At 43.5% G+C, this 576,716-nt stretch overlaps 4 protein-coding genes and 2 long non-coding RNA genes across 44 annotated transcripts; 3 read left to right on the plus strand and 3 right to left on the minus strand.

Moving 5' to 3' along the window:
• Positions 1-56,125: 56,125 nt before the first annotated feature.
• CASK (calcium/calmodulin dependent serine protein kinase) lies at positions 56,126-458,576 on the plus strand. 27 transcript variants are annotated; one of them, XM_053305461.1, is made up of 30 exons: positions 56,126-56,154; positions 152,920-153,032; positions 209,036-209,141; positions 216,093-216,170; positions 225,483-225,555; positions 241,636-241,738; positions 261,232-261,407; positions 265,794-265,820; positions 269,175-269,297; positions 281,289-281,372; positions 284,365-284,464; positions 314,297-314,314; positions 325,103-325,224; positions 341,627-341,704; positions 352,600-352,680; positions 370,858-371,046; positions 373,810-373,888; positions 376,085-376,170; positions 377,763-377,828; positions 380,728-380,751; positions 395,767-395,787; positions 399,938-400,006; positions 401,325-401,360; positions 412,728-412,924; positions 417,611-417,726; positions 432,758-432,838; positions 432,931-433,011; positions 438,972-439,174; positions 449,227-449,310; positions 456,230-458,576. In XM_053305461.1, the coding sequence occupies exons 1-30, from the start codon at positions 56,141-56,143 to the stop codon at positions 456,404-456,406; spliced, it is 2,805 nt and encodes a 934-aa protein (XP_053161436.1). In that variant the 5' UTR covers positions 56,126-56,140; the 3' UTR covers positions 456,407-458,576. The 27 variants fall into 27 exon arrangements, with proteins under 27 accessions (XP_053161436.1, XP_053161440.1, XP_053161427.1 ...); XM_053305452.1 differs by lacking the exon at positions 56,126-56,154 and adding an exon at positions 75,175-75,975; XM_053305453.1 differs by lacking the exon at positions 56,126-56,154 and adding an exon at positions 75,175-75,975 and having other exon boundaries at positions 432,773-432,838.
• On the minus strand, positions 231,540-237,673 carry GPR34 (G protein-coupled receptor 34). Of its 2 annotated transcripts, none has more exons than XM_053305483.1 (3): positions 237,636-237,673; positions 237,096-237,191; positions 231,540-233,307 (listed from the first exon to the last, which is right to left on the minus strand). In XM_053305483.1, the coding sequence occupies exon 3, from the start codon at positions 233,287-233,289 to the stop codon at positions 232,168-232,170; it is 1,122 nt and encodes a 373-aa protein (XP_053161458.1). In that variant the 5' UTR covers positions 233,290-233,307; positions 237,096-237,191; positions 237,636-237,673; the 3' UTR covers positions 231,540-232,167. The 2 variants fall into 2 exon arrangements, with proteins under 2 accessions (XP_053161458.1, XP_053161457.1); XM_053305482.1 differs by lacking the exon at positions 237,636-237,673 and adding an exon at positions 237,343-237,393 and having other exon boundaries at positions 231,540-233,392.
• Positions 458,577-494,520: 35,944 nt separating the features above from the next.
• Positions 494,521-503,647, minus strand: NYX (nyctalopin). Of its 7 annotated transcripts, XM_053313062.1 has the most exons (4): positions 502,731-503,508; positions 501,126-501,249; positions 500,768-500,843; positions 494,527-496,665 (listed from the first exon to the last, which is right to left on the minus strand). In XM_053313062.1, exons 3-4 carry the CDS (start codon positions 500,787-500,789, stop codon positions 495,263-495,265), a joined length of 1,425 nt encoding a protein of 474 aa, XP_053169037.1. In that variant the 5' UTR covers positions 500,790-500,843; positions 501,126-501,249; positions 502,731-503,508; the 3' UTR covers positions 494,527-495,262. The 7 variants fall into 7 exon arrangements, with proteins under 7 accessions (XP_053169035.1, XP_053169041.1, XP_053169040.1 ...); XM_053313060.1 differs by lacking the exon at positions 501,126-501,249 and having other exon boundaries at positions 494,521-496,604; positions 502,139-503,647; XM_053313066.1 differs by lacking the exon at positions 501,126-501,249 and having other exon boundaries at positions 494,524-496,604; positions 502,731-503,642.
• Positions 503,648-509,375: 5,728 nt separating this feature from the next.
• Positions 509,376-534,598, minus strand: DDX3X (DEAD-box helicase 3 X-linked). Of its 6 annotated transcripts, none has more exons than XM_053305615.1 (19): positions 534,410-534,598; positions 532,017-532,071; positions 530,850-530,900; positions 527,131-527,193; positions 525,114-525,245; positions 523,967-524,090; positions 518,609-518,770; positions 518,424-518,523; positions 517,152-517,287; positions 515,734-515,819; positions 514,927-515,025; positions 514,683-514,843; positions 514,421-514,565; positions 514,049-514,193; positions 513,576-513,757; positions 513,367-513,484; positions 512,641-512,797; positions 511,999-512,150; positions 509,376-511,859 (listed from the first exon to the last, which is right to left on the minus strand). In XM_053305615.1, exons 1-19 carry the CDS (start codon positions 534,452-534,454, stop codon positions 511,780-511,782), a joined length of 2,193 nt encoding a protein of 730 aa, XP_053161590.1. In that variant the 5' UTR covers positions 534,455-534,598; the 3' UTR covers positions 509,376-511,779. The 6 variants fall into 6 exon arrangements, with proteins under 6 accessions (XP_053161590.1, XP_053161589.1, XP_053161592.1 ...); XM_053305614.1 differs by having other exon boundaries at positions 514,004-514,193; XM_053305617.1 differs by lacking the exon at positions 527,131-527,193.
• Positions 534,599-534,938: 340 nt separating this feature from the next.
• LOC128349407 (uncharacterized) lies at positions 534,939-536,400 on the plus strand. Its single transcript, XR_008318807.1, has 2 exons — positions 534,939-535,746; positions 535,953-536,400. It is a non-coding gene; the product is annotated as an uncharacterized LOC128349407 (long non-coding RNA).
• Positions 536,401-546,222: 9,822 nt separating this feature from the next.
• Positions 546,223-555,407, plus strand: LOC128349039 (uncharacterized). The gene is made up of 3 exons (XR_008318513.1): positions 546,223-547,196; positions 551,808-551,910; positions 552,587-555,407. It is a non-coding gene; the product is annotated as an uncharacterized LOC128349039 (long non-coding RNA).
• Positions 555,408-576,716: the final 21,309 nt, after the last annotated feature.

Here is a 576,716-nt window from a genome sequence, read left to right on the forward strand (position 1 = left end):
GCAAATGCAGCAGCCATTTAACTCCCCGCTCGGGAGCTAAACCAGTACCCCTATGTCTGACATCAGATGCAGGGTGTGTGTTGGGGCCGTGAGGCACAACCCTGATTGGGTGCGGCCCAGGTTCTTTGAACCCATTGGCCCAATGGTGGCTCCACCCCTGGGAACTCCCCATGTAGCACACACAGCTCATCTTCCTTGCTGACAAGCCCCCTCCTCGCACCCCAGCCAGCCTCTCTCCCCTCCCCTCCCCACCTTCTGTGGTTTCCTATTGGGCCAAAACACAGATGGAGCATGCTTCACATATCAATGCTTTTCAAAGCTTCCCACCAGCTTAGCCTTTTCTGCTGTCAGCACTGCAGCCATTCTTGTCCTCCATGCCATTAACTGAGTGGGAATCCAAAATACAAGGGAAATGGTGTCCTGGATGGGACAACGAATTTCCCCCAGAAAAACAGGACATCCCAGCTAATCTGGGACTCTTGGCAATGCTAGCTAACATCCTGGTGCTTGTATCCTGCTGAAAATGAGTTTTTATCCAATTTTTCCAATGTTGTGGGTTTTTTGGGTAAAAGTGGAAAGAACTCCTGCTGGTTTCCTGCCTTAAAAAGACTTATATTCCAGTACAGGAACTCTGTTCAAACCTTACACATGGTGTCGATACACATGTATATAATTCTGGTGAATAACTATACATGAGTTCATTTAAAAAGTGAAACTTGTACATGCCCCCCAAAACCACAGGACAGGAAATGTATTACTGACATGTGTTGAATATATTGTGTCAACAACTGTACAGACCTGTATGTGCATACAGTGATTATATGTGTGTTGAACATAACATGCGAGTAGGACTTGTGTTATGAGAGGGGTGTATTTGCTTACTTGTCTGAGAGTGAACAGATTTGATTAGTTGCTTTTTCTAATTTCTGGCTTGTGTGTGAGAGGTCTTATAATGTTGTAACTTATTACCATTCAAAAATGCATGATAAGATGCCGCACAATTTAGTTGTTTTTGCATTATGATAAATAGCAAGCAAGTATATCCCTATTTTCAGCAATGCAATACCGGAGAGTATTGAACAAAGGAAGCTGTCTACCTATGTATTGGTGATTCTTATGTATTAGCAAGATTGTATTGGCAATTTTCACCTTCTAACAAAGGATATTGAAGTAGGGGGAAATTAGCAGAAACCCAGCACCGTTAAGACCAGTCACACTTTTCCTGGATTGCACCATTTCATGCTAGGGCAGGGTTGCATATTTGAAAATTCTCCACCCGTCCCCCACAAACCCAAATACAAACAATTAGGAAAGCTTCTTTCTTGCACATAGAAATATAGTGTGCCATAAAGAGTGCTAGGTTGAAGTCTTCTCTCTGCTACTTTTCTGTTTGCATGAATATTCTTATATGAGGAAGCATTTAAGTAGTACAGTCCAGAAAAAGGTTTACCACTTTGTGGTGGGGGGTGGGGCATGGCAACTCTAGACAGAAACTAATGTCATCCTCCTGCTTAATTTCTGTTTCCCAGGTCCGACTTTGTTTTCCTCCTTACCATTTCCAATTTTGGTATTCCAGTCTCCAACCACCACCAGCACATCTTGATGTGCTGTCAATTTCAGACTGAAGTTGAGCGTAAAGCTCATCAACTTCCTCTTCTTCTGCATCAGTTGTTGGAGGCGGAGCATAGACCCAAGTCTGATACTTACACTTTAAACTGGGCTTTGTTGGACAAATAGATTTGTGAAGAACTGATTGTTCTGCAAAAGCAGATCTTTTGAAATAAACAGGTATGGGAAGGATTGGACAATAGTCTTTCCTTGCTCTGCCCATGAGCTAGATTGAATTAGTCTTTTCACTGGGGAAGCCCGCATTGTTTGGAGATGGCTCTTAGATTAGGGGAGGGTGTGTGTCAGCCCTTCTGGGAAGATTCATGATGGGCTGGTTTACTTAGGAATTTCCACACTTCCTGTCCTACTGGGAAAGGTCCTGGGATCTTTGATTAATTTACTCTCAACCTTTCAGTGAATGATGGTAGCAATCATTCTGAGCAGAGCTGCATTCTGATTAGAATTTGGAAATACTGGAGAGGTGTTATGCATATCAAGATAGATTTTTTGTGAAGCAACAGTTATTTTGTTTATTAATCTATTATTATTATTATTATTGATTCATGGCTCTGTCAGTTGCATGCCAGAAATTATTTCTTTCTTTCTATCTATCTGTCTGTCTGTCTATCTGTCTGTCTATCTGTCTGTCTATTTATAGAAATATTAAAGAACAGCCAACACAGAACGAAAAGTGGGGGAGAAAAGAAACACCTATGACATCTCACGATAATCTAATACATCAACTTGGATTCCAGTTCCCTATTATATCTCTTCCTAACAATTTGTTCTAACCCAATGGCAGCTGAGTAATATATCTTCGCATCAATACAAACATCAAAAGATATAAAATAGCCTAGTTTACCCTCAAAAAATCCAAATCTTGGATGTGGCATTAAACCATGAACAAAATTATAATATATAAATGGTTCCCATGTTGAAACAAATTTATCCTCTGATTTGTTATTTATGTATGAAGTAATCTTAGCCGTTGATGCATATTCCCAAAGTTTAAGTTGCCACTCTTCTAATGACAGAATTAAATTAACTTTCCAATATTTAGCATAGAGAATTCTAGCTGCAGTAATCATATATAAAAAGAGTTCAGCGTATTTTACAGGTATATAAGGTTTTGTGGTATTTAACAAAAAAAAAAATCTGGTAACATTGAAAAGTCAGTATGCAAAATTTGTTGCATCTTAGAATGAATTGTCTCCCAAAATTGCTTAGCTTTACTGCACATCCACCAAATATGATAAAAAGTTCCCTCCTGATTCATACATTTCCAGCATTTACCAAAAGATTTATTGTCTATCTTTGCAATCATCATGTGTGTAAGATACCAGCGAAAATACATTTTATACCAGTTTTCTCTTAATGTGCTATTCACTATAAATTTAATATTCACCTTCCATTGATACTCCCATTGTTGGATATCAATTGGGTTTTGTTTTGTTTTAGTTTTGAATCCATTTTATCATGCAGTCTTTTACCTGTTCTGATTCTGGATCGTACTACAATAACAACTTGTATATAAGTCCTAGTAAGTGCTCTGAGTTTTTTGTTATTAATATTTCACAATCCGTCAATTCAAGCTTCCACTGTTTTTGTATCTCCAGAAATTCTTTTAATCCTTTACAAACACAAAGGAGGGTGTTGTGGGCTTTCCCTTTCCATCCATTCCAAGAGCTGCTGCTTTACTGGTTTCATGGTGACTAAGGCACAGTGAAACTCAGAGCCTTCTCTTTCAAGGAGACAGACAGGAGAGGGGTGCACACTAGCAAGAACACTGCTGAATCAGTATGACTCTATCACATTTGTCCTATTCACATATTATGTTCAACATAACAGTCTGTGTAGAGTGTACACAGGTACAGACCTATATTATTCATGCATGCATTCATTCATTTATTTCCTTTCTATACTGCTCCATCCAAAGGCTCTGGGCGGTGCACAACAGGTAAAATAGTACAACAAACAACATTTAAAACAAACAAGTTAAAACAATATAAAAACAAATCTGAAACCGTTCAGAACCATTTAAAATGAATTAAAAATGCTTAAAAGCAATTTAAAAACCTTGGAAGGTCAGACCAAACAAGTAAGTCTTTAGGGCTCTCTTGAAGGCCAACAATGAGCCCAGACTACAGATATCTGCCGGGAGTGCATTCTATAAGCCAGGAGCAGCCCCAGAGAAGGCCCAGTTCCAAGTCACCACCAGACGTACCAGTGGTAACTGGAGATGGACCTCTCCGAATGACCTCAACATGCAATGGTATCATACAGAAGAAAGCACTCTCTAAGGTAACCTGGACCTAAGCTGTTTATGGCTTTAAAGGTAATAACCAGCACTTTGTATTTTGCCTGGAAACATATTGGTGCAACTGAAAACATATTGGTGCACTGCAACAGTGCAACTGTTTGAGAACAGGCAAAATATGGTCTCTCAGGGTTACTCCAGAGACCAGTCTAGCTGCTGCATTTTGAACTAAATGAAGTTTCTGAACTATGTACAAAGGCAGCTCCATGTAGAGTGCATTACAATAGCCAAGTCTGGAGGTTACCAGCTGATGCACCACTGTTTTGAGATCATTCTCCTCAAGGAATGGATGCAGCTGTTGAATCAGCTGAAGCTGATAGAAAGTGCTCCTGGCCATAGCCTCCACCTGGGATACCAGGGTGAGGCCTGGATCCAAGGGCACTCAGTGTAACGCCATCCAGGACAGGGAGATCTAACTCATCCCTTACATTCTGATCCCCTACAATGAGCATCTATGTCTTGCTTGGATTCAGCTACAATTTGTTGTCCCTCATCCAGCCCATAGTCATGCATTTAGGGAATTAATGCCATTTCATGATGATGATGATGATGATGATGATGATGATGATGATGATGATGATGATGATGATAAATATATTTGGGTGTCATCAGCATACTGGTAACACCCTGCACCAAATCTCCTGATGATCTCACCCAGTGGTTTCATGTAGATGTTAAAAAGCATTGGTGACAGAATGGAGCCCCGAGGGACTCCATAAAATAATTCCCATTTTGAAGAGCAGCCATCACCATGCTCCACCATCTGGAATCTGTATGAGAGATAGGAATGGAACCACTGCAAAGCAGAGCCACCTATCCCCAACTCCCGCATGTGATCCAGAAGGATACCATGGTTGATGGTATTGAACGCTGCTGAGAGAGCCAGAAAAACCAACAGAGTCACACTCAGTGTTCCCTCTAAGGCGTGCGTGCGTGCTCACATGTTGTTTGATATCTGCTCAGTTAATTTTAGATCCTGCTCAGGCTGAATCAGGAAGGTCCCACTCTGAATGCAGGTGTGCACACACTGCCTTGACACTGCCACCCAGAACAAAACTCATTCCGCACAGAGATGAAAAAAATTAAAGAGAACACTGGTCACACTCCCCCTGTCAATTCCCTGATAAAGGTAATCCATCAGGCCGAACAAGGCCGTCTCAATCTCATAGCCTGCTCTAAAGCCAGTTTGAAATGGATCTAGATAATCGGTTTCCTTTCAAAACTGCCTGAAACTGGTTAGCCACCACTCTCTCAATCATTTTGCCCAACCATGGGAGATTGGAGACTAAATGGAAGTACAGTTATTTACATGTTATGTTGAACGTAAGTACAGTAGTACACTTCCCATCTATACCAAGCGTTTGAGGGACCTGTACCCAGTATCATGTTTACAGTGAACACAGATACAGTCATTCACACAAAAAAATATACATCTGAATGCAGGTACAACTTAATGTCTGAATAGGGCTATTGCTCCTTCTTAAAAGAGTATTGTGCTTTGGGATATTGCTTTCACTATATAAAATGGGAATGTACAACACATACCAGTAGATACATGTCTTAGAACATGAATCATTGATCTGCACATGCTAGGTGTCTCAGAATAACATTTGTCCTTCAGAAGGATGGACGTAGCTTGGTATTTGTTATATTTCCAGGTCATCGTCTACTTTAGAAATCTCTTGTGGAAATAATATCATTCCCTATTTCTTCCCTGAGAGGATTTAGCTTCTAGTAGGACTGGAGCTTAACACCTCTTTCTTTATTAAAAAAAAGACCCCACATGGCAACTTGGAGAGTTGTGAGAGATGGGGGAGCCAGCATTGTGTAGTGGTTAGAGTGCTGGACTAGGACCGGGGAGACCCGAGTTCAAATCCCCATTCAGCCATGATACTGGCTAGGTGACTCTGGGCCAGTCACTTCTTTCTCAGCCTAACCTACTTCACAGGGTTGTTGTGAGGAGGAACTTAAGTATGCAGTACACCGCTCTGGGCTCCTTGGAGGAAGAGCGGGATATAAATGTAAATAAATAAATAATAACTATCATAATAACTATCCTTACAAAAAAAAGTGAAATACTTCACCAATTGAGCTTGCATGGTGACTGGCTCACATCTAGACAAGACTTCTTTTCTACAGTGCTCTGAAAAATGGCTCACTCTCTTCAAAACAGTATTAAGTTGTTCTTCACCTCAATCTTTTTCACAGAAATAACTTATGCCTCAAAAAGGAAAGGAAACCTAGGAAATCTCTAATCTCAATTTGCCATTACTGTGAGCACAAATAGCTCATCGGAGTCAGCACATTTCTTCAGCTTGACTTCAGTAAATCTGAAATTAGAACTTAACAGAATGAATGAAAAGTTGCCCATAGCTATAACCATGCAAAATCCTTGAAGTCATGGGTATGCGAGAACCAAATTAAATCTCTTGGGTAAAAGAGAATCAGATGCTGAAATACTAAATTGTAAAATAACAGAGAGCAACTTTAGAGCCGAATGTCTTCTGGTAGTAGGTGTAAATCAGCTGTGATATTAAATCCATATGGCAAAGGGTCAGCATGTAAGCCCCATTGCATATTGATTGCAGTAAGGCAGTATTCGCCTATGTTTTCATTAGTATTTTATGTACTTTAATACAGGCAGCAAGTGAAGAAAGAACTACAACAGAAAGCAATTGAATATATAATTTAAGATCATTTTTAATATTTAGTTTTATTGTTCGGGATCTCTTCTAATTCCCCTCTCATAAATTCAGGAGAAATGTGAAAGCAAAAAGAGAACAAGGCAGATTTAGAACAGAAATAAAAATAATAAAGCTAGAAGTTAAAAAAAAAAATCTGGCTGTGGAAAAAAAGCAAAATCAACAACAAAAAGGTATATCATGTAACTATTCTATTTCAATGATGCTGATATTTCTAATACTAATAGGATAAGGGGGTGGGTATTGGTGGTGGTGGTGGTAAGGGGGTGGGTATTGGTGGTGGTGGTGATAAGACCCCTTATCCTACCACATACAGCCAACAAGCTGCCTCAAATGTTTGTTTTCTGAGATTCATGGGTGATTCTGGAGAAGGAAAGATCACATACACACACTCACAACTGTGAGTTTTAATGGGCTATATCAAGGCTAATGATTACAAGTGTAGGTGATTAGGCATATAGGCAAGTAGTTATCAAATTCACTTTTCTATGATTGTAGTGTAGTGTTCAGAAACATCTAAAAGCATACCTAAAATCATTTCTCCCCCTTTTGTCAAAATGCAGCGCTGCTAGCTAGGAAGGAGTTTTGGCCTCACCAATAAACAGACAGTCGTGTTATCAGCAAGCTGAGGAATTCCTCTTCTGTGTGCCTTATCTTGCTGTTACTTAGTAACAAGTCAAAACAATTTCCCCAACCTGGCGATTCAATCAGTGTTTCCCCTTTCATTTGGTCTAATAATTTCTATGACAGTTAATTCATACCAATAATAAGTGCAAGGCATCTTTGACTGTTAACAGAAAAAACATTTCTTTCTAACCCTTCTACTAAATGCTGAATAGTTTAAAACAGTTTCATTTCATTAGGAGCGAGTAGCTGAAGACTTTTTTGCTATCTCCTGATTGTTCCAAAACAATCCTAGAAGCTGTGTTGGCAGAAAGCTAAAAGCTAAAGTACAGTTTCCAAGGAGGGAGGGAGACCAACAAGAGGAATGTCCATTAAGGCAGCTTAGGAAGAGGGGAGGAGGAGGGACTGGAAGGAAGGGAGGGGGAGACAGACACCGTTTCCTGCCACCTGGCAAGCAATGGTTGTGGCAGGCACTTCACTGGAGCTCAGGATAGGTAAGAGAGAAGATCCAGGGACAGAGGGGAAAAGAGAGAGGGGTGAAAGGTGTGTTAGTCAGAAGTGGTTGGTTTATTAAGGCATGGCTCTGGGCAATATTTACCAGTTTCCATGTGAGCTGGAACAAAATCTCTGCTGGCTTCTCCGGTGAGAGGATGAGTGGCTCTGAAGATACAGGGAGGGGCTACATGGTGCCTCTTCCATGAAGAAGTCCATGCCTACCCTTTCCTCATGAATGGCTGTCTGCAGCTTTTTATACCTTTTTGCCAACTCTCAAAGTCAAAACAATCACCTCATCTCCTCAGAGTGTCTCCTCTTTGATAAACAAACTCTGGCCCTGTTCCCTGAGTCCTCTCCCACCCTTCAGGTGAGGAGCCAATCAGGAGCCTGGCCTGGCTCTTTGTTTGATCAAATTCAAGATAGAGACACGTTTTTATGTCCAGCTGGCCCTGGTTTGTAGCCATTTCAGATATTTGTTGATGTTCTTCAGCCCAGAGAAATATGTTAGATGGACAGAAAATGTTCCATGAGCAAGAGGGGGGTCTCAGTGTTATATGAATGTAATGTCCCTGATAGTGCAGCATGGGTGGTTATCTATACGTAGTTCTTATAATTTCCTAAATCAGCTAGATATGATTATGCTTGACATGTCAAACTAGTTCTCGTGATTGGTTTTAGGAAGTCACGAGCAGCCCAAGGCTTTTAGCAAGGCAGTAAACAGCTTCAAGGCTGAGAGGGTGAGGGAAAATCCCCCCCCCCTCTCAGACCTCAAGAATAAGCATTTCTGTTCACTGGCTTGGCTTAGAGAGAAAAAATCAAAGTCATGCTTTAGCTTCCTGCCAGAACAGCAATCCAGACACAGACCTCAATCTAGCCTTTTGGCTTTTTGGGGTCTCAGAGCAGGCCCTGGTTCTAAAAAGGGGTCCACCCACCTGTTCGTATCAATACTAGTACAAATTTTCAGCCTTTTCAGAACCGTTCTTGATTTTTATTAGCTTTCCTCTTATGGGTCACACAGCAAGTGCATCACCACAACGACCTAGGCAGCAAAAGTAATAGTCCAAACCACAATCTGTACCATTTTTTATCTCAGTACTCCATGATACCAGTTGGAAGGGACCTCAGAGGTCAAGTGTTCTGTTTTCTAAATCAGCTGCTTTATATGTGTGATACAGAAGCAGCAAAACTAGAAGTATGAAAGATCCACATCTCTCCCCAATCTGAAGATGCCTGTGCTTTCAGCATTATGGGCACAGCTCTTTATGCAGGAGATGTGCAAGTTCTCCATTGCAGTGCCCCTCCAAAGAAAAACAAACAAGCTAACGGCTCAGACGTACCAGCAGTTAGGTAAACCTTTCAGAGCAAGGAGCTACTTCCAGACCCTCCTCCCCTGTCTGTAACTTGTTTTGATCTTACTGGCTGGAATAGCTGCTACTCAACCTGCTCCAGGCAATCTGATTCCTAGGGGGGTCCTCCTGGCCAGGGGCGTATCTAGGGTAGGGCAAGCAGATCACGTGCCCCGGGCGCCACTTGAAGGGGGGCGCCATTTCTTAAAATTATTTTTTTTTTAAATGGCCACCAAAAACAAAATGGCCACTGGGCATGCTCAAATGGCCTCTGTGAGGCCCTAGGCCATGCCAGGCCTTTCAGAGGCCATTTGAGCAGGTGTGGTGGCCATTTTGTTTTCAGTGGCCATTTTTAAAATATATATATTTTAAAAAATGACCACCACACATGCTCAAATGGTCCCTGCGAGGCCCTAGAGGCCAGCAAGGGGAGGGGGGAACCTTTGCAGGACCCCCCCCCATGGCCTTTAGGATGTCCCCTGAAGGGGCTACAGGTAATTTTTTTAAAAATTGTTTTATAAATATAATATAAGTCACTGTACACATATTCAGACTGGCACTATGTACAGAGAATCAGGCTTGTGAATACTGAGCTGAAGTTTATGAGCTAGGATTGTATTCATTTGCTCTTACTTTGCTTCTTGTGATGTGAGTTAAATGTTATGTCTTAATCATATGGCTATTAATGGTGAGTTTGTCTTTGAATCAGTGTGAAATCCTTAGTATTAAGGCCACTGGGAGTTCCTTGCTCTCTTTCTCTCGTTTTAACTGTCTTTCTGAAAGACTAGAATATATTCCAAGCAGTGACACAGTTTACTCTGCATATCCTTTAATTATTTTCAGAGTATCTGGGAAAAGTCAAATTTTAAAACTTATGAAATAGTGATGCTACAATGCATAGTAGGGAATTAGACAGGCACTTCTGTTTAGTTTTCCAAGTACACCTCCACATAGTATTTGGGTATTTCATGAGCCCCAGCGTACTGAAATTTGTAGTTTTCCAGCATTTTTTGGTCTGGCTAAGTCCACTGCTAAATAGTTTTTGAAATATTAAAAGATTAACGAACTTCACTTGTATTTTTCAGCTGATATTATGGTAAAGTTATCTGAAAAATGGGTGTCAGATGCTTGGACAGGGGGCGCAATTTCAGTGTTTGCCCTAGGCACCATTTTCCCTAGATACGCCTCTGCTCCTGGCACTGCCCCCACGAAGACCTAAAATAGTGGGTTTAAAAAATGCACTTTCTGGTTGCTTCAGGGAGTATATTTTTAGTACTCCCCCCCTTCTTCCTGGGGGCAGTGCCAGGAGGAACCCCCCTAGAAATCAGATTAGCTGGAGCAGCTCAAGTAGCAGCTGTTCCAGCAAGTAAGGCCAAAAGAGGAAGTTTCAGGCAGGAGAGGAGGGGCTGGAGGAAGCTGCTTGCTCTGGAGGATTCCCTGGCTGCTGTTAAGTCTGATCTTTTACTAGCCTTTTTTGGGGGGTGGAAGTGGGGGATGCAATCCCTGCTTTCTCCCTTCTGTCCCTCATTCTGCCTTTTGCCCTTCCTTTCTGCTTTCTGCCTTTCTCCCTGCTTTTTGCTCTGCCATTTTTTGCTTTCTCTCCCCCTCCCTCCACAAAAAAACCCCACCATTTGATGAGTTGGGTCTCATGATCAGTGAGACCTGGTTTTGGAGGGTGCGTGGGGAGAGCAGGCTAAGCCCGCTCTCCCCGCACACAAGCAGGGAGGGAGCCCTGGGCGGCCAAATCAGCTGCGTGCAGGGCATACTGGGAAGACGAGCGTGCAGGGCATACTGGGGAGACCCCCGGAGCCAGGAGGCATCTTTTCGCCTCCCCTCCGGGGGTCTACTCATGAGTAGCCACGGCATGGAGCCACACCGCAACTACTCATGATCGGGAAGCCCGGGTTTGTGGAGTGCTCGCTCCATAAACCCGGGCTCATGGGAGGGCTACAAAAACAGGCTAGCCACTTGTAAGCCACCGGGCTCACCTGCGAGCCCGGTGGTTTACATGAGCAGAAAAAATCGGGCTAGGCTCTCCTAGCCCGATTTTTGCTGCTCATGAGAATAGCCCCTATGTTTTCTGCTTTTGCCCTGCTTTCCTGTTCTTTCCGTTTCTCTCCATGCTGGGAGTCTTGGGTAAATACCCAAGCCCGCTGGTGTGGAGGAAAGGTGGGATAGGCTTCTGCCTCAGTGACCACGTTCTCTCCCCCCCCCCCAACATCCCTGCTCCAATGCCCACCAGCCACTACTGCCCTGGAACAATTGTAGCTCCACCCCTGACACTATTGAAGGCTTTTCTTCTGTGATGACTCTGCAGAACAGCTGTTCTCTCTTTTCCTTTGTAACAACCTTTTAGATGGTCTCTTAGAAATATCATGGGGCTGTTCTCACGACCAGAAGTACCCAGGCTAGCACAGCCCAATACTGGTGCTCCTTAGCTGGGTAAGGCCTCCGATGGCAGCTGCACACAGGTTCTTGGAACCCGTGAGCACAATTACAGTTCTGCCCCTGCACTGCTCCTTAGTTTGTTAATAATTCTTTCATGGCTATCTTAATATTTCTCACTCTCACTAGTGATGAGCAAAAATAATATTAGCAGAGTAGCTGGGAAGAAGTAAAGATGGGGACAAAGAAAGCTTGTCAGGGGAGGGGGCAATTGCCCTGGGCCCCACACAAGGAAGGCCCCCAATCCAAAGCATGGTTCAGTAACTGAAATGATCAGATCAATCCTTTTCATTCAAGGCAGTAAAGCTAATCAGTTAAAATATTTATTTCAGTTAAGTAGTTAAGTCGGTTAAATAGTTACTTCAGTATTTGGGTTTCCCCACACAATGGGCCATTGACGTCAATGGACAATGGTTGTCCTACAAATTTAATTCAACAGATAGTCCTTAAGGTGTAGTGGTTAGAGTTCTGGACTAGGACCGGGGAGACCCGAGTTCAAATCCCCATTCAGCCATGATACTAGCTGGGTGATTCTGGGCCAGTCACTTCTCTCTCAGCCTAACCTACTTCACAGGGTTGTTGTGAGGAGAAACTTAAGTATGTAGTACACTGCTCTGAGCTCCTTGGAGGAAGAACGGGATATAAAAGTAAAAATAATAAACAAACAAACAAATAAGTCATTGTCTTCTAGTTTGGTTGATAGCTTGGCTGGGGTGTGTGGCAACTGAATCAATTTCCCATCCTCTACCAGCAAGGAATATTTACTGGCTCAACTAAAGTTCTTGATAGGTGGTATTGCCAACTTGTTTTTCCTTTCAAAATCTCACAAACCTGATGTTTAAAATCTATTAAACAATGGGGAAATCACCAGAAAGAACCACCTTCCACTACAGAATAGTAAGGCCATGAACTAACGAATTTAAACACATCTTAGAAACACAAATTGTGGTTGGATGCAGGTGTGTCACTAATTAGACTTCATGTTTTTGGAAGTGGAATCAGCTATTGCCACAACTGAACAACAAATAACTGCCCCCTTCTTTCAGCCCTGAGCTAAGAAGATTCAGCTATTCTGTTTGTTTGTTTGTTTGTTTGTTTGTTTGTTATATCTGTACACCACCCAAACTTCTTTCTCTGCTCGGTTTACAACACAAAACAAATTAAAAATGAGAACCTTAAAACATTTTAAAACCACAGTCAAGTTAAAAAGCTTGGTGAAAAAAAATGAGTCATTAGGGACTTTTAAAAAGTTGTCAGAGATGGGGAGACTCTTTTTTCATTAGGGAGCACGTTCTAGAGATCAGGGCAGCAACAGAGAAGATGAGCTGGTGGCAGCTGCAGACAGACTTCTCCAGATGATCTCAATGAGCGGTAAGGTTCATGGCAAAGAAGACGTTCTCTTAAAAACCCAGGGCCTAAGCTGTTTAAGGCTTTATAGGTTATAGCCAGCACCTTGTATTTTGCCTGGAAACTTATTGGTAGCCAGTGTAGCTCTTTTAGTAGGGATGTGCAAACAGGTTCAGAGGCTGAGGCCAGTTGCTCAGAGGCCCATTGCACAGGTACGGCGGCCTCCAAAATGGCCACCACACTGGAGAAAATGACCAAATGGGAAAAGGAACAGCCGAATGGAGCTGGTTTTGAAGGAAGAAAGGCCGGTGGGGGAGGAGGAACCTCCACGGACACACACACACCCGCCGCCTCGGAGAAACACACACCCCCGGGGGGGTGTTTAAAAAAATTAACCCTAAAAAGCTTCACAAACAACCCGGACCGAACAGAACTGGGTGGGTGGGGGTTTAAGGGGGTGCCGGACTGGACTGGTCTGGTTCAGGTCCGGTTAGGACTCGAACCAAACAGGACCACCTGGATCCATGCACACCCCTATCTTTTAGTACTATAGACGTAATATGGTCTTTCCAAGATTACCCAACCTGGCTGCTGCATTCTGTACCAACTGCAGTTTCTGTACTACGTACAAACGCAGCCCCACATAGAGCGCATTGCAATAGTCTATTCTGGAGGTTACCAGCATATTTACCACTGTTCTGAGGTCATTTATCTCAATAAACAGATGCAGCTGGAGTATCAGCCAAAGCTGACAGAAAGCAACTCTGGCAACCACCTCAACCTAGGATGCCAGTGAGATGTCTGAATCCAGGAGCACTCCCAGACTATATACCTGTTCTTTCTGGGAAGCGTGACCCCATCCAGAATCAGCAGTTCAAAACTGGCTCCCGAGTTCTGACCCCACACAATCGCTTCTAAAGACCGATTACTCCTCATAAGCAGTGTTCCCTCTAACACAGATTCCCAGATGTTGTTGACTACAACTCCCAGAATCCCCAGCTGCAATGGCTTTTTGCTTGGGGATTATGTGAGTTGTAGTCATCAACATCTGGGAATTCCTGTTAGAGGAAACACTGCTCATAAGAGATTGTAATGATAGTGTCCTGGGAAATTGTTCTGCAGGGTGTTATTTATTTATTTATTTATTTATTTATTATTCTATTTATATACCACCCTTCCAAAATGGCTCAGGGCAGTTCACAACAGGATAAAAACAATTAAAACTAGTTAACAATTAAAATCAAAACTATAAAAACAGAATAAAACCAATTAAACATTCAAAAGAGCTAAAAACCCTGGAAAAACCAGGGCAACAATTTAAAACAATTTAAAACAGTTTAAAGTAGTTTAAAAACCCTGGAAGGCCAGGCCAAACTGATAAGTTTTAAGGGTTCTCCTGAAAGACAGTAATGAACTCAAACTATGGATTACTGCTAGGAGTGCATTCCATAGCCCAGGAGCAGCTACAGAGAAGGCCCGCTTCTAAGATGCCACCAGACGAACCGGTGGTAACTGGAGACGGACCTCCTCGGATGACCTTAACATGTGGTGGGGATCATGCAGAAGAAGGCACTCTCTAAGATAAGTCAAACCTAAGCCATTCAGGACTTTAAAGGTAATAACCAGCACTTTGTATTTTGCCTGGAAACATATTGGCAGCCATATTATTCACACATGGCTTCATGCTTTGGGGTAAATGTTGAGCAAAGCCACTTCGAACTACACTCGTGACATTGAGGGAAGCAGCCCCTCCCCTCTGCTCTTGGATTTTGTTTTGAAACAAGTTCACATGGCATGTGTTTTCCTTCTAACCATTGGGTGGAGGGGAGCTTCCTAAAGAGTGATATCTGCATTTCTAAAGAGAACATCCCTTTTATCATGCTAATGATTCTGTGTCAGTGCCTCTCCCTATTTGCTCTGGCATTTTCAGAAAAAGTAGCTTAAAACCAGCATTTTAAAAATCCATAAATACATAGAGATAAGCTAGAATTTGCATCACAAAGCCCGATTTGTGTGTGGGGTGGGTCTAAGAATCTCGAAGGGACTTCAGGATAAGTTTGGCTGGTGTGTGAATGCACACACTCTCTTCTGAAATAGTTTTGGCATAGAAGCCCTGTGTGTAAGCCTCCAGGAGGAATCAGTTCCTGTGATGGTGTTATTCCAAATCACAACCATTCCATCTCTTGATGGAGAGTGATCTGTCTCAAAACATGCTGGGACTGCAATGGATTTTTTAATCTATTAAACTGTCTCTTGCAACTAGTAGATTTTTGTTTTGAGAGGTTGTGATGCTGCCCCCTTATTTCTTGCCCCTTTAAAGGGAAGCATCAGCACTTTCAGTTTCTCGGGTTAACTGGAGTTGTTTCAACCATGCAAGAGATGATCTCTAAGCACAGTTAGAACACTGTTGCAGTTGTATTCTGGACTAAATGCAGTTTTCAAAGCGTCTTCAAAAGTCCTCTCTTTAAGCTCCTCTCTCTCCCTTTAGCTCAAGATGAAGGCAGGAAAAAACCTCAAGAAATATGAGGGCCTATAGAGGATCCGCTCACATTATCACCTTGTTGAGACTGATACCTTGTTTTTGTTGCAGAGTGTGTTCTGTCTGCATGGTGGATTACAGAGAAAACAGCAGTGAAACTTTTTTAAAGATAAGTTTACTTGGGTGGCCACCTAATGGTGCAGCAGGGAAATGACTTGACTAGTGAGCAAGAGGTTGGCGGTTTGAATCCCAGCGGGTATGTTTCCCAGACTATGAGAAACAGCTACATCGGGCAGCAGCAATATAGGAAGATGCTGAAATGCATCATCTCATACAGGCTGAGTATCCCTTATCCAAACTGCTTGAGACCAGAAGTGTTCCAGATTTCAGACTTCTCTGGATTTTGGAATATTTGCATACTGTAATGAGATATCTTGGGCATGGGATCCAAGTCTAAACAGGAAAGGTTACTATACACTGTATTTTATTTTTTTTAGGTTTTATTTAAAATATAAAAACAAATAAGCATTGAATTTACGATAATTACAGGTAGCTGTAAATGTAATGAAAACTAATTGCGAGAAAATTTTCAGCGCAATAATGTTGCTGGTCATGTTAGACTCAAACATGGCATTTTAAGTGGAGATGAAATTCAGATTTCATGTGAAAATAATGTTTTGTTGGTGCTGCGGGTGCATGGCATGGTAGTTTCCAGATTTTGGAACATTCCGGATTCCAGATGTCCAGATTAGGGATACTCAACCTGTACTGAATGGGAAGAGGCAATGGTAAGCCCCTCCTGTCTTCTACCAAAGACAACCACAGGGCTCTGTGGGTGCCAGGAGTCAACACCGACTCTATGGCACAACTTTGTTCAACTTTCCTGAACCTTGCTGATTCATACACAAAGGAACAGGAACAAAGAAGAACAGGAAGGAGAATATTAACTCCTAGCTAGCTATGCAGCTGTTGCATATCCCAACAGTTTTTGCATAGCTATGCACTTCGTCCAGACTTCACTCAGATTATGCTACATTTTACTTCAGAAGCACAGCAGATGATGGAAGTATGCAAACCACAAACATCCAGAAAATTCTTATCCTCATATTCTTGAGAGGATAAATTTAAAAACCCTACCCCAAACCTCTTCCCAAGTTGCCCCTAGGAACGTCCCCCTCCAGTCTCCTTCCTCATGTTCTGGCTTTTTCTTTTCTTTTCTTTTTTTTTTTGCCCAGTCCACTTTCTAAAGCTGTATTCAACTTGTGCCATTAACCTGTTTTATAAAAGTTGAATTAGTATTCCTCAAGTGCATTTATGAAGAAAATATAGCTCTCAACAATGTAGCTGTGTATGCTATTAAATAAACTATAAAATCTCTTACAGAGACTCCTCTCCATTTGAACATTGCACTTGGCAAATTTTGTTATACATTACCTTCTGTGCAGAAAGATCATTGAATTTACTTCACAATATCAGAAGTTGGTACTATGTAAGCTTTGGAAAGTTGAGACATAGCAAGATGCCATTTCAATGACATTATTGATTAATTGGCTGCAGGGGAAGAACATTTTTTTTGCAAACTTTGAAATAAATTGTATGAAAATGCCTCTTGTTTGGTGCATTGACTGCATTCTTTATTGTCACAGAACAACTTTTTATTTCTGTTTTCTGTTATCTTTGCTTACATTTAGTGATTGTATTTTATATACAATTGATTTTGTAGAAAATGATTGTGTATTTTATACATTTTGATATAATTTTTGCTTGTGATCATTATGCCCTCCTTTCCGTACAAACCCACATTCTTCAAAATAGCCCTGGATACAACACAAGAGAAGAGGACAGAGTGCTAGCCTAGAGTACAAGAATCTTGCAAAGTCAGTACCAAATAGGATTATGCATATCTGATGAGCTTTCCTGTTTCTTAAGAGGACCTGTTAGTGTTCTAGAATAGCTAATCAAAAGAATATTTATTTATTTAACACATTTCTATACCACCTATAAACCAGATCTTAAGGCAGTTCATAACTTATTAAACATCTTTATTTGAATACTCTGGAACAGACTGGGATTTAGAGGATCCCCCACATAGGTTAGAAACCCAAATGGATTTCAAGAAAAGTCATGTTGCACATTGACTACCTGAAATTTTATGTTAAAAGAGGATGTAACCCTTATAGTGAATGGCCACAACCCAGGAATCTCTCTTACAGGTAATCAAGGTGTTGCACACACCCAGCAGGATTTTTTGACCTATCACATTCCAAATAACTTTTAAATTCCATAGAGGTTCAAAGATTTGGTACATTGTGTGATGGTTTGCTATTTAAAAAGTCAAAAGTGGATCTCTAGGTTGTTGACAGGTAGGGGTGAATTGGACAGGGAGGGATGAATTGTTGTTGTTGGACAGGGAGGGGCAGGGGCATAGCCACCATTGCGCAAATGGGATCAAAGAACCCAGGCCACCAATGGTGGGGGCTGCTGAAGCCCCCAGGGGTGTGTGGCTCGAGTCCCGAACAAACTCCCCCCGCCCACGCCTGGGCAACTAAGAGCCCCAAGCGAGCACTTGCCCATCCTTTTCAGGCAGCATTTGCTGCCTGAAAGCATCTATTCCCCTTTCTCTCCCTCCAGAGAGGGGGGGGGGGAGGAGAGGCAGAGAAATGGAGAATAGATGCTTTCAGGCAGAAAACACTGCCTGAAATGACAGGGAAGTGCTCGCTCGGGCTCTTCGAAGCTCAAGGCCACGCCCCTTTTGTCACACGCAAGGGATTATTAAGAAGGATATGGAGACTGCAGAGAAGCGAAATGATTCAGGTCAAAAGTAAGCTATCCTCTCAACTGCCTGAAATCCCCTGCTGATAACAAACAAGGTAACATTCCTCAGGCGATTACTGTACTTGTAAAAGTGAAACCCTCCCAGCTAGCCTCCTGTGCTCTTCCCCTCTTAATCCAAAACCAGCGGTTGAGCAGAATAGTGACCGCATGTTTTGCTCCATAACTCAGCTCTACAAGGGATACAGTTTCCCTTAAAAAAAAAAAATGAAATCTGAAATACGGGTGAATCTGGGTGGGCTAAGCAATTCGGGTGCTTAAAATCAGGTGAAAACCAGAATTCTGGGGAGTATGGAACTCTAGCCATAGTGGACAGCTCATTGAAATGTTCACACAATGTGCGGCAGCTGTGAAAAAGGCCAATTCCATGCTTGGAATCATTAGAAAGGGGATTGAAAATAAAACTGCTAATATCATAATGCCCTTATATAAAACTATGGGGTGGCCACATTTGGAGTACTGTGTACAGTTCTGGTTACCATACCTCAAAAAGGACATTATAAAACTAGAGAAGGTCCAGAAGAAGGCAACCAAGATTATCAGGGGCCTGGAGCACCTTCCTTACAAGGTAAGGCTACAATACCTGGGGCTTTTTAGTTTAGAAAAATGATGACTGAGGGGTGACATGATAGAGTTCTATAAAATTGTGCATGGTGTGGAGAGATATAATTTTTTTTTATCCCTCTTGCATAATACTAGAACTAGGGGTCATCCGATGAAACGGATTGCCAAGAAATTTAGGACCAACAAAAGGTTGTACTTTTTTTCACACAAAGCATGATTAACCTGTGGAATTTCCTGCCACAAGATGTGGTGACATCCACCAACCTGGCTGGCTTTAAGAAGGACTTAGATAAATTCATGGAGGATGTCTATCAATGTCTACTGGTCTGGTGGCTATAGGCCACTTCCAGCCTAAGAAGCAAGATGCCTCTAAATACCAGTTGCAGGGGAGCACAGCAGTAGAAAGGGCATGCACATACCTCTTGCCTGTGGGCTCCCCAGAAGCATCCGGTGGGACACTATGTGAAACAAGATGTTGGACTAGATAGGCCTTGGACCTGATCCAGCAGGGCTATTCTTATGTTCTTATGCTATTATAAAGGGAGGGGGAAAGAAGAGAATGAAAAATCCCAATAAAACAAAGAGCAAAGCCCCTAAAATTAAGTAACATCACATCAATATGGTAGCAGATTTGATCATGAGGCAGCTTCTTCAGGCAGCAGCATATTCTACAACAGATGTCATTTTCCTGCCTGCAATCTCCATCTTGCTCTGTAACTTAAAAAAATAGGTGGGGAGAGTGTCGACTGTTTACTTCAGGTATGAACATGTTCAAGGCTATCACTGAAAAATACTGTTTATGAGCCACTGCCTGAAAGCCTCAAGTTGTTCACCTTTCCTTGTAGAATATTTTCGTTTCAAGGCAATTGATTGCCATGAGTAATAAAAGCAGGATTTAGCCCATGGAGAGGAACGCATTTAAGCCAAATCTCTGCAAATACAGCTTGAGTGTGTTTGAGCTAAGTGTTTATCAATAAAGCCTAAACTAAAGGCCACACTAGACATGACATAGGAGAATCCAGACATCTTTTTTCAAAAAGCAGTCCTGGCAGGGGCATAATTTGGATTAGTGTCATGCTGCAAGGGGATGGGGCCTTAACCCTTTGCCACCACACTTTACTCAAATTAAATCCTCCCTGACATTGCTATTAGCCAGAGAGGGGGGAAATTACAAGCACAGCGCATGAACCCAATCCCCCAAAGTCATGGCCCTGATCCAAACCTCTCACACACACTGTGGTTGCTTTTTGAAAAAGAAAAAGACTTTGGGCGTTCTAGCCATGGAATCCCCATGTCATAGCTGGCATTTTGGCCAAAGGAACCTGTCATGCTCTATTCTGCATGCAAGAGCCCACAAAGTCTAACAGAAGGTGGAATGAGGCTGGGCAGGGCTTCAGAGCGCTGGAGAGCTCCAAGTGAGCAAATACGTCCAGGCTCTGCCTGGAGCACAGTGAGATTTGAGAAGTTAACATTCTGGCCTGGGGTTTTGGACTTAGACTTGGGAAAGAATATTCTACCATTCATTCCCCCCTCAAAAAATTTTCCACCTGCAACAGGAAAGAACTGCTAAAAGAATAGAACTTTTCTTCTTAAGTAAATTTTCAACCACAGATATTATCAAAGAAAGCCAACATTCAAATTCATAAAATCCTAGTGCTTCAGAGCACAATGATTATTCTGTGAAAGGTTAAATCTGTCTTCTTGGATGCTGATTATTACCAGCTTAGAACCAGGAATTAGTGTCTTTCAGCAGGGGAGGTAGAGCCATGCCTTCTCTGAAAAAGGCAGTTTGTTTTAAGGCATGGAAGTAATATATATTTTGTATTATTCAATTTGATTTTTGATCAATCTGAGCATGGGATTGGCACAAGGTGGCCTGGTTAGCATAGTGGTTGAGAAGGAGAATTGAACATGGGTTCTTTCCTCACTTCTCTTAAGATCATGATGTAGCCATGCTCAATTTTATACAAAGAGATTGGTACTTTCCTTGGGGGTCCCCAGCTGTTCCTGGACTCCAGTGCCCATACCCTATTGTCAATTGCAGCGGGGCATGGTGGGAGTCAGTTCAACACTAGCAGGAGGGCCAAAGTTGGGCAGCCATATTTTAGGTTGGGAGGAACCTGAGGCTCACTGGCTATGGCTGGACTCCAACACCCATCTTCCTATCATCCTTCACAGCAGGGCATGATGGGTTTCAGAGTCCAACACTAGCTGGCAGACTCCAACCTCCCATGGCTGGGCAAGGTAATTGAGAGGGTGGTGGCCTCTCAGCTCCTGGCGGTCTTGGAGGAAACTGATTATCTAAACCCATTTCAATCTGGCTTTCGGGCAGACTATGGAGTGGAGACTGCCTTGGTCGGCCTGATGGATGATCTCCAATTAGGAATTGACAGAGGAAGTGTGACTCTGTTGGTTCTTTTGGATCTCTCAGCGGCTTTCAATACTATTGACCGTAGTATCCTTCTGGAACGTCTGAGGGTGTTGGGGGTGGGAGGCACTGTTTTACAGTGGTTCCGCTCCTATCTCTCGGACAGATTTCAGATGGTGTCAACTGGAGATTGTTGCTCTTCAAAATCTGAGTTTACGTATGGTGTCCGTCAAGGCTCCATACTCTCTCCAATGCTCTTTAACATCTACATGAAACTGCTGAGAGAGATCATCAGGGGATTTGGTGCAGGGTGCAGGGTGTTATCAATATGCTGATGACACCCAGATCTATTTCTTCATGTCAACTTCTTCAGGAGCTGGCATATCCTTCCTAAATGCCTGCCTGGAAGCGGTAATGGGCTGGATGAGGGAGAATAAACTGAAGCTGAATCCAGATAAGATGGAGGTACTTATTCTGCTGGGTCTGAACTCCAGAGATGATTTTGATCTACCTGTTCTAGATGGGGTCACATTTCCCCAAAAGGAGCAGGTTTGCAGGGAGTACTTCTGGGTCCACACCTCTCCCTGGTTTCTCAGGTTGAGGTGGTGGCCAGGGTTGCTTTCTATCAGCTCCGGCTGATACGCCAGCTGTGTCCATTTCTCGAGATAAATGACCTCAAAACAGTGGTACATCTGTTGGTGACCTCCAGACTTGACTTCTGTAATGCGCTCTACGTGGGGCTGCCTTTGTACGTAGTCCAGAAACTTCAGTTGGTTCAGAAGGAGGAAGCCAGGTTGGTCTCTGGGTCATCTCGGAGAGACCATATTACTCCTTTGTTGATGGAGTTACACTGGCTGCCAATAGGTTTCTGGGCAAAATACAAAGTGCTAGTTATAACTTATAAAGCCCTAAACTACTTAGGCCCTGGGTATTTAAGAGAGCGTCTTCTTCACTACGAGTCCCACTGCCCACTGAGGTCATCTGAGGAGGTCCATCTCCAGTTACCGCCAACTCATCTGATGTCTACACAGAGACGGGCCTTCTCAGTTGCTGCCCTGAGATTGTGGAATGCACTACCCACTAAGATATGATCCTCCCCATCTCTGGAAATTTTTTAAAAAATCTAAAAACCCATCTTTTTAACCAAGCTTTCTCAGCCTTTTAAAGTTTGTTGGTTTTAATTTTGTGATTGATTTAAAATTGTTGAATTGTTTTAACTTTTTATGTGTGTTTTGTTTTATGTTAACCGCCCAGAGACTAAAGTTTGGGCGGTATATAAATGTGATGAATGAATGAATGAATGAATAAATAAATAAATAAATAAATAAATAAAATAAAGTTGGGCATGACTGTACCTACCCTGTTGAGACACATTAATTCTTGATGCTAAGCTGATAATTGCATGGGAATTGATTTGCAAAAGGTGCAGGTTAACTTTTCATTTGCAAATGAAGCCACTGTGTGAGAATTATTTGGAGAGCATTCTGAAAATAACTGGAAGTCCAGCAGGATATTCCTGGAATTTCTCACCTCATATATTCGCCATGAGAATCTTTCGAGAATACTTTGTGGCCTATTTGTCCCAGGTCTACAAGTTGTATTCTTCTTCCACTTCTCTTGTTGGTGCTGATGTGTAGGCTTGAAGAAGCAAGCCTGTGGTGACAAAGGCCAGTTTGCTAGGGGATTGGGCTCAGTGAGCATTGGTTCTGAGGTCTCCAGTTCTGCGTTTCTGGCTCTGGTGTCCCCTGCCTAGTATCAGGGCTGGGGCCGGGACAAACTCTTCCAGCCTCACTGCTCCACCTTCCTTAAGGTCAGGTTGACGGTTGATCAGAGTGAGGGTCAGAACAGAGCCAAGCTGAAGCACATGAACAGGTTTCTAAAGGATAGCTTTATACCATCTTTTGTTCCATTGCAATATATACTTTGCTATCATTTCATAAAGACCCACATACTCTGCGCCAGGGGTGTAGCTATAATTGAGTGGATTGGTTCAAAGAACCCGGGCCCACCAGCTCCTGAGGGGCCCCCAGCTCCACCCCTCCCTATTTTCTTCATTATCTCCCTCACTCTGAGAGGCCCGGGGGGAGAGGGCTGAACATGGGCTCCCTCTCCTCTAGCTATGCCCCTGCTCTGCGCAATCCTTAAAAATGAAAATTTGTCAATTTATGTGTCCCACTGGGTCCCCCATTGGACATGGTCTGGGGCCCAGGCACATGATGCAGACATCTTTCTGAAGCTAAGCAGGTCTTGGTCTGTTCAGTTCCAATGGGTGACTACCAGGCAACCCTGTGCAAGTTGCCTTGAGATTCATTATGGAAGAATGAAGATATACAAATGTAACAAATACATTAATGAAATAAAAGATTAAATATGTGATGTGATCATACACTCAGTTCTCCACTTACGATCAGGATCTACATGGACCTTCACCACAAAGTGCCCGATGCAGAGCTACCTAACACCATTTTAATTTGAAATGTCAATTTGATTTTTAAAACTGACTTTTTAAAAAGTCTTTAAATTGTTTTATACTGTTGTTGGTTTTGGTGTGTTGTGATTTCATGTGTTTTTATTCAGTATTTTAATGCTGTGTTGTGAGCTATCCAAAGAACCATTTGTTATGGGGCCGCAAAAAATAAAGAGGTCATTCACACAATCAAATCTGTGTTTAACATGGGTTTGGGAGCTGTGTGCACTCCCAATTTTTGGTTGTTTGAAAGCAAGGAGAGAAGAAAACCTGGGTAAAAGTGATTGTGTGGAAGCAAGGTAAGAGGAAAACCTGGGTAGCTTTTCCTCCTACCTTGCTTCCACACAATCACTTTTACCCAGATTTTCCTCTAACCTTGCTTCCATACTACTGAAAACTGAGAGAACACACAGCTCCCAAACCTAGGTTGAACACAGTTTTTAGTTTTGTGAATGACCTCAAATGTATTTTTATTATTAATAATTTTTGATGATGGTGGTGGTGGTGTTGAATTCATTTATTTATAATTTGTACTTCACCTTCCCACTGCCATAGTGGAGGCAGTCAAGGCAGTTTATGTAACAAACAAATATAAATCTGACATTCAGTCAACAAGTAACTATCAAGAAAAAGCAATGTGGATAAGATATAGGAAGATGCATCGCACAACAAATTACATGTAGGGTGCCAGCTTTTGTTAATATAATATGTTTCCTACCATTGGAAGATTTTTTTAAAAGTTTCTAATGCTGCATTGAAGCCACCTAATGGTTCTCCCCATTGGTCCTCTGAATAGCTGAGAGTGGTTTACATATGTATGAGGCAATCTCCCTCCCAGGTGACTAACAGGACTAACAGGATCAACAGGACCAAAACTGCTTCTGAACAAAAGAAGGTGCTTTATACTGAGTCATATGCTTTATGCCATTGGTCCTTCTCAGTGAGGTCTTAACTAGGGCTGCACAACTTAAGTGCAGCCTTCTAGCTGTTGTTGAGCCATCATCATCCCTGAGTATTGAACGCTGTGAAAGGGGATGATGGGAATTGCAGTCCAACGACAGCGCGGGGGCAGGGGTGGATTTGTGTGCCCCTGGTCTACACAGACTGATGGAAATTATCCAGAGTTTCAGACAAGATATTTCCTACTCCTACCTGGAGATAGCAGGAAATTTAAAAATAACATCCCTTCAGCAGTGATGAACACACTTAGCCAATAATACTGGTTAGAAACTTTATGTTGCCAGAATAAATGTGTATTTATGGCCAGAAAGGCTTGGCAGCATCTCTGTTCTGTCTTTCTTTTTTTAATTTAATATTTTTTGACCTTTTGTATTTTACATACATCTTTCCCCACTCCCCACCACCCATCCTCCCCCCGCCCGCCCATGAGCCTGATTCCTTCCCCTAGCCAGCCCCTTGCATGCTGCACTGGCTCAGGAGAGGAGGGGAAAGAAAGAAGAGACAGAGGGAAAGAGAAAGAGGGAGAGGGGGAGCAGAGGGCGAGGGAGGGAAGGAGAGGAGGAAATACACACCTTTGCACCAATAGATGTGGATAAATCAGAAAGGGTTTCTGTTTTTTCTTTTATTCTAATAATAGTTCAAGAAAGTTATCCCAGATTTCTGACCATTTATCCAGTTTATTTACTTTTATGAGGGCCCATTTTTCGTGTGCTGCTAACTTGAGCAGATCATGCACCCATTCTTCACTCCTAGGGGGAGTGGGAGATTTCCATTGCTGCACTATTACTCCCTGGCCACCAATAAGCCTCTCCATAGCCATTGTAGACCTTGATTTTAGTCCCCACTCAGTTGGTATACCCCAGTACTGCGTTCAGATCCTTCAGTACAAGGGATGAATCCATCAATAAATTAATACGTGTAATAACCTCCCTCCAGAAGCCTCACACTACGGGACAGTCCCAAAACATATGCGTTAAGTTGGCATGAGGATTATTGCGTCTCCAGCAATTACTATAAAAGGCCATTTTTAATCACTTAAGGTGTAGAGAGGTCCAATATGCCCTGAAAATAATCTTCTGTTGGATAAGGCTCAATTTAAAATCCATTGAGTTATATTTAACACTACCTAAAATAGCTTGCCATTGCGCTGGTGACAGTTTATGTGTAACTTCCAGGTTCCATTTGTCCCTAAGTATATTCAAGCCAGGGTCCTTGTCTCTATGCATGAAGGCATACAGATATTTATTCAGTTTGAAAGTATGGACATCTTAATGGCATATGTGGAGTTGCTGGGAGCGCCAGGGCATCGGGTCTGAATTGAGCAGATATACTATGTTTCAATTGCATATACTGCCAGGCACTGGATGAGGGTAAGTGGAACTCCTCTTGCAGGGAACTGAAGGGTTTGTAGTTATACTCCTCATTTATGAACTGTTATAGCTTTTTTGAAAGTTGTGCTATGTGACTCAGACTAAAACCATTACACCTTGAGCCTATTCCCACGATCACTAGAAAGTGGGCTAAAGGAGCCTAGCCTGCTTGCTAGTGATTGTCAGAACCACCGGGCTTGTGGGCGAGGACAGTGGTTCCACGGCAGCTAGACCACCTAATCCCCCCTCTCTTTAAACGAGGTTAATGGAGTGAGCGCTCCGTTAACCTTTCCCCCCCCCTCCATATGCTGCCATGGTGCATGGTGACACACAAGTAGACCCCCAACTGGGAGGCAACAACAAGCCTCCCAGCCTCAGGGGTCCCCCCAGAATGCCCCGCACACTCGCACGGGGTTTCCTGGGACTTCCGGGGGCCAGGTGGCCCCTAATCTGCACAGCCCCTACTGGCTCCATGACAGAGCCGGTAGTCATGTGGGCAGCCAATCTGGCCACCCAGGGCTTCCTGACTGATCATTTGTGGGGAGAGCAGGCTAAGCCCGCTCTCCCCGCAGAACCCTCCCAGGCTCTAGAGCCTCGTTATTTACCTGAATCTAAGGTCTTTTCCAAGTTCTTTGATATTAGGAATTGGAGGTCATCTTAAATTCAGAGCACTCTTTCTTTTGGGTAAATATAGGTATAACCTGTACTTAACCTGTATTTTTAAGGGGGTCATCTTAAATCCAGAGTCATCTTCTACTCAGGTAAATACAGCTGTTAGCAAGAGAGGAGGGAATGAGTCAAAAGTCAAGGTGCAGATCAAGCCTGGGATGGTTCATTACTGATATCCTGCAGTGTTGATTAGGAAAAGAATGGAACATAAAATGCCATAAAGTGGCAAGACATAGGAAAGGGCAATCAGAATGAGCATCTTCTCTGTGAGGAAATGATAATGTGTCTGCATTTTTTTAAGTGTATGGGGGGGAAGATGGGACATGACAGAGGTTTATACAATTATTCATGGCATGGGAAAAATAGGGAACATTTTCTCTTTTTCACACACCCATTAATAGAATTTAGAGTCACCCAATCAAATTGATTGGTAGTAGATACAAAGCAGTCAAAAGAAAGTACTTTTTAATACAATGCATAATTTATGTATAGAATTTGCTACCACAAGATGTGGTGATGACCACTGGCTTAGAGATGACTTTAAAGCATGCTTAGACAAATTCATGATTGATAGGTCTAGCAGTGGCTAGTAGCCAAAGAGAGCCTCCATGCTCAGAAGCAGTATGCCTCTCTAAATAATAGTTGCTGGCAGGGATGGGAGGTGGTGGTAGAGAAGGACTGTTGCCTTCATGTCCTGCTTGTGGGCTTCATGAAAGCTGACTGGCAACTGTTGGAAAACAGGAAGTTGGACTAGATGGACCTTTGGTCTGATCCAGCAAGGCTGTTCTTATGTAATCTCCCAGAATTGGGAGTTCACACGTATGAAATTTCTGAGGGAAAACTAATCTGCAACTCAATTAAGCTGAAAATAAACTTAGATTTAAACAAAATGAATCTTACTGATCTGGACTGAATTTTAAATTCCAGAACTTCTATGTAACTCTTACAGTATTCTGCATTCCATAGCTTGCTTGCTTTTAACTTGTTTTTCTGCCACATAAGCTTCCAAGTCCATGTACAAGGACCAACTTTAAATGACATCATCATTATTATTATTATTATTATTATTATTATTATTATTATTATTATTATTATTAATTCGATTTCTATACCGCCCTTCCAAAAATGGCTCGAGGCGGTTTACACAGAGAGAAATAATAAATAAATAAGATGGATCCCTGTCTCCAAAGGGCTCACAATCTAAAAGAACACGATAGACACCAGCAACAGTCATTGGAGGTAGTGTGCTGGGCGTGGATAGGGCCAGTTACTCTCCCCCTGCAAAATAAAGAGAATCACCACGTTAAAAGGTGTCTCTTTACCAAGTTAGCAGGGGTCACTGCTAATACTAGCGTAGCACACAGATTTATGACCCAGGTTTAATATTTGCTCTTCCAACTAAGGACTTAAGTAGGAGCATATTGGACTTACTTCTGCACCAAGTCTGCACTACCAAGAAAATGACATTTATGACTGTGTTACAGGGATAGTATACTACAGAAATGTTTAAGGGTGGTGTTTTGGGACTATTGCTGCAGAAGGTCCAATTATCAGATTAAGATTTAGGGACTAATAATGAAAAATGTAATTTAGCAATTCCAAGTTTTCAGAAGTACTCTTGAAATCAGTTTGATACTGGTGTGTTGCTCATGAAAAGTTCTAGCATTTTTACAAGCATTAGCCCTAATAAACACACCATTGTAGCTGACTCTTGAAATATGCCAGAAAAGAGCTTCCATCTCTGACGTCTCATGAGTGCTGGATCATTTTCAAAGCAAAATGGGTGAGCTGGCAAGATACCAGATGTTTATGCTGAAAATAATAAAATGCTAAGTAGAGAGATTCAACTCAAATACAAGATGTTGATTAGGGTTGGGCAGAATGTTTCAATGTCAAAACCTTGGTCCCCCCCACACATCAATTTTAGGGGTGGAGTGCTTAAAAACTTGTTGGGAGCTGGATCAGAGACACCTTGAGGCAGGTCTCACAATCAAGGAGACCCACCTCGGGAGGGTTAGCGGGGAGACCGGGTTTAGCCCGCTCTTCCCACACACGAGCGGTCAGTCTGCTCCGGGCGGCCAAATCAGCCACCCACATGTCTGCCAGCTCCGTTATGAGATCGAGGGGATCGGGGGCTGCATGGTGACCCACTTAAGAACCACTGTGTGTGACCCGCTTAAGAACCACCGGGCTCACAGCCGAGCCGTTGGTTCTCACGATGGGAGAAAATCGGGCTAGCCTCTGCTAGCCCCATTTCCTCCCATCATGTGAATAACCTCCTTGTCTCCATGACAGTTTCAGGCCCAGGACCACTGGTCAAGTGGCTTCAGACCCTAGACCAGTGAGTGCATGCTGGGGTGTTACATTACACTCCACTCCTCGCTTTCATAGGTGAAGCATTTAAAAATTCAGTGTGAGAGATTTTGAGGTGGGTCTCACAATCAAGGAGACCTGCCTCCAGAGGGTTAGCAGGGATAGTGGGCTTAGCCCTCTATCCCCGCACACAAGCAGTCAGTCTGCTCTGGGTGGCCGAACCAGCTGCCCTCACGGAGCCAGCAGGGACTGGGGAGTTTGGGGGTCACGTGCCCCCCCAGAAGCTCCAGCATGCCCTGCGCGAGCGCACAGGGCATGCTGGAGAGACCCCCGAGCCGGGAGGCTGCTTTTGAGCCTCCTGGTCAGGAGTCTACTCGTGAGGAGTCGCACCACAGCAACACACGCTTGAAAAAACTGGGTTTGTGGAGCAGTCGCTCTGCAAACCTGGTTTTAGCACCGGGCTACTTAAGCGAGTGACCCACTTAGGAACCACCAGGCTCTCAGCTGAGCCCGGTGGTTCTCATGATGGGAGAAAATCAGGCTAGCCTCCACTAGCCCAAATTTCTCCCATCGTGTGAATAGCCTCTTTGTCTTAAGTCAACTCCTGACTTGGTTTTTACAGTCTGCACCTCCAAAATTGGGGGTGGGTATGGGGTACCTACAGTAATCCTCCCAGGAAGCACCCACTGGCCCAGTGGGTGCTTTCTGGGGCATTCCTTTTGCCCCACGCCTGGATTTGGGGATGCAGTTCTTAAAAACCATCCCTGAGCTGGCTTGGAGAGAAAATCTTTCCAAGCAGTGGGGCTGGTTTTGTTGGAGATGAACTTCCAGTGCATCGACCTTTTGCACCAACTGTCCTAATGATCACTAGGGGCATTGGGAGTAGAGACAGTGAGTCAGGGTTTCCCTATCTGTCCCTACTCTATGACCCCTGGACTGACTCTGCAGCACTTCCTGTGCTGAGTCACAATCCTTCCTTTCCTCCTAGAGAGCAGATGGAAACATCTCTCTCTCTCTCCTTACCTATCCACTATGTAGTCCTTTAGATTAGATATAGGTCTTTCCTGTCTAAGTGTATTTAACCAATAAATGTTTAGTGTTTAGTCACACAAGGATCTCCATGTGTTTTCACTAAATAGCTGCAATATCCAAACCATCCTCTGCTACCTACTCTGTAACTGGAGTGTGTGCTCATTCCTTAGTGCTCTGCTGTTTTACCTATTGTGGGTAAAAATCAACAACCTCTAACAGGGTTATGGGCCCAGCAGGAGCAACAGGCTTCTAGTTGTGCAGCCCCTTCTGAATCTGGCACTGATTCCTCGGGATCGCTGCTTGACTCCAGATCCATTTGAGTCCAACATATGGTACTGCACATTATGTATTGGAGATCCCAGCAAACAGCAATCCCAAACTTGTGGGATATGTGGATGCAGACTGGGGCGAGGACAGAACGGACCGCAAGTCCACAAGTGGACACCTGTTCCTGTATGGAGGTGGAGCCATAACTTGGAGTAGCCGCAAGCAGTCACTTGTTGCGCAAGCATCCGCAGAAGTGGAGTACATTTCAGCAAGTGAAGCATGCAGGGAAGCAGTATGGATACACCAACTACTATCGGACTTTGGCATCGAGGAACCAAAACCCACAGTGATGTTTGAGGACAACCAAAGTTGTATGCAGATCTCCCAAATTGAGAAGATGAAATCTCAAACTAAGCATATTCCCATAAAATACCACTATGTTCGGGACTTGCAAGAAAAGGGGGTGGTCCAGCTGAGGTACTGCCCCACAGAAGATATGCTGGCAGATGAATTAACTAAGCCATTATCCAGATAACACCCATGCCAGTAGGAAAAAAGGACAAGATAAGATGGCAAAATAATGATCTCCCCATTACAGAGGAGATGAATCAGTGACGTAGGATCAGAGGTGTACCCACTGAAATTATTGATAGGATCATTGAAGAGCCCTTAGATATTCTTTCATGTACCTGCATACTCTGATTTTCATCATAACAGCCTTACACACAAAAGGTGATCTCCACATTGTCACACCCTGGAAGAACCATCAGTAACAATGCATTCCACGCAGGTCCACCCGGACAATTCTAAAAAGCAAAGCATGACAATAGGAATGTGCCCCGAAGGCACGTTTTGGGATATCAGTATCCCCAGTTCCATGACCCCATGTGCTCCTTTGGTCTTGCCACCTGGGACTCCACTGCAACAAGCACTCCCATGTGATCCACTTGGGATTCCATCCAGCTACCTTCGTGCTCTCTCGTATGCTATACTTGGGACCCCACTGAGCATTCCACATGATCCCTTGCAACCTACAAAGAGCCTGAAATCACTATTTGGATCAGTCCTTGTGCCAATCCACCCAGCTTGCCTCATACCTATAGAAAACTGAACCCACGGAGAAACCATTCTCATGGGCATCCCTCCTTATACTAATCCTTGCAACCTTCCTGCTTTCTATCTCACTGTCCCCAAAGGACATGTGTCTCCAGCTGCTTGAAGCTCTGCTGCCTAGAGATAGGTGCAGTATAGTGGCTGTCCAGCTCTCAGGACCCCAATCTACAACTTCTTTTCAAACTTTCCCCTTCCCCCTCTCTTAGCATCTTTCTCTTGCCCATCTGGGAAACTTATACAATTAGACTTTACTAGCCAACCCCGCACAGAGCATCTGTGCACTCTTTGTGGCCAGCTACCTCTTCTCCACCACCACCTTCTGCCCCAGTCTCCGCTTCCGGGCCCAGCCGCCTCTCCTCCCCACCTCCACTTCTGCCCCCACACATTCTTTTCTCCCTCCTGGGCCTTTCCTCCATGGGCGGGCCGGGCCCGCCACCGCCTCTGGCCTCTGCGACCAGGGCCGCCAAGGCGGTGACCAATCCTCCTGGGTGCACCTCAGCCAATCAGGCACGTCCACTGCCCGGCCAATCAGCTGGGTGCTGGGACGCACATTCCAAGGCACACCCAGGAAAATTAATATAATAGAAGCTAAAAATGCCCCATTCTAGTTGGTTTATTTAGAAATGTACTTTATTACTCCTTAAAGTTAGAAATACCTTGCTATAGTTAAATTGCTTAGTAACATATTTGTATTGCCCTAATCACACCATTTTCTTCCTCGATCCCCCTTATTCTAAATAAATTCTTCCTTTTAATGATTTTGAAACTATATCCTTGTCTCATATCCAGTCATTTCTTGAATCCAAACATTTGCACAAATTAAAACTAGTGGAGCTGACCCCTGTAACAACCCGAACATTGGGGTGCTGACCAATCACCCCAGGGTCAGTTTCATTAACAAAACAAAATGCCCTTTAAATAAGGTGTCTTGAAATGGGCTGTTTCAAGTGTCTGCAGATTGTGCACTCTGTGAGTGCAACTAGGGGGAACTCGAAACACCCCATTGTTCCCCATGGGTAGCTCCTAGGGACACCCAAGTGGGTTGTGTGGTTGGGCATGATGGGTGCTATCTACCATCCAACCCATAAAAGAAATGGGCAAGCAGACAATTTTAAACAAATTTTAACCCTTTTCCCCAAACCCCAAGGATACTTTAAAAAGAGTACCACAGTGTTCACTACAGTGTTGAACTGCATTTGTGAAGAACAGCCATTTTCACTAATCCCCCTTTCCCCCATAAATGTTTCCTGCAACTTGGAAGTAGGTCCCTGAGAGTCATGAAACCGTCAGGGTCAGTGACCTACTCTGGGTTGTAGGGAGAGCTTCTGGGGGGATTGGTGAAAATGCCCCCCTCCCACACATGCAGCACAACTGCATTACTAAATGCTGTGGAGCTGGTTTCCATGCTGTGCCTCTGCACTATTAGGACATCACCGTGCATCATTTAAAGCAGCTTTTCCCTCCACATCATAAACCTCAAACAGGAATGGAAAAATATATCATGTGATATAGTGCTACAATGGATACACAAAACAATCATGTACTCCAAATACTCCAAACAAGTGCAACCGCTATTTTGGCAATTGCTCCTAAATGTATTGCCAGCTTATGTAGTGAGGTCATTCACACAATTAAAAACTGTTTTCTGCCCAGGTTTGGGAGCTATGTGTGCTCACAATTTTTGGTTGTGTGGAAACAAGGTAAGAGGAAAACCTGGACAGAAGTGATTGAAGCTCTTCTCACGATCAGTAGAAAGTGGGGTAAGGGAGCCTAGCCCATTTTCCACTGATCGTCGGAACCACCAGGCTTGCTGGCTATCCCAGTGGTTCCAAGGTGGCTAGCCCGCCTAATTCCCCCTCCCCCTAAATGAGGTTAATAGAGCAAGCACTCCATTAACTGCATTTTTTTTTGCTTGTGTGCTGCAGCGGCGCGTGGTGACACACAAGTAGACCCCCAACCAGGAGGCTGCAGCCAACCTCCTGGCCTTGGGGGTCTCTCCAGAATGCCCTGCGCACTCGTGCGGGGCATCCTGGAACATCTGGGGGTCAGGTGGTCCCCGATCGTCGCAGCCTCCACCGGCTCCATGACAGAGCAACAAAGCCAGCAAGTCATGTGGGTGGCTGATCTGGCCGCCCAGGGCTTGGAGGCTGCTCATCTGAGGGGAGAGCAGGCTAAGCCCGCTCTCCCCGCAGACCTGCCAGAAGCTCTTCTCACTGATCATGAGAAGAGCTTCATTGTGTGGAAGCAAGGTAGGAGGAAAAGCAACCCAGATTTTCCTCCTACCTTGCTTCCACACAATCACTTCTACCCAGATTTTCCTCCTACCTTGCTTCCACACAATCACTTCTACCCAGATTTTCCTCCTACCTTGCTTCCACACAATCACTTCTACCCAGATTTTCCTCCTACCTTGCTTCCACAAATTCACTTCTACCCAAGTTTTCCTCCAACCTTGCTTCCACACAATCACTTCAACCCAGATTTTTCCTCCTAACTTACTTCTGCACAACTGAAATTTGGGAGCACACAGATCCCAAATTTGGGTAGAACACAGTTTTTGATTGTGTGAATGACCTCACAGTGAGGCTCTTCCCATGATTGGTGTGAAGCACCATTAGGGTTAGTGCAGGGAGCCATCCCTGGGTGGCTGGATCAGCCACCCATATGATTGCTGGCTCCATCATAGAGCGGGCAGGGGTGGTGGGGGTCGGGGACCATGGCATGGAGCCGTGCCGTGACAGCACATGACCAACTAAACAGGGTTAGCAGAGTGCTTGATCCGCTAACCTCATTTAAGGGGAAGATAGATAGATAGATAGATAGATAGATAGATAGATAGATACTTTATTTACGGCCAATGGCCAAAACAAAACAACACAAAGAATAAATTCTAGCATTCATCATTAACTCAGTCATTAACTTTAAAATCAATCAATGAACTACGAATTCTAATTGCGATGTAACAAAATTTTACAACATGAGAGATGCAAAGTACATTATCTACAAGTAAAAATTTCACCAGAAAATCATCTGATTGATGTTGAAACCTAGAAAGAAGTGGCAGAATCAAATGACATCTAATGTTACTGTAGAATCTACAGCGTAATAAAATGTGAGCGATTGATTCAGGTTCACCCGAACCACAAGGGCACAAGCGAGCCTCCAGGGGTAGATGTTGAAATCTCCCCATTAATATAGCTGAAGAAAAGGCATTAAAGCGTGCTCTTGAAAAAGCCCACTGGAACTTTCTGACAGTTATGATAGACAAATATGAAGCCGAGGGAAAACCCACCCTGGCCTTAAACTGACTGTAAAATGCCGGACAAGCCAACTGGTTCTGAAACTTCATATCATTTAGACGTTGACGAACTAATTTTTTTGCATTCACTAGGTCAGTTTCTAATAAACTTTCAGGATCTAGGCCAATACTGGAAAGTTTATCCGTAATCATTACCAGCCAAATAGGTAGCCAAAAGAAATCCAGGCACAAGTCCCACTGGCTGGAGGTGAAGCTTCAGCCAGTAGAAAATAATCTGCAACCATGACTTGGTCTCCACAACCCAGCCTCCTGTCGTAGCACCACATTAGGGTGCATCTAGGTATACCAAAAAGCGCTCTTAGAAAGCCCAACTGTACCTGCTCTAGGGACATAAAACTATCAAAGGGGCCCAACTGAACTCTATACAAAAGTTGCAGTACAGTTTTAGCGAGGAACAATTTAATGGCGGCAGGAATATATCCTCCGCCCTGCGCATAGTGAAATCTCAGAATAGCTACTGTGCTTCGTTGAGTCAGATCAGAAACCATTCTAGCATGGGCGCATTGCCTGTTGTTATACTGAAATATCACACCTAGATATTTTATTTGCTTTACTTGTTTGACTTGATGTCCTTAAGGGGAGGGGTAATTTTGGTAGTTTGCTGCCGGGAGTCGTGCCACTCTCGTAGCAGCAGACGACCAGGAGAAATTGGGCTAGACTCCCTTAGCCCAATCTCTCCTGGTCGTGGGAACGGCTTCTATGTTTCTTCACACAGTTGTGTGTGGAAGGATGGTTTATGTGGAGGGGTAAAAATCAAAATTAATTACCAGGCATTATTTTGGGAACACACTTAAGTGAAGCAGATAGTGAAGCTATTCTCATGATGGGGGGAACCTGGCTAAGGGAGCCTAGCCTGGATTTTCCCCACCATGAGAACCTCAGGGCTTGAGGGCGAGCCCAGTGGTTCAATGGCGGCTACCCCGCCAAAGTAGCCCACCTCTAAAACAAGGCTAGCGGAGTGAGTGCTCCGCTAACCCCATTTTTTTCAATCGTGAGACAGCGTGGTTTCACACTGCAGTGACTCATGAGTAGACCAGGAAGCTACAGGAAGTCTCCTGGCATCGAGGATCCCCCCAGAATGCCCTGCGCACTCACAAGGGGCATGCTGGAACTTCCGGGGACCAGACAGCCCCCGATCCCCACTATCCCTCCTGGCTCCATGACGGAGCCAGTAATTGTGTGGCTGGCCGCCCAGGGAGGGCTTGATGCTCGTGTGCAGGGAGAGCAGGCTTGACCCACTCTCCCCGCCAAACCCCACCCAGCTCTCCTCACTGCTCGTGTGGAGAGCCTCACTCGTTGGTATCTCAACAGCTCAATCTTTAGGCATAATTGCTTGGAAGTTCCACTGACATTAGCTTCATTCACATGACCATGCTAATCCTGGTTAAATGGGGTTGACTGACATTGGTGCAATTGTGTGAACCCACAAACTGCACATCAAAATCTTGGCTAAGTTTCATAGAGTTATAAGATCAGATATGAACTAGTCATACCCCTGGACTTCCTGACAAGAATCCACTGATCATAATAACCCACACCTCTCACTGATCCTGGTTACCTGCACAAACTGCACCCTCATCAGGTGTCACCATAGACACTTGTGCCCAGAGCAGACCATGTCCACTGGCCTTTCTCCCACACTCCATGGCCATGCATCCAGAACACCTCCAGCTGCACTATCCCTGGAAACACACCACACCATCCATAATTGCATGCCCACCCCTGCTTCAGTACCCACACTCTCGTCCCTCCAAGCTATAGCACAGCATGCTATGGCCAGCAATGCAGGGACAACAGTCCCACACTCGCCTGACAGATGCTAACAGGGACTTATGGCTGCTCATGAAACAGCAGACAGATCCACTGCCTGTGGGACCAGTGCCACGGGATGCTGTTTGCCCAGTTGAGGGGACATGCGGGGATCTGTCTTTGCTTGTGCAACATGTGAACAGAGAAAGAGGTAGGTGGAGAAAGTTGCACAGGTAGCCCCTACGTGCCCCTTCACTAAGGGTGCCCTTGGTCTGAAGAGGCTTCCCTTTTAATGTTATTTATTTTATTTATTTAAACATATTTTATACCACCCAAAAACAACGTCTCTTGGTGGTTTACAGCAAGCAAACCAACAAAAAGTTAAAACATTAGTTAAAATAAATGACAATAGAAAACTTAAAACAGTAGTTAAAACAAAATAAATGATATAGTAAAAGATAAAACATTACAACAAGTTAAATTTTAAAACATTTTAAAATGATGCTAAAACAATATTTAATTAAAAGCTTGGGTGAATAGGTGTGTATTTAAAGACTTTTTAAAGGTTTTCAGAGATGGGAAGGTTAATATTTCAGCAGGGAGCGTGTTCCAAAGCCTGGGGCAGCAGCAGAGAAGATCTGTCCCCGAGTAGCCACCAGACAAGCCAGTGGCAACCACAGACGGACCTTTCCTGATGATCTCAATGGGTTCATAACGAATAGGACGTTCTCTTAAATACCCAGAGCCCAAGCCATTTAGGGCATTATAGGGTCTAACCAGCATCTTGTATTTTGCCCGGAAACTTATCAGCAGCCAGTGTAGATCTTTCAATATGGGAGCAATGACCCAGAGACCAACCTGGCTGCCGCGTTCTGAACCAGCTGTAGTTTCCAGACTACACACAGGGCAGCCCCACATAGAGTGCATTGCAGTAATCCAGTCTGGAGGTTACCAGCATATGTACCACTGTTCTGAGGTCATTTATCTCAAGAAACAGATGCAGCTGGCGTATCAGCCGAAGCTGATAGAAGGCACTTCTGGCCACTGCCTCAACCTGGGACACCAGGGAGAGGCTTGGATCTAGAAGCACCCCCAGACTGCATATCTGTTCCTTCTGGGGAAGTGTGACCCCATCCAGAACAGGCAGTTCAAACTCATCTCCCGAGTTTCAACCCTACACAATGAATACCTCTGTCTTATCTGGATTCAGTCTCAGTTTGTTATCCCTCATCCAGCCCATTACCAACTCCAGGCAGGCATTTAGGGAGGTTATGCCCTCTTCCTATAATGTTGACATGGAGAAGTAGATTTGGGTCTCATCAGCATACTGATAGCACCCTGCACCAAATCTCCCGATGATCTCTCGCAGAGGTTTCATGTAGATGTTAACATCATCGGAGACAACATAGGAGACAATACGGAGCCCTGAGGGACACCATACAAAAGTTCAGATTTTGAAGAACAACAGTCTCCAAGGGACACCATCTGGAATGTGCCTGAGAGGTAGGAGCGAAACCAACACAAAGCAGTGCTTCTCACTCCCAACCCTCTCAGATGCTCCAGAAGGATACTATGGTTGATAGTATCGAAAGCTGCCAAGAGGTCCAAAAGGACCAACAGATTCACACTCCCTTTATCAATTCCCAATTGGAGATCATCCACCAGGCCAACCAAGGCAATCTCCACCCCATTGCCCGCCCAAAAGCCAGTTTGAAATGGGTCTAGATAATCAGTTTCCTCCAAGACTGTCTGGAGCTGGAAGGCCACCACCCTCTCAATTACCTTGCCCAGCCACAGAAGGTTGGAGACAGACCTGTAGTTGCTCAACTCTAACGGATCCAAGGTAAGCTTCTTCAGAAGTGGTCTAATCATTGCCTCCTTAAGACAAGGAGGCATCCTCATTTTTGTGGCTATATTTTTGAGCAGTGGAAGCCAGGGACCGAAACTCCTTGCAAAAACAATACTCTCCATTTTGGCAGCAGGCATGGCACTGATTGGGGCTGGCGGGGGGTAGGGGGGCAGTTCATTTGCTGGAAAAGGGGAGAGATGGCAAGGTGATAGGGATGGGGACAATTGATGTGTGCGCATACTCCTCCCTGATAAGCCAGCCAAAGAATAATGGGTTCCTGAGGGGGATGCCATCCCCTTGCCTCTTGCCAATTGTCGAACTCACACTAACCATGGTGGAAGGCACAATAGATGGTGCTTCCAGGATGTGCTGGGGACCATGGATTTGTGTAATTCAACCCTGTGGTTCACATAAAGTTGATTGCACATCTTGCCTGTCAGTCTTATCCTGGACAGCCCCTATCTGTGTACCTGTGTATCCCCTCCCTGCTGGGCTAATCTGGGCATCAGCCAGGGAAAGGAAAAGGCCTGATTTGGTGGCTGCCCCAATGCCATGATGAAGCTGAGTGTTGGTGAAGCACTCTGGAGATTGCCAAGCACAGTTGGATCTGCTACAGCCTCCCACACCATCAGGGCCAGTGGAAGCTAGCCAGTGATGAACTTAGGGCAGCACAAGGGCTGCTAGGATTCCTTATGGGTCCCTAGAAGCTACTGGATGCCACGTTCTACTCTCCTGGAGCAGCTAATCAAGATCATGTGGGGTCTGCACTGCAGCAACCTGTCAACAAAACAGAGCATCTGCTGGGTACACCTGCCAATCCTAGCTAACCTCCAGGGCCTGAAAAGCAGTTGTGTGAACATGGTCATTGAAAAACCCCTTAACTTCCAAGTAAGTGTGTTTAAGTTGGGGGCTCCAGTCAATTACCTGTCCATCCCTCCTTAACAAGCCACCTAATGGCGTAGCGGGAAATGACTTGACTAGCAAGTCATAGGTTGCCGGTTCGTATCCCCGCTGGTATGTTTCTCAGACTATGGGAAACACCTGTATTGGGCAGCACTGATATAGGAAGATGCTGAAAAGCATCATCTCATACTGCATGGGAGGAGGCAATGGTAAACCCCTTCTGTATTCTTCTACCAAAGGCAACCACAGGAGTGGTCACCAAGAGTCGACACCGACTCGATGGCACACTTTACCTTTACCCTCCTTAACAATTATGAGTTCTGTCTTTCAAGGAATGTCTGCAAAAGGTAATATATTTGTGGAGCAATACTGAAATGCAGTGTACTGGTCTGATGAAGAGCAGTTCTCATGCATGTTTACTCAAAAGTAAACCCCTCTATGTTCAGTGAGATTTACTTCAAGGGAAGTGTGCATAGGATTGCAGCCCTAAAGTGCAATCCTATGCATTTTTATTTGGAAATAAGTCCTATGCATATTTATTTGAAAATACGAAAAGCATGGAACTTATTTAAAACTACAATACTAGAAGCTTAGTTGGAATGTATACCAATCAATCATCTTTATTACGGTCAAAGACCAGCACAGGATAAAGTACAGATACAATATAATAAAACTCATGCTCATGAAATATAACTCTAGAAGTGAAGTATGATTAAAATAAAATTCTAAAAACGGTATGGTAATTAGTAAAGTAAAATGCTACCGGCTAAGCCTAAAAGCTGAAGGAAGATTAATAGAGTAAATGAATAGCTATCCTTAAAAGTAGGGCAACTAAAACTATAAAATGGATAAAATAATATATATGAGCTACATAAAAGCAATATAAAAGCTGTGAAGTAAAAGGCAAATTAAAATTATTATACAATCAAGCAGATAAAATACTCAATAGTCAAACATCTGCTGCTAGGGATATTAACTGGTGGTCAGGACTCTGCGGATCTTGCACGCTTCCCCACAGAACCTGGCAACATTGTACGTGAAGGACCGCTTGTCATCTGAGAGCAGCATCTTGGTGTAGACTTGACTAGAGCGGCCAGGGTATTTAAGGAGTAGGGGAGATATGAGCCTGTCCCGACTGTCTTTATAAAGGGGAAACGAAAGGAGCAGATGGTCTATGGTTTCCACCTCACCAGAGTCACAAGGACAAAGCCTTTCAATGAATGGGATCTTCTTCTATTTGCCTTCCAAAACAGCGGAGGGAAGAGCATGACACCAGGCAAGGGTGAATGCTCTTCTACGGCTTGATGTTTCCAATTGTGCCAGATATCCAGAGGGGAAGACGGTAAACCTATGACTGTCGGGGGGCAGAAAGCCCGTCACCTTACTTAAATCTGCCTGGCATTGTGTGTCCAGAATCCTCTGTTTGATGGCTGTTTTCACCTTGTCCCAGCCCATTGTAAGCAAAATGGACGGAGAGAAGCCCAGCTGTGCCACTTTGTTGGAGACTGACCGTTTCCATGAGGACTGAATGTTGTCTTGCAGGGTTAGCGGGGCCAGGCCTCATGGGCAAAGGGCTAGTTTGAGCCAGTGGTTAGGAACTGTCATCCAAACCTTCGCCTCCACTTTTATCATGCCAGTTTCCCGCCGTAGGGTGGCACTGGAGACACAGCAAGGCACTTGTAAGGTCCCTCTCAGGAATTTAGATAGAACACATTCCAGTATGGCAAAATTGGATGGAGATCCTGGGTGGATGCCATATAATAATTGTGCCAGCAACTTGGCTTCGTATAGTTTGAGCTCTGCAGGTATGTAATGGCCGCCTCTAATATGTAGGAACTTCACGATGGCAGAGGAGCTCCTCTGTGCTGCTAGGGCAATGTGTTCACAGTGGGCCCTTCGTGAGCCAGAGGCATGAAGGACCACCCCCAGGTACATAAAGCAGGCAACCTGCTCAATTCTGTGCCCATCAATATTCCAACGGTGGATCTTCGGTCTTCTAGCAAAGGCTAGGATTGGTTTTTTTATAATTGATTTTCATTTGTTCACTATTGCAATGCTGAGATAGTGTTGCCAGCACCCTTCTGAGACCTACAGGGGTCCTCGAGAGGAAAGTATCCATCTGCATAGAGTAGGATGGAGATGGCTCTTCCAGTCAGCTTGGGAGGGTGGAAGTCAGGATTGCTGAGGCAGTCCACTAGGGCATTGATATAGAAGTTGAACAATAGCGGGGCCAGGATACATCCTTGTTTACCTCCCTTCTGGGTTGAAATAGGGCTTGTAAGGTGTCCTTGGGGGCTACATCTCACCTTAAGTGATGTGTCTGTGTGAAGGGTGCGGATCAGATACAGCAGGCATCGATCAATAGAGGAGGAGTCAAGCTTTTCCCAAAGCTTGACTCAGGAGCTGGAGTCAAATGCAGCCTTACAGTCTATGAAGGCAGCATAGAGGGAGGTAGATTTGTTAGAAGAGTATTTTTTCAATGAGATGTTGGAGCACCAGGCACTGATCAGTAGTAGATCTGCCTTCCCTAAATCCCGCTTGTTCATCTGCCAGCATCTCTTCTTGCTCTAGCCAGTCCTTGAATTTCCCATGTATGTGCCTGGCATACAGCTTGCTGATGGTGTTGAGCAGGTTAATTGGCCTATAATTGTCAGAGTCATCCCTTTAGCCCTTTTTGAATATGGGGACAATGATTGCCCGCCCCCAGTCCTTGGGGATGCAGCCCTGGCAGTCAATATGGGTAAATAGTGAGGCCAGGACTGGGGCCCACCACTCCAGGTTACTTTTTATAAGATCTATAGGGATGAGGTCTTCTCCTGGGGCCTTTCCTGCTTTAGATTGTGCGACAAGGGACTTAACTGCAGTGACCGGTGGCCACCTAGGCAAGTCTTTTATATCCTCTGGAAGGGGACCCAAGTTTGCCATTGCATTCTCGTATAGGCTCTGGAAGTACAATTCCCAGGTTGTTAGAGAGATGTGGGAATCTATTGGGGTCATGCCATTGTAGGAGGAGTTGGCCGTGATGCGCCAAAATGTGGAGGAGTCCTTATCCTTGGCTGCATGGATGTGTCATGACCAAGTGGCCCTCATGGCCTCTCTCTTCTCGGTTGTCAATAGGTGTTTATATTGTTTCTTAAGATGTGAGAGATGTGAGAGGCCCTCTAGGGTGTCTGCCCCAGTGCCAGCTGTGTAGGAGAGGTAGGTGGATGTAAGGACTTTATTTGCTTCTATGCAGTCCTTATCAAACCAGGGATTGGATGGACGCCTGGGAGGCTTTGAAGCATACTCCACCATCTTAATTAAATGATGTGGGAGTTCATGTAATAAAGCATCATACCTCTCCAGAGGGGCAAGAGACGGCTCCTTTGAAGTGAGGTCTCTCTGATAAGTCAGGAAGGGTTCTACTTCAAGCAATTCTTTTATCGTTTGATCAAGCGAAGGTGTCCATTTGGCATGGCATCTCCCCTGACCCTCTGGTAAAATATTGGGAGTGTAGCGAATCTCCAGGCGTAGCTGTTGGACCAAGGGTGCCAGTTGGAGGATGACTGGAAAATGGTCACTATCTACATGAGGGATGACTTCAAAGTTCACCAACAAAGGGAGCAGGTTCCCAATAACAACAATATAGTCTATGGTGCTTATTTTGGTACCAGATAGATATGTGAATTCACCTGGGTGGTCACTTTCCAGTGAGCCATTTAGGATCTGAAGGTTAGGTCTAGCAGTCGTTTGTGCTAGGCAGGGTCCCACATAATTGCTCTCAGATCCTTTGACAGGCGGATCAAGGGTAGGAGCTCCGATCCTGGGTGAGGGGAAGATAGCTGATGTCGATTAAATAAGGTGTGGTCATCTGGTCGCATCCTAGCATTGAAGTCACCTCCCATCACCACCAGCACTTCGGGGTTTGCCAGCAGTCCTAGGCTGGGCACCAGCGTGGTGCTGCTCCTCAGGGGAGAGGGGCATCCTACAGAAAGCCCAAGCTCCTTCTGAGCTGGAAACATGGGGAGGGGCTGGGGTAGTGAGTTTCCTTCTGGGTCAGCCTGCATTAGAACTGCAAGAAGTGGAATTAGCACATATGGATCTTCTCTGGTACTAGGGACGTCAATATCTAGGAGGGAGGTGGCTGATGGTGAGGGTCCCATCCCCAGCGTGGACTGTCATACAGGAAGAATGGAGGGGCCAAAAGATTCAATCACAGACTCATTATCTGATGATAAAAGATCATCAAGATGCACTGAAAGTTTTCTTTTGGGCTTTCTGGATGTATTCGAAGTCCCTTGTGTCTCCATTTCACTCTCTGAGTCAGAGCTCAAGTCAGAGAGGGAGTCCTCTGTGCAAGTTATGATCTCAGAGCCTTTGTATTGTGCCTTGCTTCTGCTATTTTAATTTTTAATTCAGCAAGATCCTGACAAATTGCCTTTATCTCAGGGCTTTGTGTAGGAGGGTTAGATTAAGGTGGGCTTAAGAGACTGGGAGCTTTGTCCAGGGCAGGGGATTTTTTTTACAATTTCTTCTAGACCAGAGTGGTCTAACCCCTATGTCCAAAAAGCAATGCTGGGCAGCAAGGCAATAAAAACTTAGGTGGTCAGTCTGCCTTGCAAGGAGTGAGGGAATATCAGCTGTTTTAAAGGTGAGAAAGAGGACCGGCTGGAGATTACAGTCTGTGTGAGAGCAATGCCCCTGTGTAAATTGTTCTAAGTCAAGCCTGAGTTTGTCCAACTTAGTAGAAATTTTATTCAGTTTAGTAGTCAATGTTATTAGAGTCTGGGCAGTCAGGAGACATTAATCAACAAGATAGTAAGCAAGGAGTTCCCCGGGGGAGGTGAGTGTCAGACACAGCAGATTTAGGGGCCCCTTTTCTCCATTCCTGGGGATGTCTCCAGTCCAGTTGCTTTGCAGGATCAGAGGTATTTGGATTTGTCTGCATCTCCCCTGTGCAGTCCTTGTTGGGCTGGGAAGGAGGGCTTTCTGATTTATTGATGGCCAGGTCTATAAATCTGTTCGTAGTATGTGGGATGGTACTCACTGTTTCCCTTTGCTTCGTCAGTGAAAGGAAGAGATCCAGTTTACGCTGTTTTCCCCTCCTTCTTCCAGATTGAGTTTGGGCACCATTTTCAGTCTCAGGACTGTCTTTGTTATCCCTGTTTTGTTTTCTCCCTTTTGATGGCATGATGTGGGGGGGGGGAGGTTCCCTTGGAGAGAGTTCTGTGAGGAGCCTCGTTAGGTAGCTGCTAGCCAATTACCATGTTGGCCCCGCCTCTCGAATGTATACCAAGAAGGAGGAAAGGTAGCACCAAATAAGGAGGACACCAGCGTGGCTAAGAAGTAGAGTCAGGGAAGCTATAAAAGGGAAGAAGACTTCCTTCAGAAAATGGAAGTCCTGTCCAAATGAAGAGAACACAAAGGAACATAAACTCTGGCAAAGGAAATGCAAGGAGACAATAAGGGATGAAAAAAGAGAGTTTGAGGAGCATATAGCTATAAGTGTCAAGGGGAATAACAAAAACTTCTTTAAATATATTAGAAGTAGGAAACCTGCCAGGGAAGCGGCTGGCCCCTTAGATGATGAGGGTGTGAAAGGGTTAACAAAGGAGGATAAGGAGATTGTAGAGAAGCTGAATGAGTTCTTCGCATCTGTTTTCACGGCGGAGGATACTGACCATATACCCTCTTCGGAACTGAGCTTTTCAGGTTTAGCGACTGAAGACCTGGGCCAATTTGAGGTGACAAGGGAAGATGATCTAAACTGTCCTGAAAACTAAAAATTAACCAACTGACAGGGCCAGATGGCATCCTCCCAAGAGTTATGAAGGAACTCAATGTGAAATTGCTGGTTTCTTAGCAAAAATATGTAATTTAACCCTATAATCAGGCTCTGTACCTGGAAAGTAGCCAAAATAACTCTGATTTTCAAAAAGGAATCCAGGGGGATCTGGGAAATTACAGGCTGGTCAGCTTAACTTCTGTGCTGGATAAATTGATGGAAAGCATACCTAAGGACAAAATTGTTAAACATATAGAAGAAAAGGAGGTCATTCACACAATTGAAAACTGTGTTCTACCCAGGTTTGGGAGCTGTGTGTACTCCCAATTTTTGATTGTGTGGAAGCAAGGTAAGAGGAAAACCTGGGTAGAAGTGATTGTGTGGAAGCAAGGTAGGAGAAAAAGCTGCCCAGGTTTTCCTCTAACCTTGCTTCCACATAATCACTTCCACCCAGGTTTTCCTCTAACCTTGCTTCCACACAATCAAAAATTGGGAGTACACACAGCTCCCAAAACTGGGTAGAACACAGTTTTCAATTGTGTGAATGACCTCAAGACCTTGCTGAAGGAGAACCAGCGCGGCTTCTGCAAGGGCAAGTCTTGCCTCATTAACCTTTTGGAGTGCTTTGAGAGTGTCTACAGGAATGTGAATAAAGGTGATCTGGTGGACATAGTATACTTGGACTTCCAAAAAGCTTTTGACAAAGTTCATCATTCAAAGGCTCTTGAGTAAACTTAGCAGTCATGGAAAAATGGGAAAGGTTCATGTGTGGATCGGAAACTGGTTGAAGGACAGGAAACAGAGAGCAGGAATAAATTGACAGTTTTCACAATGGAGGGAAGTAGGAAGTGGGGTCCCCCAGGTATCGGTACTGGGACCCGTGCTTTTTAATTGTTCATAAATGATCTAGAACTTGGAGTATGCAGCAAAGTGGCCAGATTTGCAGATGACACTAAGAGGCAGGTCTCACAATCCGTGAGACCCGCTTTTTAAGAAACTGCGGGGAGGGAGCCCTGGGTGGCCGGATCGGCTGCCCACACAGTTTCCAGCTCCATGAGGGAGCTGGCAGGGCCTGGGGAGCTCGGAGGCCGCGCGGCCCCCGCAGGCCCCTGCAGGCACACAGGGCATACTGGGGAGACCCCCGGAGCTGGGAGGCAGCTTTTCGCCTCCCGGCCGGTGGTCTACTCATGAGTAGGCACAGCGCAAAGGCGCACTGTGGCTACTCACAATTGTAAAAAGCAGGTTTGCGGAGCGCTTGCTCCGCAAACCTGCTTTTTACCAGGGGTTCCAGAGTGGGTTAGCCGCTCCAGAACCACCAGGCTCAGCTGTGAACCCGATGGTTCTGACGATCAGCAAAAATCGGGCTAGCGGAAGCTAGCCTGATTTTTGCTGATCGTCAGAATAGCCCGTAAATGATGTAATCTGCAAATGGTAGTGAAATCCAAAACAGATTGTAAGGAGCTGCAAAAAGATATCTCCAAACTGGGGGAGTGGGAGACAAAATGGCAAATGCAGTTCAATGTAAGCAAGTGCAAAGCGATGCATAATGGGGCATAAAACCCCAACTTCACATATACACTGATGGGATCTGAGCTGTAGGTGACTGACCAAGAGAGAGATCTTGGGGTTGTGGTGGGCAGCTCATTGAATGTGTCAGCTCAGTGTGCAGGAGCTGTGAAAGGGGTTAATTTCATGCTAGGAAACATTAGGATGGGGATTGAAAATAAAATTGCTAATTTTATAATGCCACTATACAAATCTATGGTGCAGCCACATCTGGAGTACTTCATATAGGTTTGGTCACCATATCTTAGGAAGGATATTGTAGAACTGGAAAAGGTGCAGAAGAGATCAACCAAGATTATCAGGGACCTGGAGCACCTTCCTTATGAGGCATCTGGGACTCTTTACCTTGGGAAAGAGGCAACTAAGGGGAGACATGATCGAGATGTATAAAATTATGAGTGGAGAGGGTGGACAGAAAAAAAATTATCTCTTACACACAACACTAGACCCAGTGGTCATCCCATGAAACTCAAGGTCAGGAAATTTAGGACCGACAAGAGAAAGTAATTGTAAACCGCCCTTTTAATTGTAAACCGCCCTGAGCCATTTTGGAAGGGCGGTATAAAAATTGAAGAAAGAAAGAAAGAAAGAAAGAAAGAAAGAAAGAAAGAAAGAAAGAAAGAAAGAAAGAAAGAGAAAACGAGAAAACCTTTTCATACAGCACATAATTAAACTATGGAATTCCTTGCCATGGGATGTGGTGATGGCCACCAACTTGGATGGCTTTAAAAGGGGCTTACACAAATTCATGGAGGACAGGTCCACCAGTGGCTACTAGTCTGGTGGCTGTGAGCCACCTCCAGCCTCAGAGGCATGATGCCTCTTAATACCAGTTGCAGGGAGCACGAGAGGGCATGCACATACCCCTTGCCTGTAGGCTTCCCAGAGGCATCTGGTGGGCCACTGTGTGAAACACAATGCTGGACTACATAGGTCTTGTGCCGGATCCAGCAGGGCTGTTCTTATGTACTTAAATCCAGTTGAATACAGCAGAACTTAGTTCTAAATAAACATGCAAAGGATTGGGCTGCACTCAAATGACAGTAATAAACACTTAATATTTATGTGATCCCCACCCTTGTTTGGCTTATGGCCGCAAATAAAATGATTCTGATGTAATTCTAAAAACCACAACATTTTCCTGAGGTTTCCTTAAAAAAAAAAATCCATAGAGAGACCAGGGCCTCAGCAGGACCATCATCCATGCCAACTGATAATTCTCCCAGGGCATTCAGGAGTTGCTCAGATTCCATAAGTCTCTGGAGGTGGACCATCTCAATGGGTCCCTCATCCCTATGGAGGGGAGATGCCACTGTGAGTCCAAATCTTACCAGGGAATGATCTGTTCATGAGAATGGGTTCACCACCAACCCGCCTATCAATGGATTCCCACCAACCCGCTCTGTAGCAAAGACCAAGTCAAGGGTATGTCCCACTGTATGAGTTGGGCCAATAACATATTGGGACAGCCCCAAGCTTTCCATGGAGGCTATGAAGACCTGATCTGGCCCACTGTGGGCTGTCTCAGCATGAATGTTGAAATCCCCCAGCACCACCATGGCAGGATGTGGCCTCCAACACCACATCCAAGACTACCTGCTGAGTGAGTGACTCAGCAGTTCCTGGGGTCACCTGCCCAGTTCTGGGTCTTTATAGAAACACTGCCTGACTCTCAGTCTCCTAGAAGCCTAGCAGAGGGGAGGAGCAGTCCATCTGCTCCCCATACAGTGCAGACCAGTGTGAGAGACTGAGTGGTGCTAGTGGCTCTTGCTGCTGCTGCTGCTGCTGCTGATGATGATGATGCCTGCCTGCCTGCCTGCCTGCCTGCCTGCCTGCTTCTGATTCCCCTGTGAGACTGTGGCCTGCTGCCTCTGGGTAACATCTGTGGGGAGAGTGTGTGCAGGACTGGGGCCAGGAGCAAGTTACTCAGCAGTTCATGGGATCACCTGCCCAGTTCTGGGCCTTTATAGGAACACTGCCTGTCACCCCTTTGGGGGATAATGAGGATGAGGGCCAGGTGCTTGGCTCAGGATCCCTCATGGTGTGTAAAGGTGGGTAGGTATTTTAATTTGCCTTCTGGTTTAAAATCCTGGGTGAGTTGAGTTTTAATGTGTCTGGGTTTTTCTGGAGATGGGGAGACAGGGGTGTATCCACTGATTATGGGGCAGCTACTCCAGTGGTGGTGGGGTACAGAAGAAGTAGTGTTGACAGGTCAGCAGTCCATTGCAGGGGAAGAAAGACCAGAAACTTAATAGCTGTTTCCCCTTCTGGCTGCCCTGCCAGTTCTTTGAACTTGGAAAGCAATGCCAACCACCCACAGAGCCTCATCTTGCTCCTTTGTAATGCCAGGTCGGTCCAGAATAAACCTGAAATCATCCATGATCTGATTCTGGATGAAGGGGCCAATCTGATATGTATTATAGAGATTGGTTGGGGGACTTGGTTGGGGGAGGCTGGTGGCCTGGTCTAGTCCCAGCTTCTCCCTCCAGGGTACTCTGTTGAGGAGCAGGGGACAGGACGTGAGCAGGGAGGAGGAGTGGCTTTGGGCTATAATAATTATATCTCCCTTGCCAGGATCCCTGTTGAAGTGTCTGACCATATTGAATGAGTGTACCTAGGTTTGGGGACCAGGGATAGACTGGGACTTCTGTTGGTGTACCGATCGCCCTGCTGCCCAACAGAGTCCCTAACTGAGCTGACGGACTTGGTCTTGGGTTTGGCAGTGGAGTCTCCCAGGCTTGTTGTGCTGGGAGACTTGAATCATCCCTTTGGGACCAATTTGTCTGGGGCAACACAGGAATTAATAGTGGCCATGATGACTATGGGCCTATCCCAAGTGGTCTCAGGACCAACGCATATTGCTGGTCACACGCTTGCTGTGGTCTTTCACTCTGAACAGGGAAGTGTTCCATGTTTGGGGACTCCTGTGATTTCCCCTTTGTCATGGATGGACCACCATCTGGTTAAGGTTGGACTCACAACCACATGCCACCTCCACAGGGGCAGTGGGGGACCATTAGGATGGTCCACCCAAGAAGATTATTGGATTCGATAGGATTCCAAGAAGCCTTGGAGGGATTTAGTGGGCTCTGCTGATCTTGTCAACACTCTGGTGGAGAATTGGAATAATCAGCTCATCAGGGCAGTGGACATGATCACTCCTAAGCGTCCTTTATGACCCGCTTCAAAACTGGCCCCTTGGTATATGGAAGAAGTACGGGGGCTGAAGTGGCGAGGTAGACAACTAGAGTGCAAGTGGAGAAAGACTCGACTCGAATCCAACAGATTATTACATAGCGTGCATTTGAAGACCTATGCTCAGGCGATATGTGTGGCAAAGAAGCTATTATTTTCCTCCCTTATCACGTCAGCAAGCTTACGTCTGGCAGAGTTGTTCAGGGTTGTGAAGGGGCTAATGTGAGCCACTTCCCCCTTGAATCGGAACCAACAATTACTCACTGTGACCTTTTTAATGAGTTATTTGTGGACAAAATCTCTCTTATTATAGGGCAGACTTAGATTCAAACTCCACAGTCTGATGCCAAGGTGTTCAGCAGCTCCTGTTATGTGACGACCCTGTATCAGTTTCAGTTTGTGACACCTGAGGATGTGGACAAGTTACAAAGAATGGTGCGGTATACTTCCTGTCCTATTGATCCTTGCCCAACATGGCTTATACAATCTGGCAGGGAGGCTGTGGTAGAGGGCCTGGTAGAAATTATAAATGCTTCTCTGAGGGAGGGCATGATGCCCCCTTGTCTGAAGGAGGCAATCATTAGACTGCTTCTGAAGAAGCTTGCCTTGGATCAGAGTTGAGCAACTACAGGCCTGTCTCCAACCTTCTGTGGCTGGGCAAAGTAATTGAGAGGGTGGTGGCCTCTCAGCTCCAGATGGTCTTGGAGGAAACTGATTATCTAGACCCATTTCAAACTGGCTTTTGGGCGGGCTATGGGGTGGAGTCTGCCTTGGTTGGCCTGATGGATGATCTCCAATTGGGAATTAACAGAGGGAGTGTGACTCTATTGGTCTTTTTGGCTCTCTCAGCAGCTTTCGATGCTATTGATCATAGTATCCTTCTGGAACATCTGAGGAGATTGGGGGTGAGAGACACTGCTTTAGCTCCTACCTCATGGGCAGATTCCAAATGGTGTCCCTCAGGGACTGTTGTTCTTCCAAATCTGAACTTCGGTATGGTGTCCCTCAGCACTCCGTATTGTCTTCGATGTTCTTTAACATCTACATGAAACTGCTGGAAGAGATCATCAGGAGATTTGGTTCAGGGTATGATCAGTATGCTGATGACACCCAAATCTACTTCTCCATGTCAACCTCATTGGGAGAAGGGATAACCTCCCTAAATGCCTGCCTGGAAGCAGTAATGGGCTGGATGAGGGATAACAAACTGAGGCTGAATCCAGATAAGGCAAAGGCACTCATTGTGCGGGGTTGGAACTTGGGAGATGATATTGATCTTCTGATTCTGGATGGGGTCACGCTACCCCAGAAGGAACAGATACACAGTCTGCTGGTGCTTTTGGATCCGAAGCTTTCCTTGGAGTCCCAGGTTGAGGCGGTGGCCAGGGGTGCTTTTTATCAGCTTTGGCTAATATGCCAGCATCTCATTCTTGAGATGAACTACCTTAAAACGTTGGTACGTATGCTGATAACTTCTAGGCTAGATTACTGCAATGCCCTCTATGTGGGGCTGCCTTTGTACATAGTCGAGAGACTGCAGTTGGTCCAGAATGAGGTGGCCAGGTTGGTCTCTGGATCATCTAGGAGAGACCATATCCTGTTTTGAAAGAATTACACTGGCGGCCAATACATTTCCAGGCAAAATACAAGGTGCTGGTTATTACCTATAAAGGTCTAAACAGCTTAGACCCTGGGTATTTAAGAGAACATCTTCTTCACCATGAGCCCCACCGCCTGTTGAGATAACCTGGAGAGGTTCACCTGCAGTTGCCGCCATCTCGTTTGGCAGTGACTCGGGAACAGGCCTTCTCCGTTGCTGACCCTGGACTTTGGAATGCGCTTCCTGTTGAAATAAGAGCCACCCCATCTCTGGCAACTTTTTAAAAGGCACTGAAGACACATTTATTCACCCAGGCTTTTAATTAGATTCATGGTTTAAATTTTTAATGCTTTAAAAAAATTATTTTAGTATTAATGGTTTTTGATGTTTAAATTATTTTAATTGTTTAATTGGTTTAAAATTGTAACTGTTAAATTGATTTTTATTGTTTTTATTTGTTGTAAACCGCACTGGGGGGCAGTATAAAAATTAAATTAAATTAATTAAATTAATAATTAATACCTCGGCCAGCAAAGCCGGGGAGGCTGATGAACAAATGGGTGAACGGTACACCAGCAGCATCCCTATTTTATCTCTCTGACCCAACGGTAGAAACAATCCCTCAAACTCAGTCAGAGAGCAGATTGGCTACCTGACGAGAGAGAAGTCCTGTGGACCACAGCAACACCCCCTCCCCACTGGTCTGGAACTGGAGCTGTACTGAGTAACCCGGGGAACAAAGCTTGGTGAGTCAAGGCCCACCCAAATCATCTGCCCAGGTCTCGGTAATACATGCCAAATCTGCCCCCTCATCCATAATCAAGTAATGGATGACCAATGTTATATTCCAAACTGATCTTGCGTTCAGCAACAGCACCACCAGAGAAGTGGGCTGGTTAACATGATCCCCCCAAGTCTTCTGGCTGCGAGGTGGACCAGAAGGGGTGATAGGTTTAACACCCCTTTAGTTAAATCTACATAAGTTTTATTTGTGTGTATGAGGGAAGCAGCGATAAAACACTGCCCCGGGTAACTGTTGGAGATGGAGTTCCAGTGCATTGACCTTTTGCACCAACTATCCTAATGACCACTAGGGACACTTGCAGCAGAGGTAGCTAGTGAGGGTCTCCTTACCTGTCCCTGCTTTCCTCTGCTCTATGACCCCTGTCTTGGCTCCTCAAGTACTTCCTGTAGTGAGTCAGTCCTTTTCTTTTCCTTTCCTCCTAGAGAGAAGATGGAAACATATTTCTCTCTCCCTATCTATTCATTATGTAGCTGATAGATAGGATAGGTCTTTCCTATCCCAAATGTACTTCACCAATAAACTAGATAAGTAACTTAGAATCTACAGTGAACTCCATGTGTGTTACTCTAAATAGCGGCAACAACTAAACTCTGTAACTGGAGTAGTAACTTCCTTGGTGCTTTGCTAAATAATCACAAAACCCAAACAGTAACCACCAGACAAACTGGTGGCAACTGCAGATGGATCCCTCCGGATGATCTCAGTGGGCGGTGGAGCTCATAACAAAGAAGACATTCCCTTAAATTACAGTCAAACTCTACATTTTTAGATGTACTATTAAACACCTAAAAACATAATGAGACTATTCTCACTAGGGCTAGGGCAGCTAAGCCTGAGCTTGGCTGCTCATGGGAACTCACGGGAGCTGACCAGTTCCTGGTGGTGCCTCAGCAGCAAACCTGCCTAGGGAGCCCACCTCATAAATGAGGTTAAAGGTGTTAGTGCTCCCTTAACTGCATTTCCTTTGCCGTGTGTCAGCAATGGCTGCTTTCAGCCGGAGCTGACATACTGACAGATGCCCGCCCATCACTGGAGGAATCCCCACAATGCACTGCACACTTGCATGGTGCATTGTAGGATTTCCGGGGGCTGGGATGTATCATCCTAACTCTTGCACTTCTGTGCTGCAGGCACACAACAACGCTTGTCTGGGAGAGATTTTTGAATTCCCAACAGAACTTGGTTGTCTGGGGGGGAAGGTCAGTTTGCCAAGCTTCACTCACACACACACCGCCCTCTCACCACCCCATGTGCCTGGGTGTGAGAATGACCACAACGTGTGCAGAGACCCCAAGTGGTTTGCTCAACTCCCCACTCCCTCATTATGAGACACTTATTTGATAAATAGTAGTAGTAGTAGTAGTAGTAGTAGTAGTAGTAGTAGTAATAATTAATTAATAGGCAGTGGTATACTGAAGAGAAAGTTCTGAAGAAACAATACAGTCTAGACCAGGCCTGCTCAACTTAGGCCCCCCAGCTGTTTTTGGACTACAACTCCCATAAGCCCCAGCCACAGGGGCCAATAGCCAGGGATTATGGGAGTTGTAGGCCAACATCTGCAGGAGGGCCGAAGTTGAGCAGGCCTGGTCTAGACAATGGCAAAGCTTTGCTCCCATTTATTTTAATAGATCTGGATAGTTCTCTTTTCGTCATGAAATCTTAAAAGGCAAAAGGGTAATGTTTCACAGTATATTATCCATATGAAACAGCTTAACATTTAGCAATCTCTTGCAGCTTGGTTTCCCCCCTTTTTCTTTTTGTTCTCCAACACTTCCATGTAATCATTGTGGTGTTTGGTATTTTATTTTTTTGTTCCAACTGAAACATTTTATCTTGGCTTGCATCTTAAGTAACTTGGAAGCACCTTCCAACATGTACATTCAAAACAGGTGTTATAAATAATGGGGTGTAAAAATATTATGTGCTGTGCCAAGAATATCTTTTCCTCAGTCTAAAATTTTGCAAGTTTCTTTTGGGTGGTAGCCCATTTATGTAAATGTGTCAGAAACTCTGTAGCAATCATAATAAAGGTGTGACACGCAGTATTACTGAACAAGTCAGATCTGAAATTGTTTAACACTTTAATACTTCAGGAGTGCTGCATTTATTGGAGTTCTTATTCTTACATTCCTGTTCCACACACCAACATGTGTACATGTGTAACATAATGGCCATGAACATGTATTTAGGTCCTGTTCCTGTATATTGGAAAGCTATTCTTAGTGACTTCCCAACAGATGTATTGGGACTAAAATATGCTTTAAGTGTTCTTTGAAGCTGTTCATTTCAAACAGAGTGTCTAAGGTCTAATAATAATAATAATAATAATCTTTTATATTGTACTTTTTGGGTGTTCAAATACTTTCATATAACTGACACTAAGGAACAGCAGCTTAACTAAGACCCACCCCCTACTGAATTCATGTGCGAGGTAAGATTTGAATTGACCTAAAGCTCACATTGTTAGCTACTACACTTATCCAGATGACAGCTTCCACCATTTGATTTTGTCTTATAGCACTAAACTAGAAATGGTGGAAGCAATGCCATAGAGAAACAGGTAGCAAAAAAGAGTAATGCAAGAATTTTTTTTGTGCACCAGTTTTTTTGCAGTCTACCAGAGACAAGATACATTTAAACTGAAGGGTGTTTCTTAATCCCTTTAAATATTTTTACTTTCTTAAAGAGCCACTGAAGGTTTTTGTGGGAACTTTTTTACCCCTTACCAAATCATCATCTGACCAATCTCAGACATTAATATTTCACTAGACTTTCAATTTTCTTCTCTGAGCCTGTGAACAGCTATCAAAATAACTTTGTTACTTCCTCAAGAGAGAAGGAAATGCTGAGAGAAAAGGATTGTAGTAGGCAGAGCAGGAAGAGCTGGATTCAAATCATCATTCAGCTGGTCACTGGATGACTTTGGACCAGTTGCTATCTATCAGCAATTGGCCTATTTCACAATCTTTTTGTGAAGGAAAATTAGATAACAGCGCAGCAACGCCAGCCTGCTTCCACATTGGGCAGAGTAAGGGAGAAGTCTTGAGCAGTGGCTACTTCCACAAGAGGCAGAACAATTAGGGGGTGGGGGGCTGCCTTGTATCTGCCTGTTTCAGATACAGTTGCTGCTCTAGGACAAGTTTATCTAAACCAGAGAGAGAGGTCAAGAGCACAGACACTAATGTGATATGACTAGACACAATATGCAGAAGGAGAGAAGTGGTCTATTAGCCTATGAAGCAAAAACATACTAACAGTGCAATCCCATGTATGTTTATGCAGGAATAACTCCCACTGTGTCCAGTAGGGCTCACTCCCAGGTAAGCATGCATAGGACGGCAACCTTAGTCTAGGGTCATGTACTCTCTGCACCTATATCACAAAAATGAGAATGAGCTGTAGTCCTGAAGAGTCACTCTGCGTGTTTGTATACCCTTATTGACATGTCTCGAGCCACAGACTGGATAACAATGACCAGAATCTGCCTTCACAGTTTAGAGATCCCTTCAAAGAACTGAAACTGCTTGCCACAATACAGGGAGAAGAAAGTGTAAGTGTGAAAATAATGTTGCCCCAAACATGACCAAATGGACTATGCTGATAAGTTGCTGATTTCTGGAAGTTAGGGTTCTTTTTTAGCACAGCGACCCCTTCTTCAGGTTGATTCTACCTTCTCTTTTAATTTTTATTCAGAAATGTGAATTGTGTTTATAATCTTTGTTCTTGTATGTATGGGAATAGACTATGTTCTCCAGAATGAAAACAAATTTATTCCCAGAGAAACAAGAGAATTAAGAGTTAACTTTTAGAATCATGGCACTTTATCAGAACAGTTGGATCCTGGGAGGGACAGTCCTAAAGTGTAGGTGGGCAGGTTGGGGTTCCTCCCTCACTGAGAAGCTGTGAGAAAAGCAGCTGGGTTCCCTGCTGAACCTGCTTTTATTGGGGAAGGCGAGCCTCTTTAATACTTAACCAGAAGCGAATGGAAAGAGTTTGTTTATTGTTCACCCAGAGAGGCAGGTAGAAGTCTCAGCAGGAGCAAGGCTACATGAGACAGTAGGAGAAATACTACATGGCTCAAAAGAGGTCAGTATGTTCCTGGCATATCCTCAGGCCAAACACCTGCATAATTTTGAGTTGTTGAATCTTTTGTTCCTAGTATCTGTTTAAGCCATTTCAGTCAGTTCACTTGTGTTGCAACAAATGCTGTGTCACATTTATAGGGCAGTGAATAACTGAACCACTTACCTTTAATAAAAAACCCTTTTGTAATATGACATGTCTATAATTCCAGAGTATTAAAGGGATGGACAATTTTATTTTGTCTCTGAAAAGCTGTGTGTGCTAGCTACGCTTATAGTTTCTTTCAAAAGAACAGCTCTGCAGGATCAGACCAGGAGCCCATCTAGTCTCACATTCTGTTTCCAAATAGTTTGTATCGTAATAATTGTTTGTGACTGATGACATTATTACAGCTATAGATCATACAATTCATATATTTATGGCAATGGTAAATATGATGGGGACAATGTGATACAGTGATTCATCCTGCCTTAATACATGTGCTCTTGTTCAAGCATGCATTCAAGTATGCATTCTTTGGGAGTATTCCTCTTAATGAAAGAAATGGGATCTGCAAAAAGAAGCCAAGGATTAGAGGCTTTCATCATAAGTGCCCAGTGCAGTTACTTTGCTGCAAGGGTGTGCTGTGTCTTAGGGATGTGCGAACCAGCTCAACCTCAAGCCGGTTCACCATCAAATTGGTTTGGCTTGAAGTCAAAACATACACCCCCGGCTGGTTTGGGGGTTCTAACAAAAAATAAAAATAAAAAAATCACCATCTCCGGGGGGCATGGCCGCGAGATCCGCAATGGGCTGAAGAAAGCCCAAAATGGGCCACAGGGGAAGGGGGAACCGCTGGAGATCACCCACAACCACAACAGCAACCCCCCAGAGGTAGTGAGTTTAAAAAAACATTAAAACACTAGAACCCCCCAACCAGCTTAACTTTGAGCTGAGCAGGGGGGTCTGTTTGAGGAGGCAAAACCAAACATGCCCAGTTCAGTTCAAGTTCAGTTTGGACTAGAACCAAACCAGGCAAACCAGTTTTGTGTATTCCTAGTGTGTTTCAGAGAGAGTGAAATGTCAGCAACAATTGTGCTTTCTGACATCCCTCACAACCCCGTACATTTTAAGTTTCTAAAATATGACCTATATAGAATTTCCCTGCTAATTGAACAGAGAGGCACCTTTTAAAGTGGTGGCTCCCATATTTAGCTAGGGGATAGCAACTGTCTCTATTCAACCCAGCAGAACATCCCCCACAGTAGTTGTAGTCTATCTTGTGTTTCTTTTTAGACTCTGAGGCCCTTGGGAACAAGAAACCATCTTCTCATTCCTCCATAATGTTGTTGTTGTTGTTGTTGTTGAAAAGAAGTATATAAATATTGTAAACGTATACATATGAGATGGGGTATCAATCTCAAAAAGTGGGTATTGAAAGGAATCACTTGTTGAGGAAAGGAGGCACATTCCAGATTTGTGAGTACATGAGTATATGTCGAAGGAACTCCTGGCTGTTGAGATGGGGAAGTATATAGAATGGCCTTGGAACAGAAGTTGCTTGTCAGTAGACCTTAAATTTATCCCTGCTGTTGCGTAGTGTGAGATTGGTGGTATATCTGACATGTAGTCTTTGAGGAAGGCACCAAAATTATGCACATTAGAGAAGCCTGACAGAGGAAGCAGGGCTAATTCTCCCTCCCTCCCTCCCTCTCTCTCTCTCTCTCTCTCTCTCTCTCTCTCTCTCTCTGATACCAGCTGGGTATTTGATATCCCAGTAACCTTGAGCCAGGAGTGACTAATTATTCATCCCAAGACTACTTCATTGGGACTGACTAGGTCCTCACGGCCAGTGTGATAGGGGTGTGCACAAAACCAAAATTTCCATTTGGTTCAAATTCAAACCAAACAAGTTCGGCTGAACCGACCGGCTGGCCCATTTGACCGAACCGGTACAGTAGTTCTAGTGGCAATACTTGTAAAAGGGAATCAGGTGAGGATTCCCCTTTATAAGTAAAGGGGTGGAGGAATCCAGCGAAGGGCAGCAGGGGAGCAGCAAGAAAGGTAATCTAAGGCACAGCTGCCAGCACCACTGCTTGCTGCCCACCAGTGCAACTCAATTGCCAGTTTGGGTCGCTCTGTAAGCTGGCCACCTGCCTCTGGCCTGGCCTCTGTTGGTGGTAAGGTAGATGGCTAGAGTGAAATGTGTCTTTAGCCTGCTCTGAAGTTGGTCAGTTATGATATAGATTCTTTTGTCACACTATACTGGCCCTAGTGAATACTACTTTTTTCCCATCGTAACAGTTGGAACCAATCCTCAGCAGAGCTGTTCCAGATGGTCATAAACAGATGAGTCTAGACTGTTTCTGCCCAGAGGTTGAGTCATCTATTGTCTGCTGTAATTGGTTTGCTAGGTTCTTTGCAGATAAAATCACTTAGATTTGGGTCAATGTAGAGTTTGTCAAATGTGGCGGAAGCCCGAGGTTTCAACAGCTCAGTGTTTACAGTTTAAATCTGTGACTACTACTGATGTGGAAAGGCTCCTGAGGCAACCAGTCACAAGCTGGACCTTTTTCTACCCTATCTGCTGAAAGCTGAGTGCGAGAAGCTAGGTCTTTAGACGGTTAGTATTAACCATGCTTTGATTAGGATCAGAGAGATTCCAGACAGGCTAAGGTTGTATCCTATCCTATGCACACTTTCCTGGGAGTGAATTCATTAAAAACAGTGGGATTTGTGTAATAAGCATATACAGGATTGGATTGTAAAAGCAGCTTTCACAAAGGAGTGGCAAAATTTGCCACTCCTCAGATTTTGCTGTCTTCTCTGAGGCTGGCGGTGGCTGCAGCGAGTGGGGTTGAGCAGAAAGTTCCTCCTTTTACCTTTTTAAAAAAACCCACAACACTGATCGTGGTGGTGGCAGTAGCTGTGAGGAGGGAGGGCGAGGGGAAGGTTTGCCCTCTAAAGGTTTACCTGCCAATAGGTTTCAGCAGAATACAAAGTGCTAGTTATAACTTATAAAGCCCTAAACGGCTTAGGCCCTGAGTATTTAAGAGAACGTCTTCTTCGTTATGTGCCCCACTGCCCATTGAGGTCACTTGAGGAGGTTCGTCTCCAGTTACCGCCAGCTCGTCTGGTGGCCACTGGGAGATGGGCCTTCTCGATTGCTGCCCCGAGATTGTGGAATGCACACCCTGCTGAGATACGATACTCCCCATCTCTGACTATTTTTTAAAAACATCTGAAGACCCATCTCTTTGCCCAAGCTTTTTCAGCTTTTTAAATTTGTAGGTTTTAATTTTATGCTGCTTTTAAATTGTTAAACTGTTTTAACCTTTTATATTTGTTTTAATCATTTTTATGTCATTGTTAACCGCCCAGAGATGAAATTTTGGGTGGTATATAAGTGAAAGAAAGAAAGAAAGAAAGAAAGAGAAAGAAAGAAAGAACGCATGCCACTGCCAGCAGCTGGATGGGGCGCGGTAGCTGCAGGGAGGGAGGGAGCGAGGAGGAGAGAGTTCCCTCTTTTACCTTTGAAAACGTCGCAGCTGCGTGGCAGGATGGAGGAGGCAGCAAGCTCCTTCCAGCTCCCCTCCTTGGAGTGACTGCACAGCCTCTCTGCTGTGCAGCCCATATTCAGCTTTCCTCCACACATAGAGGAAGGCTGAAAACGGGCTGCATAGCAGAGAAGCCATGCAGTCACTTGCGAGGAGGGGAGCTGGAAGGAGCTCGCTGTGCCCACCATCCTGCTGTGCAGCTGCAGCATTTTCAAAGGTAAAAGGGGGGACTCGCCCCCCTCCCTTCCTGCAGCCGCCACTGCCACCGCCGCCACTGTGCCCCATCCTGTCGCTGGCAGCAGTATTCTTTAGAGGGCAAAAGAGGAAACTTTCCCCCCTCCCCGCAGCTACTGCTGCCATCACGAGCAGTAGTTTTTGGGGGTTTGGGTTTTTTTAAGGTTAAAGGGTGGCAAAATCCTTTTTGCCTATGGGCAGCAAAAAGCTTAATTCGCCCCTGCAAGTATCCAGGGCCCAAAAGGTTAAGGGCTTTAAAAATCAAAACCAGTACCTTGAGTTGGACCCGGAAACAAATAGGCAGCCAATGTAGCTCTTTCAAGATAGGTGTAATATTATCCCAGCGGGCAGCACCAGATAAAATCCTAGCTGCTGCATTTTGCACTAGCTATAGTTTCAAAATATTCTTCAACAGCAGCCCCATGTAGAGCATGTAACTGTAATTCAGATTTCCGCAACCATTCTGTCAGTGTTTTGGAATTAAGATTGTATTTATGGCTTTGGCTGATGATCACTATCTGGAAACAGACAGGAAGAGTTCTGCCCTATTGGACTTAGAATTCACTCTCATCTGCCAAGTAGATCTCAAAGAGCTGTGATGGACAATTAATTGTCTTCACCCAGTGGCCTACTGAAAGAAGGCCAAACAGGAGATAGGATAGCTATCTTCAAATATCTTAAGGGTTGTGATACAGAAGATGGAGTGGACTTGTTCTCCATTGCTCCTGAGAGCACGGCAAGAACCAGTGGGTTGAAATTACAAGGAAGCATGTTTAAATTAGACATTAGGAGGAATTTCCTGACTGTAAGAGCTGTTCAACAGTAGAACAATCCCCCTCATTCAGCAGCAGGCTCTCCTTTGTTGGGTTTCCAAATAGCACCTGAACAGTCAGGAGAGTCATCTGTCAAGGATGCTGTAACAGACTCCTGCACTGAGGAGATTGGACTACAAGACCTCCTAATTCCTTTCCAGCTCTAAATTCTATTTTCTTTGTAGGGTTTGGTACAAGCCTGCATGTTGTCACTTTCCAGATTATTGCGAACATACAATCAATTCTCTCAGATGTGAGAGGTGCAACCATTTTTATGTGCCTTACCTTGAGAAAAGTGAAAGACTTTGGGGCTCAAGTGGTGCTGTCAGTTTTTTCCATAAAAGGCAGAGGAGGGCCTCTACCTTTGTAGAAGTATAAACAGGGAGTGGGGGAAATACTTCAGGTGAGTGACTGGTTACACAGATGGTGTTGATGAGTGAGATTCTGTTTTTGAGACCACGGTCTAGTTCCTTAATGAAAGACTAATGGCAGGAGATGGGCTGCACTCATGAAAGGACATAACTTGTTCGAAAAGAACATATGCAACAGAAGGGTGGGGGGACTAGCATTACATGTCAAATGTGCACTCCTGCATGGAATTCCAAGAGAACATGGTAGCCAAGTGGATAACATCTGGATAACAACAGATGAAGAAGGAATTTTTTTAAAAAAATTGAAGTTGGACTCTACTACAGACAGCCATACCAAGCAGAGGATGTAGATGGCAGTTTCCTGAAACAAGAAACAGGTGTTTGGAAGTAACAAAGGACTTCTGTTACCTCAATATCTGTTTGGGAGACAACATCTGCCAAGTATCTAATCTCCAGCAAACTCCTGACATGCCCTGGTGACAAGTTCCTCTTCCAGAAGGTGGAGGAAGGAACAAGGGACTTGATCCTAACTAATAATGAAAAATTGATTGATGAAGTTGAGGCAGTGGAAACTTGAGAAAAGTGTCCATGTGATGCTGGAATTCTTGATCCTAAGGAATTAAAAGTGAACATGCACTTTAGATTTCAAGCAAGCTGATTTTAATAAATCAGAGATTCATTAGATAAGATTTCATGGTTAAATAAATTAGTGTGGAAAGAAGCCCATGAGTGGAAGTTCCTGAAGAAAGAGTTACTAAACTCTTAGTTGTAGTTGCTTCCCAGCTGTGGAACGCACTTCATACTGAGATTAGAGCTGCTCCATCCCCGATGGCTTTTAGGAAACAACTGAAGACACATCTCTTCATCCAGGCTTTTTAGTTGAAGTTTTGATGGATTTAGTTGATGTTTTAGTTGAATTTTGATTGGTTAAATTTTAAATTTTACATGTTTTAAAAATTATTCTTTTGGGTTGTTTTGTTATAGTAAACTGCTTAGAGACTTCAGTAGTGGGTGGTATATACATTGTTAAAAAAAAATAAAGGCAGAGTCACAAACAATTCCAATGAGAAAGGAAAATGGGAAAAATCTAAAAGAAGCCAGTGTGACTACTCAAAAGCTTGATTTTATTTATTTTTTAAGGTTACATAGAAGAAATGGAAGGAAGGACAGCAAGTAACCAAGTGCAAACATAGACAAGTAGTTCAGACTTGGGATGGTACTGGGAAAATGAAAGCTCAGAACAAGCAGAGGTCAATAAGGGATGCCAAGAGCAATACAAAGTTGGGGCAGCAGGAGGGTTACATATACCCGAAAGAAGAGGAAGAATACAGTAGACATACTACTCAGTAAGGATGGTAAAATGTTAACAGGTGGCAAAGAGAAGGCAGAAAAGCTAACCACCTATTTTGCCTCATTTTTCTCTCTCTCAAAAGTGGAAACTGTGTGCAGTCTCATGAAATCAGAGCTAATGGCGAGGGGTTAGGATTGCAGTTGAAGATTGATAAGGAGTTGATTGGAAAATATCATTTTGCCTTAAGTGAGTTCAAGTCTTCAGGACCAGATGAACTGCATCCTATTACAGGAACTTACTGATGGATTCTCAAAAGCCCTATCAGCTTCAAGAAATCCTGGAGAATGAGTGAAGTGTCACAAGAACCGTGATGGGCCAATGTTGTCTCTATCTTCAAAAAGAAGGATCTGGGAAACTACAGACTAGTCAGTCTCACTTTAATACCAGGGGAAATAATAGATTATAAAGCAGCCAATCTGTAAGCATCTTGATAACAAGTGTAGTGATTAGTAGCAGCCATCATGGATTTATCCAAAATATTATTCAGAGACATTGCTTTGTTTATAACCTTTATTATTATGTAATGCTAAGCACAAGATATTATTGAATAAAATACGTTGTTTATTTAAAAATTCTTCCAGATCAGTTTTTTCCTTTAATAAGGTTACTAGCTTAGTGGATTGTGCACAGCTCTCAGGGACACATTCCTGCAAGTGAATAGTCCTTTAGGAGGGAGGGGAAGCAAACATTACACCCCTAGCCTCCACTGCTGCTGAAGGAAGAAATGCAACTAGTTTCTAAGCAATTTGCATCCCCACAGGGCTCCTTCTGTTGGTAAAGGTAAAGTGTGCTGTCAAGTCGATGTCAACTCCTGGTGACCACAGAGCCCTGTGGTTGTCTTTGATAGAATACAGGAGGGGTTTACCATTGCCTCCTCCTGTGCAGTATGAGATGATGCCTTTCAGCATCTTCCTATATAGCTGCTGCTCAATATAGGTGTTTCTCATAGTCTGGGAAACATACCGGTGGTGGGGGGAGGGGGGACGTCAGCCCTTGTATCTAGTTTTAGGCATTGCACTTGGAATGGGTTCAGAGAAGGGCAATGAAGGAGTCTGGCAAACAAGTCCTATCAGGAACTATGTATGTTTAGCCTGGATAAGACTGATAAAGCACTTTTCAAATACCTGAACGTTTATCATGTAGAATAGAGCAAAGACTTGTTCTCTGCTGCCCAGAGGGCAGGACTAAACCTGATGGGCTTAAGTTACAGGAGGGTATAAATAATTGTTGTTCTACGGCTGCTATTAAAGTGCATACTTAGTGAGGTCTTTATGGGTTTTTTCTTGTATATTACTGTTTTTGTTTTTGCTCTGAGCCACCATGAATTCTTCCTCCCCCTTGCTCTTTTCCACTCTCTGTTGCAGGACAGGGGAAACAACAGAGAGTTTGCCCTTCACTGTTTGCTAATAAGCTGCATTTCCTTCAACATAAGAGACAATATTAAGCACTTTTCAAGAATATTTAAATAGGCTCTGCGAAAGAATGAGGCCCGAACATCCTCTTTTTGTGTTACAAATTTTTGTATTGCTTGTGCATTTGCTTACTCCCTATGTTCTTTTTTTTTTTTTTTTTAAGCAATGCAGGGGGCAAAAGTTCACAGCTCCTGTTCTACAGTTTGGTTTGGGAGGGAGAAGAGTTGTACAGGTTAAATTTTGGAGGGAAGAGAGGGTTTGATTTGATTGGATCAGTTTTAAAATAGTGGAGGGAGTTGTTTTGATTGGTTTGTTTAGAAAAATTGGAGGGGGGGAGAGAGAATAAAAGGAGGCTTGCCTGCCGCAAAAGGTTAATTCAAGTGATGGTGTTCAATGAGTGTAAGTTCCAGTTGGAGTGGAAGCTGGGGTCTTGGAGAGCAAGGAGAAAAGAGCTGAGAAGAGCTGCTGAAATTAGAGCTGAGAAATCTCTGGGAGAGTTGAGCTGAAACTCTGAAGAACTGAATCACTCTCAAAGCAGCTGAAGGATCACTCTGGAATTGAACCACCAGAACTGGATAGAAAGAGCAAGACATGAGGCTGAACAAGCCAGGCTCACTGCAGAAGCCAACTAGAGGTGATTATAGGAAGACTCCCGGTAAGGACTCTTGAGTACTTACTGAGGCTCTCCACACGAACAGTGTGGAGACCCTTACTGGACTCTGCTTGCTCTCCCTGCAGACAAGCAGAGAGCCATCCCTGGGTGGCCGCCCACACAACTTCCGGCTCCATCATGGAGCTGGGAGGGACAGCAGGGATCGGGGGCTTCCAGGGATCCCTGGAAGTCCTAGGATGCTCCATGCGAGTGTGCAGGGCATTCTGGGGACACCCCCAAGGCCAGAAGGCTGCTTGTAGCCTCTCAGTCAGGGATGTATCCATGTGTCGGCACTGTGCAGAGCCACACACTCACTTTGCTAATCTCATCTATGGAGGGGAACTTAAGTGGGCTAACTGCTGGGAGCCACACAGCTACCCGCAGTTCCCACGACTGCAGGAAAACAGGCTAGGCTCTCTTAACACACTTTCATGCAGTCATGAGAATAGCCTCACTGAGTCCCACAGTATTAGATGCAGGTTAGTTTTGATGAGTTTTTCTCATATTTTATTTGGTCCTTAGGCTCATTTGGCTTCTGTTCCTTGTACTAAAATTTCCAAAAGAACTACTACTTAGAATTGAATGATTTTGAAGTAAAATTTCTCTTTTCTGAATTTAACTTTAACCTCCATCTGTTTTGCCCACCCCATGCTTAGAAGCCTTTCCACCCTACCTAGTTTTGAATGAAACAGGTTTCAGAAGGCTGTTTTAGTAGACACAGACAGAAAAAATTACAAAAGTCTACTTGTTGGGAGTGGAGAAACTTAAGATTACAGGAGTGGTTGAAACTCGACCGTGAGAGGCTCTCATAATCCATGTTCTCGAGTTTTGCTGTTGGGGGTTAACCTCACCCTTTTCACCCCCTCTTTGCTGCCCATTTGTGATCATAGCAGCAGCAAGTGTGCCCACCATTCCTGCTGAATGGGCAGGAACTGTTACTCTCATCCTGATATGAATTTGGTCAACTTTAAATTGCTTGTTTTATTTTGCAAAATTGTTTTTATAATTGTATCCTGTTTTATTTTTGTTGCTTTTAAAATTATTTACACTGCCTAGGGATACACATATTGGGCAGTATATCAATGATAAATAAATAATCACTATTATAATTACTTTGGCTACATGGTATCATTAGAAAACCAAATCAGAGTTGTACCTGGTGGGCTAAGAAAAAGAAAATAATGCAAAGCAAAGTCACTAACTGATATACTGACGTTTGCTCTTGTTCACAATACCCCCTCATCAAAGTAGCCTGTGAAAAGGGTATAAATTTGGGAGCATGTTTTGGCTCAATAAAGTCTGCAATGGTTGCTGGTGCATTTCCAGACCCAAAGTCTGTAATTCAGATGCAATGTGAGACATTGAGCCGGGTCTCACAATCAGTGGGACTGGTTTCAGGAGCTCAGCGGGGAGAGCAGGCTAAGCCCACTCTCCCCGCACATGAGCAGGGCAGGAGCCCTGGGCGGCCAGATCAGCTGCCCACACGATTTCCGGCTCCGTGAGGGAGCCAGCGGGGGCTGGGGGGAGCGGGAGCCAATCGGCCCCCGAAAGCACCAGCGTGCCCTGCGCGAGTGAGCAGAGCATGCTGGTGAGAGCCTCGGAGCTGGGAGGCGGCTTTTTGCCTCCCCTCTGGGGATCTCCTCGTGAGTAGCCATGGCGTGGAGCTGCGCCATGGCTACTCACGATTAAAAAAAACGGGTTTGCAGAGTGCTTGCTCTGCAAACCCGGTTTTAGGGGTGGGCTACTTGAGCAGGTTACCTGCTCAAGAACCACCGGGCTCGCAGCCGAGCCCAGTGGTTCTCACGATTGCAGAAAATCAGGCTAGCAGAGGCTAGCCCGATTTTCTGCAATCGTGTGAATAGCCCCTTAGTGTTTCAACTTGCTTTCAGTGGCTATGGATAAACAAGGAGCCTGATTTTGATAGAACTGCTAATATAGTAATGCCCTTATATAAACCTGTGGTGAAACTGCACTTGGAATACTGCACACACTTCTGGTCACCATACCTTTAAAAGGATATTATAGAGCTACAAAGTGGTTAACCTAAACTACCAGGGGTCTGGACTACAGAGTCTGGGCCTTTTTTGTTTAGAAAGAAGGCTAGTAAGGGGGAAATTGATAGGTATATAAATTATGCACAATGTGAGTAAAGTGAAGTTTCCCTCCCTCTCTTATATTAGAATCAGGAGTCATCCATCAAAGCTAAATACAGAAATATTCAGGACAGACCAAAAGAAGTACCTATTTGCACAATGTGTAGTTAAACTATGGAATTCATTGCCAGCGGGTGTGCTGATGGCCAATCAAGACAATTTTAAAAGGGGATTAGACAAAATTCATGGGGGATAGGGCTATCAATGGCTACTAGCTTTAATAGCTGTACATTTCCATCAGAATCAGAGGTAGCATGCCCCTGAACATCAACAGGAGAGGTTGCCCTCTCTTCCTTGCTTATTGGTTTCTCAGATGTATCTGGTCACTGCAAGAAGCAGGATGCTGGACTAGATAGGCCTTTGGCCTAATGCAGCAGGGCTGTTCTTATGATGCTTTTGTTTTTCTCATTAGTCTTATTTTAGGGATTTGTTTTGCAAGTATTTCTTCCTGTGATATTTGCTTTCTGCGTGTAGCAACATCTTGGTGTGGTAGAGCATTCTGATATGGGGCAGTGAATTGCCCCATATTTTTTTTCCTCGAATACTTGCAACAGCTCTGAGTAACAGACTGAAAACTAAAACATTGAAGTATTTTTTTGCAACATTCTGCAAGGAATATGATCAGATTTTCCAACATGTATTTTTATTTAAAAGCAACTGCCAGGTGCTCAGAATTTTATTAGAACAGTGGTGCTAGTGAGCAGGGTGTTATGACTTCTGTTATAGCAGAAGTGTTTAGAGAATTCTTACAGCATAGCTCAAAATTGTCCAGAGTCTGGGAATAGTATATACCAGCTGCAGAAGTGGTTCTCTCTACAAGTGGTCTGTATATTGCTTCATCCCAGGCTTTCCATGATGCCAATTAACATCTTATTTCCTTGAAACCACAACAATGGTCTGCTGGCAAGATGGCAAATTGTATAAAGAATTGTATAGACTGCCCTTAACAAAGCCTGCTTTTAGAATTCAATACTTGTTGTTCAAGTATTTTGTTCTGTTGTCAGATGTTTTAATAGAAGGGTTTCATTTTTCTAGGACTGCTCTTAGTTATACCAGGTATCTTCTATTCTTACTTCAGTGAGCAATGGATTTCTAAGTCACTTGTATTTGCATACATATGCAAACAATGGCCAAGGCTTCTTTTCTAGGGGAGGAAACAGCTGAAATGTTTGTTTTTGTTATTATTGATAGTTATACACCACTTTTCAAAGTTCTCAAAGTGATTTACATAGGAAAGTTAATTAAAACAAATTGTTCCAAGACCCAAAAGTATTCAGTCTTAAAACACAAATGCACTAGAAGGATGGTACTTAAGGGGGTGGAAATTAAAGAACTCAAATGATTTGAAACCCTTCTATAGGCAGAAAGCTTGGTTTTAAAAGAAAGCCAGCAATTCACATTTCTCAGCCTTCTAGTGACAGAAAGGGGCTGTGTGTCATAAGAACAGACCTGCTGGTTCAGGCCCAAGGCCTAACTAGTCCATCATCCTGTTTCACACAGTGGCCTACCAGATGCCTCTAGGAAGCTCACAGCAAGAACTGAGGGCATGCCCTCTCACCTGCTGTTGCTCCCCTGCAATTGGTATTAAGAAGCATCTTGCCTCTTAAGCTGGAGATGGCCTATACAGCCACCAGACTAGTAGCCATTGATAGACTTGTCCTCCATGAATTTATCTAAACTCTTTTTAAAGCCAACCAGCCAGCCAGCCAGGCTAGTGGATGTCACCACATCCTGTGGCAAAAAATTCCAAAGGTTAATTATGTGTTGTGTGAAAAAGTACTTTTGTTGGTTCTTTATTTCTTGGGAATCAGTTCCATGGGATGACTCCTGGTCCTAGTGTTATGCGAGAGGGAGAAAAATGTATCTCTCTCCACAATATGCATAATTTTATAGACTTCTTAACATGTCACACCTCAGTCATCTTTTTTCTAAACTAAAAAGGCTCAGGTATTGTTGCCTTACCACCTTAAGTGGCACAGCGAGGAAATGCTTGACTAACAAGCAGAAGGTTGCCAGTTGAAATCCCTGCTCATACTATATCAGGCAGCAGTGACATAGGAAGATGCTGAAAGGCATCATCTCATACTGCACGGGAGGAGGCAATGGTAAACCCTTCCTGTATTCTACCAAAGACAACCACAGGGCTCTGTGGGCGCCAGGAGTTGAAATTGACTTGACGGCACACTTTACTTTTTCCTTTATTGTAGCCTTACCTTGTAAGGGAGGTGTTCTAGGCCCCTGATCATCTTGGTTGCCTTCTTTTAGACCTTCTTTAGTTTTATGTCCTTTTTGAGGTATGGTGACCAGAACTATACTCAGTACTCCAAATGTGGCCACACCATAGATTTTTATAAGGGCATTATGATATTAGCAGTTTTATCTTCAATATGCTTCCTAATGCTTCGAAGCACGGAATTGGCCTTTTCACACCTGCCACACATTGAGCCAACACTTCTAATGCACTGCCCACCATGACCACAGGATCTCTCTCCTGGTCTGTCACCGGCAATTCAGACTCGATCAGTGTATATGTGAAGGGGGGAGGGGGTTGCTCCAGTATGCATCACTTTAGACTTGCTTACTTTGAACCGCATCTGCCATTGTGTCACCCATTCCCCGAGTTTGTAGAAATCCTTTTGGAGCTCCTCTCAATCAGTTTTGGTCTTCACTAACCTAAATAGTTTAGTATCCTCTGCAAATCTGGCCATTTCGCTGCTTACTCCAAATTCTAGGTCATTTATGAACCAATTAAAAAGCACTGGTCTCAGTACAGATCCATGGGGGACTCCACTTCTTACTATCTCCATTGTAAAAACTGTTTATTTATCCCTACTCTCTGTTTCCTGTCCTTCAGCCAGTTATCAATCCACACATGAACTTGTCCCCTTATTTTATTTATTGTTAGATTTTTATACCGCCTTTCATTAAAAGAATCCCATGACTGCTAAGTCTTTGTCAAAAGCCTTTTGAAAGTCCAAGTATACTTTATCCCAATGGATCACCTTTATTGACAAACCTGTTGACACTTTTAAAGAACTCCAAAAGATTGGTGAGGCAAGATTTACCTTTGCAGAAACAATGCTGGATTGCCTTCAGCAAGGCCTGTTCTTCTATATGCTTAACAACTTTATCTTTGAGAATGTGTTCCATCAATTCGGCCAGCAAAGACATTAAGCTAACTGGCCTGTAATTCCCCAGATCCTCCCCAGATCTCTTCTTAAAAATTGGTGTTACATTGGCTACTTTGCAGTCCTCTGGTACAGAGCCTGATTGTAGGGATAAGTTACATATTTTTGCAACAAGGTCAGCAATTTCACATTTAAGTTCTTTAATTTCACATGTAAGTTCTTTAAAGCCTCTTGGGTGGAAAAATTTGTTTTTCCAGACAGTTTAGAATATCATCTCTTGTCATCTCTGACTCAGTTCTTTAGCCTTTGTCTCCAAGAAGCTTGCTTCAGGCACAGGTACAAGACAGATGCAAGGAACTTATTTAGTTTCTCTGAAATCTCCATATATTTCTTAATAATCCCTTTCACTCCCTCATCATCTAACAGCCCAACAGCATCTCTGGCAGGTTTCCTGCTTCTAATGTATTTAAAGAAGTTTTTGTTATTCCCTTTGATGCTTTTAGCTAAGTGTTCCTCAAATTCTTATCACATCCCTTGTCCCTTGCATTTCTTTTGCCAGAGTTTGTTCCTTTTTGTTCTCTTCATTTAGGCAGGCCTTCCAGTTTCTGAAGGAGTTCTTTCCCCCCTTTATAGCTTTCTTGACTTTACTTGTTAGCTATGCTGGCATCCTTCTGGACTTGGTGGTACCTTCCCTTCTGTTTGGCATACATTCTAACTGGGCTTCTATTATTGTAGTTTTAAATAAACTCCATTTATTCTGGAGCGAAGTGACTCCCTTGATTTTCCCTTTCAGTTTTCTTTTCACCAAGCTTCTCATTTTAGAGAAGTTTTCCTTTCTGATTAAAGTGTCTATGTTAGACTTCCTTGGTGATTTTCTACTTGTATATATGCTGAATTTGATCACACTCACTGTTCCCCAAAGTTTCCATGACAGTGACATTGTGCACCACTCAGGATTAAGTCCAAGGTCACCTTCTCTATGATTGGTTCCATGACCAATTATTCTAGGACACAGTTGTTCAGCATATCTAGAAATTTGACCTCTTTGTCATTACTTAAATGTGAGTTTACCCAGTCTCTATGTGGGTAATTGAAGTCACCAGTGTTCCCTCTAAGGTGTGTGCACACATAGATTTTTTTTTAATGTCTGCACAATTAATTTTAGATCCCACTCAGGTTGAATCAGGAAGGCACGATTCTGAATGCACATGCGCACACACTGTCTTGATACTGCCTTCCAGAACAAAACTCTTTCTGTACACAGATGAAAAAAGTTAGAGGGAACACGGCAAGTCACTCACTATTATAGCTTTGTCTCTCTTTAACACCTCCCTGATTTCCTTCTGCAACTTCCAGTCACTGTCAGTATTTTGATCAGGAGGGCGACAGCACATTCCTAGCAGTGTTCCCTGTAACAGGGATTCCCAGATTTTGTTTATAATTAATTAATTACGTACATTTATACACTACCCCATTCAAAAACATCCCTGGTTGGTTCATAACACAAAATCAGTTAAAACATTAATATAATTAAAACAATTTAAAATACAATAAAAACTCTAAAATGGCCACCCAGAAACATAAGTTTGGGTGGGGTATAAATTTGATAGATAAATAAATAAATCCAAAGCTTTATAACTAAACTAAAAGCCTGACTGGACAGGTATGTTTTTAGGTCCTTCTTATAAACATTCAGAGAAGTGGAAACTCTAATTTCTTTAGGAAACGTATTCCAGAGTCCCGGTCCAAATCTAGAAAAGGCCTGGTTTCAAGTCGCCACCAACGAAGCCGGTGGCAACTGCAACCGGACCTCCCCAGATGATCTTAACAGGCAATGGGGTTGATGAAGAAGGCGGCACTCTCTTAAATATCTTGGACCCAAGCCATTTAGTGCTTTGTAGATAATAAACAGCACTTTGTATTTCAGCTGGAAACTTATCGGCAGACAGTGTAATTCTTCTAAAATGACTGTAATATCTCTTTGGGCAACCCTGGAGACCAACCTGGCTACAACTCCCAGCATCGTTAGTTGCAATGGCCTTTGGCTGAGGATTATGGGAGTTGTAGTCAACATCTGAAAATCCCTGTTACAGGGAACACTGATTCCTAGTAGCACATTTCCTTTCAGGCCTTGTCACTCAGAGTTTCTGTGGAGGTCTCTAGTCTTCCTAGGTTTTCGAGCTTGTTGGATTCTATCCTTTAACATACAGTGCAACTCCACCCAAAATTCATCCCTTCTTGTCCTTTCTATTGAGTTTATAGCCAGGAATAACTGTGTCCCACTGGTTCTCACTGTTCCACTATGTTTCCTTTATGCCCACTATGTTTTCATTAGTAACCAAAATGAAAGAAGGGCTGCGGTTCCACAATAAGCGTTCAGCATCCCTGTGCCAAAGGCTTCTTTTGCTGTGTACCAGGTTCAGAGGGGGAGTAATTTCCATGTCTCTTCCCTCCCTCCCAAATCAATTTTCTTTCCCTGTACATGAGGCTCATAGACACCAGGAACATATTAATGAATGTGGAAAGTGCTTTTCAAGTGAGGGGAGAGGCATGACAATTGCTTCCCCTCTGTAGATGGTCCATTGCAGGGCCACTGAAGGCTCTTTGTGGACACCAAACCCTTCTTTCATCTCCAGAAGGCTGAGGATCATGTGGGTCAGTGTTATCAATCAGGAAAGCAGGCCTGCCTATATAAGGTGCAAATGGTTGCCCAAAGATGCTATCTGCTTCTGCACCTGTTGGGATGTGGGTAGAAGTTGCCCAGGCTCACTCTAGATGTATCCTCTGCCACTTAATTGATACTGTTCTCATCTGACTGTCAGCAGGGATAAGCACGGAACCAGTGGTTCCATTTCTACGACAGGAGGTATTAAGCTTTAAGAGCGGGGGAGGGAGCACTTACCCCTCCTGCTGCTTTCCCCCACCGGTATTTGTATTTTGAAAAGCCCATTGGGGTGGCAGTGTACCTCCCTGTTGCTCCCGTTTTCCAGATATTACTGGAAGTCCCCGATGCGCCTGCATAGACGTGTTGAGGACTTCTGGTCATATCCAGAAAACAGGTACACTGCCGCCCTGATGGACTTTTCAAAAGACAAATGCTGGTGGGGGGATGTGATGGGAGTGGTAAGTGCACCCTCCCCCACTCTTAAAGCTGCACCCCCTTAAAGCCCTAACCCTCTTCAAGCCTCCTGGCCGTGGTTCTGTGCACATCCCTAACTGTCAGAACATGAAGAGGGAAGCTTCTCAAGTTCAGCAGTGGGTTTCTGTTACAGCAATAAGAAATGCAATTGCATCATGGTTGCGGCAGGCCACCTTGACTCTCCAGCTGTTGAACAACAACTTCCATCATTCCCAGCCATAATTTATTGGACTAGTGTGCCTAAAAGTAATTTCTTCAGGTGTCTGATGCTGGTTCTCAGTTAAATATGAACACAAAGCAAAACAAGTTTGTGGCTGCTTTTATCTTTTGTGATCTGTTGTCACAATAGAAATCCATCTATCCTTATCAAGACTTACATAATCGGCCATCTACTACATTCCATCCCACCAAAGTTGCAACATGTCTTCAAGCAACAGCATTCAATATTAAAACATCAAACTTTCAGGCTAAACTCAAATCTGGAGCAACCATCCATTTATATCACACTTTTCCTCTAAGGAGCTCACAGTGGTGTACGTGGCCCTTTTTTATCTCCATAGAAATCCTGTGAGGTACATTAGCTCGAGAGGTAAAGGCCCCAAAGTCACTCAATGATATTCATGGTTGAATTATAATCCTGTCCCTCCTGCCCCAATCTAGTCTAACACTGTAACCACTACACAATGCCAACTCTTTCCTGCTTGTTAAGATAACTGCACTTGATTAATCACCTCTTAATACTGAAAAATTCCAAGTCTCAAATGCTACAAAACTAGTCAGCCTAGAAGTGGATCATATTATATCATACAAACACCTTATATACACAGCTTGTAGGGGTTTTTTTTACACACTTTCAAAGCTTGTTGCTTCTATTAGAGGCAGCAATAGGACTCCCAATGTAATCTGAATGTTCTGTAAATTATTTTGACCTCTGTCAATAAAATCTATTGTGAATATTTTGCAACATTTCTAGGAGTCTCAGGTTTAAACTCTGAAGTTTCCAGAATGGAATTCCATTGTGAATCAGTTATACTTGTGCCTTTACTATATGGATTTAGTGCATAGAAGGTATTCACAGTAGTACCTTCAGTTGACCACAACAAGATGTAAAGAGGAGATGGCTCTGGTGCAGGCCACTCTCCTCTATGCAAAGCTAACAAGAGGACATATCAGCCTGAAGGATCCATGTAAACTGCTCTGACAACTTTTTTTGTTGAAGAGCAGTGCAGTATGTGAATGTTAACTAGTCTACAAAATAATCCATTTAAGTTTCATTATTCTGATGCAAAAGTTTCATGATCAACTGGAACAAGTGATAATCATTTCCACTTGTTTGCAATCAGCAATATACAGCTGTTAATTTGGACCCTGCAACTATTTGCACTCCCAGGCTTAAAGGCATACCTGTGAACATCTTAAGCATACTTTTCACTTTGGAATAGTTTAGTAGATATAACAGATTTGTTAATGTTGTGGTGAACGATTCCAGTCTTTGTAGCTGCCAAGTACTGAATTGGGAACCTTGTGCATACAAACATATACTCTATCACTAAACTATAGGCAGTGCAGGCTATGCTTGGTAAGAAAGAGGCAGGCAAAAGAGAACTTTGTACTTATGTTAACTAAAGACGCGTTCGTTCTTCCACCCTTTTTAATTGCACTCCTAACCACACACTCATCAGCTTGGCGATGCAGCCCAAACCACTTGGATTCCAAGCCCGCCCTTTCGGAATGCTACTTAAAGTAAAACACAAACACGGTGTTGTTGTTTTTTTAAAAAGAGCTTATTTTTCAAGAAAATATTTATCAAAGAAAGCCTGCAAGAGCCGTTTGTAGTACGGAGGAACTCCCAGCTTATATTACCTTTCCGAGCCCCTTCTAGTTTCCCGTATAGGCAAATAGACTTTTTGTACACACACAAGCTACAATCACCGATGCCAGAAGGCAATACTACGAAGGAACGTAAGCTATTCCTACATAATCGCTACACGCTACACCGCAACAGCCTAGGAACTCTCTCTCGTTTCTTCTCCCGAGCCTCAGAACCCTGCGTCTGTAATTTCCCAGCACGGATTCCAGGACCGAAGGCAGTCATATCCACACGCTCTCCCGCCTCACAAAGGAGCGTGCTGTACTTCTCCCGTCTCCTTTTTCTTTCCCCTTCCTATGACGTCAACAAATCCGCGTCTGCGCAAAGCGATTCCTTTGCACCCCTAAGGGGGTTGTGGGCGTGGCTCTGCGAGCGGTTCTGGCAGGGGCTTGTCAAATGGGGAAGAGGGAGTGAGAGAAAAGGAAAGAGAAGGCCGCGCGCGCTTTAACGAAGGGTGCGCGCACTAGCTTGGGGCGGTTGCGTGGCTGGTTAGAGAGGTAGCGGCGGCAGCGCGCGCCGGCCCTCCATTATAAAGCTTAAAGCTGCCATTGCCGCGCCTGGTTCTCCCTCCTTCTCCGCGCGCTCCCGCTCCGGCCCCTTCGTGTGTGAGTGTGCACAAGTGGGGGAGGGGAGCGAGTGAAGCGGCTCTGCCTTCCGTCGGTTCATCACCGTATCCATCCCCTCCATGGTCTCTGCTCCACCCCACTAGCCGGTGAGCGGTTGCCTGCTGGGATTAGCCACTGGAGGCCGTAGGGAAAAAGGGGCCGCGACGGAGAGGGTGGGGAAAGGTGAAGACCTGGCGGCGGCAGGAACTGGAGTAAGTGAGAGAGCGAGACACGCGGGGAGGCTGAGGCCCACAGAAGGAGGGAACAAGGAGCGGCGGCGGCGGCGACAGGGGCAACAGCTGGAGAGATTCCCAGCGTGGCCATTGGAACCTCCGGCGCGGATTGGGCTCTATTCGGCGTGAGGCGACTGGGATTTAACGTGGTGGTGCCTGGCGGCTGTGGTGGCGGCGCGTTGTGCGGGGAGCGCGGAGGGGATCGTGCCCGCGCCCCCCCTCCCGCCTCGGCCGCCTGTGTCTGTGGCTAATTCCCCCCCATCTGGACCATGGCCGACGACGACGTGCTGTTCGAGGATGTGTATGAGCTCTGCGAGGTGATCGGCAAGTAAGTTGGGGCGGCCAATGGACCAGGGGAGGGAGAACTGAGGCGGCCAAAGCAGTAGCAGTCAGCAGCGAGCCTCCTCCCTGATGGGAGGGGGGGAAGGTGGGGGGAAGAGATGCTCGGCTCCGTTCCCACCTGAGCTACTGCGGCCGCTGTGTCTGAGGAGGAAGGGAGGGGAAAGAGAGGGGCACGCTCCATGGCGGCGGCGGCGGCGGGACTGAGTGACACGACAAGCGAATTCGGTGTGGCTTCCACGCGCTTTCATACGATGGGAGAAGTGACCTGATGGGTTCTCCCTCTTCCCCCCCCCCTGCTCCCCACGCTCTCACCACCATGATTGAACATTGCATTGCTGGGTGATTGCTTCTGAGCTTTCTCCCGATTTCCTTCTTATCCCAGCGTTAACCCGGATCTCTATGACCGCTTGCCTGCCGAGAAGGTAGACAAGCAAGGGACGGGGGAGATGTTCTCCTCCACATCTCGCTCACTCTGTGGTGTGTCTGTATATTTGTGCGCCAGGTGTCTTCCTGTATTTTGCTGCATAATAACCAGCTCGTTAGCGGCGATGTAAGTGACACTCAGGTAATGCTCAGTTTCTCTGTAAATTTTTCTCCACCCACTTGGAATAATGATGAAGAGTGCAGAAGGAGACGTTGGCTTTCTAGGGTTTATTATGCAACTGCTTTTAAACTGAAGTTACAGGGTTACTAACCTACCACTGTTGTCTGTTTTTGAGGGGTCAGTTTGGTATGTTGTTTGAAAATCGCAGCCTAAATCCTCTCAGTTTGTCATGTATAATTATATACTAGGGGAAAGAAAAGAAAATAATCATGATGCTGAGCGAACATGAATGCTGAGTTTATTCCCACCACCACCACCACAACTGTCTAATACTGACATTGGTTTTTGTGAGCTTTCCTCCACATCTTCTTTCTGTTGTTGTTTTTGATAATAAAACAAAAGTGAAATGAAGATACAGCTTTTTAGAAGACTGAATAACTTCAATATTGGAGTCAGTTGGAGCAGTCCAATTTATTCCAACGGGAGCAGTGAAGTGGTTTTCCCAAGTGTCACTTTTTAAAGGGTAACTACATGTCGAGAAACATTTTTCTCTGTTTTGTTATTGCTATAAGCATGTTTCAGAATGAAAGTTTGTTTACTGTAACATTTTAGAAGTAATACTTATGATGTACTAAAGATATGTTATGATTTGGTTATGTTTAGTTCAAAATTTATCTTTTATGAAGCTAAAAGTTGGTGCTTGCAGTGTTTGAGTGTACTTGATCTTGTTACATCTTTTGCTAAACTCTCAGCTTTGACTATACTATATTTTATTTATTTATTTATTATTACATTTATAAACTGCCTCATCCTCTGGGTGGTATACAAACGTGTACATGTGTTACAAGTATCTCCTAACTCTGATTATTTCATTAAACTCTGCTTATGAGAAGAAAAGTGTGTCTGAGAGAGAGAGAGAGAGAGAGAGAGAAAGAGAGATTCAGTCTCTCATTCAGTCAAAATCCTTGAAACTGGCATGACTGTCTTAGTGGGTACTTCATCGTTCTGGTTGTGTTTTTTGGGAAGATATTTATGTTCAATAGAATGTGAAATACAGCCTTTTTTTCCTTTTTTGGTCTTTTGCAGTAAATATACACAGTTTCTGATGTCTACGTCTGTTGCAGGGATGTTGTATTCAAACTATGCTATTTTGTAACTAGCAAAATGCAATACTCCCCCTAGGTGGCTCATTTGTCATTATGAATGATAGTATACTATTGTGATGAATGAAATAGTCCTCAATTCAACCTTGGTTAATCCATGAATTCACTACATAAGAACAGCCCTGCTGGATCAGTCCCAAGGCCTATCTAGTCCAGCATCCTGTTTCACACAGTAGTCTATTGCGTGCTTCTGGGAAGTCTGAAGGTAAGAGATGAAGGTATGCCTGCTCTTCTGCTTTTGCTTTCCTGCAACTGGTATTTAGAGGCATCCTGTCTCTGAGCCTGGAGATAGGTGATAACCATCAAGACCTAGACCATGAATTTGTCCAAGCCCCTTTTAAAGCCATCCAAGCTGGTGGCCATCATCACATACTGTGGCAGAGAATTTCACAGATTAATTATGCATTGTGTGAAAAAATACTGTACTTCCTTTTGCTAGTCTTAAATTTCCTGGCAGTCAGTTTCATAGGATGGCCCCTGGTTCCAGTGTTGTGAGAGAGGGAGAAAAAATTCTCTCTAACCACTCTCCACACCATGCATAATTCTATAGACATCTTTCATGTCTCCCCTTAGTTGCTTTTTCCAAATGAAAAAGCCCCAAATGCTGTAGCCTTGCCTCATAAGAAAGGTGCTGTAGGCCCCTGATCATCTTGGTTGCCCTCTTCTGCACCTTTTCCATTTCTACACAGTGCCTTTTGAGGTACGGTGACCAAAACTGTGCACAGTACTTCAAATGAGGCTGCAACATAGATTTGTATAAGAACATTATGATATTAGCAGTTTTATTTTCAATCCCCTTCCTAATGATCCTGAGTATGGAATTTGCCTTTTTCACAGCTGTCACACATTGAGGCTACACTTTCAACAAGCTATCTTCCATAATTCCAAGATCCCTGCTCAGACCCCATCAGTGTATATGTGAAGGTGGGAATTTTTGTCAGTGTGTGCATCACTTTTAACCACATCCCATTTAATCACATTTACCATTTTATTGTCCACTCACTCAGTTTAGAGATTTCCTTTTGGAGTTCCCTTCAATTCATTTTTGATTTCCCTATACTAAGTAGTTGAAAGTAGTAGTTTGTCGTCTGCAAATGTGGCCACTTCACTGCTCATCCCAACTTCTAGATCACTAATGAATACATTAAAAAGCACTAGTCCCAGTACAGATCCCTGGGGACTAGGGGACCTTACACAGGCCAGACTATATCAGACTCAACCTTTTCCTGGAATACAGGGGTCCAGCCTACCTTACAGGGTTGCTGCCAATATTACTATTTTTTCTGTACAGAATTGGGTGAGCATCAGAGGCACTGGTTGGCTATTGTTTATGTTATGAATAATGACTTCATTAACTTTATTTTAATTTTTACATTTTCACTTTATTTAAAGGCTGTGCTTCCAACAGTACAATTCCTACATGTGCTTATGTAATTTTCTTTTTAAAGTGGCACTGGCTACAAAGTTAATCCCTAGTAGTGATGCCTGGTCATTTTGTGAGCCTTAAAATAATATCTGTTTTTGGAGACTGTATTGAAAAACAAGACTAGCATGTTTCTTACAACAGGTGCAGGAAGTGATGTCACCATAGTGGGTAAGCTGGATGTTCAAACATCTTCCATGAATGTTCAGCTTTCATTTAAACAGCAAGTGTCTAGCTCTGTTTCTTAGAGAGATATCAGGGCGGGGGGGGGGGGCGGGATATATAAAAGCACTAGCTTTGATGGCGACTCAGAGGCAGGCCTTCTTTGTAGCTGCTCCTGGGCTGTGGAATGTACTCCCAGCAGAAATCCGTAATCTTAATTCCTTATTGACCTTCAAGAGAGCCCTTAAAACCCATCTGTTTGGCTTGGCCTTTCAGGGTTTTTAATTAGTTTTAATTGTTTTAATGTTAACCTGGTTTTCAGGGTTTTAATTGTTCTGATAGTTTAATTGTTTTAAAAGATTTTTTTAAATTGGTGTTCATATTTGTATTTCTGTTTTAATTGTTTTTAATGATTTCTCTTTTTAATTGTAAACCGCCCTGAGCCATTTCGGAAGGGCGGTATAAAAATCGAATGATTGAATGAATGAATGAATAAATATATGCAATATTCTGTATCTAATTGCTCAGTGGAAGTAAATCTGCTCCTAGTGTTCTGGCCAGTGCATAAAATAATAGGATGAAGGACTTGGCACTTTTGAATTGTTAAAGTAATCAATTAATTGTAAACACACTGACTAGTTGACTATTTGTACTTGGCTCACTTTATCATCAGGCACGTTCGTTCTCCAGGCCTAGGTGTAGGATTGGAGATTGGTGGTATAGCAGCTACCCTCCCTCTCCCCCTCAGGTGGTTTATATGTAGAGGGAATAACGTGCTATTGGTATTGTTGGAGCATTGGGCTAAAATGACCTGAGAACAGGGCTTCAACTGATTATATGGTCTGTACTTTAGCCAGCTCTTAGTTCTGAAATGTGTTGCATGGAAATTACTCTGAAGTAAATGGCTAAAGTTTGCAGTAGGGATGTATACAAAATGGATTTCGCATTCTCTTTTTGAGCTCAAAATTTCCAAAATGTGCCATCAAAACAGCAGCCGAGCTGGCTGTTTTGAAACGTTTTGAGTGTTTCAGCCATAGGGAACAACGGGGAACTCGAAACACCCCATTGTTCCCCACGGGTAATTCCTAGGGACACCAGATTGGGTTGTGTGGTATGGCATGATGATTGCTACCTACCACGCATCCCACAAAAGAAGTGGGCAAGGAGGCGATTTTTAACCAGTTGCCCATTTCTTTTGTGGGTTGTGTGTTAGATAGCACTAGCGATTTGCACGAATGTGTTCGGGAGCCTGGAGCAATCCTTTAAGGTGCAGGGAGGGTACTCTTACCTCCCCCACCGCATTTCCCCTCCGGCGCTGTCCCCAAAATTGCTGCTGCAGGGCTGCAGCATACCTCCTTGCACCCCAGTCAGTGTCCTACCGGAAGTGGCTGTCACACATAGGGGAAGGCAGGCACCTATGTTCTGCCTTTGACAATCTGAGATCCAGCAAAACCAGACCGTTATAGCAGCAATGGTACAGCATATTATACTCAGTGCTGATAAAAGAAAACCACAAGATCAAACCTTCCTCCTGTCCTGATATGTCCTCTTCTTCAAGAGAGGCACAATATAGCCTCCGCTAGCCCAATTTTATGCAGTCGTGAGGTAACCCGCTCAAGTACCCCTCCCCTAAAACCGGGTTTTAGCGAGCGCTCTGCAAACCTGATTTTTAAAATCATGAGTAGCCGCGCTGCGGCTCCGCACCATGGCTACTCATGAGTAGGCCCCTGGAGGGGAGGTGAAAAGCCGCCTCCCGGCTCCGGGGGTCTCACCAGCATGCCCTGCACGCTTGTGTAGGGCATGCTGGAGCTTCTGGGGGCCAATTGGCCCCCGCTTCCCCCCAGCCCCCGCCAGCTTCATCACGGAGCCGGCAATTGTGTAGGCGGCCAAGCCTGCCTCCCAGGGCTCCTGCTTGCTTGTGTGGGCTTAGCCCACTCTCCCCGCTCTGCTGCACAGACCCGGTCTCACTGATTGTGAGACTCGGCTCCCTGCCTCCCAGACCCTTTGAATACATTTTGAATTTGAAATTCCTTGTTTTGTGTACTCCACTCCTCCCCCCCAGCCAATAGGGCACACGATTTGCATGGCAAGCATACGAAGAAACAAGGAGATCATAAGTCAATCAGAAGCTAGTGCCAGAAAACCAATCCATAAGGGGGAAACAGGCCTCCAAAATGGCGCTCAGAGCATCTAAACATTTAGATGGAAATGGGGTTGTTGTGCTCAGAGGTCCAAACAGGTCCTTTATTTACAGGGTTTTGAGTTCGAGACACTCGAAATGGCTCATTTCAAGTCGAAGCATTTTGCCATTGAAATGTTTCACACATCCCTAGTTTGCAGACCTGCATACTTGAACCTACTTTAAATTACTTGGTTGGAAGTTCTGTTGATTCCAGTGGAACCTTTACAAAGTAAGGCTGCAGATATGGCAACCCTCTTTCTTTTCTTTCTTTTCTTTCTTTTCTTTCTTTTCTTTCTTTTCTTTCTTTTCTTTCTTTTCTTTCTTTTCTTTCTTTTCTTTCTTTTCTTTCTTTGCATTAAAAAGATCACAGAATATTGAAATAGAGTTTTATATTGTCAACCCATACAGCTTCAGAGCTGGGGGAAGAATAAGCTCAGCAATGGAGAATCCCATGTCATCACATTGCCAGATATACTAACTACTTGTAGTTAAGATTTTTTGGTAAAGATCAGAAAGACCACTGTAAAAATCAACTTCATTTGCATAATTAGTATTTTAAAATCTGTTGGTGGACATAGTTTGGCTTTATTCTCCATTGATTCAGATTTAGGATCAGTCCTAATTGCTTTTGAATAGCTATTTATACATATAGAAATGTGCAAATGTGAAGTTCAACATGTTGCACTGGTTTAGCTTTGTCAACTATAAAATATTTTTTGCAGTTTAAAGTGTAAATGCCTTGTTCAAATAAGGATGATCTCCTTGCTGTTTATTGTGGAAAAGAATATTCTTTTCAGGAAGCCTATTTTATGAGGGCTGAAACAATGGTGGTTTTTAGCTTCGTGATAACTGTATTTTTTTTATCGGTCACTAAAACTTCTAAAAAGATCAAACTCCTGAAGTAATTTAGTATTTCAGCTGGTGTGTAATAGTACAATCTAGAGTTTGTACTTTTTGATATATAATTATATTAATACTCATCACATGGTAAAAATTGCAGATACATTAGAACTAGAATGTTTTATTTCATAAATTTGTTCAAATTGAAGGGAGTGAGTTCAGAAAAAGAGCTGGAAAACATGTAATGTTGCTTTTGTATATAAAGTAATTTCATCTCCAAAAAAGGAAGTACTGTATTCAAATGGGATTATAAAGTTTGTTAAATTTTACACCGTTATACTTAAACATATAAACTTACACACATCAGAGATTATTTTTTTTACACATTTTATATCCCACTTTTCCTCCAAGGAGCCCAGAGTGGTGTACTACATACTTAGGTTTCTCCTCACAACAACAACCCTGTGAAGTAGGTTAGGCTGAGAGAGAGTGACTGGCCCAGAGTCACCCAGCTAGTTTCATGGCTGAATGGAGATTTGAACTCGGGTCTCCCCGGTCCTAGTCCGGCACTCTAGCCACTACACCACGCTGGCAGATGTGTGGTTGGCTAAATGATTGTGCTTGTGAGGATCTACCAATGTAATTTGACATAAGCTGGATTAATGTTAAACTATTGTTGAAGCATAATTTTGTATTTCTAGTGTGAACCTAGTGTGTGTTTAATGAGTTCTTGGTGTACAAAATCCCTTGTATTTGGGCTAACTTAGACTTGGATCTCACAATCACTGCAGTGTCTGAATCAGAGGTGTCCAACAACTCATCTTATGTGGCTAGGATGGGTCAGTTCCAGTTTGTGACTCCTGAGGATGTGGACAAGTTGTTTGGAGTGGTGCGGCCTGCCACCTGTTCTCTTGACCCTTGTCCAACAATTTATATTATCTGGCAGGGAGATGGTTGTAGAAGGCTTGGTAGAAATTATCAAAGCTTCTCTGAGAGAAAGCAGGATGCCTCCTGCCTTAAGGAGGAAATCATTGGACCTCTTCTGAAGAAGCCTGCATTGGATCCCTCAGTTAAACTATAGGCCTGTCTCCAACCTTCTGTGGCTGGGCAAGGTAATTGAGAGGGTGGTGGCCTCCCAGCTCCAGACAGTCTTGGAGGAAACTGACTATCTAGACCCATTTTAAACTGGCTTTCAGGTGGGTTGTGGGGTGGAGACTGCCTTGGCCGGCCTGATGGATGATCTCCAATTGGGAATTGACAGAGGAAGTGTGTTGGTCCTTTTGGATCTCTCGGTGGCTTTTGATACTATTGACCATAGTATCCCTCTGGAATGTCTGAGAGTGTTGGGGGTGGGAGGCACTGATTTGCAGTGGCTCTGCTCCAACCTTTCGGACAGATTCCAGATGGTGTCACTTGGAGACTGTTGCTCTTCAAGATGTGAGCTTTTGTATGGCATCTCCAGGGCTCCATACTTTCCCAATGCTTTATAACCTCTACATTAAACCGCTGGGAGAGATTGTGCAGAAATTTGGTGATTTGATATGCTTGACACCCAAGTCTATTTATCTATATCTACATCCTCAGGAGAGGGCATCTTCCCTAAATGCATGGCTGGAGGTGGTAAGGGGGTGGATGAGGGATAATAAACTGAGACAATCCAGATAAGGCAGAAGTACTTCTTGTGTGGGGTTGAAACTCCAGAGACTATTTTGATCTGCTGGTTCTGAATGGGTTCACGCTCCCCAGAAGGAACAGGTACATAGTCTGGGGGTATTTCTGGATCTGAACCTCTCTCTGGTATCTCAGGCTGAGGTGGTGGCCAGATGTGCTTTCTATCCAGTTTGGCTAATAGGCCTGCTGCATAGGTTTCTTCAGATGAATGACCTCAGAACAGTGGTACATTTGCTGGTAACCTCCAGAATTGAGTACTGCAATGCACTCTATGTGGGCTGCCTTTGTACATAGTCCAGAAACTGCAGTTGGTACAGAATGTGGCAGCCAGCTTGTCTCCTGGGTCATGTTGAAGAGACCATATTACTCCTATACTGAAAGAGCTACACTGGCTGTAGATACGTTTCTGGGGAAAATACAAAGAGCTGATTACAACTTATAAATCCTTAAACAGCCTAGGCCCTGGGTATTTAAGATAACTTCTTCTTCTTCTTCACCATGAGCCCCATTGGACATTGAGATCATCCTGAGAGGTTCATCAGCAGTTGCCACCGGCTCATCTGGTGGTCACACAGGGATGGGCCTTCTCTGTTGCAGCGCCAAGACTTTGGAATGTGCTCTCTGCTGAAATAAGAGCCTCCCCATATCTGACTTGTAAAAAGTAACTAAATTTGACTATGATTTTAAATTGTGTTAAGCTTTATTTTCTCTGTTTTGTCTTGTAAACAGCCCAGTGATGAAAGTTTGGGGCGGAGTACAAATTTGACAAATAAAATAAACAAACAAACCTTGGGCTCACTTGTTCACACACTTCCCTTCATATGTAATGGGAGGAAGTTTCTATTCCTCATTTAATACAGCCTGGGATTATTTGTTCATCTGAATCCTGGTTTGTTCTAACTACATCTTCTGAACAAGCTAGGATCAGATCCTGGTTTGATACCTCCCTAGCTTGTTCACAAATGGTGATTAGAACAAACCAGGATTTGGCAGTTTGGATGACAAATTCAGGAATGTAAGCAGCCAATTTCTTCCTCTCGTGCACAGAGAAGGAGCATACAAGGCCAAGGTTAATGCTAGCAGTGTTAAAGCTTGATTTAATGTTATGTCTGAACTTGAACACTATCTCAGTCTAATCTTCTGGAAATGAAAACATGTTTGCTGCTTGTATTGTTTCCATCTTGTTCTCAACAGCTTACCTCAAGGAATCACACAACTGCTGATTTGGAGGGTCCTTCATAGCTGGACTTTCAGACTAGCACAGAAATGTGTCTCGTGAGTCCTGCTTGACTTTGACCTCTGTGAACCATTCCCATGTCTTTTATATAGACCTTAGGCGAAGGTTAACTGACCCTCTTTTACATAATCTGCCAGGTCGATTGGATGAATTCTACATCAAATATTTGCTTATAGATGTGAATTCATCTGTCACGCACACATGCAGTTGCAAAATTCTGTTGTTCTGCATTATGAGTTCATTGCACTCTGCTTGCTAATGGTTAGATCCAGTGTACAGTTACGTTATTAATATGGCTATGTATAGAATATTATTTGTTTTAGATGGTGTGTTATTGGTCAAATACCATAATAAAGATTGACTGAACCATTCCACATTGAATAAAGTTCACAGAGAGTGAAGTTCATACTTTGTTGTACTTTGGGTAACATGGAGTATTTAATGTCTTCAGGAACAACTTCATTAGTGCTGGAACTGTTTGGGATATGAAGTTTTCTTAAGTCTGTGTGGTTTAAAAAATTATTTGCATCTGAATGCACACATGTTGTCTACTTTCAGAGAAGCCTACTTAAGGAAAGTAAGCTTATGAGATCACATATATGTAAGCTTGTGTGTGTGTGAACTTATCAACTTCAGAATGCCTGGACATATGAACCGAACTGGGTACAATTGTAGATTGTTTGAGATGGTGTTGTCCACCCTCCTGATTCAAGATGGCAGATGCATGAATGTTTGAGGCACAAGTGGGCTGACTTGTTAACTATCTAACTGATTTGAACCAAATTTGGTACACTTATAGAGAGTGGCACATAAAGACATCTCAGTGGCACAGTTTGAGATGATGTCGTCCACCCTGATTCAAGATAGTGGACGCATGAACGTTTGAATTGTAAGTTGGCTGACTTATGAACTGCCCAATCAATTTGAACTAAATTTGCTACAGCTGTAGGGACATACAGGGACGACTCAAGGCATGTAGATTATAATGATGACTCATCCACCCTGATTCAAGATGGCAGATGCTTGAATATTTAGGTGCAAGTGGGCTAACTTGTGAACTGCCTAACCAATTTGGACCAGATTTAGTCCAGTTGTGGAGATAGTTAATGGAAAGTAGGCAGATTAGTTCTTACCGGAACTGTTAGATGATGGCCTAGTATAAACTTCTCAAAATATATTTCTTGTTTAATAGTGGGTTTGCATGTTTAAGTGTATGGGCTTTGGTGTGCCTCACTTCCAGTCTGAAATACTACCAGTTATTCCCGTGGCAATTCTGTATTTGTACACTGAGTAAAGATTTAGTTGACGGAAAAATTGTACAAATTAAGTTCTTAGACTTTAACTCTTCTTTAACAATTTGACGGTTTTTATGCAAAGGTTACCTTAAGTGGCGCAGCAGGGAAATGCTTGACTAACAAGCAGAAGGCTGCCGGTTCGAATCCTCACTGCTTCTATATGGGGCAGCAGCGATATACGGTAGGAAGATGCTGAAAGGCATCATCTCATACTGCGTGGGAGGAGGCAATGGTAAACCCCTTCTGTATTCTACCAAAATAAAACCACAGGGCTCTGTGGGCACCAGGAGTCTAAATTGATTTGATGGCATACTTTACTTACCTTTACTTTATGCAAAGGTTGAAAATTATGCCTGTACATAGGGCAGTTCGGGTTTTGGAGTCCTTGGAGAGTTAACAGAAGGTAAAGCATATTACCTTGCTGTAGCTTCACCTACAGTCTTATGTGATGTGGCTGTGCATTGTAGCATTAGTGAGCTTCTGCCATAAATGGGTTTGCTAAGGCTACCAACAGAGCCCGACCCTACTGCACCATCTGATTGCCAAAAGTGGGTTGGATGTATTTGCAATGCATCTATTATATTAATTCTCCTGGGTGTGCCTTGGAATGTGCATCCCAGAGCCCAGCTGATTGGCTGGGTGGCGGACATGACTGATTGGCTGAGGCGCACCCAGGAGGATTGGTTGCCGCCGCCACGACCCGGCCGTGGAGTCCAGAGGTGGTGGGCCTGGCCCAGCCGCGGAGGCAAGGCCCAGGAGGGGAGAAAGAAAGGGGGGCAGAGGTGGCAGTGGGGAGGAGAGGTGGCAGTGGGGAGGAGAGGTGGCTGGGCCTGGAAACAGAGGCTGGGGCCAAAGCGTGGGAGAAAAGTAACTGCCGACCCCAAAGAGCGCACAGATGGTCTGTGCGGGGTCGGCTAGTTATATAATATTGTTGATAGAACTACAACTGGGAGCTCAGAGTTCAATTTTGGCTGTGGTTCTTACTAGACTGCTTCCATGAGGTTTTGCCCTGGAGTTCATTCTTGCACTTGAGAGCAGTACTGTATATCATCTTGACTTCAGTATATATTCAGTGTTAAAGGTGTCTTGCTAGTGTGAAATAGTTCATACATTTGGAGCAGAAGACTTGGATAATGACAATTCATAACTTTTTGAAACTTTTTGTGGTTTTCAGGAAGCTTTAATTTTACAGAACTCTTCAGAAAACTTTCCTGGATTTGTAACTCATTAAACATTACATGTAATGAATCTTTTATAAAACAATTTCCTTATACTGTACTGTAAGCTTTTGCTCATGTCTAACATTAATATGTCTCCCAGTAAAAGTGCAGTAGTATGAACATGGATGCAGTTTGTAGTGATTCTGATAGGTTGTTTTCATTACCTAAAGGTAAAGTGTGCCATCAAGTCGATTTCAACTCCTGGCGCCCACAGAGACCTGTGGTTGTCTTTGGTAGAATACAGGAGGGGTTTACCATTGCCTCCTCCCGTGCAGTATGAGATGATGCCTTTCAGCATCTTCCTATATTGCTGCTGCCTGATATAGGTGTTTCCCATAGTCTGGGAAACACCTGGGAATATAGTCTGGGAAACATACCAGCTGGGATTTTGAACTGGCAACCTTCTGCTTGTTAGTCAAGCATTTCCCTGCTGCGCCACTTAAGGTGGTCTTTTCATTACCTACTTTTTGGTAAAAGTCCTTTAGTATTTTATTGTTTTGTAAATTGTTCAACTAATACCATTAGTATGTATATGCATTTCAGAGTTCAGAACACTTTATATTATTTCAATAAGCCAAATACAACCTATAAAATTAGCAATATAGAATATGTTGATATATAATAGTGACTATGCTAGGAGGCCTTCTTTAAAGTAATGACTCTTTTATAGTTAGCAGGGAAAGAACAGCTGTCCCTGTTCATCCCAATATAGCACCCCTTTCAGTGGTTGTTACTGCTGTCTCCCTTGTCTCCCTTCTTTTTAGCCCTTTTGGGACGGGGAACTGTGTGTCCTACAGTCTGGCCCTGCTAAGTGGGCAAAGAGGTATCTTCTCAAATGGTAAAGTTGTGCTTTCGAGAGCCATGTGGTTTTCTTTAGCTGAATTAACTGTCCCTTCTTTTTCAAGCATAAGGTCTCTTCAGTGATTGTTGCTGGTGTCTCCTTTGTTTTTCATAGTTTTTAGCCTACTTTCCAGCAGGCTTATGAGGTCACCCAACATCCCAATGAACTTCACAATGCCTGGACCAATATGAACCAAATTGGATACAGTTGTAGGGAAACATAGGGGCATCTCAACGGCAGAGTTTGTGATGATGTAATACACCCCTATTCAAGATGGTGAATACACGAACATTTGAGGTGCAATTGGGCTAACTTGTGAACCACCTAACTGATTTGGACCACATTTACTACAGGTGTAGGGACACAAAGGGAGGGCTCAGGGGCAGTGTTCTCTCTAATTTTTTTCATCTGTGTGCTGAATGAGTTTTGTTCTGGGCAGCAGTATCAAAGCAGTGTGCACACATGCATTCAGAGTGGGGCCTTCCTGAATAAACCTGAATGGATCTAAAATTAACTGAGCAGACATCCAAAAATGTTTGAACACATGCACATGCCTTAGAGGGACACTGCTTAGGGATGAAGTTGGTAATGATGTCATCCACACTGATTCAGGATGGTGGACACGTGAACATTTGAGGTGCAAGTGGGAACCATGTGGACCAAATTTGTTACAGTAGTAGGGACACCTGAATCACATAGTTTGTGGATGTAAAGGTAAGGTAAAGTATGCCGTTGAGTTGATTTAGACTCCTGGTGCCCACAGAGCCCTGTGGTTTTCTTTGGTAGACTACAGGAGGGGTTTACCTTTGCCTCCTCTCGCGCAGTATGAGATGATGCCTTTCAGCATCTTCCTTTATCGCTGCTGCCCCATATAGTAGCAGTGCGGATTTGAACCAGCAACCTTCTGCTTGTTAAGTCAAGCATTTCCCTGCTGCGCCACTTAAGGTGACGTTAGATTCAATTCAAGATGGCAGAGGCATGAACATTTGAGGTGCAAGTGGGCTAACTTGTGAATTGTCTAGCCAATCTGGACCAAATTTAGTCCAGTTGTAGGGATAGTGAATGGAACGTAGGCAGATTAGTTCTTAATAGGACAACTTGTTTAATTATATAGAGGAGTGAGTGTGTGTGTGAGAGAAAGAAATGAGACCTTTTTGGTCAGGGATCCATTTCCTCATACCCTTTGCTATGCAAACCACTTTGAGAACTTTTTTTTTGAAAAGCAGTATATTTTTCTTATTGTATTCTCATTGGTATTGCAGATGGAGGTGCTGAGGGTGAGAAATAGTGGTTTCCCTAAGTGCACCTAGAGAGCATGTGGCTAAGGTGGGATATGAGCTGGGGACCTTCTGGCTCCTGTTCTCAGCCACTACTCTGTACCAGTCCAATGCTTTATTTTTGTAGGCAGGACTCCATGACCTTATCTGTGAGCTGTAAAGTAAGGCAAACAACTATTTGCCAACTCTTCAATGCCAATGAAGACAAGATATAGCCAGTTCAGGTGGCAGTATTCTCCCCCCCCCCACATTTGTGGGCAGGCAGGTATAAAAGGTAGGAGCAGAGAATAAGGGATTGATTCTCATGAGCCCATAGTATGCTTTACAACTTTATGCAAATGATACCTAGGGCTATATACAATTTGAAAAGTAAGTTTACAGTTCATTTTCACAGAAAGAGATACTATTTACTGAGATGCTTCTAGCTCCTTGGCACACTTGTCATTTATTACAGAGGGGTAGTTGTGTTAACAGTTGCAAGAAGCTTCATGGCACCTTTGAAGACAAATTGATTTGTTGTAGCATCAGTTTTTGTCAGCCCCCTCCCACTTCATCAGATGCAAGATATGTGTTGGGTGGGGGGGAGGGATGGAGACATTATAACTTACTGTAGGGAGTTCCACAAGACTCCATACTGTTGCTAATGCTCTTTAACATCTACGTAAAACTAGATGGGAGAGGTCATCAGGAGATTTGGTGCAGAGTGTTATCAATATGCTGATGATGTACAACCCTATTTTTCCCTATTAAATTCATCAGGAAATGGTATAACATCCCTAAATGCCTGCCTGGAGTCAGTAATGGGCTGGGTGAGGGATAACAAACTTGTTGAATCCAAATAAGACAGAGGTACTGATTGTGGGGGAGGCAGGAACTGAGAGATGGTTTACATCTGCCTGTTCTTGATGGGGTTACACTCCCCTTGAAAGATCAGGGTACTAGTTTGGGAGTGCTCCTGGATCCCAAAATATCTCTGGTTTCTCAGTTTGAGGCAGTGGCCAGGAGTGCTTTTTATCAGCTTTGGCTGATACGTCAGCTATGTCAATTTCTGGAGGTAAATGGCCTTAAAACCGTAGTACATATTCTGGTAATCTTCATGCTTGACTACTTTAATGCACTCTACATGGGGCTGCTTTTGTACATTGTCCGGAAACGACAACTGGTGTAGAATGTGGCAGCCTGGTTGATTTCTGAGAAAACGTGAAGGGACCATATAACACTTATTCTGAAAGAATTGCACTGGCTGCTGATAGGTTTCCTAGTGAAATACAAAGTGTTGGTCATTACCTATAGAGCGCTTAGGCCGAGGGTACTTAAGAGAGCACCTTTTTGTCATGAACCCTGCTGCCTATTAAGACAATCTGGGGAGGTCTAGTTATGGTTTCTGCCAGCTCATCTGGTGGTGACGCCATGGCTTCAGAATGTAATCCTTGTCAAAATAAGAGCTTCTCCATCTCTGATTGCTTTTTAAACGGCCTTAAGACATACCTGCTTTCTTAGGATTATAATTAAAATGCATTTTAAACTGTTTAATTGTTCAGTGGAAGTATTGTGTGTGTATGTGTGCGTATATATATAGAGAGAAAGTGTGTGTGTGAACTTAAATTGTGTATACTGCCTAGAGATGTATATATTAGGTGGTAAATAAATATGCTAGATAGATAAATACATACATAAATGCTGGAAAGCCCATGAATGCAAGAGATAGGTATTTGCTACTATACAGAACACAGATGCAAATGAGAATCATTCAAAATAGCAAAAGATTGAATTGGAGTAGGTGTGGCCCGCTTCCAACTGGTAATGAACTAGCAAAGCAAGTTGAATAGTCTACATAAATGCCTAAAGGGAACCATTACCTTCTGTAGTGGTCTAATGACTCTCAGTCCTTATTGGGGCCAAGTTTGATGTTGGATTTCAGCTCAGGAGGCAAAAAGATTTTTTTAAAGGGTGAAGAATAGATCTGCTTAGGATAAATAGCACCCAGGATGAGGAGTGCATTCAGTGCCCCCTCATGGTTCACTGAACAAACAGTGAACCACCAAGCTCAGCTCAGCACCTTCTTCAAACCAAGCTCACACTCCAAGGCTGGCTCTGGATCTGTTGGATGTTGTCCATCGTGATTAAACTGTGTTGATTGATCATCTGTGATTAAACCACTAAATGCTAGTTGAGTTGTGTCAGGGAGGAAGTGTACGTTTAGGGATGAACGTTGTTGCTGGTGGACTTCGAAGAATCTGGCTGGCCACTGTGGGAAACTGAATGATGCATAGGATCAGTAGTGCACAACTCAAATGCCCGGTGGGCCAGAAGAGGTGTGTGTGTGTGGGCTGAGGTCAATTCTCTGCATATTCTTTTTTAGGTTAAAATTAATTATTAAGATATTAATGAAAGTGAGGGAGCAGAAGTTTGGAGTCAAGGGGAAAGAGGGATGGTGTCAGTGGGCTTTGTCCAAGTGGCAGGGGACATCTGGTTTCAAGTAACAACTGTACTGAGCCACTGCTGCTTATTAGTAGGATGCCTCTGAATACCAAATGTAGGGGAGCAATAGCAGGAGAGAGGGCATGGTTGCATCTCCTAGTTGTGGGCTTCCCAGAAGCATCTGGTGGGTCATTGTGGAGAACAGGATGCTATACTAGATAGACCTTTGGCCTGAATCCAGCAAGAACTTTCTTACATTCTTATGTAAATGGAAACTTTTCCATAAAAAAAACAAGTATGGCAATTTTTTCTGGAAAACTTCTGATTAAAAAAATGTTGAACCACACTTCCCTGCGCAAAAGTGAAAGAGTACCATCTCTCCCTTCTTCTGGCTCATAACACACAGAGAATTTCTGAACTGAGGACATGAGTTAGAAACAATTTTATCCCTTTCTTGTTTGTACCTCCTTTAGAAAGGCCAATTTTACAAACTAATTAGTTAGTGTTTTATAAAGAAGATTATGGTTGTAATTCTGGCGGTTATATGTTCTTGAATTCCTTTGGACCACGTCGAGACTAGTTAATCTTCATTAAGCACCATTTGAATTAATGAGATGTTAGCTATGACTAGCTTAGGTTCTATGAATTTCAGTGGGATTTAGGCTGGATACAGCCCATTGATGCAGATAGAACCTAAGAATGCGTTGCTGTGGCTAAGTTGCAGTCATTGACTGACAAAGGAACATAGGAAGCTGCCTTATACTGAGTCACATCATTGGTCCATCAAGCTCAGTATCTACACAGACTGGCAGCAGTTTTCCAAGGTTTCAAGCAGCAGTCTCTCCCAGCCCTACCTGGTGATTCTAGGAAATAAACCTATGGCTCCATCCCCTAGGGGAAATATTATCTTACAGCGCTCATATATAGTTACCCATCCAGATTCAAACCAAGACAGGTCCTGCTTAGCAAAGGGACAATTCATGCTTCCTACCCCAAGACCAGCAGCTTTCCTTTAAATGATTAGATTGTGTAGCACTTAAGGGCAAACTAGGTGTGGTACATATGCAACTGCCTTATGAGTCAGACAATTGGTCCGTGTAGCTCAGTATTGTCTACACTGACTGGCAGCAGCTCCCCAGGATTTCAGGTAGAGATCTTTCCCAGCCCTAACCTGGAGATGCCAGGTGTTGATCCTGGAACCTTCTGCATGTAGAGCAGATGCTTTACCACTGAGTTACAACCCAGTTCCCATTAAGAGGTATTTTCATGTAGGTTTTCTGCTCCTGACCATAGTTTCAAATCGTGGTCTTGTGCAGTTTGAAATGTCAGTTGAAGAAACACTAAACACAGTTATCTCCAAATGAAATGGGAATGCAACACAAGAGGGAAAACCATTGGAAGCTGCCATATAACGAGTAGACCATTGTACATCCTAACTGTGCAGAAGCACTGTGTGTGTGTGTGTGTGTGTGTGTAGATTTCCCTGATTGCCGCTGTAGCGAATAGCGGCTTTAAGCCCAGCCTTTGTCTCAGAGCAAGCCTACATGGGGGAAAGAAAAATGCTGATTCATTCCCTCCATGTTTGCTCAACAAAGGCTGTTCTTTTAAACTTAAACTGGTAGAAAATACGCTGCCACCACACCCTACTTACAGAGCTTAACCCCTCCCTGGATTTGGGTGATTGTCCAGGAGACTCTCCTTCTTTTACCAATAGAAAAATACAAAAACCCCTCCATGTGCAGCTCCCACGTGGTGAGAAAACTTAGTAGGTTGCTGAACAATTAACATTGAGGCATGTTTGCACCAGAGTAAAACCCTTTTTTCCTGAGTTAAAAACCCATTCAGAAGCAGGTAAAGTCCAAAGAACAAAAAGAGAAAAACTTTATTCAAAATACTACAGACTGTTTCGGTCTGAGGCTCTCTCAGCTTTAAGTTACAGGTAAAAGGAACACTCAGTAACTACAATAATACTTCAGAAAGCACCCTCAGATGATATTGGGGTGGCACACTTTTAAAATTGTGGCTACCCAGTTGCATAGAACATAAATGCAAGAAAATACAAAAAGCTCCCTTGAGAGTTTACAGATACTTTTACAATGCCCTAGTTGGAAAAGGGCATTGGCTCAGTTTGCCTTGATTTGTTACATTACAAATAAAAACACATTAGGCCAGTGGTAAAAATTTGCATAGCACAAAAGGAAAGAAAATAGTCTAATGCAGGCTAGCTATCACACTATTCCCTGTCTAAGCCTTTCCGAAGCCAAAAAGCCCTTGGCTTCCTTTCCCTTTGAACTCACCCCAAATTCAGGTTTCCTGCAATCGTGTCTCCCAAGGATCTGCAGATGTCCTTCCATAAAAGAAGTCTCCAGGCTGGCTGTTGGCCATGAGGCAGTCAGACTTCATGGCTGGTGTTTACCAAACCTGCTCCCCATCTTCTCTCATCTCCCTCCTTGCTCCTTCTGAGCAAAAAGACAGTCTTCATTTCCTGAGGCCAGGCCCTCTAGGTCTCTGGTAATGTGTGCTGAGTGGCTGATCCCCAGAGATCACTGCCTGTCAGTCAGGACAGGGTTCACTTCCCTTAAAGGTAAGGGAAAGGCTGTTACTGCCTAATCCTTACAGTCCCTCTCCCCAGAAGTGCTCTTTGAGACCTGATAGGTCCCTGAGGACTTCTGAGAGAGGGGAGGGGATCAGCAAAAATTCCCTCCCACATAGTATGAGTCTGCATTACTAAACACTACAGAGGTGATTTGCACTTCACTTGTGCACCATTAAGGTCAGGCATACTCGGTAATGAAGACCCTTAATGCCCCGTGTTTCTGATTGTTAAAATTCCTTAATCCTAATGCCATGTCTTCTGAACATTTTTCTGTAATACTGTGTGTCCTGTAATGATGATAAAAAGGAAATGCAAAACCAGGAATATGAGAGATGTGGGGCACAAAAATGTCTGAAATATTTTTCCATACCTTATTTTTCTGTGGAAAATTTTCCATTTCTAAAATTTCTGCTTGGCTACTTGAAAAACGTTTGAGATACTATACGATGGAGGGTTTTTTGTTTTTGTCTTTTTACTGTATAAAGAGGTCAAGAAGCATGTCAAGTCAGATCACAATCTGTTTAGGGCAGGCCTTCTTAACTTTAGGCACCCCAGCTGTTTTTGGACTAGAACTCCCATAATCCCCACCCACCGTGGTCAATAGCCAGGGATTATGGGCGTTGTAGGCCAACATCTGCAGAAGGGCTGAAGTTGAGCAGCCCTGATTTAGGGCATCAGAAATTTCTCCCTTTATGCAAATAAGGGGGAAATTTTCTGGAAAAGTTTGCAATTCAAAGATTTTCAGAAAACCCACATCTCTGGGGAACATAAAGGAATTGATCCTACTCTTGCTTGACAATGTAAGGAAAAGAGGCTGTAATGAGGACCAAATAAAGTTATGGTTGTGATCTGTGACTATGAGAGCCTGTTTGGGGGCTCCCCGGAGTGCCCCTCTACCTAATTTGGGGCTACAGGCTTGTAGTTCCCATGTTTGCTGCTCCGGTCCCACGGGACTGTGAGATCTGTGTTGGCTCACATGAACTAACTCGTAGGGCATAATAATAATAATAATAATAGCTACAAATTGGTGGGACCATAAAAGTTGCAGAAAATGAAGATGCAAAAATATTATCGGACTTTGGACTACAAACAGACAAACATCTGCCACACTACACCAGATATAACTGTAGTTGAGAAGAAAGAAAAACAAGTCAAAATAATCAGCATAACAATACCAGGTAATAGTGGAATAGAAGAAAAAGAAATTGAAAAAAATAACAAAATACAAAGATCTGCAAATTGAAATTGAAAGGCTGTGCCAGAAGAAGACCAAAATAATCCCAGTAGTAATTGGTGCCCTAGGTGCAATTCCAAAACACCCTGAAAAGCACCTCAACACCATAGGGGCCACAGAAATCACCATCGGCCAATTACAAAAAGCAACTTTACTGGGAACAGCCTATATTTTGTGACAATATCCATAATAACAACAACAACAACATTTATAATAAAATTCAGCTATCCCAGGTCCTTGGGAAGGGCTCAATGTCCAGATAAAACAAACCAGTCAATAACCCCTGCTAACTTGGCAAAGTGGCACCTTTTAATGTGGTGATTCTCTTTATTTAGCAGGAGAGAGTAACTGGCCCTATCCACCCCCAGCACAGTACCTCCAGTGACTGTTGCTGGTGTCTATCTTATGTTTCTTTTTAGATTGTGAGCCCTTTGGGGACAGGGATCCATCTTATTTGTTTGTTATTTCTCTGTGTAAACCGCCCTGAGCCATTTTTGGAAGGGCAATATAGAAATTGAATGAATGAATGAATGACACCTGTCAGACTGCGGAAACAAGAACTAATAATAATATTTATTTATTAGATTTATATACCGCCCTTCTGATACGGCTCAAGGCGGTTCACAACATGATAAAAAGAATTACAAACAAATTAACAATTAAAATCAAACTATTAAAACACAATGAAACCAATAAAACAGCTAAAAGCCCTTAAAATCAGGGCAACAATTTAAAACAGTTTAAAACAATTAATCATTTAAAACTCTGGAAGGCCAGGCCAAATAAGTACGTTTTAAGGGCTCTCTTGAAGGACAGCAATGATCTCAGATTACGAATTTCTGCCGGGAGTGCATTCCATAGCCCAGGAGCAGGTACAGAGAAGGCCCGCCTCTGCGTTGCCACCAGATGAACTGGTGGCAACAGGAGACGGATCTCCTCAGATGACCTTAACGTGCGGTGGGGATCATGTAAAAGAAGGCACTCTCTTAGATAACTCGGACCTAAGCCGTTCAGGGCTTTAAAGGTAATAACCAGCACTTTGTATTTTGCCTGGAAACATATCGGCAGCCAGTGCAATCGTTTCAAAATAGGCGTAATATGGTCTCTCTGGATTGCCTCAGAGACCAGTCTGGCTGCCGCATTCTAAACTAACTGAAGTTTCCGGACTACATACAAAGGCAGCCCCATGTAGAGCGCATTGCAGTAGTCAAGCTGGGAGGTTACCAGCTGATGCACCACTGTTTTGAGGTCATCCTCTCCAAGGAATGGACGCAGCTGTCGAATCAGCCAAAGCTGATAGAAAGCACTCCTGGCCATGGCCTCCACCTGAGATACCAGGGTGAGGCCTGGGTCCAGGAGTACTCCCAAGCTGCGCACCTGCTCCTTCTGGGGGAGTGTAACCCCATCCAGCACAGGGAAATCTAACTCATCCCTCAGATTCTGAGCCCCCACAATGAGCACCTCCGTCTTGCTTGGATTCAGCTTCAATTTGTTCTCCCTCATCCAGCCCATTACGGTCTGTAGGCAGGCATTTAGAAAATGAGTGCCATTTCCTGAAGAAGGGAGGGAGAAGTAGATTTGGGTGTCATCAGCCTACTGATAGCACCCAGCACCAAATCTCCTGATGACCTCACCCAGCGGTTTCATGTAGATATTACAAAGCATTGGTGACAGAATGGAGCCCTGGGGGACTCCATATAACAGCTCCCGTTTTGAGGAGCAACTGTCACCAAGCTCCACCATCTGGAATCTACCCGAGAGATAGGAGCGGAACCACTGCAAAGCAGTGCCTCCTATCCCCAACTCCCCCAGGCGATCCAGAAGGATACCATGGTCGATGATATCGAACGCCGCCGTGAGATCCAGAAGAACCAGCAGAGTCACACTCCCTCTGTCGATTCCCCGGTAAAGGCCATCCATTAGGCTGTCCAAGGCTGTCTCAACCCCATAGCCAGCCCTAAAGCCAGTTTGAAATGGATCTAGATAATCAGTTTCCTCCAAGACTGCCTGGAGCTGGTCAGCCACCACCCTCTCAATCACCTTGCCCAACCAAGGGAGATTGGAGATTGGCCTGTAACTGTCCATCACTAAGTGATCCAAAGAAGGCTTCTTTAGGAGTGGTCTAATCAATCCCTCCTTCAAACAAGGGGGCACCCTACCCTCCCTCAGTGATGCGTTTATGATATTAACTAGGCCATCTCCAACAATCTCCCTGCTAGATAGAAGCAGCCAAGTCGGGCAAGGATCTAGAGAACAGGTGGTAGGCTGTACCGCCCCAAGCAGCTTGTCCACATCCTCAGGAGTCACAGATTGAAACTGATCCAATCTAATACTGCAAGAGAGATCGCTGGACACCTCCTCCATAGACCCTGCGAAAACAGTGGAGTCCAAGTCGGCCCGAATACAGGAGATCTTGTTTGCAAAAACCCCATTAAAGGCATCACATAGTAGTAGTAGTAGTAGTAAATAATTTGATGTGCTGCCTGGGATGATAGCTCTGGACTTTCTGGACTGCAGGTGTGTCTCCCTGTGCTCACCTCCCTGATTGCTTTCAGGTGAGGAATGCCGGAATAGACATAATTGAATCAGTGCTATTCTTTTCAAGAATCAGCAAAGTATTCTACCTTTGTTGGCACAGCGGATTAGGTCATGATATCACCTCAGGAAAATGTGATAAGGTAGCAGGTAATCTCCTCTGCTAACGAGTATGCTAATGGTTGGCTCAAGGCATGGCAAGCTAGCTTGTTTTTATTTTAGTTACTCCCAGATATTCTAAAAGACACGAGAGGTTAATTTTGATGCGTCCATTGAGTTTCTTCCTACATGGGTCTTTTAGACCTTTCTCAGCCTTTGTGCAAGAAGAGGTCCTCTCCTAACAACTGAATAGGACAATGCTTTGTCCTGTCCTTTGTCCCTATTGTCCACCTTTTCAAGGTGCAATCAGCATGCCTTCAGGCAAGAATTTTCCTATAGAAGATCAAGACACAATCAATCAGTGTGTCTCCTGGGTCACTCATTTCTCTACCCCAGATTCACCAGGTGTTGCTTCCTCAGATCCATCCATTTTTACTATGTCTTGTAGTAAAAGGCACAGGCACCTCCATCTTGGCCTGCCTTGACTCTTGCTCCTGCTTTCATTTTCACCTCCAGACCATCTTTTTTCCTAACCCGGTCTGAATAGTACTCCTGGTTGGGAGATTCTGGTTCATTTTTGGATTTTGCCTGGTCCCTGAGTTCCCGCTTCCACCTTCCTGCCTGTCTTGGAAAGAAGCCCCTTGGTAATGACCAAGCTGCAATTCCTTTGGGAAGGATTCCTCTGGGAAGGATTGAGGTAGTATATAAACCAGGCCTGCTCAACTTTGGCCCTCCTGCAGATGTTGGCCTACAGTTCCCATAATCCCTGGCTATTGGCTGCTGTGGCTGAGAATTATGGGAGTTGTAGTCCAAAAACAGCTGGGGGGCCTAAGTTGAGCAGGCCTGATATAAACCCTGCTCTCAAGCCTCTTACTCCCTTTCCTCTCACTCCTTCTAAAATCCGAAACTGTCTGTTTCTCTCTTGTCAGCCTTGAGTGAACTTAATTTGGAAACTCAAGCCAAATTGCCTCTTTGTGAGCTTTTACATAGTCCTATTTAATCTCTTAGCCTTGCTAGTCTTGTTAGTGTAAATATGGTTGACTAATAACCATTGTTTTCTCTTTCGGTATCCCTAAAAACCTTCTAATAAACCTCATTTTGTGTTTGAACAGTAACCTCTAAGTTCAGTTCATTCCACTACCAAAGAGTTGAACAAATTTATTCTGTAGGTGGGACTGCTCCATTTCAAGCTAATTCCCCAACACAAGCCTAAAACATAGATCAGGGTTCTCGCCAATTCGCCAGGAGCAGTTCCATTAACAGATAAAATGTAACTTTACTTTTGCATAGATAGGTGTAGCATTGATTGTACAGGGGGCGGGGGACAAATGTCCCCTGGCCCACAGGGCCTGAGGGGCCCCCAAGGCTGCTCCCCCTTGCACTCATGAGACTCCCTCTTCTTCTACTTGCCTGGGCGAGCTGCGAGCTAAGCTGCCTGCGGCGGCACTTCCTTCTGCCTGCCGAGCAGCTGCTTCCAAGAGGGACAGGGCAGATGGTCGAGCCAAACAGGGAAAAGAGGCGGAGAGAGGCTGCTGCAACTGTGTAGGAGCCTCCAGAGGAGGGCTACCCACCCCATATTTGCTGCTGCTGCCCCTGACAGAGGAGGATGGGGACCCACAGTGGCCTCATGCCTATCTCTGCTCCACACTGTTGAGCCAGCACTGCTCAACAGGGAGGGGATGGCTTGGGTGGGTTCAGTTGAGCTGGCATTGCTGTTCAGTGAGGAAACGGGGAGGGGAAGGCTTGAGTGGGTTAAGTTGCCCACCCCCTTGCATCTGATATCAGATGCAGGGGGTGTGGCTTGGGGTGCCATTGTCCCCTGGCCCCCAGGAACCTCACTACATCCCTGAGCATAGGGGCAGGACTTCAAGGCACACTCACAGAATGCTGAACATAAATACTGTGTCCATGCCTTTTTAAAATAGGGTCTGAATTTTGTGCGGTAGCTAACTTGTCATATCGGGCAAAAGTTTGAACTATTCAGTATTTAGGTTAAGTTTTGGAAGTAATGTTCTATCAGTTGATGACTTTCTTTTATAAACCGTGGAAGACAAGTTGGGTGTCGTTTAAAAAATTTTCTGCATCACAGAGAAGATATAGGGTTTGAATTGCAGTCTACTAGCTATATGTTACCAGAAATGAAAGTAATTCATTAGGTACACTTAGAACATGTTACCCAGTTATCTTAAAGACTGATCTGGTATTTTAACATTGAGTTCTTTCATTTCTGTATATTCCCACGTTTAAAAAATAATTATGGATTTGCAAACATCTAGCATCTCAGTAATTTTCATTAATATTGATAAATTGAAATATTTGTGTCAGGCAGTGCTATTCAGCTATCGGTTATAGTTGGCAGATTGGTAAAAGCCTTTTTAAGACTGCAGTTTGTTTTTATTTTCAATTTGTATATTATAATCTTGATGGTAGAGTGTGACATTTCTAGCAAGTAGAATGAAATTGTATAGCTGTAGAATTTTTAAACAAACATTCTGTACCAAATTTCTCCCGTTGATGGAAATTAGATGCTCAAAGAAACTATTTGCAAAACATTCATGTATGTATATGTATGTATATGTGTGTGTGTATGTGTACACACACACACACACACACACACACACACACTTGACTTCTCTGAATATAACAACGTGAAGAATGCTGTCAAGGAAACTTGTTTCTGAATTACACTATCCACCACTTGTTTCCTCAGAAGTCTGTTCTGTTGATAACTGTTTGGCTACTGCGATAGGGAGGTGAGGGAAATACCTGGAGTGGACTTCTTTGGGGGATATGTTTTTTGGGTGGGGTTTTTTTGAGGTGTGGGGTTCATCTCTGGTACTGAAAACAGATTACTGGACTGATTCTTGGCATACATGTAGTCTTGAGTAGGCACAAATAATTAAATTATTTATTATATTTGTGCACTGCCCTGATCTTAGATCTCTGGGTGGTTTACAACACAAATCAAATTAAAACAATTTAAACCCACAATTTTAGTTAACATCTTGGCAATCAGGAAACTGAGAGGCAGAGAGTTGTGGAAAATATGTTATTTTGAGCAGAGGTGTTAGGATTGGGGGCAACAAGCAGGAGCAGAAAAGAAATGGCTTTTCCATTTGCACATTATTACTCGCTTTCTAAAGAGAGAGATGTTGGGTCTCAAGCCTATGTGATACTTGTGACATATGTCCCTGTAAGCTTGGATCATTAACTGTAAAGAGATGAGTGGGAATTAGTCATAGTTGTTCTGTAGTCAGGGAAAATGCGAGCTTCACATACGGAAAGGCACTCTTCCTCACATATTTCAGGGCTTGGCCTGGGTTTATTTGTGGTGAGTTCTGCCACAAATGATGCCTATTCTCATTCTCATTCTCATTCTCATACACACACACACTCACTCACTCTGTCTCTGTCTCTGTCTCTGTCTCTGTAGACTGTAAGGTCACTATGAAATTACTATAGCTTTATTAAAAACTATGAATGTCTGATAAATTTTTTTTTTTACAATTTTATAGCTTCTCTATTGCTTTTTAGCAGTAAAGAAGCTATGAAATTGTAAAATAGTAGCGTGTGACTATGAAGTCATGGTAGGGCTAAAATCTGTTAGATGTCAAAAGTTACATGCGATAAGCTATAAATTGCTGCAATGCTAAAGCATGTAAAAGATAAACTGAGACTTAAAAAGCAGTAGGGCTGAATGATTGAAGAAATTCTTGGTGGTCAGAGCCCAGTGAATTCTGCATGCTGCTGTGCAGAACTTGGTAACATTGTATGTTACAGAGGGATTACAGTCTGAGAGTAATAAGGAGACATAGTATTGGCCTGAGCATCCTGGTGACCTGTCAAGTAGTGGGAGAACAAGGGTGTTTTGTACGAGAATGGGCAGTGAAGGAGGCCATACTCAATAGTTTCAGCTTGTCCCGAGTCAAAGGGGCCCAGATGTTCTGGGAAAGGGATCTTCCTGTATCTTCCTTCAAGGACAGCTGAGGGAAGGGCATTGTAGTGAGCTGGGGTAAAAGCCCTTGTGTGGCTAGGTAGTTCTAGCTGTGTAAGGTATCCAGCAAGTGTTATGTACCTTAGACTTTAAGTGAGAAGAGTTCGGGGACCTATCTAGATTGGTTTGGTGTTTACTTCTACTATGCAGTGCTTGATAAGTGTTCTGGCCTGCTCATAACCCAAGGAAAGTAAGTGGGGAGTAGAGAACCCAGGTAAGGATAGTTTTGCAGATAGAGATAACTTCCATGTGGATTGGAAGCCGTCCATCAAGGTTGTGAGGGCTAGGGCCATTGGAAGGTAGGGATGTGCACAAACCAGTTCAGCGGCCCTCCTCTGGACCGCCGAACCGGTTCAGAGGCCTGGTGGTTTGGTGGCGGGGGGTGGGGTGTTACCTTTTCAGGAGTGGAGAGGGTGCACTCCCCCCCCCCCGCCACATTTCCCCCACCAGCATTTTGCCCAAAATCACTGGCTCGAGATGGCAGTGTGATCTCTTGCTGCCCTGGTCAGTGTCAGACTGGAAGTGGCCAGTACGTGCACTGGCCATCCGGTCTGATGCTGACCAGGGTGACAAGAAGGTATGCTGCCACCCTATGCCAGCGATTTTGGGCACAGTGCCAGTGGGGGAAATGGGTGCGGTGGGAGGTAAGATCACGCTCCCTGCACCTTAAAGGTAAGCTCCCTTCCGCCATACCAGCCATCTGCCAGTTCATGCATATCCCTATTGGGAGGAGGGATAATCTCAGCCAGTGGTTGAGTATGGACATCCAGACTCAGACCTCCACTTTCACTAGGCCTGCTTCCAATCGTAGAGTGGTTCCAATCATAGAGTCTCGCAACATGGGACTTGCAGTACTGCTCTTAGGAATTTGGACTGGATGAGCTCTAGAGGGGCAAAGTTGGAAAAGGGGCCAAGCTGGACACTATAGAAGTTGTGCCTTTAACTTAGCTTTAAATAACTTAAGGGCTGTGGGCATATATTGACCCCCTTTTGATCAGAAGAATTTTAGAATGGCATTGGAGCTTCTCTGGGCATTTTGGGCAACTTAGCTGCCATGGGCTTTCCTAATCGCAGAAGCGTGGAAAACCACCCCCAAGTATTTTAAGCATGAGGCCTGGTTGATGTCATTCCTGTTTATACGCCAGGAGTGTGTCCTAGATCTCTTAGCAAAAACCGTGATTTTGGTTTTATGGTAATTGATTTCTAGTAGGTCTTCCTTGCAGTAATGGGCAAAGGCCCTCAGTGCTCTTAAGTTCTGTGGTGGTCCTTGAGAGAATTGCTTCATTATTAGCATAGAGCAGGGTGGAGATATGTTTCTCTGCCAGCTTTGGGGTGGGTGCGTGGTAGTCTAGGTTGTTTAGGTGGCCCACCATGTCATTTATGTAGAAGTTGTATAGGAGAGGAGCAGGTATGCAACCTAGTTTGATGCACTTACGGTATTAGATACCATCCCTGGGGGTTGCATCTAACTCTCATGGATGTGCCATCATGCAGAGTATGAATGAAGAATAGCAGGTGTTGGTCAACTGAGGAGGCTTCTAGTCCCCCCCCCCCCCGTAATTTGGGTCATGCAATGGAGTCAAAAGCAGACTTGAGATCAATGAAGGCTGTATACAGGGAGGCTGAGTTGTGAGTAGAGTATTTTTCAATTAGGAGCAGAAGTACAGGGTACTGGTCAATTATGGACCATTCCTCCATTAATTTGGCCTGCTCCTCCTGTCAGGATGTTCTTGGTCCAGCCAGCCCCTTAGTTTCCAGTAAAGATGTCTCTAGCATAGAGTTGATGTACTAATATTAGGTTTAATCAAGTTACAATCTGTGAGTAGTAAATGGATTATTTTGGTGGAGATCTTGCCCCTTTCCAGGAAAGATGTGTTCATTTCTGTTTAGAACTGGGAATGTGGATGCACGCACCGGAATTTGAAGGAGGGGGACAGGGAAGGAGAATGAACTAAGTTTATAGCTTGTGGGAAGAGGGCTATGCAAAAATAGCTTCTTAGAAGAGAGGTGCAAGGATTTAGGCATGCATGGAAGTCATGGCAATCTGCCCTAGAAACCCCATTCCTTAGTCTAAAATGTGTGGGTACAGGTGGGTATTGTTGAATAGCTGGAAGCTAGTGTGAATTATTTCATACTAGCTGGGCCAGGTGCAGAGCATCTGTGCCTCCGGCTAGCCCACCCACCACCGCTGTTCCACCACCACCACCACCACGCCGGCATGCCTGGCTTTCTGGCTGGCCGGCTGGCCACTCACCCCCATCCGCTTCCTCCCCCCCCGCTTTCTGGCTTGTGGGCCAGCCGGAAAGCTGGCCTGCCACCTCCTCCCGCCTCCTCCGGCTGACCAGCGGATAGGCCAGGGCCAGGCTGGCCTGCCACTGCCACCACCTCCTCCCGGCGGCCAGGCCAGGGCCAGGCCAGCCCACCGGCTAACCAGCGGCCAAGCTAGGCCACCCCCCTGCCATTGTCTTCCGTCTCCTTTGCTATCCCCCAGGCAGCTGCTCTCTTGAGAGCTGCAACAAATGGGATTAGCGACGGGTACATATAGGAGAATTAAATAGATAATCCAAGGCTCATCTCTAGGACCAAATTTAGTCTTGGGCAAATTTCTCTGTGTTTTAGGCCTCTTGCAGCAAGCAACCACTTCTTGTGTTTTCAGCAGGCATAGCTTCTTTTCTGGTTTGAAACTATACTATATATTTTGGGATGGGTCCATAGTTCAGTAGTGGTGTATGAGCTATAGCACCTAGAAATTTAACCGCTAAGCCTAGCCTAGGATATTCAAAGATAGCTATTTAATAAAATATTTGTCCCAGGCAGCCCTGTTTCTGTTCTAAGTATGTTATAAAGAGGATAAAGAGAAGCCCATTTACTCCTTCCCCACACATAATGACCATCACTAAGTGTGGCAATTTTGTCAAATGTCCATTGTCTGACTCCCAAAAATTTTGGGCTGGCTCCTAGATCCAAATAAAATTTGTCAAGACAATGCTGCTTTGCATGCAGAAGACTCCAGATTCGCTCTCTGGCATCTGCAGGTATGGCTCTGAAAGACCACTGGAGCACTTCAGCACTGCAGAACTGTTTCCAGTCCGTGTCAACAATACTGAGCTAGATGGACCAATGGTCTGACTCCCTATAAGGTAGCTTCTGTATATTGCAATATATTATATTGAATTTGAATTCTTTTTAAAAAGTGGCACAAGTACAACCAAAAATTGGAAGAGGCATTGCTAAATTGCTATTGTAAATGAAAGAGGAGTGTAGTGAGATGATCAACAGTAACTGGAAGACACTTTCTGGGCATGGTTTATGGGAACTGTGTACTGGAGAGATCTTTGCATTTATTTATATATTTTTACACCACCTGATATGTACATCTCTAGGCAGTGTACAAAATCCAATACAATATAAAAACCCACAGATTAAAATCCACAAACACAATAAAAACTGAATTAAAAAGTTATTAAAACAAATTATTAAAATTCTGATTAAAAGCCTGCAAGAACAGGTGAGCCTTGAGGGTCTTCCTGGGAAAAATGGAGAAGGAGATACTCTTATTTCACTGGGGAGCATTTTCCAAAGCCCCAGGGCAGCCACAAAGAAAGCCTGGTCATGGGCTGCCACCAGACGAGCTGGTGGCAACCGTAACTGGACCTCTCCAGAAGATCATAACAGGCGTCAGGGTTCATGACAAAGAAGGTGCTCTCTTAAAACCCTGGGCCCAAGCCGTTAAGGGCTTTATAGGTAGTAATCAACTCTTTGTATTTTGCCTGGAAATATATCGGCAGCCAGTGCAGTTCTTTTAAAACTGGTGTTATGTTGTCCCTTTGTGTTGTTCCGGAGACCAAGCTGGCTGCTGCATTCTGTACCAGTTGCAGTTTCTGGACTATGTACAAAGGCCACCCCACATAGAGAAGTCAAGCCTGGAGGTTACCAGCATATGTACAACTTATTTAAGGTCACTTACCTACAGAAATGGACATAGCTGATGTATCAGCCAAAGCTGATAAAAAGCGCTCCTGGCCACTGCCTCAACCTGAGAAACCAGGGAGAGCTTTGGGTCCAGGAGCACTCCCAACCTATGTACCTGATCTTTCAGTGGGAGTGTAACCCCCATTCAGAACAGGCAGATCTAAACCATCTCTTGTGTCCTGATCCCCTATTGTTGGTACCTCCATCTTATCTGGTTTCAACTTCAGTTTGTTATCCCTCTTCCAGCCCATTACCGCCTCCAGGCAAGCATTTAGGGGGGGAAAGCCATTTCCTGATGAGGTCAACATGGAGAAGAAGATCTGGGTGTCATCAGCATATTTTATTTTTTTAAATCATAAATGAGTTAATCTTGCAGAATTTCAAATGGCCTATTATTATTATTAATTCGATTTCTATACCGCCCTTCCAAAAATGGCTCAGGGTGGTTTACAAAGAGAAATAAAACAAATAAGATGGCTCCCTGTCCCCAACGGGCTCACATTCTAAAAAGAAACATAGGACACACACCAGCAACAGTCACTGGAAGTACTGTGCTGGGGGTGGATAGGGCCAGTTACTCTCCCCCTGCTAAATAAAGAGAATCACCATGGTAAAAGGTGCCTCTTTGCCCAGTTAGCAGGGGCATTCATTTATTAGGCATTCAAGTTTTTATATCTACAATCAATCACTTCTTAAAATATTTTTGAATGTAATTTTGAACACAATAAGGCTGTCTTTCAGATTTAGTACTTTAGACTTATAATTATTTGTTGATAAAGTGAGAACTACTGATATCTTTCTGTGGTTGTAACCACAACTGTTATAGTGAAATCTGATAATTAACAAAGTATAGTGGTGTTCCTTCACCTGCTTGGATAATTTGTTATATTTGAAAGCATCTTTAGGGTGGAGGATTGTAAGACACAGGGACTTCAGAGAAGTTTTCTTTCTCTCCTGCTTTGTATAATGTTAAATCTCTGCAAGCCTTTTCTGAAAAAGCTTCCATCCATATCCATGTGAAAGAGAAACCCCTTCAGGCACCAGAAATTTGAACCACCAAAGGTCAGGGAAGGTATTGTGCTTGACTCATACAACTTAAAGGAATCCCTAGGCATGAGTTCTGTTAGATTCAGATCTGGGACTTTACTGTTACAATCGTGTTCTATGTGAAATTGTCCTAGAAGACGACTGTTAACAAAGCTAGATGTAGTGTAGAAAGCTGTTGTCTTAAGTGTGTGATTTGTTGCATAACATTCTAGGTGCAGCTAGAGATGTAAAATTTCTGGAAACTGAAGTCATGGAAAAAACCTCCCCCTCCCTGGGGAAAAATGAAAATTTGGGGGGAAATTGAACTATATGCAATACTCTTTATTTCCCCCCTGTGTAGGAGCTCTTCAGGTAGGGTTGTATCCTGAGCATGCTTGAGACAGAACTAGATCATGTGACTTGATTTGTTGCCGAAGACGCCTCCCAGCCTCAGTTCCAGTTCTGTCTTGCTCGTGATAGGACTCTAGTGGAGAGAGCTCTTGCTACCTTTAGCGTTCTTTGGCTTTTCTACTTGGTTTTGTTTTTTTGTTTTTTATTTGCAACTCTGGCACTGCCTTTCTCCTCCTTTTACCTTCTTTAGATTGAGCAAGGGTGGGAGGAGAACTGTTCTCAATTTGGCTTAGCAAAAAACTTCGAAATTAATTTTTTCAGTTTTAATTTGGCTCAATTGGTATTGCCTCTAAAAGTTTATTTTACTTTCTGCCTTATCGTTTGAGCTTTGCTATGATGGAGCTAGCTCATGCCGAGGAGCTCCTAGAGGGCTCCCTTTCAGAAGGCTCGCAGCTGCTGCAGGACCTGGGCAGCTCGCTGCAGATGGCCCCTGCTTGCATGGCGCCAGCAGCGTTGGCTTCCTCTGCTCCTACCACGGCCACATTTCCTATATGGCCAGGACTTCGGCCAGGACTTCGGAGGCCAGGACTTCGGAGCAGCATTTTGCTAAAGCGCCTAAGAAGTCGAAACACTGTGGGGGCCAGCCCTTCCCCAAGGAAAAGAAGCAGCGTAAGGAAACTCCTTCTAGGGCAGAAAGCCTACAATTGAGTAAGAGGCTATTAATCAAAGCAGTATGTAAGAGATCCAAAGCAAAAGCACAGGGGAAGGGATTTCAGAACGTAGGAAAAAGCCATCACAAACCGCTGCCTCATGAGGGGGATGATCAGTGTCCTTTGTGTGACATCTTGGCATCATTGGCCTTGCCCGATCCAGGCCCAGTGGCTGAGGGGGAACCATCTGGCCCGGGCATTCTCTCCCCACTGTCCAGCTGATCTCCCACACCTGCTAGTCATTCAGACACACCTCCTAAGTCGTCAACAGCTGTGACTACTACAGCCCCTCCATTGTCCTTCAGGGCTACCCTTTGGTTGTTGGAGTTTTTCAGGAGGGAGCTACTTCTTGATTGCCCCCATACTGAGCCACCTGTGGCTCCGATTTCCACCCCACTGGCACCCTGCCCTAGCCATCGACGACTACTGATTAGAAGGGGCAGTCTGTCACTGAGAATATGAGAAAAATCCCTTTAAAATATGGGTGGAGAACAATGTAAACATCCTGTAATATAAGTGCACCAGCACTACCATTGCCCCACCCAGCACACAGACTGTACACCTACAGTCTGCCATTAACCACAGGATCCCAGACATAGGACCTGTTAATATACTCATATTTAGAACAAGAATGCCAGTAACCCCTCCTCTCCTACTTTGTAGATAATACAGCAAGAAAAAGATAGTGGCTGGCATGAGGAAAACTACTCAAAGTAATGCTCTTGAAATTAAAAGGGCAAATAAGGCAATGCCTTACTTCTCCTTTTAATTGCAATAGGACTATTTTGAGTAATTGAGACCTCATAGGTGTCCAGTTCTGAGTTGGCACTTCAAGAACTGGAGGGCTGCTTTCTAAGAACTAAATACTAATGTGGGAGTATGAGTTGCCATATATGGTTGTGGGGGGAGGTGCAGTTCAGAGGGCCTGAGGCAAAATGCTTTATTCAGGAGCCCCAGGCTTAGGGTTTGTTAATAAGCCATTATACATTAACTATTTCGGGAGGCAAAGATCTAATTAAATTACTGTCCTGATTTTGTTTATAACATAATAATGCAGGATCATTAAACTGAATAAACCTATATACAGGGCTCAGGAAATCCACTAGTCTGCTAATCTGTAACGAGTGAAAAATGATGCCTAATGAGTGAAAAAAGTCCTGATGAGCAATATACCAACATAGCACAAGGAATCATCCGGCAAGTAAAATATTTTGGCTGGTGAGCTGAGCCAACTTTTCTTGATCCCTGCCTATGTAGCAACTGTCCAACCAGAAATTCAACAAGTCCCAATCCAGTCACAGTATCTTCTTAATATGCTTGATGAATTTCTGTGTGATGTCTCTTTACAAGGTACAGTTCTTCCCCCAAATGCAGTAAATTTCCAGGCAGAAATTCAAAACATAGTGGTTTCACATATCAGTTCAGGTAGCCTTTCTCCCTCCTATTTCCAGGCTCCTAGCAATGCAAGTGCTTTCTTAGCTATTAGTCTGAATGGATGAGGGAGAAACCTTGTGCCATGTGTTGAACAACATTTCACTACATGCCAGTTTAGAACAAGAATATGGGGAGCATTGCCTAGTTGCCTTAGAAAATGCTGACACATTCCCCCCCCGCAAAGGGCAAAATAAATAAATAAAGCTGGCAAGCAATGGCTATGCAGACATGCTATTATTATATCTCTTTGCAGATTTAAATAAAATATTTCTTAATGCTTGGGAAAATCAAATACTTGATCCATCTTTCTCCAGTTCTTCTGGCTGCTGTTACTACTAGTTTGCAAAAACAGAGGGGAAAGAACCCACCTGTGACTAAAGCGAAAATGTATATAGAAATTATATATTACAATAAAACACCTGAAAATATATGCTAATGACCAATGAGACAATGGTTAGGAGAATAATAACTGAACCATAAATTGTAAATGACAACTCATAGTGGAACATAAATGATAGCTTCCCCAAAATGCCTCCAGAGATGTATCAGGCAGCATTTCTGCCTGGATACATCCCAACCCACTGCCCAATGTCTAACTGATAGACCAAGGCAAAGCGTGGCTGGCTTCATGGAGCCTCATTTCTAAAGCCAGCAGAATATGCAAGATTGCAAAAAGTCTTTACAGCTTATATGGTGCAGAAGTTAAGACAGGCACCTTAACTAACAATTTCCATGCTTTTTATAGCATGAGTGAAAATGTAAAGCTTCTTAATACTCATCTTAAACCAGAGTTTTTTGGATGACTGAATAGCATTTATTTCTGCAGACAAATGCTGTAGTTGTGGGGAGTAGGGTGCTATGGAGTGTGTTGGCATGGGGAATCAGGCTTGCTGATGTTCTCCTACTGGCGTTGTAACCATGCACAGTGTGTATGGTTGCATCATGCTTGGAAAGGGGTTATTTCTAGGAATGTGCACAAATCGAGGTTCGAGCACTGATTCGAACCCAAACCAGTTCATGGAGCCACTGAACTGATTCTACTGGTGGAGTATGGTGCTAGGGGCAGCAGAGAGTGGCAGCTTTAAAAGTGAGGAGAACAGGTCCTTACCTGCTCCACCGCTGCTCCATGCAGCTTCCTGCTGCAGTGGTGCCCCCGCCCCCAGTTCGCACATCCCTTCCCTCAGCAGGGAAAGGGCATTGAAAGCTCTTTAAATTTTCTGCAGTGCTAGCACTTCTTCTGCCAGCCATGGCACCACCCCACCCAGTAGCCTGACCCCCTGAAAGCACGAATTCCCTGGTGGTTTGGGGACTGTGTGGTGGTGGAATTCTACTTTCATTGTGGGAGGGAAGGGGGAAATCCACATTTGCTAGAATGGGATATACAGATGGAGGAGGGCAAAGGATGCTCGGTGGAGAGTTGTCTCACCATAACCAGGGAAGATGTTGTGAGGCGTGGCCCTGGAAAAGCACCCTGTCCAGACCCAAGTGAATGCCTTCTGTCTGGCAGCTTCTTCGACGTGGTCTCTGTCCTTTACACGAATGGGCTTTGCGCCTGCACAGAGACCGTGTCAGAGCTTCCCAAGCTAGATTCTCTGCTTTTTTGGTGGTAGCCCTGCCCCCACCGTATATATACAGCTGCGCGGGCTTCCCTCCTCAGTCTTTCTTCGTCTGTGGACTGATCGACACCATTGGAGTTTTTCTCCTTGCTAGATCTTGCTAAAAGTAATCTCTTTCCTTCCTTACCCTTATTTGATACCTTTACTTATTTAAGTTTGTATTTCTTTCCCCTTTGTTAGCGTTTTGCTTTTTAACCTCGGTACCCCCCACTCTGTGCTCCTCGCCCTTCGGGCTTGGGTATTTTCCCTGCTTATTCTATGGCCTATTGCCAAGACTACAACATTTTAGCAGTGTGTCTGTTGTAGGGCAAAAATTCCTTCGATGGACAGGCACAAACACTTCTTAGTTTGCCTCAGAGAAACCCCAAAGTTTGAATCCTATGCCCATTGATCTGTATTTACTAAGCAAGCCAGGAAAAAACGCGCTTCACGGATGAAGTCCTGGCTTTGGGAACAAGCCCTAAAACCTTCAGATTCCGCTATATCAAAGTCCTTAGTTTCCGCAAAGACCATGCAGACAGCGGCTGGTGGTTCCTCACCCGTTCTGGGCTCACAGCCTGCCTCTTCCCCTACGGGGATTGTCGTCTCGGCACCGGAGACACATTTACCTGCAGAGCCTGCGGCTCAGGCTTTGGCCTCAATCCCGATGGACTCCTCGATACCGTCTACATCGGTATCGAATCCAGCTACTCAGACTACAAAACCTGCGGTCCGTCCTATATAGATAGATAGATAAATAAATAAATAAATAAGAAAGACTGTGAAGAGCGGGATTCAGAGCGACTTCCCAAAGGGAAGCTTCCCGCTCTCCTACCCCCAACTCCCAAAAAGAAACAAAAGGTGCTTTTAACACAGGTTCCCAATCCCGTAGAGCAACCACAGACGCTCGAATCCGAGACTGTCCTCGATACCGACAACAGATTGGAGTATAGATCGGGCCTGAACGATCCCATATACGAATCAGAACAGTACTCGGATCTGGAGGAAGAGGGTGGACAGCCACACCAGTGAACTGAGCGCGACTTTGAAGTCGAATTTGACACACACTTCTCCCAGGATCGTGGCTATGAACACCACTGCCCGACCTCCGGATATCGCTCCCATGGTATCCAAGCAGATACCACTTGCTCCTGGAACACGACTCTTGTTGAGGGCAATGGGATTCGTACGATCCCCCACAACACCAAACTGTCTATGCCGCCTTGGAAGGACTTCGGTTTAGAGAGAGCGATCATGATCTTCCATACACACGGTTTCAAGGACCACAGTCACAATAAAACGTTCAGTACCTATGGAGAGACCACCATTGCCTCCTCCTCAAACTACCTTGCTCCTGCCACCAAGAGTTCCGTCAAGAAACCATCCCGTGCAGGCTGCTACCACTGTGGTGCTACCAGACTCCAAGCCCAGCAGGACATAAGCTATTTCAGAAGGAACTCCCTCTCCTCTACCTGTGGAGGACTCCTCCTCCAAATATCCCTCGGATGAGGAGCAGTACAGCTTAGACTGTTCCACTTTGATGTGCTCTCTTAAGATTCCTCTCTACCAGAACTGGTCCCCAAGAATAGACCTAATTCACCTTCAGAGGACTACAAAAACTATGCAGACTATATTTCTTGTATGGCGTCATCTTTGGGTGTCCAGCTCTCTCAGCAGGATAAGGCCGACCGTGATCCTTTCTTCCAGCTCATAGAGGAAGACACTCGTACTCCAGTGTCGCTCCCACTTAATGAGTCCATCCTAACGGTCACTAAAGCTTGCTGGTAGAAACATTCTTCCCTGCCTCAGACCTTCAAAAAATTGGACAATTTTTACAGAGTGCATGCCTCTGCAGGACATGAAGACTCTTTCCTCAGAAAGCACCCCCTACCAACTCAGCGGTGGTGGATTCCTCCTTGGCAAGGAACAGGGGACGTGCGACCTCCACGCTGCCAGACAAGAAGGGCAGAAAACTGGATGCTTTTGGGGAGACGTTTGTACTCCATCTCCTCTCTCCTGATACGCATAGCTAACTACAGACATATAATGCCCGTTACCAGACTTTCCTCTGGGACCGCATAGCGCCTTTCATCAAACATCTTCCTCAGGAGGAGAAGGGCCCTGCTAAGGTCTTCTTGCATGAGGCCACTCAGATCACGAAGCAAGAACTACAAGTGATGCGTCACACCACTGAATGAGTGGCCAAGGTGATGGCTACCTCTGTGGCTCTTTGAAGACACGACTGGTTACATGCTGGCAGGGGGAAAGTGGTGGGAGGGGTCAGTGCACCCTCCCCCACTTTTAAAGGGAGACCCCCCCACTGCCTTCAAGCCTCTCTGCTGCAGTTACATGCACATCCCTAGTCGGCTGGTAGTTGATGAGCACTGCTGGGCAGTCTAGAGCCATTTTCATGAGATGAAACGGAAATAAATTCTCATGCATGATTGGCAGGTATCTCAGAGTGTGTAAAAGAAAATCATTAATTTGTTTTTAGGAGACTGTAAGTGTTGGTGTAGCACGTTAGTGATGAGATTTAATTGTAACCATGCTATTTTTAAAATGAGAATTTGAAATTGTGTGTGTGTGTGTCTGTCTGTCTGTCTGTCTGTGTGTACACACACACACACACACACACACAAATCTGATTTAAATTCTAAAAACCTGATTTTTAAAAAAATGATTTTTATCTATCTTGGTCTGGATGTCAGCCACAATTTTCTCTTTTATAGCTTACCAGAAATTATTTTGTATTGCAAATTCTTTCATTGGCTATTGGGCAAGTGAAATTTAGTCAAATTTGCAGATAAATATTTGAAGTGTTTTGACCACAGTATTTTACTACCTTTATCTATGTACTATGTTGTAATGAAAGTAATATGCTCTAACAACTCCAGTAGTATTCATGCAGTCCAGCTGAGTAACACGTGGTGCACCATTTTTTAATGGTCTGTATAAGTATGTTCAGATGTTGAGCAAATCCAAGTGTTGGCTACTGCTACCACTTCCCAGTAAAATTATGTTGCCATAAATATGTGACTCATCTACCAGCTGAAGTATTTATCGGTGTTGAGTGGGCTCTGGGATGTGGATGTTTAATTGTTTCAAACGCCTGTTGGATAGCACCTGTGACATTACTAGAGATGAGTGATCCAACCTCTTTTCCTCAGGACCCCACCATTGTATGACCTTGATCTGGTTTTTTAGCCTACTTTCTAGTAGGCTTATGAGATCACCCAGCATTTCATGTCTGTATCTATCTCTGTGTGTGTGTGTGTCCGTCCATCCGTCCCACCCTATCAATTTCGTAATGCCTGGACCAATATGATCCAAATTAGGTACAGTTGTAGGGACATCTCAGAGGCGTAGTTTGTGATTATGTCATCCATCCTGATTCAAGATGGCGGATGCATGAATGTTTGAGGCACAAGTGGGCTAATTTGTGAACCGCCTAACCAATTTGACCAAATTTGCTACAGATGTAGGGACACCTCAGTGGTACAGTTGTAGTAAGTGGCACACAGGGACATTCCAATGGTGTAGTTTGTAATGATGTCATTCACCCTGATCCAAGATGGTGGACGCATGAACATTTGAGGCCCAATAGGCCTAACTTGTGGGTCACCTAACCAGTTTGAACTGAATTTAGTCCATATTTAGGGTTAGTGAAAGGAAAGTAGGCAGATTAGTTCTTACTAGAACAACTTGTTAAGTTTAGAGGTGGTATCATTCTAGGTTAGAAGTGATCATCAGGAACTTCACACAGAAAGTGACAAAGACCATCAGTGCATTCCCCTCCACCATAATTTCCTGAACATATTTAGCATTTTTTCCATTGTATTTACCCTCTGACATCCAAATACACATTTATTCTGATTGCTTTAAGGAGGAAAGATCAGTAAATGAGAATTCCCTCCCTGTCACTGCAAGGCATATTCATATGGCACACTGTACCCCCTTCCTGGTGTCTTTGGCATCATGTGTTAACCTATAAAGCTCTAAGGGACTTGAAACCAACAGAGATGAGTGCCCCCTTGTTTGATTTTTTATTTACAAAATTTGTTTCTCTCCTTAATATAAATTTTTCAAGTCAGTTAATTAAGCATCATAGTCCCCAAAGACTGATTCATAATTGCCGGCAGTTCCCAAGCTTCTTGGGAACTTTGTGGGGGAGAGGAATTCTGGCTGACTTGTGTCTGGTATTGTGAACTGCCATTATTGCTAGTTTACACATCATCATTTGTAAACTGGCATCTCTATGTAGGGACAGCATTCAGCATACATGGGGTGATGAGTAAAATTGTAGTGACTTGAAAAAGCTGCTGTCATGAAACTTGCACTCACTTGTATATAGCCATTTGGATAAGCTTGTCCACAGAAATGTTGCCACTAGGTGAGCATAATATTGCCATACACCGCCCAGAGCCAGCATGTCAGATGGGGCAGTTTATAAATGAAATAAATAAACAAATAAGTCCATTGGTTACCGCATACAGCCTCAGGGAGCTGTCAATAAGAGTAAATTGGCCTCCTCAAATAAGAACATTTTTAATGCCATGTAGCCTTAACAAAATATGTATCCTTGATGGCTGCCACAATTATGGGACTCTATCCCATTGAAGACCTGTGAAGCTGGTCTGGATTATGCTGGACTAGATGGGCCTTGGGCCTGATCCAGCAGGGCTGTTCCTATGTTCTTATTAAGAGGGGTTTGGATAACTTCATGGAGGAGAGGTCTATTGACGGCTACTAGTCGGAGGGCTGTAGGCCACCTCCAGCCTCGGGGGCAGGGTGCCTCTGAGTACCAGTTGCGGGGGAGTAACAGCAGGAGAGAGGGCATGGCCTCAACTCCTGCCTGTGGCTTCCAGCAGCATCTGGTGAGCCACTGTGCAAAACGGGATGCTGGACTAGATGGGCCTTGGGCCTGATCGAGCAGGGCTGTTCTTATGTTCTTAAGCATTGCGATAGGTAGGTTATCAAGGATCCCACAGCAGGCTAAGGCTTGCTTGTCAGGGACAGCTTAGGATTTAATGTCTGCCATAGCTGTGGGCTTAACTCAACAAGAGCAAGCATGGTGTAGTAGTTAGAATGTTGGACTAGGACTGGCAAGACCTGCTCAGACTTCATTCAGCCATGAAACTCACTAGGTGACTCTGGGCCAATCACTTATGTCTCAGTCTAATCTATGTCATAGGGTTGTTGCAAGGATAAACACAACCATGTACACTGGTCTGCGCTCCTTGGAGGAAGTGCATGATATAAATGCAAATAAATTTTAAAACTCACTCTTACTTGTTTCAGTGAACTGTGTAGCTGACTTAGGTTGATAACAGTAGGCGCGATGATTAAACATGTATTTGTTCGGGATGGGGTCGTAATTCATTAGCAGAGCACCTGCTTTGCATGCAGAAGGTCTTAGTTTCAATTCCTGGCTACTCCAGGTAGGACTGAGAAAGCCCTACCTGGACACCTGAAACCTTGGCGTCGCTGACAGTCAGTGTGTAAACAATAATAAGCTAGATGGGCCAATAGTCTGACTCTATATAGGACAGCTTCTTGTGTTCCTATATTGCTTCCCTAAGGACAACTACTTTTCATTCCAAGCAAATTCCATACTTATGTTTCATTCCAAGAGAAGTTGCCAGCTTCAAGAATGTGCTGCTTTCATAGCACATATGCTTTTCACAACAACATGTAGTTGTCCTTTTTGTCATAAGCACTCTTCTGAATTTTGGATTGTATATATTTCAGAAAATGGAGTTAAACTTATTTTCAAACTGTGCCATAATTAATGACCATAAGGAAAATTAGTAGATCATTGGTATAAAAGCTAGAAAGCTTTGGATCTTTTAGAGGAGCTTTTATAGGCAACTAGTATCTTTAAGCCCGTTAAATTAACGGACGCTAGTAGACCTTTGGGGCCAGCCTTCTCCTCCACCCGGCCGTACCGCGTCCTCCTCCACCTGGCCGGGCCCCCTGCCTCCTTTGGCCGAGGCGGTGGCCGCGGGGGCGGGCGAGGCGGCGGCCGTGGGGGCGGGCGAGGCGGCGGGCGAGGCGGTGGCCGCAGGGGCGGGCGAGGCCCCAACATGGCCGCCTGGTGCCTGTGGCCGTATCTTCCTCGCCTTCATGGGCGCACACACCCATTTCTTCCTTATGGCACATCCATACGTCTTTTCTGAAGAGTGTGCAGCTATTGAGGGGAGATATGATGAGAAGATGTGCGTTGTCATAAGAACAGTCCTGCTGGATCAGGCCCAAGGCCTATCTAGTCCAGCATCCTGTTCCTTACGGTGGTCCACCAGATACCTCTGGGAAGCCCACAGGCAAAGGGTGAGGGCATACCCCCTCTTTTGCTGTTGCTCTCCTACATCTGGTATTTAATGGCATCTTGCTTCTGAGGCTGGTTGTGGCTGACCACACACATTGCTGAGGTGCATGTGCAAGGGCTAGGTCCTCAGCTGCATGCAGGATGCCAGGTGGGGTGCCGCTGCTCCTGGAGGCTTCCAGGTGCTGCTGGTATATATGGTAATGTTCTTAAAAGGTATCTCTTGCCCCTCCCCACCAGCTCCGCCCTCACCAGCCACCACTGGTATTATGGAAATAGTTTTTGTGGTTCACAATCACTTTAGGAATCTCAGATAGCATTTAGTGTTTTAATGTATTAAAAATAAACACATAAAATCTTCTCTTCTTAATTCATTATCTCAAAAGACTAAAAATACTTGCAGTCAAGTCCTAATCATATTTTCTGCTAAGTAATGCCCACTTCATTCATTGGAGCTTTATTCTTATATCTGCTAATTTTTAGTAGGTTTTTCTCCGCAGTTGTCTGATTTTATGCTAAATGGTGTGTTGTGTTCCAGATCGTACCTCAGGAAGACAGGAAGTAGAGTTCAAAGTTGTAAGCCCATATCCAGTAGCTAGGTAGGCGGAGCCCAATACCCCAGTTCCATTCCTGTCTCGCCTCACGCAGCAGCACGCTTTCGAGAGAGCTCTGCTACCTTCCTTCTTCAGGCTGGTTTCTTTTCCTTGCCTTGTTTCTCCTTTGCATGTTAGGGCAGGTAGGGACTCCCTGTGGCTATCCCTAATTTCAAACATTGTTTTTTGTCTAAGTGATATCTATTTAATTTCCTGGCTACCTCCCCCCCCCCCCGAGCATGCAGAGGACTTTGGGGGGTCCCCTTTCAGAGGGTCTTCCCTCCGAATTCCAACTCTGGTCCCCCCAGGCACAAAGCCGGACACGTACACTCCACCCACCTTTTGACCGTCCTTTTGTTTTTTGCCCAGATCTTCCCTGCCTTAGGGGATTGCGATTCCAGCCGTTTGAGTGGAGGCTTGCCTCGTAATTCCCCCCCAAACCAGCGCAAACAGCAAGAAATGGGCCATGGGGTGGAGGTTTTACCTCATAATTCCCCAAGAAAGGGCGCAGGCGGCACAGAATTGGCCATAGGGGTGGAGGCTTGCGTCATGATTCCCCAAAAGGAGACCAAAAAGGTGCGAACTCGGCCATACGGGGGAGGCTGCGCCTCGTAATTCCCCAAGAATGAAAAAAAAAAAAGCTGTGCATTTCAGAGGGCAGTAAGCCTTTGGAGTGCAAAAAGCTTCCTTGGCTAAATGATCCAAACGGAAAGTGAAACCGCCAGCAGTGCGGCTGAGCGAGCGCTGGCTTTTGCTAGCGGTATGTCAGCAGAGTTTTTTCCAGATGCCCTTCTCCAGCCCTGCTAAAAGCGCAAGGGGCTGTAGTAAGGGGTGCTGGCTCTTTTCTTCATTACAAGCTCGAGTTTGCTACCAATCGGGAATGGCCTGGATCCAGCACAGCAGCTTATGGATGTGAGTAAGCCTGCATTTCCCTCAGTTCTCTGCTGAAGCAGCCCACGCCTGAATTTGAACTATGGCTCAGCAATTCTGTCCCTTTTAGAGTGCTGCTCAGACCGATAGATCCGTTGGTTTCTCCCCCCTTCTAGCAAAAGTGATCAGTTTGCTCCCAGGTCTTCCAGAACTAACCTGCCTCTGTCTCAGAGGAAGCCCTTATTCTCCCGCCTAGTTAGACATGGGTTCCTCCAGATAGCCCTCCTGATTAATACTCACCTTACTAGCATGGTGTAGTGGTTTGAGTGCTGGACTAGCACCGGGAAGACCTGAGTTCGAGTCACCTTAACTTTGGCTGATTCTGGTCCAGCCACTTCTCTTCCAGCCTAACCTTCTTCACAAGGTTGTTGTGCGGAGAGTCTTAAGTATATAATAAAAAACGCAAATGTATTGATTCTTTCAGAGGACTCCTCGGCTCCCTCTTCTACTAAAGAGGGTGAAGTGTTCTAGGAGGGAGAGCGACTCATTCAAGTCAGCTCGTTTAGGCTTGTCCAGCAAGCATGTGTGTAGTGCTCTTGGCTCACACATGTTGGGCCATTAAGGACATAGATAGAGAGTACTGGTCTTGTGGTACCAAGCATGACTTGTTCCCTTGTCTAGGCAGGATCTGCCGTGTTTGCATGTGAATGGGAGACTTGATGTGTGAGCACTTCAAGATATTATCCCCCCACCCCCCCAAAAACCCAACAAAACCAAAACAAAACCCCACCACCACCAAATAGGTTGTATGTACTTCCAGATGAGGTTACCTCTCTCTTAGTCTTTTATGTTCTAGATGCCCTGTGGCACAATTGCGTCCCACAATTCTGGAATGTTAATGGACGAGGAGGATGGTGAGTACCCAGGATTTCAGATTATCGGTGCTAGTTCCTAATCCATGGGTGCGTGACGACTTATTGTCGGTCACTAAGGCAGTCTCTGCTAACTCTACCTTCCGAGGGCTGCTATAACATGGAATAAGGAGCTTCTCAGCTGTTCCACCTGGAAAACAAGCAGTTTTGACAGGGCATTATGAACCTTGCTAAAACAGTGGCATTGCCGTCATTCTAGCCTAGACTGCATGCAACATGCCCCTCGGCCACTGGCCGAGGTAAGGAGGTACTTATGGTTAATATATTAGTGTTTAGACCACAGCCTTAAGCTCTTCCTCATTATGGGCTAAGTTTCCCCCCCCGGTCTTGGGCCTCTCTCTTGAGGTCATCTTTGCCACTACACGTCCATATTCTAACCTTTCTCCAATGCTGCATGGGTTTGTTGTCCTGCCCATAGGTCTTACAGGATACACCTGGCGCCAACAGGGCCAACAGAAACGGTTCCAAAGGAACAGGAACCAGGCTTCCAGGTAGCCCCTCTGACCGGATTCCAGCAGAGTTCAATCTTTGCCTCTTTCCCGTCGGAGGCCAGCTTCCTCCTTCTCACAGCTTGGAGCCATTCTTCTGCGGCCTTATGTGTTTAGGATTGCTTTTACCCGGGACATCCTCTTGGAATTCATGTTTCAGCCGCACAGCCAGGTCTTCCATCTATGAATCAGATTCACACATTCGAGCCAATTCTCTCAGTGGAGCACTTCAAGGGAATCTCCCCTCCTTTCATTCCTGATGCCCCAGACAGCTGCTGAGAGCGGTGCTCAATCTATATCGCCTAGCTGCTTCATCTGGAAGTGAACCTTACGGATGCTATCCGTTCGTCACATTTTGGAGGCCCTACGCAAGGGATGTCTTCTAGGATCCATAGTATTATTGGAGTCCTGCTTCCGCTTCATATCCATCCGTCCTACTGCAAGTTTCTATGCTTCCAGGCTCTGGGCAGACACATCCTATACACGACTATGCACTTCAGCCTCTCCTCTCGCTCAGGGCTCTAACCAAGATAATGGCGGCCCTCATATACAGGATACGAGAGGAGGAGCCTCACGTGCATCCCTATTGGCCGATCTGTGCATACCTTTCGCCTCTCTTCTGCAGGTCCACAAGAATATGCAAGCACTCTTCAGATCAGACCCCCACGACATGTTGCCAATAGGCAGTGGAGCGCCCAGGGTCTCTCCCCATCTCTGCTATTGTTGGAGCTCTCTTAATCACAGTTCAGGGCATCTTTTTACCCTCATTAGTATGCATAGCCAAGATGGTGTATCGGGCGGGCCCACCCCCGCCCGCTCCTGACCTATCAATGGATCTCCCCACTATGTCACAACGTGTGGATCCATGATTCTCTGCTTGGAGATCTCCCCGTGGTTCTGCTGGCTCTCCCGCTCCCTCCTAGGTTCCTGTGGCCATTCCGGAGCTCGTCTCCTCCAAGGCTCTCAAATTGCTTGCACTCATCTCGGAGGGCATTCAACCCCTACGCTGGTGGATTTCCCCAGACTCCGCCGGGGGCCTGCCCCCTCACCTCCCGCAGGATCATGTTGGCCACAGAAGTGATCCTTGACAGCCTGGGGAAACACTGCTTCTCTCCTTGGCATAGTCCCTTGATGACGCGGGGACGCCTCGCTGAATATCCACCTCTTGGAACTGCAAGCCATCTGCTTGGACCTCACTCAGTTTTTCTTACATTATTTTCACAGACAGCATCATGGTACGCACAGCGAACGTGGCTGCAAATGCTTTCATTGCCGATCGGGGGGTATGAGGTCTCGCTCCAGCACGTGGGCAGCCACTTCCTATTTAACCTGGCTCTTCTCTTCCTCATATCCATCATGACAGAGCATATAGTGGCACATTGAACCTGTCGGATCATGGCAGACAGGGTGGATTTGATTTAAATCAAACTGATTTAAATCACGATTTAAATCACTAGCAGGGTGGATAAAAATAAAAAAAATCCTATTTAAATCAAAAAAATCCGATTTAAATAAAAAAAATCAGATTTTTTTGATTTAAATCGGATTTTTTTTATTTTTATCCACCCTGCTAGTGATTTAAATCGTGATTTAAATCAGTTTGATTTAAATCAAATCCACCCTGATGGCAGAGCATCTAAGCGGCATATGGAACCTGTCAACGGACTGGTTCAGCTGCCAGATCATAGGTGCGGCAGTATGGGCTCTCTACCCGGAGGACCTCCACCTAATCTTGCAGGTGTTCGGCTTGACCTCCAGGGATCTTCGCCCCTCAGGCAATCACTAGTTGCCCGGTTTTCCTCACCAAGCTCCTTCGCTAGCCGAGAGCACAGCTGCTCCCACGGCTGCCCTGACTCTGGGCGTCCCCTAACCGTTTCCTCCGACCTCCATCGTCATTGAGGTGCTATGGAAGTGGGTCTTTCTTACGGCAAGCATCATTCCCATCGCCCAGGGTATCAGATGCCCGTGGTGTGCGGACCTGGTTTCTCTTTCCGTCCAGGATTCTCTACCTGCGCGGTGAGGGCAGGTATTCCTTCTCCAAGGCCCCCTCCCCCCATTCAGCACATGGACCCAGACTGGATCCATCTAGGCTCATGGAGGTTGAACAATCCCTCCCTGGTCGGGCCTGGTATCCGCAGTGGTACTATATCCCATTCTAGCCTCCAGACGTCTCTCCTCAATCATCTTTTTCAAGTTCCTGGTTAGTGTTTTACCCAGGGTGGCATGCAAGATGCGTCTCCCCCCCCCCCACCATGGCAGGGATATTCGAAGTATTCTCTCTTCCAGGAGGACCTTTTTTCGGGTTGGTGATCCTTCACTCTGCTCAATCTGTCTTGGCACCGGCTCCAGTTTTTTAGTCCTCTTTCCTGGAGATGCTCCAAGCTCCATCCGTATCTCAGTCATTTTCCTGTAAGGTGCCAACACTTCAGCCCCCTCTTCCTTCCACAGATCTCTGTACCGGGATCCAAATAAGATTTTCACTGCTCTCACACGCCCTTTCCGTCAGCCCATCAGTTCAGTCCTCTTGAGGATTTTCCCTTACTAAGTCTCCTTCTAGTTTTCATCCCTCAGTGCAGAGGTCTAGGAACTAGCAGCGCTGCACCGCACTAGGACTCTTGTTGCCTTTACAGAGGAGGCAGTTACCCTGAACTCAGACCTTGCATTCTTAGTTGTCTGTAGGGCCCTCAGGACCTACATGAAACGAACTAATCCCTATCACATTTGGTCGCCATCCCAGTTTTATGAGTATCAGGGTCTCTAAAGCGAACTTAGCCAAGTGAATAAGGGCCTCTGTCTCCTTGGTTCCAAGACTCTGTGCCTTCACGGACCATCTTCACGCAACGCTAGCACATCAGCCGCCTTCGCGACCAATGCATCACTCCAGGTCATCCATAAGGCAGGCTATCTATACGGCTACTACACGGGCTTCCATCTCTGTTCTCCAGCCACTACGAGATTCCACATCTCAGGCTGAACAGGCAGTCATGACCCGTACCATTTTTTACAATGGGTAGTTTAACGGCTGCTTCTCCCTCCCTTTATCTTCTCACAGCTTGGGCATGTCCCACTATTTAGGATAAAATCAGACAACTGCGGAAAAAGAAACATTGGTCTTACCTGTGAAGGGTTCTTTTTTGCAGTGTCTGATTTTATCTGGCCCTCCCGCGGACTGCATATATAGCTGGTTTGATATGGGCGCAGTAGTGAGAGCCGATGTCTCCCAGGGTATAGTTTTTTCTTTCTTTTGGCCTCTCTGGATCCTGAGTACTGTTCCATATGGTTCCTGCCACGGTCCCTATCCAGCCTCTTGAAGATCATTACTCATCTATTTTTTCTGCTCTCTCATATATCTCTTAAGGTTTTTTTCCTTCTGACAGATGCATTTGCCTGTCTCAACAGTCCGGAACTGGGGTATTGGGCTCCGCCTACCTAGCTACTGGATATGGGCTTACAATTTTGAACTCTACTTCTTGTCTTCCTGAGGCATGATCTGGAACACACCCACTATTTAGGATAAAATCAGACACTGCGAAAAAGAACCCTTCACAGGTAAGACCAATGTTTCTTCTTAGTTTTTAGCTTTTTATTAATAACACTTTTTTAAAATGTTCAAATTTTAAATGTGGTTTTAGCTTTATCTTAACTTTAATTTTTTAAATCTTTTACTTCATATTGTATCTGTTGTATTAATGTTGTGAGCTGTCCCAAGCAGTAGTGTACTGGAGGGCCGGGTATAAATATTTTAAATAAAATAAAATAAATAATAAAATATTCAAGTATGTATGCATAATATTGCTGCTTTAATCTTAAGTTCTCTTAACTTTAGTATAGGCTGACATAGGGGATGACATATGACACAAGGGAACATCAGCCTGGTAGCATTGTGTGCATGCAAGTTGTGTAAACACAGAATTGTGCAAATGACATTACACAATAATAAACCTATTGGAAAGAATGGGCTTACTGTTGTGTAATCTCACTTGCATGGTTGTGCAGCTTGCATGTACGCAGTGTTACTGGACTGATGTAGCCTCACACGCTTAAGTTAGGAAGTAACAATAGTGACTAAGTCTTAGCACTGGAACTTACACATGTATATATATGTGGATTTACATGACAGATTTCAAACTTCTCAACTTCAAATCAAACCTGATATCAATCCAAACTCAACTGAATTAGTGTACTTTCGTTTCCTGTAACAGGATACCCCATCAATATGTGTGGTTTTCTTGTGGTTGGTTACATTCAACTCCATTATCTTATTATGAAAGCTCCAAGCATTCTGAGTAACACTGTGCTTGCACAGAGCTGTAGTGTTAGCTGCTTGTGCTAAATCAAGACAAGTGTTGCACTAGTACAAGCATGTTTGTGCTTGGAGGTGCACAATCTGTGTCATACCTCATATGTTTTGAAGGGAACTTTTACACAGTGGCACAGTTCTGAACATGCCCTTGATTTAGTGCAGGTACATGATCTTCTTTGGCAAAACTTTGTTCAATGTCCAAATGTAGAGTTAGGATGTCAAATCAAATACAGAAACAGATCAAACAACCATAAGAACAAAAACACATGAGAAATAAAATATAAGAAAACTGAACTTGAATCAATGGATCATATATCAATAATTATGAATAACCATAAGTGAGAACACTAATAAAGACCAAGAAATATAATAAATAGTTTTAAATCAAGTAAAAGTTCTAAAGAGGCCGGTCTTGGGTCCCTCAGAGTTAAGCAGCTACAGGCCTGTCTCCAACCTTCCATGGCTGGACAAGGTGATTGAGAGGGTGGTGGCCCCCCAGCTCCAGGCAGTCTTGGAGGAAACTGATTATCTAGACGCATTTCAAATTGACTTTCGGGTGGGCAATGGGGTGGAGACTGCCTTGGTCGGCCTGATGGATGATCTCCAATCGGGAATTGACAGAGGGAGTGTGGCTCTGTTGTTCCTCTTGGATCTCTCGGTGGCCTTTGTTACTACTGATCATAGTATCCTTCTGGAATGTCTGAGGGGGTTGGGGGTGGGAGGCACAGATTTGCTGTGGTTCTGCTCCAACCTTTTGGGCAGATTCCAGATGGTGTCTCTTGTAGACTGTTGTTCTTCAAAATCTGAACTTTGGTATGGTGCCCTTCAGGGCTCTGTATTGTCTCCAATGTTGTTTAACATCTACATGAAACATCTGGGAGCGATCATCAGGAGATGTGGTGCAGGATGTTATCATTATGCTGATGGCACCCAAATCTACTTTTTGATGTCAACGTCATTAGGAGAAGGCATAACCTCCCTAAATGCCTGCCTGGAGGCAGTAATGGGCTGGATGAGGGATAAAAAACTGAGGCTGAATCCAAATAAGACGGAGGTACTTATTGTGCAGGGACAGAACTCAGGAGACGATTTTGATCTGCCAGTTCTGGATGGGGTCAAGCTCCCCCAAAAGGAACATTTACGTAGTCTGGGGGTGCTTCTGGAGCCAAACCTCTCCCGGGTGTCCCAAGTTGAGGCGGTGGCCAGAGGTGCTTTTTATCAGCTTCGGCTGATACGCCAGCTGCGTCTGTTTTTTGAGATGATTGATCTCAGAACAGTGGTACGTATGCTGGTAACCTCTAGGCTGGTTTACTGCAATGTGCTCTATGTGGGGCTGCTTTTGTACGTAGTTTGGAAACTGCAGTTGGTTCAGAATCCAAACAGGCATAAAAACAATACAACAGATAAAAACACACAGAAGCAGCAGTAAAAACGATTATGTAAAAGCCTGGGTAAAAAGCCAAGTCTTTACAAGCTTTCTAAAAGCCGTGATGGAGTCCAAGGAACGAATGGCCACTAGGAGAGCGTTCCAGAGTCCGGGAGCAGCAACAGAGAAGGCCCTGTCCCGAGTGCACGACAGCCGGGCCTCTCTCATTGTCGGCACCTGGAGCAGGCCCCCCTCAGATGTCCTCGTCAAGTGGGCAGCAACCCTTGGGAGCAGGCGGTCCCTCAGATACCCCGGGCCCAAACCGTTAAGGGTTTTAAAGGTCAAAACCAGCACCTTGAATTGGACCCGGAAACGAACCGGCAGCCAGTGCAACTCTTTCAAAATGGGGGTGATGTGTTCCCAACGGGCAGCTCCGGATAAAACCCTAGCTGCCGTGTTTTGCACTAGCTGCAGTTTCCGGATATTCTTCAAGGGCTGCCCCACGTAGAGCGTGTTACAGTAATCCAGCCGCGACGTGACTAAGGCATGGTAACCATGGCCAGATCTGCCTTCTCGAGAAAGGAACGCAGCTGGCGCACTAGCCGAAGCCGTGCAAAGGCACCCCTGGCCACCGCCTCCACGTCCATGCCTGTTGAAACGCCAGCATCTTTTCCAACTGTTAAGGGCTCTGTCTTGAAGAGAGCAGCATTAATCGTAGCTTCCTCTTGCCATACATCTTCTGATGATGTATGGAAAGAAGAGTGAAATAGGAATGCAGTAGTGGGAAGGATAGAGGGCTTCAGGCTGAGCTGATAAATCTCTTCAAGAAAGTTAGAATTTAGGTATAGTGCATTGTTCCTCCTTGTTGACTGTACTAACTTGGAAGCAGCTTTAGTACTTTTAATATATAGAGTGCTTCCTAGCAAGTAAGAGTGTGTGTGTGTGTGTGTGTGTGTGTGTGTGTGTGAGAGAGAGAGAGAGAGAGAGAGAGAGAGAGAGAGAGTGAGAGAGTGTGTGTTTGTGTTTGTTTGTGTTGAACCATAATTAAACATTTATGGACAGGAAGGTGCAGTTGAAAGAAAACATGGTAAATAATTGGAGAATGTTTTCAAATTTTTGGATCCCAGCAAAAGTTTTTAGAAGCCATGAAGGAACAAATTATTTAGAATTGCAATAATACATGTTAGGTAAATGGTGGGGGGACATCTCTATAGACTGGAAAACTGTCTGAAGGGGTTTGTGAAAGAAGCAAGAAAGTGTTGTGAAAGCCGTAAGAAAGGAAGACACTTAGTCCCCTTTCAGCTGTAGGCTCTCCAGAACTGGGGACAAGGTGTTGCATCTAAGGTGTAAAAGCTGCATTCCACCATTGTAAGCCCTGAATATTCTATCAATATTATTTAAACCACTTGTTCAATCTGATTGAAATTTTATATAGAGCAACTAGGTGACATGTCACACAACGTTTTCAGATTTCATGCAGATCTATTGAGAAATGACTGAGATGCAGCAGTTCTAATATTGACATTTAATAAGTTGATTTCATTTGTTTGTGACCTCTGTTCATTCAAACATAACTTACTTACTTTTATTGTCCTTTTCAAAGTATTCCAGATCCAGAGTGGAATGCATCCCCCCCACAAAATAACCCCCCAAAAGAAAGGAAAACACATTCCACTCTGGATCTTTTGAGTGTGTTCTAGTTATTTGCCTTTGAAGTCCCTTATATAAATTGATAGTTCACATCCTAGCATATGTCAAATGGTCTGATTGCTACTGAGAAGACTCAATCTTTTCCTTCAAAGTAAAGATGACTGCTACCTGCTTTTCTTCTTAGCTGTGTGGACCAACCAAGTCGGATGTGGGCTTTCTGGGAAGAATTAAATTGGAAAGAAACTTTAAATCTTTCCAGAATAAAATTTCCTCATTTTCTTTCTTTCTTTCTTTCTTTCTTTCTTTCTTTCTTTCTTTCTTTCTTTCTTTCTTTCTTTCTTTCTTTCTTTCTTTCTTTTTGGTGATTTCTCCAGTGCCCTACATAGCCTGTGATTCCATCTGGCATGTTAGTTGACCTATATGTCTAGTAAAAGAAAAAAGAAAATTAAAAAAATTCTGACACTATATATCAAAGTTTTATCAAGTAGTCAAGTTGTTGAACTGTAATATTTGATATGATTGGAGGTCAATATGGTTTAAATGTTATATTGAAAAAGGGTTTTATGTGGAAAGATATATTTTTATCATAATATTCAATAACTAGCTAATCCCCCACAGAGCATCTGTGCGGCAGTACACTCCCCCCACCTTCTGCCCCAGTCCCCTCCCCCCAAGCCTTCTGCCCCAGCTTGCTCCCTCCTCCATTTTCCCCTCTTTCTCTCTCTCATTTGTGCTCCGCCTGCCCACCGCTTTTTAGCCTGCTTGTGTTTTCCCCACTGACCGTTGCCGCCGCCTCCTTCCTCCAGTCCCTGGTGCATCGGGCAGCCAAGCGTTCAGCCAGCAACTTCCTGCACAGCCCTCCCTCTAGCGAGCATCTTCCGAAGCAGCCAGCCATTTGTCTCTGCCCAGCCAGGCTCCACCGCTTTCTCTCCCCACAGCTTCCCCACTCCCTTCTGCCCCAGTCCATTCAGTTCTCCTCTCCGCTTGCCTGCTTTCCTTCCTTTCCTTTCCTCCTCAAGCGGCTATTTCCCTACATGGCCAACCGCTGCCCAGCCAATCTGCTGGGTTGCTGGGACGCATCCCCACAGAGGCACATCTATGAGAATTAATATAATAGAAACTCTCATACACTTTTCACATGTATAATGATTTGAAAAATATTAGTTACAATTTTGAAATTTTCATTGTTGCCTACTCTTGCATTGGCAGTATCTATTCATTATTAATAATGAATTTAATGGAACAATGAATGTTTAGAAATTGAAACTTTTCCAGGGAAATGTAAAATATGGGGAGTGTTCTGGTGGGAAAATTTCAATTCCACATCTCTAAACTGAGTCGTCATAGGAAACTGAGCTGCATGTCTAAGTTGCCCTTTGTTCGGAGGAGATATTGTTTGGCCCAAAAGAAAGATAACGTACTATACAATTAAGTAAAAGACACTTTGATGTGAAGTGTTCTAGATCTGCTTAATTTCCTTCCTGTAATCTTATTCTCTCCCTTTCCCTCTCTGTTTTATAAAAATGGTTCTGAAGTGTTCGAGCTACTGAACAGATTAACTTAAGAAACCCTAGTAAAATGATACATATGTTTTGCATGGTCTTGCATTTCACATGATCAATTTCTGATATTATTTTGGATTCATTACTATATTTTTTACATCTGATAAATATTTCTTATATTTAAGATTCATTTTGAAGGTTGATTATCTTAGTGTAAAATATACATTGAGTTTTGTATGGAAAATAATTGTGCTAATTTGCATAATTGTGTTAAGAAATGGAGAATATTAGATTGTGGAAAGATTTAATCTTCACAGTTGCCACTGAAGAACAGTTCTGTTAAGTTCAAAACACATCAGGGAAGAGGTTTTATGAATGAATAAAGAACTGGTTATTAGTTAACATAGCATTTGGGGGAGGGGATAAACCCCCTTTCTTTTCCCCTTTTTTCCGTGGATGCCCCAATCCCTGTGTGTTTTTTTAAGAGGGCAAATAAGGCATCAATCCCCTTTTAAAAAAAATATGGGGTGGCTTGTAATGGAAAGTTTGTTTAAACAACAGGGAGGGAATCATGGAACAATCCTCATTTTTTTGTTTAAAAGAGAAATAAACCCCCTTCCCCTGATCTACTATGTTCATATGACTCTGACATTATCCGCAACATTCCACAGGGGATGGGATCTGTTGTCATTCTTTCTTAAAACACACTAAGATCATCTTCCCTCCTGCTTTAGATAGTAATAAATAACCATAAACCTGTGTTTTAAAGAAGAGAAATGTCCCCTGTGTATGATCAGGGGCCATGTCTCTTGTTGATAGTTTTTACGATGTACTAGTTTGCAGACTGCAGGGAAAGAGCAGGCACCAATAAGTGTGACTAAACAGGCCACAATTTTATTAAAACAAGCTAAACTACACAACCTAACATCCGTATGGAAGAGATGCCTTTAATACTCTGAACCCCATTTATATATTTTGAGTTGCTAATATGTTTTCCTTCTGGGGCGAGGACTAAGTAAAAGCTATGTTGATTCTTTAGTAAATAGCATTCCAAGACTGTTGTAAACAGTATGGTACTAAGGCTAGGAGAGTGTTCTTACCCACTCTCCACTCTCTGTTAGGGGTGTGCACGGAACCGCGGAGCTGCGGTCCGGCTCTGGGGTGAGGGGTTCCTTTAAGGGTGGGGGAGGGTTTACTTACCCCTCCCGCCGCTTTCTCCCATCTGACGCCCGTATTTTCTTTAGTAATTGGGGCAGCAGGATACCTCCCTGCCGCCCCTTCTCCCGGCGCTTGGCTGCAGTGCAAAAGGCTTTTAGAAGCCTTTTGTGTGTGTGTGCGCGCACGCAATTTCTTTAGTAATCGGGGTGGCCCGATTACTGAAGAAAGTACGGGCGCACATGCAAAAGGCTTCTAAAAGCCTTTTGCACTGCAGCAGGGAAAGCCTTTTGCACTAAGCAGGGGAAGGGGCGGCAGGGAGGTAGCCTGCTGCCCCAATTACTAAAGAAAATACAGGCACCAGACAGGGGAAAGCGGCGGGAGGGGTAAGTAAACCCTCCCCTGCCCTTAAAGGAACCCCCCACCCCAATCCACCCGAATCTGAACCACCCATGTCCGGACCGGTCCGGAGGCCTGTAGAATGGCCTCCGGACTGGTCCAGGCACATCACTACTCTCTGTTTATGTCATTTTTACTCATTTGTAGATTTATTTATTTTTTAAGAATGAAATTGCATACATTGCAGAAGTTTTGCAACACTCTTCCCATTGTATGTCCCCAACGTCAGGTATTGAGATGAATTCTGCTTGTATTCCATGAATTTATCTAGAGGATTGATCTCCACTGCCTAATTGATGAGTGGAATTCACCCACTTTCATCAGGTATTATTTCTTGTATGACATAGTGCCCCATATAAGATCTCTGGGTGGTTTTCAATTAAAACCCAAACCGTATAAAACACATTAAAATGACCATCATTAAAACTTAAAACATTATAAATTAAAAGCCTGATAAAATAAATGAATTTTCAAAAATAACTTTTAAACAGCCAGAGATGGGCAGGTTCTGATTTCATTTGGGAGTGTGTTCCGGAGTCTGGAGACCTCCCCTGATGATCTGAATAGGCAGCATGGTTCATGAAGAAGGTGCTCTCTGAAATACCCTGACCCCAAGCCATTCAGGACTTTATAGGTAATACACAGCACTTTGTATTTTGCCTAGAAACTAATTGGTAGCCAGTGTAGCCCTTTTAAAATAGGAGTAATGTGATCTCTTCACGTAACCCTGGAGATGAACCTGGCTGCCTCATTCTGCACCAGTTTCAATTTCCAGACTATGTACAAAGGCATCCCAAAGTAAGCACGTTGTAGTAGTCAAGCCTAGATGTTACCAGTATATACACCACTGTTTTAAGGTCGTTTCCCTCAAGAAAAAGGACGTAGCTGGCGTATCAGCCAAAGCTGATTAAAAACACTCCTTGCCACTGCCTCAACTTGAAATATCAGGGAGAGTTTAGGCTGATTGTGTACCTTTTTAGTTATTTTATGCTGTATATTTATCTATGGTAACAGTCTAAAGTTTTAATTTTGTTTGGCTTACGGCCATAAATAAAATGATTGATTGATTGAGGGAGAGTTTGTGTCCCTTAGTACTCCCAGACTACATATCTGCTCTTTCAGGGGGAGTGTAACTCCATCAAGAATGGGCAGATCTAAACTACTTCCTATGTTCTGACCTGGCGCAATGAATATCTTCTTCTTGTTTGGATTCAACTTCAGTTTATTCTCCTTTATCCCTCATGAATAAATCGGTTGGTTCTCCCTGCCTGGAATCTCATTACCAATTCCAGGCAGGCATTTAGGGAGGTTAATCTATTTCCTGATGAAGTTAATATGGAGAACTAGATCAGGTCATCAAGATATTGATCAGCAGTAGGTCATCAGCATATTGATAACAACCTGCACCAAATCTGATGATGATCTCTCCCAGTGGTTTCATGTTGATGTTAAAAAGCAATGGAGCCCTAGGGAACTCGATACATTAGCTCTTGCATTGAAGAGCAACCATTTCCAAGCAACACCATCTGAAGTCTACCTGAGAAGGAGTAGAACCATTGCAAAGCAGTGCTTCCCACTCTCAACCAGTGGCCCCTCTAATTTTTTCTAACAAAAATTAAAGGACAAACGCCTGGCGGAAAAGAAATGTCTTCAATAAGGTTTTAAAGGCTAAAGGAGAGGAGGCAGACTGAATCTGAGGTGGGCAGGGAGAGAATTCCAAAGTGAAGGGGCAGCAACAGAGAGCGCCTATATCGGGCAGCAGCGATATAGGAAGATGCTGGAAAGCATCATCTCATACTGTGCGGGAGGATGATAAACTCCTCCTGTATTCTACCAAAAGAAAACCACAGGGCTATGTGGGCGCCAAGAGTTGAAATCAACTTGATGGCACACTACCTTTTTGAGGCTGTAGTTCAGTCGCAGAGCACATGCTTTGTATAAATAAGTCCTAAGTTCAATCCCTGGCAACTCCAGGTAAGGCTGGGAAATAAGTTTCAAACTCTGAGGAACCACTGCCGATTAGTGCATACAATATTTACTGTACTTTAACCTTTACCTTTACTAATTTATTGACCGCCTGACTTCCTTAGACTCGAGGCGGTTTATATAAATTAAGACAGCAACAACAAAGACAAGAGAAGAAGGTGGGGAGAGAAAAAGAAAAGGAGAGGGGAAAAAGAAAAAGACCCCCCCACACACACACATGTTAAAAACTAAAAGCCTTTTCAGGAGCTTCTTAAAGGACAAAATGGAGGGGGCATTACGAATCTCAGGAGGCAGAGTGTTCCATAAGGAGGGGACTGTAACAGAAAAGGCCCTCCCAAGAGCCCGGGCTTCACATACCTCCCCTGGGCCTGAAACTCTCAGAAGGCCCACCTGAGATGACCTCACAGGGCAGGTCGAAGTTGGACAGGAGAGGCGGTCCTGAAGGTACACAAGCACCAGACCCTGAAAAGTTTTATAGGTGATAACTAGCACCTTGAATTGGACCCAGAAGTGAACTAGCAGCCAATGTGGCATCCTCAACAAAGGTGTAACATGACCATATTTTCTTGCCCATAAGCAGTTGGGCCGCAGCATTTTGGGCCAGCTGAAGCTTCCAAATAGTCTTCAAAGCCAACCCCAGGTAGAGCGCATTGCAGTAGTCCAACCAAGAGGTGATGCGGGCATGAGTTACGGTTGCCAGGGCCTGCTGGTTGAAGTAAGGCCGCAGTTGGTGTACCAGACCAAGCTGCGCAAAGGCTCCCCTGGCCACGACTTCCACCTGCTGTTCCAGCAGGAGCTGTGAGTCCAGGATGACCCCAAGTTGTGATCCTGCTCTTTCAAGGGGAGTGTGACCCCATCAAGGGAAGCACTCGAAACCAGAACCTGGCCAGATCAAGAAGCGAACAAGAGCAACTCTGTCTTGGAGGAATTAAGCCTGAGCTTGTTTTGGCCCATCCAAACCCTGTCAAGACATTCCTGACATCCCCGGATCAGCCCGGGATGGTTATGTACAATTGGATATCATCAGCATACCTCAAACTGACAGATGACCTCACCCAGTGGCGTCATATAGAAGGGAGTGAGGACTGAGCCCTGCAGCACTCCGCAAAAGAGAGGCCATGGACTAGAGCATTCACCTCCAATGTAAATTGTCTGAAACTGTCCACTAAGGTAGGAATGGAACCAGCACAACACTGTGCCCCCAATTCCCAACCCCCACAGACAATCCTGAAGGATACCATGGCTGGTAGTATCAAAAGCCGCTAAGAGATCTAATAAAACTGAGAGAGGCATGCTCCCCTCATAGAGGCTCCGATAGTACTGAACTATATAATACTGAACTAGACTGGCCAAGGGGTCTGACGTGGTATATGGCAGCTTCATATGCAACCTTGTAACATATTCTTAGTCTTCAAGTTTAAATAAAACTAGCTTAACCCACACAGAGGATCTGCATGCTAGTACTTGATTGCCCCTCTCACTTCAGAGATCTCTCTCCCCTCACCTGAGTCACACTCATTCTCCTCTTCTATCCGGTTGCTTCCATTCCCCTCATCCCTCTTGGTCTGCAGCGTTGCTGGCGCCTATTGGCCAAGCTGCAGCCCCTATCCCCAGAGATCTCCTCACCCAAGCCCCGCTCGTCCCCACAGGAGCAGCAGCAGTGATCAACCGGGCCCTTCCTTGTTGCTGATGCCGCCACTGCTGCCATGGGCGCTTGTTCCCTTCAGACCGCTGACAGGCTCGGGCCCATCCCTCGCCTTCCTTCTTTCTCTCTTCCCCTCCCTTCTTTTTCTCTCTTCTCCACTCACTCTTCCCCGTGTCTTTCTTCTCTTCACTCTCTCTCTCCCACTTCCTGAGTTAACAGATCTTGTACATCTTGTTTCCTCATCTAATTCACACAATGACAGCTGCCTCCTCCTGAAGGGGCTCTTTCCTCCCTCACAACCCCTCTGTTCGCAGACCCCCTGCCCACTACCCCCCATATATATTTGTATTTATATTTCCTCTCCTCTACAATCAAGAACATCTTCTGATGAGTAACAGTTGCATTCCAACTGACCTTAACTATCACAGGCTCCTCCTCCCTGTCTGCATATGGAATCCCCCTGCCCAATCAGGTGCTTCTGCTCGCGTACTCTCGTGAGAGCTGCCACATATGGGATTAGTCATAGGTACACCTTAGAGAATTATATATAGAAGATAGATAAGCATACAATGCACAACATTTTGTGAAAATTCTTGTACCTCTTCTTGCAGGACACACCGCTATTAAACTTTTAAATAATTGGGATTTTCCATGTCCTCAGTTGATGTCACCATCCTATATTTCCATGTTTGGAATTTGATTTTTTGGTTTGATTGTTTAAAAAGATGTGTTTATTTTTATTAAAACCAATCCCATGACAATAGATATGGTTCAATAACCCGGCCTAATAACGCATCCTGATAGAGGAAAAGAAAACATGGCAGCAGACTACAAAAGCAGGCAACCAAATATAGCGAGTTATAAAACAAAATGGAGTTCAGAATGATGTGTACATTTCCATGGTTGAAATTATTTGAACTCCTTTTCAAAATACTTTGCTATCCCCTGGATCACATTATCATTCATATATATATCACATTATCATTCTCTCATATCTCTCTCTCTCTCTCTCTCTCTCTCTCCAAATACCAATGATATGAAATTTAGTTATTTTAAAGTTGTTACACCTTTAATAAATCCTCAAGTGAGCACTAAATTGCTTAATAAGCTTTATCTGACAATTGCTGTTTCCATCTATATATAGCTCTAAAGCCAATCCTTGTCAGTAAAATGCTTAACAGGCTTTAAGGGTGGTTTTGTGTTGGCTAGAGAGAGAGCTTGCATAACAGAATCCAACTGATGCATAAGCTTTTTCACTTCAAATGAAAGATTTATTAGTAAGAATTATAGAAAACATAACACAATCCTACATACAGAGCAAGAGCACAAGCTGACTAAAAATTAGAGGTGATTTTTATCAGCTTCGGCTGATAAGCCAGCTGCGTCCATTTCTTGAGATGAATGATCTCAAAACTGTGGTACATATGCTGGTAACCTCTAGGCTGGATTACTGCAATGCACTCTATGTGGGGCTGCCTTTGTACGTAGTCCAGAAACTGCAGTTGGTTCCGAATGCGGCAGCCAGGTTGGTCTCTGGGTCATCTAGGAGAGACTATATTACTCCTGTGTTGAAAGAACTAAACTGGCTGCCGATATGTTTCCGGGCAAAATACAAGATTCTGGTTATTACCTATAAAGACCTAAACAGCTTAGGCCCTGGGTATTTAAGAGAACGTCATCTTGCCATAAGCCCTACTGCCTGTTAAGATCATCTGGAGAGGTTTGTCTGTAGTTGCCGCCAACTCATTTGGTGGCTACTCAGGAATGGGTCTTCTCCGTTGCTGCCCCTGGACTTTGGAATGTGCTCCCTGTTGAAATAAGAGCTTCCCCATCTCTGGCAACTTTCAACAAGGCACTGAAGGACACATTTATTCACCCAGGCTTTTAATTAGATTTATGGTTTTAATTTTTAATGTTGGGTTTAAATGAATTTAGTGTTAGTGATATTAATGTTTAAATGATTTTAATTGTAAACCACACAGACGTGCACATTTTGGATGATAATGTTAAATAAATAAATCTGGAAATTAATTCTTTCAAACTCTATACCTAGCCCTGTTTTTTTAAAAAGTATGTAAAATAACCTGTAAGTTGCTTGTTATTTAGAGCCACTCTATATGACTCCTTCTTTCTCAACACAACTATCATTTCTATTTTGGAAAAAAACATGTTTACCATGTGTACACCATCACATATGATGAACACAATAACTATTTTGCTAGTGTACATACAATCTTTTTAAATATCTGGAAACAAATTGGCAGCCAGTGCAGCTCTTTCAAAATAGATGTAATATGTTCCAAATGAGGGATTCTGAATAGTACCCATACTGCTGCATTCTTCACAAACTGAAGTTTACAAATATTCTTCTAGGGAACCCCCATGTAAATTGTATTTCAGGAATTTAGCCATGATATGACCAAGGCATGGGTAATTGTGGCCAGATCTCAAGAAAGGGATGCAGCTGGCACACTAGCCAAAGGCATCTCTGGCCTCTGTCTTCACTTGAGCATCCAAAAGCAGAACTGAGTCCAGCAACATCCTCCATATGAGGTGTGTGTGTGTACGTAAATAAAATGTTGATTTGAACAGGGATTTGGCATCTCTAGAAATGTGTCTGTTATACTGCCTGACAAACACACTAGAATAACCAATTAGGCTTTCAACAGAACAAAAATATTTTCCGAATTTAAATGTGCAAGGTCATCATTTACGCAGTGTTATAGCTGCATTACAGAATTGATGCCCATGAAAGAAAAGTAGTAATAAGTATAATAATGAAGAGTACCAGTATTTCCTTACTTTTGGATCCATGGTGCCAGAATATCAGATGAGAAGAAGTAAAGCTTTAATTATAAACCAATCAGGGGTGTAACTACTATTAGGCAGGGGGAGGTGGCTGCCTGGGGCCCCCCATGCCTCGAGGGAGCCCCCAGAGGCAAGTCACATGACTATATATTGTGAAGTGTGTGTGTGTATCAGCGAGGGGCCCATTTTAAAATTTTGTCTCTGGGCCCACTCCAGCCTTGTTATGCCCCTGAAACCAATACATGGATTCTATCCACAATGGTCTTGAGGCCATTTGTATTATCAGTGCATTTGAGTCTGCATTCATAGGAGCAGAAGAAACATTTTTATTGGGTTAAATTTTTAAAAGTAATTCTATTGATTGTAATAGTTATGAATTCTTTGGCTATGCTCACACAACCGTTTTTCTACCCCGAGTTTAGCGAATCATCTGATGGGCAAATGCAGCCAGCAGATCACTTTCACTGCTGGGTTTCTGCGTTGCACCATCCATATGATCCCAGTTAGCAGTTCTGACTGATTAGCACCATTCCTGGTGCCTTGCACAGGGAGTGCAATTTTTGGAGAGGGCTTTGACTCCCACAACTTCCATTGGTCAAAAACAGAAACAAAAAAGGGATGCCCCTTCAGACAAAGGGCAACCTTGGCAAAGAGACATCCAGGGACCACTTGTGCAACCTTTCCCCACTGTCTGTGTTCATATGTTGCAAAAGTGTGTGTGTGTGTGTGTGCTTGAACAGATTCAAGTCAAATTGATTCGGTCACAAATAGATTCTCACATCCCTACCAGCCACTATCACATGAGTGGCCAGGGCTTCCTGCTAACATCTGTCAGTGGAGTGTGGGGCTGCTATCCCTGTGTTGTTGGCCATGGTGTGCCGTAGCTTGAAGGGGTGTGGGTTTGGGTGGGGCATGCAAGTATTGATGATGTGGTGTGTTGCCAGGCAGAGTGCAGCCAAAGGTGTTCTGGTTGTGTTGCCCTGGTATGTGGGCAAGAGGCTAGAGCATCAGCAGGCATGGTCTACTCTGGGCATGGACATTTATGGTACCTGCCAAGGTGAGGGTGTGTGAGATGGAGGTAACCAGGATTGGTGAGAGGTGGAGGTTCTCACAATAAATGGATTATGGTCATTGTGTCCAGCGGGATGCCTAACCCAGATCTGATCCTTGATCGACCACGTACAACGCTCTGGGCTCCTTGAAGGAAGAGCGGGATATAAATAAATAAATAAAAATGAATCAAATATCACGTTAACTCCGCAGCACTCAATAAGAATTGCTGACGCACACAGGTTCACAGGATCTCACTAGTGTCAGTCAACACCATTTAACATGGTTGTGAGAACTCAGACTTAATTTGCACGTGTCTCTACAGAATTTAATTAAGTGAAGTTCCATATGACATTTTCATAAGGAATTAACGTTAATGAGGCTCAAAACTCATGCTCTTTGAGGCAACCACAAATGAAGATGTGGACTTTTCAAAGGAACCAAGTAGAATAAGCAACTCCAGTGCTTTTTAACGTTTACATGAAACCGCTGGGAGAGATCATCAGGGGATTTGGAGCTGGGAGTTAACAGTATGCTGATGACACCCACATCTCTATATCAACATCTACTTCTCCATGTCTTCAGGAGCTGGCATATTGTCCCTAAATGCCTGCCTGGAAGCAGTAATGGGCTGGATGAGGGAGAATAAACTGAAGCTGAATCCAGATAAAACGGAGGTACTTATTGTGCGGGGTCAGAACTCTAGAGACGATTTTGATCTGCCTGTTCTGGATGAGGTCACACTTCCCCAAAAGGAACAGGTTCGCAGTCTGGGAGTACTTCTGGATTCACACCTCTCCCTGGTTTCTCAGGTTGAGGCAGTGGCCAGGGGTGCTTTCTGTCAGCTCCAGCTGATACGCCAGCTGCGCCTGTTTCTCGAGATCAATGACCTCAAAACAGTGGTACATCTGTTGATAACCTCCAAACTTGACTTCTGTAATGAGCTCTACGTGGGGCTGCCTTTGTACGTAGTCCGGAAACTTCAGTTGGTTTAGAACGCGGCAGCCAGGTGGGTCTCTGGGTCATCTCAGAGAGACTATGTTACTCCTTTACTGATGGAGTTACACTGGCTGCCAGTAGGTTTCGGGACAAAATACAAAATGCTAGTTATAACTTACAAAGCCCTAAATGGCTTAGGCCCTGGGTATTTAAGAGAGCGTCTTCTTCATTACAAGCCCCACTGCCCATTGAGGTAATCTGAGGAGGTCCATCTCCAGTTACCGCCAACTCGTTTGGTGGCTACACAGAGTTGCGCCTTCTCGGTCACTTCCCTGAGATTGTGGAATGCACTTCCTGCTGAGATACGATCCTCCCCATCTCTGGCAGTTTTCAAAAAACACCTGAAAACCCATATTTTCGCCCAAGCTTTCTCAGCTTCCTAATATTTTTGGGTTTTAATTCCTGGCTTATTTTTAAATTTTTAAATTGTTTTTAAGTTTTTGTATATGTTTTTAACTGGTTTTATGTTATTGTAAACCACCAAGAGATGAAAGTTTGGGGCGGTATACAAATTTGATAGACAGAGAGACAGATAAACAAACGAACTATGTTGTGATTGTTTTATATTATCTGTTTTCAAATCGATTCCAGGAAGATTTTTTTTTTTAAGTGATTATTGGCCAAGTGAAGTCTGTCCTCTTGAACCTTGTGTTCTTTTCAAGTTACTTTGTACATAATGCACCAACTATTGAGATATCAGGATGGAATTCTATACACAAGTTTGGGACATGACACTACATTTCAAGTTTAAAAACCAACTTGACCTGCTCACCCATTTTCAAAGAGAGAGAAAAATGCAAAATATGTGTTAATGCTATTAGCTCCCTTGAGTATTGAGAAAGCAGAATGGCACACTTGTTGCATATGTTTATCGTATAATTCTCCATATGAAGTTATAACACCAGCTCAGCCTCCATACCTGTGTTGTTGTGGTTGACTAGAAAAGATGGAAAATGGATTCCAGTGTGCTGTCTGAAGCCAGGTCTTTCGAACACTGTGTTTTGCTAGTAGGTTTTATTTATGTTGTCAGCAATGAGATTTTAGCTTTAAATACAGTATACTGACTTGGTGAAGTGAGGCCTTTAATTTATTTCTCCCATCTAGTATTCCATTTGCAAGTTTGCTTAGGTATTTGCTGGTTTGTAACAACTCTTTGAACATTAACGTACTGAAATGAAATTTGATATGCACCATCCTAGCACCGTTCTGTTTTTCAAGCCTCAATACCACCTTGATCCTTACACATGTTTCCAAAGTGGAAGAAAACACAAAATGCAGTGCAATAAATAGTTTTCCTGAAGACTGATACACTGGAATGGTATGCATGTTCAAGCGAGCATTCTGTGTTTTGAGAAGAGACCCCACATTAACCACAGACCTCTCGTTTAAGAGGGCCGGGAAAGATGTAAAACATAGCATAATATAGTATTTGTTTTAAAGACTACAATAAGAGATAAGAGGGAACACTGTGTATGATACAGTTTTTTGTCTGAAATTCAACACTTCATGTTCAAACAGGTGAGCATTCTGTGTTTTGAGAAGAGACCCCACATTAACCACAGACCTCTCGTTTAAGAGGGCCGGGAAAGATGTAAAACATAGCATAATATAGTATTTGTTTTAAAGACTACAATAAGAGATAAGAGGGAACACTGTGTATGATACAGTTTTTTGTCTGAAATTCAACACTTCATGTTCAAACAGGTGAGTAGAAGTAGGAGAGAGGGCATTCCCTCAGTTCTTGCTTCCCAGAGGCATCCAGTGGGCTACTGTGTGAAGCAGGATGCTGGCCTAGATGGGCCTCGGGCCTGATCCAGCAGGGATTTTTTTATGTTCTTACTTGTTCAACAGAGAAAAACATACGTTAATATGATATATACCCTGGTCATTGAGAAATCTCACCAGTTTCCAAGGGGCATGAGAGAGCAAAGCTTTTCAAATACCATGCAGAATCCAGATCAAGTTAGTCATGACTAAATACTGGTGAAATCAAGGAGATAATTTAGTCATGCTTAAATTCTGTTAATTTTGGTCATGATGAACTTAGTCTGCATGCTGCCCATTGCATTTTATTATTTTGCCTAGAATAGTAGTAGTGAGGTAGAATAATAGAACTAAAGGCTTTGCAGCCATGATATTAAGAACAGATTTCAGATGTTGGTAGCATATGAATGATGTTTTAGTAACATTAAACCATCAAAATTGTAAACATTTTTGCACGTTCTAACATGTTACCTTAGCAAGATTTTAACACTAACTATAAATAAACACTAGGCTCCAATGACTGTTGCTGGTGTCTGTCATGTTCCTTTTTAGATTGTGAGCCCTTTGGGGACAGGGATCCATCTTATTTATTTATTATTTCTCTGTGTAAACCGCCCTGAGCCATTTTTGGAAGGGTGGTATAGAAATCAAATAAATAAATAATAAATAAAATGGTTAGACATTTAAGAATGATGTCCTGTATTGTTCAGACACCAGGTAAAGGCCTTTTTGTTCATTCAGGCCTTAAAAGTTTTTGAAATTTTTTGATGTGTAATGTTTTTGTATTGTACTTTATTTCCTTTTTTTGGTCTGTTCTGATTTACTGTGTGTTTTTTATTTCATGTTTCAGTGTGTTGTAAGCTGGCCAGAGGACAATTTGTTACAGGGCAACCAACAAAGTTTATTAATTACTAGCTGACCCAGCACAGAGCATCTGTGCCCCTAGTTCTCCCTGCCCCATCTTCATTTCATCTCTATCCCTTCAGCCGTTCTCCCCCATCCCTTTGACCAGTTGGTTTTCCCCTTCTCCACATCCCTTCAGCCAGTTCACGCCTGCCCCCATCCCTCAGCTCCAGTTTCGCCGCCCGTGTCGCCGCCTGCTCAGCCGTTGTCCTCGTGAGGAGGTGGGAGGTTGGAGCTGATGTGGACTCTCCCACCGGCTCGCAGTGGCGGCGGCACCTCATCCTCGACCTCCCTCCCTCCTCAGCAGGCTGGCTCGGAGAGAGGCTTCCCCTGCTGTGCTCTGCTCTGCTCTGTTCTGCCCTGCTAGGAAATCTTGTGAGAGCTACCATGCATGGGATTACATGGATTTAACATTCTCTGTCACTGCCAGTACTGAAAGGACTTGGCTTTACTATGTTTCTTTCACTTTGGTTTTTCATCTACAGTTCTTTGTAGACTTTTGCAGCCATCATTGCTGCAAGGCTTTAGTGATATAGCAGTGTGACTTCTTAGCATTTCCTAGTGTTTTCTTCTGCCACTTGTGGATCTTTTATTCTCCCATGTGTAAAGTGAACTAAGTAAGCCCATAAAACCAAAAGTCCTGTTCTCTACTGGCTAAAATTATTATTGTGTTGCTCTGTGTTTTCACTGAAAGGAACATGATGTGTTTCAGGGTAAATATGGACATTTTAACTATGTGAGCATTTTATGGTCTGTGTTTTTTAAGAATACATTTTCAAAAGGCAACATTAGTTATGTTACAAAAGTGTGATATTTTCATAGGAATTTTCCCAATTCTTAAAATATAAATTTACTATGATTATACTCATTCTGTTTTCTGTTGTAATTTTAATTACAAGGGATAAAAGTCTCCCCTTGAGAACTAAGAACTTGTATTGGGGATCCCATTTTAATGAGGCAAAAGTTGCCAGACCCACCTGGTCTACCTTTTATATTCCAACTGTTTAGCCAGGAACGACCAAATATTATAACCAGGGATTTATTTATTTTTATTTGTTTGATTTATAACACCTTTCATTAAAAAAATCATCCCAAGGTGCTTTACAGAAGTTAATACAATAAAATTCCATAAAATCACATTAAATTATTAAGATCGATTAAGAACATAAAAACACCAAAAGTACAGCCATAAAAACAAAGCAGAGCAGCCAGAGAGAAGAGACTGGCAACCCCTAAGTCAGTGATCTTCACTGTTTAGGTAGCGGAAGCCAATGGCACCCCATGCCAGTGCACATCCATCCCACCGCCAGCATGTGTCCCCCCTCACCTTCTGCTGTGGGCCGGTGAGGGGGGCAGGCACACAAAGGTGCTGACAGAACATCTTATTGTCATCGTCCTTGTGTCCTGCCGCTGCTCAAAAGACACAGCAGAAGGTGTGGGGAAGCATATGTGCCCCATCAGCAGGGAGGGCATGCATCCATCATTGGGGGGGAGGAGGGAGAGAGGATGGAGCACCGGCAGTGACAGGAAGTGGACTGGAGGAGAAGGTACGAGGCTTGGACTTTGCCAGCTTGTCTTTTGGCCTCAACCAGGATATTTATTTCTTCCTCCCCTCTAGCCTGGCTTGGATAGGCAGAAGACTGGCTCTGCTCAGCTGTTGCTCTGCTGTTTTGCTGCTTTCATTAGTGTTGTGGCCTTTTTCTTCTGACTACCTGATAACTTCTACCTGTGGGCGCTAATTACATCAGCCCTGTCTTGGAGCATCTTGTGAGAGGAGAGACTGGGTTTCTGGGAGCTTATAAGAAAGGAGGGAGCACCAGAGGTGCGGCTAGTTGTAGGCGGCTGATGAAGCCAGTTGTCAAAGAGGGCCAGCCTTTGGTGCCAGGCAGTGTTCCCTCTAACAGGGATGCCCAGATGTTGTTGACTACAACTCCGATAATCCCCAGCCAAGGGCCATTGCAGCTGGGGATGCTGGGAGTTGTAGCCAACAACATCTGGGCATCCCTGTTAGAGGGAACACTGGTGTCAGACCTTCGGTGTTGGGCTGAGGGGTGGGGCAGAGTATACCATCATATGATTGTACAAGAAGCTGAAACTTCTACTGTGGAGTTGTGTGTGTGAAATCAATCTACTATGTGTTTAAGTTTGTCTAGAGATGGGGAGACAGGGGCAGTGTCCATTGACTGGTGGGGCAGTTATTCCAGTTGATGGTGGGGAATAGAAGAAGTAACTTTGGCAGGACAGTAGTCCACTACTGGGGAAGGGAAATCTGAAATCTAATAACTGTTTCCGTTTCTGGCTGCCCTGTCAGCTCTTTGACCTCGGGGAGCAGTGCCAACTACCCACAGAGCCTCACCTTGCTCCAGGTCAGTCCAGAATAAATTGGAAATAATCTGTGATCTGATTTTAGATGAAGGGGCTGACCTGGTATGTATCACAGAGACATGGCTGGGGGAGGCTGGTGGCTAGTCTGGTCTCAGCTTCTCCCTCCAGGGTGCTCTGTTGAGAAGCAGGCAAGAGGATGTGGGCAGGGAGGTGGAGTGGTTGTGGTCTATAAGAATAACATCTTGCTTACCAAGATCCCTGTTGAAGTGTCTCATCATATCATGTATGTGTACTTAAGTATGGGGATCAGGGATAGACTGGGACTTCTATTGCTGTACTGATCACCCTACTGCCCAACAGAGTTCCTAACTGAGCTCATGGAATTGGTTGCAGAGTTAGCATTTGGAGTCCCCCAGACCTGTGGTGGTTTCACTTTGGGACCGATTTGTCCAGGGTAGCTCAGGAATTCGTAGCAGCCGTTACAGCTATGGTCCTATCCCAAGTGGTCTCAGGACTGATGCATGATGCAGGTCCTATGATTTCCCCATTGTCATGGACAGACCACCATCCTGTTAAGGTTGGACAAATCCCACCTCCGCAGGGCTTGGGGGCCTATTTAGGATGGTCCACCCAAGAAGGTTATTGGATCCAATAGGATTCCAAGAAGCCTTGGAAAGATTTAGTGTTGGCTCTGCCAGTGATCCTGTTGATGCCCTGGTGGAGAATTGGAACAGTCAGCTCACCAGGGCAGTAGACAAAATCGCTCCTAAGCATTCTTTTCGACCCACTTTGAAACTCACCCCTTGGTATATGGAAGATCTGCAGAAGTTGAAATGGCAAGGTCGATGACTGGATTGCAAGTCAAGAAGGACCCTACTTGAATCCGACAGATTAAGTCATAGAGCACATTTGAAGACCTATGCTCTGGCAATATGTGCAGCAAAGAAGTGATTCTTCCCATATTTTATTCACCAGCTCACACCTGGTGGAGTTGTTCAGGGTTGTGAAGGGGTTAGTTTATGCCCCTCCTTCCCTGAATCAAAATTTGGAACCCACTGTGATGTTTTAAATGAGCCCTTTGTGGACAAAATCTCCTGTATTTGGGCCGACTTAGCCTTGGATCCCACAGTCCAGTGTTAGATGCAGAATTTTCCAGCAACTCCCCTTATGTGGTTAGACTGGATCAGTTCCAATTTTTGATTCCTGAGGATGCAGACAAGTTGCTTGCATCGGTGTGGCCTACCACCTGTTCTCTTGACCCTTGTCCAACATAGCTTATATTATCTGGCAGGAACGTTGCTGTAAAAGGTCTGGTAGAGATTATAAATGCTGCTCTGAGGGAGGGCAGGAATCCTCCTTGTCTTAAGGAAGCAATCATTAAACTTTTTCTTTAGAAGCCTGCCTTGGATCTTTAGAGTCAAGCAACTATAGGCCTATCTCTAATCTTCCATGGTTGGGCAAGGTAATTGAGAGGGTGGTGGCCTCTCAGCTCCAGACGGTCTTGGAGGAAACTGATTATCTTAGACCCATTTCAGCCTGGCTTTTGGGCAGGCTATGGTGTGGAGACTGCCTTGGTCAGCCTGATGGATGATCTACAATTAGGAATTGACAGTGGGAGTGTGAATCTGTTGGTCCTTTAGGATTTTGGTGACTTTCAGTACTATCAACCATAGTATGTTTCTAGAGCATCTGAGGTGGATGGTGTGGGAGACACTGCTTTGTGGTGGTTCTGCTCCTACCATTCCAGTAGATTCCAAATGGTGTCGCTTGGAGACTGCCGCTCTTCAAAATCTGAACTTCGGTATGGTGTTTCTCAGGGCTCCATACTGTCTCCAATGCTTTTTAACATCTTCATGAAACCACTAGGAGAGATCATCAGGGGATTTGGTGCAGGGTGTTGCTAGTATGCTGATGACACCGAAACCTATTTCTCCATGTCAAACCTCATCAGGAGAAGGCATAACCTTCCTAAATGCCCCCCTCGAGGAGGTAATGGGCTGGATGAAGGATAAACTGAAATCCGCTGGTTCTGGATTGGATCACACTTTGCCAGAAGGAGCAGGTGTGCAGTCTGGGAGTGCTTCTGGATCCAAAACTCTCCCAGGTTGAGATGGTGGGCAGAGGTGCTTTCTATTGGGATAAAAATGGCACGAAGGTTGAAGATATTTTTATATAAGTGGTCGAATTCCTGATTGTTAATTCTTGCTATTCCTTTTCCTATATCAGTGGTTCCCAACCAGGGTTCCTCACTGATGTTGCTGAACTACAACTCCCAGCATCCCCAGCTGTAATTTATTATGGCTGGGGATGCTGGGAGTTGTAATTCAGCAACATCTGAGGAACCCTGGTTGGTAACCACTGTGAGATGACTGAGTATAAGCACTGAAGATTGTACTACTACTAAAATACATGTTGAGCAGAATGACATTGGTATGCAGTGAATATATTGTCTGAAACATCTTTGTATTGTCTGTTAATCTGCTGAGACCAAGTATAAGCTTTATGTATTGCATTTCTTCCCACCCTGTTAATAGTAACTAGTAGAATAGTGTGAAGCAGCCCATATTTGGATTCAGAGGCTACTTTGGTGGTTCAGATGGCTGGGCCTGTTCAGTTCAGCCACTAATCAAATAATTGTTTCAATTTGTGGCCAAAGCATCAGCCACCCAAAGTACATCTCCAACCCCTGTACTTAGCAAATGGGCCTTTTCATAATCTTTTTTGTTTCTAGTAACAAGGGAGTAGCAGCTGTTGCTGAGTATAGGTTTTTAACCATCTTAAAGGACATTTGGAAGCCACTTTATTCTTGATCTTGGGCAGTCCTGGGACTGGCACTGGTGCTCCTGGGAATCATAACCTTTCAGAGAATGGCTGCTTCTCCCATACCACCAGGATAAAAAAAGATTATCCAATTCCAAACCCATCTGATAATTACAGGATTGAGGGAGGCTTTGAAGACCTGTTTGGCACTATTAGGCTCACAGTGGACAGTGTTCCATTTTAGGTCAAACTGGCTCCATTTGGGGCCTGTTTGATTCAGGGCCAAATAGTCCTCTGAATAATTGTGCAACCTTACTAACCATGGCTCTTTGTGACTCTCCTTCAGCAGTTTTCCTACCATGGCATTTTATAGGTGCACTTATAAGGGCATGCATTTGGAGCCCCACTGGAGAAAAAGTAATTGTGATTTAAAGTAGTTGGTGAAATGGTTAAGTACCCATTCTTGCTCCCGTTAAATTGTCCGGTCCTGTTTCTTCCTAGACACTGTGTGCTTTTTTTACATAGACATGCATGTAATGTATGTGTGTGCGTGTGTAGAGACCCTGTGATCTTGGGTTGGCATGAATTCTGACCCTGCTGAAATGGATGGAAACATTCACACTGACTTTAAGCTCTTCAGTGTCTGAACGCTGATTAAATGTAACTTTGAAACTTTAGTTCAGGGATGGACAGCTTCTTCAGAAGGGAGAGTCAAGATCCTCCTTGACCAAGTGCTTGGAGACTGGATCTCTGCCCATGATATCTGGCCCTGTGCACCTTTGCAGGGATGATGTAGTTCTCTAGGCTGAAACACTTGGCAGGCATGAAATGATAGGGCACCCATATCTATTTTCTAACAACATAGAAGCTTCTGAGGCATTCTGTCAGCTTAATACTGACAGGTGCCACACAACTGGAAAGGATTTCTGTGGTCTGACCCACTCCCACAGTGCTGGCCAGGCCCAAGACAGCTCTCACATTCCTCCCAACTGTCTGCTGACCAGTGTTCCCTAAGGTATGCACATGTACATGCACTCACAAGTTTTTTGATGCTAACTCAGTTAATTTTAGATCCTGCTCAGGCTGAATCAGGAAGGCCCCATGAATGCACATGCGCACACATTGTCTTGATACTGCCGCCCAGAACAAAACTCATTCCGCACACAGATGAAAAAAATTAGTGGGAACACTGCTGGTGACCCTCTCATCTTTAACTGAAAAAATGCCTCTAAGGCTCTGAATGATCCTAGAAGCCCATGAGATATCATGACATATGCAAGGTGCCTGCCAAATCAGTAGTAGTGTCTTATACACTTTATGAAGTCCTGCTTCTGACTGTGAACTGGTTTTAGGGTTCAGGTTTGATTTAGTTCTTGGATTTCTGTACAGGTGAACAATTCATTGAAAATTTTCCTCTTTAACTCTTATCCTGGAACACTTGGATCAATTTAGAGTTACAAAGATGTTGTGTGTGTGTGTGTGTGTTTAGGCACTTTTGTTGCTGCTTAATTTCAAAGTGAAAACTATTTTAAAAAGTCAGTTTTATGTTTTGTATTGTATTGTTGCAATCTACGGTTATACTTTAAAAATATACCATAACTTTACCAAAATTAAGTCAGTTTTAAAGGTAATTGTAAAGGTTAGCTGCCACATACACAGTGTAATTCTTGGGTTTCATAGAATACTTGAGAATATTTGATGGGTCAGTTGTCCAGTGTGCCCCCCAAAACAACAATAACAACCCTTGTATAAATATGGGTTAAACAAATCCACATGTTCTTTGCATAATTCTGATTCTGTTTGTCACAGGGAACCACAAGCAACCTGGCCTGAAATTTCTGTAGCACCTTTCAAGAGCAGGTTTGCACTCACAGGAGTTTGTAACAAAGCCTTAGATTGTCAGGGTATTGAATTCTGTGCCCAGTGCTGCATACAGGAGAACCTCATTATTTGTGGAACTGCTATTCGCAGTTCCGCATATCCGCAGGTGTCTAATAGACACCCATTTCCATTATCCATGGATATCAATGGGTTAAAACCTATGTATCCGTGGTATCTAGAAGGCCGGAAGTGACTGTGGAGGTCATTTCCAGCCACCATTTTGTCTTCAGGAGAGAGGAGGATACAGGAGGAACCATTTTCTGGCTCATTTCCTGAAGAAAACAAAGGGACTACTTTTGTGATTTGGGGGGCCATTTCGTCCTTTGGAGGGTATGCCTGGGCACATGGGGGACCTATGGAGCACACCACAGTAATTTTGAGGCCACTTAGGGGCAGTTTGGGGGCTTTTCCCAACTTTCCCCTCCACCTTGGAATCTAACCCCCCATTTCCCATAGCCCTAATATTTCATTATTCACAGTTCCATTACTCGTGGTAGTAGGTGAGGAACAGAACCCACATGAGGAATGGGGTTCTCCTGTACAGTACTAGCTTGACACATTTAAAAACAATTTAAAAATTTAAAAATAACCAGAAATTAAAACCCAAAAATAATAGGAAGCTGAGAAAGCTTGGGCGAGAAGATGGGTTTTCAGGTGTTTTTTGAAAATTGCCAGAGATGGGGGGGATCGAATCTCAGCAGGGAGCATGTTCCACAATCTCGGGGCAGCGACCAAGAAGGCCCATCTCTGTATAGCCACCAAACGAGTTGGCGGTAACTGGAGACGAACCTCCTCAAATGACCTCAATGGGCAGTGGGGCTTGTAATGAAGAAGACACTCTCTTAAATACCCAGGGCCTAAGCCGTTTAGGGCTTTGTAAGTTATAACTAGCACTTTGTATTTTGTCCGGAAACCTATTGGCAGCCAGTGTAACTCCATCAGTAAAGGAGTAACATGGTCTCTTCGAGATGACCCAGAAACCAACCTGGCTGCCGCGTTCTGAACCAACTGAAGTTTCCGGACCAGGTACAAAGGCAGCCCCATGTAGAGCGCATTACAGAAGTCAAGTTTGGAGGTTACCAGCAGTTGTACCACTGTTTTGAGGTCGTTGATCTCGAGAAATGGGCGCAGCTGGCATATCAGCCAGAGCTGATAGAAAGCACCTCTGGCCATATCTTGCTCTCTACCTTCATTTGGGACTTTTTGAGTTATGAGTTAGCCATGAGTGGATAGCAGTGTGTATGTTGGCTATCAGTAACTGACATTGATCTCCAGGGGAACTGCAGCAGGGGAAAAAACCCTTTCTAGAGCGCTGGCTGAACTTCTGCAGAATATTAACCCATCCCCCCAACTCAAGGGGGGGTGGTTTTAAAGTGACCGCAGTAGTTTAGTTGAACTCCACTCTAATAGAAAGGTCTTTCTCAGACTTTTCCTCCCTCACAAAACCCCTCAGCTCCTCTCAGATGAAAAAACAAGACCCACACTAGAAAAATCCTTGATCCCTCTTTATTAAAGCTGCTGCCAGGACATTTCTGAACCAGTACTTGTACAATCTTCCCTTGCCAACCACAAGTTTCCCAATCACAGTTTTGTGTATCTGCATCCGGGAAATTGTGGCAAGTCTCAACAACCGCAACCTTAGTATCTGCAGTTTGGCGAGATGGGGCGGGGGTGGTTTCATGATTTTGTGGGGTCGGGGATGTTTTGGGGCATGGGGGTCATTTTTTGGGGGGTGTCCTTCCTCTTACTCACTCCTGGGGATTTGGGGGGATTTTTTCCTATTTTTACTGTATTTTGGGGTCTCTTTGTGACCGCAGTTCCCCTCACCCCTGTTTGCCATTTATTTCATTGGCTTGTCTACCGTCAATTCACCAACCGCGAGGTTTTCCTGGAATGGAACCTTCACATTTGGCTAAGGATTACTGTAGTTTCGAGGGAAGACTGCAGATCATTTAGTTTTCAGTGAGCACATTTTAAGTATTGATGCTAGTTTAGTAAGTGTGACTTACATCAAGAAACCAACTCCTCAACAACCATCTATAGAATGAGAGTTGAAAAACTCTCCTTGCCTTTCATATTGATATGCTATGAATATGTTTGATCAGCATTCAGAGACAATTGAGATCTGCATTTGCGAATTGCAATTCCTCTTAGGTTGGTATTGAATATCAAAGTATAGAAGAGCAGCTTTCTTTCTGAATTTTTATAGTCCCTTAAAGCTTTCAACAAGGTAGCAATGACTCATAGTTGTTACTGAATCAGTCCCTATGTGTACTCTTTACAGCAAAAACATATCTCATTCAGGCACATGGCACAAGCGCAGGATTCAGCATTGTCTTTTGTCTGCCTCATCAGCTGTGTCCAACCCTAGCATCCACCTTCTGCCCAATCAAGACCACCCTCCCACAGCTATTGGCCAATCATTGGCCTGTATTCCCCTGGCTTCCTACCTCTATCCTCCCCAACTAGACAGGCTTCCTACTTCCCTTCTCCCCAACTATTGGACAACATTCCTTCCCCAGATCTTGTTGCTTGCATCTAGTAATCAGCGGTAGAGAACAAGCAGCAAAGAAACCCAGGTACTCTTCTTTCCATACGCCTTGATGGATTTATTTTCCCTCCCACTCCCATACTATAGCCCCTTCCTGTGTTTCGCATACCCCTAGGAGAACATATATAACATGTTGATTTATTTTAATTATTTACTAAATTTGTATACCACCCCCTACTGAAATCTCTAGATGGTTTGAAACTGTTTTGAGAAAATGTGTTGTAATTGTAAAAGGGAAGACTATATGCCCCTGCCTTGCTTTAGCCTACTCTTGGAAGAGAGAGGCTTTTGGGAGAGAAAGGGTATATAATTTTTCAAAAAGGATTGCATTCTTGCTTCATTTATAACAGAAATACTTGTTCTAGGCAGTTGTTGAGAATATTCTCTCTGCTGTGCATTGTCTTAATATGTGACTACCCCTTTGCCAGAAAAAGGTGTACTTTAAAACTTGGATAAATAAATATGTATGTTTATTGCAGAAAATACTCAAATATATCCATAGATGCTTTTTAAAAAAAAACCCTGCAGATTTTTCCCCCAGTTGTCTTTTTATTCTGGTGGTAGTGCAAATTCTTTAGTGTTTAAATCTTTCCACTATTGTATGCTGGAGCCAGACAAGGTAGTAACTGAAACTTTTACTGACTTCTCACACCATTCACAAGTTTTATAAATATGTCTTTTAACAAAGACTGTCAAACAGATTTGATAACCATAATATTCAACATGATGACCTTTTCCTCACATTTTTTCTGCAAATCTTTTCAAATTATGAACAGATAATAAAATTGTATGTGAAGACAAGAAAAGGTTGTTTTGGAATTTAAATCAATTAAATAAGTGGTGTGTTCCTTTCTAGGGGTCCATTCAGTGTTGTGCGGCGATGTATCAACAGAGAGACTGGGCAACAGTTTGCTGTAAAGATTGTCGATGTAGCAAAATTCACTTCAAGTCCAGGATTAAGTACGGAAGGTAAAAGTTGGTGACTCTTTGGGGGGTTGTAGTGTATCAGATATCTGATACACTCTTGTTATTTCTTTATGTGGCCCAATATTTATTGCATTCTCTACCAAAGAAATGTCCTTTGTCTGAAGTCTTTGTTTCAAGACTTTATGACTCTTCAGAAGATCTCTTAAAGTGAGGTATGAACACTACCTGACATCCTGACTATATTTGCTCAAGGAGATCCCAAGTTAGCATTTCTAACTTTTCTGTTTCATTTCAATAGAATTTGCTTGAGTAAATTTAGTCATAATGTCACCCACTGACAATGAACGTAATTAAAAATTATAAGTGCTGTTTTACATAACCAAATACATAGGCTTGTATCCAAACCCTGCCTTGCACGAGTGCTCTTTAGAGCGTGTGGGAAAGGAGTGCAATTTGCACTGATTTTCCATTTTCCCCACTAGTCCCCTGCGTGCACACGTGTGTGTACATACACACACACACACCCTGAGGGTTGGGGAAACATGAGGAACAGATTTTCAGTGCAGCAGACTGGAGAGGGAAGGGTGAATTAGGAAAACTGTGCCCATCCCTTCTTGCACAAGCAGTAGATAGCAGAACTGGAAGGCAGGGTTTGGATGGCTGCAGTAACTGGCTTTTATAGATAAGAGTTTCGCACAGGCAATCAAAATTAAATATAAAACTTCTATTCACAGATAAGCTGGAGAGAAAAATATTTTAAATATACAATAATACTGTAGTTTCTCTTCCAGAAGAGTAACTGTGCTGGTCTGTTGCTGAAAAAAGGCAGCTTTTAATTATAAGTATATTTTCTAATTTTCTTATTGGTGGCAGTGAGAGCTTGGCAAATAGGATGTATGGGGGCATCAGACTGGGATTGTGGCAAGGGATAGAGTTAAGGCCTTCCTGCATAACCCATTTGGAGCAGTCCCACCTCCCCTCGCCCATTACAATCTCTCTGTGGTCTGTGACCCTCCTGATTTATTGACTATTTACTCAAGAAAATTAAAGCACGTTGAGGTCAGAGATGCATTTAACACTGTGTGTAGTTTGGGCCTTACGTTCTTACTTTATGAATAAAATGTATTCTTTCATTTATTTGAATCTTTAATACTATAATGTGGAAGATTAGAAAAGGAAATATGTTAATTAGGAGCATACAAATGATATTCAGCCAAGCATTTGAAAAGGCTGAAGCACCTGAAGTGGCCATGTGCAGGCAACTTTTAATTTACTTCCCTTGGTAGCTGCTTTCAAAAGGTGGGATGTGTTGTCTGCAACTGTTTTATGCCTGGAGAAGCATTTTGTTACTGTGCAGCTTTGTGTGTTGTACTGCTTAGTTGTAGGAGGTTTCTCTGGTGGTTGACAGGCTGATGCAGATACAACTCCCCATGTAGTGGTTATTCATATGTATCAACCCTGTGTGACTCTTTAATCATATGTTAATACATTAAGTATTTAACTCCTTTTAAGTTGACTCCATATGGTGCTTTTTATGGTTTTTAAATTGTTCTTTCTCTCCTTGCAACATTCTTGTCAAAAACAGAGTCTTTGAAGAAAGAACCACAAGAAGTGGAACAGTAGAATCTTAATGACATTTTATGTTTAGCAAGAACTCTTAGCCAAGTATTTATGTGGTTCTAAAAGATGATTAAACACATGAGTAAAGGCTGACTTGCCCTAGTAGTTTAGGCTCAGGGCTGTATTTGAAATTGAGTTCCAGCTTACTCACAATACCTTCAGTGAAAATGTCTGGGATCTGATACAGGCAGCACAACAAATTTTATCTTCTAAGAATATGTACAGAATATCTGTTGCTTTCAGATGAAGAGTGAGTTACAAATCTGTGTGCATAGGTTCTTCTTTGTGGTCTTGGTGAATTCACAATGGTGGGCTCTGTTCCTGTGCAGAGCATCTTTTATTTTGTTTTTTCCAGAGTTCAGTTTCAAGAGCGTTTGGCATGAGCCACATCCCTGTGAGTGATAGTGTATGTCCAGTTGCACGTGGCCAGCACCTATTCTCTCAGTTATTTGACTGCCCAACAGTCAACTAACCCGCTAGAAGGAACCCCTTCCTTGTGTTCTGGCCTTGCAGTCAAACAGGTTTAGTCTCAATCAACTTTACAAAAATTATTTCCTTTTATCCTTCTTTATTATTTCCCTTTTATTAGCTCTCCATATTTCTTGTTTATTTTTTGCTATTTTGTTTTCCTCTGTAACAATCACCCCTTCCCCATTTTTCCTCTGCTCTATCTCGACTGTAGGCTTGTGGCTCTTCGCATTTTCAAGAAATGCAAGACTTGTGTGTGTATGTGCGAGGTGGGGGAGAGAATAAGAACAGCCCTGCTGGATGAACCCAAGGCCCATCTAGTCCAGCATGCTATTTCACACAGTGGCCTACCAGATGCTGCTGGAAGCCACAGGCAGGAGTTGAGGGCATGCCCTCTCTCCTGCTGTTACTCCCCTGCAACTGGTACTCAAAGGCATCCTGCCTCTGAGGCTGGAGGTGGCCTATAGCCCTCTGACTAGTAGCTGATGATAGATCTCTCCTCCATGAAGTTATCCAAACCCCTCTTAAAGCCATCCAGATTGTTGGGTATCACCATATCTTGTGGCAGAGAATTCCACAAGTTGATTATGTGTTGTATGAAAAAGTACTTCCGTTTGTTGGTCCTAAATTTCCCAGCAATCAATTTCATGAGATGACCCCTGGTTCTAGTGTGATGTGAGAGGGAGCAGCATTTATCTCTATCCACTTTCTCCACACCATGCATGATTTTATAGACACCTGCAGTCGTCTTTTTTTCTAAACTAAATAGCCCCAGGTGTTGTAGCCTTGCCTCATAACAAAGGTGCTCTAGGCCCCTGATCATCTTGGTTGCCCTCTTCTGCACCTTTTCCAGTTATGCAATGTCCTTTTTTAGATGTGGTGACCAGAATTCTATGCAGTACTCCATGTGTGGTTGCACCATAGTTTTGTATAAGGGCATTATAATATTAGCCGTTTTGTTTTCAATCCCCTTCCTAATGATCCCTAGCATGGAATTGGCCTTTTTCACAGCTTCCTCACATTGAGTTGGCACTTTCAACGAGCTGTCCACCACGATTCCAAGATCCCTCTCCTGGTCAGTCACTGACAGCTCAGATCCCATCAGCGTATACTTGAAGTTGGAGTTTTTCATCCCAATGTGCATCACTTTACACTTGCCAACAGTGAACCACATTTGCCACTTTGTCGCCCACTCTCCTAGTTTGGAGAGATCCTTTTGGAGCTCCTCACAATCCATTTTGGATTTCACTACCCGAAAGAATTTGGTATCATCTGCAAATTTGGCCACCTTACTCCTTACCCCTACTTCTAGATTATTTATGAATAAATTAAAAAGCACCGGTCCCAGTACAGATCCCTGGGGAACCCCACTTCTTACTTCTCTCCATTGTGAAAACTCTCCATTTATACCTACCCGCTGTTTCCTGTACTTCAACCAGTTAGCAATTCACACATGTACTTGTCCCCTTATCCCATGAATGCAAAGTTTCCTCAGGAGTCTTTACCCACAATCAGTGCCTCTTTTGCCTAGGAGAACAGGACAAAGTTGACTCTAGTGTCCATTATCAGCATTTCATCAGGTGAGCAAGGTCCAACTCTTCATCTAGACTTTCTTATCCTCTCAAAGAAATACTTCATAGTCCAAAAGCCTGTGTCAAAATACCTGCGGTATAAAGTTCACAGGATTGGGCTATCTAGACTTGTCAAACTAGTTCTGGCATTTCCAAAACTGCCAGTCTTAGGAGTGGCCACTGGGGCTCTTAGGGTGTGGTAAGCCCCCAAATGCGTTTCTTGGGTCCATTAATTACGTCATAAGGTACATGGATGAAACACGCAGTATCTGTTGAAGAAGATTGTACATAATGCCAAACTGTCCAATCTTACTGGTTTTGTGGTATAACTCCTTTCAGTTCACTCCAAAAAGGGATAATGGGGGCCAATAATTATGTCATAAGTTACATGACTAAAACTAATACTATTTGGTAGAGATGACCTTCCTGCATTTAAAATATGTAACCTGACTGCTTTATGTGCAGCCAATCTCAAAAAACCCATTTAATGTGCCCAGAACCTTAACAATTTCCACTGTACTGAACTGGAAATATGAACATCATTTCTGAAATTATGAATTATTTTAGCAATGAAATCAAATGCAGCTTATACCTGGTGGACTTCATAACTTTCAACTTTAAATTTGGTTTTAACTGGGTTTTTAAAAATCTGTTTTACTAATTTTGTGAGCTGCCCTGAGCAGTATTGCACTGGAGAGGTGGGCTATGAATATTTTAAATAAATTGATTTTTTTGTTTCTTTGGGTTCAGGAATAAATATTTTTTATTTATTTTTGTCAGTTATGAAAATACTGACAGCTAACATACAACCCTCAAAAAGCCTCAACACAAACTTCTGCTTCTACTCTCATACTTCAATCCCAAGTCACTCAGGTAACCGTATAATATAATGGTACATAGAATCAATAAAATAACACAAAGGTGATTTAGTCTTCCTCTTCAGTATGGTCTGCATCATTTCCAAGACATCTTTATCATCCTATCTATCTATCTAGCTAACACACACATTTGTATACCACCCAAAACGCAAGTCTCTGGGTGGTTTACAACAAAACAACAAAAACAACAAATAAAAAGGTTAAAACATTACAACAATTTAAAATTTAAAATGTTAGAATTATTAAAAACACAATTAAAACAGTATCTAATTAAAAGCCTGGGTGAACAAATGTGTCTTGACTGCCTTTTTAAAAGTTGTAAGAGATGGGGAGGCTCTCATTTCAGCAGGAAAATGCAGTTCCAAACCCTCGGAGCAGCAGTGGAGAAGACCTGTCCCTGAGTAGCCACCAGATGAGCTGGTGGCAACTGCAGACAAACCTCTCCTGATGATCTCAATGGGCGGTGTGGCTCATAGTGAATAAGACATTCTCTTAAATACTCAGGGCCCAAGCTGTTTAGGACTTTATAGGTTATAACCAAGACTTTGTATTTTGCCCAGAACCTAATTGCCAACCAGTGTAGATCTTTTAAGATAGGAGCAATATGGTCTCTCCAAGATGACCCAGAGACCAACCTAGCTGCCACATTCTGGACCAACTGCAGTTTCTGGACTACATACAAAGGCAGCCCCACATAGAGCGCATTGCAGTATTCAAGTCTGGAGGTGGCCAGCAGATGCACTACTGTTCTGAGGTCAATTATCTCAAGAAATGTATGCAGCTGATGTATCAGCTGAAGCTGATAAAAGCCACCTCCTGGCCACTGCCTCAACCTAGGGACACCAGGGAGAGGTTTGTATCCAGAAGCACACCCAGACTGTGTTCCTCTTCCTTCTGGGGAAGTGTGACCCCATCCAGAACTGGAAGATCAATATCGCCTCCCGATTTCCAACTACGCACAATAAGTATTTCCATCTTATCTGGATTCAGATTCAGCTTCTTATCTCTCATCCAGCCCATCACTGCCTCCAGGCAGGCATTTAGGGAGGTTATGCCTTCTCCTGAAGATCTTGACATGTAGAAAATGAATTGGGTGTCATCAGCATACTGATAACACCCTGCACCAAATCTCCTGATGATTTCTCCCAGCGGTTTCATGTAGATGTTAAAGAACACTGGAGACAATACGGAGCCCTGAGGGACACCGTACAAAAGTTCAGATTTTGAAGAACAGTCTCCAAGGGACACCATCTGGAATGTGCCTGAGAGGTAAGAGTGGAACCACTGCAAAGCAGTGCTTCCCACCCGCAACCCCCTCAGACGCTCCAGAAGGATACTATGGTTGATAGTATCGAAAGCTGTCAAGAGATCCAAAAGGACCAACAGAGTCACACTTTCTCTGTCAATTCCCAATTGGAGATCATCCATCGGGGCGACCAAAGTAGTCTCCACCCCATAGCCCACCCACAAGCTGGTCTGAAATGAGTCTGTTTCATCCAAGACTGCCTAGAGTTGGGAGGCCACCATCCTCTCAATTACATTGCCCAACCACGGAAGGTTGGAAACAGCCTATAGTTGCTTAAGTCTGAGGGAATCCCACGCAAGCTTCTTCAAAAGAGGACTAGATTATTAATCTAACAGTAAAAGATATAATGAAAGGAAAAGCATGGGTTCCTGAACTTTTGCTTGAGTTCTTTACATATTTATTATGTGGGTCAAATCCAAGCAGAGGACACACGAAAAGAAATGCCTCCAGGGAGTCATCATTTTCTCAAATATTGTCTATGCATATCTGCTGTCAGTGGCAGCAGGCAGGTTCTTGATATTCTCAATCATCTTAGTTGCTATCAGCAATAACTGTGTTGAAGAATTAGACACTGAACTCACATACAGTATGCATCACTTGATAAGCAGCAGACCATTTCAGAGGGAATGAAATTACCACCACAATTAGTAATGGGATTTGCTAGGGATAATTGTGATTTGTATCAGGGTGGATTTGATTTAAATCAAATCAATATAAATCAGTATCAGTAAGAGTAGATTAAAATCTTTTTTTTTTTTTACATAAAGACTCGTTCTTTCTGGTATAATCTTAATATTTACAACCAGATGAAGGTTTCATTTTTTGTCCTCTTCTAGATAGAAAAGTTGCCCCAAATAATCTTACAGAAACCTCTGGAAGAGCATGACATTGTGAATGGATTAATGGAATTCATTTACCAAAAAATTTAAATATTTCATATATATACAGCCTCATGTTACATAATTAAAAACTAATCCTTATTTAATGATGAAAACCTTTGAACTATAATGTATCTTAAATAGCAAACTATCTGTAAATAGATTTTTTCCTCAAAAAGCGTTTTATTTTAAAAATGTGATTTAAATTTAAAAATCCAATTTTTTTAGTCACTGATTTTTATTCACCCTGATTTGTATGTTCTTTCATTCATTCATTCGATTTCTATACCGCACTTCCAAAAATGGCTCAGGGCGGCATACACAGAGAAAGATGGATCCCTGTCCCTAAAAGGCTCACAGTCTAAAATGTTGACACTAGTAATGGAAAAGGGACCCTCCATGACACAGTTGGTATCTGTTTTAGAAATGTTGCATTTTCCTTTGAAGAGGAAAGAGCTGAGAGTTTGCCAAAGCCCTCAACAGCAACAAGAAGAGCCTTTCACAGCTTCTGGTTTGGAACTGGAACCAGACAAAAAGAGGCCAAGAATATCAAGGAATACATTTGTACCAGTTGATGACAGAAGATCTGAGATCCAGACAAGTATGAACATTCCATTTTGCTGAACACTTGGAGATGATGTCACTGACATTTAAGATAGAGGGGGACTCCAATGTGGGCAGATTGGAATTCCAGACTTTTGGTGGATGCAGTTTCCCAAAGAAAGTTGTGTATCTCCCACAAATCAACCAGTCCCATCACTACAAGTTACTGCAGAAACAATGAAAAATAATTGTGACATATCATTTAGCAATTACAAAATGTGTACTTAAAATACAAGAAGATGGAAGTCCCAAGTCTGACAAGATGCTCATAATGCTTGGTGGATTTCACATCTGCCTGACAGATTGCAAGACAATAGGAAAGTTTGTTCATAGATCTAGAGGAACCAAATCTGTCCAAAACTGAAGTGCTTGTTGAAGGATCACTAAAAGGCTTCCTAACATGTACCCACTAGAACCGATATAAAAGAGTACACCCTCTCCTACCTGCAGCCATGGAAATCTTACAATTCAATAAATTCTGTTCTAGTTATGGCATCCATTCTGAAACAGTTGAGGAGCTTCAATCTTTCAGAAAGGAATGTTTTACTGAAGAATTCTATCAATGTAGATGTGGAATTCTCAAGAAAAAGTCAGGTGTACATGGATAAACAGCACAATACTAGTTTACCTACATCAAACTCATTCAACAGTATCACAGGTTTCCCCTCAGCATACACACTGGCAATCATAACTTGTTTGCATATTGCCTTGTTCAGATGTCTAGCTTGCTCTTAGTTTTTAGTTAGCTGATCTATACTAGATGGCTTGTTGAACTGCATGATGCCTTTGTTATTAAATTATTTTTAGGTTTTAGTTGTGTTGTGGTTTAAATTGTAAACCACCTTGGGATTTTATATAAGATAGTATAAAAATGATAAATAACTAAATAAACAAACATGCTGAAAATGGAGGAATTGCACTCTGGCGTTAAAAATGACTTCAAAAAAGAGGCTCTGTCCACATGTTGAACAGGAAAGAATTGATTAAGATCCGCTGTGGACATGACATTGGAACAGTCGCTGCTAACGCTGCAAGTTATCTAATTGGAATGGCCACAGAGCCATTTCATGAGAACAAGCATTTTGTTCTGTATGAAGAACAAATTCATTGTATGAAGAATTTGGGCTCCACAAACAGGAAGATGTTACTGCTGAGGCACAAACTGCCAACATGAGGAGAGATCATGCACAGTTGGACAACGTAATCAATTTCATGATAGATTTGCAGAAAGTCTAAATCCATTTGATACATCCCCTCCCTGTTGTTCAACATTAGCTCTGGGAAAGTTGCATCAGCCACTATAGTTGACAGAATCCATTGTGCTTGCAACAGCCAATTACAAAATATAAAATAAATACCTATACTTCTGAGGGAGCAACATTCAGGAGATAAAAAGATGGTGGAAAGGTAGTTGAAGCCAAGATGGAAAGCGATTTAATGCATTGACTCCTGTATCTAGCAATGGGGCATGGGGAGAATGATATGCAGTAGTGTTGTCATATCCTCTGACCCCAGTGCCTCTTGCATGTCATAAAGATTCAACCATGCTTTCAACTGGTACATCAGTACTCATGATGTCACTTGAAAGAATTATTTATTATTATTTATTTATTATATTTCTATACCACCCTATCCATAAAAAGGCTCTGGGCGGTTTAAAACCAGTTAAAAAACATTTAAGAACAATTTTAAAACAATTTTAAAACCTTGGAATGCCAGGCCAAACAAGTTTTCAGGGCTCTTTTGAAGGCCAACAATGGCCCCAAACTACGAATTTCTGCCAGGAGTGCATTCCACAGCCCAGGAGCAGCTGCAGAGAAGGCCTGGTTCTGAGTCGCCACCACATGTACCGGTGGTAACCAGAGACGGACCTCTCCAGATGACCTCAACGTGCAGTGAGGACAAAGATGGGCAAAATACTTCTTTAAAGTATTTTAGATACAGAATACAAAATACTTGAGCAAATGTATTTTAGATACAAAACCCAAAATATTTGGTAAAAAACCAATAAATAGAATTTTAAAATAAATCTTAAAATATAAAATTCGATGCCTGGAAAAAAGGAAACAATTTTGAGATGTTTGTTAATTATCCAAACTTGTTTCCATTTCCTTTAAGCAATACAAGGTTTTAAAATATTAAATCACTCAAGTTGTGCCTTCTGGGGCTGTGAATCATCCCAATAAAGGAAAATAACTGTTCTATGGGACCACTTGATGTTAGACTTGTATTATATCTTTAAAAAATAGCCATTAGACAATGGGATACCCATCCAAGATACTAATGTGCTTGGATTTGTCCTACAAAAACTGGAGTATTTCCAGCTTTTTAGCCTACTTTCCAGTAGGATTATGAGCTCACCCTAGATTCTGTCCGTGTGTCTGTCCATGTGTCTGTCCCCCACTATCAACTTCTCAATGCCTGGACCAATATGAACCAAGTTGGGTGCAGTTGTAGGGACATATAGGGCAGCTCAATGTAGTTTGTAATGATGGCCACCACCTCAATCCAAGATGGACGCTTGAACGTTTCAGGCACAAGGGCTTACTTGTAGACCACCTAACCAATTTGAACCAAATTTGATAGAGTTGCAGTGACTGACACAAAGGGACACATCAACGGCTTGGTTTGTGATGATGTCATCCACCCCAATTCAATATGGCAGATGCGTGAACATTTGAGGCACAATTGGGCTAACTTGTGAACTGCCTGCCCAATTTGAACCAATTTTGCTACAGGTGTAGGGAAACATAGGGATAGCTCAGGCATAGTTTGTACTGATGTCATCTACCCTGATTCAAGGTGGCATACATGTGAACCTTTGAGGTACAAGTGGAACTGATTTGGACCTAATTTGGTAAAGTTGTAGGGACACCTCAAACACATAGTTTGTGGTGATGTCATCCACCCTAATGCAAGGTGGTGGAGGCATGAATGTTTGATGTGCAAGTGGACCAATTTGGACCAATTTTAGTGCATTGCAATAGTCAAGCCTGGAGGTTAACGGCTGATGCACTACTGTTTTAAGTTCATTCTCTTCAAGGCATGGACGCAGCTGTCAAATCAGCCGAAGCTGATGGAAAGCGCTCCTGGCCATAGCCTCCATCGGAGATAGCAGAGTGAGGTCTGGATCCAAGAGCACTCTCAAGCTGCGTACCTGTTCCTTCGGGGGGGGGGGGTGTAATCCCATCCAGCACAGGAAGTTCTAACTCATCCCTCAGATTCCAATCTCTCACAATGAGCACCTCCGTTTTGCTTTGTTGTTGCTCATTCAGCCCAATACTGCCTATAGGTAGGCATTTAGTGAATGGATTCCATTTCCTGATGATGACAACAACAAGGAGAAATAGATTTGGGTGTCATCAGCATACTGTTAACACTATGAACCAAATCTCCTGATGTGGTTTTATATAGATATTAAAAAGCATTGGTGACAGAATGGAGCCCTGAGGGACTCCATATAATAGCCCCTGTTTCAAAGAGCAACCATTACCAAGCTGCACCATCTGGAATCTACCGAAGAGATTGGAGTGGAACCACTGCAGAACAGTACCTCCTATCCCCAACTCCCAGGTGATCCAGAAGGATACCATGGTTGATGGTATTGAACACTGCCAAGAGTTCCAAAAGAACCAACAGAGTTGCACCCCCTCTGTCAGCTCTCTGGTAAAGGTCACCCATCAGGCAGATCAAGGCTGTCTCAACCCCGTAGCCTGCTCTAAAGCCAGTTTGAAATGGGTCTAGATAATCGGTTTCCTCCAAAACCGCCTGGAGCTGCTTAGCCACCACTCTCTCAATCACCTTGCCCAGCCATGGGAGGTTGGAGACTGCCTATAACTATCAATTGCTGAGGGATCTAGGGAAGGCTTCTTAAGAAACGGTCTAACCATTGCCTCCTTCAAACAATGAACCATCCTACCCTCCCTCAGCAATGAGTTAATGACATTAACTAGGCCAACAATTTCCCTGCTAGATAGAAGCAGACAAATCAGAAAAAGATCCAGAGAACAAGTGGTAGGCCACACCACCCCAAGTAGCTTGTCCGTGTCTTCAGGCATAACAGATTGAAACTGATCTAATATAATACTGCAGGAGGGATTGCTGGACACCCCCTTTAATAGATTCTGCAGAAATAGTGGAGTCCAAGTCAGCCTGAAAATGAGATTTTATCAGCGAAGAACCCATTAAAAGTGTTATGGCAGAACATAGTCTCCAGGGACTAATTCGAAACAGAAGGAGCTTAAATTAAACTCCTCACAACCTGGGATAACTCTGCTGAATGTGAACCTGCAGGTGCAATGTGTGCAGATCAAAATTAGTTTTTTGCTGCACCATCACCATATAAACCTTCAAATGGACTCTTATGTTGCGTCAGATTCGACAGAGTTCTCCTTCACTTGCATTCAGTTTGCCTACCTTTCTGCTTCAGCCCCTGTAACTCGTCTGTCTACCAAAGGGCCACTTTTAAAGCAGGTCGGAAGGGACTCTTAGGTGTGATCATGTCTACTGCCCTGCTGAGTTCCCTATTCCAGATTCCCACCAGAGCATTGACAGAATCACTGGCAGCACCAATACTAAAACTCTCCAGGGCTGTTTGGAATCCCACTGGATCTAGCAGCCTTCTCTGGCAGTCCATCCTAATAGGTCCACCACCCCTGCAGGGCTGGATTCTGGCCATGAAACCAACCTTAACCAGGTAGTGGTCCATCCATGACAATGGGGAAAACCATAGGATCCCCCACCCATGGGAAAAAGCCCTGATTTGAACAAAAGACTAAATTGAGCATGTGTCCGTCAAGGTGAGTTGGTCCTGAAACTAATTGAAATAGGTTCATAATTGTCATGGCCGCTATGAACTCCTGAGCTGCACCAGACAAGTTGGCCTCAAAGTGGATATTGAAGTCTCCCAGCACTAAAAGTCTGGGAGACTCCAACACCAACTCCATGACCAGCGCTATCAGCTCAATTAGGGAGTCAGTTGGGCAGCAGGGTGGATGGTGCACCAAAAGAATCCCCAATCTATCCCTAGTTTCCAGCCTCAAAAATACACCTTGAGTATAAGTCACCTGTCTCACAGGGGCCATGGTAAGGGAGATGGAATTCTTATGATCCACAGCCATTCCACACACCCCCGCCCACTTCCCCTAACCTGCTCCACAACAGAGTAACCTGGTGGGAGAAGCTGGGCCAAAACTGGGTCACTTGACTCCCCCATCCAGATCTCAGTTATACATGCCAGGCTGGCTCCCTCATCCACGATCAAGTCATGTATGATTTTGGTCTTTTTTTGAACCTAGCTGGCATTACAAAGGAGCATTGCTAAATTCTGTGGGTAGTTTGATCTGCTCCCCAAGGCCCAAGAGCTGACAAGGCAGCCAGAAGTGCAAACAGTTACTAAATTACTAGTTTCCCTTCCCCTGTAATGGCCAGCTGTTCTGCCAGCACCAATTCTTCTATTCCCCACCACTACAGTAAAGCTGCCCCAGAGTTGCCGGATGCATCCTCTGCATCACCCTTCCTAAGAAAGCCCAAACATACCAGCAAAAGGCCTGATATGGTAGAAATCATCCACTATGGACTGCATATTGGTTGATGAAATGTTTTTCTTCATACTCTAGGTGAGCTTCCTCCCAGCATTTGGTAACACCATAAGATACATTCTCAGCTGGTGTAGGAGGTCAAACAGTGTGAGTTCCATCCTTCCACATGCTCCAGGAGGCAGGAAGTAGAATTAATTGAAGATCCTTTAACCCAAACCCTGTGGGCACATCCTCTCAGTCTATTTCCTGCCTCTGCTCCAGAGAGTCGCACTCGCTACAGCTCGCTCTTCTATTCTGGTTTTGCTTTCTTAGGGGTTTTTTTAATCCTCTGCTCCAGTTGACTTTCACGAGTTTCCACCTCCTTTTTTCTCTCTATCCTCCGCTCTGCTCTTGCTGCCGTTTCCCCCCTGTCTTTAAAAACAAATGAACAAAAAACCTTATCCTATTCCATACACCTTTACTCTATTGCTGCTTCCTCTCCTCTGGGGCCCTGCCCCTCTCCCATTGCCCTCCATTTCTGTCCATCTCTACCAATGTCTGAGAAGAAAAGCCTCTGCATTCTGGCATTCAGGGAGGCACATGCCCATCACCAGCTCTTCCCACTGAAGCTACAGGAGAGCCGAAAATTCTCTGCAGCGATGGTAGCAGAAGGAGGGAGCCTTGCTGGTGCCAGTCAGCCACAGCGACTCATCTCAGTCCCTGAAAGTCGGCCCAGAGAGGAGTGTGGGGATCCCAGATGCAAACATCGCCAGCGCTGGGGCAGAAGAAGAAGAAGACGCAAAAGAGGCGCTAGCTCCTTGATCAGGGGCACTTGCCAACCTCCCAAGTGGCTGCTAAGAAATCACCAGACAAGACTGACAGGAGGGCGCTTGTGGAGGCATGCTCTCCTTCTCCACCCCTTCTCTCTCTCCCGCCTTGCAACACGCTGCGGTAGAACCTATGCCCCCAGTGCGTAGGCTGTTGTTTCTGAGGCAGCAAGCTGGTCCCTCATCATCAGGTGGACTTGGAGGGTGAGGAGCCACAGGAAACGGGTATATAACCCAGATGTTTCGCCCATGGGGGACAACGCGGAGGCAATACAGGAGCAGCAACATCAAGTTGGGATTGAGTACACCACAGCAAAAAGCGGTGAGATCCAACCTTGCCCTGGGGGGTGGGGACAAGGAGTCTGCTGTACCTCATGAGCCCCCAAATCATAGTGGCCCTCCACAGGGTGATTTGGTCACAGGTGGTCTGGGGGCCCTGCCTGATTCTGCAGTCTGGACGGGCTGGATACAGGAGGCTGTACAACAATCCCTGGCTGCTACCTTAAAGGCACAGGAAACCTCTCAATCTCACAAGAGAACTGGGAATGCCTCCTCTTCCTCAGATTCACAAGCAGGGGCCCCCCTCACAAGAAGCATAAAAGGACAGGGGTCATGCACAACCCTCAAAAGTGTAGAGAGGTCAAATCCTCTGAGGATTCGGAAGAGGACTCCCCAGATCTATATAACCCTCGTGAGGACAGAGACTGTTCAAAACAGGGTGACTTAGACCCAGAGTCATCCTCGTCAGAGGAAGGGGAGCTACCAGATCACCCTGTATCTAATATGTATAACCAGAGGCTCTCCTTGATGGAGGACTTCCAGACTCTTATCAATCAATCTATAGTTGCGCTGGATCGAAAACTTGTCCTTGCAGATCAGTGTACCACAGTATCTAAGGGAACATTGGTTCTGCCTAAACCCAAGGCTCCACCGACTAAATCAGCGATGCCCGAGGGATTCACTAACACAATTAAGGAGGAGTGGACCTCCATATCCATGTCTAAATGGGCCTCTGTGCAGGCTAATAGGCTATATAATTTTGAGGATGAGACTTTAGATTTGCTTAAAGTACCCCTTACAGATGCCCCATTTGGGGCACTCCTCAGTGGAGTGGTGGCCCCTAGGGATGGGGACTCTACACTCAAAGATCTAGCAGACAAAAAGGCTGAAGCTGCGCTGTGCAGGGTCTACGAGTCCACAGCAATGGCTATTAGAACTGAAACTACAGCTTCCCTGGTTTCCAGAGCTTCAGTACTGTGGATAGATGTACTTCTTAATGATCCCCCATCAGACCTAGGATGAGACGTAAGTTGCTGCATCTGCAAAGGGTGGCAAGATTCTCAGGAGATGCCACACTGGTCAGTGTTCGCGTCTCAGCCTGTGCAGTCAGCGCAAGTGTATTGGCTAGGCATAATATTTGGCTGAAATACTGGAAGGTGGATAATAATAATAATAATAATAATAATAATAATAAATAATACTCAAACTCAATTGCGGGAACATCATACAAGCCATAAACACCTGGGCTATACCTGTTATCAGATACACTGCAGGAATAATAGACTGGACCCAGGCAGAGCTAGAGACACTAGATCGTAAGACCAGGAAAATCATGACCATCAATCATGCTCTGCACCCCCGCAGTGATGTAGATAGGCTCTACCTCCCTCGCAGCTCAGGTGGAAGAGGAATGCTGCAAGTCCATCAAACAGTAGAGGAGGAGAAAAGAGGCCTTGAAGAATATATCCAGGACAGTGAAGAAGATGCACTTAAAATGGTCAAGAACGCAAAACTATTCAACACCAATGAAACAAAACAGGCCTACAAGAAAGAACAAGTCAAGAACCGAGCAGAAAAATGGAGAAATAAGCCCCTGCAAGGTCAATATTTACACAATATAAGTGGAAAATCAGACATCACCAAGACCTGGCAATGGCTTAAGAATGGCAACTTGAAGAAAGAAACAGAGGGTTCGATACTGACTGCACAAGAACAGGCACTAAGAACAAATGCAATAAGAGCAAAAGCAGAAAAATCCACAACAAACAGCAAGTGCCGCCTTTGTAAAGAAGCAGATGAAACAGTGGACCACCTGATCAGCTGTTGTAAGAAGATCGCACAGACTGACTACAAACAAAGGCATGACAAGGTAGCAGGGAAGATACACTGGAACATCTGCAAAAAATACAAGCTACCTGTAGCCCAGAATTGGTGGGACCATAAAATTGAAAAAGTTGAAGAAAATGAAGATGTAAAAATATTATGGGACTTCCGACTACAAACACAAACATCTGCCACACAATACACCAGATATCACTATAGTCGAGAAGAAAGAAAAACAAGTCAAAATAATCGACATAGCAATACCAGGGGATAGCAGAATAGAAGAAAAAGAAATAGAAAAAATCACCAAATACAAAGATCTACAAATTGAAATTGAAAGGCTGTGGCAGAAGAAGACCAAAATAATCCCAGTGGTAATTGGCGCCCTGGGTGCAGTTCCAAAAGACCTTGAAGAGCACCTCAACACCATAGGGGCCACAGAAATCACCATCAGCCAATTACAAAAAGCAGCTTTACTGGGAACAGCCTATATTCTGCAACGATATCTATAACCATTGACAATAAAATTCAGCCATCCCAGGTCCTTGGGAAGGACTCGATGTCTGGATAAAACAAACCAGTCAATAACACCTGTCTGACTGTGTAAACAAGAAATAATAATAATAATAAAAATTGGATTTCTATACTGCCCTTCCAAAAATGGCTCAGGGCGGTTTACACAGAGAAATAACAAACAAATAAGTTGGAACCCTGTCCCCAAAGGGCTCACATTCTAAAAAGAAACATAAGATAGACCCCAGCTACAGTCACTGGAACTACTGTGCTGGGGGTGGATAGGGCCAGTTATTCTCCCCCTGCTAAATAAAGAGAATCACCACGGTAAAAGGTGCCTCTTTGCCCAGTTAGCAGGGGTAATGCCAAGTTAGCAGGATAACACATCTAAAGCCAACCTGGCGTCTGTGCCATATGTGGGGTGGGAAACTCTTTGGCGATGATGCTCTGAAGGATGCCTTAGTGGAGATAAAGGACAAGCGCAAGGCCTTACCCTCAGCACACAGGTGGGAGGACAAGAGTTTTTCTCGCAAGCCCTCACAGCCATTCATGGCCTTCAGACCCCAGTTCCGGCAGAAGGAACCGTTGAGATCGTTTAGACCACATTGGAGCAGGCCCAGAGGCCAGGGCAGACGGGTTCAGTTCCCAGAACTGACAGTCTTTTGGGACCCAGGCTAGGGTCCCTAAGCAGCAGTACTGACAGTCAAAGCAACAAGGGGGGAGGGGCGCCTGTTGGACTTCTGGCCCATCTGGAAAGAATACATTTCAGACAGATGGGTTCTTTCCATTGTACACCAGGGGTACAGGATAGAACTCACCAGTCAACCAAGGGACAGGTTTTTGCTCACATCAAGGTAAAAAAACCTTAGAAAACGCAATGGCCTGTTGCTAGCTATCCAACACTTACTGGACATAGGAACTATAGAGAATGTCCCCCATCCCCAAAAGGGCAGGAAAGTCTACTAAATAATTTTCACAATACTGAAGAAGGACAGATCGGCAAGGGCCATTTTAAACCTGAAGCCAGTCAACAAGTATGTAGTCAGGAAAAAGTTCAGGATGGAGACCCTTCAGTCTGTCATAGAAGCGCTGCAGGAAGGGGATTATCTGGCATCAGTACACCTTCAGGATGCCTACTTCCATGTACCCATTCACACCAACAGCCGTCCACTACTTTGCTTCTGTTATATGGGAAAACACTATCAGTAGCGGGCATTTCCGTTGGGCCTCTCTTCAGCACCCTGGTTCTTCACAAAAGTCCTGGTCGCCCTTGTAGCTCACTTAAGGACGCAGGGAGTTAATCTTTATTGTTACCTGGATGACTTGCTCAACAGGGCAAGCATGGAGGGAGAGGTTCAAGCAGCACTACAAAAGACTATGTTGACACTTCGCGCCCATGGTTTCCTGGTAAACGAGGGGAAGAGCCACTTAACACCCACTCTAAGAATTTGGCACTTGGGCATGATAGTGGACACCAGGTCTTGCCAACTTTACTTACCTCAGGACAGAATGGAAGTCATCACATCCCTGGCAGGGGCAATGACAGCAAAAGTTTCGGTGAGCATGCTCACTCTGGCAAGACTTCTGGGGCTCATGGATTCAGTGCCTTGGGCCAGGTTGCATTTGTGTCAACTTCAATGGGCTCTTCTTCCTTTTCAGCAAAGCACTGCCCTCAGACACAACAAACAGATGGTGATTTCAGGAGTACTTTGCAAGTCACTCTTCTGGTGGCTTATTCAAGAGAATCTCAGCAAGGGCAAGTCCTTTGTGGAACCAGACAGGTTACAGATGACCATAGATGCCATAGGTGGGGGGGGGGCACTGCCAGAATCAGACTGCACAGGGTCGTTGGCGGAGGCGGAACTCCGTCACAACATCAACTGGCTGGAGCTCCGGGCAGTGTACCTGGCCCTGAGGTGTTTTCACCCACTTATACAGGGCAAGAACACCCTGGTGTACATGGACAATACATCCACAAAGGCATACATAATTCGACAAGAGGGGACGAGGTCCAGGTCCCTTTATCTATAGGCAGTGGAGTTGTTGAACTGGGCAGAGATCCATCTGCAATCGATTTTAGCCCATCATGTGAGCGGGGTACCCAGTGTACAGGTGGACTGGCTGAGCCTCATTCAGCGGAGTGGAGTCTGATTCATCCAGCGGAGTGGAATTTGCACCCATAGGTTTTCGAGTGGCTGACAAAGTGCCTGGGGGATCCACTGATAGATCTATTTGCCTCTTCAATCAGAACATCAATCTACGCAGGTTCCCTACACACGGGGCAGAAGCGGCGGATGCTTTATTGACTCCATGGCCACCATGTCTTCTGTACACATTTTCACCTGTACTGCTGCTTTCTCGCTTTCTACAGAAACTCAGAATGTGTCGGGCATCGCTGATACTAGTAGCACCATTCTGGCCTAGGAGACCGTGGTTCTCGGAGCTCGTGGCGTTAGCAGAAGGAGATCTGGTTTGGCTGCCAAGTTGGACAGATCTGCTTTGACAAGCCCCAATCTTCCATCTGGATCCAGCCTGGTTGCATTTGACTGCATGGAAATTGAGAGGTTCCTCTTGAGAAAGGACTGTCTTTGGAAGTCATAGACACCATTTTGGCTTCCAGGAAGGCGTTGACGAATCGAATTTCCCAATCTACCTGGCATTGTTTCTTATACTGCGCAGCTAGACATTCTCTGCGGCCGGATCAGTGTAAGTTGCACCACCTGCTTGATTTTCTGCAGAAAGGCCTCTCTCTGTGATTGAAGGCTAACACTCTTAAACGTCAGGCAGCTTCCCTCCTGCAAATGCTGTTTCCACAAAGACAGTCTTATCAAGCTAAACACCAGCTACTGTGAAAATTCCTGAGGGGGCCACTCAGCTCTTACTGCCAGTGTGTCATCAGTTTCCATCTTGGGATCTGCATGTCGTTTTTTGGGATTGCAGTTTCCACCATCCGAGCCCCTACAGTCTGTTCCATTCAAGCTGCTGACCATTCAAGCTGCTGACCAAGTGGCTTTTCTAGTGGCAATAACATCTGCCAGAAGGGTGTCCGAGTTGCAGGCTCTTTCCACAAGAAATAATTTGTGTATTTTTTCCAAAGATTCAGTGAGGCTCATCCCAAATCCTTCCTTTGTGCCCAAAGCCAATTCGCTGTTCTATCGATCAGCTGGCATTTACTTACATTCTTTTTGCCCTGAACTGCACAGGCCTCCTGAAAAGGAGTGGCACAGATTGGATGTGTGGAGGACACTTAGGATATACTTGGACAGGACAAGAGTTTTTGTAAGTCCGACGCATTGTTTGTATCATTCAGTCATCCAAGATGGGGATGAAGGCATCAGCGGCCATGATAACTGGTTGGGTTCGGTCCTGTATCTCTTTAGCATATGACTCCCAGCATCTTCCGGTTCCAGGACATGTCACTGCCCATTCCACAAGGTCTGCAGCCACTTCTGTGACATTATCAGCTCTGGCTTCATTGGAGGAGATCTGTCAGGCGGCCACTTGGAAGTCTCCTTTCACATTTTCCGAACACTACAAACTGGACAAGCATGCTTCATCCAGGGCGACATTCGACCGGAGGATTCTGCAACGGGTCTTCCTGGTCAATAGATCCAGCCTGGGCTTAGTTTCCCCTGTAGTTGTGTGCTGTGGTATGTCCCACGCTGGGTGACCTCCTACACCAGCTGAGAAAGGAAATTGGTACTCACCGTGACGGTTTCTTCTTGCTGGTGTAGAAGAGGTCACCCAAGGCCCACCCAGGGTTGTTTTTTAGGCTGGATCTGTTGCCCTAGAGAGGGGGCATGTGTTCTCCATTTCTCTATGTATACATTTTGTCTGCACATATGCTGTATTGGAACGGGGTGGCCTTTGTTACTGGCATTTTGTGTTATGGTCTTCTGAATCTAGAGCTGTCCAAGTAACTGAGAGGATCTGCCCACAGGGGTTGGGTTAAAGGGTCTTCAATTAATTCTACTTCCTGCCTCCTGGAGCATGTGGAGGGATGTAAACCACGTTGGGTGACCTCTTCTATACCATCAAGAAGAAACCTTCACGGTGAGTACCAATGTTCCTTTCTTGTAAAACTGTGCAACACAAGTGACAGTGATGTGCACATTTTTTGATAGGATAACAGGACATGTTGTTTTGGACAGGACAGGATGCTCCAACAGTGTGAACAAGACAAAAGGAGGAACATTAGTTATGATCAGCAGTATGCAATCTCTGGAGCAAAAATGAGATGACCTTCTGATTTCATTGGAGCACTAAGGAATTATAACTTCATGAAGCCTCTGGCTCCATTTATTTATTACATTTCTATGCCACCATACATTTAGAAACCAAACATTAAAACAGGTAAAAATTTAAAAGTCCAATAACAGCAATAAAAGTAACTTACAAGTGATTGAAGGTTTGCTTAAATAAATGAGTACTGAGAACTCATTTAAAGGCTGCCAGAGATGGAGGAGGGGGTTTCTTATACTCACAGGGAGTTCATTCCAAAGTCTAGGGGCGGCTATAGAAAAGGCCCAGCCCTGAGTCACCAACAGACCAGCTGTAGGCAGCAGCAGGAGGATCTCTCCAGAAGATCTTAATTAGCAGTGGGGATCTTGGAGCAGAAGGTGCACACACACTCTCCCTCTCTCTCTCCATTGAAGGCATGGATGTCTGGTGATTATGTCGGCGTTCTTTGTGAAAGTATTGCATATAGCCCTGAAATAAAAGTGCTATATTTTTCAAAACTGTGGATGGCAGAATGCAATGCAGTGAAGAGGGCTTTTTGGAATGCATCCATGAAAAGGCAAATTCCTGACTGATTTACTACCTTACAATGTCATTTACCCCACCAAGCTATGTCATACACACCAATGATATGGATGTATTGGTAATTCTTGTGGGGAACATTTTACACTTAAATGATGACGTAAACATTTGGATGGGTGTCAGCCTGCAGGCAAAGAACAAGTTGAGGTACATAGACATTACAAAGCTAGTTGAGTCATTGGGATCATCAATATATGAATACTATCTGGATTTCATTGCTTCCCTGGATGTGGCTAAAAAGCAGCCATTTCCAGAAAGGAGAAAATTTGGCCTGTCAAAATATGTTGTATATATTCTATATATACAGTATAGAGCATTGAGTTGTTTGTTTCTCAGATGTATGGGTTTACAAACTTACAGATAGTTGACAGAGGAAGGCTGCATAAGTTCATGGATGTATACAAACCAAAATGTGATTCTCCCAAGAACGAGATTAAAGGAAAAGATGGAAGCACCATGCAAGTCTGACATCCACTGAAAAATACTGTGAGCAAATTTTATTTCTGGAACCAAGCTACACACAAAAAATCTCTAAGCAGCAGGACCATGGATGGAATTTTGAAAATCAGAAGTGCACACTGAAGGACATTGGGGATCAAGTACCCACATATTTTGAAATCTTCATGTATGCAGATGAAGACCTCAATGCTATCTCATGAAGATTATGAAACAGAGAAACACATTCACAGTGATGATGGAAATAACACAGATGATAGTGCAGAGGGGAACTAAAAGTTACGTAAGTGGCTAGGGGTTGAAATATGATGGTGGAAGAAGTTTGTGTTGAGGTTTCCTGAGGCTGTGTGTTAATTGTTTTCATAACCATAAAAATAAAGGTTTAGGAACGCTTGCTTCTTCCATTCCTACACAACCTCTATCTCAGGGCTTTGCCCTCTTGCAGATATTGTCTTATAATTCCAATCATCCCTGACTATTGGCTACTGTTGCTAGGGATGCTGGAAGCTGTAATCCAAAAACAGCTGGAGGGCTGAAGTTCAGCCCTGCTCTATCTGAACAGCTTCCTTCTTGTCCCAGCTATGGCATTGATTTGGAGGGTTGGCGTCTTCTGACTCTTAAGTCCAAATATTTTCCCTTTCTTAACCTCAAATGCTATTATCTTGTGTTCACTCCTAAGTAGCAGGTGACATCAAACTTGCTTCACCATCTGAAGATCTCTTCCTCTACACTAAACAGATCACCCAAGTGGCCACATTCCTTGGACCAACAGCCACCTTCCACTGTTAAAGGACTAGTTTTTACAACTGTTATTCCCCAGAGAGACAGACTTTCACACCCAATCACACTTTCCATGCTTCCTGCTCTCTTGAGGTGGCAAAAAGCATTTGGAACAAGTAGTCATTCTCTTATTATATTGAGACTATGCATCATATCCGTTGCAAGTTCCAAGTCAAGCTAAAGTGGAAAATCAAAGCTATCCAGCTTCCACGATATGATCTTGAGAATGTACCCACTATTTTCAATGAGAACATCAGGAACCACTTTGAAATTCTGAACCTCATTTATTATTTTATTCTTTATTTGATTTCATTGATAGGGATCCAGAGGAACTGTGGAATGAAATCTACTACTACTACTACTACTACTACTACAATATTTATATACCGCTTGTCAACCAAAGTTCTCAAAGCGGTTTACATAGAAAAATAAATAATACATCAAGAAGATGGTCCCCTGTCCCCAAAGAAGTTGTTAAGGACGAATGTGAAAAGAGACTGCCAAATATCAAAAAACAGAAGAAAGCAAAATGGATGTCAGAACAGATGGTGAAAATTGCCCAGAAGAGGTGAAAAGCCAAAGTCAAGAAAGATAAAGACCTCAGGAAGGAACTTAATAGGGAATTTCAGAAAGCTGTTAGAAGAGACAAGGTGCAGTACTACAACAACATCTGTAAAGACATTGAGGATGGAAATAGACATGGAAAAACAAGGAAAGTTTCCCAAAAGATCTCTGAACTCTAAAGGAGGTTCTAACCTTGAATTGGTATGTTAAGGGATGCCAAAAGACAGATAATAACTAATTCAGAGAAGATCAGAGATGGAAGGAGTATACTGAAAATCTGTACAGCAGGGACATCAGCATCCAAGATACTCTAGAAGATATTCCCTACTTGCAAGCACCTCTAGTACGGGAAGATGAAGTTAGATCAGCACTCCGGTCATTACCAAGTGGGAAGTCTACAGGAATTGATGGAATAGCTACAAAAACATGGCAGGCAACAGAAGAAGAATCAGTCAAGGCTCTAACAAAACTATGCCAGCAAATTTGGAGAACGACACAGTAGCTAACAGATTGGAAGAGGTCAGTCTACATACCAAAGAAAGAAGACTTAACATATTGCACAAACTATCGCACAATATCCTTAATATCCACCAGCAGCAAGGTGGATGGACTTGATTACGACAGCAATGAATGCACCACTGAGAGAACTTAAAGGCCAAGTTGAGGATAGATCATCCTGAAGAGAATCTATCTATGTGATTGCTAAGACTTGACAGTACTTAATCAATGAATCATATCCATCAGCAAAATTGTGTCCCATTCCTGGACATGAACTGGAGCAGGGTCAGTAGTCAAGATTCAGAACCACAGTCGGAGCCCTAACTACAGAGAGGAGTTGGAGAGCTTCCAGGCTGAGTGTAGATCATACATTATGGTGAATAAGATGTTGCTTCAACAACAGCTCACCAAAATTGAGGCCTTAGGTAGCTCTGATTTAGGACTCCTTTCTTCAGCTCTGCCTTCCACGAGCTGCTAGGACTTAAAGTGAGCAGGAATCTCTTCTACAGGCATAGGTTCCTACAGCAGGGGAATGCCTCCACTGCAATGAGTTCAGGTTATCAAAGGAGTCTGAATCAGAAGAGGAGGGCAGTGGCATCTATTCAAGCTGTGTAGAAGCTCTAAGGGGCCTGGGACCCTCCCTCTTGCTTGAGGCTCAAAACACTTGGAGTCCACCCCTTTTCAGGTGCTTGCAGGGTCAGGATCATGATAAATGCCTTTTTTCTCACCCACCATCTAATACCAGTTCAGTAGTTGCTGAAGTGCACAATCTTGCAACAGGCAAAAACCTCTCTCCACTCCCACATCTTTACAAAGGGCATTGACTTGATTCTGTGGGATGAAAATACTGTTCCACAGCAGCCATTCAGCTTCGTATTTATTACCTATTGACATGCCTATATGTCCTGTTATCAGTACTTTCTCTGGGAAAACCTGACCAGTTTTTCAACTTTTTTCCTTGGGATAAATTGGAGCTTGTCATCATTTATCAAAGCAAAGCCCTTCATCTTGCTGGTCAGCAGATTCACGCCTCCCTTCATATGACCCAATGTGGTTCCAAAGCTATAGGTGGCATTAAATGAGTGGCCTATTAGAATGGTCCGCCTGAAGAGTTATTGGACCCACTAGGATTCCAAAAAGCCTTGGAGGGATTTAATGTTGGCTCTGCTGGTGATCCTGTTGATGTCCTGGTGGAGAACTGGAACAACATGCTCATCAGGGCAGTAGACACGATTGCTCCCAAGCATCCCTTCGGACCCGCTTTGAAATTGGCCCCTTGGTATACAAAAGATCTATGGGGGTAGAAGTGGCAAGGTGGGTTATTGGAGCGCAAGTGGAGAAAGACTTGACACAAATCCGACTGATTTTGACATAGAGCACATTTAAAGATTTACGCTCAGGCAATACGTGTGACAAAGAAGCGGTTCTTTTCTGCCCGTATTGCATCTGCAAGTCCATATCTAGTGGAGTTGTTCAGGGTTGTGGTGGGGCTAGTACATGCCCCCCCTTCATTGTATCAGAATTTGGAGCCATCAGTTACCTGCTGTGATGTGTTTAATGAGTTTTTTTGTAGATATAATCTCGTATTCGGGCTGACTTAGATGGAGTCTCCACAATTACTGCAATGTCTGAATTGGAGGTGTCCAGCAACTCATCTTATGCGGTTCGATTGAACTGGTTTTAGTTTGTGACTCCTGAAAATGTAGGCAAGCTGCTTGGAGTGATGAGGCCTACCACTTATTCTCTTGTCCCTTGTCCAACATGGCTTGTTCTATCTAGCATAGAAGCTCTTGTAGGAGGCCTAGCAGAGATCATAAATGCTTCTCTGAGGGAGGGCAGGATGCCTCCTTGACTTAAGGAGGCAATGATTTGACCTCTTCTAAAGAAGCCTGCATTAGATCCCTCAGAGTTGAACAGCTGTAGGCCTGGTCTTGTGGTAGAGCTGGTCTTGTGGTAGCAAGCACGACTTGTCTCCTTATCTAAGCAGGGTCTGTATTATTGCTCCTGTATTATTATCTATATATTTAATTTCCTAGGGCATACCGGTGGCTAATCCCATGTGTGGCAGCTCTTGAGAGAATTCTGAGAGCTGCCAAATAGGCTAGCCATGGGACGGGTGGGAGTGGGGGAAATGATGGCAGTGGCTGGCCGGCTTTCCCTGGGGGAAATTGAGTGGGGGATGGCGCTGAGAAAACTGTGGCAGGCAGGAGGAGGAGGCAGGAATGGATGGGGACAGGGGAAGGAGGAGGCAGCAAAGGGCAGGTGGGGGAAAGAAGGAGGCGGCAACGTGCAGGTGACAAAATGGTGACAGCGGGGGGTGGGGGAGCACTGCAACAGGCAACAAACTAGAGGCACAGATGCTCTGCGCCTGGCCCAGCTAGTTGTTGTTGTTTGCTATTTACATGCAATCTACCAGATGTTATTGACTTGTGTTCTTATTTTATGGAGGAGAGGTCTATCATTGGCTACTAGTTGGAGGGCTAAAGGCCACCTGCAGTGTCAAAGGCAGGATGCCTCTGAGTACCAGTTGCAGGGGACTAACAGCAGGAGGGAGGGCATGCCCTCAACTCCTGCCTGTGGCTTCCAGCGGCATCTGGTGGGCCACTGTGCGAAACTGGATGCTGGACTAGATGAGCCTTGGGCCTGATCCAGCAGGGCTGTTCTTACGACTGGATTTGGTACTTTGATTATCGGGCCCTTTCCAAGGGTCTAGGATAACTAAAGAAGAATTAAAGATATCATCGTAGTATTTGTGCTGTCCCGAGTAGTGTGGCCTTCTGTAGTTGATGTGTTGTAATTTTATTGATGCCTATTATTATTTCTTGTTTAGGTGTTATTGACTGGTTTGTTTTATCCCGACATTGAGTCCTTCCCAAGGACCTGGGGTGCCAGAATTTTGTTATCAATATTGTTGTTTTTATAGATATTGCCACAAAATGTAGGCTGTTCCCAGTAAAGTTGTTTTTTGTAGTTGGCTGATGGTGATTTCTGTGGCCCCTATGGTGTTGAGGTGCTCTTCAAGATGTTTTGGAATTGCACCTAGGGCGCCAATTACTACTGGGATTATTTTGATCATCTTCTGCACAGCCTTTCAGTTTTGATTTGCAGATCTTTGTATTTTATTTTTTCTGTTTCTTTTTCTTCTATGTTGCTGTCACCTGGTATTGCTATGTTGATCATTTTGACTTTTCTTTCTTTCTTCTACAGTGATATCTGGTGTATTGTGTGGCAAATGTTTGTCTGTTTGTAGTCGTCCCATAATATTTTTACATCTTCATTTTCTACAGCTTTTTCAGTTTTGTGGTCCCACCAATTTTTGGCTGAGGGTAGCTTGTATTTTTTGCAGATGTTCCAGTGTATCATCCCTGCTACCTTGTCATACCTTTGTTTGTAGTCAGTCTGTGCGATCTTTTTATAACAGCTTATTAGGTGGTCCACTGTTTCATCTGCTTCTTTACAGAGGTGGCACTTGCTATTTGTTGTTGATTTTTCGACTTTTGCTCTTATTGCATTTGTTCTTAGTGCCTGTTCTTGTGCAGTCAGTATCGAACCCTCTGTTTCTTTCTTCAAGTTGCCTGTCTTGAGCCACTGCCAGGTCTTGGTGATGTTTGATTTTTCCGTTGTTGTTGTTGTTGTTGTAGTAATATTTTGAATTTCTTGTTGCATTTTATTTGTAAGCCCATTAGACAGCTTCTGTAGGAAGGTAGAGGGAAAATATTATATTTACTTAACCTTGCTTAAAATTGGCTGGATATATACCCCTGTTCTCTTCCAGAACAGTGTTACTTTCAAAATAAATTTCCACTGTCTTTTGAAAGAACCTATCTCTTGAAGTTGAATCTTCTAGCTATTTTATTGTCCATCTTTGCTTCTGAAAGGCTTTGATTAGCTCGGAGTAAAGATACACTGCTCAGTAATTTGGCCTTTTGTAAGAAATAGGGTGTGGTGAGTCAGAAGTTTTATTTGTAGAAATCTCTTTGTGTATGTCTCTAATTATGTAAATACCTCTTCTACTCTTTCCCTTGTTCCTGGTGGTTAAATTCTGGTAGTTAAGTGAATGAAAGTTACATTTTAAAGGCCAGCAAACTATGAATATTGTTTGTCCCAAAACACAGTTGTGTGGTATTTGCACACCCTGGCATGTTACCCTTAAAATACTGTTGTAGCTTCTGGCTGGCTATTTATTTGTTTTGTTAGGCAGATTCCTGGCTAATAGTCTGGATTCCTAGTTAGTGTTCTTAACAGTCAGTAGATGTTTATGAGTACGAGTTTCTGGATATTGCAGTGACTCATGAGATGTGGAATACCACCAGCTTGGGTGGCTCTTAAGCTAAGGACATGCATGGACTGATATAATAGAGAGGTGTGTGTGTGTGTGTGTGTGTGTGTAAAACTGCAGTTCACAATTTATGTGAGGGGACAGACAGAGAAAAGTGAATAGACTGAACTGAGACTGAAGGCATCTTTGAGTGCAGAGCTTCTCTCTGAGGATCTGATATATGGCAACAAATTGCTGCCTTATAGGGCAGTCCATGCTGCTTATGTCTATCTTTGCTATAGTTTTGTTTTTGTAAATAAACAGATATTACAATAACACAATTATCTCCTCTTCTTTGAAGAAGTCAAACTCAGGTAGTACTGCCCCTGGATCTTCTCATTGCCAGGATAGAAGAGACCACATAATAATATTTGTGTAGATTGTGTCATTGGTGTTGATAGTATTTTGATCCTACAGTATGCATCTTGTCAGACTATACTAACCTACCTCACAGGGTTGTTGTGAGGATAAAAAGGACCATGTACAGCGCTTTGAGCTCCTCGGAGGAAGAGCAGGATAGAAGTGTAAATAAATAAAGTGTAAAAGTAACAGACTTTGGATAAGCCCAAATGCTAGATCTCTACATTGTTAACAGAATTTCAGTGGGTATTCTTTCTTATATTTATTCCTGAAAGAGCTGGAAATGTTACGTTCCTTATGTACTGAGAACTGGAGCACCAGCCGGCAAGTGGAAGGTACTGGCAGACTTGACATGATCTGTAGATACACCAGTTTCACAAAAAACTGATGGGGTGGGGGGAAAGTAAAAGGGCAAAACTTAATTCTTTCTTAAGTCTTTTGTTCACATCATGCTACAATTCCTACTCCTTTCCATGCTGTTTACTCCTAGCTCCATTTTGTGAAGCCTCCTACTTTTACTCTATCTTCCCTTTACTGTGTGCTTTTCAACCCATTACCACAAAGATAAATCTTCAAGATGAGACAGAATGCCCAGAACACTCATGTGTTCTTATGAACACATAAGAATTGGAAACTGAAAGTTGTGACAGTAGGAAACTGAAGGGATTTGAGAGTTAATTCATTGGGTGATATGATGTAGTTTAGGCTAGCCTTCATCTCATGAATGACAAAAGCAGAGAGGGAAAGAGTCCATCTACATCCCACCTGGAGCTGCCTGGAGTGAGAGATCAGGTGAGTGCTGAGGTTCCTTCTGCTGATACCTGCCTGCTTCTGCTTCCCCTTTGGGGCTGCAGCCTCAGGTTAACATCTGTTGGAAGTATGGGCAGGATTGGGACCAGCCCCTAAGTGACTCAGCTATTCCTCGGGTCACCTGCTCAATTGTGGACTTTATAGGAAGGCTCCTTGTGGTGGCGGGCCCGCCACCAGCGGGGTCGCCACTGAAGGGGTGTCCCTTTGGGGGAGCCACTCCGGGAGAGAACGAGAGCGAGGGCTAGAAGTCTTCTGTTTAATTAGTTTTAAGCTGCTTTAGACTTGGGTTGAAGTTGCTGTAATGTGTTTGGGTTCATCTGAAGATGGGGGGACAGGGGGCACGTTCGTTGACTGTGGGGCAGCTATCCCAGTGGTGGTGGGAAATAGAAGAAGTAATTTTGGCAGGTCAGCAGGCCATTCCAGGGGAAGGGTAGTCAGAAATTTAATAGCTGTCTCCCCTTCCAGCTGTCCTGCCAGCTCTTTGACCTCAGGGAGCACTGCCAACAACCCACATAGCCTTTCCCTTCTCCTCTGTAATGCCAGGTTGGTCCAAAATAAACCTGAACTCATCCATGATTTGATCATGGATGAAGGGGCCAACCTGGTATGTATTACTGAGACTTGGTTGGAGGAGGCTAGTGGTCCAGTTTTGTCCCAGCTTCTCCCTCCAGGATATTCTGTAGAGGAGCAGGTGAGGGGATATGGGCGGGGAGGTGGTCTGTAAGGATAACATCTCCCTTACCAGGGTCCTGTTAGGACCATATTGGACCATATTGAATGTGTGTATTTGAGTTTGGAGACCAGGGATAGATTGGGAATTCTGCTGGTGTACCGATCGCCCCACTGCCCAGTGGAATCCCTTACTGAGCTCATGGACTTGGTCGTGGAACCCACGTTGGAGTCTCACAGACCTTTGGTGCTGTGGGACTTCAATGTTCATTGTCTGTCCGGGGCAGCTCAGGAGTTTGTAGCGGCCATGACAACTATGGGCCTATCCCAAGTGGCCTCTGGACCGAGGCATATTGCAGGTTACATGCTTGATTTGGTCTGTTACTGTGATCAGGGTGGTGTTCCGTGGGTGGGGACGCCTGTGATTTCCCCATTGTCATGGACGGACCACCATCTGGTTAAGGTTGGACTTACAACCACTTCCCACCTTCGCAGGTGCAAGGGGCCCATTAGAATGGTCCGCCTGAAGAGGTTATTGGATCCAGTAAGATTCCAAGAAACCTTGGAGGGATTCATTGTTGGCTTTGCCAGTGATCCTGTTGATGCCCTGGTTGAGAGTTGAAACAGCTTGCTCACCAGGTTAGTAGACACGATTGTTCCTAAGCGTCCCCTCCGATCCGCTTCAAAATTGGCCCCTTGGTATACGGAAGATCTACAGGGGATGGAGCGGCAAGGTAGGTGACTGGAGCGCAAGTGGAGAAAGACTTGACTCGAATCCAACAGATTGCGACATAGAGCACACTTAAAGATCTATGCTCAGGCAATACGTGCGGCAAAGAACCAGTTCTTTTCTGCCTGTATTGTCTCTGCAAAGCAAGCATTAGATCCCTTGGAGTTGAGCGATTATAGTACTGACTCCAACCTCCCATGGCTGGGCAAGGTAATTGAGAGGGTGGTGGCCTCTCAGCTCCAGGCGGTCTTGGAGGAAACTGATTATCTAGACCCATTTCAAACTGGTTTTGGGGAGGGCTATGGGGTGGAGACTGCCTTGGTGGGCCTGATGGATGATCTCCAATTGGGAATTGACAGAGGGAGTGTGACACTGTTGGTCTTTTTGGATCTCTCAGCGGCTTTCAATACTGTCAACTATAGTATCCTTCTGTAACATCTGAGGGTGTTGGGGGGAGGGAGGCACTGTTTTACAGTGGTTCCGCTCCTACCTCTTGGACATGTTCCAGATGGTGTTGATTGGAGATTGTTGCTCTTCAAAATCTGAGCTTAAGTATGGTGTTCCTCAAGGCTCCATACTTTCTCCAGTGCTTTTTAACATCTACATGAAACCGCTGGGAGAGATCATCAGGGGAATTGGAGCTGGGTGTTAACAGTATGCTGATGATACCCACATCTACTTCTCCATGTCAACATCTACTTCTCCATGTATTCAGGAGCTGGGATATTGTCCCTAAATGCCTGCCTGGAAGCAGTAATGGGCTGGATGAGGGAGAATAAACTGAAGCTGAATCTAGATAAGATGGAGGGACTTATTGTGCAGGGTCAGAACTCCAGAGACGATTTTGATCTGCCTTTTCTGGATGTGGTCACACTTCCCCAAAAGGAACAGGTTCGCAGTCTGGGAGTACTTTTGGATTCACACCTCTCCCTTGTTTCTTAGGTTGACACTGTGGCCAGGGGTGCTTTCTATCAGCTTCGGCTGATATGCCAGCTGTGCCCATTTCTCAAGATCAGTGACCTCAAAATAGTGGTACATCTGCTGGTAACCTCCAGACTTGACTTCTGTAATGCGCTCTACGTGGGGCTGCCTTTGTACGTAGTCCGGAAACTTCAGTTGGTTCAGAACGCAGCAGCCAGGTGGGTCTCTGGGTCATCTCAGAGAGACTATGTTACTCCTTTACTGATGGAGTTACACTGGCTGCCAGTAGGTTTCCGGACAAAATACAAAGTGCTAGTTATAACTTACAAAGCCCTAAATGGCTTAGGCCCTGGGTATTTAAGAGAGCGTCTTCTTCATTACAAGCCCCACTGCCCATTGAGGTCATCTGAGGAGGTCCATCTCCAGTTACCGCCAACTCGTTTGGTGGCTACACAGAGACAGGCGTTCTCGGTTGCTGCCCCGAGATTGTGGAATGCGCTCCCTGCTGAAATACGATCCTCCCCATCTCTGGCAATTTTCAAAAAGCACCTGAAAACACTTTTTTTTTGCCCAAGCTTTCTCAGCTTCCTAAATTCTTTGGCTTTTAATCTCTGGTTTATTTTTAAATTGTTAAATTGTTTTAAGTTTTTTGTATATGTTTTTAACTTGTTTTATGCTATTGTTAACTGCCCAGAGATGAAAGTTTGGGGGCGGTGTACAAATTTGATAAATAAAGTAAGTAAATAAATAAATAAATAAAAGGGAGAAACTTTATATAACAGTCATGGTTTCTCCTCACTACAACTTCACTCATTCACAATACCTTCCAATTCGGCTTCCTGTTTGCACCCACAAACTTCACCACCCAATCTAGGGAAGAGAGATGTGGACAACTTGACATACAGTCTTCAAAAGAGATGTCCTCTATCTACTATTTGGGCCTATCTAATGGCTCATCGGGGAAATGACTTGACTTGCAAGCCAGAGATTGCCGGTTCGAATGCCCGCTGGTATGTTCCCCAGACTATGGGAAACACCTTTATCAGGTAGCAGCAATATAGGAAGATGCTGAAAGGCATCGTCTCGTAGTGCATGGGAGCTGGCAATGGTAAACCCCTCCTGTATTCTACCAAAGGGCTCTGTTGTCGCCAGGAGTCGACACTGATTCGATGGCTCACTAGAGCAGTACCAACTTGTTCAGATTAGCACCATACTCAATCAATGAGTAACTTAGGCTTCTGCTGCTTCACTGAGAACTCTTCCCCAACAACAACCATATTAGGGGGAGAGGGTGAATGAGGGACATCAGATGACTATTTAGCCTGGCACCACATTTCCTTCCCTCTGCTCTCTTTGGTGTGGAGTGGAAGATGCATGGAAGATACCTCAGTGAATATTTATATACCTCCTTTCAACAAATTGGATGGCAATTAAAATCTTTAATGGTAAGAAACATCTTCGAATAATCTTCTGCTCTTTTCCTTGAACAGGATATTCCTTTAATGTTGTAGGACTTCGTCAAGTAGCTAGTGACTGAAATCCAGACTAACCCTCCACTGATATGCTAGAGTTTTCTGTTGTGCAACCTGGGAGGAGTGATTTCCAGCAATGTGGCTTACTGCTGTAGCTACCTGTGCCTTTTGAAACTGTCTCCCTGAGGGCTGCCTGAACCACAGGGACATAGTTTCAGGAGATGCAGACAGCTGTAGAACTAAGGGAAGATTGCTGAAAATTGCCTACTGCCCCTTATGCAATGGAAAACCATTGTGCAGTGGAGGAGGGTTAGTCTGAATGTCAGCCATTATCACCAGCTTTTCAGCTCTTGAGGCTGCTGGAGACACTAGGAGCAGTGAAATATACAATTCTCTCTCCAGCTCTATTGCTATCTCAAGTATTACTGAACATGAGGCCTTGGTAATGTAATATGTTAATGACCAAAGGAGGTGGGAATTTTCTTCACCTGGGTAGACAGTATTGGATCTCTCCACAGAAGTGCCTGTGGGAAACAAGAGTGCATTTCTTCATGAGGCAATGAGAAAAAATCATACCAGGATATGTTTTATTTGCGGGGGTGGTTTTGCTTCATTTTTTATTTTTATAGTTTGTAATATTTGGACTATTATTTGGATGTTATTTTAGTCTGTAAACCACTTTTGAGATTAATATAAGCAAGTAGTATATATGTGCTTTAAAATAATATGACAATAATTAATACTGAGAAGAAGAGAGGTGCACTGCCTAGAGTGGCTTCCGTCTGCTGGTCATGCCGAGTATCCTGGAATAGCCGCTACAGTATGAGGAGCAACAACCTGTCTTTTTATGTACATGAGATTATTGAAGGCTTTAAAAATAACTTGGATAAAGTTAGTGCTGTCTGCTTGCTGACAGGGAGAAATGGGTAGATATTCTTTAAGCTGCTTTCCAGATTTACATAAAACAGTCTTATCTTTTAATCCCAACAATTATTTTTCTAAGTATTTTTGATTGATTGATTGATTGATTGATTGTATTGGTATGGTTAGTTCAAATGTATACATGCCAACATACACAGTCTAATCATTAGCACACAGTGGGGAGTTGAAACTATGAAAGCATGGATTCATTTTAGATTCATCTGAGTTTTTTAACTCTCTGGAGTATATACTGATCTTTAAAATATGGTTTAGTAACTTGTTCAGCCACTGTGAACTGATTTTAAACCATTTCAGCTATTTCAAATGTATTAATGCAGGCCAGCATAATTAGTAATCCATCAAGCTGATGGTAAGCCACCAGAAAAAGTACTGTGGTTTTGCAAGTGCCCCTGTGCTGACAGATCCTAGGAAGTCAGCAAAAACAGGTGGTTTTACTGAGTTGCTTGCAGGCAGTATTTGGCTTGGTAGGTCACACGTGTTAGCTATATTATGATATATTATATTATAATTATAATTCAACTCCTATAGATTAATGCAATGATCAATATGTGAGAGAAGTTATATTTTTCAATATGCTATTTATCCTCTATAATAAAATGGTTAGGTGTGCGTCCGTGTCTTAGAAGGTTGGTGTCTGCGTCCGTGTCTCCCTGGCCTGTTCTGGGCATGCGCAGAGCGCATGCCCAGAACAGGCCGAGGGAGACACGACCGCCGGCACCAGGCGGCCATGTTGGCTGGTTCTCTTGCCGCCAACACTCCGGCCGGCAGGGGCGGCACTCTGGGAGGCGGGAAGGGAAAGGACGCCGGGGAAGGGAAAGACGGGCGCGGGAAAGGACGCCAGGAAGGGAAAGATAGGGCAGGGAAAGACACGGGGCAGGGAAAGACGGCGGCGGCAGTGGGACCGGCCTGACCGTGGAAGGGGGGTGGCGGAAAAAGGCGGCGGCAGCGGGACCAGCCCGACCAGAGAGAGAAGAAAAACGGCGGGCCCAGGATCCAGGCCGTGCGCGGGGAAGGAGGGCAGAACCGGCCGACTGTTGCTGAGGCAGCCGTATGGAGCCTGGCGAGAAGAGTCCAAAAGATGGCTGAGGATTGGATGGCTGCAGCAGCGAGTGGGGCCCATGGCGGCAGCCGCGGCGGGGCGATGGTTGGTGGTTGCGGGGCCGCCCGGCAGCGGAAGGGCAGCCCGCAGTGGGCCCCAATACCAGGGGTTGAAGGTGGGAATGGAGGGAGCGGTGGCTGTCCGGCAGCCACCTGCAATGACGAACAAGCGGTGGCAGCGGCCACGGCAGGCCGCGTGGCGTGGCGGCCCTGCCGCGGCCGGCATAGGACCCAGTCGCCGCCTGCTGCTGCTGCTTCGCCGCCTCCTGCTGCTGTTTGCCACCCGGGAGGAGGAGCGGCGGGCCGGTAAGGGGAAAAATGCAGGGGGGAGGGGCAAGAGGGAGTAGGGCAGGGGGGGAGGGGCCAGAGCAAGAGGGAGTGGGGCAGGGGGAGGGGCCAGGGCAAGAGGGAGTGGGGCAGGGGGGAGGGGCCAGGGCAAGAGGGAGTGGGGCAGGGGGGGAGGGGCCAGGGCAAGAGGGAGTGGGGCAGGGGAAAGGGGCAAGAGGGACTGGGACAGGAGGGTGAGAGGGAGGGGAGGGGAGAGAGAGGGGTGGGAGGGGGAGAGAGGGCAAGAGATTGGGGTGGGAGGGAGGAGAAGAGAGGCAAGAGTGTGGGGCCAGAGGTGGCGGTGGGCCCAGCCGGGTGGAGGAGAGGGGAAAAACGTAACCCAACTAGCGCCCGTTATTTTAACAGGCTAAAAAATACTAGTATGTAATAATATTACATTATCCAGACTCTGTCAATTGTATTTGTCGACCAAGAGGACAGAATGATTTTCTTTCTGCAACAACTTGCATAGTAGTAATCGAAAGCACAGTTTTATGTCATTTCAGGGTTTTACTTGTTTCTCTCAGCAGCAAAGAAGCAGCATTATGTCATTATATAAATGTGTGGTGTGGCTACAAACTAGCAGTAGACTAGAGCTCAGGAGCACCCAATAAAATGGACTGAAAGAAATTTCAGGACTGACAAAGTACTACAAGCAGTGCATAAGTTAACTTGCAGAACCAAAAGATTGCCATTAGTTTTTTTAAACAGAGGGCTGTTTAAAAAAAAAGTGAGATGGGGTTGGTAGACTTACTCTCCAGAATACTAGCCATGAAAATATTAGCCATCTCTGGTAACTGGGCAAAGAGTCACCTTTTAAAGTGCTGGCTCTCTTACATTTATCAGGGGAGAGCAACTGTCTCTATCTAACCTCTGCAGTGTCTCTTCAGTGACTCTTGCTGGTGTGTTTCTTTTGGGACAGAGCCATGTTTTTAATTTTGAGAACCTTTTGGTTGGAAAGTGGTAAATAAATATTCTTAATAAAGAAATGGTAACTCATGTTCAGAGGCAATATATATCTGCTGGTACTCAGAGGCATGCTGCTCCTGGACATAGAATTTCCATTTAACTAGAATTACTAAATATCCTGTAATTGGCTTTTATCTCTCTATCTCTAATGTGTAGACTGCGCCAAACCTCCGTCTCTGGGTGGTTTAAAATAACATAAAGCAAATTAAAAAAAGAAAACCTTAAAACAATTTAAAATCCCAGTCCAGTTAAAATGCTTGTATGAAAAAAGGATTCTTTAGGGACTTTAAAAAAGTTGTCAGAGATTTGGGGGGCCTCTTTTTTCAGCAGGGAAAATTCCAGAGTCTTGGGGGAACAACAGAGAAGGCCTGTCTCTTTATAACTACCAGACGAGCTAGTAGCAACTGCAGACGAACCTCTCCATATGATCTCAGTGGGCAATGGGGCTTTATAAATATGTTATCCTTTTTAAATTAGGGCCAAGCAGGATGGTTATTTCCTTTGTGCCTACGTGTTTACCTGACAACTAGTGGGAAAAGCTTGGTAGACCTAATGGATGTTGGTCTGATCCAGCAAGGCAGTTCTTGCAGTAGTGTTCTCACTATTAATGAGAGTGAAGACATTTTATCAATGTTTTCACTGCTAAAAAAATCTAAATAGAGACTGAAAAATGGTGTAGGTCTTGCCTTTATCATATAACAGTTGTTGAAATTTCCATACTCTGAAGAGAAGCTCAGCATCCTAATGTAGGGATGTGCACAAAACCGGTTTTCCCGCTTCGCTTCGAATTCAAACCGGGTTCGAACCAGGAGGAGGTGGTTCAGTTTTCATTTTGCTCGAGCCACCCCGGTTTGGTTTGAATTTGAACCATTTCAAACTGATTTGAACTTCCAAAAGTAGGTGGGGTGGTAGCTGGCATCCATGGGTACCTACTACCCAAACCCCAAAGAAATCGGACACTCATATGATTTTTTAATGAATTTTTGAAATATATATTTATTTTTTCTCATTGGGTATAATGGGACTCGAACCAGCCCATTATCCCTATTGTGCAGCACCCATGGGTGCCAACAACCACCCAAACTCCGAAGCAATCGGACACCCCTATGATTTTTTATCAATATTTGAAATATTTTTAATTATTTTTCTCATAAGGTGCCCTCCCAGGGTGCCTACCACCCACAAAACCCCAAGGCAATCGGACACTCCTCCGATTATTGGTGAATTTTAAAAGTATTTTTAAATTCCTCATAGGGAATAATGAGGATTGCAGCAAATGTATAGCTTCACGTCAGGGGGAAAGGGGTGTCCTAGAGCAGAGCGTGGTGGGTGGTAGTGCCCAAGGGGGGCAAGGAAGCTATCAGAATTATTTGAAAGGAATTGGGCAAAGGGCTGATTTTTAAGTGTTTTCCCCCCCTATGGAGAAAAAAATCGTAGGCGTGTCTGATTGCTTCGGGGTTTGGGTGGTTGTTGGCACCCACGGGTGCCGCACAATAGGGAATAATGGCCTGGTTTGAGTCCCATTATACCCTTAGAGAGAGAAAATAAAAATAAATTTCAAAAATTCCTAAAAAATCGTACGAGTGTCTGATTGCTTTGGGGTTTGGTACCCATGGGTGCCAGCTACCACCCCACCCACTTTGGGAGGTTCGAACTGGTTGAAACCAGTTCGAATTGAACCACCCCCTGTTTGGTGCAAATTTGAATCTGCAGCTCTAACCTGATGGCTGGTTTGGTTCAAGTTCGAACCAGTTTGCACATCCCTAGGGATGTGCACAGAAATGGCAGGGGGCAGTTTGGAGGTGGGGAGGGCAAGGGAGGGTGCACTTACTACCACCCCACCATGTTTCCCGCACCGGCGCCCTCTTAAAACGGTGTGGCAGGGCAGCAGCATACCTTCCTGTTTCCCTGTTCCCTCCTTGGTCTGGAAGTACCCCGTGTGTGTGTGCATGCACAACGTATGCACACACGCGGGGTACTTCCAGTCACTTCCAGACCAAGGAGGGAACGAGGCGGCCGTGAGGTATGCTTTCGTCCCTCCAGACCGGTTTTTAAGAGAGTACCGGTGGGGGAAATGCTGCTGGGGGGGAGGTAAGTGCACCCTCCTCCACTCTTAAAGGTGTCCCCCCACTGCCTTCGAACTGGCTGAACTGCCAGCTGTTCGAACCTGTTCGGAGGCCCATAAAAGGGCCTCCGAACAGGTTAGTGCACATCCCTATCCTGATGTAAACTAGCTACATTGCAGACTGAAAAATCAGTCACATTCAATCCATTTTTAATGTTAATTATTTAATTCCAAATTAACCTGTCGTGGCCTAGAATGCAAGTGACAGCCAGGACTCAGATCCTGAGAGGAAAGAGCCAGGCAGATCCCCAGCACTAGCTGCTGAGGCCCAGGCGCTGGCAATGAGAATAAACTAGGAAATGAGGAGCCTTAGGAATTCTGATCTCCAAAGATGGTCCACTTTAAGCTGAATTCATCCAAGGGATCAGATTTGGACATATTGGTGAATACTTCAGTGCCCACTCACTGATGCAGGCCATACATCAAGTAAGAGGAGGCTGAAAGATGGCAAAATGCTTGGCTGTAGACCTAGACACTGCTCCTTTAAGGATCCACACTCTGTGCCAGAGAGGTGGAGCCTGAAGGAGGTTGTTAGGCCAAGAGTCCAAAAAGGGCTTGATAAGATCAATTTGAGGTTGTGCCAAGTAACCTCACCTTGTGGGCAATCAGGAGAAGACATAGCTTGCAATTCTTTTTACTGCTTCTTTGTCCTCATCTGTGAGAACCAATTTGTGCAAAGTAAATGCATGAGATGGGAGAACTGCTAATTCCAGCCAGAACCCCATCCTACATTCCATTCCCTTTTCTCTTCTTGTTTCCCAGTGGCTTTCTGGGACATATAAGCCCTATTCACAGGCAGAGGCGTAACTAGGGAAAACGGCGCCCGGGGCAAGCACTGAAATGGCGCCCCCCCACCCCCCCCCAACATACTACATTATACTTAGGTTTTTCCTCACAAGCGCCCGCCGCCGCCGCCAAGCCAGGCCACTGACTGGCCGCCAGGCGCCAGCAAAGCAATGGGGGGGGGGCGCGGGCGGCGCGGAAGGGACCGCTCGTGGGGGAGGGGGCACTGACGCGCTCCCTTGACTGCTGCAGCGCTGCTGCACTGAGCAGGAAACATTTGTATTAACAAAAAAATTAAAAAAATTTAAAAAAATCTTTTTGTCATGGCGGCGCCCCCCAGGTGACCAGAAAAGATGGCGCCCGGGGCACGTGCCCCCCCCTGCCCCCCTATAGTTACGCCTCTGTTCACAGGTTATGTGCTCACATGCAGATCTGTACAGTTATTCAGACATCAATGTGTGTGCAGTCGTACACTTTCTGTGTTTTAGCCTTCATTTGAGGGGACCTGTTCACTGTTACACTGAGCAAATCAGGGGCATAACTATAATAGGGCAAGGGGAGACAGTTGTCTGGGGGCCCACTGCCTTGGGGGGCCTGCCAAAAGCAAGTCACATGACTGACTCCCCCAGCGGGGTCACGCACCCGCCCTGGCTTCCTTCAGTTGTATTCATCCTCCAAAATTGATGTGAGTGTTAAGACCTGAACACCAGAACAGCATGTCTTTCTCTAGTACCATTAAATGACTTGCATCGTCCACAATTTACAAAACCGCCCCTGGAGCAAATGACAGCCATGTACACACAAACATGTACTTGCTGATGCCTGTATTCATGTAAAACTTAATGTCTGAATAGGGCGATAGTATCTCAAGTTCAAGACAACTGAGATACTTCGGTTGTCCAATTCTCTGGAAAAAACTTATCTAGAATGTTCTTTTGGTTCAAGTTCAGTTTAAGTCTGTATAGAAGAGAGATTTCTTCACTACTTCCACCAGAGCACTTGCCTAGTGAAATGGCTAGTTGGACAATTAGAAGCTACTGTATTGGTGGCAAAGATTAAATTGTTTTACTGATTAATCAGACCACTACAGACAAAAATTGTTCCCAAGATCAGTAGGAACATTTTACAGAAGTTCTGTAATCCTATCTGTTTCACAAGTAGAACAAGTCAACAAGTCTGCTGACTTAATCAGGGAACTAAGAGCCTTCATAAAGTAGTGGATCACATGGCAATGGGGATGTCACCCTGTCACCTGTTTTCGAGCTGGTGTAAAGCATAAAAGCCATAAAGCCCTGATGCTTAAGTTGGGCCGGTTATTTTAACTAGATTAAACTGTAATGTTCCAACTAGCAAACTGTGGTGCAAAGAGTGACAGTTTTAGTTTACAGAACATTTTTATTTCTCAGTAAGTCACATTAGGAGACTGCTCAAAGTGAAGATTTGGCCTGCCATCCCTGACTACCTTACAAGCATGCTCAATTATCAAAGGTAGTTGCCAGCCTCTGGTAGGAATGCATGTACGAATTTAAAAGAGTTCTAAAGGGTAACCAGTCTCTGCATATATGTTGAACTATATGGAATAATAGTTCCATATCTTCAGTGTCATCTCTGAGTCTAAGTTGATCAAGCTTGATCAGAGAGTCAACAGAATTGCTACTCTGTCCCTGGTCATCAATACCAGAGAAGATACTTTGTTTCAGAAAAATTTGGAATTTAATATATTGTGTGGGTCAAAGATGCCCCTAAAGGAAATTGTCACTTCCTCCAATCAGTTCTTTGGCTGATACTGCACAGAATACTCAACCATGTATCCAAACACGTGCCTAGATTCTTAATATAGTCATGTGTCTGTAGTTGATGCATTCAGAATCAATTAATATGTCATTTAGCAGGTTGATCTTTGTAGTCCATTAAAACATCAGAAGTTCAGAGCATAAATGATTGGAAGGATTATTCCTACCTCAGCCATCTTTTCAAAACAGATCAGAAAAATGGTCAGGAAAAAGCTCATTCCCCACCCCACAAACTACGTCTTTCTTCCTTACATTGTCTCCAAGAGAAGACATGTTCTTTAGTGCCTTTTCTGCATATGTTCCTTGAGCAAAATGAAGAACACCACATTTGTCCCTCAAAATTGTGGTTATTCACTCACAAGGGAAGTCCAGTTAGAAATGTATACAGTTTGTGAAGAGATATTCTTTTTTCATGCTAGAAACTAGGATTTGCCAAATATCCCATGTGGTATAGACATGCAGAATTAAGTCTGCTATTAAAGAACCCAATCTGTATAACTGTGCCCTTTATTCAAAGCAGGTATTGGGTATATTTTTTATGCTTGCAGAGCTCTTCTTCGCATGCTGAGAAATCAGCAACTGTGTGAAAACACCTTCCTTTGTGTCTGCTTGTTAATCAAACCAGTTATATTCCTCTCAGAATATATGGAACAGTGAAATATCATTCCTGATGCTGCTCTTCCTTCAAATGGAGAGTACAGCTCCAACAAAGGTTCCTTATGTAGGCCAATGAACATCATTGCTTCCCTTACCCGCTCCTTCAGAAACAAGAGATAATTTAAATTTGGAAACCCTTTGCATTTGGAAACAATTTTTTACAAATTGTTCTTGATTTGAAATCATGATTCCAGGGTGATGGCATCCCTCAGACCAAATAAATTCATTAACTTAAAAACTGAAATAGAGTTTGAATCTGATTCTAGCTGGAGCTGTCCCCTTTGAAATGATGTTTAGTGCCAATGCACTGTTACTAATAACATGTAGGCAAAGTTTATGTTTGCTGTGTAGAGAAATGATTTCAGACTTGTAAACATGATTCATAGAGATCATAAATATGATTCATATAGAAGAATGGGCCTTGCTGAAGGAGAACCAGCATGGTTTGTGCAAGGGCAAGTCTTACCTCACTAACTTTTTATAGTTCTTTGAGAGTGTCAGTAGGGGTGTGCATGGAACCGGCTGGCCCGGTTCGGTTCAAGTGCAAACTGCACTCAAACCTGACCGGACCAGTTCGGTCTGGCCCCCCCTTCAAACCCCCGCCCCCGGTTCAGTTTGGTCTGGGGGGGTTCACAATTTTTTTAAATTAAAAAAATTCTGTATCTCTAGCCGCTTCAGGGAGCTTCTAAAGGCCGCGGGGGGTCCATGAAGGTTCCCCTCCCCCCTGCTGGCCTCGGTAATCACCGCTGCAGCCCGTCCGGCTGCACGTTGTGGCCTGTTCAGGTCTCCGTATACCTACATGGTTGCCATTTTGCCTGCCACCGCGCATGCACAAATGGCCTCTGTGAGGCCACAAATTGTGGCTGGATGGGCCACAGTGGTGGTGATTACTGAGGCCAGCGGGGGGAAGGGAAATGTTTGCAGACCCTCTGTGGCCTTTAGGAATCCCCCCGAAGGGGCTAGAGGTACAGAATTGATGATGATGATGATGATGATGATGATAAAAATTCATGAAATGGAGGGGGGTTCGATCGCAGTCCGGATGGAACTGGGGGTGGTGTGTGTTTTGGTTCAACCACGAACCCCCAAACCATCAAACCAAACCTCCAAACTGATTTGCAGATCCCTAAGTGTCAGTAGGCATGTGGATAAAAGTGATCCGGTTACATAAGAACAGTCTGCTGGATCAGTCCCAAGGCACATCTGCTCCCCTGCAACTGGTTTTGAGAGGCATCCAGCCTTTGAGGCTGGAGATGGCCTGAAGCCCTCCGACTAGTAGCCATTGATAGACCTCTTCTTCATGAAGTTATCAAAACCCCTCTTAAAGGCATCCAAATTAGTAGTCAACACCACTTCTTGTGGCAGAGAATTGCACAAGTTGATTATGCATTGTGTGAAAAAGTACTTCTGGACCTAATTTTCTTGGCAATCAATTTCATGGGATGACCCCTGGTTCTGGTGTTATGGGTGAGAGAGATAAAATTATCTCTATCCACTTTCTCTACACCATGCATGATTTTATAGACCTCTATCATGTCTTCCTGCAGTTGTCTTTTTTCTAAACTAAAAAGCCCCAGGTGTTATAGCCTTGCCTCATAAGGAAGGTGCTCTAGGCCCCTGATCATCTTGGTTGCCCTCTTCTGCACCTTTTCCAGGTCGACAATATCCTTTTTTAGATGTGGTGACCAGAATTGTATGCAGTACTCCAGGTGTTGTGGCTGCACCATAGTTTTGTATAAGGTCATTATAATATTAGCAGTTTTATTTTCAGTCCCCAGCCTAATGATCCCTAGCATGGATTTGGCCTCTTTCACAGCTGCCGCATATTGAGTTGACACTTTCAACGAGCTGTCCACCACGACCCCAAACTGCCTCTCCTGGTCAGTCACCGACAGCTCAGACTCCATCAGCGTATATGTCTTTCTTCAACGTGGTTTCTGTCTTTTACACAAATGGGCTATGCACCTGCGCAGAGACCTCGTCAGAACCTAATAAGCTCAATTCTCCTGCTTTGGGCAGGAACCCCGCCCCCAGCCGCTATATGCGGCTGTGCCACTCCTCATCTCCTCAGTCTTTCATCATCTGCATTTCAGTTAATATTGTGGAATCTGCAGCTTGGCTATAAGTAGGATTATTATCTAACCCCTTGTTGTTTTCTTCCTGCTTTCCTTCTCATTTCTTCCTTTATTTCTTATTTTTGACGTAGTAGTGTTTTTATTCTTGGTGTTTTGTTTTTTACAGGTTTTTCCCTCTTTTTAGAGCTCCTATCCTGGCTAGGACGGAGCTTGGTGGCCGGTGGGCCTAAGGCGCTTATTACAGGCATTACGAACTTCAAGAAATGCGTTTGTTGCGGATCTAAGATCCCTTCCCCCAATACTCATACTGCAAGTGTCTTTTGTGCCTGGGATAATCCCACATTGTCGAGACCTGCCAGAGGTTTATGAAGCAGGCTTGAAAGAATAGGGCTTCTCACCTGCACGCAACCCTGTGGGACTTGGCTGTCCGTTCTTTGGAAGCCTTATCGTTGAAGCAGTCCATAAGATGGCTTCTTCGGCACAGTCAGAGCGTTCGGAATCCGCTCCTGTAGAGGTCGAAAACCCTGTCTCAGTACCGGTTTCTGCATCTCCCATTGTCAGTCCCTCAACAGTTTTGAGCACTTTGGTGCGTTCTGAGGACTTGCCTCAGGGTCCTCTGCCTGCTGTGCTGGATACTTCTCCGACTCCTTCGATGTCAAAGCCGAAGAAAAAGCAGAAGCCGAAGTTGCCTCATGATTTGCTGGTGGGTCAACACCTCCCTCCTATTCCGAGGAAAAGGAAGACTGCATCGGTTCCTGTGTCGGAGGCCCTTTTGGCCAAGAAGCCAAAGAAGCCTAAGTTGGACTCATCAAGGGCTTTGGCTCCACCAGTACCGATGTCATCAGTTTACGTTCGACCTAGCTTGCCGCAGACCAGGGACTCCTTTGCCTTGGTGCCTGATCGTGCCTGCACGAACAAAGAACTGTCGGTGGCAACTGATGAACCTGAATACGCTTCATCCGAGGAAGAGGTGTATTCCCCGGACAAGCCCACTGAAGACGTGTTGTGGCTGCCTCAGCGTTGTTTGTCTCCTCAGCATTGACAGGAACGTCTCCCTCCTAGGGATCAAAGTCCCCGTTGGGACTCGGAAGATTGCTCCTCTGAATATAGACAGGATCAGGGCTGGGACCGTCATCGGGATCCATATGCGGATCAGTACTATATGCCAGAGCAACGTTCCCCCTTGGAGAAGGTTGAGCCATCCTCTTATGGTTTTTGGCCCCCGGACTCGGGGACATATGGACGTTACCAAGTGGACTATCGTTCGGACTACTCAGACTATGCTAAACCTCTTTGTGGCTCTTGGTACCTGGAGGGCCCTGCATATGGGAGACCCGGAATTGTTCAGGATTGGCATGAGTCCCCCTCATACTTGGAGGGGATGCCTCATTCTCGATCCCCACAACACTCCCCTCAAGTTCGGCCGGAGTGACGCAATTCTCACTCTGCAACTCCGGTTCCGCAACAGCCATCACTGCCTGTTCAGGTGCTGTCAGCGGAACCTCCTGCCTCAGTACTGAACATTATGGAAAGCAAGCCAGAGTCCCCTACGATTTTGATGGCCTTGGCCCAGGGCTCTTTGACACCTCCTGAATCAAACTGTGAAAGCGATCCTAGTTCTCGGGGATTGGAAGCTGTTTCCCCAGGGTCATCCCCTTTGGACATACAATCAGATTTGAAGCCTGTTTCTCTGTCAGAGGACTATAAGCAGTATTCCGTGTATGTGACCCATATGGCTTCTACCCTGGGAGTAAGCCTCGGTACACAACAGAAGAGGGAATTGGATCCCTTGTTCAGCCTCATTGATGCTTAGGCCAAGGTACCAGCTGCTTTACCCCTTAACTTGGTCCTGCGGGGTCATTGGAAAAAGCCTGTGATTCTTTCACAACCCAGTAGGCACTTGCAGAACTTCTATAGGGTGCAACCACAGGATGATACAGCTTTCTTAAAGAATAAGCCTACCCCTAATTTTATTGTTGTTGAGGCATCTCTGCAGAAGGCCAGGGGTCACAGCCAGTCGATGCCAGGTGACAAGGAGGGCAGAAAGTTGGACTCCTTTGGGAGGAGGCTTTACTCGGCCTCGGTTCTTCACTCATGAGTGGCCAACTATCAGGCCTACAATGCCTGTTATAATCACTTTCTGTGGGAGAAGGTGGCCCTCTTTTTGGATCTACTGCCACATGACAAGTGTGATTCGGCTAAGGTGTTCCTCCGAGAGTTGATACAAGTGGCAAAACAAGAACTCTACTTAGCTAGACACTCAGTGGAGTGCATGGTCAAGATGATGGCCTTGTCTGTGGCTCTCAGGCAGCATGCCTGGCTGGCTGTGTTCCTCTGGACTGACCTACAAGGTCCGCGCTAGGGTTGAGGACCTTCCCTTTGAGGGTTCTAGCCTCTTCATGGAACAGGTGGATGACACGCTTCAAAAAGTCCAGAAGCTGAGAACCATGGCGAGGTCCATGTCTTATTCTTCTTCAACCCCCAAGCCACAGAAGCCTTCCAGTTGGTCCCCTTATCAACAACAGAAGGCCCCTTCTCAGCAGCAGTCTTCGTCCGAACGTTCCTTTCGTGGCAACAAGTACCAGTCATGATACAAGTCAGGCCTCCAGCCTAGTAAGCCGGTCTTTCAAAAACCGTGCCTGAACACCTTTCCAAAGAAACAGTGACTTGGGGAGCTTTCAGACTCTCCTGGCCCCATTACTGGCGAGCTGGGACAAGGTGACCACGGACCAGTGGGTCCTCACGGTCATACGTTTGGACTACGTCCTCGAGTTCTGTGGGACGTCACCCGTATCCGGGGTCGTGACTACTCCATATACTCTGGAATTGGCCCAGGAAGTCTCCTCTCTCCTGTCAAAATATGCAATAGAACGGGTCGCTAATTCAGAGAGTCTCGATTTCTATTCCCTGTACTTTATTGTGCCGAAACCGGATGGAGGTCGGTGTCCTCTATTGGACCTCAGAGACCTGAACAGGTACCTGCTGTAAAGGCTGTTCCAGATGCTGTTGGTGCCGACTATACTGGCCATCCTGAAAAAGGACATGTGGATGGTCTCCCTAGACATGAAGGACACTTATTATCACGTCTCATTACGCCCTCAGCATCAACGCTTCCTGCGCTTCCAGATTAGGGGGAACTGCTATCAATTCAAAGCCTTGCCATTTGATTTCATGATGGCACCTAGGGTTTTTACAAAATGCCTAGGGGTGGCTTTCCTGCAGGAATGAGGGTTACAGGTCCTGCTGTTTTTGGACGATTGGCTCATCCTGGCGAGCACCATATGAATGGTCCTGGACACTGTCAAGACAGTCATGGATACCCTGCAGGGTCTGGGTTTCCAGATCAAAAGGATTTCTCTGAATTTTCAGAATATTTCTCAGAGGATTTTTCTGAGTTTCGAGAAATCTCAGCTGGAACCAACCCACAGGATACAGTTCATAGGGCTGATCTTCGATGCGGCCTTGGAGAAGGTCTTCCTCCTGGACACCCACATACATACTCTCAGGAGGCTGGCCACTGTCTAGAAATAGCCAGGGGCCCACAGACTATGCTTTCAGTGCAGCGCTTGTTGAGGCATATAGCTGCCACCACTTATGTGCTCCCTCAAGCACTCCTTTGGATGTGCATCATTCAAAGGTGGTTCTTGGACGTATTTGATCCCCTTTGGGATCCGGCTCATTTGGAGCACACACCCCCTCGGTGGGTGCGAGAGACTGCGGCATGGTGTGCCAAGAACGCCATCTGAACATCAGCGCCCCTTTCCAGGCTCCTGGTCACGTTGGGTGATTACAACCGACGCATCAGAGCTTGGTTGGGGGGGCACACTTGGATGAATTTCGCCTGAGTGGACATTGGTCCCCCAGGGAGAGAATCCAGTGCATCAACTATTTGGAGTTCTTGGTCCTAAAAAACAAATTGTTTTTTAATTTGCTGTGTTTTTAAAAAATTGTTTTTGTTTTTAACAAACGTTTTACCTTTGTTTTTATCTGGTTGTAAACCGCCGAGAGACGTACGTTTTGGGCGGTATAAAAATATGTTAAATAAATAAATATTGAATGCACTCAAAGGGTTTGGGCAGTATAAAAATATGTTAGATAGATAGATAGATAAATATTGAGTGCACTCAAAGGGTTCTTGCCCGTGATTGTGGATTGCTCGGTGACAATACAAACGGACAATATGACAGCGAAAGCCTATGTCATTTGGCAGGACAGCACGTCTTCGAGGAGCCTTCTGTTCCTGTCACTGGACCTTTGGTACTGGTGCATGACACACGCGGTATCACCTCATGCAGTCTACATCCAGGGTTCCCTGAATGTCCAGGCGGACACGTTGAGCCGAATGATGATGGTCTCCCATGAGTGGACCTTGGACCACGGGGTTCTCAGGGACCTATTTGTAAAATGGGGTATTCCAACTCTGGATCTGTTTGCTTCCCAGGACAATGCTCGATGTGCCCTCTATTCTTCCAGGGGAGGGGAAGGCGAGAGCTCTCTAGGAGATGCCTCCATCCTATCTTGAATGGGCCCTCTACTGTACATGTTCCCTCCGTTCCCCCTCATTCTGAGGGTCCTGCACAAACTGAGGATGGATCGTGCCAGGGCCATCCCGATAGCTCCATGATGGCCCAGGAGGCCGTGGTTTCCGACCCTGAGGCGGCTGGCAGTGGCTTGGATGTGCCTTCCCGCCCTTCTGGACCTGCTGTTGTGGGAGGGGCAGATGGGTGCTCCACCTGGATGTCCAGCCCCTGCACCTGACAGCCTGGAGGGTCCTGCCAACTTCCCGCTAAGACTCAGGGGAATTTTGCTTGTGGCCAGGAAGCAGTCCACAAGAAAACCTATGGCCATAAGTGGACTCACTTCTGCTCCTTTGCTGCTTTGCATGGGTTTGATGCATCGCTTTGTGCAGGATGTCATTGCATATCTGCACTCCCTTAAAGAGTCTGATTTGAAACTCTCGTCCCTTAGGGTACATTTAGCTGCCATTGTGGCACATTCTCCAACAACCCGGGTTTCTTGATTTAAATACCCGTTAGTTAAATGCTTCCTGAAATCCGAAACAGATTGTGAGGAGCTCCAGAAGGATCTCTCCAAACTGATTGAGTGGGCATTAAAATGACAAATGTGCTCAGGGTTAGCAAGTGTAAATGTTAGCAAGTGTAAAGTGATGTGTATTGGGGCAAAAACCCCACATATATGCTGATGGGGTCTGAGCTATCAGTAAATGACCAGAAAAGAGATCTTGGGGTCGTGGCGGACAGCACATTGAAAGTGTCCATTCAGTGAGTGGCAATTATTAAAAAGGCAAATTCCATGCTAGGGATCATTAGGAAGAGGATTGAAAATAAAAATCCTAATGCTATAATGCCCTAATACAAATCTATGGTGTGGCTACATTTGGAGTACTGCATACAGTTCTGGTCACCATATCCTAAGGAGGACATTGTAGAGCTGGGAAAGGTGAAGAAGAGGCAATCAAGATGATTGTGGCCTGGAACATCTTCCTTATGAGGCAAGGCTGCAGCATCTGGGGCTTGATTTTTTAGTTTGGAAAATTGTGGACTATGCGAAGACATAATAGAGGTGTATAAAATAATACATGGAGTAGAGAGGGTGGACAGAGAACCTTTTCTCCTCATAACACTAGAACCAGGGGTCATCCCGTAAATATAAGAACAACAACATTAGAAGAGCACTGCTGAATCAAGCCCAAGTCCCATCCAGTCCAGCATCTTGTTTCACACAGTGGCTCACCAGATGCCTTTGAGAAGCCCATAGGCAAGAGGTGAGGGCATGCCCTTTCCCTTGCTGTTGCTCCCCTGCAACTGGTATTCAGAGGCATATTGCCTCTGAGGCTTGAGGTGGCCTATAGTCTCCAGACTAGTAGCCATTGATAGACCTGGCCTCCATGAATTTGTCTAAGCCTCTTTTAAAGCCACCCAAGCTAGTAGCCATCACCACATCCTGTGGAAGAGAATCCTATAGATTAATCACCACGAATTGTGTGGTGACGCAAATAGTCTGTACGCGTGCGCAGAGGCCTGAAGTGGGTCTCTGCCGGCACAGCCTGTCATTTGGGAGGCCATTGGGAGTAGGGGGGCTTGGAGGAGCCACCGCCCCCAGCTCCTGATTTCTAAAGGTTAAAAGGAGCCTTTCTCCCACCCACCCTGCCCCGCATTACTGGGGAATCCTCCTTTACTTGTAAAGGGGAATCCTCACCAGATTCTCCTTTACAAGTGAAAGCCAACTTGATGACTGAACCAGACCGAACCTGGGCCAGTTCGAATCCCGGCCAGATTCAAACCAAGCCAGTCTCATGGCCAGCTTACACACCCCTAGATCCTTGAGTGATCCAGGGGTATTCACACAGCCCACCCACCATCCCCACTGCAGTTTGAGGCTTAATTACGTTAATCATTCTCTCTCACTTACCATCTCAGTTTCCAGAAGCTGAGACTCTAACCACCCTTTCTAAAGGCAGCGCATGAGTGTGTGGGCAGAGCTATAGGGTTGTGTGGAGTTTTTGAAGTCTGAAAGAGGCAGCTGCTGTGTGTGCACACCGCCCATTAGTGTGAATATCCCTTGATCATTCAGGGATCACAGGTAAGCAACCTGTTCTTCTGTTGGCAGATGGAAAGACAAATGGCCAAGCAGGGTGCAAGATCCATCTAAGGAGATAAAATTTCCAAGATGAGACCTCAACCAGGGCTGTGGTCTTGTGGCGGGGTGGGGATCAGGGGTAGAAAAAGTAGTTGAGGTCCTAACAGGGTCATTCTTGGATGTGGAGGAGGCCCAGATAACATACATAGGAACATAGGAAACTGCCATATACTGAGTCAGACCATTGGTCTATCTAGCTCAGTATTGTATTCACAGACTGGCAGCGGCTTCTCCAAGGTTGCAGGCAGGAATCTCTCTCAGCCTTATCTTGGAAAAGCCAGAGAGGGAACTTGAAACCTTCTGCTCTTCCCAGAGCAGCTTCATCCCCTGAGGGGAATATCTTGCAGTGCTCACACATCAAGTCTCCCATTCTTATGCAACCAGGGCAGACCCTGCTTAGCTATGGGGGCAAGTCATGTTTGCTACCACAAGACCAGCTCTCCTCTCAATTAATTAATTAATTAATTTCATTTATTCATAGTGTTGCCAGATCCAGATTTCATTTATTCATAGTGTTGTCCAGATCCAGATTTCATTCCAAGTTATCCAGATATTGATTCCAGTCCAACAGATCACTACAAATGTGTGTGGTGGTTTTTGTTTTTGATTTTCTAATTTATTTTTAATGACTGTTTACATGTTATGACTGTTTTATTCAGTTCTGTGTTTAAGCTGTTGGTCACTGCTCTGGTTTTCTAAGACAAAGGGCAGTATACAAATGTAAATAGGCCTGTGCAAAATCAGATTGGAGAGTTTGGATCCAAACCAGTTTGGATCAGACTTCTCCAACCCTCCCCCCCCCCAAATCAGAGCTTTCTGGTGTGTGTGTGTGTGTGTGTGTGTGTGTGTGTGTGTGTGTGTGTGTGTGTGTGTTGGTTTTTTTTACTTTTGCTATCATGACTGGGGAGGGGAACCCATCTTCTGCCTGCCTTTTTAAAAAACTAGTTTTTTAGCCCATTCACTCACATGCTAGTTATTTAGTCCATTCACTCACATGCAGCCCATTTTGAGGTTTTTCCTTCGATTCGCTGGTGAGGTAACTTCCACTTAGATTCCCTAATGTTACCTCACTTCCCTGCAACTATCTGGTTTTATGTTAGTTTTCGTGGTTACTTAAAAAATTTTCTTCGGGTTTGTCTGATCTGATCCCAACTTTTGTGACCATGCATGCAGAGGGTTAGTAAATAAATACAATGAAGAGACACATGAAGAGTCACATGGGGACTCTTCAGACATTTCTGGGGATTAGGAAAATAATCAAATGCTCTTGCTTGGCAAGCTAAATATGCACACCCTGCATCTCAGGGTTCTTCCTCAAACTGATTAGGATCCTCCTAATTTTGCACAGGACCATCATGCAGGCCATGGATATGGCTGACGAACTACCTCAGCAGTGCTTTTTAGCATATTTATTGTTGTCTTACACATGAATAACTTTTTATCTGTTCTTTTTCAAAAGTCCTTGTTAATAACTATTCTTAAGTATTTATATGGATCAAGTACCACCAACTTATTAAAATATCTATATCTATCGAGAGGGGGGGAGGGAGAGAGAGATTAACTCAAAGTTATACTGTAGTTATCCCTTATCTTTCATATTACCTTATTTAATTTATTTACTTATAATAGGGCTATGATAACTGAGCCCCAGCTAACTGTGCAAAGAGGCACCTTTTAAATGTGATTATTCTCTTTATTGAGCAGTGGGAAATCAAATGGCCCTATCCAGCCCCAGCACAGCATTCCTCCAGTGGCTGTTGCTGGTGTCTTCTTTTTGATTGTGAGCCCTTTGGGGGTCAGGGATCCATCTTTATTTGATTTTATTTATTTCTCTATGAAAACCACTTTGGGGACTTTTGTTGAAAAGTGGTATATAAATATTCATACTAGTAGTATGAATAGTATATCTGACTGCCTTCTAGTGAGGAGATTCAGGCATTTGAATGCCTCTTGCAGTTTGCTGGTTGGATATGGTGCCATGTCCATGGTAGTCATTGATATTCTGCCACTTACAGGAACAATACTGGGAAAGCAGTTATCTTCTAGAAGTGAAGCAGGTGTTGTATTTATTTGGAGTCTAGGACTGAATAAAGCAATTGGGAAGGTGGCAGTAGGGGGATTGACTGATTCTGGGGGCACCAGTTTTGGACCCATGTTTTTTGTCATGACTTTCTTTGAAGTATCCTGTAGTGATCAGTCTCTTATCAGCCCCTCCTATCCCCTAAAGAGTAAACCAGAAGTTAACCCTGACTGACAGGGTGGTGAACTCTAGGGATCAGCCAACTAGTACACAAGGTGGGTGGGACCTAGAGAGCCATGAAGAGGAAGAGAAGTTTCCTTAGTTGAAGCTGGCTGGGAGTGCAGAGAGCAGAACATGTGGCCCTGAACTGCAGGAAAATCTCTCTGCAGGTCCGAGGAAAGCCAAGAGGACAGGAAATTTGAATCTTCTACCATGGTTTTTAGTAAGTTCAAGAAGGAAGCCAGGGCTTTTTGGCTTCTGGAAGTTAGTCTGTGGAAAGATTTGTTTAGTCAGACTGTGCGTTAGACTTTTGCTTGCTTTCATGTGCTTTGCATATCCCTGAAACCGTTCCATTGTTGTTTACCTGTAATGTAACTAAGCTAAGCCTGCACCCATCCAGCTAGGGTGTTGCAAAAGACTCTGCAAGCTTTAGGTGCTTTTGTATTTTCTTACATCCATGTTCCTTGCAACTGGGTAACCACAGTTTTTAAAGTGTGCCACCCCAACATCATCTGGGGTGCTTTTTGAAGTATTCTTGTAACCTTCTGAGTATTCCTTTTACCTGTAACTAAAAACTGAGAGAGCCTCAGACAGAAGCTGTCTGTAGTATTCTGAATAAAGTTGTTGTTGTTTTTTGTCCTTTGCATTTTGCAAGCTTCTCTGAGTGGATTTTTAACTCGTGTGATTAAAAAGGGGGCTTTTTCTCTGGTGGAACACACCTCATATGTTCAGCAACTACCAGTTTTCCCACCACGTGTAAGTTTGCATGTGGAAGGTTTTTGTATACTTTTTCAGTAGCAAAAGTAAGAGAGTTTCCCTGTTGATAATTGGATGTTGGTGGCAGTCTAAATCCTACCAAGATTACAGGAAAGTTTGAGGAGCAGCCTTTGCTAGGAAAGCATAGAGGGGGTGATTCAGCAGTTTCTTCCCCTTACATAGGCTTGCTCTGAGACAAAGGCTTGTAATCTGCTACACATCCCTAGATATTTTTGTCTATGGTTGGTGCTGAGGTGCTTCTTGAGGGTGTGCCTATAGGTTGGGCCAAGACTTGCAACAGCACAGTAGCATGAGGATAGCCTGTTGCACTGACTGTATCTGCATAGATGTCAGAAGGAAGAGATAGTTTCATGAAGGGTGTGAGCAGCAGCCACCCAAACATCTCTGCTGCTGCCTTGTGCTTCTGATCATAAAGTGTTTGTTCTCCTCAAAGGAGGGCTTATGGTGACATGCACAGCAGAATCATCTCCCCCCTTACCAACATGCAAAAGGCTTCTACATATATGGCTTCTGAATATTTATGGATTCCTGTTGGAAGTTGTTGTTGTTGTCGTCGTTATTAGTATTTATTAACACAGTCAGACAGATGTTATTGACTGGTTTGTTTTATCCAGACATCGAGTCCTTCCCAAGGACCTGGGATGGCTGAATTTTATTGTCAATGTTGTTGCAGTTGTTATAGATATTGTCGCAGAATATAGGCTGTTCCTAGTAAAGTTGCTTTTTGTAATTGGCTGATGGTGATTTCTGTGGCCCCTATGGTGTTGAGGTGCTCTTCAAGGTCTTTTGGAACTGCACCCAGGGCGCCAATTACCACTGGGATTATTTTGGTCTTTTTCTGCCACAGCCTTTCCATTTCAATTTGTAGATCTTTGTGTGTTGTGATTTTTTTTCTATTTCTTTTTCTTCTACTCTGCTATCACCTGGTATTGCTATGTCAATTATTTTGACTTGTTTTTCTTTCTTCTCGACTACAGTTATATCTGGTGTATTGTGTGGCAGATGTTTGTCTGTTTGTAGTTGGATTTCTGTTTGAAGTTGTTGTTGTTGTTGTTTTACATTTATTTTTACAAGTTGCTGAAGAGATGCCTCCTACAGTGTTGTGCTTGCATCCTTATGCTTGTGAAATGTTAGTAGTGATGGGCTCATGCTGTCATGGTGCCTGTGTTGCCCTGTGCAGTCACATTCTCAGAATCCTCTGTGCCCTCCCCACCAGGATAGGGATGGCTACAGCTATGTTTGTGGGGACTGCCTATTCTGGAATCTGGCATAATGTTGACAGTTTCTTGTGCCTCTTCCCCTGTGCCTTTGTGTTGTCTCCCTGGGCTGCAGCTGCACCTTCCACTCTATGGTATGGTTCCATTATGGTCTTCATGGAGTTTCAGAACTCTAAAAAGTATGAGTACGTAAGATCTGATGATACTCTTCCTCCTCATATGATGGGAATGCATATGTTTCCAGGCTATTGGGCACTCTTGTACTACTGTTGGATGCAACAGCTGGTAAGGGTTTATTAAGGGAGAGTCAGTCAGCCCTGCCCAAATATCTGGAAAAGTTGGGACACTTGGCTTAGACGGTAACATGGATGGCTTAAGCCAGTGTATGAAATGGAATTGGGTTGGGTACTGGGTATAGGGAGGTGCACTGGTGCTGCTGTCTCCCCTCTCTTTCCCGTAGTGGAACATTTGAATGCACAGATCTTGGTTCTGGAGTGGGTTGTTTGAGGGTTCTCCTCTGCTGTTGCATTGGTTGACATAAGGGATTCTGAGACTACTTTGGTTGGTGACTGCTGCTAGATGCTGTCTTTTTGACTCAGCTGCATGGACAGTTGGATCAATATTTGCTCTAGGTCAGAGGTTTCAAACCAGTTGTATGTGGTTCTCAGTAGGGCCTCAGCTATATGCTGGATTGATTTCCCTGTTCTTGTCCACTGTCTTCATGTCTTCTCCAGAGTTCTCCGCTGCCCCTGCATCTCTTCTGGAGTCTTCCTGAATCCTTCTGACAGAGTTCAGCCAGTTGCAAGCTCTGTCAGTGGCATGCACAGACAGCTTGCTGTTGGTTGGCAGTGGGCTGGCTGGCTGGCTGGCTGGCTCTGAGGAAGAGTGGCCTGAAGCATACCACATGTGCTTGTGTGTATGTTTGTCGACACTGCTTTTCTTCAAGGCTCCTTGTCCTCACCAAGGCTCCTTGCTCTTCTTTGTCCCTGCGTCACCCTCTGCCAGCCACCGTCTTCCTTTTCTCCTCTTTTGTACGTGCATGCTTGCTTGCCGCCACCACCACTTCTTTTCAAGGCTCCTTGCCTCTTCAAGGCTTTCTCATTCTTGCATCTTTCTGCCCAGAGTCTAGGCTCTACTCTTTCCATTGTTTGCTGCTGTTCTGGAACAAGGGCAAGACTGTGCACTCTCTCCATGAGGAAACTCTGCCTTGGGCTGCTGGATGTTCTCAGCATTGCCTAAACTCTTCATTCTCTGCTTTCTTGTGTGTAATTGTAAAACAGTTAAGGGAACACTGTTATAACTGACTTCTTAAAATTTGCTGCATACTGATAGTATTATAATCTGTAGCAAATTTTTCTGTGATGTAGAAGAGTGATTGCCTTGGATATGGAAATGTGTTGCTGCTTAGACATTTACAGATAATATATGAACCAAACTCCCTCCGGCACTGTGTAAACCAGTTACCAATCACTGGTTTTGGCATTGTTTGCCCTCCAATGTGTAAGTGCTAGCTGTTTTTATCTAATTTCCCCCCTCAGATGATCTATATAAAACAATGGCTATAAAGAAGAAAATTCAAAATTTTCTTCTGTTTAAGCTTTTGAAAATAACTTGCTATCTCTAAATATCTTGGTGTGTATAATTCTTGTTTGTTTTGTTGTTAAAATAATTGATGTAGCAATGATTATCTTCTAACAGATCTGAAGAGGGAAGCCAGTATCTGTCACATGCTGAAACATCCTCATATTGTTGAACTTTTGGAGACATACAGTTCTGATGGGATGCTCTATATGGTTTTCGAATTGTAAGTTTTTATTTATTTTGGTCATTCTTTACTTACAGTGTACAACCATTGATTAAACAAGCAGAAGTTAAATCTAACAAATTTTATACTACCAATTAACTTTGTATTTCAAAATATTTAATTTGTTATTCAATATTTCAAATCAGTTCTTTATGGTGTAAGAATATATTTGAGGAAAATAAAATTGGATCAATATACTGAGTAATGAATGTCATATACATGTTTTCTGACAAAGCAGGACACTGTAGGGTTTTTCTACATATTTCTGCAAAGAATGCTTGGCTCACATTTTAATCTTTATTATAAAAAAGGTTGTGATCCAGCCCCAGTTGAGCCCTTTTGAGTCCTACTGATTTTCATGGAAGAGAATTAATCATGTTCTTAACTCCTATTTAAATCAGTAGGACATAAAAATGCTTCATGTCGGCTGGATCATTCTCAAGGACCAGAATCCAGAGGACTTGTGTGCTGCTGTCTTATGCAGATATAGTGGACTTTCTGCTGCTCCTCTAGCTGCCTATGCAGCCCCCTGAAAAAATAACACTCCAGCACTTTGAAACCATGTGCAATGTAGATTGGAGGATCTGGACAGGGAAGAAATAGGTAATTTCCATTCATGGCGGTCTGTGGATACATCATTATCCTCCTTCTTCTTATATATACTATATACAGAAATCAAAAAATTTTTTTACTTCTGTGCAAGATAGGAATTGCACAGCTTTTATCAGCAAAGCTTTTAAAATACCTAAACATTTAGATTTAGCGTTAGAACAGCACTGTTAAAAATACTGACTATTTCTTATTTATTTATTTATTTATTTGATTTTTATACGGCCCTTCCGAAATGGCTCAGGGCGGTTTCCAATTTAAAATAGAAACCATTAAAACTAATAACAATTAAAACAGAAATATAAATATGAACACCAATTTAAAAACATCTTAAAAACAATTAAACTATCAGAACAATTAAAACCCTGAAAAACCAGGTTAACGTTAGAACAATTAAAACTAATTAAAAACCCTGAAAGGCCAGGCCAAACAGATGGGTTTTAAGGGCTCTCTTGAAGGTCAGTAAGGAATTAAGATTGCGGATTTCTGCTGAGAGTGCATTCCACAGCCCGGGAGCAGCTACAGAGAAGGCCCGCCTCTGAGTTGCCACCAAACGAACCGGTGGTAACTGGAGACGGACCTCCTCAGATGACCTTAACGTGCGGTGGGGATCATGTAAAAGAAGGCGCTCTCTAAGATATCTCGGACCCAAGCCGTTCAGGGCTTTAAAGGTAATAACCAGCACTTTGTATTTTTCCTGGAAATATATCAGCAGCCAGTGTAACTGTTTCAAAACATGCATAATATAGTCTCTCTGGGTTGCCCTAGAAACCAGTCTGGCTGCCGCATTCTGAACTAACTGAAATTTCCAGACTACACACAAAGGCAGCCCCATATAGAGCACATTGCAGTCGTCAAGCCGGGAGGTTACCAGCTGATATCACCACTGTTTTGAGGTCACCCTCTTCAAGGAATGGATGCAGCTGTTGAATCAGCCAAAGCTGATAGAAAGCACTCCTGGCCATGGCCTCCACCTGAGATACCAGGGTGAGGCCTGGGTCCAGGAGTACTCCCAAGCTGCGCACCTGCTCCTTCTGGGGGAGTGTAACCCCATCCAGCACAGAAAGAACTAACTCACCCCTCAGATTCTGAGCCCCCACAATGAGCACCTCTGTCTTGCTTGGATTCAGTTTCAATTTGTTATCCTTCATCCAGCCCATTAATGCCTGTAGGCAGGCATTTAGAGAATGAGTGCCATTTCCTGAAGATGAAAAGGAGAAGTAGATTTGGGTGTCATCAGCATACTGATAACACCCAGCACCAAACCTCCTGATGACCTCACCCAGCAGTTTCATGTAGATGTTAAAAAGCATTGGTGACAGAATGGGGACTCCATATAACAGCTCCCGTTTTGAAGAGCAACTGTCACCAAGCTCCACCATCTGGAATCTACCTGAGAGATAGGAACGGAAGCACTGCAAGGCAGTGCCCCCTATCCCCAATTCCCCCAGGTGATCCAGAAGGATACCATGGTCAATGGTATCGAATTCTGCCGAAAGATCCAGAAGAACCAGCAGAGCCACACTCCCTCTGTCGATTCCCCAGTAAAGCTTATCCATCAGGGCGACCAAGGTTGTCTCAACCCCATAGCCAGCTTTAATGCCAGTTTGAAATGGGTCTAGATAATCAGTTTCCTCCAAGACTGCCTGGAGCTGATCGGCTACCACTCTCTCAGTCATCTTGCCAACCAAGGGAGATTGGAGATTGGCCTGTAACTGTCCATCGCTAAGGGGTCCAGGGAAGGCTTCTTTAAGAGTGGTTTAACCATTGCCTCCTTCAGACAGGGGGGCACCCTAGCCTCCCTCAGCGATGTATTTATGATATTACCTAGGCCACTCCAACAATCTCCCTGCTAGATTGAAGCAGCCAGGTTGGGCAAGGATCCAGAGAACAGGTGGTAGGCCACACCGCCCCAAGCAGCTTGTCCACATCCTCAGGAGTCACAGATTGAAACTGATCCAATCTAATACTGCAAGAGAGATCGCTGGACACCTCCTCCATAGACCTTGCAGAAATAGTGGAGTCCAAGTCAGCCCGAATACAGGATATCTTGTTCTCAAAGAACCCATTAAAGGAATCACAGCAGAGCAACTCTGGGGACTGACTGGAAGTAGAAGGAGCAGAAACCAAACTCCTCACAACCCAGGATAGCTCCGCCGAGCGTGAACCTGCAACTGCAATACACGTAGACCAGAATCTTTTTCGCTGTGCGCCCTGCCACCGCATAAGCCTTCAAATGGGTCACATGCTGAATCCTGTCAGATTCGAACCGGGTTCTCCTCCACTTGTGCTCTAGTCGCCTACCCAACTGCTTCAGCCCCCGCAGCTCCTCAGTATGCCAAGGGGCCATTCTTGAAGCAGGTTGGAAGGGACGCTTAGGAGCAATCATGTCTGCTGCCCTGATGAGTTCCCTGTTCCAGGTTCCCACCAGGGCATTGACAGAATCACTGGCCACACCAATGTCAAAATCCTCCAAGGCCTTTTGAAATCCCACTGGGTCCAGCAGCCTTTATGGACGGACCATCTTAATAGGTCCACCACCCCTGCAGTGGTGGATTGCAGCTGTGAGACCAACCTTAACCAGATAGTGGTCCATCCATAACAATGGGGAAACCACCGGCTCCCCAACCCATGGAACACCCCCCTGATCCAAACAAAAGACCAAATCAAATGCATGGCCGGCAACATGGGTTGGTTCAGAAACTAAGTGGGATAGGCCTTTAGTTGTCATGGCTGCTATGAACTCCTGAGCCGCACCAGACAAGCCAGCCCCAAAGTGGATATTGAAGTCCTCCAGCACCAAAGGTCTAGGTGACTCCAACACCAACTCCACGACCAGCTCCATCAGCTCAGTTAGGGAGGCAGTTGGGCAGCGGGGTGGACGGTACACCAACAGAATCCCCAATCTATCCCTGGTTCCCAGCCTCAAAAATATGCACTCAATATAGTCTCACAGGGGCCCTGGTAAGGGAAATGGTATTCTTATGGGCCACAGCCACTCCAATTCCCCGCCCACTTCCCCTGGCCTGCTCCACGGCAGAGTAACCTGGTTGGAGAAGCTGAGCCCACACTGGACCACTCGCCTCACCCAACCAGGTCTCAGTTGTACATGCCAGGTCAGCTCCCTCATCCATGATCAAATTGTGGACAATTTCAGTCTTATTCTGAACTGACCTGGCATTGCAGAGGAGCAAGACCAGATTCTGTGGGCTGTTGGAGCTGCTCCCCGAGTCCAAAGAGTTGACAGAGCAGTTGGAAGTGAAAACAGTTAATAAATTACTGGTTTCCCTTCCCCTGTAACAGCCAGCTGCTCTTCCAGCACCAATTCTTTTATTCCCCACCACTACAGTAATAGCTGCCTCCAAACTGCCAGGCACACCCCCAGCACCATCCCTCTCAAGAGAGCCCAAACACATATCTGCAAAAAGCCTGGCCCAATCCACCCCCCCAGCCCTCAGTCCCACCCCCGAAGGCCCAGCCCCAAAGGCCGGCCCCTCTTTGGTGGCCGGCTTTGGCGGCCTCCTACAGGCAGCCTGATGGCTACGCTTTGGCGAACCTCCTTGCTTTTAAGCTTGCAAGCCCCAGAAGCCACTCCTCTCACAAGCAGCTCCCAGGACAGGCAGCAGGTGATAGAACTTCAGCAATCTGGGAGGCTTTCTTTACCAAAACCATAGTTGTCCCTATAAAAACAATTATGTTTTATGAAGACGTTTTTTAAATAATTAACTCACTAAAATATTTGGCTTTTGCAATTGGATTATAGACAGAAATGTTTGGAGATACTACCGTGTGTTGTTTCTTTCTTATCTTAATGTTAATTTTGTATGACTACATATTTCCAATGCACGCCTAACAAAGGAAATCAAGAAGCATAATTGGTCCTGACTTGAACATTAGGCAGCTCTCACAAATCGGTCATCTTTTAAATGAATTGGCATAGGCTCTTCAATCCAGTAATAAATGTTTTAAATGCTACAAACAGTTGTATCCCTTTTCTTACGCTAATGAGACACAGACGAAGAAGGGGTAAGGACAGATTTTGTTAAATCTTAGATGATTGTGGTATCTAGTCCCTAGATGAGTTTATGAAGAGCATTTTCTTATTTCTGGAAAGCACTAAGAGTTCTCATGTAGAACTAAATCACACTTGATTTATTGAGAGTTTGTCACCATCTAGTGGTGGGTTTCATTACACCATCAGATTCCAAAATGATAGAGTATGCTTATTTCTTAATTGTATGTATATATTTGCTGTAAGTTAAATATCTAATGCAGTTTCTAGGACATCAGACTAGAACTGCATTCTAAAAGGGTTTTAAAGAATTGGTGCAGTGTAACTGCCATGTTCATTCTACAATTTTCACAACAGTCAAATAAGTATTTTTTTGGAAAGAAATGATGATAGTCTATTCCACCGCTAGCAGAAAAGGAAAATAAAAATACCTATTAATGTTATAGATGTATAAAAGTTTTTTAGTTGAATTTTTAGATAATACGTTCAAAATGTGGAGTTGCGCTTTTCAAATTTCCCACACTCTGATGTGTGCAATCATTGCTCACATGGATTCCCACTCTCTTTGGAAAACAGTGTTTTCCATATAAGAAAAAATGTATTTGTAAAGTAGCTTTAGTGTTCCACGAATGCCCAGTAAATAGTTGAGCTGAAATGAGCAGCTGGAGCTCTCAAATATTTTATCTATAAGAAGGACATAGTGGTAAAGCAGACTTCAATCTACATTGTTCGTTGGTAAAATGGAAATGATTATTACTTGCTTTACATAATTGTAATGGATGAAGATAGTCTTTTTAAGAACTTTGTACACACACATGCTGTTCAAATAGAAGAATAACAATCCTTTCAACCTCTGATTTATTAGAATGTGAGGGAAATGCCTTCAGCATTTTACATATCCTCTTTAAATATCAAGGGCACCAAAAGAGCATGGCAGTGCGGCTTGTGAGTAGGCACACAACACTGGAAAAATCACAAAACCCTGGAAAAATAGCTGCTGTGGTATATTTAATATTTTCCAAAGCTTACTGTAATCTGATTTTGTATTCTACTTAATATGCAAAGGCAATAGGAATTTGGAAGTTGCAAGAGAATACTATTTTCCTACTTAGAGCTAATCTCAGTATAGGAAGAGACATGTATATTGTCATGTATAAAATGCTTTTTCTGCCACAAATGCATGTATTTAGCAGCCATTGCCATACAGGAAATCAGTAATATATAAAATAGTTGCACAGAAAGATTATAATAGAACAGGGGTTCCCAACTTGTGGCACTCCAGATGTTGCTGAACTACAACTCCCATCATCCCCCCAGATACAGTTTTTTGTGGCTGGAGATTATGGGCATTGTAGTTCAGCAACATCTGGAGTACCACAGGTTGGGAACCCCTGCAACAGAAGACAGAAGAGATGTTTCTTTGTTATATAGCTTTATTCTGAATATTAGGTATGAACAGACGTTATGCAGCCAATTTCTGTTTGCCTCTGCTTCTGCAATCTTTTCCTTCCCTCCCTCTGCACATAGTGTTTCACTGCAAACTCTGACATGGAGGCTAGGAGGGCAGTTACAGGGAAATGTGGTGAGTTGTGGATTGGTTAAGAACCTCTTTTATCTTCTACCACTTCTATACTGCATGTCTTCCTGTAGTGACACACTTTCCAGCAGAGAAGCAGTGGTAAACATTAATTGACCAGGTAATGTCTATATTGGATGCTCATATACACAGGACCATATCTGAATTGGATACTTCTATGTGCACTCAAAAATAGATGGGACAATTCTGTGGGTTTCTTTTCATATTCATATATTTATGAATAGATAAGGCTTATACTGTTTGATATTTTCAGACAAATTTTTGATTTGGATATAAGCATTCTCCTTAATTGGGAAATACACATAGAGGAATATGTGGCAAAAATGTATTTGAATGCCAAATAACTTGGATTTTTATTTAATACTACTAAATTTGTTTTTTTGCCGTAAAATGATTTTAGATCGCTTTATTTCTAACAGCCACTGATAAGCATCTAGATAACGATGGTTCATATTTGAGATCATTTCTCTAGAAATCTCTTACATTTAAATATATATATTTGCTGGTTGTATTTATAAAACCTGCATGTTTGTCTAGACTTTGGTAGCAAAATTGGTAAGGACTCGGAATACAGTGCACTGTTAACAAACTGAGTTTGTGTTTTAGTTTTTGGTTAGTATAATGTGTGAGGTTTTAAAGAATGAATTTTTGAAAGTATAACATTGGAATAGAGTTTTTGAAATCTATATTTTTAGTCTTTAAAATACATGTTTAATATATATTTTGCCTACAGTATGGATGGTGCAGATCTCTGCTTTGAAATTGTAAAGAGAGCGGATGCTGGTTTTGTATACAGTGAAGCTGTAGCCAGGTATGTATTCTTACTTTATTGTAACCTGTTGGTATTGAGGGGGATGAATAATTAATATTATTTAAATGCTCATTGAACACTCAGTACTAGGGAACTGGTTGTTGTTTTTTAAAGTTTATATTATATATATTCAGGATAAGCTACTTTATATATGTTGAAGAAATAAACTGAACTGAAGCATATAAAAGTTCAAAGTCTAGTGTGTTTGGTCTAATTTTGAACTTGCAACTGGATGAACTTAAATATTTGATGGTACGAAATGTGTTAGTGCTAGTACTGCCTCAGCAGTTTGTATCTGTATCACATTGCTGCTAGCATCATACTACCAATCATAGTTCATTTTAGAACTTCAGAAAACTAAGAAATATAAAAGAATCGAATGGCACAGTCCAGCCCAAGTTATACATTTATGTTGAGGGTGCAAAAGCTTTTCTGGATCAGATCCTGCATCCAACAGTGGTAATCCAGAAACTTGAATGAAATCTGTAAGCAAGTCATGAAGGCAACAGCCCTCCTTTCTTGGTTGCTGCCCCCAGCCAGGTGTGTAGCTATAATTGAGTGGATGGGTTAAAATAGGCCGCCAGCTCCTGAGGGCCCCACAGCTCCAGCCCTCCCTCTGAGGAGCCGCTGGGGAGAGGAATGAACACAGGCCCCCTCTCCCCTAGCTATGCCCTTGGCTGCCCCCCCCCCCCCGCAAGTGATATTCAGAGGCACACTGAATCTGCAGATAGACGTTCCATTAGGCCAGGGATGTCAAACTGTGGCCCTTCTGCAGATGTTGGCCTACAACTCCCATCATCCCTGGCTATTGGCCACTGTGGTTGAGGATTATGGGAGTTGTAGTCCAAAAACAGCTGGAGGGCCACAGTTTAACATCCCTGCATTAGGCAGTTATGGCTGGTAGCTGTTGATGGCTATGGCTGTGGCTAAAACTCTCTAATCCAGTGGTTGTAACCATATCGTATTGCTATAAATTCCATAAGTTAATTATGGACCGGGTCTCATGATCAGTGAGACCTGGTTTCTCCTGGTGAGCGGGAAGGGAGCCCTGGGTGGCCGGATTGGCCGCCCACATGATGGCTGGCTCTGAGACGGAGCCGGCGGGGGGGTTGGGGGGTGGGGGCCATGTGCCCCCCTCGAGTGCCAGTATACCCTGCGCGACTGCGCAGGGCATACTGGGGAGACCCCCAAGCCAGAAGGCTGCTTTTAAGCCTCCCGGCCTGGGGTCTACTCGTGAGTAGGCGCGGTGCGAAGGCGCGCCACGGCTACTCACGATCATAAAAAGCAGGTTTGCTGGAGCGCTCACTCCGCAAACCTGCTTTTTACCAGGAGTTCTCGAGTGGGTTACTCGCTCAAGAACCACCGGGCTCGGCTGCGAGCCCGGTGGTTCTTACAGTCACCAAAAATCAGGCTAGCCTCTGCTAGCCTGATTTTTGCTGATCGTGAGAAGCGCCCCTATGTGTTATATGTAGAAACTGCACTGACTTTAATAGGATATGATTTAAATATGGTTTACTCCTTTCCTGTTGAAATCACTGAGACTTAACATTTCTTAACTTGATGCATAAACTATTTGTCATTATTCCAGCCCTGACTAGTGATTCTAAGTCTGAAGATGTGAGACCTGGCTAGACCTAGCCCGTGACACCGAGTTAGAGCTTGAGAGAGTTCCAGAGATTGAGCCCCCTGAGACAGCACCTGTAGAGCCTTATCACCCACCCTCCCAAGCAACACGCTTGGAAATCTATTCCGCAGAGTAGTCAGCTCCTCACACACCATCACCCTCCCCACTAACTACTCATCCGCATCAGTGATCAGCTGGAGAGGAGGAGGAGTGCCAGTCTCCATGCCAGAGGGCTGCCCTTCAAGCCTGTTGCTCTTCAGGCAGAGAGGCACAGTCCAGTAGATATAGTTTGAGCTAAAAGATATGTAAGAGCTCAGTCTGCCTCTGGCTGTTATCAGATCAGTGTGTCCCACTGACTGGGCCATGGTGCTGTTCTGACCAACCCTGCCTTGCCTCAAAAATAAAAATAAAGAGAGATGGGTATCAAGATTCCTGCAGAACTAAAAAGCTTTAGCCATATTAGTCGATTTGAAAAGTCCCAAAGTCAGAGGTGGATATCTCCATGCTTTTCAAGAATACACAAAATTTGGGGAGTCTTTCTCCCACTGATTCGTCTTCATTCTGTCTGTGGCATAAGTATGTAAGCTTGACATATAGGTAACTGTTCAGATTAAAGGAATTTATTTAGGCAGCAATTAAGGAATAGTTTACATGAAATAAAGTAAGCTTACACATTACAATTGAACTATGGTTTACTGCTAAATCAGAAGCGAACTCAGCAGAGGCGTAACCAGGGTGGGGCAGGCAGGGCACGTGTCCTAGGCGCCAGTTGCAGGGGGGCGCCAAGTTCCTGCCATGCCCCACCCCCGCCCCAACCACCACAGTTGATTTTAAAAAATGGAAAATTGCCTGCCCCACCGGGCGCCCGCTGCTGTCCTCTCTGAGTCTGGGGACTGGGCACGCGCCCCCCCAGGAGCCTTCTTGAGCACTGACTTTCCCATTAGTTTCAGGGAGCATTTTCTGCCTGAAAGCATCTATTCCTCTTTCTCTCCCTCCAGAGAAAGAGAAAATAGATGCTTTCAGGCAGCAAACCTGCCCTGAAATGAGACTGAAGAGCTCGCTCCAGCAATTTAGAGCTCTAGGCCACGCCTCCTTTGCATGTGATGTCATCATGTGGTACATCACATGCAAAGGGGGTGTGGCCTAGAGCTCTAAAGAGCCGGAGTGAGCTCTTCAGTTCAGTTTCATTTCAGGGCAGCTGTGTGAAAGCAGCTCTTCAATCCAAGGTGTGTTCCTTAAGATATTTGGTGAATGGATCATGTTGGTTCATTATAACTATTTGATTCTAGTTAGGAGGATAGGTGTGAGCGGGTTGGGAATGTCTTTTGTAAGGAATAGCTCCTTTCGTGAGGATTTAAGATCTCATGCATGATCATAAAACTTCTTAGGGTTACCCACTTAAATTTCAGGCCTTACCTATGGAAATTGGAAATTGCATTAAATTCTGTTTAACTTGGTTCTAAGTCAGATTCATTATAAGGAAGGTGTTGTGGCACATAGCTATTTGATATTCATGCAGTAATGAAGAGTGAAAATAATTGGCTGTATAAGTAGTGTTTGTCAGGTGCACAACTGACTTGTCCTAAGTCATGAGAATGCAGACTAAGCAGTCCCCTGGCCTGAGATTTTCCAGCATGTGATGGCTACTAGTGAGGGATCATTTTAGATTTAAAGACAGCACCTGTTATGTATTTTTCTGTTTTTTTCATTCTCTTCAACATTTATTCTCAACCCAAGGGAATTAGGCAAAGACCAACCAAAGCCCATAGTAGAAATGTGTTTATTATTAATAAAATTGCCATCTCTGGCAATTTTTTTAAAAAACCTGAAAACCCATCTTTTCACCCAAGCTTTCCCAGCTTTTAAAAATTGTCTCTTTAATTTTATGGCTGTTTTTAAATTGTTGCATTGTTTTAACTTTTATATGTGTTTTAATTGTTTTTATGTTAACCGCCCAGACGAAAGTTTGGGCGGTATAGAAGTTAAACAAACAAACTCCTCTCCCCATCCCGCTCAAATCCAATATTCCTTTCTTTGGGTGGGCTTTTCTTTGTGCTCTGTTGTTGGAGGTGGTTGGAGGGGAGGGGAGTAGGCACTTAGCTGTGCTGGCTTGCCCTTCCAGCAGCTCATGGGCATTTGATTGTTGCAGAAGGATAAAAGAAATCTCTCTTCCTCTGCTGTTTGCTCTGACTTATTGGAAGAGGAAAGGAGGGGACAGTTTGATTAACATTCCAGAATTGTTCATAAGTGTGCCCCTTATGAATTAATTCATTAGTTTCTCTCTCTTCCTTGCCCTAACCTTGAGATTCCCCAGCAATAGCCCTGCCTGCTCATTTTGTGTATCTTACTCTTAAGATGGAGTGGGCTTTTTGTTTGTTTTATTGCATGTTGTAGCTGTATGTGCATGTAGGCTGACTTGTGTTTTGGAGGAGGCACTGAGGCTGTAAGGCCCCACTCTGAATGCAGGTGTGCACACACTGCCTTGATAGTGGTTAGAGTGCTGGACTAGGACCAGGGAGACCTGAGTTCAAATCCCCATTCAGCCATGAGACTTGCTGGGTGACTCTGGGCCAGTCACTTCTCTCTCAACCTAACCTACTCCACAGGGTAGTTGTGAGGAGAAACTTAAGTGTGTACACTGCTCTGGGCTCCTTGGAGGAAGAACAGGATATTAAAAATGTGAATGTTACTGCTTGCTGGCAGATAGCAGTTGGGGGGCGGCGGCAGGGGGGTTGCTAATACACACTGCTGGATTTGGAATGCAATGAACATGCTGATCAGGGAGTGTAAGGACTACATCCCGTCTCCAGTACCTCTCTGAATAGCTGATAGGTGTGATTCCTGCTTTCTGAAGAAGGCTGTATCTGTGCTGCCTCAGCAATTTGCATCAGTGAAAGCAAGTAAGGTGCAGTTATAATTTTCAGGTAGTGCCATAATTTTTTAATTAAAAGATTAATAAGCTTGACTTTTACTTTTTGAGCTGATATTATGGTGAAGTTATCTGAAAGATGGGTGTCAGATATTTGGGGGGGTGGGGGGTGCAATTTCAGTGCTTGCCCTAGGCGCTGTTTTCCCTAGATATGCCTCTGGAACTCGGAGTGTGAAAGTGGTGGCAGGAGAACCCACATCACGACACTAACCATGATTTATGGTTTATGTAACTAAAGATTAACCATAGATGGGGTAATCTAACCAGGATCTGAATCCTAGATTTGTAGGAACCTTAGTTCTGCTTTAAATCTGAATCCACCCTCAGAATAGATTCAATTTGAGTCTTTGACTCCTCTCTCCAAGAGCTGCTGCTCACAGAGATGCTAGCCCAGAGCAGCTGTGAAACATGCCACCCTAGGCTGCAAACATATCTCACTGCTGCCAGCTTAGAAACCTCCCCTAGTCTTCCTAGCAACTTCTTAAGTCATCTCTCCAATCTTTGCCTAGAAACAAAGTCATTGACAGGATTCTCCTTTCATTTTAAGTCCAAAGGCTTTTAGCAGATATAATAAAAGACTATTATGCCTTTCTGCTACTCTCATTCCCTCCAGGGCTGTAATCTAGCAGATGTTTAGTGCCACAGCAGCAACAAATATAGCACAGACTGCACTGAACTCCATTTCCCAACCCAATCCTTTTCTACTTAGTGCCTTGAATTCTGTTTTTTTAATTAGCAATTTTTTTATGTTTTGCCAGTTAAGATGATGCCTTACAGGGGGAGACCTATGCAAGGCATTTGTATAGAGGAATGTACAGTAGATCTTTCATTTAGCTCTAGCAGACAAATGCTGACAGAGCCACAAGGAACATGAAGAAATGTGTTTATGAATGAGCATTATCCATGATCACAGGCTGCTGTGTAGACTCTCTCTTCAAACTGTGCCTTTTCTTTTCTTTCCATAGCTCTAAGACTATACTTTATTTCTTCCCTAAATCTCCTCCCCCCCCCTTTTTTTTTTGGTAACACTCCATCCACCAAACATTTTCCTCGGTTTCCCCATCTACCTGTGCAACTCTTTTTGTATATCCTGCCAGTCCATCTCTCCTTTCTGCGAATATGCAATTATTGCTGGGTTGCATTGCTTCTGCTTTCTAAAAAGACTCTTTTGAGCCTATCCCCTTCCATCATTTAAACTCAGATTCCTGATTTGTAGTTAATCCCATCCCTCCATTACTTTACTTCCAAGTAGACATTAGCAGTGCTTTGTGTTAGTCTAGTCTAGAAGTGGAAAGTCCTGGAAATTGACTCCCTAGTTCTGAGTATAACTGCTTCAAGAGGAGACTCTAGAAGCACTCTAGCACTTCTAGAGATAAGCAGGTATTCCCCTACATTTCCTTTTATGGGTTTTTATTTTATCCCTCCACTGAGGTAGCAACGAGGTAGCAAAGGATCTTGCTAGGGCACACAAGGTGGGGTGAGATGGCAAGTGGACTTTGATGGGAACATGAGTTGGAGGTGAGGGAGCAAGGGGCCTTGCAAAGACACACAAGGTGGTAGCAGATTGTTTTTGAGAATGAAATTGCTACATCAGAGATATACTTTCTATGGATATGAAGGCTCCAGTTAGCCAGCATAGGTAAGAGCTACAGTTAAGCTTCCCTTTCCTACAATGACCAATCAAATTTTCCTTTTCAGAAAGCAAATAGGGTTCCTTCACAACTAAAGGCATGGGGTGTACTTGCGAGTAAGGGTGAGGTCTACTTATATGTGAAGGTCTGGGTGCAAGGAGCTTCATTTCTAAAGCAGCCTAGTATAAAAGACTGTACAAAGTCTTTACAACTTATGTGACATGGAAGTTAAGATGGGCACCTTAACTTGGCATTTCCATGATTTTTAGAGCATGAGTGAAAATTGAAAGCATCTTAATGCTCTTCTTAAACTTGAAGATTTTTAGATGACTGAATAGTGCTTGGTGCAAGACTGCAGCTGGGAGACAGGAGGATCAATACTATAACAGCTCCTCTCTGTAGGGAGCAAAAGGTGTTTGGAGAACTCAAAAAAAGGGTGGAAATAGCCAAGGGAGCTCATTCCAGGTGAGCCTGCCCCCTTCGTAATCAGAACCAATGGTTGGAAAGTGGGTGATGGCTTCCCAAGAGCAGAGCAAGGCAGCCTGGGATTGCATACAGGCCCTTCATGGGAGGCGAAGATAGGAGCCAGGCCACTTGCAAACCATGGTTACAAGAAACAAGCTGAGGCTGGTGATACTGCAGTGCTGTTCTCACTTTATTTAGCCTTCCAGTCATGGAAACTACTGAGTCATCATGCTTACTGCACTTTCCTCTACAAATAAATATCATAAGCATGGACAGTGGGAGAGGGGGAGGGTTTTTTAGTGCATCAGGGCTTCTAGGCATGTTTCTGGGATGCTGTACATAAGTACAGCATCACTCCCCGCCCCCATATCTGAAGTGGGCTATAGCTTGTTCAGGATTGCAAACCATCATTTGAACTTTGTTGTTTAACAATAACTTTACAAAAAGAAATCATATTTATTAGAAACGGTTTTCACTAGGTATGAGTTTTTAAAAACTCTTTCTTACTTATTGGAATCCAAAGTAGACTAGACTTATGGCGGGGGGGGGGGGAGATAAGATGGATCTTAACACAATCTTACTTGTTTTAAGATCTGTATTACCTAGAGGTAGGTCCAATTAAACTCATTAAGATATCTTTCTCACTAGCATGCATATGATTGCACTGAAAGTTGCTTAGTGCGTTTGCACAACTTATTGATGTAATGTGAAAACAAGGAGGAAATCTTACACTTCAGATAAACTTTAGATTTTGTGATCAAGTATAAATCCCTTATTACTTTTTCAGCTCTGAATTTCAGGGGGGGGGGTGTTCAATGTATATTGATCTGTCTTAAAACCTTCCAAAAATTCAGACTTTACACACTTGGCTTTATGTTAGTACAGAGTAGAAAAGAATGCCATCTACTGGACTATAGTAAACGATGCGTGGATGAATAAACAAGGAGGTATTGTAGTTGTTACTTTAGTATGATATTGTGCAAGTGGGTACTATTTTCCAGGGAAGGATTTGTGCTAAATATTTACAGCTTCTTTCATTAGGAGAGTTGAAAGATAATCACATAAAGAAGATGACTGTCAGCAGCAAAGCATAGGAAGCTTCCTTTTACTGAGTCAGACCCTTGGTCCATCTAGCATAGTATTGTCTACACTGACTTGCAGCAGCTCTCCCAGGTTACAGGCAGGAGTCTCTCCCAGCCCTACCTGGAGATGTCATGGAGTGAACCTGGGACCTATGATCTTCCACTAAGCTATGGCCCCATCCCCTAAGGGGAATATCTTACAGCACTCACATGAAGTCTCCAATTGAAATGCAAACCAAGGTAGATCCTGCTTAGCAAAGGAGACAGTTCATGCTTGCTACCACAAGACCAGCTCTTCTCACCATGGTCAGCATCCATAGAAATTTGCAATGTAACCTAAGACAGTTCCCTGTCACCACATACTTACAATTTACTTAGGAACCAGTTCTTGGCATCATTTGCTGAAAGCTCACAGGAAACACTAGATCAGTACATTTCGACAGGAAAAAGAGCAATTCGGTGTTTGGAACAACTAGTAAAAGGGCTAAAAATAAAACAAAGTATCATCATGCCACTATATAAAACCATGGCACACTCTCATTTGAGTATTTTTTGTTGTTTCATGTAGGAAAGAATATTTTAAGAAAAGGTGACTTTATAAATCTGTGATGTGTAAAGTGTGGACATAGGCTGCTCTTCCCTTTAAATAAATAGAACAAAGGGGCATCCAATAAAATTTAATGTCAGCTCAGGACAAAGGAACTATTTATTAATGCAGTGCATAATTAATTTAAGGAATTGGCTCCTCTGAGAAAGCTATAAGGCATTACATTGTACAGATGTCTATACACATATTGACTGCACCTACGTTCACTTAAAAAGTGGCTCTTACTTCAAAAGCTCAGCTGAATGGAACTACCATCCCCAAATGCCTGTGCATCCTCCCAGCAGCCGTATGGATTTTCCAGGCAACACTGCATCATTCCTTGCTTGCCCACAAAGCTCCTGAGAATTGCTGTGCCACCTCCATGTCAGTGCTGGATGGGCAATTAAAGGGCTGCAATCACCACACTACTCGGGGCATTTTCCCCATGTTCTGCTGTTTCCTGGTGGTGAAGGCAGGGATTTCCAACACTGGAAATCCAACTTTACTGAAACTCACTTTCCTAATTGTAAGATCACCTATAGGACAGTGCCCTGATGTTCAGTACTCACATTTTTCTTCCACAAGAAGGCCAACATCTTGTCATCCTCAGAGGCATCATATGCCAGGATTCTCTCTGCTGCAAAAAGTATTTTTAGGGAATAAGTACCACAAAGCCCAATCTAATTATCTTCTGGAACTTGTTTCTTACTTGAGGTACATGTGCTTTGGTGTATCCCATCTGACATTAGTAGTTACAGGTTTGCCTTAAAGCTATTTCTGATCAGGGTCTGAATTTGTCAAAAAAATATGTTAATTTTCTTTATGGTCACTAGGTGTTTCTTTATGGGACTAGTGCTAGCATATGATTTTGGGCTACAGAGATCTGAATACGTAAATATGTACATTTTGAATTCTAGGTTGTCAAAAGAAACATGATCATCTGACTATACTATCTTTAAGGTTTATAATAATCTTCTTATATTTTGGTTTTGCAGTCATTACATGAGACAGATACTGGAGGCACTACGCTATTGTCATGATAATAACATAATTCACAGGGATGTGAAGGTAAGTCATATATTGACATCACAAAAACTTTATTGTGCTGATAGTATGGTATAGTATTTATAGTGACGGACTCTCTGCTGCCATGCCAGGGTTTTGCATTGTGCAATGGGAGTGGAGGAAGATTTTCTTCCCTTCTCTGTGCCTCCTGAAACTATCTTCCTGTGGGGCGGGGGGGACCCTTAGGGAGACAGTTTTGGGAGCCATAGATGACGACAGAGGGAAGGCGGGGATCACCAAAAATCACTTCAACCACTCAACTCACTCAAGCAACAGAAAGGTCTGGTGCATTGGTAGGTTAGTCTGAATGACAGTCAGCTCATCTGCCTTTTTTATTATTGCATTGTATCTTTACTCAGTCTGGAAGATGAGCCAAAACCCCTTTCAGCAACTAGAACAACTAACCAACACTGGTATTTATTTATTTTTTAAATTTAAAATGGTGGCTTGGATCCAAAGGTGCTGTTCCACTAGCTAAAAGTACATTATCAAGGCAGTGGGTGGTGGTTGTGCTATAGCTCAGTGACAGGGTGATTATTTAACAAACAGAAAATTCTGGGTTCAATCCCTGGCACTTCTAGGTAGGGCAGGGGAAGCTGCCAGTCATTGTAAACAATGCTGAGCTGGATGGACCAGTGGTCTGACACTCGATATAAAGCAGCTTCATATGTTCATATTCTCCAGCCTGTATCTTCCTTATTAACTATATTTTTTGTACTATAATGCATCTGCACCTAATACACTGTGTTCTACTGCTAGAAGTCTTCCACTGACACCTGTCAAGAGTTCACAAAACATCATTACATCATGTTCTACTTCCACTCACTGTTGTTTGCACATTAGCCCTTGTTTGGTCATCAGCCCTTGTTTTGCCTTGAATACATTGACATTGTATTCTTATCCTCACAAGCACAAGATCACTTTTAAATGAAACTAGAACAAGAGGCCATGAGAGGTGCGTGTGTGTTACATAGACTATGTGTTACATTAATTCATTCCTAGGGCCCATGCTGTCAGAACATCCTTTAAACAAAGGGCCTGTTTTGAGCTCAGAGCAGAACAACCCCCTTTTGATCAAAACATTTTTATGTTCTGAGCGCCATTTTTGAGACCTGTTTTTCCCTTGCTGATTGATTTTCTGACACTGGCTTCCGATCTTGCTTTTCTTGGTTGGCTTGTTATCATACAAATAAAGTGTTGTGATGGGCAACTGTTGGCTCGAAGGCGGGTAACACAAAAGGAGGGAATTTCAAATTCAAAATGTATTCAAAGGGACTGGAAGACAGTGAGAGCCCTTATAGTGTGCCTCTCTTGAAGAAGAGGATATATCAGGAGAGGAGGAAGGAAGGTTTGATTTTGTGTTTTCTTTTTCTCAGCACTGAATATATGATGCTGTGCTATCATTGCTATAATATATTGTTTTGCTGGATCAGATTGACAAAGGCAAAACTTTGGTGCCTGCCTTAAGTTGTGGTTTAGTTTGTTTCTGAGATAGTGTTGTGGTGAGAAATTGACAGTGGCAGCTGTGTGTTGCGGTGTATGTGTGCAGGAGCCCAGGTCTGTGCACTGGTTCGGCACTGCAGGGATGGGGAGGGTGAGCAGACTCTTTAAGAAACAGGAAAGCAGGCCCTTACCTGCTCGCCGTCATTGCATGCAGAGCTCCTGATACAGCAGCACTTGTTCGGGATGTGCCCAAACCACAGTTCAAAGTATGGTTTGAGCACTTTTAATGAAATTAGAAAGGGAACTTTAAGAAAATGTAGAGCAGGCGCTTGCCTGCTCTCCGCTGCCCCTTCCTACTGGGGTGACGCATGTCCCAAAAGGCCCCATGTGCCGTCAGAACACACATGGTGTCTGTGCATGCGCAGGCACCATTTGCATGATGTCAGCATGGTGTGTGCACGTGTTTGTGTGTGTGTACGTGCGCAATATCTGTGTGTGTGTGTGTGTAATATTTCTTAGTGATTGCTGTGATGCGCTCCATTATCACTGAGTGAAGCACAAATTAGTCTCTAGGCCAGACGATGGAGCTCATCACAGCAATCACCAAGAACTATTACTCACATGCATACACGGGATGTGCACAAACCAAAGTCCGAATGGGTTCTTTCTTTCTCTTTCTTTCTCTTCCTTCTTTTCTTTCTTTCCTAACATATTTGTATACCACCCAAAATGCAAGTTTCTGGGCAATTTACAACCATCTTTGCCAAACCATCCCAGGTTTGTGTGTTTAAGATTTCTTGGTGGTTGCTGTGATGAGCTCCATTGGCCTAGAGACTAACTTGTGCTTCACTCACTGCTCTGTTCTGCTCTGCAATCTGCATTGCAAGGTGTACTCGGTCAAAATGTGGCTGAAGTTGCTCTAGTTGAGCTTATGGCTATGCTTGCTGCTAAGAAAGGCTGCTGCTGTGGCAGCTGTTGCAAAGCTAGGAAGTAACATAAGGAGTCATAATTGTGTGTGAGACAGCAACTTGTACCAATGATTTTACTGTAGTGCGAGCACTGTGGCTGGCAGTGGATTCTAGGTCAGCAGTTCTTTTTTGGCCGTTTTTTGGACTGTGTTTGAGATGTGTGTTCTGTGTTGGGAGGGACAAGTTCCCTTTTACTGTGTGCTTCTGCAGTGTTTTTCAAGGCAGGGTTGCAAATTACATTGCAAATTGTAATGCAAAACTTGTATGTGCACTCTATGGGTGTAGCTCATTCCATCCATAAGGAACAAAGGGGAAACACAAAACATCCCATTGTTCCCCATAGGTAGCTCCTAGGGATACTAAAGTGGGTTGTGTTGTAGGGCATGATGGGTGCTACCTACCACACAACCCACAAAATAAATGAGCAAGCGGGTTGATTTTTAATGATTTTTTAACTTTTCCCCCAAACCCCCCTAGGATCCAAGGTGGGTAGGCAAGTTCTTAGGGGTATAGATAACAATGTTACCCAGAAAGTAAGGTTTCACAAATTGTGTCAAAGTATGATAGCCTAAAAATATTCTTACCCGTGTTTCCCTGAAAATAAGACAGTGTCTTATATTAATTTTAGCCCCCCCAAATGCACTAGGGCAATTAGCGGTACATCAGAAATTACTGCTAGGTCTTACTTTCGGGAAAACAGGGTATTAGCCAGCAGAAACATAATAAAATTGTCTCTGAGCACATACAATGTGTCTTTTCCTTTTCAGTAAGAAAGTGCAGACTGTTCCTCCACCTGGAGAATTAAAGAAAAGAACTTACAGGACAGATAGTGTTGTCCATCCCACCCACATCTGAGTCCCTGAACATTCTTCTAATTATTATATACTGCCCCCCATCTCTGTAGTAGCAAGCATACTATACATAACTACAGAACATAGAATCTCAAAACTCCAAACCTAGTTTTTCCCAGCTACCATCCAGCAGATCTTCAGAATTAAAATACTTCCCCAACCCCCAACATGAACCTTCCATGCACAGGAGATGTGATACCCACTCCAGGTTTTCCACCAGCCTACTCTCCCTCTTCCCTTTTTACACAAAAGAAATCCGCTCCATGTTTTTGTGCAGAACTTCTTTTCCAGACAGCAACTGTGTTCTGGCTCCCCCATCTTTAGTTGGTCCCCAGTGACTGAGTTTTTTGTTTTGTTTTTTGTTTTCCGCTTTAGTGTGTGAAGAAGAGAGACCAGCTAGGGGTATCTGCCAGGAAAAGAGCAGAGGTTGGAGGAGGACTGTGGAGGACAGGTCTATCAATGGCTACAAATCTGGGGGCTATGGACCACCTCCAGCCTCAGAGGCACAAAGCCTCTCAATACCAGTTGCAGGGGAGCAACAATAAGAGAGAGAGCATGCCCTCACCTCTTGCCTGTGGGTTCCCCAGAGGCATCTGGTGGACCACTGTGTGAAATAAGGATGTGCACGGAACCAGGTGGGAGATCAAAGGTGGGGTGGTTGACTTTGAGGGTGGGGGTGGGCCCTTAAAGTGCACCCCCCAGTGCACCTGCCTGTGCATGCACATCATGCTCGCAAGCACTTGCACCAATGCGTGCAGGTGCATCAGGTACTTCTGGTGACATAGGGACAGAAGAGGCAATGGGGCGGTAGGGAGGTACGCTGCAGCTCCGACAGTCCTTTTGAAAATGGAGTACGGGGGGGGGATGGAGTGAGGGGTAAGTGCACCCTCCCAGACCCTTGAAGTCAACCCCCCGCCTTCAAACCACTGGTTGTTCAAACTGGTTCAGGGGCCCTTAAAAGGCCTCCGAACCAGTTCTGTGCACATCCCTAGTGTGAAACAGGATGCTGGGCTACATAGGCCTTGAGCCTGATCCAACAGGGCTTCTCCTATGCCAGTGATTCTCAAACTTGGGTCCTCAGGTGTTATTGGACTTCAACTCCCATAATCCCCAACCAAAGGCCACTGAGGCTGGGGATTATGGGAGTTGAAGTCCAATAACACCTGAGGACCCAAGTTTGAGAATCCCTGTCCTATGCTGAGGGGATATGTAGGAGAGCACGGAAGCAGGAACTAAAATTTAAGTTCTAAAAATGCCACTGCCTGCTCTAACTCAGTCAGTCAACAGGAGGGACTGCAAGATTAGTGACGCAGCAGTAGAGGCTGGTCTAGCAACCTAACTGAGATGCTAATAAGGGGAATCAGTTTTAAAACAACTGCAAAAATAGTGCTGCTTTCCTGGATACATCCTGCTTCCAAATCTTGATCACCAGAATTATTTTCTTGGTCTCCACAGTGACGGCAATTGTGGATTGCTGCCAGAAAGCTAGTGTTGTAATTCATAGGATCAGAAGTGACTGATTTATAGCTTCCTGTACCTTCTTTGGGATCATGCTGGCACAAGGTTCCCCTCTCCCATTAAGCATACGTTTTGAAGTGTTCATTTTATAAAGCAAATGTTGTATAATGTTTATGAACACTGAGCAATGAGTTGTAAGTCTTCTGTTCAAATCTCAGCTCAACCATAAACATTTGTGATGACCTTGGTTTTGGTTGTGCTGCCGAGACGTTATTGACTCCTGGCAACCACAGAGCCCTGTGGTTGTCTTTGGTAGAATACAGGAGGAGTTTACCATTGCCATCTCCCGAGCAGTATAAGATTATGCCTTTCAGCACCTTCCTATATCACTGCTGCCTGATATAGGAGTTTCCCACAGTCTGGGAAACACACCAGTAGGGATTCAAACCAACAGCCACCTGCTCTCTAGACAGGTTGCTTCCCTGCTGCTCTTTAGGGAACCCTTATGGTGTTTTCTCCTCCTCCCCTCATCTGTAGTATATTTTGAGATACAAATATTGGCCCACCTTGCATTGTTGGGGTAAGGTGTGCTGAGATGTGAAGTATTGTGAACTGTTAGTACTTTTTCTTTCTGTGTAAATACTGATGACTCCTTGTGTTCTGTTTGGAAATTATAGCAGTGGTCAATAGGAGAAGGTTTGCTATTCTACTGGGGCAAGCAGACTTCACTCCTGTCTTTGCTAACAAATGACACAGTAATGAAATACAAAAGATAAGCTGCCACCTACACAATTACATTCTTGGCTTCATAGAATATTTGACAAATATTTTACCATGGCAAAATAATAGGTGGTCAGTTGACCAGCATGTCAAATAGGTTTTCCAAGTCTGAATTCAGAGAACAGCCTTTAACCTGTAATGCTCCCACTCTAGCATGATAAAATGTGGCTGTGATGACTCCTGACCATTTGCTCCCTGGCCCTGCCATTCACTCTCTTGCCCATCCTGCTTTAACACAATCATCCACTGTGTACCAATGGATGTGGGGAAGGGAATTTCTGTCTTTATCTTCAGGTGCGTGGAGATGATGGGTGCACTTGCCAGCACCCTGCAAGTGCATCTCTTCCTGCCATCTATCTCCCACACATGCAAGCTTCTGTTTCAGCTCCTGCAATCTCAGTGGGCTGGGAGAAGCAGAGAGCATTAGCCTAATAGTGAGTGTGTATTGTTTTAAAAGCAAAATAAGAAAGGATGAATAGTCAGCAAATGCAATTAAAAGAATACATTTTATTTCAATGTATTTGCTTGTCTCTAGGTCACTTACAGTTATGTACAATTTTTTTACCACTATTACTATATAGTATTAAAAAGAGAGAAAGGTGTTGTAGCTGTTTTATAATGCCTGTCTTGAACTTAACTGTTTTGTAATGCCTATCTTAGACTTCTGCTTTAGGTGGCATAGGCATGCATAGAACAAAAAGCAGAAGGAAAAACATAAATGTAGTTGATTCCTGAAAATCAGGGCAGTTGGAGGATATGGGTTTCCCTAGGACAGATTTCTGGAAAATGTAGAAAGTGCTTTGACTCAGAGGATAAGTTTGTATAATTAGTTCAGCACAAATTGGGTTGATCTTACTAAAATTAGTTACTAAAAAATATTGGCCCATATAAGTACACATATAGTATTTATAAAATATGTACATGTTTTAAAGCCATGAATCAATAAAAGCAAATCATTTAATTTCCCCTTCTTCAAAATGCTTTCTCCTTGCCAAGTACATGCAGTATTAGGGGTTTTTAAAGGTTTTTTAGAATGGTTTTCTATAAGGATAAATACCAGCAGTTGCCTCTAGCCTGGTTTAGGATACTTTGTATATATTGAGGATCTGTTAAATTTATCTCATGGGTTTCTTACTAAAATGACAACTAGACTTTGTTGCCAGATTATCATGAAGAGTATGTCCCGATTTCATTTCTGAAGTACTCTCAGTCATATTAGAATCCACATGATTTTTTTTACAAAACAGTTGAAGTACGGTCTTACGGATGCTTCTGGACATTAAGAAATACATAACTGGATCTAAACAACTATTAAAGGATGAGAAAATGAGCATAATCTCATTGCATTTGTGAATGAGCTGCTTCCAGTAGCAGGAGGTATTTTGAAGCTGTGAAGTGATGTAAATAAATCGGAAAATATGATATGGAACAAAGCATAATGTAAAAATTACAAGTACAACAAAAGAGTTCCTTGCTATGGTAATATACTTTCCAGTATTGGGAAAACTTGTTCTCTTCTTAGAAATTTTCAGAAGGTTCCTTGCAATTTTAACATAGGACAGAATCAATAGAATGAAAACTATCCAAAATATTATAACCAGAATATAATTGAAAACTGCTTCCATCTTTGCATTTTGTTTTTCCCTGTAGTGGAAACACATCGTGGAGTTCTGTTCTTCCTTCCTGGTAGAGTGAATAACCATCACTATAAATCCCATTGTTGCGACAGTCCACAGTGTGCAACAAATATATATGCTTTGTTTTGTTGTTAACACCTTACTACGCTGTACAGATCTGCTAATTTTTACATAACGGTCCAGGCTGATTAGCCCTAATAATACTATGCTAATGTACATGTTCATGTAAAATAAGTTCCCTACAATCTTGCAGAAAGTCAAGCCCAGCGGCCATTTGTTTTGCTTTATATGATAAAATATTCGGAAGGGAAGACAAAAGTTCAGGAGAAGGTCTGCAATGGCAACATTCAGTAAATAAATCTGTATAGAATTTTTCTTGCAGTGGGTGCACAGAAAAACATACAGGGCAATAACATTGCCAACCAATCCCGTGACAAAAATGAATGAATATGAAAGTAGTAAAGCCAAAGTCAGAGTTTTCTCTGTTGTGATGCAGTCTGTAGTGTTTTCCATTCCTGAGATGATTTTTCTGAGATGATTTTCGCCGTTCCTCAGAACTTGTTCAGTATTTGAAAAATTCAGAAATGTCAAAGTGTCCATCCTCACTGTGTCTTTCTTCTGCATGCAATATGAAAATCAAATTTCTTAGTAGATGTTCATTGAAATGGTATATTAACACATTCATATACTTTATTGATCTTGTCTGAAATAAGATGCAAGATAGAAAAATAAATAGAGTTGTATCGGTACCTTGTTTTAAGTTCTTTACTGTCAGTCATGTGGAATATTTTGATTAACTTCTCTTACAAACTTAGAAGCTCTTCTCTCAATAGCATTGTTTTAGCCATGCATAAAGTAAGCAAAATTTAGTGTTTCCCCCAGAAAATATTTATAAAACCAGTCTGCCATTATAATTGCTTGGTCTATTTAAATATATGGTTCCATGGTGGAGTTAGAGTTACTTTTACCCCCCCCCCTTCGCTTTTAATAAGGAGATAACTAATGTAGGCTTTACTCTCCTAATGCGCCCCCCATATTAATGTCAGGCCAGCATTCAAAGTGCTCTGATACACATTCATAAGAGTTTATCATTAGAGTGCAATTTAATTGAACATAGTCTTATTTGTCTCATCAAAAAATAGAGGCTTTGAAAATAAATGAAACTACAAAAATATCAACTATTAGCTGGGCAGTATCATAAGAAGAATGCCTCTCCATATAAATAAATAAATAAAAAACAAAGAACTTTAAGAAAATATTTGGTAATTCAAAATAGATTCTTAAAAACAAAAAACAAAACAAAAAAACACCTTTAATCCAGCACTGAGTATAAACCAAAGTGACCTTAATTATTCTTAAACTTGCTTGCATAGATAAGGTGCCTCTGATTAAAACGACTGATTCCCAATTTATTATACCTTTTTCAGATCTTACCAATAATAATTACAGCTTCTCAATTTTAGAAATGGCAAAAGTATTACAATAATTTTGTCCAAAAGAAGAAAAGGGCATGACTTTCTATAAAAGTCCTAATTAAACATTTTAAAAAGTGGATTTTCTCTTCCAAGTCTTTATTGTTATTAGATGGAGCAGTTACAAGCTGTGATAGAGTGGGCAAGACAAGAGAAAATAGGATTTGAATTTTATATGAACAACAAATGATTAAAATACTTCTGAATTATCCCTTGAGCTAAATAAAGTAAAAAGCATCATTAATGGTGAAAAATGTCTTGTTAAATTGATCCTGAGTATTTGGAATAAAATTAAAGCAACAAGTCTGAAGATGTCACCTTGGAAGTTCTACTCAGAAGTACTTTAATATATAGAATTCTCTAAGGTGTACCCGTGGCTAATCCCATGTGTGGCAGCTCTGGTGAGAGTTCACAAGAAGAAGCACCACGGTGATTGGGCAGTGGAGATTCCATATGCAGATAGGGAGGAGGACACTGTGATGGTTAAAGTCAGTTGGAATGCAACTATTACTAGTTGGAAGATGTTCTTTATTGTAGAGGATATATATATATATATATATATAAATGATAGTGGGCAGGGTCTTCAAAGAGAAGGGAGGAAAGAACCCCTTCAGGAGAAGGAGGCTGCCATTGTGTGAATTAGATGAGGAAACAAGATGAACAAGATCTGTTAACTCAGGAAGCGGGAGAGAGAGGAGAAGAGAAAGAAGGAAGGGTGAGGGACGGGCCCCAGCCTGTCAGTGGCCTGCAGGGAATAAGCGGCCATAGCAGTGCCTATTGGCAGCAAGGAAGGGCCCAGTCAACCACTGCTGCTGTTTGAGGCTACCGAGGCCGTTGGCGGAGGCAGGCAGGCAAGGGACGGGCCTGAGCCTGTCAGCAGCCTGAGGGGAACGAGCAGTCATAGAGGTATCAGCAGCGAGGAAGGACTCGGTCAACCGCTGCTGCTCCTGTGAGGAGGAGCAGGAATGGGGTGAGGGTGAGAGTGGGGAGGTATCTAGGGATGGGAGCTGCAGCTTGGCCAATAGGTGCCAGCAATGCTGCAGCCAAGACCAAGAGGGGTAAGGGGGATAGAAGCAACCAGATGGAGGAGGAGGAGCAGGAGTGCGGCTCAGGTGTAGGTGGAGAGATCTCTGAGGTGAGGGGAGCATGGGTGAGGGGAGCAATGCTCTGCGCGGGCTAAGCTAGTATATCTATAAAGCTGAATCCAGCAAGAAGTTTCCACTCACTGAAACAGCCATGTCTGCACAGATGTTCTTCCAAGTTGTGGCCTATGTCAATCATCTGTTTGAAGGGGGGGCTTAGTTACAGTCTTCACTGCCCCCCCCCCCACCAATCTGATCCTCAAGATCTTCAAAAAAACTAAAATCTGTTTCAGGGCTTTTTTAGTTATGGCGTCCTGCTTTTGGAACTCCTTAAACCATGAGGCCCCTTAATTGTTGTTTTTTCACTGGCTGGGGAAAACACTTCTTTGTTTACAAGGCTTTTAATGTTTTCTTTTCCCCACCCCCACCCCACCCATTGTGTATTTGTGCCCTGTGCTATTCTGGATAACTGTTTTATGGTGTTTTATTGTATTATTTATTGTGTATTTTAAACTGATTGTGAGCCAGTTTGGGGCTCTTGTTAGGGCTGAAAAGCAGAATATAAAAGGTAAGTAATTTGAAGAATGCTTTCAGTTTTTTAAAGCTTTATTTTTTAAAGTCTGTGGAGAATGAAGAAGTAATAATATTTCAAATACAGCCCAAATTACCTTTTTCTGGCTGTTTTTTGTTTAAAACTTCTGTGTTTTAAGATAGATTAAGGTTGAAGAGACAAAACAAGATGTATGTTCTGAAGTGACTTGAGCCAGTTACTGCATTTTTGTATTTGATTGTATAATTTAGCTAGGCTTATCTCATGCTTTTCCTTTTTAGAAGTCTAATTTATTTATTGGGAACTTGTTTTTATTTAAGGGCAGGTGCCAAAACACAAAATCAAGCCAGTACTTTATCAGCACTGAAACCATTAGAATGTGATATAATTATGTAAAGGGGGGGAAGCAGTTGAATGGTTTAGAATATATTATTTGAATTTCTGAAGTGATTTAATATACTTAAATATTTAACTACAGTCATCTAAATGCTTTGGGTTGCAATTCTGTACACACAACTGGAAGTAAACCCTATGGAGAGTTAGTTTTGAATAAACTAGCATAGGAGAGGGAGGGAATTAATATATTGAACATACCTAAGTATCTCATTGCTTTTTCTGCTATATTTGAATAGACTTACACAATCTACACAATATTGGCCTGGGGGAAAATTGACAAAACTGATGTAGTGGAAATATTTTTGCAAGTGTACTATTGCTCTGATAAAGTAAAGTCTGTGCCGTCAGGTCGATTTCTGGCGCCCACAGAGCCCTGTGGTTTTCTTTTCCCCACCCCCACCCCACCCATTGTGTATTTGTGCCCTGTGCTACAAGAGGGGTTTACCATTGCCTCCTCCCATGCAGTATGAGATAATGCCTTTCAGCATCTTCCTATATCGCTGCTGCCCAATATAGGTGCTTCCCATAGTCTGGGAAACATACCAGCGGGGATTCAAACTGGCAACCTTCTGCTTGTTAGTCAAGCATTTCCCAGCTGCACCACTTAAGGTGGTACTGCTCTGATAAAGTTGCTTTTAAATATTACTCAAATTGAATAATTTGACATCTCTTCCTTTTTAAAAAGGAAAACAAAAATGTAAGAAGTTGAATACTCACTTGTTGAGGGAAATGCTTCTTACCTATCAGTTATCAACTAATAGTATTACTCTGTTAATTGCAGTAAACCAATTTTAAAATGTATTTTGTTTTTATACTATAATATATTTTTATACTATAATATATTAACATAATTGAACAAAACGTTCTTTTACTGTGAATATAATGTGATAAAAGGGAAATACTTACTTTCTGATTAGTCGGGAAGTATCTTCTACCAAATTGTTTCTTCACTACTTGTCTGAAGAGAGATGGGGAAGTGTGAGTCTTGTTCGAAAGTTGTGCCTAGTTTTGTTGTAAACATGATAAGAATCAGCTGTGTCAGCTAGCTGGTTTTTTTATTTCCCTATAAGCAGATCTCAGACAAGGCATTTGTGGATACTAGGCAGAGTTTGAAAATGAAACCCCCATGAAGGTATGAATTCCACAATTTTACCTCTCAAAACTGGTTCCCATGGCAGTTCCTGACTTCCACCCGAGAGTCTCCATCTAACTTGTCATTGAAATTTGAAGCTGGATGGAGAATCTTGGTTGGAAGTTGGAAGCCAGAGTTATTGGGTTCAGATGACACACATGCCAAGAGCATATGTTCCCCAGGAACCTCCAGTTACCATCTTACTGACTTTTGGTGCAGTCATGTAAACTACCAAACTAATAACATGGTCCTGCTATCCCTTTCTGTCTCAACAAATTTATACCTTTCTTGAGAAGCATTTGGATTGTGCGTACCTTTCAGGCTGTAGGAGTAGTGAATTACTGTTAAAAAGAGGATGGGATTCTTGTTTTGCATTGTAGCTATGTCACTCCGCTTTTGTAATAGTTCAGGTAACCCTTTTCTCCCACACACCTCAAATCGCCAAATATCTGTGTGGATCTGTCCACTAAAGGCTTTGGAACTTCATTTTAACACCTGAGACTTGAAGCATCACAAAATATTATGCCATAATATTATATAGAGGAAGGAATTTTCTGAAATTAAAAATATGTTTATGAAGAATAACACTTAATAATTAAAATTGTTGCTTGTTGTGCCCCCTATTCAATTGTGCTGTGCCCTAGGTGGTTGTCCTGCTATCCTACCCCTCATCTGGACTGTGCCTGTACATAACTGAAGGAATTTTGTGTCTGTGAGTGAGATGATCTGTGGTTTGAACAAATGAAATAGGCTAACAGCTTTAGAAAATAAAGTATACAGACAAATATGCTATGGCATCTTAGGTTTTAAGGGCTACCAATGGAATGGGCTTGCTTCATTGGATGCACTGAAGACTACAGATATAGATAAATACAAATTGAGGTATCGTGGAGAATGTGCATATGATGAGCAATAATGCCAATGAGAATGCAAAAACACATCCTAATAGCTATGTGGCATCTGAAAAAGTGGACTTTAGTCCATGGAAGATTATGCCACAAGAAATCTGTTGGTCCCTAAGCTGCAACAAGATTCTCTGTTTTTATTGTAACAAATTAATACAGCTACCTCTTTCGAATATAGGAAAAAAGGAAGGAAAGAAAGATGTTCAAACCAAAGTTACTGTGACATAGTTTTATCATGAATCACTTACTAGGTCATGTTTCTTCATATAGCAGCATACTTTATATGATGATTAACAAAATATTGGGAGTCTGTTTTTCAAACACTTCAGCAACATATTTTGCTCTTCTCTTGTTGTGGATTTGTATAGACGATGTGAAAGTTGCTTCCCTGTAACTAATGTTATCCAACAACATTTTAATCTTTGTAATTGAACTTTTATGCTAGACTGAGAATTTTAAGTGTGTATATGGCTAGTTCTTAATTTCTTGTACTCTGTTGAGAGGTTGGGATCCAAAGAGCCATGTGTGATCTCTTCATTTCCCCACTTCCTACTGCAAGACCCACCTCGACTGACCATGAAAGTTAGAGGAACTCTAATTGCAACGACTTTTCATTAGGCATGAGGGGCTGGAGAACCTTCTCATAGTGCATGAAGCTGTGTTTATGTGTGTGTGGGTATCCCATTCCAAGTGTACTTGAGTACACAGGTATTGCTAATAAAATATTTTAATGCGTTTTTGTATCTCTTTGTAAGGAAAGCTTATTTCAGGTGCTTCAGTTATAGGAATTTAATTCAATTTCATTCTTTTTATCATTACAGAATTTGTAACTTGAGTAGCTTTGTTAACGTTAAGCTTATTTAGGCAAAAGTATATAAAAGGAAAATGGAAGTCCAAAGAAAATAAATATCTTATTGCTAACTGACACACTTAACGCCAATAAGGAGGCAGACCACACTATAACACTGCCATTTCTCCTGCCTCTGGAGGCAGAGCACCAACCTTTATCATCACATAAATGTGATGATTACCATCACATGTGTAGAGAGGAAGAATTCCACTTCTGATCCTGGTTGAAAACAAGCCAGAATTTTCCATGGTATATGAAACCAGTAAATCCTGGCTTGCTCTGACAGGGTTTGAAAACAAACCAGGATATAAATCTGGCTTCTTCTCAAACTCTGGTTAGAACAAAACATAACTTTCTGGGTTCTGACATCATGGCTGTGGTGAAATGTGGGCAACAATGCACTATGCTGTTGCCTGTTTTGCTCAGGTAGCTAATACAAGTGCATTGACCTCTGTGTCACACACTACTGCTTCATACATCCACTACCACTTCTGAGTTTTATTTTAACTGGACTTCTGAATATGCAGTCTCAATCTCACCAAGTCAGTAAAGTCTGGTTGGAAAAAAACTCTCTTCTATCATCTGTTCAATAGGTGGGTATTAGGTGTAAAAATTACACAAGATGTTCTACTAGAGGTTGCTTTTTTAATGTTCTTTAATTTGTTTATTCTTATTCTTTACAGCATCTCTCCAAGATTCTGTAAGGGGATTCTTATAATATGTGCAGGACCAACACCACTTTCAGCCAAATCTCAAAATACTAAACGATTTCCTAACAAAGCAAATGTAGAGCAGTGCATTAAAGCAGACATTAAGTTCAAATTAACCCCCAGGATCATTTTGTCACAATGGCAATCCTGATGTGTTAAACAAGAACATAAGAACAGCTCTGCTGGATCAAGCCCAAGGCCTATCTAGTCCAGCATGCTGTTTCACACAGTGGCCCACCAGATGCCTCTACGAAGCCCATAGGCAAGAGATGTTGCTCCCTTGCAACTGGTATTGAGAGGCATTTTGCCTCCTGAGGCTGGAGATGGCCTATAGTCACCAGACTTTTAGCCATTGATAGACCTGTCCAACATGAATTTGTCTAAGCCCCTTTTAAAGCCATCTAAGATAGTGATCATCACCACATCCTGTGGCGAATACCAAAGAGTAATTATACGCTGTATGAAAAAGTACTTCCTTTTGTTGGTCATAAATTTCCTGGCTTTCAGTTTCATGGAATAACTCCTGGTTCTAGTGTTGTGAGAGAGGGAGAAAAATTTCTCTCTGTCGGTTCTCTCTATTCCATACATAATTTTATACAGTTCTATCATGTCTCCCAATAGTCACCTCTTTTTCGAACTAATAAGCAAGCCCCAGATGCTGTAGCCTTTATTCCTAAGGAAGGTACTCCAGGCACCTGATTGTCTTGGTTGCCCTCTTATGCATCTTTTCCAGATGTACAATGTCCGTCTTAAGATACGGTAACCAGAACTGTACACAAAGTAGCCTCACCATAGATTTGTATAATAGCATTATAATATTAAAATTTTTATTTTCAATTTAAAAATTATTTAAGAAATTTATTTTCAATCTTTTATTAGGAATTTATTAGGAAGGGGATTTTAAATGCCCTTCCTAATGATCCCTAGCATGGAATTTGCCTTTTTTACAGCTACCATGCACTGAAAATACACTTTCAATAAGTACCATGACCCCAGGATCCTTCTCCTGATTAGTCGCTGGCAGTTCAGACCCCATCAATATATTTATTAAGTTGTGGGGGTTTGTCCCAATATGCATCACTTTACATTTGCTTACCTTAAGCCATTTTTGTCATCCACTCACCCAGTTTGGAGAGATCCTTTTAGAGTTACAATCTCTTATGGATTCCACTACCAAGGACTGGAAATAGAATCCTTCTGCCCCTCATGTGAAGGAGTGTAGGGAGTATGCAGGTCCCTGACACAGAGCTGTCACCATTGTGTCCTGATCTGGTCTCCATATGTTATCTGAACTGGGCTGACAATATTTCTGTAGCAAAGAAAACCAAACTGATAACAGGAGAAAGAAATTAAAACTACAAACTCATTGAAACAATTGTGGAGATTATCTTTCTAAAGCAAAATAGAAAAGTACAAGATAGATAGTCTTTTCCCAGATTCTATGGTGGGAGATCAGATAAAATTCCGCTAAAACACCTGAAAAAGCAGAGCTATCAGGTATATGTGAAACCATTCTATATCCCATATATAAAGGTGGATAGTCTCACCTTTAGAAATAGATGTCACCATGCCAAAACAGATTATTCCATTGACTGAACAATTAATGCCAACCGTCTTCCTCGTTCTAATATCATTACAGCTCTGTCTTATATTTTCTATGAATACAAAAAATCCAAGAGAATATTTTTCTTTTGTGGGAGAACAGCACCTGAGAATATGTTGCAAATAGTATAGTGTATGTGATTATTATAAAGACATAATCATTTTAGCATCTTTTCTACTGCCATGAAGTATTCCTTTATGGCTTTGTGGTTTTCAATTAAATATTGGGGGAATTTTCTCTTTTCAGCCACACTGCGTGCTTCTTGCCTCAAAGGAAAATTCAGCACCTGTAAAACTTGGAGGTTTTGGAGTTGCTATTCAGTTAGGGGAATCGGGACTTGTTGCCGGAGGTAAGAGAAATTTCATAACCTGTTCCTCAGATGAAATGTGTTTTTCTTGGACTTGGTGAAAACTTTTAGGAATAAATTCGGGATCAGCTAAAAAAACAAACAAACACAGCTTTTCTATAGAAGAACAAAAAAAATCTAGTTGTGTAATATAAAACATTCTGCAAATGAACAATAAAATGTAGTCCTTGCTCGACTTTGCCCAATCCTTGTCCAACATGGCTTATACTATCTGGCAGGGAGGCTGTTGTAGAGGGCCTGGCAGAGATTATGAATGCTTCTCTGAGGGAGGGCAGGCTGTCTCCTTGTCTGAAGGAGGCAATCATTAGACCGCCTCTGAAGAAGCCTGCCTTGGATCCCTCAGAGTTAAGCAACTACAGGCCTGTTTCCAACCTTCCATGGCTGGGCAGGGTAATTGAGAAGGTGGTGGCATCCCAGCTCCAGGCGGTCTTGGAGGAAACTGATTATCTTGACCCATTTCAAACTGGCTTCCAGGCGGGCTATGGGTGGAGACTGCCTTGGTGGGCCTGATGGATGATCTCCAGTTGGGAATTGACAGAGGGAGTGTGACTCTGTTGGTCCTTTTGGATCTCTTGGTGGCTTTCGATACTATTGACCATAGTATCCTTCTGGAACGTCTGAAGAGACTGGGGGCGGGAAGCACTAGACAGATTCCAGATGGTGTCCCTTGGAGTTCTTCCAAATCTGAACTTTCCTGTGGTATCCCTCAGGGCTCCGTATTGTCTCCGATGTTGTTTAACATCTACATGAAACCGCTGGGAGAGATTATCAGGAGATTTGGTGCAGGGTGTTAGCAGTGTTCCCTCTAAGATGTGCACACGTGTGTGTGCTCACAAGTTTTTGGATGTCCGCTCAGTTAATTTTAGATCCCACTCAAGTTGAATCAGGAAGGCCCCACTCTGAATGCTTGTGTGCACACACTGCTTTGATACTGCCGCCCAGAACAAAACTCATTCCTCACATAGGTTGGGGGGGGGGGGAAATAGAGAGAACACTGGTTATCAGTATGCTGATGACACCCAAATCTACTTCTCCATGTCAGCCTCATCAGGAGAAGGCATAACCTCCCTAAATGCCTGCTTGGCACAAACAGAGGCTAAATCCAGATAAGACAGAGGTACTTATTGTGCTGGGTCAGAACTTGGGAGATTATTTTGATCTGCTGGTTCTATATGAGGTCATGCTTCCCCAGAAGGAACAGGTAAGCAGACTGGGGGTGCTTCTGGATACGAACCTCTCCCTGGAGTCCCAGATTGTAGGGATGTGCACGAACCTGTTCAGAAGCCCTTTTACGGGCCTCCAAACAGGTTCGAACACTGGCCGGTTCAAACGTTCGGGGGGGGGGTGGACTTTAAGGGTGGGGAGGGTGCTCTTCCCCTTTCCCCCCTTTCACCCCACTGGTGCTCTATTCCTGTAAAATATTTCGGGGCGGCAGCATACCTCCCTGCCGCCCCTTCCCCTCTTCAGCCAGAAGTGGCCAAAAGTACCTGGAGCGTGTGTGTGTGCCTGGTATGCGCACGCGTGCCCCATACTTCCAGCCACTTCCAGCCGAAGAGGGGAAGGGGTGACATGGAAGTATGCTGCCACCCCAAAAGATTTTACAGGAACGACACTGGCTGCCTATACATTTCCAGGCAAAATACAAGGTGCTGGTTATCATCTATAAAGCCCTAAACAGCTTAGGCCCTGGGTATTTAACATAACATTTTTCACCATGAGCCCCACCACCTGTTGAGATCATCTGAAGAGGTTTGCCTGCAGTTGCCGCCAACTTGCTTGGTGGCTACTCGGGAACAGGCCTTTTCCATTGCTGCTCCTGGACTTTGGAATGCGCTCCATGTTGAAATAAGAGCCTCCCCATCTCTGGCAACTTTTTAAAAGGTGCTGGAGACACATTTATTCACCTAGGCTTTTAGTTAGATTTATGGTTTAAATGTTTAATGCTTTTAAAAATGAGTTTAATGTTAATGTTTTAATGTTTAAATGATTTTAATTGTTTAATTGATTTAGTTATTATTTTAATGGTTAATAGGTTTTAATTGGTTTTATTTGCTGTAAACCGCCCTGAGCCATTTTTGGAGGAGTGATATATAAATCAAATCAATCAATAATAAATAAATAAATACTCTAAATGACAATTTGATCTTCCAGTCTAGTCTAAATGACTAGAGACCATCTGCTTCCCAGACAACCCCCGGGGTAGGGACTGGTGTTGGCTGTCTGTTGCTGCTGCTGTTGAATGCCTGATTGCAGGAGAGGGAGTGGGTGAGACCATCTGCCAGCCCCCTGCCTGACCTGTAGGACTGTGGCCTCTGGCAGTGGTACTCTGCAGAATCAGGGCCCAGGAGTGATTCAGCACTCACTTTCCATCTGACCCAGTTGATCATCTCTGGGCTTATAAAGGGATGCTTCTTCTGGCGGCGGGCCTGCCACAAAAGGGGCGACACCGAAGGGGGTCACCCCTTTGGGGGAGCCACTTCGGGGGACAGTGAGGGTGAGGGCTAGGTTTCCTAACCTAAGAATTCACATGTGGGTGGGTATTTAATGTGGCTTCTGTTTTAATTAATCATGTGTGATTGTGTTTTAATTCTGTTTATAAATGTGTCTGAGCTTATCTGAAGATGGGGAGACAGAGCATATCCACTGATCATGGGGTGGCAATTCCGGGGAGACAGAGCGTATCCACTGATCATGGGGTGGCAATTCCGGTGGTGGTGGGCAACAGAAGAAGTAACATTGGCAGGTCATCAGGCCATTACAGAGGAGGGGGACTTGGAAACCTAATAACTGTTTCCCCTTCCGGCTGTCCTGCCAGCTCTTTGACCTTGGGGAGCAGTGCCAACCAACCTTGGAACCTCACCTTGCTCCTTTGTAATGCCAGGTCGGTCCAGAACAAATCAGAAACCATCCATGATTTATTTCTGGATGAAGGCACTGATCTGGTATGTATTACAGAGACCTGGCGGGGAGCCCAGTGTGGTGAGGAGTGGGTGAGGGGACAGTGGGAGGAGAGGTGGAGTGGCTGTGGTCTATAAGAATAACCTTTCCCTTACCAGGATCCCTGTTAAAGTATCAGACCGTATTGAATGCGTGTTCTTATGTTTGGGGATCAGGGATAGACTGGAACTTCTCTTGGTGTACTGATTGCCCTGATGCTCAACAGTTGAGTTCCTAACTGAGCTGAAAGACTTGGTCTCAGGCTTCGTGTTGGAGTCCTCCAGGCTGGGGGACTTCAATGTTTATTTTGGGACCAATTTGGGGCAGCTCAGGAGTTCATAGCGGCCATGACAACTGTGGGCCTATCTCAAGTGGTCTCAGGACCGACACACATTACTGGTCACAAGCTTGATTTGGTCTTTCACTCTGATCAGGGTGGTGTTCCGTGGGTGGGGAATCCTGTGATTCCCCCATTGTCTTGGACGGACCACCATCTGGTTAAGGTTGGACTCACAATCACTTCCCACCTTCGCAGGGATGAGGGACCTATTAGGATGGTCCACCCGAGAAGGTTATTGGATCCAATAGGATTCCAAGAAGCCTTGGAGGAATTTAGTGTTGGCTCTGCCGGTGATCCTGTTGATTCCCTGGTGGAGAATTGGAACAGCAAACTCACCGGGGCAATAGACATGATTGCTCCTAAGTGTCCTCTCCAACCCACTTCAAAACTGGCCCCTTGGTATACGGAAGTACTATGTAGGCTGAAGCGGCGAGGTAGACGACTGGAGCGCAAGTGGAGAATCGGCTTGAATCTGACAGATTGCAACGTAGAACTCATTTGACAGTCTATGCTAAGGCAATACATGTGACAAAGAAGCTATTCTTTTCTGCCCGTATTGCATACGCAAGTTCACATCTGGCAGAGTTGTTCAGGGAGGGGCTATTATGTGCCCCTCTTCCCTTGAATCAGAATATGGAACCGTCAATTACCCGCTGTGATGTGTTTAACAAATTCTTTGTGGGGAAAATCTCTCGGATTCAGGTCGACTTAGACTCCGTCTCCGCAATTACTTCAGTGTCTGATGTGGCGGTGTCTAGCAACTCCTCTTGTGTGATTGGGATGGATAAGGTCCAGTTTGTGACTGGATGTGGACAAGCTGATTAGAACGGTGCAACCTACCATCTGTTCTCTTGACTCTTGCCTGACATGGCTAATACTGTCTGTCAGGGAGGCTGTTGTAGAGGGCCTGGTAGAAATTATAAATGCTTCTCTGAGGAAGGGTAGGCTGCCTTCTTATCTGAAGGAGGCAGTCATTAGACTGCTTCTGAAGAAGCTTGCCTTGGATCCCTCAGAGTCGAGCAACTACAGGCCTGTCTCCAACCTTCCATGGCTGGGCAAGGTAATTGAGAGGATGGTGGCATCCCAGCTCCAGATAGTGCGGAAACTGATTATCTTGACCCATTTCAAACTGGCTTTCGGGCTAGCTATGGGGTGGAGACTGCCTTGGTGGGCCTGATGGATGATCTCCAATTGGGAATTGACAGAGGAGGTGTGACTCTGTTTGTCCTTTTGGACCTCTCGGTGGCTTACTATTGACCATAGTATCCTTCTGGGGCGTCTGGGGGGGTTGGGAGTGGGAGGCACTGCTTTGCAGTGGTTCCGCTCCTACCTCTCAGGCAGGTTCCAGATGGTGTCCCTTGGAGACTGCTGTTCTTCAAAATCTAAACTTTTGTATGGTGTCCCTCAGGGCTCCATATTGTCTCCGATGTTGTTTAACATCTACATGAAACTGCTGGGAGAGATAATCAGGAGATTTGGTGCAGGGTGCTATCAGTATGCTGATGACACCCAAATCTATTTCTCCATGTCAGCATCATCAAGAGAGGGCGTAACTTCCCTAAATGCCTACCTGGAGTTGGTGATGGTCTCTATGAGGGATAACAAACTGAGACTGAATCCAGATAAGACGGAGGTATTCATTGTGTGGGGTCGAAACTCAAGAAACAATTTTGATCTGTCTGTTCTGAATGGGGTCACACTTCCCCAGAAGGAGCAAGTACGCAGTCTAGGGATACTTCTGGATCTAAGCCTCTCCCTAGTGTCCCAGGTTGAGGCAGTGGCCAGAAGTGCCTTCTATCAGCTTCGGCTGATACGCCAACTGTGTATGTTTCTTGAGATTAAAGACCTCAAAACAGTGATACATCTACTGGTAACCTCCAGACTGAATTACTGCAATGTGCGCTCTATGTGGGGCCTTGAATGTAGTCCAGAAGCTACAGTTGGTCCAGAATGCGGCAGCCAGGTGGTCTCTGGATCATTTCGGAGAGACCATATTACTCCCATATTGAATTATTATTAATTATTATTATTATTATTATTATTATTATTATTATTATTATTATTATTATTATTATTATATCTATATCCCGCTCTTCCTCCAAGGAGCCCAGAGCGGTGTACTACATACTTGAGTTTCTCTTTCACAACAACCCTGTGAAGTAGGTTAGGCTGAGAGAGAAGTGACTAGCCCAGAATCACCCAGCTAGTTTTATGGCTGAATGGGTATTTGAACTCGGGTCTCCCCGGTCCTAGTCCAGCACTCTAACCACTACACCACGTATTGAAGGAGCTACACTGGCTGCCGATATGTTTCTGGGCAAAATACAAGGTGTTGGTTATAACCTCTAAGGCCCTAAACGGCTTGGACCCTGGGTATTTAAGAGAATGTCTTCTTTGTCATGAACCCCACCACTCATTGAAATCATCAGGAGAGGTCCGTCTGCAGTGCCACTGGCTCGTCTGGTGGCTATTCAGGAACGGGTCTTCTCTGCTGCTGCCCTGAGGCTTTGGAGTGTGCTCCCTAGTGAAATGGGGCTCCCCATCTCTTATAGCTTTAAAAAAGTCGTTAGACTCATCTGTTCACCCAGGCTTTTAATTAGTATTGTTTTTATGGTTTTAATGCTGTTTTAAAATATTATTTTTAAATTGTTGTAACGTTTTAAACTTTTTGTTTTTGTTTTCACTAATGTTTTACTTTTTCTGTTTTTATTTTGTTGTAAACCGCCCAGAGATGTAAATTTGGGGTGGTATAAAAATATGATAGATAAGATAGACAGACAGACAGACAGAAAACAAATGGCAACCTGTCCCCAAAATGCACATAAAATGGACACCAGTAACAACCACTGGAAGAATGCTGTGCTATGGATGGATAGGGCCAGTTGCACTCCCCCTGCTAAATAAAGAAAATCACCACTAAAAAGGTGCCTCTTTGCTCAGTTAGGAGGGGTTTCTGCATATGAAACGTATACAGAAATGAAACCATTTCTTGAATTTCAAAAATCTCTTTGTGTTCTGGACAGTTTATGACATTTTATTCATTCATTCAAATTATATGTTACATATAACTTCTGTGACTAAACAGAAGTGCAGAGAGCTCTTCATACTGGATGCTTAACCTTTTCCTCACCCATTATTTTTTGGTCCAGAATCAACCTTCAAAGCTGCTTCCTCTTCTCATGCAGAGGAAGTCCACATAGGCAGCTGCAGTAGCAATTTCTATGACTGGTGTGAGTTTTTGCTGACCACAGAAGCTGCTGCTGCCATGTGTGTTTTCATTTTTCTACAGCTAGAAGCAGCTTTCAGAACATTGTTTCATACCCAGTACAGGCAGTCTGGGAGGGTGACTATGTCCTGTGGGACACAACTTTCATCCCATCAATTTTACTCAGTCGGTCTTGAGAGGAAGTTATTATTGCCTCCTTCCTCTCCACCCCCAAAGCTAGTTCTTAGGTGGTGAGGACAGTGAATCTTAAGTCTGACACATCCTCTTACCCCTAACCCAGGTTCTAGATTGAGAAGAGGCAGGAGGGAGGCAACCATTATCTTGCTCCCTCTCCGTACTAGTTCCTGAGTTTGGAGAAGAGCTGTGCATCATTAATGTTTTACTTGGCCTTATGCCATTTCAGAAACTTGACATGTTGCCTTCTCACTGCCCTATGTCAGTTCCTAGACTGAGAGGAGTCAGTCTGTCTGAATCATTGCTAGATGATGACAAAGGCTTAAGCTCAGGAAACTGTCTTTTATTTTTGTAAATAAAAGCTATATAGATATATAGACTAGCTAAAAGCTTGGCATATTTGATCGGTGGATGCAGGGCAGGTGGGATCCTGAGTTAGTTAAAGTCCTTTCCCCAGTCTCACTCCTTTATTTATTATTTATTTATTTGCCTTCCCATCCATTATTGAAGCCTTTGCTTTCGGCAGAACAAGGGGCAAAGCCATGGTTACTTTGGCAAATTTACTTCGGATAGTGCCTCTGTTTTTCCAAACTAAACATGGACTCCATGAGGAGGAGCAGAGGTACATCTAGGTAATTTTGGAGCCTGGACTTAAAGGCCTTTGGAGACCCCGCCCCCGCTGCAAGTTAAACATCATTTTTTAACACGTAGGTTCTTGAGGGCACAAACCACACCACCCAGGACAGACTAAAGGGGATCTGGGGGTCCCCAGGGGGTGTGGAGGCCCTGGACCTCGCCCCGAAGTCCAGGGGTTAGCGCGCCTCTCAGGAGGAGGTAAGGGTACTTCTCCCTCAGCCTACAATCAGAATACAGTTCTTTATCTGGTTCTACTGGATACTTTCCTGTGATACCCCACCCCACAGAACCCAGTTCCTAGTTTTTTAATATAAAAGAGGAAGCATGTTGATCTGGATCGTAATCCGTTACAGCCATAAGAATGGGTCCCACACCTGTGCGGGGCCATTTGGGTAGAATTGACTAGCTCTTCGAAGTGCTTAGCCCCACCCTTTGTACGTGGTGCATCTCTTCAGTTTGGGCAGGCTAGCGTTTTCTCTGCAGTTCATTTCTGACTGCCATTGTGTCAGTACCTTAGACACAGAGCTCCTCGGAACGGAACAATTCTTTCTGTGAGAAAAGAGTTTAAAATAGGTTATTTCTTAACTTATTTCAATCTCGGGCTAGACCTAACAATTCTTACCTCTAAACTTTTCAGTTTGGTGAAACGATAACTTGATTTCTTGGTTATGACATATGGACTGGACTCGGACTTGAACTTTCATTTGCGTGTATTTAAATCTCTTATTTCCCACTATGAGTAAAAAGAAATTTTTAAAACATTGCATTCACTGCAATGCAAAACTTCTGCCAGCAGACAATCACGAATTATTTTTACTTTGTCTGGGGGAAGCACATAATACCTCTACATGAAAAATTTGCTTTAACTTTCTTGCACCAGATGAGAAAAAAACAGATCACTGCAACTAAGGGAGGTTCTTTATGACAAAGCATTTTGTCCTGGGACTCCGATGCCAGCATCCCCTATGCCCTCGACATCGAGCTCAGTGTCAAAGTCTGTCTCGAGCACGGTGCCAAAGCCGGTGTCAAGGACTGCCGCAACGCAGTCTAAATTCTCGACCCGGACTTCTACGACTACTCCATCAACATGTTCAAGGCACCAAAGCCACCTTCGGAATTGAGTCATCAGAAGAAACATAAGTCTTGAAATTGAAATTCCAATGTGGAGGGAGCACCTCCACATAAGAAACACTGGGAAAAGATCTCTAAAACCACCTCTGAGGCTGCATCCCGTGCTACTCCTTCCCCTATGACACTTCAGTCAATTTCTGAGACACCTCGGACTCGTCCTGCATCCCTTGGTGTTTTTATTGTGGGACCAATCCATGCCAAGATTTACTCTTGACATCAGGAGCATTCTCTTTTGCCAGCTTCGAAACCGAAACAGCAACGCAAACGGCTCTCCAGTCTTCCCATCCATCTCTAGTTTCGTTCAGTTTTTATGTTTGAGGAAGGTGATATGGAGGCTAATCTGGGTCTGGGCGATGCCTAAAAACTGTTGAATTTGTTGGACTCTGGCGCAAGTACTCCATTGAGTGCCACCTTCTCTGGATTTCTGAGCCATGGACTCAATACCAACAATTATGGCATGTCTCTTATCAATGCCAAAAACTACAGGTGCTTCACTGTCTTCGGATTTTCAACCTTTCAGTCAATGACAAGTCAACACTCAACACCACAACCTACCAGCCCACACATCTGGAGGGCAGCCAGAGAATAAGCAACTTCACAAGGTTTAATTTCCAGGAGCGGAGTGGGAGACGCTACATGGTTCTGTTCCTCTGGTCTACCTTCCGACTATCAGGACTACAAGCTTTGGAAGGCTTGATGTAGACTGTCAGCATCAATGGTTCCAACCACCACTCAGATTACTCCTCCTCCGGAGTTGCCTAACCTGATCACATCACTACTATTGACATCGACACAAATCACCCCAATACCCACTCTGGTTATGGCTTCGACATTGGTACCGATGCAGCCAATTTTGCAAACCTGCATCTCCACCCAAACTATAGAGATACCTCGAGCTCGACCTCTCAAGAATCAACCAACGCAGACCACACTTGATATGACTTCCTCCACCACTCAAACGGTTCCCAAGAAGAAAGTCCCTGCTTCTACAGCACCTCGCACCGTGGTGGTGACGGACAATTATGAATCTGATTCTTCTGCTTCGACCACGAGTTCATCTGATCACCCTGACAATCCGCCCCGCAAGGTAGTGCCCTCAGACAAGGTTTCACCTAATGAAGAGATGTGTTTGTATCATTGTCAAATCTCTGAAATGGCACTGGCTCTAGAGTTAGAGCTAAAGAAGCAAGACCTTGATGTAGAAGACCCAGTTTATAAGTTCCTCAGCTTCAACTCAACCAGTACAGCTTCAACCCAACCAGTACAAATCCCCTTCTGCCAATTATTTCTACAGCTCTCAAATCCGCATGGCAAACTTTGCAAACTTCAGCTCCAACCTCAAAACGGCTGGAGAATCTATACAGAATCCAAGAGAATGAGAATGATTTCCTCTTGAAGCATCCTTCCCCCAACTCAATTGTAATAGATTGTGCTTCTTCTTCTAAATATGGCAGACAGCACACTACTCCAGGTGATAAAGGAGGACGCAAGTTAGATGTCTTAGGACATAAGATGTATTCAACAGCTTGTCTGGCAGTTAAAATCACCAATTATACAGCTTGCTTTGCAAAATACACACACTCCCTTTGGGATGGTATTTTCCATGAGCAGCCTGACCTTTTGCCTGAAGAGTTCTTGGCTAAATTTAATGATATACACTCTAAAGTTACTCTACTCACATGCCAGCAGTGGAAACAGAGTCCCAGACTCTGGCAGGGGCTATAACACTGAGAAGACATGGCTGGCTACGGTCAGCTGCACTTCAACCCGCCATGAGGGACAGGGTTGAGAACTTGCCCTTCGATGGGAAGGGCCTCTTTTGTGAAACAATGGATGCCACAGTGGAATCCATTAAAGTTAAAGTCAACTGCAAAAACATTTTCAACGTAGACTCAATCATTTACACCAAAATACCACCAATATAACCGACGGCAATACTGAGGTTACAAGTAAACTGACAGAAGGAACTTCCGTAAGACTTTTCAGTGTTTCGGAAGAAAACCTTTTAATCAGAAGTTTCTCAAGCTCAACGCACTAAACCAGCTGACTCCAACAAGCAGCACCTTTGATTGGATGGCCAGTCCACTCATTTGCTTTGTTCAAGAGTCTCAACCATCAAACCTATTCCTAAATTCCATCTTAGCCACCTCCAGCATCAGGCTGGCAAGTCATGTCTTCGCATGGCACAACATAACATCAGACCGGTGGGTCCTCCGCATACTCCAAACGGGTTATGCCATCGAGTTCAAGACCCTACCGGCGTTCAGTGGGATCAAATATATGCCCAAATCACCATAATTGATGGTCAGTGTTCAAATTATCTTGGACAAGGGGGCGATATTGTCCATTCAGTGGACAGATCAGTGGCGGGGCTTTTACTCTTGCTACTTCCAAGTTCCCAAACGAGATGAGGGACTGAGACCGATAATGGACGTACAGTGGTTGAACCTGCGATGTGGACATGCGCAAGATTCGCATGGTGATGCTACAGAGCATCCTTCCTCTTCTCCACGGGGAGGAATGCTTCACAACATTGGATCTCTGGTATGTGTACTCCCACATTGGGATCCAGCCCAACCACAGGCAATACCTGAGATTCACAGTGGATCATCACATCTTTCAATACAATGTCCAAATATTTGGGTTGGCAACGGTACCCCGTGTATTTACGAAGTGCATGGCTGTCATCATCGCTCACCTTCGAGTGCAAGGCATAACCTACCTCACAGGGTTGTTGTGAGGAGAAACATAACTATGTACCCCGCTATGGGCTCCTTGGAGGAATAGCGGAATATAAATGTAAAAATAAATAAATTAAATAAATAACCATTTTCTTCTTTGTGGACGACTGGCTATTGACAGGCAGACAAAGAAGCGAGTTAGCTTTGTAGGTCTCAGTAGTCCTGAATTTACTCATACTGGGCATTCAGGTCAACTGGTTGAAGTCCAGGTTGGAGCCAACCAAACGCATGGATTACATAGGGGCAGTCCTTGATACAGAGCTTCAAAAGGCATTCCTGCCCGAGGAGCGCTTTCTTCGCATCAAAGCACTAGTAACGCAACATCATATACAGGCCAACCCACACAAAGAGCCCACAAAATTCAGCAGTTGCTGGGACTCATTACATCATGCAACTCCACTGTGCACTTCGCCAGCTACGTCTTCGACATCTCCAACTTTGGTTTCTCTCCGTATTTTATCCAAATGCAGACAGCGCATGGATGCTACTGACAATTCCACCACCAGTCCTTGCATCCCTACAATGGTGGACAAAGCAGAACAACCTGCTTTTCCATGGTCCGCTTCTAGGTACCCCAACCTTTGGCATGGCTGACAACGGACACGTACTTACAGGGCTGGGGAGCCCATTGTGAGGATCTGCAGGCTCAAGGTCTGTGGCCTCCAAGCCAATGCCAGATGCACATCAAGAGGAGATGCTTTCCAATTCAATTGGGATTGGAGGTTTCTGTACATTTTCCATCTTTCCCCATTGTTAAACAGGGTGCTAGCAAAAATCCTTCAAGAATATGCAGACTGCATCTTGATTGCTCCATGGTGGCCTCGGCAGCCATGGTTTCAAAAGGCACTCAGACTGTTGAGGGGTCGCCAAAGGAATCTGCCCCAACATGAAAACCTTCTCCTACAAGAAAGGAGAAGGCTATTCCATCTTGACCTAAACACTCTGAACTTGAACGCATGGAGGATAGGCTCTTGACTGACATTCTCCTAAACAACCAAAAGAAATCCACTAGAGTAAACTATAACAGCAAGTGGAGATGGTTCAGACACTATGCTCAGGAATGCAGATTCCTACCTTGCGCCACTACTTGAACAGTTCTGTATGGAGGAGTGGGCAAATATTGCTCCGTCTAGATGTGCAAGGTTGATAGAGAAGTATCCCAACAGACTCAAGGCTGTTATTAAAGCAAAAGGTGGTTCAACAAAATATTGACATTGGGGGGGTGATCCTTTTTCAATCTCAGTAATTCTTGTTTTTTATTTCTGACACTTTTTCTGGACTGTAATTGTGATGTTTTTCAGTTGGATGTTATAGGTTGCATTGGATAAGTACAGCTGGTGAAGGGAATTTTCTTTGTGTTTTCATTTCAGGATGTAAGGGAACCAGAATTTAAGGTCTATCAAAGGGGGTGATTCTTTCCTATACCCACTGTATACGAACATTAAACGGGCATTTGAGGTTAAGCCCTTGGCTCACCTTGGCAGGTCAGATCATGTGTCCCTGCTTTTGACACCAGCATACATACCTCTCAGAAAGCAAGCCCCGATATCAACACGTACTGTTATAGTGTGGCCTGAGGGAGCCTCTCAACAGCTGCAGGACTGTTTTCAGGAGACTGATTGGAATGTGTTTGACAATCATATTCTGGAGATCCACACATCAACGGTCCTGGATTATATTAAATTTTGTACAGCCAACGTCCCAGGGAAAAGTATGTGAAGATGTATCCAAATAGGAAGCTCTGGATGACGGGGGAATTTCGGAGGCTGTTGAAGGCCAGAAACTTTGCTTTTAGAACTGGAGATCGAGCATTGTATAGTATAGAAAGGGCAAATTTGAAGAGGGGTATTAAGAAGGCAAAAGCTGAGTATAAAGGGAAAATTGAGAATTATATGAGCAGCCATGACACTAGACAAATGTGGCAGGGGGTTCAGCAACTTATTGGCTATAAATCTAACAATCCATCAACTGTAGAGAGTAGTGCCTCCCTGGTGGGGGAGCTGAATACCTTTTTGCCCGGTTTGAGGCAACACCGGCAGTGGTTCCAGGAGTGCTGCTGGAGTCACTGATCTTACTCCCCGAGGAAAATGTTGTTAGAGTGGAAAATGCTGTTAAAATGGAAGAGGGGGAAGTGAGGCGGGTACTAAAGGAAATAAATGTGAGGAAGGCTATGGGCCCTGATGGCGTGGCTGGTAGGGTGCTGAGAGATTGCTCGGAACAACTGGCAGAAGTTTTTACGAAGATTTTCAATCGATCTCTGGCCCAAGCCACTGTTCCATCTTGTCTGAAATCCTCTACTCTCGTACCTCTGCCAAAAAAATCTAATATAGATAGCCTGAATGACTTTCGACCTGTGGCGCTTACACCCATCATAATGAAATGCTTTGAGAAATTGGTGCGGAATCGTATTATGGCTTGTTTGCCAGATGGATTTGATTCTTATCAATTTGCATATACGAAGAAGAGATCCACGGAGGATGCTGTGGCTATGGCCTTACATACTGTCCTGACCCATTTGGAGAAACAAGGGAATTATGCAAGACTGCTTTTTGTAGACTTTAGCTCTGCATTTAATACTATTCTCCCACATAGATTGGTGCCGAAATTATTGGACCTGGGGCTTCCACCGTGCTTATGCAGGTGGATACTGAATTTTCTATCAGATCGTTCTCAATGGATCAGGATGGGCTCTCATGTCCCGATGGATCTCAGTATAAATACAGGGACGCCGCAGGGGTGCGTGTTGAATCCACTTTTGTACACGCTTTACACATACGATTGTGTTCCCAATTACCTCAGCAATAGGATTATTAAGTTTGCAGACGACACAACTGTGGTTGGTCTGATTACTGCTGGAGAAGGGGAGTCGGCCTATAGGAAGGAGGTGGAGAGGCTGACAGAGTGGTGTAGGGAGAATAACTTATTCCTCAGTTTAAAGAAAACAAAGGAGATCATTGTGGATTTCAGGAAATGCAAATTGGATTTCCAGCCACTCATTATTGAAGGGATTTGTGTGGAACGGGTTTCGGTGTTTAGATTTCTAGGAATAGAGCTGAGAGATGACCTGACATGGGGAGCAAACACCAAAGATCTGGTGAAGAGAGCACAGCAGAGATTATACTTCTTGAGAGTTCTCCGGAGGACTAATCTCTCAAGTAATCTATTGTTGGTGTTTTATCGCTGTGCTATAGAGAGTGTGTTGACTTATGGGATCTGTGTGTGGTTTGGGAGTTGTACAGCCAGAGAAAGAACACTGCTGTCCAAGGTTGTTAAGACTGTGGAGAAATAATTGGGTGTACTCTTCCTACCTTAGATCAAATTTATGCCACTAGGTGTTATAATAAAGCTGTAGAGATAGCGCAGGATCCCACGCACCCTGGAAATGATCTTTTTCAGCTTCTGCCTTCGAGAAGGAGGTATAGGGTCTTAAAGACCAGGACCAGCCGCTTGAGGAGTAGCTTCTACCCAAAAGCGGTCTCAGCTTTGAACTCAGCAAAACACAGCTTCTGAGGGGTTTTTTGTATTTAGTTTTTAGAGTTTTTTAGTGGGTTGATGGGAGGGGGGCGTATGGATATATGTTTAGATTATTCTTGTTAGGTCCTGTAGTAGTGGTTGTAGATTCTTTTCAATCTCGTTGTTCTGCACAGGACAGTGACAATAAAGATTTATCTATCTATCTATCTATCTATCTATAACATTTACCCACCGATCTGGCAGCTCACTGATCAATGGAGCCTCTCTCTCATTCTCTCAGCCCTGACAGAATCTCCATTTGAGCTTATGGCTACGGCATCTCCTAAATTGGTGACACTGCCATTACATATGCACGCCATGTCAGCAAATTAAATGCTTTATGGATAGATCTTGCTTATGCTAAATTTTATGAGGATAAATTAGTGCTATGCATGGATCCTGAATTCAGGTCTAAAATAGTCACTTCCACATCAATAGTGACATCATCTTACCTAACTTCTTCTGGAATCCCACAACACCTCTCAACTCACTGCATTCCCTGGACATGAGACGTGCTCTCCCTTCTCTAAACTGACGAAGCCCTCCAAGAAGAAAAAATTACTCTTTGTAAGTTACAAAGGTAATGTGAGAGGTTACCAAATATCAAGACAGAGACTCTCCCACTGGATTGTGAAGTTGATCTTAGCTTATAAGCATCTGAAAGTGGACCCTCCTAAAACCATATGGGCCCATTCTACTAGAGCTTATGCTACTTCTGCTGCCTGTATAGCAGGAATCAGTCTCAGAGACATCTGCACTACAGCCACCTGGTCCTTTGAGCATAACTTTGTCAAACATTACACTTTGGACCTTCACTCTCCAGCTCAGGCCTACTTTGGGTGGGGTGTGCTGAAAAGGGTCTTACCTTAAGTATACTACCACTGCCTCCAGATTGACAGCTTGTTAGTCACCCATTCTTATGGCTGCAATGGATCATGATCCAGATAAAAAGGTTGCTCACCTGGAACCAGTGATCTGGTAGTGATCCGTTGCCGTCATAAGATCCTTCCACAAAGTGACAACGTGTACGGTATGTCTGCAGAGTGAAGAAGACACTGCTTACCTTGTGGAGATGTACACTGCTGCAATACGACGTTTGGATCCCAACGTCAGTCCTCCAGGAACTGAGGAGAAAACGCTAACCCGCCAAAACTGAAGAGACGCACCATGTGTTAGGGGTGGGGCTAAACACTTTGAGGAGCTAGCCAATTATGCCCGAATGGTCCCGCGCAGGGGCAGCTCATTCTTATGACTGCAACAGATCACTACCAGATCATTGGTTACAGGAGAGCAACATGTTTTTGCCTGCCATCCAAACTGGAGTTAACTTTTGGAGGGGGATGGAGTGGCATTGTTTCTCACCTGGGTCTCTGGTAATGGTGACAGGGCCACCCAGTGTCAGGGGTGGTTATTCGGTTTCATTATGGGAATGAATCCTAACTGCCTCTCCCCTGCTCTTGGTTGTGTTTCTTGGTCATGTTAGAATGTACAGAATGTTGGAAGTATGATATAGAATGTTGGGTACTGGCAAATAGAAAAGACCTACTTAATTTTACAATATTGTAGGTAAGTTACATAGATATTGATTAATTGATTGATTATTCAACTTATAAACTGCCTTTCATAAAACATATCTCAAGGTGCTTTTCAAAAGTTAATACAATAAAATTCCATAAAATCACATTAAAATTCTAAAGATACTCTGAGTATCATCAATACTCTGAATATTAACTGATTAAAATCAGTTAAAAATATAAAAACACCAAAAAGCAACAGTGCTAAATAAATATATGCATCTTGACATTAGCTCGGAGCTCTTCTGGAGCCCGAGCCACTCCCTGTGTGCCTGACGTCACGTGCACGGGACATCGCTAGAGGGACCACCTGCACATGAGATAAGACCTTTCCAAGTGGCTGTCCCTTCCCTCTGGATCTCCCTGCTCTTCAGGTGTGCTTCAGCAGCTGGCAAAACCCACCTTTTCTGTTTGGTTTTCTCTACATTTGTTCATGTTTGATTTAGTCTTTCTTCCAGAATTGTTGCCTGGTTGAGAATTGTAACAACTTGCTCACCAGGGCAGTATTTATTTTATTTTTTATTTTATTTTTGCATTTATATACCGCCTTTCGTTAAAAAGATAACCCCAAGGCGGTTTGAGATAACCCCAAGACCTACAGTAGACACGACTGCTCCTAAGCGTCCCCTCCGACCTACTTCAAAATTGGCCCCTTGGTATATGTAAGATCTACGGGGGCTGAAGCAGCAAGATAGGCGACGGGAGTGCAAGTGGAGAACGACTCGACTCAAATCCGACAGATTACAACATAGAGCACACTTAAAGATCTATGCTCAGGCAATACGTGTGGCAAAGAAGCAGTTCTTTTCTGCCTGTATTGCTTCTGCGAGTTCACGTCTGGCGGAGTTGTTCAGGGTTGTGAGGGGGCTAGTATCTGCCCCCCCGAACAAGTATTTGGAAGCATCAGTCACCCACTGTGATGTGTTTAATGAATTTTTCGCAGACAAAATCTCTCGGATTTGGGCCGACCTAGATGGAGACTCCACAATTAATTTGATGTCTGAACTGGAGGTGTCCAACAATTCCTCTTATACCATTCAGCTGGATCAATTTCAGTTTGTGACTCCTGAAGATGTGGACAAGCTGCTTGGAGCAGTGAGGCCTACCACTTGTCCTCTTGATCCTTGTCCAAGATGGCTTGTTCTATCTAGCAGGGAGGCTGTTGTAAGCGGCCTGGTAGAAATCATAAATTCTTCTCTGAGGGAAGGCAGGATGCCTCCTTGTCTTGAGGCAATTATTAGACCTCTTCTAAAGAAGCCTGCATTAGGTCCCTCAGAGTTGAGCAATTATAGGCCTGTCACCAATCTCCTGTGGCTGGGCAAGATAATTGAGAGGGTGGTGGCCTCTCAGCTCCAGGCAGTCTTGGAGGAAACTGATTATCTAGACCCATTTCAAACTGGTTTTGGGGCGGGCTGTGGGGTGGAAACTGCCTTGGTGGGCCTGATGGAAGATCTCCAATTGGGAATTTACAGAGGAAGTGTGACTCTGTTGGTCCTTTTGGACCTCTCAGCGGCTTTCGATACTATCGACCATAGTATCCTTCTGGAGCATCTGAGGGAGTTGGGGAGGGAGGCACTGTTTTACAGTGGTTCCGCTCCTATCTCTGGGACAGGTTCCAGATGGTGTGGATTGGAGATTGTTGCTCTTCAAAATCTGAGCTTAAGTATGGTGTCCCTCAAGGCTCCATACTCTCTCCAATGCTTTTTAACATCTACATGAAACTGCTGAGAGAGATCATCGGGGGATTTGGACCTGGGTGTTACCAGTATGCTGATGACACCAAGATCTACTTCTCCATGTCAACTTCTTCAGGTGATGGCATATCTTCCCTAAATGCCTGCTTGGAAGCAGTAATAGGCTGGATGAGGGAGAATAAACTGAAGCTGAATCCAGATAAGACGAAGGTACTTATTGTGCAGGGTCTGAACTCCAGAGATGATTTTGATCTACCTGTTCTGGATGGGGTCACACTTCCCCAAAAGGAACAGGTTCGTAGTCTGGGAGTACTTCTGGATCCACACCTCTCCTTTGTTTCTCAGGTTGAGGCAGTAGCCACGGGTGCTTTCTATCAGCTTCGGCTGATACGCCAGCTGTCTGTTTCTCGAGATCAGTGACCTCAAAACAGTGGTACATTTGTTGGTAACCTCCAGACTGGACTTCTGTAATGCGCTCTACGTGGGGTTGCCTTTGTACATAGTCCAGAAACTTCAGTTGGTTCAGAATGCGGCAGCCAGGTTGGTCTCTGGGTCATCTCAGAGAGACCACATTACTCCTTTGCTGATGGAGTTACACTGGCTGCCGATAGGTTTCCGGGCAAAATACAAAGTGCTAGTTATAACTTATAAAGCCCTAAACGGCTTAGGTCCTGGGTATTTAAGAAAGCGTCTTCTTCACTACGAGCCCCACTGCCCATTGAGGTCATCTGAGGAGGTCCGTCTCAAGTTACCGCCAACTCGTTTGGTGGTCACACAGTGACCGGCCTTCTCGGCTGCTGCCCCAAGATTGTGGAATGTGCTCCCTGCTGAGTTACGATACTCCCCATCTCTGGCTATTTTTAAAAAACATTTGAAAACCCTTTTTTTTAATCAAAGCCATCTCAGGTTTTTAATTTAAAAATATTGTTTGTTTTATGGTTTTTAAATTATTGTATTGTTTTTAACTTTTATATGTGTTATACGTTTAACTGTTTTAACTTTTATATGTTTTTTAATTGTTGTTAGCCATCCAGGGATGTAAGTTTGGGCAGGGTATAAATTTAATAAATAAATAAAATAAACTCCCTTCCCCTTCAGATTCGTTTATCTCCTTCCTTATTGATTTTTAAATCTCTATTGAAGACTTTTCTTTTTCACCAGGCTTTTGCCCTGTAGTTTACCTATTTGGTTTTTTCTTTTTTGTTAGTTACTTTAGTTTTTAATTTAGAATGTAATTTTAATGCTGTCTTACTTTGCATATTTTTGTACACCGCCCAGAGTCTTCGGAGTGGGCGGTATAGTAAATGTTTCTAATAAATAAATAAATAAATAAATTAGTGCTTATTTACCAAAAAGTAGACAACTAATATGCTAACATTTTAGTATGAGTTATTATCGTATAATAGTTCTGGGTTTTTTAAAATCAAAATTTGTATTCCTACACTTCTGACATTGAGTTCTGGGTCACCATTGAAAACTGAACAATTATGTTTTTGTATTTTCCTTCAGGACGGGTAGGAACACCACATTTTATGGCACCAGAAGTAGTAAAAAGAGAGCCTTATGGAAAGCCTGTAGACGTGTGGGGCTGTGGAGTAATCCTTTTTATTCTGCTTAGTGGTTGTTTGCCTTTTTATGGAACAAAGGAAAGATTATTTGAAGGCATTATCAAAGGAAAATACAAGGTAAGTGATACTGCTTTTCTCTGAAAATAGAACTGCTGATTTTTGTTTTGTGTAAACAGAAAAAATGTTTTTTCATATGCCTTGTACATGAAAATGAAGATGTTGAGCCAGTTTTCTAGGTGTATTTGCTTGACAGTTGCTAGCATTTAACAGTACAAAAGTTCATGCAGGTTTAGCTGATGAACATGCTTTGAATTTAGTAATCCATTATAGACAAAAGATAAGTTTCAACAGTAAGATTTGCCATAGCTAAGACATACCAATTGTGGGCCAATTACCACACTACACAAAGGCAAAACTGGGTTTCCTGTTGCATCTTTGATCAAAAGAGCTGCAGCCAGTCATAGTTTCTGGACAAGTGTACTTTATCATAAAAAAGAACTTGCCAAACAGGTAGCATTCTGTTTTCAACAGTGGCCAGCCATATGTCTCTAAGAGACCTACAAACTGGGTATCAAAACAGTGGTCCTCTGCTTGTCTGCTGCATCTGGTATTTAGAGTGTGAAGAAATGAGCCATATGGACACAATAACTTAGAATAACCTGCCAGGTTAACATTCTCGTTTCTGTTTTTAAAAGCACCAAACTGCTTACTCAGCAATGGCTTTTCAGCCTGTTGTTAATGGGGCTGCACTCTTTTTGAAGGAGTAAGTTTACAGTTTGAGTTCCACGGGATTCAGAGCTGCATCTGGATGCCCAGGTGTCGATCACTGCCTGGGGATTCTGCCTTTGAAAGTTCTACATCAGAGGTATATTGCCTATGAACATGGAGAATCCACTTAGCCACTGTTACACTTCTTTCCCAGTACCAAATCAGATTTTGCTTTTTTAAAAGCCTGGACATTCAATAATCTGAATCATTTGATTTAAGGTGAGGATTAATTTGAATTTTCACTAGTGCTCTAAAAGGCATAGAAAATGCACATTAAGGACAAGCTGTAAAGACTTTGTCTCATAATTTATGCTGGCTTTATAAATAAGACTCCAAGCACCCACACTTTGCCTTGGTCTTTCAGCTTGAGATTGGGCTGAGGAGGGATGCATCTAGGCAGGAATTCAGCCAGACGCAGCTTCCCCAGTTTCTAGAGATGCCCTTGATGTGTTTCTGCTCCGTTACAAGGCACTTTCAGTTCCTTTTTTGTCTAAATTTGAAGCAGTTAGAAACCATTGCATTCCATGTTGAAGTAATTAAATAATTTCTAGTTTCAGGTTTGCTTTCTTCACAGCTGACTCTTAATGAAAACTACTACTATCTGTTTCCATAGCCAAATGTTAGAGTTTAAAGTCTGTGTTCACCAGCTGGGAGAGTATGTGTGTGCTTAAGAAATGAAAAGAGAGAAACAATCAGTTTACAAAGTGATTCTAAATAATACATGCTGTATTATGTAGGCATAATAGAATCTATGCAAGGTTGTTGACTTTTTTCAAATGTAGTGTTGGGATGCCATGTTACCTGATCGCTTGGGTGGCCCTGTGGAATCTGGAGAAGGGTGAGGCATCCCTCCTCTGAGGCTTTCGTTCCCTTTAGGGGGCAGTAGGGATGAGAAGGACCCAGGTTGGTCGGATCCCAGTGGGGTTGAGAGGGCAAGGCCGAGAGAGCTGCAGGAAACAGCTCTAGGGAGACAGCTAGGTTGGGTGTGGCAGGAAACAGGAAGCAAGGTCAGGAAGGGGGCAGGGCTGGAAGTAGGTTTTAGGCCCTGTCAGCTCTGCACTAGAGTATTTAAAGACAAGGCTGCTGATGATGAGGAGCTGCTTCTGAGTATGGGAGCCAGGAGTTCTCCAGGAGAGGGAACTGGCTGAATGCAGCAAGCCAGGAGGAGGACTCAGGTGACAAGCTAACCACCTCCCCTGGCTGTTCATGAGGCTGACCTTTTGGGGGGTGCTCGTCATTCTGGAGTTTAAGAAGGGCTAGGAGACCACCTCGTCCCCTGGGAGTCTGACATGTAGCTTGCTGAAATCTTAATAGTATATTTTGGATGGAGTTAAACTATCTATAGTTAGCTCTTTTGACTTTGCAGTAATAGTGAGTAGAGTACATAAAGTTGTGGAAATTAGTAGATGTGTCTGTGTGTCCAGGAAGCAGATCTATTGAATAATAACATACCATTTGTAAGTGTTATGCTCTGATAGATGCTCCAGTCAAGTATGTTGGAAGAATTTCTTTTTCTGTTTTTAAAGTTGTGCACATTTTAACTCCATCCAAAAATTATCATTTACCCCTTTTGTTTTCACTTTTCATCTCCAGAAAATGTTAAATATATTTTATATTGTAATAGATATACCATGGTATGGAGTGACACATTTTTAATGAGTTCTGTCATTAAAGCTAAGCAAGGCAGTTTTTTAACTCTTTAATAGGAATTTTACAACTAAAACTCTATTAAAATATCTGTATTTGAAAACAGTTGCTTTGGTTGCATGATGCCACCAAGAGGCACTGGACAAATTTAAATCCTCACTGAGCAAACTTACTAACAAGTTTCTATCCTAGCTGTTCCTTCTTTGTTAATTACCAGTATATGGTTATCAGTTTTTCGTGGAACAATCAATGTTTGACACATACCCCAGCAAAACGACCAGGTTTATTATCAGGACTGTGCATGCTCTGAACTAAAATAATAATAATCAAAGAGCTGTACCAAGGCAAATTAAATTGCAGGGGAAATTGCACACCTTGGCCCAATAACGTCAAGACACTTGTGATGGAATGAACTAGAGCCACTTTTATTAATAAATTACAATAACCTGTAATGAGGTATTTACAATTAGAGTGTGGGTACCCCCTCTGTAGGTCAGCCTCATAAGGAGGACTAACCACAATAGGGTGAAGGACTGGGTATTGATTCAGCCCGGCGCCAAGTCTGGACATCACCACAACTGTGAGACTTTAACCTCGCTGAGGGGATGCCAACCAGCCCCCACCACACCCAGGCTGCAATATGAGTGGTTGGTGCCTGCCAGCCTCCAAGTAGGGGCGGATCCCAGCCCAAGGGTCACAAAACCTGCAAGGGCTGTTCCTCGGCTTGCCTGCTCACCTTAAATGGTCCTCCAGTCAGACACCAAACTTAGACAACCTACCCCAACCCACACTCACCTGTCACAAAAGCAGAGCAAACCTCAGTTTAACCCCCCTTATCCCACCCCTCTAGAATTTTACTTACACCTCACTGCAGGTCCTGAAGGAACAAATTGTTCCCCCGATCAAACATATGAACTCCATTGCCTCGATACAAAGTACCATCACTGGCCCAAAGGTCAAGATGCAGAAGCACATGCCCATCCTTCAAGGCCATCATAGCCCCACAAACCTCTCCATTAGTCTTCCTCTGGGTTTGATTGAAACATGAATTCCACCCTGACCACATAATGGCCCTTCCGATTTCCTGAATCACTTTCTTTTGGGCTTAATCAGAGCAAACAGTCCCCAGGCTCTTCCCACATAGTCCAGACCACACCAGCATTAACCCAGAACATTGGGTCGTTAAATTTATTAGAACCTCAGTTGTCCGTAAAATCAGAGGCTTACCATACAATAAGCCAATATCATTCCCACCTGAATGAATCACTAAAATATGCAAGGCCCCCGTTTTAACTGTACTTGTCCAGCAGTGGTAGGAGAGGACTCCACATCATTCCCCAGCGTCGCAGCCAATGCTCCGCTGCACCGCCAACAAGACGTAAATGGGTATCCATACTGGTTTGACGAGCTCCCCGGCTGGCCCCAAACTCATAGCTATGGCCGTAGATACATACACGAAGCAGGGGGGAGGGTTATGATGTTGTCAATCTGTAAAATAAAGGCAAGACAGGATCTCCGTTACATCGACCTCATTAATTAATGCCGTAATGGGCAAATGTACTGGCAGCAAGCTGACAAGTGCCAGCACCCTAGTTTCCAAATCTGGCCATCAGGTATCCCAGCCGCAGCTCCTGAAGAAATGGCTCCAATCGCAAAGAGTGAGTGCCAAATCCAGCAGGATTAAGTCCTTCACCAATGATCTCAAACAACCATTTGGTACTCATATTTTACAGGGAAGAAACCCTAAATGCTAAGAGTTAAGTAATTTAGGCCAGTAATGTTGGGTTTTTTGTTTTTTAAATTAGGCAACTTAAGGCAATACTCCCAAGAACACACAGCTGTGGAATACCAAGACTCAGAGTTAGATAACCTATCCAGGGTCAGCCAATTAAGGATGGATAGAAGTGGTGTTCCCTGTCTATGACTTTTTCACCAAATTACATCTAAATGATTCTTTAAGGCAGTTTACACAATTAGAAATTAGGATACTACTCTCATTAAGTGGAGCTAAACTCTGATTAGCAGCTCCAAATTTATTTATTTATTTATTTATTTATTTGTTCTCAACTTTCTCTCTCTTTTTTTTAGCAGAGCAAATTTTTGGTACTAAGACAGGTGAGATTTACCCTTAGGACTACCAACTAGAGCCAAATTAGTTGTGTGATGTAAATTGCATGCTGCACTCTATGAGCAAATACTAGGATAACCTATACCTGCAAGTAGTACTCACCGACATTTGGGCTATTGCAGATCAGGACTTATGACTCTGACAAAAATACCAGTACTGACTAGCTCAAAAGCAACCAATTAAACTTATATTTTACAGGAAAAATAGTGATGCTAAAATAAACTGTTAACTCAAGACCAGTGATGGTGGTTAATTTGACAGCCCTTAACTTAAAGAATATCTTTGACACAACTACTATCAAGGTTAAACCCAACACAAAATTGTTCAAGAAAGTCAGTATGTATGTATGCTGTTTTGGTAGAGTTTTAACTCCATTACTAATTTTGTTTATTTATTTAGTATATACCCACACAAAATATTTTGAGTGGAGCACCCCACATTTGGGCATAAACATCTGAAGCAGCAATCCAAAGAATGGGGAGGGTGCTGCTGAGTAAGGGAAGGAAGCAAAAAAGAAAGACAGAAGAATAGCTTGGTGTCAGGGGAAAGGTACTAAGAATTTCCCCTATACCACTTAGTACTAAAATGAGATGAAGCTAGCAGAAAGATATGCAGAGAAAGATGTGCATGTTGAATGGCTGCCCCTCACTCAGCTGTTAAAGGTGCACAGGATAGAAGAACAAACAAGCAACTAGTACAACCAGAAGGTGGGGCAGCCGTTGACAAAACAGTACTGCTCAGTTAAAGCAGGAAGATGAGTCCCTGTTCCCCCAAAACTCCTTTCCAAAGTAAGGAAAATTATAAAACAAAAACTTCTTCTTGGAAGAAAAGGAAAAACAACCTAGGAAAAGTTACTCTGTATGGACATAAAAGTATTTCCTACTAAGCCGGGTATTCTGTGAGATTAAGATGGGGGGGGTGTTAACCACGGTGATATACTTAAGAGGAGTGGGGGCTCTCCTGAGCCAAGCCGCCACAATCATTGCCTTGGTGTAGCCATTTCGTCTGCAGTGATCGCTTTGCCCGAGAGCAACGAAGCTTTTCCCCCAGAGCAATTGAGAGCAAACAAAAAGGACCTTGCCATTTATGCAGCCGCTCACCTGCTCCCATTGGCTGGCACGTGTCACATGCTGAGGGAGCCAAAATGTGCCCATCTCAAGAGCCGGGCACACAGCTGCACCTCCCACACTAGCTGTATGCGGCAACGGGGAGGGGTTAAAAGCTGAATTACAGGGTTGCTTATGCAAATTGTACATAATTCCCTTTAATTTGCATGATTTATTTTTCTTCAAGTCATGAGGAGGAGCAAGGAACTATCAGGACTAATCTCCAACAACTGGAAACATTACTCAGCAGCCCCTCTACAACTTCTTCCTATTATTATTAGGCAGCATCCAAATTAGCTAGTCCCAACCAGTTAGTCATGATTGACTTAAGTCCCATTAATTTCAATGGGACTTTATCATGAATACCAGTCTGAATGCTGGGGGTAGGGGTGGTGTCAGTAGTAAGATAAACATTCAGCAAATCCCATTATTCTAAAGTCCGTAAGATGTTACAGAGACCAAGAAAATTATACAAAAATTAAATTCTTATCTTCCCTTACCATTCCTTTTTGTCTTTTTCTTTCCCTTCTGTTGTGTACTTTAACATATGTAAGCAGTGAGCATGAATAGACTGTTTAATATTTGTGTTTGTATTAAAATAAATAAATCTTAATAAAAATTGCTACACTCATATTTGTGCTCCTCTTAAAATCATGGGATTTTATCCTAAGATTTCTTTTGTCTGGGTTAAAGAAGTTTTGGCGGTGGCGGGGGGTGAGGGGCTTTAGGATACATCCCTGTGTCTTAAATGTGCACTTAATATGGAATCCATGCATGTTTCAGAGCCTAACTAAATGTTGTTCTATTTATTTTATTGTATTTTATTTAAAATATTTATACCCCGCCCCTCCAGTACATTGCTGCTCAGGGCAGCTCACAACATTTATAAAACAGTTACAATATAAATTCAGACTAATAAAATTAACCAAATTAAACAAGTTACAAATCCAAACTAAAACCACAATCAAAATTAGCTTTTAAAATTCCAAATTAAAATCTTAAAGCTAAAAACTAAGAATTATACAAACTAAAAACTAAAGAACCTACCAGATATACACAACAGGTGAAACATCTTTAAGAAGATGTGGTTTTAGTTGTTTTTTAACAACACTGAGAGAGGGAGCATGGCGAAGCTCTTCAGGGAGGGTGTTTGAAAGTTGAGGGGCCACAACCAAAAAGGCCCTGTCTCTAGTCCCTGCCAATCGGATCTCTGATAGTGGCAGGGTCATGAGTAGGGTCTGAGATGATGAGTGGAGAGCCCTGGCAGGTTCATATGGGTGAATGCGGTTTGACAAGTACCCCAGTCCCAAGCTGTGTAGGGCTTTAAAGGTCAATACAAGCACCTTGAATCTAACTCGGAAGTGAACTGGTAGCCAATGAAGCTGACGCAGGACGGGTGTAATACTCATGAAGCGACTTGCACCCACGAGCATCCTTGAGGCAGCATTCTGAACCAGCTGAAGCTTCCAAACCGTCTTCAAGGGCAGCCCCATGTAGAGCGCATTGCAGTAGACCAGGCCTGCTCAACTTAGGCCCCCCAGCTGTTTTTGGACTACAACTCCCATAATTCTCAGCCACAGCAGTCAATAGCCTGGGATGATGGGAATTGTAGGCCAACATCTGCAGGAGGGCCGAAGTTGAGCAGGCCTGCAGTAGACCAACCTAAATACATTCTAAAATGTATTCAACAAAACTCTGATTGCCACCTCCCCCCCACCCCGAGAAGTGGCTTTCTGGAGTTCAGGGAGTACATCCCTTCGAATCCCTTTGCCACCACTACTTTTTACCACATGGAGTTCCAAATGCACAATTGCCCTTGGAAACCCAAGGAAAGGAAGCATCTTTTCGAGTTGATTTCAACAGGAAGGTTAAGAATTAAACACACACACACACACACACACACACACCCCTCTAAATCATCACCATCTGAAGTGATTTTTTTTTCTTAAGGCAAGTTTGGCTAACCTACAACAAAATATAAATATATGTCTAAACAAATCATGCTCCTTCATTTTAAGGATCTTTGTCTATGGACAGTGACCATCTTTTGATTACTGTCATCTTGGCCAAGAAATTAATTGGAGGATTATTTGGACTGTTTTCCAGTCCCAAGAGAAGTGGTTGTGGAGTAACCTGCACAATTCTTTATTAAACACTAGGAATGGAGATCTGTCTGCATTCTGTTTGACTATACCTTGTTGCATGCCTAGGTTTAACTTACTTTTCTTTATCTAGATGAATCCCCGGCAATGGAGCCATATCTCTGAAAGTGCCAAAGATCTGGTACGGCGCATGCTTATGCTGGACCCAGCTGAAAGAATTACAGTTTATGAGGCACTCAACCATCCTTGGCTGAAGGTAAGCAGTACAATTAATGTAAAAGATCAGAAGTCTCAACATCTCAAAATGTTAACTTTTGTTCAAGTTTACTGCTCATTTGGATATCTTGATATTGTGTCCTCAAAACTACATATGACTTAAGTACTTTGCTTTAGTAAACTTTGCACTCTGTTTTTACTGAAGGTATTTTCTGAAGGTAAGAAGGCATGTGAGATCACTGTGTGTGTCCATGTGAGTCCCCCACTAATAACATTTGTGTTTACAATTTGATACAAACCAAATTCATAACACATGGGAGGGAGGTCCTTGATAACAGTAATGATATTAAGATAAGCGAACAGTATATTTATTTATTCATTCATTCATTCATTCATTCACTCACTAGATTTATAGACCACTTGATAGAAAACATGTCCAGGTGGTTTACATGAAATTAAAACCATATAAATTGTTTAATTAAAGCTGGAGGGTGGGGAACAGGTATGTTTTATAGGGATGTACAAAATGTTTCAACGTCACAATGTTTTGACTTGAAACAGGCTGTTTCGAGTTCAAAACAAAACAAAATAAAGGGCCTGTTTCGAGCTTGTAACAAAACAACCCTCTTTTAATTCTAGACAATTCAAGCACCTTTTGGAAGTCTGGTTTCCCCTTGCTGATTTGTTTTCTGGCACTGGCTTGCGCTCCTATGAAGGTTTGGGGGAAAGGTTAAAAATTTGTTAAAATTGTCCTACTTGCTGATTTCTTTTGTGGGTTGGGTAGTAGGTAGCACACATCATGCCTTACCACTGAAATCACTTTGGTGTCCCTATGAGCTACCCATGGGGAACAATGGAGTGTTTTGAGCTTCCCCATTGTTCCCTATGGCTGGAACACTGTTGTTTTGTTAAAACAACTGGGTCAACCACTGTTTTGATAAAATATTTTGGCCATCTGCATTTTGTTTCAAGCTCGAAACAAAACACAAAATCCATTTTGTGCACATCCCTAGTGTCTTAAGAGCTTTCTTGAAGAAAGCCAGAGATGAGGGAACTCTTATTCTGACAGGGAGCACATTCCAGGGTGGCTATAGAGAAGGCCCAGTTCCAAGTCACTACCAAACGAGCCAGTGGCAACTACAACTGGACCTCTCCTGAAGATCTCACTAGGTGGCAGGCTTCATGACAAAGGATGAGCTTTCTTAAATACCATGGGCACAAGGCGTTAAAGCTTTATAGGTAATAACCAGCATGTTAGAGTTGGCCTGGAAATGTATTGGTAGCCAGTGAAGTTCTTTTAGAATAGGAATAATATGGTCTCTTCAGATTGCCCCAGAGCCTAATCTGGTAGCCTCATTCTGCACCAATTGCAGCTTCCGGCCTACGTACGAAGGCAGCCCAACATCATGCACATTGTAGTAGTCAATCTTGGAGTTTATCAGCATATGCACCACTGTTTGTAGGTCATTTATCTCAAGAAATGTACATAGCTGCCGTATCAGTTGAAGCTGATAAAAAGCACTCCTGAACACTGCCTCAGCTTTAGACACCAAGGAGAGGGATGGATCCAGGAGTACTCCCAGACTACATACCTGTTCCCTCTGGGGGAAGTGTAACCCCAACCAGGACAGGTAGAATTAAACCATCTCTTGAGTTCTGACTGCCCCGCCCCCAGCCCCCCACATTAAGTATCTCCATCTTACTTGGATTCAATTTTATTTATTTATTTATTTATTGTTAGATTTATATACCACCTTTCATTAAAAACAATCACAAGGTGGTTTACAAAAGTTAAAACACATAATAAAAATGAATTAAAAGTATTTAGCAAAAAATATATAAACAATCTGATATTAAAATATACAATATACAAGTACAAAAAACTATACATGGATAAAAACACACAGTTTTTAAAATTTCAGTTTGTTATCCCTCATCCAGCCTATTGCCGCTTCTAGGCAGGCATGCGGGGTAGGGATGTGCATGGAATCGTTTGGCATTCAATTCTAGGAGCGCCAAACTGGTTCCGTCAACTGGCATTCGAGCCAGTTCGGAGGGCATGGAGGAGTCATCCCCCACCCTGATGCTTCCCCCCCACCCGCTGGCACTCTTGCATAAAGCAGGCATGTGGGGCTGCAGGGAGGTATGCTGCAGCCCTGCGTGCCCACTTTTTGTGAGAGCACATCCAGTTCCATGCACATCCCTAATTTGGGGAAGTTATGCCATTTCCCAATGAGGTTGGTGTGGAGAAATAGATTTGGGTCTTGTCAGCATATTTACAGCACTCTGCACCAAATCTACTGATAAGCTTTCCCAGGGTTTCGTGTAGATTTTTTTAATTATTATTTTTAAATGGAGACAATTTGGTACCCTGTGGGACTCCATACAAAAGCTCTCTCTTCGAAGAGCAACAGTCTTCAAGCAACACCATCTGAAATCTGACCAAGAAATAAGATCAGAACCACTGTAAAACTGTGCCTCCCAGACCCATCTCTCTCATGTCACTCAGAAGGATACGATGGTCAATGGTACTGAAAGCCCCCAAGAGATCCAAAAGGACCAACAGAGTCATACTCCTTCTGTTGATTCCTAGTTGGAGATCACCCAGTGCAGACTCCACCCCATAGCCCATCCAAAAGCCAGTTTGAAATGTGGAGGATATAATCTGTCTCATCCAAGACTGCCTGGAGCTGAGAGACCACTACCTTCTCAGTCACCTTGCCTAACCATGGGAGGTTGGAGGCAGGCCTCTAATTGCCTAACTTCTTCAATAATGGTCTAATAATGGTCTCCTTAATACAAGGAGGAATCCTACCCTACCTCAAAGAAGCATCTATTATGTTTTCCAGACCTTCTCCAGTAACCTCTCTACCCAATAGTATAAGTCATGTTGAGCAAGGTGAAGAGAAGAGGTGTTAGGGTGCACCATCCAAAGCAACTTGTCCATGTGTGTAGGAGTCGCAAACTGAAACTGATCCAATCTAATCACATAAGAGGAAGAGTTGGATGTCTCCACAACAGCCTGTACAGTAATCATTATGTCTAGATCAGCTCAAATATGAGAAATTTTCTCTGCCAATAACTCATTTAAACATCATAGCAGATAATCAATGGTTCTAAATTTGGATTTAAGGAAGGAAGGGCATACACTAGCCCTCTCACAACCCTAGACAACTCTGCTGAACTTTGTAGATGCAATACTGGAGACTCCATTAGTTCTACTTTGAAATTATTTTATCATGTATGGATTTCTCCAGGGTATACAATGGAAACAAAATTTGATTTATTATCAGAAATCCAATCCTTTTTAAAAAATCAAATTTTGTTTTTTCGGAGAATTTACTGCCCTTCCCCCTTTATTTTACATAAGAATTGAAAATAAAGATAAAATCCTTTGATAGAAAATCAATCTGATATAATTTGATAAATGAAACTTGACATTTGTGTGTGATGTTCCATTACTTCATTTTCCTATTCTTTTGTAGTACTGTATTTGTCATAATTGTTCTTAAGTTTTACCACAAACAAGTAGCATACTAAAGGATAGTGTCTGCCATATAATTGTTGTTGGTTTGTAATTTGTTTTGCAGTTGCTTTATTTCAGTAGATCATTGAATGGATTCCTGTGCAACTTCTCCACTTTAATGTGGAGCCCTGTCTTCCTACTTAAAAAAAAAAAAAAAAAAGACAACCCACACAAGATACTAAAAAACCCCAGTTATTTAGTGCAAGATAAAAGATAACTGGGAGGGGGTTGGATATGAATGTGCTCCAGGCATGCAATAAAAGATGCTGTTCTGTGCTGAGAAAAGCTCTGCATACTCAAAAGAGTTTTGGGGGCATTAGCTTCCACAGTGCTTCCTACCATAATAAAAATAATAACTTTTTTATTTCGTAACTTTTGATTAACTACAAAGTCCTTGATTAGGCCAAGATACACCTGTCTTATATTTAGTGGGGGAGAGCAACTGTCCCTATCCAAACAGCATCTTTTCAGTGACTGTTGCTGGTGTCTACCTTGTGTTTCTTTTTTAGAGAGTGACCCCTTTGGAGACAGAGAACAGTCTTATTCTTTTTTTCTGTGTAAAGAAACAATTTACCCAGTAAGAAACATGGGTAAATTGCACATCCTTAAGCTTGTGAGTAGAGCAGGGGGTGTTTGGGGGTGGATATTTTTATTTTCACTAGTATCCACTACAGTGTTCAGATTTAAGTTTTACTTTCAACCCAGATTATAGGAAGGTTAACTGCTACTGGGTAGCATATAGGTCTAAGCAAGTTATCACTGTAATACCATGGTATGTGTTCCAGTGATAGTTCACTGAGCATAAAAGCAGAGATTTTAAGAATTGTGCAATAAATTCTTTCTTTGGCATTTGTCCCAGGGATGTTGTACTCTAAACTTTAGTAGTAAGAATGCACAAAAAGAGGGGAGGATAGAAGGATCACAGATAATAGTACATAGTAAAGTGTGCCATCAAGTTGGTGTCGACTCCTGGCAATGACAGAGCCTTGTGGTTGTCTTTGGTAGAATACAGGAGAGATTTACCATTGCCATCCCCAGCACAGAATGTGATGATACCTTTCAGCATCTTCCTGTATTGCTGCTGCCTGATATAGGTGTTTGCCATAGTCTGGGAAACATACCAGCGGGGATTCGAACCGGCAACCTCTGGCTTGCTAGTCAAGTCATTTCCCTACTGTGCAATTAGGTAGGCCCTGATAGTGCAAAGAGGACACCTCTTTTGAAGACTGTATGTCCAGTTGTTTCCATCTCTCCTCCATAGATTGTGTGGTGGAGTTTGAGGGTGCAAACAAGGAGCAGAATTGGAAGGTATTGTGAATGAGTGTAGTGAGGAGAAACCAAGACTGTAATATAAATTTTCTTCCTTTTGTCATTCATGAGAATAAAGGCTAGCCTAAACTACATCATAACGCCTAAGGAATTAATCCTCAAATCTCTTCAGTTTCCTACTGTCACAACCTTCAGTTTCCAGTTCTGAGTCCAATCAGAAACATTTGGGGTAATCACAAGTGCGAAGGTCACAAGTTTTAGTTATCTTGGGTTGTTTGTCCCTAGCGTTGGATAATTTGGGGTACACTGCTTCTATAACTTTCAGGACTAGTATGCATTGATAGACATCCTCTATGAATGATTAAGATTCTGATGATTTGATAATGTTGGCTTACATTTGGCTGAAGTATAACAAAGTTACTAACAAGAGAATAGAAACATGTGGCTTATTGGTTGTTTTGTTTTCTTGTCAAAAGTTTACAAAACTACCTTTATTCTTCATCATGGTCTCTGTGCATGTGAGATTTGTGACTGTGCAGAGACCAGCTTCAGAACCTATTAGAGAGATAAATTTTTGGTGGTAGCCCCACCCACTATGTATCCATTCAGTGGCCATCCCATCTATCTCCTCAGTTGCTCGCCAACCACTGCAGAGCTTGCACTGCTTTGAACTTTCAAAATAAATCAAACAAAAGCATGTGCCCCAGACATTTCCAGACTGAAGCTGACCGGGGAGGCAAGAGGGTATGCTGCCGCCCCGCACCAATGATTTCCGGCACAGCACCAGTAGGGGAAACGTGGGGGAGGGAGCACCCTCTCTCCTGCTTAAAGGTAAACCACCACCCTCATTGCCCAACCAGCCATCTGCCGGTTCATGCACATCCCTACCCAAGGTGCTTGCTTTGTTTAGGAGGAGGACACAGGCTTGAGGTGTGCCTCATCTGCCAGGGCTTCATGCATCAAGCATGCTGCAATTGAACCTCGCACTGCCACTTCTCCCTCTGGGAGAAAGCGCTCTTGGCACTACCCGACGCCAGCTTCCCCTGAAATGGCTTCAAATGCGCCCATTTTACCAGCGCAAAATCACTATGGTTGCATCTGAAACTGTATATGAGCCCCCCCCCTACGGACTCCACCTCGGTTTCTACCACTACAAGTCAGCCGGCTCTGCTGCTCAACCTCCCGTTATCTGTTCCTACCATGACCACCCTGTAGGCTGCAAAGCCCAATCACACCAAACCTAAACCAAACTCGCCATAAAGAAAGACCCGTTGACAGTGACTACTTGCTTGGAGCCTGCAAAAAAGAAGCATAATGCTTTTTCTCCTAAACTGATGGAGGACCCTGCAATTCCTTCTCCTCCACCTGAAGCAGAACCATACCAAAATTCCAACTCCGAACTGTCTGAAATACCACTTGAAGAGCCTTTTAATCCACCTAATTACTATCCTGATGATGGTGATGAAAGAGAATTCCCACCTCCCCCCCCCCCACCCAGGATGGGGTCTCATCTCCTCCTGTGAGAGGGACCATTTAGACCATCACCAAAATGACTTGTTCTCCCATTCATGTTATGGGGACTACACCTAGCCTGCGGATCTTCGTAAATACCAGTGCCACCATCATGATTACTGCTCTCATGATTATTCAAGGCACCCATCTGTAGAAAGATATTGTTCCAGGCATGAGGATTCATGTGATCTGGGCTCTTATCACCGTTCATCACCACCTTGATAATGTTGCCCGTAATCCCGCAGCAGATTCCCCTATGATCGCTACAGAAGATGAACTCCTCCTCATGACCAGGGGGACTAACACCGCTCATATTCAGGCAAGGGCACTTAACCGAAACCTCTTGCAGAAAACCAACCCTCAAGCCACCTGGTTCCAAAACAACAACGTGCCCCCCTGACCAGAACAATCATTCTCCTTTGGCCCTGCAGGGAAATATATCTGCTCCTGTTGTTCCACCACTTCCTACTGCCCACACAGATCCTGATCCAGACCTGGATACATTAGCTTCTGCTTCAGAATGTGAATCCGATGCTGAAACTCAGTAACCACCACTAGAGACTCCATCAAACCCACTGCTTGACACAACTGATGTTTGTTTGTTTGTTTCTTCTATGCTGCCCAAAACTTGCATCTCTGGGCGGTTTGCAATAAAATCATTTAAACATTAAAATCATTAACATTGAAATCATTTAAAACCCAACATTAAAAGAATTAAAACAGTAAATCTAATTAAAAGCCTGGGTGAATAAATATGTCTTCACTACCTTTTAAAAGGTTGCCAGAAATCGGGAGGCTCTTATTTCAACAGGGAGCATATTCCAAAGTCCAGGGGCAGCAATGGAGAAGGCCCATTCCCGAGTAGCCAGACAAGTTGGCAGCAACTGCAGACGAACCTCTCAAGATGATCTTAACAGGCGATGGGGCTTGTGGTGAAGAAGACATTCTCTTAAATACTCAGGGCCTTAGCTGTTTAGGGAGCTGGGGAGCCACCACCTTCTCAATCACTTTGTCCAGCCATGGAAGGTTGGAGACAGGCCTGTAGTTGCTTAACTCTGAGGGATCCAAGGCAGGTTTCTTCAAAAGCAGTCTAATGATTGCCTCCTTAAGACAAGGAGGCATCCTTGTCCTCCCTCAGAGATGCATTTATAATTGCGACCCAGCCCTGTGGAACCTGAAACAAAATCAGATTCCCCTACTGATGAATTGTTCATTTATTCAGAGCAAATAGAACGTATGGCCAAGGCTCTCGGAGTTGAAACACTCCCAAATGCTACCATGGCTCCCGACTCCATATTCAACCTTATTGAATTGGATGCAAAGACTCCTCTTTCCTTACCTCTTAAGTAGTCAAGCTCGCATGGGAAAAACCAGCTATGATTTCTCCAAATGCCAGACACCTGAACTAGATGTGCCACATAACCAACTGACTGTAATTTTCTGTTTAATTATCCAGTCCTCAACAATGACAGAAGCCCCTGTCATCACCAGCAGATAGAGATGAACGTAAATTGGACACTATTGGGAAGAGGAATTGCTCTACAGCAGCGCTTCAACTGCGTATTGCAAACTCTCAAGCCTACATGCCGCGATATTCTCACATGCTTTTTGTTAAATTGTCTCCATTCATGGAGCAATTGGTCGAACTTGATCAGAAAGAGGCAACCTGCAGTATACTAACTGAAAGACAGAAGAGCACAAAGCTACTGCTCCACGCTGCAGTCTGTGCCTCCCGCACTGTTTCAACCTCTGTTGCCTTGCAGAGACACACTTGGCTTAGATCCACCTCTCTGACTCTGAAGCAAAATCCAGAATCAAGGACCTACCATTTGGTGGGGAAGATCTGTTTGGAGACAAGAAAGATGACACATTAGTGTGCATCCAGAAACTGAAGTCAATCACACACTCAATGATGGCAGCATCCCAACAACTGTTACCAACCAGGGAAAAACACAGTGGAATCGACAGTCTACATCTGTTTGGCCTTATCAAGCTCCCTATAATTCCTACTGTGCTAACTAGTACCATTCATTTCATAAGCCTACCAACCAGTCCTTCTCAAGAACACCTACCACCACCAAGCCATTACCATCTACCTATAATTAAAAATATGTGACTAGAAGATGAGGCTGGCACCATAGTTGCCTCATTGGCAGGCAAACATCAGATCATTGGTACCTCTCCATAATCAAATAACAATTACCTCATAGAATTCACTGAAAACACCACCCATATCAGGCCCTTGAATGACATCACCAACCCCTGCCCTTTTGGGAAAAGTACAGAACCTCCTGCAGAAGCAGGCTATTCAGGAAGTTACTCAAGATTTCCACCACAGTGTCTATTCCAGGTATTTCTTGGTACCAAAGCGAGACAGCAGCCTGTGACCTATCCTCCATCTCAGGAGTCTCAATTGCTTTGTATGCTACCACCACTTGCACATGGTCACCATCCAGATTATTCCTGTACTACTTCCACAGGCAGCATGGGTCACATCCTTCGACCTACAGGATGCATATTTCCATGTCTCCATACATCCTCTACATCATCTGTATCTCTGCTTCAAGGTCAGGAACCAAGTCTACCAATATACTGTGCTTCCATTCAGACTGGCTTCCACACCACAGATTTTCACAAAAACCATGGGAGTCAGCTTCTCTTTGACGTCAAGGCATACAGATCTTCCTTTACATCGATGATTGGCTCCTCATACTCAGTCAAAAAGCTTGCATTACTCTGGCTCATGTACAGAGTTTAGGACTGCAGGTCAACCCCAAGAAATAACACCTCCATCCCTCAAGGCGGATAGACTTCGTAGGCATCTACTTGAACACCTACCTCTCCGTGGCCTGCTTACCAGACAACCATATGTCAGACATCCTACATGCTGCTCCTCATTTTCCCACAGTGTGCCGCGTAACGGCTTACAAGGTCCGATACCTACTCAGTCTCATGGAATCCAACGCTGCAATCCTTCTGCATACCAGACTGCGAATGCATGTCATCCAGAATTAGTTCTTGTAGATCTTCTCCCCTCTCAAAGACAGCCAATCCAAAAAGCTCATAATCCCATCCGCAGTCACTCAGGCTGCCTGGTGGTAGATGAATATAAATCATTTGACAAACAGCTGCCCATTCATCACACGTTCGTCAGATGCAATTCTTACCACAGATGCCTCAAATTCTGGTTGGGGGCCCCACTACAAAGGCTATATGGCCTCAGGAGTATGGACAGACTCTGACGAGCTTCGCCATATCAATTACCTGGAACTGCTAGTGGTTTTCCCTGCTCTCAAATAATTTTGAGCTTTGCTGAGCCACAAACATATTCTAGTCTTCACGGATAATACAACCATATCTGAGTATATCAACGGCCAAGGTGGCACGAGGTCCAGGAGCCTTCTTCACCTACAACTAGATCTCTGGAATTGGTGTGTACTTCATGACATCTTCCTGAAGGCACTCCATATTCAAGAAAGGAGAACTCTGTTGCTGACTCTCTTGGCAGACAGAAATACCCCTCTCACGAGTGGCAGCTATATCCAGATGTTCCCATCTTTTCAATTGTTGGGGGCACTCCGACCATCGACATCTTCGCAGATGTACACCGCACTCTCCTGTCAGACTGGCCAGAGGAATAAATATATGCCTTTCCTCCATTTCCCCTCATCCCTTGAGTCCTTCAGAAGATAGAGACCGACCACGCACCTAGCATATTGATTGTGCCCTGGTGGCCCTGCCAACCTTGGTTTGCAACCCTAGCATCACTGGCAAAAGGGGTCTGTCTCTCCCTCCCCTGCTGCCCAGATCTCCTACTCTTACCAGCCTACCAACCTACCAACTACCTAATGAAAGTTACTCAGCCATTTCCTTGACAGCATGGCACTTAACCTCGCACCATCCACACTGTCTGTTCACACTGTTGTCCACAATGCATTTAAACCATCCAGATCTACATGACAAAGTGGAAAAGGTTTACTGAATATAACAAAGGGCATCACCTGGGCTCACAGCATTTTTCAGTGGAAGATGTCCTTGCCTACCTCCTTTACTTGAAAAAAGGAAGTTTATCCTCTGCCTCCTTAAAGGTGCATCTTGCAGACATCTCATCATACCACGTTCTTGGTTCCTTTTTCAAAGTTCCTATGGTTAAGAAGCTTTTTTAACTGTTAGACTGTTTGTTTCCCCCCACTCCCAAGTTTGCACCCACTTGGAATTCACCACTAGTATTCAATATGCTGACTTTGAGAATGGGCATTTAAGCACATAGCCACCATTGATTTGTGCATACTTACCTCAAAAACAGCCTTCCTGGTGGTAATTACTTCAGCCCATTATTTCAGCAAACTTAGATCCGAGTGGATCCTCACTTCCTCATTTTTCACAAGTATAAGGTCTCTTTGACACCAGATGTAACCTTTCTGCCTAAGGTAGTTTCTCAGTTTCACCTGTCCTAGGAAGTCTCTCTTCCAGTCCTTTTTCCCATTGCTTGAGGAGTGCAAGTGGCATAATTTGGATATTCACAGGGTCCTGGCCTTTTACATACACAGGACAAAATACTTCTGCAAGTCTAAAGCACTCTTCATCTGCTACAGAGAGCCAAATAAAGTTCTTCAGGTTTCTTCTCAAAGATTCTCTACTTGGATATGTTCTACCATCAAGCTTTGCTACAGACTAGCAAATAAGCCTTTACCTGCTACACTCCATGCACATTTGGCAGGATCTGTGGCGACTTCTACTGCCTTCTTTGCTGGCATTCCCCTGGACACGATCTGTAAAACCGCACTTTAATCCGGCACTACACCTTGGATCTAAGGGATAGAAATGATGCTTCCTTTGGTGCCATGATTCAAGTCAGTCATAAAACTGACTTTTTAAAGAAATTAAATTTTTTTGGTATTGTATCTTGGTTGTGGGTTTTTGTTTCTGTTTTTTGTTGTGTTGTGATTTCATTTGTGTTGAAAATGAAAGTGAAATGTGAAAACCATTGTGTGAACAATTCTAATCTTTGTAGATGTAGACATGTCACGGCATCTAAATATCCTTTCCAAGGCCTTCATTGCAACCCTACCAAGTGCTACTAAATTAAAAAAATGTATTTTTACTGGATGTTTTAATGCTGTTTTGTGAGCCACCCAGAGAATAATTTGTTATGGGGCAGCTAACAAAGTTGTTGTTGTTGTTGTTGTTGTTGTTATCGTTTCCATCATCCTTCTTCTTCCACAGTGCTGTGAGCATTCTCTAGGCTGTCCAACCACCAGGTAAGATTCACTATCTCCCACACATGTGATGCACAGAGACCACAATGAAGAAGAACAGTTTGCCTATAACAGTGTTTCTTCAAGTGGTCTTCTGTACATTCACACGACCCACCCACCTCCCCGCTACAGCCTCCCTTTCTCTTCAGGTACTGTGGTGGTGGCTCCAACTGAAGAGATAGATGGGATGGCCACTGAATTGATACACAAGGGATGGAGCTACCACCAAAAATTGATTTTTCTAATCTCTAGACAGTTCTGAAGCTGGTCTTTGCCCAGGTGTGAATCTCACACATACAAATGCACAGAAGACCACTCAAAGAAACACCATTACAGGTAAGCAACTTGTTCATTCTTTTGCTTGTGTGATTTCCACATATTTCCATAAAACTGCCGTTGAATTCAAAATATATCTCTTTCTAGGATTTTAATTCTGAATATGTATCTTTTGTTACTTTATTTGTAGGAACGTGATCGCTATGCATACAAGATTCACCTTCCAGAAACTGTGGAGCAGCTAAGAAAATTCAATGCAAGAAGGAAATTGAAGGTACAGAAGGAGCAGACCAGTTATTTATATTAAAATATACCAAAACAAACAATTCAGTACAATATTACAGTTAGTGACTTGCCTGATTGATAAACATTCTTTAGTGGAAATATAGCTTCATGAAGGCATTTGGGATGCCAAAGAATTTGTAGTACAGGTGGCCCTCAATATTCACTGGTTCATTTCCCGTGGTTAACTTATTCACAGGCCACCTACTTATATGTATATCTATCTGTCTAATCATATTTATATACCACCTACTAAATGCATCTCTAGGCTGTGATTTAGTTTATCGAGGGGGGTAGTTTCAGTTATTTGCAGGTCTACCCCCACCATAACTAAATCACTTTCTTTTTAAGCCTCCCCACATACCATCTGGAAAGCAGGAGAGTGGTCATTTAAACTTGAAACGTCCCCACCCATCAGCGGGTGTGTGAAGAGTTTAAAGGCCACTCTGCTGCTTCCCAACTGGTATATACAGATGTTTAAATGGGTGGTGGGAGAGGCACTTGGCCACTCATGCCGCCTCTTTAAGCCACTCTCCCCGCTTTCCAATTGACACATAGGGAAGCTTAAAGAGGCGACACGAGCGGCCAGGTGCATCTCCTGCCATCTCTTTAAGCCTCCCCACACACCAGCTGGAAAGCAGGGAGAGTGGCCATTTGAACTTTAAACCTTCCCATCCAACAGTTAGTGGGTGGGTGGGTTTTAAAATTTGAATGGTCACTCTCCCCACTTCCCAGCTGGCGTGTGAGGAGACTTTAAGAGGTAGTGTGAGTGGCTGGGACATACTTTATGTGTCCCAGCCATTCATGCTGCTAAAAAAAATTTTTAGGTTAAACACTCCAATATCATGGATTCACCGTTCACAGGACTTTCCCTGAATGTAACCTCAATGATATTGGAGGGCTTCCTGAGTTTGTGTCCAGAAATTAACAAGATTCAGCAACAGTAAAAGCCATTATGATTTTTAAAAGGTAAGGTATTTTAAATGGATGAATGTTTCAAAGTTGAGTTGCCAGTGCTTATGTATGGACCATATCATTTGAACCATATCGCAGCCTCTCTAAGCTGAGAACACAATATTCTCCCCACTCTGCACACCACTCTGCAGCAGATGGTTTTTTACTTCTGCCAAATGAATCAGCCTTCCACAAATAATAGTTGAGGTATGGAGGCATGTTAAGTTTTTTTTGGTAACCAGTTGTAACCAGTTTTGACCAACGAGAAACAGAGAGGTCTGAGAGGTTTTAGAAGTCAGCTTTAAAAAGAATCTTTAAAACTAATATCTCCATTTGGGTGTACAAAAAATGTCTCTGCTTCAGGAAAAGACTTTCCACCTGCTGCCAAAAAGGGACTATAAATGATGACTAGCCAGTGCTTTGTTTCCTTTGATCACAGGTGTTACAGAAAGCATATAATTAATTTTTTGTGTGTTCTCTGTGCAGTCCCACCTATGGGTTCTGTGCCTGCATAGAGCTAACTCCAGGAACATTCTAGAAGTGTATCTAGGGAACTGATTCTTGGCCCCTTTCCTCAAAAGAAAAATTCTCTGCATGCCTCAAGGGGTGGAGTTAGCAACTACTCTCTGAGGTCTTTTCTGACCAGTGTGTTTGCATCAGTTCAGGGAACATTCTCCATGGTTCCTTTACACTGTGAGCTATAATGTAGTCTTTCCTGCTACTCCTTAAGGTTTTTTTTCCTCTTCAGTTCGTAGCATTGTTGGACATTTGTCTCACAGTGTTCATTTAATAGAATCATGCTTTCATCTGTGCCAACCGCCATACCTACAGATTAGAATTCTACATAGCATATATCTACAGCATTTCATTCTGTATTATGAAATCCTACTCCCAAGTACGACTCATTACTCCAGAGATACTCCCCAACCTTTCCAGACCACAGATCTACAATAATTGTATATTTCACTTAAGGATTGTACAGTGATGGCCCCCTTCCCCCAGCATGGTGCCCTGTGCAACCACACAAATCACGGAGAACACGAGTTGCTAGATAATAAAAACGAACATCTCAGACCCAACAAAGAGTAATGAAGCCTGAAACCACAGCATCTTAGTTTGCAGCATTTTGGCTGAAAGGAACACAGTGTGACTGGCCTGAAGCAAATGTCATGAATCTGATAATTGGTGAAGTATATTCTAAACAATCATCACATCTTCTGTTTCATTTTCTGTCAGCTGACTTGGCCAAAGAAAACAACTTATAACTTGGGTCTGTGCCACATTCCACAGCACTTAGAGGATGATAGCCCAGTGTAATCTATGCTGCTTTTGTCTGCTGGTTGATATGCTGGGCATAGAGCATATAATTTCATTTTATGTTGGCATCAATGGATTATTTCCAAGACTGGAAAGAAACAAGTTCTGTCTGAACCTTGCAGGTAGTTGTTATCAGTTCAGATGGACAACCAGACAATGAAACTAGTAATGCCAGCAGCATTTATCTTGTTGAAAAAAGGTGCCAGCGGTTGGTCTTTTATTTGCAGCTGTATATTCTCACCAGGTGGTCTAGATTAACTCAAAAATTCAAGATTGGACAGTATTCTTCTTCTTGGCACTGGAGTTTGTTCTGTAAGAGTAGACCTCAAAGACATGTACTTCCACATTTCCATCCAACTCTAGCACAGCGAGATTCTTCAGTTTGCCATAGGAAACCATTGCTTTCAGTATCAGGTTGTCTCTTTGGCCTCTCCACTGCACCAGTTGTTTCACTCTATCTTACCTCTGTATTATGGTCTAGAGCAGGGTTTCTTAACCTTGGGCCCCCAGATGTTGATGGACTACAATTCCCATCATCCCCAGCCATGTCCATTGTGGCTGGGGATGATGGGAGTTGTAGTCCATCAACACTGGGGACCCAAGGTTAAGAAATCCCGGTCTAGAGTATAGACTCTGGGTCTAGAGTGATCCAGAGTATGTTGTGGAAACATCACTGATACACATTTTGTGACTTGAGCTTTTCATCTATTCAGGGTGCAGTACTAGCAGCAGTATCAAGCCACAAATTCAATTCTTTCTATGGTGATCCACCTGAAGAACTACCAGACTTCTCTGAAGACCCTACCTCCTCAGGTATTTCCACAGAATGAATATTAATCTGTTAAATACAATTTTATATTAATACTGACTTTAGGTACACACATTTGTTAATTATACTTTTGGTTGGGTCAGTTCATTTTAATTAATAGTGATTTATTTACTTTACTTTTTATAGGATAGTGTAAGCAAATGTTCTAGTTTTAATCATTATGAAAGCAATGTTATACCTGCTGGTTAAATTACTTATGTTTAAGATGATTATGTCCTTCATCTTTATGTGAGATTAGATACCTCTTTAGTTCGACATTTATATTACTTTTTGGCTTTTCCAGCACACATTTTCTGATAGGTTTAATCTTCATCAAGCCTCATAAAGATGACAATGTACTCCATAAAATGCAATTGTTGCAATCATGGGGTAACTGTGAGCTTCACCCACTTTTCCAATTAAAAACCCACCAACAGTATTAGTAACTCAGAAAACAACTCAAGACAGCTTGGGTCCAGGATATTTAAGAAAGCACCTTCATTGTTATGAACTCCACCACTTACTGAGATCTCATGGGGTGTTCAATTACAGCTGCTACCAATTCATTTGGTGGCCAGGCGAGAGCAGGTCTTCTCTGTGGTTGCCCCAGGGCTTTGGAATGTGTTCCCTGTCAATATAAGAGTTTCATCTCTGTCTGCCTTCAAAAAATCACTGAGAAAACCTGTTTTCTCAGGCCTTTTGCTAAAACTATTTTTAAATGTTTTGGTTATAACAATTTTAAAAATTGTATGTTTTTAAAATTGTTTTGTTTATATTGAACTTTATTGTTTTAAGTTTTGTATACTACCTTGAGATTTAGATATTTAAATCTCAATATAATAATTTATAAATGTTATTTATAAATATAATAAATAAAAAGCACTATTTATTTTCCTAGTATTAATTAATCTAATCATTGCAGCTCTGATGGACTTGTTTAGATGCCGAACTTCTAGCATTTATCTCTTGATCTGAGCACCATCAACTTGCGTCTAATCTCAGTCAAAAACAGATGCCATCTTCCTTTAGGTGATCTTCCACACTATGAAGCTGCCAATTGCATCAATATATGTGCATGTGCCACTGAGTGCAGACCCGGGGGGGGGGGGTTGTTGGTGGGTATTTAATTGGATTTTAATGCACAGGCACAATGAAATATAAGAAATAGCACTGTCTTCCCGCCAGAGAAAAAGCCCAGGGCAGCACATTGGCCAGCCTTAGCATGGCAAAGAAACACTGGGGCATTTCCTTCCACCACAGTGGGAGTTCTACATCAAAGAGATCCAAAGTGTAATGTGGGCACGTCATGCAACAGATCAGACCAGTCAGAGGTTCAATCTCTTGAACTTTACTGGAGTACAGAAATCTTCTGTAAAGCTTAAGGACCTGTATTCTTCCCTGATTCTTCACAGGGCTCCAGAGAGAGGAGAGCTGGACTTGTAGTAGCAAGCATGAATTGTCCCCTTTGCTAAGCAGGGTCTGCCTGGTTTGTATTTGAATGGGAGACTGCATGTGTGAGCACTGTAGGATATTCCCTTTACAGCATGGGGCTACTCTTGGAAGAGCACTTGCATGCAGAAGTTTCCAAGTTTCCACCCTAGCATCTCCAAGATAGGGCTGAGAGAGGCTCTTGCCTGCAACTTTGGAAAAGCCAAAGCCAGTATTGTAGACAGTACAGAGCTAGATGGACCAATGTCTGACTCAGTATAGGGCAGCTTCCTATTTTCCTATGTTCCTAATCCTTGCCTCTGCCTTGGGCCCTTCAGGTTCGTTACCACATTACTTTACGGGTGGTATCTGTTGCCTGTTTCTTTCCAGGGAGTGCCTCTGAGGTTCCTCTGCTTGTTCCCCTGGTCTACCTAATTCTCATCCTCCATTTATTATTATTATTATTATTATTATTATTATTTAACACCTTTGTATACAGCTCAAAACACAAGTCTCTGGGCAGTTTACAACAAAACAATAAAAACAACAGATAAAAAGATTAAAATTTAAAATGTTAAAACTATTAAAAACACAAAACAATATCTAATGTGCACATGCACATTTAGTGGGTTGGTGCATCCCTTCAGGCTCCATACTATTTCATACTGCAGCTGGAACCCAGCATCCTCCTTCCTCTCATTTCTCAGCCTCTTTTCGACCAACCTCCTTTGCTGCTTCGCTTGCTTTGTTAGATAAAGGGGGAAGGATAGTTCTGGTTTCTACCCCAATCACCACAGCTGAAAGCACTTTATCGGAGCTTCATCATCATTCCTGTAATAGCAGCATGGGCTTTCCATTTGTTAAAGATCCAAGCCAGAGTCCTTAGATAGCTCTCTATCAGATCCCCATATCACTCTCCCTCATGGGCTGGTCTCGAATCAGCTGAGGGCCCCAGATCTTGTTCACAGACCCACAGAAGGTACTTACCTTCTCTTGTTTGATTTTTGCTGTTGCTTTCTTTTTTGTCCTTGCTGGCAGGAAAGAAGCAACATAGCCCATATTTATAGGCAAAAATGACTATTGGCATATGAGTATTTTATTTTGAAAGATCAAAAATGCAATTTCTTGCATTCTTGAGATGGGAAGAAAAAGAGACCCCTTCCTCTTGAGAATAGGTGATAATGTGTCCAGGGGTAACATGGATAACATTGCTAGCTGCTAAGAGGTAAAAATGCAGAAAAGCTTGCAAATTTGCCATTGTGGTGAACTTTGAATGCTCCATGACCCATTGGTCAACTGAACAAAACATGTTGAGGCAAATCAAATCCTAGAAGAATACATTTCACTGCGATAGTGGGTGTTTTGCAAGTCAGCCATGTGAGTTGTGCAGATATGTTCTGGTTGCGCAGAAATACTCCATGAGTGCTGGTGAAGGGTTAATTCGAACTACTATAACTATGTAATAGAATATCCTGGAGATGAGCACAGTTTTCTACTACTAAATACGGCATTTGTTGTTGCTTAGCATTTTTTGAGAATTAGACCACTTGTTTATATGCTTGAAGATACAACTGAACGTCTGACTATGCAGGCATAGTAAAGATATAGACATATACACACACTCATGCATGCTCTATTTATTTATTTTTTATTCATCAGAAATATACACAGGTTATATACAGCCGCTGCAGTAAATCTATAAATAAACTTTAATGTTTGTCTGTCCCTTATACATTCCCACACCCTTTGAGCTATCCGATAGCTGCTATTGGGACCAAACTTGGCAAAGTGCCTTCCCATTACCCTACAAGTAACATAGAGTATCCAGGAACCCTCCAAACCACTCCTCTTATGTCTGTTCCTTATACATTCCCACACCCTTTTTGCTATTGGGACCAAACTTGGCAAAGCAATTTCCTAGGACCCTACAAGTAACATAGGGTACCCGGGGACCCTGACAACTACCCCTCAGAGACAGACAGATGGATATACAGCGTGTATAGCCACAAAAGCCCAAGCAACGCCGGGTGCAATGTGCTAGTTTAATATAAATTAATACAGCTAGGCATCTACACATCCTCTCTGGGGCAAGTTTTATGCAAGAAGGATGCCCAACAGCTTCTCAAAGGTTTGCACTTGCGAACAAAACTTGAAGATTTGCCAACACTTTCTAAAGAGTATTAGAAACTGCAGGAGAGAGTGACTTCTTCTGGTTTTGGGTTTTCCCCCTTTTCACTTTCAGACTAGAGCAAAAGCAAAAGAAAACTCTACCTCTCTTCCAAGCCCCATGGCAAGCACAAGAACTTGGGAGAGAGGTGGAGTTTCTCTAACTTATAGTTTAATATAAAGAAAATAGTTTAATATAAAGAAACAATCAGCAGACATCTCTCTGCTGTTTCTTGCTTTTTCTATACAACTGTTTCCACACTTTGGCACAAATGGGAGAAAACTGTGCCTTGCTTTTTCTCTAAGCCCTCTGTACTTTTCTGGGAGGGGGAAACAGGTTGGAGGAAAGGAAAAAGTAAGCCAAGCAAGTGTATGTTTGGCAGGGGCGTAACGATGGGGGGGCAGGCAGGGCACGTGTCCTGGGCGCCACTTTGTTGCACCACGTGGGGGGACACCAAAAAGTGCCCCCGCCGAGCCCCTGCCTTTCCGGGGGAAAAAATTTCTTTGTTCGAAATTTGTGTGTGTGTGTGTGTGCACAGCAGGCAGTGTGGGGCGCATTGAGCAGTCCCTCCCCCTCCCCACTGCGACCCCCGCTGCGAGGAGCAGCGGCGGTGGCAGGAGAAGCCGGCCCAGCGGGCGGAGGAGGAGCAGGGCTGCCCACCAAAGGCTTGCTTCTCCCGTTCGCCAGGTTCCTTGCTAAACTGCGGCGCGGCGGTTCGGAGGAGGGCACTGCCTCCAGAGAGAATGCGCAGGGCAGGCGCGTCCCCCAGAAGAGAGCGCAAGGCGGCTGCGAGCACGTTCCAGCCCGGGGGTATTGTTTCTGCAAGCCATCTCTGGCTGCAGCCCACAGAAGAATCCTCTGAACACCATCCCGCTTCAGAGCAGCTCAGCAGGCGTAGAAAACAGGGTGGAGATCCCTGCTATCTCCCCTGATTATCAGGCTGGGGCAGGAGGCGCTGAGCCCGGGAGAAGGCAGCCGCCTCGACGGGAGACGCCCCTCCACGCGCGGGGGACTGCTGGGAAATATAGTGTTGGCCGCCCCCCCCCCCCCGGCGCCCTCCCAGCATGCCCAGCGCACTGTGAGTTGGCATTTTCAACAGGGCAAAGCGGAGTGGGAGGAGGGGGGGCTTCTTAAAAGAAGCACCCCCCCCAGGGAGGAAGGATGACATTTCCCCCCCGCAACCTACAAGCCACCCCCAGACATCAATGCTTCATCGCATCAACATAATAAATGCAATTTTCTTTTTTTGCAACACAAGGGATATTTTGTATGGGTTTTTGCAAGCCTCTGAATATTTTGCATGGAGGGGGGAGCACGCTCCAGGGGGCAGCGTTCCCCCTGCCAGAGGCGCTGCCTTCCCCCTCGCTCCACATTCCCGCCCCGCGTTCACCTTAAAAGCGCACTGCAGCTTTAAGGATTCCTGCTAAGTGACGCACATAAGATTCCGAGAAGTTGCTGCAAACTACACGAGCCAATCAGAAGTAGATGTGGCTGCCAGCCTGCCCTGCCGCCTGGTCTGCCCTCAGCGGTCCCGCACGTCCCTAAACCCCAACCAGACTGCAGCCTTAGCCGGGCTTTTTTAAAACGCTGGGATGGGATCTTTCCCCGCATGGAGCGGGTGGAGGACTGGCGGTCGCCATAGAAACTGTGCACATCAGTAAAGGAAAAGTGAACGGTAAGATCCTGTCCTGCTCCTTGCCTTTATCGGTTGATTTTATTGTGCATGTATGTAGCTTGCCCTGTCCCCCTGGGTTATTGGCTTCTGGTTGCCCAAGAAACAAAACCATGCAAGCAGAGAAACTTGTTTTTAAAACGATAAGGAGGCACGCCTTTCATTGAATCCTAAATCACAATATTCTGTGGGTGAATCTCATTTCCTCCTTTTTATTTTAAAATGTGTGGTAATAAGGATTAAGTATGGTAGCACACAGAAGGTGAGGTGAGGGCATATTAACAAGGAGGGCATATTAACAAGAATGACAGGGGGAGGAATCTTGCTCCAATGTTCGAAGCTTTACTGTGGAAAAGGAACTATTATTGCAATCATTCTGGGGATTTTGAAAGCACTGCAAAATCCTGAGCAAATACTCTCTCCTTCTATTGCATTTTTTTGCTAATCACAGGAAAGGGAAGTGGCTCAAAGTGATGTTAAATGTAAGCACTACACATTAAACAATCATACATGCACGCCAAGTAGAAATGCAAAATGATGTTTTCAAACATTTTGCCTTCCACCTGAGGAAGATTTGTCATAACACTCTTTGAAAAACTGACTAGTGACTAATTAGATTGTATGGTGCAAAGGACATGGTTTTACTTCAGCCTGGTCACGCGATTCTTTCTTCATTTACTTCTTTCTTCAATTCTTGCTGATTCAGCAAGAACTGAAGAAATAAATAAATGAAGAAAGAATCGCAACCAGAGGAAAAATAAACATTACATTCACAAATAAAGTTTTATAGGCTACCTTAAGTGGCGCAGCAGGGAAATGCTTGACTAACAAGGAGAAGGTTGCCAGTTCGAATCCCTGCTGGTACTATATTGGGCAGCAGCGATATAGGAAGATGCTATAAGGCATCATCTCATAGTGCACAGGAGGCGGCAATGTATAAACCCCTTCTGTATTCTACCAAAGACAACCACAGGACTCTGTGGGCGCCAGGAGTCGGAATTGACTTGATGGCACACTTTACCTTACCCTATCATTATTTCCTGAATACTTTTAATCTCTCGTTTCCAACAGGTTGAAATTATGCAACAAAATATCATTTTCCTCCCTAAGGGTTTAATAAAATAAAAATACGGAGAGAATAAAACAAATTTTGTATTTTTGAGGTAATATTATGGTAAAATACAAGTTTTCTGAAAGATGTGTGTAAGATGTTGGAGAGGGGGCGCAATTTGAGTGCTTGCCCTAGGCACCGTCTTCCCTAGTTACGCCTCTGGCTGATATTATGGTAAAGTTATCTGAAAGATGGGTGTCAGATGCTTGGACAGGGGGGCGCAATTTCAGTGCTTGCCCTAGGCGCTATTTTCCCTACGCGTCTGATGTTTGGCACTTGGATACAACATAGATAATAAATATTAAAAACAAAGAAGAGAATAAAAGAAACCCTAAAAACAAAAGAAGCTAAACCCAAACACCAAAATTGATATAAAAAACAGATCTCCAAATTTAGTTGGGCACTCGATCAAAAAGGATTTGGGCAATTGATCTGCCAAATAATTGTCAAGTATTTTATTATCATTAATTTGTTAGAACCTCCCCAAAAGATACTTTAATCTCAACATGTTGATAATATGCTAATTACAAAACACATTAGTTGACTGTTGTTGTGAAACAATGAAATAAACTTTTAAAGGTTGGCTTCATATTTTTAAATCTAGACTGTCCATTCCCTCATAGTTGTATAGAACAGATTACCAGCTCGTATGGATAAATATTCTCTGATTCCTGCGGCAGGCAAAATGAAGTCGTTGGTGGTCCTAGGTTATGATCTTTGCCACTGATGACTGTTTTTGTTTCTGATCAGAGATATCTGCAGTTATGGCAGCTGGCCAGTAGGAGAAACTTTGCTGTGCTGCTAAATCTGTGCCTAGCTGCTATAAAACTAGGGGGCAAGCAGTGTTGAATTTTATCCTTGCCAACAGATGATACTAAGTAAAATTAAAAAGATAGACTGCTACCTACACAGCTGCAGTCTTTGCTCCATAGAATATTTGACAATATTTGATTGCTCAATTGACTAGCATACCAATCCAACTTTTAATTGGTCAGTTTTTGTTATCCCATGGGAATCTTATAAATAAACTTCAGTTTGCATTTAAAATCGATCTTTTTTCAGATAAATAGTTTTTGCTAATATGTTCACATAACCAACTTGTATGCCATATTTTTATATGCTATTCTGCTACTGAGGCAGCATTTTTCTGATTTTGCCATATACTGTAAAGCTATTAATACTTTTGCTGTTAACGCATTTCCTTTCATTTGAATGGGCAACAAAATGGCAAATGCAATGTAATGCGATGCACAGTGGGGCAAATAATAATAACAACAACAACCAACTGCATATATACACAGATGAGGTTTGAATTGTTGGTGACTTAACAAGAAAAGAGATCTTGGGGTCCTGATGGCTAGCTCAATGAAGATGTCAACCCAATCTGTGGCAGCTTTGAAAAAAGCAAATTACATGCTTAGGATCATTAGAAAAGAGATCAAATATAAAACTTCTAATATTATATTGCCCATATACAAACCTATGGTGCAGCTACATTTGAAATACCAAGTACAGTTCTGGTCACTGTATTTCAAAAAGAATATTATAGGGGTGGCCAAGGTGCAGAAATGGCAATCAAAATAATCCAGGAGCTAAATTACCTTCCTTTAAAAAAAAAAAAAAAAAGCTACAGCATTTGGGTCTTTTTAGTTTAATAAAATGGTGACCAAGGGGGAATTAATGCTTATGAAATAAGGCATGGTGTGAAGAGAGTGGATAGAGTTATTTCCCACCCCACCCCCACTCTCAACACTAGAACCAGGGGCCATTCAATGAAGCTGATTAGTAGAATATTTAGAATGGGCAAAAGAAAACAATACTTTACACAGTGCATAATTGATTTATGGAGTCCACTGCCACAAGATGTGGTGATAGCCAGTCGTTTAGATCGCTTTAAAAGGGGGTTAGACAAATTGAGGGAGGACAAGTCTATCAATGACAACTAGGTTTAATTGCTGTATATTACTTCCAGGTTCAGAGTATGCTGATGAATTACAATTAAAGGATGAGCAATAGCAGGAGAGGGTATATGCCTTCATCTTGTGTTTTTCCCATAGGCATCTGGTTGGCCACTGTAGAAATCAGAATGTTGGACTAGATAGACCTTTGCCTAGTACAGCAGGGCTCTTAAGATAAATGTTTGCAGCTGCTGTTAGTTCCTCATTCTTGATAGAAGAAATAAACCACTTGCATGACTGCAGGGTCATCTTTCCTGTTCCTCTTATTTTCTGTAAGATGTCAGCATGATTTTTCTTCCTCATGTAGATAATGAAGTCTAAGATACCAAGCTATGTTGAAATACAGATTCTTCCTGTTGCTCTAATTATTACATCCAATATCTCTAGCTTGTTTTTCTGCACAGCCTTGGGTAACGGATGTGACATTAGAAAAAAATATTAGTAGGAACCTTTTGGTTTCTTGGTTGAACTGAGTGGTTGAATTTTAGCCCATCTTATTAGTTAGCTGAAACAATGCAGTAGAATTCTAAACCGGAAATGTAGTGTATTGACTGAGTTATGAGCTGGGAAGTTCCTGGTTACAATCTTGCTTCCACCACATACTCACTAAGAAAGTTTCACTAAGCCACTATCTCTTAGTCTGACATCTGCAATATGGTGGTGAAGTTATCTGTTTACAAGCTTGTTGTAAGGATTACTGAAATACTGTATATGAAGAGCTTTGAACACTCAAAAACGTTATATAAATGTTGTTAACTAGTAGTTAGCTAGTTATCTGTGCAATCTTTCACAACATTCTTATCCAAACTGTATGTGATTGGTGTGAATACAGATGGTCTATTAGCAGCATTTTGAGAATGCAGACCAACTTCTCTTTGTTCTTATACTTTAGCCTGTTTGCTTGATAAGAATTCAAAACTGAAATCTAATGGCTACTTTTCTGACATTGAAATCAGTGGGCATACAGTATACATACTACATGTATTTCCAGTTCACACCATAATATGAGCATGGTGCTCTCCCCCCCCCCTTTTTTTTAAATTCACTTGCACATTGTATTTACCCAAGGCAAATTGTGGATCCATTTGTGTTCAGGCAGCCAAAAGAAGATCTGGAGAACTCATGTGTTAATGAGAGTAAATAATTAATAAACACATTCTATAGGCATGTTGTTTCAATTTTCATGAAGTATGAAGCAGCTCTAAGAGTATATCTAGACCAGGCCTGCTCAACTTAGGCCCCCCAGTGTTTTTGGACTACAATTCCCATAATTCTCAGCCACAGCAGCCTATAGCTAGGGATTATGGGAATTGTAGGCTAACATCTGCAGGAGGGCCGAAGTTGAGCAGGCTTGATCTAGACCGAGGATGCACTGGTGCAGTGCGAGAGCTTAACATAACTTCTCAACTAACTGCATCAGTGCAGCAGTAATTATATCATTTGAAAGTCTGACACTGAGTGGCAGTTTAAGACATACACCTCCAGTGCAGGCTGTTTTTGCTACTTACACATCTCTTTGTGTATAATTACTGCTACACCCTTGGACTAAACAGTATGTGCTATACATTAAATATTAAATTCAAGTTAATGTGAAAATAACTTGGATACTTATTTCAATATACGAATGCTAAATGATGTTCTGGAACTCATGCTAGAACTTCATTTAATTTCAGTCATAGAGAGAATTGAGATTGTATGAACTGAAATACTACTACTACTACAAATATTTATATACCGCTCTTCAACCAAAGTTCTCAAAGTGGTTTACATAGAAAAATAATATATAAATAAGATAGTCCCCTGTCCCCAATTGGCTCACAATCTAAAAAGAAACATAAGGGATATACCAACAACAGCCACTGGAGGGATGCTGTGCTGGTGTTGGATAGGGCCAGTTGCTCTCCCCCTGCTAAATATAAGAGTATCATCAGTGTTAATAGTGTCTCTTTGCTCAGTTAGCAGGGACAGATAGAGATATGGAGAACTGAAATAGGTTTTCTCTTTCCAAGATAACATCGATTAACCTTTTTGTGAGTTGAAATTACTGTTGAGGAAGCAGGAGACTCTCTATAGTATATAAAGCATATGAAGGCATTATGTCTGTGGGGTTTGTCCAACCCTCCTCCTACCAAATAATATATAGATTGAAAATATGTCTTGAAAGGGGGAAATTTTGTTGCTTGACAGGCAGTGTTTTAAACAAGTATAAAGAAATCATGAGACAGTGAGCTCAGTGACTGTTCAGCACAAAGAATGGGGGAGAAAGATCCTCATTTGGCTTAACTCGTATTTCACTTTTAACCCTTCTCCTACCAAAAACAACAGACTGCCCCAAACCTAATTCAGAGTCTCTCTTCCTGAGATGGGAATGAGCAGAATTTGAATTCATTAATATTTGGGATGTGCAGAACATTTCGCAGTGGAACGTTCCGATTTGGAACAGGGCGTTTCAAGTGTTCCACGCTCAGAACAGAACACCCTTCAAATGAAGGGCCTGTTCCAAGCTCAGAACTGAATGACCCTATTCCAAGTCGTAATGTTCAAAGTGTTCTGAGTGCCATTGTGGGGTCCAAAATGGTGCTCTTCTGGCCTCTGCACATGAGTGGAAGGCTATTTGCATGGTTGGCACCTCCATGCAGGCTGCTGCACATGACATAGGCCAGAAGAATGCCATTCTGGATTCCAAAATGGCACTCGGAACAGGGTTGTTCCATTGAAACTACTGGCTTGACCAGTTCCAACAGAATGTCCTGGGGCTTTTGCGTTACATTTCGAGCTCGAAACAGAACGCAAAATCTGTTTCGTGCACATTCCTAATGAATATACTGGTAAGATCCATAAGAGTATATACAATAATAAAACAACTTTTTTTTGTATAACAGTCTTATATGGGGAGAGGAGTCATTCTTTCTGGCAAATGCAGTAGTTTGACTTGGCAGATTGAGATTTGTGGACAATTTTTATAATCGCAGTTTCTTAATCAATCAGCAAATTGAATAGACCTGTCCAAAAATATAACTGCTTTCTGTCTTTTGCTCTTAATGCCCTAAAGAACAACCATGTAGTTAGAGTGGAAATATCCAAACATTCATGTTGCTTTTTTTTTTTTAAAGCAGCAAACCATCTTTATTTCCATCAAAGACTATCAGAACTGTCCTTTCACCAATCGGTTTCTATTTCGTATGAAAAATTCGAGTTTGTGTCTGAAGATTTAACTGCCCCAGTTTGCCACTAGGTGGCAGACGGCAATAAATTTCCAGGATCATTTACTGAATAGTTTTTGCCTATATCACTACTGCCTTTTCATGGGATAAAATAAAATGATATGCAGATTTTTAAACACTATATCTTCCTATAGCACTAACATATTTCTATATTGTTAGACCATTCTTTCTCAGACTTTCTCACTGTGTTTGTGGATAGGGATGTGCAAACTGGTTCAGGGGTTTGGGTTAGAACCACCCCCCCCCCGGTCCGGCCGGACTGGACCAACCCCCCCTCCCCAGTTCGTGGATATGTTTTAAATTAAAATTATTGTTTTTTACCTGTAGCCCCTTCACAAGGCTTCATAAAGGCTGTGGGGGGAGGGGTCTGCAAAGGTTCCCCCTTCCCCCACCGGCCTCTTAAGTTGCCACCACAGCCTGTCCCGGGCTGATTTTCTGCAAAAATGGCAGGGCCTAGGGCCTTGCGGGGACCATTTGAGCATGTGCGGTGGCCATTTTCTTTTAATAATTTTTTAAAATAATATGGCCGCCAAAAACAAAATGGCCACCACACATGCTCAATTGGCCTCTGTGAGGCCTGGCATGGACTAGGGCCTTACAGAGGGCAATTGAGCATGTGCAGTGGCCATTTTGTTTTTGGTGGCCATTTTGATTTTAAAAATGGCCACCTCACGTGCTCAAATGGCCCCTGCAAGGCCCTACGCCTTGCCCGGCCTCGCAGAGGCTATTTGAGCATGCGCAGCAGCCTCCAAGATGGCCACCGTGCCCATTTATGCAGGCCATTATCATAAAAAATGATTGGTGTATACCTCTAGCAAAGATTAAAAAATAGAAATATTGCAAACACAAGTAACCTTCCCCTACATCAGGTTAAGGGGAATGAGGTTTAAAATCAGGTTTAGGATGTCCTCCCTAGACACAATTCCATAGCCTATGTCCCTCCTATTTGCAGCCATGATCTTGACAACACTCAGTAATGCTGACCTAATCTAATCTTGGAAAATCCAAACCGCAAAAAGTTAATAGATGGAAACCTCCTATTACGACTGAAACTTCTATAATTAGGAGTTCCACTTCCAACAGTCTAATTTTCAAATGCACTAACAGCAGCTTTAAGGGGGTAGGGGGACCATGTCTTTCTCTTATTTGTAAAACTGCTATTTGTAAAACTGTAATCTATATATATAATTCTCCTGGGTGTGCCAGGGAAATATGCGTCCCAGCAGCCCAGCTGATTGGCTGGGCTGTGGAGGCGCCTGATTGGCTAAGGCGCACCCAGGAGAATTGGCTGGCCAGGTGGCCGCTGAGGCAAGGCGGCGGCCGTGCGCGGCGGCAGTAGTGGGCCAGGGCACGGCAGCAGGCCAAGCCGCAGCGGCGGCGGGAGAATTGGCTGGCCGGGCAGCCGCAGGCCCGGCGCGGCGAAAGTAGTGGGCCAGGCAGTGGGTCCGGCCCGGCCACTGAGGCGAGGAGGCGGCGGCGAGCCTGGATGCCAGGCGGCGCCTGGCTGCGGTGGTGGCACTCAGCCGGGCTGGAGACTGGGGCGGGGGGAGAGAGGCGGCGGATCCAGCCCAGCGCGGAGGCAAGGCGAGGAGGCGGCGGATCCGGCCCAGTGCGGAGGCAAGGCGAGGAGGCGGCGGCCCAGCCGGAGACTGGGGCGGGGGGTGGGAGAGGTTGCCGGCCCCAAAAAAAGCACAGATGCTCTGTGCGGGGGTCGGCTTGTTGTATCTTATTGCAAAATAAGATACAGGAAAATAAAACAAGATCAAAATGACCAAAGCCTTTACTGATACAAATTAGTTGTAGTTCTGTGCATCTGTTAAAAGTCTTTCTAAATGGTAAAATTTCACAATGCCTTTAATGTCTAATACTTATAGAAAATTCTTGGGACAAGACTTCCAAAATACTTGGGCAAACTCAATTTACTTAGGTTCTGCAACCTAATTTATCAGATTTAAGACAGACCACAAATAGGAGTGTGCACGGAACCGGCTGGCCCAGTTCAGTTTGGGTGTGAACTGCACCCAAACCTGACCGGGCCAGTTCGGGCCGGCACCCCACCCCCCTGGTTTGGTTCTGTCCGGGTGGGTGGTTTCACGAATTTAAAAAAATAATAATTTTTTTAACCTATAGCCCCTTCAGAGGGGCTTCCTAATGGCCACGGGAAGAAGGGACTGCAAAGGTTCCCCCTCCCACCACCACTTAAGTCACCGCCTCAGCCTGTCCCGGGCTGATTTTTGAATTGAATTGCAAATTGAATCGCAAAAAAGAATTGATTTGTAGCTGGTCAGTTTGACAAATCAAATAGGAAGTTGGTGAAAAATTGGTAAATCACCCATAGGGGGAAATGGGGAACTCAAATAACCCCATTGTTCCCTTTGGGTAAGGGCCTAGGGACACCAGAGTGGGTTGGGTGTTAGGCCATGGCCCAACCTACATACCACTCAACCCACAAAACAATCGGGCAGTCATTGATCTACTAACCCAGATAATAATTTTAAAATATATTTAAAATTGCCTGATTGCCCAATTTGTTTTGTGGGTTGGGTGGTAGGTAGGTTGGATCATGCTCTAACACCCAACCCTCTTTGGTATCCCTAAGACATACTCATGGGGAACAATTGGGTGATTTGAGTTTCCCATTGTTCCCTACGTGTGACAAGCAGAGTACACACATTTTGCAACCCTGCCTTGCCAAAAAAAAAAAAAAAACCCAGACCTGCAGAACAGAAGCACACACTGTCCCTCCCAACACAGAACAGAACACCACATTTTGCCAAACACACAGTCCAAAGATGGCCAAAAAAGAATCACTGACCCAGAATCCACTGCTAGCTGCAGTGCCTGCATTACAGTAGCATCATTGGCACAAGTTCTCCGGCGGTGTCTCTTTGCATCACACTTGGGTATGCACCTGTGCAGAGCCATGAACTCAGAACATTCCAGAGCTTGACTTTAAAAAGAAAAAAGAGCAGGGAAACTCCCTGCCAATTATAGGCCCATTTGCCTGCTCAACACCATCAGCAAGCTGTATGCCAGGCACATACATGGGAAACTCATGGCTAGAGCAAGAAGAGATGCTGGCAACAAACAGGCTTTAGGGAAAGCAGATCTACAACTGATCAGTGCCTGGTGCTCCAACATCTCATTGAAAGGTACTCTTCTAACAAATCTACCTCCTTCTATGCTGCCTTTATAGGCCATAAGGCTGCATTTGACTCTATCTCCCGAGTTAAGCTATAGGAAAAGTTTGAATCCTCCTCAGTTGATTAATGCCTGCTTTATCTGATCTGCACCCTTCACACAGACTGATCACTTCAGGTGAGATGTAGCCCCCAAGGACACCTTACAAACCCTATTTCAACCCAGAAGGGAAGTAAACAAGGATATTGTTCAACTTCTATATCAATGCCATGGTAGGCTGCCTCAGCAACTCTGACTTCCACCCTCCCAAGCTGGCCGGAAGAGCCATCTCCATCTTACTCTATGCAGATGCTACTGCTATCCTTTCAAGGACCCCTGTAGGCCTCAGAAGGATGATGGCAGTATTATCACAGAACTGTAAGAGTGAACAACTGGAAATAAACTACCAAAAAACCAAGGTCATGGCCTTCGCTAGAAGACCGAAGACCTACCATTAGAATATTGATGGACACAGAATTGAGCCTGCTTTACATACCTGGGGGTGGTCCTTCATGCCTCTGGCTCAAGAAGGGTCAGTTGTGATCATGTTGCCCTAGTGGCACAGAGGAGCTCCACTGCCATCTTGAGGTTCCTTTGTTCTAGAGATGGCCATTATGTACCTGCAATGAAGGTACGTACCTATATGAAGCCAAGTCGCTGGCACAATTATTATATGGCACCCACCCAGGATCTCCATCCAATCTTGTCATACTGGAAAGTGTTCAGTCTAAATTCTTGAGAGGGACCTTGCAAGTGCCTTGCTGTGTCTCCAGTGCCACCCTACAGCTGGAAACTGGCATGATAAAAGTGGAGGCTAAGGTTTGGATGGCAGTTCTCAACCATTGGCTCAAACTTCCCTTTTGTCCACGGGGCCTGGCCCCGCTAACCCTGCAGGACAACTTAACAGGCTGTCTACAACAAAGTGGCACATCTAGGCTTCTCCCCATCCCTTCTGCTTGCTATGGGATGGGACAAGGAGAAAATGGCCATTAAACAGAGGATTCCGGACACGGAACGCCAGACAGATTTAAGTAAGGCGCCAGGCTTTCTGGCCCCTGATAGTCTTAGATTTACCGTCTCCCCCTCTGCATATCTGACACAATTGGAAATATCAAGCCATAGAAGAGCGTTCACCCTTGCCCGGTGGCATTCCGTTCCCTCCGCTGTACTAGAAGACAAATACAAGAAGATCCCACTCATGGAAAGGCTTTGTCCTTGTGACTCTGGGGAGGTGGAAACCATAGAGCATTTATTTTTATTTATTTATTTTATTATTATTATTTTTATTACATTTTATATTCTGCTCTTCCTCCAAGGAGCCCAGAGCCCAGAGTACTACATACTTAGGTTTCTCCTCACAAGAACCCTGTGAAGTAGGTTAGGCTGAGAGAGAAGTGACTGGCCCAGAGTCACCCAGCTAGTTTTCCTGGCTGAATGGGGATTTGAACTCGGGTTTCCCCAGTCCTAGTCCAGCACTCTAGCCGCCCCTTTCATGTCCCTTTTATAAAGACAATAGTGACAAGCTCATACAGTATCTCCCATACTTCTCAAATATCCTGGTCGCTCTAGTTAAGTCTACACCAAGATTTTATTTTATTTTATTTTTATTTTTACATTTTATATCCCGCTCTTCCTCCAAGGAGCCCAGAGCGGTGTACTGCATACTTAGGTTTCTCCTCACAACAATCCTGTGAAGTAGGTTAGGCTGAGAGAGAAATGACTGGCCCAGAGTCACCCAGCTAGCATCATGGCTGAATGGGGATTTGAACTCGGGTCTCCCCGGTCCTAGTCCAGCACTCTAGCCACTACACCATGCTGGCTCCAAGATGCTGCTCTCGGATGACAATCGGACTTTCATGTACAATGTTGCCAGGTTCTGCGGATCAGCGTGCAAGATCCATTGGGTCCTGATCGCCAGTTAATATCTGCAGCAGACTTTTAACTACTGATCATTTTACTTGATTATATAATTTTAATTTGCTCCTCTAGTTCACATGGTAGCTTTTATATGATATCTTAGCTTTTTTATATTTTTATATGCCCTACTTTCAAAGATAGTTGTATACTTACTTCTATTTTATCTTTACTCTATTAATCTCCCTACAGTTTCTAGGTTTAGCCTGTAGTATCTTATTTTATTAATTACCCCACAGTTTTTAGAGTTGTATTTCACTAATCATAATCATAATGAGCTTTTAGAATTGTATTTCATTAATCATAATCATAACCATAATTATAGTTATTATTTTTAGGCTAATTACAGCCATGGATTCACAGCATTTTAGGTGTATCTATCTGGTTTATAATAATTTTAATTAGTTTTATTTCATTGTATCTGTACTATATCCTGTGCTTGTCTTTGACTGTAATAAAGGTGATTGATTGAGCAGAGAAACAACCCCTCTACTGGCTAACTACTCTCCTTACCTCCGTCTTTTATCGACCGCTGCTTGAGCAGGTCATTGGAATTTTTCTTCAGCTGCTTCTGTGGGAGAATGACAGGTTTTAATCCAAAATTTCGCTCTTTTTCTTTTTTTCTTGTTTTATTACTTATAGTCATTTTATTACTTATAGTATACTTATATTCAGACCCACCACCATCACCTTCTCATCATCTACTCTACCTCAGAGAGGCATATAGGACAGACCCCTGCAGGTTCTGTCTAAGCTTCACAAGACAGGCCCGCCGAAATAGGGCATTCCGTCTCCCAGTACTTCTGTGGGGGAAAGCGCTCCAAGCTAGCACCTTGGCTGCAAGCACCACACCTTCACTGGTCTCCAGGACAGAGCAAAACTCCTCTACAGCTGCTCCACCATTAGTCTCCATTACGGAGCGAAACCTTTCACAAGGAGCAAAGGCGTGAAGGAAGGCTTAGGCAATCAACCTATTTCAACAGAGCCTCCTGCTCAAAACGTGCTAGAGGTGCTGGAACCAAAGCCTGGGTTGTTTCTGCCTCCACAGCAACCACCGCTGCTGCCAGTCCCATAGTTACCTGATCTGCTGTTGCAGCAGGAGCTACCATCAGTATAGGCCCTGTAACTCCTTTGCCACGGGTCCCACTGGCTTCTGCCCCCTTGAACCCAACAGGCAGCCCTGTCTCTGTTCTTCTGGCAAAAAAGGAAGCTGCCTCTAAGCCTAATTGCCCGCATCTGAAAGAGACAGTGCGAAAAAAGACAAACAACAATCCTGATCAGGCACAGCCCTGGGAAGGCATGGGGCAAACAAACCAAAAAGGCAAGACAAAAGCATTCCCATGCACCACCAGATGTGGAGGATGCACAGAGATAGCAATCGAAAAAGAAAAAACAAAAGCATTGAACCATCCCTGTCATGCACTCCCCTGAACATAACCCACAATAGCCTTCCCCAGAGTGCTCCATTGGCTCTGTCTCAAAGGCGAGTGAACAACCTTTCAGACCTTCTTGGATCCTGAGTCCCAGCACGAGGAGTCAGAGTCAAGTGCTGGCAGCAGAACTCCAGAGTCACCTGGGTCACTGTAGCACATGTATGTGTGCTACTACTGGCACTGGGGAAGGCACAGATATCTCTCCCCCAATGTGCACAGATCACACTCCCCTCAGGGGCCATGGGACTGTGATGACTATTATGGGCCATGTTTGCACTATAGAGACTTCTATTTTGAATTTTATACTCCTGTTCCATGCTGTAACCCATCATATCATGCCCATAGAAACAAGCAGGGCTGTCACCACCATTGCTGCAGTTCCTGGTCACTTAAGTCCAGATCTCCCTTGAGATCCCCGAAGAGACCGCCACATAAAACAGAAAGCCCACGCAGACCATATTCACAGTGACTTCTCCTCCTCTGGACCCACCAGCACCTACCCAGCTGGTGCATCAGGCACTGGCCAACCTGAGAATCTTCAAGAAGGAAATGTAAATTATTATTATTATTATTATTATTATTATTATTATTATTAATTCAATTTCTATACCGCCCTTCCAAAAATGGCTCAGGGCGGTTTACAAAGAGAAATAAAACAAATAAGATGGCTCCCTGTCCCCAAAGGGCTCACATTCTAAAAAGAAACATAGGACACACACCAGCAACAGTCACTGGAAGTACTGTGCTGGGGGTGGATAGGGCCAGTTACTCTCCCCCTGCTAAATAAAGAGAATCACCATGGTAAAAGGTGCCTCTTTGCCCAGTTAGCAGGGGTAAATGATTCTCCTGACATTCTATCAGACCCAGAAACACCCAGGGAACCAACTAGGGAACACAGCTCAGGAGATGGAGGCATAGAAGACCATTTGGATGAGGCCCCATCAAATGAATTCAAGCTGTACACTGAGCATCTCCTCATGGCTTTCTCCTTGGGGCTCGAAATACAAATTGGGCTCTCTTAGAGGACCCAATTTTGGACTAATCCAGTCTGGCCCTCAGTGTGTGATATCTTTGTCTCTAGTTCCTACTTTCTCTCAGGTAGTGAAGGCAGCTTGGGAGAAGCCAGCCTCCATACTGCCAACTTCAGCGGAACTTGAGAGCCTGTATAAGGTACTGCAAAATGAGTTGCAGTGCCACACTAAACATCCCATACCTAATTCGGTGGTGGTTGAGACTGCACAATCCAATTCCCACCATTGATCTTCATCAGCACCTGCAGATAGAGAAGGCACAAAGTTACATGCAATAGGAAAATGGACCTGTTCCGCAGCGAGTCTCCTCATAAGGGTAGCTCATAAGGGCCAGATACCAACACTTCATTCTAGAAAAATTGGCACCCCTCCTGGGGAGTCTACTGAAAACAGAAGCTGGCAGCACAAACCCTTCTGCAGGAGGATTTCCAAATAGCAAAACTGCAACTATATTCTGCTCACCACACAGTGGACTGTGGATCATGTTTTATGGCCACAGCTGTATCACGAGAATGCACATATGGTTGCGCTCATCATCATCAATTCAGGAGGCTAGGGCACACATAGAGGACCTGCCCTTTGATGCAGAGGCCCTGTTTTGGGGGGAAACATATGACACTCTCGAAAGGGTACAAAATCTTCAAACCATAGCCCCGTCTGTGGGTTTCTTCTTCTCCACTTCTGTCTCCAATAACAGGAGTAGGTTCTAACCTAAACAACATTAATCTAGACAATCACCCTCATCATATTATTCAGGCAATTCCTTTCATCAGCATCAGTATTGGTACCACCAGCAGAAGCCACTACCTTCCTCAGCATCAAAGCCCAATGCTTCAGCTAAACCTAAGCCCTACTGCACAGAGACAATGAGAGCATTGCACAAAGAGACAATGAAACCACCTCCCACCTCCAAATTGGATCAATAATAGCACGCATGGGCAGCCATTCCCTCAGATGCGTAGGTTATAATGATAATTCAGAATGGCTACAAAATAGAATTTTAGACCTTGCCCCCAGATTCTGGCATAAGAACTACGCAACCATCCCCACACCTCTTGGAGGAAATAAGATCCCTCAACAAGAAAGGGGAATAGAGACGGTCCCTCAAACAGCCCAGGACAGCATCTTTTCAACTGTCCTGAATCCAGGTGGTGGCCTGCGACCAATCCTGGACCTGAGAGGAGTGAACCGCTTCATTCGCTGCAAGAGGTTTTGAATGGTGACGATTGCATCTATCATCGTTTCCTCTCAGGAGGGATTTGCTTTGCATTTATAGATCTCCAGGACATATATTTTCATCTCTCTATTATTTCCCACCACAAACAGTTCTTGAGATTCCACATAGCCAGCCAATCCTACCAATATGCCTTTTGGTTTGGTTTCAGCCAAAAGATACTGCCGTACATTTTTGCAAATGTATGGTTTGCTTTGCATTTATAGACCTCCAGAACATGTATTTTCACCTCTATTGTTTCCCACTACAAAAAGGTTCTGATACGTAGCCAGCCAATCCTACTGATATGCCTTTTTGTTTGGCTTCAGACAAAAGACACTTCCATACATTTTTTACAAAATGTATGGCGGTGGTGGCTGCGCAGCTGCAGGGTATATCAGTCTTCCTGTAGCTAGACGAGTGGCTATTGGTCACCCCAGCCTGTCGTCACATAAAGAACACACTCTGCCTACTGAATTTGCTAGGCCTATACATAAGCCACAAAAAAACATAGTTAATGCTGACCTAGTCCATAGAATTCCTGGTCACACTCTTAGACTGCCACCAAGAGAAAACATTTCTCATGAAACACTGCATCCTAGCCATTCAAGAAGCAACAGGCAATTTCTGGCAAAGAAAGGTGTATACAGCGCTCTTCGTCCACTTCTTATTGGGTCTGATGGCCTCCACAACGGCAGTGTTTCCCCCAGCTTGATACGACATGAAGCCACTTCAGGCATGGTTCCTGTGCCATTTCAAGCCTCATTGCCAGCATCACAGCAGGAGGCTTATGTTCCCACAAGGATACATGCATCTGTCCTCTGGGGAGGTCGTGCCAACCTGACAGAAGGGGTCCCTTTTCAATGACCAGGAGGCTTATGTTCCCACAAGGATACATGCATCTGTCCTCTGGGGAGGTCGTGCCAACCTGACAAAAGGGGTCCCTTTTCAATGACCATTTTTAACCCTGTCTGTAACCACAAACACATCCACAAAGGGTTAGGGGGCACATTTCAAGAACCTGACTGTGGCAGGAAGATGGTCTCATGTGGAACAACATAGGCACATAAAGTATTTGGAGCTGATGCCATTTTTTCGAGCATTGAGATCTCCCCATCATTGGATACTGGGATCCCCAGTACTGATCTTAACAGAAAACACAACTGCACAGATCTACATCAACAGACAAGGAGGGATAGGCTCTCAACATCTGTCAGGTCTAGCTCTCCAGATGTGGACCTGGTGCATTCAAAAGAACATTTGGCCAATTGCAGTTCACATGACGGGGGGAGGTGGAAAGAACACCCTAGCGGATACCCTCAGCAGACAGGATTGTCTGTCGCATGAATAGTCACTAGACCCACAACTGCTGCAGGAAGTTTTTCACAGATGGGGCACACCTGCATTGAACTTATTTCCAACTCAGTTCAACATAATGTGAGCCCAGTTCTGCAGCAGTGCAGGCAAAGACCCCAAGTTGCTAGGCGATGCTCTCCTAAGGAGTTGAAGTCATCAGCTGCTCTACGCCTTCCCACTGATTCTGCTGATCCCAAGGGTAACCCAGAAGATAAAACAAGACAGTGAAGAGTCCTGCTGGTCAGCCCTTGGTGGCCACGACAGCCCTGGTTCACTGCCCTTCTACATCTAACTAGGCGGACTTACCTAGATCTTCCTCTGCCACCTCATCTTCTCATGCAGGACCAGGGAACAAAACTACACCCTGATCTGGATTCTCTCTGCTTGACAATCTGGAAAATAGAAGGGTCAGTGAACTCAGTGAGTATATGAAAAGAATTCTTACTGCCTCTAAGAAGCCTTCCACCCAGAAGATTTACACCCTGAAGCAGAAGCAATTTGTAACGTACTCCTTTGCCTTCAGCAAAGGAGTCACATCCATACCGATAGTGCTAGACTACCTGTTAAACTTGAACACTGGTCTTGCTCATTCTTCAATCTCTGTTCATTTGGCAGTTATTACAACAAAGCATACAGAAACAGGGTTGTTTTGTGACCTGACAGTTAAAAAGATTTTTAAAGGTTTGGTTAATGTTTTTCCAATAGCTCCAAAATTGTTCCCATCCTGGGATTTGCAATTGGTTCTGTCCTCTTTAATGAAGCACCCCTTTGAACCTATGGCTTCATACAATCTTAAGTTACTTACCACCCAAACAGCCTTCCTTTTTGCAATCACCTCGGCAAGATGGATTAGTTAAATAAAAGCTCTAAAATGTGACTATTTAATAGTCACATCTATGGGGCTATTCCCACGATTGGGGAAAATCGGGCTAGGAAAGCCTAGCCCGATTTTTCCCGATCGTCAGAACCACCGGGCTCGGCTGCGAGCTTGGTGGTTCTGGAGCGGGTAACCCGCTCAAGAACCCCTGCCCTAAAACCAGGTTTGCGGAGCGAGCGCTCCGCAAACCTGGTTTTTGTAATCATGAGTAGCCGCAGCGTGGCTTCATGCCGTGCTTACTCACGAGTAGACCCCTCGAGGGGAGGCGAAAAGCCGCCTCACAGCTCCGGGGGTCTCCCCAGTATGCCCTGCGTGCTTGCGCAGGGCTTACTGGGGCTTCCGGGGGCCATGCAGCACCCAAGCTCCCCAGCCCCTGCTGGCTCCATCTCTGAGCCAGCAATCATGTGGGTGGACTATCTGGCTGCCCAGGGCTCCCTCCCCGCTTTTAAGCAGGGAGAGCGGGCTTAGCCCGCTCTTCCCGCTCACCGCCCCAAACCAGGTCTCACGGATTGTGAGACCCGGTCCCATATTTCATAGGGATAGATATATTTCATAGGGATAGATATATTTCATAGGGATAGAGTGGTACTGTGTCTAGGCATCAGTATTCTTCCTAAGGTCATCTCCAATTTCCACCTTTCCCAAGACACATGTTTGCCAGTGTTTTATCCAAACCCTGCAACAGACAAAGACAAGTTGCATCACTCCCTGGATGTAAGGAGAGCTTTAGCCTTTTACCTGGAGAGGACTAAACAGTTATGACAAAACTGTTTATTATTCGTTAGTTATACTGGTCCCACGAAGAGTCTACTGGTCTCAGCTGAAAGAATTGCAGTCTGCATAAAAGAAGCCATCACCCTTGTTTCCCACCTGCCCAAAAAGCCCATGCCGTGCCCTTTGCAAGCCCATTCAACCAGGGCAGTCGCAGCTTCTACACTCTTTTGGAGCAGAGTTTCTCTAGAAGACATCTGCAAGGCAGCAACTTGGTCACAGGTTTCTTCTTTTTTAGACACTATGCCCTCAGTGTCAAGTCTCTGGCACAGGCTTCATTTGGCTCTGAAATTCTTTATACAGTCTACAATTAGGGCTGCTTCCTCCAGCCAGGTAAGCCTTGCTTGCTACTATCCCAAGTGTGACAGAGACCATGAATAAGAACAGGTTGCTTACCTGTAACTATGGTTCTTCGAGTGATCTTCTGTGCATTCACACTTCCTTCCCAGCCTCCCCGCAGCAGCTTGTTTTTGTTTTGTTTTTTGGGCAGTCTCCTAGACTGCGGTAAGGAGGGTAGTTTACCCAATAAGGGGGATCGTTTTGCGCTATTTTTTCCTTTTAAGTACAAGCTCTGAATATTCTGAGTCCGTGGCTCTGCGCAGGCGCATACCCAGGGTGAATGCAAAGAAGACCACTCCAAGAACCATGGTTACAGGTATGCAAACCTCTCACACACACAATTGTGACTCCATCCTCACTTGTAGCAGCTGCCACAGCACAGCAACACCCTTAGCAGCCCATAAGCTCAGCTACAGCAACATCTTCAGCCACATTTTGATTGAGTACACCTTGCAATGCAGATTTCAGAGCAGACCAGAGCAGTGAGTGAAACACGTTACTCTCAAGGCCAGTCATAGATCTCATCTCACAGAAATCACCAAGAAAATATTATACAGAGATAGAGAGCACTGAGCTGCCACTGTCCATTTCTCACCAAAACACAATCTCACAGACCAAACCAGAACTCAAGGAAGGCAGGTGGGCAATCCATGGTCTCAGATTGGTGCTGTGCCCTGGCTGACAGCCTGACACATGGGTCAGGGGCACCAGTCCATATTTCATCACTGGCCATGGTGGTGGTGGTGTGCATGCTTGTCTGTGTTGAATGGGGTGATTTGAATTCCCTATTGTTCCCTATGGGCGAAACAAGCGGACCGCACACATTTTGCAACCCTGCCTTGAAAAATAACACTACAGACCGAGCACAGACAATTCCTCCCAACACAGAACACATTTTGCCAAACACACAGTCCAAAGATGGCCAGAAAAGAAAGAATCATTGACCCAGAATCCACTGCTAGCCACAGTTCCTGTGCTTCAGTATGATCACAAGTTCCTTGCTTACACACAATTGACTCCTCAATACAGCTGCCACAGCAGCACCCTTAGCAGCCAGCAAGGCTTAGCAATAAGCTCAACTAGAACAACATCTTCAGCCACATTTTGACTGAGTGAGTACACCTTGGATTGCAGATTGCAGACTGCAGAGCAACGAGTGAAGCACAAGTTGATCTCATGGCCAGATATGGAGCTCATCTCTTACCATGAGAAGATGTCTTTCTTTAATTCTCTAGTGTAAGTGTGCATGCCTGCCTGCGTGTGAATGGATGTCACACCATGGCCTCAGATTGGTACTGGGCACCAGCTGACAGCTGGACACATGGGTCATGGCACCAGTCCATACCTCATCGGCCATGGCAGTGGCATGCTTGTGTGTCTGCGTGCGTCAGTAACACTAATGAGCAGACTGTGACACATATGGGTTTGGGGTTGGCCAGGGTGGCACAAGCTGCCAGTGATGTTGCAGTGGGTGCAACAGCAGGATGGCACCCAGTGTCTGCAGTGGGGATGTCTCACCAGTCCACAGCCCCAGAAGGGCCAAGAGCCTCCCTCATGAAAAGGTTTCAAGTGTGAGCCGCACAACAGATAGACAAAAACTGCCCTGCTCGGCTGCCTTTATTATGTTGGTGGCATTGTCAGTGACCATGAAGCGTTAGTGAAGGTTTGTCTGACCAGACAGCCATTTGTCCACCTGATGATTCATGACCAAATCTTGCCTCACCAACCTTTTGGAGTTCTTTGAGTGTCAACAAGTGTGTGGATCAAGGTGATCCAGTTGACATTGTATATCTGGACTTCCAAAAAGCTTTTGACAAAGTTCCTCATCAAAGACTCCTGAGGACACTTAGCAGTCATGGGATAAGGGGACAAGTACACGTGTGGATTGCTAACTGGTTGAAAGACAGGAAACAGAGAATAGGTATAAATGGAGAGTTTTCACAATGGAGGGAAGTAAGAAGTGGAGGTCCCCCAGGGATCTGTACTGGGACGGGTGCTTTTTAATTTATTCACAAATGATCTAGAAGCAGGGGTAAGCAGTGAGGTGGCCAAATCTGCAGTTGATACCAAACTCTTTTGTGTAGTGAAATCCAAAACAGATTGTGAGAAGCTCCAAAAGTATCTCTCCAAACTGGGTGAGTGGGTGACAAAGTGGCAAATGCGGGTCAGTGTTGGCAAGTGTAAGGTGATGCACATTGGGACAAAAAAACCCCAACTTCAAGTATACGCTGATGGTATCTGAGCTGTCAGTGACTGACCAGGAGAGGGATCTTGGGGTCATGGTGGACAGCTCGTTGAAAGTGTTGACTCAGTGTGCGGCAGCTGTGAAAAAGGCCAATTCCATGCTAGGGATCATTAGGAAGGAGATTGAAAATAAAACTGCTGGTATTATAATGCCCTTATACAAAACTATGGTGCGACTCCACTTGGAGTACTGTGTACAGTTCTGGTCACCACATCTAAAAAAGGACATTGTAGAACTGGAAAAGGTTCAGAAGAGGGCAACCAAGATGATCAGGGGCCTAGAGCACCTTTCTTATGAGGAAAGACTACAACATTTGGGGCTTTTTAGTTTAGAGAAAAGATGACTGTGGGGAGACATGATAGAGGTCTATAAAATCATGCGTGGTGTGGAGAAAGTGGAGAGAGAGAAATTTCTAGAACCAAGGCTCATCCCATGAAATTGATTGCTGGAAAATCTAAGACCAACAAACGGAAGTACTTTTTCACACAATGCATAATCAACTTGTTGAATTCTCTGCCACAAGATGTGGTGACAGCCAACGACCTGGATAACTTTAAGAAGGGTTTGGATAACTTCATGGAGGAGAGGTTTATCAACGGCTACTAGTCAGAGGGCTGTGGGCCATCTCCAGCCTCAAAGGCAGGATGCCTCTGAGTACCAGTTGCAGGGGAGTAACAGCAGGAGAGAGGGCATGCCCTCAACTCCTGCCTGTGGCTTCCAGCGGCATCTAGTGGGCCACTATGTGAAACTGGATGCTGGATTAGATGAGCCTTGGGCCTGATCCAGCATGGCTGTTCTTATGTTCTTATGACCACTGACAGCTCAGCTTCTATGTGCTCAGTGTCCGGCATCTCCACATGCAGTGCAGCCCACCTGTGTGCTGCACGGGAGGGGCTGGCCATGCCACCACCAGCAGATTTTCTCTCATTATTGTGCACTTACCAGTGTTCTGTGAGAGACCGGAAATAGTGTGCCTCCCACTGGGACTGTTCCACAGATCTGCAGTGAAGTGCATACTGTTGTCAGGTGCTGCTGTGCACAGCAGACCTGACATGGCCTCCCTGCATGCCCAGTACAGGGGGGCACCATCCACTTGCTAAATGTGGGGTGGAGTGGGGGCTCTTGTCATTAGGGGCACGCAGTCGGAGCAGCCAGCATTCTGCACCACCTGGAATGACTGGTCGCCCAAAGTGATCGTCTCCCCAATGGTCTGGGTGATGAGATGAGGCTCTGGGCAACCAGACTGATTGCCCACCAACTGCACCCACTATGCAGGCAACTTCTGCTTGGGAGCAGGAGCAGGAGCCTTGCCACTACCTGAGGATATGTAGCAATAGGCTTATTGCTTCCAGCAGGAGCAGGGACCCCCGAGTGATGCCATCACAGGTGCTGCAGTACCCCCATCGTCATAAGATGCTTGGGGTCCTTACCCCTGCTGGCCTGTATGCTACAGCTGATGCAAACAGCATGGTGTGAATCACCATGGCAGAGGTCAAAGGGTTCCCACATGATGATTTGGACTGGGACCATTTTGGTGCTGGTAGTACTGGGGCTATTGGTTCCTTCTGGAGGCCTCCTCTGTCCAGGACTAAGAAAGTCCAGGAACAGATGGAATGACTTTCTCCTGCTCCTCCTCAGTCTCAGATGGGGGTGGGGGGGTCACACCACCAACAGGGATTGGGGAGGATGGAGAGAGCAATTTGGCTGGGCTAGCAGCCAACAACACCACATCTTCCTCTGCCACAGGAAGAGCTGCTTTCTTGACAGGGGAGGACCTCCCCATTACTACTATCTCAGCCGGATAGGAAAACTTGTGAACCACATCAGTGGTAGGGATAACTGGGGAAGTAGGCCCCTCTTGCTGTCACTCACCACGACCAGCATCTCCCTTCCCTCTGCCTGCCACTCTGCTCCTGGCTTTGCTTCGCACCCTCCCGGGCATCTTGGGGATTTTTAAAAAATGTAAGCCCTAAACCTGATGGTGGGGGGAGAAGGAGCACTTCTAAGGGGGTGTAGGCTTGGGAGTAGTCTACATACGATCTGTGTGCCACACACAGCACTATCTATAGCACTGTGCTGCACACACAGCAAACCAGCAATCTAAAAAAAACAAAGACAAAATTGTGACTGTGATGCGAATTGTGTGAATAATTCATGGTGAATCGGGGGTGATTCGATTCAGCCTTAAATCAGCCCCTTCATTTAAGGGCTGATTCAATTCACAGGCAAATCCACAAATCGTCCCCAATTCAATGTGAACTGATTCACACACAAATCAAATTGCACATCCCTAATACCATACAAGAAAATCTATAGCACTACAAGTATAGGAAAAGCTATAAAATTGCATATAAGAAAATCTATAGGACTCTATAGGACTAGAAGACATAGCTAATACAACTAATATTCAAAAATACCACAAATTATTATGACTCTTCTGCTGAAATTATTCAAATATTTCCCTTCTCCACTTTTATTTATTTTGAAGTTGTAAACTTGTCCATAATTCTCCCATAAATTTCCCATGACTCCACTAGCCATTTTATTGTGGGAAGAGAGATGTGTGCCAGTGTATACTCCAGGCTATTTTCAGACACCCACCCCACACCTACTTGAATCTCTAACCAGGACACAATCTTGCCATTTTTCCAGAAGTGTCCTGCCACTTTATTTCCTGTCATCCAGATTCTCACTTAGATATCCATTCAATTCATGATTTCATTCAGTTACAGATATCCATTCAATACATCTCTACCTCTAGATCTAAGACAGATCTCAATGTACATCTCTTTTACTGTGCTTTTTCTAACTGAAATCTAGCTTTGTATGGCATGTCTCCTCTTCCCGTTCTTCCTTTTCCCCTTTCCTACCTTATTCTTTCTCAGGTTGTAAGCTGCAGGTAGAGTGTACTTATCTTAATTTTGTTTCTCAATTTGTAATTGCCTTAACTGGCAAGTATCACAAAAAGTTGAGAAATGGGGGAAAATATTTTTGAAATTAAGATCAAGGAGCAAATAAGTCTCATTTGATCAATCTTTTGGATGCCTTATACAAAAAATGTGTTTTATTTACATCATCCTGCATGGATCGGTTCAGACATAAGACAGAGTCAGAATTAAATCCTGGCTTGGTATGATGTCTCTGAGCCTCAGGAGTACATGCTTCTCACCCCACCTTACCCGGACGTGAGAGAAGAATTTTATTTGCTTATTCTTAACTCAAATTAGAAATAGAATTCTTTCAACTCTCATGATTAAAGAAGAGGAATGTGTGCTCCGGAGGCTTGAATATGAGGCATCACATGAAGCCATGTTATGTCTGAATAGGCCCAATGTAGTATTCTGCCTCATAATGAATATACAATAATTATTTATTTAGCATGTTTTCATATCTGAGCAATTTTAAGATCAGTTTTATAAGCTACAGTGCTACTGTTATTGCCACTGTAGCTACAAAACTTGTAAAACTATTTCTCATCATTTAATCAGACTAATCCTTTGGAAGTGTGATTGCATTGCTTGGAAAAATAATTTAATTTTGCTGAAGATGTATAATGCTATGATGCTATACTATGTTCATGCTATCAGATTTTTCATATACTATATCATACACATTTGTGCTTCGTCACTCCCTCTTGGCATAGCTGGTAGCAGAAGTGTTGTATTTGTGTAATTTCAGAAATTAATGCCCTGGCACGATGTCAAATACAGAACACAATGAAAATGTACTACAAAGCCTAATCCCAAAGTTTATTTTTATACTTAATTTGACCTACATATATTTCTAATCTATATAATAAAAAAGCATTTGTTTTGTTATTTATGACTAAGCTAGTGTGCCAAGTTGCAGCTTTTACTATTGCTTATTTCAAAATCTTCATGCTGTTTGTTGTTTGTTCAAATGCTGCCTTCCTGCTAGGACTTCTAGCTGCAGAAAGTAGGTATCCCTTTGTTTTCCTCTAAAGCTTGCACTCTGCCACTGTGTTTTGCTTTGCATGTTTAAATATCTGCTTTTTCCCCTCTTCAGTTTAGATATTCCAGTTTTAATACTGCCTATGTATTTTTTTTTAAAGAATAAAGCTATGTTCTCAATATAGACACTATAGCAGATAAATATAGTCAATTCCAGAAAAAATATTTGAAAGCTAATTTTGAGGCAGTATTAAGATTGTGGGTATGTTCCATTCCCAAGTAAGGGTGTAGCAGCTGCATGTGGAAGAATCCTCTCCACAGAGCACATGAAAAGAGTATACTAGGATGTTATGTGGAGTAAGAGATCTTATGGATATCTTACTCTCCCATATCCCCCTGCCTCAAGTTACTTAAGATCTCCATCGTGAATAACTTGTAGTGCCCAGAAAGAGGGCTAGATGGGGATATGGGGTATACTATACTAATATATTTTAAAATAACAACCTTTTAAGTGTAGCTTAGTTAACGGAAGGATTTAAATGAGAAACTTTCGGTTTTTGCTTTGAATACTAAATACCAGTTGTAAGATTGCAGAAATGATTTAAGAATTACTTTGAATGTATGAATTCATGACAATTTTCATAGAATATGTGTGTGAATGTGTATATTCATGTATGTTGTACACATGTACAACTGAAAATTATTTTCAGATGATTACAAAATCACATTTTGTGATTTTTGTATATACTTTAGTTGGCTTTGTAAGTTTTTCTATCCTGCCCTAATCCAAAGGTTTGGGGAACTATGTCTCAATAAATCAATATCTATAAATATTACTATGAACCATAATATCTTAATTTTCCAACTCCAACGTCCACTAAAGTCAGCCCAGATGGAGAGATTGTATAGTATTAATGGGTGAAGAGGACAACATGGTCAGATACAGAAAACACCTCTGTACATGCACTGCTCGTATAAAATTGCTATACACGTAGTTACAGTTGAATATATTGCCAGGCTGATTAATTTTATGCTATAGGTACAGAGAGGTCATCGTAATTTTGAGTAAAGTTATGATTGTGACAGGCATTGCTGGTTGCAGAAATACTGGTCACTGGCTCCACTTCTTAAGGGCGCTGTAATTCTTTCAGTTCAAACTGCCATTTGCTCCTTTGTGATCACACTGTGAACCCTTGAAAACTGCTTTGGAAACTAGCAGAAACAGGCTGTGTTGAAGATTGCGAGCATCCTTTGAGCTTGTATTCTTCTCTCTGGTCCCCTGGTACATTCAGATTCCTCTTTCTTCTCTTTCATGTTACTAATAATCAGAGTTTGCTATGATCTTAAAAATAAGTTGTTTAGAGAGGCTTTTTAATGTGTTTTGTTATAGTCTGATGGGTTTTTAATTTTAAATTTGATTTGTTCTAATTGTTTTTATTCTACTTTGTATTTTATTTGTATTGTGTTAAATTTTATATTACTTCTTTTGTTTCAGTGTTGTGAGCTGCCCTGAGCAGCATTGTACTGGAGGGGTGGGATATAAATATTTTTAAATAAATATATATATATTTCCAAACTCAGTAAGCTATGGTTAATGCTAACAGCACTGTTTTCAAATCATGGTTTGGAGGCATTTTCTGGTAGGACTGTACAGCTCAAATCTCCTTTGGAATTCCCAGCCCCCACCACAAGGAGGCAGTCCCTTACAGGTCAACTGCCCAAGGTGGGAGTGAGGGTCAGGGCCTAAAAGACACTCAGCCTGTGTGTGAATGGATAAAACACCATGGCCTCAGATTGTTGTTGGACCCCAGCTGACAGCCAGACACATAGGTCAGGGCACCAGTCCATTCCTCATCAGCCGTGGCAGTGGCATGCTTCCCTGTCTGCGTATGTCAGTAACACTAACGGGCAGACTGTGACACATCTGGGGTTGGGGTTGGCCAGAGTGGCACAAGCTTCCAGTGATGTTGCAGTGGGTGGGGGTGACCATGAGACAATGGTCTTCAGGAAGAACAGCAGCTTTACCAAGTCAGCATCCATGTGTGAGTAATGGGGTGTCGCCATGTCCCCTGCCATGGAGAACATCCTCTAGCTCTGGATGCTGGTTGGTGGGCATGAGAAGAACCGTCCGGCAACCACCACTAAGTCTGGCCAGACTTGGCGACGTGTTGCCCCAAACTGGATTGGCTCTATCTCCCGACCTGCTACCAGCTCCTGCATGTACTGCAGCACACACTACTCAGCACTGCTGCAGAGCTCTTCCTGTGCCCCTGGCAAAGTGCCAAGGAACCCCTCCATGAACCACTGGGTAGAATGTGTAGGCAGAGCCAGCGGGTCACTTGGCCCTGCCAGGAGCACCATGCTGCTGGACCGGAAGGTGGAAGTAATAGTAGTACTGCTGCTTGGGGTGGACTGTGCACTAGCAGTAGGTACTCCAGCCCCCTCTTCCTGGTTGCATTCCAGCCTACTCACCTCGGCTCTCTTGACGTCTTCAACCAGGAGATCCCTCCACCTGGGCAGCTGGTCGGGGTAACTGCTTTGCCCTTCATCCTTGGTTCACATAAGCAGTTCACATGCTTATGGTTCACATGCTCTGCTGATTTACCCAGCGGTGTCCTGAGCAGTTTCACCACTTCAGTTCTCAGCTGACCTCTTCCAGGGATGCCTGGGAGATATAGTTCCTCCCATATGGGAGAAGCTCAGAAGGAACTAAAATTCCCCAGACATCCTTGCAGCTCCCAGCCACCCCATGCAAATAGCACTTACATTTATATACCGCTCTATAGCTGCTATATAATATATACTATATACCGCACTATGCCCAGCTTTCCCTTAGTCACTCTCCACCCACTTCCCAGATGCTTCGCAGCAGCAACCCAGCTTCTCCCATGCCGGTGCTGTGTGCGACTTTTACAGGGCGGCTGCCCAGGGGCGTAACTACTATTAGGCAAGGGGAGGCGGCTGCCTGGGGGCCCCCACGCCTCGAGGGGCCCCCCAGAGGCAAGTCACATGACTATATATTGTGAAGTGTGTGTGTATATCAGCGAGGGGCCCATTTTAAAATTTTGTCTCTGGGCCCACTCCAGCCTTGTTACACCCCTGCGGCTGCCACCACCACCACACTTCCTACATGAGGCAGTTGCCTCTTGAGGCACTGCCTCCTTGTGGTGGGGGCTGGGAATTCCAAAGCGAAATTCCGTTGTTTACCAATCTGTACAGTCATAGTTTCTGGTTTGCACTGACCTGATTTGGGCATCACCCACAGTACATCCCAATCTCCAATCCATGTTTTTGACATATAAGCACATGAAGCAGTCTTATACCCAGGGGCGTATCTAGGGGTAGGGCAGGCAGGGCACGTGCCCCAGGCGCCACTTGAAGGGGGGCGCTATTTTGTAAAATTAATTTTTTAAAAAAACAAATGGCTGCCAAAAACAAAATGGCCACCATGCATGCTCAAATGGCCTCTGTGAGGCTCTAGGTCATGCCAGGCTTTGCAGAGACCATTTGAGCATGTGCGGTGGCCATTTTGTTTTCAGTGGCCTTTTTTTTTAAAAAAAGATTATTTTTTAAAATGGCCACTGCTCATGCTCAAATGGTCCCTGCGAGGCCAGCAGGGTGAGGGGGAATCTTTGGAAACCCCACCAGCCTTTAGGAAGCCCCCCAAAGGGGCTACAGGTAAAAATAATAATAATAAAAATATAATATAAGACACTGTACACATATTCAGATTGGCACTATGTACAGAGAATCAGGGCTTGTGAATACTGAGCTGACGCTTAAGAGCTAGGATTGTATTCATTTGCTCTTACTTTGCTTCTTGTAATAAGTGAGTTAAATGTGATGTCTTGCTAATATGGCTATTAATGGTGAGTTTGTCTTTGAATCAGTGTGAAACCCTTAATATTAAGGCCCACTGGGAGTTTTTTGCTCTCTTTCTCTCATTTTAACTGTCTTTCTGAAAGACTAGAATATATTCCAAGCAGTGACACAGTTTACTCTGCATATCCTTTAATTATTTACAGAGTATATGGGGAAAGTCAAATTCTCCATTGATTTTTAAAACTTATGTAATGGTGATGCTACAATGCATAGTAGAGAATTAGACAGGCACTTCTGTTTAGTTTTCCAAGTACATCTCCACATAGTATTTGGGTATTTCATGAGCCCCCACATACTGAAATTTGTAGTTTTCCAGCATTTTTCGGTCTAAGTCCACTGCTAAATAGTTTTTGAAATATTAAAAGATTAACAAGCTTGACTTGTATTTTTGAGCTGTTATTATGGTATAGTTATCTGAACGATGGGTGTCAGATGCTTGGACAGGGGGCGCAATTTCAGTGTTTGCCCTAGGCGCTATTTTCCCTAGATACGCCTCTGCTTATACCATGTCAGTCCATTGGTATGTCTGTCAACAACTCCAGGGTTTCTGAGAAGGATTTTTCCTAGCACCTGCTACCTGGAATACTCTGAACCTGGAGCTTTCTGTATGGAAACCCTGAGCTGTAGCACTGAGCTATGGCTCACCCCCACCCTTGGAAATTGCTTTATATGATGTCTGAATTGAGACAACATCTGGCTAAAGTATCTTGATTCCAGAGAGTGGTTGAGTAAGTCTTTCCTTTTCCAAACTTCATTTTCTTTCCCATCTATTTTGAAGAGAAAAAAGGACTTGCCAACCCCAAAACATTAGCAATTCGGAGTCCTTTGGCTTTAAATGTTACGCAAATTCAAGGACACCATAGAACACAATGCTCTGTTCTAATTATTTTCTGCATATGAATTGCTGAAGTAACTTGAAACATCATAAGCTGTAGCTTGAGCAGGGTAAGGAACATTTTTTGCCTATCTCCCCTTGCCTCTGAAGCCCACTACATGTCACCAAAATATGTAACTGAGTGTCACATGATCCTCAGAGACATATATTGACTCATAGAGGGCTTCAGAGGAAAGGGGAGATCAGTAAAAATTACTTTGAACCTGAATCTTTGCACAGAACTAGAATCTAATACTCTTAATACTGTTTGTTTTTAGAATTCAGGAATTTAAAAAAAACTGTAAAAGGGGACATTAATGTAATGAGCTATTTGGTAATTGCTAAGCACCACTGAGTGACCTTAAAGGCCAAGTTGAAGACAGATCATCCTGGAGAGAATTTTATCTATGTGGCCGTTAAGAGTCAACACTGACTTGACAGCACTTAAACAATCAATCAAACCATGTTTAACATAAGGTGTTTAGTCTTCATACTGTTATTTAAAGAATGAGTCAGTTCAGATGTCACAAGGAATCTCAGTTTATTTCATGTAACCTAGGTTGTGTTTTACATCAGAGCCCATGCCACTAACTGCTGTTTATTTATGGCCACCTCACCAAGATCTGAACTATATATCTTAGAGAGCGCCTTCTTCTACATGATCCCCACCTCACGTTCAGGTCATCTGAGGAGATCCATCTCCAGTTACCACCGGTTCGTTTGGTGGTGACTCAGAGGCGGGCCTTCTCTGTAGCTGCTCCCAGGCTGTGGAATGCACTCCCAGCAGAAATTCACAATCTTAATTCCTTACTGACCTTCAAGAGAGCCCTTAAAACCCATCTGTTTGGCCTGGCCTTTCAGGGTTTTTAATTAGTTTTAATGCTAACCTGGTTTTCAGGGTTTTTATTGTTCTGATAGTTTAATTGTTTTTTAAGATGTTTTAATTGTTATTTATATCTCTGTTTTAATTGTTATTAGTTTTTATGGTTACTGTTTTAATTGTACACCACCCTGAGCCATTTCGGAAGGGTGGTATAAAAATCAAATAATTAAATATAAATAAATAAATAATAGATAAAATAAACAAAACTATAGGTTTGAAATTAGCTTGTGCACCTAAATTAAATCTAACCTTAGTTCCACATTATGTCGAAACCCATCCTCAGAATTTTTTTAAAAAAATGTTTCTTTTACTTTTCTCTTGTGTGGCTGTCGCTAACAGAAATGCTGGCCTAGCCAGACAAGCTGCAAAACATGGGCACTGTGGACTGCAAGTGTCTTTCAATGCTGCTCGCTCAAAACCTCTGTAGTTGTCTAACAACTTCTTGCATCATCTTTCCAGTCTTTGCCTAGAAACAGTAACTGACAGGATTCACCTTTCCTTTTCAATACACAGGCTTTTAGCAGAGACAATTAGATCTGCCCTCCTGCTACTCTAATTCCCACCAGAGCTGGAATCCAACGACAGCCCACTTTCACAGCAACAGACTGAACATTATAAACTGTGCTGAAATCCATTTCCCAATATGATCTGTGTCTCCACTGTTTTATTCAAACAAGTTTTTGTTTGTCTTAACAAACAAAAGTTGCCTTTTTTTAACCAGCTAACCCAGAGGAGTGCCTCACTGCTCCTCCTTACACTGAGAAACCTATGCAAGGCATACGTAGGAAGCAATGCTTGAGCTCTTTCAGCTAGCTCTGCAGCATTCCTGCTGACAAAAAACCAAGGAACATGCAGAATGAGCATTCATGAATGAGTGTTCTTCATGTTTACTGGCCACCACCATGAAGATCCACTCTCTAAACTTTGCTCTCCTTTCATTCTCACTCTAGCACGTAGGGTAGTTGTCCCTAAAACTTCATTCATTTGTTCGTTCATTCATTTTCTCTCTCTCCCTCCTCACAGCAACACTGTATCCATTGGAACTTTTCCTCAGGTTCCCATTCCACCACACAATTTTCACTTTTCTGTGTGTCCTGTCAATCTTTCTCCCCTTTATTCAGATACTAGTCATTAAGCCCGTTACATTAACGGGCGCTAGTAGAGTTGTGACACAGCCTGGAAAGAGATGGTTGTTTTGAAGACAGCTGAAAGAGCAAGATGACAGAGAGACACTATTGCCTTTATTATACGAACACATTTAATCTCTGATCAAACAGATATTGCAGGTTTTTGGAACCTGCGACACCTGTTTATAACAGGGAAGGCACTGAGGTGGGCATTCATATCCCTGGCAAGAATAAATCATTTAGATCATCTTCAGCTCTCTATATCAGAGGTGGCAGAGGAAAGCCTTGAGGAACTACTCCTTATTTTTGGGGTGGGGGTGGGGGGAAAGACACTTTTGGGAACTGTGTGGGCTATTGTGTTTGCCAGAGGGAGTTCAGTAAAATTGGGGAGCCTCCTCAAATGCTTAGGGTGGAACTCCACCTCTGCTATGAATTAACTGCCCTCTGCCTTGCCATTGAACAAAGCTGAGTTGATAATGCAGGCGGGGGAGAGGAGAACTCCGGTGTTGTTGTTTTTGTAGTTTTTCAGAAGACTACTTGAAACGTGTTGGGTTTTTTTAGCAATGAAATATTTGACACACAGTTGCAATTAAATCTACAAACGTCCATACACTTCTGTCTCTGCAAGATCCATAATTATCGACAGATGCTCGGGAAAGATTTAAAACTGTTCTGGAGCGTCTATGCGCAGAAAGTGATGTTTCTTGTTCCTGCTTCAGAACGCCAGTCCTCTTCCAGCACGGAGAGTTTTGTGGCTGCCGCTGCTCTCCACAGTTGCGTGTGGAAAGAAATTCTGCCGCGGACCAACCTCTCCCCCCACCTCCGCTCACCCCACAGAAAACCTCAGGCAGCAGCGTCGAAACCGCTCTCTCTAGCACAAACTGCTACAAACAGTTTAAACACAACAACAACCCCAAACCCTCTTGGCTGATGGGCAGGGCGGGCACAAACCACCATTTCCCCATTCGCTTCGGATTGGGCGCTTTGCAAGCCACAGATCTGCGGGCCAAGAACTGTGCTGGAGACCGCGATCATTGAGCAATTCGGAAACTGGGATCTGGAGCAGCCCCCCGCCCCTCCCTGCCAGCCCCCGGAGCTCAACTACTGGCGAGGACGGCGAAGAGTCGCGGGCGCAACCACCTCCTCGGCCGAGTCCCCCCCCCGCCGCAGTCGCCAACGGGCCCAGCCCCCATGCCGTGGCCGCCAGCGGGCCCAGTCCCCCTGGGGGGGCTTTTTTCTGGGCCGGAATCGGGCTTGTGCTGGGCTTTGGGCGGGCGGGGGGGCGGCCACGGCTGTTGCTGTTGTCTGCGGGCCGTTTCGGCCCGCAATGTGGTTCTGTGGGTGCAGCGGCGGCTGTTGCTGTGTGTGTGTCTGCCCTCCCCGTGGCCACCTCCGGCCTCCCCTCGGCCGGGCCGGCCAACATGGCCGCCTGGTGCCTGCGGTCATGTCTCCCTCGGCATGTTCTGGGCATGCGCTCCGCGCATGCCCAGAACAGCCGAGGGAGACACAGGTGCAGACACCAGAGACACGGGCGCACACTCAAGGGCTTTATTATATAGGATGTCAGTACTGTAAGGTAGCCTTTCTTCTGCATTATAATAGAGCTCTTTTTTGCTTCTCCCGCCATTTAAACCCAGATAATTAAAACGTATTTGTTTGGCCTGGCTTTCCAGGGTTTTTAAATTTTAACCCAATTTTGGGGCTTTTAATTACTGTAAACTGTTTAATCCTGTTTTAAAATGTTTTTTTTATTGTTAATTGCTATATTGTTTTTAATTTGTTTTAGTTTTTATTGTTTTAGTGGCTTGTTTTAATTGTAAACCGCCCTGAGACATTTTGGAAGGGTGGTATATAAATAAAATAAAATAAAATAAAATAAATAAATAAATGATTCATAGATAATTCCATCTTCGCATTATGCCACTCCCCCTTCTGGCTCATTTCAAGGTCTCTCAGCCTCCCCAGTGAGCATTAGTATTGCTTTGTCCTAGTGTAGGAGTGGGTAAGAAATGGTTAACAGTCCTCAGTACAAGATTGCAGCTGGAGGATGGAAGAATTAGTGCTTCAACAGCTGCTTTGCCTTCTGTAGGGAGCTGAAATGCCTACAGAAATGAACTTATGAGAACTCCAAAAGCAGGTAGAAAGAGCTGAGGGAACTTGTTCCAGGGGAACCTTCTCACTTTCTAATTGGGACCAATGGTTTGGGAAGTGTGTGATGGGGCAAGGGCTTTTCAGAAGCAAGGCAGAGCAGGGCAGCCTGATATTGTGTCCTACAGGGTGGGGCAGTGCTGGTCTATCAGCAAGGACTCGCCAAGGGAGTGAGGTGTAAATCAGTGTCACCAAATCAAGGTCAGAAAGCCGAGAGGTCAGATCTACAGGGGAGGAAGGTAAAGCACAAGGAGCAGACTGAGGGCTTGGCAACAATGTTGTTTCAGCAAGATTCTGTTGCAGACTGAGGGCTTTTGAAGGGGAATTTTGGGGCCTGGCCCTCTTCTCTGTACTGCTGCAGGCTTAAAGTGCCCATGCCTTATTCTGTAATCGCTGCCTGTGGTGAAGCTGAAGCAGTGGTACTGGGATTGATGTGGCTTCAGCCTCCTCTTCTGAACCACAAAAAGAAGAAGAGGACAATAGTGCATCCTCGGGCTGAAGGGGAGGTGCAGGAGATATAGAGTACTCCAAGTCCTGGAGGGCATCTTCAGGCTGAAGAGGAGATTCAAGGGATATAGGATCCCCTGGGTCCTAGAGTGAGGGGACTTTGCAGACTTCTTCCTTTGCATCACCGGACTCTCTCTCGGAGTCTGCCTCATATAAAGAGGAATCAGACCCATGGATCATGACACCTGGGACTGCAATAAGGGCTCTTCATGGGAGACAAAGTTGGGGGCTGGTACACTTACAAACCATGGTTGTGAAAAACAAGCCAAGATTGGCAACTGTCTGCAGTGCCATTCTCTGTTTATTTCAGAAATCTTAGTTAAATTTTGCCAAGGTTCCACATGACGTCTGAACTGACCCAGTGTGTGACATCAGTAAACTTGTGAGGTAGATGTTTCTATGTTACTGCATACAGAAATGCTTTTCAAGGATATTATTTCATATCTAATAACTATAACTCAAAGCATCCTACCGGAGTACATATGACATAGTAGTTGTGAATGAAACATTACTTGTTTAAAAATTGTGAAAGAATGCAGCCATCCAATATGCAGCAGAATACCGTGGCTAGGATCCAAAGAGCTACTTTGGGCGGTACCCAATGGAATTTTGATTTCCCCCCCCCCCATTAATAGCAGACTCCCATACCATTCACAAACTGCTTTTGAAAACTGTCTTGAAAATAGATTTATGTTGTGGAAGAATGTTATTATTCCAGAAAAATAAGTGCCAAGTTCCTTTTGGAAAAGATATGTTGTTCTTTAGATGGAGATTTATGAATTCAGATTTATGATTACATCATACTCAAACTGAAACAGAATTGAGTACTTTGAAAATCAACCATAGGAGAAAATGTGAGTTGAAAATAATTGTAATAAAGAACAAACTGCTGCTGAGTAAGAATATCAGATCTTACTGCTTTAAAAAAAATCATATGTAGCATGTTATGTTCAGAGTGTGTTACAAGATTCAACTCACTCATCACTTGAAGGTGGAATAGTATCTCGGGAGAGTAGCTTGTGCAAGGCAAATCTATTAGTTGTCAGCTTAGTTTTGATTTGAGCCCAATTTTCTCATTTAAAACCAACATTCTTTGTCAGATCACATCAAAGGATATTTGGATTGCAGTACTACCAAATGTAGATTACTTTATATGCATGCACACTCATATACCATTATTATTGCGGGGGGGAAATAAACTTTTTACTATATTAAATTAAGGTTATTTTGTTAAACAATGTTTAGATAACAGGCCCTCAGCAAACACTATTGCTTTTTGACATTCTTCTTATATTCAGAATGAATAAAGTTAACTATTCTTGTCCCTATATAACATCGGTACTTCTTTTTGTTGTTGTTTCATCCTTTTTTCTTTTCTTTTTTTAACCATAGGAGCAGTCTCACAAGTGCTGGACAGCCTAGAGGAAATCCATGCACTTACAGATTGCAGTGAAAAAGACTTAGATTTTCTACATAGTGTTTTCCAGGACCAGCATCTTCATACGCTATTAGATGTAAGTATTATTCTATTCAAAAATATTTGGTCCATTGAAATATTTGGAAGCACAAATTATTTCTTATTTTGTGGACAACAGTTTTGCTTTGCTGTACTCAACGTTTAAACTAATGTTAAATGTTTGTTGTGGTATACAAATCATCCAGTTAAACTCAGATTAACTGAAATTAGTCCGAGCAGTATATTGAGAAGTGCATCTGAGAGAGTAAATGCCCATCTAAGCAATCACCTCTTTACTAATATCCTGTTAGCAGTAGAGAGCAATCCTAGTAGGCCTTTTTTCAGGAATGAGTTCCACAGCAAGGAGGGCAGCTATCAGTAAATCCCTTTCCTTGTATTCCATTCTCCTTATTTCATCAGTGGGTGCACTTTGAACACATACTCTTCAGAATACTGTAAAGCCCTTGAAGGAGGCAATCCTTAAGGTACCCTAGCAACCTTAGGACTTAAATGGTCCAAACTATGTAAAGGCCTAGTTTATTTTAAGTGGTTTCATAAAATAATTGGTGGTGGTAGTGGTGAATATGAAGAAAATCAGCACTTTGGTTTGTTCATGGAAACCAATTAGAAACCATCATAATTCCTTGAAATTTGGTTTTCATATCATCTACTAGTAATTGAGGCCTGTTGTTGACCAGGCAAAGTCATTTACAGCTTTCCCCCAGCATATTCCAATGTAAAAAGTAGTGCATTCAGCTACTTTAAGTGGCAAGATAGTTTATGTAAAATGTGGTATCTGTAGGTAATCAGGAAGTGTGACTTTGAGACAGTTCATACATAACACCAAACTGAAGTTAAACAATCCTGAGGTTGGTGTTTCATACCATCCAAACACAGGATCTATTCCCAATAGCAGTTCCATTAGTGCCTCAAATTTTATTTATTTATTTATTTATTCGATTTTCATACCACCCTTCCAAAATGGCTCAAGGCAGTTTACAATTAAAACAAAACCATTAATATCAGTCAACAATTAAAATAAAAATTATAAAACAATATAAAACAATTAACAATTAAAACATCATAAAACAACAAAATAAACAATCACAACAATTTTTTAAAAACCCTGAAAACCAGGTTACAACATTAAAACCAATTACAACTATTTTAAAACCCTGGAAGGCCAGGTCAAACAGATAGATCTTAAGGGTTCTCCTTAAGGCCAGTAAAGAATTCAAATTGAGGATTTCTTCTGGGAGTGCATTCCACAGCCCAGGAGCAGCTACAGAGAAGGCCCGCCTCTGAATGACCACCAGACAAACCGATGGTAACTAGAGACAGACCTCCTCAGATGACCATAATGTGCGGTGGGGATCATGCAGAAGAAGGCGCTCTCTAAGATAACTTGGACCTAAGCCGTTCAGGGCTTTAAAACTAATGACCAGTACTTTGTATTTTGCCCAGAAACATATTGGCAGCCAGTGTAACTGTTTCAGAACAGGCATCATATGGTCTCTCCGGGTTGCCCCAGAGACCAATCTGGCTGCCGCATTCTGAACTAACTGAAGTTTCCAAACTATGTACAAAGGCTGATACGACAGCTGCACCCATTCCTTGAAGACGATAACCTCAAAACAGTGGTACATCAGCTGGTAACCATGTAGAGCACATTGCAATAGTCAAGCCGGGAGGTTACCAGCTGATGTACTACTGTTTTGAGGTTATCCTCTTCAAGGAATGGGTGCAGCTGTCGTATCAGCCAGAGCTGATAGAAAGCACTCCTGGCCATGGCCTGGGTGAGGCCTGGGTCCAGGAGTACTCCTAAACTGCACACCTGCTCCTTCCGGGGGAGTGTAACCCCATCCAGCACAGGAAGATCTAACTCACCCCTCAGATTCTGAGCCCCCGCAATGAGCACCTCCGTCTTGCTTGGATTCAGCTTCAATCTGTTATCCCTCATCCAGCCCATTACTGCCTATAGGCAGGCATTTAGAGAATGAGTGCCATTTCCAGAAGATGAAAAGGAGAAGTAGATTTGGGTGTCATCAGCATACTGATAACACCCAGCACCAAAACTCCTGATGACCTCACCCAGCAGTTTCATGTAGATATTGAAAAGCATTGGTGAAAGAATGGAGCCCTGAGGGCTCCATATAATAACTCCCGTTTTGAGGAGCAACTGTCACCAAGCTCCAGAAGGATACCCTGGTTGATGGTATCGAACGCCGCCGAGAGATCCAGAAGAACCAGCAGAGTCACACTCCCTCTGTCGATTCCCCGGTAAAGGTCATCCATCAGGCCGACCAAGGCTGTCTCAACTCCATAGCCAGCTCTAAAGCCAGTTTGAAATGGGTCTAGATAATCAGTTTCCTCCAAGACTGCCTGGAGCTGGTCAGCCACCACTCTCTCAATCACCTTGCCCAACCAAGGGAGATTGGAGATTGGCCTGTAACTATCCATGCTAAGGGGTCCAGGGAAGTCTTCTTTAAGAGTGGTCTAACCATAGCCTTCTTGAGACAAGGAGGCATCCTACCCTCCCTCAGCGATGCACTTATGATATTAACTAGGCCACCTCCTACAATCTCTCTGCTAGATAGAAGCAGCCAAGTCGGGCAAGGATCCAGAGAACAGGTGGTAGGCCGCCTTACCCCAAGCAGCTTGTCCACATCCTCAAGAATAACAGATTGAAACTGATCCCATTTAATACTGCAAGAGGCATCGCTGGACACCTCCTCCATAGACTTGCAGAAATAGTGGAGTCCAAGTTGGCCCGAATACAGGATATCTTGTTCACAAAGAACCATTAAAGGCATCACAGCAGAATGACCCCGGGGACTGATTTCAAGTAGAAGGAGCAGAGACTAAACTCCTCACAACCCGGGATAGCTCTGCCCAGCGTGAACCTGCAGCCGTAATGCGCGCAGACCAGAATCACTTTTTCGCTGCAAGCACCACCACCATATACGTCTTCAAATGGGTCGCATGCTGCATCCTTCAGATTGAAACTGAGTTCTCTTCCACTTGCTCTCTAGTCACCTACCCAACCACTTCAACCCCCACAACTCCTCAGAATACCAAGGGGCCATTCTTGAAGCAGGTTGGAAGGGACGCTTAGGAACAATCATGTCTACTGCCCTGATGAGTTCCCAGTTCCTGGTTCCCACCAGGGCATCGACAGAATCACCAGCCACACCAACATCAAAATCCTCCAAAGCCTTTTGAAATTCTACTGGGTCCAGCAGCCTTTTTGGACAAACCATCCTAATAGGTCCACCACCCCTGCAGGGGTGGATTGTGGCCGTGAAACCAACCTTAACCAGGTAGTGGTCTGTCCATGACAATGGGAAAACGACAGGATCCCCCACCCATGGAACACCCCCCTGCTCCAAACAAAAGACCAAATTGAGTGCATGGCCGGCAACATGAGTTGGTTCAGGAATTCCTGAGCCACACCAGACAAGCCAGCCCCAAAGTGGATATTGAAGTCCCCCAGCACTAAAAGTCTAGGAGACTCCAACACCAACTCTGCGACCAGTTCCATCAGCTCAGTTAGGGAATCAGTTTATCAGCGGGCTGGATGGTACACCAACAGAATCCTCAATCTATTCCTAGTTCCCAGCCTCAAAAATATGCACTCAGTATAAATCATCTGTCTCACAGGGCCCTGGTAAGGGAAATGTTATTCTTCTAGACCACAGCCACTCCAATCCACTCCCCCTCCCACATCCCCTGGCCTGCTCCACAACAGAGTAACCTGGTTGGAGAAGTTGAGCCCACACTGAACCACTCACCTCCCCCAACCAGGTCAATTATACATTCCAGGTCAGTTCCCTCATCCACAATCAAACCGTGGACAATTTCGGTCTTATTCTGAACTGACCTGGCATTGCAGAGGAGCAAGGCCAGACTCTGCGGGTCGTTGGAGCTGCTTCCTGAGGCCTGAGAGTTGACAGAGCAGTTGGAAGTGGAAACAGTTACTAAATTACTGATTTCCCTTCCCCTATAACGGCCAGCTGCTCTGTCAGCGCCAATTCTTATATTCTCCACCACTACAGTAATAGCTGCCCCTGAACTGCTGGGCACACCCCCAGCACTATACCACTCAAGAGCCCAAACACATATCTGCAGAGTGGCCTGGCACAAACCAACCCACCAGCCCTCAGCCTTACCCTCGAAGGCCATGAGGGTTCTTGAGCCAAACAGCCTGGCCCTCACCCTCGTTATCTCCCAAAGTACTTCCCCTAAAGGGGTGGCCCCCTTTAGTGTTGCCCCGCCGGTGGTGGGCCCGCCGCCACAGGCAGCGTTCCTATAAAGCCTAAAGCTGAGCAGGTGACCCGAGGAACTGCTGAGTCACTCAGGAACTGGTCCCAATCCTGCCCACACTTCCCACAGATGTTAACCCGAGACTGCAGCCCCGCAGGGGAAGCAGAAATAGGCAGGCAACAGCAGAAGGAATCCCAGCACCTACCTGGTCTCTCACCCCAGGCAGCAGTGGGTGAGAAGCGGATGGACTCTCCCATCAGCTCCGCCTTTTTGCTGAGTTAAAAACCAACTTGGAGAGGCTTATTAAAAGGAAAGAACTAAAAACAACAGTTTTATTCAATTACTACAGACTACTTCCATCTGAGGCTTTCTCAGACATTAAGAATACCTAGTAGGGTTACAAAAATAGGTTGCCTTAATGCACACTTAAGTGTTTATAAAATCTTTTGCAGTGCCCTAGGTAGGATGGGTGTAGTCTAGTGTTTCTTATTTTAATTACATTACAGGTAAACAGTACCAATATACAAAAGCATAAAGAAACACAAAGAAACAGACATTCTAACACAAAATATAACAAACTGTTCCCTATGCTGAATTCCCTTTTCCTTGAACTCCCCCAGTTTCTGATGAGAAACAAGCTTCCTGCAATCCTTTCTTTTAAGGATCTGCAGAGTTATTCCACAAGAGAGACCACCATGCTGGTTTCGACCATGAGGGAGCAAAATTCCATTGCCCCTCACTAAGCCTTTGTACACCCGCTTCTCTAAAAAAAAAAAAAAGACCGCCCTTGTTCCCAGAATTCCCAGAAACCGCTCTCTGGGTCCCACCCACTGGGCATACTGATTGGCTGCCCTGGAGTTCACCAGCGTGTCAGTCAAGACAAGGGTTCACCCTCTCTTAACTCTCTAGAGGGAGGGAAGGCTGATAACTACAGGGACCTTATTCAAAAACAGTCTTGTAGAATTACCTTACTTTTGGTAAATTTACTAAATTTTGTTTGAGTATATCATTTCTAGTAACATAAAACAAAATTTGTTCACTTTAGTGTGTGTTGTTTGGTCCTTAAACTGTAATGGAAAATGTTGCTTGTGTGGTGGTGGGGTGGGGATGAAAAGAGATGTGCCATGTTATGATGGGGTGGTGTTCCTATGACAAATCCTGGGTGTGTTGGCTGTGGGCAAAGCCTGGCTGAGTTCTGAGGGAGTGAGAGGGTTGCTGGACCATAGGAGGGCTAGCTGGGTTTTTTTATTGTGTAGGTGTGTAGGGTGTAGGAGGCTGAATTCCCCCTTCCTCACCCCACCACTGGAATTAGGGCATATGAAATTTTCTTCATATTGACCTGGTTTATAGTTTTAACGACTATTTGGAGTATGGCTAAGCAGGCTTTGGTCATGGTTTCCAGCTTCATATCGGTGTGGGAATACAGTTCCAGCCTTGGAACAGAACTCTGTGATGGTTGGGAGGAAAGGGTACATTTGTCTTTGGCGTACTGAAGATGGCTACCAGATGATGATAAGATAGAGTGAATCGGAACTTGATGTGCATGCCTCCACGCATATCATTGCCAATGATTTCTGGGTATGTGCCATGCTGACACCATGCCTACAGTCTGGAAATGCAAGCAGTGCTGTGAATGCTGGCATTGAGCCTGAGAGGACTAGGAAGGAGGAGGGATGACTCTAGGCAGTGGGTAGAAGTAATGAAATTGCAATTACTGGACTGTCTTTGGCATGATTCTCAGCTTCAGCAGTTAACCTCAGGTATGCCTACCCGTGGTTTGGCGTTATGTCTGAATCAGCCGTTTATTTTGCACAAACAAATCCACAAATTCTTCAAAATATATACTAGATACAATATTTTATGTGCAAGATAATTTTTTATTAATGTGCTTGCAAAGGGGAAGTAAAAGAACAGTTTGAAATGTGTAGGATTTCCGCTTCAAACATTCATTGTACTCATATTAAGTAATTCCATATGTGGTACGTTTGAATCTGAGAGAGATCTTCTCCCTCTCCTGGTTATTATATCATTTTTGAACTATTTATCTGATTACCGAGTGTTGAAAATCTGTTCAGAACAATTACAGTAAAAATCTGAGGATTGTAGTCAGAATTTCTTTTAAAAATACAAAAAAAGAATTAAACCTTCTCACCTCGCAGCATATTCTGGTGTAAAAAGTAGTTCATTCAGCTAATTTCAGTGGCAGGATTTTGTATGCAAATGTTGGTATATGTAGGTAATTGGGAAGCATGACTTTCTGTCGCACAAACACACCCACAAACAAACTCTTCAGAATATATAATGGTTACAACTAGTTTATTCATTCATTTATTTATTATTAAAACTTTTATACCACCCTTCCAAAAGGCTCAGGGTGGTTTACATTAAAACACCATTAAAATCAATTAATCATTAAAACAAAAATTATAAAACATAAAATAATAATTAACAATTAAAAACTTCATAAAACAACAATTAAATATTCAGAACTATTTAAAAACAAGTTTTAAAAAGCTGAAAAAGCCTGGTTGAAAAGGTGTGTTTTCAGGTGTTTTCTGAAAATTGCGAGAGATGGGGAGGATCGTATCTCAGCAGGGAGCACATTCCACAATCTCGGGGCAGCAGCCGAGAAGGCCCGTCTCTGTGTAGCCATCAAACGAGTTGGTGGCAACTGGAGACGGACCTCCTCAAGTGACCTCAACGGTCGGTGGGGCTCATAGCGAAGAAGACACTCTCTTAAATACCCAGGGCCTAAGCCGTTTAGGGCTTTATAAATTATAACTAGCACTTTGTATTTTGCCCGGAAACCTATTGGCAGCCAGTGTAATTCCATCAACAAAGGAGTAATGTGGTCTCTCCAAGATGACCCAGAGACCAACCTGGCTGCCGCATTCTGAACCAACTGAAGTTTCTGGACTATGTACAAAGGCAGCCCCACGTAGAGCGCATTACAGAAGTCCAGTCTGGAGGTTACCAACAAATGTACCACTGTTTTGAGGTCATTGATCTCAAGAAACAGGCGCAGCTGGCGTATCAGCCGGAGCTGATAGAAAGCACCCCTGGCCACCACCTCAACCTGAGAAACCAAGGAGAGACGTTGATCCAGAAGTACTCCCAGACTGCGAACCTGTTCCTTTTGAGGAAGTGTGACCCCATCTAGAACAGGCAGATCAACATCGTCTCTAGAGTACCGACCCCGCACAATAAGTACCTCCGTCTTATCTGGATTCAGCTTCAGTTTATTCTCTCTCATCCAGCCCATTACTGCTTCCAGGCAGGCATTTAGGGAGGATATGCCAGCTCCTGAAGAAGTTGACATGGAGAAGTAGATCTGGGTGTCATCAGCATACTGGTAACACCCAGCTCCAAATTCATCCAGCGGTTTCATGTAGATGTTAAAAAGCATTGGAGAAAATATGGAGCCTTGAGGGACACCATACTTAAGCTCAGATTTTGAAGAGCAGCAATCTCCAATTGACACCATCTGGAATCTGTCCGAGAGGTAGGAGTGGAACCACTGTAAAACAATGCCTCCCACCCCCAACCCCCTCAGACGTTCCAGAAGGATACTATGGTTGATAGTATCGAAAGCCACTGAGAGATCCAAGAGGACCAACAGAGTCACACTTCCTCTGTCCATTGCCAATTGGAGATCATCCATCAGGCCGACCAAGGCAGTCTCCACCCCATAGCCCGCCCCAAAACCAGTCTGAAAAGGGTCTAGATAATCAGTTTCCTCCAAGACCGCCTGGAGCAGAGAGGCCACCACCCTCTCAATTACCTTGCCCAGCCATGGGAGGTTGGAAACTGGCCTATAATTGCTCAACTCTGAGGGATCTAACGCAGGCTTCTTTAGAAGAGGTCTAATAATTGCCTCCTTAAGACAAGGAGGCATCCTGCCCTCCCTCAGAGAAGCATTTATGATTTCTACCAGGCCGCTTACAACAGCCTCCCTGCTAGATAGAACAAGCCATGTTGGACAAGGATCAAGAGGACAAGTGGTAGGCCTCACTGCTCCAAGCAGCTTGTCCACATCATCAGGAGTCACAAACTGAAACTGATCCAGTTGAATCGTATAAGAGGAGTTGTCAGACACTCCAATTCAGACATCAAATTAATTGTGGAGTCTCCATCTAGGTCGGCCCGAATCCGAGAGATTTTTTCTGCGAAAAATTCATTAAACACACCACAGCGGGTAACTGATGCCTCCAAATTCTGGTTCAAGGGAGAGGGAGCAGATACTAGTCCCCTCACAACCCTGAACAACTCCGCCGGACGTGAACTCGCACAGGCAATATGGGCAGAAAAGAACCGCTTCCTTGCCACACGTATTGCCTGAGCATAGATCTTTAAATGTGCTCCATGTCGTAATCTGTCAGACTCGAGTCGAGTTTTTCTCCACTTGCGCTCCAGTCGCTTACCTTGCCGCTTCTGCCCCCGTAGATCTTCCGTATAGCAAGGGGGCAATTTTGAAGCAGGTCGGAGGGGACGCTTAGGAGCAATCGTGTCTACTGCCCTGGTGAGCAAGTTGTTCCAGTTCTCAACCAGGGCATCAACAGGCTCACCAGCAGAGCCAACATTAAATCCCTCCAAGGCGTCTTGGAATCCTACCGGATCCAGTAACCTCTTCGGGCGGACCATTCTAATAGGCCCCTCGCCCCGCGGAGGTGGGAAGTGGTTGTAAGTCCAACCTTAACTAGATGGTGGTCCGTCCATGACAATGGGGAAATCGTAGGAGTCCCCACCCACAGAACACCACCCTGATCAGAATAAAAGACCAAATCAAGCGTGTGACCTGCAATATGCGTCGATCCAGAGACCGCTTGGGATAGGCCCATAGTCGTCATGGCCGCTAGGAACTCCTGAGCTGCCCCGGACAAATTGGTCCCAAAATGAACATTGAAGTCTCCCAGCACCAAAAGTCTGGGAGACTCCAACGCAAGTTCCGCGACCAAGTCCGTGAGCTCAGTAAGGGATTCCGCTGGGCAGCGGGTCGATCGGTACACCAGCAGAAGTCCCAATCTATCCCTGGTCCCCAAACTCAAGTACACACATTCGATATGGTCCGATACCCTAACAGGGACCCTGGTAAGGGAGATGTTATCCTTATAGACCACAGCCACACCACCTCCCCGCCCACGTCCCCCCACCTGCTCCTCTACAGAATATCCTGGCGGGAGAAGGTGGGACCAAACTAGACCACTAGCCTCCCCCAACCAAGTCTCAGTAATACACATCAGGTCGGCCCCTTCATCCATGATCAAATCATGGATGAGTTCTGATTTATTTTGGACTGACCTGGCATTGCAGAGGAGCAAGGTAAGGTTATGTGGGATGTTGGCAATGCTCCCCAAGGTCAGAGAGCTGGCAGGACAGCCGGAAAGGGGGACAGCTTTTAGATTTCTGACCACCCTTCCCCTGGAGCAGCCTGCTGACCTGCCAGCATTTTTTCTTCTATTCCTCACCACCACAGGAATAGCTGCCCCACCTTCAACGAAGGCACTCCCTGGCTCCCCATCTCCAGACAAACCCACACACATTACAACTTCAACCCAACCTCAGCACAACTTAAAACTGATTGAACAGAAGCCCCACTATTGAATGCCTCCCTCTATACAAATGGTTGGACAAAGTGTCCAGCCCTCACCCTCGTTTCTCCCCCGAAGTGGCTCCCCCAAAGGGGCAACCCCCTTTGGTGTCGCCCCTTCAGTGGTGACCCCGCCGGTGGCAGGCCCCCCACCACTGGCAGCCTTCCTATATAGGCTGAGCAGTAAGCTCAGCAGGTGGAACCAGGAAAAACTGCCCAGTCACCCTTACAGCCCCAGTCTTGCAAAGCCTCTCCACAAGCAGTCCTGGGGGAGGCAGATGGCGACCAGGAAGGACAGAAGAGAAGAGGCAAGCACCCCAGTCTCACACCCTGGGGGAGATGGAATCCTCTTCTCCAGCAAGCTTCTGAGGGCTGTGGCCACTGGCAGCCTTCCTATATAGGCTGAGCAGTAAGCTCAGCAGGTGGAACCAGGAAAAACTGCCCAGTCACCCTTACAGCCCCAGTCCAGCAAAGCCTCTCCGCAAGCAGTCCTGGGGGAGGCAGATGGCAACCAGGGAGGACCGAAGAGAAGAGGCAAGCACCCCAGTCTCACACCCTGAGGGAGATAGAATCCTCTTCTCCTCTTCTCCAGCAAGCTTCTGAGGGCTGTGGCCACTGGCAGCCTTCCTATATAGGCTGAGCAGTAAGTTGCAGTTAAAAACAAACAAAAAAACACTGGTCTAGCAAAACTGTTTCCCTGGCGGTTGGGGAATCCTCAGGGTCATCATTTCAGGAAGCACAAAAGATTGCAGAGCGAAAGATGACTGAAAATTGTCCCTCTCTGTTCATGTGCCATGAACCCCTTGGCAGGTTTGTGCAGGATTAGTCTGGATGTCAGCTAGCATTTTCAAGCACATTTTATAGGATGCAACTTGCAAAAGCATATTATAAGAACCAATCTAGAAATTGCCAAGGCATGTATCACAATTTGTGTTCCTGTTATGTCAGTATAAAACTGTAGAAGCATGCCCAAAGTCTTGTGAATAGCAAACTATGGACTTGTCATTGACTTAATGCAAATAATTCTGCGGAGGCCAGGGCATAGCTACTGAACAGGGGCCTGTGTTTGCCCTGCCAGTGCACAGCCCTCCCCTTTCCCCATGGCATATGCAGATGAGCAGGGGCTCATGCACAACTCACACTCACCCTCGCATGTGACACCAGTCCACCTCCCACTTGCCAGTCTGCACCTCTCATGCATACCACCAGTCCGCTAAGGATGTACACAAAACCTGCAAAGCTGCTTTGGCTTGAATCTGAACCAGATTCAAGCTGGCCCGGTCCAATTCTGTGCACTTTTGAACCAGACACGGTTTGAAAGGGCTCAGAGCTCTGCTGGTGATTGATGAGGATTCATCTTTACCAGGAAAGGGCGAAGGGGGCTTCCATAAAAGTGGAGCGGATGGGAGGGCAGTAAGAAAGTACCTTAAAAGTGACGGCTGCATCACCACCACCAGCTCCCCCTGAGTAGCCTGGGCCAATTTGGACCTCTGCACAAACATGGAGGTCACTAAAATGGCCTCCATGCATGTGGTAGGGGTGGGTGGAGCCTCCACAGCCACCATCAGCAGCATTTTTAAGATTCTTTCTTACTCCTGCCCACTCCACTTTTAGGGAAGCTCCCCCTGTCCCTCACCTTGACTGGTAAAGAGGAATCTGGTGAGGAATTCAAACTGGCTCGGTTCAAATATATTTCCCCCCTCTCCTTTACAATCAAGAACATTTTCTGACTAGTAACAGTTGCACTCCAACTGACCTTAACCATCACAGGCTCCTCCTCCCTATCTGCATATGGAATCCCCACTGCCCAATCACCATGGTGCTTCTGATCTCACAGACTCCTCCACCCTATCTGCATATGGAATCCCCACTGCCCAATCAGGTGCTTCTGCTCGTGAACTCTTGCAAGGGCTGCCATCCCCGGGATTAGCCACTGGTATGCCTTGGAGAGAATTATATCTACTAGCTGACCCGTGCGGCCGCCGCCGCCCTGCGGGGGCCGAGTGCAGCCGCCGCCGCCTCGCCTCCGCGGCCGGGCCTGGCCAGGCCAGGCTACCTCTCTCTCTCCTCCCGCCCCCCGTCTCCGGCGGGGCAGAGTGTGGCTGCCGCCACCGCCAGCGGGCCTGGCCGGCCCCAGAGTGCCGCCGCCGATGCCGCGGCCGGCCCCAGAGTGCCGCCATCAGGCCCGCCGCCCTGCCTCCGCGGCCGGGCCCAGCCCGGCCAGTCCCGCCGCCTCGCCTCCGCGGCCGGGCCCGGCCCTGCCGCCTCGCTGGGCCCCGCCGCCTTGCCCCACCTCGCTGGGCCCAGCACTCGCTGGGCCCCGCCACCACGGCCTGGCCCGCCGCCTCGCCCCGCCTCACGGCCGGGGCCGCCGCCACCTTGCTGGGCCCACCGCCTCGCTGGGCTCCGCCGCCGCGGCCCTGGGCCCGCCGCCTTGCCTCCGCAGCCGCCCAGCAAGCGAATTCTCCTGGGTGTGCTGCCAGCCAATCAGGCGCCCCCTGCAGCCCAGCTAATCAGCTGGGCTGCCGGGGCGCATTTCTCCTGGGCACACCCAGGAGAATTATATATATATAGATAGATAACCAGCACCTTGAATTGGATCTGGAAACACATTGGCAGCTAGTGCAACTCTTTCAAATTAGGTGTAACATGGTCCGAGTGAGTAGTTCCAGAGAGAGCCCTGGCAGCTGCATTCTGCACCAACTGAAGTTTCTGAGTATTCTTCATGGACAGCCCCATGCAAAGTGCATGCACATACATGCTGACTGGGGGGAAATATGGCTTAAACACATGGGTCAGCTGCCACCATGTCAATTTGAACTTTAGCAGATAAGTGTATTTCATGAATACTAAAGGGGAAACATAGGAGAAATAGCTTGTTCTGTGTTCACTGCTGAATGCTAGCCAAACTTGCTGGAAACAAATATAACAATAAAAAAGAACCCAGCTTCCTAGAAAGTATCATTACACCCCTTCCTGTGCTGATGGATACAAGTGGGATCTCTCTTATTGAGCGGAGCAGTTTGGCCTTCCCTCAAGGACAACTTCTGTGTGTGATTCTGAATACAGATGACATTCAATTTACAAGTTACATTTCTGCTTAGCTGGAGAACAATATCAACTTTTATATGTCTGAGGCCAGTCTGTGCTGCAAGCTTTGTCTGTCCTAAGCACTATAGTTGTGGTCAGAAGTGTTTTAACTATTAACCTACCAAGTTTGTGCCACTTTATTTCACACATGTCTTCATAAGGTGTGATGATATTTCTGTTACTGGTCTGTGCTTTGCAAAAAAAAAAATTACTGAGAATATAATGAGTAATCAAATAAATTTGCATTGTAAATGTACATCAACTATTTTGTGAGCTTTCATCATATTTTGTGTTGATTGTTACTTTGTACTTCAATTATATTCCTTTTTTATCTTTCATAATTATTCTTTACATAGGAAAATTAAATAACTTTGCAAATGTTTGTTTCTGCAAAATGCATTTCAAAATCTGGCCATGTCACCATCTACAGTATATACAAGTGTGCGTGTTTCTTTCCTCCTTTTAAATAGTATGTTTTTATTTAAGTAAAAACAAACACAAAACATGAAAACTATATCAATTATAGGAGAAAGCACAGCACGGAGCCAATAATGGTTTATGGCTTGCCTTCTCAGCTGTTTACATTGTTTAGAAACTACTCTTCAAGATAGTCAAATTTTATGTTCACACTCATTTCATGTTTCCTTCAGATAAAGCCTTTATTCTTCATAGTTACCATAATCTTAAAGCACAATCCTAAACATGCTTACTCAGAAGTATGTCCCACTGAGTTCAATGGACCTTACTCACTAGTAAGTGTGTTTAGGATTGCAGTGTAAATTACTTCATAGATAGCAATCTTACAGCCCAATCCTTAACATTTGTTTAGATGCTAATTCCATAGAGTTCAGTGGGACTTTTTTGTAAGTGGTTTGAGTTTGCAGCTTTTAAAAAAAACCTTTAGTTTTTAATCTTATATTTTGAAAAATATGAAGCTCCAGAACTACCAAAATGATTCATAAGAACATTGCCAGATTGTGTATCTGGATAGAGATAGGGATAAAGCATTTATTTTTCCTCGCAATAGGGAAAGAGACCCCACCACCCATCCACTGCTCGTCTCTTATCTTTTTGAGTTCCCTTAAATATTTTTTTCTGGGTGTAATGAGAAACTGGTCCTCCTTTTAGTTCAGAATTGATGTATTCTGATTAACATTTTACCAAGGGGTTTAGTGGAATGGCATCCTTAATTTTCCTGTAGTTATCCTGTATAACATACTTAGGTGCAATATTTTTCACAAGGAATGTATTGTTTTTAGTGACTGAAGTCATGTTTGAAAGTTTGCACAAGTTATTTTGTGAGAGAACTTGGCATAGCCTGATGATATCCCGACATGTGTAGGTTCCTGTGCTGGTCCTGCACACTGCCATTCACATTTGCAAAAACCAGCACAAGAATTCCCAATAAGCAAACTTCCCCAGCCAGTCTTCTAAAATTACAGTCTGCGGGGCAAACAATCCAGTTAGTGAGGAGAACTCGAGCTTCTGCTTAACATGGCAAGCTGGAACTCTTCCTTTTAACCTATGTTTGAATTTTACTCACACAGTGTAATGCATTTCACCCTAAGAATGAAACTAACTAGATTAGTTTCACTGTTCCAACATTAAAACATTGATATAGAGCCCTTCAGGGGTAGTCAAGCCATTTTGCTGTCTGACATGCCCACCCCATCTGTGAGCAGGTGCTCAACATTTTCAGGCCATGCTGCTGAGGCAGTGAAGGGTGACACATGAGCACTCTAACCATGCCAACAATCCAAGCAGTAGTGGCAAAGGGCATTGCTAGCTCACATTGGCGGGGGGGGGGGGGGTTGGGAGAGAAAGTAGAACTAAACCCCAGAAGGGAAAGGAGAGGAAAATAAACAGCATGCCTCAGTGGGGTGAGGAAGGACTGTTGGCAGCAGGCAACAGAGAGGCCCCTAGAGTAGAACCTATGGTGGTAGGGGGCTGGTCCTTGCTGCCACCTGCACTCCTCATGCCTGCGCCTAAAGTGACTGCTTTCCCTGCCTCGTGGTAGGACAACCCTGGAGCCTTTACTTCCAGACAGATCTACAGTAGGAAGAGCTTCTGTCAGCATACCACTGGAAATGACATTATTAAGCCTGCTCAAGAGGCATACTTGCTACTGGCAGTATTCCTAGTGCTTTGTTTATACAGACATCTGAGATGCATTCTAAGGAAAATATGAGTAGTGAGTGAGTGAGTGCCAGCAAATTGGTGTCGACTCTTAGCAACCACATAGGTTCTCTCCAGGATGATCTGTCTTCAACTTGGCCTTTAAGGCCCCCTCGCTGCATTCATTGCTATCGTCATCCACTTTGCTTCTGGTCATCCTCTACCTTTCTTAATTGAGATACTTATTTCTCAGTGGATCCCTAATCAGTATCGCTTCACATATCTCTGGGGGGAAAACATGTGCAGCTGCATCCTTATACTTTATCAATGCAGGTAGAGTTTCTGTCTGTATTTTGGGGGCCCTGTATTCCAGGTTTTGTTGCAAAGAAATCATTAATTTTTCTAACATAACCCATCCCTGAATATGAACATTTTTGAAGACTTTAGCCCCAACTTTTATGTTTCTTGGGAGCAGATTCCTGAGAAAATTGTGTGGGCAACAGTTCTTATGGACAAGATTTCTCTGACAACTGATGCTCTTGTAAAAATGCATTATACATTAAATTTGTCATGTAAAGAAAATTAGGGCAGACGAAAAGGCCAGGGTTTTTTGTATTAAGAGAGAACCAAGAAATTGGCCATAGTATGAAACTTTCCCAGATGTCAGTTTTCTCATGGTTTCTCCTTCTCTTCAAATAAGTTTCTGGAAATAATTTATTCCCTGTGTGATAGATTTGCCATGGATTATTTTCAAGAATGTGTTTAACATTCATGCCAGGAAGGGCACAGTTCTAGTTTTTTCATTTTACATGATCCATTCTCTTATGCTTTCAATATTTTACGTACACATTATAGCCACCTGTAATATCTGTTATAGATTCACATTTCCATGGGAAAGGTATCCAGATGCACATCATCCTTAATAAAGTAGTGTGAAGGATTGTCAGGCATGTTGTGGTACTAAAATGGGTAAATGATTTTTAAAAGGTTGTTTCAAGCTATATATCAACCCTTGTTAAGAATCTGATTTTTATTTTATTTTTGTATATTTTAGTTTATGTATGATGTATTTTGGTAATCGAAGTTGGTTTGGAATGAATAAATAAAATTATTCATTCCAATAAAATTTGGAATGAAATATATTTCTTTATGCTACTTGACATTGTTTAGTTCTGGAATCTGTTTTATCCTATTGTGGGGGTAGGAATGAGTGGTTTAATATTAGAAACATTTTAAGTGGGAAGCATTTCTGTGGCATAACTACAAGTGGCATCCATTATTGTGGCTTAATTTGTGTTGATATTTGCCAGCTGTGATACGTTGAAATACTTCCAAGATTATTATTTTTTTATTGTTAAATGACAAACTGATACTAATAAAATGCAGTTACTATTTTTTCTTTCAGCTTTATGACAAAATTAACACAAAATCTTCACCACAAATCAGGAATCCGCCAAGTGATGCTGTACAGAGAGCCAAAGAGGCAAGTATTTTAAAGCATGCTTTAATTCTGTTGAACATAGAATTTTATATTGCAAATCAGTATATAGTATATAATAATCCATTTGAGAACTGTGAAAATGTTTTCCTTGTTATGCAGTAAGCAGCACTTTTTAAAGTGGTGGCTTTCTTGTGCTAACAAGCACTTTTTTTTTGCTAACCAGAAATTTTTAAAGTGGTGACTTTACCACTTACCACTCATTTACCAGTAAGAAGAGCAATTGCCCCTATTCATCCTAGCTTAGTGTATTTTGCAGTGACTGCTGCTGATGTTTTAGTGTGTTGCTGTTTGGACTTTAAACCCATTTGGGGAATTGAACCATTTTCTCACTTCTTTTGCTATGTTGTTGTTGTTGTTGAAAATTGGTATATAACTATTTTTAACAATAATGTATTCTTCTATTAAAACGCTGAACATCTGAAGCTTTTTTGCTGGGCCAACATCTTATTTCCCAGTCTGATAAGAATTTGCTTTTTATTACTTTTTCTACAAAGAACTTCAGCAATAAGAATCTAAAATATATTTGAATCATGTTGCTCAAAAAAACAGGTTGCTTACCTGTAACAGATGATCTGGTAGTGATTCTGCGACATTCATAAATATGGGTTATGCGCCTGTGCAGACCTGCTGCGGGTAGCCATCATTAGCTCCTCACGATGCCTTTAACTGCTACTGCACAAGCCTGCAGTACCACTTATTGGCGGTTAGGTGTCTCACTATTCAGTTTCTGATTGACCGACATAGCCAGGTATGATCCATACATTCTAATATAGACATAGTATCCGTGTAGTGTTTAGCGGGGTCGGTTGGGAGGGTTTTATGAATGTTGCGGAATCACTACCAGATCATCTGTTACAGGTAAGCAACCTGTTTATCTGGATAGTGATTCCAGTGACATGCATAAATATGGGTGACTAACGAGCTAACCCCATTGGTGGAGGGCGCTGAATGCTACTGTAACACCCTCTTCAACACCTCCCTGCCAAACTTTGCCTCCGCTGTAGGTCTAAGGCATAATGTTTTATAAAAGTGTGGTCTGTTGACCATGTTGCTGCAGAACATACTTCCGTCATACGAATTCCAGCCAAGTGTGCTGCTGAAGCAGAGTAAGCCCTAGTTGAATGGGCTGTAATAGACCTTGGAGCTGTCTTCCCCTGAAACTCATATGCGCTCCTTATGGCCTCTACTAACCAGAAGCACAAGCGTTGTCGTGATGGCTGCTGGCCTTTACAACTGCCTTTACAGTATATGTTAAAAACAGGTGATTAGTCTTCTGTAAGGGATGTGTTCTCTTTAGGTAGAAGAGAAGAGCTCTCCTGACATCCAAACTGTGCAACGTTTGTTCAAGTGGTGTTGTTGGGCTTCTAAAGAAAGTAGGTAGGACAGTATCTCGATTCACATGAAAGTCTGTTACAATTTTTGGACGGAAGTCCGGGTCTATGCGCATAACAACTTTTTCTGGATGGATTTTTGTGTAAGGCTCATCTATTCTAAGCGCAAGTAGTTCACTAACTCTTCTAGCAGAGGTAATGGCTATTAGAAAAAGTGTCTTCAGGGTCACCAATTTCATTGGTGCGGTAGCCATAGGTTCAAAAGGAGACTGTGTCAGCGCAGCGAGAACTAGAGAAAGGCTCTATTTTTCTACTGGAGTTCTAACAGGGGGATAAACATTATTGATCCCCTTCAAAAAGTCTTTTGTCTTGGGATGTGAAGATACTGTCTTGCCATCCCAACCTTGATGGCGAGAAGAAATGGCCACTATGTGAACTCTAATAGAGACATTAGCCAATCCTTTTGTCTTCAGGGATGTAAGGTATAGAAGGACTTCCTTAAGTGTTGCATTCCGTGGACGGAAACCTTTCTCTTTTGCATAGGTAGCAAATCTTTTCCACTTCTCTGCATAAGTCCTTCTGGTAGACTCCTTTTTGTTATTCCGAAGAATACGGGCTAGAAGCCAACTCTCCACGCCGTCAGATTGAGCGTGGCAAGGTTGGAATGCAGGACTTTCCCTTCATCCTGGAAAATCTGGTCTGTCCTCCGTGGCAACTTCTTGTAATTCTGTCTCGCCAGGCTGAGAGTCATGGAAACAATGGCTGCTGTGGCCACCAAAGAGCGATGACAATTGCCTTGGTCTTGTCCTGAAGCAACTTGGCCACTACCCTGTTGAGCAGCGGATACGGTGGGGAAAAGTAAAACACACTCTGTGTCCATTGAAACTGGAAAGCATCTCCCATTGAGTCTTTTCCCAGTCCCATCCTTGAGCAATATTGTACACATTTCTTGTTTCCAGCAGTTGCAAACAGATCCACCATTGGAGTGGTCCATATATGAAATATCCGCTCTATCAGAAGTGGGTGTAATTCCCACTCGTATTGATGCAAGGTCTTGGTTCTGCTTAGTGCATCCGCGAGGACATTGTCCTGTCCTCTGATATGAATGGCCTGAAGATGAATCCCTCTGGCGATGCACCAATTCCATATTTGGAGTCTTAGTCGACAAAGTGGCCATGATACTGTTCCTCCTTGATTGTTTATGTAAGCTATTGCCGTCGTATTGTCTATTTGTAATAGAACAGTCCTGTTGAGGAGTACGTGTTTGAAAGCCTGTAGTGCTTTGAAGGTTGCCAGAAGTTCCAAGAAGTTTATATGTAAATGCTGTTCCTGTTGAGTCCAGTGTCCTAGCTTTTGTTGCCCTCATAAGTGGGCCCCCCAACCGAGTTGGGAGGCATGTGTGGTCAATGTCAAGGTTGGTACTTGTGTACGGCAGGGCATACCTGCCAGCATGTTCTTGTCCTTTATCCACCACTGAAGGGATGCAAGCACCCTTTCCGGTATGTGAAATGTTTTGTCTTGAGAGTCTATGTTGGGTCTGAAGAACCTCAGGAACCAAGTCTGTAGTTTCCTTATTCTGAGTTTTGCATATTGTACTGTTGAGGTACAGGATGCCATCAGGCCTAGTAGAACTTGAATTGATCTTGCCCACTGTTTCAGGGCTACATGGAAGTGTTCCACCAACCCGCATATCCTCTGATATCTTTCCAAGGGTAGAAAGGCTCTTTGCGCTTCCATGTCTAAGACTGCACCTATGTATAGCAGTCTCTTGGCTGGTTCTAGGTGAGATTTCTTCCAGTTGATTCTCACTCCTAATTGGTCCAGCAACGTCGTGACTGTCATGACATGGGTCTCCAGCTGTTCCCTTGTCTTCGCTGTCACGAGCCAGTCGTCTAAATAAGGAAAAATGGATATTCCTTGTATTCTGAGATGAGCAATTATTACAGCCATACATTTGGTAAATACTCTAGGTGCAGTTACTAGGCCAAAGGGTAAAACATTGTATTCATACACCTGTGTGCCTAACGTAAAACAAATATTTCCTGTGATTCGATTGTATGCCGACATGGAAGTAGACATCCTTTAAATCCAACGTTGCAATCCACCTTTCTCCATTCAAAAGAAGGAGGATTGCTTGCAACATCATCATATGGAATTTCCTTACATCGACATATTGGTTCAAATCTCTGAGGTCCATGATTGGTCTTATGCCTCCATCCCTTTTTGGAATTTGAAAATATCTGGAATAAAAACCAGATTGGCATCGCGACCAAGGCACAGGTGATATAGCATGTTTTTCCAATAAGGAGTTGACCTCCTCCTTAAGAATAGTAGTTTCTGGTGTATATTTTATCCCTGAGGATTCTGGAAGAGTATGGAATTCTTTGGCGTATCCAGTTTGGACTATACACATAACCCAACGGTCTGATGTTATATTGTGCCATGCTAAAGCATGGCTAGCCATTTGATGGAATCACTGACTGTACACAAGGCGATGGAAGGCCTTGTGCTGACCGATGGTTGGGTCAGAATTCCTTATGAGTGGGTCAGAATTTCACTTGGTTGAACATCAGGGATAGGCTGATGTCCATCAGCTAGAGCAGGGATTCTCAACGTGTGGGTCCCCAGATGTAATTGAACTTCAGCTCCCATAATTCCCAACCAAAGGCCACTGGGGCTGGGGATTATGGGAGTTGAAGTCCAATAACATCTGGGGACCCACACGTTGAGAAACCCTGAGCTAGAGGATCTTGTTCAAATCAAAGGTGTTGTTTATTTTGCTGTCCTGTCTTATTTTTATTATGTTGGTCAGCCCTATTCCTGTTACCATAAGGTTTCCTGTTATAGCGATTCCATGACTTACGGTACTCCCTGCGGTCAAAGCGTTGGTTATTGAAACGTCGTCTTTGATAAGTTTGTTGACAGTTTGAACTATACCTTTGAGTCTGAACCATAAAGGTTCTTGCTGTCGTCTTGGACTTCTTCCATTGTTCCATTGTGTTGTCTGTGGTCTCTGCAAAAAGGCCTTTGCCATCAAATGGCAGTGATTCAATGCGATCTCGCATGTCTTGCTGTAACGATGTCGAACGGAGCCTAGTGTGGCGTCGCAGCATGATTGCTGAAGTCAGGGTCCTTGATTCCAATTCAGCCAGATGTTTTGCATTGGCTAACTGTTGCCGTGTAGTAGTTGTAGTTTGTGCAAAGGTGGTTTCAAACTTTTGCTTGAACTGTTCTGGGGTGAGCATTGTCCTTTGATCGTATAGTCTCTCCCATAGACAATGTGTATATCTTGCCAGGCAAGCCACGTAATTGGTAATTTTGATAGAAAGGCAAGCTGTCAAATATGCACAGCGACCTAGGACATCCAGCTTCCTCCCCTCTTTGTCTGCCAGAGTGATATGACGTCTCCCAGTCTTAGAAGTAGAAGTGCAGTCTATGACTAGTGAATTTGGGGCTGGATGCTTATGTAGATACACGTTGTCGTTTTCCTGGATCCTATATAAGGTTTCTAATTTTTTTGATGTAGGCGTAAAAGTCTGTAGCACTTCCAGCGCTGACTGTGCAGCATTTGTGATAACCGGTAACATTGGTAGATACACCGGTTGTAACCCTGGTGTCTGTTTCATAAAATTGTAGATGGGGTCATCTACCTCATTCGTTTTTAGGCACATTTCTAGACCTAGTACCTCCGCCATCTCCATCAGTTGCTGGTGATAGGTCTTCAGCTGTTCGTTGGGGGATACAGTCAAAGGAGGAGGTACTTCCAGTGGCAAGTCTGGCAAGGTTGGCTCTGAGTCCCCCTTGGATAAACCGGACGCATAGCTCTCCTCATCAGAGGATTCAGAAGCATCTGGGTCAGAATCCGTTGGTTGAGAAGTTGAGCTAGAGGCTTTTTGAGTATCGGTGACTCTTGCATTTGGCACACGGTTTGCCACAGTCTGTGTTGTGCGTGCATCCGTCTGGGCAGGTTGAGGTGGGAAGCTCGCCTGAACAGACACAGTTCTTCCTGCAGGGTGCATTGCTGCCTGCACCGCTATGGATGCAGCTGCTTGGTGTGTCTGTGATTTGCGGGAATGTCTCATCGGTTCATTCTGAGGAGTGACCTGAGTCACTGCATCCCGGTGCTGACCTCGATGCAGGTGCCACTGTCTAAACATTAAGTATTCATCTGGAGACAGCATGACATTTGCTGCCCCCGCTCCCCCATGTGTGAGCAAATCCCCTATATCAGGTGTTCTTGGGATATTTGGAAGTGCTTGGCTATCTACCGCTCCTTCATCATCATCATCAACATTGAGTGTCTAGAGGTGGCTCAGTGCCCAGAGGAGTCACCTCGATCTCAACTATCTCGACCTCCATCTCAGGCAGATCCACCAATACCGAGGCTTGCCCTCTTCCGGAGATGTTCCTCGATGCCAAGACGTCTTTCAATGTTGAGGCTTCCTTCAATGTCGAGGCATCCCTCGAAGTCGAAGACAAGTTGGGTTTTGTACTGTGGCCAGCCTTTGTACGTTTGGTTCGATGTGTCTCTCCCTGTGTGTGTTCGGTCGGTATCAAGCTCAGCTTCGATGGCGAGAGTTGTGGTGTTGGGGCTGGAGACAACGACACTGCTTGATGTCGAGGACGTGCCGCTTGCAAGCCCGAGGGCAACGGGGTGGATCTGGCATTATCCGTATGGTGTTTTTTCTTTTTCTGTGGCCGTGAGGCTTTGCAATGGCACGGGCTAGAGGCTTGGCTTAGTGGCCGCTTAAAAGTGGAGTCCTGACTCAATGTTGAGAGTGGTCTCGATGCCAAGTGCATCTTCCCCGGGTGCTTAGATTGCTTTATGAAGGCAGATCCCGGGGCTGCTTGGGAGCCTGAAGTAGAAGGGCTCAGTGCATCCTCTATCAGGGCGACCTTGAGGCGAGCCAATCTGTTCTTTACGGTTTGCTTTGAAAAACCCGCACAGACTTCACAAGCTGTGGCGGCGTGCCCCTCTCCCAAACAGAGAAGACAGAGGTGATGACCATCCGTTGAAGGGAGCTTCCCTTGGCAACCTTGGCATCTCTTAAAGGTGGTTTTTTCACGGGTGGCACCTTTTGGTGCGAGGGCCATTTCAGGCATGGGGAGGGGTAGTGGGGGGTAGAGGAAACGCTAAGCTCGCTTACGTGTTACCGTTCCGTAGTCTGTTGCCGTGAAATCCTTTCCCTTTTTTAAAAACTGTTATATTCTTAGTAGCAAAGGGGTGTCCGAAAAGAGTAGTCAGTCAATCCAATTCCAGTTCAATAAGCCTGTAGATATGAGCAAACAAACAAACTTTACTGAGGAGCTAAGAGCTTTCCAAAGTGCCTGAACGCACCGGCGGCCAGACAGAAACTGAATAGTGAGATGCCTAACCCCCAATAAGAGGTACTGCAGGCTCGTGCAGTAGCGGTTAAAGGCGTCGTGAGGAGCTAATGATGCCTGCCCGAAGCAGGTCTGCGCAGGCGCAGAACCCATATTTATGCATGTCGCTGGAATCACTATCCAGATCAATCAGTACAATAGCGATTATGTTGCAACAAATTGTAGATACTAAATTACACTGTATAATGGCAATCATCATCCAGCATAGTGTAGTAGTTAAAGTGTTGCTTGAGGACTTGGGAGACACAAGTTCAAATCCCTCTTCAGCCATGATACTTGCTGAGTGACTCTGAGCCAGTAACTTCTCTCTAAGCCTAACCTACCTAACTGGGTTGTTGTGAGGATAAACATAACCATGTACACCATTTTGGGCTTGTTGAAGGAAGAGTGGGATACAAATGTAAAAATAAATCGTCTGTGGAATTGTGCTTGCTTACAAGTATTAAAGTATTGGTCTTCAACTGATAGTCTGGTGTCATCTGCAAATTTGCCTACCTTGCTGTTAACCCCGATTTCTAGATCATTTATGAGCAAATTAAAAAGCACTGGTACCAAACAGATCCCTGTGGGATCCCACTTTCTTCCATTGTGAAAATTGTCCATTGATTCCTATGCTCTGCTTCCTCTCCTTTAACCAGTTACCTATCAGTAAATAGATAAGACAAATTGTTGCCTTATCCCATGATTTTTAGTTTATTCAACAGCCTTTGATAAGGGACTTTGTCAAGAACCTTTTAAAAGTCCAAGTATTTAATGTCAACCATGACATTTCTGAAGTGATAAAATCTAGTTTGGAAACTGACATTAGTTTGTCTACTTTGGTAGTAGGGAGAGACACAGGTGAGATATTTTGTTCAGGTTCTATGAATGTGTTAGTGCCAGAACTCAAGAACTAGCATTTAGTCTTGGAGGCATGTTATCTCTGTCAAAGTACAAAAAACAAAACAAAAAGCCCTTTACTTTGAAATCAGCAAACTGTTGGAGAGGATGGTGATGAACTTACAGCACTCATCCCACATGTGACAGTCATATTCAGTTGTTGGAGTATTTGAGGCTATAGGTTCCATCAGAGGACAGTAAGTCCACGTGGACTTGAGTATAGTATTGCTGGTTTTGCTGGTCAATGACCGAATAAACTTATCTCTCTCTTGCCGGATATTTTTTCAATGGAGCAAGCAAGCAGACCTAATACTCACAGAATTTCTCAGAAGATGAGACATATACCAGAGTAGAAATCACAGCACCTTGGAAAGGTTAACACTACCCCAAATCTAGGTATAGGCAGATATGGGATTCATCTCATTATGGGAAAACTGACTCTTTTAAAAAATGTGATTTGGCTAGCTGTTTGGGAACTCTTACTGAGTTCCTAAAAAGCTAGCCAAATCACACTTTTTTTAAAAAACCACCTACTATCTATTGTGGAAACCCCCCCCCCCCGGTTAAGGACTATACTGTTAATTTAAGATTTGCTTCATCTTATATTCACATCAATACTAGCTGAAATCTTTAGATTTGATGTTTATGGTTAAATTCTGTTTTGAATATTTGTAAACTACCACTAAAATTCTAAAAAGTAGGTTTTTTTTAAAAAAGTCAGTAGAACTACTTATGAGTAAGTGGTTTTAGGTCACAATCTAAATATAATTATTTTCAGCTAGGTCCATTGTGGCTTACGATTAATTTTTTTTATACACACACTCCTTAACAAGAATGACAATATCCTTACAAGGCTGTAAAACTAAATCTCCTTATTCCAAAATATTTCTATTCAAGTCATGGGACTATCAAAAGTAACTGACTTACACATTCCTATGTGTGCACAGTAAAGTATTCACACCCTAAGGCTACTATATAATGGTCAAACATAGGTTTTAGTACAGTGAGTTATGGCTTCAGTATATTGCCAAATGACTTAACCTCACCACCTGTCCACTAGTAAGGAGGAAAGGAACAAATGTTGGATGCTGCTGTTCCCACTAATTTACCACAGTGAGTAAATTTTAGGATCTAAGTGAGTATATTGTTGAGCTTGGATATGTGTAGCTGCCTGAGTATATGCATATGTGTCACAATGCTTGAAGGAGAGGCTGGAGCCTTATAAACCTAAAATTTTGTAGTGGCCCTTCTCCACCGCCGCTTTCCAGGGACCTAATTTTCCCAGGGAATTTTACATAATTAATTGATAGGAAATAAAACATCCAGATCCTATTCATTTGCAAGAGGGCTCAAAACAGGACACCCTGGAGTTAGAAAAATTTGTGACTATGACCAATGAAATCACAACATTTGAGGGAGGAAAATATCTTTGTTTTTCTCTTGTTACATTCAGCTGTCAGTTTTCTATTTATCCAGAAAATGCCTCTCCAAGAATATTGAGAGGAGTAATAGGCTTTCTGGATTTCTTGGTGTGATATAGAAATGGTAAACATTCATCTTTGTCAGATTCCTTGAAAACAAATTTAACATGTTCAGGAAGAGGAAAGATCCAAATAACACAAAGAAGTCAGATGTTGTACTTGGTTTCCTTAACAAATCCTTTAAATGTTGTTGTTATGTTTTAAACAATGGAGCTAAAGAGAGATGAGTGAGTTTTATTAAAATGGTAAGATTTAGAATCTGAACACAATCTGGGGAGTAATTTTTAAAAGAAAGTTTGACTTCATGACCATTTGCGTGTCCTTTGCAAATGTGTTCTTTGATTACATTTTGTTCTGTTGTTCGTATGCTGCACTGTACCACTGTACTGTTACCAGGTCATATGTATCCACAGAAGATAGAAGGCCAATGAGAGCAGCCCTTAGAATGTTCTAAGGGAGTCTAATAACAGGGCTGTTCGTAAGGGGGTGCAAGGTCCAGGGCAAATCAGTGTTTGTGTGAGGCCTCTTAATATTTATATAGCCATTCCCAAACTTTTCCTTTAAGCAGACCACTATATTGTGAAAAGCTTTTGCAGACCATCACATAGGCAAGCTGTTTTAAGCATTTTTAACATAGCCTATGGCTGACAAGAATCAAACTTCTATATTAAGGAGTATTAAAAATACAGCTGTTTCTAATAATTTATTACGTTCACTCACAAACATATTGCACTCATCACAGTACATTTACCTGCATAATCTACCTAGATTATATTATTTTACATATATATATATATATATATATATATATATATATATATATATATGCCTTGCTGACCTCACCCCCCTGGAGCTGGAGGCCACTGACAAACCCTTTCCCCCTCTTGCTCACCCCTGTCACTGCCCCTCCCACCGCTGGCCTCCCGCTCCTGGTGCACACCCTGCCTGCCACTGCTTTTCTGACTATAGCAGGGTGCATCTAACTGCTTCACCAACGATGGGTCCGCTAGCTGGCGGCAGCAGCAGCATAACTTCACCTGTCCCTCTGTCACTCTCCTCAGCCCTGCTTTGTACTGCTTTGTTTAATCCATTCAAACACCCCACAAAAGAAAGCATGATGGCATACTTGAATGGAGGAAACGAAGCCATACAAGTGCAGTGCTTTGGCAAGTGAGTTGCTGCTGCTAGAGCAGTTAGCAGCAACACAGACAGACCATGAGCAGACAGGTAGCAGCAGATGCACGATGCTGCTGCTGCAGGAAGAACAGTGGTGGTAGTATGTATACTGGGAGGGGAAGTCAGTGAGAGGGGGAAAGAGGTGACTGGCCTCTGGCTCAGGGAGTAGGACCAGTAAGGTGGGGCAGTGCGTTGAAGGGCTCCAGGTCTTCATCCTAATTTGCCATGTCCTTGGGATATGCCTGCTGATATAGGTCAAACTCCAAAAATCAAGCAGGTATTGATTTTACCTGGATATGTTACCTGGATCTGTTACCTACTTCTGAAGACCTCTTGTATGCTGCTGCAACCTTTTTGGAGGTAAAGAATGGGATACAAATTTGCAGAATAACAAAATGTAGTTTATAATTAGCTTCCCCCCTGAAATATAATAATTAAAATGTGCTTAGCTGGTGTGGGAATAATTCACTGTTGTTTCATCTGATGAAGAAAAAGATATGTTTTAATCAAGTAGGTAATTTCTCTCAGGCTTTCTATTATAGAATTTGTATTAATAAGGCTTCTGGCTGACCAGGAAAAAAACATGAGATTGCTTAATTGATATTCCTGCTGCTTTGGTTCACAGGTATTGGAAGAAATTTCATGTTACCCAGAAAACAGTGATGCAAAAGAACTTAAACGTATTTTAACACAACCTCATTTCATGGTAAGTAAATGTTTTAAGGGAGCTCCTTAACACTTCTCACAGAAACCTCTTATTTCAGGGAAGAAAACACTCTGAAATCCACAATGTTGAAACAAAAATCTAATTACCAACAAAGTATATTCAATCAACCGTTTGAACGAACTTATCTAACACAGCAGTTCATAATGCACACTATTTACCTACACTAAAGGATTCTTTGCTTTTGAACACAGTCAGAACTGTACATTCAGGCAGTTATTTTGTGAGTCCGAGTTAATCCAATTAAAATAATTTTAAAATTAGATCCAGTGAAAGAACTCTAATACAGTTATAAGATTAACAATTATGATAATATTGAATGTGAAAAATATCCATTTTATTATAAATGAAGTAGATGCCTCAGTTTGAGATAATAAATTAAATACATGTATTGTTTAAGTTATTGTGTGTTCTAAAAGTGTGTGAATTGCTTGAAAATAGGGTTATGAACCTGCCAGTAAAGATCAGAGAGCCTTTTGATAGAGAGGATAAACCAAGCGGAACAGTACTTGACCAGTACCTCCACACCACTGACTTGGCAACCAATGAATGGGAGGCCAGGAAAGATGCTGATCCAAGCTGGGCTATGATACCCCAGCATTACCACACCTAGTCTTGGTGGGTGGGGCACAACCCGAGCTCCTTTATCTTTACCTTTTATGGAGGGGAGGGGAGAGAAGAAGAAGCTGGGCTGTGCCTTCCAGCAAGGAATAATAAAGTGATGGCATTAAAGTAGCAGGGGATTCACCAAGTCCAGGGGCATCTGGTACTGCTCTCCGTAAGTTGACAACCTGGCAAGCATCAAGATATGATATGAGGGACCTTGAGGAAACAAGCCCGGGATCATCTACTGGGGGCAGCTGAGGTGAAGTATAACTACCAATGATTACCCCAATAATGAAGATTATGTGAACGTGCAACTTCCCACTGAGCTCTGATTCACAGACGTGCACCATCCTCCTGGGGCATTTAACATGGAACTACCTCCTTGTGGGAGAGGAGGAACCAACAGGGATAAATCAAGTTGTCACTGCAGGGTGGCTAGAATTTCAGGGTTTAGTTTCTGAATAAAAGAGGCTATTGGGAGGATAATGATTCCTTATTTTAAACCTATTGTACTTGTCCTTTTGCTTTCCAAACCAAATCTAAATCCACACAGCACTGGAGGCCAGATGTGTAGGTAAGATTAGGGGGTAAGGAAAGACTTCCTTCCTATAACTTCCTTTGATGTATGACCTGCATCCTTGATAATCGCTATAAAACAGTGTTGTGCAACTTTATTGCTGGGCATATATCCAAAAAGAAGGTTGTCCTGGTTACAGAACAAGACTGTCATTTTTATTTTTTTTTACTATATTTTACTGAGACCAACCTTACCAGTATTTGTTTATTCATTCATTATTTATTTACTAGTCGGCCCAGGCGCAGAGCATCTGCATATCTAGGTACGCCCAGCCGTCCCATGCCCTCACGCCAGTATGCCTGGCTTTCTGGTTGACTGACAAACCGCTCCCCCTGCCACTGTCTCCCCAGGCCAGGCCGCCCCACCAGCCAGGTTAGGCTAGCCTGCCGCCACTTCCTCCATGCAGCCGGGCCAGGGCCTGCTCCCACCTCCTCTTTCCCGGCCAGCAAGGCTTCGCCCACCATCCACCTGCCTACCTCTTCCAGCCGGCAGGCCTTTGCCCACCAGCCGGCCGCCTCCTGGCTACCGCCATTATTTCTCTCCACTTCAGTGCTGGAACTCTCGCATGCTCTAGAGCATCTGCGTGCTAGTACTTTATTGCTCCCCTCACCCCTTGCCACAGCCCCCCTCACCTCAGAAATCTCCCCACCCTCACCTGAGCTGCACTCCTGCTCCTCCTCCTCCATCCCGTTGCTTCCATTCCCCTCACCCCTCTTGGTCGTGGCTGCAGCATTGCTGCCACCTATTGGCCAAGCTGCAACCACAGAGACCTTCCCACCATCACCTGAGCCCTGCTCCTGCTCAGGAGGAGCAGTAGCAGCAGTAGTGGTTGACTGGGTCATTCCTCGCTGCTGCCACCACCATGGCCGCTCGTTTCCCTCAGGCCGCTGACAGGCCTGGGCCCATCCCTTGCCTGCTTGCCTCCCTCTGACAATGACCTCCGTAGCCCCAGACAGCAGCACTGGTTAACTGGGCCCTTCCTTGCAGCCAGTGCTGCCATGGGCACTCATTCCTCTCAGGCTGCTGACAGAACATCTTCCAATCAGTAACAATTGCATTCCAACTGACCTTAACCATCACAGGCTCCTCCTTCTTATCTGCATATAGAATTCCCGCTGCCCAATCACCATGGTGCTTCTGCTCTCACAGGCTCCTCCTCCCTCTTTGCATATGGAATCCCCACTGCCCAATCAGGTGCTTCAATGAGGACGTGGCTTGTCACATCCCCACGCATCCCCCTGGTCTGTCTACAGGACTTAATAATATAGATAATATAGATTCATTCGATTTCTATACCATCCTTCCAAAAATGGCTCAGAGCTGTTTAAATAGAGAAATAATAAATAAATGGATCCCTGTCCCCAGAGGGCTCACAATCTAAAAAGAAACATAAGATAGACACCAGCAAAAGTCACTGGAGGTACTGTCCTGGGGGTGGATATGGCCAGTTACTCTCCCCCTGCTAAATAAAGAGAAACACCATGTTAAAAGGTGCCTCTTTGCCAAGTTAGCAGGGGATGCATATGTGTTGGCCTATATATGTGTGTATACAAATTACTCTCAGTTTCTGCATAGATATTAGAGACTTCTTGTATTTGGTTGTTAGCTGCATTTATGTTTTACAGGCACCAGCATAGTCCTGCTATGCTGCCTCATCATGGCTGGGGGGTATTCCTGGGGGGCATGAGAAGTATGCAGGGAGTTATAGTCCCAGTAGGGCCACAAAAAGCGCGAAGGTCATCCCAGCTGCCCAGCTAAAGCAAGCAGGCACCTATATTGGGCAGCAGCAATATAGGAAAATGCTGGAAGCAGGCGATCACTCCAATGACAATGACAAAGGCATCATTTCATACTATGCGGGAGAAGGCAATGGTAAACCACTCCTGTATTTTACCAAGAAAACCACATGTATAGACAAAATAGAGTGATTGTCAATGTAGTGCCAGATGATGGGCCCCTCAGGTCGGATGGTACTCAACATGCTACTGAGGAAGAGCTGAGGATCTCTCAGAGTACCGATGATGTTTATGACATGGTTAGATTAAAGTCTTTTGGATGTCTAGCAGCTGACGTTGCCATGCGGGAAAAGAAAATCCGAAGCTGCAGACAGAATTACAATGGGAATGTGGAACATAAGAAGCATGAATATGGGAAAGCTTGACACAGTTAAAGACAAGATGAATCAACTAAGGATTGACATGTTGGGCATCAGTGAATTAAAATGGACTGGAATGGGACACTTTCAGTCAGAAAATCATACCATTTACTACTCAGGACACGAAAGCCAAAGAAGGAACGGTGTTGCTTTCATAGTCAAGAAGGATATAGCAATTACAGTACTTGGGTATAATGTGGTCAGTGACCGACTAATATCAATTAGATTTCATGTACAACCCTTTAACATGAAAGTTCTTCAAGTCTATGCCCCAACGACTGATGCAGAAGAAGAGGAAGTTGATGAGTTTTATGCTCAAGTTCAGTCTGAAATTGACAGAACGTGCAAGCAAGATGTGCTGGTGGTGGTTGGAGACTGGAATGCCAAAGTTGGAAAAGGTAAGGAGGAAAACACAGTCGGACTATATGGCCTAGGAAAAAGAAATGAAGCAGGAGAAAGACATATTAGTTTCTGCCAAGCCAATGATCTCTTCGTTGCTAACACATTCTTCAAACAACCAAAGCAGCGCCTTTACACATGGACATCACCTGATGGAGGACACAGAAATCAGGTTGATTACATTATTGGTGCAAGGAGGTGGAAGAGCTCAGTTATAACAGCAAAGACAAGGCCGGGGACCAATCATGGAACAGATCACGAACTACGCATGTGCAAGTTCCAAGTCAAGCTAAAGCGGAAAAACAAAGCTATCCAGCTTCCACAATATGATCTTGAGAATGTTTTTCATTTTCAAGGAGAACATCATTTTCAAGGAGAACATCAAGAACTGATTTGAAATTCCTAACCTCATTGATAGGGAACCAGAGGAACTGTGGAATGAAATCAAAGTTGTTACGGATGAATGTGAAAAGAGACTGCCAAAGACCAAGAAACAGAAGAAAGCAAAATGGATGCCAGAACAGATGGTGGAAATTGCCAAGAAGAGGAGAAAAGCCAAAGTCAAGAAAGATAAAGACCTCAGGAAGGAACTTAATAGGAATTTCAGAAAGCAATTAGAAGAGACAAGGAGCAGAACTACAATGACATCTGTAAATACCTTGAGGATGGAAATAGACATGGCTAAATAAGGAAAGTTTCCCAAAAGATCTCTGAACTCCAAAGGAGGTTCCAACCTCAAATTGGTGTGTTAAGGGATGCCAAAGAACAGACAGTAACTGATTCAGAGAAGATCAAACAGAGATGGAAGGAGTATACTGAAAATCTGTACAGCAGTGATGTCAACATCCAAGTAGATATTCCCTACTTACAAGAACCTCCGGTCCAGGAAGATAAAGTTAGATCAGCACTCCAGTCCTTACTCACTCTAATTGTGTTCAGATATACTATGCACCTGGCCAAACTGTCTGATTGGTGTGGGTGTGAGACACACCCATTGGGCTTCTGAGATCTTGGCCTTTATTAGAGTGGACTGCAGCCAGAGGCGCAGGCCACCTACAGGCGGCCGCCAAAGCTGGCCGCCAAAGGGGGCCAGCCTTTAGAGGCGGCCTTTGGAGGTGTGACTGAGGGCTGGGGCCGACATACTAACTTGAACAGCTAGAGAAGATTCTTGCTCACTTCACTGTTGGTGAGATTGGGTTGAAGTAATTATGTGTTTGGGTTCATATAGAGATGGGAAGACAGGGGGTGCCTTGGTTGAATGTGGGGCAGCTATTCCGGTGGTGGTGGGGAATAGAAGAAGTAACGTTGGCAGGTCAGCAGGCCGTTTCAGGGGAAGGGTAGTCAGAAATTTAATAGCTGTTTCCCCTTCTGGCTGTCCTGCCAGCTCTATGACCTTGGGGAGCACTGCCAACAACCCACATATCCTTACCTTGCTCCTCTGCAATGCCAGGTCGGTCCAAAATAAACCCGAGGTCATCCATGATTTGATTATGGATTAAGGGGCTGACCTGGTGTGTATCACTGAGACTTGGTTGGGGGAGGCTGGTGGCCCAGTCTGGTCCCAGCTTCTTCCTCCGGGGTATTCTGTAGAGGAGCAGGTGAGGGGACGTGGGCGGGGAGGTGGAGTGGCTGTTGTCTATAAGGATAACATCTCCCTTACCAGGGTCCCTGTCAAGGTATCTGACCATATTGAATGTGTGTACCTAAGTTTGGGGACCAGGGATAGATTGGGACTTCTGTTGGTGTACCGATTACCCCGCTGCCCGACGGAATCCCTTACTGAGCTCACGGACTTGGTTACAGAACTTCCGTTGGCATCTCACAGACTTTTGGTGCTGGGGGACTTCAGTGTTCACTTCGGGACCAATTTGTCCAGAGCAGCTCAGGAGTTCATAGTAGCCATGACAACTATGGGCCTATCCCAAGTAGTCTCCGGACGGACTCACATTGCAGGTTACACAATTGATTTGGTCTTTTACTCTGATCAGGGTGGTGTTCAGTGGGTGGGGACTCCAGTGATTTCCCCGTTGTCATGGACGGACCACCATCTGGTTAAGGTTAGGCTTACATCCACTTTCCATCACTGCAAGGGTGAGGGGCCTATTAGAATGGTCTGCCCACAGAGGTTATTGGATCCAATAGGATTTCAAGAAGCCTTGGAGGGATTTAATGTTGGCTCTGCTAGTGATCCTGTTGATGCCCTCATGCAAAACTGGAATAACATGCTCACCAGGGCAGTCGACACGATTGCTCCTAAGCATCCCCTCCGACCCGCTTCAAAACAGGCCCCTTGGTATACGGAAGATCTATGGGGGCAGAAGCAGCAAGGTAAGTGACTGGAGCACAAGTGGAGAAAGACTCGACTCAAATCCGACAGATTACGACATAGAGCACATTTAAAGATCTATGCTCAGGCAATACGTGCGGCAAAGAAGCGGTTCTTTTCTGCCCGTATGCCATCTGTGAGTTCTCGTCTGGCGGAGTTGTTCAGGCTTGTGAGGGAGCTAATAAGTGCTCCCCCTTCCTTGAATCAGAATTTGGAGCCATCAGTTACCCGCTGTGGTGTGTTTAAAGAGTTTTTTGCCGATAAATCTCTCGAATTTGGGCCGACTTAGATGGAGACTCCACAATTAATTTGATGTCTGAACTGGAGGTGTCCAGCAACTCCTCTTATACGATTCAACTGGATCAGTTTCAGTTTGTGACTCCTGAGGATGTGGACAAGCTGCTCAGAACGGTGAGGCCTACCACTTGTTCTCTTGAGCCTTGTCCAACATGGCTTGTTCTATCTAGCAGGGAGGCTGTTGTGGACAGCCTGGTAGAAATCATAAATGCTTCTCTGAGGGAGGGCAGGATGCCTCCTTGTCTTAAGGAGGCAAACATTAGACATCTTCTAAAGAAGCCTGCATTAGATCCCTCAGAGTTGAGCAATTATAGGCCTGTCTCCAACCTCCCATGGCTGGGCAAGGTAATTGAGAGGGTGGTGGCCTCTCAGCTCCCGGCGGGCTTGGAGGAAACTGATTATCTAGACCCTTTTCAAACTGGTTTTGGGGCGGGCTATGGGGTGGAGACTGCCTTGGTCGGCCTGATGGATGATCTCCAATTGGGAATTGACAGAGGAAGTGTGACTCTGTTGGTTCTTTTGGATCTCTTGGCGGCTTTTGATACTATCGATCATAGTATCCTTCTGGAACATCTGAGGGTGTTGGGGGTGGGGGTGGCACTGTTTTACAGTGGTTCCACTCCTACCTCTCGGACAGATTCCAGATAGTGTCGATTGGAGATTGCTGCTCTTCAAAATCTGAGCTAAAGTATGGTGTCCCTCAAGGCTCCATATTTTCTCCAATGCTTTTTAACATTTACATGAAACTGCTGGGAGTGATTACCAGGGGATTTGGAGTGGGGTGTTATCAGTATGCTGATGACACCCAAATCTACTTCTCCATGTCAACTTCTTCAGGAGATGGCATAACTTCCCTAAATGCTTGCCTGGAAGCAGTAATGGGCTGGATGAGGGAGAATAAACTGAAACTGAATCCAGATAAGACGGAGGTACTTATTGTGCGGGGTCATAACTCTAGAGACGATTTTGATCTTCCTGTTCTAGATGGGGTCACACTTCCCCAAAAGGAACAGGTTAGCAGTCTGGGAGTACTTCTGGATCCACTCCTCTCCCTGGTTTCTCAGGTTGAGGCAGTGGCCAGGGGTGCTTTCTATCAGCTTTGGCTGATATGCCAGCTGTGTCCGTTTCTTGAGATGAACGACCTCAAAACAGTGGTACATATATTGATAACCTCCAGACTTGACTTCTGCAATGCACTCTACGTGGGGCTGCCTTTGTACGTAGTCCGGGAGCTTCAGTTGGTACAGAACGCAGTGGCCAGGTTGGTCTCTGGGTCATCTTGGAGAGACCACATCACTGCTTTGTTGATAGAGTGACACTGGCTGCCAATAGGTTTCCGGGCAAAATACAAAGTGCTTGTTATAACTTAGAAAGCCCTAAATGGCTTAGGCTCTAGGTATCTAAGAGAACGTCATCTTCATTATGATCCCCACCGCCCATTGAGGTCGTCCGGAGAGGTCCGTCTCCAGTTGCCGCCAGCTTGGCTGGTGGCCACACGCGGATGGGCTTTCTCGGTTGCTGCCCCGAGACTGTGGAATGCGCTCCCTACTGAGATATGATCCTCCCCATCTCTGACAATTTTTAGAAAGCATTGGAAAACCCACCTCTTCACCCAAGTTTTTTCTGTTCTTTAAAATTTTAAGGTTTTATTTTGTGGTGATTTTTAAATTGTTAAATTGTTTTAAGATTTTGTATATATTTTAACTTGTTTTATACTATTGTTAACCGCCCAGAGATGAAAGTTTGGGGTGGTGTACAAATGTAATGAATAATAATAATTACCAAGTTGGAAGGCTACAGGAATTGATGGAATAGCTACAGAAATATGGCAGGCAACAGAAGAAGAATCAGTCAAGGCTCTAATGAAACTATGCCAGCAAATTTGGAGAACGACACAGTGGCCAACAGATTGGAAGAGGTCAGTCTACATACCCTTACCAAAGAAAGGAGACTTAACATATTGCACAAATCACCACACAATACCCTTAATTTCACATGCTAGCAAAATAATTCTCAAAATCATCTAACGCAGATTAGAGCCCTACATGGAAAGGGAAATGCTGGATGTTCAAGCTGGTTTCAGAAAATGCCGAGGAACAAGAGACATCATTGCCGATGCACACTGGATAACTAATAAAGCCAAAGAATACCAAAAAGAAGTCAATATTTGCTTTGTTGACTACAGGAAAAGCCTTTGATTGTGTTGACCATGTCAAGTTGTGGAATACCCTTAGGAAAATGGGCGTCCCAGAACATCTCCTTGTTCTAATGAGGAACGTATACACAGGAAGCCAGTCCAGACTGAACATGGTGAAACAGACTGGTTCCAGATTGGCAAAGGAGTAAGACAAGGCTGTTTACTTTCTCCTTGTTTATTCAACTTATATGCTGAATATATACTGAGAGAAGCTGGATTGAAAGAAGATCAGCATGATTTTAAAGTTGGAAAAAGAAACATCAATAACCTGCGCTACGCTGATGACACCACTCTGATAGCTGAGAATGTGGATGAGCTGCAAGCTCTAGTAATGAAAGTCAAGGAGCACAGTGAAAAGATGGGACTATGACTAAATGTAAAGAAGACTAAACTGATGACAATGGGTACAGCAACCAGCCTCAGAACTGATAATGAAGACATTGAAGTGGTGAATAGCTTCTGCCTTTTAGAATCAACCATCAACAGTAAATGATCCAGCAGTCAAGAAATATGCTGCAGACTAGCACTTAGTAAGGTTTCAATGAAGGCCTTGGGAAGGATATTTAGATGCCGTGATGTGTCTATACCTACAAAGATTAGAATAGTTCAGACCATGGTTTTTCCCATGATACTCTATGGATGCGAAAGCTGGACTTTGAAGAAGCGAGATAGAAAAAGTATTGACGCTTTTAAACTTTGGTGCTGGAGAAGACTTTTGAGGATACCATGGAAAGCCAGGAAAACAAACAAATGGATCATAGAACAAATCAATCCAGAATTTTCACTCAAAGCACAAATGACCAGGCTCAAACTATCATACTTTGGACACATTCTACAAAAACCCAGCTCCCTTGAGAGAAGTCCATAATGCTGGGGAAAGTTGAAGGAAAGAGAAGAGGACAACCAGCAGCAAGGTGGATGGACTCGATTACGACAGCAATGAATGCACCACTGAGAGACCTTAAAGGCCGAGTTGAAGACAGATCATCCTGGAGAGAATCTATCTATGTGGTCGCTAAGAATCGAAACTGACTTGACAGCACTTAATCAATCAATCAATCAGTGTTTTGCAGAATGTAGGTATTTGCACAAGTTTCAATCTCCATCTTCAACTGCAAAGTAAAGTTTGCAGAAGTTAGTCTCTGAACTGTAGTGTTTTGGACAACCTTATTTTTCCTCCCTATAAAATCCTTTGCTAGGTGGCAACAAATGTATATGGAGAGGAAAAATATCCAGAGGAAATGCAATGTCCTAATTTAAGGAAGAAAAGCAGACCCAATAACTCATCTGCTTTACTCTTAAGCGTGTTTCAGGATCCTGGGTGTGTATATATGTATGTGTTCCAGTCCTATCAAGGGTGTGTACAGATGTGTCATAAAATAAAATTCTCAAATGAAAGTTATATTTTTGCAGAAGTATGTTGTGTACCAGGAGCAAGTGAACTCTCCAGATTGAGCTTCAAATCACTTGGTGCCAGGTGAGCTCTTTAAATGGGTTCATGTCTGGGTCACTTCACAGTGTTGGGGATATGATAGCATCCTCTTCCATCACACCAGCAACCCTTCCCTTTCTAAATACTTTGGTTATATTTCCCCTCAAAATATACTGCATGCCTTCTAAGAACGTCAGATTCTTCAGCATAATCCTTGTCTTAGCACCTAAATAAAGACATTCTGGGGTGAAAAACACAGCTGTATTATTTCTGTTGGAATATTTAGCATCAGTTTACCCAGCGTATCAGCTATGACCAAGTTGGCATCGCTTCTAGCACAATGCCATTCTTTCTTCTTTTTTCACAGTAACTGCTCCTCATCACTTACTAAATTTAATTCTGCCATAGTTCTTACAAATGCAAGCTCTTAGAGAAAGTATTCATGCTGGAATCTACATGTGTGTAGGAAAAGTTCCATGCTGCCTTTGGCATTTAGGTCTGATTCTGCTGTGTGTGTTAAATTTATTTTCAGATTTCACCTTTAAAGTTAGACTTGTCCACTTATATCTATGCTGCCAAAATTTATTTGTTTTATTTATTTAGCAATATTTTTATACCACCCACTACCAAAGTCTCTAGGAGGTTTACAGTGTAAAACAAACCAAGAATTTTAACAGTTAAAACATATAATAGATCAAATTAAAATACCCATAAAAACACACCAGCTAACTGATAAACTTGGCTGAAGAGATGTGTCTTTAGTTGTTTCCTAAAAGCCAACAGGGATGGAGCAGCCTCTGTAATGCTATTATGAAGCCTGTGAAATGCTTAGGGTTAAGGATACTTTCTAAGGTTTGTGTACACTACTATTAAGTACGGCTGTTAACTTGCTTGGTTATAGTACTGATTATTCTTTTTACAGAGCTTGGTTGCATTTCACTCAGTACTTAGAAACTCCTTCCTAGAACTGTCCTTTTTACCCAGTCCTTATCAGACTGTCATTCACCCAGTCTTTATCACAGACTGTTTTTAATCCTTTGAATCTAAAGCATCTCCTTTTGAGACTGTTTCTCACCAGACCCAAAAATCCATACCTTCTCTCTCCACTGCTAACTGCCTACTGTCACACTCTAACTGCCACTCATGATTGACAGCTTTTATGTTTTTGACCCCGGAATCTCACCAAAATGAGGCCGCTGTCAACCTTAAACATCAAACCAAGCTATTCACTATTACAGGTCGTTGACCTGTGTTTTCTTTCCCTATAAACCCTTGACTTCCTTTCCCCTACCCTGGCAGAAAAAGGTGGTTATGGCAGCAGCAGACATTCAAAGGGCCTCCCAGAGAGTTTTCATACCAGGGACAAAAAGCGGGGAGGAGTATGGTATCCCTTGAAACAGAACTCCAACCAAGTATTTTCTGGATCCCAGAAGGATGCTGTTAATCAAAAAGAATAGTATATATTTATTGTTGATTAAGAAATGACATATAATGTGCAAGACATTTCGGCTTCTGCCTTCTTCGATTGTGCTGATGGTGTTGGGGTGTGTGTACACATAAACTCATTTCATTCTACTATCATCTTACAATTAGCTTTGCTTTTAATCAGTAGTTTATGTGGAGGAACTCCTGATTACAAATACAAGGTCCTGGCAAATCCTACTGTCAGCTTGGATCCCCAAAACAACACATATGAATCACCCTCTTCTGCTGGGCCATATATGGTCACTAGCTATCACAAGCCTTCTCCCACCCCCACCCCAAATGGGAGAGGAGAAATTAGGCACACTCTCAATCAAGTACAGGTGGTATGATTTAAGAATAGTTAATTTTTCTCTATTTTTAGTAAGCATTATAAAAATTAAAAAATATCCTTAATGTATCAGTCTACAAAGGAATAAATATATATGGTATGCTGAAGTCAAGGAGATCATGGATTTTAACTGTGGCTGATGCTTAAACTGTAAGCTTTAGGACTGTAAGTTTCAGCTATTTCAGACATGTGGCACCAAAATCAAGTCTCTAACGATAAATATAATTCTGAAGAACAAAATCAAAGCCGCCAGCTAGGAGTCAAAGTACTCTGAATATAAAAGCTCCTATGAGTAGGCTAGACAATTTTTCTTTCAACCTTCTAGTATAATGATGCAGGAAAATAAATGCCTAATTAAGTATTAATACACAGCAAGGAAAAAAATAAACTCATCCTGTATTCATTATACCATCTATGCCATTAAAGGTAAAGTATGCCGTTGAGCTGGCTCCTGAGTTGGATCGTTGAGTTGGGTCGACTCCTGGCGACCACAGAGCCCTGTGGTTGTCTTTGGTAGAATACAGGAGGGGTTTACCATTGCCATCTCCCGTGCAGTATGAGATGATGCCTTTCAGCATCTTCCATATCACTGCTGCCCGATATAGGTGTTTCCCATTGTCCAGGAAACATACCAGTGGGGATTCGAACCGGCAACCTCTGGCTTGGTAGTCAAGTCATTTCCCCACTGTGCCATTAGGTGGCTATAATCTATGCCATTAGTCACTAACAAAGCCACTGAACCAGCGTACACAGCAGAAGTTTTGTGCTCTAGAGCATGCTAGGTCATCATATCTAGTGTGATTTCTCCGAAGGGCCCTGTACACCAGGATCTAGAAACCTGTTTGTTAAAAGCTTACATTCTCACATTATTGTAAATGAAATGCTGTGGGACTGCAAGCATATTTATTCTTTTACAAAGAGATTTACATAAATATTGCACATATATGTAACTGATGTTCAAAACAAGCCTTTATGTTCCTTCTTCAGGTTTTTATACCACTGAGAGCCTAATGGGCACAAAAACCGAATGATCCCACTACACACTGCAATGTATATTTTAAATATTTTAAAATATGCATATACATAACATGAAGTGGGCTACTTTGGGCATCAGATTCTGGGTCAATGCTCGGGACCAGCACAGCAATCTACCTGCGACCACTACCCCGATGGGGAATTAATGTGAAGTGACATCACACTCTTTTTCTTCTTTCTTTCCTAATAGAAAATAAAGGAACATTGAGAGATTTGAAAGTAGTAAGGAATTGGGATGTAATTCTAATGGGGTGAGAGGAAAGGAAATGGGGAGGAGCAATTTAGTGTGCCACCTCAGGCAGCAATATACTGTATTGTGAGCCAGTGCCAGGCAGTGTTTCCTCTAACAGGGATTCCCAGATGTTGACTACAACTCCCAGAATCCCTAGCCGCAATAGCTTTTGCTTGGGGATTATGGGAGTTGTAGTCAACAACATCTGGGAATCATAAGAACATAGGAAGCTGCCATATACTGAGTCAGACCCAGTATTGTCTTCACAGTTTGGCAGCAGCTTCTCCAAGGTTGCAGGCAGGAATCTCTCTCAGCCCTATCTTGGAGAAGCCAGGGAGGGAACTTGGAACCTTCTGCTATTCCCAGAGCAGCTCCATCTCCTAAGGGGAATATCTTACAGTGCTCACACATCTAGTCTCCCATTCATTTGCAACCAGGGCAGACCCTGCTTAGCTTAAGAGGACAAGTCATGCTTTCTACCACAAGACCAGCTCTCATATCCCTCTAATCCCAGTTAGAGGGAACACTGGTGCCAGGGAGGGCAGAGTTCTAGCAGGAGTCCAATGATTTTTGTTTTCTGACACAAACAATGGTTGAGTCTGTCTAAGAAAAGGCCCCTGTGTCAAAGATGTATTGGTCATCTGTGAAATAGCAATCGGGGATGACTCGTAGCTGTTTACGAGGTGCCTTTCCCTCACAGTGGGGGCGATTTTACATGACACAGTAGCAAATGTGCATTTACCATTTTTGGGAGGGGCTCAATTGAAAAGTACTCTCTTTGCATGCAAAAGGCCCTAGATTCAATTCCTGTTAAGATTAAATGAATAGATAGCAGTTGATGAGGAAGACTCTGCTCAGGACCCTGAAGATCCACTGGTAGTCAGTGTAGACATGGATTTGACTCAGGAAGAACCAATGGTTTGACTCAGTAGAAGGAAGTTTTCTGTGTGCATATGTTTTTATGTTCAATATGAGTGTATTTAAGTCTAATAATTTCAAACATTTGGCTAGGCTGGATGAGGAACTGTGTTGTGTTTTGTCTTAACTGGAAACATTCTTCAACTTTGGAGGGGAATATTCTCTGGGCTTTGCTAATCATTCCAGTAAACCCTAGTCTAGCCATGTGTGGAGGTGGGTAACTGACATGATGAGGAAAATTACTTAAAATTAGTTAAGCATTTCAGTGGGACTACTGTGAATAATTTTTCTCATCATGTCAGCTAGTGGTATTTCCAATGAAAAAGCAATATATAAATTAAAAATATTAAAATCTCCTTGCATATTTTGTCAACAATATATTTTTCTGAAACAGAATATGAATATTGTGTATATATAGCATTTTTTCAAGTTTATCAGTCATCATTTAATTGTCATGCTCAAGTAATCTGCAGAACCAGTAATCAATTGTCTTTTCTCATGGTCAACAGGGAGGATCCAGTCTCTGGAGACCAGCACAATTTTAAGAGGGAAAGCAATGAGGAGAGCTGGTCTTGTGTTAGCAAGCATGACTTGTCCCCTTAGCTAAACAGGGTCTGCCCTGGTTGCAAATGAATGGGAGACTTGATGTGTGAGCACTGTAAGATATTCCCCTTAGGGGATGGAGCCGCTCTGTGAAGAGCAGAAGGTTCCAAGTTCCCTCCCTGGCATCTCCAAGATAGGACAAGATTTTTTTACCCCATAGGACAAGATTTTTTTTATTGAACCAGCAAACTACCAAAGCATACAGTACGTTGCCAAAGCACAATTATATACAAAGTGGTTGTTTGTACATCATATATCTACAAAGATTTACACACAAGGATTTGGAAACCAACAGGGTTATAAAGTATATGCAGGCAGTACTATAACTTGGGTATGGGGGATTACAAGGCACATCAGGTAATCGGTGGGGGGGAGGTTACATCCAATGTCCATTTCCATAATTTGTCCCATTGCTGTTTAGAAGAGATACACTTGTCTTTTTGTCTTTCCCTGGCATCTCCAAGGTAGGGCTGAGAGAGATTCCTGCCTGCAACCTTGGAGAAGCCGCTGCCAGTCTGTGTAGACAATACTGAGCTAGATGGACCTGTGGTCTGACTCAGTATATGGCAGCTTCCTATGTTCCTATATTCAATCTCCTTCTTTATCTTTCTCTCATACTGGGCTTTTTGCTCCTCCCACCAGCAATTCCAGCAGATATAGGCTCCAAGCATCTGTTCACAAAGCAAGATGACATTTCTTCAGATTTCCCCAGCCTTTTATTGGTCCAAGCCACTCCAAAATCCAATAGAATCAGAGATTGGAACCTATAGATAGTGTGTGAAGCCTCTTCCTACCCAGCTGTGTGTTAACAGGAGGCTGTGGTATGGCCAAATTCAGGTGGCGAGTGCTAAAGTTAGCTTTGTGTGTAAACTAAACTAAGAGTAAACTAGTGTAATTTACAATGGACATTGTGAAAATATTTGTCTTCTTTCACCACCCTTATTTTCATTTTATTAAATGGGAACAGTGAGAGGAAGATTTCCTAATCTGTCTGTGTCATAATGTTCTCATTTCTTATAAATCTACATGATAAGATAAGATGTGTGTGTATGTGTTTTCTCTCATCAACTACATCCAACTCCTAGAAGCTTTTATACCGCAAATCCATAAACCTAACAACCCAAGATGCTCTTTTGTCTCTGGCCACAACACAGTTATGGAAAGATATATCTTATACTGATTCGCATTTACAAAATCTGGTTCATAACTTCCCATCCTACATCAGACACTTATTTTTTGCTGAGGCCTTGAATGAGTAATATGAATTTGATAATAATTAGAAGTATATTTATTAAATTTGCTGTCAGTTCACATTACAATGTTATGGATATTTATGTACCACTTTTCAACAGTTCACAATGCAATTTATATAGCAAAAAGATTGAAAAAAATAGACAAAGCATGAAGTTCTGGTTTCCTATCCCAAAGAGGCTCACAATCCAAAAAGAAACACGTGAAAGACACCAGCCACAACCATCACTTTGAAAGATGACTCTTTGTACAGTTAGCAGAGGTTATATAACACATTATGGTGGGATTCGAGCTCTCAACATGTTTCTAAGCAGCAGAATTTCCAGGGAACATCTTACAGAAGTTACCTCCACTTTGGTTTTGCTAATCCTTACTTGCAACAACGTTTACTTTTAATCAAACACAGCCTACAAATAAAAGGCACAGCTTTGGGCATGCACAAGACTCCATCTTATCTTTTTACCTGCATGCTTGAACCAAGCTATCCTTAATTAATCCAAGTGTAGGGATTATATTGATAGTAGCTTAACCAGTGCAGAGCATCTGTGTGCTAGTACTTAATTGCTGCCCTCACCCCCTCCTACAGCTCCCCTCACCTCAGAGATTTCTCCACCCTCACCTGAGCCACACTCTTCCCCCTCCTCCATCCCTCTCACCCATCTTGGTTACTCCTTCATCCCTTTACTCCATCACCCTCACCCCTGTTTGTCACAGCTGCAGTGTTGCTGGAGCCTATTGGCCAAGTTGCAGCCCCCTATCTCCAGAGACCTCTTCACCTGAGCCCCACAGGAACAGCAGCTGCAGCGGTTGACCAGGCCCTTCCTTGCTGCTGCCACCACCATGGCCATTCATTCTCCTCAGGCCGCTGACAAGCCTGAGCCAGTTTCTTGCCTGCTTCCCTCCCTCCACCAATGGCCTCAGTAGCTCCAAACAGCAGCAGTGGTTGATTGGGTCCTTCCTTGCTGCTGCCACTGCCATGACCACTTGTTCCCCTCAAGCCGTTGACAGGCCCAGGCTTGTCCCTCTCCTTTCCTTCTTTCTTCCCATCCCTTCTTTCTTTCTTCCCATCCCTTCTTTCTTTTTTCCCATCCCTTCTTTCTTTCTTTCTTTCTTTCTTTCTTCCTTTCTTTCTTTCTTTCTTTCTTTCTTTCTTTCTTTCTTTCTTTCTTTCTTTCTTTCTTTCTTTCTCTCTCTCCCCCTCTCCACCCCCATTCCTGAGTTAATTGATCTTGTTCATCTTGTTCTTCATCTAATTCACACTACGGCAGCCTCCTTCTCCTGAAGGGGCTCTTTCCTCCTTCACAACCCCTCTGTTCGCAGACCCCTGCCCACTCCTCTACAATCAGAAACATTTTCCAACCAGTAACAGTTGCATTCCAACTGACCTTAACCATCACAGACTGCTCCTCCCTATCTGCATATGGAATCCCCACTGCCCAATCAGATGCTTCTGCTCATGAGCTCTCGCAAGAGCTGCCACACATGGGATTAGCCACGGGTATGCCTTAGAGAGAATATATATATATATATATATATATATATATATATATATATATATATATGGCATACCCGTGGCTAATATATATATATAGTTATATAGTATGTGTATGTATGTGTATATACTCTGTATATATATATATATATATATATCACCTTGAATTGGATCTGGAAACACATTGGCAGCCAGTGCAGCTCTTTCAAATTAGGTGTAACATGGTCCAAGTGAGCAGTCCCAGAGAGAGCCCTGGCAGCTGCATTCTGCACCAACTGAAGTTTCCGAGTATTCTTCATGGGCAGCACCATGTAAAGTACATGCTCATATATGTTGACTGGGGGAAAGTCTTTCTGACTTGGAAATATTTCCTATAGATCAACCGACTGATCCAAGGATACAGTTTTAGAAGAAAGAGAGAGAGAACTTTTGTATATATAGACCTATGATCCTAAAATTCCAGATTGAAGTCTTGAAGTGGGGATGTTTCTTTTCCATCTGCCACACTCTTGAGAATTTCACCACGGTCAGCATTCTTTAAACTGTCACCTTGGCTCACAGTATTAATTTAAATAACAACTGTGTGTTTCTGCCTTTATAAAAGCAGAAACTGAAATGTTTGACTAAAAGTTTTAAAGCGATATCTGTTTTCATTTATACTTCAAATATAGCTTTAATATACACATCACACAATGATATTGTAAGAATCTGTCATAAAAAGTGAAATAGGAGTCTGAGTACATATTTATATTGAATATATTAATTATTTACAAATGCAGAATAGGCGTAAGAGATTATGTAAACTGACAACTTTATCTTCTTACAGGCCTTACTTCAAACTCATGATGTAGTGGCACATGAAGTTTACAGTGATGAAGCATTAAGAGTTACCCCACCCCCCACGTCTCCATATTTAAATGGAGATTCTCCAGAGAGCGCCAATGGTGACATGGACATGGAGAATGTAACAAGAGTACGATTGGTTCAGTTCCAGAAAAACACAGATGAACCTATGGTATGTACTGCTGTTAATCCTTTATAAATATAAGTGTGAGACCGATTATATTATAAGGAAATATTAGGTTGTACTGACAAAACAAATTCTAGAAATGTATTTTTAAAAGCAAAATGTGACTATAAAAAAGATGTGAGACACATCTAATCATTACAGAGCATTACAACAAAGCTACAGATATTCTTAGAATGGTATATTCAGTTGAATATTTCAGTTTTCTAATGTAAGAATGATCCTATGTTCACTCAAATAACTAATAACATTGGAAAAGTAAAAGGTTGTGTTGATTTGCTAAAAAAAGAATCTGTGTTCTAAACATTTATTTATTCATTCATTCATTCATTCTATTTATATACCACCCTTCCAAAATGTCTCAGGGCGGTTTACAACAAGGTAAAAACAATTAAAACAAGTTGATAGTTAAAATCAAACTAGAAAAAAAACAGAATAAAACCAATTAAACAATTCAAACAGCTAAAAAAAAACCCTGGAGAACCAGGGCAACAATTTAAAACAGTTTTTCAGTTATTTAAAAACCCTGGAAGGCGAGGGGTTCAAATTGAATGACATATGTTATTCAAATAGTAAGTACCCTATCTGGGAATACTTGCAACTGGCCGCATTTGCATGTAACGCCAAACTGCAGTTAAATGGGACAGAGGTTGGAATTAGTGTACGTCCGTGAAACCTACAGCTTTGCAGCAAAAGCAACCTTCAGTTTCCTTCACCAAACTCCAGTTTGAACCTTCCATTTGTAGTGAGTTTCGCTGCTCTAACCTGTGGTTTGAATGTGGCAGCCTGACATCTGAAAGAAGACACTGCCATAACCGGGGTTTCATACTGTTTCTGGAACCAAAATAATAGAGAGGGCAGCCCAGACCCACCCAAAAACGCAACTGCTCCAGGCCTGCCAGGCTTCTCTCTGGCCGCCTCTCTGAGCACTTGCCCCTCCCCACTGTCTCTGTACTCCTCAAGCCCAGCAACAGAGACCATCCCCAGCTTCTAAGCCTGTCCAAGAGAAAATTCACATTAGGGGATGCCTGCTTTCCACTGTGTCTCCTGTTCCCCCCACCCCCGGTAATCAGAACAGAAAGGGATGGGAAGGCAAGATGGGCACTGTGTGTTTTGGTCCCCAAAAATGAATCGATAAAGAAGTATGTTCACAAGCACTTGCAGTCGCAGTGGCACCATAAACCAGGCAAACTGGTATCACTGCAAAGATAACACATGACAAGGCAGAGATATCCAGGATCAAGTTTAAAAGGCAGCCACACCCCAGGAATTACTGAATGGCTCTGCTCTATTTTTTTTTCCCCCAATAAAGTTGGGGAAGGAGGACCCAGCTCTTTCCCCTTGGGTAAAAGCATGCAGTCTCTGCTCTTACTCATGTGAAGAACTGTCCAGCAGGAGTAGTATTGTCTCCAGTCATAAGAAAGATTCCTCTGTGCGATGACAGATGCTGCTCTGGAGCAGACTGCACTCTCATGAAAGTTAAAGGCCCTGGAGACACACATGCAGGCCAGACAGCAGCTGCCACCCTGCTTGGTTGCTTGACACAAGCAAGCCGCAGGGACAGCTACCTCAGCAACACCTCTCTCCAGGCAACCCTTTCATACCACCAAGGAGTAGTGGCTGCTCCGTGTGTCCAGACAGTCCCAGGTGGACAAACTAGGGGAATACGAGGAACGGGGATATATCTTTACTCTCATTCAAATTTCCTTGTATTGGACTGGTGTTGCGGCATATGCAGATTGGCCACTGTAAGGAATGAAGGGAGGGAATGGGCATTTAAAGGGATTTAAATGTCATTTCCTTGCTGAGGGTGGGCTGTTCAGAGCAGTCCTGAAAAGGCACAATGGCTGCCACCCTGCGGATATTCTGACGCCTTGTCCACAGTCTGGCAACACGAGTGCTACGGAGCTTGCTGGGATGCAGCCTAGGCTGACCAGGAAGACTTGAGTGACTTCTGTTCCTGATCTGGAAGTTGCCAGGCTACAGTTGGATGAACGTCTGCAATATGATTCACGGTTACAAAAATTAACCTCAAGTTCATCTACCCGCGGTTTGCCATTACATGCAAATGCGGTGACTGTTTTCTTCTGTGATCAAACTTTATTCAGAACATTACTTGACAAGCAAAAGAGAAAACATAGAATTATTGCTTTACAAGCATAGTATGACAGACTGTTACCTTCAGAAGAAGAAGCAATTCACAGAATGTAATGTCGTTCTAAACGTTATAAACATCTGGCTTCCTGAATCTGTTAATATATTTAAATATAAAAATAAGGGTTTTTTATATTTTAGCTTAATATTTTAATTGTGTATTTCTATAGTCTTGTTTTAATTTTTCTGTAAACCACCTTGGGATTGTTTTAATGAAAGGCGGTATATAAATTTAACAATAAATAAAATAAATAGAATTGGCTATTATTTGAGCTGGTTTGAACGCTACATATTTTTCCCACCCAGAATAGTTTGAGCAACCCTGAGGATGCAGCTGCATGGATGAAGCAATATCTGGGTTGGCTTGTTCCTGTTTAATTTCCTGGCAGCAATTTGTAGATGTGTAGTGGCTGCAAAAAGTATCACTAAGCATATAGAAATTAGTGCTAGGAAGTAACAGCTGTAACTGGAGATATGCTGGTTCAAACATTCATTTTCCTACACTGCTTCATCCTTGGGGATACTCCATGTAGACAAATTTCCAACAGCTTAGTCTCTTTTTTCCTGTTTTCTGAATTATTTAATTTCTTTTACTAGGGAATCACTTTAAAAATGAATGAGCTGAATCACTGCATTGTAGCAAGAATTATGCACGGAGGAATGATACACAGGCAAGGTAATATTGATACAAGAAAAAATTGGCAAAACATTGATATGGTATTCTCCAGTTATGCATTTGTCATTTGGACTTAGTAGGTTCTGGCCCAAATGACACCCAAGTATTTTAAGCCAGGAATTGCTTATGAGCTATTTGTTCTATAGTTCTCAGTTCTAGCTACTCCTGTCACTTGTGTGCTTCAAGAAACATCATCATGCAAATGCTTGATTTCATACTGAAATGGGCTGAATTCTTGTAGACAGTGTGTCAGCAGCCAGATTTTAGGGATGCAAGTTAGGTGCAAGCCAGCTAAGTTAATAAGTAGATGGTGGGTGATTTGTCATGACTTTTCTTGCAACTTTTCTTCTAAGCATTGCTGTTAGACTCGACTTTTTCAGGGAGTCAAGCACTTTAGCCCTATTATCAGAATCCCTGATTTGAGACCTTGGTGCCTTACACAGAAGATTCTTTGAATTATACCTTCTAAGGAAATTTCGGCAAAAAAAATGGATATGTTGTGTAACTGAGGGTATTTGAGGGACCGCCTGCTCCCAAGGGTTGCTGCCCGCTTGACTAGGACATCTGAGGGGGCCCTGCTCCAGGTGCCGACAATGAGGGAGGCCCAGCTGTCGTGCACTCGGGACAGGGCCTTCTCTGTTGCTGCTCCTAGACTCTGGAATGCTCTCCCGGTGCCCATTCGTTCCTCAGACTCCATCACAGCTTTTAGAAAGCTTTTAAAGACTTGGCTTTTTACCCAGGCTTTTACATAATCGTGTTTTACTGCTGTTCTTGTGTGTTTTTTATCTGCTGTCTTGTTTTTATGTATGTTTTTAGCTTGATGTTTTTACTGCTTTTATTGTATGTTTTAATTTTTGTAAACCGCCTTGGGGTTTTCTTTTAACGAAAGGCGGTATAAAAATGTAAAAATAAATAAAAAATAAAAAACTGGCAAGAACTTTTAAAAAGTAAATGTTACAGTTGGACCACAAGAAAGCATTAGGGGCCACACCTGATAATACTTTATTACCCTTCTCTTTGATATATACAACACTACGATGTTGCACAGAAATGAATACATCTTCATGTATCTTAGATTGGTAGTCCTTTTCTGAGACCTGCAAACATTTGCACCCACTCACTACAGACCAGTGAAACAGCTCATGTAAACAGGTGCACTAGTCACCGGTCACACATGGAGTTTAAGCTCTTTACTGATAACATGTATAAATACTGATAAAATGGAGATGGTTGGACTATTTTAATATTGATAAAATGGAGGTGGTTGAACTATTTTAAGTCATATATCTGCATATGTAATAGGAGTGTGTGTGTGAGACAGAGACAGACTCTGATTTGTTCCACAATCCAAAATTGTGGATTGTAAATCCCATCCTTCTTTTCAAATGCAATATGGTACACTACAGAAGTATGGTACACTACACTACACTACACTACACTAATACAACACTTACTATGAGTTTTGTTTTTACCTCCCATCTTCAGAAGTCCATCAAAAAGCAGGGAAAGCATATTTGTAAAGCAGGAAAAAGCACTATTTTGATGATTATTCATTGCTGGCTCTCTTAGTAACTCACTACCCCAACTAAAGGAATCAGCATTGCCATGTTTAATTGATCAGATCTGGTGCATTTAATCTTCCTTGCTTTTTCCTTGGAAATAATTTTACTATTTCCCCTTCCCCAACTACAAATTTATCAACTAAATCTTGCTCTTTACATGACATTGCATAGTTCATCATTCTAGGTAGAGTACCAAGTAGAAACAAAATCTTTGAAAATACATAATCTTTATTGATGCTGTGTGCCTAAGCCAGGGGATGTCTGCTTTTTGCCAACATTTTAGGTCTGCTTCAACCTATTGTATGAAAAATAAATAATTATTTGATTTAATGTGAACTGGAATGACTACATCTAAGATTTGTAATATTTTTCTCAGGCTTGAAAACATTTGCATCTCTTAGCTAAAGAGCTACTAAATTGTCATTATTGGCAAGATCTGGCTGTGCTCATTAAAATAATAATGTAGTAGATATGTAATAATGTAGTGCGTTGAAAGTAAATTCTTTCTTGGCCTTTTTATTTTTAATGTAAATGAAATATTACTTAAATATAATTTAATATATGTATATTTGTATTTTCAATCCTTATTCATGGGTCCCTTATACCATGTCATCTTGTTTTGCTACTTTCATAGGTACACTTCATGTGGGGGATGAAATTCGGGAAATAAATGGAATCAGTGTAGCAAATCAAACAGTGGAACAGCTGCAAAAAATGCTTGTAAGCATTCAAAAGATTATTTCAATTTGTAGAAATAAAAATGTATTCCACTTTTTTCTGCTCAATAAAAATACTGGAATCCCAAACCGGGTGAACTGTGTGTCACCTCCAGCATTAACTGACCATGCTCAAGGTCCTGTTTTTTTAGAGGATTTTTGCTTCTCTGGGATCCCTCTATCCAGCCTCAAGGATGTTTGGATATTTGCTGTTCTTGTTCTTTTTCTGACTTGCTTGCCTCACAAAAGTGGTATGTGATGGACTATTCTCACTAAAACTGTACATTTTTTCCTTAGGATTGTTTGGATTACGCCCCCCCTCCCCTTGATTTAGGGATACTCATAATGACATGTTTTGAGACTTCCTGTACTATAGCATTCTACGAAGATCTCCTTTTTCTCTGCTCCTCAAAAGAAGAGTCCCAGCTTAACAGCATGGCTGGTCATTCAGATCCATTCATTTGATGTTTGCACAAATAATAATCAATGTTGGTTATTTATTTTATTTATTTATTTTTACATTTATATCCTGCTCTTCCTCCAAGGAGCCCAGAGCAGTGTACTACATACTTGAGTTTCTCCTCACAACAACCCTATGAAGTAGGTTAGGCTGAGAGAGAGAGAGAAGTGACTGGCCCAGAGTCACCCAGCTAGCATCATGGCTGAATGGGGATTTGAACTCAGGTCTCCCCAGTCCTAGTCCAGCACTCTAACCACTACGCCACGCTGGTAAGGAGCAGAGTTTAATAGGTATTTAAATGACAATCCTCTATTTTTCATTAAATTAAATAATAATGGGGAAAAATTACATGTCCTAGGATCATCTGTTGCAGAGATTAGCCAGACACATATTCATAGTCTGTTGTTATATAGGTTTAGATAGTAATTTATATATTTTATTCAGGACAGGAGGCATGTCTTCACGTAAAACACTCAACAACATAATCTTAGTAGTAATACTAAGCACAGAAGGAAGTTGTTTTTCAAAGCTTTCTGTTAAGCAGCTTTCATTTGAAAGATTTGATTATCCATCTCTGGCCTATATGCCCACATTTGTTGTTCATAAAATGATCGCATTCTTTGAAACCAATTTCTTTGGGGGGTTTTTTTAAGGAGTAACAGATTCCTTGATTATGACAGAGTTTTAGGTGCTGTGTAAATAAGTCAACCTTGGTTTTCACCTAATAATTGTTACAGGACTAATTTAGCTTAGTGCCCGCCCCCCATAAATGGCTTCTTTACTATATTTAAATTATTCCTTCTGCAGTTAATATGTAAATTTAAAAGGGGCAAATGTTTCTTTTGCTACGGTAACTAACATGTAAATAACATGAATAAAGTTGAAATCATGAAGACAGAAAGTGGTTGTTTATCCAAAATATGTCTAATACAGATTTCTGAAAACCTTTCATGATTATTAACCTTGTAGCACAAACTTTTTTGTTTCTAAGTGCAACCACGTGTCTATCTTAGACATTCTAATTTGTTTCTGAAGGTGAATTTTTGCAAAAACTACTGGGGTTGTCTGGATTCCTTGAAATGTTACATGACTTTGTGTACTCTGTTTTATAAAAACAAATACTTTATTTTCTCCAGAGGGAAATGCGAGGTAGTATCACCTTCAAGATTGTGCCAAGTTATCGCACCCAGTCTTCATGTGAGGTAATGCCTTTAATGGATTATTCTCTTTCCTGTCAGTACTATAACTAACTGCCTGCTGATGGCTGAATGTTATTGCTTCCTGGAAAATTGTTTCTGCCTGTGCTGTTAGATCACGCACACCAATTTTAAAACAAAGATAACGGAACAGAGGAGTAAGCTCTACCCACCTACTGTGTCTTCCTCCTTTCATATTCATTACATCAGCTCATTAAATACCCCCAAGCAGCCTATAATGTGAAAAGACCTTACAGTGTGTCTAAACTAAATCAGATAAGAACATAATTAGGACATTGAGTGGTTTTCAAGTGTTAATGACTACTTCGGGGACAAGAGCATTTAATGGGGAAAACAGAACTCGGGGTCTGACAATTTCTCCAAGAGTTAAAATCCTGCAAGTGAAATAGCAGATACATGAGGGATACAACAAGATATTACAAAAAGACTGATGGTTAAAAATACAAAGCATGAATGCTTAAAAACTTAAAAAGTAAAGGAAAACATATATAGATAAGAGAGAACAATTCTGGCTTGTGGAACAAAATAATCAAGTTATGGACCCAGTATGGATTGCATCCATTAAGAAAGTTAAGCATTCAGAGGTTATACAAATAAATTAGGAGAAAGGATCCTACAGTTTACTTGAAAGCAAGATGATAACCAATTATTGGGAAAACAATACATTTTGATCTAAGGACCAGATATTCTCATAAAGAGGTGTAATTAGACAACTAAATAGGAAAGGAATATAGAGCTTAGTCTCTGGAAATGATATGTCCGGTTATGATATTCTTTAATCTAGCTAGAGGACAGCAAAAGTACCAGATACTAGAAAAACCTACATGTGCATGGTACTGATATTGGAATAAAATGGTGTAATAATATCTATTTTATATTTATCCAAGTAAAATAACCAATATGGATTTGTCCAGAGTAAACAAGGCCATACCATTGAATTCTTTTTAAACAAGGTAACTAGGTTGAGGGATGGGGATTGATGGAGGATGTACAGTGGGGTTGTGTGAAAGAACCCTTCTCTGATTCAGGGGTCACCTCAGTGCTTTGGAGGAAATGCTGCTTCACTTTGGCTAAATTCAGAGCCAAAATTTCAGCCCCTCCCCTCTGTCTCACTACCCTGCCCCCAACTCCTGTAGCTACTTACTGAGCACAGGCAGTAGACAGACTGATGTTATTTTTGTTTTTATCTAAGTGAAGCAAGGTGCTGTCTTCCACAAAATAATTTTAAAATAACTTAACATTTTACTTCCCCACCCACAATCCATGGCAATTACAATTCTTGGGAATTGTAGTCTTTTCTGGGACTGCAGTGATTGCTACAACCCCAGAGAAGACTGAAGTCAAAAGGAAACCTTGTGCTTTTCCCAGGACTGCAGAAAGAAAAACTGCTTCCCAGAATAATCTTAAAATGAGGACATAGAATATGCTGATATCTTGTCATATTCAGATAAAAATTAAAATAAGTGTCCAATAAATACCCACAGGGGTCAGGGGAGGGTTAAAAGGCAGGGTAAGGGGCTGAAATGGCAAATTGCTTTGGAAGTGAATCAACCCAGTTTAGCTGTGATTGCTTCTGTTAGGACCAAACTAGCAGTGTGCTGGTTTAGTCTGGAATCAAGGCATTGGTGGCCAAATTGAATTGGCCACAGAAGCTTCACACAGTCCTAATAGAAAATATAATATATCAAAGACTGTGTGTTCTAATCTATATTAAGTAGATTTCTTCTTGGTGGAAAATTTAGCTTCTTTGGTTAGATTCTACCTGGTAGGAGCCTGGCACAGCATAAATCATATAAGTAGAATAGAAACTTGCCAAAGGAGAAGGAAAAGTGAGGAGAATGTGCTGGAAGTTGTTAGGTTATTGAATGTACTGGAAGTTGTTGTCTGACAGATCAGTGACTGCTCTTTGGCATTTGCAATTCCAAAACTGTAAATGTTTACTTCAATCTATTTTCTTAATGTGTAAGAACTGGGCTGTAGTGTAATTTTCGGCAGCAATAAGAAATCTTAATAAATATTGAGTCACTGAGATATTTAACAACATTCCATAGTGTATATGTGGTTCTGTGCAACTGTTGTTTATTTTGTTGATTATGTAATAAGTGGGAATTCACAGGGACTTACCTTGGATTTTGTGGTATTCATACTTTTAATAAGGCTTGGATAGAGTAAAGTATATTTGGGGTACAAATATACCAGGAGAAAATGTTCATCTAGAAAAACACAGAAGATAATTATCCGCCCTGAGCCATTTTGGAAGGGCAGTATATAAATAAATAAAATAAAATAAAATAAATAAATAATGTGAGGAAAAAATAACAAGTCATAAAATTAAAGCAATGACAATTAAAATATGACAATTAAAAGAAAATGCAATATGTGCAAAGGAATAAAAGAATACTGCAAATAGGAGTGTAATCTAATTGCTGTCCTTAACTGCAAAAGATGGGAAACAGGTAATGGATTTTAAATGGAAGGAAAAATGGGTTGAATATTATGAATATTCTAAATACAGATCAACCAACCAGACACATTATTAGGAAGGGGATGGAAATCTATAAGTGTGCTAAATATCTTCAAGAGATTATTTAGATATAACTCTGTTTTGAGCATAGTTCAGTTGCCTCTAAAAAGTATTTCTAGTTCTAATCTATAATTTTGTGGTTCCTCAGTATGAAACTATTTAAATAACTTTTCCAAAAGGACAATGTCACTTCTTAAACTCAAGCGGCTTGTTTTCTCTTTGTCTCCCATGTAAAATGTTTTCAGTTGCTTGTTTGGGTTTGTTGACAATTAAAAGAAGATGATATATCTGTGTAAAACATGCTTTGTCAGATTTGTTGTGATTAAATTCATTTTAAGGAAGGATGTTTTTCCTACTTAGCAAACAAACTGGGACAAATACTATGTAAGTGATGTCATACTTCAAAATACTGCATGCTCAAATGTATGTTCCTATATGTGGATTTGGTAGCATGATCGATTGCTAGTGTTCAGATAAACAAAAAGATCAAATTCCATTTTAAAGGGCAATTTCCTCATTTTGGAACAGAAATGTAATATTTGCAGCAATCCATTTAAGCCAATTCTCAGTACTTCTGCAAACGATTTCTCTTTGTCAACACAATGTACAGCATACAAGAAATAGGTAGAGAGAGGCCAGCCTGCTTTGGAATTTCTTGCTGTTTGTCCCTTTAAAACCTGTGTAGAGGGTTAGCAGAATGCTCTCTCAGTGACAGCCCAGCTACAGTCACTTTCCCCCCATCACAGAGCCCTTGGTAGGTTCCAGACTTTTGAACTTGTATGAAAGGTAAGCAGAATGCTCCCTCAACAAGAGCCCAGCTGCAATCACTTCCCCTATCTTCCCTCCCTCACCCTCTTTAAAACAAAAATGGTGTACACTCCTGTGCAGTAGTGCAGTTTCCAGAGACTTTTAAAGAAACAAAATAAAAATACTCACAGAATGACATGAGGATAAGGAAGTTATCATATCACATTACACACTACACTCAATAGGTACCCTTGGCATGTTCATAACAGTTTCCTATGGCAAGTTCACTGCTACTATGAAATACCCCTTTTCCCCAGGCACAAAATTCAGCTCTTTGTGTACTTGGTAAATGTACCATTCACTCCCACTGACCCACCCCAACATGCAAAGGGGGGGGGCAAATATGTATAGTTTCATTCAAATGAAACTATTCATATTGTATAGTTAAGCAGATGGGAAACAAATGCACATTTTTCTGTGGAGGGTGGGAGCAAACCCTGAATGTCCAGAAGGGCTGTAGGATAAAATGTAAAATCCATCTTAAAGCATTTCTATGCAGAGAACTTTTTTAAAATGTCCGTTGTAATTCATTATTAAGCAGAGATAGGTATAAGGTGAAACTGTTCAATATTCTTTACTGGAATAAAAAATTCATAATCATCGCATAGATGCACCATAGAGCCATGTATCTGAATGTATTGTGCAAATGATTGAATACTTTGACTAGTCAGACATTGCAAAAGCTATCCTGTTTCTAGAATTCTCAGGACAGGCTTTAGATTTGGATACTCAGATTTTTGGTGTCATTTTGCTAGAAGCTCACTTGTATCTGCAACAAATGAGAACAAGAATGAAACTATACATTCCTTCAAATGAAACAGTGTAATTAGAGCTTTTTGATTCAAGCACAGGGAATGAAATGCATTTATTCTCTTTTGATTGCTTTCTTGCTCTTTTTGTATTCCCTTTGATTTCTATAAAAGTCTAAATTTCTAATATGTATGAAAATCTTGTTTTTTAAAAAAAAAATCACCTCATGCTGTGTACCTCCACATTAGAAACTGGAAGATCAGCTGCTAGTTACTTTTATTTATTTATTTTCTTTAAAAGGGGATACAAATGGTGTAATATAATTGTGAAGGTTTTGTTTTTTCCATATTTCTACTATTTCTGGAAATTTTTGAATCAAAATTTGAGGTTTGATTTTTAAAAAGACAATTCCAGAAAGTTTGAGAACACCTAGAATATATTTATTAAATTTATTTATTTAAAATGTTTATACCCTGCCCCTCCAGTACACTACTACTCGGAATGGCTAAATAATATATGCATTATTTAGCAAATTATCAACACTAAGACTGGGTTACAAAGTTCTACTTTAGGTATGCCTAAGATGGTTTTTCCCCCATTTAGATTAAGTCCACTATGCCATATTGCAAACTACTTTTGAAAGCCCTCTCAATTTCAAAAACAGCTGTCCATTGGAGGTAGTGTGCAAATTTTTGTCTGTTCACTCAACTGATATGTAAAATAGGCCCACCATGCAGTTAAACTAACTCATGAATGAAGAGAATAATCTAGACAAATAAGAAATATTCAAATATATATATCCGTAGTAGTAGTAGTATTCATATTATTTATATTCTGCTTTTCAACAAAAGTTCTCAAAGTGATTTACATAGCAAAAGAAAAGAGAAGATGGCTCCCTGTCCCAAAAGGACTGACAATCTAAAAAGGAGCACAAGGAAGACACCAGTAACAGCCACTGAGAGGGATGCTGTTCTGCGTTAAATAGGGGGAGTTGTTCTCCCCCTGCTAAATATAAGACAGCTGCCGCCTAATGGCACAGCGAGGAAATGACTTGATTATCAAGCTCAGTAAAGGAACACAGCCCCTCTAAAAAAAACAAACTGTGGCACCATTAGGCACTGTGGAAAAGCTTACATTTTATTTTTGGGTAAAAATAAAAAGCCTTTGTCTTTACCTCCATTACTGCCTCCTCCTCCCACCAGCCCTCATTCTTCCCTCACCGCCTCCATTGCCGCCACCTCCTTCAGCTCCTGACTGTCCCTGTCCCTGCCCCTGCCACCAACTCTTGTGGCACAGGCAGAGAGGAAAGAAACAGCCCTCCAGTGCACCCAGCCTGCAGTGCAAAAACCGTCTAATGGCTTTTGCATTGCAGGCTGGGCACACTGGAAGTCTGTTTCTTTCATGGCAGGGGCAGTCAAGAGCTATAGGAGGAGAAGGAGATGGCTGCAGTGAGGGCAAAATGAGGCCCTGCACAGGAGCAGGAGGTGGAGGGACAGGTTGAGGGGACCTGGCAGGGATTGAGGGCAGTGGGCTTGTATTCCTTGAACACCCTCAAAGACTGCTAGATATTCCCGTCTTGACCCACTTAAGAGGTTGTATTATGGTAAAAGACAGCCATATATTAGGCCAGATTCCAAGAAGTTTGCATATTACTTTTTCATGCATTTGCAGTATGTACAACTACCATTATCTACAACTACCTTCAGAAGCCATTTCCAGTGTAATGAGGTTATGCATTTTACTTATGGTGCATTCCACAGTCCTTCGTATTGTAAAATGTGGTCTGGATCACCCACTTTTTGATTATTCTAACTTTATACCAATAACTGGAATGTGATTGCAGTGCAGACATTTTATCTCACACATGTGTGATTGATCTCCCAAACAAACTATGTGTTAGTTTGAAAATAATCGGAGTGAAGATCTGGCTTTTTACAGTCATAAGAACAGTTCTGCTGGATCAGGCCCAAGGCCTATTTAGTCCAGCATCATATTTCTCACATTAGCCCACCAGGTGTCTCTTGAGAGGCCCACAGGCAAGAGCTGAGGGCATGCCCTCTCTGTTACCGTTGCTCCCTTGCAACTGGTATTCAGAAGCATCTTGCTTCTGAGGCTGGAGGTGGCCTATACCCACCAGACTAGTAGTCACTGATAGACCTGTCCTCCGTGAATTTGTCTAAGCCTCTTTTAAAGCCATCCAAGCTAGTGGCCACCACCAGTTTCCATTGCAGAGAATGCCATAGATTAATTATGCACTGTTTGAAAAAGTACTTCCTTTTGTTGGCCCTAAATTTCCTGGCCTTCAGTTTCATGGGATGACCCCTGGTTCTAGTGCTGTGAGAGGGAGAGAAAATTTTCTCTCTGTCCACAGTCCATGCAGAATTTTATACACCTCTGTCATGTCTCCCCATAGTTGTCTCTTTTCCAAACTAAAAAGGCCCAGATGCTGTATCCTTGCTTCATAAGGAAGGTGCTTCAGGCCCTTGATCATCTTGGTTGCTTTCTTCTGTCCCTTTTCCGGTTCTACAATGGCCTCCTTAAGATACAGTGACCAGAACTGTATGCAGTACTCAAAATGTGACAACACCATACATTTGTACAAGCATTTTAATATATTTGTGTTTTAATGTTGCATTTTAATTTTAATATATTAATATTACTTCATTTAATATAAAAAGAATATTTTTATTTTCACTCCCCCTCCTAATGATCCCTATCATGGCCTTTTTCACAGCTGCCACACACGGAGTTGTCCACCATGACCCCAAGATCTCTCTCCTGGTCAGTCGCTGACAGCCCAAACCCCACCAGTGTATATGTGAAATTGGGGTTTTTTGCCCCCTCATGTATCAATTTACACTTAATTAGACTGAACCACTTTTGCCATTTTGTTGCCCACTCATCCAATTTGGAGAGATTATTTTGGAACTCCTCACATAGGAACATAGGAAGCTGCCATATACTGAGTCAGACCATAGGTCCATCTAGCTCAGTATTGTCTACACAGATTGGCAGCGGCTTCTCCAAGGTTGAAGGCAGGAATCTCTCTCAGCCCTATCTTGGAGATGCCAGCGTGGGGGGCAGGACTTGGAACCTTCTGCTCTTCCCAGAGCAGCTCCATCCCCTAAGAGGAATATCTTACAGTGCTCACACATCGTCTCCCATTCATATACAACCAGGGCAGACCCTGCTTAGCTAAGAGGACAAGTCATCCTTGCTACCACAAGACCAGCTCTCCTCTCCTCACAATCTGTTGTGGGTTTCACGACCCTAAATAGTTTAGTGTCGTCTGCAAATTTGGCCACCTCATTGCTATTTATTTATTTATTTATTTATTTATTTTTTAGCAATTTTGTTCTTAAGTGATTTGTTGAGTTTTAGTTTTTCAAGACAGTTTAGAAACATCTTCTCTCATCCAAGCCTGAGAAGCTCTGTTCTAGAGTGGGTATTTGGTCAGTATCCTACGCTGTGAAGACAGATGCAAAGAACTCATTCAGCTTCTTTGCATTCTCCTTATTCTCCTTAATAATTCCTTTCACTCCTTCATCACCTAAGAGTGCAACTACCTCCCTGGTGGGTTTTCTGCTTCTGATATATTTAAAGAAGTTTTGTTATTCCTCTTAACACTTCTAGCTATATGCTCCTCAAACTCTTTTTTGCATCCCTGATTGTCTCCTTGCAATTCTTTTGCCAGAGTTTATGTTCCTTTCTGTTTTCTGAAGGAAGTCTTCCCTTTTATAGCTTCCCTGGCTCTACTTCTTAGCCATGCTTTCGTCATCCTGAACTTGGGTCCACAAGTCTCAATAGCTGTGCTGCTATTTCTTCTGCTCGTGCAAGCATCAGAAGAATTTTACATCCTATCCTGGTTAAGAACAAGTCAAGATTGCTTGTTATATCCAAACCGAGCAGTCCTGGCTTATTGTAACCAGAGTTCTATAATAATGTATAATACCAAAGCAACTCTCCATTCTCCAAGTGTTAAGGCATATGTGTGCGTGCATGCATGCAAACTAATCTGGATTACATTAGGATTTACTCTTTTTCTTTGAGAGAATGTAAAATTTCTAGCTTGCAATCAACATGTTAGACCATGATTTTGCATAATATCCAAACTCAGCTGCTGTGGTTAGAACATGCTAGCATTTGCTGGATTCATATTCAACAGCAAACCTTGGTTTGTTTTAAACCAGAAACATCATCATACTTAGGTGGAGATTATGGAGCCGGTTTGGATGATCCTTTTCTGACCAACGTAATTAAGAGGGGGGTCACCAGGAGCATGCTCATCATGACATCCTTTCCAGATGACCGAACATCCCTCTGGTTCATTCTGTTGTTACTTGGGGGGAGGGTGAATTGTTCAAACTGCCATTCCAGGTACAATCCAAATATTCCTAGTATTTGGAGCACATGGAGAGCAGCAGTTTGAACAATCTACCCTCCCTATGCAATAAACAAATGCACCAGGATGTCATTGGGATGTTCACAAAAGATGTCATGACTTATGCTCTCAATGCATCCCCCTTTTTAATCTCATGGGTCAGAAAAATATCATTTGAACTGGCCCGTACCATACTTTAGCCAGATTGCTACAAGTGCATCTCATCTTTGTGAAAACGTGAATATTTTGGAAGGGCGGTGTAGAAATTGAATGAATGAATGAATAAATAAATGAATGAAATGGAAATGCCATTAATAATTGGGAAATTGATTTTATTATTTATGACAGTACCTTTTAAATTGTATACAAGCCAAATGCATGCATCTTCTGTTGGGTTCTTCAGATTTTCTTTTTCCCAATTTCAGATGTTCAAGATTGCAGCTAGAGGCTTATATGTTAAGAAAACTCTGGCTTGGATCCAGAGGTGGCCTTCCACTAGTGGGAGCCTCTTCCAAATGGTTATTTCTAACTTAGCAAAAGAGTTGTGTGTGAGAAATGTGACCCCAAATCCAGAGGAATTCCAGCATTTGTATAAGCTCCATAACATCTCATGGATTATATGGCCCACAAGAGTTTATGGAGGAAGCCTTTATCTTTCTTATTAACTGAGGTCATTCACACAGTCAAAAACTTTGTTCTACTCGGGTTTGGGAGCTGAGTGTGCTCCCAGTTTTCCTTACCTCTATCCAGGTTTTCCTCCTACCTTGCTCCCACACAATCACTTCTACCCAAGTTTTCCTCTTACCATGCTTCCACACAACCGAAAATTGAGAACACACACAACTCTGTAGGTAGCTGTGGGTAACATGAATAGAACACAGTTTTTGATTGTGTGAATGGCCTCACTGTGTTCTTCCTGGTCTCTGTGCACTTAACTTGTGCAGAGCCATGAATCTGTACCTTCTAGAGCTTATAAATTTTGGCACAAGCTCCATCCCCACTATGCCTCTCGCCCAATTACCACAGTTTCTCTTTGACCACCTCCACATGTGCTTCAGAGGAGCCTTCTCACCATGTTTTTGTCGCTCATTCCCTTGCTTTGTCTCAGAATAATTTTTAAAGGAATCTTTGTCCCTTTGTTTAGTTTGCTTATATTTCTCTTTCTATTATCTTGTTCAGCTCTTACTGTACTTGAGGCTTTTTCTTTTCCCTTCCCCTATTTGAATCTCCCCACTCCCACCATCTGTTTCTGCTGTGTCTGTTTCAGGGCAGCAAGAGTTACTTTCAAAAAGTGTGTGTCTTGTGGTGGCAAGATCCTATGTTCTTCGACGTGGTCTCTGTGCTTTACACGAATGGGCTTTGCGCCTGCGCAGAGACCACATCAGAGCTTCCAAGCTAGAGTTCTAATTTTTTGGTGGTAACCCCGCCCCCATGGTATATAGGCGGCTGTGCGGGCTTCCCTCTTCAGTCTTTCTTCGTCTGCGATAGAAGACACATCGTTGAACACTCCTTGCTAGATCGCGCTAAGTATCTACCCTTGCTGGTTTTTACCCTATATTTTGTTTAGAATTCCCCTTCATTAGTGTTTTTATTTCGTCCCCGATACCCCCCCCCCCACTACCTTCAAAGTTTCCTTGGATTTTTGCCATTCCGTCATGGCCCTTGGGCCCGGCGTGCTACGGTTTCCTTGGTCCTTCACCAGCCTGTGGCCAAAACTACAAAATTTAAGCAGTGTGGTAGCTGCAGATCTAAGATCCCCTCGACTGATGGCCACAAATTTTGCCTTTTTTGTTTGGGCAAGGCCCATAAGGTTGGTTCTTGCCCGCACTGTGTGGCCTTTGCATAACAGGCACGCAAGAATCAAGCATCGCGTCTTTGTTCTTGGCTTTGGGAACAAGCCTTCAAGTGTTTGGGCTTGGACAAACCACCTAATATGCAGGCCTCTTTGAGCGCTTCTTCTTTGGCCCGGGGCTTACAGCCCGTTTCCTCCCCTCCGGGGATCTTGATGAACACACCAGAGGCCAATGTACCGGTCGATCCCGTGGCTCGGGCTTCGACCTCAGTACCGAAGAATTCTGTAGCAGTGTCGATCTCGACAGTGGCACTCATTGAACCATGCTCTGTCCAACCAGCCAAGAAGAAAAAGAGAAAGAAGGCCCATCATGCTCTGGCAGAGCCCCCTAAGAAAAAGCATAGATCGACGTACGATACCGATCCCATACACTCCAGACGGAGACTATTCTAGATGCTGAGGTGGCTTATGCATCTAGTCCCCATGATCCTGTTTACCAATCCGAGCGGGATTCTGAACCCGAGGCTCTTCCATCGGAACAGCCCTATCAATGATCTAATCAAGAACTTGAGGCAGCCCTCGATGAGCGCTACACCCATCAGGTTGAGGACAAGGCAGACTATTTTTATGCCCACCAGGAGCTTTGCCAACACCGCCGAACCCAGGCAGCTACTGAACCGCCCCTTCGGCGTTCTACCTCATCCCGGCCTTCTCCTTCGGTACTGGCATCAGTGCCAAACCCTCATTCGGAAGCTACACCTCTTCTCCCTTCGCCTCCATCCCGAACCACATCTCTGCTACCGCCGCGGGTTCCACCGAGGAGTTCTCCCGTGCAGGCAGCCATGGCTACGACCCCACTGGATTCTAGACCACCTCCTACTCGGCTTCAATTCCGACCCCTCCCTCTTCCAATCTTGAGCGACTCCTCAGATTCATCTTCGGATGAAGAGGGACCAGAGTCCTCGATTTCAGACAAGATGTCGTTGGACTCTTCACCCCCTACACTCATGATGGAAGCAAGGCCTAGCTCTCCTTCGGAGGATTTCCGAATATACACTGACTTTGTCTCCCATATGGCTACCTCCCTGGGAGTTCAGCTTTCCCAAGGTGATAAGTCAGAGCCAGATCCTCTCTTCCAATTGATTGAAGACGCCCATCCTTCGGTCTCGCTTCCTTTGAATCCCTCCATCCTCAAGGTCACCAAGGCCTCTTGGCCAAAACCCTCCTCCCTTCCCCAAACATCAAAGAAACTTGATTCCTTCTATAGGGTGCACGCTTCCCCTGACCAGGATGACTCCTTTCTAAAACAGCACCCTTCTACTGACTCCATTGTAGTAGAGTGCTCACTCTCTAAGTTCCGTGGATATACCTCTTCCACCCCACCCGACAAAGAGGGGAAGAAACTGGACACATTTGGGAGGCGTTTGTATTCAATTTTATCTTTATTGACCAGAATTGCAAACTATCAGGCTTACTATGCCAGATACCAGTCCTTGCTGTGGGACCATGTTGCCCCCTTCCTGGACCATTTTGCCTGAGGAACAACAAGGTCCAGCTAAAGTTTTCCTGCGTGAAGCCACGCAGGTCTCAAAACAGGAACTTCACGCAATTCGTCACTTAACAGAACTCGCCTCTAAGGTGATGGCATCCTCAGTTGCTCTTCGCCGCCACGCCTGGCTCAGATCTTCCGGACTGACACCCGATGCTAGATCCAGAGTGGAAGATCTTCCCTTTGATGGTTCATCCCTATTTGGAGAAAAGACGGATGATACCCTTCAGAAAGTGCAGAAACTTCGTAACACAGCCTGCTCTATGGGGCTCCAACAGTCCTCATCCCGGCCTTATAGGCCCCAGAAATGGCAGCAACAGCCATACTCCTCTAAACACCAGTACTACCAACCACAAGACAGGTCCTTTCGTTCTACCAGATATCAACCTTACAGAAAGTGTTCCAACTTCACCAGCTCCAAGCAGCAGCAGTGCTCTAAGGGGTTCCAGCCCCATACTAAGATACAGTGACTTGAAAACCCCTCCCAGATGGGGCACCAGGCTCTCCCCCTTCATCTCCACCTGGAAAAATATCACCACCTACTCCTGGGTTCTTACCATCATGAGAGTTGGCTATGCTATAGAGTTTGCATCCACCCCACCATACAGTCCTCCACTCCCCACACCAGCCACCCCGGCTCTCCTCTCGGAAGTCAACTCCCTACTCGCAAAATCTGCAATAGAACTGGTTCACAACCCACAATCCCCGGGTTTCCATTCCCAATAATTCACGGTACCCAAGCTGAACAACTCCCTCCGTCCCATCCTGGATCTCCGGGAGCTGAACAACTATGTCACATACCGGAGGTTTCGTATGGTCACCATTCCCACCATCATCTCCCTCCTGAACAGGAACCAATGGTTCGTCTCAATAGACCTCAGGGATGCCTACTATCATATCACCATCAGACCTCAGCACCACCATTTTCTTCGCTTTTAGATAGCGGACACCACTTACGAGTTCCGTGCCCTCCCCTTTGGGCTGGCATCCGCTCCACGGGTGTTCACCAAATGCAGGGCTCCAGTGGTGGCGGCCCTGCAGCAACAAGACATTCAAATTTTTCCATACTCGACGACTGGCTCGTGGTAGCCGACAACCCACAATCCCTACTGAGGGATCTCTGCACGGTCATCGACCTCCTTTCCAACCTGGGGCTCCATGTGAATTACAAGAAGTTGAAACTCAGCCCTTTCTGAACCATAGTATTTTTGGGGATCATCATTGATTCCATTCAGTCAAAGATCTGAACCAAAAAGCTAGAACCAAAAAGTTAGAACTCTAGCTTGGAAGCTTCAATGTGGTCTCTGCGCAGGCACAAAGCCCATTCGTGTAAGAGCACAGATGACCACTAGAAGAACCCAAGTTACAGGTAAGCAACCTGTCGATCTCATTGTCCAACAGCCATTCAAAATGGGAGGTTCACCAGGTAAATATTTACCCAAACTGCCTTCACTTTATGAAATAAGCCCATTGGAAACATGCCTCCCAATTCTGTTCCATTATCTGGGAGTGAGCATTATTGGTCACTGATACCCTAACACTACTGTTTCTATGACTGAAACAAATGCTGGCTGTTACACACAAAAAAATTAATTTGGAATATAAAAATACAAATCAAACATTTTTAAAACACACAATGAGACCATAAAATACAGAGCAGCAGCAACAAAAGCACCACTCATATAAAAGTCTGGGTAAAAAGCCAAGATTTCACTAGCTTGCTAAAAACTTGATGGAGACTGAGGAATGGATGCCCACCGGGAGAGCATTCCAGAGTCTGGGAGCCATAACTGAAAAGGCACTGCGTGTATGACAGCCAAGCCTCCTTCATTATAGGCATGCAGGTTGCTCTGCTCTCTCCCACTCTGCCCAAGAGCCGTGCTGCCTGCAGGCTAGCCATTCATCAGGTATATAGAATAGCAGCAGTTACAATGATCTTGGGGTTCTTCTGGTGGGGATCCAGCCCACCTATCTAAACTGTTAGAGTCAGGATCGAAATCTCTAGACACTCTCAAGTTGGTACCAAGCTGGTACTGGAAGTGCCAGAACACAGGGAAACTCATGGATCCAACCAAGACTTGGATTCCGAAGTACATGAAGGGGCACATTCAAATTCATCACCAGACATGAGAAACCTGATTTTCCCCTCAGAGGGTGTTCATATCTATTTAGAACAAGTAAGCTGGATAGCCTCAGCCCTGGGGCTAGAGGTCCAGCAACCCACTCCTTCAGTAAAGGATCTGGTCTTCAGCCTCATAGAAGCAGTCTCACACTTTCACTTCTTCATCTTTTACTTTATTGGATGTTGACAAGAAATCCTGGACAAGCTGGTCTCAGTTCAGCAAATTGTGAGATAGGAACATAGGAAATTGCCATATACTGAGTCAGATCATTGGTCGATTAATCTCAGTATTGTCTTCACAGACTGGCAGCGGCTTCTCCAAGGTTGCAGGCAGGAATCTCTCTCAGCCTTATCTTGGAGAAGCCAGGGAGGGAACTTGAAACCTTCTGCTCTTCCCAGAGCAGCTCCATCCCCTGAGGGGCAGATCTTACAGTGCTCACACTTCTAGTCTCCCATTCATATACAACCAGGGCAGACCCTACTTAGCTAAGGGGACAAATCATGCTTGCTACCACAAGACCAGCTCTCCTCTCCCTGAGATGACTGGAACCAGACGTACAGAGTTCAATCAAAAGACTGCTCTTTTCTAGTAAAACACCTGTACATTATGATGGAAGTAACTCAACCTTGGATCTGACAAAAGTCGCTGCCGACACTGGCAGACCAAGACAGAAGGAAGTTGGATGCTATTGGAAGGTGCACTTACTCTGCAGTTAGCCTCCAACTGAGAACTGTGAACTGCCACGCCTGTATGGCAAGGTACTAGCACTTTCTTTTGGAAAAACTATCTCAGTTCATCAATTTGTTGCATCCAAAACAGAAAAATATAGCTTCTGTATGTCTTCTGAAGGCCTAACACTGACCAAAAAACCACTGCATTTGACTCAACATGGAGCTGATTGTGGCTCAAGGGACATACTACAGCAATTTCACTTCAAAGGCATGCATGACGATGCTCTAGTACATTAACACTTGAGGCTAAGTAATGAGTGGAAGATCTTCTCTTCAGTGGCACTCTAGAAACAGTGCACAAATTTAGGATTGATGGCCCGTTCAATGAAATTTCAACATTACACCCCAAACATCTGAAATAAAAACGATGGACCTCACAACCACAGACTAAAAATCTCGACCCACATGGGACTGAAGTATTACGTCAACATTGGTACCTGTCCTTTTGTCACTCCAATGTTCAATCTTCTACCAAGTCCACCCCAAAACAGAAACCCTTGACATACACAAAGCAAACCTGGTATGCATTGGATGTTTAGTTCCAGATTTCTCCCACATTTCAGTACCTGGCAGTCAATCACATCTGACAGTTAGGCCTTGATAATAAAAGTTGAATATGCCATTGAATTCAAGGCAACTTCACCTTTCTGCAGAATACATTCCATTCCTCCCACACCACCTCTTCAGGAGGAAGTTCAAGTTCTTTTGGAAAAGGGTGCCCTTCACTGGATCTGGAAAGTTTACAGTGCCAGTTTTTATTCTAGATAGTTCAAAATTCCCAAGAGGAATGGAAGACTCTGTCCTGTTCTTGATCTACAGAACTTGAATGTGTTTTCCTAGTACTGGCTATTTCAAATGGTGACTGTGTCAGTGATCATACCACTCCTCTTCCAGACTTCCTGATTCAAGTCCATAGATCTAAAGGACACATACTTCCATATATCCATCCAACTTCAACACAGGAAGTATCTTCAATTCAAGACTTGAAATGAGGTTTACCAATACAGTGTCCTTCCATTCAGTTTTTCTGCACCCAAAGTATTCCCCAAGTGCTTGGCAGTGGTGGCTGCTTAACTTCGAAAACATTCAGTCTACATTTTCCTATATGGAGACAACTGGCTACTAGTGGACCCATCCACACATCAGCTCATAGAACAGGTTGTTTTTACACTTTGCCTTTTGACCTCCCTGGTTCTTCAGATAAACTGAGAAGTACAGCTTGCTACCAACAAGATGCATAGGATTCATCAGCACTCATACCTGAACAGTTTGTGGCATCCCTCCTCAACGCAGCAGCCCGGTTTACAGAGAGGCGTTTTCACTCAGTTCATACCATACAAAGATTGCTAGGTCTCATGACTTTGACTATCATATTACCGCTAGAGGCCTCCCCATTGAAGCTATCTATAGAGTTGCCACCTGTGCTTAGCCCTCCTCATTTGTTAAACATTCAACCTGAGATCTTGCAGGCATTCCCATATGGGCTCAGCAGTGTAGTGCTCTTTGTATGATAAGCTGAACTGCACTAGGGATGTGCCAAATTGTTATTCAGCTGCCGAATCATAGGGCACATCCCTTTAAAACTGATCCCTTTAAAGTGAAAGAGAGCAAGTCCATACCTGCTCCTCACTACCATTTCCCTCATCCTGGCACTCCCCTCAGCTATACCTGCATGCCAGCGGGGCGTCTCCCAGCTACCCCTGTGTGATGCCAGCACACACATGGCCTCTGCACATGCACGGCACCCATTTGTGTGGTCAGCAACCATGCTAACCACGCAAATGGCTTCCACGCATGCTGGTGTCACGCAGGGGAAACTGGGAGACACCCCGCTGGTGTGCAGGCATAGCTGTGGGGAGCACTGGGATGAGGGAAATGGTGGTGAGCAGAGGAGGAGCAGGTATGGAGCTGCTCTCCTCCACTTTAAAGGGGCTGTGTAAGCCCTCGGTTTTAAAGGGATGTGCCCCGCAATTTGGCAGCTGAATCACAATTCAGCACATTCCTAAACTAGCCATCATTCAGGTGAGTTCGCTTGCTAATTTCCCATCTGTGTGAAGTGCACAGAGACCAGAAAGAAGAAAGACAGGCTGCTTACCTGTAACTATGTTCCATGTTCTTCTCATGGCCTGTGCCATCACATGACCCATGCTCCTCTCCACTGCTGTTACCCTTTATTATTATTTTTCTGCCATGATCTAGAAGAAATCTAGGAGATTGGATGGAATGGGCATGGCTGAGGATGTCAGTGGGGGCAGACTTTGTGCCAAAAAATTATGAGGTAAAGCTCTACAAGGTTCCAGTTTGTAGCTCTGTGCATGTGCACAATCCGCAGAAGACCACTAGAAAAAATACAGTTAACAGGTAAGCAAGCCATATTTCCACATCCTGTAATGCAACCCCCGATACATTGAGACTTTGTGTTGTGAGAAGTCTTCCTCTAACATTTATATGAGAGATAATAGAACAGCACTAATTCTTCTACTCACTGGCAAACATGTTCTGCAAGTGAAACAAAAAGGAACTAGATTATTGAAATTTTTTAAAAGGTGTTCATTATATAGCATTACCTGTAAATATAGCTTGCAGCCACTTCAAATCTCTCCTCCCCACATCTCAGGATGAATTCAGTTCTGTAAAGGAGAAACTGCCTCACCATTCTTGTTTGCTGGGGTATTATTTATTTATTTATTTAGCACATTTTTATACCGCCCGAATCCAAGAGTACTGACTAATAATTTGAACAAAACCTCATGTCTTGCATATTGTTAGATTATGTCCCTTTTATGCAAAGTTTATTGACAATCAAGGTTTGGATACCTGTGGGTTCACATTTCAGTTTCATATCTTTTGGGGAAATATCCAAAGCTTTGATATTTACTCATGAGTAAGGCCTAAGCATAAGTGTGTGGGTATAGTTTGTTTTCAAAATACTTCATGTTTTGATTGTCCTCACTAATTTTCTCTTTAAAGAGTTACATAAGAGTTTATAGAATTACCAGTGTGTTAAACAGCTGAATGGGAACAATACCATTAAAACTTATATATCAGATTCAGTTGGTGATATATTTTACTGAGATGAATGCTATCAGAATATCCCCCAAGCCCAAAAGATAGATCAAGAAATCCAATAAAACTGTCAGAATAGAGCTGCTGTTTTTCCTCATGCTTTTACTTACTTAGATATACAAATTGTATGCTTCTCATTCTTATCAGGAACCAACTGCCACTTTCAGTTGGGATAAAATTGCTCTTTTTGCATTTCTCAGGAATATCTCAGGGCAAATCAAGTAAGTAGTTGTCTTTACATTTTTCAGAGGAATTTACAAATCAGAGGCAGGGATCTTTCAGAATCATTAGATTTTAAGCCTCTACACTAGAGGAAGGATTTCTCTCTAAGCTCTCCCAGCTTAATGTTTAACTGGTGTTCCTCAAGCTAACAGTATTAAGGGGCTAAGTTGATCACAAATGCATGTAAGAGCCCCATTAGTATTTTTAAAAGAGGGGCAACTTTCTGAAGAGATTTTCTTGAGCAGAGAAGCAGTGGGGGAAGAGAAGGTATGTAACACTTTCCTTGTCCACAATTTCTGTGCTCCAAATCACGCCATAAGTATCTTCCCCTCCCTCTGCAGACATTACCAAAACGTGGACAAACACATTTCACATCCTTTGGGCGAAAATATTTGCAAGGGTGATGTGAAGTAGAGAGCAGATAGGAACAAGAACTGGTCTTGTGGTAGTAGGTATGAACTGTCTCCTTTGCTAAGCTGGATCCACCTTGGTTTGCATTTGGATGGGAATCTGCACACTGTAAGATATTCCCCTTAGGAGATGGGTTCATATCTCAGTGGAAGATCTAGTCCCAGGTTCACTCCCTGGCATCTACTACTACTAGTACTATGAATATTTATATACCTATCTCCAGGTAAGGCTGGGAGAGACTCCTCCCTATAACCTTCCTTGGAGAGCCACTGCCAGTCAGTGTAGACAATACTGAGCTAAATGGACCAATGTTCTGACTTGGTATAAGGCAGCTTCTTAAAATTTTACACACCTGTCACTCATGCTCAGTTCAGAATACATTGCCTCTCTCCCTTAAGCACTTTTTCCCTTTTCTTTTTCTTAAAAAAAAAAAAAAAGCATCTGGGCACTATTACATGCATTTGAATATAACATATTGTTGTTCTCAACTTATTCCATTACCCTACTGTTGAATCTTTTCAAATCATCTTCCAGCTTCAGTATCCTGTGGCTGTTTGGGAAGGCTAAGGATTGAGCTAAGCTGGGGCAGGGTGCGGGGGGCGGTTATGGCTAAGGCTAAAAATATGTCTAAACTTAATATTTGTATTTTAAATTGTGTATTAATTATACTATAAACTGCTTTGGGATTATTTTAATGAAAGATGGCATACAAATTAAACAGTAAATAAATAAGGAGAAATTATATATTAGCCAAGTATAAAAGGCAATTAAAGCCAGTAAAATTTCATTTTTAAAATTATAGTACCAAAAACCTTCCTAAAAGAAATATCTTACAATGTTTCCTCATGGTCAGTGGATTGAGGACTAGGAAGACATTCTTAGGTAAAGGATACCATAGCATTGGCATCAGGCCTGTCAAGACTCTGCTGCATCTCCTCCTTGATCCCACTTTTTGAACGAGGAAACTCTCAGCAAAGTCACTCCCTCTTATCCCAAAAGATGGTTGAAATTCTATGAAGAAAGGTGCTTCCTAGTAGATTGGTACATTGTATCTAAGGGGTTAATTCCTACCAGGTGGTGTTATGAGCATAAGAAACTATTGTCGTTTAACAAGTAGGGGTGTGCACGGAACCGGTCTGGCACTGGGGTGGGGAGTTCCAATTAAAAAGGGGGGGGCTTTACTCACCCCTTCCAGCAAAGTCACGTATTTTATGTAGTAATCGGGCGGCAGGGTGCCTCCCGCTTCAATCTCTGCTGCGCGGGCTCCTTTGTAGACATAATCGGGCAGCAGGATCGCTCCCAGTCCCTGCCGCCCTCTTCAAGCTAAGCAAGCCCCCCTCAGCTGGCGGCCGCCCCCTGCAGCTATCAAGGGGTTCCCCCCTCCCCGCCGCCCCCTTCTTGTCAAACAGCCCCCCATTACAAGAGGACGGCAGGAGAACTCTCTGCCGTCCCCTTCCCCTTTGCCGGCTTGGCTTGAAATGGCTTCTAGGAAGCCTTTCGCGCGTGTGCGCAAAAGGCTTCCTAGAAGCCATTTCAAGCCAAGCTGGCAAGGCGAGCGGGCAGCAGGGAGTTCTCCCGCCGCCCGCTCGCTAAAGTTAACGTTAGTAAAGTTAACCTTAGTGAGCGGGCGGCGGGAGAACTCCCTGCCGCCCGCTCGCCTTGCCAGCTTAGCTTGAAATGGCTTCTAGGAAGCCTTTTGCACACGCGCAAAAGGGGAAGGGGACGGCAGAGAGTTCTCCTGCCATCCTCTTGTAATGGGGGGCTATTTGACAAGAAGGGGGCGGCGGGGAGGGGGGAACCCCTTGATATCTGCAGGGGGCGGCCGCCAGCTGAGGGGGGCTTGCTTAGCTTGAAGAGGGCGGCAGGGACTGGGAGCAATCCTGCCGCCCAATTATGTCTACAAAGGAGCCCGCGCAGCGGAGATTGAAGCGGGCGGCACCCTGCCGCCCGATTACTACATAAAATACGTGACTTTGCTGGAAGGGGTGAGTAAAGCCCCCCCTTTTTTAATTAAAACTCCCCACCCGAACCAAAACCACCCCGTGACCAGACCGGTCTGGAGGCCTTTAGAATGGCCTCCGAACCGGTCCGTGCACATGGCTATTAACAAGTGCTTACAGAAGTTGCTACATAATGTGGCTATTTTCACAGGCAGGTGGGAAAGCAGGGTGGAACCTACTTTCCCCCAAAATTATCTCTGACATCCTCTTCTGCGCAGCACCATGCGCAGGGGCGGAGCCACCATTGAGCAACAACTTAAAAGAGCCGGGGCCACCGCCCCTCATACGCTGCACCACGCATCTCAGACACGCCCCTGCATCTGACATCAGTCACGGTGGGTGTGGCTAAACACTCCCTACATCTGACATCAGGCTCAGGGAGCAGGGCTCGGGGGCCACGACAGCCGCTGGCCTACCTCCATGCCTGACCACACACCCACATGATCCGCACTGCTCCATGCAGTGCAGATCTCTGGAGCAGTGTTCCTTCTAAGGCGTGCGCACATGCCTGCACTCACAAGTTTTTTGATGTCCACTCAGTTAATTTTAGATCCCGCTCAGGTTGAATCCAGAAGGCCCCATTCTGAATGCATGTGTGCACACACTGCCTTGATACTCCCACCCAGAACAAAACTCATTCCATACGCAGATGAAAAAAATTAGAGTGAACACTGCTCTGGAGGTCTCCATTAATCCTACAGTGCACCATGCAATGAGCATGGTGCATTGAGGGATTCCCCTGGAGTTGGGTGCACTAGGCATCCTACTCTATGTATACTTGGTTTGTGTGCAGCCCGAGCATACACACAACCCCATACCTGGGTTAAAGGATGTGCCCGTGCCCTGTAACCCAGGTAAAACCCCAGGTACAAAACCCGGACTTGCAGCGGAGTCCTCACTGGGATCAGGATCGATCCCAACACTGCATGTGAGCAGCCTTCCCAAGTAGGGCTTCCCTCCCTTGAGTAGGGCTGCTTGTGTGCCCCATAATATAGAGTTAGTCAACATTTTTACTCATTGTCATGAATATTATATACATTTGTCTTGGAATATTGTACTCCTGAACCATCAGAACCCTTTATTTTTGTCTTAGTGGGGGTTTTCCCCCCCGTAATGCAAATAATTTGTTTAGTGTACATGTATCCAAATCAAACTGAGATTTCTTTTGTGACCTTTTATTAATATACTATATGCTTCATCAAAAGGGCAAAAGAAAGGTCTTCTTACACATTTACAAAGTCAGACTGTTAGACATATTTAAAAAGGAAACTTTTCTCTTCATATTGCCTTCTTGAACCAAATCTAGACTCAAAAGGCCGATACAGTTCACTTATTATTATGAGCAAAGAATCATCCCCATAATATGCACACCAGAAAGCCAATAAATAGCAGTTTTTTCTTTACATCACAAGAAATGTTCTTGCCCTTCCTGTTCAATGCGCCTATCCTAAAACACCAAGCTATGTTTTCTCAGGAAGCTTAGGGGGGAAAATAAGTACAGTTTCCTTCAATTTGATCACTTTTAATACTTTGATATTCATTTGACACAATTCCACGTTCTTTTCATATTATGAAAAAACAAACATTATTATAGGAATATTGTGCATTTTAAAACATGAAACCTTCCAAAATGTGAAAAGGCAGCAAAACTGGTTATAAGCCTGTGGATACAACTGTTGGTTTAAATATGTTTTATATAGTAGTGTTGTGTGATAATGAACCTTGTGTCTTATTTCAGAGAGATTCCCCCTCTACATCCAGACAGTCCCCAGCTAATGGTCATAGCAGCATTAACAATTCTGTTTCGGTAAGACTTCCAGTTCCAGACAGAGAGTGTTCAAATCTTTATGGTGCTCACCTTCAATTTCTGTTTTGATGACCTGTTCAGTGGAAAAAATGTTCTGCTGCTAAAATCAAGAATATTTAGACATTTAATTCCCCTTTTTCTTGCGTTCAAGTATTTATTCAGAAACATAATCTTCTCATTAAAATCCCATTACTGAGTTACATTCAACTGTAGTATAAAAATTCACTCATCCCTGAAATATGCTTATCATTCTCCTCATCTTGACTTGCTCAAAACTAAGCTAAAATACTAATTTTCATTTTGAACTTCTGAAGTGGTGTTTTCAGGCAAAATATTTGCATAGCAGGTATTTGTGGGGGGGCAGGTTCAGAACTGGACTTTTTTTGTTTTCAAAAGCTCTCTAGATTGCAGTATTGGTTTCCGCTATCTGAGTTAAGGAATTGGTGTGTCCTCTGCTGTTGTGGTATGTGCACATATTTTGTGAAATATGAGCCTTGCCTGGATATGAAAAGCAAAAGGAACTGGCTTTAAACTGCATTTATAAGCCAAGCTATTAACATCACATCTTTAACACAAAGTACTTCCTTTTTCACCATATAGTCAGCCAAAAAGGTACTCTCTAATATTATGGTTGACATCGCTATTGTTATCATCTTGTCTTTGTCTAAACATATATGGTAAAATACTAGAAAGCACCTGTAGAAATATCTTTCAAAAATATTCCTCTAATCATAATGTTCACACAAATATGTTAAGTGAAGAAATGGTATCTTCAGTGAGCTTTCTGTTATTATAAATATGAATTCTTTAAACTATTTAAAATCCTGTAGTTGCGATTAGCTAAAGAAAGAAATTGGATTATACATAAACACTAAACATTTATATTCATTAGAAATATATTTAGTCATATTTATTTAAATCAACTAGTAAAATAAATATATAACAACTGAGTGCACAGTAGCTTTTGAGTTGTAATTTATTGCTATGACTGACTCCTATTTTTAGGAATTCAATTAGAATATTAAGACTAAAATGTTGGTCCTACTAGATTGCCCTTTGCTTACAGGTGCTTTTGTGTTGAAGATGCTGAATTCTTTATTAAAAACACATTTTCTGTCTGCTAAACCTTACCTGCTTCCTTCAGCTTGCTGCTAAACAGCCTGGATTTGATTTGTTTTTCCTATAAAATGATAATTTATTAAAATGCGCAAGTTGTTAATACTTATAAGTTAGCTTTTTACTGTAATATAACACATTTTATGATCTGCTTTTAAAGTAAAATGAAAATTTCTTTTCCTGGGTTGGCTTTATTCTGCAGGACTTGCCATCGACAACACAACCAAAAGGACGGCAGGTGAATAGCTATTCTCCATGGATGCTTTCCTAACTTAGCTTCTTAGTAGCAAACCTTCTTTACCATTTAAAGTTGACATTCCATTATCTGTTCACCTTACTTCTAAAACATTTTTCCATTTTTGTTTTACTCATATAGATGATTCACAGTAGTACCATTATCCTGTGCTATGAATTCTATTTGTAACTTGTTTTTGTAACTAATAACAGCTATATCCTAAGTTGTATGTCAGCACCAGCATTCTTATCATGTTTCATTTCATTTCATGGTTGGGCCTCTTCATGCATTTCCCATACATAAAAGTTTCTAACCTAAAAGTCTTGCACTCTAGGGTTTGCTTTTGTTTTAATCTTAATGAATTCACATATCGTGGAACACACTCTTCCCCACTCCACAAAAATTGTTCTGTTATGCCAAAGAGGTGGACTATTCTGTTCAATGCAGTCATTGAAACAGGATCAGAAAGCAAGCTGAATCTTTATGTGACACATAGTTGTATCTATTCTACTCACTAGGGGTGTGCACAAATCGATTTGGCGCATCCAGTAGGGACGTGCCAAATCAATTTGGTGTGGGCCACCAAATTGTGTTGGTGGGGCAGGGAGCGGTACCTTTAAGCATGAGAAAAGCAGGTCCTTACCTGCTCATCTGCCAGCCCACTGCTTTTCTGGGTGCAGCACTGTGCCACTCAGCAGTCCATACGCGGCCGCAAGACTTCATCCATCAGCCTGCATGTGGACTTCTGAGCGGCACAGTGTCATGCCTGGAAAAGCGGTGGAGTGGTGGAGAAGCAAATAAAGACCTGCTTTATTCGCATTTAAAGGTAGTGCTCCCTGTGTTACCTAAACTTTCATACACATCCCTACTCCCCACCACTACCACCAGCTTTTTTAATTCCAAAAGAAATCTTGGAGGCTGTAGTCTTCAGTGTAGGATGGATAATGGGGGGAAAGGATGGCTGAACCCTTTTCAGTAGGCCTTTTAAAATCACTCCCTTCCAAGCAGTTTCCCCCACAAGTGAGAAAGATAACAACCTCATCTTTGTCTGCAGAAGTAAAAGCTGCTTTGGAGAAAGAGCATTTTGCATGGGAAGAATGAAGAAAGGGTCCAGTCTAACATTTCAACTTCAAAGGCTAATCTTGTTTGTTTGTTTGTTTGTTTTTTAAAAAATGGAAAGAAACAAACATGTAATTTCAGATCATGTATGGTTTTAAGTGGTATACACTTTAAAAAGATGCAGTGGTGTAAATGAAATAAAAGGACTAGGATCCAAAGCTCATATGTAGTGTTCTATATGAACATAGGTCTCACAGATCACCTGCAACACCACCAAAGGCTAGGAATCCTTCAGAATAGTTCCTCCAAAGACATGAAGGGCTGCCACCGGGGGGGGGGGGTTTCCAGCTACAACCGTGTGTGTGTGTGTGTGTACCTCAGCACTTTGTGTGCATGCATGTGTGCACACACACAAACAGGCCTCTAGATTCTAGCTATGTGTATAAATGTGATATTCTTATTATCATTAGCTTTTACAAAAGAAATGGGGCAGTGGCCAGAAGAGGGACTATGGGAGACTTCTCCAGGTCAGTCACAGGCAGATTTATACCTCTTTAATGAAGCGAAAGCTTTTGCACAACAGAATCAAGTAGTAGTTTTCTACAATATGCAACAAATAACAAAATGGCGCTGCAGCTTTTATTATTTTTATGTATGTATGTATGTATGTATGTATGTATGTATGTATGTATGTATCACCTTTCATACAAAATCTCAGTCTGTATAACACCAATTAACAATTAAAATAATAGAACCAGTCAGTAAAAAAAATAAAATCAAGCATCTATAAACAATCAAGCAGCAACCAAAGCATAAAACATCTATCACATGACCCATGAAGGGTCAAAGGCTTGGGTGAACAGAATAGTCTTCAGTTACCTACAAAAGGTAACTGCGTGAGTGAATTGCCCCAGGAACAGCATTCCAGAATCTGGTGGCAACAACCAAGAACACCCTGTCCTGCATGCACAACAGTTGAGCGTCTCTCAGCATCATTACATGGAGGAGCACACACACACATGCAACAGTTTCATCGGACAAGCAAAAATGTGGAAGTGGATAGTTGTTTAGGGCTGTTTAGGGCCCAGACTGACAAGTGTTTAAAGGTGATAATCAGCACCTTCAATTGGAACCAGAAACAAATTTATCTGGATCATGATCCGTTGCATTCATAAGGAATGGGGTTCTGCGCCTGCCTTGCAAGTAGACTGACTAGCTCCTTGTGACGCCCACTCTGCCCTGCACACACACTGTGCTTCGATAGGTGGAACTAGGGGGGGCAGCCAGGGCACGTGCCCTAGGTGCCACTGGGGGGGGTGCCAGTGCCATGCTACCCCCCACCCCCTCCCCAATTCACGGATTTAAAAAAAAAATTAAAAAATTAACCTGTAACCCCTTCAGGGGGCTTCCTAAAGGTCGTGGGGGGGTGTCTGCAAATGTTCCCCCCACCAGCCTCCTAGATCACTGCCGCAACCTGTCTCAGGCTAATTTTCAGGCCTGTTTGGGCCTATAAAGATCAGTGTGGTGGCCATTTTGGAGGTGGCCATTTAAAAAAAAAATTAAAAGGCTGCTAAAAACAAAAATGGCTACCGCACATGCTGAAATGGCCTCTGCAAGACCCAAGTCTAGATTTTTCCCTGATCTAGGGAGTCAAAAGAATGCAAAGTTGTTGGCAAGGATCCGAGCATTTAAAAAACAGATATAAATGGCACAAAAGTAAGTGGACAAAACATCCCTTAAAAAGACAATGTTGGTTTAATACCTTGTAAGCTGGCAAAACTGAAGGGTCAGGGGGAGAGGCAAGGAATAAAATAGAAATATTCACTTGCATGCTGTTTAATTCTCTATACAGAGCTCTATCTTTATCTGAATATTTGTCAAGCAATCTGATTATAAGGTTTGTGGGATTTCAAACTTTGAAAGTGCCGGTCTGAAACGGGTCTAGATAATCAATTTCATCCAAGACTGCCTGGAGTTAGGAGACCACCACCCTCTCAATTACCTTGCCCAGCCACAGAAGGTAGGAGATAGACCTATAGTTGCTCAACTCTGAGGAATCCAGGGCAGGCTTCTTCAGAAGTGGTCTAATAATTGCCTCCTTAAAACAAGGAGACATCCTGCCCTCCCTCAGAGAAGCATTTATAATCTCTACCAGGCCTTCTGCAACAACCTCCCTGCCAGATAGTATTAGCCACGAAGGTAGGAAGATGGTTGTGCTAGGAAGGAAAATATACACCACTTCAAACTTGGCAATACAAATTGCTAACTATGCAGCCTGTATGGCTCGGTACAACCACTTTTAATAGCACACTTTGTTTCAGGACTCCACTTCGCTATCACCTGAAGAATTCCAGGACAGATTTGCAGAACTTTATGAAAGAACTACTGCAGTCACTAGACAGCACTTAGTTCTTTCAAGCATTTGGCAGAAACCGAGTTGTGAGCCATAGTTACAGCAGTGACTTTGCAGTGTCACACACGGCTAAAATCCATGGCTTTACAACACGACATGTGTGAACGTGTAGAGAATTTGGCATTTGATGGGAAAAGCCTTTTTAGCAAGAATACGGATTCCACTATGGAATCATTTAAAAAATCAAAGTTCATGGCAAAGACATTCATGGCCTCTACGATGACATCAGCTTCGACCTCCTGATACTGTGTGCATGGTCGACAGGGGACCAACATTTAGACAGCAGGACAAAAGGGATTATAGGCAACAATACAGGCCTTTTCAGAAGAATAAGGGATATGGACAAAGGAACAAAGGCAGAACATCAGGGGCCCCCAAGGACAATAATAAGAACAGCTGTCCACCACACATACAACATCAGATGATTGCCAAAGCACACAACACCTGCTTTGTTATTACCAACAATTCCATCAAGTTGGCAAGCCATGCCCAAGCATGCCACCACATAACATGGGATCAGTGGGTACTCCGAATAATTGAGACTAGTTATGCAATAGAATTCAAGACTTTGACACCATTCTCAGGACTGAAGTATACCAAAGCAACTCTGACGTTGCTGGAAGAGCTGCAGGTGCTGCTGGAGGATCATCCCTGTGTGGTGGACGGAGAGACTGTCCGGGTTTTACTCCCATTATTTTCAGATCCCCAAAAGAGATGGAGGAATTCTGGCAATTATGGACCCCTACGGGGACTAAATTGGTTTGTGTGGGCACACAAATTCAGGATGACAACGTTGCAGGGGATACTACCCTTCCTGTGCAGAGAAGAGTGGGCAAGAAACATTGGATTTGAAGGATGCGTATTTCAATGTTGGAATTCAAAAGAACCACCACAAATACCTAAGATTTACAGTGGGAGATGCACTGTACCAATATACTGTCCTACTTTTCGGATTGCCAACAGCCCCATGTGTATTCACAAAGGTCATGGCCATGGTAGTGGCATACTTAAGGACCGAAGGGGTCAAAGTTTTTCCATATTTAGACAACTGGCTTCTGGTGAGCGAACATGCAGAAAAGTTACGTTCGCAGATCCACTATGAGCTTCAGTTGCTACAGAATCTCAGAATCAATGTCAACTGCCAGAAATCTAAGCTGGAATCACAAAGACGCCTAAGTTAAATTGGAAGAATTCTAGATGTACAGGCAAAAAGAGCATACTTACCAGAAGAGCGCTATCTACAGATCAGGGTCCTAGTACAGCATTTCACCCTGAGCCCAATACAGCCCGCAGAAACATACAGTGGTTAATGGGATTAATAGCGTCTTGCAATGCCACAGTGCTTTACTCACGTCTACGGATGAGACCACTGCAAAGGCAGTATCTAAGGAACTTCCGACCCAATGTTGACAGCCAAAGGAAGCTGTTGACACTTCCACAAATGGTGCTGAATTCTCTACACTGGTGGACAGTGAAGACCGACCTATTGGAAGGGGTTCCTTTTGAGACATTAACCCCTACTCAATGGTTGACTACAGATGCATCCCTAATGGAATGGGGAGCCCATTGTGCAGAGCACCAAATGCAAGGGAAATGGGTGAAACAACATGCCCAATAACGCATAAACTACTTGGAACTGCTGGCAGTATTTATGGCACTAAATAAAAACCTTTGAACCAATGCTCAGAAACAGAGTTGTGCAAGTTCAGATAGACAACACAACGGTGATTGCATATCTCAACCAGCAAGGGGGAACAGTGTCCCGTTCACTGTGTGCCTTGATCATACAGGTCTGGGAATGGTTCATTGCTCCCAGAGTGTATCCTTTAGCCATACACATAAGAGGCATGGACAGTGTTTTGGCGGACGACCTCAGTTGGTCAAAACAGTATGATCAATGCCATGAGTGGAAGATCAACAACATCTATCTCCAAGAAGTCTTCAACTTGTGAGGAAATCCAGCTGTGGACTTGTTTGCAACTGCTGCCAACAAAAAGTGTCAAAGATACTGCTCGCATGCAGGAGTAGGCGGGAGATCACTGGGATATGTGTTCTGAACATTAGTGGGCCTCCTATATCTATTTCCAGTTCAATTCAATTCAGTTTATTACAATCAAAGATCAGCACACAGATCAAATCCAAATACAAGAGTCTCCAAAAGTGAACATCAATACCAGTGCATGCATGTGTGTATGTGTGTATACACATATATAAAATATACAATTAAGAACTATTACATAAAATATAAAATGGAATAAGATAACAAAATAAAAACAAAATGAGTTAAGAGCTTGTGTTAACCATCTCCGACACACTATATGAGGGTCTTAATCGCAGTTGTACGGAATTTGGCCACCAGATGTGAAACATTGGTATAAGCATCAGAAAGAAATAAGTTTATATAAAACTCATCAGAATTATTTGGATATCTAAAAACAAGAGGAGCAATAAATCTAAGACAATAAAATGAGCAATACAAAGCACATGCCCTACTGTTTCAACATCGCCATTCCCACAAGGACACAATCTCTCAAAAAAAGGAACCCTCCTAAATCTATCCTCTAATACCACAGATCGCAACACATCTATCTGGGCTAGCGTCAGGGCTCTTCTGTAGGTTGGATATGTCAGATTATACAGATAGTTGGCTGGTTTTTGCAAGGGCTTAACTGCTCCAAACCACCTGTAGCTTAATGCCCGACCTAAATCTCTCTGGTGTCCCATATCGATAATACGCTGCTTAAGGATCACTCTGGCATTATCATAGCCCAGGGGAAGTAGAAATTCTATTTGACAGTCCATATACTCTAATTTTTCAGTGTTTAAGAGGGTCCAGTCAGAGGGGTGTTCATCCTTAAAGATTAAGGGAGCTAAGCCAGAAGGGAAATAAATCAATTTCAGCCAGAAATTGAAAATATAAATCCAGGCAGAGGACTCCCAAGTTTAACAAACCAGCTTCCAGTTGCAGCTTGACATTTGACACACAACAGGGGGTTCAAAAAATAGCCTTGAGAAATTTGGACTGGATACTTTCAAGGGGACAAAAGTCACAATATATGCAAATCTGTGAGCCATAAAGAAGCTGTGTGAGATTACCTTGGTTTGAAAGACCTTAATGGCAGCTGGAACATATCTGCCCCCTGCCGAAAAGAAGAATCTCAAAATCGCAGTAGTAGACCTCAGAGCATTTGTTACGATGTCCTTAGTTTGCTCTTTCCAGCTACCTGTCGCCTGGAAGATGACCCCCAAATATTTATATTGCAATGTCTGTGCTGCGTCAACCTTATTAATTTGCCATTTATGCGTAATAGGTTTCTTGGCAAACATTACGACCTTAGTCTTCTGGTAACTGATGGGAGAGCAAGTGTTCATGACAATAGTCAGCCAAAACTCTCAGCATTTTTCTCATCCCCACTAGAGATTGTGATGGAAGCACAGCATCATCTGCATAGAGAAGGATAGCTAGATGTCTACTGCTCAGTTTCGGTGGATGAAATTCCAAATTAGAAAGTCTGTTAAACAGAAGTTAAACAGTAGTGGGGCTAATATACATATATCTGTTTCCACCTCAGCCGTCAGTCAATCGTGTGCTTGCGCAGATCATGAGGGACAACTCAACCTGCATTCTGATAATGCTATGGTGTCCAAAGCAGCCATGGTTTTCTCAGATACTCAGACTTTCAAAAAAACTATTACAGGTTCACTCTAAGGCCAGACCTTCTAATGCAAGATAACAGAAAGGTTCAACATCCAGATGTGAAGACTCTATGCATGACAGCGTGGAGAATCAGGTTGCACGGTGGGGGGCGGAAATTACTCAATTGAAGACTGTCAGCAAGAAAGAACTATAGGATTAAATGGAGAAGGTTCACAATACATGCACAGAGGCATGATTACCTCCCCAAGCAGGCCACCTTAAAACAGGTTCTCCTGTACATGACTTCATTGAAGCTTAGTGGCTTGGCAAATGTGTCCATAAAAGTCCATCTAGCAGCCATATCATCAAGGCACACAAGGTTGGATGGATCAACTGTATCCTTCCATCCTGACGGCAAGAGATTTTAAAAAGGAATTAACAATTTATATCCACCAATAAGGAAACCAGTGGAACAATATAGTTTGTCCTTGGTATTGTCGTCCTTAACTGAAGGCCCTTTTGAACCAATGAAGGAGGCTACTCTCAAGTTGGTCATGCTAAGCTGCATTCCTAATTGCAATCACTACTGCCAGACATGTGAGCGAGTTAACAGCTTTGCGTACAGACATCCCGTATACTCAGTTTTATCCACATAAGGTGGTCATGCGGTTGAACCCCAGGTACTGACCAAAGGTGGTGCTGGAGTTTCATCGGAATCAGGAAATAACTTTACCAACCTTTTTTCAGAGTCCAGAAACAGCATTAGAGAAAGTGTTACATTCTTTAGATGTCCACTGGGCACTGCTATATTATCTGGAAAGAACCAAAATAGTAAGGAAAACAAAAAAGCTTTTTGTAACTTACAAAGGGAAGGTAAAGGGCCAACCAATCTCAAGGCAGAGGCTAGCACATTGATTGGCTGAGTTGATTGTGAAGACTTACAAACAAGATAGATTCCTACGCACAATATGAGCACCTTCAACAAGAGCATATGCAGCTTCAGCAGGACATTTCTCGGGGATTAAAATGGCAGATGTGCGGCTGCAAAATGGTCTTCACAGCAGCCGTTTATAAAGCATTATGCCTTGGACCTGCTATTATCAGTGCAGGCTGGATCTGGGAGGAGCCTTTTGAAAAGAGTGTTGCCATAGGCTTCTGAGTTTGCTGTGCCCCCCACTTTAATAGAAGCTGGCTAATCACCCATTCGTTATTAATGCAATGGATCACGATCCAGATAAACAGGTTGCTTACCTGTAACTCTTGATCTGGTAGTGAACCATTGTGTTCAGAAGACCCTCTTGAACCTCCCCGTGACAGTAGTAAAAAAACAAACAAACAAAAAACAGCCTTGAATGGTTACAAGAATATCATCAGATTATGATGGTCTGCAAGAAACTGAGAAAATGGTGCCCCCAACTGCTGATTTCAACAGAAGCACAGAGTGTGTGCAGGGCAGAACAGGCATCACAAGGAGCTAGTCAATCTACCCACAAGGTCCCTGCGTAGGCACAGAACCCCATTCCTTATTGAAATAATGGATCGCTACCAGATCAAGAGTTACAGGTGAGCAACCTGTTTGTAGCCTGTGCAGTTCCTTCAAAATGGAAGCGATATGACCTCATTGGGCAGTTCCAGATATAACCCAGGCCACCACATTTTAAACTGGGTGAAGTTTCTGGATTCACTGGCAGCCCCATGTAGAATTTGTTAAAGTAACCCAAGTGACATAACCAAGGCATGAGTAATTGAGCCTGGAACCCCCTGTTCTGTTATTTTTCTCTGTGATGCCCTGTGAAAAGCTGTTGGTTGAGATGCATCTGAAGGCTGTAAAAGCCACAAATTCCTCCTTTTTAGAATACTTTCATTCAGCACTAGAAATTTAGACCAAAATGAAGCAAGGGACATAGGACTATCTCTAGACTAGTGTTGTGCTAGCATAATGCCATTGCACCAGTGCAAAGACATAGTAATATGTTATTGTGCAAAGAAAGAAACATCTGTTCCAGACTCATTCTTGTGAAGACATTGCAGGTTGTACAACCTCGTAGTGCAACTTGTATATGTACCAAAGAAGGTCTTCCACTAGCGGTTGCACATTATCATAGAGTACCATTTTGTGCACTTCTTCAAACTTCTTAAGTCTATGCAACTTCTCTCATTGTGCTAGTGCAACACTAATCTAAATGTCAACCAGAAAGAACGTTATAATCTGACTATGGCTAGCAATATTAACAAAGCAAATTGAAGATGGTGATGATAAATAAACTAACTTTGTTAACCACCCCATAACAAATTGTTCTCGCATTAAAACAGCAAGTAAAAACACATCTCACACATACACTCATACACATACACATATAAATACAAAATACAATACAAAACAGTTTTAAAAAATCAGTTCTAAAAATCAAATTTAAAAATCAAAATTTAAAAGACCTAAGTGAACAAAATGAAAAAATGAAAAGTTTAGGAAGTTTCAGCTTTTCATGGATTTACAATTTCATTATGAACTCTTTTAGTTCCATGCTAAGAAGTTAACTACATACATTGTATCAAAATCTGTACTTTTCTTGGAATACAAATGGCACAGCTCTCAGAAGGCGGAAATACACTTTTATTTATGATTGTACTTCAAGCATCCTAATATCACTTGAGCAACAATATATTTCAAATTAAATTGCATTTTAATTTAATATTCCTCTTGTTAATGGAACCATTAACACTCTGTGGAAGCAATAATATAAATATTAAAGACTTGCTATATGAATTCTGAGCAAGGCAAATGTGCTTTCAAAAGTATACAAATTCTATCCACAGAGTTCATACATATTCATTCACGTGAATGTTGCAAATGGTACACAGCTCCAATAACCTTTCTTAACTGGTGGTATATTTTCTCTTTTGTTCGTTAGATTTTATTCATGGGAAACACATCCTGGCATTTTATAAAAGCATCAAATAATTGAACTAGTAGTGTAATATATCAACTCACTATGATTTTCTCATTGTGACTGTACAAGAAGTAGTATAAACATTTCTGGAATTGATTCAGTCTAGTGGTATATGGATCATCTTATTTTGCTGATAGAATTGAAGATGGGTGGGGACTTCACCCATGAATAGAGTCCCTTTTTGAGGTTCCTCTGGAATCAGAAGAAAGCTTTCTCTGATCTACAGAGCTTTCTGCAGATCATAAAGGAACTTGAAGTATTTTAAACTGTTGTACCCCATAGTCTGATCAGAACTTAATTAATCAGGTCTCCCTTTATTCCCTTCTCAGACAAATTTCTTATGAGTTTTGAGTGTGGCTGCTTCTTGATGATCATCTTCTTACAGTTGATTGAACTTGCCCCCTTTTTAGGCCAATGATAAAGTATTTTGATATTTCATATTTAACAGAGAGGCCTTGGAAAGTCATTCTGTTTTAAATTGATATGCTTCTGAGTCCAGCACTTCTCTTCCCCCAAAATGTTAAGCCTGGACATGTCTTTCAAATAAGGATTTTGAGTTCTAACTGAACAAAAACTTAACTCTCCCCAGTAAATGATGAATTATTAGTATTCCGTGATTTGAAAAATAAACAATATAGATTATTTTTGTTTCTTTATATCTCTATATTACCATATTTGGATAACCTGTTAGGTGACATATATACTGAAGTAATAACTGTTCACTTCTCCTAAGCTGAAGATTTTTACATCTTACCATTAATCTATCCAGAAAACAGGATTCTTGTACTACTGCTTTTTGTATTGCCATTCTGAGGTTACTACAGGAAATAAATTATAAATTATTTCTAGATACCATTCTATTCTTGTGTGCTCCTGTGCATGAACAGTGTAAAATGAAGCAAATGTAAATCTTCAGCCTTGGGAATCTGATCATCTCGTTCATGCTCTCTGTGAATTCCCACATGTGAGTATCGATCCTGTGCAGACAGAGACAATATTTGGAAACATCTAGAACTTAACTTCAAATCTTTTAATGCAAACTGATAAGTAGTTTCCCAAAATATGAAATAGGATTTCAAGTTACTGTGGTACATAAAAGGCATTAAAATAATCACCAACAGCACTATTATTTCCATTTTTTCTTCTATTTTGCTTTCAGCCCTCATTTTTGCTTCTAATATCTGGTATCATATCTTCCTATACTTGGATGCAAACAATATGTGATAGCTAGATTACAATTCAACTTTGCATTTACTAATTCTAACTATATTAATGTTGCAGTGCCTGTCACAAACTTTTATCTCTTACAGATATATGTAAGAGCACAATTTGAATATGACCCAGCAAAGGATGACCTCATTCCCTGCAAGGAAGCTGGCATCAGATTTAGAGTTGGTGATATTATCCAGATTATTAGTAAAGATGATCACAATTGGTGGCAAGGTAAACTGGAGAATTCAAAAAATGGAACAGCAGGCCTCATTCCTTCTCCTGAGCTTCAGGAATGGTATGTTGTTTGGTGTTTTATAAAAATTAATATACCCTTATTTATTTATTTTTTAATGTTCAAGATACATCTGGTATTTTAAATGTTTCCTTTCCTCTTTGACCAAAGAAATGTTAAATTAACACTTTAGTTAGAATGGGGATAGGACCATGCAAGAGCACCTACTTTGCATGCAGAAGGTCTCAGGTTCAGTACCTGACATCTCCAGGTAGGGCTGGAAAATACGCATCTGAAACCCCAAGGAACAGCTGCTAGTCAGTATAGACAATAGTGAGCTAGATGGCCCAATGGGTCTGACTCAGTATAAGACTGCTTCTTTTTCATGATCTCTGTGTATCACATTTGAGTTATGAGCCTATGCAGAGCCACGAACTCGGAACGTTTCAGAGCTTGTCATTCAGAGGAAAAAATGGGGAAACTACCCCGCATTGGCTAACTACCCTGTCTTTCATCAACCGCCACCACTTGAGCAGGTCCTCGGAATTTTTCCTTGTCTTGTTCTGTATTGAACAATAGGTTTTGATCCAAAAATTACGCTCTATACTTCTGTTTTCGTCTTTCTCTCTCATATTTATTTACTTATAGTCTCTATCTCTTAGTTTGTCTGTTAATTTTTATTTGGAACCCTGCCCCCACCTTCCCACCCTGGCAGGTCGCAGGTGCCTTACGGCCACAGCAAAAAGCACACACTGCAAGAACCTGTCGGCATGGAAATGGTCTTGTGCAGAACAATGTAGCCACATAAACAACCTGGAGTTGTTGGCCATTTTTCAGGCATTAAGATCCTTCCATCACTGGATCCAGGTATCCCCTGTACTGATCTTAATGGACAACATGACTGCACATTCCAACATCAACAGACAGGGAGGCACAGGCTCTTACCATCTGTTGTGCCTAGCTCTCCAAATGTGGAATTGGTGCATTCAGAAGAACATTTGGCCAGTTGCAGTACACATAGAAGGTAAAATGAACACCCTAGCATATGCCCTGAGCAGACAGGATTGTCTTGAGTCCCGAATGTTCATTAGACTCAAGGCTGCCGCAGAAAGCACTGAAATGTGACTCCCTACCTGATTTTTCATAGGGATAGGGTGGTACTGTGCCCATACATCAGTTTTCTGCCTAAGGTTGTCTCCAACTTCTATCTCTTGCAGGACATATGCTTGCCAGTGTTTTACCCAGATCCTGCAACAGACAAAGACAGGGCATATCACTCTCTCGATATAAAGAGAGCTGTGGCTTTTTATATGGAAAGCACAAAACAGTTTTGACAATCTCATTCATTATTCATTAGTTACCCTGGCCCCTCAAAATGTCTTTCAGTCTCAACTCAAAGAATTTCAGCCTGGTTAAAGGAAGCCATCTCTCTTACCAGCTGGCAAAGCCCCTACCTTGCCCCTTATAGGCCCATTCAACCAGGGCAGTAGCAGCTTCTACAGCATTTTGCAGTTCCTCTGGAGGACATCTGTAGGGCAGCAACTTGGTCGCAAGTTTCCATGTTTGTTAGACACTACACCCTTGATGTCAAGTCTCAGGCACAGGCTGCATTTTGGCTCTGAGGTTCTTCATACAGTCTACAATTAGGGCTGCTCACTCCAATCAGGTAAGCCTAGCTTGCCACTATCCCAAGTGTAATGCACAGAGACCACAAAGAAGAACAGATTGCTTACCTGTAACCATAGTTCTTTGAGTGGTCTTCTGTATATTCACACTTCCCTCCCTGCCTCTCCTCAGCAGCCTATTTTAAAAAAGAAAATTCCATGGTTGGCTGTGGCGGTCTCCTAGACTAAGATAAGGAGTGTAGTTAGCCAATATGGGGGTTGTTTTCCCACTTTTTTGCCTTTGAATGACAAGCTCTGGAACATTCCAAGTCCGTGGCTCTGTGGAGACACATAACCAAAGTGTGAATGCACAAAAGACCGCTCAAAGAATTATGGATACAGGTAACAACCTGTTCTTCCTATGTACCTAGAAACTAGATTGATAAACAACCTGTTCTTCCTATGTACCTAGAAACTAGATTATGGTTACAGGTAAACAACCTGTTCTTCCTATGTACCTAGAAACTAGATTGGCCATTTTGGCCAATACAGCATTGAACCCTGTGGTGGATGTCCCACACATAAGCACTGTTGCTCACCCCTATGCTAAAAAGTGCATACATGCATAAATTGCTTCTACATATAAGAGACATAATTGATGGTCAAGGTGCAGCGATAAGACCAGCCCTTTTGAAATTTTATCAGGCAGCTCCCACATGGCTATGTAATATTCCCTTAGGAACGTAGAAAGCTGTGTTATACCAGATCATATCATGAGTCCATGTAGCTAAGTGTTGTCTACACGGACTGGCAGTGGCTTCTCCAAGGTTGCAGGTAGAAGTCTCTCACAGCCCTGTCTTGGGGGGTGTCAGGAAGGGAACTTGGAACTTTTTGCATGCAAGCATGCAGGTGCCGTTCCTAGAGATGTGCACGAATTATTCGGCATGGCCTGCTGAATTGTTTTGGCAAAGCAGGAAGCAGTACCTTTTAAGCATGAGTAAAGCAGGGCCTTGCCTGCTCCTCCACTACCCTGCCGCTTTTCCTCTCGCTCAGTAATTCACTCTAGCAGCCCACCTAAGCTCTCAGTGCAACTCTTAACTAACCTTGGAGAGGCAGGGGTTCAACAAGGAGTAGCTAGATTTCCTCCAAGCACCTTGCTGATATCAGAACATGATACAAGCTGAAAGTGATCCAGCTAAATGTAACAGGATATTTCTGATATATCTGCTTGGATACTATCAATATATCCAAAACAGATTAGATACAAAAGACTTTATTCAAAATACCTTGCAAAGGTAGTTCATAACACATTACAGATGTGTGTAATACAAAAAATTGGGGGGAGTTCACTGAGGTGGAGAACTGAGGGAGACAATAACCCCTTAACCACGCAGAAGAGCTTACTCAGATGGTAGTGCATAAACACAAGGCCTTTTTCCCCACTGATATTGCTGGCATGGCATGATCTTAAGATGGGTTTTGTGTCATTTATGATTTTATTTGGTCCATATCTTATGCTGCTTCCATTCCAATTGTCTTCCTTGCCATTTCAAGGCTCCCAGCTCCTCAGTATACCAGGAATAGGTCCTTGCATATGTGGGGAAGAGGGTGCCTAAGTTTCACATATTAATAGCCACAGTTAAGCCTTGATTTCATATATCAACCATTCTATCCACTGAATGACTCGCAGAGTCAAGGAGTATTTTATGCAAATCATTATATAAAGCAATAGAATCCATCAGCCATTGTGAGAGGACCAGCTTAAACAGTCTTCCACCCCTGTAGAGGCCCTTAGCTGTGATTACTCAGGCCTTTATAAAGGTTAGGGTCTGTTCAAAACAAAATTGAGTAAAATTATGCCCTTTATATCCAAACCACCTGAAATTAAGTCAGTACAGAATATTTACTCTAAAATATGTCCTGCCTCATCTGTATATTTTTCTTTATTACACTTGCACCCTCTTCTTCCTCTGAAGAACTTAGAGTAGCTTATGTAAGACTCTCAGATTGTCTCCCACCTAGTCAGTTTCCAAAGTCACACCTAATAAACTTTAGCATTAGAAAGCCAGCATTAGTACGTGGATAGAACAGTGATTCCCAACCAAGGTTCCTCCAGATGTTGCTGAACTAAAACTCCCAGCACCCCCAGTCACAATAAATTGTGGCTGGGGATGCTGGGAGATGTACTTCAGCAACATCTGGAGGAACTGTGGTTGGGAACCACTAGGTTAGATTATTCAGAGGATAAAATTGGGCCCGGGGCGGGGGAGGATGTCCACCTTCCTAAATTCCTTGGAAGAAAATCAGGATAAGATGTAAAAAATAAATTTGATTTCAGACCATTCTCCAGAACCATATTACATTTGGGCAGCCCAGTGTTGGTTATACTGGCCATGAAATCCTAAGTTTCTCTACATAATGGCAGGCCTCAACACCAAGTCTGAGATTAAGGGATGATCAGCACATCAACAAGATCCTAGCCTATCCCCAATCTGAGGTGCACACAATCAAAATTTTGAATGTGGTCTGCACTGAATAACTACAAAAAGAAATTTCACCTCCATGCATCACAGACCCATCCCAAATTGTGGCTGATGGTCCATTGAATGTCTAACTGGAACAAACTAGACCACTACCAGTTGACCCTGAGCATCTGGCCAGCTTTTGATTATACAGACAAAGACAAGGCCTTCCTCCATGATTAAATTATGAACACTATATAATTTTGGAGTGGATCACACTTTTTCTTTCTGCTGATGGAATGCTTAGATTGGAGTTGTCCCCTACGTGTTTGGAATTTTGAGGAAGGGAAGAGCCATCAGCAGTCAGGACAGCCGGTGGCCCTGGCAGCAGAAGATACTTTGAGGACTGGAGTACTTTCTATCTTGCCCTGTGCTCTAGTGGAGAAAGGAGGAGGAGCTGTCACACTGCTGCTGCCCCACTCCATCCTTAATTCTCCTCAACAGTTGCAGCTATCTCTATAAAACAGCAGTTTCTCCTTTGACTTGCAAGCAAGCACCACAATGTATAATACAAAGGGGGGAGGGCTGGTTTATTTTCATAGCAGTAAATATTACTATTGGTTGAAGGGATAATATAATGTCTTCTATAACAAGCTGATCATTGTTTCCTTTTCACTTACAAGGCGAGTAGCTTGTATTGCAATGGAGAAAACTAAACAAGAGCAGCAGGCAAGCTGTACTTGGTTTGGAAAGAAGAAGAAGCAATACAAAGACAAATACTTAGCAAAGCACAATGCAGGTGAGAATAATATGATGCACATAGAACTCTTTAACACTCTTGCATTACTCACCTAGCGAGTAGAACTTTAATTTCACTAGTGACACTCAGTGCAAGCATCTAACTCAGGGCTTAACAACTTTGACTACAACGTATAATCCCTGGTCACAATGGCAACTGTCGGGGATTATGAGCGTTGTAGTCCAACATTTGCAGCAGGACTAAAGTTGTGCAACCCTGACTGAACTAAAAATTCCGCATGTTCAAATGTAATTGCAGCAGTAAAATAACATCTAGAAACAAACAAAATACAGCTTCAGCTGAATATGGAAAGGTGCTGCTGCATCTAGGGCAACATTTGCATCTTTGGGGGGAGTAGCAATATCGGGTAATCAAATACTTTCAACAAGAATATATTTGCATCTGTACAAGTATTTCCATAACTGTTAAATGTGATGCAGCTGATATTTCAATAAATGCTGATTTAGAATAATATAATTTAATCAGTTTAATTTACAGCATATTATTTTTCAATACCGTATTTTATGGACTATAAGACTCGCTTTTTTCCTCGAAAAATATCCACCAAAATTCAGGAGCGTCTTATATGTTTTAACAGTTTAATATGTTAAAACTCTGAAAAACTGGATTAAAATTAAGGTGCGTCTTATAGTCCGTAGCGTCTTATAGTCCGTAAAATACGGTACATGTGAGCATGCCCTGAATTCCATTACAATGCAGCTGAATATATGCATATTTAAATTATTTAATTTTGGTGTTTATCTTGTAAGTTACTGAACTAAAATATTTCAACTACATAAGAGAGCACCCGTCCTATTGAAGTTGTACATCTATTATGAAGATTTATTGTGATGATCTGATACTAGAGCAGAAGTATTACCAGGCATTGTACAGAGCATATTCATCTAGCATTATTTGGCATATATGCAGAGACTACATACTTTTATGTCCGAATTCCAAATTGTGGGATTGGAATAAATTGCATAAATTATGCAATTTGTTAAGTTTTTCATTCCTTATAGAATAGGATTCTTTGCAAAATTTGAAGAGTTTTGTTAAGGAGTTGGGATAAGAACTTTGGAAGGAAGTGTGGACTTGTGGATTATTGTGGGTAGAATTGCTTTTGGAGGGAAAGGAAGGATCTATGAGAAAGGCTAAGGAGTTTTGTTGTGAAAGATGTGGATAGGTTTTCCAAGCTCTCCCAAACCATCTCTATTTTGTAAGTGTTTCACAAACCAACTGTGATAATGGGTTGTATCCAAGCTTACTACACGCAGAATAGTACGTTTAAAAACAGCCCAATATTTTGAGATTTTTCAAAATTATAAGGCCTGCAAAAATAGCATTGCTTGCTTTCATTTTAAGGAAGTTTTAATTATTTCAAGATTCTGCATTAGAGGGTATATTCAACAATTCATTATATGACTGAAGAAGTATAAATCTCCAGACACACACAGCCTGCTTCCACCACCATGGTTATATGCCAACATGAGCAACTTTGCTCATATTTTCTTTTGATGTGTGATACACAAAATAGTTGAAATTACTCAGCTGGAACCAAAGGATCTGGAAGTGATGAGAAATCGTTTACTGCACCTGCGCAGGGAACTTCCGGATGGATTTATTAGCTCCTCTCTAGCACCCCTCCCTGCCGTGCACGTGCTCAATGCCTTCCTTTTTCTGGCAGTTGGGTGCCATTTTGATCCAGTTTCTTTTCGACTGCTGAAGTGTCAAGACCTGTGTGGTTTTTACTCCTCAGTTACTAGAAAAGAGAAAGAGAAAAACAGACTGATATAACATGTATTTGACCAACAGACTGCAAGTTTCTAGATGATGGGCTTTGTTAATTTGGGAATTCTTCAGCTCTCCTGTTAGAATGGAAGTAAAGGATGAGAAGAAAACTACATTTAAGAGGTGCTCTCAGCATAGGGCTAAACTGCCTTCTACTGATGAACACGAGCATTGTTTGCTGTGCCTGGGCAACATGTACCAGCTGAGCAACATGTATCAGCGGCGTATAAGATCTGCAAGTCTTTTTCAAAGTAAACTTTAAATAATCGCTCATTGCACCTTAGGGCGGCATTGTATGGAGACGCACTGCACTCACTGACATTGAGACCAGAATCAATGCTGACATCAGAGTCTGGGATCATCATCAAAGTAGATGTCGACAGTTTTTATGTCAGAATCAGGGTCTGTGCTTGTGCAGTCTAAAACCCTGTCAAGAGCACCAGATGAAATAGTTTTTTTAAAGCCCCAACATACAAACAGCGGCCATAATAAGCATAAGCAACACTGTGTTTCATTGGAGAGTGACTCTCCACCACCAGAGAATTACAAGACGAAGACAGCATGGCCGACAGGATCGAGAACTCCCTCACCTTCTTCAGCCCAATCTCGAGATGCCTCAACATCGATGGGCACCAAGAACTTCGACATCAAAGGATGCAATAGGATCAACCAAGTCTGTGTGTCTGCCATCGGCATTGATGTTCTTGCCAATGTAAGTGGTGTTGATGTTGATGCCGTATATGGTGATGAGTGCTGTGGCATCTACTATCAATATTGACATGTGGATTTTGGGTCGTAGCAACCTGACTTTACTGCTAGCAACTGTGGCACCACATTCATACAAGCCAATGGCACTGTCTGCAGTGCAAACACCAGTCAAGTCTCCCTGACACTGGTTGACACTACAGAGGAGACATATTTGAATCAGGACTACAGATTCCCTGATAAATATGTTAGATTCCTCCACTAGCACTCCTTCTGTTTAACCTTTCAAGGTTTTCTGAGTGGAGGTCTGGACATAGGCACTGATACTGAAGAGGAGACTACTCCTAAGACTTCATCATTGTCGCCTATGGGAGTTTATACAGCAAGACCTACAATGTCGTATTTTCAGCCGGTGCAACCCACGACAACTGTAGTCACACTTTTGACAACTGGCACTACAACTATATGGAATTCAAGCTCAATGTTTGTACCACAGAAGGACTCCCTGCACACCTGTGGCTTCAGACACACTTTGTCTCCAGCAACACCGTTGGATTTCGCAGAAGTCCAGTTGTGGAAAGTGCAGTGATTACTAAGGGTTATGCCATGGTACAACTGTCACACATTATGCAGTGACAAGCAGCCCAACATCTGCCTACAAGATAGGAGTGTGCCCGGACCGGTTCGGAGGCCATGCCGGAGGCCTCCGAACCGGTTTGGTTCCGAGCCGGTCCGGCGGCTCGGCACGGAGGGGGGTTGTAGCTTTAAGGGCGGGTGTAGTACTCCCCCCCCCGCCGCTCTTCCCCCCCCCCCCCCGCCGCTCTTCCCCCTCCGGCGCTGTCGTTTTAGTAAAAGTTTCTGGGGCGGCAGCGTTCCTCCCTTGCCGCCCCTGGCCCCATCGTTAGTCCTCCAGTGCTCCAGTAGGCAATACGCATGTGCCCATTCTGGTGCGCGTGCGCACTCGCCGTGCGCGCGCTCCGTACACGTCACACGTCGACGTGTGACACGTATGGAGCTTGTGCGCGGCGGCAGAAAGTGCGCATGCGCACCAGAACGGGCACATGCGTATTGCCTACTGGAGCACTGTGTGACGCGTACGGAGCGCGCGCGTGGCAGCGGCAAGTGCGCATGCGCACCAGAACAGGCGCATGCGTATTGCCTACTGGAGCACTGGAGGACTAACGACGGGGCCAGGGGCGGCAGGGAGGAACGCTGCCGCCCCAGAAACTTTTACTAAAATGACAGTGCCGGAGGGGGAAGAGTGGCGGTGGGGTGGTAAGTACTACCCCCCTGCCCTTAAAGCTACAAAAAAAAAACCCATGCCCATCCGGACCGGTTCGGAGGGATGCACATCCCTACTACAAGAAAACAGTGACCTAGGGACATGTCTAGTGCCCTGGCAAGAGTTCACCAGATTGTTCATACCATTCCAGATACTCCTGTGGTGCCTGTGGCGCCTGCTGCACCTTTGGATGTGGATCTCCCTCAGCGTCTGTCACTGACCCAACCGCATACACCGGCTACAGAATCTATGCCTGTACTGGAAGAGCCACCTGTGACATCGAATGACTCCTGTGACTCCTCCGAGTCCTTGGACACTGACACAGATTTGGGTTCAGGGGCACCAGGGAATCCATCTGACATGCCACTGAAACCATCCACCTCACCTAACGAGGAGCTGAAGTCATACACAAAGATGATACAGCAAATGGCAGAGGTACTGGGTCTGGAGATAAAATGACCTACGGCTAAACTTGAAGACCTTGTCTATAATTTGTTGATGGCTGTGCAATCCACACAGCCTATAGCACTGCCAATGCTGCCAGTTATCTCAAAGGCAGCATGGGAAATCTTGCAAACATCTACTCCAACATCAAAACGTCTAGAGAGTTTATATAGAATACAGGAAGAGGATATAACTCTTGCCTCTTAAAGCACCCTATTTCATATTCATTGATAGTAGATGGTGTGTCTGCCTCCAAATCAAGTCACCACCACACAATGCCTTCAGATAAAGAAGGTAGAAAGATGGAAGTCCTTGGGCATTGTATTTATTCTACTGCTAGCTTGTCCATTTGCATAGCAAATTATGCAGCCTGCATGGCACATTATAACTACTGCCTATGGGATTCCCTGCAGAAAGAAGCTGTCACTCACAAGCCTGAGGACTTTGTAGAAAATATAATGAAGTGCTCAACAAGTCGGTAGAACTTACCAGGCAGCAACTGAACACGTTGAAACATCTAGCAGAAACCGAGTCCCAGGCAATGACTACGGCAATCCCCCTCAGGCACCATGCATGGTTGTGTTCCTCAACCCTGCAAAATGACATGAGGGACAGGATTGAGAATTTGCTGTTTAACAGTAAGGGTTTCTTTAGTGGAACCACAGATACCACCATAGAAACACTAAAGAAATCAAAATTTACAGCCAAAAGTTTTTCAGCTACTGCAACAACAACTCAGAACATGTCCTGCTACCCTACCTACAACCACTAGTGTACTGGCTTCAGGTACAAGGAGCATAAGGAGTACAAGAGGCAATACAAACCATACCAGAAGAACGACTACCGTATTTTACAGACTATAAGACGCTACGGACTATAAGACGCACCTTAATTTTAATCCAGTTTTTCAGAGTTTTAACATATTAAACTGTTAAAACATATAAGATGCTCCTGAATTTTGGCAGATATTTTTCGAGGAAAAAGGTGAGTCTTATAGTCCATAAAATACGGTATGGGCTGAAGAATAAGAATCAAGGACCCCATAGGAGGGAAATACCCTGCCAAGCAGTCCCTTTGATTTCCAAGATTGTCCACCATAAGTAACATTATTACCCACCGAAACAGAAAACACCAATGAAATGACAGCCGGTGGCATTCAATAACAACAATTTTGCCAACCAGTGTCATCAGGCTGGCTAATCATGCTTCAGCGTGACACTGTATAACAGTGGACCAGTGGATTTTGAGAATTATCAACACTGGTTACGCAATCAAGTTCACAACTTTACCAAGCTTGGAGGGCATGAGGGTAACTCCGCCAACTCCTACATTGTTAGAAGAGATAAGGGCTTTGTTGGAGAAGGGAGCGATAGTGCCAGTGTGGTGGACAGACCAGTTGTGAGAATTCTATTCATGCTATTTCCTAATTCCAAAAAGAGACAGAGGGATCAGGCCAGTTCTGGATCTCCAGAGCCTAAATCAATTCATCACAACATGCAAGTTCAGAATAACAATGCAGCAGGGCATTCTTCTGCTCCTCGCCAAAGAGGAATGGCTTGCAATGGTAGACCTCAAGGACACGTATTTTCATATCGAAATTCAACACAGCCACTTGAAGTACTTGAAGTTCACAGTAGGAGAGTCAGTGTTCCAGTACAGTGTGCTGCCCTTTGGCTTATCCACAGCGCAAAGGGTCTTTACGAAGTGTATGACAGCGATTACTGCCTTCCTGCAAACACAAGGCATCGTAGTGTTCCCCTACTTAGACAACTGATTTCTAGTGCATCAGAACAAAAGAGAGTTACTTTTGCAGATCCAGTTTGTTCTCCAACTGTTGGAGGACTTTGGGGTCCAAGTAAATTGGGCAAAGTCAAACCTACAACCAAGCAAAACAATAAATTATATAGGAGTGATGTTGGATATGCAAACAAAGAGAGCATACTTACCAAAGGACAGGTACCAACAGATATACCTAATGGTGGACCAGTTTGAAGACCAGCCTTGGCAGATCCAGAGATTACTGGGTTAAATGGCCTCATGCAAGGTCAACAGTGCTCTGTGCTCGGCTGTGGATGTGGCAGCTGCAGCTATGGTTTCTGTGGGCCTTTCGCCCAAACATCGACAGACATCAAATGCTACTGGACATTCCCCTGTCTGTTTTAAGATGTTTGAAATGGTGGAAGGTGGAGTGTGATCTTCAGCAGAGAATATGTTTCGAAACTCCAACCCTGAAGGTAACGACAGATGCTTTTCTGTCGGGGTGGGGTGCACATTGCGAAAGACATCGGACTTGGGGATTATGGGCAGAATAACAGCAAAAAATGCACATCAGTTTCCTAGAACTGATAGCGGCTTATCTGGCACTGAAATTCTTTGTGCCATTGGTGCAGGACTTGGTCATACAGCTACAGATGGACAATACCATGGCAATAGCCTATATCAGTCATCAAGGGGGCAGTTTTATGCTCACTTTGTACCCAGCCTTTCGAACACTACATTTGACAGCATGAAGGGTCAGCTACTGAGGAAGATTATGTTAAATAGTTGTAGACCCTCAACTAGAAAGAGTTATGCTAACAAATGGAAGCATTATAGCTTTTATGCATGAGACTGTGCATTTGATCCATACAGGGCTTCTACTGAAGAGGTGCTATTATACCTTACAAGCCTTAAAGGAACGGACCTGGCCAGTGTGTTATTGAAGGTACACCTTGCCACTATTTTGGCAAAACACAAAGGGTGGCAAGGTCAGACTGCCTTCTCACATCCACAATGCAAAAAATATTCTTGCGAGGACTCAGTCTCTATCCTCCAGTAAGACACCCAGTGGAACAATGAAGCCTGTCGCTAGTGCTGGCCACCTTGATGGAGCCACCCTTTGAGATGCTACATGCATTGAGTGAGACATTTAACACTGAAGGCTGTGTTCCTGGTAGCAATTACTACTTCCCATCGGGTGAGTAAACTTGCCACACTACAGTGGGACAAATCATAAACAAATTTCTACCCCAACAAGGTAGTTTTGCACACTGATACAAATTTCTTACCGAAAGTGGTGATGGACTTCCACTTGAATCAAAACAGTGCTACCATCTTTTTCCCCAAGAACCTGCAACACAGCTAGAAAGGGCATTGCACACCTTAGATGTGCGTAGGTATTAGACAAAGACTCTTTTTGTATTGTTTAAAGGCAAAAATAAAGGAAAGCCAGTTTCAAGACAATGAGTGTCTCATTGGCTGGTAGAGTTTATTTTCTTGGCATACAAGCTTCAGAAACAACAGCCTCCAAGGGTGGTGAAGGCATACACTACCTGAGCGTATGTGACTTCCGCAGCGCATTTGTCTGGCATACATTTCAAGGATTTGTGTGTGGTAGCAACTTGGTCTACACATTTACCATTTGTAAAGCACTATGCCATAGATTTGCGTATGGCAACAGAGGCTAAATTTGGAAGAGAGGTACTGAAGAGAGTACTTGAATAGTGGGTGGAAAGGCTGCACCCTCCGCCAATGGGGCGGGAAGCTGGTTAGACATCCATTTCTCATGATGACAATGGATCACTTCCAGGTTGCTTATCTGTAACTTATGATCTGGAGGTGATCCGTTGTCAGTCATGAGACTCGCCTGTACCTCCCTGCGACAGCTATAATTAAAAAAAAGTTTTACCTGATGTAGACAGTTGATTATCGTCTAAGCAACAGGAGGTCTGCAAGAAACTGAATCAAAATGGTGCCTAAATGCCAGAAAAAGGAAGGCACTGAGCACGTGCATGGCAGGGAGGGGTACCAGAGAGGAGCTGATTAATCCATCCAGAAGGTCCCTGTGCAGGTGCAGTAACCCATTTCTCATGACTGACAACGGATCACCTCCAGATCATAAGTTACAGGTAAGCAACCTGTTTTTCACTTTCTCCAGAGGAAGACTCCCCCCTCGGAACGAAGCTTATTTTGGCAGAAGGAGGGAATATTTGGAGCCAACTCACTGTCTTTAAATATTAATTAAATGTCTGTTACCATGTTTAGTATAGCTGACATAATAAAATATTTCTTTCAAAAGAACAAGTTACATATTAGAGTTTTTAAATTGCAATTTGTTTTTAAAATATTTTAGCAAAACTATGCATAATATCTGCCCTTATTTCTAAATGCTTTTAGCTCCTGACTTCCACTTGCATCTAACTACTGTAAAACTTGTGATAACTACTGTAAAACTTTTTGTGAGAATTGCCCATTCCAAGATATTTGATAATCTTTAATTGCTAATTTTAAAATAGATTACAAAATTATTGACTGACCAGTTCAAATTGTATGTGATGTCTCACCTCTGCAGCTCATGTGCATTTCTTCTTCCTTTAGCCTTTTCCTCACCACCCCAGCTTTTGTTGGCCTGCTATCTTCTCAGGCCCTGTCTCCTCTTTTCTTTAGAAGGTTTCTTCCATTCCTCCTTCTCTAGCATTTGTGATCATTATTCTTTCTAGAATCAGAGCAGTTCAGTCAATTGCAGAAAAATCTTTCCGACTGCCTCAACCCCCTTGTAGCATTAGGGCAACTCAGCCAGTCAAATGCCAGAAGCTTCACCACTGACAGCTAAGCCTTTCAGGCAGTGTAGTACAGAAAATATGTGCATTTAGTCCAGCAATCATAACAACCATCATTTGCTTCAGAACTCACTGGCTGACATACTGGAGGAGGTATCCGCAACTCCTCTTGTATGGTTAGGTTGGATTATTTTCAGTCTGTGACTCCCAAGGACGTGGACAAGCTGCTTAGAGAGTTTTGGCTTAGCACCTGTTCTCTTGACCCTTGACCTACATGGCTTATACAATGTAGCAAAGAATTGATTTGAGAGGGTCTTGTTCGTATCATCAATGCCTGAAGGACAGGATGCCAGTGATGAAGGACAGGATGCCTTCTTGTCTCAAGGAGGCAATTAGACCACTTTTGAAGAAACCTGCATTGGATCCCTCAGAGCTAGGCAGTTATAGGCCAATCTTCCATGATTGGGCAAGGTGATTGAGAGGGTAGTAGCCTCCCAATTCTAGACAGTCTTGGTGGAAACTGATTATCTAGACCCATTTCAAACTGGTTTTCGGGCAGGCTATGGAGTGGAGACTGCCTTTTCGACCTGATGGATAATTTCCAACAGGGAATTGGTGGAGGAAGTGTGACTCTCTTGGTCCTTTTGGATATTTCAGCAGTTTTCTATACAATTCACCATAGTATCCTTCTAGTGCGTCTGAGGGGGTTGGGAGTGGGGTGCACTGATCTGCAGTGTTTCCGTTCCTACCTCTCTCAGGCAGATTCCAAATAGTGTCTCATGGAGACTGCTGTCCTTCAAAATCTGAACTTTTGTATGGTGTCCCTCAGGGTTCTGAATTGTTTCCGATGTTGTTTAACATCTACATGAAACTGCTGGGAAAGATCATCAGGAGATTTGGTGCAGGGTGCTATCAGTATGCTGATGACACACAAATCTATTTTCTCCATGTCAGCATCATCTGGAGAGGGCATAATCTCCCTAAATGCCTGTCTGGAAGCAGTGATGGGCTACATGAGAGATAAACTGAGACTGAATCCAAATAAGTAGGACATACTTATTGTGCAGGGACTGAACTCAGGAGACAATTTTGATCTGTCTGTTCTGGATGGGGTCACACTTCCCCAGAAGGAACAAGTATGCAGTCAGGGAGTGCTTTTGGATCCAAACCTCTCCCTGGTGTCTCAGGCTGAGGCGGTGGCCAGAGGTGCTTTCTATCAGCTTCATCTGATATGCCATCTGCGTATGTTTCTTGAGATGAACGACCTCAAAACACTAGGACATATGCTGGTAACCGCCAGACTTGACTCTATGTGCGGGCTTCCTTTTTACATAGTTTGAAACTGCAGTTGCGTACAAAATGTTGCAGCCAGGTTGGTCTCTGGGGCCACCCATAGAGACCACATTACTCTTATTTTAAAAGAACTACACTGGCTGCCAATTGGTTTCTGGGCAAAATACAAAGTGCTGGCCGGGTCCAGAGTATTTAAGAGAGTGCCTTCTTTCTCATTAACACTGCCACGTATTAAGATAATCAGAGGAGGTCCGGTTATAGTTGCCACCTTGGTAGCAACCCCAAACCGGGCCTTCTCAAGGGTTGCCAAAAGCTTTGGAACATACTCCCAAATAAAATCAGAATCTCCCCATCTCTGGTTGTTTTAAACAACTTTTGAAGACATACCTGTGTTTAGTTTATGAAGTTATAATGTTTTAGTTATAGTCATTTTTATGTGTATATATGATTTTGGTGGTTTGGATTGTAAGCCACCCTGATATTTTTATATAGGGTGGCATATAAATGCAACAAATAAATAAATACTGCTCAAGAGTACATCAGCCACATAATGTTGTATGCATGCAAATGACATTACACAAAAGTAAGCCTATTGGAAAGAATGCATTTACTCTTGCATTACATCATTTATGTGCACACAACATTACTGGCGTAATGTATCCTTGTGCAGGATGTCCACCAGTAAAATCAAATAAATGTTATGTCATGGAGCATGTCAAGTATAGATTGTTAGAGTACAGGACAATGCATCACATCAGGGGCATTTGCAAGATTCTTAATTTGAAGAAAGGACCTTCAAATACAAAAAACTGCTATGTTCCAAAATACATGACAATATTAACTAAAATATGGATTTGTCATACTAATTGCAGGCTATTTAGAAAATGCTTCATATTGCTGCGAAAAATGTTGTGTCCTTTTCTTGCAACATTTCAGACATATTTTTAACCTACAAAAGGCCCTTTCTTACGTAGAATATTATGAAAAGTGTATTTAAAATACAAGGAATAAAATGCAAACTGCAAATTATTCAAATGCCAAAGGCATGATTTAGCCCAAGTTATGCACTTTCAAGTTACATTTATTTCAGTAGGAATATTTAAGTAGGAGTGTGCATGGACTGCGGTCCAGGCTGCGGTCTGAATTAGGACCAGTCTAGTGAACCAGTTCAGCCGAACTGTGGTGGTTTGAGTAGATGGCAAGTCTGGTGGTCTGGTGGTTTGAGAGGATAGCAAGCAACACCTTTACAAGTAAAGGTGCATGTCCTTACCAGAGTGACTGCTGCTCCAGGTAGTTTCCTACTGTGTCAGTGCTCCCCCCAGCAGCCTGTGCATAGTGGTGGCATGGCTCCATCACTCACCTGGCCTCTTGTTATGTGTGGAGTCCAGGTGAGAGACAGAGCCTTGCTGCTGCCACATGCAAGGTGCTTGGGGCGGCAGTCATTCTGGTAAGGACCTGCTCCTTTACTTGTAAAGGTACCACTCACCACCCCCTTGAACCACCAGACTTATTTTTGTAATGGGCTTACTTTTGTTTAATGTCATGTGCGTGCATACAATATTACGTGGCTGATGTTCATTTATTTATTTGTTGCATCTATATGCTGCCCTATATAAAATCTCAGGCAGGAAGCTATCTGGAGCGGCAGTCACTCTGGTAAAGACCTGAGCCTTTACTTTTAAAGGTGCTGCTCACCACCTCCCCCTTGAAACCCACCAGGCTGTTCCGTGGTTCGACTGAACCATGGACCGGTCCGAATTCAGACTGCAGCTCAGACCATGGTCCCTGCACACCCCTATATTTAAGGGATGGGGAATCAATAGGATATAATACGAATACAAATGCGACAAATATTTATATACCGCTTTTCAACAAAGGTTCCCAAAGTTGTTTACATAGATATAAATAAATAAATAAAATTGAACCTGTCCCAAAGGGCTCACAATTTTAAAAAGAAACATAAGATATATGCCAGCAACAACCACTGGTAGGATGCTGTGCTTGGGATGGATAGGACCAGTTGTTCTCCCCCTGCTAAATAAAGAGAATCGCCACTTTTAAAAGGTACCTCTTTGCTCAGTTAGCAGGGGTGATGCTCCTGCTAATAATCATGCTTAAGTTCAACTGAACCATGCCCCAAGCTATTTTGTTTTGTTTCAGTATCCTGGATTGTTGGGTGAGGTTATTTTGGGTTTTTTTGTGTTGTCCATTCACAATGTGTGAATGGACATTGGAGGAATTGTCTTAGTATTTATGAAACTAAGATAAGATTTATGAAGTCAGTCACAATAAAATGTGAAAGGGTTACTTTAAATATACATATTTATTGAAGATCTTAGAATTCCAAGTGAATTTATTCATAGGAAGAACTTGACATATTCAACTGAATATGTCAGTTGTGACATATCCAACTGAAACTAGTCTGCAATTGTCTTTCCTGAATCTTGTACTGTGATTGAGCAAAGGAGTGGCTCTATTTCTTATTGTGGAGATCAAATCCATCTCTACAGCACTCTCATATTAAAAGGAAACTGCCTGGCTGATGGAAATAACTTTCCTGGTGTAAGGTGCCAGGAGGCCAAGTCCCATAAGAAATCCTAAGCTGGTGATCTTTGAGGTAGTACCATAGATCTTGTCAGGATACCTCCCTTGGTCAGTGTTGTTTGGGTTGTTGTTTTTTTTTGTAAGAAGGTTTTTTAAATGTTATGTAACAATTGGAGTCACTGATGCACAGACAAGTCGCTGATGATACTCCCCCAACCTAACCCTCCCTCCCTCCCTCAAATTCCTCATATCCCCATCGTTCCACCTCATCCTTTCAGTACCCCACGCTTGCATATACATATAGCTCACCCCCACATTATGAAAAAGAGATTAAGGTGGGCATGCTGCTGCCTTATTAATAATTTGATTGCTTTAAACCTGACTATGAATGGTATCCTGCAAACAGATCAGATAACTAGATAACACTTCAAAAGAATATTAAAAACTTGTTTAAAATGAAGATTCCATCAGTACCCAAATCCAGTCTAGTGATCTTATTCCTGACTATATTTATATAATCCACTATATAGTGGAGAAAGGATTGCCAATATTTTGTGCTTTCTCCTAGATATTACTGCTATCTCAGATTTCATTTTGATTCTAATTACTTTAGAAATCCTAGCCTTAGGACGCAGTCTTGTAAAAGTTCACTCAAATCCCACCAAATCTACTACAGGGCATTGCTTCTACATTACATTGTTAAATTATTAAGTTAATTGGAGAGGTAGTATTTTAATGTAGTATTTTAATCTCTTTACAGGTGTTAAATTGGTGTGTTTTTTTCAACACCATAGGCATATTAAATTATGCTTCCTTCATTACCAATAGAATAGAATAGAGCCAAGTTTTTTATAAAACATGCTTATCATTTAACGTGATTTATTTGCCTTGTGTTTAGACTATTGCATGATGAAGTTTATTTTGTGCATATACTTTTTATTTTACTAATATATTATGAGCCATATTTCAATGACCCCTGTACATTTTTCATGCTGTCTTAATCCCAATGGCCTCTGTGCATGTAAGTAACCTGTCAAGTGACAATGCCTCTTTATTTGCTTCTTACTGTTTCCTTTCAATAATTCCTTTTCTTTATTAGCTAGAAGTGTTTAAAAGTTCAGTCTGTAAATGTGTCCATGTTGTGTACAATTTTTTTTTTCATTTTTTGAGGAAATTCTGAAATTATTAGTGGTCTCAGGACAAGGAGAATAATTCTGCTACCTTTGCAGTTAATAGCCTATTTTCTCTAAGGGTTCTTCCAATATTTCTGTATTTAGAATCAAGCCAAAAAGCATGATAAAAGTGAAATTTTTATTCTGTTTTTAGTAATAATACTAACTATACAACTTGAGGAGAAAATAGCTTTTTCCTGAAGGAAATGTTTTAGGACTTTATGTGACTGAACTAGATAGGATATTTGTTTTAATGTAGCATAAGCTCTTCAATCTTAGCAATCTTGAAGATATTTCCAGGGTCTGGTTTGAAGCCAGCTGAGGCAGCAACTATTTGGATGCCATTCTTCTGAATCTGCACTTAAAATTGTGTTTTGTTAATTGAAATAGAGCTATGATTACTGTCGGCTCTTCTCTTATAGATACAGTTTGAGAGTGAGAGAGAGAGAGAGAGAATATACAGTAGCTGATGTTTACTAGACTGGTTCTTCACTATTATATCATCAGAATTTATTATTTAAAGATGCCCTTATGAGTGGCCTGTTGGCACAAAGAAGAACAGAGTGGTTTTTAAAATAATGTGCTGTACCTTGGCAATGGTTTTAGAGAACACTTTAGTAAACATAAGAGCAGCTGAAAATTTTAACTAGGGTCATAGTTTATTAAATGCTTCTATTAAGGTAGAGATATTATAGTTTGCAGGGAAGCTATCCTCTTTGTTCCAGATCTTCAATCCGTGTCAAAATGTTAAAGAGCATGTTAATATAAAATTAGCTCTTCTGTGTGAAAAGAACTCTACTTACAATTAATCCGATGTATCTTGAAAAGAAACTAAAATGATAAATCCAGACTATCTTATACATTTTCATAGTTTTGATAAAATATGTCCAAGTCTTTACAGTTCATGTAAGTAGATGTTCTCATATATCTATTCATCTGTTAGTGTCTGCAAATTTTATTGCTCACTTTCAGGAATCCCAGAATTTTCCAGAAGCACTAATTTTTTGGTAACGTGCATACTGCATGGTCTCAGCCACAAATTCTTAAGCATGTAATTTGAAATGTTCTTAATCTTAATAGTTCTTGTGAAGTAAAGTACATTGTTTTGGTAAAATTGTAAGAAAATGTTTTGTTACAATATCCATTTAGTTATAGCATTTTGATACAGATATAATAATAAAATTGGAGTTTGGCATTAGTGGAAAATAAGCTTGATCCATATACTTTTTTCTCTTATTTCTGGTTTTTGTTTTCTGTTACAGTGTTTGATCAATTAGATCTTGTCACATACGAAGAAGTAGTAAAATTGCCAGCATTCAAAAGGAAAACACTAGTCTTATTAGGTAATTTTAAGTATAATTTATATTCTGTAATAATACTAAAAGCATTTTCTGGAATCTCAGTAGTAATAATGTTAAATTTCCTTTTCCTGTAGGAGCACATGGAGTTGGAAGAAGACACATTAAAAATACATTAATAACAAAACATCCAGACAGATTTGCATATCCTATTCCACGTAAGTAATAATGCTAAATATGACAAGCAGATACAGTTAAGTTATGCATTGTGATGTATTTATTTTACATATTTTTATACCACCCAAAATTTACGTCTATGGGTAGTTTACAAGATAAAACATTAAAACGTTAGTTAAAAACAAAAACAAGAAATTTAACACACAACAGTTTAAAAAAAATTTTAAACAATATTCTAAAACAACATTAAAAGCAATCAAAACAGTATCAGTTAAAAGCCTGGGTGAACAGATGAGTCTTTAAAGACTTTTTTAAAATTGTCAGAGATGGGGAGGCTCTTATTTCACTAGGGAGCGTATTCCAAAGCCTCGGGGCAGAAACGGAGAAGGTCCGTCCCTGAGTAGCCACCAGACAAGCCGGTGGCAAATGCAGACGGACCTCTCCTGATTATCTCAATGGGTGGTGGGGTTCATAACAAAAAAGACGTTCTCTTAAATACCCAGGGCCCAAGCTGTTTAGGGTTTTATAGGTTACTAGTATTTTTAAGCCCGTTAAAATAACGGGCGCTAGTTGCTGCCGCACCACCACAGAGACCACCCGCCCTCACTGCGGCCGCTGGCTCGCCTTCCTCGTTGCAGCCGCGGCCGCCGGCTCCCCTTCCCCGCTTCGGCCACCAGCTCACCTCGGCCGCCGGCTGGCCTCCGCTTGCGGCCGCCATCTCACCTGCGCCGCCACTGCAGCCGCCGGCTCATCTCGGCCACCGATGCGGTCATCGGCTTGTCTCCGCCGCCGCTGCGGCTGCCGGGTCTCCTCCGCCGACTTCCCCTCCTGGCCCCCTACCAGTTCCCACATGTCGGCATTTGAGCTTCTTGCGGCCACTTCAGCAGCAGGGCCGGCCCCACCACTGCCGCCTCTGCCCTCCCCGGTCCCCGCTTCTCCTCCTTTCGCGCTGAGAGGCAACATGGCCGCCTGGTGCCTGCAGCCGTATCTTTCTCAGACGTTCTGGGCATGCACTCCGTGCATGCCCAGAACAGCTGAGAAAGACACAGGCGGAGAGACACGGGCGCACACCCAAGCCTTTTATTATAGAGGATAACTAACATCTTGTGTTTTGCCCGGAAACATATTGGCAGCCAGTGTAACTACTTCAATACAGAAGTAATATGGTCACTCCTAGATGATCCAGAGTCCAGCCTGGCTGCCGCATTCTGAATCAGCTGTAGTTTCCGGACTACGTACAAGGGCAGCCCCACATAGAGTGCATTACAGTAATCCAGTCTGGAAGTTACCAGCAGATGTACCACTGTTTTGAGGTAATCTCTCTTAGGAAACGGACGCAGCTGGCGTATCAGCCAAAGCTGATAGAAGGCACCTCTGGTCACTGCCTCATCCTGGGACACCAGAGAGATACTTGGATCCAGAAGCACCCCCAGATTGCGTACCTGTTCCTTTTGGGGAAGTATGACCCCATCCAGAACAGGCAGATCAAAATCGTCTCCCGGGCTTCAACCCTGCACAATGAGTACCTTCGTCTTATTTGGATTCAGTCTCCATTTGTTATCCCTCATCCAGCCCATTACTGACTCCAGACAGATATTTAGGGAGGTTATACCCTCTCCTGATGATGCTGACATGGAGAAATAGATTTGGGTGTCATCAGCATACTGATAACACCCTGCACCAAATCTCCTGATGATCTCTCCCAGCGGTGTTTCATGTAGATGTTAAACAACATCGGAGACAATATGGAGCCCTGAGGGACACCATACAAAAGTTCAGATTTTGAAGAACTGTCTCCAACATCTGGAACCTGCCCGAGAGGTAGGAGCGGAACCACTGCAGAGCAGTGCCTCTCACGCCCAACCCCCTCAGATGCTCCAGAAGGATACTATGGTCGATAGTATCGAAAGCCGCTGATAGGTCCAAAAGAACCAACAGAGTCACACTTCCTCTGTCAATTCGCAGTTGGAGATCATCCATCAGGTCAACCAAGGCAGTCTCCACACCATAGCCAGCCTGGAAGCCAGTTTGAAATGGGTCTAGATAATCAGTTTCCTCCAAGACTGTCTGGAGCTGGGAGGCCACCACCCTCTCAATTACCTTGCCCAACCATGGAAGTTTAGAGACAGGCCTGTAGTTACTCAGCTCTGAGGGATCCAAGGTAGGCTTCTTCAGAAGTGGTCTAATTATTGCCTCCTTAAGACTAGGAGGCATCCTACCTTCCCTCAGAGACGCATTTATAATCTCTACCAGGCCTTCTACAACAACCATCCTGCCAGATAGTATAAGCCATGCCGGGCAAGGGTCAAGAGGACAGGTGGTGGGCCACACCGTTCCAGTTAGCTTTTCCACATCCTCAGGAGTCACAAACTGAAACTGATCCAACCTAACCACACCAGAGGAGTCACTGGACACCTCCACATCAGACACTAAAGTAATTGTGAAGACGGAGTCTAAGTCGGCCCGAATACGAGAGATTTTTTCCACAAAGAATTCATTAAACACATCACAGTGGGTAACTGATGGTTCCAAATTCTGATTCAAGGGAGGAAGAGCACATACTAGCCCTCTCACAACCCTGGACAACTCCTCCGGACATGAACTTGCGGATGCAATACGGGCAGAAAAGAATCGCTTCTTTGCCGCACGTATCGCCTGCGCATAGGTCTTCAAATGAGGTCTGTGTTGCAATCTGTTGGATTCAAGCCGAGTCTTTCTCCACTTGCGCTCCAAACGTCTACCTCACCACTTCAGCCCCCATAGTTCTTCCATATAGCAAGGGGGCAGTTTTGAAGCGGGTCGAAGAGGACGCTTAGGAGCAATCACGTCTACTGCCCCGGTGAGTTCGCTGTTCCAGTTCTCCACCAGGTCATCAACAGGATCACCAGCGGAGCCAACACTAAATTTCTCCAAGGCTTCTTGAAATCTTATTGGATCCAATAACCTCGGGCAGACCATCCTAATAGGTCCCTCACCCCTGGGAAGGTGAGAAGTGATTGTGAGTCCAACCTTAACCACATGGTGGTCCGTCCATGACAATGGGGAAATCACAAGATTCCCCACCTACGGAACACCACCCTGATCAGAGTGAAAGATCAAATCAAGTGTGTAACCAGCAGTGTGTGTCGGCCCCGAGACCACTTGGGATAGGCCCATAGTCGTCATAGCCGCTATGAACTCCTGAGCCGCCCTGGACAAATTGGTCCCAAAGTAACATTGAAGTCCTCCAGCACCACAAGCCTGGGGGACTCCAACACCAAGTCCGAGACCAAGTCCGTCAACTCAGTTAGGGACTCCGTTGAGCAGCAGGGCAATTGGTACACCAACAGAAGTCCCAGTCTATCCCTGGTCCCCACACTTAAATACACACATTCAATATGGTCCAACACTCTAACAGGGGTCCTGGTAAGGGAAAGGTTATTCTTATAGACCACAGCCACTCCACCTCCCCGCCCACGATCCCTCACCCTCTACTCAACAGAGTACCCTGGAGGGAGAAGCTGGGACCACACTGGGCCCCCAGCCTCCCCCAGCCAGGTCTCTGTAATACATACCAGGTTGGCACCTTCATCCAGAATCAAATCATGGATGGTTTTGATTTTTTCTGGACCAACCTGGCATTACAGAGGAGCAAAGTGAGGTTCCAAGTGCGGTCGGCACTGCTCCCCAAGGTCAAAGAGCTGGCAGAACAGCCAGAAGGGGAAACAGCTATTAGATTTCCAAGTCCCCTTCCCCTGTAACGGCCCACTGACTTGCCAACGTTACTTCTTCTGTTCCCCACCACCACCGGAATGGCTGCCCCACAGTCAGTGGACACACCCCCTGTCTCCCCATTTCTAGGTAAGCCCAGACACATCCTAGGACTGTCTCACCCAGGACAAATTAAAACAGAAGCCACACTATTAAATGTCCCCCCACATACAAATACCTGGGCCAGCTGACCTGGCCCTCACCCTCGCTGTCCCCCAAAGAGGCAACCCCCTTTGGTGTCGCCCCTTCGGTGGCGTGCCCGCCGCCACTGGCAGAACCCTATATAGCCCTGAGCAGGCAGCTCTAGGCAGATAGAATCCAGGAAACTGCCAAGTCACTCTCCTTCCCGGGCCCCAATCCTGCAAGGCCTCACCTCAGCACAGTAGCCAGTCCTGGGGGGCAGATAACAGACAGGGGGCAGCAGGAGAAGCAAACAGGCAGGCACCCAGTCTCTCACCCTGGGTCTACCTAGGAGCAGATGTTGCCTTTCCTCTTCTCTCTCCTGCAAGCTTCTGATGCAGTAATAAATTAGGTACAGAATATAAGAAGGGTCTTAGTAGATCAGGCAAAAGACCCATCTGATCCAGCCTGCTGTTTTGCATGGTATCCAACTAAATGTGTCTGAAAAGCCCAGAACCAGCTGACACTAAACTACCAGCTGACACTAAACTACCAGCTGACACTAAAGTATTCAAGGTAGTGCAATCCAAAACAGATTGTGAGGAGCTCCAAAAGGATCTCGCCAAACTGGGTGAATGGGCAACAAAATGGCAAATGCAGTTCAGTGTACACAAGTATGAAGTGATGTGTATATATGGGTATGGGGGGGAAGAACTAACTTGCCATATACCCCTGTGTGGTCTGAGCTGTCAGTGACTGACCATGAGAAAGATCTTGGGGTTGTGGTGGACAGCTCATCGAGAGTGCTGACTCAGTACACAACAGCTGTGAAAAAGGCAAATTCCATACTGGGGATCATTAGGAAAGAAAAATAGAATGCTAATATTATAATGCCCATATACAAATCAATCGTGCGGCCACACTTGGAGTACAGGAGGACCTCAATATTCACGGGAGTTCCGTTCTCTGCACTTACCACGAATATGGAATCCGTGAATACTGAGTCGTTGGGGCAATGGGATCGCAGGAGTGAGGTTCCCAGAGGCCAAAAAATCACCCAAAAATGGAGGGAAGGTTTAAAAGGGTAAAATAAAGTGTCCCACCATACTCTTGGGGCCTCCAATGATCAAGCAATGCCCACTAGGTCAGAAATAGTCTTTTAGCTTTTTTCTGTGATTTTTCATAGGGTTTTTCTAGTAAATGACCAACAAAACAGCTGTGTTTCACAAAATTGCTGCCAGAAATTACCTCCACAGCCATTTCTGGTTGTCTCTGACCCAAAGATACCCGGAATTAACCCCTTGTGGGCCAGTGTTTTTTCACGTATGCCGATATGTGATGTTGGATCCATGTATAGCGAGGTCCACCTATACTGCATACAGTTCTGGTCACCATATCTTAAGAAGGACATTGTAGAACTGGAAGAGGGCAGCCAAGATGATCAGGGGCCTGGAGCACCTTCCTTATGAGGCAAGGCTACAGCATCTGGAGCTTTTTAGTTTGGAAAAGAGGCGACTATAGGGAGACATATCGAAGTGTATAATATTATGAATGGAGTAGAGAGTGGACAGAGATAAATTTGTCTTCCTCTCTCACAACACTAGAACCAGGAGTTATCCCATTAAACTAATTGCCAAGAAATTTAGGACCAACAAAAGGAAGTACTTTTTCACAGAATTAACGTATAGAATTATCTGCCACAAGATGTGGTGACAGCCAACTGCCTGGATGGCTTTAAGAAGGGTTTAGATAAATTCATGGAGGACAGGTTTATCAATGGCTACTAGTCTGGTGGCTATAAGTCACCTCCAGCCTTAGCCTCACCTCCAGCTTTGGAGGCAAGATGCCTCTAAATACCAGTTGCAGGGGAGCAACAGCAAGAGAGAGGGCATGCCCTCACCTCTTGCCAAGGGGCTTCTCAAAGGCATCTGGTGAGCCACTGTGTATAACAGGACGCTGGACTAGATAGGCCTTGGGCCTGATCCAGCACGGCTCTTCTTATATGCTTACATTCTTGTGACATAAATGACCTTGTTATCACTCTGTATTGGAAAGATTTCTTTATTGTGGATGTGGTAACATGGGAAAGCAACAAAAGCAGTTATATTATTCTTAATGCTTGTATTTACAGACACAACCAGACCACCAAAGAAGGATGAAGAGAATGGAAAGAATTATTACTTTGTATCACATGACCAAATGATGCAGGATATTTCCAACAATGAATATTTGGAATATGGTAGCCATGAGGACGCAATGTATGGAACAAAACTGGAAACAATACGGAAGATCCATGAACAGGGATTAATCGCAATACTTGATGTAGAACCTCAGGTACTTGTAGAAATAAAGCACATACTTTGTTACAGATATCCAACTTTGTTTTTTGCACTGGATTAATATGTTTCCTATAACTAAGAAGGTTTTCTTGAGACCCAATTCTTAAAATGCAGTGAAACATACAATGAAATGAAACTAAGTAATCAATATCTATATGTATTCCTCCTGGATTAGGTGGTATGAAGATATGGCAAGTGGTGGTTGCTTTAATTTTGGAGAATTTTAAATGGGGTGTGTGTGTGTAATGTTTCGAGTGGAAGCAATATACAAGTATACAGCCATTCATTTCAGTCCAATAATACCCTATGGACCTATAAACAGTTACTCTGCTCTGCATTCATTTCAATAAAGAAATGTGTATTTTCTTCACAAGTAAACATAAGCTTGGGGCACATTGCTGCCTTTATTTGTCTAAGGATTGTTGTGAGAGGGAAGGAAATGAAAGAGAGACACACTAGCTAGGTTAGAATGTGTTCCCAGCACATGTGCACTTTGGGGAGTTCAGTGGGGCACAGGAGTCTCAGTGTACATGAGCTCAACCCTTTTTTAAAAGTTAAAAAATTGTGTATACCATCCAGCTGACACTTAGCTCCCGCTGATTTCATCAGGACAGTTGAACACATGGTTAAATCACTCTTTTTAAATAATTAGACTCGCATGCTTAACTTTGGCTGGATTGTGCCTACTGTAAAATTTAATGAGCCACATGTTGCACAGAGATACAAGGATGGGGAAACGGCTCCATCCTCGCCGAAAGTGGCTGGAGAATAGCTGCAACAAAGGCTTATTCCACAGCCCAGTGCGCAAGTAGGGAGATGGGGAAGCAATTTTTGCTTTTCTCAACTTCCTGACAAATCTTTTTATTTCCAGAAATATGTCACTGAGGGCTTCCAGTCAAGCAACATGTTTCTGATCTTACTAGCACTTCCAGTGGATGTGGGCTCTTGCACAAATACCCCAAACTTCCGGGGCTTTACTACAAGCCTGGAGCAGCGCAGATAGATCCACTGAGAGCCCACAGCAGTGCAGGTGGATCAGCTCTGGCCCTTCTAATGCTGTGCAGCACGTGAACTACTAAAAACACGTAAATGCCTTTCTAAAGAGGAGGGTTTAAAATGCTTTTTTAAAACCCTAAGAGAGGTAGAGGGCATCCCAAAGCAGAGGGGCCACAACTGGAAAAAGCTCTGTCCCTGTCCACACCAATCAAATCTCAGTCAGAGGCAGGGCTGCAAGCTGGGCATGTGATACAGAAGAGAGGGCCCTGGCAGATTTGTATGGGCAGATGCAATCTGAGAGATGCCCCAGCCCCAAGCTGCATAATTCTTTGAAGGTCAGAATCAGCACTTTGAATCTAGCCTGGAAGTAAATTGACAACCAATGAAGCTGTTGCAGGATGGCTGTAATACTCATGAAGCAACTAGCACCATGAATGTCTTTGAGGTAGCATTCTGGACCAGCTGAAGCTTCTGAACAGTCTTCAAGGGCAGCCCACATATTGCTTAGGAACCCATTCTGGATGTAACCATTGAGTAGGTGACTGAGGTCAGGTCTGACTTCTCTAAATAGAATGGCAAGTGCCCTACCAGAGGTAGCTAGTAAAAAACATTTCTGGATACCACTACCACTTAAGTCACCAAGAACAGCACTGAATCCACAACCCCCGCAAGCTGCAAACTCAGGAGGAGTCTGACTGCATCCAAGACCAGATTTACCTCATCATTCAGATAACCAGTGTTGCCAGCTCAAAACATCTCCATCTTATCTGGGTTAAGTTTCATCTTGTTTGTCCCTGTCCACCACAGAACATCTGGAATTGGATGGCAATGGCAGGATATCCATTGCCACCCTGGTATCTACTGACCTAAATGATAGGTAGAGCTGCGTATCATCAGCATACCTGACACCACACCCTATACCCACAGATGACCTCTCCCAGCAGTTTCATTACTACTTTATATATAATCTTCCTTTATATGTAATTCTCTTAAACGTACCCGTTGCTAATCCCATGAGTGGCAGCTCTCGTGAGAGTTTGCGAGCAGCTGCCGGATAGGATAGCAATGGGGACAGGGGAGAAAATAGAGATGCTGGCTGGCAGCAGGCTGGCTTGGCTGGCCGGCGGAAGCAGGAGGTGGCCGCTGCCGGGAGTTGGCGGGTGGGAGGATGTGGCGGGCTGGCTTTCTGGTCGGCTTGCCAGCCAAAAAGTGCTGGGTGGTAGAGAAGCGGGGGAGAAGAAGTGGACCGGCCAGCTGCCGGCCTGAAAGTGTGGCGGGGAGCCGAGAAGCAGGTGAGGGGAGAAGCCGGCCAGGAAGCCGGACAGGTCGGTGGGGGGAAGGCAGCGGCAATGGGTGGGCCAGCCAGAGGTGCAGTTGCTCTACGCCCGGCTCAGCTAGTATATATTAAACTGCAAGGGAGACAGAATAGATCTCTTCAGTACTCCATAGGTCAGTGGTCAAGAGTTAGAGCAGGTATCTCTTAGCAATACCGTCTGGATACAGTCCTCCAGGGAAGACCATAGTCACTGCAGAGCAGTGGAACATAGTTTAGTTAGTTAGATTTATATGTCACCCTACTCCCATAGGACTCAGGGCAGCTTACAAGCAATAATATACACAACAACACAATTTCATAAAAATATATCTTACATAGCCTCATAAAACACAACCCCATACAATATAGGAGCTACCATATACTGAGTCAGACATAGGCCAATCTAGCTCAGTATTGTCTACCCAGTCTGGCAGCGGCTTCTCTAAGGTTGCAGGCAGGAATCTCTCTCAGCCCTATCTTGGAGATGCCAGGGAGGGAACTTGGAACCTTCTGCTCTTTGCAGAGCAGCTCCATCTCCTAAGAGGAATATCTTACAGTGCTCACACATCAAGTCTCCCATTCATATGCAACCAGGGTGGACCCTGCTTAGCTTGAGGGGATAAGTCATTAGTGGTGTGCATGGTTCGAAATTCCCGTGGTCCGGCACAGGGGGGAGTTTCTCTTTAAGGGAGGGTGGTAGTACTTCCCCCCCCCCCCGCCGCTCCTCCCCCTCCGGCGCTGGCGGTTTTCAAAACGTTCTTGGTGAGGCAGAGTTCCTCCCTGCCACCCCTGCCCCCATCGTTGTCCATGCTAGCTTAAAAGTAGGCAGAGCTGGTGGCGCGCATGCACCCTTGTCTTCGCCGCTGGCGCGCGCGTGCCACATATGTCATGCTGCGCGCGTGCGCCAGCGGCGAAAACAAGCGTGCGCCGCAAAGGGCGCATGCATGCCACCAGCTCTGCCTACTTTTAAGCTAGCAAGGACAACGACGGGGGCAGGGGTGGCAGGGAGGAACTCTGCCGCCCCAAGAACGTTTTGAAAACCGCCAGCGCCAGAAGGGGAAGAGCGGTGGGGGGGGGAGTACTACCACCCCCCCCCTTAAAGAGAAACTCCCCCCCGTGCCGGACCACGGGAATTTCGAACCATGCACACCACTAAGTACTACCACCACCCCCTTAAAGAGAACCCCCCACACACACACCCTTCCGAACTGAACCGGGGGGATTCCGGACTGGTCCGGAGGCCTTGTCAATGGCCTCCAGACCGAACCATGCACACCACTACAAGTCATGCTTGCTACCACAAGACCAGCTTTCGTCCCCAGGTCCCAATCCAGAGAGGCAACCTAGAAGCCTGTGGTTTTCCCCATTGTCATTGATGGACCACCACCTGATGATGGTTCAATTTGTAGCCACTATTCACCTCTGCAGGGATGAAGGGCCTATTAGGGTCATCCACCCTTGGAGGCTGTAGGATCCAACAGGATTCAAAAAAACCTTAGAGGGTTTTAATGACTCTAAAGAAGGACTCTACTTGAATCCGACAGATTACAGCACAGATTACAATTGAAGATCTATGCTCTGGCAATACATGCAGCAAAGAAGCAATTCTTTGCTGTGCATATTGCGTCCACAGATTAGCATCCAGCGGAATTGTCAAGGGTGGTGAAGGAACTTATACCGACCCCTTCCACTCTAGCTTTGGAGCTATCACTTAGCCACTGTGAAGCTTTTAATGAACTTGTTGTGGACAAAATCTCTTGTATTCGAGCCAAGCTGGATTCCATTGTTGGTGCAAAGTCTTTAGTAGAGTAAACTGGATCAGTTTCAGTTTGTGACTTTTGAGGATGTGAACAAGCTGCTTGGAACTGTTTTCTTGACCTTTGTCTGACATGGCTTATATCATCATGCAGGGAGATTGTTAGAGAGGGTCTGGTTGAAATCATAAATGCTTCTCTGAAGCAATGTATGATGCCTCCTTGTTTAAAGGAGGCAATTATTACTAGACCTATTTTAAAGAAGCCTACACTTGATCGCTTAGGCAATTATAGGCCTGTCTCCAATCTCCGGTGGTTGGCCAAGGTGATTGAGAAGATGGTGTCCTCAGCTCCAAGCAGTCTTGGATGAAACACATTATCTAGATCCATTTCAAACTGGATTTCGGGCAGGTTATGGAGTGGAGACTGCCTTGGTCTGCTTGATGGAGTATCTTCAAAGTGGAATTGACAGAGGGAGTATGACTCTGTTGGTCCTTTTGGGTCTCTCGGTGTCTATTATTTATTTATTTATTTATTTACACAGTCAGACAGGTGTTATTGACTGGTTTGTTTTATCCAGACATCGAGTCCTTCCCAAGGACCTGGGATGCCAGAATTTTATTGTCAATTGTTATAGATATTGTCGCAGAATATAGGCTGTTGCCATTAAAGCTGCTTTTTGTAATTGGCTGATGGTGATTTCTGTGGCCCCTATCATGTTGAGGTGCTCTTCAAGGTCTTTTGGAACTGCACCCAGGGCGCCAATTACCACTGGGTTTATTTTGGTCTTTTTCTGCCACAGCCTTTCAATTTCAATTTGTAGATCTTTGTATTTTGTGATTTTTTTCTATTTTTTTTGCTTCTATTCTGCTATCCCCTGGTATTGCTATGTCGATTATTTTAACTTGTTTTTCTTTCTTCTCGACTACATTTATATCTGGTGTATTGTGTGGCAGATGTTTGTCTGTTTGTAGTCGGAAGTCCCATAATATTTTTACATCTTCATTTTCTTCAACATTTTCAATGTTATGGTCCCACCAGTTCTTGGCTACATATAGCTTGTATTTTTTGCAGATGTTCCAGTGTATCATCCCTGCTACCTTGTCATGCCTTTGTTTGTAGTCAGTCTGTGCGATCTTTTTACAACAGCTGATTAGGTGGTCCACTGTTTCATCCACTTCTTTACAAAGGCGGCACTTGCTGTTTGTTGTTGACTTTTCGACTTTTGCTCTTATTGCATTTGTTCTTAGTGCCTGTTCTTGTGTAGCCAGTATTAAACCCTCTGTTTCTTTCTTCAAGTAACCATTCTTAAGCCATTGCCAGGTCTTGGTGATGTCTGATTTTCCACTTATATTATGCAAGTATTGACCATGCAGTGGCTTGTTTTTCCATTTTTCTGCTCGGTTCTTGACTTGTTCTTTCTTGTAGGCTCGCTTTGTTTCATTGGTGTTGAATAGTTTCATGTTATTGACCATTTGAAGTGTATCTTCTTCACTGTCCTTGATATATTCTTCAAGGCCTCTTTTCTCCTCCTCTACCGTTTGATGGACTTGCAGCATTCCACTTCCACCTGAGCTGCGAGGGAGGTATAGCCTAGGTACATCACTGCGGGGGTGCAGAGCATGATTGATGGTCATTATTTTCCTGGTCTTACGATGTAGTGTCTCTAGCTCTGCCTGGGTCCAGTCTATTATTCATGCAGTGTATCTGATAACAGGTATAGCCCAGGTGTTTATGGCTTGTATGGTGTTCCCGCCATTGAGTTTGGACTTGAGGATTTTTCGAACTCTCCTGATGTACCTTGGCGTGGTTGTGGGGCTTGCGTGCTCTGAGGAAGGTGAGAGCTATGCCAGAGGTCCAACCATACTGGACAGGTCTCACCAGAGGAGCCAGACAAAGAGTGCCTCTCCCATCAACAATATGGTGAGACATAACTTTAATAAATCTATACGGGATCGGTCGTCGCCCGGGTCAACAAGGACCGCGCCAAGTGCTGGAGTCCCTCAACATCTGGTGGCAAGTGGGCTACAGGACTCAGGATCTTCAGTTGAGCAACCAGGGCTGAAGACAGCAAAGTTACTGGAAGAAACGTCGCTTAACCCAAAAAAAAATACGAAAAATGCCAGCAAGGAAATAATGATCTGCTATTACAATTCTAGTCCAACTAGAAGAGGTTATTTAAAAAGAATGTACCAAATTTGGAAAGAGAAGTATCCAGACACAGAAATAACAGAACAAAGGCTAGCAGACCAGAGAAGATTCATAATAAGAAATAAAGTATTCACAGAAGTTGAGCTGGAAGAACTGCAAAGAGCAATACAGGCTCAAGATATGGAAGAAGAATTACCACCAACTGAAGAAGTTGCTCAGGTGCAGGTGGAGGAGGTGTTGGAAATAGAGGATACCACTGTTGCTGAACTGTTTCAAAATCAAAACCAGGCAACCTCCCCTTTGCCTTCACCTCAAAAACCCGAATGCCGTTTAACAGAAAAGCAACAAGAACTAAAGCAAAAAATAACTGAGCACATGAACCAAACAACCACCAGGGTTCGACTTCCAGCTCTAAAAACAGTTGCCAAAAAACAACTTGCTCGGGTATTAAAAGATGTCAATGCTGTACTTGCAGAAATAACAACTAATAATTTGCAAGAAACAAACCAACTAATGTACAGTGCAGCAACAATAACAACACAAGAGCTCGGATATAAGATCAATGGACCTGTCAAAAAAGAAAGTAGTACATCACCTAAATGTAAGATTAGATTAGAAAATAAAATCTCCAGGCTTAGATCAGATGCTAGTAAATTGAAAGATATGAAAGACAAGAAGCTGAAGAATGAAAACACCAAACAATATCTGATCCAAATATATCACCTAGATTCAAGGAGAATTAGAGAAGTCCTGGAAATAATAAAGCAGCAAATAACAGCAGTATCAAAGAAGATTAGAAGATATGAAGCCAGAACTAAACAACACAGGCAGAATCTCCAATTCCAGTCAAATCAGAGACGTTTCTACCAAAGCATAGAAGGAGAAACTGCAAGAAACATAGAAACACCAAATAAAGAAGAAACAGTGCAATTCTGGGGGAAATTATGGGACAATCCAATAGATTATAATAAAAAAGCAGGTTGGGTGAAAGAGGTCGAAAAATGTAACCAACAAATGCAAGATCTAATAATAACACCAGAATTAATAAGTGAAAGAGCAAAGAAAATTAAAAATTAGACTGCTCCAGGCGACGATCAACTGCATGGCTTTTGGCTTAAACACCTAACAAGCCTTCATAAACAACTATCAAAACAGTTCAATCACATTTTGCAAGGGGGTGATATTGAACAATGGCTAACAACTGGGAAAACTCATCTCATCATGAAAGACCCATCAAAAGGTGCAGTTCCAAGTAATTATAGACCGATAACCTGTCTGCCAGCCATGTTCAAATTATTAACTGGAATAATAGCAGATGAAGTGATGCAACACTTATTAACTAACAAAAAGCTCCCAGTTGAACAGAAAGGAAATTGCCCGAACACCAGAGGCACAAAAGACCAGCTGCTGATTGACAAAATGATTTTAGAAAACTGCAAGAGAAGAAAAACCAATCTAAGTGTTGCATGGATTGACTACAAGAAAGCCTTCGATTCATTGCCTCACACATGGATACTAAAATGTTTAGAAACAACTGGTGTCAGCAAAACATTCAGATATTTATTTAAAAAGCAATGAGCATGTGGAGTACACAGTTAACAATCAATGGTGAGACACTTGGACAGGTTAGCATTAGAAGAGGCATTTTCCAAGGGGACTCACTATCCCCTCTGTTGTTTGTAATCGCCATGACCCCACTTTCACAAATACTAAACAAAACAGGCCTCGGATACCAAACATCTAAAACATCAAGTAAAATCAACCATCTGCTGCACATGGACGATCTGAAGTTGTATGGAAAGTCCCAGTCAGAAATCGAAACACTGCTAAACACTGTCCGTATATTCAGTAGCGATATAGCAATGGAGTTTGGACTAGACAAGTGTGCTTCATTAATAATGAACAGAAGGAAAATAAAAAAAACAGAAGGAATAGAACTGCCCAATGGAAGCAAGATCAAGAACCTGGAAGAGGAAGAACATTACAAATACTTGGGCATTCTCCAGGCTGATAACATTGCACACACTGAAGTTAAAAGAAAAATTGGAAGTGAATACATCATTATTATTACATTTATATCCCACTCTTCCTCCAAGGAGCCCAGAGCGGTGCACTACATACTTGAGTTTCTCTTTCACAACAACCCTGTGAAGTAGGTTAGGCTGAGAGAGAAATGACTGGCCCAGAGTCACCCAGCTAGTTTCATGGCTGAATGGGGATTTGAACTCGGGTCTCCCCGGTCCTAGTCCAGCACTCTAACCACCACAGCATGGTATCCTTCTGGGATATCTTGAGGGGACTGGGCATAGGTTGCACTGCTTTGCAGAGGTTCCGCTCATACCTCTCAGACAGATTTCAGAAGTTGTCACTTGGAAACTACTTCTCTACAAAGCGAGAGCTTTTGTATGGTTATAGAGACCTCAGGGCTCTATCTTGTCTCCAATGCTTTTTAACATCTACATGAAACCGCTGGGAGAGATCATCAGGGGATTTGGTGCAGGGTGTTATCAGTACGCTGATGACACCCAAATCTATTTCTCTGTGTCAGCTTCATCAGGCAATAAGATAACTTCCCTAAATGCCTTCCTTGAGGCAGTAATGGGCTGGATAGAAGATAACAAACTGAGACTGGATGCAAACAAGACTCATTGTAGGAAGCTGCAGTTTGGGAAATGGAATAGATCTGTTGGTTCTGGATAGGGTTACACTCCCCCAGAAGAAACAGGTCTGCAGTTTGGAAGTACTTCTGAACCCAACCCTCTTTCTGATACCTCATGTGGAGGCGGTGGCCAGGAGTGCCTTCTATCAGTTTCGGCTGGTTCGCCAACTGTACCCTTTTTTGGAAGTGAGTGATCTTAAGACAGTGGTGCACATGCTGGTAACCTCCAGGCTTGACTACTGCAATGCACTCTACGTGGGCTGCCTTTGTACGTAATCCAGAAACTGCAATTGGTGCAGAATTCTGCTGCCAGATTGGTCTCTGGGACGTCCTGAAGAAAATATATTACTCTAGTTTTAAAAGAACTATACTGGCTATCAATAGGTTTCCAGACAAAATAGAAAGTGCTGGTTAGTACCTGTAAAGCCCTTAATGGCTTGAGCCCAGGGTATTTAAGAGAACACCTTCTTCATTATGAACCCCACCACCTATTAAGATCTTCATGGAAGGTTCATCTGAGGTGCCGCCAGCTCGTCTGGTGGCGACTCAAAGGTGAGCCTTCTCTTTAGTTGCCCCAGGGCTATGGAATACACTTCCTGCTGAGATAGAGCTGCTGTTGGCTTTTCAGAAACAACTAAATGTGCATCTCTTCAGCTAAGTCTTTTAGCTATCTGGTAGTTTTAATGGAAATTTTAATTTGATATTTTATGTTTTAATTGTTAAAGTTTCTTGGTTTGTTTTATTGCTGTAAACCACCTAGAGACTTCATTAATGGGTAGTATACAAATATGTTAAATAAATAAATAAGGATATCATAGTAAATGGTACTGAAAGCCATTGAGAAAACCAGTAGAATCAACAGGGATGCACTCCCACTATCTATTTCCCAGCATAGGTCATTCACATCTGTCTTATGTGGCAACTGAACAAGGAGGGATGGTTTCTGCACCAAAAAGGATCAGTGATTTGCCAGTTGCTTCCTTTTAACCTAAGGTCTAATGTGGGAAAGGAAGTTGAAGATTCTTTAAGCTATTAGGGAGTCTGCTCACAAATGTGGTCACCTGCTGACCTGCAACAACCACACATCTTTTCTGGTGACCACCAGAAAAGACTGCCATTATATGTACTGAAATTTATGTCATGTTCTAACTTGTAAAATATTCTTTACTTAGGCCCTGAAAGTCCTGAGGACTGCAGAGTTTGCTCCTTTTGTTGTTTTTATCGCTGCACCTACAATTACCCCAGGCATTAACGAGGTAAGGCTTATTACAATAAAATCTTACTTGCAGAAGTCTTGAGAATAGACAGAAATACAGATTTCAATCCTGTTTGACAGAAATCAGTGTGATAGACTTTGTAGGAAAGATGAAGAAATGTTAGCTAAAGTTCACTATTGTTTCTCTGTACCATAATAAACTTTTAGAATGTATCCATTCATTGATTTTTTTAAGGAACATCATTTGCATTAAAAATATCCCTTTCTTTTTACCTGCTTTGTCATACCATTTTTTAAATGCTCCCTTTAAAGGAACACGTATCTAAGGGTATGTCTGTACCAGCTTATTTTTGTATAACACGTCACTGAAAATAGCATGTAAAGTATGCTAAAATAGACTGGTAAAGTCTGTATTTCACTCCATTTCCTGTTACTGATTATTAGAAGTCTACTTTCTGGTTTCTTTATTAAAAGTGTAATAATATTCTCATTATTAGTTTGGACAAATGTAATGTTTCTCATCATTATTTCATACCCTCCTCTATTATCAGATTTTTTTCCTTTTTACTTTTTTTAAAGCAATGTGAATATATTCCCCCTTTAACCATGAGGAGGAAGAGTTATTAAGTAGACGTTTTTGTCTGACTTTGCTGACACACACACACACACACACACACACACACACACACACACACCGGTTATTTTAAAATGTCATACAGATCTAAAAATTCCCTCTCTATTTTTCATCAAAGTTAATGGTGTGTACATATGTACCCTGTTGTCACTGCATGTATTTCAGTTTTACTTTTTTAAAAGCGGGGTCCAAGAGGGAGAAAGCACCTGTTCATGGAAAATGTATGAAAATTAGTACTGAGACGCTGACACAGGTGGAAAGAATTGTAACAAGGAATGCTGTTGCAGACATATCCTACATGACTGCCCTTGTTTCATTATTTTTTCTTGAATTATCATCTTTCCTTTTCTTCTCATTTTCTTGCACTCATACTAATTTTATCTAGCTGCCAAAATGGTGCAGAAAGTTGCCTGTAAGTACCAGCTAGGAAATTATAATATATAACCCGTATTATTTTAATATTGTTTGAATGTAGATACTCCTTTACAATTTGGCATTATTTTTGCTCATTGAGTAATTGCATAAAGCAGATACAGGTATCTGTGAAGCATCTGTCCTGAAGCTTATGCGGACACCCTGTGGCAAGCAGAAATCTAAATTGTCTCTTATTAACTAAATTTCCTCCTATGTTTTTGTGGCCTGAATTGCACCCTTGAAGGCATAATCTCAAAAACAATGGCCAGCATCCAGTGCAGTGTAACACCTGTGCTGCTGCAAGCTAAGTGAAGCTCCAGTGGTTTTGTGCTGAAGGTCAGGCGATGTGTTTCCGATCTAACTAGTGCTTCTGGAGTGTGGGCACACTACTACAAGTATTTGCATTCTTGTGCAAAAATGCAAGGCCAGTTGCATATCACTGTGGGCCCACAGCAGTGTGGGTAGATTGGCACCACTCATATTATGCTGCACTGGATGTTGGCCAGTGTAGGTACCTCGGGGCTAATAGCAGCTGGGAATGAATTTTGATTGGGTAAATTGCATGGAAAGAGACATGCCACAATCCAATTCCTCCCTCATCTGTGTCTGCTTTTAAATTGTTCTAGAGTTGATCACAAAGTTCCCATGTCATCAGGGGCGTAACAAGGCTGGAGAGGGCCCAGAGACAAAATTTTAAAATGGGCCCCTCGCTGATACACACACACACACTTCACATGTGATTTCCCTCTGGGGGGCCACTCAAGGCGCGGGGGCCCTCAGGCAGCCGCCTCCCCTTGCCTAATAGTAGTTACACCTCTGCATGTCATGCATAATTTAACTGCAGTATCATCATCTTCAGAGGGATTTCAGTGCACTCAACATTCTGTACTGTGATTTAGTATTTAATCACAAAATCTACAAAATTTTGAAAGCTACAAAAATATACTGCATTTAATGTTTTGTTTTGTTTTTTAAAACTGTTCTTCCTTTTTTCATTCGTTAGAAGTACACTAGTTCCCAGATGAGTAGGTCCCTAATCCATCCAACAGACCTTGAGCCTGGGGCAAGAGCCTGGTTCTACCCATCTGCTTTTTAGCTTCAGGACAAGATGCAGGAGCACTCTTAACCATTTATAGCTTTTTGCTTAGTCTGAATGTTTGGACAGTGGTCTTTTGTTGAGACAAAAGTCTTATTCTTCTCCCTGCAATGAAATGAAGATTGGAAAGTTTTTGCTGCAGTCAGAATGGAGTAGACAATCTACCTTGCAAAAATTTGGTCCCTCTGAGATGTTCCCTTTTTTGTGGAAGAACTAGTTACTGAGATGCCATTTAGAAATATTAGCTGACATGATGCACAGTGGTACAGCACTACTGCGCACTGTGTCATGGCAGCAGCCATAAGGCAGTCCTGATGTTGCAGAGAACGAGCGATTATTCAAAAAGCACTACTGCTGTTATTTCCATTTGCAACAATGGAAGAAACTGCAGCAGTGCTGGTTGTGCAACTGCTCAGCCTCTGCAGCATCAGGGCTGCCTTACAAGTCTGCAGCAGCCCCGATGTGGTGTGCAGTGGTGCCTTATCGCTGCACATCATGTCAGCCACCATTGACTGAAAAGATTCAGTCAATTTTACAGTAACACAGTGGCCATAACTCTTCATATTCTGTACAAGTTTAGACCTATATCAGAACATACAGCTCTAGTTTTAATTACACTTTTAAAATGCTCATTTTCTGATGGCATAAAAGTTGCTGTCATACGCTGTCAATAAAGCCACACATTCTTCAGCAGCTGTGACACAATCACACATTCACCTCAGCCTGTAGCAATTATTATTTATAGTAATCTCATGTTGACTTTTGCCTGCACTACCATAGGCTGAGACAGTTGTGTGATTTCTAATAGACATGCTTTTAAAAAATATATAGTTGCAATCAGTGCAGAATTTTATCCATGCACTACCTAACATGGTTGACAGTTGTGCAGTTGTCTCAACCCATTGTCATTCATGGACTTCTAGGTCCCTTTAGAGGAATCTAGAAACTGTCACACTAGGTCTCTGAAGAATGAAAGATTGACTTAGATCCAGACAAAATTTTAAAGCCAAAGTTTACCACCTTCTTGTAATTTTTTTAAAAGTGAGGAAACTCTTTAGACATTGGCCATTAAAAATAGATACAGTACTTTTGAAAAATACCCAGAAAACCAAGCCTGTCAGAACTGTTCAAATGGTAACTCTTGTAAAGCTACTGATGGAGCTGAAGTTGTTTAACCAGGATCACTGATGCTATTTCTTGTCAGTTGTGGTGGAGTCATGAATTAACTTGAAGTAGTATGTAGACCTACCACTTACCTATATGTTTAAAAGAAAATATGCTACATCTAGACATGTGAAGGCCCTGGAGAAAAATCAGGAAAAAATATTTGTTCCAGATTTTTCCCCTAAGGCCAAAGACCTTAGGGGATTTTTCCAGATTGGAAAAATCTGGAAAGATTGGAAAAAACCTTATGAAATATTTTTATCTCAGAATGATTAATAAAATGCTTTGCATAACATAGTTTTAAAATATTATCACTTCTTGTCCATTGCTCTTTCAAAATTCTAGCTATGTAATATGAAGATGTTTTATGTAAGACAATGAAAATATTAGATAATTCTAATCCTGTATAAAATAGAATTTTATATAACTCTCATGTTCCAGATGCATTACAGCTTTTGCCTCTCACAAGATGCAGTGTCATCTTTACTAGAGGAGCACATAGACCTAAGCCCTTCCTAGGCCCTCCTTTTGTTGCCTGCCTTCAGGGAGCTGGCAATTAGCCGTAGCTATAATTGAGCGAAAGGGTTCAAAGAACACGGGCCTCCAGCTCCATCTCTCCCTATTTTTTTCATTATATCCCTCACTCTGGGGGGCCGCCAGACAGAGGGATGAACACAGGCCCTTCTCCCCTAGCTACGCCCCTGCCTGTCTCTTTGATCTGGAGAGTGGTGAATATTCTATTTGACTCCTGTTAATCTTGAAGATATTCTCTTACCTCAAAGAACTGCAACACCATGTTTCACCCTTCTTCAGGAAAATAAGCAGCCTATTGCTGTACCTGCTTCTGTGGAGATAATTTACAAGAAAACCAAAGGGGGTAGATGTGCTCTACATGGGGCTGCCTTTGTTTGTAGTTTGGAAACTTCATTTGGTCCAAAATGCAGCGGCTAGATTGGTCTACGGGGTTTCTTGGAGATACCATATTATGCCTGTCTTAAAACAGTTGGATTGGTTGCCAGTAGATTTCCAGGCAAAGTACAAAGTGCTAGTAATTACCTTTAAGGCCCTAAACAGTTTAGGAATGGGTTACCTGAGAGAGTGCCGCCTCCTGCATGATCCCCACCACACATTAAGGTAGAGGTCCATCTCCAGATGCTGCTAGCTTGTCTGGCAGTGACTTGGGAACAGGCCTTCTCTGTAGCTGCTCCTGGGCTATGGAATGAGCTCCCTATAGATGTTTGTGGTTTAAAATCTTTACCAGCCTTTAAAAGAGCCCTTAAAACACATCTTTTAAGCCAGGCTTTTAGTAATCTCTGAATGTTTTAATTTGCTTTAACAGTTTGTCTTATTTTGTTTTTGTTGTGTTTATTTTTGTGAACTGCTCAGAGCCAGGCAGTATAAAAATTAAATAAATAAATAATATATAGATGAGAGGCCTGATATGGGTAACAAAGCCCCAGGAGGAACCTGAAAATTTCAGTTGTGTAGGTTGGAATCTGCTTCATTCTTCTCCCATCCCACCTTTACACCAAGAGCCATAGAAGGAAGTACATAAGCTGTATCTTACAAATCGATCTCTAGTAGCACATATATTTGTAATTAATGTTTAGTCTACTTATATTTAAAAGTATAAATGCCTTGGTTTTATTTTTTAAAAATGTGCGAAGCTTTACATAGTTTATTTTGTATCTTTGAAACACTAAAGTAGGTTGAAATATTATACAACTGTTGTATATATTTCATTTTCCCCCAAAGTTTCAAGTTGTTTCCCAGAAAAAAAAAAATTATGACTTCAATATGTCCAGTTGTTTTCCATCTCTAACTACAACTGCATGTATACTTAGCCATAATCCCTGACTCTCTATCAGTAGTACAATATCTTGATCCCTGTATAATTCATTGCAAAAGGGGCTTTATGATAGGAGTAACCAAGCTGCCTTTTGCAACTTTTAAGGGGATTGTACAAGCATTCCAGAGCTGGCTTTACACAATTTCCATTGTGGACTCGGCTAGCCAGAAAGAAGTTTTAAAAGGTTCCTGAAATGGTTGAGTATGCAGAGGGGAGTTTTGCTTTTACAAGACTTCATAGAGGAAAGGAACACAGTCACTGAGGAATGGTATGGATGGGAAAGAGGAGTTGCTCATCAGTAATTGTGTTGGGGGAAAATAGGAGCAAGCAGTTCACATGGGTACAATAGATGGGGAAAGTATTGCATTTTTCCATGTTCAAAAGTATAGTGAAACAATTTATGGGAAAATGTGATATCCCTGCAATATAAATGCAGCCTCAAGGGAAGATGCCTGTATTGGGCATGACAAATGGCCAAATGGCCAAACTCTTCTTTTATTCCACTAAAAACTGATCATACAGAAAGGCCCCTAAAGTCTCCAAGTTTGTTTCTTGAGTGCGAGATGTTCAAATCTAGCAACTCTGTTTTGTTTTCAGAAAACACTAGTTTTCTGATTGTTTTATTTCTTCTTTGATATGTGCCTATATGGGAGGAGTATGGCACAACAGAGAGATGTGTGTCAGAGGGAAGCTTAGTACAATTTTATTTTTATTTATTAGTCCAATCTTTGATTGAATCTGTGAATATTCACTGCTGTGGTAGTTTCATATAGGCAAAACCAATGAAGAGGAGAAGTGTTTCTGTTAATGGGATGACACTTCAAGTCTAATGCAGCTATTGCAGAGGTCCCAAGCTAATCAAGTTGTTTTGTGCCTGGCCTTACCCTGTGTGTGTGTGTGTGTGTGTGTGTGTGTGTGTGTGTGTGTGTGTGTGTGTATTGTTTGTTTTTTTTCAGTGATTAGAATCCAGAACTGAAGTCTGAAAAGGCAAACAATGGTACCTCTGGGATACAGGCATTTTGCAGGTTTAGAGGGTTTATGAAAGTCTGTATGAGTGAGTGGGGGAGATAATTTGTAAATAGTACCCTATAACCTTTTGCCAGATTATCTGTTTAATAATAGTCTCTTATAAGTGATGGCAGTTAATACACGTTTGAGTCCTTAAAATGTTTTGCTTCCACTCTACTCAGTCTAGTAATGTGTTGTGTGCAGAGGAAGATGGAGCTTCCTAGTCCAGAAAAGTGTTCATTTCAAAATGGCATCATTCATTTCAAAAAGACAAAATCATGTATACATTCTTTTGTACATTCAAATCTCCTTCCTCCATTGAAATGAATGAGACAGCACACATGTTCACATCAGATCAGTGCAAGTATCTTCATTTAGGCATAAGACAAACAAGTTGTATTTGTGATGTAGTGTATTTTCATTCATGAAGTAGAACTCCTCCCTACCTCCTTATTTATGCAGATCCTTTTTTCTCATATTCATCCCCTGTCCATTTAAATCTCCCTGAAAGTAGATGTGTACAGTTGTATTGTGTGAAATCTAATATAGTTTTATTTTTATCATCTGGATGAAAACTGTATAACTGTTTTAGTATATATAAACTGGATATATAAACTGTTTTAGTATATAAAAACTGTATAACTGTTTTAGTTATTAAGTTGTGAAATTAAAATAAGTTACTAATTAATGTTTATAAGAATTTAATTTTGCTGTTTTTTCTAAGTAATATTTGTAAGGTATGACAACAAAATAATGCAATTGTTTCTCCTTCCTTTTCCCCAATCACTGTGTAGGATGAATCTCTTCAACGCTTGCAAAAAGAATCTGAAATCTTACAGAGAACATATGCACACTACTTTGATCTTACAATTATCAACAATGAAATTGATGAAACAATCAGGCATCTGGAAGAAGCCATTGAGCTTGTTTGTACAGCATCACAATGGGTTCCTGTCTCCTGGGTGTATTAATCCTATCACCAGAAGAATTTTATCTTTACTGGGAATGACCTCATACATGGAAGAGCCTCTTTGTTATTGACCTTGTGTCAACAGGTCCTGGCCCCTAGAGACTACCTAGATGTAGTGTGACCTAAATTTATAATTATCGTCATGTTCTTATAGATAGGAGGAGAAAAAAATGCTAATTTAAAGAGACAGTATCTTTTTTAATCAGTTCTCCTAAACTTTGTTAAAATGTATCTTTAAATATATGTATTATTCAATCCTTTGGAATGTTATATTTTTGGAAATCATAGCTTTTAATTTCAAAGGCCCCTAAAACTGCACAAAATAGATGCTGCTTTCTATAATCTATTTTAATAATAATATGATCTGTTACTTAACTTGGGGGTGGAACACTACATTCTTTTTAGAGTCTGATTTTGTGAATTGGAATACCTTGCTTTTCTTTATTTATTTGAAATTATAGCCCAATCATGACAAGATAAATTCTTAAATTCTAATGGCCTTTCTTTGCTTTTTTTTTTTAATTTCAAGAATAGCATTTTGAAGTACTTTCATGTAATATCCAGATAATGTGATACTGTCTCTTTGAAGAACTCTGTTAAACTTATAGAGATTTGAAGTTGGGTCTTGACTCTTAATGCATGTGGACAGTCGCAAGCGTTCATGCTGTTGGTGTATATGTGTTGAAAAACTGTAATCTACAGCAAAGTACATTCCGTTCATGGGGGGAAGTACCCAAGGGAATAAAATAAAATACTATGACTAAGTTGTAAAACCTATGCACATCCCTTGCATTTTGGGCAACTTTATAAACAAAAATCCTAATTTTTATTAATAATCATGTAGTGAAATGTGTTTGTAATTTTGTCTCAATTTAATTTGTTGTAAAAGTGGGAAGGGAAAAATTACTGGTTTCACCATTTCAGATCTGTGTTGTCTGAGAGTATTAACGTTTTAATTACGTTTAAGCAAAGAAATGCTGATTTTTAATATGTATGTAATTGTTTTGAAAATGCACACATTTTAAAAGGAAATACTGTGCAATGAAGAAACCAGTTTAGGGTTTGCGATTAACTATTCCAAAAGACTCATCTGCCGCAACCCTGTAAATTCCTTTAAACGGTAAATGACTCTACAGTCTGACCAATTTTTTATTTTAAATATACTTCCTTTTATGTGTTCAACAATTAAATGCCTTGGGTCATTCATTTCATCAAGGATTCTTCAGCTGTTCCTTTGTAGATGTCCAGAAAAAATGTTCTCACCATCTTTGTGTTCATTGACGTTCTTGCTTTGATTGCAAGTCCTTATGACTTGTGGCTCACTTAGCAAATCAGGGTCGCTTCATATATTAACATTTTTAGCAGATACCTATATTGAGTGTGCTAAAAACAATGACCAGCATCCAGCACAGCCTAATGTGAGTGATGCCAATCCACCTGTGTTGCTGAGGGTCACTGCAAAACACCAACAGTCTTGCACTTTTGTGCAAGAGCACAAATACTTCACGTAGCCTGCCCACATTCCGGAAGTGCTGGCTAGATCAGAAACACATTGCTGCCAGTCAAGTTACATGTTTCTGACTTGACTAGCACTTCCAAAGTGCAGACATGCTACTCAAAGCATTTGCACTCTTGTCCAAAAGGACAACTTCTGGTACTTCATTATGCACCTGCAACAACACAGGCAGATTGGCACTGCCTGTGTTAGGCTGCACTGGATGTTGGCCTGTGCTTGTATACCAAAATACATGTTTATGAAACATGTACAACACAGGTACAAATTGAAAGAGTCTTCTGATTGGCCATGACTCCCTGCAGTATATTCTCTGATGGGAAAGCATACATTCTTGACATCATGTGTAAAGCAGCCATAAATAATATGTGTAGAGCCTTAAAAAGCAAATCTTACCATGTATTCATCTCAGGGTTATTGATATGTTCTGATTACACTGACCCAGTTCCTCAACAAGGGTAACATTTTTTTCTCTCTCATAAAAGGGGTGGGGTGGGTGTTGAGCATTATCCATCCCAGTTTTTTGTGATATTTTTGTGAATTTACCCACCATTTATCACCAGTATTTGATGTATCTTGGACTGATTGTTTTACATTTTTATTATTTAATATGGATTTTTTTTGCTTTTGTTATTAAATTCTAGTATGTTTTTGAAAAGTGTTATCCTCAACGTTAAAATGCAAAATTGTGGTTTACTTGTAAATAGTTTCAGCTCCTTGAAAACCACTCAGAATTCAAGGTATGTAACCATTTTAAAAGGACAGTGTTTATCCCATTTTTATTCTTCACATTGCCCCATAGAAACTGAAAGACTGCAATTGGTTATCATCAATCCTCTGAGTTAGTTTATAGTTCTAGTGAATAATGCTGGTCACCTTAAATCCAAAATGTGCTTTGGTAACAAAATAACTGGCCCTATTTACCCCCAACACAGTACCTCTGGTGACTGTTGCTGGTGTCTATCTTATGGTTTCTTTTTAGACTGTGAGCCCTTTGGGGACAGAGATTGGTCTTATTTATTTATTATTTCTCTATGTAAACCACTTTGGCAACTTCTGTTGAAAAGTGGTATATAATTTTTTTGTTGTAGTTGAATAAGTCACAGGACAAATAGAGCTAATTCTTCTGATACTGTTGGTAATGTCACATTAAGCTTATGGATAAGTATTATCTACAGAAGAGTCACTAAGGCTGTTCAAGCCCCAGTTGGAAGCAGGACCTTTAAGAAAGAGGAGAGCAAGTCTTTACCTACTCTCCACCACCCCATGCAGCTACCTGCTGGGATGGTGCTTGGCCCAAGTACACTGTGCCAGCATGCATACTGGTTCGAGCCCTGGTTTGGGAGCAGGAGCTGTAAGAAAGAGAAGATCAAGTCCTTACTTAGTCTCCACTGCCCCGTGCAGCTTCCTGCTGAGGCCAAGTTATCTGCGCAGTAACAGCATGCACATGGCACCCACACATGCATGGACAACATGTGCATGCTGGTACAACAGTGGTACTTGAGCCAAGCACCACCCCAGCAGGAAGCTGATGGTGTGGCAGAGAGCAGATAAGGACCTGCTCTCCTCTTTCTTAAAGCTCCCACTCCACGCTCCCAACCAGGGCTTAAACTGGTGCTCGAACCACAGTGCTCAAACCCTAACCCTAACCATGGTCCAAGCGCACACCCCTAACAATCTCTTGCTTTTGTCTCTGTATACTGCCTCCAAATGCTTTCTGATAATTACCTGAAGTGCTGGCTCCAGGCTTGTCCATGCCTGAGAACAAAAAAAAAAAGCTGCTGGCTCCACCCCCAATGTAACCCCATCCCTCACTAGCCCCACTCACCCTCCCCCCAAGCAGCAGCAAAGAACTCACTTAAAAAGGTGCTACGTTATTTGACCCTCACTTCAGCGAGGGTTGGAAGTGCTTCCACCAGCTTAAGAGAACTCTTTGTGGCATGGAGAAACCAGCGGCAATGCAGTCTGCAAACCATGGACCCTTTCAGCATCATAATCTGGAATGATAACTGAGGCAGCTTCAGTCAGGATGAGAGAATGCCATCACCAGTGTAAGAGAGCACTTTGCAGATCATGTTGCCACTGGGCTCTCTACGCAGCAAAGAATAGAACCTCACTGTTGAGGGTTGGAAAATACTGCTGCTGGTGCCAGCTTAAGAGAGCTCTTTGCATTGTGGAGAGCCCAGCCTGCCCTTTACTAGGCGGGTGGTTGCAGCAGCAACACACTTTGCAAGCCAGTGGACACAGCATTCTTCAACCCAAGCCTGGGGTGGGAGGCAGGGTGTCAGAAGTGCCTTCTGCTTCCCCCTAAAGGGGGAAGACACATCTGAGGTTATTGCCTCAGTTTGCCTCAAGCGGGGGGGCATCCCTGGTCACCTGTCTTGCAAGCTGGTTTTGAATTTCTGAAACTAACACCACATATGCTAAGAAAAATATTGGAACTTTTTAAAAAAGAAAAACTAACTTTGTTAGTCAACTGCACCTGTGAGCATTTGAGCTGCTCGTGTCATCAAATTACACAGCATCATTGCAACTATAACATGCTTGGTAATGTGTTTGCAGAACTGTTGGAGCAAGCAACAAATAGTTCTTTGCCCTCAATATTAACATCCTAAGACACAGAGCACATTATTCTAATCTAGAGCTATGGAAGTGGGATCACTGAGCTGATTCAAGAAGCTTTTAATCTCCCTTTGTGGCCTAATGTTTCCATTAGGGATTTATCCCTAGTTTTTCCCCAGTTCATACAATATACTGAACTTTTGTTTCATTTTATTTTTTTAGAAAAACATTTTAGCTAAACATTTAGTCAAGGATGATGGGGAATTTAGCAACCAGATCTACTCTTATCCTAAACTTCTGCACCAGTAGAACATTTACTTGCAGCAGCAGTACAAAATAGTCATGCTTCCATGACAATAGTAAAAGTGATTTGAATGCCATTTTGAGGCAATAAACAGCTAAATTATGTCCATGGCTTGTGATACTGTGCTTTTGCAGTTACTGGTATGTTCCATCCGCAGCATTTAAAAATTTATCACAAAATTTAGCCAGAACTGAGAACGTTTAGATTCATTTTAATAGGAGAGGGTTAAACATCATTTTGCTCAGTTTTCACTAGATGGTGCCCACAATATTTACATGTGCAATTACAAAGATCCTTTTAGTGAATGCTATCATTTTTGAAGATCATCGTTCATGAACTTCTGTTCATTAGACTGAAATCTTGTTGATCTGTTCCTGGCCATGTACCAAAATAAAGTTACTACTACTGCTTGTTCTTCAGTCAAGAAGCTTAGAGCAGGTGACCTAGGGCTCCTTGCTTTAAAGTGTAACAGCACTGTGTGCACTCTAGATATCCTTTAGTGCAAAAGCATGGCCTTCTTCTGTGAGTTATTGGCTGAATCCTCACACAACTCCCCCTTCCTCCCTGTGTACATACTGTTACCCAAGAGCCATTAGACTTTGGAGTGCTGCTTTCTGTCTGGAAGGGCTCTGAGGGTCAGCAATGTGTTTCCAATCTTCAGAGACCTTCCAGAGCATAAGCAATGCTCAGAAATCTAATGGCTCTTCCTCAACAATGTGTGCACAGAGGGAAAGGGGGAGTTGCCTGAGGGATTCTGATGCACCCCTGTAGTTGCTTGAAGTGCACACACTTTGGTAGGATGTAAAATTACTGACAGTTTTATACATCTAACATCCACTGAAAATTAGATACCAGGCACATTAGATAGTTTAAACAAATTTGGATATTTAAACTTTCTAATGTGCCCGGTATTTAACGTGCCCAGTATTTTAAGAATGCTGAGAGAAAGAACAGTTCTATATAACTGGAAAATTTACTACCTTGTATTACCAGTACAGCTGGTCTAATACAATAGATCCTCTGAATTATTTGAATCCTATGTGAACACTTATATTTGCATTTAAAATGCAAATTATTTAAAATGAATTTAAAGTTCTCTTAGTGGTCTAAGCAAACTGATAATTAATCGCAATTTCTCTTCTCTTTAATTTTTAGGATCTCTAAATTTTTACAATCAGTGGCTCTAATCAAACTACTTTTTATTTCAGTATTTTCATCATTTGAAAGACTGAAGAAGCAACAGCCTTCAGTCTTCAACCAGATAATGTTGCTATTTTTCAACCATTGTAACTGATAGATTGTATATGTATATAAGAAATCTGAGTCTTGTTAAGCAACTTGAGGGTTGCTTAAGGTCTTGAGCACCTCAAAGTACCATCTTAGTTTACCTCTTAGTTTTCATTTTTATTTGTTTGTTTGTCTGTTTGATTGATTGATTGATTGATTGATTGATTTCTATACCGCCCTTCCAAAAATGGCTCAGGGCGGTTTACACAGAGAAATAATAAATAAATAAGATGGATCCCTGTACCCAAAGGGCTCACAATCTAAAAAGAATCATAAGATAGACACCAGCAACAGTCACTGGAGGTACTGTGCTGGGACTGGATAGGGCCAGTTACTCTCCCCCTGCTAAATAAAGGGAATCACCACGTTAAAAGGTGCCTCTTTGCCAAGTTAGCAGGGGTTATGGTTGAAACCTGTTTCATTTTATGTAGAAATGTGTCCTAGCACTTAAAATATAACATCTGACACAATTTGAATGGGGCTTAAGTGGTATTTTGACTTCCCTGCCAGTCATCTCCTTTTCAGATAAAAGGCCTTTTTGTTTTCCATCTCACAAAAGTACATAAATTGAAATGTGTGCCATTTGGTATGGAGACATTCCTTGACACTTAAAATATAAGAATTGATGTGATTTAGTGAAACTTACTGAAAATCATTCACTTTCAAAGCTCCCCTCACTCATTCAATTTATGTCAGTTTTCATAAGATTTATGGCCTTTATGTGTTGCAATGCATGCAGTGAACAATATGATAAAATTTTAGAGGCCCTGTCCCAGTTACATCCTTTGCCCATACAAGACTTTGCAAAACAAGAGAAACTGCACAGCTCATTGCAGCTTGGTGACCTATAAAATGATTACATGTGAATACAAAACTGGCCATGGCCATACAAGAGGTCTCACAGTCTTCATCCAGTTTTGACCATTCCGTTCTACAAAGCAATGGAAAAAAGTGTATATGAGGCCACAGCAAAGTACTGGATTCCTCTTCATGAAGAGTTACATAAATTTCTTCCATGACTGTCAGTCTTGTAAACATGGAGAGAATCTTGAAAAACACCAATACATGACTAGAAGTAGGATTGCAACCTAAAAACTCATTCTGGTGCACTTATATGACTGTTCTCAAAAGCCTGTTGAGATAATTATGCAAGGGTATTTCTGTTTTTCATGTATTTACTGGATATTATTTATCTAGTTCCTGTTTTGTTTTCAAGACAAGCAAAGGTAATCAAATGACTATTCTTTATAGGAATGAAAGACTCAGATGGACTGCATTTCACTGGATACAACAGAAGAGACTGGGAAAGTCTCTTCTATCTAGAGACTGGGAAATTTGTCTGCGCTGTATATTTTATTTATTCATCCATCCATCCATCCATTTGTTAGTGTTTTAAAAATTTATATACCACACTTCCTAAAGTGGCTCAGGGTGGTTTACACTAACATAAATAATACAACATTTAAAAAAAAACCATTTAAAAGCAGGTTAAAATTAACATTAAAACTAAATATAATTAAAAGCCAGGCTAAAAAGATGGGTCTTTAATGCTCCCCTGGAGGCCTCCAAGGAAGATAATCCCCTCAGATTCATGGGGAGCGCGTTCCACTCCTGGGGGCAACAAGTGAGAAGGCCCTATCCCAGCTTGCCACCAGATGAGAACCAGTGGCATCCGAAGATGGACCTCTCCTGATGAGCTCAATGAGCAGTAGGAATCTTATAGAGAAGTGTGTGTTGCCAGGTAACCCGGGCCTAAGCTATTCAGGGCTTTAAAGATAATAACCATTACTTTGGACTTTGCCCGGAAACATATCGGCAGCCAGTGCAACTGTTTAAGAACAGGCATAATGTGGTCTCTCCAGGGCACCCCAGAGACCAATCTGGCTGCCGCATTTTGAACTAACTGAAGTTTCCGAACTACGTATACAAAGGCAGCCCTACATAGAACACATCCCAGTAGTCCAACGTGGAAGTTGTTATATGGTAACAAATCCATATCATCTGTGAATAAACTCGGGCTTGACGCTCTTTAAAATATACAATAAAAATATACAAAATGATGCTCTTAAAATATACAAATTGAATGAATGAATGAATAAATAAATAAATAAATAAATAAGGCTATTCACATGACCAGGAGGTGGGATGATCATGGGCTATTCACATGATCAGTTGTGCAGAACCTAGCTCCTCCACCCACCTCAGATGACCCAGGAAAAACTGCTGGGAGCGCAGACTGCACTTCCAGATGATCTGCACTTCTGCACACAGCATGGATCTCCACGTATCTCACAATGCACTGCACTATGAGCACGGTGCTTTGGGGGATACCCCCATGAGATGAGCACTCTAGGTGCCCATCTCTCTGCATAATTAGGCTGCAAATAGACTGAGCACTCACACAACCCCAGCACTGGGGTTGAGGGTGCGAGCTTGCCCTTAACCTCACTAAGGCTGGGGTAAAAAGCTGGGGCAGGTAGTAGCGCCACGATCCGCATGGATACCGGTGCTGCACATGAGCAGCCTAACCCAGGCTGGGCTGCTCTAGCCTGGGTTAGGCTGCTCGTGAGAACAGCCTTAATTCCTAGGGAGACTGTCCTAGGATAGCAATTGGAGGAACTGATGACAGCTCACTTCCTACAGGTTTCAACTATGTACATTATGTAATAAGTCAAACACACACCTGAGCGCCCACATGTTGCTTAATTATTCATATCTCTTGTATATGTATACAAAAGTTCATCTGTTGCAAAGGTTGGAAGGTATGTTACAGGTAGGGAAAACACCACAAGCTCTTAGACTATAGATGTGTGACTTCCTGACTGATATTGTTAAAGCATGTTGGCAGTTTTCTTCCTCCTGGTAATCTGTAAGAGAAATAATCCCACACTGATGAGAAAGGGAGATGTTGCCTGTATTTAAAGCACATGATATAATGGTTTTAAAAAATGAAGAATAAAACTGTGGCTGTACTGCGTTGGAGTGAGAAACCTTGCAGTTATTATATTACTGTTAAATGAATCTACATGTGTCATATGAAGAGAAGAGAAAGCATCTGTCCAGAGAATTAGCTCTTCAGAGAAGAAATGGAACCATTAACATGGTGAGTTACTGCATTGTAATGTAATACACTGATTCCAGCTACTCGTTTTCATTCTAATTGGTCTCCAGAAGTGGGTGTAAATCAGAAGTTTCTCTGAGGAGCCACAAGATGGAAGAGAAATGTCTGATACTGTAGTAAAGTAGGCTAGATAGCTGTAGATGCATACCTAAGTATCATTTTAGCGGCTATCATAGAACAAAGCACATTTTTCTAACTATGTTTTACAGAAAACCATACTAGAAAGCTTTCTTTGTTTTTTTTTAATTTGTAAAAGAATTAAAATAACCTAGCTGATTTGGCGCAGAACATCTGTTCCCCTAGTTCCCCCTGTCTCTCCCCCCTTCCCCCATATTCATTTCGTCCTCAGCCCCAGTCCGTTCTTCTCCCTCCAGTCTGTTCTCCTCCCCCACTTCAGCCCCAGTCTGTTCTCCCCCTCACATTCTTCTTTCCCTCACCGCCCAATGGATGAGTAGCTGGCCTGGCCACTGCTTTCCCTCCCCACCGGCCAGCCTGGCCGCCACTTTCCCTTCCCGCCAACTGACCTGGCTGCCTCTTTGCCTCCCCGCCAGCCTGGCCACCGTCCGTCTGTCTGCACCACTATCCAGCAGTTGCTTGCAAACTCTCACAAGAGCTGCCATGCATGGGTTTAGTGACTGGTACGTTTAAGAGAAATATATATAGATGTCTGAGTTTTTTCATTCTAAGGGACTTTAATCATGTTATGTTGGAAAGTCAAAACCAAATTTGAAGGATTGTTGTTTACAAAAGATGGTGTCAGATCTGTGATTGTATCTCCTGCAGTTCTAAAAACATTTGAGTCAAACCCATAAGGAACAGGGCTGATTCAGATCAGAACCTTGACTTGGGGGGAGGATATTTAACACTCCCCAGCACTGTTTTTTCAGTGAAATCCACCACCATCTCCAAAACTGCTACTTGTCCCACAAAATAAAACCAATAAGTATTGAATGGACATGCATAAGCTTTCCCTCATGGGCAAATAGTATCAGCGGGTGACTCATTGCAGAAATAGTGCAGGGGAAAGGGTACACACACAGAGAGAGAGATACATACAGCAGCATCCTCACTGTGGTACCGCAATAGCTGCTATTTGATTATTTTTATATATAGTTGCAGGAGTTCTAATCACATTTTAGATTGTGAGCCCTTAGGGGACAGGGATCCATCTTATTTATTTATTATTTTTCTGTGTAAACCTCCCTGAGCCATTTTTGGAAGGGAGGCATAGAAATCAAATAAATAAATAAATATAAATATATCCTGCTGTCACATTGAGTTTGGCCCAAAGACTGCAGTGCCTAAATATATATCAAAATCACAATATGATACCTACAGAGTGTTCTTAATGTGTTTTACTTGTTAAGTGAATATCTAAGACTGCCCTGAGATGCTCTTGCTTTCTGTGAAGAACCACCATTCACCCAAAAAACTGAAGCCAATTCTTCACTGAAAGCAAGAGCTGGCCAGCTGGTGGCATTGAGACCCTGCTGTAGACAGAATGTGGATTTCCACTGCCTTACAGAACCTTGTTGGTGTTAGGGATGTGCAAACAGGTTCAACGTCGAACGTGTTTGACGTCGAATCGAACCATCCCCTGTTTGGTCTGACCCTGGACCGAACACCCCTTGACTGTTAGGGGGGTTCGTGGACTTAAAAAAAAAAATTACTTGCCCCCTACGAGGGAGTTGTTGGAGGCACTGGGAGGGTTCCGTGGAGGTTCCCCCTCCCCCTGCCGGCCTCCCTTTGGCTCTTCAGCCCATTTGGGCCTTCCCCCTCCAGCGCGGCAGCCATTTGGAGGCCACTGTGCCAGCGCAATTGGCCTCTGGTTCTGTACACACCCTTAGTTGGTGTGTGTGGAAGGACAGTAGGATCGCAATTGGGAAATCACTGTTCCAGAGCTTTTTGTTGCTGTCTGGAAGTGGTCTCAATTAACACAATTGGCTACATCAGAATATGAAATATTGGCACTGTAGCAAAGCCTTATAAATATATTTCATGGTTGTCTATGAAATCCCCTATAGATATAGAGAAACGTTTTATTAGTTTAAATGAGATTACACAATCCTGTTTCTTCCCTAAACAAAGCACATATGTTTTTGTATTCATGTCTTAATTCAAATCTGTTTAATGTTTTAAATGATGTTAAAGCTATGTGGTGTGAAAAACTGAGCATGAATCTTACAGATTCTCAAATATCAATGGAACAATGCTCCTTTCAGGTATCTCTCAGTCTACCTTGGACATTAAACTCTGCCTTATTCAATAAACAGTAGTTCTAAGAGTGTATTGGTCTCCAGTAAGAGCATGATCACTGCCAATAACAACTTAAGAACATAGGAAGCTGCCTTATACCGAGTCAGACCATTGGTCCATCTAGTTCAGTATTGTCTACACAGACTGACAGCAGGTTCTCCAAGGTTTCAGGCAGGAGTCTCTCTCAGCCTTATCTTGGAGATGCCAGAGAGGGAATTTTTAACCTTCATGCAAGCATGCAGATGCTCTTCCCAGAGTGGGCCCCATCCCCTGAAGGGAATGTCTTACAGTGCTCACACATGTCTCCCATTCAAATGCAAACCAGGATAGACTCTGCTTAGCAAAGGGGACAATTGATGCTTGCTGCCACAAGACCAGCTCTCCTCTCAACTTCTGACACATGTTGACGATCTGGTGATTCAGGGCATTGTAAAGTAATTTGCCTTTTTGGGGGGAAAAGTATATATGAGAATTAACTTTATACTTCAGCAAAACCTCAGATTGCCAGACACTATGATCAGTTTGAGAACCCCTTTTTTGTTGAGAATCCCAACAATGGAGTATGAGAGCTACAGATGTGCATGTGCTAAAGAAGGTACCATAAGTCTGATTGTAGGAAGTAAAAGAAGGTAGGCCTGCAAAACCTACCTTCGGCTCTGACATCAGCCTATTAAAGAGGCAGGTAAAGAGCTTTCTTAATTTTTCCAAAGAGAATCTAATATAAAAATGTACTGCAAAGCAATGAAAGCCATAGAGGTGTGGGCTTTGTATGGTGTCATGTATGCTAGGTAAAAGTCATGGGTATGTACTTGGCACAATGAGTTCCTGGTTCCTAGAGAACCCGTTTGTTCAGTTAAAGTTAAGGTACCTGACCTTGGCGCTTTCCAGATTAGACCCTGCAATGGGGTCACGTCGTATCTCGGAAGTGTGCTTCCACACTTCCTACGTTGTGACACTGCAGTCCCTACGCGGACAGCAGGGTGCTGTTAACATTTCCAATGCCTTGTTTCAAATTTAATCGCTACAATATAGATCTAGTTCGTCATATATCCAGCGTTTAAAAGTTGCTGTTTTTTCGGGTTAATTTCCGCAAGTAAAAGTTGCTGTTTATGTTTTGAATGCGACTTGCCTAACAGAGGCATTTTGCCGCTCTTGAGCCAGCTAGTCTGGAAAGTGCTCTGATGTAGCTGATTAGTACGTGAATGTACTGCAGAGAAGTCCCATACCTTTGACGAATCACTTCTTACTGTGGAGAACAAGAGTGTGGGGGCAAGAGAACACTAACTGGGCAAGCAGAAGAAAAATTTTTAGAAGGGCCATCTCCCTCTCCAAGCATGCCATCATATAATCACACAGAGGGGTGGTTTGTAGTATTACAATTAACTTTAAATTACTTTTTAGATTAGATGATGGCACACTGGTGGGAGGAGCTATACCTGCATGTGCTCCTCCCCCACATATTTAAGGGGCAAGTTTGGAGCATTCTCCAAATTAGCCCATGGGGTAAGTTCATGGTGGATATATGACTAGGCCAGTTTGGAGTGCTCTGTTTCACATGCTGATAAGACTATTCCATGTGGTAGGGTGAGGCAGTTGCCTCAGGGTTCAGGAACAGCAAGCACCACCACCCCAGCATGGATTCCACTCCATGGGTCTCTGTCATCAGGAGCTTTCCCAGACAGCAGGTTTTATTGTGGGTTTACTGAGAGGTTTTACTGTGAGGTCGAAGTTGCCCCCCAAAACTGATGCAAAAAGAGGATTTTTTTTTTTTTAACCCTGGGTATAAATTGGGCTACACGCTAATGCACCATGAAAAACCCAAAGCATGTGTGAAGTGTTATACAATAGCGCGCAAGGACTTCAGGGTAAATTTGGCCAATATGTGAATGCACTCCCTCCATTCCAGAGGAGATGCAAACTAAAAGCTAGATGTGAAAAGCTTCCAGCTGCCATTGCCCTCGCCCCACTGAATCATGCTGGTCATTTTCCCTTCCTTGCCCTGCGGGAGAATGCCTCTTCTTTCCCCTCTTCTACCCCTAATGTCAACTGGGAACATCCTTGGCACCACTGCCTAGCTTGGTGGCATAATCTGAGAGTACTCACATGCTATTGCCACTGCTGTGTGGCAGCATGGTCTGAGAATGTTGGGTACCCCCACAGATGGCGCGTCTGCCTCAGGCAGCCAAGTGCCTTGGATTGTCCCTGAGCATACAGAACAGGGCCTTCTCAGTGATTCCCCACACTATGGAACTTGCTCTCAGGTGAGCGCCACATGGCTTACTCATTCCTCATCTTTTGGAGACCATTGAAACAAACCTTTGCACTCAGGCCTTTGGCAAGTGAGTAGTTGTCACTTTGTTTTAAGTTGGGTTTTTAGCTGAATCTGTTTTTATTTGTATTTTTATGAATTTTTAAATGATTCTTGTTATTTGTTGTTCACTACCCTACGATCTCGGGATGAAGGGAGTATAGTAAGGTATATAATTTAAAAATATACTGCCTACATGTTGACTTGTCTGCTGATGCAATGGTTGTCTACTGTCTAAATAGGCTGATAGCTGCTATGATGGAAGAGCTGGGCGTCAGGATACACTTTGGCACCAGCAGCATCAGGAAATGTAGTTGTGACATCTTGGGAGCCAAATCTAGGTTGCTAAGCATGAAGCTTTAAAGTTTGATTTCCAACATGGCTTTTTCATAAATGATGCCTGTCCTACAATTAGGCTTACCATACAGGCAGAGCTGTGGGATTTAATTTCAGTACATGGTTGAAATAGTGGTGGTGGTGATTTTCATTTGTTAAGTGCTTTGAATCTGTATAGATAGAATCTAACTCAAAAATATCACCAAGCAGCTTTTAAACTGACTTTTGTGGAAAAGCTGACAAGAACTGAGAAGCATCTGGTCTGGAATATCTTATTCCCTAGAATGATCCAGAGCAACTATTGCATGAAGTCCATGTGTGGATCAGGTCTGTCTGCCTTCATGTATGGGATTAAGGTGCCTGTTTCACAATATTTGAACTGTAGCAAGTTCTTTTGTGGTGCTGAAAGCTAAGACATTTACTGAAGTTATTTTTGTTCTTGTGTGTTTTTAAAGCAAACTATTGAAGACGACTCCTCCTGACAATGAGTAGTAACTTTTGCTAAATTATTTGCAATGTTATACTCTTAAGAGATACCAGGTATGGTTTGGGTAGTACAATATACATTTAATTTGTGAATTGGTTAACAAGTAGATAACTAAACATTCTTTCATAGTTTGACAGCTAGTTTTTATAAAGATCTTCCTTCCCTTGTCTTCCTTACTATCCGAAGTTGAAGCGCAAGCTCCATGGGGCAGGAGCATACTGCTGATGTTGTGTGGCTTGTATTACTCTCTAAAACATTATGCACACTGATGATGCTGTATAAAAATGTGGCAACAGGCAACACATTTTTATGATATTTTATAGTTCCATGTGACAAGTTTATATGAGAGAGAAAGTGACTCCATACAGCATCCAATTAAAGCAGAACAATGCATAAGAGAGGCTGTGTGTATGTTGTGAAACAAATGTACACATGTATGGTGCAAAACCAAAGTATTCTCTACATAATCAAATCTGATTCATACCCTACCTTTCAATGCTACTGCTTTCATGATTTGCACATTCATTCTGTATTCATTCATTCTGAATGCAGTTCCTTTCAGATTGTATTAGTTATTGGACTAGGAACGCATCTCTTTCTTCTGTAGACCAAGAATACTACTGTGATAACATTAACACACTCAGCACACCACTATACAAACAAACACTTTGAAAATGAAGCCAAGTGACCACAAAATGGCATGTCAGCCTTCTGGATATCCCTTGGATGCTGTACATGAATTTGTTCATCACAATAGTGAAAAGTGAAGTAACCCTTACAGCTACTGCACCAACACACTCTTCCCTACAAAAATTAAAAAAAAAAAAAGTTATACTAGTCATCTCAATCTTTGTTGTAATATCTAACTGCATTTGTTTGCAAGTAATTTGTATTCTGATTCCATTATAATCATGATCATGATTAATACATCCTCACATGTGGTACTAATGTAGTGATGCTAAAACCCAGTTTTATTGGATTAGTTTCATTCATGCCTGCAAGATGGTTCTCCCTTTTGCTTCTTAGAATTTGCAGCTAATAGATGGTTTGAAGCAAATAGACCTTTGCAGTGGATTACCTCAAATTAGATGACTTCTCACACCTTCACTGTTTAAATTCGCCTTGAGCAATATCAGGAAACTGCAGGGTGAGCAAAGTTCCAATTAAAATTATAGACCACTACACAAGTTTGTGTTCACTAGGGTATTGCATTGACAATATTAAAGATAACTCAAGGAAAAAAGTTTCTGTAAAAATACTTGCTTATTTATATAGCTTATAATACTGCATATGTAGAATATAAAATATAGTCAAAGCATGAGACATCACAATAGAATTTATTATGAAGGGCTTTATATGCAAAATTATTTCAGGAACCATATTTATTAATTCAAAATCTCACCATGTCCATAATTACAAACTGCAAGGAGTCAGGTGAGATGCTGAAAAGCAACCTGATGACTATCTGAATGTATACCTTGTTCTTTTTTGTTACGTTCTGAATTTAAAGCAGAATTCATAAAGAAATACACCCAGCTTTCCTATTAATAGAAAACTAGAATCTTTTTCATTCCTTCTTTTGATGAATTTTGTTGCAGCTCAGATATGTCTTTTTCAAGTAGATATGAATCCCTTCATCAATCCTTATGTTTGAAGAACAGAGAGCAACCAGATAGCTACTATATTAGAAAACATCCAGTTCACAGAAACTTGTTTTAAAACATTGTTTTCAGGTTTTAGGTAAGAAAACTACCATTTTCTAGGCCAGAGTTGAATCAAATGATTAAAAGAAAGAAGGGGTAATTTTTTTCTCAATATCCTTGACACTTTAACTTAATGACAAACGATGCCACTCATCCACTTCAGTAAAAACTTGTGTGGGATGTAGGACCCCACCCCCAATTCACTGTTTGGGGGCTCCTGCAAACCAAAGTGGAAATCCGAAGATACGTGTCTGTTGCTGCCCTCCCTACAAAAACAGCCCCACATCTTTCTCCTCCTCCTAATATCTAATAAGTTTAAAAAAAAAAAAAACCAACATGATGGTATAGCTGTGCTTGAGTTTTTCTATCTCTTCTCTACTTAATTGACCACTGCTCACACAGAAGGGATAGTTGTAGCAATACTCTTTGAGTCAATAACTATCTGGCAGTAGTTACTTAGTACTCACTATACGTTGTCTGATTACCTTCTGGTTTCTGATCCCATTGGAAGGGAAACAGCCTCACTTTGTTTCCAAATCCCATACCAGTTGTGGATTTTGAGGAGTTTGCTATCCAAGTATTTCAGCATTTCCTTATCCCTCCCTGATATAAACACAAACTAGACAGAAATCTTATGAGGCATATTCCAATTTAATGATCTTCCATAAACAAGCAGAATAAAATAAAATAAAAACCTGCACTACTTTGGTTCTTGAAAACAAATTGAGCAAACAGGCAGTCTACCTTCCAGCAGTGGCTTCAAAACGTTCAGCGTATCCAACTTGCTCCAAGCATCATGTTAGATTTATTGCAGATATTCTTATTTCATCCAAATTGGCATAGTAAATCTTCCAAGTGACAACAATGAAGGCAATGAAGCAACTCATTTTCTTTACATAAGTTTGCTTTGAAAGATAGAGCACATCCACAAAGTAATGTGGGTTCTAGTGTTGTGCTAGCAAAAAGCCTAATTAAGATTTAGCCCTTGCTTAATTTTATTTGCTTAGATTTCTATGCCACCTTTGCACATGATTGTGCTCAAAACAGTGTATAAAAATCAGCAATAAAATATAATACATTTAAAAGCAATAAAATAGCACAGACAATAAAGCTACTAAAACAAGCACAGATCAAGAGTAGATCAAACTACCAACAGCAGACCAGATAGAATCAACTGCCACTAAAACCTTGTCTTAGAAATGTGCTTTTACAAGCCAACAAAAAATAGCTAATGAAGAGACTGTCTGGCTTCCAAAGGAAAGGCATTCCATAGCCTAGGGCAGGCACTACAACCAAAAAGGCTTTGTCCTGGGTCCCGTCAGTCACATTTCTGATGGCAATGGGGGACCCTCCAGACAGAAGATCAGAGTAGTGGGCAGGCTCACAAGGAAGGAGGCAGCCCTTTTAGTAGTCCTCAAATTTTTGAAACCATGATATTTGAACCCACTACTAGAAATGAAATAATTATAAATGGTATATCTTGGATTTTTATCCGTTAACATAAATAAACTGATTAGAACAGCAGGAAAGGGAGCAGCTTTACAGATGAACAGTAACAGCTTCTATCAAAGCCACAGCTAAACAAAGGGTAACTCTAGAGCAAACCTAAGGTACTGCAGACTTAGGGTTAATTCATGTTCTAGCTTTTGCAATCAGCTTAATATCATTTCCATGTAGTTAAATGTGTATGCAAGGAAGCAGGTGCAGGGACATGGGCAGGGAGGAGGAGTGGCTGTGGTCTATAAGAACAACCTTTCCCTGACCAGTGGAAGTGTCTGACCATATTGAATGTGTGTACCTAGGTTTGGGGACCAGGGATAGACTGGGACTTTTCTTGGTGTACCGATCACCCTGCTGCCCAATGGAGTCCCTAACTGAGCCGACAGGCTTGGTCTCAGGTTTGGAGTTGGTCCCCCAGGCTTGCGGTGCTGGGGGACTTCAATGTCCATTTTGGGACCAATTTGTCCGAGGTGGCTCAGGAGTTCATAGCAGCTGTGACAACTATGGGCCTATCCCTATCCCTATCTTGGGACCGACAGACATTGCTGGTCACACGCATGATCTAATCTTTAACTCTGATCAGGGTGGTGTTCTGTGGGTGGGGACTCCTGTGATTTCCCCCATTCTCATGGATGGACCACTATCTGGTTAAGGTGGGACTCACAGTCACACCCCACCTTTGCAGAGGTGAGGGGCCCATTAGAATGGTCCACCCGAGAAGGTTATTGGATCCAGTAGCATTCCAAGAAGCCTTGGAGGGATTTAGTGTTGGCTCTGCTGGTGATTCTGTTGATGCCCTGGTGGAGAATTGGAACAGTAAACTCACCAGGGCAGTAGACATGATTGCTCCTAAGTGTCCTCTCCTACCCGCTTCAAAATTGGCCCCTTGGTATATGGAAGAACTACGGGGGCTGAAGCAGCAAGGTAGATGACTGGAGCGCAAGTGGAGGAAGATTCGACTCGAATCTGACAGCTTAAAACATAGAGCACATTTGAGGATCTATGCTCTGGCAATACGGGTGGCCAAGAAGCAATTCTTTTCAGCCCATATTGCGCCCACAAGTTCACATCTGGCTGAGTTGTCCAGGGTTGTGAGAAGGCTAGTAAGTGTCCCTCCTCCCTTGAATCAGAACTTGGAACCATCTATTACCCGCTGTGAGGTGTTTAATGAGTTTTAATGGATAAAATATCTTGTATTCGGGCCAACTTGGATTTAGACCTCACAATCACTGCAGTATCTGAATCAGAGGTGTCCAGTGACTTCTCTTATGTGGTCAGGCTGAATCATCTTCAGTTTGTGACTCATGAGGATGTGGACAAGCTGCTTGGAGTGGTTTGGCCTACCACCTGTTCTCTTGACCCTTGCCCAACATGGCTTAAACTATCTGGCAGGGAAGTTGTTGTAGAAGGCCTAGTACAGATTATAAATGCTTCTCTGAGGGAGGGCAGGATGCCTCCTTGCCTTAAGGAGGCAATTATTAAACCACTTCCGAAGAAGACTGCCCTGGATTCCTCTGAGTTGAACAACTATAGGCCTGTCTCCTACCTTCCATGGCTAGGCAAGGTAATTGAGAGGGTGGTGGCCCCCCAATTTCAGGCAGTCTTGGATGAAACTGATTATCTAGATCCATTTCAGACTGGCTTTCAGGTGGGCTATGGGGTGGAGACTGCCTTGGTTGGCCTGATGGATGATCTCCAATTGGGAATTGACAGAGGAAGTGTGACTCTGTTGGTCCTTTTGGACCTCTCAGCGGCTTTCAATACTATCAACCATAGTATCCTTCTGGAACTCCTGAGGGGATTGGGGGTGGGAGGCACTGCTTTGCAGTGGTTCCACTCTTACCTCTCAGGTAGATTCCCGATGGTGTCCCTCGGGGCTTGTTGTTCTTCCAAATCTGAACTTCAGTATGGTGTCCAGCAGGGGTCTGTATTATCTCCGATGTGGTTTAATATCTATATTAAACCGCTAGAAGATTTGGTGCAGGGTGTTATCAGTATGCTTATGATGCCCAAATCTTTTTCTCCATGACAACATCTTCAGGAGAAGGTATAACCTCCCTAATTGCCTGCCTGGAGGCAGTGATGGGCTGGATGAGAGATAAGCTGAGGCTAATCCAGTTAAGACAGAGGTACTTATTCTGTGAGGTCGGAACTCAGGAGATGATTTTGATCTGCCAGTTCTGGATGGGGTCACACTTCCCCAGAAGGAACAGGTATGTAGTCTGGGGGTGCTTCTGGACACAAACCTCTCTCTGGTGTCCCAGGCTGAGGCAGTGGCCAGAGGTGCCTTTTATCCACTTCAGCTGCTATGCCAGCTGCCTCCATTTCTTGAGATAAATGACCTCAGAACAGTATTACTTCTGCTGGTCACCTCCAGGCTTGATTACTGCAATGTGCTTTATGTGGGGCTGCCTTTGTGCGTAGGCTGGAAACTGCAGTTGGTCCTGGTGGCAGCCAGGTTGGTCTCTGGGTCATCTCGAAGAGATCATATTACTCCCACGCTGAAAGATCTACACTGGCTGCCAATAGGTTTCTGGGCAAAATACAAGGTGCTGGTTATAACCTATAAAGCCCTAAGCAGCTTGGGCCCTGAGTATTTAAGAGAACATCTTCGCTATGAACCACACCACCCATTGAGATCATCAGGAGAGGTTCGTCTGCAGTTGCTACCGGCTCATCTGGTGGCTACTCAGGGACAGGCCTTCTCCATTGCTGCCCTGAGGCTTTGGAACACACTTCCTGCTGAAATAAGAGCCTCCCCAATTCTTACAACTTCTAAAAAGGCAGTCAAGACACATTTGTTCACCCAGGCTTTTAATTAGATACTGTTTTAATTGTGTTTTAAATAGTTTTAACCTTTTAATTTTTAAATTGTTCTAATGTTTTAACCTTTATATTTGTTGTTTTTATTGTTTTGTTGTAAACTGCCCAGAGACTTGCATTTTGGGCAGCATACAAATGTGTTAAATAAATAAATATGAATGAGTCACTAAGAGGAAGAATTAAAATTTAGCAAGTCAAAAGAAATGCTGGTCATTATGCAATATTTTCTAAGGCAGTATCTTTAAAGTCCCAATGAGGGCTTTTAAAATCATGTAACAATTATATGGTAAGGTGAGTTTTCTTCATCAAAAAATGTACAAGGACATAGAATTAATTGAAGCATCCAAATCAATGTATGTGGTAGGAAATAAATAAAAAGTTAGAATTATAGATTTTGAAAACAAACCACTATGTAATTATCTTCAGAATACCTCTAAAAACAAGAAAAAACATGTTGGCAGTCTGAAAATCTGCTCTGTTTTTTGTAATCCCTCATTAGAAATTTAATTTTTTAGGTATTTTATGATGTAAAAGCAATTGTCTGTTAAGCCAACAGACAAGGTAATTAACCACAATTAGGCTGCGATTTAACTCCTTTTATAACATAAAAATGTAATTCAACGTTATCAGAGGTTGCGGCAGGGAAGTTGTGTGTTGTGGAAACCAGCTGAATCTCAGCTGATGAAATTTCCCTAGTTAAGGGTTTGAGGTTGTTTTTGACATGTACAAGTTTGTTTTGGTATAGTTTTAAATTTGTGCTTTTTTGTGTGTTTCAAATCCTCAGAACCACTTAAATATTGTTGAGACGGTTGTTCATTGAATAACAATGGAAGGCGTTTCCCACCCTGAAGTTCATGGAGCTAAAGCAACAAGATATGACTATAACCACCTGCTTTGTATCATCTGTCAGAGAGAGACAAATGAGGCATTGGTGGAGAAGTCTGTTGCTGTTTGAAAAATTACTGAGATTTATCAGGGAGTGTGTTCAATATGGAGATAAAAGTTTTCGTGAGATTAGTAGGTGCCTCTGTGATGTCACATGGCAAGATCTTCAAGCAAAAGGATGTTTGTGGCATAGAACATGTTATCAAGAGATTGTTCATACCAAAATGCTCAAACATGCCAAATAACAATATGAAAAAAGATAAATTTGAATATTGAGGAAGACCCAGTAACAACAAGCAAGTACCTTCACTCAGTCTTGACCATCACCTTACAAAAGGGAATTGTGTTTCTTTTGTGATAATGGACCAGGTTACAAGAACCCTCTATCAAGATGCCTTCTTTGAAGAGTTTCCTCATCTACTGCCAATAATTATAGCTGCGGCTGAAAATCTTGTTCAGTCACGTGCAGATGGTAATCCTGAGCTATGTGTGCTTAAAGAAGCACAAACTTGGAGGAGATGATCAAATCCACATAGTTTTTTAGAAAAGATCAATCAGTTTGACTCAAAGATGGCAAGCAAACCTCTGCCACTTGTGATGCATCAATACATGCAGATGGTAATGGAGATGTTGCTTTTCATTGGCTCTGTTAGAGCAGGTAATCGAGAATTGCATTTACTATCACTTGACGCATTCACCAAATACTACTTTGCACATGACAAGATCAATTATCCCACTTTATATGGCTTAGATGGAATCACTCATGAACACTGACAAGGAGATTTATCAGGAGTTCTTGAATGGAAACGGGGTCATAAATAAGAATTCAAAAATCCTTTTTTGTGCTATTGGCGCAGATCATGCGTTGGAGCACAAAAAACGTTCAATGAAAGTAGGAGGTGGACTGAAAGGCATAACACTCAATCCTCAAGCTAGAACAAAGTTTGTCCTTATTTGATCAGAATTAGCAAGGCTTGCTGGAGAAGCTCAGCAGAATGGCTGGTATATTACCTGCTACACAAACCAACCATCATGCGTTATCGAGATCACTCAACTTCAAGCAAAATCAAAACATTGAAGCACTAACTGCCGCTCTTCACAGCTTTACACAATCATTTATTGATGACAGTGATGATCTCTTCAACCTGGCCACAAAGGCAGTCATGCCTGAGAAAGTCAAAGAAGATACCTGTAAGCAGAGTGAAATTGGTAAGAAGCTACTTGAAAATTTTGATTCTGAGCATATAAACCAGGGAAACATCAACCTGTGGGCTCCAATGAGAAAATGTAAGCTTCAGACTTTTAAGAACACTGGGGGAAAACAAAAGGTGACTGCTGGAGATAGTCCAATTGGGCTGAAAGAAAACAGAAACCTTTTTGCTCAAATGTTATTGGTGACAAAATCTAGATCAGACTCTATATGGAAACACGAACTCTCAGTTGTACCAAGGTCTATGTTTACTGCTGATGGTAAAATGCTGAAATGCCAAAACAAAAGCAGTCTGATAGTTATTCTGGAAAAGTACCCACTAGGGAATACACGTTGCCTGATGATGGGAATGCAGAGCCACTAGCCATTAACAAGGAAATAACAGAAGCCATTCATAATGAGCCAAATCAGTCAGCTGGATTTGAGGTGGGACTTGTAGATGGGATGGCAGAACTCCAGTCACTTCATAAGCTGGACAGCATAAAAAACTGTGACCAGCTTGCTGAACATTTTACAGATTATTTTCTATCATAATACAGAAACTATGATGAACTATGATGTGGTATTTGATCTCTATGATGTTGATGTCACTCAAGAAAGCAACATGTGAAAGAAGACAAGGGCAACAACCGGTGATAGCTTACCACATCACAGATACAACAAACATAGCAAAATTAACTATGAAGCAGCTTCTTTCACATGTGAAAACAAAGATGGAACTAACACATTACTTGTCAAAGAAGATACTTGAAAAAGCACATACAAATGGTAAAAATGTAGTAGTGGCATGGGGCTGTGAATGCAGAGCAACGCACAGAGATACGAGCCATCCTCAAAGTAATCAGGAAGAAGACGATACAAAGCTTTTGCTTCATGCTGCTGATGCAACAAACAAGGGGGCTTCCAGAATCAACATGCACTTACCAGACACTGATGTTTTTGTGCTAGCTCTTCAATGGTACCCAGAATTTTGTGCTGACATGCATTTTTTTACTGGAAAAGGAGAGTTGTACCCAGGGGTGCACCTAGGTAATTTTGGTGCCTGGACCAGCCCTTCCATGAGCCCACCACTGTAAGGCCCCTGAAATCTAATTTGGGGGGCCTCCTGCTTGCTGCAAACCTACTTTTTTAAAAATCAAAGCCGCCACATGGCTGAGGGGTGGCTGCCAGTGTGGGGGGCGAGCAAAGCAGTCATCCTCTCCCTCTCCAGTGGTGGTGGGAGCGACTGCTGGGCATGTCCTTTCAGCTCAGTGGCTTTTGTGATCTGTGAGGGGCACCTGCGCAGTTCAGAGAGAGATTGTCACAAGTCTTTGATATCACAGGTTTGCAACCATCTCTGAACTGCGCAGGCATGCCTTGCAGTTCATAACAGCCGCTGGGCCAAAAGGACATACCCAGCAGTCACTCCCACTGCTACCGGGTGTGGGGGAGATGACTGCTTGGCTCACCACCACCCCTCGGCTGCGCAGAGGCTTTGATTTAAAAACACACACACAAAGGTTAGCCACAGCAGGCAGCAGTGGGCAGGCAATGGCAGCTGTAGGAGACCCCAGACCGGGTCCCCAAGGTCCGGGGGTTAGAGCACCTCTGGTTGTACCACACTATTCCTCTACTGCCCATATATGAAGCTCTTGGACCCAGCAGGGTTTTTGCTCTGCCTGACGTACATGCTATCAGTGGAGCAGATAATACTGGAGGTTTTGCAGGGAAAGGCAAACTAAGTTTCTGGAAAGCTTTCAAGAATGCCGATGATCATATTATAAGTGCACTTGCAAGCCTGGGGAAGGATTTACTCCCCAGTGATGGTACATTTGCTGCCCTTGAGGAATTCATATGTCCGGTTTACTTGCCTTGTGCACGGATCTCACAGGTTGATAGGTTAAGGTGGTGGCTGATCACCAAGGAACAAGCCCAATCTGAGAGCCTTCCACCTACAAGAGATGTATGACACCACACAATACTACAAGCACACCATCAAGCAATCATTCGGAATAATGATACAACCGTGAAGCGTGTAATCCCATCACCTGAAAAATATGGTTTGAAATTGGAAGGGGATGTCTAGATACCAATAATGACTGATCAACTCCCAGCTCCAAAGGCTGTGCTGCAATTGGTGAGGTGTGGATGCATTACCACCAGATGCCAGGGAAGAAGATGCAGCTGTTGTAAAGCAGGGTTGATTTGCTGTGACGTGTTCCTGTGCATCTCAAAATACACAGAACCAAAAGGATGCTCGTGACAACATAATGGAGAATGAAGATCCAGAGGACAAGGAGCTAGAGGAAGAAGAAAAAGAGGATCTCTAGGAAGAAGCAAATTAATACACATAATGTGATGAGCCAAAGTGCAAATAAACCATTTTTTTATTATGAACATTTTTCATATGCTGTAATATTAATGAGGTGTAAGGTAGTTCATTTTTGTCCCCCCCAAAAAAAACTTGTAGTAAAAAGTCACTTATGCAAAATGTTTATCTGTCATTTAATTATTCATTAACAACTTTCACAGATCAGCACAGCAGTCAGAGCAGATTCTCAGACTGCCAACTTGTTTTTGTTATTCTTTGAGGTATTTTGAAGAGAACTGTGTAGATGGTTTGCTTTCATCACAAAAATCCTACAGCATTGTGTGTGCTTCCGTACTACCCATTCCATGGTCTCAATGCAATATCCAAACAATTGCCTAGAGTTATCGGTAAACTTCTTTATTTTCTCTGTATGTGTACATGCTCATAGTAACACCACAGAAAAATAAAAATCTGAGGCCTCTAAGGTCATAGGCAGAGAAGAGACCCTAAGAAAGCAAGTGTGAATAATAGGGTGGTTTTCCATCAAATGCCAATATTGTCAGGGAAAGGCGTCTGCTGTTAGTGTTACACTGTTATTAGCAGAGTGCAGGATAGCACTCTTTAATCACCTGGTTCATCTTGTAACATCTGTGTAGTTAGCTGTCACAGATGTATCCTTTCCTACCTAAAAAGGCTTTCTGTAAATGGAAATAAGCTAATGTATCAGCTTTAGTGTCAGAAGAGCCTGGCCTACATCCAAGCTAAGAGGGGTGAGCCATCTCTCCTTCTTACTACAACCACCTGTGCCTCCCAAAACTATATCTCTGAAGGTCCCCCAGAGATATATTTTCAGAAGGCACAGCCAGCTGCAGGAAGGAGGATCACCAGAAATTGGTCCTCCATTCCCCACATGCAACTCTTAATTTGGATGTAATGAATTTAATCTGTAGACAGCTAGGAGAGCCACTGCCATCTATATGTAATAAACAACAGTATCAATTGTGACTTGTTTTTCAGAGAATACTGCTAAATGTTGGCTGCTGCTCCAAGTTGCAACTAATCCTTTACTTCAGTTCAGAGAAACCCTTCCAGGAAACTTTAACATAAAATCTTTGACCTAATTAACATGTTATATGTAACATAACATGCTCTTGGTTGTATTCTGTCTAGTTATCTCTTATGTTTTGTTGTTTAGAAGTTTGTCCCAGTGCAGATCCTGGAGAGAGAGAGAGAGAGAGAGTGTGCGGTGGGGGGGGGCAGTTGGAATCAGGGAAAGGGAGGGAAAGAAGGAGCAAATGGGAATTGTTTCTGAATAAATTCTTAGTTAAATCTACATTAGATTACTTTGTTTTCTGCTTTGGGATCCTTTGAAGATTGTTTTATAGCTGCTTCCCTCACAAACACAATGTTAATAAAACCAGTTCCTGAATACTATCTATCTATCTGTCTAGCATTGCACTGTATTCCCACCCTTCCTTCAAGGACCTCAAGCTGGTGTACAGGGCTGTTCGCCTCCCATTTTATCCTCACAACAACCCTGTGAGGTAGGTGAGGTTAAGAGATGGTGAGTGGTTGTAGATCACCCAGTAAGCTTCATGACTGATTTGAACGACGGTCTCTGTGCCAAGTCCACTACTTCCTACAGGCTCTCTGTTAGTATCTATAATAACCATTTGCACAAGAAGGTAAACCAACCAATATTTCTGATCATGCTAGCTGTTTTATCAAATTTTCCCTTTCAAATCTCATCACATGATGAACAATGTTCCCCCTACCTAAATCCTCAACTTAATCTACAGCATTTGGCAGATTCAGGCTTTGGAAGTGGGGTGAGGGGAACCTTTTATAATACACAGATGAATTTAGCATTAAGAAGATTATTGCGTTTAAAAATAGCATAGAAATCCAAAGTCATTGAATGTAGTGTACAGAACAGAACAATCAAGTAGTTATCAAACCATCTGACCCCTTTTTTCACACGCAAAAAAATTCATATAACAATACTGACTAGAATGTCTTGCTGTGGATGTATTCAGCACTCCAGCTAAAACCACTTGCTCGTGCTGCTGTCAGAGCATTTTTCTTTATGTAGTTGAGTTGGACAATAATACAATCCAGTAGAGTTAATCCTTTAGAAGCATGAAGTACTGTTCTCCAGAGGCTCCCAGAAGACATTCCATCTTATGGGTTAGGCCCTTCCCTCAGAGCGACAGGCAGGGTCAACTTAAACAGACTCCACCATGGCCTCCCTGCCTTCCCCAGACCAGCCCTGCCTAGCGAGCAGGTTGGTAGGGATTTGCAGAGCTCTCCTGAGCCCCACAGTGTTTTCCTAGCTTCTCATCTTCTCTGCACCTTCTCTGTGTTAGCTCGGCACCAAACCTGTGCTCAAACCTCTGTTTGTGCACACCCTTATTGGACAATATCTTGGTGGAAACGAAGGACAAGAAAGGGGTTCTGCCTATGGCAAAGAGAGAGAACCACAAATTCAAGGTTGCACAGCCCTCCTGCCAAGTCACGGCATCTTCCAAGTCCCACCTATTTGGAGTTATGTAAGCCTCAGTAGTATTGCCAGAAGTCCCACAGTAGGGGGTTTGCACACACCCCCTCTGAGCCATCTGCCTCTTCTGGCAAGGTCCCCAGAAAACAGTCTTCCTGATCAGACTCATCCTCCAACCAAGAACCAGGTGGAAGGATGCCTTCTTCAATTTGCCCATCAATGGGTCACATCCACCTCCAATCATTGGGTCCTGGAAAGGGTGACAAAGGGCTATTCTCAGGAATTCTCCAGGCAGTCATCACCAAAGTTCATTCCCTCACAGTGGGCATGGGACCAGAAAAAACACCAGGCCTTTCTGTAAGCGATCTGACATCTGGTCGAAATTTACACCATAGAACCAGTTCCAAATCATCACATCTGCTCTGGGATATATTCCTTTTTTTAAAAATGTCAAAGAATGGAGACAGTAGAGGGATACTGGACCTGAGGTAGCTGAACAAGTTCCTCATGAGGAGATGTTTCAGGATGGAGACATGCAAATCCATTCTGGAATGCATTCACCAAGGGGATTTCTTAGCATCAATCAACCTGTCCAAAGCCTATCTTAATATCCCAATCAGGAAACAGAACCAGAAGTTCCTTCGGTTCAGCTATGGCACAAACCACTTCCAGTACTGTGCTCTCCCATTCGGATTGGTGTTGGTGTTGGGAATTCTTTCTGGTAAGAGATACCCTTCTATTACAGCAGAGTGCACAGAGGCAAAACACAGCGGAGTCTGCCTAAGCATGCAGGTATGCTGCAAGTAAAAGAAACGTAGAGCCAGTTCATTGTTTCAAATCAATATAAGGAGTCTTTATTGGCGAACTCCATTCTAGATAGTAAAGTGGAGAGATAGGATCTCTAATCTGTCTATCTAGCTGGATGCAGAGAGATGGTTTCTGCATCTCTGCACACATGGTACAAGGAGAGAGGAGCATGTGTGTTGCAAGGAAGAAGAAAAAGGAAAGAGGAAGTGAGGAAGGAAGGAATTCCCTGAGAATAGCAATCTACATATCAAAGGGATGGTGTCAGAGCAGTAGAGAAGGGATGACCAATGTCTTGACCCCCTCTAGACCTCTGACTCACTAGTCTGTCCCCCTCTGTCATTGAGACATGAGACAGTGCAGAGTACTTCACTTCCAACAGTTGGCTCCTCAGGTCTTCACCAAGGTGCTAGTGGTGGTGGTGGTGGTGTCACATCTTTGCATCCAGGGCATCTATCTGCTACCTTTTCTAGATGACATCCTGGTGAAATCTTTAGCCAAGGAACAAGCCCTGAGGGATATCCAGAGTGACTACCTTGGAGTGCCTGTGGGAACATGGTTTTGTGATCAAACTGGAGAAGAGTTCCTTATCTCCGCCCCAAAAATTCAATCATCTGGGCATGATTATAGACACCAGGCTCCATCAGGACTGCCTGAAACAGGAGAGAGAGCTCAAGATTCTGTTGGCTGTACAGTCTCTCAGGGCCAAGACTGCAGTGGACCTTATGATGATCGCCAACCTATTGGGCATGGTGGTTTCTTGTCAGGATTTGGTAACTTGGTCCTGTCTTCATACCTGACCCCTTCGGCATCTCCTTCTCCCCTTCCAGGAACAGATTGCCTTAAAAGTCTCATCTTCAGATTCCAGTGATGCTGGTGGTGCATTCGTCTCTGGACTGGTGGTTGCAGATGGGTTATCACCTGAGCCATTTTGGAAGGGTTTGATACAAATCAAATCAAATCAAATCAAATCCAATCAATCAATCAATCAATCAAATAAATAATCAATCAATCAATCAATCAATCACAGAGGGCACCAACCTTCAGTTACCAGACAGCCTGGTGATGATCACAGACATCAATCTGACTGGGTGAGGAGCACACATGGGAGACAGGACTTTGCAGGGAATCTGGTCTGTGGAGGAATCCAAAAGAACTATCAGTTGACTGGAATTAAGGGCTGCAAGGCTGGCATTGCTAACATTTGAGACCACAGTTTGGGGTCGTCACATTCTCATCAGATCTGACAACATGTCTGCAAAGGCAGACTAGAACAAGCAGGGAGGCACAAAGCCTGTGTGTTGCTTTTCTGGGTGGAACAATGTTTACTGTTCAGGGCGGAACACCTAGCAGGAGTCTCCAAAGTGTTTGCGGATTGGCCCAGCAGGAATTCAATAGTGGCATCAGAGTGGACATTGCATCTGGAGTCATTCCAACAAGTGGTCAATCACTTTGGCCTGCCCAGGGTCAATCTGTTTGCCACAGATTGCAAATGCATACCTGGACCTTTTCTTCACATGCCTCCCATGTCTTCAGAGCCTGGGGACAGATGTGTTAGCTCTTCCTTGGCCATAGGCTCTTCCATAAGCATTTCCGCCAGTGACTCTCTGCAGGGTGTTGCAGAAGATCAGGGCAGAGCAGGCGGAGGTGGTTCTGATTGCTCCTCACTGGCCTTGCCATCTGTGGTTTCTGGATCTCTTGTACCTCACAGCCCAAGCTGGTGGTGAATTCTGGTGCGTCCAGATCAGCTGACTCAAGGAGTGACAGTGGACCCTCAACCAGACCTTTTCCACATCACAGTCTGGCAGCTGAGTGTGGAGGCCTCAGTGTGATGAGATACTTGAACACGGTACTCCACACCCTACTCTCATCCAAAAATGTGTCTACTAATAAGGCCTGCAGAGGTACATGGTGGGCTTCTCAGGCCTGGTGCATCTCTCATGGTAGGTCCAGCCACACTGTGGAGGTTCAGGACATTCTGGGTTTTTTTACAGACTAGCCTTGACAAGGGTTTGAGCACCAACACCCTCAGACATCAAGTCGCCATGCTCAATAACATTTTGGACACCAGGGGACAGCATTATATTTCCTCCCATCCTCATGTTCCGTTTTTTGTCAAGGGGGCCACCTTGCTTAACCCTCCCAGTAGTTTATCGGTTTCCTACCTGGAAATATGAATTGAATGCTCTCAACCCTTATGTCACCACCCTTTGAGCCCATGGCCATGTGAGAACTTCACATGTTGACCTTTCAGTCTGTTTTCCTGATCACCATCACATCCACACATAAAATGTTTGAGCTCAGTGCCTTGTTGTCTGACCCGGACTTGTGCATTTTTCATAGGGATATGGTCATTTTACGCTCCAGCCTCCTTTGTCCCAAAAGTTAATTCTCTTTCCCACTGGTCTAAGAAATTGTCCTTACCTACCTTCTGTCCAAACCCTCTCCATCCCCAGGAATGCAGGTGGCATTCCTTAGATGTTAGGAGAGCACTTAGGTTCTATCTGGATCGTACGACTGTGATCTGCAAAACAGAGTTTCTTTTTGTCTCTTTTTAGGACAGTTCCTAGGGAAAGAAAGTGTCTTCTGCTACTATTTCTAGGTGTCTCAGGGAAATGCATATTGCTGACCTATAAGAGTTTAGGGAAGGTCCTTCCTACAGGCATTATGGCCCATTCCTTGTAGGGAGTGGCCACTTCCACTGTGGCAAAGGGCAATTTCCTAATAGCCAAGATCAGTAGGGTGGCCACCTGGGCCTCCATACATTCTTTCTCTAAACATGACAAGATTGGTGTTTTTTTCATCCTCCAATGCTGCCTTTGGCAGATGGGTTTTGCAGAAGGTGCTCTCTCAGTGACATGCGGTACCTCCCCTCCCCACATGAGGATGGTACATACTGCTCTTCTACATCCCAGAAGATGGAATGCCCTCTGGATGCAGCTGGGCTTGGAATGCCCTCTGAATGCAGCTGGGCTTGGGAAAGCTGTGCAATATATTTCTATCAATCAACCAGTTGGCTGTCAAAGCTAAAGGCAGGCTACAGAAGTGTCTGATTTGTTCAAGCCTAGAGCACATGTTAACTAACACATGCCACCTTTTCCAAGCAATACATATTATATGTTTTGCCAATTGTTAATAAATGCTAATTGATATCCGTGTCTACATGTACACTGATACAAAGGAATATCTATTATATGTACAGAAGAATGTCTGTTATATATTTTGAAGAATTGTATGTTTGAATGAAATAAAGTCTTACTTCCCGATGATCTATAGGTATCATATTTTGCATGAACAGTACTGCCACTTAAATTAGCTGAAAGCACTGCTTCTTAGCAATAGCAATAGCAATAGCACTTACATTTATATACCGCTTTATAGCCGGAGCTCTCTAAGCGGTTTACAATGATTTAGCACATTGCCCCCAACATTCTGGGTACTCATTTTACCGACCTCGGAAGGATGGAAGGCTGAGTCAACCTTGAGCCCCTGGTCAGGATCGAACTTGTAACCTTCTGGTTACAGGGCGGCAGTTTTACCACTGCGCCACCAGGGGCTCTTACACTGGGATATGCTAGGGAAAATGTTTAAATACTATTAAAAATAATTCTGAATATAATAATATTTTAACTGTTGTTCTTGACAGATTCTTAACACTAAATAATCAGATCATTAATTTTTTTTTAAAAACATGCCCAACAAAAGTAGAACATCTTTCTCAGATTCAAATTTACCATGATTCATTATATGGTCATTATTCAATAAAATGAATAATGTTTCAAGTTGAAATTCTACAAATTTCAAACTGTTCTTTTAGTTCCCTTTTGCAAGTTCATTGATAAACAACGTTCAAGAAATTAAATATAGGCAATTGAATTTTTAAGTATAATCTACATAAATTGACTTTGCCTGCTCAACGATGGGGCTCATCTACTAGTCTATTACATATTTTGAAGAATTTGTGCAAAATAAAGTCATACTTCCTGATGATCTACAGACACCAAATTTTGCATACATAATCCCGCCACTGAACAGATTAACAGCCCTGCTGGATCAGGCCCAAGGCCCATCTAGTCCAGCATCCTGTTTCACACAGTAGCCCACCAGATGCCTCTGGAAGCCTACAGGAAGGAGTTGATGGCATGCCCTCTCTCCTGCTGTTACTCTCCTGCAACTAGCATTCAGAGGCATTCAGCCACTGAGGCTGGAGGTGGCCTATAGCCCTCCAACTAGTAGCCGTTGATAGATCTCTCCTCCATGAAGTTATCCAAACTTAATTTCAGTTTGAAGTTATCCAAACTGAAATTAGCTGAGCACAGTACTTTTAAAATAAGAATATGCTCCGTGAATGTTTAAATAATTTTTGTTTTTTTGTGTTTTTTTGCAGAAATGCTGAATGTAATAATATTTTAATTGTTATTCTCTTCAACATATTTTAATGCTCAGTAATCAGATCAATAATTCACGAACATCATGCCCAAGAGAAACAGATCTTTATCAGATTCAAATTTACTATGATTCAAGTTTACAATATATGGTAATAAGAACATAAGAACAGCCCTGCTGGATCAGGCCAAAGGCCTATCTAGTCCAGCATCCTGTTTCACACAATGGCCCAACAGATGCCACTGGAAGCCTACAGGCAGGAGTTGAGGGCATGCCCTCTCTCCTGCTGTTACTCCCCTGCAACTGGTACTCAGAAGCATCCTGCCTCTGAGGCTGGAGGTAGCCTATAGCCCTCCAACTAGTAGCTGTTGATAGACCTCTCCTCCATGAAGTTATCCAAACCCCTCTTAAAGCCATCCAGGTTGTTGGCTGTCATCACATCTTGTGGCAGAGAATTCCACAAGTGGATTATGCATTGTGTGAAAAAGTACTTCCATTTGTTGGTCCTAAATTTCCTGGCAATCAATTTCCTGGCAATAATTATTCAATAAAATGTATGAAGTTTGAAGTTGAAATCCTACAGATTTCAAACTGTTATTTTTACTTTTCTTTTGCAAGCACATTAATTTCAAAATTCTATTACTACATTAAATGTTGTATAATGTAATATAAATAATGTAAATTCTATTACATTCATTAAATCTTGAACTTTCCATATAAATATAATCTACGCAAAACAACTGCCAGTCAACAGTGGGCCTCACCTACTGGTAAATATTTAGAGCCACAAATCAGAGTGAATGAGTGACTGTATCATGTCTTTCTGTTAGAACTGAGAATTCTAAAGCATCATGTCATGTCCCCTAGCTCTGACAGCGAGGAAGAAAGGGAAGCTGTCAGCATTTCAGCCGAGTCTGGAATGTCTGAAGGGCAGAGCCCGACTGCAGTGGAATTAGCTGACGGTTCAGAACAGACTCAACAGCCTGAACCAGCAGAAAATGTCAGCGACCAATCGGGGGATGATTTAGGCATTGGAGCTCCACCGACGCCACAGCAACGCAGGTGTTTCAAACGCAGGTCACAACTGGAGGCGGTGCGGAGGAGCAAGTGCCTGTTATCGAAGGCTGACAAGCCGTAAATCCTGACACCTGGGAGCTTTCGACTGGCTCCATAAATTGGAGCCTCTGACTCCCACTCATTGCTGAGTTTCAACAATTGTCATTCACCCACAGCAAGCAGCCGAGCCGTGTACTTCGCTGGCCTTGGGCCAGACCTTGACACATCACTCTTAGCACCACAGTAACCTCTTCTGACCACGGCGCTTTCCAGACTAGACCCTACAAAGGGACCAGGACATATCTCAGATGTGTGCTTCCACACTCCCTGCATCCTGACACCATAGTCCCTATGGGGACAGCAAGGCGGTATTCACATTTCCAATGGCATGTTGTGAATTTAATCGCTGTGATATAGAGCAAGGATGTCATATATCCGGTGTGGAAAAGTTGCTGTTTTTTCGAGTTGTTAGTTGCTCCGAAACTATTACTACATTAATTGCTCCGAGACTCCACCTGCTGTTTACGTTCCAAATGCGACTTGCCTGAACGGAGGCATTTTGCTTCTGTTCCAGCAGCTAGTCTGGAATGTGCCCACAAGAGGCATGATGAGATGTTAATAGGTCTATAGTGGTCAATTAGAATTGTTCAGTTGTTGATGAAGGCTAGTGCCTGTTTGGATATGTTGTTCAATGGTTCTCAGTGTGTGATGTTTAGTTTCTTAATAAATCTTTGTTTTTTGAACTCAACCTACTGTCTTCAGATAACTCCTTGGTGGTAACTTCTTTACCACCAGAGCTGTGTGAGGACTTCAGTGTTTCTCCTCACACCCCTCAACAGTTTCTCCATGAGGTTTAACTTACAGTAGTGCACACAACACCCTTTATTTAATGTCCATAGTAAGCCAAACAACGATCTTAAAGGCCAAAAAAAACCCCCTAAACCCAGCCCTCAACAGTATAATCAATGTGCACTCTTTTTAAAATTTTATTTTGGCCCTTAAGATGGTTGGGGCATAATCGAGAGCTTCCAAGGATCCAAACAGTGCAAGTGCATAGATCCAGTTTTCAGAATTTGCAAGCCTGCCTTTACACACAGTCTCAGAGTGCCACACAGGTGTCTGTGCTGTTCTTCAAGGGGCCTAATAGAAATAGGCTGGCTCATTGTCAAGGGTGCTGTGATTGGCCAGCAACTGCCTTGCCCATTATTGTTGTTTAATCTTGTGCCTTGCTTTGTCTGAGTCCCACCTTTGATGGGAGCTGGCTCATGGACTGGGCTGATGTCTTGCTCAGTTTATGTGGCAGAGCCAGTCTCTCATCATCGGCATGGGTTCCCCTCCCCTCCCCCACCTTCTGAGAACTCATAGTCCTGTGAAGAGATCCCAAAGACTGAAGGAAAACTGGCATGATTGAGTGAGGTAAGCCTCAATGTTTTTAACTCTGGGCCCCTAGGGCACAAACCCCCAATAATTGTGCTGGGTGCCCTGGATCTCTGGCACATTGCTGCTGCTGGTGGTGTGGTATGTTTGGGCAGGCTGGAGGAACAGCTGCAGAGCATTAGCCAGTTTCCCTGCAGGAGTTTAGTAGCTCTTCTACTAAATTTAGTACATGTTCTAACTCAGTTTCACAGCTAGGTATCTGAATTTCAAAGTGCCTGCCAGAGCAATCAATTGGCATGTAAAAGGAAAGCCCAAAAAAGTGAGGGGGGGGGTTGTTTATGAAGGAGGCAAAAGAAATATACAGAAATATGGGGCTGGCATAGCATGAGTCAGGCGCTGTGGGCCCAGGCTCTGGATCTTTTAAGTACACTGCAATGCTTCTGGAGGTGAGGGAAATTGGGATTTTCCTTTATGGTGAAGAATCTGGGAAGGTAATTAAAGTCTGGGGGGAATTCATTGAAAGAAACATTTAACTTCAGGAGACAACAATTTAGGAAATTAATCTGCAAAGAAAGAACTGTTCTAGTTCAGATTTTGCTGCAGAGGCGTATCTAGGGTAGGGCAGGCAGGGCATGTGCCCTGGGCGCCACTTGAAGGGGGGCACCATTTTTTTAAATTAATTTTTTTTAAAGCCGCTGAAAACAAAATGGCCACTGTGCATACTCAAATGGCCTCTGTGAGGCCCTAGGCCATGCCAGGCCTTGCAGGGGCCATTTGAGCATGCATGGTGGCCATTTTGTTTTCAGCAGCCATTTAAAAAAAATTTTTTTTAATGGCCACCGCACATGCTCAAATGGTCCCTGCGAGGCCCTAGAGGCCAGCAGGGGGAGGGGGAACCTTTTCAGACCCCCCCCCATGGCCTTTAGAAAGCCCCCCAAAGGGGCTACAGGTAATTAAGTCACTGTACACATATTCAGATTGGCACTATGTACAGAGAATCAGGGCTTGTGAATACTAAGCTGAAGCTTATGAGCAAGGATTGTATTCATTTGCTCTTACTTTGCTTCTAGTGATAAGTGAGTTAAATGTGATGTCTTGATAATACGGCTATTAATGGTGAGTTCGTCTTTGAATCAGTGTGAAATCCTTAGTATTAAGGCCCACTGGGAGTTTCTTGCTCGCTTTCTCTCATTTTAACTGTCTTTCTGAAATACTAGAATATACAGTATTCCAAGCAATGACACAGTTTACTCTGCATATCCTTTAATTATTTTCAGAGTATCTGGAAAAGTCAAATTCTCAATTTATTTTTAAAACTTATGTAATAGTGATGCTACAATGCATAGTAGGGAATTAGACAGGCACTTCTGTTTAGTTTTCCAAGTACACCTCCACATAGTATTTGGGTATTTCATGAGCCCCAGCATACTGAAATTTGTAGTTTTCCAGCATTTTTTGGTCTGGCTATGTCCACTGCTAAATAGTTTTTGAAATATTAAAAGATTAACGAGCTTGACTTGTATTTTTGAGCTGTTATTATGGTAAAGTTATCTGAAAGATGGGTGTCAGATGTTTGGACAGGGGGCGCAATTTCAGTGCTTGCCCTAGGCACTGTTTTCCCTAGATACGCCTCTGTTTTGGTGGTTTCATACAAACAGAAGAAGATCCCTGCTGGGTCAGACCATCTAGACCCGAGTTCTCGTGCCAGCTAACCAGATGCCTCTGGAAGCTTGCACATGGGGCATGAAGGGTTGGCCTTCACCTGTTGTTTATCCCTAAAATACCTATGTGCTCAGAGATATACTGCCTCTGAACTATGGAGGTTCTATTTAGCTATCATGAGTAATAGCTGTTAATAGTCAAATTATTGGAAGATAGATCTAATCCCTCTTCAAGCCATCTAAGTTAATGGAGGTTGCCACACATCATAATACATTGTATCAATTAATTATGCATTATGTGGGGGGGAAATGTTTTCAATTTTGTTTTATCTTTGCAAACATGTCAGCACAATTCAGAGCATGGCATTGCAGCTACTGTTGGGTCAAAAGTAAAGAAAGTTTTTGGAAGGGGGAATGTTTTCCTGTTTGATTTGGGGCTCAGACTGTCACCTCACCTCTACTTTGGACTCAGTCAATGGCCTTGGGCCCAGGCATGTGCCTTAGCTTTCCTTGTCTGCCCTCTGCAACATGGAAGCTGCAGCAGCAAAAATGGGGCCAAAGGAGTGGTTTCTATGTTTGGCTCTAAACCCACCTCTCCCCTGTTCTGTTTGTGGTTTTGGGCAAACCATTGGCCTCCATCTAGTTCCAACCTGTTTCCAATGTAGCTGGCCAATTGCCTCTAGGAAGCTTAAAAATGAGGCATGAGGGCAACACTTTCCCCCCTTTTGTTTGTCCCCAGCACATAATGATTAGGTATAACTGATAGGAGTGTTTTCATTGGTGAAGCAAGCAGGAGCAGCCTTAGGTGGATGGTGCTAAAGGAAAGTACAGTGGCTGTGTTTGGCAGGATGGAATTGGTAGCATCCCCCTTATTTTAGAACCACCTACTGACCTGACTACACATACTTGACATTGTCAATATTAGAGTTGCAAGCCCTGCTCAGAGGCAGAGTTGCCACATCCAGTGCTAGGCAAAAAGCAACATGTGATGTCCCCAATCCAAGTATAGTTGCTCACAAAAACCTGAGCACCCTGTGGGTGGGGCGCATATTTCCATCTGTATTGCGATGCAGTGGGAAGTACACACCCTGGGTCACACATTGTAGGGTAAATGTATGTATCTCCTTCAAATATGCATTGCAGCAGTGATTAGGCATCTGTACCCAGTCTATGCATATAATTCTTGATCCAAAAAGGAAATCCATACACAATACTGCTTATATGTGCAGATCTCTCTTGCCAGATCAAACTATGTTTGTTGTTTCCCAGCTTGTCTTCCAGCGTAAAGTAATTCTTTCACTTGATGAGAAATAATTATCATTAATGGCTAATCACTTAATAACCTGAATATGTGAAGCTCCAATAACAGGTTAGCAAGTCATAACTGCAATTATATGAATGTTTTGTATGCATTTACACTATAACGCTTCTATACATCTGAGAACCTCAAGAAAATCACAGTGTAGGAATCCTCTCTGGCACACATACAGTGTTTTCATACACCAAGCTAATGTGTCTTGCTGTTTGGTGTCTCATCTGAATGTGGCTCAAGTGCACTTCCACTCAGTACAAAAAGAAAGACTTCCAAGAAGAAAAGTCTGAAGATTTTTAAAAAATATATCAAGCTATACGGCCCTCTGAGAACTGGGTGGAGGCAGTGAAAATGTTAGTCCCCTTCTCAGTACTTCCAGTCTCACAAATAGTGTGCTGTGGCAATGATAAAATGGTCACTGTAGCAAGCTGAGTATTTGTTTTGCTAGACATGCTTTTTTAAGTTGTGCTTCCTCGGGTTTACACCACATTAAGGAAAATGTATTTATAACTCTGAAGAGAAAGGAAACTATACAAACAACTGGGTCATTACATTTTCATCTTGCTGATTTCATTGTTACCAGGATATCCACATAGAACAACAGCCCCTTTTTTTGGTTTCTCTTTATTTTTAGTAGCTGCAAATCCCCCTTTTTGTGCAATGATGGCAGAACCTTGTATGTACAATAACCAAAATGTCTTGAAAAATCCATGTAAAATTTTCAACAAGGTAAAGCTGAGTAATTAATCCATATCTAATACCTTCCTTGTAGGCTGCCATTCTTATTTGCTCTTTCTCATAGACTCTTTTATAAAATACAAGCAGAACAGTAGAGGATGTCCCTGTTAAACTTCTTCTCTCACATCATAGGAATATGGATTAAATTCATTGCAGCCTATGGACTCTAGTCTTGTGAAAGACTAATGGCGGGGAATCAAGCATTTAGGTGTGTCACATTTTGAAGCTATAAAGCCTATAAGGCATATAAATGGTTGATGTCTCTGTGAACTAGAACCTGTTTTGGAATAGGGGCCCAAACCAGATTCCTGGGTCCAAATATGTGCTAAACCACAGAGACCTTTGATCTCTAATCCATTGTGAGTTCTGTGGGGATCAACTTAACTTTTAGTCTATTCAGCAGTTACATTACTGACTAACCTTAGTACTGCTGTGAGCTATTTACCATCTACCTACGACGACTGCTTGCACTACAGTGGGTATCAAAATAGTAAAAGAACAGATTATCTTGATATTACATTCCCTTGGTCCTAAATATGCCTCATTAGTCAATCCATCTAATGAGGTAGTATTAATAAAAGCTTCTGTAGAGTTTACCACCTCTTCTGAAAGGCCGTTCCAGAGTAGAAATTTTGAGATAAGGCTGTTGAATTTGTTCTCTGTGGTAGATTGTGGTTCTCCAGTTGGAAAAGGACTGTAAGTTGTGACATTTAATTCTTCTGGATCAAGACAGAAACCTTCAGATGTTCTCTCAAACGTCACATCTGTTAAATCAAGACCAGTTACAGAAGACGGGGAGGCACAAGGAATATCCCTAACAAGTCTGTAATTCTCCATCCACTCTTTCAGCCACTCAATCCTGCAATCACACTCCCAGGGGTTCCGGAAAAGGTACAGTCTTCCAAGGAGGTACACAGGTTGAAAGACAGAGAAAGGCAAGGTAGTTAGGTTGTTACTGTTCAAGTGCAAAGACACCAAGCTTGTAAGGTTTTCAAAAGCCCCTTCTTCAATGTAGCTGATCCGGTTTCTGTCCAAATACAAAACTTCCAGTTCAAACTGGTCTCGGAACCAGGTATTAGAGACATTCCTCAGAAAATTGCCACCAAGATTAAGCATCTTGAGATGCCGCAAACCATCGAAGGAATTCTCAGGAAGGTCACTGAATAAGTTGTCATTTAAATAAAGATACTCAATTTTCTGACAATCCTGAAAAGCTCTGTCATGAATTACATTTATTCTGTTGTCCTGCAAATTGAGATATTTCAACCGGGTCAGACCCAGGAGTGAATTATAAGCCACAGCTTCTATCCTGTTCTTCTCCAAATAAACTCGGGTCAGATTCTCCATCCCTCTAATAGCTCCTGGAATCCTTCGGAAATTGTTCTGAAAGCAAAAAAGTTCCTGAAGTGCTGGAAGCTCTATAAAAATTCTGTCTGGAATGTTGAAAAGGTTGCAGTCTGCTAAGTCCAGTCTGATGAGTCTCTTGAGTGAAATGAAAGTCCTAGTATGTAGATACCGAATGTACTCATTATGGGCCATTTTCAGCTCAGTCAAGCTAGCTAGGCCTTTGAAAGCTCCAGGAGTAATAAAGGAGATGTTGTTGTGACTTAATGAGAGAGACTTGAGTGATGGTAGGGTACCAAATGCCCTCTCAGAGAGGAATTTGATGCTATTTTTATCCAGGTTAATAGAGTAGGCTTCACAGGGAAACTCACTGGGGATCTGTGTTAGGCCAGCACGGTCACACAGGATGGAGCAACTTCTCTCTTGGGTGCACACACAGCTGGTGGGACAGGAGCGGACACAGGCCCATACAGTATGGACAGGGGGGATACAAAGAATAACTGGCAAGGAAGCACACCAGCATTATCCACAAGAAAGAAAAAGAGAAAAGAAAGCAGAGGTTAGTGAACATTAGCAATATCAAAACATCAAAAACTAATTATTCAACAGGTGAATTCTGGCAAATAGTAATGCAACAGTAAATGAGTGAAACAATTCTGAGACTAAGCCTTAGATTATTTGAATTGGAGGGAGATCTTCTGGATTATCATCTGGGAGGAGAACAGGGAAGCTTTTCATATACACTGGCTGACAGCCAAACTAGTGCCGTATTAGTGCCATGAGAGACGTTGCACAAAGTTGCAGTGCTCTGTAATGTTGTGCAATCATGGGACACTTAAAGTTGCGCAACAAGTCAACATTTACTGTTTACACAATAACTAGTGTGGAAAAGACTTTCCTTGCACTAATGCAGCAGCATTACGCTAGCACAGCACAAGTCTGGATTAGGCTACTACAAGCAACTTAGCAATAGGGCTGTGCATGGACTGTTTGGCACAGTTAGTCCAAATATGAACCGAATTCTGACCAAACTGCAGGTATGCGAACCAGTTTGGTTGAACCAATCAGCTGGGCCAGTTGGTTTGATAAACCTGCTCAAACCAGTTTGAAGAGGTTCACAATCGAACTGCTCAAGCTGGCCCAGTTCACAATTGAACCAGTTCTGAACATCCCTGTTTAGCTAGCTGATAAGATAGTCATTAACTGTTGATTATGAAAGTGTGAAATCAAAGGCAGCAGTTTTATTGTATATAAGGTAAAACATTGTGCCAGGTTTATCCTATTGCAGGGCCATACATTTTAATATTCTTTTGTAAATTGCTTGGGTAAACAGTTTAATAGAACAAGCAAATGAACTAACCATAGTTAAATATGAGGTAAAATAGCCAGTTATCCAGTGACACTGCCTAACACAAAAATGAACTATTAGGCCAAAAGGCTAATAATACAATTAAAAGTAAAATTTGAGTTGAAATTTACTGAAACATACAGTCTACAAAATGAAAGGCCTGATGATACCTGTCTTGTGATTGTGTCCTCTACTATCAATGAGGGACAACCACACATGACAATTTCTTCTAAGTCCATTACTCTACTTGCAGGCACAGAGGTCTGCAGACATAATTTTATTTGCCCTGTTCTATCTGTTACATAGTAAGGGGTTGATTTTATTTAATTTCATCCACCATATAGGTTCCTTAGTAACCAGGAAATAATCAGTGTCATGCTATGGGAGGAGATTTACTTGGCATGTTCTTTAAGTTCTGTGCATTCATTTGGAGAAATACCTATCATATTTAGCCCTGGTATTAAAGAAAAGAACTTTAACAAAATCAGGTGCTTTTCTACCACTTTTCATTTTATTAGTTTAACAGAGTTGGTTTCACAGGGCAACTTGCTGAGAATCTGTGTAGATTCCTGCAAAAGAGCCTGCAATAAAAACCTGCAAAAGAGCAACTCTTCTCTTGGGTTCTAAACTTATTTTTTAAATTAACCATTTAAACTTCAATCATTTTAAAAACCATTTTACTGCAAATGCTTTGATGTTCCACCATAACAAGAAAAAAAATCCCAGATTTGATAGCCCAAAATCACACACAGGGAGGGATAGCAATTTAAAAATAATTGTAAAATCAGCCTCAGAAAGCAGCAAGCTTAAGCAGGGGAAGAGGTGTTGTTACCTTTCCTCAGCACCTATTTTCAATTCAAAACACCTCATAGGGATGATTTTGTCATGGATCCTGTAAATTTTTCCTTGCAGGTGGAGAACAGAGAAGGGAGAGATTTTGAGCAAAAAGACATGTGTAGCAAAAGGGTTAAGCAATCCCCTCTCTTGCCATTTCTCTACTCATACTTGCATCCTTCTGAAGCTGCTTTTAGTTGGTTGGTTGGTTTTTTAAACTGATCTTGGAAACTACTCTTACTTGCTGGGAAATGCCTTGCTGATTCAAATCAACATTCATGCAATCCAGCTTTTCTTTTCTGCTAGGTAGTCCACTGGTGGACCAAAATCTGCCCACCTTGCTAATGCTAACTGCTTTGCCAAAAAAAAAAAAATCTGCTTTGCTGTGCTTGTTAGTGATCATCTGTTATTTGGAAGCACATAAACATTTACTTTGCAAGTAGAAATATGTCTATATTGGTTAATCATGTGTAGTTGGGGGCAATCTTGTCAGTAGGATTCTAGATGCTGCTTGCAATTTGCTCCTGGATTAACTTCTACAAAAATTAGATGGATACATCCATTTGATACAAACTTTCACATATAAGAGGTTACAGGAATGTACCATCCAAAAGGCTTGACTTAATGGAAGGATCCATCTGTCAACTATATTGGAAAATAAAGGAATTTTAAAAGATAAATTATCAGTGCATATCACCGTAACCAGGTCTCTAGTACCTCATTAATTATCATTATCATTATCATCATCATTATTATTATTATTACATTTATATCCCACTCTTCCTCCAAGGAGCCCAGAGCGGTGTATTACATACTTAAGTTTCTCTTTCACAACAACCCTGTGAAGTAGGCTAGGCTGAGAGAGAAGTGACTGGCCCAGAGTCACCCAGCTAGTATTATGGCTGAATGGGGATTTGAACTCGGGTCTCTCCGGTCCTAGTCCAGCACTCTAACCACTTCCAGAAACTCTCCTCTGCCCAAACAGAATGATCAGTGGCAATGTTTGGAAATGTAAAGGGCAAAGGCAAACACATGACCACTGTTCTTGAAATTTCCTAGACACAATCCAGATTTTCTGACTGTCAGAAGGCAGCATAAGTTCATTCTGTTTTCCCCAATATGATTGGTTAGGTCATAAGTCTGACCACATCTGGTCAACAATGGCAACTATGTCCAACAATGACAACTCAAGATGAACAGATTAGGTTGGAAAGATCCCAACACTTCCTACTGCCAAAGATGCCACTGTTCTTCTGCATAAGAACCAGGTATCACACTGCCGCTTCAAGACCATGCAGAGAGATGGCTGAGGAAAGCAGCTTTCATGTGTGAGCTGAGAGCTGTGCCCCCAGAACATCCTGCAACATCTCAGAGATGCAACTTGTGGCACAGATGCCTTATTCACCTGAGGCTGCAGCTTGGCAGTCCACTTCTCAGTCACTGGCTGTATCACAACAAATTCAAGTGGACGCTGTTTGACCATAAGCCATATGTTGTGCTAAGTTAGCTTTAAAGCTGATGAGCACCAAAGCTGTGTGGTGTTGTCTTATAATAATCCACCATCAAAATCACCCATTTGCAGTAACAACATGATGTATCGTCTATTTAGGCTTCATTCACACAAAAACCATGTGACCCAGAATGAATTATAAGTTACTTGAGAATTAATTTATTCCCTTGCTCCCTTGAACTGAATGTCTAAATCACTTGAGCACTAAGCTGAGGTGAAATACCCACTATTGTAAACTAGGTTTTTATTTTATCCTAATTTACCCCAATGTAGCTGGCAGTGTTTTATTTCATTTGAGTTCTTCACAACAAAACCCCAAATTTCAATGTATCCAACTCTGACAATTTTTCAAATCCCAAATGCTTCTTTGATCTTTTCTTTCTTTCTTTTTTGGCAACCATGTGTCAATTGCAACTGGCCTTGGGCAAAATCTGTTGGAAGGATGTTCTCCTGCACAAGCCTAATTGAAATAAATGGAAGCTCAGCTTCACAGTGGTGCTTGCACAAAAGAATTACATGAGAGGTTGTCAATCCAGTCCTATGCATATTTAATCAGAAGTTATTCCTGTTGAGTATAATTGGACTTACTCCCCAAGTAAGTTAGCAAAGGAATATAACCCTTGTCCCTTATTCCTTCTCAAAGAGCACAAGAGCTTTAGTATGTATTTAATAAATATAACAGACAAAACAACATCAAATTCCTATTTCCGGACATTTCTAAAGTGAATAGGGGCAGCATAAGGCAGGCGGGGGAGTACAGATTTTGTAATTAAATTTAGAGAATGATACAATTCTGTAGATTCATCTGCCTCCACTGGACATTTAACACTGTGACAAATTCAGAAGTACTGCACATTGCTAGTTGTTTAGACACTGCTATTAAATTTAATGGAATGAAAAGCTTACTTACAATTTAAAATGATGACAAACATCACCTTGATTATTCACTTGTGGCATCTCAAATCTCGCAAATACTCTTCCAAAACCTAAAAACAGACCAAAACAAGGAAACATATGTTCAACTGAAATTTGTAAATATCCTTATCTTGTGAATATCTTTTTTAAAAAAGAAGTGCTGCCAACTTTAAAAAAAAATTTGTCCTCTTCAACTTGAAATCACAACTGCCTTGTTTATTTGTGTTAATTTATTCCACAAACCATTCCAATAATTTTCATGTTTACTCAGAGGTAAAGTAGTTCCCACCAGCTTCTGTCTGGATGACCAAAGAAGAGCAGGATCAAAGTGGGATAGAAGAATAACTTGTTACCTGTCTGATAGCTGTGTTGTCCTTTTCTTCTTTGAAGCTTGTTGTTAGTTATATGGCAGTATTGCTAAAGGGCTGCATTTTTCTCTTAAAATCTATCATTTAATGGCAGAGAAATCCTCTGTATCTGGGAAGGATTAGCAGAGATGGAAGAATTTGTCTGTTCCATAAAGCTTCTGGATTGCTCACAAATCCATCTGCTTTATTCTCCTACCCCTCCCCTCCAGAAAATACCAGCCTAAAACTGGCCCTCGGCCCACCCACAGCATTACTAGGAATCAAAAAAACAAAGCCTTCAGTCTCAGTGCCTGTTATATAATGAGAGAAGGAGGAGAGAGCTTAATGTAATTATGTTTGGGGGCAAGCTTATGATTTTAACAGACACATAGAGCAAGGAACCAAAATACCTGACTTCCCATGAGGCAAACTTCAGAAAACTGAGCACTCTGCTGCCATACTCTGAACAGTATAAACCTTTATCGTGTTTTAAAAACCAGTTCTTAGTTTTAAAACACAATCAGCTTCTTTCTATTTTGTTTCCCTTTGCCAGTGTAAGTATAAGTGGAAAGGTGCTGTGACCCCATGGAAGGGAAAATTGTAAAGAGGGTTTTACATGTGAGGGTTGGAATACAGGGTAACTTGGGCAGGGAGTGAGAAGTACTTGGCAGTGGGGATGGAGACTAGAAAGGAGGCAAGGAAGGCAAAAGCGTGTGATAGAGGAATTTAACGAGGTGGATGAGAAAAATCCCAGAGCAATCGCACATCTCATTAGCATATGTTGATTGTACTACCAAACTGCAGCACAATATCTGCAGCATCTGATATAAAACCATGTAGTTATTTATGTCTGTGTGTCAGAGTATGTTTGCACCATCTGTTTTTTCCACAGAAGAACCCCATTTTTGGGACAACAACAGGACATGCAAGTAATGCCTGGTATAGTTTGCACTTGATTGCATCTGGTCACTGATTAGGATGACACTTCTGGGTTCTGATATGGAACTTGGGATGCATACATGTATATTGATGGTTGGTGTTCTTTGGGAATAAAGGCTCCTGACGCAAGCCTCTAGGGGCCTGATCTTCATGGCAGATATGGCGATTCAGGGATACAGTATTTCTTTTTGTTCTTGGACAAATCTCTTCACCTAAAACAGGAGACCACCATACCAGAAGCCCAATTTTAATGTTTTTTGTAGTATAGCTGAAGTTTCTGTGTGTGTGAAAACTAGCTGAAGTTTCTGTGCAGGTATCATATACGAAGTTACCCATCTCTGAAAGACACTGACTCATTTTATGTAACCATCAATTTTGCTGTATTATTGGGGTTCGTTTTGCTAAAGCCCAAAGTCTTCAGTTATCTGAAACAAAGGTTCCTTAAGCGTTGTGCTTCTTTTCCTGTCATTTCGAATTGTATTCTGTAGATAACCTAAATATTTGTCCGGCTGGTTTAATCCTAGTTTGGGCTCTAATTGTCTAGTTCGGTTCCATGACTTTGCTTCAAAAGGCACTACTGTAAAATTATTGTCTTCTAATATCTATCAATGGGAGGGTGTGTCTGAAAACTCCTCCCTTGTTCGAGAGGTAGAATAAAGCCAAACAACGTACACCACAATCAAAATACTAAATACGGAAGGGAAAACAACAACTGCTTCCCGGCATCGCCCGCTCGCCCGCGCGAGTTTCGGCCTGAAGGAGACACATCCGGGTTCTTTCGCTCGCCTCGCGCCGATGTCGCGCCGGATGCGCGACGCGAGGCGAGGAAGCCTGTCGGGATGTCCGCGTGTCTGCGCTCGTGGGGGCCCCCGTGTGTGTGTCTGCGTCAGCTTGCAACCCCCTCCTAGTTTTCCTGGCGCCCAGTAAACTCAGAGGTGGCTGCCGTGGCGAGAAGGGTCCTGCTTTCGCGCTTCCCTCCTCAGTGCGGCCTCGGTGTGGAAGCCAGAGCGCTATGCTCGCTCTCCAGAGCTGCTGGGCCTGTCGGGCGCGGGTGGGGTTCCGGGGGTCGGCCCTGACCGGCTGGAGGGCAGTTTTCTCCCGGCCAGGTTGCTGTTCCAGGCTCTGTTGAACGGAAATGCTCTTCGCTGCCTCAGCCAGGGCCGCGGCAACCTTGGAGCCTGGTCGGAGTTGGGAGAGTTCCTAGTGGGGAGGCTTCGCTTCCGACCCGAGGCACGCGAAGCGGTTCTTTCGCTGCTCAGCATCGATGCGCTCCCAGCAGCTCGTAATCCGCTTGAACCGGGGCCGTTTTTCCCGCCCCAATTCCACCACTTCTAGACAAAGCTTTGCGAGGATCCAATTCTGCTAATCTGTAAATATAGGCCGCCTTGTTGCATTTCTTTCCTTGTTCAAAGCGGAAGAGTACGACTAGGTGAGAAGCAGAGCAAAAGGAGCCTATTGCTGAAGAGTAGCAGTTGCCGTGATCATGCCCTACATGGAAAGTTAACTTGTATTAGAGAATGTTTAGCATATGGTTTACAAAAGCAACAGTGAATAGAATTTCCTGAAAACCAGTCCATGAACAGGGATGAGAGCAGCAAATCGTGGAGAACAGTAGTGATTATTTATATATGGGGGGGGGAGTGGGGCGGCGGCTAATGGTAAGTAGACCTTCGAAGAGCCCTGAGCAGCATAGAAGGGAAGGGAGTACCTTTCTATGTTTTGTTTTGCCGAGAGAAATGCAATGGTCTACAAAATATCACAGCAGCAGAAGCAGGAATTAACCCTTTCCTTGCGGACACTCCGGCTGATAAAGCAGTTAGGTTGTTTTTGCAACCAAAATTGCATCCCCTATGAGCAATTTGACTTTTATTAGAGAATGTTTAACATACGGTTTACAAAAGCAACAGTGAACAGAATTTCCCGATAAAACACGGTTATTAAATAGCTCCCCTTCCCCCGTGGTGCTGCTGCTGCTGCATATACCTTCTCAGCCGCCGTAAGCCTACATTTCCCCCTCCCCACTAAAGCACTTAAAAGCTTTTGCAGAGCTCCTAGTGGCATGTGTGCTACGGTGTTAAGTCCATAGCACTAGCCTGCACTATAGAATTGTCAGAAATACCCCTCAGCTCTAACCTGCAATAGTACTTGTTATAAATTACTATCAGTCACAGTCCCTTCCCTCTGCTCAACGTGCAACATCGAGGTAATAACTGTGTGCTTAATTATAAAATAATGAAGTTAGAAAGAGCATGATCGTCTTGGCTTCTACCGTTGTGAACATGCTGCTGCCCAATTCTATGATAGAATTCTGGATTTCTCCTTTGCCATCTGTAGCTGTCACTTTTATCCAATATAGGAGGAAGCATGGTATTAAAAGTAACTAGGAGCCCCTCTGTAGACAAAGCAACTCTAACTAAACCAAACTAGCTGTACGGGCGCCTGCTACTGCCTTTGTTTCTGTCATTACACAGTGCTAACAGATTCCATCTTAGGAGAGGCAATCTCTCCGGAAAGAATACGACGGGCTGAATGCCTCTCCTAAGATGGCGCCCACTGCTTAGCCATGTGTGTCATCACATGGTGCCTGCGTTGTTCTGCCGCACTGATAGAGCAGCAGCTGACTGCAAAGCAGCAGATATCCTTGGGAGTAGGGAGGGATGCCAGTGGTGCCTGTTTCTGCTGCTCTCAGGTGCTTGTGTTGGGGCAGTGAGCAGAACAACTGACTGAGAAAACCGCCGCGCACTCTTGGCAGCTCAGTTTGTGCAGGATTCCGGAAGCAGTCAAGAACGTTCACACCTTGACTCTGGGTTTTGCTTTGTTTCTCTCCTGCTCGCTGCCTTGTAGCAAACATGTGCTTTTCGATTTAGTACTGAGGAGTAGAGTAACTTCCAGCTTCAATATTTCCAGGATATGAGGAAATTTCTGCAGTACTTTAGGCTTTTGAGAGTACCTCGTTTTGGAATGTGTGTCTCTATCAGGTTCACTGATTTGAACGACATTTGATACAGTTGTAGGGACGCCTCAAGGGCAGTTTGTGGTGATGCCATCCAAGCGAATTGCAGACACGTGAACGTGTGAGGCACGAGTGGGCTAACTTGTGAAGATGGTAATTAGCAATTAAGATTAGCGAAAGGGGAGTAGGCAGATTAGTTCTTAACCAGAATTTCTTGTTTTCCTTTCTCCTAGCAACCCTTGGTGTCTGTTGAAATAGTCTTGTCACTCTTCAAAAGCTAGCTGATCGGTGCACCATCTTTACGAGATGGTGCGTCTTGTAATGCTAAACACCATCTTTACAAACTGCACACTGTTGAAGCACCTCCAGCATTGCCTCCTCACCTGATGATGCTTTAGTTGGTCCTAATGAAAGAATTACCCTATTTTGGAGTGTAGATTATTCTTTCAGATTTCAACTCTTGTGGCATGTTAAATACGAACAGACTTATTGTGCTAGAAATTTGCATGAACTAGAGCCTAGGGGTGTGCTGAGACCAGGTTACAGTCATGTGAACTAGTTCAGCCAAACCGTGGAGCAGTGAAGCACAGTTTGAGGTGCGGGTGGTGATTGGCATTTAAGAAAAATAAAGGCTCAGGTCCTTACCCCTGTGACCGCTGCTCCAGGCTTGCTCCTGATGCTGTGGCACTCTTGCCAGCGGCCCACATGTGGCATGGCTCACCTGGCCTCCATGCATGCAGAGGGCAGCTGAGGGACAGAGCCATAGCCTGCCACCATGTGTGGGCTGCTCTGGGGAGCGCCACAGCAGCAGGAAGCTGCTTGGAGCAGTGGTCACATGGGTAAGGACATAGTTTCACTTTTTAGAATGCTGCTTGCCAACCCCACCCTGGCACCACTTTGAACTGCTGGACTGGACTGGTTCTCCCAGACTGGTTCACCAGACTGTAGTCCAGTCTGAATTTGGACCGTAGTTTGAACTAGGCCATGCATATCCCTACTAAAGCCTAAGTGAACTTCAGCATACAAAAATGTTGGTTTTCAAGGTGAAAAACCATAGATTGTGTAGTCCAACCCCTTCAGCTCCCCTTTGACTTTCAGAAGTGTTAACTTTGATCTACCCAAAGAACAATAGTTGTGGGGCAGCCAACAGAGTAAAACAAGTGAACAAAACAAAGCAGTATTCTGATGCTTTAGCTTTCTCACCCTTATGCTCAAAGTGAGCTTTATTGTGTAAAAAAACCACCCAATTCCCAACATGAATTTACAAAGAGGAAAAAATCTGATTTTAAGGAATTAGAGGAGGAAGTCCAAAGAGGATTTGTGTAGGCAGTGGCTGACAAAGAGCAAGGAGTGCAGTGCAGCTTAACAGAACTTCCCAACTACACGGAAATAGCCGGGAAGTGGCAATCTGTGATACCCTTCCCTTCCCTAGAAAACCCTTCTGTGCCACTCAAAAATATATCCAAGAGCTGTGCAACCCTCAGTGACATTTTTGGGTGGCACAGAGGGCTTCCCTTTGAACCAGAGCAGTTGGTTGCAAAGTTCTAATATTAAAATTAGAACTCCATCAGTTTTTAGTGTTTTGTTTAAGTGTTGTCAAGTCAGTGTCAATTCTTAGCGACCACATAGGTCATCCTGGAGAGAATCTGTCAACTTGGCCTTTAAGGTCTCGCAGTGGTGCATTCATTGCTGTCATAATCAAGTCCATCCACCTCTTCTCTTTCCTTCAACTTTCCCCAGCATTATGGACTTCTCAAGGGAGCTGAGTCTTTGCATAATGTGTCCAAAGTATGATAGTTTGAGCCTGGTCATTTGTGCCTCAAGTGAAATTCTGGATTGATTTGTTATATGAACCAATTTTTTTCCTGGCTGTCTCAGGAAGTCAGAAGTCTTTTCCAGCACCAAAATACAAAAGAATCAATGTTTTTTTCTGTCTTGCTTCTTCAGAGTCCAGCTTTCACATCCATAGAGTGTATTGAAACCATTGTCCAAACGATTCTGATCTTGGTAGGGTTGCAATGAAGGCACATCACAGCATCTAAATATCCTTTCCATTCCATTGCAGGCCTTCATTGCAATCCTACCAAGTGCTAGTCTGTAGTGTATTTCTTGACTGCTGGCTCCTTTGTGATGGTCGATCCTTAAAGGCAGAAGCTATCCACCTCTTCAGTGTCTTTATTATCCATTCTGAGACTGGTTGCTGTACCTGTTGTCATTAATTTATCTTGTTTTACCCAGGCTTTTATATGATTGCTTCCTGCTGCTGTGTATTTTTTATGGTTATCTTTCTTTGTTTATTAAAAAAAAACCACCTTTTTAATCAGATCTGTATTTTTATAGTCTTGTTTTAACTTGTGAGAACCACCTTGGAGATTGTTTTAATGAACGGCAGTGTAGAAACTTAATAAATGAATTCTAAAAATTTGCAATAAATATGTGCTAAGTCCTTTGAGCGACTTAACAGGTCACACTCAAGGCGGCAGCTAGACACATCTACCAGAGTAAATTGGAGCCTTTTTCCTACGTAAAGAACAAGCTTGCTCAAGACTTTGACCCATAGGTTTCTCATCATCACTGCATGTGCATAGGCTCTCTAAAGTTACAAAATATGGGGGGGGGGCAGAGATCAGAAAACTAACATCTTGGAATCAGCTTAGCCACCTTAAGCAGCACAGTGGGGAAATGCTTGACTAGCAGGCAGAAGGTTGCCAGTTCAAATCCCCATTGGTGTTTCCCAGAGTGGGGAAACACTTATATCAAGCAGCTGCGATATAGGAAGATGCTGAAAGGCATCATCTCATACTGCACAGGAGGCAGCAATGGTAAACCCTTCCTGTATTCTACCAAAGACAACCACAGGGCTCTGTGGGCACCCGGAGCTGACACCAACTGGACAGCACTCTTTATCACTCGGTAGTCTGCAATCCAAGTTCTGTTGCATGCATGCACCCAAAAAACCAAGAAGGGGAGAACAAACAAGTTTAGCAAGAAGTCCCAAGGGCTGCAGTTTGAATGCATATGGTTTCATGCACATGTTCGATTAGCCTCTACCAAGAGTCAGGCTTCAGACAAAGCAATGGCTATTCTCTCCATTTTTATGGGGATAGAAAAACTTGGTCACTTTTCAAATGCTCTGGTAAAGATAAAGAGTCCATCCATGTGGTTGGCAGAAAGCCACTGAGCAGTCCCAGGAAGAATGGAGTTTGCTTTGGCTCTCTCACTTGCATGCATTTCTGAAGACAGATCAAAAGCAGACTCATAGCACCAGACTCCTCTAGTGGCTGCTCTGCCAGCCAGGGCAAAGCACCATTCAGCTGCCTCAAGACTATCAGAAGGGGAGCTCTCAAACTACTCTAGGTAGTGAGAAGTTGCCAGAATAGAAGTACAGTGGTCCCTCTACTTACGAAATTAATCTGTTCCGAATGCACATTTGTAAGTCGAAAAGTTCGTAAGTCGAAAAGCGGTTTCCCATAGGAATGCATTGGGAACAGATTAATGCGTTCCGGAGCCTAGAAAAAAGACCCAGACCCCCAGTAAGGCTTGCAAACTGCACAGGAACATTTCTTTTCAAGAATAAACAGGCAGTAAACAGGCAGGCAAGTCGAGGAAACCCCATCTAAAAATTTGTAAGTCGAGGAAACCCCATCTAAAAATTTGTAAGTCGAGGAAACCCCATCTAAAAATTTGTAAGTCGAGGAAACCCCATCTAAAACCGGATCTAAAACTGCCATTTGTAACTCGAAAAATACTTATGTCGAGTAGTTTGTAAGTCGAGGGACCACTGTACTGACTTGTTTGGCATTGCCTTAACATCAGATGGTTGATGCAGCATTTGATTCAAAATTCCCTTTTCCTTTGAAGACAAACGGGGGGGTGGGTGTGTGACACAAGAGAACCTTCAGACTGCACCTAAATGCTAGCAGCTTTTAGCAAAGCTTATTGTCTTGTGCATCTCCAATACATATGAACCATTTTAGTCTTACTTGCTTCCCCTCCGTTAGTATATATTCAGAGCTAAGCTGTTGGCTCCAGGTTTCATTGGAGTATATAATCATGTGTACAGAAGTAGTGGCCAGAGAAAGATGGCAACTTGATATGGAGTGGTTTGGTAACAGCTGCTTCGTTACACAAGTGTGGGAAGACAGATCTCTTCAGGGAAAGTCCTCACCACGCAACAGATCAGTCACCAGAGCAACCAGGTGTAAAAGTTTGTTTTGGACCTGGAAAATATTGTAGGCAACTGCTTGAAAAAAACTTGCAAGTGTAGATTCTCTTTTAAGTAACCAAGACATTGGTAACCATGGTTGCTGAACTGCCTGATCTTATCCAAACCATTAACAAAAGACACCAAATACATAAGATCCTGCATTTCAACTTTTTATTTTATTAAAATTGAGTAATGCACAGCACATGCAGTGCTAGCATCTAAACTAATACAATAAGCAATTACTAAACCTACAGTGACTTGAAGTTCAAATCTTTACACTCAGCAAGTTTAAATCCATTCTTTGCATATGATTGAATCCTTATCTGAACTGAAGAATATTGCTGGCTGTAAAACTTGCTAAAATGCTATTGCTGAATGTACAAGTCACTGATTATGCCAATACAACAAAGATAACCACATGTTTGAGGATTGCAATGTGCCAGACATTCACTGAAAAAAAAAAACCACACAACTAAACAAAAACTCACGCAACAAACATCTGAGAATCTGGACACTTCACATCAGTGTTTTGAAGTGTTTCATTAATATCTTAAGACAAGTGTATCAAAACCTTGGCATGTTTAAATTTTAAAGTTGCCAATTTATGTTTTACTATCAGAAAGTTATGGCTATACTGCCAATGCCGGGTCTGCTTAATTTGACTTAAGAGTTTAATATGACTTAAACATTAAAAGCTCACACTACCCCGAAATATATAATTTCACGCACGGTGACATTCAACATTCAAGTGCCAGTGTTTTTGTACTGTCTTTTGGTCAAGTTTCTTTAAACTTTCAAAGAATCACTTTTAGGCTTACAAAAATAAATATTTGTCAAAAATGTTCAATAAATATTACACAAAACTAGCAGCAAAAAGTATCTAGAAATCTGTCGTGTGCAAATAGTTTTCTTCCCAACCATTATTCCCATGGTCCCAGTTTTAGAATCTAGTTCCTTCTCCTTAGACAAGCTGCGTTCAGTCTCCCAAGAGACAAAATAAGATTGGAAGTTAAGGACACGCACACAAGACATATAAAATTCTCTGAATGTGCAATAAAAGAATTTTGTAAAAAGTTATGGGCAAAATGTACAAGGGCCTAAATCTAGACTAATTGAAATAGCACCATAACAAATGACCTCAAATACTGTCAAGTGCACCTACTTAAAGTTTAGAACAAGGCACAATACACTTGAAAAGATCTATTGCACTTTAGGAGATTTTGCTGTTGTCCTATGCCACTTAGACTAAGAGGTGGTACAATGGCTCTGGCCACAGAAGTTAGCTCAGAGAAACTAAGTGGCAGAGGCATTTTACTGTTGGAAATACTTCTCTTTGGCCAGATTCAGCATAACAGACTAAATACAATGGAAACCTATGCAACTAAAACTGACTAAAACTGCACTTGATAGCAGAATTGAAACCTTGTGCAGTTATGTACATTCCAACCTCTGTGATCTCAGAATTTGTTACTCTTCTGGAGCCATTTTACAAGTCTACAGTAAGCCAGTTAACACTTCAACGCAGCTTGAACAGAGTAATGTGAATCTGCATTAAAATAAAGCCTGCTGCATAATTCTTCCTGTTCATTCCCCCTTGACCAAAAAACATCAACACTAGCATGCGTTAAGACCAAAAAAATCAGTTAGGCCCTTAAAAAGTGGACCCATCACTGTTGTGGTCAGCCATTCTACCATTTCAATTTTATATGGCAGGCAATTTTGAAAAGTCTATATGAATTCTCCTAAAAACTATTTCAAGTTCAGGCCTTTAAACGTTCCCTGTAATGTTCCGCCTCCATTTGGCTAGCTCACATTAGTTATCTGCCTAAACACTGGAATTGCTGTGTTTACTTGCGTTTACTTTGAAACAGTGCTTGTATGTATGCATGTATGTATCCATACATCACTTCAACATTATGACTGGAATGGCTTATTAATGACTATCAGGTTCTAAGTACCTATCCAGGATAGAGTGAGCAAATCAACTTTAACTTAGTACAGTTTTGCCACATTAGAAACTAATTCCATTGATATGCTTCAAGATGTTTTATTTTTCAAATCTCCAAGTATCAAAGCCCTAATGCAGGCCACCGCATAAGTTATTTTTTGTAGTAAGTGGATGAATCAATGATTCCTGTAAGTTGTATCACACCTGCGTGCCAAGGTTTGATATTTTAAAGCCCAAGTTGAGTAATTTTGTCAAGACAATTGATAATCTTGGGCATTACTGAGCCAACAGGACATCAAAATAAAAAGTTGTCTAAAGTTAAAGGCACAGTACATTAACAAATGATCCTCAGTCACAAAATTATAAATACAGTCTGGGAGAGGGGGTGGGTGGGGGGAGTTAATCCTGACTACAATGGAGTCTTCAAACCTTCTTCAAAGTAGGGCTTCTGTTCCTTCCTTTCTTGTGACCTTGAGCTCCCTTAAAAAAAATTCAGTGGAGAATCACAGCTGGTAATGTACTGCGAGTTCTTGAAGCTACACAAGGTATAGTCTGGCTAGGTTACATGTGGTTTCCATATTAGCTTGTTTGGTAAGAATCTGCAGCAGGTAGATCAGTTGCCCCACCAATCTACCCCTGAAGAATTATAGTTTCCTCCATATCCATCACTGTTATAGAAGCCGCCATAGCCACCTATTAAAGACAAAAGCCACAGTTTAACAGTGAATCTTTAGAAGCAGTTTTTTTCAAAGGTTACATACATTCCAACTTATTTCCCAGCTTCCCCTCTTCCAGCCTATTACAACTGCATAAACACATAATAAAGGTTCACCTCCAAATCCTCTGCTGCCTCCATGGCCGCCGCTGCCACCACCGCCACCGCCACCACTGCGGCCACTGCTGGCACGACTGCTGCCAAAGCTACTGCCACCAGTACTGCTACTTGTTCGATAATCTCTGGCACCAAATCCTCCACTGAAACGGCTAGGAAGAAAAAATAATGTTAGTGACTGAAGACTACTTTCAGAGCATGTAGGCTACTTATGGATACCAGGTTTACTTTAGCTTGTTTCAGGAACTAGCACAAAGGAGTTCTAGCAAAACAATTAAGAGCTATGCACTTAAAAAAACAAGCATCATGCTCTGATGTTCAGAACTATGGATTAATCATTTCCTAAACAAAATTATCTCAATGCCTGTTTGGTTACACAAGTACCCAAGATGGCTAAAAAAACCCTCCTTTTAAAAACCACACCCTTGATGAAGCCACATCCTCTTGGAGCTAGTTGGGGGATAACAACCCATCTAATGGAGGTCATCCTACACTGCCTAATAAGTACTACTCGCACATGAGCTGCAATTCTGTACGCTGATGCCATTTGTGAAGTTAGACTCAAATGCAATCCAAATTGTCCATAAGGCCGTGATCGTATAGTAATTGTCCATATCCACATCCCCTGAAAAATCCAGTTACCCTTTAGATCGTCCACGACTGCTTCCACCCTTGTGATGTTGCTCATATGCCATGTTTTCTAGCCAAGATGGCACTTCCTGCTTAGCTTCAACAAGTAGATCTAACAAGTCTTTTGTTATATTTATGTTCCTTTCATTGAAGAATGAGGTGGCAAGGCCTATGTTAATAGAAACACAAAATATTAAGCAACTTGAGCATGTTAAATGACTATCTGCTGTTGTATAGAGCAGGTTAACTAAGCATTTAACTCTCCTTCTGGCACTTACTGCTTGCACTTGGGAAAACCAAACCACTTTGAAACATTACAAGGTCTCTTATACTTCAAAATGTTTTCTGGGTAAGGGCATGCATGGTCAAAGTACCAAATAGACTTTCCAACTCCTTATCTAGACTGCATTCCAAAAATCACTTCCAGTTTTGCTAGTAAAGCCCCACAGCCATACAAGGGACCTGGGAATTCTACTTGCACTGAATACAAAAGCTAGTTAGCCGATCTGTATTTCCAGATAAGAAGTCTTACATTTGTTTTTGTTCCAGCATGACTCTCACCCATCTTCTACTCAGAACAGTTCTAACCTAGTTTGCAAGAGCTTTCCCCATTACCACTTTGAGGGTAGAACGAGGCAACAAGTCAGCCTAATGGGCCAATTAAGCTCATGTGATATGCAACACACCCTAAAGCTCAACTGCTGTTAACAGTCTTAAAGACATAACAGAGTGTCTTACCAAGGTTCCCAACACGGCCTGTACGGCCAATGCGATGTACATATTCTTCTATATCACTTGGCAAATCAAAGTTGATTACATGTTTTACATTTGAAATATCCAGGCCTCTTGCTGCTACCTAATAAAGATAAGGAGTCCTGCAGTTATTTTCAAAGTTCAGGTTATAGAAACAAAGATCACATTGCTTTCACAACCTAATCTATACTTACTGCAGTGGCAACCAAGATAGGACTTCTGCCTGAGCGGAACTGATGCAATGCTTCTTCTCTGTCTCGCTGAGAGCGATCACCATGGATACTTGTGCAAGCATATCCTTCATGATACAGGAAATCTTCCAGGGAATCAGCCCCCTTTTTAGTCTCCACAAACACCAGAGTCAAAGAATCCTTGCCTACATAAGCAAAGGATTATGTTAGCAAGCAGTACAATACTGCTAATATAGCACCACCAAGTGGTGCAAACTAGTATTATGGTTGCAATTAATTTAAAAAAAAAAAAAAAAAGACACAACCACCAAACTTTTACTAGTCAAGCTATAGCTGCATGCAGATTTAAAAATATATATATTCAAATATAGGAGAAAAACAGGGAGGAAAAGTCTGAAGCTTTTCCTCCACCTAACATAGATTCTCATTACCTGAGCCATTAGAGTTGTGTTGGAATTCTCCCAAACAGTCTTTACCTGTGGCATTTAGGAGGTCAAGCAGAAATGACCGTTTGTCTGACTCTTCCACCCACACTACTTTCTGTGTGATGTTCTCAGATGTAGAGCCAACTCTGCCAACAGCCAGAAAGATATACTCTTCCAAGAAGTCACGAGCAAGCATCTAAAAAAATGCAACACTAGATTCAGTATTTAAAAAACCCAGATGAGAAGTCTACTGGTTATGTTTACCAACAGCAAGCAAACATCTGTGGGTGTATACACATTTGGACAAGCTTTAACATGTTTCAGAACAGAAATTCTGTAGTATACTACTCAGGATGGAGCTTGGGCTAGGACAGAAGAAGCATGGCTGCTGGCAACACTATACAGCTTGGCAAGAGAGAATACCTGGATTTCCTTTGGAAAGGTAGCACTGAACATCATAGTCTGACGGACACCCTTTGGTGGCATTGTATCTTGTTCAACAATACGACGAATTTGAGGCTCAAACCCCATATCAAGCATACGATCGGCTTCATCCAATACCAAGTATCTGGAGTGCATTAAGAAGACAATGTGAGGACTTGAGGTTCACAAACTTGAATCAAAATGGTCAGAGGCTATTAACATCACAAGATTTATCATGCATTTGTGGAGCCATTTCACCTACTTGCAGAAGTCCAGTCCAATCTTTCCCCGCTCCATCATATCTACAAGACGACCTGGAGTTGCTACAAGCAAGTGGCAGCCACGTTCCAGGTCACGTATCTGTTGACCAATGTCAGCCCCACCATAGACAACACAAGGACGAACTTTGGAACGATATGCAAACTGTAAAAATAAAGTAAAGGCTTTTAGAATCTGAGATACCAGCAGAATGCTCGAGTAAGTTCATCAAGAGCACACGTGTTTACCTTTCTGGCCTCTTCATATATCTGCACTGCCAGTTCTCTTGTGGGAGCCAAGACTAATGAGATTGGGTATTGCTTGCGGCGGCCATACCTCCCATTTTCCTGAAACATTAAGTGATCCATTACTACCAAGAGCTATTGCTCAATTTCACACAAGTTACTGCACAACATCCCTATCTTGCTGTCCTTGCAAAGAGCTCAGAGCTCATATGTGGTTTTCCTGAAGTCTGATTGACTCCAAATACTGCCCCAGGTACTTAAAGCAGTAGAATTACACGTAGGGCTTGAAGACCTTCCCTGCTGATCACATAAACCCCTAACAAAAGCCTAACCTGTAGAGGTGCTTGGTCAAGAGTGTTGCTTACACAAGTTTATGTTCAGGGCTCAACTGTGATATAGAAACCTATAACCACCTAATGTCCTGATAACCTTCAGAACATACACCTTCCTTGTGTGCACACAGCAGTGGCTCACTACAATAAAGTATTCCATTTTGTACAATGCACACTGCAAACTCCAAGCACACAGGACAGATGCTTTTAAAAGTGGTGATAAGAATATTTATATCCAGCTTGTCACAGTATTCAAAGCCATTTTGATAGACAAAGGAATAAGATGACACCAACAGCTACCAAAACATACTGGGCTGGACAGGGACAGTTCTCCTGCTAAATATAAGGGACACTTTTTTTTTAACCCAATGAGCAAAGGTTTATTATTGCAGTAAACCACTGCTCTTTGAGAATATAATTGCAACATGCCATATTCAGCTGATCACTGAAGTGTTCAGTTTTAAATGCAAGAACTTGCCTTCATAGCTCTCAGTGCATCACCGGGGCCATCTGTATAGATTTGACTCAGAATAGGCAGAAGAAATGCAGCTGTTTTCCCAGACCCTAAATGGAAGAGATATTTTAGTATTGTGTATGAGGTTCATATCAATTCCTCAAGACTATCTAAGTTTCACACAGGGCTGATTTGATTTAAATCATTTCACAGAAAAACTCAATTTTAATTACTTAAAACCACTAGTCAGGAAAGTAGTCATGTTTTCTAGTAAAAGTACCTTCTTGTTGTCCAATATAACCTTAATACATATTCAGAGATGATGTAGGTTTCATATTTAGAAGGTGGGTACACACTTCTCATAATGCTGTTTCATTTGGGCAACCAGGCCTTGCATTTCTTTGTTGCACTCTTTGCATTTCGCACACACACACGTCTTACCCATAGAAACTTCATTAAAATATTCCCAAACAGGGTCTCTCTCACAGCCTGCTGCCATGATAGACATTTCTCAAGATTACATGAATATGTTGTTTTCACTTTTTCCACTTTCTATTCCACCACCCATCCCTTGCATTCATAGTAGTTTATAACTCCTCCTTGCTCAGTTCTACTCCATCCCCCCAAATCCTCTGTTCATTTAGTGACCACCTTTGTCATTGCACTTTTAGAGAGGGGGGCAAGGGCTTGACTGTGTGTGCTGCATATATACCACCTGCAGAATAGGATTGATTAGGTCTTATCTCTCATCCCCTTATTCTGCTCTTAACATGTTCATTGAACATAATGGAGAAGTTATGATTAATATCCATGATGATGATTATCTTCAACCTAGGTTGTTAAGAAAAAAATCAATCTACCCTGGTTTTACAAATAATCTTCCAAGAGATGGGATGGTATTGCTGTCCTACTGGAGTACACAGTATTTAGTACCAACGTATTAGAAATATTGCATGACATGTTCTTGTTAAGTCATATGACAATGTTTCACAGACATCAACATTATCAAATTAAGTTGTCCTGATAGCACTAGGTCAATTGCCAAGAGTGGAATGCAATTTCACGAACTCCTGCTCATTTGCCCCAAATAAAAACCACACAGCAACATCATTACATCCAGGTATATGCTTTCAAAAAACCACCTTCCACTCTGGTGTTTACACCTCAGCATCTAAGTAGCACTATAATTGTTCAGATCAAAGTGGTTTTGCAAGTGTCCCCATGTATAGTGTACAAAACCTGCAATATAGCTCTGGCATTATCACTGCCTTCTGGGACTGCTATTCTAACAGAGTTTTAAGGAATAAACACCACTGGATACAGGCGGAACTTCTTAAAGGAACAGATTTCCTGTGTATGCACACTTAGGACTTCCAGCTATAAGCCAGCCTATACATTCTAGACAATGAAGTGTTCCAACACAAACAAGTTCACAGTCATACCTGTCTGGGCACAAGCCATCAAGTCTCTCTTCTCTTTGATGATCGGAATCGCATATTTCTGCACTGGAGTAGGTCGAGTGTAGCGAGTGAGTTCAATGTTCCCCATGACAATTTCCCCCATGTCAACATCGCTGAACTGCAAGGCATTGGAAGTTATAAAATAAGACTGCTGCTACACAGCACATTTTTTTTGCAGAATGTGATGTTTGAATCAGTCTTCACTGCTAGAATTAGAAGTGTTTCAGCAGACTATACTAATGAATAGACTTGGCTGAAACATGCCATAAGCACTTAAGCTAAGACTACACCTAGAGATAATAATCAGAGATAGAATCCTGTAAGGCAGATGATCAGAGGAAAATCAGAATAAAATTGCAGCTGTCTGAAGTCTGAGCTACTTTTACAGTTTAGACTTTTACCAAACTGCATAAAGCAGCATGTAGAGAGCCCCTGGTGGCGCAGCGGTAAAACTGCCGCCCTGTAACCAGAAGGTTACAAGTTTGATCCTGACCAGGGGCTCAAGGTTGACTCAGCCTTCCATCCTTCTGAGGTCGGTAAAATGAGTACCCAGAATGTTGGGGGCAATATGCTAAAATCATTGTAAACCGCTTAGAGAGCTCCGGCTATAGAGCGGTATATAAATGTAAGTGCTATTGCTATGGGAATCTATTAAAGTGGCATGTCGACAAATAAAGTCATTATTTGCAATAGTAAAGGTGATTTGGTTAATCAGAGGGCATAAATACATAATAGGAGATGCATCCTCACATCTCCTATTATTAAGTCTATTGGAGATGGCACTCTAGAATTTTTACTATGTAAATGAGAGCCAGTGCGGTGTAGCGGTTAATGCTGGATTAGGTGTCAGGTACTTTCATTAGCATTTGAAGTTTTCAACCAGACATATGTTCACATTCTGCTGTGCATTCAAGACAGACACAAAAGCTGCTCTGACAATTTAGAAGAGCTCATTTTCTCCCATGTGGGCTTCCATCTAATACTAAAGTAGTGACTGAGAAGACCAGAAATAAAAATCCTTAACAGGAAACTATACCAGCAGCTATTCTCAGTCCTGTTCTAAGATTAAATAGGAGTTGTGGCACCAGCAGTGAAGCTGTAGTCACCAATTTCTCTTCACACCCAGGAATAGAGGGATCCACAAGAATTCTCTCAATGACCCTCAGATGTGCAAAGTGGGTAAGTCACGGAGTCTCACTCAGTATTCTACTGACTAAATACAGTATTAAAGTCAAAGGAAAAAAACACACTTACACTTTCAATGTGCGGAGGGCAGTTGTTACCGGTTGCCTCAACTGGAATGTCATCATATTTCTCAAAATTAATGCCAGTGTTTCCACCAGCGAAGAGCTCCCTAGAATGGAAGATGTCCAACATATCATACTGCACTGAATACACTAGGCTTCCACAGACTGCCAGATACAAATGTTAATACTCACTGTTCCGTACGTTCACTTGGAGGAAGTGGTTTTGACCAGTCATCTTCATCACATTTATCAGACCAGCGACTATTTCCACCACGATCAAATCTGCCAAAGCCACTCCTATCACCACGACTGCCAGTGCCATCCAAGTCACTGCCTCTTCCACGGTCATCAAATCTAATTGAATCGGGGTCAGTTAGAAATCCATCCTCCATGATTAGCACATCACAGAAAACTTGACAGAGGCAGCAGGCTTCAATTAGTCCAACAAATGCTTCTCACTGTAACTGGACCCAAATCCCCATTTTCCATTCACTTGGATTCCAATTGTGGGTAAGTGAAATGGTTCCATTTTATCGCTTATGTTTTGAATGCAGAATATCAGTAAAATCCAGAATGACATGCCAAGGGCCAATTCGGACACAACAACAAACTGCAGTTAGACGTACCCAAGGTTGGCATTTCACCAAATGCAGTATTTCTTCCCAACTGCAGTTCTGTTAGTGCCTCAAAACCTCAGTTGAAGTTGGTTAGGTTGCTGAAAACGCAGGGCTGCTGGCCCCATCATATCATTTGAATTTGGTGCCTTTGGTAATCTAGGATTTCTGCTGAAGCTCCTCCCACAACCAGAGAGGCTCAGAATAGTGTCAACTATGGCTCTTGATGGCTGTTTTCCAGAGCAAAAGCTCCACTTTCTGCTGCCTAGCAACTCGTCAGCCAACCCCTTCTTTTGCTGCCTGACAACAGGCATGCTGAGTTCCTAGGTTTTCCTCATTTCTTTAACAAATTTCTACACCACCCAAAACTCACATCTCTTTAAATATGTAAATTAACAGTTTTGTTTTACTTTAAAGGCACAGAACTAGAAATCTGTACATTGCAATCACTTTTAGTCTTTAAAAAGGTTTTGTCCACTTAAGTGTGTGTTGTATAGTTCTTAAACTAAGTGGGGGGTTGGGAAATGGGACTTGCATGCTGGCAGGTTGGGGGAAACAAGGGATGTGGTCTGAGGGACAGTAAGGTAGTGGTCCTTTGTGTGTGTGGACAAACCCACTGTGTACTGAAAGAGGAGGAGTGGGGAAAGCCTGGCCGGATTCGGAGGGAACGGGGGAGGGTGGAGTTGAGAGACCAAGAGCGGGCTAGTTGGAAGTGGGAGATGTGTAAGAGACTGGATTTCCCCCACCCCCAGAACAAGGGCATATGAACGCCCTTTTCCATTTCCAGCTTCCTAAGTGGGGAACACAGCTTCGAACTATGTAATGGTTGGAGTGAAAGGCTTAATTTGTCTGTCTTGCTCAAGACTGCCACCACCAGATCACAAGACAACATGAGTGCGATGAGCACGTTGCCACCCACATCGTAGCCAATGGCACTGATGCCAAGCCCACAGTCTGCCAATGCAAGCAGCACCCCAAGTGGTGCAATTGAGCCTGGGAGGCCTAGGAAGAGGGAGGGATTCCTCTAGCCAGCAGGCAGAGATAACGAAACTGATTCTCAGCTTCACCTCTTAACCACAGGTATGCCTACCCAGTTTAGCGTTCTGTCCAAATTGGTCCCAAGTGAAGAAAGAGGCCCTTAATCCGAGACTATATTTCATTCTAACAGTTAAGCTTACAGGGGCAAACGTTCAGATTAAGCATTTTCTATTGCCATTACCATCTCCCCCTCTCCTCTGCAGCTGCCCGTGCCTCCTGGAACTATGTCCCTTCGAGTTGGGGGACAAGTGCCCATACCTATCTGCTGAAGTCTCTCTCAAGTAGGAACAAACTAATGGTAGAATAAAAGTACTTCTATGTGAGTTGCATTTTAGAAACTACATAACCAGAATGTAGTTGGGGCTTTCCTTCAATGCATAACCCAGTTTCCAAACTAGGAGCCTCCAGATGTTGCTGAACTACAGCTCCCATCATCCCCAGCCACAAATAATTGTAGCTGGGGCTGATGAGAGTTGTAGTTCAGCAACACCTGGGGGCCCAGTTTGGGAACCACTGGCATAACCTGTTATTTTAAACGCTGACTGCATTTGAAAGGTCAACACCAAGAGCCATACCCAGCAACGTCTAAGTCACTTAATGCCAAAGAAGAATCTCAGTGAAGCAATTGCTTCCAGTAACTGAAGGTTCCCCCACTCATGAGATAACACCTAGCCTGTTAAAAAGAGTATTTAAAGTAACAAAATTAATTCAAGTTTATTAAACGTTGTTGAGGAGTGTGAGGAGAAACATTAAAATCTTCAGCAATATAGCAGAGTATCCTCTGGTGGTAAAGAAATTCAGCCCAAGATACTATATGGAGACGTTCGGTTGAGTTAAACAAAAAACAAATAAAGATTTAAGAAACCAACACATCACATACCGAGTCATTCAACATACACAATCAGGCACTAGCCAACAAACGAACAGTTCTAACTGACCAAGATGGACCTATTAATCTCATCATGACTCTAGTGGCCAGAGGAGATTACTGTGGTGTGAAGAGCACTGCTTCAGAATTCTCACTCCTCATTGCTTGAGCACTGATCAACAACTCCCACGTCTCACAGAGATACAAAATGATCTCTTGGAAATGTTTTTGCAAGTACATCTGCTAACATCTTCTCCATTGGGTAGTATTTCAACTCCACATGACCCTTTCCTTGTACATAACATACATAATGGTATTTTGTGTCAATATGCTCTGCTCTGGATTTTGTCTTCTCCATTTGTGAAAGTGGAGAAAAGTCTTTGAATTGTCCTCGAACAGTTCAGTTGGTTTTGGTTCATCAGCTCCAAAGTCTTGCAACAATGTGAGTATCCATGCTACCTCCTGGCAAGCCCAAGTGGGTGATACATTCTGCTTCCACAGAAGAGCAACAGTATTTTACTTTCGACGGCACCAACTAATCACTCCACCGCCATAAACCAACATGCATCTACTTATGGATTTACAATCTGTTCTGTCTTCTGTTTAATCCGCATCCACATAACCCACTAGTTTAGGATTAACTAGTGGCAATTTAAGTTTTAGATGAGCTGTACCTTTAAGGTACATAAATTTAAACATTTTTAAATGTGAGCCTTGCTTTGCAGTTTTGGCCTCTTCATTTATACAATCTACTTCAAATAGGCCACTCTCTTGCAAAGTTCCTTTCATAAGCAGCTCGCCTTTCTCTATAAGACAGTGTTTTCCTTTGAATTCCACCTCATAACTTTTCTTTGTAGTATATTTAACCAACATCAGGCTGGAATCGAGTGTGGGCAGAAACAATGCACCCTTAACAGTCAGTTTCACAGCATCTCCTTTTTGCAGTTTGCAGTGTAGCCTTGCAGAACCTCTGCCTTCAGCAAACATCTGCTTCCCATTCGTTAGAAAAATGAGAACCTTATAGTTTGTGTCCAACTCAGTAACTCTTTCTTTAATCATATTGCTGGTTGCACCTGATCAATACAAATCCCAGCATTACACTTGGGAAAGGTGCAGCAGTGGGTTATTAAAGAGTAGATCCCAACATGTTTCGAGTAGAACCCATCTTCAGGGGAAGCAGTTTACAAAGCAACAATACTCTAGTTCTAAACAGCTTAGAAGTCAAGTATTCTGCTTTATAAACCACTTCCCCTGAAGATGGGTTCTACTCGAAACATGTTGGGATCTACTCTTTAATAAACCACTGCTGCACTGTTCCAGTTTCCTTCCTTCCTATTTGTTGGCATGGTGCTCTTCCTTCCCATATGCTTCTGATAAAGTTTAAGAGCATTTTCTTCACTTGACTGTAATTGCTGCCCATTGCTTCTGTGCAAACTGAAGTCTTCAGAGTGGTTTATTATAAACTAGTATTTTTAGCCCGTTAAAATAACGGGCACTAGAACCTTTTTTCTTATTTTTGGTTTCCTTTTTTCTTCTCCCTCTCTCTCGCCCTCCTTTCCTTCCTTTTTTCTCTCTCTCTCTCTTTCATTCCTTCCTTTTCTCTTCTTCTTCCTCTCTTTCTTTTCCTTCCTTCCTTCTATCTCCCTCTCCCTCCTTTCTGTTTTCTTTCTCTTTTCGAGAGTGCCGCCGTCGCTGTGGGCGGCCGGGCGGAGAGTTCCGCTGCAAAGAGTGTTGCTGTGGGCGGCCAGCCAGGCCCGAGAGTCCCACCGGCGCCTGGGTGGCCGGGCAGAGAGTGCCGCCGTCGTTGTGGGCGGAGAGTTCCGCCGCCGCCAAGAGTTTTCCCTGGTTCCCGCTTGTTCTTCCTCTCCACTGCCGCCTCTGCCCTCCCCAGTTCCCGCTTGTTCTCCGTTATCCCGGTTCCCGCTTGCTCTCCCTCGCCGCTTCCGCCTCTGCCCACCCCAGTTCCCACTTGTTCTCCTTCCCCACTTCTTCTTTTGACCTGGGAGACAACATGGCCGCCGTGTCTCTGCGGCCGTATCTTTCTTTGGCGCTCTGAGCATGCGCTCTGCACATGCCCAGAACGACCGAGAAAGACACGGGCGCACACTTTAGCTCTTTATTATAGAGGATGCCAAATGCAAATCATCTTTGGCTTCTAATACACTTACAATAGGCTCAAAATGCTCAGGGAAGACTGTTCAACAACAATCCCAATCTGGACCATATCAGGCAAAGTTACTCTGTGTCCTTGCAGCTGTCGTGAATTCTCCAACATCTCATTTACATGCTTAGACAGATCCTCTCCCTCCTTTAGTTTATTACACATCTTTATAACTTGATGCACCTTGGAGACAGCTGACTACATACAATTTCTTCAGAGTCTCCAACATGTCCTTTGCTTCTTAAGTGCACCAGTATAGTCTCACAATCAATTATCTCAGTGGCTTTATCACCTGCACTATCCCAGGCCTTTCTGTCTTCTCCTTCTGACAGGGTGCAGTGTGTAAGACCCTGCCGATTCCATGGCTTTTTAGGAGCAACTGCATTTTGAAAAACCAGAGTTCAAAATCTGGAACTTGTAACTTCTCTATCCTCTGTAGCACTTGTCCGGTCTCTATTTTTGAGAAAACTTTGTTTCCTTATTCAGATGAATTATGTTCTTCATCCACCTCAGAGCTCTGGACTCCATAACCCTGTTGAGGGGTGTGAAGAGAAATAGTAAAACCCTCACACAGCAGATAATCTCTTGAGCTGAACTTCTTTAGCATCAGAGTATACTCAGCTGTGCAAGGGTTTTAATGTTTCTCCTCACATGCCTCAACAAATATAATAAAACTTACTTAAAATGTGGCAAAGTTCCCACATACATACATTCCTGTCAGGAAATCCCCTCTGCCCCATCAGTGAATTCCACCCCTCCCCATCCCCAGTTAATATCTATATACAAATACTTGCTTGAAGAAAAAGCCACACAAAGATTTGGAGGTCTCCCAGGAAGAGAGCCACCATATCAGGCAAGAGGATTTTTACCTTCCTCTTGAGCCATTTCCGCGGTCACTGAAGAAGCTTGATTTTCCTGAGCCACGGTCACTTCTTGCACCAAAGCTACTGTAGGCGTCCTTGTCTCTGCCAGCATTCCACCCACCATCAAACCCTAAAAGAGGAGAAGTAATGCAACTGCTGAATACAACCTTGTGTAGAGGCCTACTAGAATACCTGTAAAAAATATGCAATCACCTAGAAATCTCAGGCATCACCATGAAGGTGTTTCAATGTAAGTAGCAGCCAACTTTCCAAGAGTAACCCCAATCTTTTTTTATGGTAATTCTTTGGAAGGATATTTAGACATTGTTCATTTCACTCCTCAATACAAGGTGCTAGGACCTGCTGCTGTACTGCCAACATTGCAAAGTGGCAGATTGTAAATACCTGTTATTTACCTGTGATCATGTAGTAAGTGATTTGACATGTGGCAGCCGTGATCCTCTCAGGCTGCAGTGAAATCAAGAAAGCAGACTCTAGTTGTGTGTACTCTAGTACTGTGCCATAGGCACAACACTATGATTTAGACCTAATTTTTGATTATTTTGATAACATTTTAAAATTTGAAAACACCTTTCAAAATTACTCAATTGTTTCAATTTTAGCTGAACTGAAAACATTTGTGATATGGGCTGCAAATGGAGGCATCTCGGTTCCCACCACCATGCCCAAGTGCAAACTGAAGCCAATGTTTAACAGGAAGATGAAACAGCAAGTGAAGGCTTCAAGAATGTTGATGCTTCTTGACATGCAAAAACATGGAGTAGGTGGTAACTGGCATACCTAGGCTACTGAGCAAGAAGCCATGTTGTTCACAGGTGTATAGATTTGGACCAAAATCTGGCTCCAGAATTCAAAGATATTACCTTAAAGTAGCTGTAGCTGACAAAATTCTAGATTTACCAAGCAACTGGAGTGAAAACTAACCCTGTAGTCTTCTAGTTTAGGGGTAAAGCAACTTTAAAACACACTGCTCAATACCAAGAAGTCTCCAACTTCCACAAGAAGTCTAGTCAATGTTGTGCTACTACACTCTGAACTAAACTCTCTAGAAAGAAGTTACTTTTATCACTACTACTAAAAAGCAGCTGTGGACACTACTGTTGGATAAAAGGCGACAGGTCCCCACGCCCACCTCTGTCATCACGTCCAGATCCTCCTCTGGATCCAAACACACCGCGATCACGATCGTAGCCATTCATCCGGCTGTCACGATCATATCCATTCATATAGCCATTACCTCCACGAGAGTCCCAGCTGGGGGAATCTTTGGCAGAGAATAAAAAGTCAAACAATTAAAGGGTAAAATGTCACTTGTGCTAGCAAGTAATTTTTGCAAGCTTCACAGCACCAGTGTGACTTTTGCTGCCAGACTCTACATCAAGGGCACCTTTCTTGTGGGGAAATGGCCTGAGGCCCAAGTTCTTGTTCAGAAACGCAGGCCTTCACTTGATCAGGATGCTGTATTAATGTTTATAAAAAGCTGCAAGCCAAGTTTATGGAGAGCTATGCATTTAGCTGAGCCAAGAGTTTTCTTAATGCAATGGTTTGTACAGGTATTAGCTTTGCGCAGATACTTGCTGCCATGCTGAAAGCAGAAGCATGTCCTAAGAAAAGATAGTCAAGCGGTTTGAAGCAGGCTTCAAGATTCTATGCTAAGCTCAAATATGCTATTTATTAAGTATACAGCTATACTGCAGGATTGCGGACCAATTCATTAGCGGACCAAGTTATTCAAGTAGTTTGGCTTTGTGTGATTACCTAGTAAAAGTAACATACAGAATATAGACCTGTGAAGTTGCTACCATAAAATTGATGAAATATGAGAGGTTCAGTAAGAATAGTTTTGATTCACAACTTTGACCAGTTCCAAAGCAGGCAACCCTGTCTGTTACATCACCCTAGATCTCACTTCTCCAACCTATAGCAACCAAAATGTTTATTGCAAAAAACCTGAAAAAATAGTAATCAGGTATCTGCTGAAGAGTGGATTTGAAACGTTTGGCACTATGTTAATGTGTAAAAATATAGAAATTACATAACTACACTTGGAAAGCAGAAGTCTGTAGAGACCTGTGCGGAAATAGAAGTTCATATAGTTTGGAGTAAGAGAGACTATGTAGGATACATGCAGAGTTAGTCTGCTTTAATGGAGAATTTTGTATTTCTCTGACTGTGTTCATGTGACATTTATCCAGTGTCTACAGTTCTAGATTCAGACAGTATTGCACCTATGATTCACAGCTGTCTGCCAGCCATAGTGTAGCATTTGGCTTTACTGATGCCAGTACCAATATCAGACAGTGGACCATTACAGTAATGTTGACAAGCTTCGTAAAACTTGATAGGGATGTGCACAGAACCAGTTCAGAGGCCCTTTATGGGCCTCCAAACCAGTTTGAACGACTGGTGGTTCTGCCAGTTCAAAGGATGACTTTAAGGGCGGAGAGGGTGCACTGACCCCTCCTGCCGCTTTCCCCTCATCAGAGCTCCACTGTAAACCGGTCTGGTGGGGCAGCAGCATACCTGCCTGTCGCCCTGGAAGTAAGCAGAAGTACCCTGCATGTGCGCACATCAGGCACATGTGCGTGCACATCACGCTCCCCCGCCCTTAAAGTCACATACACCCTCACCGCCTTCAAACTTCTCAGCACTAGTTCCGTACACATCCTTAGAACTTTATGTACCTCAGTGGCCAACTAATTCGATTGCATCCATACCCATTGTGTCCATATTCTGAAGATCTATATCCATCCCAGGTCCTAAAAGCTGGTTTCTGCTAACTTCAAGACCCAAAAAATAGGAATCCAACACAGAAGGACTGTTAGAATCAGATACCATCAAGCTTTAAGGACTTGAAGTGCAGTCATGGTGAACCACCCACTCACCCCTTCTACATCCACCCAGTTGAGAACTTTTTTCGTGTGTAACACCTGCCATTGCCCCCCACCCCTTGCCAACAAGGCTAGTCTTACTTAAATACACCAAGCCAATATTCAAATCATTCCTATAGACGTGTAGGCAGAGAAAGCATGCCCAACAATGTGCTTGAAAGAACCAAGCCCAACACACAGTTAGTTGATTGCAGTATGCTTAGAGACATGCTTTCAAATGACAAACTTTATCATCACTCCAGCCCAACACTAACTTACAGCTTCTTGGTGGTGGCATCGAATTGGAATAGTAGTTTGCTGTATAGTTATAGGCATTTCCTGCTGCAAAAGAGCCATGAAAACTCCCAGCATTATAATTCAGTTCAATTCAAATGCATGTAGAACTTAATATGAGTACTGTGAAATTTCTTCAAAAGAACTGTTAGTCAGCATGACAGTAGGATGCCTACCTGCCAGCTCACCTCAACAATAAGGAATCTCTTCCTGGTGACCTGTGCACTCTGCAAGCCCAGAGTGGGCAAAATAGGGCTCTTTTCTAGCTTCCTTCCAGCATGAATGGGAAAGAACCATCCTAGCCCACAACTCTTGCAATATGAGGTTAACTTGGAGACAGGGGAAGAATCAGCTTTTTGCCAGAACAGAAACAGCAGCAGACATTCACTGCTTCTAATATGATGCCCCAGTCCAGCGTGAGAGAAAGATCGGACTCCCACCTCAGAGAAGGGGCAGGGTAACTTACCCACTTGGTGCTGGGCATTCCAATTTATGCCACTTCTAACCCACCCCACAGGTCCAACATTAAATGGGTTAATACACCCTTTCTCCCAGAGTAGGATCAACTTCTCACCTTGTACCATACTTTAATTTTTAAGAGATGAGCTAATCTTTGAACCTACAATTTTTCAAGGTGGTCAAGATCATTCACTCATTTTGTACCAAGTTGGGAGACACTCAGAAGGGACAAAATTCCTACTATTTGCATGCTCCAGTGCAAGTAGCTAATAACCCTGCCCCTATCAAGAGGATCAGCCTTTCACCTTAGACTGGGAAGCCCATGGAAACCATTCTGATATTTCTGTGCATGTCCCTGATGTGACTGCTTCCAGAATAGAAGTTGTATTGGATTGTCTCAAAAACAAACCTTAGAGACCTGCTAATCTACTGTGGCATTTACAGAAACTCAGAAATTTGCTGTTTTATGCTAAGAGCAATTATAAACAAGCAGAATTTTGCAGGTTTTTTTTTTTTAAATACTGAGGCACTGAACTTTCAGCTTGTAGTTGATGAAATCTGAAACAAACACATTTTTCAGGATGCTCAGAAAATGATTGGGACTTATCAAGAAAGCTCCACTGGGGAGATTTCTGTCACTCCCACTGTTGGGTTGTTGCTCTTCACCTAAGAGAAACATTGTGTGCATAAAAGGTACATGCACTTCCTTCCTCCTTCCCAAACACTGCAACATCCCCAAACTGTAGGGTAAGTTCAGCAGCAGCACATTATTATCTATTATTATTATTACATTTTATGTCCTGCTCTACCTCCAAGGAGCCCAGAGCGGTGTACTACATACTTAGGTTTCTCCTCACAACAACCCTGTGAAGTAGGTTAGGCTGAGAGAAGTGACTGGCCCAGAGTCACACAGCAAGTATAATGGCTGAATGGGGATTTGAACTCTGGTCTCCCCAGTCCTAGTCCAGCACTCTAACCACACCACGCTGTCTCTCAAAAAACATGTGGTTTGCATAGATAGGAGCTCTAAAAGACCACTGGTAGCAAGGTGACGAAAAGCTTCTGCATTCTTCTTGATGGGGTCACGCTTTCCTTGAAAGAGCAGGCTCACAATTTGAGGGTCATCCTGGACTCACAGCTCCTTATAGAACAGAAGGTGAAAGCCATGGCCAGGGGACCCTTTGCCCAGCTTCGCCTGGTGCATCAACTGTAGCCTTGCCTCAACCAGCAGGCCCTGGCAACCATAACTCATGCCCTCTTCACCTCTCAATTGGACTATTGCAATACACTCTAACTAGGGTTGCCTTTGAAGATGACTTGGAAGCTTCAGCTGGCCCAAAATGCTGCAAGCCCGGCTGCTTATGGGCAGAAGAAAAGATGACCACATTTCACCTTTGTTGTGGTCACTGCATTAGTTGCCATTTCGCTTCCATGTCCAATTCAAAGTGCTGGTTATCACATATAAAACCCTTCATGGTTTGGCGCCTGTGTACCTTCAGGACCGCCTCTCCCATCCAACTTCAACCCACTCTGTGAGGTCAACTCAGGTGGGCCTTCTCAGAGCTCTGGGCCCAGGGGAGGTACATGGGGCCCAGGCTTGTGGGCGAGCCTTCTCTGTTGAGCCCCCTCTTTATGGAATACCCTGCCACCTCTCTTTGTAAGGCCACCTCCCTTCTGTCCTTTAAGCTTTTGCAAACTTAATTTATTTTGCTGGGCTTTTAGTTTTGAGAGAGAGAGAGAGAGAGAGAGACTGTTTTCCCCTTTTTCTCGTGTTTTTGTTGTTTTAATAGCAATAGCAATAGCACTTACATTTATATACCACTTTATAGCCGGAGCTCTCTAAGCTGTTTACAATGATTTAGCATATTGCCCCCAACATTCTGGGTACTCATTTTACCAACCTCAGAAGGATGGAAGGCTGAGTCAACCTTGAGCCCCTGGTCAGGATCGAACTTGCAACCTTCTGGTTACAGGGCGGCAGTTTTTACCACTGCGCCATCAGGGGCTCTTAATGTATTTAAACCACCTCGAGTCTATGGAAGTCAAGAGGTCAATAAATTTGCTAAATAAATAAATAAAATTCATGGACAAGTTGCTTTACACTTGTCTGTAAAGCAAAAAGATTTTAAGTAATTTAGTGTCTGACGTGTGGAGCAAATTTAACTGAAATATAGCTGTAGTCACAGTGCAGCAACACTGTGAGAGACCCTTTATCAAAACCCTTGCCAACACAGTGGCAAGAAACGACATAAGTGCCATATTTGAGGCAAAGCAGCTTGCCAGTAAGTCACCAAAGGTGGGAAGAAAGATAAGTCTAGGCCTTGACCATTCATCACTTTTTGTTCATGAAGTGGCTCTTCAGGAGAGTTGCTGACCAGGGTATTACTTACTATAAGGAAAATTATTCTTTTAGCAAGCTTGGAAATGTAGTATTCCATAGATTTTGGGGACTGTTTAATGACGATGAAAGGAAGCCACTTTATTCTAAAGCTTTAATAACCAAATAATCACATTTGTACTACAACCTTGAAGCCCAAGGTTTCCAACATGAAACTACAGCATAATGTTTTTCTGCTTATGCACTGGCAGTTGCAGCCAGCTCATAAGCTTTTTGAGAGCACCAAGTTGAACCCACCAACTCCTGTGACCAAATTAGTTATACAATTCAGCATGACCTTTTCTGAACTGGAGAAACTTAGATCTCTTTATACCAGAGATCCAAGTGTATCTTGCTAGTTCAACATTTCAAGTTGTTCACCAAAAATTCATATTCAAATAAATGCCTACACAATATCTCCAGTTTAAAAAAAATCAGGTGTATGGCTCTGCATTCAGTGTTTAGCTACAAGTTATGGTACTTTGTGGGTGCTCTTCTCCAGAGAACTGTTGTCTTATGCTGCTCTACTATAAGAGCTGTTACTTAAACAGCTTTCCTGTTCAATGAAAGCTACAGCCAATCACCAGCTTACTCTGCAACATAACCAAGTTCAACCATGGTAAATTTTAATCCCTCTTAATTGTAGGGAAAGCAAGTGTAATTTTTTACCACAACATGTCAGTGTATAGTTTAACTTCACATTATGGAAAAGCTCCCCTATTCCTTGGGGTGTTCCAGAGCCCTATTACTAAGTGTCTATGAATCTGGATATCAAGTACTTTGAGATTTTTACAACTCAACCCAACTGTGAGCCGACATTGAACAGAACATTGCTACTTTAATCAGAATATTCACATATTAAACATACCCTGCTTTGAAGCTTCTCTATTCCGCAAATGAGGAGGAATGTACCGGCCTTCTAAAAGTAAAAAGAAAATCAATGTTTTATCAAGACTAAAACTTTATCCAAGAAAATTATTGAAGTCATTTTGCTTCACAATTAGCATGTTCCCCTTCACACTCACACACAGATGTGCAAAGTATTTTACAAAATTAAAATGGTTAAGGCTTTCTATATAGGTTAAAGGTTATACTTTAAAGCACTACTATGCATTAATTGCTCTGTACTGCAAAGGCTACCTACAAGCCCTGCACCTCAACAATACTCAGTGACAGTACAAGTCTCATTGAATGCCTTCCATGCATCAAGGCAGACAGTTCTATGTACAGTCAAAGTAGTGTAGTTCTGCAACTCTCATCCCATTTCTATATCTTATGAAGGTTAGAATTCTATAACACTCCTTTGCTGGGCAACTCTACCAGGATAAGCCATTTGCTGTATAACTAGTCAAGTACTAGTGGGATTTAACAGTCTAGAGCAGCAGATAATTATGCAACGGGGGCATAAATACCCCTAAGGGTATTTGAAGGGCTCCCAGGGGATCCTAGAGAGCCCCTCTGCCTCCCCACACTGCAGTTGCACTATTTGCTTCACATCTGGGCAAATGTCAGCTTGAAGCCCACACATCCTCAAAGATATGTTGCAGAACAAGAGGGAGGACCAAGACATTCCTCCTCTGCTCCTGACTGGGCTGGCTATATGCTAAAGTGCAGTGTACCCCTTCCCTCAGCCTGGTTGACATGTTTCTGAAATAGAAGTCAATTTGTCCCATTAATTTCAGTAAGGCTACTTATGAGTAACTTAGTGTTGCTGTGAGCCTGTGTGTGTACACACATGCACTCTTCCCCCTTGCCCTTTAATGGGGCACCTGAGTTGAAGGTTTGTGACAGAACAGGTACACTTGTTTTTAAAAAGTTTGAGAACCCTTGTCTAAAGCTACTAAGTATAGGATATGAAAGCTACTAAGTACAGGATATGAAACACGCCAATATTTGCTCTGCCAAGTATCTAAAGATTTATTTATTTTTAAATTATCCCTTTCCCATAATGCTATTATATACAGTACAAATGGAAAACAAACATTATTAGTTATAATTATAATAGGCCAACTTTAATTTTGAGTTATATACTTACTTGCTGTTCCTCCTCCACTCTGAGCGTCTGAGGAATTCAAGTCTAGACCAGCAAACTTAAAAAGACACAGAATAGTGCCATTACTTAAAGGTGCCATAAATGTCAAGTGGAAGTACTTCAAATAGTAACTTTGATCTTAAAATAGCAAAATGTGTGCCTGTTACTAGGTTTTCCCCCTCCTCTTATATAAGGATAGCTGCTTTGGTATCATGTTTAGCCATCTTGCTCCAATTACCAACATTTCCTTAAATATCATAAAGTTATGGTCAAAGATGTAGTACTATATATAGCTGCATGCCACCACATCCAATACCTGCTCAAAATGTTTCAATTAGGCTATCATACAATCACAAACCTTAAATCTATTCCTCAGATGGGGCTGCAATCCTATACATACTTGAGTGTAGAACATTTGTACTCCACTTTTCCTCGATAGTGGGACTCAAGGCAGCATACATAAACTTCCCAGACCCTCAACCATCCAGGTACTGCTTAGCTTCAGCAAACTATCATGTGTCCTTAGACTATATCCCATTACCATAAAATTTCCAAATTCACATTGAGTAAGCACTAGCAGAAGCCACCTAATGGTGCGGGGAAGTAATTTGCATAGGGAGCAAAAGGTTGCTGGTTTGAATTCCCCCTGATATGTTTCCCAAACTATGGGAAACATTTATATCGGGCAGCAGTGATCTCGGAAGATGCTGAAAGGCATCATCTTATACTGCTTGAGATGGAAATGTAAACCCCTCCTGTATTCTACAAAAGACAACCACAGGGCTCTGTGGTCACCAGGAGTCAACACCAACTCGATGGCACAATTTTACCTTTAAGGTAAAGCAGAATTACATGCAAGAAAAAAGTTGTTTTGATGTAAAGAGTGCATGAAGACCTCTTCTAAGATGCTTGCCAACTAAAATTACTTTTTAAAAACCTGTTTAAACATTTGATTAAGCGAGATTTTTTTAAAAGTGTTGGTCATGCTTAAATAATGACATTCTCAACTACTCAAGAGACCCCATTTACAGAGACAGAGCTCCCATATCAAAAGGGTGGCCAGCCCCCATGACAGGAAGGTTAGAAAACCCGTGACCAGATAAATGTTGCTCCCAATGGCTACATTTCACGATGTAGTTACATAAAGTGTTATTCTGGCCAACAAGGGTGTTTTGCTTTTTAAAAAAGCTGAAAAACAGTCCTCTTCCTTTTTCACAGATTTCTTTAACCCCATCCATAAAATCGCCCCTTTTTTCAAGCGCTCGGCAATGGATTTCCGTGCAGCACGACTCTCTGCCTGTTTACTCAGAAGTAAGCCCCACTGTGTGCCAGAGTATCCGCTTAATTCTCGGCGAGGCAGCCAATAGCACTAACTGGGCGGGGGGGGGGAAGCAGCAGGAGCCCCCTCCTCTCTCTCTCTCTCCGCCCGCAGCACCGCTCCACTGCAGCGAGCCTGCGTTTTCACTGGCAGCCGCTAATCCGGCAAGGTCACGTGGGGGCTGCCGGCTCTTCCCTTCCCCGACCGGCTCCATGACCTACTTCGGGAGCCGGCTCCAGCCCAGCGCGCCTCACAGGCGCATCCCTCTGCGCGCTCCACTCCCGCACATCCAAGGAACCCGGCAGAGGGCCGCCGGCTGAGAGCATCTCCCTCAGCTGGAGAAAGGCAGGTGGTCAGGTGGGAGGAGGGCGAGCGGGCTCCGGCCTCCGCAGCCTGCCACTGCTCCCCACTCAGCCCCTCCGAAATCCCCTCCCTCTCGCGGGCCGCGAGGACAAAGGAGCCGGGAGCGCGCGCGCGCGCCCTACAGCCGCCGCCATTGTGGCTCCCGCTCTCCTACCTGCCCTTCCCAGGCGGAGGAACGGCGCACGCGCCTCTACCACCACCCCGAAAGTCTCCCTCCCTTCCCCACCTCGCTTCGTCACCCGCACAATGGCCGCCGTTGTCCCCCGCCCGCTGCTGTTCCCAGCCGCCGCCGCCAGGGGGCCCGGCAGATGTAGCCCTTGCCGCAGCCGCACAAAGCCCCGGGAGCAAGGAGCAGGCCTCGCGCGGCCGGGCGGCGCTTCAACGAAACTACGCTCCCCCCCCCCCCCACCTCCGGGCAGCCCTTCTCCCGGCCCCACTCATCCCCGCCGCCGCTCCTAGTATCGCCCCGTAGCGATTTCGGGCCCGGAGCGCCGATCCAGCGGCCTCCACAAAAGGAACTGCGTCACAGTGAAATGCGCCACCCGAAAGCCGACAAAAAAGACCCGGGCGGGGGAAGGTAGAGAGAGTAGCGACAGGGTAGAGGACACAGCAAGGGTCCTGCCGCGGGCCCGAAACCAGATTGCTCGGCGAGGGCAGAGATTGCTCGATGGCCCGGGCCCAGGCCCTATCCATCCCTCCCTCGGAGGCCGCTCACCTGCTGATCTAGACCGAGGGCATTTTCCACTGCCACATGACTCATAACGAGAGATCGTCTCGGGAGGTCCCGCTCCGCGTAGAGAAAGTCGGATTCACCAGACGTAGAACGAGCTGCTTGCTGCTACCGCTTCCCCGACGACGCTTCAGAATCGTCTCTCTAACTGAAACCCCCCCGGTTCGGCCCCGGCCTTTTTATATTCCTCCGCCCCCTCGCAGCTGCCGTGCTGACTTCAGCGCGCAAGCCACGCCCTTCTTCCTCCTCTCGATCCCCTCCCCCCACCTCGGCTTGCAGCAAAAGGTCTCGCGGGGAGAACTCTCCGCTCCGCATAAAGAGGTGGGGGGAGGGTGAAGAAATCCCAAGGCTACCGCGAGAACTAGGCCGGCTGTGGACTCCCTCCGCAATTCGGGGAGGCAGAAGGTGTTATCGCGAGGCTTTCCTACACAATGTTTACAGCGGTACGCACGCGAGATCCTCCCCACTTGTCTTCTCCTTCCCCCTTCCTCCAGTTTGGTCCTGCAAAGCTTCGGGCAGCTGAACCCCCTCCCTCTCCGTTTATCTTCAAGATCTCGCGAGACCTCTGTCAATGAAGTCTTGCGGTGGTAACAGAAAGGGGTTCCCTAGGTCACGTGAGCATCCCTATGTGGTCTGGCCGCCATTTTAAGTTCTGTGCGGCTGGCGGCTGGCTGTTGAAGTGGCGCAACTTGTGGGAGGGAAAAGCGAAGGGAGAAGGGGAAAGAAATAGGGGGAGGTTATTATATGGAGGATATTCAGCGGCTAGGCCGCGGCGAGGGAGAGTGTCATTATGTCACGGCGTGGCTCGTTTCTGACCCGTGTGTGACCTAGGAGCGGTCGCCTGGCAACAGGCAAGGTGGGCGAGAAGTGCTCTGGTCTCTCCGCTTGGCTGTCTTGCGGAAGCGAGATCCGCACCCGCCCGCTTGAGCACCAAGCAAAGAGAAGGTGGTGCCCACACTAGACCCACACTAACCCGACAAGCATTCCTTTGCCAGCCACCTGTTGCACCCCTCAGGGATTCTTCCTTCTGCTACTCTCCGCTGGAAAGACGAAGAGGAAGCCTCTTCCTGCACAGGGAGACAGAGGAAGAAAAGTCCTTGGTGCAGTATGGCTAGTGGTGACACATACCATCCGTGCGAGCATCAGCGTGCACAAGATGGATGTTGAACCTAGTAGATAGAGGCACATTAGAGGAGAATTGTGTACACATAATTCCCCAAGCTCCTTGGCTTAACATCGGAACAGCAGCAGTCACTTTCCCTTCCTTAGGGCCACATACTTGTTACATGTGTGCTTTCTCCCCTAAGATCTGGCAGCTTCTGGTAAGCAACAAGATGCTTTTCTTAATTCTCTATTAGCTACAGCATTATTTTTCCAACTGTCTTGAGTCAAGGCCCACCTTCTAGTTCTGCCACCTAATCAGCAGCAGCCATCTGTTCCACAGGAGAGTGTACCTGGACAGTTATGTGCATGCAGGCTATGTGCAAAGACTCTCTCTCTCTCTCTCTCTCTCTCTCTCTCTCTCTAGGCCCAATTCAACATCATAATTACAAACAGGAATAGAGCAAGATGTAAAAGTAGCAGCTCCCTACAAATCAGGTTTGGGACTGATGAGCAGGAATCCCTACAAATCTAGCATGTCTTGGGTTCTTCAGGATCTTACCCCTTTCCAGAATAATGAAACTGCTTCAGCTGATTCAGAACAATTGGTCTTTCCCAGCCTTCCCTGGGGATCTCAAGGACTGAGTCTGGGACTTTCTGGATGCAAAGCATGTACTCTGCAACTGAGCAACTACCCCATTTAAATTATTCCATGCCCTGCAAAGTGAGGATACAGCACCATCTGAGAACCACCAAGCAAGTTAATGTCTGTCAGGATATATGTGACTGAATCCAACTTTTAAAACTGTCCTTGTATTAACTTTTTAAATGCTCCTACTCTGTATTGTCTGTAAATATATGCTAGATGGAGACCAGTTTCAGTCTTACCACAAATGTATTCCTCATTTCCCACTACAGCAGCCATAGAGTGAGAAGCAGAACTGATAGTAAACTTAAGCTCGATATTCAGCCCTTGCTCCCTTATGAGGCAACTACATCCTCTCTACTTATAGAAATCATAGGAACATAGAACTCGGCCTTATACCAAATCAGACCATTGGTCTATCTAGCTCAGTATTTTCTACAACAGAGGTTCCCAACAGGAGGTACTAGTACCCCAGGGGTCCTTGAAGGGTTCTCAGAGAGTACTTCAAGCCCTGCCTCCCCATGATGCAGCTATGTTATTTGTTCCCCCACCTGAGGATTGCCAGCTTGAAACTGAGTGATGTGTCCACTCTAGAAGGGGAGGGAGGAGAGTGAACACACTCTACTGAAGCTCAGCATACCCCTCCACTTGACCTGACTAACAGGCTTCAGAAATTAGCACTGAGTACTCTCACTGAAATTAATAGGACAAGTGAACTTATCCCATTAATTTTAGTGGGAGTACTCTCTCATGAGTAACTTTGTCTGGATGTAAGCCAGTGACTAGAGTAGCCTGTCTCATAACTATATTTGTGTGTGCGCGCGCACGTGATACACACACACCATTTAATTTATATACCACCCTTCCAAAAATGGCTCAGAAATTGTACCCCATTATGAGGTACCTAAGCAGAGGTTCATGAAAGAAGGGGTACACATGTTTTAAAAGGTTGGGAACCACTGGACTACCCTGATTGTTCTAGAAATTAGATGTCCCTAGTACTATCAAGCTCACTGTTACTGAAGAATTAAGAAATTGTATAAGTTAAAGATCTTTTCTGGCACAAAACTGTAATTTTATTACTTGGGGAAAGTTGGCTGGCTCAGATTCCCAGGTGTTTTGTCCATGACTGACTTTAACATAGAGAACCTTTAACTCTTGTTTTAAAGTTCAGGGCCGAGAGGCAATAACAGCCTCCCATTCTTTTAATGAACTTAGTTCCAGGGATAAGGGGTGGACATTTTTCCCATACCTTATTTTACTTATTTAATGGAAATTTTTCCATTGCTACAATTCCATTGGCTAACATCTGGTCTAGTGCTACACATGTGCAGCAGTGCAAGTTCCTGGCCCTCAGGAACTTGGTGATGCACAGTGGGCTTCAGAGGAAAGGAAAGATAGGTAAAATTGCCCCTTCCCCTGCTCAAGCAACAGCATAGCAGTAGTCTGGAACTTACACTGTTGCACTTGTGCAATACTAGTCTCAATGTCCAGCATTGTTTAATAAAATGCATTACTGTTGATGCCACTGCAATATTAGACAAATTCAGCAATTTCAAACTTGTAATTAATTCTTTCCAAAGTTGTAATTATGTCTAGGGAGTGTGTGAGTGGATACATAAGTTTCATTAAGCATTCCAATTTTAAAAATCCTTTCAATATAAAGCTTTGGATTTGTTTCAGTATAACAAAGCACATGAAGCATCTTTATTGATTCCGTCCCCTACCCAAATTAGATATTTCAGTTGAACTACACAGCTATTTGAAAAACTTTTGAGATACAGTGTGGGAAATTAATATAGTAAAGACATTTTTTAAAACTATAACTATGTCAAATAACATGCCAAATAAAAGATCTATTTAGGATATCAGGAAAATATGTATAGTGATTTTTTTTTTTTTTGAAAAGGAAACTTGCAGATTTTATGCAAAATGAAGGGGAAATTCACATGGGAAAGTTTTCCAATACAAAATTTTCCAGGAAACCCACATTTAGCTAATTGGCTGAATAAAAGCAATTTGCTCAAAATGCATTGAGGACTTACATTATACCAGCAATGAAAATAAGATGTTAGAGGCATGCTAGTGGGAGTTGCACAGATGCACATCATTTTGTTCCCCAACCCCCTTGACTTGCATCATGATGGATGTGTCAAAGTCAGGTTTGACACATCAAATTCAGGTTGGGTTGCCCACCCCTAGACTGGGCAGGTCAGGAGTCTATGGTCCACAAAGGAGAGACTCCCTTACATAAACTACTTGGAGTTCCTGGTGGTACTCAAAGCCATCAAAAGTCTGACCTATTACATCCGTGGCACAGTGGTTCAAATACAAACTGACAACACCACAGCAAAAGCGTTCTGCCAGGGTGGCATGTGCTCTCACCACCTGCTGTACCTGGCCATCCACGTTTGGGAATGGGCTATCCATTGAAGCATCACACTCACAGCTATACACATACAAGGAAAGGACAACATGCTCACAGACTCTCTGAACAGGACCACTTTCTTCGACTGCAAGTGGATTCTGGCCTCAGGCTCTGTGCAGACCCTATTCAACAATGGGTCACTCCCTTGATAGACATGTTTACATCTCAGCACAGCACTCAGTGCTGCCAATTCTGCTCCTGAGCAAGGATAGGCTTGGCTCACTTGGGGATGTATTTACCCACCACTGGGGAGGTCAACTCCACTACATGTTTTCTCCAATTCCACTCTTACTGAGGATACTCCAAAAGGTCAGGGAAGACAGGACGTCCTGCATACTGATCACAACTTGGTGGCTGAGGAGACATTGGTTTCCCTATCTCCTCCACTTATCCTACACCTCTATTTCCCGCAGATGCCCAGCCTTAGAGAGCTTGGCACGTGTGTGAAGCCCATTTGTGTGAAGGTACTGTTGACCACCAGAACTAGTGTAACAGTTACAGTGTAAGCAACATGCCATTTTCCCAGTACTTGCAAGTTCTCAGGTACTTTTCAGACCAGTCTTACAAACACTTACTCCAAAACAAATCCTACTGAGTTCAATAGGACTCCTAGGGAAGTATGCATGGGAAATTCCTAGGAATGCAGTGATTTTTTATTTAGATGTAAAAATTGTTGCTGAGCTGTAAAGACATGCTAATTTGGTAGGGATGTGCGGTTCGGTTCGGATCCGGACCGGTTCGTCTGAACCGGTCTGGATCCGGCGGCTCGATCCCGGACCGAATCGGGCCCTTCCGGGGACCGAGCCGGACCGAATTCGAGCCGGTTCGGTACCGAACCGGCTCGGGTTTCCCGAACCGGTTCAGGAACGAAATTGAGTCTCTGGAGTGTCTCTTTAAAGTTCCAAGTGTGTCCTCCATTTTGTGTCTCCTTCCCGAAACTTTTGCTCCTCCTTGCATCCATTTTGTGATGCTATTTCCAGGCATTGTATTGGCTGCGCTATTGATCCTTGATTGGCCAGAATGAGTCCTTTGGTCTGGTAGGCTGCTTGGCTGTTGCACTGTTGAGAGCTGGCACCCTGTTGGCCGTGGGGGGAGTGCAAAGGTGGGGGCTCCCAAAGGAGGGAATTTCAAACCTATATAAACCCAAGCCTCTTCTCTGGAAACTTCTCTTGGCTGCAGTTGTGGGATCATCTCTGAGACCTGCTTGCCCTTTGCTGGCTGCTCTGGTGTCTCTGTGAGTCCTGACTGTGTCCTGTGTCTCTTTGTGTGTGCTCTGTCTAATCCTTTGTCCACCTGCCCTTTGTGACTCTCTGTGTGTCTCCTCTCTCTGTCTGTCTCTTGTCTGTATACTGTGTGTTACTTCACTTTACTTTCTTCTTAATTTCCCCCAATTTTCCCTGTTCCTTGTCTGTCTGCTTTTCTCCCCCCCTCCCCCCTTTCCCTTCTCATCCTTTGGGCCTACCCTCCCCCTCCCCCACTCCCACCCACTGCATCCTCATTGCTTTAAATCTTCTTCCATTAATTATTGCTCTTTGTCCTGCCTTGTTTTTGTCCAACTTTTTGATTTTCACATTGCATTCCATTGGTTTCATTTATATATTGCTTGCTGGTTTTGCTTAAATTGTACCATTTTGTTTGTTTCTGCTGACTGCTGCTGCCCTGCGAGTTGGTTCCCTGAATCCCTCCCCCCCACCCCCAGAGGATTCTGTTGTTGTTTCTTGTTGTCCCATATAATCAGTTTTGGTTCCCTGCTCCAAACTTGCCCCTCCAAGTCCAACCACACCCCACCCCAACCCCACCCCATCCAGCCTTCTCCCAAGTTTGCTGCTGCCAAACAGAGTCCAGTTTTCTTTGCTTGGTTCCACTTATTCATTTGCTATTATTAATTTGCAGCAATTGTGGTTTCATTGTCTCTGTTCACTTAGTGGCCCCCCTCAGAGTCTGTGTTTGGTTCCCCCTCCCCACACCCCCACACCCAAGTTTTTTCTGCTGGTTATAGTCTTTCTTTTCATTTTTTTTTTAAACTTCTGGCTTCTGTTCTCTTGATATATATTGCTTTATATATTTTGCTACCCTCCTCCTCCTCCTCCCCCCCGCCTGCCCCCCCCCACCCTCCCTCCTCCCAGACCCTAGCCCAGGCCCAGCTCCTCCCCCAACCACCCCATCCAGCCTAATCGCTGCTGCTGCCCGAGTTGTTCCAGTTTCTCCTTTGCTGTTTGTTGTTGCCCCCTCCCCATCCCCCCAACACCCCTCTGCCACACACTAGCCCCCAACCACACACACCCTCTCTGCTCCCCCCACCCCACCTCTTTTTCTCCTTGCCCCCGACTCTCTCCACTTACCCCAGGCCCCCTGCCACACACTAGCCCCAACCACACACACCCTCTCTGCTCCCCCCACCCCACCTCTTTTTCTCCTTGCCCCCGACTCTCTCCACTTACCCCAGGCCCCCTGCCACACACTAGCCCCAACCATACACACCCTCTCTGCTCCCCCCACCCCACCTCTTTTCCTCCTTGCCCCTGACTCTCTCCACTTACCCCAGGCCCCCTACCACACACTAGCCCCAACCACACACACCCTCTCTGCTCCCCCCACCCCACCTCTTTTCCTCCTTGCCCCCGACTCTCTCCACTTACCCCAGGCCCCCTGCCACACACTAGCCCCCAACCACACACACCCTCTCTGCTCCCCCCGCCTCTTTGGACCGCTGCTACTGCTGTGTCCTCCCCCCACACCTGAATCCCCCCTCCCTGCTGCGCTGCGCTTCTCCTCTCTCCTCTTTCTCTCTATCATCTCTCTTTCTCCTCTCTCTCTCTTTCTTTTCTCTCTCTCTCCTCTCTTTCTCTTTGTCCCTGCCCCCCCTCTCTTTTCTCTCTCTCTTAGTCTTTTCTCTCTCTGCTCCCCTTCACTTTCCACCTCCTCTCCCACAGCTGCAGCCGCACACAGTAGCCTACCCACCTGGCGGCTGCCATCGGTTATTTTTTTCTTTTTATAGTTTTTGGTTGATTTTGTCTCTGCTTGGGGGTGAGTTGAGCGACACAAATAGTGTTGTCTCCTCACTTCTGCCCCTCCATCGTTGTTGAACTACCCCGGTTGCCTGTGTGCCTCGTGCGGCCGCCCTGCTGTGTCTCAGCCCAGGGTGGCTGGCTGGCGGCGGCGAATCCGTGACCAGCAGTGAGCGGCAGGAGAAGGACCGGAAGAAGAGGGGTTAGTGCGTGTGCGATTGTGCACCTTTTGTTGCCCCTTTCTCTCCCTAGCTGGCGGTTTTAAATAGGGACACCCCTATTCTGAAATGCATTTGGGTGTGGGGAGGAGGGAGGGAACCTTGGAGAGGAGATGTACTGTTGTAAAACTTGTGTCTTCATGCCCATGCCCAGTAAAGAAATTGCTGCTGTGTGTTGCGTTGCATTGCATGCGTCTTGCAGGTGGTTTTTGAACAGGTGCCTTCCAGAGTGCTTCCTTGCCTCTGGGGCAGTCTGAGTGGGGCCCAGGGTTCTGATGCGATGCTGCCACTACATGCTGGGCCCATGCCATGCCAGAGTGCTTCCTTGCCTCTGGGGCAGTCTGAGTGGGGTCCTGGCTGGGCTCTGATGCTGCCACTACATGCTGGGCCAATACACACGTATGATGATGATCATGATGTTCAATCCATGAGGCTGCCATCAAGTGTTTGCTGCTGCTTGCTTGCCATGGCATTGGGCAGGCAGAGTCACAGAGTGGGTGGGTTCAACCTCTGTGTTGGTGTGACTGGGTTCTGGTTTTGGTTGTGTGCAATTTAGAGTCACTAAATAGGCTGCATTGAGTTTGATGCTCCCCCCACAGGAGCATTACTTGAGAGCCACCCCCCAGAACCCACACTTTGTGTTCCAGTTCACTAAATAAGGGTTTCCTCCTTTGATCTGCAGGTTCCCAAGCGTTGACTGCATCCCTCCCCCACCCCCGGTAGGTGCTGTGCCCTCCCCCCATCCACTCTCCCCCCCCAAAAAAGCTAAAAACTTGCCACCCACACCACAACTACTCCACCCAACTGCCCGTGCCACCCTCCCACACCGGGGTTCCACCCTTTAACCCCCTATTTTTCTAAAAAAAAAACCCTCCCAGACCCATCTCCCCAATTGGCTTGGTGGTTGACTCCCAAATTCAAAAAGGACACCCTCCCCCTCACTTCGATTGGCTTCCCCCCCATATCAAAAAGTCTTCCTTTCCCCCCAATTGGCTTCCTTTTTTGAAAACAAACTTCCCCCCCGCCGCCTCCAAATCAGCTGCCTTTTTTTTGGCCCCTAAGCCCCTCCAAATTATTTTTCTGACCCTGTCTGGCCTTCCTCCTAAAGTCTCCCTCCTTCTGACCTAGCAGCATGTCTGAGCGCCGTGTGGCGGGCAGGGCTCGCTCAAGGCTGGCAGGCAGAGGTGGGAGAGGCCAGGTGCGGGGTGCGCCTGCGGCACGGGGAGGGAGAGGACGCGGGGAGCCTGAGGACACCCCAGTTCTCCCCATTGGAGAATTCTTTGCTCCGGCCCCATCTTTGGTGCGCAGGATTCAGTTCCCCACGCCTGCTGCCGCCAATCGCGGCAGAGGCAGAGGCACCGTTAGGGCTGTGGCGGGTCCCTCCTCGCCGGCGGCACCAGGTGCTGCTGAGCTACCGCCAGTTGTTGAGGTGGAGGAGACTGTGGAGTTGGAAGAGCAGGTAGAGGGCGGTGAGGACCGTGCGGCTGGCAGCGATGCAGCCAGGTTCTCCCTCCCTCTGGGGCCCCTTCCCCCTATCCTTTCGCCGCTCAGTGGGGCCCCCCCTCGTGAAGCCCGACACTCTGGTGGGGAGCGGTCTGGCGAGGTGGTGGAGGAGAGGCCTGCCTCTCCGATGCCAGTTGAGCCGGGCCCTTCCTCCGCTGTGGAGGGCGGAAGGGGCAGGTTGGGTGGCAGCAGTGGGCAGGCAGCGGCGGCCGCCCCCCCCCCCAGGACTGCAGCCACCCTGCGAGAAACGGCCTAGGACGGCGCCCAGGGCGCAGGAGGCCAAGGGCAGTGGTGCATGGGTGCATTTTGAGGTCCCTCAAGATGACCCATTCCACGCCCGCTGTGTCCACTGCAGGATGCTTGTCAGCCGTGGAAGGGACCCTGCGCACCTGGATACGACGCCTATGTGGAGACACCTAGAGCGTCACCACCCAGGTCTCAGGGGACAGGCTGGCAGCGCTAGTGCGCCTTGTGCATCTGCCACTAGGGTGGGCAGCGGCAGTGTGCCAGCCAGCAGGCAGGCTACACTGCCCGTCCAGCGGTGGACGCAGTCCTCGGGCAGCCAGCGTATTGTTCGCGTGGACCATCATCACCTCACCCGCCTCATAGGGGAGATGATTTCCACCGATGACCAGCCGTTTCAGGTGGTCGAGAACAACGGCTTCCGCCGTATTCTCCAATACCTGGCTCCCGAATACGTCATCCCCTCAAGGACGACGTTCAGCCGGAACGTGGTCCCCTCCCTGTACCGCCGGTGCAGGGAGCTCGTGTCGGCCGAGCTGCGTGCAGCTCCGGCCGGGACAAGCGTGCATTTCACGACTGACCTCTGGACCAGTGTCAGTGGGATGCACGCTTCTTTCCTGGCCCTCACTGCCCACTGGTGGGGACCGGAGAGTGAGGGGACCTCCGCGGGCGATGCTTCCGGGTCCGGCGCGGCTCCTGCTGCACTACGGCACAGGTGGGCCGTCCTGCACGTGGAGACGATGGACACGAGGCACACCGCGGAGGAGGTGGCGGCCGTACTCGACCGCCAGATAGAGGAGTGGATTGGCGGGTGTCCACACCTCTCCCGCGGCTTCATTGTCACCGACAATGGAGCCAACGTTACCGCCGCTGTCGAGACAGTCATGGACTGTGTGAACATACGGTGTATGGCACACACGCTCCATCTGACCGTCAGGGACGCCCTTGGCCTTAAGGAGCTGAAGGCGTCCCAGGAGAAGGGGGCCCGCCCCATCCCAGCTGCTGTTGCTGCCACGGCCACGCTTGTGGATAAGTCCCGCAAGCTGGCCGCCCACTTCCACCGCAGCGAGAAGTCCAGGAGACTGCTTCGCCAGAAGCAGGATGACCTTGGCCTTCCTCGCCATCTCATCCCTACGGATGTGGAGACGCGGTGGAACTCCACCTTCCTCCTGTTCCAGCGCCTGTTGGAGCAGGAGAGAGCCCTTGTCGCCCTGGCGAGGGACGAGTCCTTGGATGTCTGCGACTTCTCGAACGCAGAGTGGAAGCAGATGTCCGAGGCGGTGTCGGCACTCGAGCCCTTCCAGCTTGCCACGAAGGGCTTGTGTGGCGACACCACTCCCTTGAGCCAGGCGCTGCCCACAGCTGTTGGTCTCGAGAAGCTGATGGGTGGACTCCATATCTCTCTGACCACGCCAGAGGGTCGTGCTCTGGCTGGGAGGCTGAGGTCTGGGGTTGACAAGCGGCTCGTTGATGTGCTGGGAGACAGGGAGGAGTATGTCCTCGCTTGTCTCTGTCACCCAGCCCTCAAGGGCAATGCCGTGAGTGCCGACGACTTGCCCAGGTGGAAGGGCATCCTGGTCGAGAAGGTTAGGGAGGAGGAGGCCGCTAGGGCCCGCAGAGACCAGGGTGTTGGTAGTGGTGCGGGGGCAGCCCTCGCGGCCCAACCCGCACCCAGCAGCAGCATGGGCGGCCAGCCGGCGTCAGCTTCCCCTTCCCCTCCCTCTTCCCAGTCCAGCAGCGCGGCATCCCAGGCGGCGCCATCGCAGCAGCCATTTGCTACCGACTCGAGATCCGCCCAGTGGTTTCAGCGGTTCTGCTATGGCGCCATGCCTGGTATGCGGGAGGCTCGACCTGCCAGGCCCCCCTCCAGTGCTGAGCAATGCGTTGCGCAGTACTTGGAGGAGCCTGTGGAGGGAGACGGCGTGGACTGCGCACAGTTCTGGGCGAGCCGCCGCCAAGTCTGGCCGGACCTGGCGGTGGTGGCTGTGCGCCTCCTCTCCTGCCCCCCAACCAGTGTCCAGAGCGAGCGGGTGTTTTCACGTGCCGGGGACGTGGTGACACCCTCTCGCTCCCGCTTGGACCCTGGTCTGGTGGAGCAGCTGGTCTTCCTTAAGGTGAACCTCCCCCTGTTGGGCTACCCCAAGCTGCAGTTTGAGACGGGCGAGTGATTACCGTGGGTTGCCCCATGGTTGGTCACCTGCCTGGCTCGACCTCTGCTTATCCCTACCCTCCCCCCTTCCACCTCTAGCTGAGCTGACGTGACAGATGCTGAGCCGTGCCAGCCAGTCGCAGCGTGTAGTGTGCCCACACAGAGATGCAGTTGTAGTAGTAGTTGTAGTGCTGCGACTGGCCAGATGTTCACAATGCCCACGCCCACCTAAAAAGAAACCCAATGCTGACCAGCACAGGCCCTTTATCTATCCACCTGTCAGCATTTGGGGACCTGGCGTGGGCACGGCACACACCCCCAAAGTAGCACAGCCCACGGAGTACTAGACTTAGCGGCAGCGGCGGGTATACGTTCAAAAATGCAGTGTAGATATGTAAATACTAGTAAATAAACATGTAAATAATTTTTTCTTTAAAAACCCCATGTCAAAATCAAGCCTCAAAATTATGCAAAAGAAAGAAAAAAAGGTGACAAAGGGAGAACAAAATGATGAATGCCAAATGAATTGATTTTATTGAAAATGTCACCAGAAATCATGTGTGGGGGGCTTGGTTTACATGGAGAAAATGATTGGGTGATTTTTTGAAATGAAACGAATGAATTATTATCATCTTATGTTCATCTTGATTGTGGTCACTGTTGATGTTGGCTGATGGCAAAAAACCCAAAACCATCAGAATAGCAATGAACTGGCTGCCAACACAACATATTGATTGATAACTGTGCAGGGGGGGAATCGGGTCTGTGTGTGTGTGTGTGGTGCAGGCTCAGTCTGTCTCTTCCTGTTGTGTGTCTGTCTGTCTGTCTGTCTGTGTGAATGGATGCCTAGCACTGTCTCTGTGTGTGGATGCTTTCTGTGTGTAGTGTGGTGTGTGTCTGTCTACATGTTTTTTTTCCTCCCCCCCATGCCTCCCTCCATCCTTCCCCTCTCATCCTCTCCCCTTCCTCTTCACCACCTTCCATCCTCCCTCCCTTCCAGCCCACCACCGCCTCACCTGCCCCCAACCCCGGTCTGGCAGATGATGAGAGTCTGGTCTCTCCCACCGAAGCACACACGTGAGCACGTGTGTGCACAAATATGTGGCTGACCAACTCTGAGCCGGACCCTCCCCCCTTCAATCCCCTCTACATCCCTCTCCCCCTCCCCTTTCCTCCCCCCTGCCTCCCTCCCTGCCTCCCTCCCCCCTCCTAGCTAGCAGCGCACACATACACACACAAAACACCTGTGGTGGCAAACACCACCAGCACACATGCACTCACACTGGTGCCACCACCACCTCTGCCTTGGGCCTCTGTGTCCTTGAGCAGATATGTGGTGGTGGACCAGAGAAGCATTTCTTTCCAGCAAGGCAAAAGGCATGCACTCACTGCACACACACACACACACACACACACACACACACACACGAAGAGGTGAAGACGAGAAGAGGCAACTTCTAGGACCAGCAGCAGCAGGTGAGTGTTGTGTAATTGTGTTGCTTCCCAAGGCCACTGCCCATGCTCAATGCTCAGTCTGCTGAAACTAAAGAACTAGCTACAATCACCCTTCCTCACATGCAGCTCAGCTCAGCTCAGCTCAGCTGCACAGCACACTGACTAACTAGACACTACAGCTGGTGGTAGAAAAAACAGAAGTCTAGATTCTAGAAGATGTCCTGGTGGATTTTAAACTTTCAAATCTGTGCTAGGATTGCCTTGCCTCCTCCTCCTCCTCCTGCCTGTAATTGTGCCCTCTCCCCTTGCAGTTGCGCCGTCGTGATGGGTTGGTGATGTGCGTGCGCCGTCTACTTGTTAGCTCTCTCCTCCTCATGTTGGCTGGGCTTGCCAGGCACTGGCTGGCAGCAGCTGTTGGCTGTGTGCTAGGCTCAGGCTGTGGCGCGCGTGACTGGACTGGGAATGTTATTGTAGCGGCAACACTGGTTGTGGTGGTAGCAGTAGTAGCTGTTGTTGTTTCTGGGCTGGTGGCTGCTGGCCTGTGCTGACTCTGCGCACTTGGTCTGGTCTGGTCTGGTCATTGGGATGCAGATGTAGGGTGTGTGTGCATCATCCATGGGGAGCATCAGAGCAGAGCAGAGCAGGTTGGCTGGCTTCTGTCTGTCGGGCCTAGTCAGTGGCAGGCACTGAGTGAGGCGGTGGTTTCTTTGGGCATCACGTCACCCATCATGCAGAGCGGCAGGTCTGCTGCTCTGCTGCTCCGCCTCCTGCTTCTTCTCTGTGTGTGCTGCTCTTGTGCTTAGTGTGCTGCTCCGCTGCTGCTGCTGTGCTGGCAGGCAGCACAGCAGTGGCCTTTTTGTTAGATCAGAGTGGGTGTTGTCTCTCTGAGTGTCCTCCTCTTACTTGCTTGGATAGGAGTGGTGGTAGTAGGTAGGCATTAAGCTGGACTGACTAGGTGTTACGTGTTAGGGCGCCCAGAGAGAGGGGCCAAAAAGATGGGGTGGCAATTGTTGGGTTGCTCCTAGTATTATTGGTGAATTTCTGAAGAAATTTTTTTTCCCCATTGGCTAGAATGGGGTTTCGGGGCTGCCCCAGACCCGCCTCTGTGGGGTGGCAGCACCGCCAAAGTGGGTCTGGGGCCATGGCAAAAATGCCCTCAGTCCCTCCCAGCAATCCTCGTAGAGATAGGAGTGATGGTTCTGTTGTTTTTCTGAGGTGTTCTGAGTGAGTGTGGATTCTGTGATAGCAAATGAGAGTGGATTCATGGTGTCTCATTGGAAATCTCATAAGCTATCATAGAATCTACACTCAGAATACCTCAGAAAAACAACAGAACCATCACTCCTATCTCTACGGGGATTGCAGGGAGGGACTGAGGGCATTTTTGCCATGGCCCCGGACCCACTTTGGGGGTGCTGCCACCCCACAGAGGCGGGTCTGGGGCAGCCCCAAACCCCCATTCTAGGCAATGGAAAAAAATTTTTTCTTCAAAAATTCACCAATAATACTAGGAGCAACCAATTGCCTTGGGATTTTTGGGGTGGAGGACACCCATGGGTGGCTACCACCCACCCCAGCTTTTTTGCCCCTAAGGGCTCCACATTGCGAGTTATGGGCAAGAATTAATTTTTAAAAAAAAATTGTAAAAAATCAGAGGAAGGTCCAATCGACTTGAAATTTGGGTGGCAGGTAGAACACAATGTCCCCTTCAAAACCAGCCACTTTTTGTGATCCGAACCGGTTCGGTTCGGATCCGAACCGGTTCGAAACCGAACCGGACCGGGGGTGGTCCGGCAAAACCAGAACCGAACCTCCCCGGTCCGGTCCGGACCCGGTCCGGACCCGAACCGAACCGGGAGAACCGGTTTTATGCACATCCCTATAATTTGGAAGCAAACCCTTTAAACTCAGTTGGACTTGTAAGTAATATCAAGCTACACATGTGTTGTGAGGTTCACAAAAACACAATGGAAAGGTAATTAAAGAGATGTTGCTATGCAAACAATGCTTTTGTTTTAAATTTTTAATCAGATTTGTTTAATATTTTTCCCCCACTTAATATTTTAATTGTGTCTTTTTAATCATCTTGTGTTTAAATTTTTTGCTGTAAACCGCCTTGGGATTGCTTTACTGAAAGGCGGTATATAAATTTAACAGATAGATAGATAGATAGATGGATAGATAGAATGTTATTGCATCAGATTATAAAGTTGTTCATGTGATTTAGTCTACTTGGTCTGTGTAGGTCAACATGGTTCTCTACATGTGTGCTGATGTCAGTAAACATCTACAGCACACTGTAGGCTAGCATGGTCAAGGAGTTTATTCCAGGAGAGGGATATGCTCAGTAGTCATATGCGGTTCAGTCCTAAATGTGTGTTATTCCAATCCTTTGCATGTTTACTCAGAAGTAAGTTTCACAGAGTTCAGTAGGGCGTAATTGCACATAAGTATACATAGAACTTCAGACTTAGGAGTAAATTCTACCAAGTTCCCTAGGTCTTTCTTGCTTGGAAGTGCATTTAGGATTGATACCATGTAAGTAGCAAGACCAAAATAGAGCCTGTGGAAAACTAGTTCTAAAGCCCCATCCTTCTGATGTAGTGATGGTATCTACTTTACAGGGACTCATCTTGTATCAAACACAGGTGAGAACCAGGGGAATTCTGGTTCCCCTGACTAGCCGACCCTGCACAGAGCATCTGTGTGTTCTTTGGGGCTGGTGGTTACCTCTCCCCACCCCTTCTGCCCCAGTCTCTGCTTCCGTGCCCAGCCACCTCTCCTCCCCACTGCCACTTCTGCCCCCATCCCCCGTTTCTTTCCCTTCTCCTGGGCCTTGCCTCCGCGGCTGGGCCGGGCCCACCACCTTTGGACTTCCTAGCCGGGCCGCCGCCGTGGCAACCAATCCTCCTGGGTGCACCTCAGCCACTCAGGCGCATCCACCACCCAGCCAATCAGCTGGGCTCTGGGACGCACATTCCAAGGCACACCCAGGAGAATTAATATAATAGATTATAATTCTTCAATTCCAAATATTATTCATTTTATTGATACATTAAATAGGTATACCTTGGAAAACAACAGAGATGGACACAGAACACCACTGAAAATCTTAATACATTTTATAAATGTATAAACCCCAGTAAGTGAACTTTCAAATCAACCAAACATCTAGCTCAGATATAACTACTTCTGTTTGAAGCTATTCATTTTATACAAAATACATTACCATTTTTTCTGCTTTAGTCCTCTATCAAACCTTTTTTTGCCTTCATTTGTTCCAGTGGTGAAAGAATGATGTCTGTAATTACATTTTAGATGTGTCTGTTTATAACATTTACACATTCATAGGTGTTCCCATCTCAAATGAGCTGTATGATTGTTACAAAAATATATTGGTGCTGTATTTTAAAGAGGTATTTAGTAAACTGTACCTGAAATATAAACTTAATAGCAGTAGTTTTGGCACTACTCAGAATAACAGGATTTTTATTCTTCTAAGGCTGTACTCTTATGTACACTTACTTGAGAGTAACCCCCATTGATCACAGTGGGGCTTCTGATTACATACCTAGGATTTTGCTGCAAAATTCAAAATGACACCCAGTTATTTTCAAAATAAAAAGTGGAATTCCTAATTCTATATTACTGCTGCCACCAGTATTGTAGGAATCTGAGAATTTGGATCCAGTATAGAAAAATCATTCATTTGGTTTCAAAATGAAAAAGGTTTACAAATACTAACCTTTTATAAGCACTACATCCATGTTTAGTTTGCATGCACAGGAACTGCAGATATGTATTTAACCTGTGATAACTGAATTTTTCACATGTTCTGAAACAACTCTTCTTGTTTTGCAAGGCTTCTGAAGAAAAAAAATCATATTTAATCTAGGCAGTCATAGCGCAGAAGAAAAGTTTAAGTAGTCCCTTGTTAAGAAAGATATAAAGTAATTACATGGTTACCAACCCTGAAAAATCAGGTTTACTATATGCCTCATTCTTTTATTAGGGCAAGTTATGCAAACATCCCTGCTCTTTGTATTTAGCATTTTATATTTCTGATGAATGAATACAGAGTTTTAAAAAAGAATACTTGTCTTCAAAAGTATGTTTATGGATGGGTACATATTTGCATAAAAGTTAGCATCTTGTGAAAGAGCGACTGACCTACAAGGGTGCTTTCCAGATTACACTCTGCAGTGGGGTCACGTCGTATCTCTGAAGTGTGCTCCCACACTTCCTGTGTTGTGACACCGCAGTGCCTATGCGGACAGCAGGGTGCCATTCACATTTCCAGTGCCTTGTTTTGAATTTAATTGCTGTGATACAGAGCTAGGGCGTCGTATACCTGGCGTAAGAAAGTTGCTGGGGGGTTTTTGGTTGTTAGTTTCTGCGAGACTGCTCCCACTGCTGTTTATATTTTGAATGCAACTTGCCTGAATGGAGGTGTTTTGCTGCTGTTGAGCAGCTAGTCTGGAAAGCCCTGGATATGCATCCTAGAATTTGGTAATAACTCCACCTTCAGATGGTTTGAGCATTGTTTTAATCTCTTGACCTGTGGAAGGGTTGCCTCAGCCTGCCCATAGTTCTCTGGGTATTTACCCAGCAGATGCTTGTCTTCCCTAACAGATAGGAATGGCTGAAGAATGGAATGGATCAGATCAATTTGCAAAACTCTTTGCTTGTTTTAGAAACCTTGAATCAAAAGTGGTTCAACATCAGAAGCTGGGACGTATCCTTCTCTGCACACGAATCCACCCTCCCTTCTGCTTCCACAAAAGAGATTAGAATATTCCCATACACTACTTACATACCTGCCAACATGTTCCTATTTTCCCATTCACCTGAATAGGGGAAGGGACATGTTGGCAGGTATGTATTTAGGACAGTGGATGACATCCAGATTAAATTACTCCTGAGCATTCATACTAAAATTAAGTAATCTGAGTCACTCCTGAGGAGTACTAATGCATAATGTATTTGTCTAGATTTTAAAAAGAAAGAAAGAAAGATGTAGGCCAAGGTAATGCAAATTCCATAACAAGAAAAGCTGACTTCGGTAACCTTTACACATTGTGTACGTTATGCAGATTAGTTTATTTTGCATCATTTAACTTCCTTTGCTAGTTATAGGGAGAGTTAAGGGGCTATACAGGGCATGAATAGAAAAAACCTGATTTGGACACTACCAAAAATCTACATAAGATTTCTTTATGTCTATGAGGGAAGCAGCTGTAAAACATTTGGCAATGATATTTTGAACCAGCTAAGTGTGTGAGCCTGCAAAGTTTATGAATGCTCCCACAATCTAATTTCATTGCATTACTGGGCCTACATTCCTGAACTTCTTTCTACTTTTGCCACTGCTGATTGTTTCTCCAGTTTCCTTTCCTATACAAACTTTTAAGGTACTTTTTCTTTATCTGTCCTGGACTCTGTTGTTCACTGGTTGCCCACTGCAGCATGGCTCAGATGCTGCCACCACCTTTTTTCTTGTCCACCCCAAGAGAGCCTACTCTTCCCTGGAAACGATGGAGGTCTTATTTCTGCAATTACCCCATCATCATACAGACCCTTGATTTTACTCCAGCAAAGCTAAAAGCAAAATTGCTTCACTGCCTGAGTCCTAAAGGCCAGATAATATATAATCATTTGCTCTTTCCTGCCAAATTGGAAGGGGATGCCAATTCTTATGAAGCTGCTCTTCAAGGCTTAGATTATAATTTCAACCCCACTTTGAATGTGATTGCTGAATGTTACAAGTTGCAACTGCCTGGTGAATCTGTTGATCAGTATATCACAGCATTGCATACCTTAAGTGTAACCTGTGAGTTTGCCAACTTTACTGATGAAATGATAGGGATCAGATTGTTGTGAAAACAAACTACTCCAAACTATGTGAAAAACTGCTATTGGAGCAGAAACTTACCTTGGATAAAGTTATAGAGATGGCTAGAAGGGTAGAAAATGCTCTTCACTGTGCCAAATCACTGTCTTTGGTACCCACAAACCAACCAACGGAAATCCAGGCTGTTCAGTCTAAATCCTTCCAAACGCAATCTTCTCATATGGCCCAGGAAGTGGCAGCACAAGAAAGGAGGAGCTAAAAATGCTACTTTTGTGGAGACTCTATCCACAAAGCCAGTTTTGTTAACTGCCCTGCACACTATTGTAACCACTGGTGCTTCTGAAAATGGTTTAGGTGCTGTGTGGACCCAGCAAAAGGGACAGGGAAGTTACAGTTGTCTTTGCTTCCAGGGTGCTTACTACTTCAGAGAAGATGTATTATTTCATTGAAAAAGAAGCTCTAGCATGTTTCTGGGTGGTGAAGAACTTCAGCACTTACTTGTGGTGCAGAAAATGTGCCTCACAGTCAGATCATAAACCCCTATCTGCTTTATTTACTACTCCAGGATCAAGTTAAGGAACCCAAAGAACAGCCAAATGCATCCCCAGACTTATGGATTTTGATTTCCAGGTGGAATATCTTCCAGATCTTTGGAATACAACTGTATATTGTTTATGTTGACTTCTACTTCCAGGCCAAGAGGTTTGATTTTGTAGTTTTCTCAGCACTGAGTGTAATATGCTGTGCTATTGCTTCTGTAACTATCTGGTTGTGCTGGATCTCAGACTAACAAAGGCAGAGATCCCAAAAGACAAGGATGAATGAGTAGTAATTGTGCAAATAACTTCATCCAGTCATGGAGTGATCATGTCTTCTGAATAGAAAGCAGCCCTCAGTGAGCACTGATCAAGTGTTTACTGAACTTAAATCTTACATAACTAATTGATGCCCACGCAAAAACAAGGTACTGTATCTGAACAATCTTCAACCATACGTGCATGTATCGAGTAAGCTGTCTCTTTTCAATGAGCTGGTGCTGCAGACGGATTGTTTCTTGGCGCCAACCTCCGTACTAGCAACAGTGATCAAAATTGCCCACGAAAGTCACGTGGACATGAGCTTGACTAAAATGTGAACCAGAGAAAGTTTTTGGTGGCCAGGTATGAACAAACACATTGAAAATGTGATCAGGCACTCTATGACTTCAGCTATATCTGACAAATCATAGAAGACTTTTACCACCTCCTTGACTCCAGTAGAGTGTCTCAATGGTCCCTGGGGAAAACTTGCTCTGGATATAATGGGGCCTTTTGATAACCAACCCGCAAACAAAAAAATTGTTATAGTGATGGCGGATTACTATTTCAGGTGACCAGAAGTTTCATTTGCTGACAACATTACTACAAACAAGGTGATCCAGTTCATGGCAGCAGTTTTTGAGAGGCAAGGTCTTCCGAAAGAGCTGGTAACTGACAATGGGACACAGCTTGCCTCATCTGAAATGGAGCAATTTTTGCATAACCATGGGATAAAACACAAGACTATTTCCTTGTACCATCCTCAAGGGAATGGCTTAGTGGAAATAATGAACAGATTAGTGAAATAAAGTTTACAACTGACTACTACACAACAACAATCCTGGAAAGAGGCAATCTGTGGCAACAGTTGATAGAACTTCCATGCCATCTCACTCGGGATGCAGAGATTCATGATCAGGTAATGGAGAAGCAACAAAAATACAAATTGTATGTGGATCAGATGGGGTGTGAAACAACAAACATTTCAAGTGGGGCACTTTGTTCAAGTATGGCTGCCTTATAAAGTGAGAAAGGGATATTCCTGATATTCTGGACCAAAACAAATAATCAAAGTCTGAGGAGATTTCGTCCTATTGGATGCTGGAAAGAAATGGAACAGTTTGCGACTTTCCAGCATGCATATTATGAGACCAGAGGGAAGGGAGTCTGGTCTCGAGAGAGGAATTGGAGAGGACTTTGAGGATTTTACCTACAGGTTTGACCTCACAGAGGAGACTGATGAAAGTGATGGACAATCCTCTGTACCAGAAAAAAATCCTCTGTACCACTCACTAACAGCTCCTGTGCCAGAGAACCCAAGACTTAGGAGAAGTGCGCATAACAGGAGACCACCTAAAAGGCTTCAGGACTTTGTAACTAGATTTTAAATTAATTCAATTCTGGTTATTATAAAGGGGAGGGCTGTGTTGTATTCTCTCTAGTAATCCTTTATGTTCTGTTGTTGAGAAGTTTGTCCCAGTGGGGATCCTGTAGAGAGTTTCGGGGGTGGAGTCATAAGGAAAAGGGAGGGGAAGGAGAATGAGAAAATAGAGTTGTTTCTGAATAAACTTTTAGTTAAATCTACATGAGATTTCTTTGTGTCTATGAGGGAAGCAGCTATAAAATAGACACCTGCTGGATTCTGAGATTTTAGTAGGCATTATTCACACACTTTCAGGCCTATTTGGCAGGGCTAGAAACTTGCTTTTTAAAATATCTAAGATTCTCAATTCTCTGTCTGTACTTTTCTGTGCTTGTGTAAAATTGTATAGAATTGCTTATAATTTTCTCCAAGCCCTGCTTCTGCCCACAGGGCCAGTCAAAGGTCAGAAAGTGTGGCATGTTCAAGTCTCTGGAACCTTTCTACCTTTGAGCAATTACTTGACAGCAGAGTGGCCATTTCCTTTCGCCTGAATAACTTCTTTTTGTGTTTGAGTGGGACAAGAGGGGGGCATGAAGGACAAAATACAATTTCCTGAAATGTGGTGTGTAGCAATGGGGTCTGGACTTAGGGGGACTGAGGCGACTGCACATGCCCAGGGGACTGCAGGCTTGTCCACTGCACATGTTATTCAGAAGTGCACAGTATAGTGTCGGGACTTCCATGTAATAAAATGCCATCATCCAAGCCATTTTCTGTGGTTCATCCACTACTGACACTTCTAGCTACTGTGCCATCCCATGGAAATAGCAAATACGACTTCCATTTTGTGTATTTTTAGAAAAAGTGTCCAGGACAATGGAGGTACTCAGTTGCCTGGTGGCATATCCATCTTTTTAAAAAGCATTCAGACTGACCCAAACAGCAACTGTTGTGAACTACACCTGGTTTCGCACAGGTCAGGGGGGCGTCCCCAACACAACACACAATCCTGGATAGCGGGAAATGAATGAAGAGTACCTTCAGGGTACCTGTCGGATCACATTCACCCATATGAATCTGCCAGGGCCCTCCAATCATCATCTCAGGCCCTGCTCATGACTCCGCCAGTAACAGAGATCCAGTTGGCAGCAACTAGAGACTGGGCCTTTTCAGTTGTGGCCCCTCGGCTTTGGAACGCCCTCCCTGAAGAGCTTCACCATGCTCCCTCCCTCAGTGTTTTTAAAAAACATCTTAAAACACACCTTTTTAAGGAGGCTTTTTAATATCATTATTTTGTTATATCTGGTAGGTTCTTTAGCTTCTTTAGCTTTTTATAGTTTTCATTTTTAATTTGAACTTAATAATTGTTTTTAATCTGACTTTTTTTAAAAAAAAATAATTATTACTGTGTCTATGTTATTGTTGTAAGCCACCCCGAGCAGTATTGCACTGGAGGGGCGGGGTATAAATATTGTAAATAAATAAATAAATAAATAAATAAATAAAAAATAATAAAACTAGCACTGGGACATCAGAGCCAAAGAGAAGAGCAACAGGAACAGCAACAAGGGAGGCAGAACTGACACAGAAGTTGGTTTCCAGGTCCAACCCCTTCAGCACAGAGGTGGAGAAGCAGCCTGAATAAGGAACTAAAGTTTGCATACCTCTACTCCTAAAATAATCCTTGGAACACTCCAAATCATATTCCACTGTTCCCTACAATACACTCTAGCACTATGTCCATCCTCAAGCTTCATTTTTACACAATCTGTTCTCAAGCATGACGTCCCCTGAGTAGCATCATTCTTTTGTTACCAAGAAGAAGAAGAAGACTTTTGCATACCCAAACCAACCTCAGTCACCCTAAGTCATACACTGCCACAGCAGGGAGGCTGTCCTTTATGGGCTGGCATAGCATAATGTCTAACCCAACATTTCTTTTTAGCACAAGAGTTGCAATCGGCTTGATGGCACACTTTACCTTTACTTGCAGTTAGCGCCTCAGAATCTGGATGATTAACTTGTGTAATTCAGCTGCACATTAAACTGCAACTAAGGTGAGTGTTCCAACTCTTATGCTGCAATTATTTAATGGACTCCCTAACAAGGGAGTGATTTAAAGTGTGTCCAATATAAAACAAACAGCAAACCTCAAACTTCCTTTATTTGTATACTCCCAGCATAATCTACATTCCTTTATCTAAACCTAAAAAGAAAAATATACTAAAATAATGCACATTATCTCTGTTGTGCATATCATGTAGATGGTAGTTGCAGTAAACTTGCAACTACTGCTCCACTGTGACATCTCGTGGTTTTAGTTTTAGTGCATAAGGGAAATGATGCACAGTGCAGTTCTATGCATCTTTACTCAGAGGTTTATTATTTATTTATTAATTAATCAAATTTGTACACTGCCCCAAACTTTCGCCTCTGGGCGGTTTTCGTCTCTGGGCAATAGCATAAAACAAGTTAAAATATATACAAAAACCTAAAACAATGTAACAATTTAAAAATCACCTACAAATTAAAATCTTAAAATTTTAAAACCTTAAAAGGTTCCACTGAGTCTAATGGGGCTTGGTTAGTTGGTTGGTTGGTTGTGCCATCGAGTTGGTGTCGACTCCTGGTGACCACAAAGCCATGCAGTTTTCTTGGTAGAATACAAGAGGGGTTTACCATTGCCTTCTCCCGCACAGTATGAGTTGATGCCTTTCAGCATCTTCCTATATCGCTGCTGCCCAATATAGGAGTTTCCCATATTCTGGGAAACACACCGGCGGGGATTCGAACCAGCAACCTCTTGCTCTCTACGCAGGTAAGTGTGTTCAGGATTGCAGCCTTAGTCCTTTTACAGATTCAGGACCACAAAGTGGCTGAGGACACTCTTCGTCTTAAAGGATTTCCTCCTCTGTTTCCTGAATGCTGCCACATCCTGTCTTGTGCCATTCTTTGATATGTGACCCAAAGCTTCTTTGATAGCGCAGGGCATTTGAAATCTCAAACCCTGAGAGTGTCTGGAAGCTCTGAGCCAGGCACTATTCTAGAGCATTTCTAAGGGAAACAGTCTTCCAGTGGCACGGCTGTATGATAATTCAAATCTTATTTTGAGATACAGATTCCCCAGTTCCTTGTTCACACATGATGGTAGGGTCAGTATAAGGCATTGGCATGGCTGGGTATCTCTACAGGGGGCCCACTGCCAAGAGCCCCTTGGACCCAGCTGCTGCTCCTAACCATTACTACCTGCTTCAAGCTTGCCTCCCTTTCCCTCTGGGCCTGAGAGATCAAACAATAGCAGTGATAAGGAAACCTACCCAATACGGGTGGTTTGCTAATAAAGTGACGTGAGGTGGTTGCTAAGGATGGCAGACCACAAAGGCATACCTGGCAATGTGTCCCTATTTTCCTGTTCAGGTGAATGGGAAAATAGGGACATGTTGGCAGGTATGCAAGTGCAGTGTATTGGCTGCCTCCTTGGACCTGCCTCCGGCTGCCAAATCCTACCAGGGCCTGCTGCTGTCCCCCAAAAGGGTGTTTTTTGTAATGTGCTTGCCATAGCTCCTCCTCCATCCTCCCTCCCTACTGCGTCCCATCCTCCTGCTGTTCAAAAGGGAACACCTGATGAGGGTGAGGAAGTTGAAGAGGAAGGAAGCGATGAAACACTCTTCCTTCTGCTCCAATGTTCCCACCCTCTGCTTTTTGAACACACAAAGAACAAGAGGGGGGCATGAACCTTTTTTGAACACACAAAGAACATGGCCAAGAAGAGGAGCAGGGCAGTGGCTGCTGCACTCCCATCACCCAGAGGTATAGTGAAGGGGTGCTAATTTTCCTTCCAAGTCTTTGCAACAGTTGGACTGGGAGCTCCTGCTTTGGCTTTTCCAAAGGCTCCATGCCAGGAGGGGGGGCTGCTGGAAACCTTGACTCCTCGTGCAGAACCCTTGCAAAGCTTCTGCAAGGCAGGAGATTGCAGGCAACCTTTGCAGACAGCCCTTGCAAAGCCTTACAAGAGTCAGGCTGGGAACTTCTGTTCTGACCCTTGCAAGGCTTTGTTAAAGAGAAGATGCTGCTTGATGGCAGCTTCGTTGCCCTGGTCCACTTGTAAAAAGTGGTCAAGGTGACAAAAAAGAGGCTCTCTTCAACCCTACTTCCTTTAAAAATGCTCTAGGGTAGGACTGCTCAATTCCAGCCCTCCTGCAGATGTTGGCCTACAACTCCCATAATCCCTGGCTATTGGCTACTGTGGCTGGGAGTTGTAGTCCAAAACATCTGGGAGGGGGCAAAGTTGAGCAGTCCTGCTCTAGGGAGTCATCGGGGGACAAGGTAGCAGGTGCCCAAATTCCTTGGGCCACTCCTGCTACCAAACACTTTCACAAATGAGAAGGCAACTGTGGTGGTGAGGAGCAGCAGCAGCAACAACAGTGGGAGGCAATGGAAGTAAGGAGGAGGGATTCAGAAAAGCGTGCCTTTTCTGAGAGCCCTCCAGAGCTTGGAGCTGGCACTGAATGTTGACTTGGGGACATTCTGCATGAACTTGCCTGTTGTGGAATCAAAGGCTGGACGTAATGCTAGGCCATCTCAAAAGGAGCAAGATTTCTAGGGGCAGAGGTACGACTTTGGGTGGCCTAAGGCTTTCTTGTAGTATCATAAGCCACCAGTTCCTCATGTGTAGGTGGTGTATTGACAATGATTGGCATCACAGCATTGCATCTGAGAGCATCTTGCTCAAAAAGGAAGGTTGGGGCTGGATATTTAGCAGAACTGTCTTTAGGTATATTGACAATGTTTGACATGGGGATATGATACTTGAGAATGCCTTGTGCAAATATCAAGCTTTGGACCAGACCACTGCTAGAGAATCTTAAAGGAGATTATCTGGTGGAGGAGGTTAATGGTTTTTGGCGGCCCATAGGTTATTTGGAGGAGTAAAGTAGTGCAAACTTTAGTTCCTTACTCAGGCTGCTTCTGCATTTTTTCTGTTGAATAAAGAACTGGGAGCCAGGAACTCACTTATCCTGAGCCATTTCTACACCAGATCCTTTGGATGCTCCCCCCCCCAACCCCATTTCGTTTCATCCTAAGGTCAGTGCAAGAGCTGTGGAGTATGGCAGGAACTTTAATGCAAAATACAGCTTCTTCCCTTCACACAGACCTCTTGTCATGATAATAGAACAAAAAGGAGTGGCAGACCCATTTGAAGACACCCTTTATCCAATCTGACAAGAAAATTTGATTCAAAGAGACTTGTGCTTGATAACCAAAGAACATACTGAAAATCATCACATCTAAGCTAGGAGGTTGAGGTAAAAACAAAAAGTGTAAAGTGAACCAGAAAATTCTTAAGAGTACTCGGCAGTTTCTTATAGTTCCATCTGTGCTGTGCACAAGAAGCACTGGACTAACCTTTCTTCGCAAACTGATATCGATACTGGTTGGGATGCACACCAAATGCGTTGTCTAAGCACCAATGCTCTAGAGTATTCATTAGCTATAGAAACCATCAGGGAATTTGAGCAAATTAATTTCAATATTTTCTCTTCTTTGTATCATTTTCATCAGTATCAAGGCAAAATGTATGTCATTGTGCCACAGTTGCTTATTGAAATCTACTTTTTGAGCCTTATATTCACTCTTTATACCGAATACTGCTTTGAAAATAGATGCTCAAAAGTATCAGTGATGTCATCAATATAGCCTCTGCTAGATCAAATTCTGGAGAAACCACAGAACATTCTGTGCAGCATTCCACAGAAGTCTAATTCTGTAGATCTACAGATTTTGCTATTTTTAAGGACAATATCTGGTATCTCAGAATATATTAATAACATATTCTTTCTAGAATAGGTAAGGATTGTCATCATTGTTCATTTGTAAGTAGCTTGTTATAGTAAAAATCTTGGACTAGGTCACATAGTCAGTTTACTTGGATTTTGAGATCAGTCCCAGGACCATATCCAACCTTTTGAGAAATTCAGGTTTCCCTCCCCCATTCAAACAGGGGCTGTCAGATTGAAAAAGTAGCAGCTTAATCTCCCCGTCTTCCTCTCCCTCATCTTCTGGAATACCCCACAATTTCCCCTCCCATTCCCTACTATCACTCCTTCATTCCCACCTATGGCTATTGTGTTTATGCATGATACTTGGGGGTCACATGGAGATGATGATATTATTAATATTAATATTAATAATTTAATCTATATTTCACCGGACTCCGCCGCTACTGCTTTCTCTTTCCCTCTTGGCAGCTCGCTCACAAACTCTCGCAAGAGCTGCCATCCACGGGATTAGCCATGGGTACGTCTTAGTGAATTATATATATAGATTATTACCAGCAGTTTGTATATTGCCCGGAAACCTATTGGCAGCCAATGCAGTTGTTTTAAGATAGGCATAATATAGTCTCTCCGAGAAATCCCGGAAACCAATCTAGCTGCCGCAAATTGGACCAACTGATGTTTCTGAACCACATACAAAGGCAGCCCCACATAGAGCGCATTGCAGAAGTCAAGCCTAGCGGTTACTAGAGGTGTGCGAACAGGTTCGGAACTGAACCAGTTCGACTTTGAGCTGGTTTGGTTCAACAGTTCAGGGCTGAGCCGAACCACCTCTGCTCCAAATCTCCTGATAATCTAAAAAGCATCAGAGATAGGATGTTGCCCTGAGGGACAACATACAATAGCTCTAGTTTCAGGAAGCAACTATCTCCTAGCGACACCATCTAGAATCTATCTGAGAGACAAGAACGGAACCACTGCAGAACAATACCACCTATTCCCAAATCCCCCAAGCGATCCAGAAGGATATCATGGTTGATAGTACTGAAAGCCACAGAGAGGTTTCCAAAAGAACCAACAGAGTCACACTCCCTCTGTCCATTCCTTGGTAGAGCTCATCAGTCAGGCCAACCAAGGCTGTCTCCACCCCATAGCCTGCTCTAAAGCCAGTTTGAAATGGATATAATCAGTATCTTCCAAAACTGCCTGGAGTTGATCAGGCACCACCCTCTCAATTACCTTGCCTACCCAAGGGAGGTTGGAGACTGGCCTATATCCATATGAACTTGATGCCAATAATATATATTTTGATGGTGTTTGGGAGTATTTGTGCACATGCAGGAGTGCTGCCAAGAACTGTAGCTTCTGCTAGGGTTGTGCAATCAATCAATCAATCAATCAATCAATAAATTTGAACTACAAGTTAAAGTGAAACAGAAACCCAATGAAGTACCCAGCCTGCCCAAAGCTGAAGCACATTGAAAAACTTCAACCTGCTCCCCAAGAAAACAATCCAGAGATATTATAGCTATAGAAGGAATTTCCAGCAACTGAATTGTGTTTGCCAGCTTGTACAAATGTGCATTTGTACAAATACTCTATGGCGGGGGGAGGGGTGGTTTAAGGGAAGCAATACAGGGCACACATGCCTGGGGAAGAATCTAAAGCAACCCCCAATCCACCCCCCCTGAAAAGCACCCACACCACAGATGTTATGGCTGATGGGTCTTCAGGCTCATGCAAATAAGCATGCATGTGGCGTAAAATTATTTTTTTAATTGGGGGGGGGAGTCCCAGGGAGAAAATTTAAGGGCAAACACCAGCAGGCTTGTTAGTGACTGAAGGTAAACTGTACACCACAGGCAGGGGCGTATCTAGGGTAGGGCAGGCAGGGCACGTGCCCTGGGCGCCACTTGAAGGGGGGCGCAGCTTAAAATTAAAAAAAAAAATTAAAAATGGCCACCAAAAACAAAATGGCCACTGCACATGCTCAAATGGCCTCTGTGAGGCCCTAGGCCATTCCAGACCTCACAGAGGCCATTTGAGCATGCACAGTGGCCATTTTGTTTTCAGCAGCCATTTAAAAAAAACCAACACCAATTATTTTTAAAAATGGCCACAGCAAATGCTCAAATGGTCTCTGAGAGGCCCTAGAGGCCAGCAGTGGGAGGGGTAACCTCTGCAGATGCCCCCTCCCACGGTCTATAAGAAGTGCCCCAAAGGGGCTACAGGTTTAAAAAAAATTAATTTAATATAAGTCACTGTACATATATTTAGTTTGGCACTATGTACAGAGAATCAGGGCTTGTGAATACAGAGCTGAAGCTTATGAGCTAGGATTGTATTCATTTGGTCTTACTTTGCTTCTTATGATAAGTGAATTAAATAAACAAATATGGACTTCCCGCTCACACCTCCTCGTGAAACATCAACTATAGAATTAACCCTTGCTATTATAATAATTCAAAACATAAATTTAAACCTTACAAACACAATTTTAATCTACCCCACCTGCAATTATTACTAAACAGGGTTTGAGTTGTAAAGTCAATAGTAGGAAAATAGTTATTTAGATACAACAAGAATGGTTTCCAATCTTCTTTAAAACATTCTAAATTTTGGTCTCTTATCACTATTGTAAGTTTTGCCATCTCCGCATATTCCAAAATTTTTATCAGCCAATCTTCTTTTGAAGGCAGTTCATTACTCTTCCATTTCTGTGCATATATTATTCTGGCCGCCGTGGAAGCGTACATAAAAAATGTTAAATTAGCTGTAGAAAATACTCCTTGTGTTATTCCCAGCAGGAAGGATTCTGGCTTCTTAGGAAATGTCATTTTAAATATTTTCTTTAACTCATTATATATCATGTCCCAATAGGCCTTAGCCTTCCTACAGGTCCACCACATATGAAAAAAGGTTCCTTCGGAGTGTCCACATTTCCAGCATTTGTTTGAAACATTTTTATACATTAGTGCCAGTTTTTTTGGTGTCAAATACCATCTATACATCATTTTATAGTAATTTTCTTTTAAAGCATAACATGCAGTAAACTTCAAATCAGTTTTCCATAATTTTCCCCAGGCTGCCATTTCTATACTGCACCCCACATCTTGAGCCCACTTTACCATAGTCGTTTTAACCACTTCGTCTCTTGTTTCCTCTAAAAGCAAGAGCTTATACATTTTAGAAACTATTTTTTCATCATTTTCACATAGCTCCTTCTCAAATCTTGACATCTGATCCTCAAATCCAACTTTAAGATCCTTCTTATATACTTCGTTTAACTGATGGTACTAATGGTGAGTTTGTCTTTGAATCAGTGTGAAATCCTTAGTATTAAGGCCCACTGGGAGTTTCTTGCTTTCTTTCTCTCATTTTAACTGTCTTTCTGAAAGACTAGAAGATATTCCAAGCAGTGACTCAGTTTACTCTGCATAGCCTTTAATTATTTTCAGAGTATCTGGGGAAAGCCAAATTCTCCATTTATTTTTAAAACTGATGTAATGGTGATGCTACAATGCATAGTAGAGAATTAGACAGGCACTTCTGTTTAGTTTTCCAAGAACACCTCCACATAGTATTTGGGCATTTCATGAGCCCCAGCATACTGAAATTTGTAGTTTTCCAGCATTTTTTGGTCTGGCTATGTCCACTGCTAAATAGTTCTTGAAATATTAAAAGATTAACGAACTTGACTTGTATTTTTCAGCTGATATTATAGTAAAGTTATATGAAAGATGGGTGTCAGATGTTTGGAGAGGGGGCGCAATTTCAGTGCTTGCCCTGGGCGCTATTTTCCCTAGATACGCCTCTGACCACAGGAAAGAGGACTGTAGGGGTGCATGTGCCCCAGACATAGAATGGAGGGAACATGCCTGGTGGAACGCGCATTCCCCAAGGCAACTCCCAGGCAGGATGTTGCCACACCTCCAACTCACACTTAGTTTTCTACATGGCTGCTCCTAATAATTGACACTGCCATATTCAGGACTGTTTAAAAGTACAACTTTTTGAAGATTTATTTCACATATTGAAGGGCAATACGTGAAAAAAGCTGGAAAGGGCTGTTTGCCATCTGGGCACCCCACAACTGTGACCATAATGAAGCAGCTATAAATCACTGTCTGAGCACTTCTTCCACACCAGAGCAAGTACAGTATAGTGCTTTTTTCCTTATGTATGGTTTGTCCACACTAGTGAGCGTAACATAATGGATAGGCAGTGCAGCGCTGTTTTGCCAATTTGTAAATTGCTCCCTCTCCTCCTCTTCACTCCCCTGCCCCCTTTTTGCTTGCTTTGTTAAATGAGTGCACTTCCAGTTTATCATACTTCCAGTTTATCGGACTTCTGCAGCATCACAAATGCAACCCCCGCTGCTTTAGTGATTTTCCTTTAATGTGAATGAATCAATTGAACATTTCCTCCCAGTTTCCCTTTCTCTGATCAGCAGCTGCCAGCTTTCAGACTTCAGAGGCAAGATTTTAAAGCATACTTGCACAGAAACACTTGGAGCTGGTTGCCTGAAACCCGGGACTAATATGCCTGCAACTTTTATCCAATCCTAACTAGAAACATACAAACAAACAAACGTTATAGGCATAGTTTGTCAAAGCAAGGAGGAGATGACTGGAAAACGTTAAAGTGTGCCTACATAAAAACCAATGGAGCTCTGAAAATCTCTGCAATTTGGGAGTGGGATATGGAGGCTGTTATGCATATATGTTTCTGTTATGCATATATGTTATGTTATGTTATGTTATGTTATGTTTCTGTTATGCATATATGTAATGTTATGTAATGTTATGTAATGTTATGTTATGTTATGTATGAGTCTATTATGCATATATGTTTCATCACATTCTGCCAAGAATGGCAGGAGAAACAGCAAGCTTTAAGGGCCACCATTACAGAAACCCCTATACATATGCTTGCAAATTTGGAGAGGATTAGGTTCGTAGCCAGTGGGGAAGGGGCTGGCGGGCTGGCTAGGGCAGGTCTGCCCCGCCCCTACATTTTTCAAGTACAGGCAATAGTTGTTTTCCCATTGACAAGTAATGCAACATTACACTAGTTAAACATCAGCAACCCGTTATGATGTTTTAAATGGTTTTTTGGTGGACAAAATATCTTGTATTCAGGCCAACTTAGACTCCACAATTACTCCACAGAGTATAATGTGGAGGTGTCCAGCAACTCTTCTTATGTGGTTAGGCTAGCTAGATCAGTTTCAGTTTCCATTTGTGACTTCTGAGAAGGTGGAGAAGCTGGTAGATCTATTTGGTAGAATGGTTGTGGTAGAAGGCCTGGTAGATAATTTAAATGCTTCTCTGAGGGATGGCACAATACCTTCCTGTCTTAAGGAGGCAATTATTAGACTGCTGAAGAAGAAACCTGCCTTGGATCCCTCATAGTTAAGCAACTATAGGCCTGTCTCCAACCCCCCATGTATGGGCAAGGTAATTAAGAGAATGGTGGCCTCCCAGCTCTAGACAGTCTTGGAGGAAACTGATTATCTAGACCCACTTTTGGGTGAGCTCTGTAACATCTGCATGAAACTGCTGGGAGAGATCATCAGGAATTTTAGTGCAGAGTGTTATCAATATACTGATGACACCCAAATCTATTTCTCCATGTCAGATTCATGAGGAAAAAGCATAACCTCCCTGAATGCCTGCCTGGAGGTAGTGCTGAACTGGATGAGGGATAATAAACCAAGACTGAATCAAAATAAAATGGAGATGCTTATTGTGCAGGGTCAGAACCCAGGAGACCATTTTGATCTGCCAGGTCTGGATAGGATTACACTCCCCCAAAAGGAACAGGTATGCAGTCTGGGAGTGCTTCTGGATCCAAACCCTCTCTGGTATCTCAGGTTGAGGCAGTGGCCAGCGGTGCTTTCTATCAGCTTCAGCTGATATGCCAGCTGAGTCCATTTATTGAGATAAATGACATCAAAACATATGCTGGTAATCTCCAGACTTGACTACTGCAATGCACTCCTGTCATAGCTCCTTCCAGAGCCAGTGGGGAGCTCACTTGAGTAAATCCTTGACTGTAAGAGATTCACAATAGGCTGCCACCATCCACTTTATTTTAATGTGGGACAAACCACTCTCTCCATATAAGGCTCCAGGGGGATGGTGCTCCCTAGAAGGGGCTGAGCATTCCTAGGCATCCAGAGGCATGTGAATAAGGCAGACCCAAAATGAAGAATAGCACATTTCACCAACAAGGGTTTATTTTTAGATTTAAAGAAAAATAAGAGTATGCAATAAGAGCAATTATCTCTCCATAAAGCAGATTGTAAGGAAAAGAGGTTTTCATTAACCAGGAAACTCAGATTCAAGCAATATAATAAAGGAAAATAACTTCCCTCACACATCTAACTGAACAGGTCCCTATCTTATTACTCACAGGCAGGGATCTGTTACTAGCAATGCTTTTCTGGCAGCTCCCGGGAGCTAGCTCCCCCCGCCCCCATTTCTGTTTTAGTCTCCAGGCTTGGAGATCTCACTCTTGACATGCTCAGGAGCCTCACAGCATCAGGAGTTCTCTGTCTGTGGCACATGTGGACAGGTCACTTAGTTGATAGTGGGCCAGTAACCCTTAGATTTGGCTACTATCAAGCAAATTGGAAAGTGGAAGTAGATGCATGCCCTCCCTCTGTGGGATAGCCTAAGAAGACCCCAGAAGTTAACTGAAGTTAACTAAAGCAGGTTAACTTTCAGCTAAGGCCATTCTGCACTCAGAGTGAACCTGCCTCGGGCCCTCTCCTCCTTTTTCAAAGGGTAGCAGCAAGCTAATTAACTCAGCAGGACAAAGGCAGATAAGGCTTGGGGAGGTAAATCTTTCCCCTCATAAAAGAGGTTGAGTCAGTGCTAAGGACCTAGAGATGCACCATTAAAAGTACTGATTGGATTATTTGACTCTTCATCCATGCAGATTTCCTCTTCTTAAGTCTATGCACTCTATTTTCATGACAAATAGCCTTGGCGTGCCTTGGCAATTCCCACATTGTTACATTCAGGAAGATAGATCAGCTACAATGGAATCCTTGAGGGTTCCATCCAAAAAGATCAATTGCAATGTTCCCCTAGGACATGTTTTGGGGTATAACAAGCCCCAATTCCATGAGCCAGTGTGCTCTTTGCGTACCATCTACCTTGGAGTCACCAGATGCTTGGGTGACTTACTGTTCACCACGACAGGCTATGCTTGGTTCTTGGTGCCACTCTCCAGATCGGCTTTCTTGCCTAGCCTGATCTGCCCAGTCTTCCTCACCAACATTGGAAGCTGGTTCCACGGAGGAAGCACCCTTGTGTATTCACCTCTAGCAACTAACCCCTCCAACCTTCTCGCTCCTGCATCTGACGGAGCTGTCCCTGAGGAATGAGGTCTTTTGTTTGTTCCAGGAGCCCTGAGGTTTCTTCATCCAGTTCAGGTGATATGAAAGTTTGCTACTCACAGGGCCCAACTCTATCCCTATTCCCTTTTCTTAAATCCAACTGCCTCCGTCTCTAAAAAGCCTCTTCATTTTGCCTGCCTGGGAATTTATACAATTAGGACTTTAAGCTAAAACGCCTCATTGCAGTTGAACATATCTTTAATAGTAATATTGCTTTTTGTAAGAAATATTTAACCACATATTTCTTCTGCTGTACCCTTCCCTAAAACACTCTTTTGATTTTGAAACGTAAATCTTGCCTCAGTCCAGTCATTTCCTGGGTCCACAACTTTGCGCAAATTTAATCTGATGTGGAACTGTCCTCTCTGAGCTAATTTCCCCATGCAAGCCCAAATGCAAATTTAGGGGTGTTCAGCAATCACCTCTGGACAGTTTCATTAACAGATCTTCCTGCTGTCTCCAGACTGTGGCCTTCCCATTTCCGCAGTAGCTTCTCAGCCAGCTGCTTCCTTAGGGCACTGTTGGGACAGAACAAACAAACAGAACAAAGCTTTTTCTTCTGCTGCTGGTGGCTGTGCAGAGGTGGACTTTGGGGATTTGGCCCATGGCCTCCTGTCTCTGGGGGGACCTCTCAATGTTCTGGGGGGCCTCCCCAGAGTCCCACCACTGCCCCACATCTGCCACTGTCCTACCGCGCACGTTCATTGTTTAAAAAACTTTTTTCAACCTCCACTGCGCAGCGGGGATGGTAGCAGAGATGGAGGCAGCCAGCGGGGTGCAGGCACTCAAGGAGAGAGACTGAGGTGGAGGGAGTCAGCAGCCGCAAGAGCTCCTTCCCTGAGCCTGGCTGCCACCCAAATGAGAGGTTGGGCCTTTTCCGGCCCATTTACGTGTTCTTTGCGCATGCATGCTGCCTGCAGTTGTAGTCAGTAGTAGTATACCGCTCTTCAACACAAGTTTCTAAAGTGGTTTACATAGATATACATAAAAAGAATAAAAGGGCTCCCTGTCCCCAAAGGCCTCACAATCTAAAAAAATAATCATAAGACAGACACCAGCAACAGCCACTGGAAGGATGCTATGCTGGGGATGGATAGGGCCACGCTCTCTCCCTGCTAAATAAAGGTGCCTCTTTGCTCAGGGGATTGAATGAATGAATGAACGAACGAACTAACTAATGAATGAACGAGATCCTCCTTAACATACTCACAGGGGCATGCCCTTGGGAGCTAATCCTAAGACATCACCATTTGCATAGAAAACTACTCCTCAGGCCCAGACAAATTGCACTATGGTCCATCTACAGCTTTCCACATGGTGAAAGTTCTTCCATCCGCATTATCAAGTCAGAATAACTGAGAAACAAAAAATAAATTGGTGTTCACAGGAACAGGGAAAATTCTATATGCAATGTGGAGAACAAGAGTCTAGACTCCCCACAAAATCCCCAGTAACAATCAGTATTCATGATGGAATAAGTCACCCATCTGTAAAAACTCAAAGTATCTATGAGATTGCTTCACTAGGAACACAACTCATAATGTCTACTATACATACTGCAAAGAAGCTAAATGTGGTATGAGAGATAGTAAAGGCAGATAGGGGTTGAAGTATAAATGGTAAAGCTATCACATTAACTACTTTACTATGAGCACAGCACAGATATGTTTAACCCACATTCTCACCACAGTTTGAGCATGTGACAGTAGAAATATATTTTGGAAGAAACACCAAAAATTGCAACCACCTGCAGAGTTCTCCCCCTCTAATATGTAATGCAGCTTATCTCGTGTTCTGGATATCTCATGTCCTGGATATCTTGATATCCCCCTCTAATATGTCGATTGATTTATTGATTAAGTGCCGTCAAGTCGGTGTCAACTCTTAGGACCACACAGATAGATTCTCTCCAGGATGATCTGTCTTCAACTTGGCCTTTAAGGTTTCTCAGAAGTGTATTCTTTGCTGTCATAATCAAGTCCATTCACCTTGCTGCTGGTTGTCCTCTTCTTCTCTTTCACTGGGGCTGGCGGGGGGGGGGTATGTCTATATCTGTATCTAATATAATACACTAGCGCTCAGAGGCACCATTAGGCACAGACCTGGGGGCCCAGGTCCATGTGCCCACTCTCTTAGAAGGCTCCATGGTCTTCCCCAAGGGAAAAGAGGCCCCCTTTTATATTTCTGGAATGGCTTTGACTAAAAGTTCTGAAATTTGACACAGATGAAGGACAAATTAGCAGGATTCTGTGTACTGAATTTGAAGTAGACCAGTCTATCAATTGGTTTTTAATTATTTTTTTAAATTCAAAAAACTTCAAAAAAAAGTGCTTTTAGTGCTTTTCATGGCAGAAAATTACAAAAACTGTTCGTCCCCCACCCCGTGCGGACCATCATTCCACCCCCCACCCCCATGTGGAGGAATCTGCCAATTACTTTCATTTTTAAAAGTGCAACATGCCCCCATTTTTTACCCAGCCCTTTACAGAATGGCTGAGCTTAGAGTTCTGAAACTGCGCACAGGTAGCTCAAAATGGCATGGCTCTGTATATTAATTTCAAGGAGACTGGTCAATCCTGTGACTTTTAATGATTTTTTTTCCCTACTGCAGTGAAGTTACCAAAGTTATTTCTATACATAGAGAACTTTACACCTAGTGAAAGTGGAATTAACTGTAACATCTGAATAAACAAACATTTTATTTTTACAAATGCATTATGCAAGTTGGTTTGTGATCCAAAATGTCTGCATAAGAACTGTGAAGCAAGGGGCATGTGTTGTAGTTTTAATATTTTCCCTTATAAATGTACTGTATGTCCAAGCCGGTTTTGTGTTTGAACTGTGGAGCAAGGGACATGTGTTGTGTCCCATTTAGTTTGCGAATAGTCAGGAAGCTGTATGACTCCATCGGGCCTTGCGTGGTCCTTTTTTGGGAAGGGGCAAATGCACTCTGGCCCAGACCTGTGGGCTTGTGGAGAAATGTATATATATGGAAAGGATACTTATTTTGTGTGTGTGTGTGGGAAGCTCATTAGGTCCAGGGTCCAAAATTACCTAGCTGCACCCCTAGCACTGTGCTGGTGGAACAATGCTGACATCTAACCTCATGCTCTGCCATTGCACGAGGGGAGGGGAGGAGCAAATTTCACCTATCTCCCCTTCCCCCCGAATTTAACCCTCTGAATTTAACATATCCGAAAATATGTCCCTGAGAGTTGTACAATCCCCAGGGCTGCATGTTTAGAAGGCTCTGGTCTTCGGAAAGAAGGGGAGATTGGCAAACATTACCTCTCCCAGCCCAGCATTAGTCTGGATATCAGCACTGTTTCACTAATGCAGTCAGTTCTAAACACATTATACAGAGTGAATCAATTTAAATTGTGGTTAGTTTTCTCATTAAGATGCAACTAAGAGGATAAGATGGTCATTTTTATAAACTCATGTGTGGTAAGAAATTATTTCACTCTCTCAAAATACAAAATCTGTGCACAAAGTAAGAAAAGGTGAAATGAAGCATTTTATCTGTGCTAATATAATATAGTTTTTCCAGTAACTGTGTGCAGATGAGATGAAGCAATTCCTCTGAATGAAGGCAATTGATTACATCGTGATATGATCAGCAAACTCCAGACGTTGCTGAAAATCATTTTTGTGAAGAAACAATTCTTACAAAGTGGGAGAAGGTTGTTCAGGGCTTGCTCTTGCTAGCACCTTGGTGCCCAATTTAGCTTCTAAAACAGTAATAGGAATGCACAGTATTCCACCAATGGAAAGCAGCCAGTATGGGAAGGAGATGAATCAAGCAACTTGGAACAAAGACGGCTGAGATGCTGCCTTCTTTTTCTTTCAAGGAGAAAGGGAAGGAGGCAATGTGCAGGTGGGTTGCAAGTGGTTCCGCTTCTCGGCGGGGGGGGGGGGGAGCCAATCCTGGGTCTCTCTCTTTCTCCTGACTACCCTATTTGCAGAGGGAGACAACTGAGCAGGTCCTTCACATTGCTCCGCCTTCTGGATGCATGTCATCAATAAACCCTAGGAGAAAGAAAGGGAAGGATGTAGGGGAATTAGGACCCGTGTTACCTCTAAGGCGAGCACATGTGTGCTTGCTCACACATTTTTTTGATGTCCATTCAGTTAATTTTAGATCCTGCTCATGTTGAATCAGGAAGGTCCCACTCTGAATGCATGCGCGCACACACTGCCTTGATACTGCTGCCCAGAACAAAACTCATTCCACACACAGATGAAAACAATTAGGGAGAACACTGATCAGGCCTATGGAGAGACATGGGAGTTAGGAGGGAGAAAAGTTCTTGAACACTCCCGTGAGATTGGAGGTGGAATATAAGTAAGCACTCAGTTTCATTTCCCAGACCAAAACAAGTGTGTGTTTTATGTGAGGTGAAACATCTAATACTCACTCAGAAAAATGAAACAATCCAGGGATGGAGTCCTTCTGATAAAACTTTGTGAATTCTAAACCTCCTGCACATTTTCCTCACTTAAATGAAGCTTTAACTACTCTGTCATGGACTCTGTACATGCCTATGTTGAATCTATGGATTCAGCCACTGAAGCAAACTTCCTGAAGTTCTGTATGGTGATGGTGAAATTTTTGGTCCATCTTGTGACAGTGGTTCTCCACCATTTGGCTGATTTTGAGGTGTGTGTGTGTGTGTGTGTGTGTGTGTGTGTGTGTGTGTGTGTGTGTGTTCAAGCATGCAAGCAGATTCCCAATATGGTTTAGACGACAGTTATGGCTATCTTGTGGTAATGAGAGTTATTTCATATAGATTGTTATCAAAAAGGGAGCACTTCACACAAACAACAGCCACTGAATAATATTAAGGTCAGAGGGTACTACTTCCCTTTGCAGTCAGAACCCCTATAGTGACTGGGTTCAAGATACTAACACCTTCCAGAAATCTCAGCTCTACATTTCCTATGGATGCAGGGGAAGGATTCTCACATTGTGAAGGGGGTGTATGTGTGTCACAGAAACAGTGACTCCCAAATATCCTCAATCTGTCCTCCCTGTTCTCCCTCCACCCCCACACCCCTGATGAGAAGAGCAGCACACTCAAAACATCTATGGGCACAGTGTGTTTCTCACCCCTCCATGCAACAGGTGGTAGTTGTGTCCCCCACCAAGGACACAGGTCAATTTGTAGTATAGTAAGGGAGGCTCCTCACCAACAGCTCCCTATACTCAAATAAGCACCAACCATTCACTTCATTGGTAAAGGATTAGAGAGCAGAACCACTCCTATTGCTGAGCAACAGACACCTACCAATGATAATGTGCATAGCACTCACTGTTGCAGCAGTCTCTCTTGCAGGAACACAGGCTCCACATGGGAGGGAAACAAGCCATTAAAGCCTGGGCCTTCCAGCCATCCTCCCTACTCTCCAGAGAAAAGTAAGTGAGCAACTCTGCATACTCTGTTTCTTTCTCTCCCTCCCCCCCCCCCCCCGCATCTAGTGAGGACTGGGAAGAACCTGTCCCATTGTTTCTTTATGCCTGAGCTATTAAGCTTCCGAAAAAACGCAGCTCTTGCCACACACTGTGAGAGCCCTTCAGGATGCATTAAACAAGAGGTCTGCTTTGCCTTGTGGAGAGAGTTTCAGCATCTCCCACATCTCCTGTTTCCACGTTCTTTCCCACTGAGCTACCAGACACAGGCAGGTGCTGGTCTGAGTGAGCATGCAGTGTCTGCTTTTCCTTGTGCATGTGGTCCTCTCCTTTGCAAAAAGCGTATTCCCTTTACACAGGCACCAACTGAACTGTGCCCATGAAGTATTCTAGTGAGTGAATGTGGGAACACAAAGATTATGTTCTGGATCTTCTTCTTAGTTTATTGTGATATTTTTACTGGCATGAAGGATGCCATTTGGATTTCTGCAGGTACCAAAATGTTTTGGACAGTGTTTATTTTGTTTTTTGATTAAAACAGTTGCTTTTACAATATTCTTTACCTAGAAACTGGAGTATGAGTTTAATTAGTACAGAGTAAAATGAACCTCACTTTAAAATAGGCATCCCAACCTGACAATCTTTTTCAGAGAGTGGTAGAAAGATTGCACGTAGATTTGTTTAAACATAGAATCAAAGTTTGCTGTGTTGGTCCATTAGAAAAAAATTAACAATCCGAACTAGATTACTGTATCTACTTTGGATACATAGATTACCCATAGAGGGTTACCTACTCTGACTAAAGTGATTTCTGGAAAATTTCTCTTCAATATGTTGCAGATGTTTTCTCCAAATATTTTCTTCACAATATAAAGTCATTAAACTCTCCAGGGAGTTATTCGCACTTGGCTTCAGGCTTCGGGGTAAACGTTGTGCAAAGCCACTTCCAAGTACACTCGTGGCATTGAGGAAAGCAGCCCCTCCCCTCTGCTCTCAGATTTCTTTTGAAACAAGTCCACATGGCAGGCTCCATGTTTTCCTTCTGGCTAATGAGGCGGGGGGAGCTCCTGCAGAAATAGATCTGCATTTCTGAAGATAGTATGGCTCTTATCAATCTAATGATGGTACGTCAGTGCCTCTCCCGTTTGCTCTGGCGTTTTCAGAAAAAGTAGCTTAAAACCAGCATTTTAAAAACCTGGACATACGTCGAGATAAGCTAGAGTTCTCATCACAAAGCCTGGTTTGTGTATGGAGTGGGTCCAAAAATCTCGAAGGGACTTTGAGGTAAGTTTGGCTGGTGTGTGAACGCACACACAGTCTTCTAGACCTAGTTTGGCCAGGACCAGGCTGGGTCAGTTCGAAGCCAGTTCCGTGCACCCCCTTAATTCTTAATACTGGCTGGGGAACAGTGCTGAATGCCACCAGGAAGAAGAGAGACAGCGATCAGTGCGGGGCTTCCCACCTGGCAGGTGCATTCAGCAGCTGGGGGCATGGTCAGTGATGTGAGAGATGGAGCAACATCATGGCCTGCCTGGTGTAGGATGGGGCTAGCAAGATGGGGTCGCTGACTGTTTTAAACAGCACCCCTCCTCAAGCTACCCCTGAAGCCTTGGTACATTGTTTCTGAAAGGTTGCAGACCCCTGCTGCAAGCTGTGGGCAAAGGGCTACCAGTCCTGCAGGACTGGCCTGGAGTCTTCAGAAATTGGCAACAGTCTCAAGTTAACTATTGAAAGCAATCCTGGAGACTTGCTTTCAATAGTTAACTGTTGTGGCCACCCTGACTACCACATTAGACCTAGAGTTACCAATCCAAAATTATGTGAAATCCAGGCCTGTGTCTGATTCCACTTTATTATGAAATCAATTAATGCCTGAACTCAGATGAACTGGCTAGTACATGACACCCAGGTCTCATGACTCGCCTTTGGGGCAGATTGTAATTGCTTTGTGAAGGTAGAGGTAATCCAGCCTTGTTTCACAATGTTTGTGCAGCATGTAATCAAGAGACACAACGGCCAGGATCGTTTTCCTGACTCACACATATCCAAATGCTATCACTGTGGAATGCCTTTACAGATGCATGTTAGGAAGATTTACACACACAAGCAATTTGGATATGTTATGGCCCAGGCCACTCATGTAGGGCCAGAACTCATAGCTCAGCAGGCCAGGCTGAGGCCTGCGTGTGTCTGCCAGTAATCCCACTGAGAGATTCCGTGTTGCAAAGAATCACTGAACTGGAGTTCAATGGAGTGAAATGGTTAACTCCTAAAACTGTCTGAGCTTTGCTCTTAGGTAATGACTTAATAGGCTAATCCCATCTTCCTCTGACAGAATGTTCACCATGTTTGATATCACCCCTATTGTTTTACCTTAGTCAGATGCATTGACTAACTAGTCTCACACATACAGCTTTGCTTCTTCTTTCCTAACACCTTCGGGTTTACACCCTATGTATAAAAGAAAATGATCTAATTGCTGTCTCACACATATAGATTCTTTCTATATATCTTTGACTGTTAACATTCTTTGGGGCCAGGAGTCTGCCCTCTCAAGCAAAAACAAACCAACAGCTTAAGAAATGTGGATGTTTGGAGAACACAAGAATACAAAATTTTCTGATAGCACCTATCAGGAGATGGAACTCAGAGGCTGTTTACCCTGGACTGACCTAATATCCTGAACTGATCAATAATTGTCAGAAGACAGGATCTAGAGGAGAACAGCAATTTACTCTTTTGAGATTCATGACAGATCAAAAGGACCAGTTTGTATAAAAAGGGGTATCTGATGAGACATGGTGAGCCACCACACTTTGCCTAACCAGCAGATCTTTGCTCATGTGCATATCCCAAGTGCCTGCTGTCTAGCTGCGGAGCTAGCAGAGGCCTAGGACCCGCAAACAAGAGTCTGCTCAGTTATTCTTGCTGAGGG

This window comes from Hemicordylus capensis, chromosome 3 (assembly GCF_027244095.1).
Source record: "Hemicordylus capensis ecotype Gifberg chromosome 3, rHemCap1.1.pri, whole genome shotgun sequence".
In the NCBI taxonomy this organism is placed as follows: domain Eukaryota; kingdom Metazoa; phylum Chordata; class Lepidosauria; order Squamata; family Cordylidae; genus Hemicordylus; species Hemicordylus capensis.

Coding starts and splice junctions, on each gene's coding strand:
- GPR34 (XM_053305482.1), bottom strand. CDS start 233,313: ATGCAGAAGAAAGACACAGTGAGGATGGACACTTTGACATTTCTGAAT.
- CASK (XM_053305452.1), top strand. CDS start 75,917: ATGGCCGACGACGACGTGCTGTTCGAGGATGTGTATGAGCTCTGCGAG. Junction 153,033..209,035: donor TCCAGGATTAAGTACGGAAG/GTAAAAGTTGGT, acceptor ATCTTCTAACAG/ATCTGAAGAGGGAAGCCAGT. Junction 400,007..401,324: donor GCATTAACAATTCTGTTTCG/GTAAGACTTCCA, acceptor TTTATTCTGCAG/GACTTGCCATCGACAACACA.
- NYX (XM_053313060.1), bottom strand. CDS start 502,415: ATGAGTCAGTGTCTTTCAGAGATGGGTAACTTCGTATATGATACCTGC. Junction 500,844..502,138: donor CACCAACCATCAATATACAT/GTATGCATCCCA, acceptor GTCTGTTTTTAG/GTTTTGGAAGAGTATTTGCG. Junction 496,605..500,767: donor GTTTGTCATCATTTTAAATT/GTAAGTAAGCTT, acceptor CTGTCCCACCAG/CTGTGTGTGCACCCAAGAGA.
- DDX3X (XM_053305614.1), bottom strand. CDS start 534,454: ATGAGTCATGTGGCAGTGGAAAATGCCCTCGGTCTAGATCAGCAG. Junction 527,194..530,849: donor TAGAGAAGCTTCAAAGCAGG/GTATGTTTAATA, acceptor GCTCTTTTGCAG/CAGGAAATGCCTATAACTAT. Junction 525,246..527,130: donor GATGCCACCACCAAGAAGCT/GTAAGTTAGTGT, acceptor TCTCTGCCAAAG/ATTCCCCCAGCTGGGACTCT.